At 36.0% G+C, this 422,413-nt stretch overlaps 98 protein-coding genes, 2 long non-coding RNA genes, 3 other non-coding genes and 3 pseudogenes across 133 annotated transcripts; 51 read left to right on the forward strand and 55 right to left on the reverse strand.

Moving 5' to 3' along the window:
• Positions 1-1,225: 1,225 nt before the first annotated feature.
• Positions 1,226-3,988, reverse strand: LOC106416335 (protein LATERAL ROOT PRIMORDIUM 1-like). The gene is made up of 2 exons (XM_048747892.1): positions 2,116-3,988; positions 1,226-1,736 (listed from the first exon to the last, which is right to left on the reverse strand). Exons 1-2 carry the CDS (start codon positions 2,729-2,731, stop codon positions 1,423-1,425), a joined length of 930 nt encoding a protein of 309 aa, XP_048603849.1. The 5' UTR covers positions 2,732-3,988; the 3' UTR covers positions 1,226-1,422.
• Positions 3,989-10,864: 6,876 nt separating this feature from the next.
• On the reverse strand, positions 10,865-12,790 carry LOC106416343. Its single transcript, XM_048747899.1, has one exon. The coding sequence runs from the start codon at positions 11,802-11,804 to the stop codon at positions 11,130-11,132; it is 675 nt and encodes a 224-aa protein (XP_048603856.1). The 5' UTR covers positions 11,805-12,790; the 3' UTR covers positions 10,865-11,129.
• Positions 12,791-13,226: 436 nt separating this feature from the next.
• Positions 13,227-18,179, forward strand: LOC106383848 (PH, RCC1 and FYVE domains-containing protein 1). Its single transcript, XM_013823905.3, has 9 exons — positions 13,227-13,622; positions 13,952-14,038; positions 14,179-14,268; positions 14,394-14,474; positions 14,610-14,804; positions 14,879-16,990; positions 17,145-17,291; positions 17,387-17,718; positions 17,796-18,179. The coding sequence occupies exons 1-9, from the start codon at positions 13,554-13,556 to the stop codon at positions 17,911-17,913; spliced, it is 3,231 nt and encodes a 1,076-aa protein (XP_013679359.2). The 5' UTR covers positions 13,227-13,553; the 3' UTR covers positions 17,914-18,179.
• Positions 18,180-18,342: 163 nt separating this feature from the next.
• Positions 18,343-19,477, reverse strand: LOC106383859 (mitochondrial fission 1 protein B-like). The gene is made up of 5 exons (XM_013823914.3): positions 19,271-19,477; positions 19,022-19,160; positions 18,817-18,938; positions 18,673-18,736; positions 18,343-18,594 (listed from the first exon to the last, which is right to left on the reverse strand). The coding sequence occupies exons 1-5, from the start codon at positions 19,376-19,378 to the stop codon at positions 18,518-18,520; spliced, it is 510 nt and encodes a 169-aa protein (XP_013679368.1). The 5' UTR covers positions 19,379-19,477; the 3' UTR covers positions 18,343-18,517.
• A 650-nt stretch (positions 19,478-20,127) lies between these two features.
• Positions 20,128-27,110, forward strand: LOC106383867 (DDT domain-containing protein PTM). The gene is made up of 9 exons (XM_013823923.3): positions 20,128-21,626; positions 21,700-22,314; positions 22,882-23,935; positions 24,220-24,505; positions 24,617-24,741; positions 25,034-25,497; positions 25,687-25,715; positions 25,840-26,478; positions 26,593-27,110. Exons 1-9 carry the CDS (start codon positions 20,368-20,370, stop codon positions 26,730-26,732), a joined length of 4,611 nt encoding a protein of 1,536 aa, XP_013679377.1. The 5' UTR covers positions 20,128-20,367; the 3' UTR covers positions 26,733-27,110.
• Positions 27,111-28,321: 1,211 nt separating this feature from the next.
• Positions 28,322-32,238, reverse strand: LOC106377810 (wax ester synthase/diacylglycerol acyltransferase 7-like). Its single transcript, XM_048747909.1, has 7 exons — positions 31,018-32,238; positions 29,981-30,559; positions 29,832-29,898; positions 29,381-29,493; positions 29,088-29,297; positions 28,857-28,994; positions 28,322-28,653 (listed from the first exon to the last, which is right to left on the reverse strand). Exons 1-7 carry the CDS (start codon positions 31,372-31,374, stop codon positions 28,498-28,500), a joined length of 1,620 nt encoding a protein of 539 aa, XP_048603866.1. The 5' UTR covers positions 31,375-32,238; the 3' UTR covers positions 28,322-28,497.
• A 1,320-nt stretch (positions 32,239-33,558) lies between these two features.
• LOC106383881 (nuclear transcription factor Y subunit A-1) lies at positions 33,559-35,569 on the reverse strand. Of its 2 annotated transcripts, none has more exons than XM_013823935.3 (6): positions 35,295-35,569; positions 34,959-35,182; positions 34,780-34,871; positions 34,617-34,691; positions 34,378-34,539; positions 33,559-34,282 (listed from the first exon to the last, which is right to left on the reverse strand). In XM_013823935.3, the coding sequence occupies exons 2-6, from the start codon at positions 35,176-35,178 to the stop codon at positions 34,112-34,114; spliced, it is 720 nt and encodes a 239-aa protein (XP_013679389.1). In that variant the 5' UTR covers positions 35,179-35,182; positions 35,295-35,569; the 3' UTR covers positions 33,559-34,111. The 2 variants fall into 2 exon arrangements, with proteins under 2 accessions (XP_013679389.1, XP_013679394.1); XM_013823940.3 differs by having other exon boundaries at positions 34,780-34,868; positions 35,295-35,541.
• Positions 35,570-39,123: 3,554 nt separating this feature from the next.
• Positions 39,124-39,235, reverse strand: LOC125589673 (annotated as a pseudogene).
• A 937-nt stretch (positions 39,236-40,172) lies between these two features.
• LOC106383895 (zinc finger CCCH domain-containing protein 56-like) lies at positions 40,173-43,244 on the forward strand. Its single transcript, XM_013823948.3, has 2 exons — positions 40,173-40,420; positions 40,997-43,244. The coding sequence occupies exon 2, from the start codon at positions 41,016-41,018 to the stop codon at positions 42,894-42,896; it is 1,881 nt and encodes a 626-aa protein (XP_013679402.2). The 5' UTR covers positions 40,173-40,420; positions 40,997-41,015; the 3' UTR covers positions 42,897-43,244.
• Positions 43,245-45,491: 2,247 nt separating this feature from the next.
• Positions 45,492-47,946, reverse strand: LOC111204332 (transcription factor MYB46-like). The gene is made up of 2 exons (XM_022698759.2): positions 47,432-47,946; positions 45,492-46,269 (listed from the first exon to the last, which is right to left on the reverse strand). Exons 1-2 carry the CDS (start codon positions 47,707-47,709, stop codon positions 45,708-45,710), a joined length of 840 nt encoding a protein of 279 aa, XP_022554480.1. The 5' UTR covers positions 47,710-47,946; the 3' UTR covers positions 45,492-45,707.
• A 2,970-nt stretch (positions 47,947-50,916) lies between these two features.
• Positions 50,917-53,445, reverse strand: LOC111204333 (IRK-interacting protein). Its single transcript, XM_022698761.2, has 2 exons — positions 52,868-53,445; positions 50,917-52,298 (listed from the first exon to the last, which is right to left on the reverse strand). Exons 1-2 carry the CDS (start codon positions 53,048-53,050, stop codon positions 51,048-51,050), a joined length of 1,434 nt encoding a protein of 477 aa, XP_022554482.1. The 5' UTR covers positions 53,051-53,445; the 3' UTR covers positions 50,917-51,047.
• A 1,253-nt stretch (positions 53,446-54,698) lies between these two features.
• On the reverse strand, positions 54,699-56,682 carry LOC111204334. Its single transcript, XM_022698763.2, has 6 exons — positions 56,167-56,682; positions 55,848-56,039; positions 55,670-55,774; positions 55,459-55,578; positions 55,292-55,378; positions 54,699-55,230 (listed from the first exon to the last, which is right to left on the reverse strand). Exons 1-6 carry the CDS (start codon positions 56,500-56,502, stop codon positions 54,784-54,786), a joined length of 1,287 nt encoding a protein of 428 aa, XP_022554484.1. The 5' UTR covers positions 56,503-56,682; the 3' UTR covers positions 54,699-54,783.
• Positions 56,683-59,306: 2,624 nt separating this feature from the next.
• On the forward strand, positions 59,307-60,645 carry LOC106383921 (DNA damage-repair/toleration protein DRT100-like). The gene has a single exon (XM_013823973.3). It carries the CDS (start codon positions 59,411-59,413, stop codon positions 60,527-60,529), a length of 1,119 nt encoding a protein of 372 aa, XP_013679427.1. The 5' UTR covers positions 59,307-59,410; the 3' UTR covers positions 60,530-60,645.
• Positions 60,646-64,303: 3,658 nt separating this feature from the next.
• On the forward strand, positions 64,304-68,983 carry LOC106383929. The gene is made up of 11 exons (XM_013823979.3): positions 64,304-65,193; positions 65,539-65,741; positions 65,821-66,018; positions 66,106-66,273; positions 66,364-66,443; positions 66,657-66,732; positions 66,815-67,025; positions 67,113-67,318; positions 67,396-67,501; positions 67,814-67,903; positions 68,057-68,983. The coding sequence occupies exons 1-11, from the start codon at positions 64,683-64,685 to the stop codon at positions 68,797-68,799; spliced, it is 2,592 nt and encodes an 863-aa protein (XP_013679433.1). The 5' UTR covers positions 64,304-64,682; the 3' UTR covers positions 68,800-68,983.
• A 211-nt stretch (positions 68,984-69,194) lies between these two features.
• LOC106416349 (CLAVATA3/ESR (CLE)-related protein 40-like) lies at positions 69,195-70,193 on the reverse strand. Its single transcript, XM_013857211.3, has 3 exons — positions 69,708-70,193; positions 69,571-69,617; positions 69,195-69,432 (listed from the first exon to the last, which is right to left on the reverse strand). The coding sequence occupies exons 1-3, from the start codon at positions 69,808-69,810 to the stop codon at positions 69,328-69,330; spliced, it is 255 nt and encodes an 84-aa protein (XP_013712665.1). The 5' UTR covers positions 69,811-70,193; the 3' UTR covers positions 69,195-69,327.
• A 237-nt stretch (positions 70,194-70,430) lies between these two features.
• On the reverse strand, positions 70,431-80,654 carry LOC106383938 (callose synthase 3). Of its 2 annotated transcripts, none has more exons than XM_048747955.1 (43): positions 80,468-80,654; positions 80,162-80,384; positions 79,977-80,077; positions 79,768-79,892; positions 79,562-79,655; positions 79,342-79,452; positions 79,164-79,280; positions 78,986-79,078; positions 78,832-78,923; positions 78,473-78,599; positions 78,253-78,390; positions 78,102-78,178; positions 77,912-78,005; positions 77,706-77,834; positions 77,507-77,621; positions 77,104-77,438; positions 76,966-77,018; positions 76,836-76,896; positions 76,669-76,750; positions 76,536-76,585; positions 76,361-76,447; positions 76,144-76,284; positions 75,980-76,074; positions 75,825-75,909; positions 75,593-75,753; positions 75,356-75,479; positions 75,158-75,258; positions 74,948-75,080; positions 74,725-74,876; positions 74,446-74,555; positions 74,242-74,364; positions 74,095-74,163; positions 73,827-74,016; positions 73,592-73,742; positions 73,380-73,499; positions 73,166-73,284; positions 72,998-73,081; positions 72,812-72,924; positions 72,476-72,705; positions 71,603-72,400; positions 71,471-71,521; positions 70,913-71,098; positions 70,431-70,817 (listed from the first exon to the last, which is right to left on the reverse strand). In XM_048747955.1, exons 2-43 carry the CDS (start codon positions 80,355-80,357, stop codon positions 70,569-70,571), a joined length of 5,862 nt encoding a protein of 1,953 aa, XP_048603912.1. In that variant the 5' UTR covers positions 80,358-80,384; positions 80,468-80,654; the 3' UTR covers positions 70,431-70,568. The 2 variants fall into 2 exon arrangements, with proteins under 2 accessions (XP_048603912.1, XP_048603916.1); XM_048747959.1 differs by having other exon boundaries at positions 80,489-80,648.
• A 2,810-nt stretch (positions 80,655-83,464) lies between these two features.
• On the forward strand, positions 83,465-89,884 carry LOC106383948 (pre-mRNA-splicing factor ATP-dependent RNA helicase DEAH7). Of its 2 annotated transcripts, XM_013823995.3 has the most exons (17): positions 83,465-83,703; positions 83,815-83,926; positions 84,002-84,214; positions 84,437-84,474; positions 84,595-84,802; positions 84,958-85,125; positions 85,233-85,378; positions 85,603-85,703; positions 85,859-85,967; positions 86,296-86,473; positions 86,580-86,809; positions 86,896-87,072; positions 87,209-87,280; positions 87,369-87,545; positions 87,713-87,774; positions 87,862-88,014; positions 88,099-89,884. In XM_013823995.3, the coding sequence occupies exons 1-17, from the start codon at positions 83,698-83,700 to the stop codon at positions 89,693-89,695; spliced, it is 3,747 nt and encodes a 1,248-aa protein (XP_013679449.2). In that variant the 5' UTR covers positions 83,465-83,697; the 3' UTR covers positions 89,696-89,884. The 2 variants fall into 2 exon arrangements, with proteins under 2 accessions (XP_013679449.2, XP_013679452.2); XM_013823998.3 differs by lacking the exon at positions 83,465-83,703 and having other exon boundaries at positions 83,809-83,926.
• Positions 89,885-90,280: 396 nt separating this feature from the next.
• Positions 90,281-93,300, reverse strand: LOC106383963 (protein EMSY-LIKE 3-like). Of its 6 annotated transcripts, none has more exons than XM_022698778.2 (11): positions 93,024-93,297; positions 92,611-92,675; positions 92,228-92,424; positions 92,047-92,156; positions 91,736-91,970; positions 91,504-91,659; positions 91,324-91,392; positions 90,974-91,210; positions 90,818-90,886; positions 90,619-90,719; positions 90,281-90,520 (listed from the first exon to the last, which is right to left on the reverse strand). In XM_022698778.2, exons 2-10 carry the CDS (start codon positions 92,636-92,638, stop codon positions 90,645-90,647), a joined length of 1,176 nt encoding a protein of 391 aa, XP_022554499.1. In that variant the 5' UTR covers positions 92,639-92,675; positions 93,024-93,297; the 3' UTR covers positions 90,281-90,520; positions 90,619-90,644. The 6 variants fall into 6 exon arrangements, with proteins under 6 accessions (XP_022554499.1, XP_013679460.1, XP_048603934.1 ...); XM_013824006.3 differs by having other exon boundaries at positions 92,611-92,730; positions 93,024-93,296; XM_048747977.1 differs by having other exon boundaries at positions 91,504-91,650; positions 93,024-93,295.
• Positions 93,301-93,870: 570 nt separating this feature from the next.
• On the reverse strand, positions 93,871-95,543 carry LOC106383978 (5-formyltetrahydrofolate cyclo-ligase, mitochondrial-like). Of its 2 annotated transcripts, XM_013824023.3 has the most exons (7): positions 95,249-95,542; positions 95,046-95,180; positions 94,735-94,899; positions 94,551-94,638; positions 94,386-94,456; positions 94,175-94,301; positions 93,871-94,100 (listed from the first exon to the last, which is right to left on the reverse strand). In XM_013824023.3, the coding sequence occupies exons 1-7, from the start codon at positions 95,493-95,495 to the stop codon at positions 94,094-94,096; spliced, it is 840 nt and encodes a 279-aa protein (XP_013679477.1). In that variant the 5' UTR covers positions 95,496-95,542; the 3' UTR covers positions 93,871-94,093. The 2 variants fall into 2 exon arrangements, with proteins under 2 accessions (XP_013679477.1, XP_013679474.1); XM_013824020.3 differs by having other exon boundaries at positions 94,551-94,899; positions 95,249-95,543.
• Positions 95,544-96,808: 1,265 nt separating this feature from the next.
• On the forward strand, positions 96,809-100,850 carry LOC106383991 (ARMADILLO BTB ARABIDOPSIS PROTEIN 1). Its single transcript, XM_013824029.3, has 19 exons — positions 96,809-97,218; positions 97,334-97,497; positions 97,573-97,745; positions 97,815-97,935; positions 98,012-98,086; positions 98,168-98,262; positions 98,377-98,452; positions 98,597-98,704; positions 98,829-98,957; positions 99,048-99,116; positions 99,197-99,256; positions 99,341-99,464; positions 99,561-99,700; positions 99,787-99,850; positions 99,935-100,014; positions 100,094-100,158; positions 100,242-100,359; positions 100,452-100,576; positions 100,664-100,850. Exons 1-19 carry the CDS (start codon positions 96,891-96,893, stop codon positions 100,749-100,751), a joined length of 2,202 nt encoding a protein of 733 aa, XP_013679483.1. The 5' UTR covers positions 96,809-96,890; the 3' UTR covers positions 100,752-100,850.
• Positions 100,851-102,559: 1,709 nt separating this feature from the next.
• Positions 102,560-104,028, forward strand: LOC106384000 (protein slowmo homolog). The gene is made up of 3 exons (XM_013824036.3): positions 102,560-102,724; positions 103,228-103,523; positions 103,660-104,028. Exons 2-3 carry the CDS (start codon positions 103,236-103,238, stop codon positions 103,921-103,923), a joined length of 552 nt encoding a protein of 183 aa, XP_013679490.1. The 5' UTR covers positions 102,560-102,724; positions 103,228-103,235; the 3' UTR covers positions 103,924-104,028.
• A 4,168-nt stretch (positions 104,029-108,196) lies between these two features.
• Positions 108,197-109,718, reverse strand: BNAA02G01430D. The gene is made up of 2 exons (XM_013824039.3): positions 109,407-109,718; positions 108,197-109,062 (listed from the first exon to the last, which is right to left on the reverse strand). The coding sequence occupies exons 1-2, from the start codon at positions 109,594-109,596 to the stop codon at positions 108,440-108,442; spliced, it is 813 nt and encodes a 270-aa protein (XP_013679493.1). The 5' UTR covers positions 109,597-109,718; the 3' UTR covers positions 108,197-108,439.
• A 1,241-nt stretch (positions 109,719-110,959) lies between these two features.
• On the forward strand, positions 110,960-113,769 carry LOC106384015 (serine/threonine-protein kinase PBS1). The gene is made up of 4 exons (XM_013824045.3): positions 110,960-111,328; positions 111,546-111,944; positions 112,658-113,049; positions 113,152-113,769. Exons 1-4 carry the CDS (start codon positions 111,202-111,204, stop codon positions 113,587-113,589), a joined length of 1,356 nt encoding a protein of 451 aa, XP_013679499.1. The 5' UTR covers positions 110,960-111,201; the 3' UTR covers positions 113,590-113,769.
• Positions 113,770-115,025: 1,256 nt separating this feature from the next.
• LOC106384033 (bidirectional sugar transporter SWEET15-like) lies at positions 115,026-117,192 on the reverse strand. Its single transcript, XM_013824058.3, has 6 exons — positions 116,994-117,192; positions 116,464-116,500; positions 116,149-116,359; positions 115,901-116,065; positions 115,675-115,794; positions 115,026-115,582 (listed from the first exon to the last, which is right to left on the reverse strand). Exons 1-6 carry the CDS (start codon positions 117,043-117,045, stop codon positions 115,274-115,276), a joined length of 894 nt encoding a protein of 297 aa, XP_013679512.1. The 5' UTR covers positions 117,046-117,192; the 3' UTR covers positions 115,026-115,273.
• Positions 117,193-130,393: 13,201 nt separating this feature from the next.
• Positions 130,394-131,540, forward strand: LOC106384036 (NAC domain-containing protein 83-like). The gene is made up of 3 exons (XM_048748035.1): positions 130,394-130,745; positions 130,820-131,067; positions 131,157-131,540. Exons 1-3 carry the CDS (start codon positions 130,565-130,567, stop codon positions 131,469-131,471), a joined length of 744 nt encoding a protein of 247 aa, XP_048603992.1. The 5' UTR covers positions 130,394-130,564; the 3' UTR covers positions 131,472-131,540.
• Positions 131,541-140,315: 8,775 nt separating this feature from the next.
• Positions 140,316-141,791, reverse strand: LOC106384042 (GSH-induced LITAF domain protein). Its single transcript, XM_013824067.3, has 3 exons — positions 141,446-141,791; positions 140,689-140,815; positions 140,316-140,590 (listed from the first exon to the last, which is right to left on the reverse strand). Exons 1-3 carry the CDS (start codon positions 141,637-141,639, stop codon positions 140,507-140,509), a joined length of 405 nt encoding a protein of 134 aa, XP_013679521.1. The 5' UTR covers positions 141,640-141,791; the 3' UTR covers positions 140,316-140,506.
• A 216-nt stretch (positions 141,792-142,007) lies between these two features.
• LOC106384051 (GEM-like protein 5) lies at positions 142,008-143,787 on the forward strand. Its single transcript, XM_013824073.3, has 3 exons — positions 142,008-142,565; positions 143,038-143,312; positions 143,391-143,787. Exons 1-3 carry the CDS (start codon positions 142,223-142,225, stop codon positions 143,589-143,591), a joined length of 819 nt encoding a protein of 272 aa, XP_013679527.1. The 5' UTR covers positions 142,008-142,222; the 3' UTR covers positions 143,592-143,787.
• On the reverse strand, positions 142,405-143,205 carry LOC125581893. Its single transcript, XR_007319671.1, has 2 exons — positions 143,000-143,205; positions 142,405-142,625 (listed from the first exon to the last, which is right to left on the reverse strand). It is a non-coding gene; the product is annotated as an uncharacterized LOC125581893 (long non-coding RNA).
• A 2,519-nt stretch (positions 143,788-146,306) lies between the features above and the next one.
• On the forward strand, positions 146,307-148,559 carry LOC106384060 (protein TIFY 9). 4 transcript variants are annotated; one of them, XR_001277023.3, is made up of 5 exons: positions 146,307-146,544; positions 146,629-146,794; positions 146,879-147,093; positions 147,656-147,768; positions 148,213-148,559. XR_001277023.3 is itself a non-coding variant. In XM_013824083.3 (5 exons), the coding sequence occupies exons 1-5, from the start codon at positions 146,433-146,435 to the stop codon at positions 148,250-148,252; spliced, it is 591 nt and encodes a 196-aa protein (XP_013679537.1). In that variant the 5' UTR covers positions 146,307-146,432; the 3' UTR covers positions 148,253-148,559. The 4 variants fall into 4 exon arrangements, 3 of the variants coding, with proteins under 3 accessions (XP_013679537.1, XP_013679542.1, XP_013679549.1); XM_013824083.3 differs by having other exon boundaries at positions 147,656-147,713; XM_013824088.3 differs by having other exon boundaries at positions 146,879-147,038.
• A 1,697-nt stretch (positions 148,560-150,256) lies between these two features.
• Positions 150,257-150,344, reverse strand: LOC125589676. Its single transcript, XR_007325847.1, has one exon. It is a non-coding gene; the product is annotated as a small nucleolar RNA SNORD36 (small nucleolar RNA).
• Positions 150,345-155,065: 4,721 nt separating this feature from the next.
• On the forward strand, positions 155,066-163,042 carry LOC106416350 (dr1-associated corepressor homolog). 3 transcript variants are annotated; one of them, XM_013857213.3, is made up of 4 exons: positions 155,066-156,558; positions 156,729-156,779; positions 156,934-157,006; positions 162,365-163,042. In XM_013857213.3, exons 1-4 carry the CDS (start codon positions 155,726-155,728, stop codon positions 162,548-162,550), a joined length of 1,143 nt encoding a protein of 380 aa, XP_013712667.1. In that variant the 5' UTR covers positions 155,066-155,725; the 3' UTR covers positions 162,551-163,042. The 3 variants fall into 3 exon arrangements, with proteins under 3 accessions (XP_013712667.1, XP_022554533.1, XP_048604016.1); XM_022698812.2 differs by having other exon boundaries at positions 155,069-156,558; positions 162,368-163,042; XM_048748059.1 differs by lacking the exon at positions 162,365-163,042 and adding an exon at positions 159,226-162,355 and having other exon boundaries at positions 155,073-156,558.
• A 1,045-nt stretch (positions 163,043-164,087) lies between these two features.
• On the forward strand, positions 164,088-167,466 carry LOC106384079 (aspartokinase 1, chloroplastic-like). 2 transcript variants are annotated; one of them, XM_048748038.1, is made up of 12 exons: positions 164,088-164,597; positions 164,689-164,771; positions 165,174-165,214; positions 165,341-165,495; positions 165,705-165,854; positions 165,931-166,026; positions 166,117-166,233; positions 166,302-166,421; positions 166,501-166,593; positions 166,683-166,799; positions 166,869-166,985; positions 167,064-167,466. In XM_048748038.1, the coding sequence occupies exons 1-12, from the start codon at positions 164,175-164,177 to the stop codon at positions 167,280-167,282; spliced, it is 1,731 nt and encodes a 576-aa protein (XP_048603995.1). In that variant the 5' UTR covers positions 164,088-164,174; the 3' UTR covers positions 167,283-167,466. The 2 variants fall into 2 exon arrangements, with proteins under 2 accessions (XP_048603995.1, XP_013679557.1); XM_013824103.2 differs by having other exon boundaries at positions 164,091-164,591.
• LOC106384089 (inactive leucine-rich repeat receptor-like protein kinase CORYNE) lies at positions 167,429-169,660 on the reverse strand. The gene is made up of 2 exons (XM_013824111.3): positions 168,383-169,660; positions 167,429-167,818 (listed from the first exon to the last, which is right to left on the reverse strand). The coding sequence occupies exons 1-2, from the start codon at positions 169,255-169,257 to the stop codon at positions 167,509-167,511; spliced, it is 1,185 nt and encodes a 394-aa protein (XP_013679565.1). The 5' UTR covers positions 169,258-169,660; the 3' UTR covers positions 167,429-167,508.
• A 3,958-nt stretch (positions 169,661-173,618) lies between these two features.
• LOC106384098 (4-substituted benzoates-glutamate ligase GH3.12) lies at positions 173,619-176,453 on the forward strand. The gene is made up of 4 exons (XM_013824118.3): positions 173,619-174,378; positions 174,458-174,559; positions 174,856-175,634; positions 175,730-176,453. The coding sequence occupies exons 1-4, from the start codon at positions 174,095-174,097 to the stop codon at positions 176,275-176,277; spliced, it is 1,713 nt and encodes a 570-aa protein (XP_013679572.3). The 5' UTR covers positions 173,619-174,094; the 3' UTR covers positions 176,278-176,453.
• A 215-nt stretch (positions 176,454-176,668) lies between these two features.
• LOC106416351 (ethylene-responsive transcription factor ERF113-like) lies at positions 176,669-179,934 on the forward strand. The gene is made up of 2 exons (XM_013857215.3): positions 176,669-177,923; positions 179,158-179,934. The coding sequence occupies exons 1-2, from the start codon at positions 177,731-177,733 to the stop codon at positions 179,712-179,714; spliced, it is 750 nt and encodes a 249-aa protein (XP_013712669.2). The 5' UTR covers positions 176,669-177,730; the 3' UTR covers positions 179,715-179,934.
• Positions 179,935-184,079: 4,145 nt separating this feature from the next.
• On the forward strand, positions 184,080-187,398 carry LOC106416354 (indole-3-acetic acid-amido synthetase GH3.15). Its single transcript, XM_013857220.3, has 6 exons — positions 184,080-184,205; positions 184,317-184,627; positions 185,109-185,210; positions 185,296-185,436; positions 185,726-186,390; positions 186,606-187,398. Exons 2-6 carry the CDS (start codon positions 184,338-184,340, stop codon positions 187,193-187,195), a joined length of 1,788 nt encoding a protein of 595 aa, XP_013712674.1. The 5' UTR covers positions 184,080-184,205; positions 184,317-184,337; the 3' UTR covers positions 187,196-187,398.
• Positions 187,399-187,725: 327 nt separating this feature from the next.
• Positions 187,726-192,652, forward strand: LOC106384109 (annotated as a pseudogene).
• Positions 192,653-193,190: 538 nt separating this feature from the next.
• On the forward strand, positions 193,191-197,330 carry LOC106384118. Its single transcript, XM_013824135.3, has 4 exons — positions 193,191-194,500; positions 194,872-195,443; positions 195,535-195,754; positions 195,861-197,330. Exons 1-4 carry the CDS (start codon positions 193,304-193,306, stop codon positions 197,214-197,216), a joined length of 3,345 nt encoding a protein of 1,114 aa, XP_013679589.2. The 5' UTR covers positions 193,191-193,303; the 3' UTR covers positions 197,217-197,330.
• On the reverse strand, positions 197,292-199,710 carry LOC106384128 (protein NRT1/ PTR FAMILY 6.1). Its single transcript, XM_048748090.1, has 5 exons — positions 199,356-199,710; positions 199,049-199,266; positions 198,381-198,961; positions 197,963-198,311; positions 197,292-197,895 (listed from the first exon to the last, which is right to left on the reverse strand). Exons 1-5 carry the CDS (start codon positions 199,573-199,575, stop codon positions 197,395-197,397), a joined length of 1,869 nt encoding a protein of 622 aa, XP_048604047.1. The 5' UTR covers positions 199,576-199,710; the 3' UTR covers positions 197,292-197,394.
• A 535-nt stretch (positions 199,711-200,245) lies between these two features.
• On the reverse strand, positions 200,246-202,349 carry LOC106384152 (peptidyl-prolyl cis-trans isomerase FKBP19, chloroplastic). Its single transcript, XM_013824165.3, has 10 exons — positions 202,144-202,349; positions 201,982-202,054; positions 201,767-201,880; positions 201,410-201,495; positions 201,267-201,317; positions 201,072-201,152; positions 200,941-200,985; positions 200,789-200,844; positions 200,544-200,619; positions 200,246-200,457 (listed from the first exon to the last, which is right to left on the reverse strand). The coding sequence occupies exons 1-10, from the start codon at positions 202,213-202,215 to the stop codon at positions 200,362-200,364; spliced, it is 750 nt and encodes a 249-aa protein (XP_013679619.1). The 5' UTR covers positions 202,216-202,349; the 3' UTR covers positions 200,246-200,361.
• Positions 202,350-202,458: 109 nt separating this feature from the next.
• LOC106384143 (transaldolase-like) lies at positions 202,459-204,935 on the reverse strand. The gene is made up of 7 exons (XM_013824156.3): positions 204,650-204,935; positions 204,264-204,435; positions 204,119-204,168; positions 203,733-204,033; positions 203,466-203,654; positions 203,112-203,294; positions 202,459-202,866 (listed from the first exon to the last, which is right to left on the reverse strand). The coding sequence occupies exons 1-7, from the start codon at positions 204,829-204,831 to the stop codon at positions 202,621-202,623; spliced, it is 1,323 nt and encodes a 440-aa protein (XP_013679610.1). The 5' UTR covers positions 204,832-204,935; the 3' UTR covers positions 202,459-202,620.
• A 235-nt stretch (positions 204,936-205,170) lies between these two features.
• On the reverse strand, positions 205,171-207,280 carry LOC106384194 (cytochrome b-c1 complex subunit Rieske-1, mitochondrial). Its single transcript, XM_013824199.3, has 2 exons — positions 206,949-207,280; positions 205,171-206,007 (listed from the first exon to the last, which is right to left on the reverse strand). The coding sequence occupies exons 1-2, from the start codon at positions 207,130-207,132 to the stop codon at positions 205,367-205,369; spliced, it is 825 nt and encodes a 274-aa protein (XP_013679653.1). The 5' UTR covers positions 207,133-207,280; the 3' UTR covers positions 205,171-205,366.
• Positions 207,281-208,039: 759 nt separating this feature from the next.
• Positions 208,040-209,998, reverse strand: LOC106384202 (cytochrome b-c1 complex subunit Rieske-2, mitochondrial-like). Its single transcript, XM_048748110.1, has 2 exons — positions 209,707-209,998; positions 208,040-208,960 (listed from the first exon to the last, which is right to left on the reverse strand). The coding sequence occupies exons 1-2, from the start codon at positions 209,885-209,887 to the stop codon at positions 208,317-208,319; spliced, it is 825 nt and encodes a 274-aa protein (XP_048604067.1). The 5' UTR covers positions 209,888-209,998; the 3' UTR covers positions 208,040-208,316.
• A 97-nt stretch (positions 209,999-210,095) lies between these two features.
• Positions 210,096-211,794, reverse strand: LOC106384217 (ATP synthase subunit O, mitochondrial-like). The gene is made up of 6 exons (XM_013824221.3): positions 211,573-211,794; positions 211,287-211,334; positions 210,843-211,086; positions 210,648-210,760; positions 210,472-210,558; positions 210,096-210,400 (listed from the first exon to the last, which is right to left on the reverse strand). The coding sequence occupies exons 1-6, from the start codon at positions 211,672-211,674 to the stop codon at positions 210,272-210,274; spliced, it is 723 nt and encodes a 240-aa protein (XP_013679675.1). The 5' UTR covers positions 211,675-211,794; the 3' UTR covers positions 210,096-210,271.
• A 1,464-nt stretch (positions 211,795-213,258) lies between these two features.
• Positions 213,259-215,680, forward strand: LOC111198003 (protein IQ-DOMAIN 11-like). 2 transcript variants are annotated; one of them, XM_022698866.2, is made up of 5 exons: positions 213,259-213,852; positions 213,927-214,205; positions 214,323-214,544; positions 214,705-214,854; positions 214,958-215,680. In XM_022698866.2, the coding sequence occupies exons 1-5, from the start codon at positions 213,784-213,786 to the stop codon at positions 215,444-215,446; spliced, it is 1,209 nt and encodes a 402-aa protein (XP_022554587.1). In that variant the 5' UTR covers positions 213,259-213,783; the 3' UTR covers positions 215,447-215,680. The 2 variants fall into 2 exon arrangements, with proteins under 2 accessions (XP_022554587.1, XP_022554590.1); XM_022698869.2 differs by having other exon boundaries at positions 213,275-213,852; positions 214,723-214,854.
• Positions 215,681-215,975: 295 nt separating this feature from the next.
• On the forward strand, positions 215,976-217,306 carry LOC106406497. Its single transcript, XM_013847181.3, has 3 exons — positions 215,976-216,220; positions 216,472-216,738; positions 217,011-217,306. Exons 1-3 carry the CDS (start codon positions 215,991-215,993, stop codon positions 217,096-217,098), a joined length of 585 nt encoding a protein of 194 aa, XP_013702635.1. The 5' UTR covers positions 215,976-215,990; the 3' UTR covers positions 217,099-217,306.
• A 23-nt stretch (positions 217,307-217,329) lies between these two features.
• Positions 217,330-221,814, reverse strand: LOC106384227 (flowering time control protein FY). 2 transcript variants are annotated; one of them, XM_022698876.2, is made up of 17 exons: positions 221,588-221,814; positions 221,339-221,499; positions 221,121-221,225; positions 220,930-221,025; positions 220,741-220,823; positions 220,548-220,619; positions 220,379-220,476; positions 219,994-220,053; positions 219,822-219,882; positions 219,646-219,733; positions 219,483-219,546; positions 219,181-219,259; positions 218,885-218,974; positions 218,717-218,802; positions 218,053-218,489; positions 217,796-217,963; positions 217,330-217,633 (listed from the first exon to the last, which is right to left on the reverse strand). In XM_022698876.2, exons 1-17 carry the CDS (start codon positions 221,724-221,726, stop codon positions 217,580-217,582), a joined length of 1,941 nt encoding a protein of 646 aa, XP_022554597.1. In that variant the 5' UTR covers positions 221,727-221,814; the 3' UTR covers positions 217,330-217,579. The 2 variants fall into 2 exon arrangements, with proteins under 2 accessions (XP_022554597.1, XP_013679681.1); XM_013824227.3 differs by having other exon boundaries at positions 217,330-217,636.
• Positions 221,815-222,026: 212 nt separating this feature from the next.
• Positions 222,027-224,416, forward strand: LOC106384237 (ADP,ATP carrier protein 2, mitochondrial-like). Its single transcript, XM_013824235.3, has 4 exons — positions 222,027-222,254; positions 222,842-223,327; positions 223,404-223,772; positions 223,867-224,416. Exons 2-4 carry the CDS (start codon positions 222,851-222,853, stop codon positions 224,161-224,163), a joined length of 1,143 nt encoding a protein of 380 aa, XP_013679689.1. The 5' UTR covers positions 222,027-222,254; positions 222,842-222,850; the 3' UTR covers positions 224,164-224,416.
• Positions 224,417-224,552: 136 nt separating this feature from the next.
• On the forward strand, positions 224,553-226,837 carry LOC111204370 (hydroxyproline O-arabinosyltransferase 3). The gene is made up of 8 exons (XM_022698891.2): positions 224,553-224,930; positions 224,993-225,060; positions 225,138-225,339; positions 225,408-225,505; positions 225,600-225,669; positions 225,761-225,832; positions 226,014-226,127; positions 226,410-226,837. Exons 1-6 carry the CDS (start codon positions 224,553-224,555, stop codon positions 225,809-225,811), a joined length of 867 nt encoding a protein of 288 aa, XP_022554612.1. The 3' UTR covers positions 225,812-225,832; positions 226,014-226,127; positions 226,410-226,837.
• A 164-nt stretch (positions 226,838-227,001) lies between these two features.
• LOC111204372 (50S ribosomal protein L10, chloroplastic-like) lies at positions 227,002-227,758 on the forward strand. Its single transcript, XM_022698892.2, has one exon. The coding sequence runs from the start codon at positions 227,002-227,004 to the stop codon at positions 227,665-227,667; it is 666 nt and encodes a 221-aa protein (XP_022554613.1). The 3' UTR covers positions 227,668-227,758.
• Positions 227,668-230,490, reverse strand: LOC106384246 (leucine aminopeptidase-like). Its single transcript, XM_013824244.3, has 4 exons — positions 229,411-230,490; positions 228,600-228,833; positions 228,199-228,525; positions 227,668-228,065 (listed from the first exon to the last, which is right to left on the reverse strand). The coding sequence occupies exons 1-4, from the start codon at positions 230,392-230,394 to the stop codon at positions 227,772-227,774; spliced, it is 1,839 nt and encodes a 612-aa protein (XP_013679698.1). The 5' UTR covers positions 230,395-230,490; the 3' UTR covers positions 227,668-227,771.
• Positions 230,491-231,788: 1,298 nt separating this feature from the next.
• LOC106384260 (myosin-11-like) lies at positions 231,789-236,113 on the reverse strand. The gene is made up of 18 exons (XM_048748151.1): positions 235,872-236,113; positions 235,512-235,721; positions 235,210-235,305; positions 234,800-234,852; positions 234,590-234,686; positions 234,440-234,513; positions 234,240-234,351; positions 234,059-234,169; positions 233,828-233,904; positions 233,638-233,704; positions 233,451-233,516; positions 233,261-233,368; positions 233,053-233,183; positions 232,893-232,959; positions 232,745-232,812; positions 232,576-232,669; positions 232,436-232,506; positions 231,789-232,347 (listed from the first exon to the last, which is right to left on the reverse strand). Exons 1-18 carry the CDS (start codon positions 235,989-235,991, stop codon positions 231,975-231,977), a joined length of 1,995 nt encoding a protein of 664 aa, XP_048604108.1. The 5' UTR covers positions 235,992-236,113; the 3' UTR covers positions 231,789-231,974.
• Positions 236,114-237,366: 1,253 nt separating this feature from the next.
• Positions 237,367-240,111, forward strand: LOC111205560 (mRNA-decapping enzyme subunit 2). The gene is made up of 8 exons (XM_048748167.1): positions 237,367-237,664; positions 237,745-237,896; positions 237,974-238,101; positions 238,190-238,285; positions 239,042-239,194; positions 239,290-239,393; positions 239,483-239,550; positions 239,636-240,111. The coding sequence occupies exons 1-8, from the start codon at positions 237,579-237,581 to the stop codon at positions 239,824-239,826; spliced, it is 978 nt and encodes a 325-aa protein (XP_048604124.1). The 5' UTR covers positions 237,367-237,578; the 3' UTR covers positions 239,827-240,111.
• A 547-nt stretch (positions 240,112-240,658) lies between these two features.
• Positions 240,659-245,982, reverse strand: LOC111205557. 6 transcript variants are annotated; one of them, XR_007319717.1, is made up of 7 exons: positions 245,723-245,953; positions 245,401-245,473; positions 243,671-245,306; positions 243,295-243,538; positions 243,065-243,201; positions 241,686-242,984; positions 240,659-241,620 (listed from the first exon to the last, which is right to left on the reverse strand). XR_007319717.1 is itself a non-coding variant. In XM_048748162.1 (6 exons), the coding sequence occupies exons 2-6, from the start codon at positions 245,416-245,418 to the stop codon at positions 241,954-241,956; spliced, it is 3,066 nt and encodes a 1,021-aa protein (XP_048604119.1). In that variant the 5' UTR covers positions 245,419-245,500; positions 245,838-245,982; the 3' UTR covers positions 240,659-241,953. The 6 variants fall into 6 exon arrangements, 4 of the variants coding, with proteins under 4 accessions (XP_048604119.1, XP_048604115.1, XP_048604122.1 ...); XR_007319710.1 differs by having other exon boundaries at positions 240,659-241,012; positions 241,116-242,984; XM_048748162.1 differs by having other exon boundaries at positions 240,659-242,984; positions 245,401-245,500; positions 245,838-245,982.
• Positions 245,983-247,267: 1,285 nt separating this feature from the next.
• On the forward strand, positions 247,268-249,830 carry LOC111205274 (putative BTB/POZ domain-containing protein At5g13600). Its single transcript, XM_048748170.1, has 4 exons — positions 247,268-247,438; positions 247,548-247,617; positions 247,688-248,836; positions 249,112-249,830. Exons 1-4 carry the CDS (start codon positions 247,380-247,382, stop codon positions 249,550-249,552), a joined length of 1,719 nt encoding a protein of 572 aa, XP_048604127.1. The 5' UTR covers positions 247,268-247,379; the 3' UTR covers positions 249,553-249,830.
• Positions 249,831-249,845: 15 nt separating this feature from the next.
• LOC111205307 lies at positions 249,846-252,893 on the reverse strand. The gene is made up of 2 exons (XM_022700944.2): positions 251,977-252,893; positions 249,846-250,253 (listed from the first exon to the last, which is right to left on the reverse strand). The coding sequence occupies exons 1-2, from the start codon at positions 252,624-252,626 to the stop codon at positions 250,016-250,018; spliced, it is 888 nt and encodes a 295-aa protein (XP_022556665.2). The 5' UTR covers positions 252,627-252,893; the 3' UTR covers positions 249,846-250,015.
• LOC125575167 (DEAD-box ATP-dependent RNA helicase 16-like) lies at positions 250,431-251,872 on the forward strand. Of its 2 annotated transcripts, XR_001283132.3 has the most exons (4): positions 250,458-250,912; positions 251,008-251,234; positions 251,333-251,466; positions 251,539-251,851. XR_001283132.3 is itself a non-coding variant. In XM_048748179.1 (3 exons), the coding sequence occupies exons 1-3, from the start codon at positions 250,908-250,910 to the stop codon at positions 251,450-251,452; spliced, it is 237 nt and encodes a 78-aa protein (XP_048604136.1). In that variant the 5' UTR covers positions 250,431-250,907; the 3' UTR covers positions 251,453-251,872. The 2 variants fall into 2 exon arrangements, 1 of the variants encoding a protein (XP_048604136.1); XM_048748179.1 differs by having other exon boundaries at positions 250,431-250,912; positions 251,123-251,234; positions 251,333-251,872.
• Positions 252,894-252,990: 97 nt separating the features above from the next.
• LOC111206086 lies at positions 252,991-257,668 on the forward strand. The gene is made up of 2 exons (XM_048748186.1): positions 252,991-253,306; positions 255,220-257,668. The coding sequence occupies exons 1-2, from the start codon at positions 253,109-253,111 to the stop codon at positions 255,466-255,468; spliced, it is 447 nt and encodes a 148-aa protein (XP_048604143.1). The 5' UTR covers positions 252,991-253,108; the 3' UTR covers positions 255,469-257,668.
• Positions 257,669-258,106: 438 nt separating this feature from the next.
• On the reverse strand, positions 258,107-261,612 carry LOC106406524. Its single transcript, XM_013847212.3, has 2 exons — positions 258,897-261,612; positions 258,107-258,701 (listed from the first exon to the last, which is right to left on the reverse strand). Exons 1-2 carry the CDS (start codon positions 259,544-259,546, stop codon positions 258,503-258,505), a joined length of 849 nt encoding a protein of 282 aa, XP_013702666.3. The 5' UTR covers positions 259,547-261,612; the 3' UTR covers positions 258,107-258,502.
• A 239-nt stretch (positions 261,613-261,851) lies between these two features.
• Positions 261,852-265,945, forward strand: LOC106406534 (phospholipid:diacylglycerol acyltransferase 1). The gene is made up of 6 exons (XM_048748194.1): positions 261,852-262,488; positions 263,109-263,331; positions 263,415-263,698; positions 263,867-264,185; positions 264,257-264,516; positions 265,127-265,945. Exons 1-6 carry the CDS (start codon positions 262,061-262,063, stop codon positions 265,608-265,610), a joined length of 1,998 nt encoding a protein of 665 aa, XP_048604151.1. The 5' UTR covers positions 261,852-262,060; the 3' UTR covers positions 265,611-265,945.
• A 522-nt stretch (positions 265,946-266,467) lies between these two features.
• Positions 266,468-270,055, forward strand: LOC106384326 (putative elongation factor TypA-like SVR3, chloroplastic). Its single transcript, XM_013824309.3, has 12 exons — positions 266,468-266,797; positions 266,963-267,282; positions 267,366-267,542; positions 267,624-267,776; positions 267,984-268,073; positions 268,238-268,372; positions 268,477-268,593; positions 268,723-268,874; positions 268,948-269,127; positions 269,195-269,360; positions 269,436-269,631; positions 269,713-270,055. The coding sequence occupies exons 1-12, from the start codon at positions 266,590-266,592 to the stop codon at positions 269,844-269,846; spliced, it is 2,028 nt and encodes a 675-aa protein (XP_013679763.1). The 5' UTR covers positions 266,468-266,589; the 3' UTR covers positions 269,847-270,055.
• Positions 270,056-270,245: 190 nt separating this feature from the next.
• LOC106406542 lies at positions 270,246-274,644 on the forward strand. Of its 3 annotated transcripts, none has more exons than XM_022698914.2 (6): positions 270,246-270,494; positions 270,816-271,939; positions 272,019-272,087; positions 272,168-272,366; positions 272,479-272,568; positions 274,295-274,644. In XM_022698914.2, the coding sequence occupies exons 1-5, from the start codon at positions 270,488-270,490 to the stop codon at positions 272,547-272,549; spliced, it is 1,470 nt and encodes a 489-aa protein (XP_022554635.1). In that variant the 5' UTR covers positions 270,246-270,487; the 3' UTR covers positions 272,550-272,568; positions 274,295-274,644. The 3 variants fall into 3 exon arrangements, with proteins under 3 accessions (XP_022554635.1, XP_022554637.1, XP_022554633.1); XM_022698916.2 differs by having other exon boundaries at positions 270,254-270,494; positions 270,826-271,939; XM_022698912.2 differs by lacking the exon at positions 270,246-270,494 and having other exon boundaries at positions 270,501-271,939.
• LOC111211844 (WAT1-related protein At5g13670) lies at positions 272,360-274,501 on the reverse strand. Its single transcript, XM_022713148.2, has 7 exons — positions 274,323-274,501; positions 274,174-274,236; positions 273,970-274,086; positions 273,644-273,893; positions 273,351-273,512; positions 273,103-273,251; positions 272,360-273,022 (listed from the first exon to the last, which is right to left on the reverse strand). The coding sequence occupies exons 1-7, from the start codon at positions 274,499-274,501 to the stop codon at positions 272,803-272,805; spliced, it is 1,140 nt and encodes a 379-aa protein (XP_022568869.2). The 3' UTR covers positions 272,360-272,802.
• A 2,346-nt stretch (positions 274,645-276,990) lies between the features above and the next one.
• Positions 276,991-281,802, forward strand: LOC106392088 (alpha-N-acetylglucosaminidase). Its single transcript, XM_013832862.3, has 19 exons — positions 276,991-277,295; positions 277,384-277,457; positions 277,523-277,737; positions 277,827-277,948; positions 278,017-278,102; positions 278,184-278,278; positions 278,370-278,451; positions 278,536-278,642; positions 278,789-278,819; positions 278,995-279,112; positions 279,226-279,276; positions 279,380-279,489; positions 279,565-279,667; positions 279,730-279,828; positions 279,900-280,010; positions 280,091-280,332; positions 280,402-280,639; positions 280,724-280,802; positions 280,895-281,802. The coding sequence occupies exons 1-19, from the start codon at positions 276,996-276,998 to the stop codon at positions 281,131-281,133; spliced, it is 2,502 nt and encodes an 833-aa protein (XP_013688316.1). The 5' UTR covers positions 276,991-276,995; the 3' UTR covers positions 281,134-281,802.
• Positions 281,762-284,730, reverse strand: LOC106371823 (cycloartenol-C-24-methyltransferase). The gene is made up of 14 exons (XM_013811927.3): positions 284,564-284,730; positions 284,384-284,484; positions 283,846-283,912; positions 283,686-283,759; positions 283,479-283,563; positions 283,342-283,397; positions 283,201-283,255; positions 282,972-283,019; positions 282,802-282,885; positions 282,604-282,720; positions 282,429-282,512; positions 282,210-282,335; positions 282,014-282,111; positions 281,762-281,924 (listed from the first exon to the last, which is right to left on the reverse strand). The coding sequence occupies exons 2-14, from the start codon at positions 284,464-284,466 to the stop codon at positions 281,873-281,875; spliced, it is 1,029 nt and encodes a 342-aa protein (XP_013667381.2). The 5' UTR covers positions 284,467-284,484; positions 284,564-284,730; the 3' UTR covers positions 281,762-281,872.
• A 719-nt stretch (positions 284,731-285,449) lies between these two features.
• Positions 285,450-287,044, forward strand: LOC106384375. The gene is made up of 4 exons (XM_013824349.3): positions 285,450-285,950; positions 286,080-286,157; positions 286,246-286,345; positions 286,587-287,044. Exons 1-4 carry the CDS (start codon positions 285,675-285,677, stop codon positions 286,940-286,942), a joined length of 810 nt encoding a protein of 269 aa, XP_013679803.1. The 5' UTR covers positions 285,450-285,674; the 3' UTR covers positions 286,943-287,044.
• LOC106384365 (RNA polymerase sigma factor sigD, chloroplastic) lies at positions 287,018-289,243 on the reverse strand. Its single transcript, XM_013824340.3, has 4 exons — positions 288,728-289,243; positions 288,294-288,647; positions 287,412-287,612; positions 287,018-287,339 (listed from the first exon to the last, which is right to left on the reverse strand). Exons 1-4 carry the CDS (start codon positions 289,109-289,111, stop codon positions 287,052-287,054), a joined length of 1,227 nt encoding a protein of 408 aa, XP_013679794.3. The 5' UTR covers positions 289,112-289,243; the 3' UTR covers positions 287,018-287,051.
• Positions 289,244-291,345: 2,102 nt separating this feature from the next.
• LOC106371827 (protein ZINC INDUCED FACILITATOR 1) lies at positions 291,346-295,193 on the forward strand. Of its 2 annotated transcripts, none has more exons than XM_013811931.3 (18): positions 291,346-291,570; positions 291,676-291,889; positions 292,153-292,193; positions 292,307-292,367; positions 292,463-292,565; positions 292,654-292,756; positions 292,850-292,903; positions 292,980-293,042; positions 293,180-293,229; positions 293,314-293,389; positions 293,482-293,682; positions 293,801-293,888; positions 294,075-294,160; positions 294,271-294,378; positions 294,506-294,550; positions 294,633-294,721; positions 294,806-294,849; positions 294,923-295,193. In XM_013811931.3, the coding sequence occupies exons 2-18, from the start codon at positions 291,742-291,744 to the stop codon at positions 295,012-295,014; spliced, it is 1,452 nt and encodes a 483-aa protein (XP_013667385.3). In that variant the 5' UTR covers positions 291,346-291,570; positions 291,676-291,741; the 3' UTR covers positions 295,015-295,193. The 2 variants fall into 2 exon arrangements, with proteins under 2 accessions (XP_013667385.3, XP_013667384.3); XM_013811930.3 differs by having other exon boundaries at positions 291,355-291,570; positions 291,706-291,889.
• Positions 295,194-295,431: 238 nt separating this feature from the next.
• On the forward strand, positions 295,432-298,891 carry LOC106384390 (annotated as a pseudogene).
• A 398-nt stretch (positions 298,892-299,289) lies between these two features.
• On the forward strand, positions 299,290-302,021 carry LOC106371829 (protein PNS1). The gene is made up of 5 exons (XM_013811932.3): positions 299,290-299,548; positions 299,634-299,969; positions 300,057-300,968; positions 301,361-301,594; positions 301,696-302,021. The coding sequence occupies exons 1-5, from the start codon at positions 299,531-299,533 to the stop codon at positions 301,867-301,869; spliced, it is 1,674 nt and encodes a 557-aa protein (XP_013667386.2). The 5' UTR covers positions 299,290-299,530; the 3' UTR covers positions 301,870-302,021.
• An 868-nt stretch (positions 302,022-302,889) lies between these two features.
• On the forward strand, positions 302,890-304,946 carry LOC106384430 (pentatricopeptide repeat-containing protein At5g13770, chloroplastic). The gene has a single exon (XM_013824393.3). It carries the CDS (start codon positions 303,025-303,027, stop codon positions 304,864-304,866), a length of 1,842 nt encoding a protein of 613 aa, XP_013679847.1. The 5' UTR covers positions 302,890-303,024; the 3' UTR covers positions 304,867-304,946.
• Positions 304,895-306,644, reverse strand: LOC106384439 (N-terminal acetyltransferase A complex catalytic subunit NAA10). Its single transcript, XM_013824402.3, has 2 exons — positions 306,249-306,644; positions 304,895-305,432 (listed from the first exon to the last, which is right to left on the reverse strand). Exons 1-2 carry the CDS (start codon positions 306,546-306,548, stop codon positions 305,148-305,150), a joined length of 585 nt encoding a protein of 194 aa, XP_013679856.1. The 5' UTR covers positions 306,549-306,644; the 3' UTR covers positions 304,895-305,147.
• A 564-nt stretch (positions 306,645-307,208) lies between these two features.
• LOC106371832 (pheophytinase, chloroplastic) lies at positions 307,209-310,168 on the reverse strand. Of its 2 annotated transcripts, none has more exons than XM_013811935.3 (6): positions 309,934-310,168; positions 308,796-309,445; positions 308,173-308,399; positions 307,898-308,089; positions 307,663-307,819; positions 307,209-307,586 (listed from the first exon to the last, which is right to left on the reverse strand). In XM_013811935.3, exons 2-6 carry the CDS (start codon positions 309,429-309,431, stop codon positions 307,332-307,334), a joined length of 1,467 nt encoding a protein of 488 aa, XP_013667389.2. In that variant the 5' UTR covers positions 309,432-309,445; positions 309,934-310,168; the 3' UTR covers positions 307,209-307,331. The 2 variants fall into 2 exon arrangements, with proteins under 2 accessions (XP_013667389.2, XP_048604178.1); XM_048748221.1 differs by lacking the exon at positions 309,934-310,168 and adding an exon at positions 309,633-309,860.
• On the reverse strand, positions 309,492-309,563 carry TRNAD-GUC. The gene has a single exon. It is a non-coding gene; the product is annotated as a tRNA-Asp (tRNA).
• A 6,111-nt stretch (positions 310,169-316,279) lies between the features above and the next one.
• On the forward strand, positions 316,280-319,409 carry LOC106384478 (telomere repeat-binding protein 4-like). Its single transcript, XM_013824441.3, has 9 exons — positions 316,280-316,535; positions 316,896-316,985; positions 317,062-317,623; positions 317,705-317,848; positions 317,923-318,002; positions 318,094-318,323; positions 318,416-318,718; positions 318,789-318,852; positions 318,921-319,409. The coding sequence occupies exons 2-9, from the start codon at positions 316,914-316,916 to the stop codon at positions 319,098-319,100; spliced, it is 1,635 nt and encodes a 544-aa protein (XP_013679895.1). The 5' UTR covers positions 316,280-316,535; positions 316,896-316,913; the 3' UTR covers positions 319,101-319,409.
• A 734-nt stretch (positions 319,410-320,143) lies between these two features.
• BNAA02G01900D lies at positions 320,144-322,056 on the reverse strand. The gene is made up of 2 exons (XM_013847263.3): positions 320,913-322,056; positions 320,144-320,431 (listed from the first exon to the last, which is right to left on the reverse strand). Exons 1-2 carry the CDS (start codon positions 321,183-321,185, stop codon positions 320,315-320,317), a joined length of 390 nt encoding a protein of 129 aa, XP_013702717.1. The 5' UTR covers positions 321,186-322,056; the 3' UTR covers positions 320,144-320,314.
• A 482-nt stretch (positions 322,057-322,538) lies between these two features.
• On the forward strand, positions 322,539-322,610 carry TRNAK-UUU. The gene has a single exon. It is a non-coding gene; the product is annotated as a tRNA-Lys (tRNA).
• A 442-nt stretch (positions 322,611-323,052) lies between these two features.
• LOC106384486 (protein ELC-like) lies at positions 323,053-324,489 on the reverse strand. Its single transcript, XM_013824448.3, has one exon. It carries the CDS (start codon positions 324,398-324,400, stop codon positions 323,204-323,206), a length of 1,197 nt encoding a protein of 398 aa, XP_013679902.2. The 5' UTR covers positions 324,401-324,489; the 3' UTR covers positions 323,053-323,203.
• Positions 324,490-324,749: 260 nt separating this feature from the next.
• LOC106416392 (non-specific lipid transfer protein GPI-anchored 30-like) lies at positions 324,750-325,417 on the reverse strand. Its single transcript, XM_013857268.3, has 2 exons — positions 325,059-325,417; positions 324,750-324,973 (listed from the first exon to the last, which is right to left on the reverse strand). The coding sequence occupies exons 1-2, from the start codon at positions 325,384-325,386 to the stop codon at positions 324,849-324,851; spliced, it is 453 nt and encodes a 150-aa protein (XP_013712722.1). The 5' UTR covers positions 325,387-325,417; the 3' UTR covers positions 324,750-324,848.
• Positions 325,418-325,798: 381 nt separating this feature from the next.
• On the reverse strand, positions 325,799-326,825 carry LOC106416401 (ethylene-responsive transcription factor LEP-like). The gene has a single exon (XM_013857276.3). The coding sequence runs from the start codon at positions 326,565-326,567 to the stop codon at positions 325,929-325,931; it is 639 nt and encodes a 212-aa protein (XP_013712730.1). The 5' UTR covers positions 326,568-326,825; the 3' UTR covers positions 325,799-325,928.
• A 50-nt stretch (positions 326,826-326,875) lies between these two features.
• Positions 326,876-330,080, forward strand: LOC125588999. The gene is made up of 2 exons (XM_048761072.1): positions 326,876-327,272; positions 327,763-330,080. Exon 2 carries the CDS (start codon positions 327,768-327,770, stop codon positions 330,078-330,080), a length of 2,313 nt encoding a protein of 770 aa, XP_048617029.1. The 5' UTR covers positions 326,876-327,272; positions 327,763-327,767.
• A 989-nt stretch (positions 330,081-331,069) lies between these two features.
• On the reverse strand, positions 331,070-335,065 carry LOC106381515 (uncharacterized protein At3g43530-like). The gene is made up of 6 exons (XM_048748240.1): positions 334,208-335,065; positions 334,054-334,134; positions 332,728-333,486; positions 332,493-332,654; positions 331,521-332,400; positions 331,070-331,439 (listed from the first exon to the last, which is right to left on the reverse strand). The coding sequence occupies exons 1-6, from the start codon at positions 334,742-334,744 to the stop codon at positions 331,174-331,176; spliced, it is 2,685 nt and encodes an 894-aa protein (XP_048604197.1). The 5' UTR covers positions 334,745-335,065; the 3' UTR covers positions 331,070-331,173.
• Positions 335,066-340,033: 4,968 nt separating this feature from the next.
• Positions 340,034-341,559, forward strand: LOC106367233 (chalcone synthase 3). Its single transcript, NM_001315548.1, is given in 2 exon segments — positions 340,034-340,296; positions 340,565-341,559. Coding segments are annotated over 2 exon segments (1,185 nt in total). The 5' UTR covers positions 340,034-340,106.
• A 50-nt stretch (positions 341,560-341,609) lies between these two features.
• Positions 341,610-344,559, reverse strand: BNAA02G01930D. 2 transcript variants are annotated; one of them, XM_022698965.2, is made up of 14 exons: positions 344,316-344,559; positions 344,125-344,219; positions 343,933-344,046; positions 343,749-343,853; positions 343,594-343,665; positions 343,384-343,496; positions 343,169-343,291; positions 343,023-343,091; positions 342,847-342,934; positions 342,687-342,758; positions 342,510-342,610; positions 342,304-342,421; positions 342,053-342,226; positions 341,610-341,975 (listed from the first exon to the last, which is right to left on the reverse strand). In XM_022698965.2, exons 1-14 carry the CDS (start codon positions 344,410-344,412, stop codon positions 341,955-341,957), a joined length of 1,362 nt encoding a protein of 453 aa, XP_022554686.1. In that variant the 5' UTR covers positions 344,413-344,559; the 3' UTR covers positions 341,610-341,954. The 2 variants fall into 2 exon arrangements, with proteins under 2 accessions (XP_022554686.1, XP_013658419.1); XM_013802965.3 differs by having other exon boundaries at positions 341,610-341,982.
• Positions 344,560-345,518: 959 nt separating this feature from the next.
• LOC106379682 (exocyst complex component EXO70B1-like) lies at positions 345,519-349,308 on the reverse strand. Its single transcript, XM_013819578.3, has one exon. The coding sequence runs from the start codon at positions 348,451-348,453 to the stop codon at positions 346,360-346,362; it is 2,094 nt and encodes a 697-aa protein (XP_013675032.2). The 5' UTR covers positions 348,454-349,308; the 3' UTR covers positions 345,519-346,359.
• A 50-nt stretch (positions 349,309-349,358) lies between these two features.
• LOC106367232 (zinc finger protein KNUCKLES) lies at positions 349,359-351,334 on the forward strand. The gene has a single exon (XM_048748270.1). The coding sequence runs from the start codon at positions 350,382-350,384 to the stop codon at positions 350,889-350,891; it is 510 nt and encodes a 169-aa protein (XP_048604227.1). The 5' UTR covers positions 349,359-350,381; the 3' UTR covers positions 350,892-351,334.
• A 368-nt stretch (positions 351,335-351,702) lies between these two features.
• On the forward strand, positions 351,703-353,127 carry LOC106381816 (translocon-associated protein subunit beta-like). The gene is made up of 6 exons (XM_013821749.3): positions 351,703-351,969; positions 352,143-352,241; positions 352,316-352,424; positions 352,527-352,598; positions 352,715-352,720; positions 352,804-353,127. The coding sequence occupies exons 1-6, from the start codon at positions 351,788-351,790 to the stop codon at positions 352,924-352,926; spliced, it is 591 nt and encodes a 196-aa protein (XP_013677203.2). The 5' UTR covers positions 351,703-351,787; the 3' UTR covers positions 352,927-353,127.
• Positions 353,128-353,646: 519 nt separating this feature from the next.
• Positions 353,647-355,642, reverse strand: LOC106429960 (mitochondrial phosphate carrier protein 3, mitochondrial). The gene is made up of 6 exons (XM_013870730.3): positions 355,186-355,642; positions 354,645-355,006; positions 354,524-354,567; positions 354,237-354,451; positions 354,007-354,131; positions 353,647-353,925 (listed from the first exon to the last, which is right to left on the reverse strand). The coding sequence occupies exons 1-6, from the start codon at positions 355,510-355,512 to the stop codon at positions 353,880-353,882; spliced, it is 1,119 nt and encodes a 372-aa protein (XP_013726184.2). The 5' UTR covers positions 355,513-355,642; the 3' UTR covers positions 353,647-353,879.
• A 212-nt stretch (positions 355,643-355,854) lies between these two features.
• On the forward strand, positions 355,855-357,757 carry LOC106364633 (U3 small nucleolar RNA-associated protein 18 homolog). Its single transcript, XM_013804169.3, has 2 exons — positions 355,855-355,938; positions 356,027-357,757. The coding sequence occupies exon 2, from the start codon at positions 356,045-356,047 to the stop codon at positions 357,533-357,535; it is 1,491 nt and encodes a 496-aa protein (XP_013659623.1). The 5' UTR covers positions 355,855-355,938; positions 356,027-356,044; the 3' UTR covers positions 357,536-357,757.
• A 3,388-nt stretch (positions 357,758-361,145) lies between these two features.
• Positions 361,146-361,873, forward strand: LOC106364632 (glutaredoxin-C8). The gene has a single exon (XM_013804168.3). It carries the CDS (start codon positions 361,224-361,226, stop codon positions 361,635-361,637), a length of 414 nt encoding a protein of 137 aa, XP_013659622.1. The 5' UTR covers positions 361,146-361,223; the 3' UTR covers positions 361,638-361,873.
• Positions 361,874-362,794: 921 nt separating this feature from the next.
• Positions 362,795-363,662, reverse strand: LOC106364629. The gene is made up of 2 exons (XM_013804164.3): positions 363,364-363,662; positions 362,795-363,051 (listed from the first exon to the last, which is right to left on the reverse strand). The coding sequence occupies exons 1-2, from the start codon at positions 363,513-363,515 to the stop codon at positions 362,976-362,978; spliced, it is 228 nt and encodes a 75-aa protein (XP_013659618.1). The 5' UTR covers positions 363,516-363,662; the 3' UTR covers positions 362,795-362,975.
• A 756-nt stretch (positions 363,663-364,418) lies between these two features.
• LOC106379683 lies at positions 364,419-364,972 on the reverse strand. Its single transcript, XM_013819579.3, has one exon. The coding sequence runs from the start codon at positions 364,780-364,782 to the stop codon at positions 364,570-364,572; it is 213 nt and encodes a 70-aa protein (XP_013675033.1). The 5' UTR covers positions 364,783-364,972; the 3' UTR covers positions 364,419-364,569.
• Positions 364,973-365,307: 335 nt separating this feature from the next.
• LOC106367227 (peroxidase 55-like) lies at positions 365,308-367,090 on the reverse strand. Its single transcript, XM_013806955.3, has 3 exons — positions 366,634-367,090; positions 366,358-366,549; positions 365,308-366,067 (listed from the first exon to the last, which is right to left on the reverse strand). The coding sequence occupies exons 1-3, from the start codon at positions 366,862-366,864 to the stop codon at positions 365,492-365,494; spliced, it is 999 nt and encodes a 332-aa protein (XP_013662409.1). The 5' UTR covers positions 366,865-367,090; the 3' UTR covers positions 365,308-365,491.
• Positions 367,091-370,497: 3,407 nt separating this feature from the next.
• Positions 370,498-372,622, forward strand: LOC106367226 (3-isopropylmalate dehydrogenase 1, chloroplastic). The gene is made up of 9 exons (XM_013806954.2): positions 370,498-370,762; positions 370,836-370,965; positions 371,039-371,150; positions 371,265-371,429; positions 371,511-371,597; positions 371,675-371,791; positions 371,875-371,982; positions 372,070-372,276; positions 372,370-372,622. Exons 1-9 carry the CDS (start codon positions 370,543-370,545, stop codon positions 372,442-372,444), a joined length of 1,221 nt encoding a protein of 406 aa, XP_013662408.1. The 5' UTR covers positions 370,498-370,542; the 3' UTR covers positions 372,445-372,622.
• A 2,460-nt stretch (positions 372,623-375,082) lies between these two features.
• LOC125581981 lies at positions 375,083-376,428 on the reverse strand. The gene is made up of 2 exons (XR_007319808.1): positions 376,194-376,428; positions 375,083-376,122 (listed from the first exon to the last, which is right to left on the reverse strand). It is a non-coding gene; the product is annotated as an uncharacterized LOC125581981 (long non-coding RNA).
• A 193-nt stretch (positions 376,429-376,621) lies between these two features.
• LOC106367225 (COP9 signalosome complex subunit 3) lies at positions 376,622-379,636 on the forward strand. Its single transcript, XM_013806953.3, has 11 exons — positions 376,622-376,944; positions 377,127-377,242; positions 377,584-377,830; positions 377,948-378,005; positions 378,083-378,172; positions 378,356-378,421; positions 378,593-378,682; positions 378,776-378,934; positions 379,027-379,148; positions 379,261-379,333; positions 379,418-379,636. The coding sequence occupies exons 1-11, from the start codon at positions 376,760-376,762 to the stop codon at positions 379,487-379,489; spliced, it is 1,278 nt and encodes a 425-aa protein (XP_013662407.1). The 5' UTR covers positions 376,622-376,759; the 3' UTR covers positions 379,490-379,636.
• A 73-nt stretch (positions 379,637-379,709) lies between these two features.
• LOC106364626 (ribulose-1,5 bisphosphate carboxylase/oxygenase large subunit N-methyltransferase, chloroplastic-like) lies at positions 379,710-382,448 on the forward strand. The gene is made up of 11 exons (XM_048748310.1): positions 379,710-380,265; positions 380,335-380,410; positions 380,484-380,689; positions 380,758-380,844; positions 380,942-381,034; positions 381,120-381,274; positions 381,366-381,450; positions 381,546-381,632; positions 381,719-381,838; positions 381,965-382,066; positions 382,159-382,448. The coding sequence occupies exons 1-9, from the start codon at positions 379,927-379,929 to the stop codon at positions 381,740-381,742; spliced, it is 1,152 nt and encodes a 383-aa protein (XP_048604267.1). The 5' UTR covers positions 379,710-379,926; the 3' UTR covers positions 381,743-381,838; positions 381,965-382,066; positions 382,159-382,448.
• Positions 382,449-384,421: 1,973 nt separating this feature from the next.
• On the reverse strand, positions 384,422-385,095 carry LOC106367222 (30S ribosomal protein S13, chloroplastic-like). Its single transcript, XM_013806952.3, has 2 exons — positions 384,838-385,095; positions 384,422-384,751 (listed from the first exon to the last, which is right to left on the reverse strand). Exons 1-2 carry the CDS (start codon positions 385,066-385,068, stop codon positions 384,584-384,586), a joined length of 399 nt encoding a protein of 132 aa, XP_013662406.1. The 5' UTR covers positions 385,069-385,095; the 3' UTR covers positions 384,422-384,583.
• A 2,869-nt stretch (positions 385,096-387,964) lies between these two features.
• Positions 387,965-389,946, reverse strand: LOC106429948 (early nodulin-like protein 1). Its single transcript, XM_013870719.3, has 2 exons — positions 389,142-389,946; positions 387,965-389,022 (listed from the first exon to the last, which is right to left on the reverse strand). Exons 1-2 carry the CDS (start codon positions 389,290-389,292, stop codon positions 388,736-388,738), a joined length of 438 nt encoding a protein of 145 aa, XP_013726173.2. The 5' UTR covers positions 389,293-389,946; the 3' UTR covers positions 387,965-388,735.
• A 1,524-nt stretch (positions 389,947-391,470) lies between these two features.
• LOC106367221 (BAG family molecular chaperone regulator 2) lies at positions 391,471-392,517 on the forward strand. The gene is made up of 2 exons (XM_013806951.3): positions 391,471-391,822; positions 392,089-392,517. The coding sequence occupies exons 1-2, from the start codon at positions 391,552-391,554 to the stop codon at positions 392,298-392,300; spliced, it is 483 nt and encodes a 160-aa protein (XP_013662405.1). The 5' UTR covers positions 391,471-391,551; the 3' UTR covers positions 392,301-392,517.
• Positions 392,518-392,543: 26 nt separating this feature from the next.
• On the reverse strand, positions 392,544-394,555 carry LOC106367220 (zinc finger protein CONSTANS-LIKE 6). Its single transcript, XM_013806950.3, has 3 exons — positions 393,757-394,555; positions 393,045-393,236; positions 392,544-392,888 (listed from the first exon to the last, which is right to left on the reverse strand). Exons 1-3 carry the CDS (start codon positions 394,489-394,491, stop codon positions 392,859-392,861), a joined length of 957 nt encoding a protein of 318 aa, XP_013662404.1. The 5' UTR covers positions 394,492-394,555; the 3' UTR covers positions 392,544-392,858.
• Positions 394,556-396,145: 1,590 nt separating this feature from the next.
• LOC106363172 lies at positions 396,146-397,879 on the reverse strand. The gene is made up of 3 exons (XM_048748328.1): positions 397,618-397,879; positions 397,496-397,543; positions 396,146-396,710 (listed from the first exon to the last, which is right to left on the reverse strand). The coding sequence occupies exons 1-3, from the start codon at positions 397,657-397,659 to the stop codon at positions 396,240-396,242; spliced, it is 561 nt and encodes a 186-aa protein (XP_048604285.1). The 5' UTR covers positions 397,660-397,879; the 3' UTR covers positions 396,146-396,239.
• A 9,682-nt stretch (positions 397,880-407,561) lies between these two features.
• On the forward strand, positions 407,562-411,048 carry LOC106364625 (cytochrome P450 724B1-like). Of its 2 annotated transcripts, none has more exons than XM_048748343.1 (9): positions 407,562-407,953; positions 408,271-408,595; positions 408,680-408,832; positions 409,251-409,493; positions 409,572-409,658; positions 409,830-409,908; positions 410,002-410,111; positions 410,213-410,334; positions 410,713-411,048. In XM_048748343.1, the coding sequence occupies exons 1-9, from the start codon at positions 407,739-407,741 to the stop codon at positions 410,801-410,803; spliced, it is 1,425 nt and encodes a 474-aa protein (XP_048604300.1). In that variant the 5' UTR covers positions 407,562-407,738; the 3' UTR covers positions 410,804-411,048. The 2 variants fall into 2 exon arrangements, with proteins under 2 accessions (XP_048604300.1, XP_013659616.2); XM_013804162.3 differs by having other exon boundaries at positions 407,566-407,953; positions 410,005-410,111.
• Positions 411,049-411,426: 378 nt separating this feature from the next.
• On the reverse strand, positions 411,427-414,690 carry LOC106367219 (E3 ubiquitin-protein ligase RGLG2). Of its 2 annotated transcripts, none has more exons than XM_013806948.3 (11): positions 414,414-414,690; positions 413,817-414,153; positions 413,652-413,736; positions 413,319-413,573; positions 413,140-413,237; positions 412,571-412,650; positions 412,383-412,488; positions 412,186-412,313; positions 411,931-412,123; positions 411,791-411,847; positions 411,427-411,702 (listed from the first exon to the last, which is right to left on the reverse strand). In XM_013806948.3, the coding sequence occupies exons 2-11, from the start codon at positions 414,087-414,089 to the stop codon at positions 411,622-411,624; spliced, it is 1,356 nt and encodes a 451-aa protein (XP_013662402.1). In that variant the 5' UTR covers positions 414,090-414,153; positions 414,414-414,690; the 3' UTR covers positions 411,427-411,621. The 2 variants fall into 2 exon arrangements, with proteins under 2 accessions (XP_013662402.1, XP_013662403.1); XM_013806949.3 differs by having other exon boundaries at positions 414,244-414,572.
• Positions 414,691-416,453: 1,763 nt separating this feature from the next.
• Positions 416,454-418,161, reverse strand: LOC106367218 (surfeit locus protein 2-like). The gene is made up of 5 exons (XM_013806947.3): positions 417,868-418,161; positions 417,575-417,672; positions 417,171-417,497; positions 416,977-417,073; positions 416,454-416,759 (listed from the first exon to the last, which is right to left on the reverse strand). The coding sequence occupies exons 1-5, from the start codon at positions 418,119-418,121 to the stop codon at positions 416,660-416,662; spliced, it is 876 nt and encodes a 291-aa protein (XP_013662401.2). The 5' UTR covers positions 418,122-418,161; the 3' UTR covers positions 416,454-416,659.
• Positions 418,162-418,315: 154 nt separating this feature from the next.
• LOC106364624 (3-oxoacyl-[acyl-carrier-protein] synthase II, chloroplastic-like) lies at positions 418,316-420,443 on the forward strand. Its single transcript, XM_013804160.3, has 3 exons — positions 418,316-419,874; positions 419,965-420,171; positions 420,245-420,443. The coding sequence occupies exons 1-3, from the start codon at positions 419,761-419,763 to the stop codon at positions 420,398-420,400; spliced, it is 477 nt and encodes a 158-aa protein (XP_013659614.1). The 5' UTR covers positions 418,316-419,760; the 3' UTR covers positions 420,401-420,443.
• The last annotated feature ends 1,970 nt before the right edge of the window (positions 420,444-422,413 follow it).

Genomic DNA, 422,413 nt, shown 5'->3' on the forward strand with positions numbered 1-422,413 from the left:
ATGCCTGGGTGTAAACCACAAGATTTCGAAGTCTCCTGCGTAATAATCTTAAGTCAGCGAGAATAGTATAACACTAAAAAGTGTTCAGGTAGCTCAGTGAGTCAGCTAATACTTTATAGCAAACAGCTTTTAAGCCCTAAAATTTTGGATGGGGATAACTCATGAAGGATGCAGATAAAGGATAATAGCATTTAATTTAGGAATGGAAGAAAAATCCAAATTAAAAGCTATCAATGTACGTACAATAATATGGGCCGACAAGAAATATAATAATATGCCAATAGTTTACTCTAGGCATGGGCATTCGGGGTCCCAATCGGGTTTCGGTTTTATCCATTCGGGTTTCGGTTTTTCGGGTTTATCAAAATCAACCCCATTCGGGTTATATAAAAGTTCGGTTCGGGACCGGTTCGGGTTCTATCGGGTTCGGGTCGGGGTTAGTAAATCTTCAAAGAACCGGTATAACCCATTGTACTTTCGGGTTCGGGTCCCAATCGGTTCTTCGGTTTAAAAATACCTGATTTGTACCTATTTTGTAACTAAAACATAAATAAAATCGGTTCTTCGAATTTAAAATACATGATTTGTACATATTTTAATAGCCAAAACATAAGTAAAATTGATTCAAAAATAAGAAAAAACATCAAACGTGATCATTCAAAATCAAGCGAAAGATAAACATAGTTAGTGATATAAAGAAAACCATATAAATGAAATCATAAAACAAAAAATAAGTTCTCATAAAATGAGAAACATTATTCAATAAAAACAAAACCAAAATCTAAAAACTTCAGGCATCAACCGCCACATTCCACCATCAACCTTCATTTGATGTAACAGATAATTATTTTAGAAATTCAATAATATCTTAAAGTATTTTGGATACATATTAAGAATTAAGATCATATTTGGTAGAAGTTTTTTTGTGATTTTAAATGTTTCGGGTTCTATCGGATATCCATTTAGGTCCGGGTTCGGTTCGGATAATACCCATAATCCAAAATACCAAAAAACAGGATTCATTCGGTATTTATGTCGGGTTCGGATCGGTTCGGATTCATTTTTATCGGATCGGGTTCGGTTCGGATTTTCGGGTTCGATTTATTTGCCTAGCCCTAGTTTACTCTTTTGAAGGAAAAAGAGATAATAGTGCTGAAAAAAAAATTGGTGAATTTCCTTGCAACATTTTTGTATTATGTAATATATTTCGAAGTACGCGAAGAAATGGCATAAAAACATTTGCAGAAACGTGACATAAATAAACACAACATTCCAACACCAATTAAGGTAAAATTTCTGCCGAGAATTTTTTTTCCAGCATTAGAAAGTAGTATCGTCCACATGAACAATTCATACAATAGAGTTAGTGAACTATTCATTTGTATCCAACCCCAGTTGGATTTTTTTTTTAATAGATATGGTTTAACTGTAAAACCCAGCGCCTGCACCACCACCACCACCATAGACATTTGGCGGGTCGAGAATAGGCTGCGAGGCAGACACAACGTTGTGGTTACTGGCTCCCCCACCTAAATGCAAATCCGACATATTAGGAAAACCTTCTTTAGGTTCAAGCCCTTGATCATACAAGAAGCCTTTAAAGATATGTCCACCGATTTTCACCACCGCCTGGTAAGCGTACTCGTCGCCCCCGTCCTCCATTGCCGTCACTTTCACACACTTGAACACCGCTGCGGCCCTAACTTGTCCCGGCCACGCTTCTCTTGACCCTCCGTCTTGCATACATAAAACGTAGATATATATGAATCATTATCACCAAATCAACATAGTTGTGGTCCTTACCTCCTTACCAACAAACAGTCAATTTTCACCACTACAACTGATTTAATCTAACAATATAACAATAAATATAGTTGCAATCAGTTCATTTTTGTAAAACCTAAATCGTAGCCAAATCAAACCAAACTAAAGCAAAACCGATCATAAACTTCAAAAATTCTTAAACCTGATCTAAATTGATATACTATATGTCACGTTTATTTTGATTACCACATTCAGAAACCAAATGTTCTATGCATATATATACAAACATGAATTCATCTTAATTATTATTCAATAAAAGTAGGTATACTAATTAATAAAATGTAATAATACCTTTTTGGCTGGAGCTAGTATCGAAACTTTGAGGAGGCGTGTTAGAAGTTGAAGTATGAGAAGTGGCTTGTTGTTGAGCCCCGGCGATCCTCGGCTTCTTGGTCCCTGAGGAGGTCGACGGAGACGAGCCAGCCGTTGTGGGCATGACCTGCCTCTCTCTCCTACGAGCCGCAGAGACCCACGTGCTCTTCACGTGAGTCGAACAATCAAAGCCACGGCTCTTGCAGCACGTCCTGCACCGCCTCTGCTTACACTCTTTCTTGGCCTGGTTACCACAGTCTTGACACGTGGCGGTTCCCGCTGAGCCCGACCCCGAGTTGTTCGAAGTCGAGGCCACCGTCGTACTCTTGAAGTGAAGATACTCCGTCTGGTTGTTGCTGCTGTCATTGTGCTGCCATCGCCGGCTGTTTCCGAGGAAGTTAATGTCGGTGTCTTCCACGTTTTGATGCTGCTGCTGCGCCGGAGCCGCTGTGAGAAGAGGAATAACTCCGACGCCGAGCGAAGCCGCCGCTGCATTACTATTAATCTGATCGGATCCAGATACAAGTCCAACGTTCTGGTGGTGGTGGTACGCCGGAGCAACAAGGTAGACGTCTCTTAAACCGACCATGCCCATCTCAGTCGCCGCCGCCGACGGGAGGCCGTACCGGACAGAGGATCCAGGAGGCCATGATGGAACGCCGGCGGCGGCGGAAGCTGAGGCTAAACCACCGTGGACAACGGCGGGACCAGCATTGAAACCAAGAGATAGATCCTCGGTGGCGCGGGAAGATGTCGTCGTCGTTGCCGCCGCCGTCCAGTCCGTGAAGGCACCGGAATCCGACGTCGGTAGGTTATGCCTCCTCGTGGTTGCCACAGCTGATATAAATCAAAACCCTAATCCTTAGAGATTATAAATACAAAAAAAAACTAATAGAAATGAATAAAAATTGTTTCTATTCCCTAATAAGTAAACAACACATCACACAACTCCAATGCATACAACCATAAACCTATAAACGATTCCTTCTTTTATGAAAAAAAGAATCTACAAAACAAAATCTCTGATGAGCAAAGAAGAAGAAGAATCTTGCAATCTACTGTAACTTTTGACTTTATTTCTTTCTGCTCACAGGAGGAGAAAAAGAACACTGCAACTCTTTACTTTCTTTTGGTTCCTCTCTCTCTCTGCAAAGTCTAACTTTCTCTCTCTAGAAAACCTGATATTGTGTTGGTCCTAACTGATGTTTCTTGTACTATTGGGGCTTCTTCCGGATCTTCTTACCTCCCTTAAACCATCTCCAATGGTACACAAAAATCTTCTTTATATTTCAATCTTCTTTTGGATTTGTTCAAATAATTCACTCTATAATAAAATTACTTTATAATATAGTGTGTTGTTTTTTCACTCCCAATATAAAATAAAAAAATAATATTATTATATATTTCACTCTATTATAGATTAACTCTATTATAGAATGAACAATTAAATCAAATCAAACTCTATAATAGAATTGATATATTTTAGTATGAAATATAAATGAATTTTTGTGTGCTATTGGAAATGCCCTTAAAAACTATATAATGATGTTATGTTTCCTTCTTCTAGATGGTTTCTTGTTGTTCCTGTCTCTCTCTAATAATAATCATCATGGACATCTGCAGAAAGATAGAGGAAAAATGATTTTTTCTGATTCTTTTTTATTGAACTTTTTATTTATTAATTCTGGTTCTTACTTATTCATGTTTTTAATAATAATAACTCAAAAATGGCACATGATACCTTCTTCTCCTTTGCTTTTGGATTCTAGCTGAAGTTTTGATCTTTTAAATATTTTTTATTAGGGTTTATAGTAATTAAACCCCTCAACTAAAGATGAATAGTAAAAAAAACCCTCAACTAAAAATCCTGTGAAATAAACCCTCAACTTTAGTTCCGTTAACATATGTTACCCTCCGTTTAAAAAACCATGACGGAGGGTAACATTTGTTAACGGTTTATAAGTTGAGGGTTTATAATGTTGAAAACTTAGTTGAGGGTTTTTTTTACGATTCAAAAATAGTTGAGGGGTTTTATCACTAAAAGTCATTAAAAAGTTTTTAAGTTATTTATTATTCATTTATACATTGTTTTAGATTGATTTGTAAGCCTTTAAAACTAATGTATATTATTAATACATTAATCTATTATAAAATTAATTTATACATTTTAAATTAATAATTTTCAACACGATTTACAACTTATTATAACTTCAAAATATTAAATTATTTGATATTTGACAATAGTGATATAAAAAAAAATTGTGTGTTTATATCGTCATTTTCAAATATCAAATAATTGAAAGTTTCTAAGTTATATTAAATCTCAAGTAGTGTTGAGGATAATTCATCCATGAAGTCAATCTTTCTATTTGGAGTATGACGTACTTTTTCTTATTTTCATGATTTTCGTCATCAGACTCATACTTTCCTATTTTCCTATATTGTTCTTGATTTATTGTATTACTTTATGTTTCAAATATATTATTGATCAAGAAAATAAAAATATAATGTAGTTATTCAGAAATCAATGAGAAAAAAAATAATCATACATTATTTTGGAGGGGGGAGAAGTATGAACCGGATGACATAAATCATGAAAAAAAGAAAAAGTGTGTCATACTCTAAATAGAAAGATTGACTTCATGGATGAATTATCTCGACACTACTAAAGACTTAATATAACTTAGAAACTTTCAATTATTTCATATTTGAAAATGACGATATAAACACACAAATTTTTTATATCACTATTTCCAAATATCAAATAATTTAATATTTCAAAGTTATAATAAGTTGTAAGTAGTGTTAAAAATTATTAATTTAAGATGTATAAATTAATATACAAATATATTAATGTATTAAAATTTATAAATTAGTTTTAAAGGCTTATAAATCTTAAAACAATGCATAAATGATAATAAATAATTTAATGACTTTTAGTGATAAAACTCCTCAACTAAAGATGAATCGTGAAAAAAACCCTCAACTAAAAATCCAGTGAAATAAACCCTCAACTTATAAACCGTTAACATATGTCACCCTCCGTCACGGTTTCTTAAACGGAGGGTAACATATGTTAACGGAACTAAAGTTGAGGGTTTATTTCACAGGATTTTTAGTTGAGGGTTTTTTTTACGATTCATCTTTAGTTGAGGGGTTTAATTACTAAAAACCCTTTTTATTATTCTTTACCTGACAAAGTTCACCATCAGCGCTCGTGCGCGTGGCTCCACTTGCCTGTAACCCTTCCCGGTTCTATTTCCCAAAGAAATGGCTGACCGGTTCACTTATTGATTCGGTATACCACAACGTAAGCATACTTAACCTTTTGCTGTATAGCACTAGCTAGGGCTGGCCAAAAACTCCTGGACCAAAATTCCATCTAGTTCACTTCGAGAAAATGCATTTGAAGTTTCCTAACTATCTATATTGACATTATTAGTGTTACTTATCTCTCGGAATGAATTAATATTGCTTATCAGTCGATATATCTTGAAAAACATATAGTTATATATTTTCATCAGAGACATTAATTCAGTTTTAGCAATACTATTCATATCAGGTGTCTTGAAACCTACTATCGTTTGTTAAGTGGTAGTTCGAGTCAGAATGTGGTCTAAACTCGCTTCTACATGAACTCGAGTCATATTTGAAAATGGTCCCGGTCTATTTAGAAAACCTGGTGGACGAGTTGTGTTTAACGGTAGTTTTCACCTCCAGTTAGCAAGAGCAATCAACAGGGATTTCTATACGTGAATTTCTAAAAGTTACATATATGTATATATATATAAATATAAATATTTATATATATATACATATATGTATTTTTTAGAAATTCATGTAGAGAACCCTCATTAGAGGTGCTCTGAAATCTTGGTTCTAATTACCATGGATAACAAAAATAATTAATCTAGTACGCTTACCCTTAACAGAATTCTATTGGGAAAATCACATAAAAAACCTTGAAAGTGTCAGTTACTAGCACTTTAAACCTTGAAGTTTTTTCGTTAGCACTTTTAACCTTCAAAGTGACATTTTTATCATAAAAAACCTCCAATCAAGAAAAATGACTGGTTGAACAGGTTAAAAACAGTTTTTTTTTCAAAAATAATTATTTAATTAATAAAATAAACAAAAAAATTAATAAAAATCGAAAAAATTTAACAAAAAACTCACAAATTAAAAAATGAGAAAAATAAATAAATATTTAAATATTAAATAAAAAATAACAAAAAATTCAAAAAAGAAATAAGATCAAATTAAAATGGAGAAAAATAAAAAAATCATAAATTTTAAAAAAAAGTGAAATTTTTTGAAACTGTTTTTTAAATTTTTATTTTTAATTTTTTAGTATTTATTTTTTATTTTATAAAATTTTAAACCCTAATTCCAAAACCTCACCCCTTAACTCTAAACCCTAAAGTTTGGATTAATTAACCCAAGGGGTATACGTGTATATTTACCTCTTTAATGAAACTTATTTTTGTGACTTTGAGCCTTGAATACTAGTTTGAGAACAAAAACTTGGTTTGGTGTTATCTTAGTCTTTTTTTTTATCAACGCATATTTCCAATGATAATTTCCGACATTATATTTGAAAATGAAAAAAAAAATTCAATTTTCAATTTTTTGAAATTTATTATTATTTTTTCTGTATTTTAATTTGATCTTATTTATTTTTTTAATTTTTAGTTATTTTTTATTTAATTTTCTAAATCTTTATTTATTTTTCTTACTTTTTTTAATTTATGAGTTTTTTGTTAAATTTTTTGATTTTTTTTGTTTATTTATTAATTAAATAATTATTTTTTGAAAAAAAAACTGTTTTTAACCTGTTCAGCAGGTCATTTTTCTTTTTTGGAGGTTTTTTATGATAAAAATGTCACTTTGAAGGTTAAAAGTGTTAGTAAAAAAACTTCAAAGTTTAAAATGCTAATAAGTGACACTTTCAAGGTTTTTTATGCGATTTTCTCTAATTATATTTATGATATTCCAAGAAGGCAAGAAGTAAGAAAAGTAAATAAGAAAAGAAAAAGTACGCTTTGGTTGTCAGTTTTAGGTATGTGGTTCAAATGGCAAACGAAGTTGGGGTACTCTCACTTCTCTACAAACCACCCTTCGATATCAACTTCCTATATTGAAAATATTCGTGTTACTTATCTCTGGCCTTCGTGAATGAACTAAACACAATGCTTTAATTTTGCTTCTCACTATATATCTTGAAAAACATACAATATTTGTATCAAAGACAGTAATTCAGTTTTAGCAATACTATTTAGATCAGATCTCTTGAAACCTATTATTGGTTGTCAAGTGGTACTTCGATCGGAATGTGGTCTAAACTCGCTTCTACATGAACTCGAGTTATATTTGAAACAAAATCTTTGGAGATGGTCCCGATCTACTTTTATAAAAAAACTTGTGGACGAGTTGTTTCAACCGTAGTTTACACACTGGAGTTAGTCAGATCTTGGTTCGAATACATTGGATAACAAAAATATAGTTCTTAATTAGTTATAATATCTGCATATTTATACGTCCGTAACGTTTATTGCGATTAGTAAGAAAGAAGGTCGGTTTTGTGTTTTTCTTATACAAAAGTTTTTTTTTTCTGAACACCTTACAAAAGTTTAAGTGGAGAATAATTGGTTTGAGTAATGCACGTGAAAGAACCCATTCAATAAAATGCTCGTCGGTTCCTCCTCCATGCTTTGCGGCCGTCGAATCATTGCTTTTTCTTTTGATGTTTTTGACCTTTGTGCTAAATTACATAACCCCACTGTTCTTTTTTTTTTCCATCTGAATTTTATTGATGAAGTGAAAACATACAAAATAACGTCCAACAGCCGGCGGAAACGATTAACATCCCCGGAACCATAGCCCATACAAGAGAGACTCAAGCCCAAACAAAAGGCAACACAAAGAGACACTAGACCAATCACTTAGATAGAACTACACTTCTAAATCCAAATCTATAGACAAACCTTAAGAAGGTGAATAGCAGCAAGTCGATCAATCATAGAATTGCCGGCACTCTTGCCAAGAACCAAACAAGCACAAGAGAGAATAAGCGATGTCCCCACGGTTTTTTTTAACAAGGCCATAAACCCATGTTTGTTTTATAAGTATGCTTCTGTGTGAGTGTTTTTTGGGCTGAAAAGTATGCTTGTATGTTCTACCTGATCTATTGACTTTTTGCCTAACTGGAATGATAGAAAATTGTATATATATTGGGTGTTAGATTTCATTGAGTAAAATTGTATTCGTAAGCATATCCCTTGTTAGTGTCACTAGAAAGTATGCTCAATGTATTTAGGTTATCAAACAAAACACACTTGAGAGAATGCAAAAGAAAAAATATTGTATACTCCATAAAAAACTTGGAATTAACTCTTGAATACGTACGAATCTTTGAGGTGATTGTGATAACAAAACCAAAAAAAAAACTAAAAATTTAAAGGATTTTACGGAAGTTAACAAAAAGTAACAATGCTCTCAAAATAATATACCTAGAAAATAAAGCATGTAACAGTAGAGTTATGACAAAGTTAAAGAAAAGGAGCAGAAGGCACGGGGCTCAAGAGATGTAAAAAATGTTTACAATGAACCAAAAGGAAACCAATAATGGAGGGAGTCGAGACAAAGACGAATGCTTCTTTGCCTAATCGGCGCAATGTGGCGTGTTGTCTCACTTCTCTCCGACATGCGTTGGGCTCACGCGCCTAGTTTCCTCTTTGTATACCTCTTTTCTATTTAAGGACCTGTACCCAAACTAGCCGGTTCATGATAAGGATGTCTTGACACGGTTTGGTGTTTGGTTTAGCGTCGAATGCATAAGGAAGGGATCGAGTTTTGAGTTTGGCGCATTGCCCTTAGTTCTATATGCTTCTATTTTATGAAGTCAAGTACTCAATGTAAGATACTTATACTGTTTAATGGTTTTGCTAATAGTAGAAGTTAAGTATATCATGCATCTACTGTTGTGGCTTAATTAGTCATTTATACAGCCAAATATATATATATATATATATATATATATATATATATATATATATATATATATATATATATATATATATATATATTACATAATTTGAAGCCTTTGCGTATGCATCAAGTGTAAACGGTCAAGTGGTTTTAATGCCTTGTAGAAGTTATTGCGCTCTGCACCCTAGCTGGGTTTTGTTGGGAAGGATTAGAAGAAGAGAACCCGATCTCTACATAAAAACTTGTAGTAAAATGATGCTCTTAGCATTAACTTATTACACTTGGAGACTTAAGCACGATTTTTATTATTTTAAAAATTTCTGGATCGTATTCAGACATGTCAATCTAAAATGTACATCGAAAATTCCTTACTACTGCATTTGTATCAGCTAGATTGCTATACTCGGATGCAATGTGTATCTATCACTGCTTCTAATAATTTTGGTTCTAAAACGAAAGACATATATAATCATCTTCTTTGCGTGTTTTAGAAAACACACTACTATAATCTACACTGTACTATATGATCACTCTATATTTGAAGAGAATGTGCTAATGACCAGAGGATTGCGTGCGTTTTAGCGTCTCTAAATAAACATGTGAAAAGCACATGTCTCAAGAATATACAAATCGGGTATTTTACCCAGATGACTTTTTTTTGGTAAAACCGTAAAAGTATTCAGTTGACATTTGAAAGTAGATAAACACTAATAGAAACAAGTGCGAAACCTTCCCTTTACGTATCCTTCCCTCTAATAGAAAGCCACCTGCGTTGACAATAAAATGACATTTTATTAGCAATGGAGAAAATTTAAAGTGGCAATCATTATTCAAAGAATTACGAGATACATGGCCTGCGTTAAGTTAAAACACTAATTCCAGACACCAAGGCTGCAACTTGATTTCCATTTCATGAAATGGAATAATCACTTCTATATAAAATTTTTAACTGCAACTAGATTGTTCTTTTTTGAAAAGAATGATATGGAGTAACTTAGTCCATTTGTTCTATTATTGATCTCACAATTTAAATTGAATATAATATAATACCCCTTCAATCAATTTCACAAACATTCTAAAAAATACAAAGAAAAGCATTCATAAACATTTCCTTATAATTAATTTTGATCTTGAATGAACAGAATAAATATATTCAATTTTTAAACTGATTCCATAAATTTCATTCCATCTACTTTATCCCCTTGATTCTATGAAATTGAATATTCAATTAATTTAAAAAGAACTAAAAAATGCAAATAAAAATATTCCACAACAATTATGATAAAAACAAATGAAGTGAATCTTTTTCATTTTTCTATTACATTCGTTTTTTCTTATTACATTTCTCTTAATTCTATTTAGGTTTACTATTATAGCCCAAATTCTATAGGGCATCGTTACATAAATACAAACTTATAGTGAAGTAATATGTACAACTTTATAACATTGTATGTTAAGGGTTCAAAACCCAGGTTAATATATTTTGTAATTTTATATTCCTTTTTATGGGATAACAATTAATCTTAATTATTCTTTAAAGGCAATCCAATACATAGAACTGGCCTGAGAGAGTGAGAGATAATTAAGTTGTTAGTTGTTTTATTTAATATATCTTCTCATGCTGAACAAAAAATAATAAACCAAATCATCTTCTCATTTCTGAAGACCATCAAACGAAGCCATAAAGTATTCAAAGGTTACAACGAATTGACGTGCGAGCAGAGTTGAATTGTCAAGGATGAACCATCATAATATCATATCACCTTTTTTCATATGTACATGCTGGAGCACCTCGCAAATTAATATGTTACTTTGTGGAAATAATACAAAACATGCAATTGTCAACTTGGACTAACTTGTAACCAACCAAACAATACCAACCACACATTTAACTAACCACACTAATTTTTTTCTTTCTTTCTTATCTTTCAATTTTTGTTTTTTTTGTTTTGTTTTAAAGAACAACTACGAAAGAAGAACTATGAATACTTTTCGTAGCTTAATAGTCATTTCACTTCTTGTTGCCTTCGAATAATCCCCAAGAACCTTAATGGAGAAACCCTAGTCTCATGCTCCGAGATCGTCTGCAACTTGGGTGACCATATGTGTTCTCTCGTTCCCACAAGCTGATCATACTGCTTCTTTAGCTCGGGAGAATTACAAATCTCACTGCTTTCACCACACTCCATTATTACCTCTCCTTTGGTGCGCATGTTTCTGTTTTTACATATAAGACTCATGATAAAAACAGGAGAAACTTTTATCAAAACCTTCCCGTTTACTCCCTTAGAATACTCGAACGGTGGTGGACTCGACGGGGCGGTGAAATTCAACGTTGGTTGATTAGTAGACGGAACTTTTTCATCAAGATTAGAGTTGAAGATGGAGAGACACGAAGTGGTTAAGATTCTATAGGCGAAACGTTCGATCGGTAAGACGAAGTAGGTTTGACCTGGGAGTAGATAGTCGTCCATGGCTAGAGCTGGAACGGGACGGCCGATGAAGAATGAATCTGCATGGCACACGATTTGATCGGAAAACTCGAACATGATCTCTCCGGCGACGTGTTTTTTGGAGTCACATAGGGTTTTGGTTGATCCTTGCTCGAAGAAAACTAGCGTGACTATTGCTTGGCGTCTACGGAGGATAGGGATACAAGAATTGATGAGAGATTTTGCCATTTTTTTTGCAGAGAAATAGAGAGATTTGTATTCAAGCTGGAAAGTTATGACTTGTCGTATTAAGTGTAATGATTTATAGAGAGGTAGGGATTAGTCTTTATGGTCTTTGTGTTTTGTTTGTAGTTAAAAAGGTAACCCACTTGAAGGAGAGTTGACTTTGGAAGTGGTCAAACACTCCAAGATTTGCTTCTACATATGATTTATCATGTCGGTTCTTTGGTCAATCCTCTCGGCTTTGAATATTTGATCCTCCTCCTCTCTCTTTGTTTGAGGCTATATTATAATTCCATAGATGAATCTTTTTTCACATTTTTTTGTTTTAATTGCATTTTATAATGTTTTAATTCGAAATATTACATAAACTCGTGGAAGTGGTTACACAGAAACTAGTATTAAATATTATATTAATTTGTTTGAATATCTTGTACTATCTCATTACAGCACGTTGATCTCGTGTCTTATTTCATGACGACTGTACAGAAGGGAAGAATTATACAATGGTCCAGATACGTAGTCCCTTATTATCTCTGTTATCTATTTCTCTGTTCATATTGTCCATAATCATCAAACATATCCAAATTATGGTTTAGTGTATTTAACCTTTTCGAAATCCCATGCTTCACATGTCGCCTTTGTATCTTCACTTTAAAAGAAAACAACTTGAACGAGCGAGGGTTAACTTATGTTTCATAAGGGTCCTAATTATCGAAACTTTATACATCATTTTATCATATTTTCATATAAAATTTTACCTCCCAAAAATATAGTTTCAAACTAGAGACCCCATATTTGATTAAATGGAGAAAAGGTGAGAGGCTTTATCTCGGTTTTTAAATTTAGTTTATTAATTTTTTAAATTAGTTTAGAATTTCCAAAAAGAAAATTTTAAAATTTATAAGAGAATCAAATAATAATATAATCTGTCATATACACCTAAAAAGTATTAACGTACATATGTGTAAAAATCTATAAACGGGCCAATATAAAAAAAATCATTAAACGGGCCTTCAACCGGAAGGATGATGGTAGGCTAACGTGTCCAAAATAACTATAGTTTAATGACACGGGCCTTATTCAAACGCACGCCTATTTTGTTTCAGCAGAAATACACATAAAACCCCATTAATATAGATACACACACAGGCTGGTGCTGCTTTTCTTTAAACATTTGTTAAAATTCTCTCGTTTATATTAGTAAAAGTCTTCTTATAAAAATAAAATATTTGGGTCATTATCCGAAGACATACAAATTGAACTAAGATGTTGAAATTCAACAACTGACTAACACAAATTCTTACTAATTTTTTTTTCTTTTCAAAATTTATATAATCTATAATGTAAAATTGTAAATAGTATGAGTTAAGTCTTCTTAACACAAGTTAAATGATTGACTTAGACCCTTAAGCAAATTAAAGAAAAAAGGAATCAAAAAAAAAAAAAAAAGAAGAAGAGTGATTTGTTTCTCTCCTTTTGCTTTCTCTCCTTCCCTCTAAAGTGCGTAACAGAAGAAGAAGAAGAAGATCATCGTCTTCTCTAGATTCTACACTTCCTCTCTCGCGTCTTGCAGCACCTACAAGAGCTCCGATTCCTCTTGCTTGGACGGCGTCTACAAAGGTTGCTTGCTTCTCCGTTAATCAGAGGGAAGCAAACGATTTCGGGAGCTGCTTCATCGACGATCATCGAGATGAACCCCGTGAATGTGTAGATTAGTCTTTCGAATTTCAGCAAAGTGGAGATTTCAGCTTGTGTATGTCGAGAAACGGGAGGATGGCGTCGGATCTTAGCAGAGCTGTTCCCGTCGAGAGAGATATCGAGCAGGTTGTTTGTTTTATCGCCTTCTCCCATTTCGATTCTTGCTATGTAGCTCTTAGGTTAGAGACGAGTGTTTGTTGTTGCTGCCTAGGCGAATCTTCGATTGCATATGAAGTGTAGTTTAATCCTCGACTCGTATGCTTGATTCAAGCTATTGGTTCAGTCTACGTGAATTGTTTTTGGTTCTCGTTTGTGGAATCAGCTTGGAGTTTTATTAGATTCATTTATCATATGGAGCTAGAGTTGTTGAATGTCTTTTATATTTATTGTTATTTGCTGAGATTGCAAAAGATTCACTTATTTTGCTTGTGGATTATGCTATTTGACTGACTCAGGCAATCATTGCTCTGAAGAAGGGAGCTTACTTGCTAAAGTATGGAAGAAGAGGGAAGCCTAAGTTCTGCCCTTTTCGCCTTTCTAATGTAAGCTGTTTTTGGTTTTATTTACTTAAATCTATTGCCAGCATTGCTCTACGGTGATATGCTTTTTTTTTTTTCATAACTTAACTTACATGTAGCTCATTGTTTGGTGTTTTAAGAGATAGTTTGCCTGTGAATTTCAGGATGAAACTGTTTTGATATGGTTCTCCGGAAAGGAGGAGAAACGTCTGAAGCTAAGCCATGTTTCTAGGATCATATCTGGACAACGCACTGTAAGCTGAGAGCCGTGTTTCGTTCTTTCCCTCTCTCTTTATGGTCTTTTATGCAACTTTCCATGTGCCTTACTTATCTTACGGTGATATTATTCTGATATCTAGCATTTGTGACTCTCTTGTAGCCTATTTTTCAAAGGTATCCTCGTCCCGAGAAGGAATATCAGTCTTTTTCACTAATATACAGCGAGAGGTCTTTGGATGTGGTGAGATTTTTCTTAAACCATTTAGTCGTTTACTTTTTTTTTTCCGCTTCTGATATAAAACAATCACTCTGTCATCCGAAATGTCACTGTGGTTTTCAAGGTTAATTAATATGGTGGTAGGGTTTTTTTTGGTAGATCTGCAAGGATAAAGATGAGGCTGAGGTGTGGTTTAGTGGTCTTAAAGCCTTGATTTCGCATTTCCGTCAAAGAACTAGGAGGACTGAATCAAGAAGTGATGGGACACCATCTGAAGCTAACAGCCCAATGACATATACCCGGAGAAGCTCTCCTTTGCACTCTCCATTTAGCAGCAATGACAGTTTGCAGAAGGTTGTAGAAATTTTTTTCCGTGTACACACTTTCGTGCATTTCAACACTAAAGACGTCTTCATTTTATCTTTCAGGATGGTTCTGATCACCTTCGCATTCACAGTCCTTTTGAGAGCCCGCCTAAGCTTGACAAGGCATTATCGGACATGGCATTATATGCAGTTCCTCCAAAAAGATTTTATCCCTCAGATTCTGGAACTATTTCAGTTCATTCTGGAGGGTCAGATAGTATGCATGGACATATGAGGGGTACGGGCATGGATGCTTTTAGAGTTAGTATGTCAAGTGCTGTTAGTTCCTCGAGTCACGGCTCTGGTCATGATGAGGGAGATGCGTTAGGAGATGTTTTCATCTGGGGAGAAGGCATAGGAGAAGGTGTTTTGGGTGGTGGAAACCGTAGAGTTGGAAGTTCGTTTGACATAAAAATGGATTCCTTATTGCCAAAAGCTTTAGAATCTACAATAGTACTTGACGTCCAAAATATTGCTTGTGGTGGACAGCATGCTGTCCTTGCGACAAAACAAGGAGAATGTTTTTCTTGGGGAGAGGAGTCTGAAGGCAGGCTTGGCCATGGTGTTGACTCCAATATTCAAAATCCTAAGCTAATCGATGCACTTAACACCACAAATATTGAGCTTGTAGCTTGTGGAGAGTTCCATAGCTGTGCAGTTACTCTTTCCGGGGATTTGTATACCTGGGGAAAAGGAGATTTTGGTGTTCTTGGACATGGAAATGAAGTCAGTCATTGGGTCCCTAAGAGAGTTAACTTTCTGTTGGAAGGGATACATGTATCATCCATCGCTTGTGGACCTTACCACACAGCAGTTGTGACCTCTGCTGGGCAGTTGTTTACTTTCGGTGATGGGACTTTTGGCGTTTTGGGCCACGGAGACAGGAAAAGTGTTTTCACACCTCGGGAGGTTGATTCTTTGAAAGGTCTTCGCACTGTCCGGGCAGCCTGTGGTGTATGGCACACAGCAGCAGTTGTGGAAGTCATGGTTGGGAGCTCGAGCTCGAGTAATTGCTCTTCTGGGAAGCTCTTCACATGGGGTGATGGCGATAAGTGTCGTCTTGGTCATGGCAATAAAGAACCAAAACTTGTGCCTACCTGTGTTGCTGCTCTTGTTGAACCCAATTTTTGTCAAGTGGCATGTGGGCACAGTTTAACGGTTGCACTGACAACATCAGGCGAAGTCTATACTATGGGCAGTCCTGTCTATGGTCAGCTGGGAAACTCACATGCAGATGGAAAAGTTCCAAACCGTGTCGAAGGTAAACTTCACAAGAGTTTTGTCGAAGAGATTGCCTGCGGTGCTTATCATGTTGCAGTCTTAACTGCGAAGACAGAGGTTTACACCTGGGGAAAGGGATCAAATGGTAGACTTGGTCATGGGGATGTAGATGACAGAAACTCGCCTACATTGGTAGAGTCGCTAAAGGATAAACAGGTGAAAAGTATTGCATGTGGAACTAACTTCACAGCAGCTGTCTGCATTCACAGATGGGCATCGGGGATGGACCAGTCCATGTGTTCAGGTTGCCGTCAGCCCTTCAATTTCAAGAGAAAGAGGCACAACTGCTATAACTGCGGACTAGTGTTTTGCCATTCGTGCACTAACAAAAAGTCTCTGAAGGCTTGTATGGCACCGAACCCGAACAAACCATATCGAGTGTGTGACAAGTGCTTTAACAAATTGAAAAAGACCATGGAAACTGATTCATCGTCTCATTCTTCTCTGAGTAGAAGAGGAAGCATTAACCAGGGATCAGATACCATATACAAAGACGACAAGTTGGATTCTAGATCCGATGGACAGTTAGCTAGATTTTCACTGATGGACTCCATGAAACAAGTGGACAATCGACATAAGAAGAACAAGAAATACGAATTCAATAGTAGCCGTGTCTCGCCTATACCAAGTAGAAGCTCTCAACGTGGTGCGCTTAACATAGTCAAGACTTTCAATCCAGTGTTTGGAGCATCAAAGAAGTTCTTCTCAGCTTCTGTTCCTGGTTCTCGAATTGTGTCTCGGGCAACTTCTCCAGTATCAAGACGTCCCAGTCCACCACGTTCAACAACACCAACTCCCACTCTTTCGGGACTTACCACACCGAGAATTGTAGTGGATGATACTAAGAGAACCAGTGATAATCTTAGCCAAGAGGTTGTTAAGCTAAGATCTCAAGTAAGCTTCCTCTCGACCATCTTTTGTTTTTTCTGGATCTTAATATGTTGATGAGATCATGCTATTTGAAGCGTGCTTGGCTGCCACCAATTTTAATTTACTGCCTGAGTTTCTCTTTGTGATTGCTTCTTTGCTAACAAGTAGATGTGATCAGGTTGAAAGTCTTACAAGGAAGGCACAATTCCAAGAAGTTGAGCTGGAAAGAACAGCCAAGCAACTCAAAGAGGCGTTGGCAATCGCTAGCGAAGAAACCACAAGATGCAAGGCAGCAAAAGAAGTGATCAAATCACTTACCGCTCAAGTAAAATTTCAAAGCTCCAAAAAAATAAAGACATAGTTTACGCAATAACTACTGATTTCTTATGACTGATTATAAGCATCAACAAAACTATGCAGCTGAAAGACATGGCTGAGAGGTTACCCGTTGGCTCAGCTCCAGCTCGAGCTATAAAGTCTCCTTCGTCTCTTAATTCATTTGGTTCCAGCCCTGGTCGCATTGACCCTTTTAATATCTTAAACCGACCAAACAGTCAAGAATCCACCGAGCCAAATGGAGTAAATACCCCAATGTTTTCTAATGGGACCATTACACCTGTGTTTGGTAACGGTGAAGCAACGAATGAAGCACAGAACGAGAAGGAATGGGTTGAACAAGACGAGCCTGGTGTCTACATCACTCTAACAGCCTTAGCCGGAGGTGCAAGAGACCTCAAACGCGTCCGTTTCAGGTAACAATTATATCTTATTTACGCCTAAAAAAGAAAGAGTCAGTTATTTTGCTTGACCGTTTTGTTTTGGATAACAGCCGAAAAAAGTTCAGTGAGAAACAAGCGGAACAGTGGTGGGCAGATAACAGAGGAAGAGTTTATGAACAATACAATGTTCGAATCGTTGACAAATCCAACGAGGAAATGCCTCGGTGAAACTCTTTAACCACTTCTCTTATTTTTATCCCACGTCCGAGTCAGGTGAGTGCAGGAATCTCGGGATATAACAACAGGTTTATAACATATAATATAGAGAGAAAATTAGATGTTTTTAAAGTGTTGACGTGCTTCTTACGTTGTAGTTTGGGGGATTTGTGTGGTTTTTGTTGTGAGAAGGTTTGTATATTCTTTGTGAAGAGGAAAGTATTTGTACGACTGATTGAGTATAAGGGATCAACGTAGCAAAGCAGTGACTGGTTCAAGTGTTTGATGCAATCAACACATAAATAATGGTTTCAGATTGAAAAGAGGACATGAAGTTGAGGGTATAGAGCAAAGCAAATGACTGGTTCAAGTGGCTTTTCTTCTAGCCTTGCTACGACATGTAGGAATCTAAAGTTCATTCATACTGAAATTAAAACCTGATAAGAGTAGCATTTCTTCTAATTTCTGCTGAAGTAATAATAAAATTTCTGTATGTATGATCAGTAATGTTGTTTATGTATTCATAGTAAAACTAGAATTACAAGTCATTTGTTTAGACAATTCTTCCAAGAACAGGGAAACATGCGCATATGTACGGGTTCTTTCCTTCTCAGCCTCAGCGTAGCAAGGCTGCGGCAATACCAGCAACAACCCCAACAGCAGTAACAGCAATTCCAACGCCAATAACACCATCTGCTTACATAAAAAAAAAATAGAGATTTAAATGGATTAGAAACGGCACAAGTACCATCTATGTATGTGGTTGTTTACCTTTCACAATGCGGTCCTCTATAGCCGTTTTTAGCGTCTGAGCCTGTCCCCACTGTGGTTCCACCTAAAAAAAAAGCATCCATGAATACATCAACAACAATAAAAACATTCTTGACTATCCATATGGATAAGAGATGATCAAACCTCCAAACAGCGTTCTACACATTCCCGGCTTCTTGAAAAATCGCTGCTTCGATAGTAACCAAGAGCAAGGAGATATAGCTTCTCTCTAAGATTCATTGGACTCGTATCACTAACCACCGAAGCTGCAAAACAAAGCAGAAACACATTCGAAGGCTATAGACATTTCTTAAGAACTTTAATAATTAAAAAAAATAAAGATTTATACCTTCAAGCATTGATATACCACGCTGTATATCCGCATGTATCTTCGAATGAACAAGAGCCCATGATAGACGCATAATGCATTCCTTTTTAAGCCCTTCGTCTTGGCCTTTCTGAGCCTCTGCAAGCTCTTTCTCACATCCCTGAGAATGAACAAACGCCTTATGTTTATCACACACATACAAAAAATCTGTAAAACATGTCGTGATCTAGAGGTTCCTATGCGGTGGATTGTGAATCATAATAAAGTTACCGAGATGATGTCGGTGTCGCACAGGGGGAATTCATCTGTGGAGCCTGAGGCAGCGCCGGAGAAGAAGCCGGAGACGGAATCGAAAACTTTACCTATCGTCGCGTCCATTTCTTGTCGCAGCTGCAAGAGTTTCTCCCGACCAGAAACAAAAGTTATGCCTTAAATTTGAGTTTTTTATTTTAAAAGTTATGCCTTAACACTAATTAAGGATTTTTTTATTCTTTAGCTTTGCCAGCTTGTATCATCAAACTTTGACTTTATTTAAGGTTTAAATTTTTTTTTTATATATTTAAGGTTTAAATCTACTATGACCTTTATTTTCAAACAAAAAATATCTACTATTACCTTTATTTTTTCTTTAACTTTAGTTTATTATATTTTAAATATATAAAAATATTATATAGATAATACTGAAACCAGAAGTTTTTATTTGTACAGTATATAACAATTCAAGTATACCATTTTGAATCAATTCATAAAAATTAAAATTGATTAACTAATCTATTTTTTAAAGCAATAGCATAGTTATTAATACATATTTTTCTATGAGACTAGAAACTCATACATTTTGATGTATAAAATCATTGCTAAATTATTATTTAGCTTTTATAACTGTTTTAACATTCTTTTTATCAGACTATTATAATATATATTTATGTAAAATAATCATCTGCAAGATAAAAAAAATCTAAATAATTTGTTCCTATAAACAATGGCCTAATATTCCGAAAGAAATTATACTCTACTATATCTGTTTTTGTAAAAGGTGTAAAAAAAACATATCCCACTTTGACCAGAAAAAGAGGAAAAAATAATTTAAAAAAGAAAAGGAGTGTGGGAGGTGATAGCTTCCTCTTCCTAACATTGACCAACCTCTCTTTTGTCTCTTCCTTCCTTCACTTGAGAGAATACGTTAAAGCGTTACTCTCTACACAATTCTCTTTCTACCTTTCCTCCTTCCCTCTCTCTCTCTCTCTCCTGCCTGCACGTTGTTAGCGTTTCTAGAAAAAAAAAAGAAAAAAATCTCAGCGCTTATTTTTGACGGCCCAATGAGCTTCCTTCGCTTCGTTTGTTAACAGATTCGAAGCTCACATCAAATGGAGTGGGTGGGGAAAGCCGTTAGGAAGGAGATCGAAGGGGTCGGGCTCTGCTCCGGGACCGTCCGATCTCACGATTCGTCTCGAAATTTCGAGAACGGAGTTACGGAGGTTTCGGAATCGGCTGATCTCGCGATGGGAGAAGGGGGATCTCAAGCGGAGCAGCCTCGAGTTGGTAGGAGGAGGACGAGGACGCGATCTCGAGGGGAGAGGGACGGTGAGATCATCAGCTCTGAGGTAAATGTGATGAGAAACGTTGATTTGAATGATGATGGAGTTGCGGAGGATGATTCTAGGGTTAGTGATGATTGCTTTGGAGGGAATGTTGATTTGAATTGTGGTCCTGTGGAAAAAACCACCCTAGGTTTGGATTTGAATAGGGCGTTTGATTTGAGTACTGGTTTGGATTTGAATTTGAATGAAGGTTTAGGGTTGGTTAATGTGAGCATCGATTACTTGGAGGGTTCTAGTGTCAAGAGGAGAGGATTTATTGACCTGAACATGGATGCGAGCTGTGATTTGAGTCCGCACAAGGAAGTAGGAGGATTTGATTTGAACTTGGAGGTTAACATGATGGATGAACAAGGTATCCAGGATAATCTTGAGGGTGGAGAGTGTAAAGAAGTCCATGTTGCTGAAGTATCCAGCGTTCAGCTTTTTGAGGAGATAGGGAAGCAGGACGTTGTTTCACTTCAGGATCTGAATACTCCTGAGCGGGATCTTGAGCATGAGGCTAAGACTGTTGTTGAGTCTCTCTCTGATAGGGAAGAATATACAAGTGGCAGGAGGAAGAGAAGAAAAGCCTCGGTGAATCCAAAATTCACGAGCCAGCCTCGGTTGAGAAGAAGCGCTCGTAGGCCGTTAGCTCGGTTTTCTAATACAGCTTGCTTAGCTGATGAAGTATCTCCTTCTCCGTCAGTTAGTAGTCTGACAGAGGAGAAAACTTGGGTCGTTGAAGGAAAAGCAGCTGAGGATCTTTCTGTGCCTCCGCCAAAGGCTGAGTTACCTCCATCCTCGCGTGTTTTAAATTTAGATGGTCTTCCCATTCTCAATGTCTTTTCTGTTTATTCTTGCCTGCGGTCCTTCAGTACTTTGCTGTTTTTGAGTCCCTTTGAGCTGGAGGATTTTGTGGAAGCGCTGAGGTGCATGTCTCCTAGTCTGTTATTTGATAGCATCCATGTTTCTGTTTTGCAAATATTGAGAAAACATTTGGAGAACCTCGTTGCTGAAGGTGACTGGGCTGCAATTGCTTGCCTGAGGTATGAATACTTTAGTTTGTTTTCTGTTATATGGACTGGTTCTCATGCTTTGCGGGTCGTGTGTTACATGCAGGAGTCTTGACTGGGATATGCTGGATGTGGTTAATTATCCCCTTTTTGTGGTCGAATACCTACTGTTTTCTGGTTCTAAGGACAATCCTGGAGTGGATCTAACTCGGTTTAACTTTTTCAGAAATGAGTATTTCAGACAGCCAATGAATCTGAAAATTGAGATACTTGCCCGTTTGTGTGATGATATGGCAGATACTGAAGCCGTGAGATCAGAGCTTAATAAAAGATCTGTTGCAGCTGAGTCTGAAATGGAAATTGATAGGAAGAGAAACACAAAAGTGCGACGCAGAAAGCGAGCTATGATGGATCTGGCAGATGATTCTTCTTTGCATGATGAGGCCGTTGATGGCTCGTTTGACCCGAACAGTGACGACTGTTGTTTTTGCAAAATGGATGGGAACTTACTGTGCTGCGATGGTTGTCCAGCTGCCTATCATTCTAAGTGTATCGGTGTTGCCAGTCACCTTTTGCTTGAGGATGACTGGTACTGCCCTGAATGTTCATTTGACCAGCGTGTACCAGGATGGAAGCCTGAAAAGCAAATTCGAGGAGCAGAGTTTCTAGAGATTGATCCCCATGGCCGAAAGTACTACAGCAGTTGTGGCTACTTGTTGGTGTAAGTTTCTTTTTTTGATTCTCTTGTCTAAGAAGGGCTAATGCATGATCTCAGTGGAATCAATTTTGTGAATTCAGTTTTTTTTTCTTAGTAGAGAAATATATATTTTGATGAGTATTAGCAACTTTTGTCGTCTCATCTCTGTGGTACAACTTTTTGATGATTTCTGGTAAGCACTGTTGACACATGTTGATTGTATGCTATAGCTTGTAGGTGAAGGTTTTAGCTTTAAAAAACACTACCCCTGTTTTAGCTAGGCTGGAGGATTAACTTAAACTATGGAGTATTAAATAATATATGCATATAACATAACAAAACTGCAAAACTATGTATCCTTCCTGTAGTTTCCAGTAAGTCTAATTGCACGTTTGGATATGTGAATGGCCTCTTTTGCTTGGTATTTTGATGCAATTGTTAACCCTTAGTCTTAGATTGCATTTTTACGCTCAATGCATGCAGATATATGTTTCTTGTCACCTACTTGTAAGAACTTCTTTCATATATTGATTGTAGGAGCTGCTACATCTCTTGATAAATTTTCTGATGTTGTCCACTATGAATTTGCAGGATAGATACCGACGGCACAGGCTTAGTGAACTACTACCATGTAAATGATGTGATCCATGTATTGGAGCAACTCAAGTCATGCGGTAGTTTCTATAATGGAGTAATAGGTGCAATTAAAAAGCATTGGGATATCCCTGTTGGGCTGAAAAGGACAATCAGCGGTGTGAATTCACAAATATTCGTATGTTTGGATACGCCAGCCAAAGGGATGATTTCTTCTATTGATGGGTTTAAGGCTCCTCTGCCAGCTACAGAAAAACAGCCAACGTCTGGCGTTAAGAAAAAGCTTGAAGAAGGATCCAGTGATGGAGGTTCACGTAATCATTGTCATAGGGCTCGTCGGAAGATATCAGATTCAGCTACTGGACTAGATACTCTTAATATGAGTTCTGAAGGATCTGCTGAAACTATACAAAATGGTTCTGATGTCCAGAGTCTTCATGAGCCAGGACCATCGAGCATTTTGGATGTCACGAAAGAGCCAAATTCGAATATCCACTCGTCTTCCCATTATTTGGATAGAATAAACAAAAGGAAAGGAATTAGACTGCAGAGTGAGTCAGGCTACAGAAACCAGTATATATTTGCTGAGATGACTACAGCAATTTCTAAAGAGATGACACGGAAGTCACCTATCCGTACCATTGATATGAGAACTGATGAAGAGATAGCTTCTACCCAGGTGAAGACTATATTGATGAAAACCACCAAATTTCAGTGGCGAAACATCCAAGGCCTCTACCTTGATGCGTGGAAAGAAAAATGTGGATGGTGTCTTTCTTGCAAATCTGAGGATGCCGGGAGCAAGACAAATTGTTTGTTTAACATGAGTCTAGGGGCTTTACGAGGTCCTTCGGAAAGTGAGATTGCTAACAGTCAATCCATCGATAAGAAAAGCCATCTTATGACTATCATATGCCAGATATTATCCATGGAAAGTCGATTGCAAGGTCTTTTGGTTGGTCCATGGTTGAATCCACAGCATTCCAGGATTTGGCGTGAACACATTCTGAACGCATCAAATATATCAAGCTTGAGACATTTATTTGTTGAAGTAAGTTTTTCTCAAGTTACTTCCTCCTAAAATATTCATGTTACTCTCTGTATCATCGTATTGGCTGCTGCTATGTAGAACTTTAGTTTTGGTTTGCTTTCTCCCTACTTGAAAAGTTTGCAGTAGCAGTTTCTATTCAATTGCTTTAGTTTGGCTAGGGAAGTTGACTGTCTTTAAGTTGATTTCTTGAGCGCTTGATTTTTGTGTAGTGCTTTAGTGATTAATCTTGCTGTGCATCAACTCTTTTTGTTTCCTAATGAAGATTTTGCGAATAACCTTTGCAGTTAGAGGCGAATTTGCATCATCGTGTTCTTTCACTCGAGTGGCTAAACCATGTCGATTCTGCCATAGAAATGGGGTCATCTAGGCATATTCTCACGTCAACACGATCATCGTCAAAGACTGCTATTGGTAAAAGACGGGGGACATTGTTGGAGTCTGGGGTTAACCCAACTGCAAAGAAAAAAGGTGGATTGACCATGTGTTGGTGGAGAGGCGGCCAACTTTCACGGCCATTGTTCAACTGGAAGGTTTTACCTCGCTCATTGGTCTCTAAGGCTGCTAGAAAAGGTTTACATTTTGCTCGTTTGTTCTTGCTTTCGCCTTTGTTCTTTTACTCTCTTTAACTATTCTTTTGTTCCTCGCACTTGTTTCATTCTTCATGCACTCTATATTATGCAGGTGGAAGTGGAAAAATTCAAGGTATACTGTATCCTGAGAATTCAGAGCCTGCTAAGAGAAGCCGACGTGTTGCCTGGGAAGCAGCTGTTGAGTCATCTACGACTTCAGAGCAGCTTGGTTTTCAGGTAATATAAATTTTGGCCTAACTGAATGTTATTCTTGTTTCGTTGGTATTGACAAAAAAAATACAAATGTTGAAGTTACAAAACTATACAAATGTTATTCTGTTTCCATTTGGCGTATGCATGAATGTAGATGGTATGAGATCCTTTTTTCTACTCGAACTGCCAAATTGCAGTGGCATAGGTTTATTTTTTTTTGAGTTTGTCATCCTCATGGTTATTTTATTGACATTTGCTATACATACTGTTCATTTGGCGTTGGAAGATTTTTAGCTAACAATTTAGTGGTTTACAGGTGAGGACATTCCACTCTTACATAAAATGGGATGATATTGAAAACAGCCATCTTCTTCCTGCATCGGACAAAGAATCTAAAAAATCTGCCAGGCTGTTCAAAAAAGTGATTGTCCGTAGGAAGTGCATAGAGGAAGATACTGTGAAATATCTCCTTGACTTTGGTAAAAGGAGAAATGTTCCGGATGTTGTGTTGAAGAATGGTCGCATGATTGAAGAATCCTCGAGTGAAAGAAAAAAGTTCTGGGTGAATGAATCATATGTGCCTTTACATCTTCTGAAAGGATTTGAAGAGAAAAAAGCTGTTCGAAAAACAATGAAGTCAGGAAGCTCTTCAAGACACTCTGAGATAGAAAAAGTACGGAAAAAGTCCTCAGAGAGAAAAGGATTCTCATACCTATTTGAAAGGGCAGAAAGATCGGAGTCTTCTTTGTGTGAACAATGCAAGAAAGATGTGCCTCCGAGGTATGTACTTATCACCACTCCTTATGCCTTCAGAAGTCATCGTCTTCATTAGCATAGCAATCTTGTCACTTGTCTTAATCGCATTATATTTTGACCTACAAACATATCTTTTTAGATATTTTGTTTGTTTGTTGAGTAAAGATCTTTCTCAACTGCCTTCTGATCGTATTTGTTTTTCTTTAATGACAGTGATGCTGCGTGCTGCCACATCTGCAAACGTGAGTCTCTTTTGCTGGTTGTTTCTTTAAAGTGTTTTTCTATTGAAGAAGTTATACTTGTGTAGGTAATCTAATATATCCAGTCAGAGCTTTTTATTGATATTAGCTATGATAAAAATTTCAGGATTATTTCACAAAAAGCATATCAGGAGAGCGGACAAGGAAGGAATGTACATTTGTCTTCCTTGCAGGAGTGAAGTGCAAGCAAAAGGACAACCCAGCGGGCGGAGAAGAGGGCGGCCCCCAGGCAGTTTCCGTAAAAAAGTTCGAGTTCAGAAGAAACAAACGCATAAAAAAGTCATTCCCGTTCGCAAATCAACTCGGCTAAAGAAGACCAAAACGTCCCTGGGAGAGAGAATATCCGTTAGGTTAAAGAATCATAAAAAGGTTGTTGCAAGCAAACCATTGCGACGTTCAGGCAGGAGACCAAAGCATGTTACTCGGCTGCAGGATGAAAGTAAAGTTCCTGGAGGGAGTAAGAAACGGAAACTGGAGACCAAAAGAGGCAGAGGCAGGCCTAAGAAAGTAAAACAGGAGATTTCCATAAGGAAGAAGAGAACAAAAAGAGCCTTAAGCTATTGGTTGAATGGACTCTTCTTATCCAGAAAACCTGGTGATGAACGGGTCGATAAGTTCCGGGAAGAGAGATATTTTAAACCTGTGGAGAACTCGGATCCTGATCATGATCAACCTAAGTGTCGTTTATGCGGCTTGTCTGACTCTGACTCTGGATCAACCTTCATCTCTTGCGAAATGTGTAAAGGTAATCCAAATCATCTTTTGGTTCACCATGATTTAAATTCCAGGACGTGGTTTCCATTTGTTTCTCAGCCCTTATTTCTATATATATATCTCTCTTTTGCTGTAATGTTTGTAGAATGGTACCATGGAGATGCATGCGGGATTAACGAGAAGAATTCAATTATGGTGATTGGGTTCCGGTGTAATCTCTGTAGAGAACAGTTACCTCCCACCTGTCCACATGAGATCTCTACTACATCCGATGTCCCATCCTAAGCTGTGAATTTGTGAATGGCTGATAGAATATTCTTAGGCTAGGGATTAGATGTATCTTGGAGATGTCTATACAATTATGGGAGAAGAGTATTGAGTAGAGAATCAAGGAAATGCAGAGACAGAGGAGGAAACTGTTTGGTGGGTTGTATGAAGTTAGTTTGGCTTGTAACTTGGATGAGTAGGTTCTTAAGTGAAGTGGTTGACTTAGAATTAGAATGAACAAAGAAGGGGATTCTAGAGTTGATTTATTATTACATGATTTTTAATTTACTTTTCAGATTGGAGGGGGAGTCAGTAAACAAAGTTAATGTATTTAAAAGAATATGTTGAATCCATTTTCTATCTAAATCCATCAACAGTGATGTGTTAGCTTCCTAATAGTAATTTTGCACCCTTCTCTTCATCAAAAGGAAGTTACTTCGCTCCCATTAGGTACCAATGATCAGCATGTTGACCAATGTCTCTTTTTTTTTTGTAATGCGCTTGAGATCATTACGTAAATGTGGAAGCTCTCAACTTCTTTGAACCAATGTTCTTAAAACCGGAGAGGTACCCGAACCAGAAAGTTTTTGGATCATAGGTTAATATGGTTTGACCGGATTCAACTTGGTTTGACGTGAGCTGCCTGAGATGCTACTTTGTCAACTCCTTGTACTTTTCTACCACCCCAATTAAGCATACGGTCTGTAAAATTGCAACACGAGAAAATTTAACACCCCAATTAAGCATACGGTCGATAATTATTGGTACTATACCACACGACATCTATAAAGCATTTAAATTAAAATATGCGTAGTAATTAACATTTTAGACAAAAAAACAAATAATCCACACGCCTGCGGGTATATGGATATATACCGATGGCTAACGAGCCTTAGAGTAACCCTCTTTCCGAAAGAGCAGATTTCATCGCTTTGAGTGAATCATCCATATCTTCTGAGGATTGTCTATGATCATAGGATCAACCACTAACGAGATTATCATCCTCCCCGTATAACTTAAGAAATGTATCAATAATGCAACACAAACCTAAATTCTAAATGCATGCTGCTTATCATGATCTTACTAAATGGTGATATGGAGTGTAGTTGCCCAAAAGTCAATACAAAGGTGGCGGTGATGCGTGCACATTTTCAAGATATGCAGTATTATATATTGAATGCATTTAATTGCTAAAAGTACCAGCCATGTTGTTGAACATATGCAGTTAATTCATTTGGGGGACATATCAATAACTGCCTACAATTGGATAGTAATAATTTTGAATCAAATTTGGGGTTCATATATATATACATATATATATATGTGTCACTTTTATGTAGTATTTATACACTTTATTCTTTCAATTAATATAAGCAATTGGCTAAAATGGAATGATCAACTTTTTATCTATAAAATACAGGAATCCGCTTACAATCCATAGAATATGTATAAATAAAATTTATTACAGAATTCATGCATTAAACATAAACTTTATGCCAACAAAATATATGAGAAAATAAGCATGATAAAGCGATTACTTTTTAATTGGTTACTTATAGTTACATGTCACATCCTTGAATTAATAATGCTTTCTAGCTCATATTAAATAGGACTGAATAATGAGATATCTAAAATCTTTGACATTTTGTATGCATTTTTTGTGTTCAACAACTATGACCGGCCAAATTAAAGCCCTCCAAACAAAACATTTTTAGACCAAACAAATATTCATCAACACGTCTACAGGTTTATACAAAACAGATACCAATGGCTCTCACAAGCCTTAGAGTAACCCTCTTTCTGAAAGAGCAGCTTTCATGTCTTTGAGTGACTCTTCCATGTCATCACATATCTTGTGAGGATCCGGTATGACTGTAGGGTCAACAGCCATCGAGATTATCATCTTCCCCGCATAACTCATGTAATGTACCAACAATGCCTATCAAACACAAAAATAACATAAGTGTCGGAAGAAAAAAAAAGTCATAAAATGCGGGTTCACAAGCAAATAAAGATAAAACCGGGTAGGTAACTTTTTCCTATATAAACCAGACTTTTTCGAAAAAAGTTGTTCTTATAATCGTCTTTTTATTTCGATCAAAACTTGATTTAAGAAAATGAGTAATTGACAAAACTACTTACTTGTGATTGTCCATAATTACTTGGAGCGATGTAAGCGATAGGATGGCCACGGAAACTGATTTCCTCCATTGGACCTATGACGTTTGAAACGCATGTAGTTAAATTTACCACCGGTCGGTTAAATATGGCTGCTGCTGCCTAATATAGTGACAAAGATTACGTCAATATTGTTATTGTTATCCTGAAAATTGCAAACAAATCTCTAATCAAGTTCATTGTCACTTTGTTTACCTTAGCTCCAAACACTTTTAAGATAATTTTGATGATAAAATACACTAGTGCAGCGTGATAAGAATGCTTCTTTCGAGCCATCGTGGATTTGGATATCTTTAGATAGACCAAAGGATCGGTTTGTAAACCGATGGAAAAGGGCAAAATAATAAAGCTGAAGTAGTTTCCCCATCTGCATTTTGAGTCCTTGGTCATCATATCTGCCAAAGGCTTAAATATACATATTGCTCGTTAGTGACAACAATAAAAGTTTAAATTTGATGAAGTGTATATATACTAAATATGTCTCTAACCTTGAACCCGATGTCGGACCTCAGATTTACTGTACAACCTGCACGGAAACGTAGTTTACTTGGAAGATGGTTCTGATTCGATGTCAATACTCCTTCCTCCTCATTCTTCTTACCTTGTTTATTTAGAAAGAACATTATTAATTATGATAAGTCAATCGTTAGAAAAAAAATAATACCCTATTTCATAATGTAGTGTGTACCATTTGGTTAAAAACGCAAAGATTAATAATTTTAATTTTCTCTACAAAATATTTTAAATATATAAATTAAAACTAATTTAATCAATCATAAAAGAAACTATAAAATATAACTGGTTAAATATATTCTAATAAAACTAAAGTTAACATAAAATGATGAAATATTTTTCATTTTTAACTAAGAAAAGTCTTCTACAACCCCATTTATTGTCAAGTGGAAGGAATACACCATATGTTTTGAATTTAATGTTTACCATAAAGTCGGTTCAAATAGCGAGAAAGAGCAGCTTGTGTAACTCCGAGTAGAACATCATTGATAGTCTAGCAACAGAAAAAAGAGACAATAAAGATCCACTGAAAAAGATAGAAAAACTTTTAGTTATGAACATAAACCGTAACGTACCATGTTCATAGAGTTCTTTATAAGTTTTATGTCATCCAAAGAGATAGTTCTTCGATAAAATCTCGTTGGATTCCTCCCAACATCTGCGCCACCTTTTAAAGGTGTTTTTGTATCCACCAAAAACAAGATAGTCGCCAAAAGAAGCAACATATCCACAACGGTGTTCCAAATCAGTCTCGTTGTAGAACCAACGGTGAATATAAACCTTAAAAACCAGCTTTGTTTTATAAGTCCGTGCGGCACGGTTTGACGCCGTTTCAAGGAAGGAATAGCAGTATTGTCAGGGTCTGATGTCTTATGGGTACATGCGAGCATGAGAGAAATCAAAGACATACCATCTCCCAATGAATGGTGAGATCTTATTACACCGACTGCTTCAGCATCTGAGGTTTTTACGTTAAGGATGTGCATGTCCCACAAGGGTCTTGATCTATCTAGAGGAATCGTCGTGAGACGTGAGATGTAGTCATCGACGAAGCTTTGTCCATCTTCACCTATCTCTTCTGGGTCTATGTTTGGTACAATTACATGATCTTCTACATTGACTTGAGTCTCTATCCATTTTGCACCATCCTCACTCTATGAAGTTAAGACAAACGGAGATCAAGGTGCGAAGAATTTTATAAAAATATATTCCCCCATGTTTCAGTTAATTTCATGTTTATTTTTTTTTTTTTGCAAAATAAGTAATGTTCTTATTATTCTATAAATATTCAACATCATTTGAGATTTATGACCAATTACATACTGTATTTTTATTGGTTGAATTAGCTTTTTAATGATATTTTTATATAATCAAGATAAATTGTATTAAAATAATATTTTTTAATATGTGTGTATTAACCTTAAACATCAAATAAATAAAATAAAATAAAATAAAATAGATGAGAGTACATGATGTCTTAGTTAAAAAAAGTTGAGAACCAATTATTCTATAATTCTATAGAATAATTCTATAGTATTTGAAATATAATTCTATAACAGTAAACTTTTAGATTTTGGTCATGTTCAAATCCACTAATTGTAATATGTTGTACCAGTTTGGTGGAAAAACGAGGATGCTTGGAGACATTATGCTTCAAGGCATCGAGAAGGACGTCCGGACAGAACTTGGTTTTGAATCCCATGATGGTGACGGCACAGTAGTCTACCTCTGGAGACTGGAACACACGCGCCATCGGGCTGAGCGGCTGCTCCTCCACCTCCTCCTCCTCCTTACTAATTCTAACTTTCATCTTCGATCTATGTTTCTTCTCTCCTCTTCTACAGTTATTTATAAAGTGAATATCTCCTCTTCTACAGTTCTTTATAACGTGAATAGGGGCATATAGTATGAAGACTATTTTGTTTCTAAAAAGAAAAGTATGAAGACTATAGGAACACGCCATCCACATATATCTTTACACTTACGATTTAGTGCATAAAATAGTCAAATATCTTAAGTATAGCTCTGCCCTTTGGTTTTGTTTTATTCTACCAATTATATGCGCCAGTTCTTAAAATAATTTAGATTGTCCCGTGATTATATGTAATTTACAATAGTAACATTGCAATTTTACCTTCAATGTGACTTTGATTGACGATCAGCCAGAACAAAAATGGTGGTGCCATATATGCCTTACTCAAAATTCAAATTCTACCTAAAAAGGTAAGTGGTGCAAGCAAATGTCCATCATGGAGTCAATAAACTTGCCGTGGAGATTGCAAGGAGTGTGTTAACTCGCGACAAAAGGTCGCTTATGGATCATGTTTGGAATCATTTATGTTGGTTGATTAATCCACTTGTTTTGTGTACCAAGTTTAAAATCATTTATGTTGGTTAGACACTTTTAAAAGTCAACAAAAATCATATTATCTTATATCTATATTTTAAGTCTGACTTTGAATTTGATTTTTTCGACTATGTTTTTATTTTCCATGTTTGGTTTGAAAATATATACGGCTTCATTCATTTCTTTTTGTATTCTAGAACATTATTTGTATATTTTGTCAAAAATAGTTCAGAAAAGCTTTTAGTAATAAGCTAATAACAAAGTAATCGTTTATATATAAACTATGTTATTTTAATCAGTTATGCATTTAAAAAAAATAAAAACCTTAGAATTCACAATACTTCATAACAAATATGTCACTTTCAATGTTTTTCATGTGTGCTTTAGTATTAATCTCATATACGGAAACACCATTAAAGATAGATCATGACATCTTGTCTTGGCCTTTTCTACAATCTCTTGTTTGGTAAACTATGCATATCTGCATATATTACCACTGGACCCTTCTCTTATTAATTGGTGATTGCCAAAAAAGTCATGCCAAAAAGGTGCAGGTGCAGGTGCAGCACCATATTCAAATTTATTGAATACATCTAAAAGCTAAACAATAAACATCAAAACAGTTGGAGAAAGTGAGAAAACATTATCCATATATTCTTTGGTGGCCATAACTACACCTATAATTGGCAAGACGTTTTTGTTTGTTGGCCACACAAAATTGGAAAAGAAGTTCCAATAAAATTGGTTGAGGAGACCAACTACTATTGCAAATTCTACAAGTTGTGAACGACACCATGTTTGTCTTTTCGTTTGTTTGACAATTGTTATCTAGAACATAATAGAGTGGGTATTATTTATATATATAATTTAATTCAACACACATAAAAAAAAAAAAATTGCAAAAGACAATTAAAAAAACTTCAACAGACAGTCAAGTATGTCTGAATGCAAAATCAATCCTAGCTTCTTTTTTTTTTGTTCTTTTCAAAAATCAATGAATTGAAAGAATGCACAATCAAAAGGGCTAAACAACAAGAACTGCAGAGAGGCCACACTGTCTTTCTCATGACCCCATGAAACCTTGAACACCACACAAAAAAAGGAAGAAAAAGGAAATTAAAACATGAAACTCTCTGTTATATGCAAGTCTGAGAAGTCCTACCTCACAAACAAAACGATCATACACTACTAGAGAGAACACTCCTCCTTCATTACCTAAGTAAATGGCTTGCACCTCAAGTCTTTCCATGTTTATTGTGTGACGTGTATATATTCTCCACGAATCCGAGAATCTAATAATTTCATCCACGCAGTATCAGCCTGAGTATTTGTTACCTTTGCAGGGTCTGAAAGCACATCATACGCTTCACCGATCATTTTAAACAACTCATCAGCAATCTCCTTCTTTGCATTGAACCCTAACTTCTGTTCCAAGCTAGAAAATGGATTTGGCTTCGAACTAGGGGTCTTGATCTCCATAAAACTGTCGTGATTACTTCGAAAAAAAACAAAACTAGGTAGTATTTTACTTTAGAGGTTGAATCATGAGCATTTCTAGGAATGGCATGTTCACTTGGCTTCTCTCTATCATTACCATGTTCAGTGCATTTCAAAACATGATTATGTCTCTTTGAAGATTCAACACCTGTTCTGCTTTTTTCTCTGCCTTGTGCCCTTTCAGAAAAAATACAAACTTCTTATCATTGCATTTATACTTAGACTGCGAGTCTGTGACAGGTTACATATGGATTCACATTCACATATTGTTACGTGAAACGTAACGATTCTGGTCAAAAGCAAATGATCTCAAGAAAACTAGATAATATTCATAGAATTAAAGAACTGAGTACAAGGTTCAGAGACGTTCATGGCGTCTCTTTTCTCTCTTTAACCACTAAAACCCAGATACCCCTCTTTCCAAAACCCTACAGCTCATATATAGATAAAGCATAAAGTTAAAGTAACTAAACCATGGTTACTCTTTATTAAACTAGAGTTACTTCTTCTTATCCTCTCTTAACCGATGCCCACACGTATCACATATCTTACACATTTTTCTTTCACTTGGTCAAAGTATAAAGGAAAAAACAAACAAACAAGCGAGCGAGCTCAATCTCTGTAGTAACACTTTCTGCTCAAAAAAGCAATTGATTAAACAAACGTATTTTTCCAAATTTCCAAAAGAATAAAAACAAAACCTACTGACTACTATTTCCCCTGTCTCCAAATCTAACACCTAAAAGAACTCGTCTCTCTTTGTACATAGTAACTGTAAAACCACATGATATGGAACTCTGACAAGAACAACTAAGCAACACCTCTCTCTCTTTCTCAGAGCTTTGGCTGACTATGATGCACCTTAAGAATCAACTGGTTGTTCAGAGCCTGATGAGTTGGTTGCTGAACTCCTTTCTCTCCTCGCTGCTGCTGCATCCTCTGCTGCTTCTGCTTCACTTTTCTTTGCAAACCGGCCTCCACTAGCCCTCACCCTTTTCATCGCATGCTTGTGTCTCGACTCATGAAGATAAGGCTAATCACACAAGAGGAAAAACTTATTCAAATGACTATACACCATGCTTAGATTCCCATCCGGTGCTGCCACCTTATCTATTTTATTCCATTTACCTTTCTGTTGATGACTTTCCTCTCTAGCTCAGCCTTGGCACGTGCTTTCCTTCGCCTTAGAATCCCCTCGTACTGTTTTGCATTCACATAAACAGGTTCTTGTGTCGTGTCTAGTGGCAGAGCTGTTCTTTCACGAGCCATTCCAGGATATGGACGAAACCCCTGCTTAAAAACCATATTAGACTTAGATACTCAAAATCTCACTTCCCTCGTATAAAAAATAATAATAAGAGACATACCAATGGTTGATGATGACCATATGCTCCCATCATTCCTCCATAATATGCATCCTGATATGGATTTGGAACACACGCCTGTTAAAAAAAAGAAGTAATCAAGTTAATGGCTAAAGAACTGACACATCATATAATATACTCAAGGGAATAAGAGTAAACCACATACAATGTAGTGTCCAACAAGCTCTGGTGGTTGTACAACTTGCTCATCATCCATAGAAGCCGTTGGATCATTCCCTTCTTCTCCATTGTTATCTACTAATATCGATAAGAGACACTATTACAAAAAATACAAAACCCAACGATACTGCAGAAGAATATGATTATGTTGAGAGTCACAAAAACCTGGAGGAGGAGGAGGAGAAGTAGCAGCTTGTGAATCCTTACAAGGGCCACCGTCTTGAGATGGTGAATGAACATCGTTTGATTCTGAACCAGAAGGTCTCTCTTGAGGAAGGACACCACCAAAGGAGTTGTTTTTCCACCAAGGGTCTGGATACATCATCATGGGTTGCTGCTGGTTCACTTCCTCTTCATTTCCTCTTCCTCCCGATTTGGATTGCATCTCTCTTCCAAAAAATCAACACAAAGGTGAAAACTTTATAACTTCATTCTCAATCAATCATTAAGCAATGCAGAGAGACATGCACAACACTCAAAAGGTGGAAAACTTTAACATACCAGATGATGAAGTGAAAGCTTAGCAATAATCGTTCTTGTGTTAGAAGATTTAAAGCCCTGAGGGTTATGTAATCGATCGCAATTTAGCGGAGCTTCTTAAGGGGAAAGAACAAAAAGAATCAGAATTTAAACAAAAGCCAGAGAAGAATTTGGGGAAGGTGAAGTGATTTGGGAACACCCAACAGCCGGCAGACAGTAACTGAAACTCGTAGAAGACGAATAGGATTGGGTAGAAAGATAACACTGGTTTCTTTTTCTTTTAGGTGGGCATTCGATCCTTATCCAAACTCGAACCGAAAAATCCAAACCTAGTAAAATACCAGAACGGATATTGAATTAATAAAGATTGGATATCCGAATCTGAATGGATATTTGAAGATAACCAAACATATGAATACTTGACTTTATATTTGTAGTTTACTTCTTTATTTTTTTCAAAATATTTATATTGATTATATGCACATGGCTTAAAATCAAATAATATAGATATAATTATGAACAAAATCAATTGTTATTCGCTTAAACTATATATATATAATGCTATTGTTTCTTACATTAACTTGCATCCAAAATTTTATTATAACAACTAAATTATTGTCTTTCTATTTTAAAGTATTATCTTGAAACCTATTAATAGTTTAATTTATTAAAAAAGTTAGAAAATCGGTTAAGTTAAAAATATAAATTTTAAATACACAAAACTTAAACAATAAACAATTTAATTTTTTTTCCTTCAAATTTTAAATATTCAAACCCGATCCGAAATAACCGAATTCGAATTAAAAATATCAGAATCAAATCTGAAATGTAAAAATAACCGAACAAGTATTATATATCTATATTGAAATACTCGAAATACCGAAATAGCTGATCTGAATCCGAACGAGTATTCGACCGTCCCCCTAGTAATTTCTAATTTCGTAAACTTAGGAATGTTATTTTGACACGTGGCGGCCTTTGGAAGAGGCCAGCGCTCGGAGATCTGTGATTTTTCGCCGGGTGATGTCACCATAGGTTCATTTTTTCTCCGGCAAAAGCTCGGAAGTGACACGCAAAGTGATCGGGTGAAACGAGTGACACGTGGAATTTGTGGGGACTATATGGCCCGAACAGTTTCACTTTTTTTTGGAAAATACTGTTCTTTTTGTTTCTTTTTCTTTGGCATTCAGGATGAAGAATTTTATTTTTATTTTTTCAAATGTTGGTTGTTACTGGTGCGGTAAATATTTCATTGAAACACGTGAACAAGGTTTGAGAAGTCTCCTATGGTCATTTAGACTCATTACTCTATCCTGTTCATAGAGCTAGGCAATGGTGTGCTTATTTATGTTCGGTTAATAAGATGGTTGTTGTTGGAATGCTTTGTCGCTCTTGCGTCAAGTGTTTAAATATTGCGACAGTAAATATATGGTATGCATCCTTACAAATTAGCACTTAGCGAGTACACAACATGTTCCATCTTTAGTTTGTTAAATATGTCCTCCTTGAGATTTTGATACAGTTTAACATGCAAGGCACTTGAAGCCTCAGCTAGGTGGTGGGTGGTATTAGAGCATATGATTTACATTTGAATTGCCTCTAATTAGGGATGTCAACAGAAGGCTTGTCCCGCGGGCCTGGCCCGTTTAAACCTGTCGCGGGGCGGGTTTGGGCCTAGGCATTCATGACCCGCAAAAAAGCGGGCCTTACGGGACAGGGCTTGTTCGGTTCCGGGTCCAAAGCGGTACGGCCCTCATTAACCGCGGGACGGCCCATAGAACCGCATCTGGAAGCTTCGTCGATTCCGTTACTTTCTTCACCTGAAAACGAAAAGAAAGAGAGAGTGAAAGGCATTGGAGCTTCGACGACGACCGTGAGAAGAAACGGAGCTCCAACGATGGCCGTTCCTGTTCGATGTCTGACAGGCGACAGTGCTTCCGCCTTCCGGTGACCACATCGTGCTCGAGCTGCATCAGCAAAGCTTCTTTACATGCATTGGTGATGACGAGGTTGATGATGGGAGGAAGAAAGTTACAATCTTTTTCGGTACACAGACGGGAACTGCTGAAGGGTTTGCTAAAGTGAGTTGCTTTGATTCAAAACAGAGCTTTGATTCAAAACAGAGTGAAGATGATGAAAGCTAACTTTTTTTGATAAATTTTTAGGCTTTAGGAGAAGAAGCTAAAGCAAGATACGAGAGATCAGATTCAAAATCGTTGATTTGGTATAATACCCTTTAATAAAGCTTAAACATTTCTTTGTTGTTATTTCGATCTGGTTCTGATTTGTTTTAACAGGACGATTATGATGCTGATGATGATGAGTACGAGGAGAAGTTGAAGAAAGAGGATATGGCTTTCTTCTTCTTAGACAGAGGATAATGGCTCAAGTACTTGAAGTATGGTGTTTTTGGATTAGGAAACAGACAATATGTGTTGCAGGTTGCCAAAGTTGTAGATGACATTCTTGTTGAACAAGGTTTGTTTTATTTCTTTGTTTTGATCATTCGTTTTGATGTGTTTGTATTATTGTTTTCTAACATGATGACTTGGTTTGTTTCAGGTGCACAGCGTCTTGTACAAGTTGGTCTTGGAGATGATGACCAGTGTATTGACTATTCCACATTGGTTGAGACTTCGCTTTTCACGGACAGTAACCAGTCCATTGTTGTTTGATCTTCTCGTTTATTGTTGGTAAGTTGAAGTGTGAACTTTTACTAATTGTCTTAGCGTGATTATTAGGTTGATGCTAAGTTAGACATGCATTTATAATTTCAATAGACAAAATTAACTTCAAGAACTTATATGAAATGTAATGGACTCAAAGAACAATATATATAGTGATTTTGAAGAGTTTGAGGAGTAAATGCTTCATTTTTATTAATTATGTGAGCTTGGTTGTGTAGGGCAGCATCCTGCAGCATCAGGAAGTGTTCTGGAGCGTTAGAAAGTGTTCTGGAGCGGCCTGAAGTGCCAAGCATGATCGGATACACTACATTAACGTATGTCCCGCGGGACAGCCCGCAAAGGAGTGTGCATTTGGCGGTACGGGCTTGGGACGACCTTTTGGAGTCCGCAACCCGCGCGGGCCTGGCCCGCCGTGACCCGCAAAGAGATGAGCCCGCTGCGGTACGGGACGGGATGGGACGGATCAACCCGTTTGACATCTCTACCTCTAATGAGTGATTTAGTCAATTAATTAGCAAAGCATATCTTCTACCCGTGGCGGAGCCAGCTCAACCTTTTACTATGGTCATTTGCGTAATTTTATTATGTTACATGGGTCAGTAGTTTAAATCTTTTATATTTTTCTTTCAGTTTTGTTTCAAAATACAAAGAAAATTTTTCTTTTATTTTAAAATCCATATGAGACATATGATCACCCTCGGCTTAAGCTAGCTCTGCCACTGTCTGCTACATCCGTTACATCACTGAACTATATTGTTGTATTTTAATCCCACTAGAACATGAAGTATCAGATATGTAGGACAATTAATGTCTTCGTCTTTCAAAAGAGAGGTATGTATGTGACTAACAAGATTAAACCATATGTTTTAGCTGCGATTTGGTTTTGATCTAGGCGTAACCTAAACATGAGTAGATAAAATAATATTTCGAGGCATGACAAAAACCCCTCCATCATGCAATTCTGGTACGAGAGAACCAAAACTCAGTCATGATCTCAATCTGTTGTTACATTCGAACAGTACCAACACGTAACTCGTCTAAGACTTTAAAGTTTGTGCTCCATATATATATATATATAACCAAATTCGACTGTTAGCTAAAAGCTCAACCTCAATCCTATGTCTAACATTGTATTATACATAAATATTTTTTTGATAAAAGATTAAAATTTAGACAATTTCTCGATTTGTGCATGTTATTCTTGTGCAGGGGCCATGCTAATTTTCTCTATATCATTCCAATTTTATCAGACGTCCCCGACTCCCCGATAAGAGCCACATTCTAAGATAACCAATCCTCCAATAGATACTGAATAATGAATTGATAGTGGTCACCTTTTATTACTTCAGTAATCACCTACGTACGTAGCATATGCGGTTTATAAGAGATTATTACACGCAAAAAGCCAAAAACACATTCAAATTTTATAACGAAATCACACAAGGCATACATGTATCATATGATTCATATCTATCGAATTAAAGAAAATGCGATCACTCAAATTGTCTACAAATACGCCTAGAAACAAGTAACAAATAAAGCATATTATAACATTAAGTTTTTTACTAGTTGTTTGATTATTTCTAGTAACGGAAATGTTCAGCCAAATTTACTTTGGATTCTTTTCTACTTTCATCAACTTGAGAAAATTAGTTTTTTTTTAGCTTAAAACAAGAAAAATGTGAAAACAGAGGATTTCCTTCTTCATAAAACTGACGAGAAAAGGATTTAAAATCATCTACCATTGTTTTTTCTTCTAAATTTATATATAAACTGACGAGAAAAGAATGTCACTTGATTTTGGTGTGCCTTAGGATACATTAGAACACTTTTAGTGGAAGTTAATAATTCAAGATCCTCACTTCATATTTATAATAATAAAAAAAAAATTTGGGTTAAATTTTCATCATTTACCTAACCAATATTTATCATTGTTTTTCACTTAATACTTTTTTGAGATCCTTGTAATAATGTTGCTCTAATATCTCAATTATAAAATTCACAAAATAGTTAGTATTAAAAAAATATTCTCAATTTAAAATATAAAAAAGGGGGGCCGAAAGACCTGCAGCTTGACCACCGAAAGTCAGCGGAGTCCCCGCTCCTTCACAATCCAACGGCTCTGATTTCAAGAATCAGATTCCTTTTTTTTCTCTACGTGGATTTCAAAACCTGTATTCCAATACGCTTAAATATTCCCCCACGCGCCCGCCACCTCCTACCGCTTTATCCCGTCACATCCGCTTCAAACCTCTTTAACCTCCCCACTCTACCTCTCACCACCTCTCCCGGTCACACCAGTTTAACTCTCTCATCCGTTTTCGATTTTTTTTTCTCTCTCTCTCAGCTGAGGTTGATCGATCTTCTTCCTTCTCCTCGTCCCTTTGGATCTGGGAATGTGGTTCTGTCTTTCGGACATTTAACGTTTAGATTCAGACAGCCTCTGATCTTCCGACAAGGGTAAGTTGGATCAGAACTTTCGTTATTATTTAATTTTAATTTTAATTGAGTATTGGAATATGATGTGTTGTTGTTCGATGTATTCTCGATCTGAAGAGCTTTCAGCTTGAGTTTTAGAGATTTCTATAGTCGTTGACTATTCATTGACTTACTTTTAAGATCTTTTAATTTTTTTTTTTTTTTTTTTTTTTTTTTGCTAAAAAGATCTTTTAATTTTTCTTATATATTAATTTTGATTTTAAGGTAGTTGGTCTTATGAATCATCTGTTCTTAAAAAAGTTGTTCATCTGTTTGGTTGGTAGGAACGTTAATGTTAGATGAGTATGTTCGTCTGAACTGAACTGAATCTGTTGTTTCTTAGTTTTTTTTTTTAAATTTCCTTCTTCTGGGTTTAGCCTTTATAAATTGATTTTATTCAGAAAATTTTCAGACTTTATTAGATCTGATTGTGAAAGATTTAATCTTTGAGTTTTCTTCTAAGTAAATCTTCTGACTTTATTTTTTTTTACTTATCAAATTTGTTTCCTTTATTTCCTCGGTCAATTTATTTATTTATTTGCCAAATTTTTATTGCAGGCATACGTTTATATTAAGCATGTGTGGTCTCTTTAAGAAGCTGGACACAGAGAACAACGCTCTCTCACATTCTTTGTCCAAACCCATGAACGATGCTGCTGAGTGTGAACATTCGTTTTCCGCCTTACTTGAGTTCGCTGCAGACAACGACGTGGATGGCTTTAAGCATCAACTCTCTCTTGTCTCTAGCATCAACCAGGTGTCTCTCTGGTACAGACGCCAGAGGCTTATTAAAAGAATGGTCGTTGAGCAAAGAACTCCCCTGATGGTTGCTTCTCTATACGGAAGCTTAGACGTTGTGAAGCTTATTCTCTCCTTCCCTGAAACTGATCTGAATCTCACTTGCGGTCCGGATAAAAGCACCGCTCTCCACTGCGCCGCCTCTGGCGCTTCTGTGAAGGCCTTGGACGTTGTCAAGCTGCTTTTAAGCGCAGGAGCGGATCCAAACATCACTGATACTCATGGGAACACTCCCGTTGATGTTCTTGTTGCGCCTCGTGGTTTGAGAACGGTCCTTGAGGAGATTTTGAAGAAAGATGAAGATCTGTCGTCTAGCTTGGGGTCGAGTTTCAGGTCTCTCTCGTCGTCGCCTGATAACGGCTCCTCCTCTTTACTCTCTTTGGATTCAGTGTCTTCTCCAACTAAGGCAGAGAAGAAAGAGTACCCGATTGATCCATCTCTGCCAGACATCAAGAGTGGAGTTTACTCCACAGATGAGTTCCGTATGTTCTCGTTCAAGATCCGTCCCTGTTCTCGAGCCTACTCCCACGACTGGACCGAGTGTCCCTTCGCGCATCCGGGGGAGAACGCAAGGAGGAGAGACCCGAGGAAGTCTCACTACACCTGCGTCCCTTGCCCGGATTTCAAGAAGGGCTCATGTAAGCAAGGGGACGCGTGTGAGTACGCTCACGGAGTTTTCGAGTGCTGGCTGCACCCTGCTCAGTACAGGACGCGTCTGTGCAAGGACGGGACGGGTTGTAACCGGAGGGTTTGCTTCTTTGCTCATTTAAAGGAAGAGTTACGTCCTGTGTACGCTTCCACAGGCTCTGGCTTGCCGTCGTCTCCTCGTGGCTCTATGGACATGGCTTCTGTTTTGAACATGTTACCAGGCTCACCTTCTGGTGCAGCTCCGAGCTCTCCTTCAAACGGTGTTTCATCTATGTGTTGGCCTCATCAGAACGTACCTCCGGCGTTGCATCTCCCTGGAAGCAATGTTCAGCTGAGCCGTCTGAGGTCTTCTCTGAACGCGAGAGATATGCTGCAAGAGTTTGAAATGTCGTCCAGTCCACGGTTTATGAATCATTTCTCAGCTGCTGAGGTTTCGTCTTCGTCTCCTCGTTTCTCTGATCAGCTTGCTGTTTCGTCTGTTCTATCACCATCCCACAAATCTGTGCTTCTTAATCAGCTACAGAGGGATAAGCAGCAGAGCATGCTTTCTCCTATTAGGACGAATCTAATGTCTTCTCCAAATAATGTAGAGCAGCGAGCCATGGAGCCTATTTCTCCAATGAACGCTCGGATGAAACAGCAGCAGCAGCTGCATCATTCGCGTAGCCTTAGCTCCCGTGAGTTTGGATCCAATCTGCCACGTGATATGATGATGCAGAGTGATTCTGGCTCCCCGCTGAGTCCATGGTCGAGTTGGGACCAGAACCATAAGGTGGACTGGTCGGTGCAATCAGATGAGTTAGGGCGGTTGAGAAAATCTCATTCTTTGGCTAATAACAAGGAAGCAGATGTGACATGGGTTCAGCAGATGGTAAAAGAGACTGCATCGCCTAGGAACATGAATGGTGCAAGGCCATTGGTTCAAGGTGGTTTGAGTGGGGATCCTCACAGAGACGGTCGTGAGAGTGACATTCTTGATGCGTGGCTCGACCAGCTGCAGCTTGATCGCTAACTCAGTGTGTGAGAGAGAGAGAGAGAGAGAGAGAGTGGTTGATGTTTCTGTGAAGCTGGGACAAAATCCTGGTAAGTGCTTTTTCGATACTAATAACACCAAAAGGCTCAGTTTGATTTTTTCAGACTTCTTTCTGAAATTTCATTAATTTGTTGTAATTTTTACCTCATTAAATTGATTACTATCTCTTCAGTTGTAGCAAAGGGGGAAGTGTTCCTCTTTGTCTATGATTATTTCCTGTATTTTTGTTTCTCAGTTATTTGTAATATCTCATTCATATTTGTCAATGAACAATGTATGAGAAAATAATAACATATTGTTTCAGGTAATAAGATTCATTCATTTCCTTTTGGTTTTGTTCTGTGTTCGTCTGTTGATACTCTTAACAGCTTTTATAGAGTAAAGTCACGATCAAGTAAAGGTGGTGATCTCGCTTAATACAAAATTGATGCAACTTAAAGAGATCTGGTTACACCTCAAAATGCGAGAGAAAAAAAAAAAATCCATAGCTCAAACTCTCTTATAAGTCCTGATATCAATCATTATCAAATCTGATACTCAAAATCCATTCTGAGAGATTATGTACAAGGAAAAGATTGTGAATGTTGATGTGTGGTAGTCCTCAGTTCGCACTACAAGCCAACAAACTTCCACCAGGCTCTATTATAGTGTAGTGTACATATTAACAATTTGACATAAGTCAACACATAGATTTTTAGAAAATTTCAAAAAATAGGACAATACTGTTTTAATGCAAAGTTGCATCATGCACTAACATATGATGATGTTTAAAGAGATTTGGAGCCTTTGGTGTCTCTGTTTTTCAAGAAAATAGTGATTTTATAGTGGTTATTTCATCGATTTAGAGAGTATTATAAAGTTTCACTAAATTAATGGATAAATAAATTATAACGATTTCCATATAATATGAAAAAGAGATTAAAATACATTAATACAAATGTAGAATATGGTTGAAAATTTTAAAACAATACTAAAGATTATAGGCTTCAATATATAAAACATTTACCAAAAACTCAATATTTTCGTAGGGGTGTTAACACATAGATTTTGAGAAAATTTTAAAAAACACGACAATATTGTTTTAATGCATAGTTGCATCATGCACTAACATATGATGATTTTCAAAGAGGTTTGGAGCCTTTTTGTCTCCGTTTTTCAAAAAATAATGATTTTATAGTGGTTATTCCATCAATTTAGGGAGCATTATGAAGTTTTACTAAATTAATGGATATAAAAAAAATTATAATGATTCCCATATACCATGAAAAAGAGCTTAAAATACATTAATACAAATTTAGAATATGGTTAGAAAATTTTAAAACAACACTAAAAATTATAATCTTCAGTATATAAAACATTTACCAAAAATTTTATATTTTCGTAGGGGTTGTTAACATATAGATTTTGAGAAAATTTCAAAAAATATGACAATATTATTTTTATGCATAATTGCATCCTAGGCTAACATATGATGATGTTCAAAGAGGTTTGGAGTCTTTGTTGTCTCTGTTTTCAAGAAAATAGTGATTTTATAGTGGCTATTCCATCGATTTAGAGAGTATTATGAAGTTTTACTAAATTAATTGATAAAAAAAATTATAATGATTCTAATATACCATGAAAAAGAGCTTAAAATACATTTATACAAATTTAGAATGTGGTTAGAAATTTTAAAACAACACTAAAGATTATAGGCTTCAGTATATAAAACATTTACCAAAAACTCAATATTTTCATAGGGGTTATAACACATGGATTTTGAGAAAATTTCAAAAAATACAACAATATTATTTTAATGCATAGTTGCATCCTGCACTAACATATGATGATGTTCAAAGAGTTTTGGAGTCTTTGTTGTCTCCATTTTTCAAGAAAATAGTAATTTTATAGTGGTTATTCCATCGATTTATGGAGTATTATGAAGTTTTACTAAATTAATGGATAAAAAAATTATAATGATTCCAATATACCATGAAAAAGAGCTTAAAATAAATTAATACAAATTTAGAATATAGTTAGAAAATTTTAAAACAACATTAAAAATTATAAGCTTCAATATATAAAACATTTACCCAAAACTTTATATTTTTGTAAGGGTTGTTAACATATAGATTTTGTGAAAATTTCAAAAAATATGACAATATTGTTTTAATGCATAGTTGCATCCTGCACTAACATATGATGATGTTCAAAGAGGTTTGGAGCCTTTGTTGTCTCTACTTTTTAAAAGAATAGTGATTTTATAATGGTTAGTCCACTAATTTAGGGAGTATATAAAGTTTTACTAAATTAATTTATGAAAACAATTGAACGATGCTCATTTACCATGAAAGTTTAGCATACATTAATATAAATGTAGAATGTGGTTAGAAATTTTAAAACAACACTAAAGATTATAAGCTTCGGTATATAAAACATTTACCAAAAACTCAATATTTTCGTAGGGGCTTAACACCAAGCCAAATAAGAATGTTGACTATTGATATCAGGAAGCTAATGTTCCTGTCACATCAGCTCAAGGCTATGGTGACTCCTTGAGGAACCATATTAAAAAGTTCTTGAAATGTTTAAAAATGTTCGTAAATGTATGTGTGTTTATTCATCTTTTATTAAGGGGTATTTTTTTGTTTACATTGACTAATCATTACATATGGCACGTCAAGCCCTAGTATTATTCAAAACAAAACACTCTCTACCTTTTCAGTATCTATCTATGACAATGTATATATCGGTATTTGCGTTTTGTGTGTGTGGCTATGAATCTTAGTATATTCGGCAACAGGAAAAAAATCATATGCTTTGCTTGAAGTTGAAGTAAAACGAAGGCGCCTCAGTGTTCATCAACTGGTCAAGGTCCCAATATTCTTCCATTCTCACACCCTCAGGTACGTTTCCAGCCCCATTAGTGTTCATGTCGTCATCTAAGTGGTTGGTAATATCTGCGTTGTACCAGTCGCCTTCTTCACATTCCAAAGGTGGAAAGTAGAGTTCCCCTTGTACTCCTGTGTTTATTCCGCAGAAACCATCTACATAAGGGGGAAAGTCGTCATTATACGGGTGGCTGATCAGTTGTGGCGCTGGGAATGGATTGTTGTTGGTTGGCATGTTGGTAAAAGAGGGGTTGACGAATCCTTGTTCTTGTAAGGACATGAAGCTTCCTATAATGTCTTTAAACTCCAAAGAAGAGGTGGAATTAGAAGACGAGTCACTTGCTTTGGGTGATGAGGATGAGTTGTTGACGGAGTTGGATGTGTCGGATAATTTCTTTAGCCTTTTCTTTATTGTTGAGTTCCAAAAGTTCTTGATCTCGTTGTCGGTTCGACCAGGCAATCGTGCTGCAATCTGAGACCACCTATTAAATCGATGAATGAGAAGAAAGAGAGTAGACTAATTCAATGAGACGTGGTATGTAATTAAATTTATAAAAGTGCATTGTTTGCATGGGAATTAGAAGCAAAGTACGTGAAAGAAAATTACTGCAACTACTATAAAACAAATACATTTGCGTTCAAATAAATTGTCGTTAAATGATTTCACATAAGTTTCGAAAAAAATATGTAATTTAATTTTATTAAATTAACTAACAAATACTAAAGATAAGTATACAATTAATAGAAAATGTATAATTGTTTTCACGAAGTCATGTCCAACGTGAAGTATAAACTCAAAAAAATGTATGTTTCTGTAGGAAGTGACAGGAAAAAAAATAAAGTGTATAATTAGAAAATAAAAGTTGAAGTAAAACCCTAAAGAAGAAAAGAAAAGGTGATAAAGACACAAAAGTCGGTTTCACGAAAACAAGTTTTTTTTTTGTAAGAGCACTCTCTTAAGTCTTAACACTCACGATTAACGGACTCTGACCACTCACATAAGGACATAATTACACGTGAATGTACTCATTCCTAGTTTGGTTATTGCGTCTACTTTCTAATGCTACTATAATTATAATTGGATCAATTTTCTTCTTAAAAAATCATTCATCTCTTTGAATTTTAACAGTTATCGTCCCAGTGAAAATTCGAACCAAACTCTATTTTCAACATGAAGTTCGATCATATCTTTTTAGGATTTGTATATCATGTATCGTATATAGTCACAATAGAGCATACACACGAACTGTTTATGTTAACTCGCTATAGCCTATATGTATATAGATTAGCTCACATCTTATATGTTTTTTTTTTCTAAAGAACTTAAAAAAAAAACACACACACTGACACACACACACACATTTCTTATATGTTTAACCGGTCGAAAAACACACACACATGCTAGTTGATCTAATTCAACAATTTGATCGTTTTAATTAAGGTGGACTTTTGTTCTTGCTCAGTTGGCTTGGCTTTCTCTATATATGCGTTTTTACAATTTACCCATAAACCAAAAATTACCAAGACAATTTTAAGCAATATTTACCTAAAACATGCTAGTTGGTATAAGAAAATTTATCCATTATAGTTACCTTTTTAATTGATAACATGTAAAACAACCAAAACGATTGCAAAAATATATACCTGTTGCCGAGAATGGAATGAAAACGAATGATGAGTTCCTCTTCCTGAGGAGAGAAAGCGCCACGCTTGAGGTCAGGACGAAGATAGTTGATCCAACGAAGACGGCAGCTTTTGCCACATCGTTGAAGGCCTGCGTTTTTGGCTACATCGCTCCAACATCCTTGCCCATTGGTTATCATATATTGCATCAGCTTTGAGTCTTCCTCTGGAGACCAAAGCCCCTTCTTCATCTTCTTTACTTGATGAGTGACTACATTTGCTACCTCTGGTTTTCTCATCTTTTTTTTTTGTTGAGTTAATTGTTTCTCTTAATCTTTCTCAAGGCTCGATCGATTTGTTGATGTGAACCAGTGAAGTTTGTTTTTATAACAGAGAGAGAGAGAGAAAAGAGAGAAGACTTGATGAAGGGAGAATGATGATGATGAGGAAAGGGATGGTTGTATGGTTTGCTTACAATTCTAGGAAGACAAACCAATTTTTCAATTTTCATCTTCTCCCTTTTTAATATATATATATTCCTTATTTTAAGCATTATTATATATATACTATAATATAATATACGGTATGTTGCATTGTTATAAAACATACAAAAACATATATACATTTCTAGTCGACCAATATTGTTTGTGTGGTGCATAAAATACACCAACAACATGTGTATATAACTAAGTTAACCAAGTGAAGAAACGTTAGTTGGTCGGTCATGACGAAAACGGTTCTGAGAGCGACCCGAAATGCAAACCTCAAAGCCAAAAGGAGAAGTGCTCTTCACTTGTTCAACTTTTTTTCTTTTTGAATATATAAACCATATGCATTTGTTTCTTCATTCACAAGGTATATATTACAGACATGTCTAATTCATTAACCTTAAGTGTGTATATATAATACTATATAACATTAATTTATATATTAATGAACATGTCTATTTTCTATTCAAGGATATCTTCATTTTCAAGGTAAGCAAATGTTGAGTTATTTCATTAATATTTACGTATAATAAGCTGTTTTTCGATTGTATATATAAATAAGTTGACGAGTGTCATAACCCTTTTTGTTTGTTTTATATTAAGCTTAGCAGCCGAGCAAGAAGTTTTGCTTCGGCTTCACACAACCACCTCTCGCGCACCAACACGTACACTTGAAGAAATCAAATTATTGTTATGGAGAAAATATTATACTCCTTTATCCATATATTTTATCTTTTTATTGGAAAGAAACGTGGGTCACGATTTTTAACTTCTCGATTTACACTAAAATCCGAAAATAAACATAACTTTTTATACAATCATAAAAAAATCCACAGATAAAGTACAAAAGAAGTTGGAATATTGAATCTTGAAGATATTGCTAATGGAAAAGGACTAAAGATCTTAGGTTTTTGGGAGAGATAATAGTTTGTGTAAATCTTTCTTATCGACTCCATTTTTGAAGACATTAATCTATAGACTATACATCTAAACATGATAAATTGATGTGTTTTTAGCTAAAAAATGTATGTTCCTTTGTAGTATGGGGAATGTGAGTTTTTGGTGATACAATTAATCCTTAAACAATCATTGTTTTTAATAAAATATTGATTTTTTCTTCGACTCTACATTGAAATTTGGATGACAGAATTACAATGTATATCACAACTTAGAATATAATTTTGTGGTAGAAAAAATTAACAGTATTAGTTATAACTTTGAAAATATAGTTTAGCTATTTAACTACCAAACTTTAAATATATATACCACTCTAAAATCTATTAATTTTATCTCTATGCAGATGTCTGCTAAGACTAACCCTAAACAGAAAGGTCAGTGTATAATTAACTCTAGACACACAACAATAATCGCTTAATATATATATATATATATATATATATATATATATTTATATATATCAATAAAGTAGTGCGAGGTTAATCACTGTACAAAATGTAGTCTCGTGTGTATTACACTCTTTTGAGACTATAACGGAAACCTCAAGTTTATTTATTTGAAACATTAATCATGCATATGTCATTTTCCTCAATGAAGACAAAGTGGTTACTAACTAAGAAAGCAATTATCACCCATGAGAACTGAACCCCAAATAAAAGAAATTAACAAACACTACCATTGAATCAAAGCATTAGCTTAAACTTGAATCTTACTTTACAGGGTGATGTATCTTAATTTATACTTTTATATTTGTATTATATGTTCTTTTAATAAATAACAAAAAAAATTACTATAAAGTATCACTCACTTCAGGACAATCATTTTGGGGACAAAATCTAATTGGTTGATCATTATGCATTTGCATACATACATATAATTTGTGGTGAACTTTTTGTTACACTTGTCGTGATTAGGTTGTCTTTGAAGAAACACATAACATCGGACTTCACTTATCTGCGCCAATTGTAATCTTTAACCTAACCCACCCAGTTCCGTTAGGAACGTTTTTAGCTAATAGCTATAATAGATAGTTCTCAAACTAACCCCTGCCGTCACGTTATAGTCACCTAGAAAAATCAGTGCAACCCAGACGAAACTTTTGGCTGTTAACAGCTAATAACTAATAAGTAACAATTATGAGGCTGTTATTTTTGTTTTATTCGACCTCGTACTGTATTTGCTTTGACTTGACGATGTGTTATATTCTTTTTATACCTTCTAAAATAATTAAAGTAAAATTTGTCTTCTGCATCACCCCATCCGCAGCTTACAGGTAAACCGCTTCGACCACAACGTATACAGACAGTCAACACGATGGGAACAGTCACTGAGTACTAATAATATTACACTGTAATTTTCTTCTTCAAGAAAAAGTACTAAAGCTAATTTGTATATATTAGAGAAAAAGTACTAAAGCTAACTTGTATATATTAGCATTTGGCAAAAAAAAAATTGTATATATTAGGGCACCACTAAGTTTCTTTTTGTTTGTTAGTTAATGTGGCACCACTAAGTTCTTTGTTAATAGGACGCTGCTGCTTTTATGATCAAGTGTCACGTTGCTCAAAGATAACAAATGAAAAAGTGAAAAATAGAAAGATTGAACTCCGATAAAGGCTCACTTAACGAACTCTTTCTAGAAATTTACTTTCAAATCACCTTTTGAACGTAGTATCTTAAACGATAAAGTGGAATCACCATGACATCATATGATTTCTTCAATTTTTCTTTATGAAATGTTTCTTTGTATTTTGAAAGATATAAGAAGGGCAAAAAGTCAGCACTTGAATTAATTAAAAATTAGAAAATTTACTTTTAAATCACCTTTTGGTAAGCAATAGTACTACATTAATTCATAAACATCAAATAGAGCTCCTAACCGTACACTGACAAAGTTATAAATTTGTAAAACAATAGTTAATTCATTAGTTTAAAAATCTATCCCAAAAACAGGAGACAAGTAATGCAATAATAATAATGATCATTATTCATGTCTCATAAGTCACTGCTTAAAAACATAGCATATCAACAGGAGATACTAACCTCTGATAATTTTTAACATAGAAAAAATGTGAAGTTTTATAACCTATGATAATTCTTAACAAACAAATATGTACAAGATACAACTGAAGCCTAAGAAGAAACATAAGAGATAATCAACAAGAGAGTGTGACTCTCTTCTAGCCTTATGACTAGTACCTGCAAATAACCTTACATCTCAACACCCTATCTTGAACATAAAAACCAGGCATCACCATAACCTTAACCCGCACCGGTCTACATGACCCTGTTGATCTCTGTCTGTCCCTATCTCCACCCATATCTTCCATATAACTTGACTCAAACACTCTGTTCTCCTCCACCCTCAAGATCCCTAACGCTGGCTTGAGCGAGAAGGCAAGCAAATGAAGCAGCCAGACACATTTTGCAGCGACAAAAAACGCTTGTAACATCTGTTCAGACCATGGTCTTGTCCATTTCAACGTTGTAATGATCAAATTCATCTTCTCATCGCAGAATCTACTGAACTCTTCGCTGTGGTATTTTGTACCCTTTTCCATTACCTCGTTCCAGCTCAAGTTTCTTAAAGAAGCAAAGGAAGAGAACTTCGCTTTTCGATCTTGTTCTTGATCAAGAAACTTCGGTTTACCGTTCTTTTGGAAGACACAGTTCTCGAAATCTTGGTATATAGATTGGCTCATGATGGCTTCTAAGTGGTACTGAATGATCTTGGAGTGCTTAGAGGTGAATGACAAGTTGTGTGGTTGAAGGAGAGTGTTGATGTTACTAATCAGAGTCGAGTCTTCTTCATCGATCTCTGCGACTAATGATTTCAAGAACTGTTTTATCGATAATCTTGATTCGGATACAATCTGCAAGAACCTTTCAACCATCACATCTTCACTCACTGGTATCTTCTCTCGTGACACTAAAGCTTTCTTTAAACCTTCACAGTAACTTTCCAAGTACTGAAGCTTCTCGTTAAACTCTCTCAACGAAGATTTCATCTCCGAGACTTGTGTCAACGCAGCGTCTCTGCTTCTGTTTGCTTCCATCAGCTCTCTCTTCAACTTCTCAGGAACTTCCTCTGATCTCTCGGTTCTACTAGGGGAGTTAAAGATCGAGTTGCTCTTGTGCTTTCTCTTTAACTTGGGGAACAACCAAGACAACACTCTGCCTCCACTGTTCCTTGGCTGAGAAGTAACAGCAGCTGAATGTGAATCAGTCAAGGGCACAACAAGATTAGAGTTCTTGAAACTCTTGGCGTCGAAACCTCTTTGTTTGTAGTCATTACAAGAAGAGACCGATCTAAAATGCAACGTTTGGGGTCTGAGAGTATGTCTCAAGTCTTGATCTTCACCTCCAACACAAGATTCATCCAAATTCTCAGATGATGTGAGATTCTTGCGATGAAATGCAGGCACAGGCTCATCTCCATAGCTCTGTTTCAAAACCAAGAGGGAATTTTAGCAGTGTAAAGTGGAAAAGACAGTAACTTGTGTCCAAAATTAAGAATAGTGTGTCAGCTAAGGACAAAAACAAAACAATGGTTCTACCAAATTCAGGTCTTTTCTGTTTTGTCTTTATACTTCACAGTGGTTTTAATTATTGAAGTGATTAACCTAATTCTATAATGTATACTATTGTTTTTTTTTGTCTGTGAAAATCATAGATATTGTATGAAGCTTCAAAACGTATAAAGACATGTATAATTACATAAGAAATATCAAAAAAAAAAAAAAACTGAAAGCAATTGTAATTATGGAGCCTAAACCGGATTCAACCAATAAATCTTGTGTTTGATGATTTTTCAAAAAAAAAAAAAAAAAAAAAAAAGTGTTTCAAAAAAAAAGATGATTTTTTTTTTTAAATCTTTAAAATTCCAACAAACTCAAATCCTCATACATAATATCGAAATGAATCAAGTTAGAGATAATAAAAAGAGATGAAAAAACTCAAAAAATAAAGAAAAGAGAAGTTTTTTTTTGTAACTAAGGAAAAGAGAAGTTACAGGAGTGAAAACAGGATAATCATGAGCAGAGAGGTTGTGGAGATGACGAGAAGCTGGAGAAGATGAAGAAGGGATTCTGATAGATGGGCTTAACTTCTGGATAAGTGCCCTCATCTTCACACCGTTTGCTATGACCTCTTCTTTTTCTCTATCCATGTTCATTCTTGTTTCAAAAGAAGCCATGGAAGAAGATGTAAGAAAAGAATGAAAGATGAGACAGAGAGGTTGTGAATGAGATTGTCCAAGAGGAAAGGGTGGTGATGATGAGGATGATGTCTGTGTGAGAAAGAGAGAAAATCCAAAGAATGTTCTGTCTCCCTTCTCTTTAAAAGGACTGATACAAAGAGTGCATGTGCAGAGCAGAGAGACCAATTTTGTTGTGTACGAAAATGCCCCTTATTTTCTTATTTGTTTCTTTTTCAGCTCTTCTGTTTTTGTTTCTTTGGTAAACTTTAATTTTTCTACATGATTGTTGTTTTATCCACTGCCAAAAAAAACAGAATTCCACCATTTTAAGATATTAACAATCATCAAAATCTTTTCAAACTAAAAATGTTTAATTGGTATGAATTACTTGATTTATTTCCATCAAAAAAAACTAGAGAATATCATAACAATTCATATATACTTAAGACTAAGAAAAAGTACTCACAACTAGAAATAAAATATATTTCTTATATATGCATATAAAATATTAGTATCATTAAAATTAGTAAATAAAATTACAAATCTAAACAAAATGCTAAATATTGAAAAAATCAAATATGATTAGATACGTCAAATGATTCACATATAAAGAATCATAGTTTAAAATTAATTTTAGGAAAGTAATTTCATGATAAATGATTATAATATCTTAGAAAATTAAATACTAGTCACTGGAGAATGTATTAAGGACCTCATGCGATGGAACTTCAGTTTATATTGCAGTCAGCACTTTGATAATATAAGTAATGCAATCAAAATTTTCATATGTTTACATGTATTATCTATCACTATCGATCGAGTAGCTAATTGGTTAATAGTAGAGTGTCATAACCTAAGTTCAAATGTGGGAGTGAGCATATGTGAAGTGTGTATGTTGGTGACTAATATTTGTACGTGTCAAATGCGTTTGTTATAATTCCGACAATTTGAAAGATTTGTCGAGGGATCATATGCATTCCACTCGCTAAAATGTTTATTCGGTTGATCCTCGATCTCGGAAGAAAGGATATATACTACAAAACAAATAGGTCATTCTTTAGTTAAAAGCTGACAAAACCATATTTGTTAGTATATGATAGAACTTTCCGTGTGGGACTGATCATTTAATAAGAGTTGTTTTGCAATAATGTTGTAAAGTGGAGTTGTTTACATCAGTGAGGAAAGAAAGTCAAGACATTAGGAGAAAAGTAGTATTAAACTACTAATAATATAATGATGACAAAATCATTGTTAAGTGATTAGTTCAACAACTAACAGAGAACAGTCCAATGAAAATCTAATCTTCCTAAGACATCTACCAATAGAAAAACGTTTCTTGAGTGATAACACTCAGAACTTCAAGCAGTTAATAGATTTTGAGTCATTACTTCATACAATTTTTTTTGTACATATCTGCACAATGTAGTGGTTGATAAGGTGTTTACTTATTTCAGAGTTCTCACTAAAATTCAAATCAACAAAAAGGCACTAACGACTACCATGTAGATAACAGCATGATTTTTCTATAAGTTATTGAGCAGAAACTCTGATGTTTTATATAGCCTATTGAAGAATTCATTTTCAAACTCAAAGAACCCAATTCAAAAGTCAGTTTTGAGAGTTATAGACATGAACTATGAAGTCATCATCCTGAAAATATGTAATTATGGAATATATCATACTTTTAGCTACATATATAACATTTTTTTCTCTCAGAAATGCAAATGATACTAAACCCATCTCTTATGTGAACCAGAGGAAGAAGCTCTTGGGGCAACCTGAACTGGCCTTCTAGGTTTCTTTGTATCACCAGCAGAAGAAGCCCCTCGCATCCTTGAAGAAGAAGAAGAAGCAGCAGCAACAGGCTTCCGAGTAGTAGTCAATGGACTAACTACTGAAGACGGCTTCACAGATTTCACAAGTGAAGCCATGGATTTAGCTGGTGCTGATTTATAAGTTTGTTCCAAAGCTGAGGGTTCCCCCTTGATGGAATCAACTGGAGCAACCTCCAACACAGTTCGCCGAGGTGTGTTTGCAGGAGTATCTGAATCAGATGACGAAGAAGCTGTAGAAACATCCATATCGTAAAGAAGATTGTCCACTCTCATTGGGAATTCAAAGGTATTTGAGGCTGCAGCTGAGTAGGAAGACCTCTGGAGCCTAGTGAGCTGAGTAACCTACACATATGACAATCAATGAACACCTTGAGATGAAGTTTAGTGGTAAAAAGTTTCTCACCTTTTCTTCTAACACCAGTACGTCCCTCTTGAGCTTCTTGATGATTGTTTTCTTCCTGCGAACAATCTCTTCAAGCTCTGTTTCTCTCTGTTAAAGAGAGAATAAGACACATGTTTGTCCAAGTTATAAGAATAAGAATCAAAAACCTAAGGCTTTGTCTTGCTTACTTTCGAACAAGCTTTGTTGGTTAACTGAAGAAACGAAGTCAAGTCCTTTATTGTTGCATCTTTCTCTTGACACTCCTTTCTGAGAGAAAGCATGTCTTGGTCTAGTGAAAGATTATCAAACTGCAATAAACATTTAAAACAAGTGATCTTCATTTGCAACAAAAAAAAAAACAAGATCCAGCACAAAGATTGTTTCAGTATACACACATACATGGAGTTCTGCAGCAGAAGTGACACTAGAACACCAATCTGACAAGTAAGACAAACGCCTCTCTTCTTGCTCAGCTTCAACCACCAGATTCGTTGAAGCTTTATCCTAAGCAACAGAAGCATCAAGAACATAATCTCCATGTAAAAGCAAGAGAGCACAAACAAACACACACACACACCTGTATACCAGATGAGGAGTGATGATGCTGATCACAAAGCAAGCAACCACACTCTACAAACTTAACATTCTCAGATCCAAACTTCTCTTTAAACTTCGATTCCAGATCATCACCATCACCTAAGACCTTGACAAGACTTAGCTGTTGACAGAGATCATCCAGCTTCTGTTGCATCCCTGTCAGAACCTGGTCCTGAAAACAAATCCACACACCACAGATTAAATAAAAAAACATTAAAAGCAAACGTTTTTATAAAAAAAAATCAAAACGTAAAATTAAACCAACTAATTAAACATTTAAAGCCTATAAAGGAACGAACTTTAAGATCAATTGACTTCCGGAGCTGCCGAATCACGCCGTTCTTCTTCGATTCCGCGGCGGCGGCGCCGATAACCGCCACGATCATGACCCTCTGGTGAGGCGTAAATAGCTCCCACGCTAGGGCTTCGTCTCGGCCGATTGATCGCGCCGAGCTGGTGGGATCGTCGAGAAGGCTCTTGAGAGAGGTGTAACGAGATGATTGCAGCGGCTGGGTACGACGACGAGTGAAGTGGAGACGAGCGGAGGGAGGAGGAGCGAGGGAGGAGAAGGGTGAGAGGTGGACTGAAGCGGGCGGGATTGGGTAGGATCCGGGATCCGAACCGGGTTCCTCCATTTGGATCCGAGGAGGAGTGATCGAGGTTTTGCAGAGAGCGTTTCAATTTTTTTTGAGTTTTTTGGATTTTTCTGCGATTTCAAAATTGGGATTTTCCCTCCGATGTGGGGGTTAGGGGGAGACGAAGAGGTTTGAAGGTTAACGTTGGTGTCATGGTCACCACCATCGTCTGGGTTGTACACATGTTTTTGTCTTTTTCTGTTTATGAATATCATTTATGGTGAAAAGACTATCATTAGTACTAATGGATTTAGTTTAATTTAAGTCAATAGTTATATTTTATAAATAAAAATGGTTTAGGTAGTTATAGAATAACCAGTATGGTAAGAATTTTTTACAAACTTATGAAATATTTATAAAATTGTCTTTATGAATTTATGTTTTCGTTTTTGTTAATATTTTAGTGTCTTTTAGAAACTGAATGAGAGATGAAGGTTGGTGATACCCTTAAATTAATTTTCTTGGTAAAAATGTAGCCAACTCATGTTTGACGTTGTTCAAAAGCCAATATGGGTTTCTACTTAATTCGTCTTGAACAAAAAGTCTTGGTAAAATTTTGCTTTAAAAAAAATTATGTAGATGAGACACTAACTACAAGTCTACATCTTTCTCGGCTCTCATATGACCAGGCACAACCTATCTCAGCTTATAAATGATTCATGATTGAATTATGGAGAAATGTATTATCTTATTTCGGTGTTCTCTCTTAATGATGTGCATATGATTCATGGGACTCATTTAATTGAGAACAGTGGCAGTGACAGAGCGAGAACATGATCAAAATTGTTTAATTTTCATTTTATTTTTCTGAACTGATGACTATGTGTCAGAAAGTGGCAATGTGGCAAGGTTTCAAAGGCACAACTTCTAGTTTAATACTACTAGTTATTTGAGTTTTCTAATATACAAGTACATATATGCATGTGAGTTGTCAGCAGCGGCATGTTTGATCTTGATTTGATCTTCTTCTAAAAACGCATCCTAACGTTTAAAGACTAGAATCAGCCAGAGATAAATTTATTTTATAAAAATAATATTTTAAGTTATTCGTTAGCTAAAATTAAAATACATTGGAAAATAAGTAATACTCTTTCAGATTGGTGTTCGCTACTGGACTTCCAGTCCAGTTTACGCCTAATAATAAGCATTTGTTTTTACGTACCCAAATTTTATTTTACGAAATTTAGTTGGCAGAACAAACATTTTTGAAAACATTTTCTGAAGTATATTATTACACGTGACGTCTTAACTCTGAAGTGATACTCTCCTCCAGGCTCCAGTTATTTAGGAACGTGGTATGTCCTAGTCCTTGGGAAACCGAGTACCTTTCCTTTTTAGTTTTCCTCGTTTCTTTCTTCGTTTCCTGAAACCTGAAGTATAGAATATAACTATGAGCTATAGAAGTAAATGGAAATGAAGAAGAAGGTGATGAAGCACATGCGGGCACATGAGTTATGTTTCGAAGTCCGAACAGTCAACAACACCATTAATGTCTCCATTCTGGCATATCTCACTTCCTTCTAAATCTCTAGAAACATTTAATTAACCAACTGCCAAATGGCCCAAATCTCTGTATCACGTTTACTCGAGCTGTCTCCAAACCTTTCATATTTATTAGGGCCGGTAATGAATTTTGAGAAACCTAGCTCAATGGAAAGATAATAACCTATAGAAAAGACAACTTTAAAAAACGTAAATTATTGATGTGAGTCTTATGACAGACTACTATCGTTCGTGGAGGTGTGGCCAACGTGGATGCGATATGCAACGGTGATTTGGCTAGTGTCATAGTGTAGAAACTAGCTAAACGTGAACAAAATTAATTTTCCTTTGTTTTATAATTGTACTATTGACTCAAGTTTGAAAGAAGAGGTCGAATAAATTATTTATACATCATTATATGAGTTTATTATATATGTGCTAATTAAATGTTAACAAGGACAAAGATCACATGCTCATCTGCAACGATAACATCTGACAATATATATTACAAAATAAAAACTAGTAGTAACTAGTTAATATTCCAACCAATTAAGAAGTACTAGTATACAGTAGGTGGACAAAATAAAATAAACTAGGATAATATAAACTGCTGTAGCTTGGCCACTTGAATGTTACCAGTTCTAAATCTTGTCTTCCACTCGCAGAAAATTGTTTTATTTTCATCGGAAACAACCATACAATATTAAATTGAAAGGTTCATCAGTTTGATCCAGTGATCAACTTTGGTTGCTTTCTCTTTCTATCCTTTTTGTCTCAGTTTTTTTCCTCTTTATGGTTCTTAGTGATGGATTTTGATCTGATTGTAATGTACTTAAGCGTATGTATTAGTTGGGTCTGTTTCAGTTCCAGGGGATGTCTATTATTTTTTGGCTCTTGGCTCCAAGAGTTTAGTGTTATCCCCTGTTTTTTTTTGTTCTTATAGTTTTGAAACTCGCTGGCTTATGTAGTTTCTATGTGTATGATAGTGAATGATTAATTGCAATTTCTGAATTTTATTGGTTTATAATTATAGAAAATAGATAACCACAAAAAAAATATTTATAACTAAAATTTAATATGTTTTATTATACGTGTGAAAATTTTAAAATATGTATATTTTGAAACATAGAGAATATTTATTAGTACAACCACTCTGACATAAACAAACAAAACCATGTTATTACTTCAGCAAGGATCCCACTAGTGATCCAAAAAAATAATTAGAAAGGTTGAAAACTGAAGGAGCATGCAAAGGATGCGACGTGGCAGTAAATGAGAAGGTTCAACGAAGCAATGTGATTCAGTTAACGAGTATAAATACAACACCATAGTAGTTAAGTCGTTTCCATGTCAACAAGCCTATGTAAGCTCCTTGGAGATAACAAAACACAACACTCTCTATAGTCAGTCTTGTGATCAAAGCTCAATGGATGCTAAGAAGAAGGCGATAACGGTTGTGTTCTGCAACGCCGTCGTTTTGCTCCTCGCCACCGTCGCCGCCCAAGCTTGTCTCCCCTCCGACAGAGCGGCGCTTCTCGAGTTCCGATCACACCTCAACGAGCCGTACATCGGCGTGTTCAACTCGTGGAAAGGCCAAGACTGCTGCCACGGCTGGTACGGCGTGAGCTGCGACCCCACCAACCGCCGCGTCTCCGCCGTCACCCTCCGCGGAATCTCCGAGGAGCCGATTTTCCAGCGCGCGAAACGGAAAGGCGTCATGACCGGCTCCATCTCCCCGGCGATATGCGAACTAACTCAGCTCTCCGGCGTCACCCTCTCCGACTGGGAAGGAATCTCCGGCGAGATCCCCGCCTGCATCACGAACCTCCCCGCCATGAGACATGTCGATCTCGTCGGAAACAAAATCTCCGGCGTGATTCCGGCGAACATCGGGAACCTCCTGAAGCTGACGGTGCTCAACCTCGCCGATAATCAGATCTCCGGCGCGATTCCGGCGTCGATCGCGAGGCTGACGAGCTTAACGCATCTCGATCTGAGGAACAACGGTTTAACCGGAGTCATACCGGTATACATAGGCCGGTTAAAGATGCTGAGCCGGGTTCTACTAAGCGGTAACAAACTCTCGGGTCAAATACCCGAGTCTCTGACCCGGATCTACCGGTTAGCGGATCTCGAGCTCTCGATGAACCGGATCACGGGCCCGATCCCGCCTTCGTTCGGGAGAATGTCGGTGCTCGCGACGCTTAATCTCGACGGGAACTTGATCTCCGGGGAGATCCCGGGGAGTTTGATGACGTCATCGATCTCGAATTTGAATTTGAGCGGGAACTTTATCAGCGGGAAGATACCGAACGCGTTTGGGCCGAGGTCGTACTTCACGGTGTTGGATCTTTCGAATAACCGTTTGGAGGGAGTGATTCCGGAGAGTATCACTACGGCGTCGTTTATTGGGCATTTGGATGTGAGTCATAACCAGCTGTGTGGGAAGATTCCGGCGGGGTCTCCTTTTGATCATCTTGATGCGACGTCGTTTGGTTATAATAGGTGTCTGTGTGGAACGCCTCTTGGGGACTGTGGGAAATAAAATTTAAGTAATCAGTAAGAGCATCTTAATACAGTTATTTATGAATGTATGAGTGTAACTACTAGCCGTTTGAAAGGGGCAAGGCGATATATATTCCCATTTGGTGTTTTCTTTTAGTCTTATCTGCTTTGATTCTCGAACCCCTCGATGAGAGCAAGAAGATAAACTTAGAAAAAAAATATATATATATATATATATTTACCGGTTGTTTAAATACTTGGACCCGACCATGTTAGTGACATTGGTATATTCACTACCCCTCATCTAATGATTTGGTCTGGCCGTCTGGGTATGCTTTAGAAAGTCAAGTTTGTATGACCATTTTGAACTAGACTTGTGGTTCGTCCTTGACAAAGGAACCGTATTTGTGAGTCCTTCTAATGGGTTTATGGGCTTTTTATCGTGGAAAGTTCTTGCTTACCACGGAAACGCCATTATCAAAGTGGACTAAATAAGGCAAAATTAGTCTGATGGGCTTGCGTCCAGTGTCAGTTGTGCATGGGTCGTTTTCTTGGACGTGATACAAATAAATTCAGTTACTACACGAACAAAAAAAACTGTATTGACACTAGTTGTGGTCAGTCAAATCACAAAACCATGAAACACTTTAACCCTTCAAATTATTAATACTGTATAGTGAAGATATTGTCCGTCAGTTAAAACATATTATCCATCAAGTTAACTTCATGATTACAATATTTAAATTAGAAAATGCTATTCTCATAATCATGAGATTAGAACTTAAAAGAGATTGCAACATTTTCTCACATAAAAATTGAAGATGGCGTTGTGTTTCGTCTCTGAAGGACGAATTTGTAACGAATTTTCTACATGTCTTACTTACAAAAAGTGATCTAATGGTTAGCAATAATTCATCCTTTTGATCCGTCGCCGAACAGGCATTTGATATTTTACGTAAACAATCAAAGTTTCTGATCAAATGAAACACAAAACAAAATCATCATCATACACAATTAGATTACATATATAAGTTTATTCATCAATGGTATAAGTGATGAAATGTGCTTTTCCCGATAAACTTCATCATAAGCTTTGTAGAAAAACAAAAAGATACGATACAAAGAACATATGAATAACGTGCTGGAGAGGATTGCACAACACGTATTTGATGCTTTTAAGTACTTGAGTATATATATACACCGTACATGAGAGAATTACATAACAAGTATGTGATACAAAGTATGCTTTGAAGCATCCTATTAATTAAAGTTTTTATGGTTAGTGCTGATTCTTATAACTAATCGTAAGATTTAACTTAACTGCCATGTTATGTCAACCACCACTAGTTTGTTTTAATTTTCTCAGACAGTATTTTTTTGTTCTTTATCTGCCAAGCAATTATATTTCAAATCCTAAAGCAAAACATTATCCCGTCCGAATTCGTTACTATTTAAATCTTTTGTACGCTAAAGGGAGTAGTTAACAAATGTTGCATATGTACAATGTTGAAGTAAGAGCTTCACTGATATACACTGTCGTACTGACAATGATGAAGAACGTTGCTGAAACTGAAACATAGGAGCCGCGGTATTGGGATTGAAGCCAGAGGTAAATTAAAACATGCGTTATGATAACTAGGACGTTTCTCAGAACTTTTCTAAAAGAAACTTTACTAGTAAATGATTTACAACATATAACTGATTTTCTTTTCAACAACTCGTAATAATATCTTGGGTGATTTTCTTATGCGCGCATCTATAGATATGAAGTGTGTACAAGTGGGAAGAAAAAAGTAACTCGTGTATCCTTTGCACTATACTCGAAAAAGAGACCTTTGGGCTGTTAACATTGACGTGTAGATAATGTTCCTTTCTTGAAGCAACAAACTACTAGACGTCATCGTATTATTCAGAGATTATACCTTAACTTTCAAGAACCATTGGCTTTCCCAACAAAAATAATCTGATCCAATAAGTTGACGGCAGCAGATACCTTAACCCTAGATGAAAATCACTAAACTGATCGGAATGTCCAAAAGATTTTTGTCCACAAAATTGACAAATGACGAATACATCACTCTCCATAACTACACAACAACTCTTTCAGTGTATATCTTTTCATTTATTTTTGATATTTAATATCCTTGTTTAGATCTACATCATACATAACATAATAATTGCATGCCAGTTTACATGGATATCGACAGTTCACGATTATAGTAGCATTTAGACAATCTAACCCAACTCTATATTTTCCTATAGAATAGATAAAATCTATTATAAAGATGAAATTTATTCTAATGTGACTTCATAATAAATTTTCTCTATTTTTTAGAGAATTTTTTTTGAGAAACTTTGTTTTTATCTCTATATTTAGAATAAAAATATTATATTTCTATTTCTTTTAAAATAGAAGAAATCTATTATAAAAACATATATTGGAGTCAATTCATTTTATAATAAAAGTTACTATATTTTAGTAGAAAATATAGATCTGAGTTGAAATGCTCCTAAAATTCCTTTAGTTTTTATCTAATTATTATATGTAAAACTTATCAAACACTCATAATTTTATAGTTGACGTTGCCGATGGAATTTACTCTTTAATTCTTTATGAATTTAATTGGCCAAAGAGAATCTTGAAATAAACCTCAGGAATATTGAATTCAATGAACTATTATTACTACTACCAGTTACAAGTTTATATAATTAGGTTGAAAGAGTCTTCGCTTGTGGAAGAAGAAAAACCCGTAATACATAATTTCTCCATATACTATAAAACAGAGACACTGATACAAGAACACGATTTCAAGCAAAAATAATTACATGCAATTGGCTAGCTAAAGAATCATTTATTGTTTGTGTAGTCTATAGTTGTTATCTAGAGGCATTTATGCGGATGCATATGTAGTTTTTAGTTGTAACTATTGATACTGCTTACTTAAAAAAGTAATGATATAAATTCATATTTCTCTCCAACAACATGCATTAACACAAACCACATGCCTTGTTCTCTTGATATGAATTGCATAGTTTGATATGAGTGATTTTTATGAATATTTATCTCTGTAAGTAATTTTACAAAATGTGCTTTTTAGGTAGATTTGTTCTTATCTTGATTTTGTTCTCTCTATACCTACTATCTCTCTATGCCTTGCTAAAACGTATAAGCAACCTTCACAGACCAGAAGATCTACACAAGAGCCATCGATTGGTAAAATGTAGAGGAATCATTAGTTACTTTCATAAGAAAAAGTCGCACAACAAATAACTTTAGTAAAGTTAAAAAAAAATCTTTAGCAAAAAAAATAACAAATAACTCACATGTCACCCTATTCCAGTTGTATATATCCAGCTGTGCTCCAATCATTCAAGAAAATAATTAGTAAATTAGTTTCTTTTCTTTTGTCAACTGTAAATTAGTTTCATTTTGTCAACCTAGTATATGTTCCTTTTGTCTAAAAACTAGCAGCTAAAATAAGTTCGATTATTCCTAACACTATAATAAAGTTTAAGAATGTAACTTATTTTTTAATCTAAGCCAGTAACACAACATAAGCGTAAATTCTTTTTGCATCAATTTTAACGCCACGTAAGCAAATTAGTTAGAGTATCTTCTATCTATTACTTTTTATTTGTTGACAAAAAAAAAACACTTTTATTTACTTTTTCTCTACACTCCACCACTATCTTCTTCTCTGCAACCAAAACCTCTTCCTCTCTCTCCTTCCCATTTTCCCTAATCAGCGATTTAGGGAAGGAAAAACATAATTAATCACTAAAACTGAGAAAAAACAATAATATTTGTTTAATCGTTATTGGTGTGTGCCTTTTGTTTAGTAGTGCATTCTTCATCTCGAGAAAAAAAACAGAGACATCTTTCATCGAAACAGAGTCCATTACAAAAAAAACAGACAGCGAAAACGACAAAGCATCCGTGACCTCCTCCTTCCTCGATTCTCTTACATCCTTTTGTTTTGTTATTTTTGTGGCAGACATTGCTTAATCTTTCAAAAGTCTTTTACTTTACCACGCTTTATAAATATCCCCATCTCATTACTCTTTCTCTTCCCCAACGATCTCTAACTGTTTAGAATCTTTTCATTCTCTTCTTAGAATCTGAATCTGGGTTTTTCATTTTGATCATTATTAAAAAATCTTTTTTTCTCTAAAACACTTACAGAAAAACAGAGATGAAGTTTGGTCTCATCGTAACGGTTGCGTTACTACTACACATAACCTTTCTCGTCTGTCTAGCGAAAGAGTGTACAAACACTCCTTCTCAGCTCTCATCCCACACTTTCCGCAACGAGCTTCTCCGATCAAACAACGAATCTCTCAAAACAGAGATGTTCTCTCATTACCACCTCACGCCAACCGATGACTCAGCTTGGTCTAGTTTGCTACCGCGCAAGATGCTTAGAGAAGAGGAAGACGAATACAGCTGGACCATCATGTATCGTAAGATCAAGAACTCGGATAACTCATCTGGTAGCTTCTTAAAGGACGTTTCCTTGCACGATGTTAGGCTGGATCCGAGCACTTTCCAGTGGAGGGCTCAGCAGACGAATCTTGAGTATCTGTTGATGCTGGATGTTGATGGTTTGAGTTGGAGTTTCCGTAAAGCTGCTGGTATTGCTGCTTCTGGTGTTCCTTATGGAGGTTGGGAGGGGCCTGATAGTGAACTCCGTGGCCATTTTGTTGGTAATATAAAGCTGATTATTTTCTCCAGTTCAGTTTCAGTTTCTTGATCTGTGTTTTTTATAGTATGGAATAAAAAAATAGGTTTATAGATTTTAATGTTTGGTATTAGCAATGGTCGTTAGGCGCTTTATATGAGATTATTGATTAAAAGATGCCTAGACTGATTTTTTGAGCGTATAGACCAAAAATTGTTCTAGAAAAGTCTTTTTATTTGTCGCAGGTCTAGGTGCGCCTAGACCGATTTTTAGAACATATATATTAGAATGCATAGACCCTATAAAGATTCTCACCTTAAACATTTGCATAGACACTTGAAAGGATCTCTGACTGTTTTTGTTTTTGAAGGTCACTACTTGAGTGCAACAGCTTACATGTGGGCAAGTACTCATAACAACACTCTCAAGGAGAAGATGTCTTCTCTTGTCTCAGCTTTATCTGCTTGCCAGGAGAAGGTTGGCACAGGGTATCTCTCTGCTTTCCCTTCCAGCTTTTTCGACCGGTTCGAAGCTATAAAGCCTGTCTGGGCTCCATACTACACCATTCACAAGGTGAAATACTCATACATCTGAGATGCTTGTGATGTTTTATATAAAAAAGGTTTTTAACTTTATGTCTAAATCTTGACAGATTTTAGCCGGCTTGGTGGATCAGTACAAGTTGGCAGGGAACAGTCAAGCTCTTAAAATGGCGACATGGATGGCTGATTACTTTTATGTCCGTGTTCGCAATGTGATAAAGATGTACAGCGTTGAAAGACACTGGCAGTCACTAAACGAAGAAACTGGTGGCATGAATGATGTTCTGTACCAGATATACAGCATCACTGTGAGTTCAAAAACCTTATCAAACTCCTCCTTAGATACCTACATCTAGCTTTTGTGTCATATCAATAGTTTTATTGGACTCTTGCAGGGAGACTCCAAGTATTTGCTGCTCGCACATCTCTTTGACAAGCCTTGTTTTCTTGGAGTGCTTGCAATCCAGGCTGATGATATAAGTGGATTCCACTCTAACACACATATTCCCATTGTGGTTGGTTCCCAACTCCGGTATGAAATCACTGGTGATCCACTCCATAAGGTACTGAAGCATACATAATCTTGAAAAGTGTGAGATTTTTTTAAAGAAAACATTGATTTTTTTTTTTGATTCTGATGTCTGTATTTCCAGGAAATCTCAATGTTCTTTATGGATATAGTCAATGCTTCCCACAGCTATGCGACCGGAGGAACATCAGTCGGTGAATTCTGGTAATAGTACTAACATGACCTGACGTTAGAGTTATTAGAGACAGTCTCTCACATCGGAAGTTGAAAGGAATTTCAAATAATATATAATATAGACGGGCTGAGATTCCTTCTAACTTTCGATGTGGGAGACTTTCTTTCTAATAAGAGTTTGTTTCATTTTGACACTACCTTAGTTTTAACTCGAAATCATGATCTGGAAATGTTTAACATTAGGCAAGATCCAAAGAGATTGGCGACTACGCTGCAAACTGAAAACGAGGAATCATGTACTACCTATAACATGCTCAAGGTAAGCATTTTAAGTTCTGTTTTTGTTCTCTTTTTTTATTTAGCTCAATGTTACATTATTAACAACTTTATACAATTTTCAGGTGTCTAGGAATCTGTTCAGGTGGACAAAAGAAGTTAGTTATGCAGACTATTACGAGCGTGCTTTGACAAACGGTGTGCTTGGGATTCAAAGGGGAACCGAGCCTGGAAAGATGATCTACATGCTCCCACTGGGTAAAGGTGTTTCTAAGGCCGTGACTTATCACGGTTGGGGAACACCTTATGATGCCTTCTGGTGTTGCTATGGCACTGGTAAATCTTTACTACAACCATCTTGTTTGCTACTTTTTTTTAAAGAAAACAGATAGATTTTGAGGATTCTGTTTTGTTTCTGCACAGGAATTGAATCTTTTTCAAAACTGGGAGATTCTATATATTTTCAAGAAGATGGAGATGGAGAGTCTCCAGCTCTCTATGTCACACAATATATATCAAGCACACTAGATTGGAAGTCTTCTGGTGTTTTGCTATCTCAGACAGTTAAACCGGTTGTGTCATGGGATCCGTACATGCGTGTGACATTCATTTTATCTTCCTCCAAAGGGGTAAAATCTTTTGGCATAAACCAGATGAAACTCTGTTCATGTGAATAGAGAGTCTGATGGATCTGATTTTCTTGCAGGGGATAGGGAAGGAGTCCACTTTGAATCTAAGGATTCCTGTTTGGACAAACTCTGAAACTGCTAAAGTTTCTTTGAATGGACAATCCTTGAAAGTACCAGCTTCAGGTAATTTAACATTCTGTATGTAACCAGTGTTCTAAAAATCTGTCTAGCGGCAAATCAGAATTAAACTAAATGAGTAATTTATAACTAGTTTTTTAAAAAATTGGTCTAGGTGCACAAAAAACGGTCTAGACGCCGGCCTAATCAATAATCTCGTATAAAGTGTCTAACTAGCGCCTAGCAATTTTTTGAACATTGTTATAACATAAAATCGGTTTCTAAATTTAAAGAACAGAACCAGCTCTAGATGTCTATAGTTTCTGCTATAGTCTCTAGTCTGCTATAGTTTCATATTGGAGCTACCTTTTGCTGCAGGTAACTTTCTATCAATCAAACAGAACTGGAAGTCAGGAGATCAAGTAACCATGGAGCTACCATTGAGTATCAGAACTGAAGCTATAAAAGGTATAGCCACTGTTCTTAATCTTCATTACAATGCGTTGAATCAGCTTATACTGTCTACATTTGGTTAAGTCAAACCGGTTAAGCGGATCTTAATCATAGTGTACTCAAATGTTCTGTTCAACTCTGTTCTGACAACATAAACTGATTTATCAGATGATAGACCGGAGTACGCATCTCTTCAGGCCATACTCTATGGCCCTTACTTGTTAGCTGGACTCACAAGCAGGGACTGGAGCATCACAACTCAGGCTAAAGATAACATATGGATAAGATCTATACCCGAAACAGACAACAGTCACCTTGTCACACTCTCGCAACAATCTGGAAACACATCTTACGTCTTGTCAAATAACAACCAAACCATCACCATGGAAGCATCGCCCGCGCCAGGGACGCAAGCCGCTGTTGCAGCAACTTTCAGGCTCGTGACTGCTGATCTTAAACGGATGATATTAGGTCCAGAGGAGCTAATTGGAAGCCAGGTCATGATTGAACCGTTTGATTTCCCTGGGATGCTTGTGACGCAAGCAACTGATAGCTCCCTTGCGGTTCAAGGTTCTTCTCCTAGTGATAAAGAAGCCTCGAGGTTTCGTTTAGTAGCTGGAGTTGATGGGAAGCAGGGGAGTGTTTCTCTAATGCTAGAGAGCAAGAAGGGTTGTTATGTGTACAGTGATCAAACCATGAAGGCTGGAATGAAACTGAGGCTCAAGTGTGATTCTGATGGGAGTGATGAGAAGTTTAAACAGGCAGCAAGCTTTGTGTTAAGGAAAGGGATGAGTCAATACAATCCTATGAGCTTTGTGATGAATGGAGTGCAGAGGAACTTTGTGTTATCTCCATTGTTCAGCTTAAGAGATGAAACATACAATGTGTACTTCAGTTTACAACAAACTTGAAGAAAGATTTACTTAAAAAAAGCTCCTTTAAGTATTTTGGGTGAAAAATAAGAAAAAGTGTTAAGGAAATAGCTATAAGGGTTGTGTTTAGATGTTTAGTTTGATTAGGTGGTTTGTGTTATGTAATTTAATCTACAAATGTATGTTGCAAGTTACTATAAATATATAGACTAAAGTTTTTTTTCACAAATTTGCATGACAATTTATTGAACATCTTTTATTTTATTGGTCATTAATGTAATGATTCTTAAAAAAAAAAAAACAGAACAGACTAGGTTGCAGTCTTCAACCAGTGAAAACTAAAATTGTACTTAATTGTTTTTTATTTTTCACAATATTTTATTAGAAGATGACAAAACTGTTTCATGCGTTTATTCAATTGAGATTGTATACACTAACAAAGCTAATCAATTCAAAAACCCAGAAAATAAAGTAACATTTCGGACAAACAAAACCCAGAACCTGGAAACTGTAAAACGTGTTACAAACTTATAAGTGAACTATGGGAAACAGCAGCAGATGTGTAATCTATGGAGAAGCAAAGGGAACATGGTTATGATGGAGAGGGTCGGATCCAGTGGGAACTCGTCTTTCTTCAACATCATAAGCTGATCCAACATCAATCTCCTTCTCCTGTGTTGTCCAAAATTATATTTAATGATATGTTTTATTCATCAAAAATAGAAATGAAAATACAAACATTATATTATACCCCTACGTTGAATACAAAACGAGTATCAAAAGAACGCTAGAAACAAAACTATGTTTTACCTTTTTCATGGCGTTCATATCTTCCGTTTCTCCAAACCAAAAGAACGCTAGAAACAAAAGAAAACAGACGAGTCATTTCATAGAAACCAAGGGCCTAGAAAAAAGATGGAAAAAGATTCTTAGAGAGTGTGACTTACATTTTGTAGAAGAAGAGTGAGCAAGTGGGCATTGAAGAAGAACGATGGAGACGAAGAAGATGATTGTGATGAGAAGGCTTCCTTTGTATCTCATCGCCGCCATTTTCAAAACAAAATGAAAAAAACCTCCCTTTGTTGAAGAAAGAAGTGACAGAGAGTGAGCGTGTCGAGAGGTGTCGTCTAAATTAATAAAGTGAAAGTTCCGGTTTTGCCCTCGTCATGATGTGGAGCGGATGGGCAAATCCGTCATTTTATTATTTTTAACTTTAAATCCGTCACTTTAACCTGTACGGACGATGATTACCGTTTACAGGCTGGAACGAGTCAGACAAATATTCATTCTCGTACAAATGTCGTGGAGCTGGTTTTTACGCGCCACGTTGCTGCTTAGTTATTTGTTCTTTAGTGGAGCTAGTGGGCTTTCAAGTTGGCCCAATTATGAGCAAAGTCGGGCTTCTTTCCATAATAATAAATAACCAAGAGAGCCCATTTTAGAAGTCCAACGAAAAATCAGATCGTTTTAAAGAGAAGAAAAAAACATATCATCAATATTTCAAATATATTTTTTTTTTTGATAAACATGAATATTTCAATTAAAATCATCTTTGCTGTACTAAAAAACCTCAAAGACATGATTGCAAAAAGCTTTAATATCGTGGATGAAAGTTTAAAATATTTTTGGATGGTTAAAAAGTTGAAACATATTACTACATTGTTTCTACATTGGCAAAAAATAATTAAAATAATTTTAAACTAATATCACATCCATTTGATTCGTGCTACATGTACCAACAGCAACAACAACGGCTAAAGACATTAGACATTACATCCAAGTGAATGAGAAGTGAAGATGATGATGAATCATTCCTTGTTTCGAGAAGAACGATCCTTCCTATGACCTCCAAGGATACGAGAGATCTGAAGACCTCTACTGAAAGCTTGATTGAAAAGCATACGCGTCTGAAACTCCGACACAAACGGAAACCAAGCCAAGAACGCCACCGGCGTGAACAGCAACAGCCCCATTACTATCTCATACCCACGAGCTAGTGTCCTCACTGATCCCCAGAACCCTGCTCTATGCACCACCGGCTTACACGCTTGCGCAATCTGTGCAAACACACAACAACACACCAAAAAACTGCTTCAGTTTCATTCCATAACAGGACTCCAAACAACTAGAATGTTTGTTTTCTTTTACTTACCAAGAGCATACCCCAGCCTGTAGGCATAAATGCAAGGATGCACACTATTATGTCTTGTATGGTCATGTGAGCAAGTGTGATTAATATCACAATGATTGCGATGAATGTCAAGAATATTAGCCCCTTTATCAACCGGAACATCAGCTGGAAACTCGCACTGAACTTCCTCCTTCCGACAGAAACAGTCTGAAAGACAAACAAACAATGAGCAATAAAAATATATTATTTTAGGGAGAATTTCAACTTTATCCTAATTTAACTACCACTTTTCAAATTTACCTTTACAAATAGCCATGTTCATATATACTTTAAATTTTGATTAAAAGATTAAAATAACTCCTAAATAATATATAAATGTTAAATAATATTTTTATAAAACATTTATAGAAGTTTATTAACCCAACCCCACACCTTAAATACTAAACCGTAAATAATAATCACTAAATCTTGAACCCAAATTTTAGAGTATTTTATATTTTCGAGAAGTGGTAGCCAACTTAAGTTATCTATTTTTATTGACAGAGAATGATATATCATTGTATCAAGCAAAAAACACACCTTCATCACAAACAGTATCAAGAAGATAACCAGCCACGATACTCCATAAACCTGAGTCAAGAAACGATCAAATTAGATTAATACCAACACTAAGAGCTTATATAGACTGGAAGTATAGACTAGTCTACATACCAGAAAGTTTTTAGTCTTCTCTGTGATGGTGAGATGATAAACAAGCCCATACTGATAGATAAAGAACCTTAGAGACAACAAGATCTCAACAACAATGCCACGCTTCCCCGAATGTCTGAGATGTTCTTGCTCTTCCTCCCACCAAGACTCCCAACTCTTCTCAGCCGGGACACCAATACCTCCGATGTTGTTTATCCACTTGTTCCAATCAGTCCAGTCATCAACAATCTTCTGCCACTCAAAACCCGAAGGGTTGAAGAGGAAGGGAGCAAATAGCCACGTCCCGACCATAAACCACATAGATATGGTGATCAGAAGATACGCAACCACGCCTCTATAAGCACTTCCGAAGATCTGATACACAACAAGCAGCAGCATCATCTCAAGCCCTTTGACGAAGTGGCTCCGGGAGTAGAGTCTGTAGTTATCAGCGAACTTGGCGTGGAAGACGACGAAGCCTCTCCCTGTGGACCTGTACTTGGCGCCGCCGTGGAGTAAGGTTCTTCCGTAGTAGTGAGTCTTTGTGCCGAGAGAGAATGTGAAGAACACTGGCGCTAACTGAAGCTGCATCAGGACGAACTCACTCAAGGCTGTCCTGAACCCTCTCTCTAATCCGATTTCCATGAGCATTGGTAGAGCCATCAGGAAACCAATCTGAACAAAGGACTGTGAAGCGAGAGCTATTTGCAAAGGTGTGTTGTCTCGGATGCCTTTCTGTGTGCTTAGTCCTTGCTCGAGCCCGCTCAAGACAAGGTAGAGACGTCCGTAGAGGAAGATGTAGACAGTGAGAACCGTAATCTGTCAAAACAGTAGAAAAAAATGAATTAGATCCGAACTATTTGTGTGATTAACCACAACATAAGGAAGCAGTACCAGAGTGCTGAAGTAGAAGCCGACAGTGGTGAAGTAACACGACATCATACGGAAAAAGTCAAAACGGTGTCCAAGCCTGTAAATGTCCCGACTTAATGTCTGCTCTCCGTTGCCGTTAGCAATCTTGGCCTCAAACATAGAGATCTGATTTAGACCAACATCTCTTCCTTTACCTACTTGGATGTACTCATGATGTGTAACGTTTCCTTCACGAAGTGTAGAATTGAATCCTGCTCAACACACAGCCACCAGCAATCAAATCAGCAAAGGACATCACTTAGAAGAATCAATGGGAGAAAAATAAAATAGTCCGAGGCAAGAGTAGAATGAATATACCTGCAAAGATATCTTCACTGAGGTTGATTACTTTGGATGCTTTGCTAACACCACCTCTTGTTAGATGAAACAATCTATCGAAGACATCTGGATGACCATAATGGAAACGGACTCTATATAGGAGTAAAAGAACCAACATTAACAAGGAAACTCATGTCCAATAATCATCTTAGTAAGCACACTTACCTCAAAGGATTTGCCAGTAATCGCTGACCAATGGTAACAAAACTAGTCTCTTGATTTGACATGAACCAAGCAAGGGAAGAAACGCTGCAAAGAGTTAACAACACTTGTTAATCTTGAGCTAAAGAGAAATAACCTCCTAAAATAAATGGAAACGCAAAAAGTACTCACGATCCAGTGAATATATGTTCCCTAAGTCCAAGAATGGATGGATGCCTCACACCATCATGCTTTGTGAGAAACTCTTGAAGCAAGTTCCTCATCTTTAGCGCTTCCTCCATGTAATTATCCTGATTAAAACGACATCAAGGAAAGAAACTTAATATCAACATGAAGCGTCGAGATAACTTTATGTCTAAGCAAAAAAAAAGAACAAATGCCATACCTGATTCATATCAATTGTCTGTAAACCTTCTCCACGAGAGAAAATAATAGCATGGTTTTGGTTTTCTGGCTTTCCCTCTCCAAGAATAGCAGGTCCAGGAAGCTTGATCCTATAGATAACCTACAAGGCAAAGATGTTTGATATAATATACACATCCATGTAAGCATAAAAACAAAACAAGAAGAGATACATGTTGGACTTTTTTGCATTACCTGGTCAAGATTTTGTGCAAGGCTGGAGTGATCAGTTGATTTAGGCACCTTAACCAACACAGAATAATACACTTTCTCGTTTCCTTTCTTCGACTTGTCTTTCACTGGTTCTTCAACCTCATCGATATATGCAACACGGAGCGAAGGGTATCTGCCGAATTGTAAAGAAAGCCATAAGTTTCAAACAAGTTTATAGAAAAAAAAGACAGCAAAAAAAAAGGATTGTTCTGCACACCTTGTCATAAGCCTTAATATATCCTGCGCGCGAGGATCACCGGATCGTTTATGAATACCATACTGTTGACATGATACAACGTATGTAAACTTCATGTCAGCAACAGCTTGGCACTGTGCCCATAGTGATCTTTCCCCTCTTGAATTGTTCTCAGAGTTTAGTTCTACAGCCTTGTAACCTTCCATCAAATCTGAAGAAGCAAATTTCAGAATGAGTCATTAGCATCAATAAGCCATTTGTCGTTTAATATAGATTAACGAAAGAACACCTTCATGCATAGCCATGTCAAGGAATGCCTGAAGCTCCAATGCTTTTCGATAGTACATCATTCCTCTTACTGTTAAAAAAAAATATCAAAAGATTTAACAACAAAAAATCTACTGTATCCATCTAAATTGCCAAAAGGGCATTATACCTGTTCTAGTCAAAGTCTGCCCTCTATATGAAGCCCATAAACGAAGTTCCTCCTCTAATTCAACAGACTCTTTAATTTCTTCTTCATTTGACTTCACCCGCTCAAGGAAATTGTTCCATTCATCTACAGAATAAAAGGTCAGGTCCAAGACGTGGTTCAAGAATTTTAAGGTACAACTTTAAACAGAATGTAAATAAAGTTAACCTGGGAAAATCTTTTGTAGGTAAAAGAGGATTGAGACACCATCTTCATTTGGTGTGTCCAGGTCATGCATAGAAAAGAGGACCTCTTCAGTGTAATATGGAGTCAACACACTACAATAAGAATAACAAGGAGCAAAAAAACTTGGTCAGTTTCATAATGAAAAATGTCCATAAAATAATAATAAACTATTTGGAGGAAACTATCAGCTAGACAGTGTTTAACTGACCAAAATGGTGGATTCAAATATAAAAATGATATGAAATGACCAAAAAGGCTTACGAAAATGATAGCATGTTGCGAACTTTCGGTGCTGCAGGCATGTCCATGAACAATGAATTTGAGAAGAAAGAGATCCGCCTTCTTGCTTCCAAGTTAGAGGGCACATCCATGGCAGACTCTTTAGTAGTCAGCAATAGATACAACCGTTTGATCTGCACATACAAGCATTAAAATTTGAGCACAAGTAATATGAAGACTGCATGAATATGACATATGGCATTACCTTCTCTTTCCAAGCTTCTGTTACTGGTTCAATAGGAAATCTAATGGCACCTGAAGATGCAAACAGCTGATATTGTTGTTCCAGAGGGACCATTCCCCCATGCCAAGTGCCACCATGACTCGAATCCACCAAGCTACAGAGACAAATTGGGTATATAAGAGATGTTGATGTTCATATGACAATGTATTGCACAAGAAAAACTTTGCCAACCTCGATATAGAATCCTCCATCATAATGTCTCTTGTAACAACTTCCAGCATGTCTTGGAAGAGAATTACAACATGATCTCTATCATCAACATTGTTGTCTAGCTGCATGGGATAAAGAAACAAAGATATTGGATCAAGTGTCAAATAAATGAATTAAAAAGACTTTTAAAAAAAGAGAGTACCACAGGAAGAACATTACCAAGTATTTGATCAGCTTGACAAAGTGGTCATAGAGGCTAGGAAGAGAACTCATCTTGTACACTTGAATCAAATCACCTTTGTCTATATGTTCGTCAACCTCGGCGAATATGAACTCTATCACTCTGAAACACAGAGATGTATGTTGGCCATGAGATAGGATATAATGTTGCTATTATCAAAATCAAATGCAGATATGTAAGAGACATTATGGTTCCAATAACTTAACGCAACTTACTCTTTTTCACGGTTTCCCTGAACCAGAAACTTTATGACATTCTTGAATGATGCATAGCACTCACGGACAGCACATTTCATATAAGAGTCACTCTCAATCCTCTTCTTGAGCTCTCTGTCCTTCCCGTTGCTGTCTTTTGCCATATCCAATGCTATTGGAATCTACGGCCAAAAAAAAATAAATCAGAGAATCCTAAAGATTAAATTCCAATGTTGGTTATGTGAAGACAAACCTTGCTAGCCAATAAGAACGGAGGCCACTGTATGAGATCCAAATCACGGTCAGCCCAATATGGAACAAGCAGCAGATCCATCTCCCTGGAAAAGTCCAAAACGTTGAGTTCCACATAGTTCATTTTCAGCTCGGTATGTGGCATACAAAATTTACCTATCACTTATAAGATCTTCCTCTCTGAAACTACTGATGATTGTGTTCCACAACTGTGCAAATCTTGCAGCTTCTTTCTCTTTGTTAACAGGTACCTGAAGTGAACATTCATGCAGTTAGTGAGAAGAAACGTTCATGATCGCAGTTTACTCGGTTCAACTAACCTTATCCTCTGTAAAGTTGTGAGATAAAGTTGCCCTTAATCCCTTCTTCCTCTGCTGGTTCTTTCCATCTGGAATCAAGCGGTCATTAAAAGCTCCAGGCAGTGATTCAAACCGTGATCTAAGCATTCCCAGTGTCCGAATCTGTAACAATTAAAAGAAAGGTAAGGATGAAGGGATCATCAATGACAATAAAAAGGGAAACCTCAAGTTCAAATACCTCTCCAAGGCGTCGGAAGGCACCGTATATACCTCCAAATATTGTGGAGAATATTGCATACCAAATCTGACTATCCATGAAGTACACCTACAGAGGGATGGACACAAAAATCAAAATCAGCAGAAGCACAACGTAGGGGAAGACGAGGAACAATGTTGGACGTGACTATGTTTACCAGAATAATAGGGGCCCAAAGAGCAATAACGACACCAATATTGTTTTTGGCTGCACAAGTAAAATGAAATGTGTGAATACAAGTAATATATTTTACTTCCAGTAGTCATGTAGTGTATGTGACAAGTCGTTACCACGAGGAAAGAACTCATGCCACTGAAAATCTGTCACACGGGCCCTCATGATAGCTTGTGTTGGAGCAACTAAAGGCTTGATCTGTAGCGATACCAATTTTATCAGACTCTTGTGGCAATAAGGAGCAGTTAATGGTTATCACAACTAGAGTAAGAGAAACATGTACCTCAATGTAGTAACTGAACGTCAGCTTTGTTGCAATAAGCAACACCCAGAACATGGTATATCTACCAAAGGAAAATGTAAAAAGAATAAGTAACCAAAAGCCAATGATGTGTTAAAAATATAGTCCTTACTTGAAGAGGGAAAATGCACTCTCATGCATTCCTCTGCCAACATAGAGTCTAGGCTGCAAGGTTAAATAAAAGACGGTTATTTATTGTCACACCAGTTATAATAAAAATTAAAAACTGATGATTGTTTTCTAAGAATACCTGAGACCACCACATCATTAGCATAACAATTCTGTAGTTGGACCTCTCAAGAAACCGGCGTAACATAGGGAAAAGAAAGAACACTCCCGCGAGCATATTAGGCGCCAAGTAGAAGACCACAGCTATTATGAACAATGAAGGTGAGTGCATGGCACTCCCGAACCAACTCTTGATAGTTCTGGCGAATCCTGGAGGGTCTTCCCAGCTGTAAGCGTAAGTAACAGGCAGAATAATAACCCATGCTGCAGCAGATAGCACCTTCAGGATGTATCTTAGTTTAACATGTAGCGACATGCTTCGATGAGCTTTGAAACTAAGGATCACATCAAGAGAAGCTGCACAAGTAGTTTTTTAGTAAATGAGATTTCGTCACTCAAGTAAAAACTTATGAACATTGACCAACCTTGTCCAAGCTTCATTATTGCTGCTGTGATGAATACACTCAGAACTTTCTTGATGACATCAGCTCCAAAGACCGAACTTGGTTGTCCGCCATCCCAAGCCATAATAATCATGGCCTTCCAAATTTTTATCATCAGCGTCACATCTTGTGTGAATAAGCATAAAAAGGGTAATAACAAAATTGGGGAGAGTAATAATACCTGAAGGCACAGAATATAGAAGCTCCACATTCGATCGAAACTTCTAAAGACATGCCAGAAGGAACGAATCTCAACAAAATTAACTTTCCCCACCCATCTATCTCTGGCCACAGCAGGCTTGCTGTTATCCTGTGATAATATGATAATAAACACAAGATGTTAGGCAAGTGTTACAAGAACAGAGAAGATGTGTAGTTATTGTGTACCCCATCTTTTTCTGTATTGGGCTGATCAACATGCGGATAGAAGAAATCAGCATCAGCTCTCATTGGCCAACCTAAACGGAAACAATCAACTGACCTGCAATGTAGAAAACCATATGTAACTTAATCACTAAAGCTACTTATGAAAAGTGTTACAATTGTGTGAAAGCAGCAGATTAGATGGATATATCACCAAAAGTATTCATTCAGATCATCATAGTTCCTCCACTGAGAGTGCTTGGACTTGCCTTTCTTGCTCCTTTGAGACTCCTGTGAATGGTATATTATTATGTAAGTAAAAATATTAACAAGCAAAAGTAAAGAACACAAAATTTAAGCTATACCATGGCAATCACTTCATAGATAGGAGTCACAACTTTCCTCAGGAATGCATCTTCCTCGCCTCCATAAGCTGGCTTCACATTTTCTCCAGTCATGGGACTGACATTCCCAGCCAGCATACCGTAGAGTTCAAATGCCATCTGCAAAACCATGAAATAGAGTAGGAAGAAAGAATTAAAGAATGATAGAATAAAGAAGAAGACTATGCAACGTGAAACATACATGATGATAAATGTAGCAGAGACACTCTGGCATGAATCTCAAGTTCGCTGCTTCACCCCAGATTAGAAGATATAGAGCCATATACAATAGTTTCCGCTGTTGCATTTCCTGTTGTATAGTTGGCAACCTGCAAGCAGATATGACATTTAAACATGTTTCTTCAAAGATTGTCGACACTAGAGTTTGTATAAACATTTAGCCACAAACAAGAAACTTGATTCCCTGCTCATGAAGAATATAAGTCTAACCTTTCCTTAGACCAGTACCATACCATTGCACATTTCTTTAGATTTTCAAACTTGTAGCTACTCTTGAAGGAACTATACAGAATCAACTATAGGTGTATAGGATTCACTTACCAAAGACTACTCTTTCGACCAAGGTATTTGCACCATTTCTTATAGTTCTTGAAGAGCTTCTTCATCACATCCGTCAGTGCTTGATCATCTAACTGTGAGAGGAAATACGTTTGTCATTCTTAGAACTAAACTTTATTGAAATAAAAGTACGAACCTTTGGCTGCTGATCAGGCTTAGGAAACTGTCTGATATGCACATTAGCAAGTAACAAGATCAGGTGCTCCCTTTGATTAGCCACATTGTCTTTCTGCAGAATCATAACATACACATGACAAAACATTCACAGACTTATAGATTACTCTCAACTAAACTTCCCTGACTAATAAATTTACCTGAAAGCCAAACATTTCCTGAAGCCAATCAAGCATGTCTTCATCTTTCTTTTTCTTGTGACCTTCTGGCCATGGAAGACCTCTAGTGTTGCGAAGACCAAGAACAGCAGCTTGGATCTGCACAGTAAGGATCACATTACCCCGCTGATATATAACAGTGCCCAAAGTTAAGACTAACCTCAGGGTATCTCATAATCGCTTGATTTGCACTATCGGGATCCAGAGGTAAGATATTATAGTGGACATACAACTGTGTCTTCTCAGCAACCTTATCTTGAGCTTCCAAGATCTGAAAAAAAACATCAAACTTCATTGTAACGTTGCACAGGAAATTGAAAAAATAATAATAAATGTCTCAATGAGAAAATACTAAACATAGTAAGGACTAACAAAGTTACCTCTCTGTCAACCTCGATAGACTGTGTCAGATTAACAGCCTTCAACACCTCGAACAAGACATTGGCAGTTTGGTACGCTTTTGTCAGCTGAGCCCTGACAATTAACAGCACACAAAGCATCAGTTAATAAATTAGTTGCTCTCGAACAGTGAATTGACATCTTAAGAGTCAAAAACAAAGCCATTTGAAGTAAAAGTTAGACGAACCGGTCAGCCTTATCAGCAGCATTCTGCAAAGCTTGGATGTACTTCTTGTAGTAATGCTGATAAAAGCTTTGCATCTCCCGGGCGTCACTTTTCTTAACCCTCCCCATCAATGTTGGATCATGTTCCTGCAAAAAGACCACATTTGTTAAGTTCTTCCTACAAACATCGATAGCTACACAAAGCATTGCTATTTTAAAGAAAAGGCTCACTCTTTCAAGACGCTGTAGAAGAGCAGTCTTAAACTGACGAACACCTCTACCACTTGAAGTAGGATCCAGCCTGTGAGCTTTCTCGAATGCATAGAACCGACCTAAGTAAAAAAAAAAAACCATATTAACAAACAAAGCAGCAGCAGATACACAAACTAATCACAAGCCAGAGCAAAGTTGCTTACAGAGATAAGCAACTCTAGGGTTGCTAGATTCAACCTCATTAGCAACACGGAGGATAGGGGCAATCTCGACCAGAGAGGAAGGAACAACTTCACTGTCGAATGATTCTCCTAGATTACCAGCTGTCTGAGTCCGTACGATCCGTCGCTGCTGTGGCTGGGACGGTCCTTGGTCAGGACCTCCTCTCGTAGCCGACATTAGTCCTGTCCTAAAACCTCCAGGTTCCTATTTGAGACAGAACAGCTCGTTAGAGACGGACAAGGTTAGATTAATAAAGAGCAGAGATGCGACATTGAAATGGAACATACAGAGAGATCCAGAAACCCTACCAATGGAGGATGAGCAAAGGAAAGCAGCGAAACTTTAAGCCTACTTAGCTGCTAAGTAGTACGCAAAAGTGTGTGTGTGAGAGAGAGAGAGAGAGAGAGAGAAGAGATGTGTCTTATGTGCGTGGCCTGAATGTTTGTTTTTTTTTTTTTTTTTTTTCATTTATCACCGTTTTAATAGAAAAAATTAAATGAATTTTAAAAAGGAAACTTTGGGAGTTCGTGTCGACAAAGAGGCTTTATGTTTGGTTTTAATTACCGTTATACCACAAGTTTGAAGATATGTTGGTGAGGGTAGTTTGGGGATTGTAATGGAGCATATTAAAAAGTAAGGTCCCACCAATCTTTGTCATCGAGACAAAAAAAGGTAAAAGGTTGTGAAAGGAGAGGGTAGTTTTGTAAAGTTCGTCGGAATTTCAAAAAAAGTCGAGATTCCGATTATTATTTAAAAAGAATAAGAAAGAAACCGTTTCCAATGAATGTCTTTCTTTGACCTCGTATGACTCGTCATTTGCTTTTTCAATTTATTTTCACCGTTTTTTTATTTTAAATTACCGTTGGTTTAACAAGACTATAGGATTTGGCGCATTTTGTTAGGCTGTAATTTTGCTAACTAGGCTTTAACCTAAGGTGCAGTTGAACAAAAAAAAAAAAAAAAAAAAAAAAAAAAAAAAAAAGGCTTTAACCTAAGGTGTTTCAAAAAAAAAAAAAAAAAAAAAAGGCTTTAACCTAAGAAAAACATTCTTTAAAATGAGTTTAAAATATGATGACAGGTTTATAAACTCTGATTGTTTTCATATTATTTGATCTCTAATTGTTTTTTCGTCTTTACTACGTCCAGTGTTCAGATTGCTTTAGAGATACCGATTGAAATCCAAGTATGAGCTCATTTAAAACAAATCTATGACATAAAGTTAGATAAAGACAATAGAAACAAGACGTTGGGTCCATCCCTTGCTACCCATAAGAACAAAACTTGGGTTCACCCCCTATGGTGAACTCTCAAATTCACCTCTAGTATTACCACCAATCAAAGTGCCATGTAGGATTAAGAAAAAAAAAATATTAAAACTTAAAAAAAAAAGGAAAATAGCTTTAAAAAAATAAAAGAACCTCGCTAACGGTGTCTGTGTCGATGGCTTTCTTCATCACCACAGAGAAGATGGATCCTGTGTTTGTCAAGTTGAGTCTCCAATTCTATGCTTTCAAATCGAATTCTGATTTCTTCTCCAATCCAAATCAACCCATGTACGTCTGGTTGTACAAACATACCATGACTTACTTCAAATCAAGCCCTGTACGTCCGGATATCGGATTAGTGTCAAAAGGGTTTGTCAAAGAGAGAACTCCAACCACATAAGCTGTCCGCCACACTACTCTGAAGAGGTTTACTGAATATTCAGATGTGATGAACTTGTTGTCAGGCCAGTTTCTACTCCCACAAAGCTTGCTCTTTTCATAGCTTTGTTCTCTGCTCGGCTTGATCTCAATGTGTCCTGCAAAAAGTATCAAATTTTCACCAGTTATTGACAATGACAATCAATTCTCATGTGTTTAACTTAAATCCAACATACGTGTACGTACCAATTGTATCCACCGGCTGAGAAAGGATGTGACTCGTACTTGTCACCGTTGTCTTTGACCAGTTTGGACATAGTGTCAAACGACTCAAACTTCACACAGTACGTAACTGGAGGACGAGTTCTCGTCTCTTCCCTTATTGTTGCCGAGAGCTTCTTGTGATTCCTAGCAGGAACAGAGACAGAGCTCCTAATGTTGCAAGGAAGTATTCCCACGTCCAACAATCCTTCTTCTATTACTGCTTCTGTCTCCATTAGGTTTTGAAAGTTGTAGTAAGGTTTTGCAAATCTTATTACTACCACAATGAAAACAAGACAGAAGAAGCAGTTGACAAATATTGTTTCATAGTTTGTATTTTTTTTCTTTTCTTCGGTAAACTTTTTTTTTTCTTTTTCAAGTGTACTTGTAACGGTTTCTGAGTTGTGTATTTTATGAACAATTCTGTCAAGAGGTTCATATTCAAAGCTAACAAGACACAATAGTAAAACTTGATTGATGATTAACTTGCCTGAATCTCAATGAGAACCGTGGCTATTACCTGAATGACAAGAAACCATTATTCTTTGTTGGAAAGAGACAACCTTGATTTACATAAAAATGACAAACTTGAGGCTACTACTTGAATGCTGACAATATTCTGTGTTGGAAAGAGACAAACCATTATTCTTATGTAAATCAAGTAAATCACCACCTAGAACTAGAATCAAGTATAAATTAATTGATGATTAACTTGCCTGAAACAAGATTGAAACGATCTCAAAACCTAATTTGATGAAACAAAGAAACGTATGTTTCAGTTAACGGCGACGGTTCTTTTATTTTTTTAAAGCTATTTTCCTTTTTTTTTTAAGTTTTAATATTTTTTTTTTCTTAATCCTACATGACACTTTGATTGGTGGTAATACTAGAGGTGAATTTGAGAGTTCACCATAGGGGGTGAACCCAAGTTTTGTTCTACCCATAATTGCTATAAATACATACAAAGATTCCAGCCAAGAAGATCTTTTTTACAAACACATAAACCGCATACTTTGTCACACCTGTTCAGTAATAATAATAACAAAAACATACTAACATCTATCGTGTGCTAAACTCCATATATAGTTAATTTACCGTATTATGCATTTTAATGTCCTTTAAAATAAAAATTTAACAGTTAGATTGGGTTTTGATCCCGTTCTAGTTCGTGCATATACTAAAAAGCTGAAATTGATCTTTTAATCACATGAACAAATACTGGGCCCACATGTAAAAGAACACATAGATCATTTATGGTGAAAGGCCCATAATGGGCCCATATGTAGAAAACACATGTAGTTCGGTTTGCGGTGAAAGGCCCATATGCAAAAAGTCGGTTTCTCATGCGAAACTTATAATTAACCCACGCGTATAATGGACTCGCGTTAGTTTAAAGCTTTTTTTTTAAAAACAATTTGGAAACTCAGAAAAAAAAAAAGAGAGCTTCTGGAATAGCAACCTCACGCGCGCTCAGGGAAGAAGCCCTAACTAACTAATCTCGCCGGAATCGCATCCTCGCCGTGACGTACAGACGACGAAGCTCTGCGTGGTTAGTTTCCGGGACGGAATATAGTTGTTTCCGAGCTGAAATCGAACGATTCATCCACTTAGCAATGGGGGTAAGCTTCGAGAAGTATCTTGATTTTGTTAATTGCGGTTCTAGGGTTTAGGTTGATTTGATTTCGAGGAAGTTGCTGTGTACAAGCGTTGATTGTATTGCTCCGATGCAGGTCGATCCATTCAAAGCTACGGAGACTTCGGAAACCGAGAAGGAAACCGGTGGCGATATTCCGGTGAAGGAGAAACTGACTTTTACAGCTCCGGAGAGGAAGTCCCGTCTAGGTATGAATTAGAGAGATCTGTAGCAATTGTAATCCAATGGATTGGTTTCGAGCTTAATCGTTTTTTTAATCTCAGGTTTAGATGTAAGGGCAATGGAGAAAAGGGAGAGTGCAAAGTCTCAGGGGGAGTTTAAGGTCCCCAGGAAGCCAGCAGTATCTGTTTCAGCGTCTATGGATGAGGATGATAGATCTGGTGTATCGGGAATTGATGATGGAGGAGATAACAGTCGGCCTGACCATTCCAGCAGAAGGTATAGAGATAAATCTTCAAGATCTGAGACTCCACAAGGTATTTTTTTTTATTTCTTTCTGATTTAGTTCGACATATGGCACTCATGCTCTAGATTACGATCGCCTCCTAGTTAATCCTAGTTTTTAAACTGTTATGCCTCCTTTTATGTGAATACAAACGTGAAAAGAAAGAACTCCGGTTACATTTTGTTTTGAACTATAGTTTTACCACCTTCACTAGTTTTATCTTATGCCTTATGATGTTTTTTTTGTATCGCAGAAAGTACTGTGACCACAGAGAAAGCTGCAGCTTCAGATGTAAGTCAATTTATCCAAATAATGAAATTTGATTTCTTTTTGGTCACTCGGCCAATTTTTATTCATACTGGGAACTTTAGTTTTAGTATTCTGATCTTTCTTCCACTTGTTGAAATGTAGACTCCTAGGGCATCTAGATATGAGAGAGATGATAGCAGTAGAAACCGAAACGAATATAGGTATGACAGGAGTGAAACTCCGCGGTCAAGGCAGAGAAGCACATACGATGAGATGGATCGCTACCGAGGGAGGGAGTCCTATCGCGAATCACCCCGAGATTATCACGGAGAAAAGCGCGGAAGATACAGCGTTGATAGGAGAACTCCAGGTATGCTAAAGATTGTAGAAGATTATAGTGATAACAATTTATTTATCTCCTTACAAATGTGGGTGTTTTCAAATCTTTATTTCCCAAAAGCCTGAAAATGTCATCAACACAACTTAGTGGACCTTTTCAATGGATATTAACACAAAATCATGCAGGTAGGTCAGACTGGGATGATGGAAGATGGGAATGGGAAGATAGTCCACGCGGGGATAGAGACTCTACTTACAACAAACGGCATCAGCCTTCTCCATCACCCATGTTAGGTGCAGCTTCACCAGATGCTCGTTTAGCCTCCCCTTGGCTGGATACACCACGCTCAACAAGTATGTTGTGTTTGAAATTTATTATTTATAAGTTGGTTTTATTTTAGTAGCATCCATGGGCCCAGACTAACAATGGGATTTAATTCCATGTCCTTATGCACATGTAGTGGCCTCTGCTTCTCCATGGGATATTGGTGCGCCTTCTCCTGTCCCAATCCGGGCTTCTGGGTCGTCTGTCAGATCCTCAGGCTCAAGGTATGGTGGAAGATCCAATCAACGTGCAGACTCTAGGGAAGGTGATCTGACCAAGGAGGTATGTATTCTTAGTTAGGATTAGGTCATGCCACTTGTTGTCAGATTGATCTGAAAATCTGTTTTGTTCCCGTGTTTTTGATCTGAAAATCTGTTTTGTCCCGTGTTTTAACAAGTTCTTGTCAGGCTTGCTTGAAGAATGTTGATGAGAATTATAGTTCTCTTGCTTTAAATAAATTGTTTGGTTTTAGTAATACTTGTCACATGTTGTCATGTCTTCTAAAGGGGCATCCAGATGAGGATAGATCGGAAGGAGCTGAAGAATTTAACCATGAGATCACAGACACAATGCGTCGGGAAATGGAATATCACTCGGATCTTGCATGGTAAGTATTTAATTTCCTTTAGAGGCAGGAAATTAAGCATTGGAAATTCAATAATGATTTATGAATTAAGAGTATAGTCCCATTCTTCATGTTAATTTTAGACAGTTTCCGGATTATATAAAGCTTGTTTGAACTAAATGATTGTCGTTTCACAGGTATGATACGGACGAAGGGAACTCACTGTTTGATGCTGATAGTGCATCCTTTTTTCTTGGAGATGACGCTTCTGTGCAGAAAAAGGAAGCTGAGCTGGCAAAAAGACTGGTATGTCTCTATACCAACTACACATTCTCCATGATTTTTTTATTTGATGCTGCTTGTATTTCCTATCTGTGTCTAGTCTTTTCCTTTTTGCATAAATTATGTAGTTTAATTCATTCTGACCGTCTCATCTCCCTTCACTTCTCGTGACCGAGTGTGCTCAGCTAAATTTCGCGTAATTATGTTAGTTAAGTTTCTAGGTGTTAATGCGATATGGCATGAAGCTTTTTGTTCAATGCTCCAAATTCTTCTGTATTGATATTCTGATTTTTTCTGCTTAAGAACGCAGTAGACTAAATATATTAAACACTTTATAATAACTATAATGCAGGTTAGAAGGGACGGTAGCAAAATGTCACTCGCTCAGAGTAAAAAATACTCTCAGCTTAACGCTGATAATGCCCAGTGGGAAGACCGTCAGCTTCTCAGATCTGGAGCTGTTAGAGGCACAGAAGTGCAGACCGAGTTTGATAGCGAGGAAGAACGGAAAGCAATTCTTCTTGTGCATGGTATGTAGATTACTATAATAACTCAAATTTCATGATAAAGTGACAAGGCAGATATAGGAGTTCATGTAACATACCAAGTAATACTCTATTTGTTGGGTGATTGCAGATACAAAGCCGCCTTTCCTTGATGGAAGAATCGTTTTCACAAAGCAAGCAGAGCCAGTGATGCCTATAAAGGATCCCACATCAGACATGGCTATAATTTCGCGAAAAGGATCGGGTCTTGTGAGAGAAATTCGGGAGAAACAAAGTATGCATAAATCGCGACAGCGATTTTGGGAGCTTGCAGGTTCTAACCTTGGTAATATCCTTGGTGTTGAAAAAACAGCTGAGCAGGTAATGCATCTCATGGTTTTTGGTTCTTTTCACATCATTACTGATAAGGTTGTTGAACCTAATGTGACACTGTGAACTTCTTGTAGATTGATGCCGATACTGCTGAAGTTGGTGACGAAGGTGAAGTAGACTTTAAGAACGAAGCTAAATTTGCACAGCATATGAAGAAGGGAGAAGCTGTGAGTGAATTCGCCATGTCAAAGACCATGGCACAGCAACGACAGTATCTTCCCATATTTTCTGTTAGAGATGAGTTATTACAGGTTGGTAATCTTTTCTTTAGAGTTCCCTGATACTTGGGTCACAGACTCATAATACGCTTTATTTCCTTAGGGGATTCCTTTTTCTTATTTGTCCAATGAGTAATCGTTAAGCTGTCTGCTTGTTAATGCATTGTAGGTAATAAGAGAAAACCAGGTGATAGTGGTGGTTGGAGAAACTGGTTCCGGAAAGACTACTCAGCTCACACAGGTTGCTCCCTTACTATAGTTTTTCAGGTAATACAGAATTATGAAACAATTAAATCATTGAACTTATAATTTGTTTTTTTTTTTGCTAGTATCTTCACGAGGACGGGTACACTGTAAACGGTATAGTAGGTTGCACCCAACCAAGACGTGTAGCAGCTATGAGTGTTGCAAAGAGAGTTAGTGAAGAGATGGAAACAGAGTTGGGCGATAAAGTGGGGTATGCAATTCGTTTTGAAGATGTAACTGGTCCAAATACTGTTATCAAGGTAAGGTGTTTCCAAGCTATAGACTGCTTTTTGATTATTTGTGATTTTCTGGTTTAATTGGCCTAGTAAAGCTTGGCTTGTCAAATTGTCACGCTTTTAGCATCAGCACTTCGTTATAACACCAGAAAAACTCTTCTGACACTCCATATTTCCTTCTGAAATTACAGTACATGACGGATGGAGTGCTACTGAGAGAGACACTTAAAGATTCCGACCTGGATAAGTATCGGTATGTATGCATCAACCTTTTAATAAATCACGCTTTAAACTGGTTTAAGTAGAATGATGTGCTAATCGTGTTGTGGACTCTGTATAGTGTGGTAGTGATGGATGAAGCGCATGAAAGGTCACTCAACACAGACGTCCTTTTCGGAATACTGAAAAAAGTTGTGGCTCGGCGTCGTGATTTCAAACTGATAGTCACTTCAGCGACCCTTAATGCTCAAAAGTTTTCTGATTTCTTTGGGAGGTAATTACCATCTTTCAGACAAACCCCATTTTGAATCTAATATTGAATTCTTATTTAACAATGTTTTTTGCTTTGGTAATGCAGTGTTCCAATATTCAACATTCCTGGAAGGACTTTCCCTGTCAATATTCTCTACTCTAAAAGTCCATGTGAAGACTATGTTGAAGCTGCTGTTAAACAGGCAATGACGATTCACATTACGAGCCCACCTGGGGACATTCTCATATTTATGACCGGGCAAGATGAGATTGAAGCGGCGTGCTTTTCTCTTAAGGAGAGAATGGAACAGCTGATTGCATCATCCAAGAGAGACGTCACGAACCTACTGATTCTCCCTATATACTCTCAGCTACCTGCTGACTTGCAAGCAAAAATATTCCAGAAACCAGAAGATGGAGCACGTAAATGCATTGTTGCCACCAATATCGCTGAAACATCATTGACAGTCGATGGAATATACTATGTGATTGACACAGGGTATGGAAAGATGAAGGTTTTCAATCCTAGAATGGGTATGGATGCTCTTCAGGTTTTCCCCATTAGTCGTGCTGCCTCTGATCAGCGTGCAGGAAGAGCTGGAAGGACAGGGCCGGGAACATGTTACAGGCTGTATACAGAGAGTGCATATTTAAACGAGATGTTGCCCAGTCCCGTGCCAGAGATTCAGCGAACAAATCTGGGTAACGTTGTGTTGTTGTTGAAGTCACTGAAAATAGACAACTTGCTAGAGTTTGATTTCATGGACCCACCTCCACAAGAGAACATACTGAACTCTATGTACCAGCTTTGGGTCTTGGGCGCTCTCAGCAATGTCGGAGGATTAACTGATCTCGGGTGGAAGATGGTGGAGTTCCCCTTGGATCCACCTCTTGCAAAGATGCTCTTAATGGGTGAACGGCTTGACTGCATAGACGAGGTCTTGACGATCGTCTCAATGCTTTCAGTACCTTCAGTGTTCTTCAGACCGAAAGAGAGAGCAGAAGAGAGCGACGCCGCGAGGGAGAAGTTTTTCGTGCCGGAGTCTGATCACCTGACGCTACTGAACGTGTATAAGCAATGGAAAGAGCATGACTACAGAGGAGACTGGTGCAATGACCATTATCTGCAAGTCAAAGGTCTGAGGAAAGCCAGAGAAGTAAGATCCCAGCTTCTGGATATCCTCAAGCAACTCAAGATACCGCTCAAGTCGTGTGGGCCAGATTGGGATATCGTGAGAAAAGCCATATGCTCAGCGTATTTCCACAACTCGGCTAGATTAAAAGGTGTGGGAGAGTACGTGAACTGTAGAACTGGGATGCCTTGCCATTTGCACCCGAGCAGTGCACTGTATGGTCTAGGATACACGCCTGATTACGTGGTGTATCATGAACTGATCTTAACCACTAAGGAGTACATGCAGTGTGCTACATCTGTGGAGCCGCATTGGCTGGCTGAGTTGGGACCTATGTTTTTCTCGGTCAAGGACTCGGATACATCGATGCTGGAGCATAAAAAGAAGCAGAAGGAAGAGAAAACAGCGATGGAGGAAGAGATGGAGAAGCTGAGAAGAGATCAGGCGGAGGCGGAGGTGAGAAGCAAAGAGAGAGAGAAGAGGAAAAGGGCAAAGCAGCAGCAACAGGTTTCTGGTCCTGGCATGAAGAAAGGCACCACTTACCTCAGGCCTAAGAAGTTTGGTCTCTAAAACATTGTAGTAATCTTATTTGTTCGAATACGTGAAACACCAAAGACCCACCACCTGTTTGGTATTGTAAACTTTTTCTTACAAAACAAAAACAGAAGCAAAAGATCGAGCAAACTGTAATCAACTTGTGTCATACTTGATTTTAATGCGTCTTGTCATTTGATGATATTTATGAGTTTTTCAACTTAATTCCGAATCTTATTGTAATGACATGTGCCACCAAAGACAACATGTTCTGATTTTAATGCGTCTTGTCATTTAATGATATATTGATATTCATGAGTTTTTCAACTTAATTCCGAATGTGATTTTACTGACATGTTCTGTTTTGTAAACGTTTACCAAAAAAAAAAAAAAAAACAGAACCAAAATATATCAAATTTATCATTAGTTGAAATTCATGAGCTTTCCAAGTTATCTCCGAATCTGATTTTAATGACATATTTTGTTGACACTCATGGGTTTTCCAAATTTATTTATTTTTATTATTTATCTATTTAGTTGTACAAGAAAATAATATGTTTACTGAAAAGAGCTGCTTCATCTACATGCTGATCCTATCTACAGTTGCTACATCTCATCCCGTCTCTGAAACATTCTACATTTATATGAAATCTGATGGATTTTACAATGCTTAAGACCCTAATTTCCAAATCCAGCTACTGTAGTTATGTGGTCACACAAAGGTCATTTATAAAATCCTCCCCTAAACAAAATACAGTTTGCTTTATCCATACAAGTTTCCAAATCTCCATCATCCATTCACATTTGCCACCACCATCTACACCTCTTAGCCAGTCCAGTCCAATGCCCTGACTCCATCATCTGCGTTTTTGCCAAAAAAATAAAAAAAATCTCAGCCACATTATTACTTCAATTCAACAGAAAGTATGAATCTAAGAGCAGTAAGAAAGATGTGAAACCTGAGGAGAGTTAGAAGGGGGCCCTATCAAATATTACCGCTTTCCCCATCTGACATTTCTTCAAGCCTTGCAATTGCATCCACAAGAGCTTGCTCATGATCCTACCATTGCCAAATTAAAATATAGTCAGCTTCTCTTTTCATGATACCAAGGAGTAAAAGACAAGTCTCAACACTACATGTATGAATATGGTTCTTACTCTTAGCACTTTCTTTGCCTTCTCTACCTCTGCTGGGTTGGGATTAACGGATCTAAACACTTTTTCTACCTGTGAAAATATTTTATAAAGTATATACTCAGACCGTTAACAACTGAGAACATTCAATCCACAAAATCTAAAACTTGTAAATGGTACCTCTTTTATTAGTGTCTCAGTGTGGAGTATTTCAATATCGCCTAAAGCTTTCTTCCCAACGCCATTCTGTGCCTTGTGCTGCTGTATCTTCATGCTTCCTCTACCTCTACCAATAGCTTGGCCTGCGGGACCACCACGAGCCATGGCCTTTGTACTTCCACGGCCTTGCCCAGGATGTCCTCCTTTACGAGAAACCCCAGCATCCTCACCTTCCCATCTGATATCTCCCGGAGATATCTATGACATATATATATATATAGAAACACCAGTCAGAATCCAAGAACCATCAAGATCATAAACAAACAAATAGAATAAGAAAACATTTCATGGCATCTCCCAATTGTTATTACCTCTTTAAGATTTACCCATTCCCAAGTTTCATTCAGAGTGTTCATGTCATACACTAAAGCATGCCTCCCCTTATCAATATTTAACAAAGGAAAAAAATATATAATATCAGAAAATGGAGGTCTGGCACTAAAATACTAATATATATATATATGTGTGTAAATGTTAGTCAAGTAAGATACCTCAGCGGCTTTGTAGTCAGTTATAACAGCTTCATAGAAGTTGTTGTCCTCAGGCCACTTTGTCCATACCTTCTTCCCAACCAACGGATCTGGTTCATTTGTTACTGTGCCTGGCTGGGGCCTTCCAGCAATGCCTGTAGCTGGGAACTGCATCGACTTTATCACTTAGTCAGTGGAGAATTTAAGAGCAAGAGTCCGATTAGTAAGAGAGTCACGCAGCGTTAGGACTTACTGTCTTTGGCTTCTTGGTCTTTGGACCTGGTGGAGGACCTCCTCTTCTTAGCGCAGCAGATGAAGATGGCTGCATTGATGGGTGCATAGCAGGAGATGGCGCACCCATAGCTAACGAGGCGATTGGTTGTGATGTCTTTTGCTTCTTACGTGATCCTGAAACAGCTGGACTCGGAGCATTATCATGAACCATCTGAGGAGCACCGGACTGAAAGCTGTTCCCCTTTCTCCATTCCCTGACATGGTTTAAGTTAACCTCATTAGCTTAAACGTTGCTTTTGATTAACTGAAGACATATATAGAAAAACAAACCTTATTCGCCTGATCATTTCATCAGCATTAACCCTTGATAACAGCTCTCTGTGTTCCTCATCAGACACCCGAAGTTCTTTTCTGAGTTCAGTGATCAAACTTTCTTTCTCCTGAATATTTTTAGATGGTTAAGTTACATAAGCATGGGGATAGTAATGAAGAAGAGAAGCAAAATAAGTACCCAGGTAATAGCATCAGACTGGGCTTTAAAAGCACGGAGTATTGAGCTGTAGGCTTCTTGCTCAATGAGATGAATTTGAGTTTCCATGTCATTGTGCACCCTTGACAAAGGAGCAGTGTTGAGAACTGAAGGTCTGCCATTACCAGCTGGTCTCCCGCTTCTCTGATATCTACTTGGAGGAAGGTCATCATCCGTACCTGAGTTCCCACAGACAGCAACCAAATATACAAACAAAACATAGTAAATCATTTTGACAAATCCAAATAAAATAAACTAAGAATGAATTATTCTAAAAGCATGGAACACAATTACAACAAAAACATCACATTGTTAACAGCAGAAAGAGAAAGACAAAACAACTTCAAAAGAAGACAAAGACTCACCACTACTATCAGAAGGTCGGTAATCCATTTGGTGTCCTTTCTCCGATGATGCTTCACAGGGGAAGCTAATAAATCATAAAAACGTGGTATGAGTCCTGTCTAGTTACACCAAAGCACGAGCTGCAATAACCAAGAAAAAAAAAAAGCAAAAAACTTTAAACGGAGGATAAGGCCAACACACTCACTCTTCAACAGAGTAAACCAAAGCCTTCACAGTACAAACAAAGACACAGTTCTTAAACTCGAGCTCAATAAACCAAACACACCTAACAAAATCAAGAAAACTTGATACAAGAATTAAACTTTCTCTAAACCCTAATTGGCGATGGAACCAAGAACACAACAACGCTACCTCCTCAGATAAACAAAGCTCGAATTGCCCAGAAAGAATGCAATATCAAAAAAGCAAATACCTTTTTTCGTAACTTTGGATCTACTCTCCGAAAATTCGATCAGCAATGGAGAAAAATTACTCCCGAGAGGTCATAGATTTGAGCTAAGACAAATCAGAAGATCCCGAACAAGGAAGAAACTTTCTCACGCGCAATTCGATTTCAGGGAAACGTTGGATCTTTCGGAAGCTGAAACTACACAATTGCTTGACAAACCGTGAAGGATTTTTCCGAGAAATCTATTGAGTCGCGGACGTGAAACCGACAATATTTTTGCCCTAATTTTTTTCCCCAGTTTGATAGATTTGGTTTGAGTTACACCAAACGCTGTCGTTTCGCTTTTCACTTCGTTATGTCTTTCGGTTCTGTCTTAAATCCGGTTTACTTTGTATTTTTGGTACGCTTTCTTACCATCACAATTAACAGAAAATCCAAACCGGTAAAAGAAAAAAATCATCGTAACTTTTCAAGTAATCCATCTGAAAATATCGTAAAATACGGTTTTATTTACCAACAGGAATCAGTTTTGGTAAGTGAACCGACATTGTGAAGCCGGTCTGAAGCAGACAAACCATGGAAGCCGGTTGGGTCCAAAAATTAAATTCAACAGAACTTGAAACAACGGCAAAGCCCCAACACACCTGAAGATGAGTTATTGAAACCCTTGAAAAAGCTGCGCTCTTGGACACTGGAAACGAAAGAAAACAAACATGGATCAAATGGGTCCAAGGGTATATAATACAGGAGGTATCAAAGTTGCTTACAGTTTCATTGTTTATCTTTCTGGTTGAGAAAAAACGCAAACCACGCTTTATATATGTATGGTTGCAAACTTTTAATGCATTGTAGTGACATGAAAACTTTGGTATTTTCACTAATTTTTTTTTTTTTTTACTTGAATAAAGATTCGTGTACATATAAATATACATTAACAGAGCCCAGACAAAGAGACCCGATCGAAATGACAAAAGGTCTATAGCTTCTCGTTTCTCTTAGTGAGCTGAATTATAGCAAAATAAAAAAAAATGGAGTGTTCAAGCACCAACGAACCAAGTGATCTGAGCTTCATCTCCAAACACAAGCTCCTGAGCTCACATTCTGTGAACAGAGAGGATCACACAACACGGTCAAAGCATAAATCAAAGATCTCAGGAAAAGCTAAAATGTCTAACCTCTCGATAGCACGAGGAGTAATGGGAACAACACCAGAAGGTGTCACAAGGGCATCGATCATAACATCATTCGGCGTTACAGGAATACCTCCATCCTCAAGAATCTGAGGCGAATATGACAATGCAACTGTAATTTGAACAAAAAAAACAATGATTAGCTAATCTTTCTATTGACAACATTCCCTAGTATCAGTTTGATTGTAGCCTATACTCATAAGTGGATTGCTCCAGCCCTTATCCTTTGCACGGTCCTCATATCTCTTCAAGAAAGTGTCGTAGTAGCTTTTCTCCCACATAAACAAGTAGAAAAGGTTAAATGTTACCCTAGTATGAATCTCTATCACTAAGATCAAAAGAAGGTCAAATGCAAACTTACCCACCCCCACGACCTAAACGTCGCCCACATCTGTCAAACGCAAGACCTGGCAAGATGAATAGATCGATTGGTTCATCTGCTTGCAACACTGTCCATAGAAGAAAACACAAAGTGACATCTCTATCCCGTGTGATAATACTTATAATGTGGTGGAAGCATAGGAAAAAAAAAAGAAGGAGGCTACCATCTTCACGCTCATTCCCTAGAGCATCAACGAGAGCTGGTTCCAAAATGTTCATAGAGTTTGCAATGAGGTCATCCATATGAGATATGTGCAGCATACGCATGTTACTCTTCTTATCCTCTACCCATGGGACATATAGCTTTTTCGCTCCCATTGTATTTGAATCTAAATAATAAAATTAGAAGAAAAAATGACATTAAAAGTAGGAAGCTATCTAATTTTTCCTAATAGTAAGGTACATAACATTAAACCAATCACTAATCTTGATTAAGCAATAATGATTAAGTTCTTATCAATATTAGTAGTAGTACCAGGATGTTGGAGAATCTTGGACAGGATTCTTGAAGTGTCGACTTCGTTGAGAGACTTGCAGCTAATGTAAGCACACAGTCTCCGACATGATTTGAACCAAGGAGCTTCGAGAACAGTGTTCTGAATTGCATCATCTACGACCAATCAAGATTTATTAATATTTGTTTCCAAGGAAATGAAATTAAGTTAAAAAGGATTGAACCTTGTTGGGTGCGGAGAGAAGGGTTCATGGCTTTTAATGATTTGCGGACGGTGGAACGCACGACACGTTTCTGCTTGAAAATGGAATCGAGCTCCTCTTGGCTTTTGCTGGTGGTGCTCATGGCGACGGTGGTTGATAATCTGGAAACGGGTCGGGTCGAGATCTTGGGGAAGAAGAAGAAGATTGATGATGATGATGATCTTTCAAGTGTTGCTGTCGGGATACAAAAGACTCGAGCTCCAATCATTTCATTACAAAAGCTTTGTTGGAACCTCCAAAAGCCCACACTCGAAATCTACTGTAATTAACTGAGTAGACAGGGCTGCTGGTTCGGATTATTCGGTTAGTTTGGATCGATAGAAATTTTACAAAAATAAACCGAAAATCGATACCACACTCGAAATCTACTGTACGTAACTAAGTACATAGGACCGCTAGTTCGGGTTATTCAGTTAGTTCGGATCGGTTAGTTTGGATCGGTAGAAATTTTACAAAAATAAACCGAAAGCCGATACCACACTCGAAATATATTGTACGTAACTAAGTACATAGGGCTGCTGGTTCGGGTTATTCAGTTAGTTCGGATCGGTTAGTTTGAATCGATAGAAATTTCACAAAAATAAACCAAAAGCCGATACCACACTCGAAATCTACTGTACGTAACTAAGTACATAGGGCCGTTGGTTCGGGTTATTCAGTTAGTTCGGGTCGGTTAGTTTAGATCGGTAGAAATTTCATAAAAATAAACTGAAAGCTGATACCACACTCGAAATCTATTGTACGTAACTGATTAAGTACATAGGGCTGCTGGTTCGGGTTATTCAGTTAGTTCGGGTCAGTTAGTTTGGATCGTAGAAATTTTACCGAAATAAATCAAAAGCCGATACCACACTCGAAATCTATTGTATGTAACTGACTAAGTACATATGGCTGCTTGTTCCGGTTATTCAGTTAGTTCGGGTCGGTTAGTTTGGATTGGTAGAAATTTCACCGAAATAAACAGAAAATACTCAGTTCAGTTTAGTTTTCGGTTAGTTCAGTTAATTTTGGTTTAAACTTTTGAAAAAATTGATTAGTTTTGATTATTTTGGTAATTTGATTCAAAAATCCAATTAAGATTAGTACTGTTTGAATTTTTTTTTAAAGAAAATCCGATTACCGAACCGAAACAAACCAAACCAAACCGAAAATCAATTTTTTTTAGTTGCCAAACTGAACTAAACTAACTGGACTTCTCGGGTCAGTTCTGTTCGGCAAGTTTAAATCAGGTTTATACCCATATGTAATGTTACTCGTCAAACCAAACTGAACCGGTAACCGAGTTGATTATGAAGAGCTCTCCAAACCAAACGAAAACCGAAAATTCTGGTCCGGTTCAAATTCGCAAAGCTACATTTCATTCTTGTGTTCTAGTGGGCTTTTTACCAACGGCACGGCCCGTATCACCTCCAAACCAGCCCATAATGGCCCATTAAATTATTTTGAAACTCAAAAAAAAAAAAAATCAAATTCGAAAATATACATCTCCCTCCCTCCCGAGGGAAAACATTTTTGGCTCCAAACTCGAAAACATTTTCACAAAAAAAAAAAAAGCGCCTACGAGCTTTTGGTTGTTATAAACAATCTCTTCCCCAACTCCAAAATGAAAATCTCCAAATCGCTCAAACTCCACCGCTCCAATCCACCGTCGAATCTCCTCCTCGTCCGTCGTCCGTCATCGATCTCAAACCTTCCACCTATGGAGAACAATCTTAAGCGCCAGCGAACAACACGCGTCGCCGGAAGAAGCTCCAAGCGCGGCCGGGAGACGTACGCGGTTTCGATAATCACTCAGATCACCGAGATCGAGGAAGAAGAAACAGATCTCGTCGTCGCGATCAGCCGCCACGTGGATGTTCTTAACTCCAGCTTCTCAGATGCGGGAGATGTCAAAGGAGCTGCTGCTGCTCTCTCCTCCCTCGCTAAAACTGGTACCGTAACTGTTTGAATCGATGCAGATCTGTGATTCTACTTAGCGATTGATTTGTTCTAGCTCAGATTAGGCGAGATCTAGATTGTTTTTTGATTCGTAACTGTTTGTATTAGACGAAAACGTGGAGATGATGGTGGAGAACGGAGCGATTCCCGCTTTGGTTAGAAACTTGGAATCGCCATGGTCTTTAGCAATCAGCGGGAACGTTGCCAAGTCTTGTGATCATAAGCTGGAGAAAGATTGTGCTGTTTCACTTGGACTCATTGCTGCTAATCAGGTAACACTTGTGAATATCATTTACTGCTTCTTGCACTGATGTTTTTTACTAACGTTAGCTTTATCTGTTAAATAGCCTGCTTACCAGCAGCTAATTGTAGATGCTGGGGTTATAGCTCCGACTGTGAAGTTGTTGAAGAGAAGAGGGGTTTGTATTGGGTGCATGGAAGCTAATGCTGTTCTTAGGAGAGCAGCTGATATCATCACTAATATTGCTCATGATAATCCAAGGATTAAAACTAATATAAGGTACGGTTTAGTGTTTGATGATCCTTATGCTTTTTTTGGTCTTGGCTATAAGTTGTTTTCACTTGACAGGGTTGAAGGTGGCATTCCACCACTTGTTGAGCTTTTGGATTTTCCGGATGTTAAGGTACAGAGGGCGGCTGCTGGGGCCTTGCGTACAGTTTCTTTTAGAAATGATGAGAACAAGAACCAAGTATGTTTTGCTTTTGATGATGCTTTGTTTGAGCTTATGAGAGGCATGTTTCTTACATAAAAAAACATTTGTGTAGATTGTGGAGTTGAACGCTTTGCCCACGCTTGTATTGATGCTTCAGTCAGAAGATCCTTCTGTGCATGGCGAATCGGTTGGTTCTTTTATCTTGCTTTGGATTTTTGGAATTGGTTTGCTATGTTTAGTTCCTTCTAATATACTATTGAAATATCAGATTGGGGCAATTGGAAATCTTGTCCACTCATCTCCTGACATCAAGAAAGATGTTATCCGCGCTGGTGCCTTGCAACCAGTAATCGGTCTACTTAGGTATGCTTATTTTCTTTATTCTGTTTTTCTACTTCTGCTGAAAATAGATGTTTACTCTTGATGTTGTGAAACATCTTTTGTAACTGTTTCTGCTTGCTATGATATCTGCTACAGCTCACCTTGCTTGGAGACACAGAGAGAAGCAGCATTGTTAATTGGTCAATTTGCTGCGCCTGATTCAGACTGCAAGGTATAAGTTTGTCTCTTTCTTGACATTGTTGTGCTCTAATCTGAATATATGCTCACTCAAACTCTTTTGTTTTGACGATATCAAAAGGATGGATTCAGAGTAAAGAAAACGTACTAAAACATAAATGGCAATATGATTATGCAGGTGCACATTGCCCAGAGAGGTGCCATTACACCATTAATTAAGATGCTTGAGTCATCAGATGAGCAGGTCACGGAAATGGCAGCGTTTGCTCTTGGTCGTTTGGCCCAGGTAGTTATGTTTTTGAATAAGCATGTGAATCTTTTTGACGCTTTGTGTCATAAGAACAATGGTTGTAATTTGTTTGCTTAGAGCATAACTTAATTCGCATATATCAATGCTTTGAATGTCGCAGGACACACACAATCAGGCTGGGATTGGGCAAAGAGGAGGCATTATTTCACTATTAAATCTTCTTGATGTGAAAACTGGATCTGTGCAACACAACGCTGCCTTTGCTTTGTATGGCCTTGCAGATAATGAGGTAAACTAATCTCATAATGAATCGTTTTCAATACATCTACACTTTTTGCTAACTATAAATAACAATGGTTAATTAATTTTTCGTAAACAGGAAAATGTAGCAGATTTCATAAAGACTGGAGGTATTCAAAAGCTTCAAGACGACAACTTCACCGTTCAAGTATGCATTTCGCTGCTTATGTTTGCAAAAACAATATTATAGGCTTTCCAAATTCTAAATTGCAAGTCTTCTCTTTGCAGCCGACTAGGGACTGTGTTGTGAGGACATTGAAGAGGCTAGAGAACAAGATTCATGGACCTGTGAGTACCTATCTGTTAGACCGTCTGGTTCTTATAAGTATGGCCTTGGTTCTAGAGTCCCTTAATGTCATACTCTTCTTTCAGGTACTAAACCAACTATTATATCTAATGAAAACCACTGAGAAGAATATACAAATGCGAATTGCTTTGGCTCTTGCACATCTTTGTGACCCTAAAGATGGAAAATTAATTTTCATCGATAACAGTGGTAATATTCTCATCTCAAAATTCATCAGTTTTTCTTTTCTTGTCGATTTTTTTCTGTTCCTGATCAATCGACTATTATTTATGCTATGTTATACAGGAATGGAGTTTTTGTTGGAGCCTCTATACATCTCAAGCATGAAACAGCAGAAGTATAGCGCAAGAGCTTTATTCGAATTAGCTACAAAAGCTACATCCTTTGCACCAGAGGACTCAGCTCCTTCCTCACCCACACAGCGGGTAAGAAATTTTCATTACTTCTTTCAATTATAAAAATATAATTTCTGATTTGAGGTCTTGACTTGTTATTGGCTGTAATACTGAAGGCGTTTTTGGGTGAGGAATTCGTGAACAACCCTACTTTGTCCGATGTCACATTCCTGATCGATGGTAAAACATTTAATCCCTTCTATGTTTATGTTAAATCTACCTGTGATCACACTTTTTACTGAGTGTTTGCATGGCATATATTAGGTAAACAATTCTTTGCTCACAAGATTTGCTTGGTAGCTTCCTCTGATATATTTCGTGCAATGTTTGATGGCCTTTACAAGGTAACCTTCTTAATAAATTATTGTGCTACCCATTTCATGATACAAAGTATCAATCAACTAACTTGAGAATTGGTTTTAGGAACGCAACGCCCAAAATGTGGAGATCCCAAATATAAGCTGGGAAGTGTTTGAGCTTATGATGAGGTAAAGTTCTATAAAATCAAACATTTTGAATACTTACCATTATAATAAGCTAAGAATCTAAAGCATAAAATGCAATGGTGCAGATTCATATACACAGGAAAAATCAACATCACAAAATACTTGGCTCAAGATCTGCTTGTAGCAGCTGATCAGTATCTTCTCGAAGGTCTCAAGCGGCTTTGTGAGTACACAATCGCGCAGGTAAATACACAAAACCAACTTCTTATTCTTCTCCTTGTCAGAGTGGCTTGTCTATGTGTATAACTAAATGGACTCCTCTAATGTTGGTGCAGGACATCTGTGTGGAAAACATACCGTTCATGTACGACTTAGCAGATACATTCAATGCGTCAGCCTTAAGACGAGCATGCACTCTCTTCGTTCTTGAGCATTACACTAAGCTCAGCTCTGAACTGTGGTATGCAAAAAATCATTACATCATTTATACAATGAAATAACTTTTCTTTTACTTAATCAGGTTTTATGTTCTTATTTTCTTACGCAGGTTTCCCATGTTCATAAAGAAAATAATACCAGAAATCCGGAGCTACATCACTGATATTCTCAGACGGCCAGTCCAAGCTAGCAGCTAGTCCAACCATTGTATAAAAAAGATTCTTTTTTGGTTAGATAACTGGTCTATATTTTGTAACTGCTATATGCTAAATTCAATAATATCAAGAGGCCTCAAAGTCAGTGTTCTTTATTCTTTATAAATAACTTTTGCTGATATCTCAGAAAACAAACAAGACCACCTGAATAGAAAAGGTTGCTTTGTAAATGAATATCTCGTCAATATAGTGGAGAATCAATTGTTTCAACTCTAAGAAGAGGAAAATTTGTAGGCTTATGATTCTCTTAGAACCATGAAGTAGTATTTGTTTTTAGCCTTTGTGCTAATCTTGAGATTCTTAGTGAGTATCTATCTTATTAAAACTCAAGTACAAAATTGGAGTGTTTGGAGACTTGAATATGACTATTAAAAAATTTGGAGTGTTTGGAAACATAGATTGCAGTCTTTAAAAAAAAATATTTTTGTTTGAAAACAAAGATAGTAGTATTAAGAAAAAAAGTAATGGGCTTATGTTTTTAAAAAAAATTGAAAGTTATCTAGACCAATTTTAAAATATACCAAAATGGGTCAATCTAATTGCCTAAATTTTTTTTTCTAAACTAACCATAAAACAAAATTTAAACTTTCTATACATATTTCAAATCAAAATAATAATTCAAAGTTGATTTATATCAAAAATTGATTCACAAATATACATATATTCAAAAATGGATTTTTACTAAACTACTTTTCAATAACCATTATAAAAAATATTGTCAATATATATAAGAAAAATATAATACAAATCCCAATTTGAAATACCAACTCAAATTATAGTTTTTATATTTCATATTAAGTTTTCAAAATAAAATATATGTAATTATTTATATGATGGTATGTATAAAATACTATTAAATAAATGATTACTTATATGATGGTACATATAAAATACGATTAATTATATGATGACAAAATACGATATATAATAATGACTAGGGATGGGCTTTTGGGTATCCATACGGGTTTGGTTCTGATAGGTTTGCATTTCGGGTTTTCGGAGTCAAAGATTTCAGTCTTATTAGAATGTTTCTAAATTTTGGTTTGAGTTCGATTTGGATCTTTGGGGGTTTGGTTCGGGTTTGGATAACTAATTTAAATTATTTCTAAAGTTTTAAATCATTATATATTTTAAATTTCTCAAAATGTATAAATAAAATAATATATTACGTATAAATTTGAATAACATATGTCATAATACTTAAGCTTAACATATCAATTGGCTTGATTTAAAATTTTGGATATGAAATCAATAATTATTTTAAGTATTTTTGGTGATTTGAATATATTTTAACTATTTCAGATATTTACTTTTGACTATCTATATATATTTTCAAGTATTTAAACCAATTTAAAAGTATCATTCTTGATGTTTTATATACGTTAAATCTAAAAATAATTAATATATATAAGTATATAAATCTATTTTTAGATAAATTCGGATACCCAAATACTTCAGTTCAGATCAGATTCGGTTCTCTAAATAACAAAATTTTGAATAATTAGAATATTTAATCAATTTATGTTCGGGTTTGGTACTATATTTTGGATCGGTATCGGTTATCTTCCTCGGATTCATTTTTCCAAATCCTAATAATTACATGAAAAACAAATATCAACATATTTTTTAAAATATACACCCGCGCAGGCGCGCGGGTCAAAGTCTAGTTAGTTCTTATACCACACTCACAAAAATGTTATATTTCATTTTGCTCCACCACAAATTGTGGTGGGCCAGTATTAAAAGTGAAAGCCCAATATTATGCTTTCTCGACAGGGCTTTGTAAAGGCCCAAACTTGTGCTCTCAGACAGAACCATTGTGGTTCGAATAAGACTATTCTAAGCAGCCATTGATTTGCTTCCTCTAATTCCTCTCGTCACGTTCTCCATTTTTGGGGTTGTTTCCTCTACGCTCACCAAGATCTTCAATTGCCTACCTCTTTCTCTCTTTCAAGGTACTTCTTCTCTTCCTCAATTACACAATTATCATGCCAAATCGATTAGCATTCGAGTCAACTGTGTAAGTACGTTTCGTTCTTCATCTGTTTCCTTGAAATGGTTTATCCTACAGTGCCTGAAATTGCCATCATTGTTTCGTTCTTTGATATTTAAATCGAATTTAGAATTAGATTTTCTGTGATTGGATCATTTAATCCAATCACTAGTGGTGTTCATCTTTGTTTGTTGAAAGTTATTTAGCTCAAATCCATCGTTCTTGAACCAAGTTGTTTGTTTTGATCTAGATGCATCCATGTAATCCCTTATCCCACTATAAAAGTTCAATTCTTTAATTAATTAATTAATATTTTGTATTCAGATTCATAATTTTTTTTAATCAGCTAGATTATCTTGTTTTGTATGATGTATACAAAATACTCATGATTTTTTAATTTGATTTTAGTTAATCTTACATTGTTCTGAGTGTTTGTTCTTTAATCTATGTTTTTTTTTTTATAAGATTCTTTAATGGTAAAAGCATATAAACAAGAGCATGTCTACAAGCATCCATGGGAGCGGGTGAGTGCTGCCTCATGGAGGAAGTTCGCTGACCCTGAAAACAAACGCATCCTTTCTCATATCCTCGAAGTCGACACCTTGAACCGCAAACTCGACACTGACACCGGGAAGCTCCACACCACACGTGCCCTCACCATTCACGCTCCCGGTCCATGGTTCCTTCACAGGATCATAGGCCAGGACATTTGTCACTGTGTTGAATCAACGGTTGTCGATGGCAAGTCACGTTCTATGCAGGTTATCTTCCCCTTCTCTATGCTTAGATTAGTGTGTGGATTAGCTTATATTGCACTAGTGTTGGTGAAACATTAGTCTCAAAAGATGCTTAACTATTTTGTTTTCGTTTTTTCTTTTCTTTTTGGTTATGGTTCAGCTTACGACAAAGAATATTACTCTGAAAAAGTTCATTGAAGTGGAGGAGAGGATAAGGTACGATCCTCATCCAGAAAATCCATCGGCCTGGACGGTTTGCAGCCAGGAGACAAGCATTCGGATCAAGCCCTTGTCGGCTCTGGCCTCAATGGCTGAGAAAGTTGAGCAGAAGTGCGCCGAGAAGTTCATGCAAAACAGCGTGAAAGGGCGAGAGGTTATGGAGAGGATTTGTAGGTATATGGAAGCAGAGTCCGCTCCTGTCTAAAAGATCCAAAACTTTTTTAAGATTCCAGTATCTTGGCTTTTGGCTTTTGTAGTAATTCAAGAGGACTATTGGTAGTAATAATATCTATAAGACAGTTATGATCAAGCTGCTGTTTTTTTTTCTTTTATCAGCTACTTCTCTTGTTTGTTTTAGCAACGAATGTTGTTGAGCTCAGGAGCTTTCTATCCAATTTTGATTCTAGTTATCTGAACCAATGCAATCGTTTCGTTACAAGTCCTACCTTCTTATCCATTTACGGCTATGCCACAAAGTGCTGATACTTGACTAAGGAATATAGTATGAGAGTTTTGGTGGTATTATATGCAATTGTCAAAGTATGGGAGGGAGTACAAAGGAGTTCAAACCTGGTTATGTTTAAAGACGAGCGTGCAGAGGTCTTGTGCCCTGGCTTGTGATATATTGGTGTAAGGAAATACCCGGAACTTTCCATTGGCCATAGACGTTAGTGTTAGCTGAGCATCACTCACCATGCATTGCCTTCTAGCTTTATTTTTATGACTATTTATTATAGTTTTGACACATTTTAAAATGTTATTATTCTTATTAAAATGTATACTAAAATTGCATATTTAACCTTTTATGTGTGAAACTAGATTAAGATCCGCGCTTTACGCATGATGAACATTATATATAAATTATTTTTACGTATTATATATTCTTTTACCTATAATAAAATAACAAAAATAAATTAAATAGTTAAAAATTCAGTAACTATTATGTATATAATTAAATTAATGCGAACACATAAATAAATTTTATTAATCCAAACAAACACTTTTTTTTATTTTATATGATATATAATTAAATTTAAATGATATTAAATTTAAATTCGACAAAAAAAGATATCTATTAAATAATATATTCTATTCATATTTTTTTGATTATTTGTATTTTTTTATAACAAATACTTTAAATCACGAATAACAAAATTTTCATTGTGGAATATTTAATAGTTTAATAATTTATAATTTTAATAATTTAGTAATTTATAATTTATAACAAAAAAAAATCAATGCATGAAAAGTTTAAAAATTGAATATTAAGTTGTCATACAAAGCTTTTATCAAAAAATAATTTGTTCAAATCAAAATTTAATTAAAATATTTATGTATGTTTATATGGTACATAATTTAATGTAAACAATGTTAATATATATACATATATATATATTAATCTTAATGTTTATTAAATGATATTTTCTACTAATATGATTTTTAATCATTTGTATCTTGTCATAACAAAAAAAAATTTAAATCATGGATCACAATTTATTTTAATATGTAATTTTTAACAGTTTTAGTAATTTATAGTCATTTTTTAAAATTAAAAATATAAATATGTGGAAATTTTTTAATTTTTATTATATAGCTAATGTGGTTGTTTAAAGTATTTTAATAATTTAAAATTAAAAAAATGATAAAGGGTACAATAAGTTTTATCAAATCTTTATTATTCAAAATCATTAATTATCACATATATATTTTAGCAACATTAGGGAGTTTTGTAATTTTTATTTAAGGTAATAATGAATAACATTAATAATTAATTTATGGTTAGTTTAATAAAAAGTTTATTATATATTTATATGGAATAACCTATTTCTCTAAAGATTCCAAAAATCAATGACCACCTCAAATGCTGTAATGTTTCTCTTTTAATATATGTGAGATATATTCAATTTAAAGAGCGGAGGTAGTACATTAGAACTTACAATTTAATACTTTATAATCGCATATTTTTAACCTTTTATATGCGAAATGTTATATAAATGGTCATAGTCAAACTATTGAAACAAAAGGATGTGGTCAAAGACAATTTACCATAAACTAAAGTCAAAAGTACTTTTTGTTAATAAGGTAAAAGTTTATAATTATATCTCAGTATAACTAGGAATTTTCATGCGCCATGCGCAAGAATAATAAGTCGCAATTCTATCTTACGGTGTTGCTTTGTTTTTGTAACCATGGATTCTTCTTCTCACATCCGTCCTAAGAAACCTCTGCTAGTGATCGGAAGCATGATTAATTCCGGCAGTAGTCACCCTAAACCATCCGGTTACTCCTCTGAACCGAAGAGAGATTCAAGAAACTATGATGACCGTCGTTCTAATAACTTGCCTCTCAAGAAATCGAGGACGATAGTTGACTCTAACAATGGTAACAAAACTGTGGTTGTGGAACCGGATACTCCAAAGCTTTCTAGACAGTATTGGAAAGCAGGAGATGACAATGAAGATGAGCATGTGCCTTATTGTAATATGACACATCTTATATAACTTGAGATCTTGTAACTCGTAATCCTAATTGTATAATTGTTATGTTTCGATAGGTAGGAATGATGCTAAGGTCAAGGTTAATCCACAGTTTCTTCATGCCAACGCCACAAGTCACAAGTGCGCGCTTGGAGCTTTGGTTGAAGTTCTAGACAATTCCCTAGACGAGGTATGTCCTTATGATTTTACTACCATATTATATCAGTCGAAGAACCTATAAATAATCTTCCTTAGTCAATTTGTTAGGGAGCATTAGTCAGAGATGGGTGTTATATAGGGACTTTGAAATTAATGCAAACTCGGATGTGTAGATGCGTTGAATTAAGTTGATAATTCGTCTGCCTTTTGTATAACATAGACTTATATTTCATTCAAAAAACATTTTAAAATAAACATTTTCAAAAAATAAACATTTAAAACATTTTATAAACATTTTATAATCCATCTTATTTCATTCAAAAAAACAAACTTATATTTGATCAGTTTGATACAGGTTTTTTTTAAAGGCTTTCATTCATTTTGATAGGTTGGGCTACTTATCTTTTTTTTTTGGAAAATACTTATCTTTGTACTATCATTTGTTATACTATTTGAGCTTCTAATAAATCTATCTGTGAAACATAGGATGTTACACCATCAAGATATGTTGATAGAATACCTGACATGGGGCTTGAGAACGGGAAACATAGACATGGGATAAGGTTACGTACTCTCCCTCTCTATCATGTTTTTTTTGGGTACAACTATCATGTTTTGTTTAATTCAGATTTATCTTGTGCTTCCAACTTAACTGGTGATAAATGAGCGTAATATTTTTTAATGTGTTTTTTTTCAACTACCTATTTGAGATTTCATTTATTCATTAACATGTTTTCCTTGAATCTAAGATCATAAAAAATGTTGTTAACTGCCAACCGTACCATTTCAATTGACATTGCTTCTTCTAGTTTCAGTGAATCAGTATCAGGTAATGAAGCAGGCGAGTTGCAGAAGGTGAAAGAGGAATCAGCAAAACATGTGGCTAAGTTGCAGAGACAAAAAGGACAGCTTGAGTCGCAAGTAAACCTCTTTCTTCTTATATATTTTTCTTTCTTTATTTTGGCTTATATGTAATAGACTTAATTGTTTAATATGAACCAGCTCAAAGAGTCAAAATGTAAGATTCAAGATTTTGAGAAGAGGCATAAGCTAAAAGACGACTCAGAAAAACTGGTGGCTGTGTTGATTAACCAGCTCAAACAGTCAACAGCTAAGATTAAAGATTTGGAGAAGATGCAGAATGTAAATGATGATGAATCAGCAAAACAAGTGGCTGAGTTGCAGAGACAGAAAGCATTACTTAAGGAGGAATCTAAGAAGGTAAAAGATGAATCAACAAAACAAGTGGCTGAGTTGCAGAGACAGAAAGCATTACTTAAGGAGGAATCTAAGAAGGTAAAAGATGAATCAACAAAACAAGTGGCTGAGTTGCAGAGACAGAAAGAACTTCTTGAGATTGAATCAGATAAGGTAGAATATTTTAGAATATGAATGAGCAATATGTTTTTTGGTATAGTAGATTTCATTTGTTTGATATGAACCAGCTCAAACAGTCTGAAGCTAAGAATCAAGATCTGGAGTACAAGTTAAAGAATGCAGCGGAGGATTTCTTTCAAGAAAGAGCCCACAGAGATAGTACTGAGCATAACTTGAAGAACAAGCTACGGGTTAGTCCTCTGTTAAAAAAGTAAAAAAAAAAAAAAACATCACTACTTTTTTATTAGCTTCATGCACACTCACACATCATTTTGGTAATGCTATAGGAAGCTTTTTCTACCATCCATACGCTAACATCAAAAGTGAATAGGCTGGAATCTGAAAAACGCTAATTATAAGAAGAAGATAACATGCATATACATGCATTGGTGAGGTCAGCTCCTAAAACTCATTTCTAGGGTTTATGTCTTGTGCAACAATTAATAGCATGTACACTCATTTAACTTGAGTGAAAGACTTTATTTTATATTAAAATCTTGATTAAACAAAAGTCCATCAAAACCAAATCTTTATGTTCTGTAATAGAAAAGTAATTTACACAATAATAAGCAAATCAATCACACACAAACATAATCAAACCCCAACCAAAAGAGATCACCAAAAAAACAGAGAGAAGAGTGAAGAAGAAAGCCAAAACAGAGAGAATAAAGAAGAAGAAGAAAGCCAAAGGTGGAAGTAAAGTGATCCCTAAGGTTTGTGATCACCAGGAGGGAAACGTGGGAGATAAGGTATCCAAGTGATGGGATCTTTCCAGTCAAACGCAGGCAATGCTGGATTAGGGTTAGCTAAAGGAAGAAAAGGGAAAGGGAAGGAAGGAAGAGGAGGAAGCGTAGGCAACGGCGGCAGAGTGGAGTACGGCCAAGGGAACCAGTACGGTGGCAGATAAGGCCAGAAGAATTTAGAATCTCTAAACTTCTTATCCACCTTCTCCTCCTCCTCCTTCTCTCGCCCGTGATGTCTCTTTCCTCCGCTGCTGCAAAGTGTGGTGTTTCTATGGGAAGGTTTGTAGCTGAGTGCGCTTAAGCTGTAGATACAGACACGGTCTTGCTTTGACTTTATGGATACTTCGTTGGTTGCTGTCTGAAAAACGGGGACGTTGCAGCCGATGTTGCTGTCGGATGTTTTGATTAGCTTGGCGCTGCATTGAGACGCTATGGCGATTCCGTCCACGCAATCGATACCGTCTACGTGAGGGATCTCGAGCTTGTAGACACCGCTTCTGTTTGTTGTTCTGTTTACTGATATGTTCACTTCCTCTGTTGTCTTTGGTGAGCTTGCTTTGAATCTACAGCTGACATGAACATCCACTCCTAATAGAGAAACAAAGACAAGATCCGGTTTACCGGTTTGAATCAAACCGAAATTGTACCAAGAAAACCAATCCAAAACTGATTAACCAATCCTAAGTTAGAGAAACCGATTAACCAATCCCAATGTTCAAGAAATCGCTAAATCGTGGTTATGCTCCTCATAGAGAATTTTTTTTAGGCGGATATCTAGACCGATTTTTTGAAAGGTTAAATCTTTTTTTTTAATTGTTATAGAAAAATCATTTCGTTTAGACTCAATTTGTAGACAGATTTTAAGAATACCGGTCCAAACCTAAGTTACAAGATAAGTTTATGTAATGTTTATTTAAGTCATGATCTCTTACCTTGTAAGAAGTAGCTTTGTCTTGAGAAAGTGTTGCTCGAACAAGTGTCGCAGTAAACAACTCCGACGACTGTGATGCTAGATGAAGGATACGAGCTTACTTCACGCGGTGGGCGGTTACGACCACGGCCAAAGGCTTGATGTGTCAAGCAAGAAGCTAGAAGGACAAGACAGAGAAGTCGAAGATACATTGTAGCTAATCTCTTTCACTCTCTTTTCTCTCTATTGTGTCTTTTTGATGATAATGTATGCAAGTGTATGTGTGTGTGTGTGTGATTGCAATATGTTCAGTCCGTGATCTAGAATTTTTTGACCCCAACCACTGTTTAACTATAATTCTTTTATTCTATCCACTACCAAACAAAGACATGTGAAGAGCCTTTTTTGGCTTATTGTGCTGTTACAATGTGAAAAACATTCATGGAGAAGAGATTTATTTGGTGTCCTTTGCTTACCCAAAAGAAACTCCCAATGAGTTTGCAATTTATTTTCTTAATGTAGATCTAATCCAACATATTACGAGCCAAAACCACCAATTATTTTGCAATAATAAAGCCTGTTATCTATATCGTTGTCTTGGTTAATAAAAAAAGGGTTAATCGCTTTCTTGTGATCCAAGTCTGCAAATCAAACTAATTGAAGTTCTTAATGTTGGGATAACAATCAGCAATTCAGTGTAAATTTGGGCCCATCTTCATTGAAAACATAGTGCAATTCAGGGCCGGGCTTAAATCTCAGAAAGCCTAAAACTCCAATCTTTTGGGAACATCGGCCAGTAATATTTCTCTCACAAAAGTGGATCGAAATTATTTTGAAGCCCGTGAATTTCATAATTCAGACACGGGCCCAACTTACTGCAATTAACATATACGGTTTAGACAAAGTGGATAGAGTTATTACCGTATATATATCTGCTTTTCCTTTTATAAGTAGTTGCAATGAATTGATTCTTTTATTCTTTTGCCATTTTTAAAGATACTACTTCCTTTTATATAACTAGTAAGTAGCAATGAAATCGATCATTAATCACACATAAAATCTGACGAACAAAAAAAACAAATTAAAAAGTTGTTCTTCTGTCTTTTTATCAATTGGGAATATGCTTAACAAAGAAACAAATCGGGATATCAATCTTTTCATTGACCCAAATATATCACTGTAATAAGAAATACAAATATATAAAGATTATTATTAATATTGAACTAAAGAAAAAAAATTTATTACATGATTATAAAAAAATTAAAATATATTAAATCAACCCGAACAAAAAATAACGGTTTCTATTACAAACCGACTCGGATAAAATTACCTAAGTTAAAAAAATTCTAATTATTTTCGTTCAGCTCATCATCCTCAACGTATTTCAATTTTAGATATCACCTTAGTTTTATTTATTGTTTGAGTATAAAAAAAAAGTAAAGTTGCTTGAATCGAAGATTTTTTTTTTATTGTCATAAATAAAAAGAAGATAATCTCGTCATTACAACATCGTCAACGATAAGGAATTTACTGAGTTTACCACAACGCGTCATTACAGTTAACTTGCAATTGGTAACAGTGTGAACACTCGTGGACGACACAAGCTCCTTCCTCTCTCTCTCTCTCTAAACTCCAACTCGAATCTGAACACAAAGTTAGTTTTTTTCCTTGAAACCCAGATTCTCAATTCCCTCCTTTATTTCCGGACACAGCTAAAGTTTCCACCTTTTGTCGTTTTTCTTCTTCTCCATTGGTCATTGATTTTCTCAAAGCGGTTTCTGCAAGTTTAGATTACTATTCATCAAAGTGGAGAGAGGATGGGTTGCTTCTCGTGCTTCGATTCGAGTGACGACGAGACGCTGAATCCAGCAGCTGAGGAATCATCCAAGACTCAGAAACAATCACAGCCGACAGTTTCTAATAGCTTGTCTGCACTACCTTCAGGTCCTTTTGATTCAAATCACTATTCTTTAATGGTCACACGCTCTCAAGATCTGATCCTTTGCTTCAACTTCACTTTGTTTTGATCTGATTAGGAAGTCACAAGTTTAAAGTTTTAGTCTTGGAGATGAATAAGACCTGAAGAATCATGATCTTAGGATCTTAGATTTGTTTTAACGTTTTGGTAAAACTTGATTGGTCTTTGATGATGATGTTGCAGGTGGGGAGAAGCTTAACTCAAACTCAAAGAGCAATGGAGGCGCCAAAACGGAGCTGCTTCTTCCAAGAGATGGGCTTGGACAAATCGCTGCTCACACATTTACTTTCCGCGAGCTCGCTGCCGCTACTATGAACTTTCATCCGGATACTTTCTTAGGAGAAGGTGGTTTCGGACGTGTCTACAAAGGAAGGCTTGACAGCACTGGTCAGGTTGTTGCTGTTAAACAGTTGGACAGGAACGGTCTACAAGGTAACAGAGAGTTTCTGGTAGAGGTTCTTATGCTCAGCCTTCTTCATCATCCCAACTTAGTCAACCTCATTGGTTACTGCGCTGATGGAGATCAACGCCTCTTGGTCTATGAGTTTATGTCCTTAGGATCATTGGAAGATCACCTCCACGGTAAATCTTATCTTTTACCACTTTTACACAATAGAGAGTCTTTGTGAACTTAGTCAAATATCATCCGAATTTGATCTTGGTCAATGTCAACCCTTGAGTTTAGCAGATTCTTCACTGGATTGTTTGTACATTATCACATATAAATTATACATGTAGACTTAAGTTGAGGAGTAGTAGTTGCTGGTGGTATATACAAAACAAACTTATTACTCCCTCCTTTTCATATTTAATTGTCGTTAGTATAGTAAAAAATTTGTTACAAAATAAGTGTCGTTTTAGGATTTCAATGCACATTTACGTCTTTTGGATGATCGGAAGATGACCTCCATGGTATATTGGTATATCTTATCTTTTACCACTTTTTTTAGGCCACAAGATTCTTTGTGAACTTAGTCATGATCATCCCAAAGATTCCTTCTGATCTTAGTCAAATGTCAACCCTGAAGTTTAGCAGATTTTTTACTGGATTATTAATTTATTATTACATAGTGTCCTTGTAGAATAAAATTTTTGCTACAAAATTAGTGTTGTTTTAGGATTTCGTAATTAATTTATCCTTTTTATCCCTATATAAATTAAGAAAAAATAAAAGTAATAAAATTTTAATAATTAAATAAGAGCAAAATTAACATTTTTCTTAATTGGTTTGAAAAAGCGAAAACAGCGTCTAATTTGAAACGGGAGTATATTTTAACCTTTTATCGGTTTTGTAGATCTTCCACCGGATAAGGAGGCTTTGGACTGGAACATGAGAATGAAGATAGCTGCTGGTGCAGCCAAAGGATTAGAGTTTCTACATGATAAGGCAAACCCTCCTGTTATCTACAGAGATTTCAAGTCTTCAAACATTTTACTAGACGAGGGTTTCCACCCAAAGCTCTCTGACTTTGGACTTGCTAAACTCGGACCAACGGGAGACAAATCTCATGTCTCCACCAGAGTCATGGGCACTTACGGTTACTGTGCTCCCGAGTACGCAATGACCGGACAGTTAACAGTTAAATCAGATGTCTACAGTTTCGGTGTGGTGTTTCTTGAGCTCATTACTGGTCGAAAAGCGATAGATACCGACATGCCTCATGGAGAGCAGAACCTAGTGGCTTGGGTAAAATGAAAATCCACTTTGTTTTTTTTTTTTCTAACATTTAGTTTCTCATATGCGTGTGCAACAAGTTTTGATACTTCTTTTGTTGGGTTTAATCAACAGGCTCGCCCGTTGTTTAATGATAGGAGAAAGTTTATAAAACTGGCGGATCCTAAGTTAAAAGGGAGGTTTCCAACGCGTGCGCTGTACCAAGCATTAGCCGTGGCTTCAATGTGCATCCAAGGGGAGGCGGCTACACGTCCTCTCATAGCAGATGTGGTTACTGCGCTCTCGTATCTTGCGAACCAAGGTTATGATCCAAACAAGAATGAGAGAGGGGCGAGGTTGATAACGAGGAACGATGAAGGTGGTGGCTCGGGGAGTAAGTTTGATTTAGAAGGTTCTGAGAAGGAAGATTCGCCTAGAGAGACGGCTAGGATGTTGAACCGAGATATCAATAGGGAGCGTGCGGTTGCGGAAGCTAAAATGTGGGGAGAGAGTTTGAGGGAGAAACGAAGACAGAGTGAGCAGGGGACTTCAGAGAGTAACAGTACCGGTTAATACCGGTTTGGGTGGGTTTTGAACCCTTTTTTGTTCTTGTATCACAAACTCATTTGTTCTGAAACATAGAGAAAAAAAACACATTAAAGAAAAAAAATCGAAAATAAAAAAATAAACATTGGCAAAAAGAGTTATGTACATAATTAGATTACATATGAATAATATGTACATAACATCTAACTGATATGATGTTGCAATAGGGCAAGAGGTGGGACTTTCTTAATAACAAAATTCTAATTGAAGATCCTGGAGAGTTGAGGATGTTCATGTAAACTTCTTTGGTCTTTTTTTAGTTTGGTGATGTGTCACATGTGGCAATATATCGATGATTGAATAACAAAGATCCAAGAATCAAGGTTAGTGTTTCTAGACTATTTTCTTATGTGTAGTTTTGGACAACGTGGCCGTAACATGCCCAATCTGACAATTATTTTTAAGGATAGCAATAGATATTGTAAGAATATGGTTGGTAAGTTTTTTACTCTCTTAAAATGGGGTTTTTACTCTCTTGGAATGGATTTTTATTTCCAAAAATATTGTTTTTACTATGAATGACTATGATCTCTAAATATTTGTAGGAATTATCATGTACTCGAACATTTTTGTGTTCGTTTTTTTTTTAGCAAAATAAATAAAGAAAAGACAGTCAGCAAAAAAATTGTACAGTATGATTCTTTTGAATTTTATTAAATTATATATATGACTAAATTATTTTGTTTGTTTTTTGCAAAAAAAGTGTATTCATTTATAGATGTGACAAAATATAAATGACTCAATATAATTTAATCATTTATTATTAATTTGATTTCTCGCCACTATTTTTAGTCATCATACACAGACTGATCGTCACTGATTAGTTATTGATGATGTAATTCAGCTTGGCATTGTACAAACGTTCCAGGAATTATACGTTAGCTAGCACAGACAACCTTTACCGAAACATTGCGGTAAGTTTTAACGCCAAAAAAAACATAGGACGTACGTCTGAAATTTATTTGATTTTCCCTATACATAATCCATCATGAGGCTCGCATTTAAATTAAACTTGAATATAATATTAAGATTTAGTTGGATTATATATATACTTGAGGCGGGTAGTATGTTATCTATAGCTTAGCTTTATATACAGCATTGGGTAGCTGTAGCTGATGCACTGGTATAAGCAGCATTAAACTATAGCTCAATAGTATTTTTCTACCGTTTTAATATAAAAACCACGTTTCAGAAAGAATATTATACACAGTGATACTTTTATGCAACTCATTACTTCATTTTATGTTGACCAAAGAAAACTTCGTCGGAGAGTTTGTCACCAATATGGTCTTGTAGAATTCTTTTTCTGATGGCGACGCCAAATGAAAGTAGGTACTCAGAAAGCTTATTAGTAGAAGTAATCAATTTATATTTAATTTTGTAAGAGCGCTATAGATACAATATTACGAAGATAATATATTCACTTTATTTTTTTATTTTTTTGGAACACATTTTCACTTACTTGAAACACAAAACTTTATGCAAGCACATATCAATAACAATAGATAAGATACGAAACAATGGAAACAACAACCGATACAGTTTCATTCTTTAGCCGACCGACGAGCCAAGAGTAAGAAGAGAGAGAGAGAGAAAGAGAGAGTGAGTGAGATAGATATGTGTTTGCTTGGTGAAATATCCTGACGACACTTCAAATTCGAGACGGGGCAGTCTCCACATGGCTTTGTGCGGCTTCAGTTGACGTCTCCTCCTCTTTAGTAATTTTGGATGGATCTTCATGATGAACAGTGTAAGAGAGTGGAATCACCGGTTCCGTCACCGTGACATCAACTGGGTGCATTTCCGACAAACCTAACGGACTCATCACAACAATAGTCTTAAGTTGTTCTGATGAACTGTTATTCTTTTTCCCAATATCTAATTTCTCCCCTGAGTTTCTGTAAACTCCATACAAAACCATTTGTACCAACCCTAGTATGAATCCCACCACGTTTGGAATCTACAAAAATCATTTTCCAAAATCTCAGTAACCTCTTTTTACCTTTGTTTTTTTTTACCAAAAACATGACACTTATGAAAATAAATGCTTACAGCAATGCATATGTCGTGGAGAAATGCGCCATATGCGAACCACATAACAGCGCTTATAGTGAGGAAGAAAGAAAGCGTGAAGGGCATGAACTCCACACTCTTGGTCTTTATCACACGAGCCTTTTGTACAACCAAAAAAACATAAATCAACATTATGTTACCCAAAAGTTCTGATTTGTTTTGAAATAAATTTGTGAATTTAACAAAACACAAAACGCGTAGTTACCACAATCATTAGAGGGGCAGCGAAAACAGAAACAGATATAGCAACGCAAATCCAGCCGATGACAGAGACTTGGAGGCTAGGGCGTTTAACCGCAAAATGTGTAACCATTATAATCAACGAGAAGAAAGCAACATTCATCGTCAAGAACAACTTAATAGCCGCCATCTGCAATGCATAAGAGAATATTTAGATTCATTATTCTTGTAACAAAATCAAAGGAGGACGCTGGGTAGAATTAAGAAACTTACCTTTTTCTCCTTGGTAGCGTAAGTGAAGAACATGGCAATGTAGATAGTCTCCACAACGCAGCCGAAAGAGTTGATGGTAATTAGGAGAAAAGCGTCTTGCTTAGTCAATGCGTAATAGAGCCATAGCATGCAGCTAAATAGTGACACTTGGTACGGTAGAGACTGGAAACTTTCAGTCGATTTGTTCTTGTATATTCTATAAAACGTCGGCCTGCAAAATTTCACAACAAAAATAAGAGAATAGTTTCTTAGCTAATTATTCTCAAATAATTATTTTTATAAATAACTACTCCCTAAGAAATTGCATGTACTTACACGGGAGCCAGGAATACAAGGAAGGATATTGCGTTTCCTGCCATTTCATTAGGAAAAAACAATAAAAGAATGAGTTGATTGTAGAATTAAAAGGCTTCTAGGTTTGTGGAGACATGAATGAAAACAACACAAGTTCTCTAACCAACCTCAACAGGAATTAAATTGCTGCATTAACCGCACTACACGTACCGAGTATATGGACAACAATGCGTGACGATTTCAATTTGTAAAGCTTTACTATTGATCTATTTTCTGGTAGTTTAGGATTTTATTTACAAAATTAGAAGATCATTAATGACTCGTCTATATGTTTCTAAATGAAGAAAATTCTGGAAACGAGTACAAAATATATGTACTTATATTAGTAGGTAGGTCATGCATGATGAACTTCTCGTCTAATTAATGAACCGTACAATTTAAAATTATTGAACTAGAAGACCCATGGGCCATGAGAGATCGAAAAGAGAACAGCTAAGGAACAGACTAGGATTTGGCTTTGTGAGTATATATTAGTATCGTTAAAACATTACCTAAGATGCCGAAGATGATAGCGAGCAAGTGGTGATTGACCATGACGCCCATTTTCTATAAAGATCGAGATGAAGCTTTTCCCGTACGGAGATTTCTAAAGGGTCTCAGTTTTTGAAACCCTAAAGCTCTCGCTCTCCCCCTCTCTCTCTATAAGATGCTTGCTTCTTCTTATTTCATGGTGGAAACTAATGAGTCTCAGGTGGTGTATTTATAGCTCCAAGATAATCATTATTGTCAAATTATTTTGATTTTAATTTTTTAAGTTATTTGAATCGTGTAACGTGTTTAGTAGTATAATAAAACAAAATAAAAAAGAATCGAAAAGGTAAAACGAACTCAGCCTGGTTGCATGACAAGTGGAGAAATTAGTAGGTAGCGTAGCATTTTTTCATTCACTAAACTCTTCTCCTTTTCTTCGACAACTTCATTTTCTTCACGCCATCTTCTTACACTAGCTTTCAAAAATCAATTAAAACCAAGTTTCGAAAAATAATCAATTAAAACGATAGTAAATTTACACTTTATACAAGACTGATGAATTTCATGGTGACCAAAAGTCTACCCAACAATCAACCAACATAGTGGAAATCATCACTAGAATGCGATTAGTATATTTTCTTTTCATCTTTTTAATGTGTTAGTTCACATATGATATGAGTTGGACGATCCAACATATCCCACCTATCTATTTGATGGATACAATAGATATAGATATAGTTTAAAATATAAACATAGAATTTCAGGATTACTCATTGGCTAAATAGTTTCAAATTTGCTAACAACAAATTTGGGACTTTTTTTGTTAATTGGTATATGTAAAGGAGTATAGGTGAAATTAATTAGTAAAGATCTAAAACAGCTAGAAATTTGTAGATGATGATTAGGTTAAACCAATGCAATTTATAGTAAAATGCATCTATACGCAGAAAATGGACGCCGTTTTCTTTAAACTTATGGTATTTTCTATGATTAACCAAAGTCGAAAAAGGGCATTCACATCCCCTGATCAGAGTTCTCTGTATATAGACTCCCACGTTTTTTTGCCTTATTACAAAAGAAGACGATAAACCATGCATGTTTTAGGCAAAACTCCACCCGTCAAAAGGGAGCGTTGCGCGTGAGAATGATTAAGTGATTTAAGGAGGTAATGAAACAACAAATGATGCGTTACGGGAGATGCATAATTATTACTAATAGCCTGAAAAAGGAAAATCTTGTGCAAATCACGTGACCTCTCCAAACGGTATAGCGTTTCTTTTAGAGTTTGTAGAGTTCACACGATAGCTAAATGCCATGTCATCATGATGCTGACCAGGCCCTCTCTGCTTTCGTGTCTTCGGTAATATTTTCTGTTTCTAAACTTCTTCTCTTGTTTTAATCCCCAATTTCAGGACTCCCATCATTTTCTCATATTTAATTTTGTAAGGAAGACAAATTTAACGGTTAAAACATTTGATTTCAGTAACTCCATATTTATATTTTAAATGAGGATGCATGTATAATGTAGTAATATCCACCAGTATTCATAGACTGATTGAATATACGTTTTCTTCTTTTGCTTGTTTCAATATGTGTACGATGAAAGGAATCAGAATATTTTGGAAAAAAGTATGAGAAAATACAAAACAATTCTGCGTTTTTCGAGGGAAAATTAAAACAGATATTTAAAAGTGGGAAGAAATGGACAAAGGAGGAGTGACGTGATAGGCGAATGATAACAATGATCATGTTCATGGGTTTGTTAAATCATTCTTGTTCTTATTCGTTCTTTGTTTGTCTCCCTGGCTATCTCTCTTGGTCCCAAATTTTTCTAAAATATGAGAGGTGCCACTTTTGCGGCTCTCCTCCACCTTAAATAGTCCATCAATAATTATTATTGATACTTTTGGTTTATCTTACATTTTGTTTAAGTGATTGGTGCCTAATATGTTTTGTCACGTACGTTTTCTATAACAAAAGGGCTTTTTCACGTATGCTCCCATGCTGCTCTTGCAAATTGCAATCACATTCCCCTAACTTCTCACTATATTAATAATCCTTTTTTTTTTTGCTAACAAACTATATTAATAATCTTGAACGTTAAAATAGTTTTAAAATTATATATAAAGGACATATATAAGAGATGCATACTTCATTCAATGATATTCTCTCAACCCTAATTATGTTCATCTTTTCCATCATATATACTCCCTCTGTTTTGTTATATATGACGTTTTGAAATTTTTTTTTTGTGTCAAAATATATGACGTTTTCCAAAATCCTATGCATAATATAATGACTTTGGACTTCATTTACCCTTGCATTTAACTAATTAATGATTTACGATCAAAGTAAATTACATATTACAGAAATTAAAGAAGGATATAATAGACATTGGAATAACTTTCTTAATTTGTGTGTAATCATCCAAAACGTCAACTAAAAGAATACGGAGGGAGTATAAGTTTTCTGTAAGTAGTAGACAGCTATAGAAACGAGGTCTGATCGATCATAGATTAACCACATGGCATTAATATGAAAAACACTATTTGCGACAAAATCTCAGTCGATAAATTAGAATTTGCATGTACGTATCAGTGGGTGATATTTCCATATCTGTTTTAAAGCTCCAGTTTTGAAATTTACATTTTGTTGTTAATTTCTAGTTTATATGCACAGGTTTTAAAGGGAGTTTTAAATATGGAAGTACTTGAAAAAACAATACAATTCCATTGGAAAGCAAAAAAACAATACAATTCTTTACACCAAAAAACAATACAATTCTAGGAATGGATATTTGCTCACTTTACAGAATGAATTACCCGCAAAATATTAGAAAGCAAAAAAAAAAAAATCATCAGCTGATCCTCTTTTTTTTTTGATCAACCACATCAGCTGATCCAACCTCAATAATTTAAGCACCTAGGTGACTCACATTGATAAATGTTCGATGTATGCATTTTAATTTGTATATGTTACTACCAGCCAAAGGGAAAATGACAAGCATGTGGGAGAAATTAAACCTACCCTATTTGTTTCGTTTTCTGATTTCCATTGGTTCGTACGAACCAAACTTTACACACACACATTCATATAGCTATGCTATAGAGCTTTCATTTTCCAATGATGGATACCTATCTATGATTAATTTGTTAGCAAATTGATTATATACTTACTTGTCATTATGGATAACAGTTGTTTGTATTAGAATTAATAGTGAACTTCGAGTCAAATATGAAAATGACTACACCGAAACGGAAATAATGACTCAAAAGTTTGAAGGGGTCCATAAACGTTGGGTTCTATATAGAGTTTCATCAGAACTTGATTCATATGTTTCAGACACAAAAGAAATGTGGTCAATTAGTGGACAGAAGATCCCACACGTACCCATATAATTATTGTCTTCTGGATACACCTCTAGAAACATCTCATTCCAAATTTCCAATAACCATCTCATGCTTTTCCTTTGTTGAATACATTTCAAGTTTGTTGTCTATATATAACCATTAGTAATAATATGCCACAATGTTAAGGTATATAACAAATATATCACGTTGATATTAGAGGATTGGTAGATTTAGTTTTGAACGGGTGACTTATGGAATACGTTATGGTATGGTAGAGAAGTGAAAGAAAGCACCCAAACACATACAGTTTGAAGATCGATGCATTGAACGTGTTTACACATACATATTTTCCTTTTCAGGTAAAGGCGAAGTCAGGTTTGTGCTTTTTAAGACTTTTATGTGACGTGGGGATATTTTGATCGTTTTAATTACGTCAACGTGTTTGGTTTCTTCGCTTTGCAACAACTAAATTATTGATGTGTTCAATTCAATTTAGTATCCTAATAAATGAATTGTATCATATCATGTGTATTGTAATCAATCATTAGTTACTAATGCGTATTGATTAGTAGTATATACTCCCTCTGTTTTTAAAAGATGCATATTCTAGACTTTTCACATATATTAAGAAAACTCATTAAATATGCATTGTTTTTTGTGAATAACAATTTTCCACAACTTTAAGCCAGTAGAAATTCAATAAACACCATTAATTTTTTTGAAACTTACAATTTTTCATAAAATCAAACATTGAAAAAGTAAAAAATGTATCTTTTTAAAACAAAACTTTTTTCTAGAAAATACATCTTTTAGGAACGGAGGGAGTATTTACAAAGATACTTGTCAACTTAATATCTCAATTAAGTGCAAAAGCATTCCAAAAACGAAAGAAAAAGATGAACTCTTACTTGCTTAGTTTTTTTTTTTTAAATGATTTGATAGCAAGAATAGTTTTAAATTAACTTCAATATAATACATGTGTAACCGTTCTGACAGCTTCTGTCCATATGCCCTTCTTCCTCGCGCATATTATCAAATCTCATACTTGTATTTATGTCAGACGATCGATTTTATTTTCCTATTTTGAAATGAGCCCAACAAGTCATAATGGGCCTACGTAACTCGACCTAAAGTATTCCTCCAGAGTCCAGACATTAAACCTCAAGCTCTATAACAGTTCTCATTTCTCAGATCTTGAATTATATACTTCGCCGGTATCTCTAAACAGGCCCAAACTAAATAACACTTTACATAATTGTCTTTTTTCTTCCTTTAAAATTTACGCATTTTTAAGGTAATATACTTCAAAATATCATTTAAAACCCAAACCGAGATGAACCAAATCGGAATAAGTTTGATTTTATAGTGAAGCCTGACTCTCAAACCGGAGTAAGCCAATATCCAAACAAAAATTAGATACATCAAATTCAAATAAACCCAAGCTAAAATAAACAATTCAAATGCAAGAATATAAAAATTAGATAAACCGAACGAACTAGTATTGAGTCTTTTTATGTAGATTTCTATAGAACTGAACTAGACCAAACCGGAAAGAAAAAAAAAACATATCAAACTCAGTAATAAACTAAAAGTTAACCTCTAGTGAGAATAAAGAGCATCTCTATTGTGATTCTTTCTTCTTCTTTTTGAGACTGGGAGAAAACAGAAAGTAAAAAGACAGCAAGATGAAAGTCTAACCTTTAATTAATAGGCTGAAACTTGTGTCTCTCAAGTTTGGAATAAGCATCAAAGAAACAACTTCTTTCCCTTCTCAAAAGCACAACTATTTTTCTTTTCACCAAAAAAGAAGAAGAAAAAGTTGGAACATGATTGGTAGCAACACACGTGAGAGAATAAAAAAACATCTTTTGATAAGTCTTTAAATTTGTACAAACTAATTCAAATAAGACTCTGAAATTTAAAATATCTCGGTCGAGAAACTTATGTGCTACATTTAGAGATTATGATATATAATAGTCACACGTTCTGATATTATGATATGATCTTACGCTCACATTTATACTATAATTTTGGTCTACAAAAAAAAATTATTAGGACGCATATAGTAATGGTAATTAAAGAGAGATTTGAAACCACTTAAAGTAATTCTTTTTAATTTTTGGTTAAAAAGCATTTGACAACTTGTCATACATGTATAAAATGCAAAATATTGAATAAAAGTGTCTTTGATAAAGGAGGTATGCAACTTTGAGTTTGACAAAGTGTAGCTTCAACATGAAGAAACTAAGGTCTCATTCCATTGTATATATGAAACATAGAATATATATCAACAACTTATAAATTAATTTATATTAGTTGGTGAAGACTTAATTATGGATGCATTCCAATGGTGAAACATGATGCAATTTCAGCCATTATATAGTTTAAAGAAGTAGATTATTTCTCTCATTTTGGGTCGTTTGTTTGACCAATAACCATTTTAAGATCGTTGGTTTAATGTACGATTTTAATATGATTTAACGTATAATCTATTTTTTTAAGAGACATTTACTTTAGATTTGTTGAACTTATATGTTATAATGGGTATATACACATGCATTTAATAGCTTAAATAAATATAGTGATGATAGCGGATTCATGGTTTCACAAAAGGAAATATTTATATTAATGTAAGAGTGTGTAGTTCAAGGTCAAATTTTATATCGGGCAACTTGAATCATGCAATTAATTATCTTTATATTTTAATTATTTAAGACTTTCAATAAAAGGAATGTACATAGTTATTCTGAAACTTGGTAACCAAGTCTAATATTTTTTCATGCAAGTAAATAAAAAAAATATATGCAATTTTATGAATCCCTATTCTATATTAGTGTCTAACTAAAATTTTATTATATCAGTGTAACTGAAAGTTTCCTATATGTATTGCTCATTATGCAATAATTGGCCGAAATTTACTCCTTAGTATAAAAAGTTATCTCTTATATATTAATAGAAAAACATTAAAAAAATTGTAACGTTAAGTTTGTATTATTTATAAAAAACCTAATTAGGATGTCAATTTGATTTACATAGCATCATAAGAATCAATTGAAAAATTAGTAAGTCCAAAATCCAATTGCTAAAAAAACTTATATTAATCCAAACATAAATGTATATATTATGGTAAACTTAAAACTCGACGATCTCATTAAATTAATACTCGGTGATCTCCCTAAATGAGATTTTCTTTAAATGACACAAGGTTGGTTTATATTGTGATCCAATATAATATTTTTTTTCTATAAGAAAGTGAAGATATACTCTTAGTTCGTTTTATTTAGACAACAATTTAAATCAAAATTTGCTATATATATATATTATGGCTTAAGTATTGCATGCTTTTGCTATAAATCCAAAAGTAATGATTTTTTAAGTGTTAGTTTTTTTATTAATAGCAAAGAGTCAATTTTGATATAAAAAATAGCAAAGAAACGCAGCTATTCAGAATTGTTTTGTTAATAAAAGAAAAAAAAAAGAATATTGTTCGGTTCTCACGCCTTCCTCGCCTACAAAAATTTATATAAAGAGTAATACATAAATTAAGTTGTTTTGTTATTACCAAACAAACTTATATATCAAATATTTTTCCTTGCAACACAATTCTTTAAAACTTAAATTATGAAATTTATATTGAAGATTAAGAAAAAGCTTTGGCACCTAACTTATTTTTTTTGTAGTCTAGGAAAACATTAATAGTAACCTTTCGTAGTAGTTAATGATATATATCACGTTAACCTAACTTTCATCATTTACAAAATATCAGTTGCAAACAAATAATATTATCATCTTTGTACTTGGCCCTTAAATATAATAATAGTCGGGCTGTAAAATCTTTTGTTGTCTTAATGTGGCCCATAACCAAACTATACTTTAAATTATAAGCTTAATCCAATTTGTAATTATCTTTTTAATATTTTAATTTTCCATCTTATGTTGTCAAAAAAAAAATCTGATATTCTGAAAATTAGTGTAACTTCAAAATCGAAAATTTATAAATTTTATTTACTGATAAGTTAGTAAAATAAAATATCCAATTGTATCGGCCCAACGTTAACATATAGATGATTATATCAACAATCAAAAATTATATACATATATAAACAATTCGATCATATATAAATTTTAAATTTGTCAATACAATATGTTTAATTAGACAACAACTACTTCTTTCGAATTATCTATAATTGAGGTCGTTTAAATGTTTTTTTTTTAAATTTCAACTGAGCCCAAGGAGGGTTAATCATAAACTGCCTGTTTAAATAAATAAGAAACGTTTTCACAAAGTTAATTCTTCCACCGAATTTTTAAGCTTGGTACAAAATTTTGAGTAAGTTCTATATGGTAAGTTTAATTTAAGATAACAGTATACTTTGTCAACAAGTATATAATTTTGACCATTGAAAACAACTTGCCAAATATGTTTGTGGTAGTTATTGAAAATTTACATAAATATTGGTTCAATGTATCACACTAAAATATGGTTTTTAAATAATTAATGCTAATTATTTTAACATTCTAAACAATCCGAAAACTTACATATGCGTACTATATATTTACGGTTGAGTTTTCCTTGGAAATATCATCAACTTTTTCACAACTTTTAATTTATGATTATAAGAGTATTAATAATATCACATTTTAATTGTTTGATTTGGGTTTCTATATTTTTCTATGTGTACCAAATATTTATACTTAGTTAATTATTCTATATTGAAAAAAACATAAATACAAATATATTTTGACCAGAAACACATGTATTCAGAAATCATGAGATTTTACAATATGAAAACATAAGTTTTTTTAATAAATATTTCACCCTGCGCAAGGCGCAGGTATTATCCTAGTATTTATTATTTTAGTTGGATCTTTGAACCAAACAGAAAACCTTACAACTGGGCCTGATTTTAAATGGTTACGACCATCATTGCGCGTTTGGAAAGTAATACCAGTACTAGGTTAAAATCTGTATATTGCCCGTGAACATTACGTATACAAATATTTTTTCTCATTTACGTATTATTTATGTATATAACTAATTTAGAGTAAACACATAAATCACAACAATAATTCTTGTTTATTTATAATATTTTCTGCTAAATAAATCAAAAAATCATTTTCTTTATGTTTTTGTAAAAAATTCAATGATATAAACATATATATAGTATATTTTAATATAAATATTTATTATTGAAATTTTGTACTCATATGATTTTATTAATATTTTTATATTTGATGCAACAAAAAAAATTAAACTATTAATCACACAAATTTTTTTTGTCATTCCTTTAGTTTTAAAAAGATTATAGTACGAAAATGTTCTTCATCAAAATTGAAAATGCATAATAGTATTAACATTTTTTTTTCATTTTATTATTTTGTTTTCGTAGCTCTTTTATTTTCATTCTTCTTGTTTTTTTTATAGTCACCAGTTACAGCAGTAGTATTATTCATAAATATAACTATGAAAAATTTATTAGTTCCTTGAAACCTAAAAGAATTTACAACAACTTCTATATATTATAAAATTCACCTGAGAACAATCTTTATAAGATCGAACCTGTGATCAAACCGGAAATCATATAGATTATGGATCGATATCGTCTGATCGGTTTAACATAAAATATCAAATTCACTCTCAAGTACCACCGTAGTAAAAGAGGATATCGAACCCTAAACTATAGAAGATAGTCGAGAACGAAACCACTCGAGTAAACAATGAACCTCAAACTGAAGTAGCTATTATGCAAATTTGGGATTCAAAATTTAGTCAAAGCTGCACGCCCTTTGACGTTTCTCACTTTCTCTTCAACATCCCCACGCAAACTCCGTTGACGCTCTCACACGCATTTTCCATATTACACATTTATAATTATACGGCACGCCACGACGCCAAAACTACAGAGGAAAGTTTTAAATATATTAGTTATAAAGTGCTGGGAATTTTAAACAAAATAGTAAGAAGAAAAAATAGGAGCCGCAAAATTACTTACGAAATCCTAATTTGATATTTCTCAATGTAGACCATTGATAACCAAGTCCCAAGTGGGGTGCGTATGACTCCTTTTTCTTTTTGCTTGTAGGGATCTCTCATTTTTTATTATTATTTTATTAATTTGGAGATATACCGGTTTTATAAAAAAATTTAGATTAATCCCAAAAAAGAGGTGTATTTCGTAGATAGACTTTTTTTGGATATTCAAATAGATTGAAAGCAGAGAGACCTATATACATGTTGTGTCTAAAATAATGTGATTTAGTTTCGCGCAATAGATAGATCAAACCTGAAACGTGTTGGCGTCACAAACCATTCTTATTACTACCCGGCCACAAATTAGTTAATAATAAATTTTCTTAAATTTTTAACTATTATTTTTCTGCAAATAAATAAAAGTAAATTATAAGAAGACAAGCAAATATGTTAACAGAGTCGACTCTAGATGTATTAAAAGTGAAACATTAATTTTGAACCTTTTAAATTTTCAATATTCTATATATATATATATTATTTTGAAAATTTTATATGAACATACACTCTCAAATTGTAAAAATCAAAAGTTTACTAAAATATTTAATAAATTATTTAATTTCTTAAAATTTCAATGATGGACCTGAAGTTGCACATACAAAAAAAAAACACTAGTAATTAGGATCTCATAGAATCAATCGCTTAGAATATTGCGAATAAAATAGGTCGTCGAAAATGTTGGAGGGTGTTTTTGTCAATTTGGAAAGGGACCATTCATTGAATGTGATTAAAAATTCGAGACAAAGAAGATTTGGGAAATCGGGAGAGAGGGAGAAATGAGTAAGTTTGGTCGCATTTCATTTTGTGTCTCCGAGACTTCAATCCGACGTGTGACGCTGTCGTTTTGGAATCACGTAGGACCCTTCGCTCTTTTATTCTCTTCATCCACCTTCGATCACTTTTTACCATTATGCCTCTTCATCATTTACTAGTATAAGCTAACTACAAAACCATGCGTAAACACTCACTAAATTACCACAAGGTCCACAACAAAACCCATGAAAAACTACATAAATGTTTTTCGTATATATCTATAAAGTAAATATCATGGTAATGTTTGGTAATATCGCACGTAACTAATAACAGTTAGTCAATTGTTTTTTTTTCATGTTCTCAACATTAAACACACTTAACAAAAAAAATATTAAACACCAAAAAACTTCGCAAAATTTGTAGTTGACATATTATTGTAGTTTACGTGATAAAATAACCTAAAATGTGATACTAAAAGCACATAACGATATATGCTTCTTTATTGTATAAAGTTATGGACCGAAGTTTGTAATTTTTAGGGTTAGAGATAAAAGCTGAGTGCTAAATTTCTTTTTTGCATTTGCTGAAATTTGAACATGATAATCTACTTTTACGACACAAAACTTTATCAGTAGAGATAACAGCTCCGGGTATATTTATACTTTCTTTTACAATAGCTAACTACTGCTTGTGATACTTTACCCACATTTGATGTTGCTAACTCCATTGAGCCTGTTGTTTTCACCCAGAACAGTCCCCTCTCTGGATGTAGAAATTAAAATGTTATTGTTGTTGTTTTACAATAGCACCTTTCAAAAATGTAAACCATTTTCAAGAATTGATATCTATCGTAATAATAGTGTAATAAATTGCCCCAATATAAATTGTTAACAAAACAGATTAAAATTTAATATTAATTGTTTCAGATTAAGAGATTAGATGTAAAACTATAATATGAGAGCCATTAATCGTAAAAAGAGCCAAGGAAATGTTCCAAAAACAAAATGAATCAAGAATAACATCATACAAAAAACAGATAGAAAATGTTATTATATAATGTATATAAAAGTACCTCATCCTCGTGAATCTTATATATATCACATTAGATCTTCGAAAACGACGGGTAGTGCAAGACTATACTGTATGTTATTCTATTCGAGAAAAACTAAAAGAGAGGAAGCTATCATTTTAACGTATATTACCATTTTTATTATAAAATTATACATTAGAGCAAAACCAACTTTATAATAAAAAAATTTATTTTAAAAAATATAGAAATGTAGATTAAAAATGTTCTAACAGCGACACACACATCTTAACTAATACCATGATATACAATATCTTAAATGTATATATTTTGTTAATCGTTTGTCTGAATATAGAGAGGTAACTTGTAGTGTCAGTAGTGAATATTATTATGCCGACAATAACGTCACGACTTTGTTATTTTAAAGATAGCATATATTTGGACGAAATTGATCATCTATTTTTAATGTTCAAAAAACAAGTTGATCATCTACTTTTATTTAATTATTAGAAAGAAAAAAACTCATCTGATCTATACAAACAGGAAGGTTGACAACGGGATTGGAGGAACTTACAGCACACTGTCAGCTTCACGGACCCCTTGACATTGATTTACTATTATTTATCTATTATTTACATAAAATAGTTTGATTACTAAACTGTATTTTATAAGTTATTTTGTTGCCGGTCCTTGATTTCTATCTCATATCCTATGTACATATATCATACATGGATATTGTTGTCTCACCGATCCGTGTATATGCAGGGCATGGTCCTTACACAACTAATTATCAGGTTGGTGTTCGAATTTATATACATACGTATATACTTGGTTCTTTTACTTTGTAAGAGACCATTGACTTGTCTGGGGTATTTCATATGGTTATCAAATACTAAGAGTTCTACAATTTCTTATTTTCTGGTGGTCTGAGTTGTCAATGTTTAATTAATACGATTGATATGTCTATTATTTAGCCAAGGGGCATATGCTTTGTTTAGTATTCAATTATATATGTAGAACACTAGAACTCCTTTAAGACTTGAAAATATAACTAATGTATTTCAATATACTATAAATAAGCGCACCTACTCCACAAAAATGGAATAACAGAATATAGCAAGTAATTCATAATCATTTGCTGTATTTTGTTTATAAATTAATGATTACAAAAGAACTTGTATTATATTTCGATAGATAGATTATATAACGAAAAGGAGAAATAGTTGCGTTACCACAAACTTTCAATCCCCACAACACGAAGGAAAAACACTCAGGGGGACAATGGACCAAATATATATGATATATTGTGTGCCCATCACATGTTAGATCTCTTCTTAATTGATCGTCTTTACAACATGTACGGTGTCTACAGAATTACACACACGAACACGCCCATTTATTTCATTCACTAAACATACATTTACTTTTTTTTTGAACCACCAAACATACATTTACTAAAGAGTGTTATTAATGGAGATAATTGTAGTTAAATATTTGAACTTGCATGTAACGTGTTGAACATAGTAGAAAACATCATCGGGTAGTTCGAGACGCCTTGTCCAAATTACTTCAAAACCAGAGGCTTACGGATTTTTTGTCCCCCTCTCATAACCACCAGACGAGTCCACATAGTTGCCCACACAAATCTATTCACGTAAATCAACCTAATTAACTATAGGTGGATTTTGTTTTTTGATATTAGAATCTCTAAAAGGGGTTGCATGTATACGAACGTGCAAACGCAGAGGGGTGTCTTAGGCTGTCGTGTCAGCATGACATAAGCTGACCTCATCATCACCGCTTTAGCCGTTCCTTGACTGGCCTGAACGGACCCGCCTACGCAGTTGAAAACTTTCTCGGACTCTCTCAAGCCGAAACCATATAAAATGACAATAGTGCCCTTTAAATATATACACTACAACAAGATGTTTAACCCCAATTACAAGCAAGTTGAGAATGGGTTAATGTTTGTACTTTGTAGTAAAAACAATTAGCACGCCCACGTTATTTCTTTTGAGTGTATGATTACGCTATAATTTCTTAGAACAAATGAAAAAGGAGTTGTTGTTTTTAATAAAGTAGTCCTTTTGCATATACAATTATTTATAGTAAAAAGAAAATAGTTATGTTTGAAGAGTTTACACTTTACAGTTGAAAGATACAAACAAGAGGAGGTAGAAACTGACTAGAAATAATAATAATTGAGAGACAAAAAAATATAGTAAGAACATTAGATAATTGAAAATAACGTCAAAAAGGAGGAAGGAGATTGAGTATGGTTTACGCCAAAAAATTAATAATAAAGAAAAGGAGCTGTTTGTATCGTCTTCTACCTTATAAAAACATACCATTCTTGTTTCCCTCTTCCTACACCGCATTCTCTCTTCTTCCTCGTTCTTGATTTTTTTTTTTTAATCTCCTCTGTTAAGATCCATGGATAATGTTAAGCTCGTGAAGAATGGTGTTATGAGATTACCACCTGGATTCAGGTTTCATCCCACTGATGAGGAGCTTGTGGTTCAGTATCTCAAGAGAAAAGTCCTTTCTTCTCCATTACCAGCTTCCATCATTTCTGACTTTGATGTTTGCAGAGCTGATCCTTGGGACTTACCTGGTTGGTTTTCTCATTGAAAGTTTTCTTTTCTTGGTCTCGAACCAGCGACCTTATCAAACTCTCTTTATGTGCAGGCAGTTTGGAGAAAGAGAGGTACTTCTTTAGCACAAGGGAAGCCAAGTACCCAAATGGGAACCGCTCTAATAGAGCAACCGGTTCCGGTTATTGGAAAGCTACCGGTATTGATAAACGGGTTGTGACCTCTAGAGGAAATCAAATCGTTGGTTTGAAGAAAACACTTGTGTTCTACAAAGGCAAACCACCTCATGGCTCAAGAACCGATTGGATCATGCATGAATATCGTCTCTCTTCTTCTCCTCCGGTACAATTTTCTTCCAATATCCCGGTTTAATATCCGGTTTTCTTCTCCATTTATTTTTCACCTAAATTTATTTTTCATTTTCTCTGCAGAGTTCTATGGGCCCTACTCAGAACTGGGTTCTTTGTCGTATCTTCCTGAAGAAGAGAGCCGGTAACAGCGATGAGGGAGATAACCGGAATCTTGTTTATGATAATGAACATATTGAAATTACTACAACAAACCAAACCGAAGATAAGACCAAACCAATCTTCTTTGATTTCATGAGAAAAGAAAGGACTACGGACTTGAACCTTTTGCCGGGCTCTCCTACTTCCGACCACGCTTCAAGTGGACTCACGACGGAGATTTTCTCTTCTGATGAAGAGACCAGTAGTAGTTGCAATAGTTTCAGAAGAAATCTTTAATTTAATTTCATATGTTTTTGACTATCTTAATAATTTAATATCAATACGACTCTCCTTCCTTTTTTCCCATTTTTTTACTTGAAAACGAATCTTTGTCCTGCTCTTTCGTTAACTAGTTGAGTTTTTGTCTAAATGATTAACCACCCTATTCAAGAAAAATGTATTAAGCTTATTATTCCCTACCAAAACTTCAATTCTCCTCCCAATCGTCCACTTCTTGAAATAATTTTTTTTTTTTTATCAAAGAAATAAATATGTTTATAAGTAAATTTTTTTTGATAAATTGTGAATATCTTTACGAGAGTGAACGTTGAGGTTACAAGATCTTGTTAAAGTCGTTGTACAATTTTAGGTTATACACTTTACTTGGATATACTATCACAAAAGGAAAATGTATTTTTGGAAAAGAAAGGGGAGAAGCAATCGCTTACTACAAGTTGGTTTGTGTTTTTCTCTACATGACTTGACAAGCCCATGCTGAATATTTGAAGTATTCAAAACAAAAATTATAGTAGTCTAGTTCTGATTAGTAAAAAGGTATTTGTATTATTATTATGAAAGTGGAAATTATTGCGGTTGTTATGATTTCCTCTCTGCACGTGACCGTGTAATTGCTAATATGTGTGTGTGTGTATATACCTATTTTGTGTATTTTATTTTATTGTTTGACGGCATTTAGATGTATTTATGTAGTCGGGTGTATATGATTACATTATGCATGGAGGATTACAACTAAATAAGGTAATAATGGCACGGAGAGGCTGTCAAAGAGAGCTTTTTGTGCAGAAAACGTAATAAAACTGTGATGAGTATTTATCTCCTTTATTGTCTAAAAGGTCATAATTATTCGGTGGAAACCACAAATTACAAAATTTACTCTTTTCAAACTGAGATCCAAAGCAAAAATAATAATAAAAATACTATTCGTTGTTTACAATGATGTGATCTGATTTCAAATAAGGTCCCCACCATGAAAATGATTTAGTTTAGGTTGAATCTTTCCAAAACTTGTAAGTGGTAAGTTAGTTTTAATTTGGGGACTCCTTTGTTTTTATAAATGCTACATATTTTACTTTTCTTTTTGTGCACTGCCACCTTTTTACTTCAAATTAATTCTACGATATATTATATATAAGGGCAGTATGGCGATTAACTTAGTGCTATAAGTTAATGGAAGTTTTAACTTATTTTATGAACAAAAGAACAAACAAGCATATAATTATGAGCTTCAAAGAGTCACCATAAGAACCAAATTCCGTGAGGATAACATATTTGAGGAGGATCAAATCTCTCTCTACTTATCGATATATTCCATTCCAATCTTCAAACCTACTCCAGTTGAAAAAAAAACATTCTATGTTAAGTTATACTGAGTTCTATTTCAACATCATATGTTACTGTTGTCTCCATCGAGTTACTATGCCTTACGTAACTGAATTGAAAAGTTAGGTAATGGTCTGATGAGTGTTCGACCTAGTGAGACACAAAACCTACCAAGGAACTAAGGAAGAATTACGCAATTAAATATTTGAATTAATGAAACAATTCCATCGATGTATGTAAGATAGTATATCATTAACTCGTAGTTTCATTTCCCCCATTGACAAATTTTCCACAAAAAAAAAAATGATATTACAAGTTGATATAACTATGTTACATAGAAACGGAAGCGGGTACGTGGAAGCGGAAGCATATGGAAGCGCAGAAGCGAGATTTTTTAAAAAATTAGGAAGCGGATACGTATTGGAAACGTATCCATATATATATATATATATGAATATATATACATATGTAAGATTATTTTTTAAAATCTAAAACTAAAAATTATATGATTTAAATTTAAAATAAAGCATTTATTTTCAAATGACTTCATATTTAAACTGTGAAAATACACATAAATTAAATTAAATAAATAATATTATATTTTTTCAATTCCTTATAATTAATTGACATAATATATTTGAATATATGATCTATCTTTAATAAAAACCTCAATGCATAAAGATAATTTATAGTATTAGTTTTAATATTTGTATATTTCTATTCTCTCTATTCAATACTATTAAAATTTGGATTATATATAAATTAAAAACTATAATTTTATATTTTTATTGATATAAGACATTGTTTTTTTTAAATGGAAGCGTGATTCCAAAATGGAATCGTAAGCTTCCAATGTGTTTTTAAAGAGAATATTTTAGAAGCGTTTTGGAAGCGAGATTCCGTAAGCTTCCACAAGGTTCCGATTCCGATTCCGGTTCCAAAGCGGGAATCGGACGTCCGATGAAGCTTCCGTGCAACATAAGATATACATAACAAAGATTTTGTTTTAGACTTCATACATACGTTTATTGATTTTAAGGGAAAAAACTATATGATAAAACGTCGGTATATGCATTTTAACTTATGTTAAATAACTTAGTCGAAGTATATAACAAGACCATGTGTTTTTTTAATAACAAGACCATGTTACCCGATAGATATCATATCATATATTTGTTATTTTTTTATTAATCCGAACATATTCGATATTAGTGGTGCTTGACATATGGTTGCGATTTCTTGTACTTGCAAGAAATCCGAATCATCTTAGTGATTATCGATTCATGAGTCAAATTAATTAACACCTTTATTTTACATTCTTTTAATAATATTCTACGGATTGTTTCCATGTTCCGTAAGCAACAAGGAAAGGTAAAGAATATATCTCCGGACCCTAAGAGAAAACGTCCGCTTGGATTCGTACGGCATTATTACCAATAGATAGTGGATGGTGGATTTGTTCAATTTTTTTGTTCTGTTTTCCTCACAAGTTACTTCTTTGACTCCCATTATGCGTAGGGATATTATTTAAGATTTGGCCCGCTACATGTGGGCGTATACATACTCAAATGATTTGAAACATATCTATCTAACTTACTCTATACAACATATCTATCTAAAGGGTATTTATTTCCACCCACAAAAAAATAAAGGCTAATAGTTTTTCCATTTTTGGTTATATTGGAATACCATAGAGAACAGAACGCTGTATTAATAAGTTTGTTATGCAAAACATACATAATAAATAGGGCTGTTCAATATGGTAAAACCGAACCGTACCGAACCGAACCGAACCGAAATAGACAATATGGTTTGGTTTTGGTATATACCATATAAACCGAATGGATATAATTTTCTAAAAACCGTAGGATTTGGATATGGTTTGGTATATAACCGATTAAACCGAATAAACCGAACAAAACCGATTAAAAGTAGAAACATGTAAATATGTATCTATTTTATAACAATACATGAAAATCTATCTGTTACATAATTTAAATTTGTGTTAATAATTATTACCATGATTTTATAGTAATAAAAAATCTTAATTTGTAAAACACTTGAACTATAACTAAATAACAATACATCGCAATTCAGACATCTTATTTTCTAAGTCTTTTTTGATCTTTTTGATTTATTTTAGTCTTCACTAAATTAATATGAAGATTATAAATTTGATGGACAATAATTAATGGAAAATTTTCAATTGAAAAAAACATGACTTTAATGAACACTAAATATGGAAGAGTGAAAAAACTTTTCTTTTGTTTCATATTTTTATTTTCAAAATTTCAAGCTTTGATTTTAGTTATAGATTTGATTATTTTATTTGATGGTAGAAGCATTTTTACTTTTTTGTTCATTTATTTGAACATGTAATAGGTTTTTAATAAATGAGTGTGTTGACAATATGACTCTAAAATTCATATAATATGATCTCAAACAAAATAATTATGTTTTTTGGTATAAAACCGAATAAACCGAAAACCAACGGTATATAAACCGAACCGAACCGAAGTAAATATGGATTTAGAATGGTAGTTATATTTTACTAACCGAAATACCGAAAACCGAAAAAAACCGAACCGAAACCGAAATATTGGAAGATATTTGAATTAACTTATCCAAAATAAAAACAAATGCATTATTGTAAAAAGTAAGTAGTTCACAAAAATGTATTGCTAAAATAAAATAAAGAAATCAGTCTTTATTAATTCTAAAAGTAGATGCCACATCGTTGATGCGCTGAAATCTACACTGATCAAATAATGTATTGACAGAAAGCCACTGGCAGTCTGAAATATAAAATATTGAATCTAGTCGTTGAGGAAAAAATAAGTAAATTTTGGTTGGACATTTTGTTCTTTGCTTGTTCTGAATATGTAGAAAGTGAGTGGAAGGATGGTTTATATATATAGGGTCATGCATATCAGTATAGAATAGTATGATTTTGTATTTAATAGTTAGATTTTGTGGAGTCAATCACGGTAAAGATCTATATTGTATATGTAAATTACTTAATATAGATGAGAATATACCCTTTTTATACTTCAAAATCATTTGAATTATTAATAGAATTTATTAGATAACGAAGGTGAAAATATGAGTGAATCCCGTAGAAATTTAATAAATTAATCCCGTAGAAACAGAGTAATGTTATTTTGGTAGAGGTTGAGTGAGAAATCGAAAGAAGGTTGATCAAGCAAGGTGTTTGTTGCTGCATTTTGATGATCAAACTGGATTAATTTTAAATTATGAGGAATTTTTATGGAAAAAACGTGATCAAGCTCTGCCTTTTGTTGTTGCACTTTGATGGTCAAGTAACTTCATTGGATAAAAGTAGAGCGAGAATCGAAAAACATTGTGCAGGAAATACCGTTGAAATTGTTAAGTTTTATAAGATAATAAATGATAATTAATTTTTTTAAATAGTTAATATTAATTTAGTGGCATTCACTTGTAATTATTGAGGAAAACTAAAGGCTAAGTATTATTTGTACTCCTGTTTTAATAGTATAGATACTATTTTGATTTTTTTTTAAATGCTAATTTTGAGATTTGCTCTATGACTATTCACTTAGCACCTATAGTATTAGTTTTGATATTTCAATATATTAAATTGATATATGTAATATGTGATATTTAAGTGGTAAGATGAGACTTGAGAGTGATATAGAAATACAATAGTATTCCGATAATGAGATCTGACTTGCGTCTCTACTTCAGTATTTCCTATAGTTCGCAGTCACAGTGACGATCATGGTAGTGACATGTATAATATATAGACTCATCAAAATATATATAGAATATCTATACGTACGTAGATCCGAATTCCATTTTAAATATTCGTGTCACAAGTTTTCCCGTTTGAAACACAATCCAATTCCGTTCTCTCATCTCTGCTTGCGTCTAGTGACAAGAAGCAAAGTGCAAATCAAAGTTACCTTCCTTTTATGCAGTTTATAATAATTATCATTAAAACTAACAGCCAGTGTATACATAAAAAATATTAAAGAAAAGAGGATAAAATGAAGAAGAGAAGGTGGAAAGAGTCGTATAAGGCTGACTTGTGTTTCGTGAGATTCAACTTTGTATAAAATTCCAAGTGGGCTGCGACTTGCGGAGACGTGGGAGACCCACACACTTTCACCCATTACTCACACGCTTTTTCTTTTACTCATATTGCATTGTTATGTGTCACTTCCACCAACCACATTCATTAATATGTATATATATATATATGTATATTCACCTTAGATTTACTTCTTTTTTTGGATCAGATGTTAAATATTATTACCAAATTTCAAATTTGTGATAGAAATTACAAAAAAAACTGAAAACGGAATGCACAAATCGAAACTGAACAACATCAGTGAAAAACGACATTGCAACAAAGCCATAGCACAGTAACTAGCCTAATAACCAGCTAAGTAGCGAAGCTGGCTGAGACCAAGCGAACCGAAAGGTCAAAGAAGGAGAAGTCGGTTGCCGTGAGCTACCGAGAGATAAGCGCTCTCAAACCTAGCTACGACTCCTACAACTTCCGACAATTCTAGCCTGACACAAACGGAGCCGAAGAATCAAAGCACGGACCTACCGAGAAATCAGACAACCACAACCTTCCAGAGGCGTGCCTACAGTGTATTGAAAAAGGCATTCGCTTTAGGCCCTCGATTAATATGAATTTTTTTAGGGCCCCAAAATTTAAAATAAATTTATAATCTAATGGTTTAGGCTTATTTTTAAAAAACCCTTTCTACATAGTAGACTAATATACATAAACTTATTCTTTTACAGGGTTAGATTTGTGTATTTGGTGAAAACGATATATCATATTACAAAATTGTTTTCATTATAGTTGTAAATAAGTTTATTTTTAAAATTTGCCTTAGGCCCCTGAAACTCTTCGCACGGCACTGCAACCTTCGACGGCAAAAGAATGAACCTCCATGTGACCATGCCGTCGTTCGGAAAGCATGTCTAGAAATTGCGTTTCCAAACCTGACCCTTCGTGACCGTCTACATTCGGTTAATTTGTAAAATGGAAAACTTTTCTACACTCGGAGTTGTAAAACAAATAACAAATATCCATAATAACAAATCAATGCACGCAAACATAAACTACAAAATGCAAACGTAGAAAGTAAAGGGTACGCTAACGCTAATGTTTTCACAAAAAAAAAGTAAAGGATATGCTAATGCAAACATTTTCACAAGAAACACTACGAAGGTGGAGAAAGTGCATCATCATTCATAAAAAAAAGTAATATAATTCTCTTGAATCCAATCATTTCCATTTTTTCTCTCTCAACCACCACACCATAATTAAACTACATAAAACACACGAAGGAACCTAGTTGGGTAAGCAAACTCATATAAACCCAAGAGAATCTCTTATAATTTATTTAATCATTTTTTTCTTTATTTGGGTTTAAGAGCCAGAATCTCTTTATGTCTCTTGCCTGTTCCCATAAGACCTATTAGAAAGCATTTAAAGAATAGAATGAGGTCAGTCCCCAAAGCCATATTGCCTAGATACTAAGCAAAACTAGAGATGTGACTCTCCCCATATTCATTTCTTGATGATAATACAAACCTAACCCTTATAATTAATCACTTAAGGTTTATAACTTCATATCATCATCAACCACATCGTGATGTCTATTTAATCACCCTTCGTATACAATATTCTAAGAAAAAGAATCTCCGAAGTTAATCCAACCGGTTGAAACTATTATGGGAGGTAGAACGGGTCCTGACTTGGAGTAAAGAGTAGGGAACTAAATGATCCGGAAGTTTTCGGCTACATTAAAATATAGGTGAAGTACCCAAAAATTTGTGTTTGATATTTTGTGTCAAGATTGCGTGCGAAGAAGCAAAACCCCTTGTAAGGGAGTGACTTGAGGATCAGCTTCAGCTTTCTGGGACATAATGACAAATAACAAATGGGTTTGAAATAGGAGCAGTTTTACTTACATCACATGTTTAGCTTTCCTCTCGTGGTCCTCTTTTTTCTCCAATCTCTAAGCAAATCCTACACATGTCTTGAAAAACTTGTAAACCATGGACCCCATTAAGGATTCAGTTGTATCTTCCTTAATTGACCCGTTCAGGAGGCATGATTAGACATTTATAGCTAAGAACTAATCCCAAAGGCATTAAAATTCTTGCTATAGATAGACATCTAAATGGTCCCAAAGAACCTAACAAATTAAACCACTTCACACGCTGAAGAGGCAACTCTTACTGGTTCCAGATTCGAACAAAGCAGAAGAGTTACAAAGCTTTGAACATTAAAACCAGTAGACAAGGCATATGCTTGGTGACAACTACAGTTGCACACCTGTACATCACTAAAAATTTATCTGCCTTTTCATCTTTGCACGCAACTCCCTATATATCAGTCTATCAAAACTCCATTACAAAAAGAATGAAAACATATTCAAAGTTGCTAATGATTATTTACATGACGTGATATCGCCCTAATCAAAGAGTCATAAGAGAAGTTTACTACTTTTGTCTAACCTAAACAGAACAAAAGAGCAAATTTATGCCAACAGGGAGAAAAGAAACACAAAGCAGCAATATATTTTGTAACTAATAAGTAATCATGCTTCAATAGTTTGTACTATGCTTCAATTTAAAGATAAATTGCTATTAGCCATGTTCGTTTCTTAACCGCAAGACACAGCGGCAGCGGCCAAAAATTAAACCTGTTATCACGCCATCACACAACACCGATGAAGCACCGGCAACTTGTTATCCAGTCGCAGCGGCAAGTAACTACAGGAAAAAAGGACGCTGAAATTTTTAGCGGCATTGCGTCTAGTTTTTTCTGTCTCTGGAAATCCATTAGCGTCTACTTCAGCTTTAGATTCTATTATTCTGGTCACCGTTGCAGTACTTTTTCTTGCCGCAGCCGCTAGACGCAATGGTTAAGAAACGAACAGGGCTATTATCTACATGACCTCGATTGACAGGGAAGTATACCAAAATACTTACTCTCTAGGGGTTTAAGAAACACAGTCTTCACATATTATCTACATTTCGATTAGTCAAGACTAGGAATCATTTTTGGTCAATTTTTTAGGAAAAAAATATAATACGTTCCATAAATAACTATGTTTTAAAATAAAATAAAAAATGCCCGGAAACATCAGTAAAAACTACAAACATCGAACTGATGAGTCTGATGTTAAGATCTTTGCATATGGATCCCAAGCGATTTATCAAGACGGGTTTTAATGTATTAAATTGACATGAACACGATAATTATATCATTGCTTGAAAGATAAACAACAAATATCATCCAGTTTTCTGATTCACCAAGTTTATATTTGTAATGTTGGGCTCATGTTAAACAAACTCCGGATCCTTACAAACGATTTTGGGCCTTATCCATGAGCAAATTCTATATTTACTTTTTGGTCCAGAGCCATAACAAGCAGCGTTCAAACTATGCAGCTTATAACATGCCAGGCTCAAACGGGTAGTACCATACTTACCTGCGAGTTTTTAAAGAGGATGAAGAATCTCTACGTGGAGAGCCTTGTTTCATAGCCAAGAAGGGGACAAGAGTCAAGACACTAGACGATACAGACAATTGTATACATTCATTTCCTCACACATTCTAGTGGGTTATCCTTTCAATTTCTTTTAGGCACAAGCAACAGATCGACTCGACTTCACATTCAATTTTAATAAGAAAACAATCATGCAGGGAGTGCGAAGCTGGGTTGCTTCCACTGTGGCGGATCCATCACCAGGCATGGATCTGATTTCTCAAAGTCAGCAACCTGTAAACATATCAATCATATGAATAGAACTATCTTTGATACAAATGAAAAAAAAATTGTGGGCAGGCAAGAAGAAGACATATTAAAAAAAAAATCACCTTATTCCCACACTGAGGGCAATGGTGGTACTTATTCCACAGGCAATCCATTGAAGGGCAGAGAAAGCAGAACCCAAGCATAAATGGCATCATGCAAGCAACCACAGCAGCTACACCTGGTTTAGATCTGTTCCCAGATCACAAACAGAGACAAAGGTAAACACGAGAAAACCACAATCTCATGCTCTAAAAACACTTTCTATCTATAGACATCTGAAAAATATAGCCTCTAGACACGAATGCTTAGACTTCATTAACCTTATAAGCTGCTTATAGCGCAAATTCGTAATCCATTCACTTACGGGCCTGAGTTTGTTCATATAGAAAGCGTACATTCATTAAGCAAAACAACTTTATATCATTCAGAAACGCTCTATAGCTAACAAAAGTTCGAGAAGCTCCTACTCAAAACCACTGGCAAGTAACAGAGGCGATGAACATCTCTTCTGTAGATTCATTTTCGCATCAAACAGGGCAGATCCAAATACACGATCAACTAAAACGGATCGTAAGCAATATCTTTTTTTGAATTATACAGAGGTATCATGGCCCTACAGAATTGATCCAGACTAATAATGTGTTGCCTCTAAGCGATGCCGAAATGTTAATTCCTCAGTGACCAGGATTCAAACCCAGGTGTTACCACTAGAGGTAGAAGCTCCGGTTGATCGTAAGCAATATCGAATTGCAGATTCACATAGATAATCAATAATGGAGTTGTAGAGCGATTACAAACAATGAGCTCTGGAGGAGTTACCTGATACTGGTGAGGCCAGTGTTGCCGCAATAGAGGCAATTGAAAGGAGCGGGAGTGTCCCGATAAATCGTTTGCTGGATCGGAGCACCCATCGGATCTCCGTAGATTGCGTTCGGCGGCACGATTCCGGCTTGATACGGGTTGTGTCCCGCGTAATACGGAACTCCGATCACCGTTTCTCCCTCTTTCGACATCCTTATCTGCACGACGTACAGTCAACGATTGAGACGAGGCAAGCTGATTCCAAGAAAATCGAAATTTTCCAGGGAAATTGCGACGAGGAAGATGATCTCGTTTCAAAGCAAAGTCCAAGTTAGTTACGCGTAACAGGCTTAAAATTTTGATTAATGGGCCTTCTTATGATTAATAGGCCTTCTTATTAATAATTTAAAACCCAAATTGGGCCCAAGAGGCCTAATAATTGAACTTTTCTTACATTGCGTGTCCGTACTTGAACAGAATGTCCTTTTAAAAGGCTTTTTCCTATCTACGTAAGACAGTCCTTGTCGCTGACACGTCAACCTTTCTAGTATGTTTCTGTAATCCTTGTTGTTTGATTTGATATTCTTATTGGTTAAGAATACGTCTATCTAGATTCAAGCCTAGAAAGTACGACTCTTCATCCCAAAGGCAACACACCCCAAACCGCGTTTAATATTCGTGTTACCCACTTATATATATATTAATTCTCAAAGTCAAATCGCAAACCACAAAAACACATCTCATCTCAACAACAATCTCGAATCATCCGCCAAAACTACAAGATAATTTTCAGCTATGACAGGATCCCAAGAAGAGACTCACAAGCCTCAGATCGTGGATCAAGAACATCCCAAAACAGTAGAAACAGAGGCCCAGCAGCCTTCTTCGTCGTCTCCGGATAAGAAGAAATGGGGTACTCATGTGATGGGAGCTCCGGCTGAACCGGTGGCTCATCCTGATAACCAGCAGGCAGCGGCTTGGGTCGCTGGTGATAACCGGCAGATGCCGTACCAACCTTACATCGTCTACTCTCCTGTAGAGCATCCTCCGTCTAACAACCCTCTCGAGCCCGTCATCGGAATGTTCCATACTTGGAGCAGGAAGGCTGAAACCGTAGCTCGCAACATCTGGCACAATCGTAAGTCTCCTTCTAGATCATTTTTTGTTTTTGTTCTATTGATTATTGATTGAATTAAATCTATGTGTACAGTAAAAAAATATATTAATTCATTCACATAATCAATATATAAACAGGAGAATTACGAGATTGGTTAAAGCATATTTTCATATATTTATTAGGAAATTTAGCATTTATCTATTAGACCATCTCAAATGTAATTTTGTTTTTCTTTAGTAATTCTATTTTTAAAGTAAAAAGATAACATCTCTATATTCTCCTCTATTATAGTCATAGAATTGGAGCTTGAAGCAAAAGTTAACTTATAATAGAGTTTAATATGTTTTATAGAAAAAAATAGGTTTAAGTTGGAAATGGTCTAAAGAGTTTGATAGAAAGTAATATATTTGTATAAATAAACCTATTGGCTAAGTTAATAATATTATACCACTAACCAATGTTGATGAATTTTTGACGGTTCTTGTTTGTGCAGTGAAGACGGGACCGTCTATGGAGGAAACGGTGTGGGGAAAGGCTAACTTGACGGTGAAAGCGATAACAAAGGGAGGTTTCGAGTCTCTCTTCAGACAGATATTCGGAACGGATCCGAACGAGAAGCTGAAGAAGACTTTCGCATGTTATCTCTCGACTACGACAGGCCCTGTCGCTGGAACTTTGTATCTCTCTAATGTTCGCGTTGCTTTTTGTAGCGACCGTCCTCTCTTCTTCACAGCGCCTTCAGGACAAGAAGCTTGGAGTTACTACAGGGTAAGTTAGTCAAGTCATGTTTTGTAAAAATAAAAACGTTTCTATAAATTTAATTGATGTTTGATGGTTTTTGGGCAGGTGGTGGTACCGTTGGTGAATATTGCGACGGTAAACCCGGTGGTGGTGAAGGAGGATCCACCGGAGAAGTATATCCAGCTGACGACGGTGGATGGACATGACTTCTGGTTCATGGGTTTTGTTAATTACGAGAAGGCTTCTCATCATTTGCTGACTAGTGTCTCGGACTCTCAAACCGCTCGTACCTCTGCGTCTGGTTAGAGAAATATATCACAGTGTTTGTGTCTTTTTATTTGCTCTCTATTGTATGTGTGTGGTTGGTTTCTGCCCCGATGTTTCTATATGTTTATGTAAATTTTGGATCAGAGTTGGACTTTTGTAAGTCTTCAATATATACATGTATGTGTTGATTAGAGTTGCTTTTCACGTGTGTATAAGTATAAATCCTTTTGTGATAGTTTGCATACCCCTTTCCAGTTTTGTTTATGCTATGTGCCTTTACCACGTTCTTCTTGTCTTTTCTTTACTTGTTAAGGCGATTTAGGCTCAACTTCTAACATAGACCATATGTTAAGAGTGATTGATAAGAGCGTGTTCTTTATCTTCTCTCGGGCAGTCCAGTTTCCTTTCACGTCTCCATCCATACTATAGTCTATACAGCAAGAAACAAATTACTCCCCTCCACCCCAAAAGAAGAAGTGTCCCTTTTACTCCTTGTTGGGCATTAGTTTTACGGGAAGCCCAACAATACTTAAATATTTGACCCCAAACTATGAATTTAATTTGCCTAGACAAAACCATTTAGTTCCTATTAGAAACCAAACTCAAAACCATTCAATTCCTTATATGTTGTATGTAAACACACACAAAATTTGTAAACAAAAATAGCAATTTTTTGTGGAAGCCCCCTTAATCCAGTGGTTTGACTAAGGGTTCATTAATGCTTCTACACCAGGAGGTCTGGGGTTCAAACTCCAAAAAAACGTAAATTATGCAGATCATGGAGAAAAAAGGTTACAAGAGGTCTTCAGCATGGTGCAAGGGCGTATCATCGAACATGGATCTCATAGGGCGGCTCGGAGCGATGCAGTCAGACGTGCATTCTCATATGATGGTAGAATTGTCGGCTGTAGAATCGTCTATGTAATATTTCTCATCGTTGTAATAACATAATTAATCAGACGTTAAAAAAAAAAAAATAGCAATTTTTTTTTCATGCTATTTTAAAAATAAAAGGTGCTTGTATAACGCTGGGATATAATTTCGTTTGTCAAAAACGTCTCAGGTTCCAAAATTTGTAAACAAAAATAGCAATTTTTTTTCATGTTATTTTTAGAATAAAAGATGCTTGTACAACGCTGGGATATAATTTCGTTTGTCAAAAACTTCTCAGGTTCCATGAAAAGTGTTTATTATAACATATTAAAATGCCTATATTGATGTTTAGCAGTTGTTTCTTTTTGAAGTTTCAACCTTTGTTTCATGAAATTTTCCTCTGATTGTATCTAGTTATGATTCATTATTAAAAATATTAATATATTTAGCTCTATATTTCACTACAAAGTTAGGTTGAAACACGTTTAGAGATATGAAACTTAACACTAAAACAAAAGGAAACATAATTTGACACCCCTATCAACTTTATTTCAAAATTTAGGAATGGCATGCTTTATTAGTTGAGATAAATGAATAATGTTTTATAATTTGTCTGGATGAGATTAAATACCAAAAGAGGGGCAAGTTGATCTGTGGAAGGTAGATAAGAGTATCGAGTTGGTTAGCTTGACATTATGTATCGACGTCAAAATCACTAGTACAGACAAAACGTGAGATGAATTAAACTAATAATCCAATTCAAGGGAAATAAGAAAAGAATGTGAGGAAATGAGAGAAAACGACGAAAACCCTAAAGATTTATGGAGAAGTGCACCTTGCTAGTGATGTCTTAAATTTAACTCCATCTATCTCAACACGTGAAAGACATGCATCTGACTCTTTCTCTTTCATTTTTCTTATTCATTTCTATTTATCTGAACAAGCAGACCAAACTCCACTGATCACGACTTTTTTGGAGTTGTAAAAGTAAGTTGTAAACCAGTATATTTCTTAACCAGTTAAGACTAAGTTGTAAAAAATCGAATACAGTTATCAAAACAAAGTCAATTTATATTCATACTTTTGCAAATATAGAAGTAATAAAAATGACTGAGTTGTGATGCGTAATAATATAGTGAATGCCAGGTCTTTTCTAGTGAAAATGTATAAATTGAAGTACATGCAAAGACGTTATAATTACGGAGTGTGACTACTTCAAAGGAAATGGTAATTTAGTAATGATTTTGATTAATAAATATAATGCTCATAAGAAGAAGAAATGGTTTTAGAAGATACAATATTACAGTAGAAAACGAACAATGTCTGAGTAATCCAAGGTGAAAATTATAAGGAAATTACACAAAATTTGGATGGTCATTAAAGCTATATTGTTCTATTTTCGTGACAGAAAAAAAAGTTCTATTTGCTATGAAAATTTTAAATTGAAGTACATGCAATACATAATACATTACAAATACGGAATACTGCAAAAAGTAGTAGTGATCATGTTTAACAAATAGGAAATTCATAAGAAAATGAATTCCAAAAGCATGTTTGAAAACGATATAGATCTTAAACTAAAAAAAAGGAAACTTACAATGTCAGAAGAACCCAAGGTGACAATGTTTATTTAACACAAAAAATTCCGGGATCCAATATGATTTGAAGATATTTTAGTAAGATAAAAACGTATGACTGGACCTTGCGTTATTTCCCGGTGAATGTTAAAATATCTTCTTTATGATGCCATTAACATGTGTTTTTATCATTAAATTAGTAGTTAAGTGGAGGTTGGGAGTAACGCAAAAATAAAAAAAAAATAAAGAAAAAAGAAGGCATAAACCTCGTGCGTTATATACTTATATCTGACCGACCGATACACATTATTATTTCTTTCGAAGTTCACATGAAATATCCTTTTATCATTACTTCTTCTCGCGTCTCTTCTCTCTCTCTCGCTCTCTCTATTTCTTGATCTCTCTGCTACATCGAGAAAACAGACAAAACATGTCTAAAGTTACCACAGAGCTCGACTTCTTCGGTCTTGACAAGAATCAGACCAATAACGCTCCAAAGCCCAAGTTCAAGAAAACTCTCGACCGTCGTCGCAGTTTCCGAGGTTTGTTTTACCTTTTTTATCTTTCTCATATTCTTCTCTTGTTTTATCTTGTCCTGAACCGTTTGGTTTTGACTTTCATTACAGAAATGCAAGGTGCGATTTCTAAGATAGATCCGGAGATTATCAAATCACTGTTGGCTTCTGGTGCTAACCGTTCCGAGTCATCCACCAGATCGCTTTCTGTTCCATCTACTCCCAAGGAGGATCATCCTCAAATACCGTCTTCTCCTGTCCACGTGCCTCTTTCCAGGTTTTTATTTTTTTATAAAAATATTTTGTCATTTTAGCGCACCAAAGAATAAAAAATAATAATTTCAACAAAATATTTCCTCAGGCCTAGTATGGAACTTGTCTCTGGAACTGTTCCTATGACCATTTTCTACAATGGAACCGTCTCCGTTTTCCAAGTGTCTCCTAACAAGGCTGAGGATATTTTGAAGGTTGCCATGCAGACAACACCAGAGAAAGACAAATCGGTGGAGAAAGATCTTTCGGTAATCCCTCCGACCACTCTAAGGTCAAAGCTCTTTGGCAAGAATCTAGAAGGAGGTTAGTAATAAATTAATAGTGAGTCACCTAGTGCTTGATTCTTCAAAAATATGCTAGTTATTGCAAGTAATTTAAAAAGGGTTTTTTTTTTTTGACGTCGTTTAAAAAGGGTTTGTTGTTAGCAACATGAACATCTATATAGAAAAATGACCAAAACCATGGACCGGACGAACCAACTAGTTTTTTTTTTTACTCTTTGAACTTTGAGATATCTTTATATACTATTTAAGATATCTTAACTTTGTCTCTAGATGATTTATTTGAATATCAATCTTAGAATACTACTCAAGAAGCTATGGGCAAACTTCAGCTAAATTTTATTATGGATTGGATTAGACTGTGTAGATCGGATTCTTATACTATATTATTTTAGATGAGTTTTTAATATAAAATCAATTAGTAATAATTGAATTTGTCCATCTCTCTTATATATTCAAAATCCTTTCCAACTTATGATTTTGGATTTTGTCTATAACAAAATCTGTTAACTTGTTATGAATTAGGAGTTGAAAGTGTAACCAATTGTTTCTGATCAGGAAGTGTTTTTTGTGTGTGTGTGCAGATCTTCCCATCGCAAGGAGAAAGTCACTACAAAGGTTTCTTGAGAAGCGCAAGGAGAGATAATTGCTCTCTCCTACCTTCCAAGGATTAACCCCAAAACAATTAAACTAAAAGGTTTCTTATTCTTTCTCTGTGTCGACTTTTACCCATTTTTATAAATATTCATTCAAAACCCATGATAAATTATTAGGAGTGGTGCCTCTTTTACTCAATACAACTTTTAGATCTGCATGTGGTTGTTCAGCGAAGCACATGCTTCTACGTAGACATTGTCGAGCTATACGTATATTTTTAAAAGCTTAGGTTATTGTGGAACTTCAAAAACGTGTTGACTTTAGGTCTCTCTTTTTGTTTACTTCCGACAAGTGATATCTTTCAAAATGATTTATATAAATCAATGATGAGAAAATGAGAAGAAACACCGAAAGTAACTTAACATTTGTTTGTATTGTTTGTACCATGCCGCCAAGAAAGATTGACGTGTTCTAAATAAGTTACTGTTGCTATAAAATGCGTTCTCGCATTTTCTTTATCTTTTTTGTTTGCTTGTGTTTGCAGATTAGTATCAACATGTCCTTACTTTCCAACATCAGCCTAAAACGAAACTCTTTATCTTTTTCTTTTTTTGACTGGGACGTGAAACCAAACCAGTTCATCCTGCATTTGGCTTCTCCCCAAATCTTTTGGAATCTCACTACACAGCTTTAGTATATTACGTTTCTTTCTTAAGAATATACAGTTTCTTATATAAGTATGTTGCCATCTTCTTAAATGATTATTATTATCTCTAATGTCAAGACTCAGACACTTTGTGTTATTACATGTTTCCACTATTTCTTGTATTTACACTACTTTTTTGTAATTTTTAGTACTTGGAAAAGAAACGCCTCTTGGCTTCACGTGAAGTTTCCGATTGCGTCTTCAAATAAAATGTGTCTATTATCATGTTTTAACTTTGCGTCTATGATTATATATCTTGTTTGGTCTAGTTTTGTCGTTAGGGAATACGTATTATAATGGAAATTATTTTAGGAAACACGTGAATGTATGTTAGTTAAAATAATACGGTCACGTCTTGCCGACTAATGTGATGTCTTTTATACTCAAAAGTCCTAGACGTGGCACGAGTTTGGTCTTGGTGGAACTGTAAATTGGTATAAACATAAATAGAAGGATAAAGTGAGCGTACTTTGTGTGCCTTCTTTTAAACCAATACCACTTCCATTGAATAGTATCCATCACTAACATTAACAGAGCATGGTTTGTCCGCATTAAAGAAACAATACCAATTCATATACTCCGGACCACCATTTAATGTTGCCTTTTTCAATTGAAACCAAAATACTGTTAATATTGATACCTTTTTTTTTAACACAGTTAATATTGATACCTAATTTCTGCAATTTGAATATTTGAGGGTGAAATCATGATGATTTGCTCTACGAGAGAAGATAGTTAGATATGTTTTCACTTTCGCTATCTACAAAGAATAAAAAAAAAACTTAAATCAAAGTTCACAGTTATTGCAAAAATGTTTTGGAGATAAATAATTTTAACATACTTTCAAAAAAAATCATGATGATAGGTTGTACTTTAGCAATTTAGCATATAGTATATTTTTGAATAGCAATTCGCATGCCACAATGATATAATTTAATGTGTACTGCTGTCTTCGCAATAAAAGTTGAAACCAATATAAGTTTATGTCACTGTTGATCATCTAATGTGTATTGTTCTCTTCACAATGACCTCTGAACCCTCCAATGCAGTCTCAGCCGCCGGACACCATCATCTGCTAGTACTGCTACACCGGCACCTGCTCATGTATGAACCTCTCCATTTTGGGCTTAGTCTAAGCCCACTATCCTAATCTAAGCTTTCGTTGCCCGAAAAAAAATATTTGTTACTGTTGATAGTTAAAAGGGCCATGCTTTGACGATGCGTGTCCATTCAGATACTTGCGCATATTTCAAATATTAGTTTGGACAGAAAACTGAGCACATGATCATTGCGGTTTAGGAATAAATGGAGTTCACATCTTTTCAAGATAAAACTGATTAGTATGTGACCCCAAAAATAAACATGACTTGAAATTAAAACCCATAAATATTACTCGCCGGTTTCTCTGTTTCTGTCAAACTAGCTGGTATTAATATGCAAAAATGCAACTCTCTATTTCTGTTTTAATTTGTTTCCATAAATGTAATAGGTATAGCAAACGAAATGTCTTGTATTAGTTAACTATTTGATCATTACAGTTTCACTAGTTTATAATGAATTCAATCAGTCAAAAGTACACTGATTGAACAATAAAGTTTAATTTGTTTGAAAGCTCACATCTATTCGTTATTACTAAGCAAAACCGGAGATAACTGACTCACAGCTATTTGAGAACAAATACTGGAATCATATATAAACTTTTAAAAAATCTTTACTAAATCGTTTAGTCTTTCTTCTGTAAAAAAATCAGACTTATGTTTGTCAAAATTGTTCATTCCATATTGACAATAACGCTAGAAAACAATTCGATAGATTTCATATAAAATAAACAAAAGCAAGACATAAATGAAGTAAACGTTTCAATTGTTAGATTGAAAGGATCGGAGCATCAGTTTTAAAAAGCTCGATTTATATAATCCGCATGGTTAATAGGAAGCACTGTTGTTGTGCAAAAAAATCATCATCTGCTCCGATTCATTCCGTCGAAATCAAAGTATTAGATTCCTAAGAACAAAATGTAACCAAAAACTTTTGCAATAATCCTAAAGAGAGATAAGAAAATAAAGCACAAACTGAAGATGAAAATCCTAAAGACAGAGAACTGGTAGATTGTGTCTGAATGGTACGGCAGCTAAAAGTTTGCTTTATAGGGCGAAACTCACAGAAGCCCTAGTTGAATTTGAGTTATCGGATTCAGATTACGCGGCCCACATGCACATGGATCAGCCCATATTTCATGGTTAAATGATGAGATCTTCCATTTGACCGGTGATCGGAAAGATTCTTTGATTAGAATGTGTCAAACCAACCCGACCGAATCAAAGAACATTTTTTTGTCTCTTCGTTTAGGGATCCTTAGATTACAGCAAAGTCTGATAAGCTTATTACAGCAATTAACCTGTCGAGGTTAGTGTACTCCGGGAACTTCATGATAGCCAGAACCTCTTCAACGGTTTCGCGAAAATTAAAGACGATAATTTTTGTAGAAACTAATAACGCGCCTCGCACGTGCGAAAAAGAAGATGTGGATATGCTTCGGTCCATGATTAAGACTACGAAGCGTCTGTATTTCTGAGAGCTTAACTGCGTGCCGTTCTTTTTATGTTATTTCATGGGCCGTTTTAAATGGACTCTTTTTGGGCTTATAAATTCAGCCGAAAACCATACCGCCAAGGCTACATATGTAATCAACATTTGTTTTTTCTTTCATAATCGTGTAAAATTATTTATTTTGTACCCGTAAATAAAGAAAATGTAGCACATTTTAAGAATAGGATGGAAGTGGCAGATGATCATGATTGCAATTCAGGAAGGACAGTCTCGGTGATAGGCTCAATGCGAAACAGCAACCGACGAATTATATTTTTTTTAGCTTATGGTCTTCTGTTTTAGTTCGTTTCTTGTCTTTTTATGTCTTCCAAATATTCTCTTCAGCTGTATATAGTACACACGAACTATTCGTATGCAAAAAGCCATAAACACACAAAACCATATCAGTGTATGTGCATAAATTGTTGCAAAAAGCCATAAACTGGAACACATGAAGATACTTGGAATCAAGAGAATTATAGAAAGAGAAGTTGTTGCAGAAATTTGATTTGACCATTGAACGAGCGAGCGAGAGAGAGAGCTGATGATAGTACTATTTTATATATATGCACAAGCATCTGTGTATCTATGTATTAAATTTGTTAAGGAGAATATTCGTTAAGACGTGAAGAGAAAGAGGTGGTTGAAGATAAAGGGGACATGCAATGCAGACAGAGAGAGAAAGTTATGTTTCTTTTTTACATCGGAATGATAACTTCTCCACTTACTTCACTATATGCCTCGGAATTTACTTTGTCCAAGCCTGCCTAAAGGTACCTTTCTTCCAATGTGCATGTCCATGTTTATGCATTAAACTACAAAATATTCGCATGAAAAAATGACCTAGTGACATTGTTCATATATATGGACTACCTCATGCAAAAGGTTTTAACATTTTGTGCTTTTGCCAATACCATCCTCAAGTTTCTACTTTTTCCTTTTCTCATCTAGATCTTGAGTCGATTCTAAGAAACATGTGTAGTGACGAACTTTTACAATTTTTTAAAACGTTATAAACTCCACTCTAATATTTTTAAAAGTCAGTTTTAATATGGCATAGCCACGCAGGGCCAGTCTAACTTTTAGAAAAAACTTATAATGCCTTACTCAAAAATACAAATTTATATCCTCATTCTTCATATAATTTTTTATAATGCCCTATATACAAGTATAGAATCGTCACTATAGTTAACTGGTTAACAAAAACAAATTGAACCAACCATACAAAAGGTAAATCAAAGCAAATAGTTAATGTTTGTGTACTCTTCGAAGCCCAAACAATGTTTACATAGTTCTATTTTTGGTATACCGTTCCTATATAGTAAGAAAAACTTTGATATTACAATTTTGTTTTCAAAGACAAACGGGATACAACTTTTTGTGGTTTGATTCAAAGGCTAAGTCATTTCATGCCCTATGCAATGTCACTAGAGGCCACGCCTCTGCACCTTTTCAGTTCCTCTTTTCCACCAAAATCTGACTATTTCTCTCTGTTCATGTATGTATGCCCTCTTGATGTAGTACCCTTCTTATTGACCATGCACTGATATAATGTTGTAATCTAAGTGATTCTTTGAGCAAAACAAAAATCTTAGTAAGGGTTATGGTTGAGCATAGCATGATGAAATGTATATTTGGCAAGAACGGAAATATTCAAACTTAAATGAGGTGGAAAAGACTTTATGATCCTAATACCTAGACGAATGTAATTTGGGGGCTTTAGTTGTATATTATTGTAATTACATTTGCATGTACGTACTGTATATTTTCTTAAGAAATCCACAGTTTACAGCGTTTTAAACAAATTTTTTTTAACATTGACTCTCTCCCACATCAGGAGAATCATATCGGCAAATCCAAGTCAACGAAACATTTTCGATCTATTTTGTATCCTCTTTCATATCTTGATTCTTGATGATGCTTTCTTTTTCTTGAAAAATATTTGTTGTTTTAACTATGAGTTGAGTTCTGGGCCGGTTCAAAAAATGGTGGGGCCTTGTGCTATTTTTTTTCTTCTAATTTAGTGAATTTGAAGTTGAAAGTTCAATCCATGTAAAAACTAAAAAAATAAAATCTTATTGAGTGAATAAACATTCACTAAAACTGTAATAACAAAAATTTTAGAGCTTTAAAAGGTAAAGAAATTTTGACTACAAATATGGAGCACTGTGCTGTTGCACTCTGTGCACTCCCTTAGAGCCGGTACTCGTTGAGTTAGGAGCCTTGAGTTACCGTATTTATATCGGTAGGGTTGTATTTAATTATTATATATGACATATCATGTTGGTTTTGATGGATTTATAAATCGTAAAAAATACTATAGTTAATGATTGTTTTATTAACAAAGAAAAACACAATGTTGTCGATAATTGTTACTACGACGCTGCAATATCAACAGAATATATTTTTGAGTAGATTGGGATCAACTAAATTTCCTATTCCTATTTATTAGAAAAAAATACTAACATAAAATTGTTGGGGAGCACATGGTTCTTAACAGAATTTCATTTCGATGAGAAACAATATTGTCGTTCAAAGCATCACAAGGTCTGTATTTTTTTCTGTATGATCTGGGGAAGTGAGCTTTTAACGGAAAACATCATCATTTTCGGTGCATGCCGATTTCCCCTCAGCATTTATTTATTTATTTTTAATCACTGACTTAAATATTCGTAGTTTATCGCTTATGAATCATTAACTACTATTCTTGGGATTATTAAAACACTTCATATCTAAATAATTGAAATTTGACAGGTCTAGTGTCATCATGACTCGCACTCCACTCGTCTCGTTTTATGGTTTTACTGAAAATCCCAGCTTTTATCTAAACCCTAGAAGGCCAAAAAAATTAAAAATATACCTTTTCTATTTTATAATGTATGATGTTTTAGGAAGTTTTTAATGTTTAAATATGTAAAATATTTTTATTTTTCTAAGTAATTTTAAGTTTTAAAAAAACTGTATAGGCAATACAATATTTTGTATTATATTTTTTAATTATTGAATAGTTTTTAATTTCTATTTTAATAATATTTTAAAACGAAAAGTATTTTTGTAATAGTTGTGCATAAGTTTAAAACATCATATATCTTTGAACAAATATAGTTATTAAAAGTGCAACTTCTTTATCTATTTAAATTGTAAAGACCACACACATTAGCAAAACAAAACAAAAATTACGTAATAAGTATATAATTTGACTCGGTCTAAGTCGTTATATATTTTTCTAGTTATAATATATGTCCAATATGTCCATGCCACCTTTTATATATTCGTAAGGTACAATAGTGATTGATATTTTTTTAGATATATAAGATGAATTACTTCATAATATTTTGATTGTGAATTTCCAAGCTGTTTCTATAACATGTGGAGTAGTTGTGCCTAAAAAGTAATTGTTTTATCATAGATTTACAAATGTTAAACTTTAAAATACAAATTATTTATTGTCTTGGTAAACATGTAATTTGATATTTTATTTATATTTATCATAATTTTATTTTGCTTAATTTGTGATTTGTTTTATCTGTATAAAAGAAGATAGTGTTGTAAATTAGCATGAGTAGGGATTTTTAAAATCCTGCCATATATGGTTTTCCATCTGCTGAACCATGTACGATGTATAAGACAAACTTTGGGGTAATAATAAATTTTATTTATTTTGAGACAGCTAATAATATTTAAGAAAATTGAAGTTATAAAATGGTGTCGAGCATGTATATGCATGAGTAAACGTATGTAATCTGTTGTATATACGTGATATAAGCTGTATTTTGTGTCTCGCATGATACGTGTTAGATAAAACGATATATATTAGTTGTAATGATAAGATACATTGAAGAATATACCACTATAGTTCTTCTCCTGAAGTATTAATATCTTATGTGCGTTGAATTTAGAATAGAAGACTTTTGTTGGCTTGATGACGCAGGTAATAAGCTGATTTTATTTGATTTAATTATGTTATTGTGGATTGATCCTCCATGGAGCTAGATTGGTTCAATATTACAGCTTTCTATATATGTATTTTGAAAACATATGAATGTAGGCGTACAATGGTTTTTTCGTGGCCTTCCGACAAAAAATGAAACGATAGAAGTAGTGGCTTGTTTAATATATATATAAATTTTTTTTTTTTTACATAAATAGTAACTGATGATTCATCTTGTGAATCGAAGATTGTTCAAATCACTGTATTACAATGTTTATTCATGCTTTGTCCACACTTTATGGTTTTAGATGATAGAAATCTTTTGTGATAAAAAAAAAAGATGATAGAAATCTTTGAATTCTGATAATTATCTTCCATTTTTTTTCTTAAAAGGGTAGTATATGTGGTGAAGAAAAAGAAAAAAGGACAAGAAACTACGTGTGTGTATAATAATAATGACACCAAAATATATGTACTTAGATTGACCGCATAAGAAGCTTTTTCGTATACCTAGTGGCCATTACTATGTGTAATTGCAATATTGATCCCTCGCTCGTTCTCTCTGCGTGCAACAATTTAATTTCCACAAGATATATTCTCTTCCTCCTCAAGTCCTCTCTTATCATTAAGACACATACTCTCTCTCTCTCCCTCTAGCTCCATGTCTTTTACGGTCTCTGACCATTCCTCGAGTTCTCGATCTGTAGTCTCCATCTAGGAACCCTAATTTATTATTCTCTCCTCCGTTTCCCTTCATGTTGAGATCATCAGAAACTCTTTGTCTCACTCCTCTCCTGCTTTCTTTGGCTATTCCGGTCACCGGATTCTGCCATGGTTCCTGATACTAAGTTCTCCTCCTCCACAACAGTTCTTGTTCCATGTGGGTTTTCCAATAGTTTCGCTTTTATGAGGTTATTACAAAAAGCTCATTATTTCTCTGCCGTCTCTGAAGACGACAACAACAACAAAGATTACCAAGTAAAAGATAACCATCACCAGTTTTGTAGGAGAGACTGTAGTTTCATGGCCGATCAAGAAGAGCCTAGGAGTATTACTTCTACGCTAATCTACAAGGACGATGACGACAACAACAACAATAGCAATAACAATTATAATAATGCCAACGATGACGCCGAAAATCATGAGATGAGGCAAGAAGGGTGGCTCCGGTTAAGCATAGGCCACGAGAATGATGTTAAACCGGATATTGACCATCAGCAACAACATCAAACCGATACAGCTGCTAGGAGGGACTCTTTCCTAGAGCTTAACCTTTCCTCTGGGGGTTCAAATAGAGAAGAAGAAGTTGGTCTTCCATTGTCATCTCTCTTTCATCATCAGCATCAACGAGGAGGGATGATGATCAATCAATTGATGTTCCCTACCAGGCCTGATCAGGAGATGATTGGTTCTTGGGCGGCTGCTGCCTTTCGAATGCCACAAAACCTAATGCAACCAACACCATCATCTGCTTCTTTGATAATGCCACTGATAGGACCGTACTTTGGTCGCACCAATTTCCAGCAACAGTTACTAGGGGACAATAATAATAATAATAATTATCAGGATGTGGTGGCTGGTCCAAGCTCGAGTTTTCGAGTCATTGATCCACCTAGACGACCCCATTCCGGTATTTGGTTCCTCCTTCAAGCTTCTCAAAACCAGTAAGTGCTAAATGTTAACTTCTTTAAAACTATGTTATGTAAGGTCCATAATCTCATAATTACAAAAATAAAGTACAGAATCATTAATCAATCGGACTTTCAAGTCTTATTATGGTTTTAATTATTAAGTGTCGCATTTTTTTCAATTTTGTCTTTGGTGAACGTTATAGGACAAGAGAACCATTCTTGCCTCAGATACCCAAGAGCTACTTGAGAATCAAGTAAGTACTCGTCGATGATCAAGATTTTACAGTTCTCATGATTTTCTTCAACCAGCTAGTAATTTATAATACATAATTAAGAATGATAGATAAAACGTTAATCTTAACAAAATTGTTTATGGCTAATTAATTTTGGTGTTATTGGATTGCGTAGGGACGGGAAGATGACTGTTCGACTATTGATGAAATATTTGGTGAATAAGTTGCGATTGGAGCACGAATCCCAGGTACTTTCTACTCAATCTCATCATCTTTTTAATTTCCCTTTCTTTAACTTTATTGTTCTAGATTCCATGTACACATTTGCTTGCCGTAACTACAATCTCTTTAGTTGTTTTCAGAAAGAAAACAAAAAATCTAAAACATTGCATAAATACTATTTTAAGCATAAAAGATTATAAGAATAGTAGTATGGTAAACAGAAACATATTAGTAAAAAAGGGGAGAGAGTACATTCATGGGGGTTGGTGGACTGAGGAACATGACAACAACATCGGAACTAAATTGCCACAAAAGTGTCTCCATGTTAATTAGGTCACAAGTAGATGTCGCTGCTAGGTAGAAGCCGTTTTGTTATTTCTTTGTTTTTATATGCTTATTATCCATTAATTGTCTTTCAACATTTTTCGAGTTTGTCTTATTTGCTCCTTTTTATAGCTTAGGGGTAATTGATTAACGGTCGAGGCGTCTAGCCATTAGTTTGTGCCCTCGTGTGATCAACTTAATTCTCATTAGAGATGAGTGCACCCTTTTAATTTATTTCTTTTTATACGAAATCCACCTACGCAATCCACCTATACCAATCTACTTATATACGAAGATTGAAATTTAGAAACCGATTTCTTTATGAAAATATGTTGTGCTTACATTTAAAATGTTATACAGCATCTTTCCTGTATATGTAAGTTTTTTTTCTAAAAAAGAAAGAAAGTGTATATGTAAGTTACTTCGAGCTAGGGCCAGTTGTGAAAAGCTTGAGAATAATGTTAGGATACTTTCTTTTTTTAATGTTAGGATACTTATGATAAATCACATATAAAAGCTCTTTATTTAAGTCACAAGTTTACTGTTTTCGGATATATCTTAATAATTTTATATTCATTGTCGATATAAAAAATTGAACTTATATATTATCTAGTTTGAGAGACAGTGCCAAAAATCTTACAGCTATTATGAATTATTTGATTATTTTGACTGGTTTGGATATATTCTGATTATGACATCACACCTCAGTTAGAAAACTCAATTCATGGAAACCAACTGTATATTTGCTCCAAAAGTTAGCAAAAAAAAAAAAACTGTATATTTGCAAGTAACATACGTACACGAACACTATATTATATATGTATATACACGTACAGGTACAACTGTCTATATCGATCTATATATCGCACGCTTTTTTCTAGAGATAGTTAATTATCTCAAATGATGAATACAATAAAGTAGCTTCCTATCATATGCATGCTGACTTATTTGAAATCTTACAAGTCGAATTCATGAAACAAAAAGAAATATAATTCAATCCCTAAAGTTACGTAGGATGCTTCTCGTGCAAATTTTAATAATTGATATATATATATGTGCATTAATACGGCCGCTTACACATAACACGCTATTACGTTTATGATTCTTTTAACCAATATAACTTTTATGATTAATTTCTAAATTAATTTTTACAATTTTATTGTCAACGGATAAATATAAATTAAGTTCGAGACTTTTTCCTATGCTAAGTGACCATTCAATATTTCAGTAACAATAGTGTGCATGGAACGCATTGGTGGTGTGCTTGTGATAAATAGCAAACAATGAAATATAATTGTTTTTTTTTTCTTATTTCAAATACGTAGCGTTTTCCTCCCGATCTCTTTTTTTTGTAACTTTTTTTTTCTAATGTTTTCAAACAAAATTGAAAGCCACACACAGATAAATCTTTTGGACGCCGTACGAAATTGCATGCGACTGTTAAATAAACGTAAATAAAATCCAACCTTATAGGTATGTTTTTTTTTTTTGAAGAATGAGCTAGCCTGCATTGATCCATGCATATATACATATTATATATATACCAATGCATAGAAAAATACTTAGAAATGTGGGAATATAGTTTTTTTTTTTTGGGAATATAGTTGATATACTCCTTTACATAAAATGAAAACGAAATCCTTAAAAGGAGAATAATACAAATTTAATGGATATTTTTGAAATAATATCAATAATCGAGATGATGATCTTAGATTATTTGGAATTATAATAAATACATCAGGTTGTTTTTTTTTTTTTTTTTTTTTTTTTTTTTTTTTTTTTTTTAACTGGACATCCTTTCCAAATAAACCCATCAGGGTAAAAGTTTACATCAGATGTAACTCGTACTAGAGAAATCGACAATTACAGAGACAGCATAATAAGGAACTTAATAATATAATGTGAAACTTTTGTGAAGCAGATCTGATGATTCCCTTCTCAAGCTTGGAATCTATCAAACCATATATACAAATATGACTCTTCATATTGTCGCAGAGAAGTTGTACCGATAGTTCTCTCCCTGTCAAGACCAAGAAGCTTTGCCCGAGCCTGGAGTTGAACCTCTTTGACGATCAGAGTAGGTGGCTTATGTAAAGCAGAGTGAAGACGGGAATTCCTTTCCCTCCAAATGAAATAAACAGAAGCTTGGAAAACTAATTTCAAAATAAACAGAAGCTTGGAAAACAAATAAACAGATTCCTTTCCCTACATCAGGTTGTTGCAAGCATGTTTTCCTAAACCATTCTTTAGAAGCTTAGAGGTCTATTAAATTTAATTAACATGGAAGGAAGATAAAGTAAACAATAATTTCTATGTCAACTCAATGTTTAAAATTCACTCAAATCACTAAGTTTATCTGTCTTGTTGCATTAAGCCATGCCATTAAGTATAATATGTCAAATGGAACGAGGCAACGAGTATATAAATGCATATCTTTGTACTCTCATACACATTGAATATGTGACATGTCTGATATATATATATATATTTATCAAATATTTAAGTTTTTATTGCCAAGCAGTTTATTTCTTGTTCATTTCTCCTAAACTACACAATATAAAATAATATAAAAATGTAAGACATCAGAATTTTTTTAAAACATTTTACATTTGGAATACCGAAAGAATATATGTGTAAAAATATATTTTCATATTTATATAGATGATATAATGATGTGAATGTGTGTGTATATATGAGTGTCATGATTAACCAGCCATAATCTGACTTCGTGGAGGCATTGTTCGTCCATTTTGTGTTTTCCCCTTTTTAAGTTTCCTTTGACTTTTTAGACGTAAGAAAACAAAAGCCGTAAAAAGCTCCAAATATTACATAAATTTCAAGTTTCCTTCTGCGCCACATGTTTTTTTTTTGTCAACTCGTTCGTCATTCCATGTCATAAACAAATAAATTCTCAAATGAAAAATGGCAATTACTTATATTTGATTTATCTTGTCGGAATTAATTAATCAAAAGTTATTTCCACCCTTTGTTGGTAAAGACTAGAGAACATAAAACACTTGTTTCTCTCAATTTTTAAAATATTAAGTAAGCATAATAAATATTCCAACACTTGTTATTTTATAAGAATCCTAGACTTAAATCACCATGGATAAACAAGAATAATTTTGTCTTCCAAAATTTATATCGTACATTCGTACTTTACTTCCATGATGAGCCTTGATTAACAATTTTGGATAAAATGCTTGTTACGTTTCATTCTAATATTTCACATCATTATTCTATGTAGACTATATATAGTTCTACTCTATAACTTTTGATATGGAAAAGCGTATAATGGTAATTATTTATTATAAAATATTGTCATAGCATGAGATGAATAGAAATATATGACTTTAAAATTACCTTCACAAATTAATAGTTTTTCGTTCTTTCACGTAAACTTAAGAAGTATAGAAGGAGGCTTATAGCCAAATCGTCATGCTTATGTTAGAAGTGGCTCATCAACACCAACAATAAAATTCGTTTGCCTTGGTTTAGTTGATTATTTGTTACTTGTTAGTGTCTCGTGTAGGACTCTTTCTTCACAAGACCCCTAACGAATTTTGTGCTTCAAAAGCCTTTTACCCATCAACCATAGTCATATCTCTAAGTGCTGCATTTTCTTAAATAGATAACGAAATTGTAAAGCGTATCTTACAAATACAAAACTAATAAAAATCTATTAGTTTGGGGAATATGCTACTTATTATATACTACTAACCAGAGAAAATGGATATACAGCAACCGTACAAATTTACATTTGATATATATTCTAGGTATGTAACTGAACTATCTAACACCATCAACTTCATTATATAGTATATATATTCCCACTAAGTAAAAGCATAAAACTTGTGACTTAAAATGATATATTATGGGATCGCTAATATTGGTCATTAGTCATCGAAACTTAAAACAGAATACGTGCGTGGGATTATGGTGAAGTTTTCATGGGGTACTGTCTCCGTAACTGAATTTCCTACGTCTAGAAAAACTTATATTTCTTTTTGGCTAGGAAAAAACTTATATTTCTCGGCACAATATCCTTGTAAAACATATCATCAATTTATCTACATCTGCTTTTTATTTTTGGAACGTATATATATATATTTTTTTTTTGAAACACGCACGTGTATTTACATATATATATATTTATATATTTGTGAACATTTATATACCAAAATATTATAAGCCATAAATATAAGAGAATGAGGGAAATGATAAATGATAGTAGGAGAATGCGTTAGAGTGGCTTTGGCCATAAAGACTAAATTTGCTTTGTGTACCCTTGATTATTCAATTGAAAACATGGTTCCAGATTTTGACCTAAAATGAACTTCTGAAATATTCCTCAGTCCTCACCATGAGTTGAATACTCAGACATTACGGCATATATAACACTAGTCTATTGGGAAGAGTCACTAGAAAATGCATTGCGGGTAGAAAAAGGGTGGGCCACAAAATGATTAACATTTTGGACGTCGTGGATACCAGTCAAATTAATTAGATATTGAATAAGCATTGCATAGTTTTCTTTAACGTGTTATATAAATATATATGTGAAATAAGTTAGTGGAGTCATTGTTGATGTTGCTCTTCTTTAAAAGCAATTGAAAATCAGGAATCTCTTAGAAGTAAAGAAGATATGACATAGTTACGGCATTGTGTAGCCACCGCGAAACGTGGCTCTCTCCGTCATCCCTACGAATCAATGATCTCATTAAACCCAATTATTCAGTTTTCTTATCACATCATATTGTATAATATACACTCGTTACTAGCACATATATACCTAGAAAATCATATATATTGAGCCTCGCATTCGTTGCATATACTTCACGTAGGCCGTATAGTTATTTAAGATTCGGTCCGAACATGTTATTTATTAAGACATCCGTTCATTCCCGAAACTAATCACACGTTTAGGTGAAAATTAGCTTTGGTCTATGTTTTGTGGGTATTGTTACATTAATCACTTATTAAATTTGATCGTGGTTAGCATAGAAATTACTGATACTATAATTTATGACTAATACTGTTGTTATATAAAATGAAAAAAGCAGGTAGAGATAAGATGCAGAGAGCAGGAACTGGAGCCGGTGTTGACACTACAACACGTGAGAGACGCAATCTGGAGAGGGAGCAGAAACCATTCTCCTATTTCACAGAACTTTACTTTGCTTCCAAATTCATCTACCTCTGATCATCTCATGGTCCTCCATTATGGTAGGAGTACTCTTTCCTAATTACATATATATATTTCTTCTTTATTTTATTTATCTATATAACCCCATATTATCATTCAAAAAAAAATGCCCAACTTACTTCTTAACTCAAAAGTCCATCTTCTTCAGTTGATTTCCCTAATTCTTATTTACTTCTTCAATTTGTGATTTTTTTAAAAATAAAATGTTAAATTTGATTCAAAAGAAAATATAACTTTTTACAGCACTTGCTACTTTGTTTTTACCTTTTCTTTCAAAAGAGATGAGGAAAAGAAATTTGTGATTTTCACTTTCCCTAAAGGCTTTTTAGGTTCAGTTTGTTTAATATCGATCAAGAACAAAAAGAGTATCTAACTCGTTAGCAGTATGCATGCCCCAATTGATGATTTTACTGTTGTATCTTCTGGGGTTGTGAGTGACATTAACGCATGAAAATGTATTTAGTATTTATGTTCATTGTTTTTCATACTATTACTGTTTACGCACTATTGCTAGTGAATTCCTTTTGACATACATGTTGCTGCCCATGTTCTAAAAAATTGACCGTTTGAAAAAGAGAAAATGGGCCTGAATCGGCATATCCCAGTGCCAATTCAATATCAAACTAGCCATTTCTAAACTCCAGGCCTCCTGAGAAAGGTTTGTTAACTCTTAGTATCCACTAACCAAAACTCTAAATAGACTAATATCCATTTTTTTTTCAAGCAGCAAGAATAATAAAAGATCAGGAGAGACCAACCTCACATAGTTTGATGACATCTTACTCAAAAGTCAAAACAAAGAAATGTTCTATAACTATGCCTTGACGCTAGTGTTGTGTATCATCAAGATTACGAACAATCTGCAATACACCAATTAAATCTTCACGCTTTTAGCAACATGTAGTTGTAATTTCATTTTTTTGTCATCAGCTGGATCGATAATGGCTCCGATTGGAATACATGTTAAATTAATTAAAATATTTATATGGTCGCACTTCCTCACATACATTTTATTTGCATATGATGGGGAAAGAGATGTACACGATGATCTTCTTGGTTGATGAAAAAAGAGAAAGCTTTTTAGGACAAGTGTGACTAGAGCTGAAAATTTGAGTCATTATCTGCTGCGGGTTTCGTTCTGTTTGCCTCACTCCAGAGCAAGTCCACTGATTCAAAAAATTCAACATTTGGATGCGGATCAGACGCCAACCCGCAAACTTAAAAAAAAAACAAAAAAATGATAAAGAAAATTAAAATTGTAGAAATATTTTTAAAATAATAAAATTTTAATTATTTTTTGTATAAAAATTTGATATATAATAAGAATAATTACTATCTATAGGTTCCATAGGTTACCCGCAAAAGTAGGACATGTGAGGATATACGATTTTTTCGCGGATTATGCGGATCAAAATTTTAAATTAAAAAAAAAAAGTCGATTTGCCGGTTTGCGGGTCAAGCAGGCCAGTCGACCCGGGAACCCAGCCATACCACCAGTGTAAGAGTGACACACTAATTTATTACAAGCAATAAAAACGTGTCAAATCAAATTGAATTGTTGGTGACAAAACGACAGCGTTTTCAGAACAGACTGTTGAAGAAGAGGGGTTCAACAAAGTTTCCATCTTTGGCGTCTCACTCAACATTCTCCTCCTCCTCCTCCGATGGCGGCTGCTGCTAGGGTTCAGTGTCATAACAATACCTCTCTCACCGGATCACCACTCCCCCGCCGCCGCCGCAACTCGCCGACGCTACACTTTTCTCCAAATCGCGTCAATTTCACACCGCTGAAATGGATCGGAGACGGCTCATCTTCCTGCACAAGGATGGTTTCAGGTCCATCCCTCAAAGGCGGCACCACTACTGTACGAGCTGCGTTGGAAGAGGAGAAGAAGACAGACGCGGTCAGTGAGGTAGTAGAAGAAGAGAAGAGGTTCACGTGCGTGATGAAGTTCGGAGGATCATCGGTGGCGACGGCGGAGAGGATGAGGGAGGTGGCGGATTTGGTTTTGACGTTTCCTGAAGAGAGTCCCGTCATTGTTCTTTCTGCGATGGGGAAGACTACTAACAACCTCTTGCTTGTAAATGCTGTGAAAGACTCTCTCTTTGTGTTCTCTGTTTAGTATTCAAAGTTTTTATTTTTTGAATTTTTGTTTTTGTTTTTGTGTGGTAGTGAAGGCGGGAGAGAAGGCGGTTAGTTGTGGTGTTTCTAATGCTTCTGAGATCGAGGAGTTGAGCGTTATCAAGGAGTTGCATCTCAGGTTTTGGTTTCATTAATTTGCTCCAATGTTCAAGAAATCGCTTGGCTTTTAACTAGGCGCTCTATAGAGGATTAGAGACTAGGAGCATAGGTGTTAACAAATAAATATTGATTTATTTTATAGATATTTTACATTTATATAACACTTTTAAGTTTTTAGGCTTAATTATAAAATTATTTTGATAAATTATCAAAATTAGTTATACAAAACATAAAGAAATTAGACAAGTTTATTGATTTGTACTAACATTATTACTTTATCTAACAGGTTTAAAATGATTTAGAAGGGTTTAAACCGGTTTGAATAATATAATAATAACATTATTACTTTATCTAACAGGTTTAAATCTGTTGGTTTTGATAAAGAATGTGTTTTTTGTTGTTGTTGTTGTTGTTGTTTCAGGACAGTGAAGGAGCTCGAGATCGACCCCTCTGTTGTTTCGTGTAAGAATTGTTTAGTTTGTTTAACTTGTAGAACTTTCCCAACACTTGGAGCTTCCTTCTTGCTATTTTTAGTTAGGCTCATACATTGAATGCTTTCTTTACTTTCTAAAATAAAAAATTGTGCAGCATTTTTGGAAGAACTGGAGCAACTCCTGAAAGGTATAGCCATGATGAAGGAGCTGACACTTCGAACCAGAGACTACTTGGTCTCTTTTGGAGAGTGCTTATCTACAAGGATTTTCGCGGCTTATCTTAACAAAATTGGAGTCAAGGCACGCCAAGTATGTCCATCATCATATTTAAGTAATTTTGTGTTGATATCTTGGTAGATTAGGCTAGAAATGTTCAATCTAGATTATTTCGCTTCAGGTTCAGCTATGGTTTCTTGTTAAGGAGCATAACCTTGTAATCATGAATCTTTGGACTAGTCTAGATGTTCACTTTTGTTCCAGCTCGCAAACAAAGCTAAGTAGATTACTGACTTTCGCAGTATGATGCATTTGAAATTGGTTTCATCACAACGGATGATTTCACTAATGGAGATATCTTGGAAGCTACTTATCCAGCTGTTGCCAAGAGATTATATGATGACTGGATGGATGATCCTGCTGTTCCAGTCGTAACAGGTTTCCTTGGAAAGGTATTGCTAAATAGTTCACAATCTACAGATAACCAAAAATATTTGTGGCTTGCCTAATTGTTTTATTTAATAATAGGGTTGGAAAACTTGTGCGGTTACTACCTTGGGGAGGGGTGGCAGTGATTTGACGGCAACCACAATTGGTAAAGCATTGGGTTTGCAAGAGATTCAGGTTTTTTTCCACTGCCTCAAAGCTCAAATGTGTTTTATTTTCAGAAACGATGTATACATCTCTGTTAAGTTTGGATGCTTCTTTGAGTAGGTGTGGAAAGATGTAGATGGTGTTCTAACATGTGACCCTACTATTTATAAACGAGCTACACCAGTACCTTTTCTGACGTTCGATGAAGCAGCCGAGCTAGCTTATTTTGGTGCACAGGTTGGTCTCTACTTGTATGCAAGCAGTAATGCTCAAATCCAGTTTTGACATATGAAAGTTTGTTGCAGGTGTTGCATCCACAGTCAATGAGACCAGCAAGAGAAGGTGGGATTCCTGTTAGGGTTAAAAATTCTTATAACCCTAAAGCTCCTGGAACTATCATCACCAAAACAAGAGACATGACCAAGGTTTATAGAATCTCCTGATTTGTCTTTACATGCGAGAACTCTCATTAAAAACTAAAAGTTATGCTTCTTGATATGACAGACAGTTTTAACGAGCATTGTTCTGAAACGCAATGTGACCATGCTGGATATAGCAAGCACCCGTATGCTTGGTCAAGTTGGCTTTCTTGCCAAGGTAAGAACATACATTGTGGTCTGCTCCAGTCTATAATCATACTGTTAACAATTAACGTCTGCTTGCGAACTCAACTCATTTTTGGTCAGGTATTTTCGATATTCGAGGATCTTGAAATATCCGTAGATGTTGTTGCCACTAGTGAAGTCAGCATATCTCTGACACTGGACCCGTCAAAGCTTTGGAGCAGGGAACTGATTCAACAGGCAAGTTCATGTTGAATCCTCAAACACTTTGTGCTTTTCAGAGGCCTTATCTTTGTTCCTTGTGAACAGGAGCTTGATCATGTAGTTGAAGAACTTGAGAAAATTGCAGTTGTGAATCTTGCAAAAGGAAGAGCAATCATCTCTCTAATCGGAAATGTTCAACACTCCTCCCTGATTCTAGAGAGGGTTAGATCTCAACCTCCTTGAAGGTTCTCACAGAGTAACAAACATTTCTAAATGTTTTTTTTTTTAAACTTCGGACAGGCGTTTCATGTTCTTTGGACCAAAGGCATCAATGTCCAGATGATATCACAAGGAGCATCCAAGGTTAACATTTCCCTTATAGTAAATGATGCTGAAGCTGAAGGATGCGTGGAGGCTCTTCACAAATCCTTCTTCGAGAGCGGTGACCTCTCAGAGTTACTGATACAACCGAGACTTGGCAACGGGTCACCTGTTAGAGCAATGCAAGTAGAGAACTGACTTGACGAGCTCACTGCTTGATCTTTAGTTTTCATCAAGAACTGCTTGTTGTATTGTTCACGTTTAGGCTAGTGAACCGCTTGCCATCTTTTCATTTGGTGTGAGAACGATCTCTTGGACCATTTTTGATTTAGCGTGATCAAACATTAACCAGTAAGAGAATAAGAAACATATTGAGATGTAACTACAGATGCTTGAATAGGTTTTGGTACAAGAACAGATTAGGCTAAAAGCTGTGGAGTTGTGTAAGCATGTGGACAAGCTCATCACTTGAAGGCCGGTCTGCAGGAAAGTCAGAAAGGCAGACGATGGTGATCCGTAAAGCCATTAACATCTCATCTTCCTCCACTTCCTCCCCAAGTATACTCTCATCTAATGCTTCTCTTGATTCCCCTGATTGCTGCAAATGCTTAAGCCACAGTCCTAAGCTACCTCCGCTTGCACCATTCACACAAAAAGGTTGCGTGGGGTCTTTTCCGGTTAAAAGAACACCCAATATCATCCCAAAGCTAAACACATCACTTTTCTCTGTATATCTGTTCACAAGGAGGTTGCATACCAACGTTAGTTAGTAAAAGGGAAGAAATTGTCAGTTCGGATTCGGATCCGGTTGTCTATGAACTGCTAATACCCACTATTTTTTCGGGTATTTAAAACCAGAAAAATCACAAAGATATCGAAAACCCGAAAAATATGAGAAAACTTAGAAAAAATATCCAAAAATATTCAAATAGCCAAAAATGCATGAAATTTTATCCAAAAATTTATCCAAAAACCCAAAAAATATCCAAAATTTAGGCGATTACCAAATATATGTTTGAAAATCTAAAGTTTTACTCGAAAACCAAAACTATATCCAAAAATCCGAACTCAAAAACTTAAAAAAATATGGATAATACCAAAAATATACCAAAACACCTATATATATGCCTAATATATACTGAAAATTTCAAGTATTTGAGGTATGGCTCAATGAGGTAAATTGGCATTACCCGTAGCCGATCCTAACCGGTTTTCTAGGATAGGTTCGGGTTTTTAGGTCCGGGTAAAATGTACAGAAGAACTAAGGAGTCATGGTGTTTGATATAAGCATCACGCACCTGTTACTTTTAGATGACTCAGGAGCAGAGTAGCAAGACACTACTGCTGTCTGTGAACTAAGCATGATCTTAGCCAAACCGCAATCAGTAAGCCTAGGCTCAAACTCAGAATCCAACACCACATTCGTAGGCTTCAAGTTATAATGAAGAATCTGTTGCTCCTCACAGCCGAAATGAAGATACTGAAGCCCTTTCACAATCCCAACGGCAATCCTCAGCCTAACCTCCCAACCAAGCTCCATCTCATTCCCTCTAACTTTACTCATCACATCCTCAAGGCTACCGTTGGGCAAGTAATCGTAGACAAGAGAGAACTCGTTTGATTCGCGTACATAAGCTCTAAGGCTCATGATGTTCCTGTGCCTTAGACCAGCAAGAAGCTCGAGCTCCTTCTGCAGCCTTCTCTTAACCGACTTGCTAGTTGCTCCTCCTTCTGGTGAGCTGTAGCTTAGCTTCTTCACCGCAACCACTAGACCGTTATCGAGCACCGTTTTGTGGTATTTACCGTTAGGGTCCGAGCCAAGGAGGTGGATGCTGTTGCCAAGAGCTGCGTGGAGAGACTTTGGTGTGATCTTGGGGGAGAACACCACGGGGCCTTTGAGGATTGGTGTTTGTTTCATGTACTTGACGATGCAACGGACCAAGAAGGCTAAGGCTAAGGCCGAGAGCAGCCCTGTTAGAACACCTGAAACGATGCTAAGTACTATAACCTTGGGAGTGATTCTTGATTGGAGTGGCGTAGCTTGAGTTGTGGATAAGTGTTTCACAGCTCTTCGCCGACAGCTTGAGGTTGTGGCTGTTGTTGAAGTGAAGGCTAAGAAGAAGAGTAAGAGGAGAGAGAGAGTGTTGATGTTTCTTCTTCTTCTTTGCTCCATTAAGATTCCACAAACAAATCTGTTGAAAGGTGTTAAAGAGAAGCTGCAGGAGAAAGTTAAAGACTTTTTTTTGAAGCTACAGTGAAGCTCTCTCACTCTTATCCTCTTCTCATAAACCTCATATTCTCGAGAAAACCAATGAGAAACCTCCAAGAAAAAAGAAGAAAATGGAGTTTAACTGGGAAGCTTCATAAAGAAGATGAATGGAATCATTGGCTCATAGATTCTTTTATCTTTAATTCTCTCTATTTTCCTCTAATATTAAAAAAAAAAAAATCTATTTTTTTAGTAAGAAGCTTACATAAACAAAACAAAAGCATAAGACTTTGTTTATGTAAAGAACACAAACACACTCTTACAAGACTCTCTTTCCAAGACACAGTATCTGTGACACTGTGACTCTCTCTCTCTCTCTATATTCTCTCCTCTAAAAAAACATGACCGATTCCGTTACAGACAAAAATGGGTTCCCGCCAACTCATATGTCAGATGGGTCCCAGCGCCACGTATGCGGGAAGAAAGGCAGCTCTCGTTGCTTTCATGAGTGGCCAAAAGCAAGACATCGTGTCCCCGTGAGGAGGAGGAGGGGCTAATGTGGAGAAAAGCAGATCTTTACCGTTGAGTTAGATAAGCCACGTCAGATGTGGACCGTTGGATGGGGAGAGGCTCGGAGATAGTATGTGGACTTTGTGTTAGCGTGTGAGAATATGATTATCATACAATTACAAAAGTGGTTCTCTTTGTGTTGTCTGAGAATAATTTGTTAGGGTTTATAATCAATCAGTGGGATGCAAAATCAAAATACTCAAAATGAGTAGTATAGTATGATGAGAATTGGTAGGACCAACATGTCTTCTTTATGTTTTTTGGCTTATTAGCTAGCTGTCCATCCATAGGAAAAGGATGATAGCATCAGCAAAGATCTCGAGGTCCAGAGTTTGTATGGATTCTTGTAGGGAGAGATTCGAAACCAGAACCAGGCCGCAAATTATATATAGCTAATGAACTGGGCTTATAATGGGCCAAACATAGGAAGTTTGATTATGTCAAGCCCAATTTATAAAATACCCATTTAAAAGCTTATAAAATTATTTATTTCATCTCTTAATCAAAAACGGATCACGCGCAAATCGATTTATGTGTGTTCTTTAGATATCCTCTGACCCTTTGGAAAACTGCATGTGATGAATGAGTTGGAGCTATGTACAAGTTGGTTAAAAATGCTACATGGATATGAAATTTAAGTCCGTGAGATGGAAACACGTAGCATCTTTTAGCAGCTTATGTATGGTAGTATTGATTCCTTTACTTTCTATTTTTAAAAACCCAAATGTAGAAACAACATAGTTAGAAAAAAAAAACTCAAGCAATTTGCCTTTGAGTCTGGTTGGTGGAATATGCTTTGCCTTTGAGACTGGTAGATATGTTGAAGAGCTGTCTTGATAAATAATTAATGATGCTTCTTTAACAAAATTTTGAAAACGTCTTCACTCAAATTTGCTAAGCTACTATGAAAGGGAGACTTATGCTAATATATTCTAACATGTTGGGTGAGAGTGAGACTGCCTGAGAGCAATTTACAAAGAAAGAAAAGATGGTTAAACCAAATGTCTCTTAATATTTTGTCAGGGCAGAATCCTCAAGATTTGAAAGAAAGTAGGTACCCTCCTTTTATTTTCTTTCGATTCATATCAACAAGTGTGCGAATAAACCAAATCAGGTGAACCATTAAATTGCTTCAAACATTTTTTCCTAATTACTCAACCGAAACAAACTCTTGTTAAGCCTTAATTAAAAGGTTTTCACAAATTTTGTCTTTTTGGGTACACATGTAAACACATTTATCAATTTTCTGAAACATGCTTAAAGACCATTTCAGAGAAGACTCTCACAAGTCCAAAACATGTTTAGTTTATGTCTGGTGACTTGGTTCAGGTTGTGCATATTAAACTAATAAATTAGAGACTTATTGTAGAATAAGGAGACGACCTTACCTGACCTGACCCAAGTCACCAGAATAAACTGAAAGTCATTATGTTGATAAGAAGAAAAAAAATAGAAGAGATGACTTTCAACAGCTGAAATTACTTGGAAGTTCATTTTCTTTGCCCAGGGGTGTTTCTGGGAAAATGTCCCTCCAGGTCCCCACTTCACAAAGTCCACTAGTTTTATATGTTAAAATCATTTTGAAGTTTTTGGAAAGTCAAAATCATTTTGACGTTCGGAAAATTTATATGTTATCTGAATCCCATATAGTATTATGGGTAGATGTAAATTGAAAAAGTAACGCTGAAAAAAAAATATCAAATATGAATTTCTCAGATGTTTTGATTAATTTAATCATGAGAAAGTCTAAAAAGAAAATAATGGATATTATTGTTTTATAACAATCCTAGTTTATTCCAATGAAAACAATAAAGAACTAATATATATTGATATCATGATTAGTTTTTATTATTCCCTAATATATTTTCATTGAGAGATGTATTTGTAAAGAAGTATAAATTTAGTTAGTAATTAAATAAAAAAACTGGTAGTGTATATATTAAAAGAGAAATGGAGTAGGGTTGGTGAAATGGAAAAGGAGTTGTTATAAATTCATAATTATGGAAAATAGAGAGAAAAGTGAAGGAAGAAAAACAAGAAAATAGTGTTAATGTGTTTCTCTTTAGCCTAAAAACTCATTTGTATTTGTTTAATATAATTTAACAATATCTGAGTTGCTTAGTTGAAAAAAAAAACATATAGTACCGTTGGTTTAGATAAGACTACGATTGGAGCTATAGCAAGAACCGTATAATGCTTACCATTGTATCGTACTGTACTGTGCTATTTGACTATTATGTTCTTGACATTCATTTTTACTTTTGTTTTGGTTTAATGCATTTACACAAATTCCCCAAAGGAAAGAATCCATTGTAATTGAGTGAATCAAATCTGGAGAAGAGAGTAGAGGTCTGAATCGTCTGATGCAGGTAAGTTTAAAGTCTTGGCGTCTTGCGATCAGTTTCGTTTCGTTTTCTTTTCTTATTATCTTTACTTGTTAAACACCAAGAAAAAACAAAGCTATACTTTATTGAAACTTCGTTAGTAATTTCTAGTTTAATTTGAACTCACTTTCGTGATGAGTGAGAAGAGTCGCAACTAACTAATTCTATATAGTTTGACCAGCCAAAAAGAGAGCGTTATATTGAACTCTCAATGTAGGGTCTTTGTGTATGAATATCAATTTCTTGAACAAGTTTCAACTTAATGTGGAAGAACATCTCGTGCAGAAATTTCATGCTGAATTTCCTTTCCATTTTCCACGTTTTCTTGACTCTATTGGTCCTATTAATTAATACCAACAAAAACCCCTAGGTGCAGAATGTTGACTATTGTATATTTGGTGACATGATAAATGCACTAGTACTTTATTAAAATTAATAAAAATACTTTTGAATTTTTACATGTCGAACAGAACATATATAATAAAAAATATCAATAGTTGTAGAGATTTTATTTTCATTAACTAAAAATATGTGAAACATCTTTGACAAAAAAAAATAAAAAGTGAAAACTGACTCATATCAATATTTTTTTCAGCAAGTCTAGTAGCATTAGAATTCCTCTCACGATCACACAATACCATTCCCATGAATTAGTTAGTTAAATACCGTTTTATATGAAATCTTAGAGCCTAAGACCATCTCCAATGTATTTTGCTATTTTCACCTCTAAAATAGGGGAACTCTATAATAGAGATGAAATATGCTCCAATGTATTCCCCTAAAATAGCAATCTCTAAAATATAGAGTAAAAAATAGAGGAATGCTATTTCTTCCTCTATAAATAGAGGAAAAAATAGAAATCTCTATTATAGAGAAAGAAATAGAAGTGGGTTGGAGCAATTTCACCTCTAAATGTTATTATAGAGATGAAAATAGCAATGGGTTGGAGATACTCTAAGGTCACCCTCTAACCTCGTACGTGAGATGGTATCTCTTTTGACATGTGTTTATTTATAAATAAAATAAGATTTGTAACCCCTTTAACAGTCTAACCTAGTCTATGAGATGGTATCTCATGAATAAAAAAGTAGCAGACAGATTGAAGAATCAGTTTTGATTTATGATCTTTTAAAACTCTACTCGTATTAAATACCCATTTTGACATGTGTTTATATATAAATAAGATAAAATTAATTTTAACATCCATCATTAAAGTTCATACACAAATTACACAATATAATTTAGCTTTAACACCCCCCCCCCCCAATTAGTTATTTATCATGAAACTATAAACTATAATTTATTTTATTTTTGACAAAAAATATTTCTTGTCGAATTACTAATATTTATATATCATTATTGTACGTCCTATATTACACATGTATTAGTCTAGCGTGTAGTTTTAAAATACAAACATGTATTAAAATACTTAACCCTCCAATTAGTTATTTATCATGAAACTATAAACTATAATTTATTTTATTTTTTGACAAAAACTATTTCTTGTCGAATTACTAATATTTATATATCATTATTGTACGTCCTATATTACACATGTATTCGTCTACGTGTAGTTTTGAAATACAAACATGAAGCATCTATGTTTATCAAAAAAAATGGAGCATCTATGGCACCGTTCACACGATAAGGTCTAGGTCGTATATATATTAATTAAAAATAACCACTTGTGTTACTCGCATGAGACTTTTCTACAGCTAAAGATGTCATCTAAACAATGACGGAGACTCCCGTATTACCAAACCGGTCGAGTTATTTAGGTTTTCTCTTGCTATATAAATGACCAAAGTGTTCTCTCTTTTCTTCATATCAATCAGAGAGAACCAAACATGGATCCAAACTCCGACAACAACCAAAGATGGGAGGCGAAGCTGAAGGACTTAACTTCCAACGTCCAGCAGATACAAGACAACTTGTTGGAGGAGATACTCACACCAAACCTGAACACAGAATACCTCCAACGTTTTCACGTCGAGAGGTTTGATAAAGAGCTCTTCAAGAAGAACGTACCGGTCGTGTCCTATGAAGAGATTAAGCCTTATATCGATCGTGTCGTGAACGGAGAGTCATCCGATGTATTATCGGCCCGTCCTATTACTGGTTTCTTGCTAAGGTATATAAGAAGTTCTTTCTCTCTATTGATTAGTTTGTCTTTCTCGTACCAAAACTAAGTTTTTGAAATGTGTTTGTAGTTCTGGAACTTCGGGAGGAGCACAAAAGATGATGCCATGGAACAACAAGTACTTGGACAATTTAACATTTGCATATGATCTTCGTATGCACGTTATAACCAAGTAAGTCCCATAGTTTTTTTTTTTTTAATATCAAAAAGTCATTCTATTATATGAAGTGGTTTAAGAAACCAAACTGAAATAATATAACCAATAAACAATAAATTTCGAATTGAAAACCTAACACTCTTAGCTAACAAATATGCAATTTTGTTATTCGCCCGATATGAACAAATTAATAGGGTAAAAGCATGGAAACATTCTCTATAGTCTTTTTAATATAGTTTTAACCATTATCTATATGAATATTTTGGATCAGACCAATGATGATTAATAAATCTTATATTTGTTTTGTTTAGGCATGTGAAAGGTTTAGAACAAGGAAAAGGGATGATGTTTCTCTTCACTAAACAAGAAGCCATTACTCCTTCGGGCTTACCTGCTCGAGTAGCAACCAGCAGCTATTTCAAGAGCGAATATTTCAAGAACCGGCCATCCAACTGGTACTACTCGTACACGAGCCCTGACGAAGTCATACTATGCTCTAACAACACACAAAGTCTATACTGCCATTTGCTATGTGGCTTGGTCCAAAGAGACGAGGTTGTGAGAATGGGTTCCATCTTCGCTTCAGTCATGGTCCGAGCGATCAAATTTCTTGAAACTTATTGGGAAGAGTTATGTTCAAACATCCGTTCAGGCCATCTCAGCGAGTGGATCACAGACCTCGGTTGTCATAGTTCCGTGTCTTTGGTCCTTGGAGGACCACGTCCTGACTTAGCAGACACGATTGAAACAATATGCAACCAGAGTTCTTGGAAAGGTATAGTCACAAGACTTTGGCCAAACACCAAGTATATTGAGACCGTTGTTACTGGTTCAATGGGACAATACGTTCCCACCATGAACTACTACTGTAACGACTTGCCTCTCGTTTCGACAACGTACGGTTCTTCGGAGACAACGTTCGGGATCAACGTAGATCCTTTGTGCAAACCTGAAGATGTTTCTTATGCGTTCATGCCTAACATGTCTTACTTTGAGTTCATAACAATGGATGGAGACAAGCGTGATGTGGTCGACCTTCAAGATGTGAAGCTTGGGTGCACTTACGAACCCGTGGTCACAAACTTCTCTGGTGAGCTTTAAAACCATCATGACCTTAAGAACATGCAAAAAAAAAAATATTATATGGTTTAATTAATTTTTGTGATTTTTTTTAATTCTTTTCAGGTTTGTATAGAATGAGGGTGGGAGATGTTCTATTGGTGACTGGTTTCTACAACAACGCACCTCAGTTTAAGTTTGTAAGAAGAGAGAACGTTGTCTTGAGCATAGATTCAGACAAAACCAACGAGGAAGATCTCTTTAAAGCTTTGAGTCAAGCCAAGCTTGTTCTTGACTCATCAGATCTCACCCTTGTAGACTTCACCAGCTATGCAGACACCTCAACGTTTCCGGGTCATTACGTGCTTTATGTGGAAGTAAAGGCCAAAGAAGGGAACAGTCATTTGGAGCTCAATGAAGAGGCCTTCTCAAAGTGTTGTTCAGTGATAGAGGATTCACTTGACAATGTTTACAAGAGATGTAGGTTCAAAGATGGATCAGTGGGGCCTTTGGAGATACGAGTGGTTCCTCAAGGGACGTTTGATTCTCTCATGGACTTCTTCATCAAACAAGGTGCTTCCATTGGTCAATACAAGACTCCTAGATGCATTAAATCAGGAAAGGCCTTAGAATTTATGGAGAACTATGTGGTTGCAAGGTTCTTTAGTACTTGAAATTGTTGTTCTTTGAATTGTTGGTCCAAGTGACTCGTGGTGGAGTCTTAGTTGCAATAAATTTACATGTGCCAGTCTATCTTGTGCACTTTCTGAATATTGCTATTTTGTAGTATGTTTTTCACTAGTTTTTCTGAATATTGATATTTTGTAGTATATTTTGAACAAGGCCAACATTGACAACTTCAAAGTCTTTAAAAAAAATAGAGCATCTTATGAAACAGAAATGAAGTTAGAGATAGGCTTATTAAAGGCCCAAGAATGAACCAAATAGCTTTGAATCGAAACCAAGCCCTTCTTTTAATACTTTCCACCTTGCGTCAAGGCTTCCAAAACTGAAGTTGACAATCCGGTTCACTTTTTCGTTTAACTGTCTTGGTCTTGTTTTTTTTTTTTGTCAAAACTGTCTTGGTCTTGTTTATATGGTTATTTTCTTGATGCAAAATCTGTTATATATGATGTTTGCAAGATATGAACTAATTTCATATTTATTATATATAACTTAAAATTTTACACATTATTTAAGTATAACTCTATTGAATACTCTATTTGTTTCATATTAATTATAGTTTTAACTTTTAAATTTTATTTCATTACCGGTATCGTTTTACATTTTCAAAGTAAATATTAAATATTTTTCAAACTTTTGCCCTTACTTTTAATTTATTAATAAATAAAATCAAAGAAACTAATGTATTAAATATGGATAAAACAGAAAATTTAGTTATTATTTTTAATTCATGTGCAAAACCTTAAACGACAATATAAAGAAAGAGGGAATATTTGATAAATCGTTTCATGAATATTTCAGTTAATTATTAAGTGTCATAAATTGTCACTGTTTAATAGTTTTTGAATTTCTTATGATTTGTCCGTAAGATTTTAGGAAAAAAAACAGAAACAAGATAAGTCTTGAGTTCCAAATTTTAAATAACTAACATGTGTCCAACTAGTTCCATATCAAGAATAATCCAAATAAAAAGAGCCTATATTCAACAATCATAATAACAACTAGTTCCGCACTCATTCATAATTTGTGCGTAACACTGTTACCAAAACATGCGACGCTATAAGCTCCAAAAATAAAGATTGCTAAAAAAAGAAAAAGAGATCTATGAATGAACTCAACGAATGGTCCCACCCCGCACCATTCCAAAAATATTTGAGTGTATATATATCTCTTCTTATAGATCATTGTCTTTATAAACCCCTTTTCACATGTTCTTTCCTCATAACATCAATAGCCTAGAGTACAAAACCTATTTTCTCCCAACTTGCAAGCTTCATGCTCTTATCACTCCTTGGATTCCTTGCTCCATCAATTCGTTCAAACTATATTATAGTTCCTTTCAAATTGTCTTGTTCAAATTGTGTTGTACGTATACACACACACGTCTTGTTCTTTGGGGTTTGTGTGTGAGTACATAGTTTATTGCAAAAGTGGATATATAGGATGTATGGAAAGGGACCGGCTCCACCGGAAACGTCGGCGGAGGAGTATCCATCTTGGAATGAGTCTGATGTCACCGCTATGATGTCCTCTTTCAGCAATGTCATCGAGTATCCGGCAGCCGACGGACACAAAATGTCAGACCCGCCGGTCAAACAAGAGCTTGATAAGTCGGATCAACTACAACAAGACCAAGGTAATTATTTTGGCAAAAAAAAGGACCAAGGTAATTAGTTAGTTCCATGCTTTAATACCATAAAGATCTTGTTTGCTTACTAATTTAAATACCATAGATATCTTCACTTATATATTAGACTCATAGTTCCATGCTTTAATATCTGTAATAGACTAATAGTAATAGCTTAATCGTTTAGATAGCTAGCTGGTGTAAGGAACTTGTTACAATACGTTAACGACTAAATACTTACTAATAATAAACATTTCTCACTTAAAAATTAAAATAGGAGAAAGGAATTTGTAAATGCATCTCCCTTTTAATTTACTTTACGTAAAGAACTTTCCTTCTGTCTTTGAATTGAACCACCGATCGATCATGTTACTACGTGTCTATCCTTGTTTTAGTACATCTAGATTTGTTTGTGTTCTTCCTTTGAAACTACAAGCTCTATTATAATATTTTATAAATGCAGGTTTTATTATATATTCGTCAAACATATAGTTTACATGTGGCTTCTGACCTAACTCGATGGGAGTAATTTTGACTTCGCATGTTCCTTTGTTTATTTAAAACTAATTTGTCTTCGGTCGTTTTTTATCAACTTTGAAGTATGTCTCAACTTGTATTATATTAGGTGCGTTAGAAGAAAGACATGTCATAGCTAAAAGTCGTTATCAAAACTCAAAGTCTTAGTTTATACTTTTATTGAGTCATAGACAGATTCGTCACATTTTATTCTTTGAATGATGAGTTAATTACGCTTACATGTTTCATCCTGTATGAACAAAAATACAACCGAATTATTTTTTGCTACGAAAAATAAAGGGACCGAAATTAACCTTACATATAGAAACAAAAACCCATGTAGTATTTGTAAGCAAATTTACTTAATCACAGTTTTTGTGAATAAGTCTTTAGTTGATTACCAATAAGTATGTTGACAAAAAGAAAATAAAATAAAGATTACCAAACAGTCTTAATTTGCTTAATTTTATCAGCTTTTGTGAATTTAATTTTCAGTATGCATGTAAATGTTTAACTCTTTGAATATTTTGTTAAATGATACATCCATCTTATTTATTTTCGTTCCTTTCAAGTGATAAACATGAAACAAGTTCTCTCTTAAATTATGCCCTTGCTAAATAAGTGAAATCACACGTAGTATCTTCTCATGCATGTAGAATTGCACATGCGCTTATTCTTTTCGTTTTGTTACATGCAATAATAACTTTTGTTTAAAATGTTCTTCAAGATCAACCAAGAAAAAAACACTATAGAGGCGTAAGGCAGCGACCATGGGGCAAATGGGCGGCCGAGATCCGTGATCCAAAGAAAGCTGCTCGTGTATGGCTCGGGACTTTTGAGACAGCAGAGGAAGCCGCTTTAGCCTACGACCGAGCCGCCCTCAAATTCAAAGGCACCAAGGCTAAGCTCAACTTCCCTGAACGCGTCCAAGGTCCTTCGACCACAAGCTACGTCGCATCTCAATCCAGCTGTGATCATCCCCCAAGAGGTGGCAATGAATTAATGAACACCGCCCCTCCTCTGCTTGGTCCATCTACTACTCCTACTTCGTGGCCAGCGGATTATAATCAGGACATACTTCAATACGCTCAGTTGCTTACGAGTAACAATGACGTTGATTTATCGTACTACACGTCGAGTCTCTTTAGTAGTCAGCAACAGCCTTTCTCAACGCCTTCATCATCATCTTCTTCCTCGTTAACTTCTCAACAGATGCAACAGCAGCAGCAGCGTGAAGAGGAGAAGAACTATGGTTACAATTATTATTACTACCCAAGAGAATAATCTCATTATTATTGTTGGTCGAATAAGTTTCTTATAAATCTCTATCATAAATTCGTAGAAGCGAGTAAATTGCAACGAAACTTTGGTTGGATGAGAGACGTGTGTAACACTTTGTTTTTTCTTAATTGTTAGTAAAATTTGAAAATACTGATCAGTCATGTCTTATGTGTAAAACAATGTTTAATTATTAATAAAAATCAGTCACTTCGTGTGAACCCTCCTCTGGACTTGCACTCAACCGCTACCTGGATTCTGACCAATCAGTCTCCAAACTCTGCTCAGTCTACTACTGTTCTCAAGATCATCTTCCAAGCTACAATCTATCTCCTATGGAAGGAGAGAAACGCAAGAATCTTCACTGGTGTCTCTACTTCAACGTATTTGTCACAGCATCGACTGCTTAACTCGTGACCGCCTCCTATCCATCCCAAACAACTCGCCCACAGCCTCCTCTCTACTAAGGTTCTATTTTTCTTCTATTAGGCCACCTCGATGGTTTCTCCACTTGTATTGGGTTGTTGTTGTTTCTATTTAAGTTTCTGCTTTTGTGTAATAAGTTGTTTGTAACATTGTAATCTCAAAAGAAAATGGTGTGGATTTTAACATTTTATCCCAAAAAATCATTTTTACATAAAATGTTCAAATTTAAATCATTTTATTTGGTCGCTGCAGACATACTGATCAATTTATCTGTTCTTTAAAAAATCAAATTACTAATCAATAAAAGATGCATTTTTATTTTATTTTATTTGCTAAAATTTGGAAGGATGTATATTTACAAAAGTGGAAAGAAAAAATTTGGGAAAGAATTAGACAGATGTAATAGAAACCAAAGCTTTAGACATAAATGATAAAACAAATTTAATTGAACTGCTTTTAGGATTTCGAAGTATATTCCTCTTTTGTTCGTACAATATCATTGTCACTGAACATAAATGATAAAATAACGGCAATAATCGGAAATTTATTAACTCTTAATATTATATAACTAATGATAATATACTTTTTATTTTATTATTGGTTGATTTGGTTATATATATAAAAAATTAATGATGTTTTTGTTTAAAAAATATAAAAAATTAATGATTTTTTAATCTATGTGCACAATTTTAAAACGACTTATATTATAAAACGGAGGGAGTATTGAATTTTTTTGGTAAAAGGTTGTATTTAGATTTAATGTTACGTATGTACGTAAATATATATTTCGAAAGCTATATAATCATTGAGTAGATATGGCCAAACAAAATTTTCTTTTTGGTTTTAGCTAGTGTGCTCCTCGAACAATCACAGTCTCACTGATGATCACGACGAATATCGTTGTCGCTAATCATTTAAAGAATAGCTGTAAATTTGAGACTTATCTTTCCACATATTAATTCATGTGTCTTCTTCTGTGCATGAATCGTTGGGTTATTCTCTCTGTTTTGTAATAAATATTATTTTAATATTTTTTTGTTATTTAAAAAGTGTTTTTTCAAATCATAATACAAAATTTATTTAAGTTTAGCTGAAAATTAATTGTAAACTACATTAATTTTATAAATAATTTATCACTTTTTTAATTTATATGATAAATTTTAAAGTGATATTTATTTAAAAAAATGGAGGAATAATTATTTGAGGTCTATGTTATTTATTTATTTATTTATGGATACATGTGATAATAGGACAAACAAACCTGGTCTTGAGATTTAGATCGAGCTTTGGCCCACCAAAGATCTCTTATATATTAAAGGAGAAGCATTGTAATAAATGCATTCACACTATAATATATACGTGGCAGCCTCAATGATTTGATAATAAATATGTTAACGCGTTCACACTATATTCATAAATGTGTTCACACTATATACTTTTTTATTTTTTTTTAATATAAAACTTATGTGCATGGTTCAAATAAAACTTTGGATTTTTCGGTTCGAATCAAAACAAATAACGAATCAAAAGCTAAACTATATATATATATATATATATTATTTTTATTGTTTACGGATAAAGTTGGGCAAAATATTTATAAATTTTGATTCAATTCGTTATCCGTTTTGATTTGAACAAAAAAATATGGACATCGTAACTATACGAAGCAAATCAACTACTAAAATACAATTAAAAAAAAAACAAATCACAAATATCAATATTTTTAGAAACGGATATCAAATTTGATCTGTTATATGCATATATATACATATATGTACAGAATTATATATATATATATATATATATATATATATATATGTTATATATATTATAGTTTATATAAGTTTTACAATATTTTTATGGATTAAATTTATTATATTAGGTATTAAAATTTAAAAAGTTAAATAATATTTTATTTTTGTAATAAAATGTTATTATTAAAATTTTCAATTATTTTTTAAATTTTATTTTATTTACGGATCAAATCAGATATTCTTTAAAATTCTAAATCATTTCGGATATCAGAGTCAAAGCCTTTTTAATTTTTAATTAATTTTAATTTTATCTTTCATGTATTATTTAGAACAAAAATGTTATTTAATACTAATTAACAATATATTTATATATTTATCATTTATTTTTATATACTTTTACATACATATACATGTGCACCTTGATGTGAACACTGTATAAGTATTTACCACCAGTGAAGTATCAATTTTTTTTTGGAAGTTGAAACATTTTTTTCTTAATGTTTCTTTCACTACCGACCAAATTATAGTAAAATGATTTGTCTTAATAATTTTTTTTTCTTGAATTATTGTCCATTTACAAACTATGAAACCATTGGTTCAACATGACGATTATCTAAAATTTATAACATGAAAATAAATAAATAATAATAATTTTTGGATTTTACCGAAAAAACTAAAAAACAAACGTTCTAACAGAATAAACCAAAATAAATATTAATTTAAAATAATGGTTATATTTTAGGAGATTAAAAACAAAAAAATAACTTAAAACCGAACCGATATCCAGATTAAATAGATTTATTTTTTTTTTAATTAAAAATAACAAAACTAATAATCACATCCCGCGCAAGGCGCGGGTTATTACCTAGTAGTACTTTAAAGTTTAAACACTACACTTTCATTATCCTACCTCCAGTTTGATTGGCCTTACTCGTGATCGTTGGAGAATATTTCTATATATATTCGAATAACGAATGGCGCAAGCAATGTATAATATTTTATATAAATTAATTATTTATTTTACTTACATTTTTTTTGTTCGGATTGGTCTATTCTAAAAAATATGAGTGGGTATATAATTGAGATATATGAGACTTATGAGATGATGTAGAACGATCACTTTCCCAAAAAAAAATGTAGAAAGATCACACTAAAGCTTCTTGAGAGTTACGCATGCGCAAAATGAAATGGTTCCTTCCCACTTGGTTACGTCAAGTGTGTATGTATCTTTGAGGGCCATCTTCCAGATCCTAGGACCAAGTCTAATCACCTGTCAATCACAATAATAAATCTTGCCAATTATTCTTTTCCCAAAATTTAAGTATCACTACACGACACAAATTTTCAAATAGACATTCTTTGTTTGCTTAACATTATATTTCTTTTTCAAGAATATCTTGACTTGGACGTACGGTATCTATGACAAGATACATTTAGCAGGCTTTCGGCTTCAGAAATTTCAAACTTTGCGGCTGCTTTGCGTTGATTCCTTTGAGAGTGGAAATTTCCCAGATACAATGATGATCGTCGCATGCACATGAAGATTGCTATTTTTCCCCGGAATTTGAAAATTTATTATAATAAATCACATATATGTGAAAGACTTAGATTTGGGTTTTAGTTTACACAGTTTAATCAATTCAGTAATATGCAATTCGGCTACTTCTTCGCATTAGTAGAAAAATATTCCAAACTTTAATGGTAGTTTTCGGAGAAAATTTTACACTATAACACTAACTACATTTTCACTGGAACTGATGAAGGCTCGTCATATCGGTTCAATGAGAGTAGCGTCGGCGGTGTGACAGCGACGTAGATAGTGAGTCGTTTCGAGCCATTACGAACCGGTTCAATGATTTGTGTGCTACTGCTCTTACAACTCTTCGGTTCAATGCTTTTGCTTAGTGGGAAACACGAACCGGTATAGCAAATATAACCGAATTATTTTACCAAAAAAAAAATATAACCGAATTTGTTTGCGGTTCATTTCAAACATTTATCCAAATTAGTTTTCACTCAAAGATTTATTTCTGTTTCTTTTCTTCAGGGAGAGTTTTCAGGACAATGCATTACATGCTTCCAAGAAAATGGCAACATTTTCTATCGGTCGTATCATAAGGTTTATGTTTGTGTGATACATAGATAATGAGAAAAAAAACTGTTAATATCAATCCGAAACTCATCCAGCGGTTACGGGCACACGAACATTTCGCCACACCACACCCTTTGTGTGCTTTATCCAATATCTCCTTAATTTAAAGTCTCCAAGCGTCGAGCAATATGGAGGCCACAACTCATCTACCACACCAGAACAGAGGTCTGCTCTAGAAGCACTTTCTTGAACCGCAAGTAACAAAGACTATGCTGTTTTAACCTATAAACGAGAAAATTTAATTAGTTTTTTTTTTGTTATTGTCGTACGTTGCAGATAATCAAAAATCAGCAAACCATGTTGCCAAGGTTCGATCCCACAAACCCATTAGCTTGCATGTCCGTTCTTGAGGATGTGACCAGTAACGCAAAGCAGATTCAAGATTCCGTGTTGGAAGCAATACTTTCACGTAATGCTCAAACCGAGTACCTTAAAGGTTTCCTCAACGGTCAGCTCGATAAGCAAAGCTTCAAGAAGAACCTACCTCTTGTGACATACGAAGATTATCGCCCTTATATCGACCGTATCGCTGATGGAGAGTCCTCCAATCTCATATGTGATCGACCCATCAGTCTTTTCTTGGCCAGGTATCCTCAAAACAACGCACCTTGGTTTACCCAAAAAATACACCTTGTTTTGATCTGGAAACCTATGGAGACAATGTTTTTCTGCTATGTGATAACTAAAACAATTTGTAAGACATTTAATTAGAGCATCATTATTGGAGGTCTTTCAAGTAGAATTCCACACCATATATATTAATATTATGGTAGTAGAGTTTCTCAAAATACTTAAGAGACTCATGCTATAGTCTTTGGTTTAGGAGATTTTTGCATGAGTCTCTCAAGCTTTTGAGAAACTCTCCCGTAATATATATATAGGGTGAGAAATTGTAGTTGAAAAACTTCGATGAGGATAGCCCTAGAAATCTAGTCTTTAATCCATAACATAAAATGAAATAGCCCACATGCATATTCTTAGTTCCCCTCTTTACAAATACATTTATCTTCAATAATGTGAATTAAATGGAAGATGTAAAGAGTTAAGGAAGTGAATGCTTTTTTGTAGCACGGGTACTTCAGGAGGATATCCAAAGCTAATTCCTTTGACAGCAGAGGACATGGAACAGAGGATACTGTTTGCGTCTCTCTATGCACCTCTAGTCTTCAAGTAAAGAATTCCAACTCTACAATGCTTCTTGCTTTGTTAACAAAGAGTATGTTAAACCCAAACCCTTTATTGTTACTATTTGTAGGCATATAGGAGGGCTAACCGAAGGAAAGTCTCTCATGTTCTATTTCGTGACCCGAGAAAGTGAGACTGCCTCTGGGTTGATCGTCAGGTTTATGTTAACTTGTGTCTTAAAAAGCGTGAATCCATCCAACATATTTCTCTGGTAAATCAACAAAAACTTTTTCCCCACGTTACATTCACTCTTTAGTTAGGGTTTCAGTGAAGCCAGAACCATTCATTGGCATATATACAAGTAAAATTTTGGATTATGACTCCAAAATTTAAGAAATAATTTACAAAAATATAAATTCCTAATTTTTCTTAAAAAAAAAAACTTAAATTTTACTAGTTATTTATAACCCCTAACATTTTAGGATCGCTTTGAAGAGTCCGACCTATCCTCCTAGGTGCTGGTAGTGTTTGTTTAATGTATTTGTTACACGGTTTTACAGGGATCGAGTACAGGTAAGCCCACATGAAATTTCGACTTGTGTAGACACATCACAGGCCATGTACTGCCAATTGCTTTGTGGACTTGTACAACGCGAAAACGTAGCTCGCCTCGGTGCACCCTTTGCTTCATCCTTCCTCAAAGTAATAAACTTCTTGGAAGATCACTGGACTGAGTTATGCTCGAACATAAGGACTGGCCGCGTCAGCGACTGGATCACCGACGCTCAATGTGTTTCAGGGGTCTCTAAGTTCCTCACCGCTCCAAATCCGGACTTAGCGAGCCTGATCGAGAAAGAATGTAGTAAAACATCATGGGAGGGAATAGTGAAGAGACTATGGCCAAAAGCAAAATGCATAGAAGCAGTTGTTACCGGCTCCATGGTACAATACATTCCGTTACTAGAATTCTATGGTGGAGGTCTTCCTTTAATTTCATCTTGGTACGGGGCCTCTGAATGTTTCATTGGCATTAATGTCGATCCTCTGAGCAAGCCTTGTGATGTGTCGTACACCATTGTTCCAAGTATGGCATACTTTGAGTTTTTAGAGGTTGAGAAAGACCATCAAGAAACTGGTCATAATCCCACAAAGAACCCTGTGGTCGTTGATCTTGCCGATGTTAAAATTGGACATGACTATGAACTTATAATCACAACATTTTCTGGTAAGTATCAATATTCAAAATAAGTTTCATTTTAGTTGTTTTACTTTTGAAAAAAAAAGATTTAATCGTTATCTTTGTGAAAGAAAATTAATTAATTACTATAAAGAGAAATTTTGAGTCTTATTTCTGAAGACAATAAAAGATAATATATAAACATTTTAATTGGTTTTTATTATTACGTGTCATACAATCATTACAATGTATGTATGTTACAGGTTTGTATAGGTACCGCATGGGGGATGTTTTACGAGTAACTGGTTTCTACAACAACGCCCCACAATTTTATTTTGTAGGAAGACAAAAAGTTGTTCTAAGCATGGACATTGATAAGACCTACGAAGAAGACTTGCACAAGGCAGTAACAAGCGCAACACATTTACTCGAGCCACATGATCTAATGCTCATCGATTTCACTAGCCGTGTGGATTCCTCCTCGTTTCCAGGACACTACGTGATCTATTGGGAACTCGGTAGAAAACTCAAGGACGCGAAAGTCGAGCCCCACCGCCATGTCTTAGAAGAATGCTGCTTCACCATTGAGAAGTCTCTCAACTCTGTCTACAGAAAGTTACGTAAGAATGATGGTACCGTTGGACCCCTTGAGATTAAGGTTGTTAGGCGTGGCGCTTTCGACGAGCTCATGAATTTGTTTCTTTCTCGAGGCTCTTCTGTGAGTCAGTACAAGACTCCGAGGTCGGTGACGAGTGAAGAAGCTATGAAGATATTGGAAGAGGCGGTTGTTTCCGAGTTTCTTAGCACGAAAACTCCGTCGTGGGAGCCACGTGAGATGCACTCTGGCCGATAAACCGTAGTCACGTAATGTGTGACAGTGTGAGACTTCGCTTATAATTACCTATAAAATAACATCGCTATATATACTTTATATCACGTAAAAGACACAATTACATATAACATAATCGAATATATAATTCTATTACAATCGTCAAGCTTAAGTCATGTTCTATAAGTCTTTCAATTGTATAAAATGGAGACCTGCTCTTATGAAGATGTGTTGAACTAGAGCAGCTTATTCTACACTAGCAGCTAGATATCAACCAAAAATAATGGGTAATGGCTATTGAATGTCATTTGCAAACATCAAAGGTCTAAAGTTATGCTACAAAAGAAAAAAAAATTAAGCATTTCAAACATGTTTTGTATTGCTACATTAGTTTCATAAACAGTTTTGTGACTGACAACGATCTTTCTAGCTAGCAAAAACTCAGACAAAAAGTATATTACCGTTCAAGGCCATATATATCACTAGTGTTGGTCAATCTCTATGTTACAAGGTTGAAGCATTTCAAGGAAAAACTGGTAATTTACAAATCAACAAATTTAGTTAATTAAATAAAATAATGTTAAAATTGTTCTTAACAAATGACAAAATATACTGGAAACGATATATATGGCTTAATCAAAACGTGTACAGGAATCTCTTTAATTAGGTGACGTTACCTAACATCAATTAATATGGAATTCTCTCTCTTCTTCTCATTGCTTCTCCCCTCTTATGCAAATCAAACTCATGAGGTGGACTGGTGGAGCATTGCTGTCCAACCAAATGAACTATATGGATCAGACGTATCCTCCGGACCACATGGTTGGGTGTTATTTCAAAAGACTAGGCAATGCAGTTAGGAATGAGACAAAAAGTTACAGTCCAGGACTGATGTGGTCTGGACGACCAAACCACACATAGTTTTACACTTCTTTGTTTGTGTTATTGAGCGTAGAGAGATAAGAGGCCATATCTCATTGGCTTCGTCAGAACCGAGGTTTTGCTCTTCACTCTTTTGTAAGTAATAGCGTTATCCGCAAGTGATAAGACTTTGCTTTAACATATAATTATATAAGCTAACAATCAGTTACCAAGGTTAAAGTTCAAACAAAAAGAAAATCATGTTACCAAGGTTTGATCCAACAAACCATAAAGCTTGTCTATCTGTGCTTGAGGATACGACCAGTAATGCAAAACAGGTTCAAGACTCCGTGTTGGAAGCAATACTTTCATGTAATGCTCAAACCGAGTACCTTAGAGGTTTCCTCAGCGGTCAACTCGACAAGCAAAGCTTCAAGAAGAACCTACCCATTGTGACCTACGAAGATTGTCGCTCTTATATTGATCGTATTGCTAATGGAGAGTCCTTTAATCTCATCTGTGATCGACCCTTCATTGTTCTCTTGACCAGGTACCCTTTTAAATCTTGAAGTCTCTACAGATCTAGAGCAAATGTATATATGGCTATGTGAATGAATCTGTGATAATTGAAAACAAATTCAAAGCTTTTGGTGTTGTCATGTAAAATGCAAGATTAAGAAGAACTAAGTGCTGACTAGAGTCTTAGAAGAGCCTTGAAATCTAGAGGAAGTTTGGCCACATCCCACATGCAGTTCTTAATTCCTCTTTTTGTTTTTTGCAAAAAATAAAAATAAAAACATTTAGAGGAAGTTTGGCTCAAAACTTGTTGATACATGAGTTTGTTAATATTTAACCATACAAAGTAGATTGAAGTATATATATATTAGATTGAGGTATATAAGATGTAAAGAATAAAAAAATTTGTTATTTTTGCAGCTCAGGTACTTCAGGAGGAGTTCCAAAACTGATACCATTGACAGCAGAGGAAATGGAACAGGGGATATTGTGTGCATCTCTCTTTAATCCTATGCTCTCCAAGTAATGAGTTTCAAACTCCAAGTTGTGTCTTGTTTTGTTATTTCCAAAAACAGTAAGTAACCCAAACTCGTTATTGGTACTATTTGCAGGCAATTCGAAGGGGTAACTGAAGGAAAATCTCTCATGTTTTATTTTGTTACCAGAGAAAGCGAGACACCTTCTGGATTGATGGTCAGGACTATAATAACTTGTATTTTGAAAAGCTTGACCCCAGCCAAAAAATTATACTGGTAAACATTTGCTCCCATATTAGTCTTGAACATGCTCTTTGGTGCTGCTAGTGTTTCTTTATTAATTGTGTGTTGTTATATGATTTACAGGGATAAAGTACAGATAAGCCCGCATGAAATGACGACTTGTGAAGACACTACCCAGCGCATGTTCTGCCAACTGCTTTGTGGGCTTCTACAACGAGAAAATGTATCTCGCCTTGATGCACCATTTGCTTCTTCCTTCCTCAAAGTAATCAAGTTCCTGGAGGATCACTGGAATGAACTCCAACATTAGGACAGGCCGTGTCAGCGACTGGATCACAGACGCTCAGTGTCTTTCAGGGATCTCTAAGTTCCTCACCGGTCCAAATCCAGAACTAGCGGGCCTAATCGAGCAAGAATGTAGTAAAACATCATGGGAGGGAATAGTGAAGAGACTTTGGCCAAAAGCAAAGTGCATAGAAGCAATCATAACTGGCTCCATGGCACAGTATATACCAATGCTGGAATTTTATTGTGGTGGTATTCCTTTAGTTTCATCATTATACGTCAGCTCTGAATGTTCAATAGGTATCAATATAGATCCTCTGAGCAAGCCTTGTGATGTTTCTTACACCATCATCCCAAGTATGGCATACTTTGAGTTCTTGGAGGTCAAGAAAGACCATCAAGAAACTGGTCATGATCTCACAGAGAACCATGTGGTCGTTGATCTTGTTGATGTTAAAATTGGTCATGATTATGAACCTGTGGTAACAACGTTTTCTGGTAAGTCTCTCTCTTTAAAATAAATATTAATTGTATTAAAGTTATCATAGTAAAAAATATTTAGTTTGTAGTGATGTCGCAAATTATTTCTATATTACTACTTTTAGGGTCCGATTGGTAATGGCTGTAGCTTTAAATATTTTGCTGTAGAAAAAAATCTGTAGACTTTTTGCTGTGGCTTTAGATTTTATTGCTGTAGAATTTTATTGAAGCACTAAAAAATTGCTTTGGATATTTGGCTCTGCAGAGCACTTGTACAGCTGTAGGATATTTTAAGAGCTGTGGTTTCAAAAAAAAATTTAAAGCTTGATTGCTCTGAATTTGGTGCTGTGGAAATAAATAAGGCTGTGGACAGCACCTACAGCAACTACCAATCACCCCCTTAACTAAAACTAGATTTCCACCCGCACAACCGTGCGGGTATATATTTTCACATTTATATATGTAGACATTTGTTTTACATAATTACTATATATTTTTAATGTTACTCACATATTTAAATGTTTGTATAATTATGTCAAATATAATAATTTTATAGTTTTCATGCTGTAAATTAAACTCATCACATATATATATATATATATATATATATATATATGTTGCTTATTATATATTTGTCTTATTGAATTTGCGTTTGATTACTAAACTAAAATTTTTAATGCATGAAACAACATATATGAAAACAATTTTGTATTTAATTTATTTATAATCATGATCCGTAATTAAAATTGCTAGATTTTTTTAGTAATTTCTAATGTTTATTAACTTTATATAATAAATTACTGTATATTAAAAAGTTTAAGATAAGTTAAATTTTTATACATGTATTATATAGTTTACTAATATTAACCCGTTCTTCCAACATATTATATTTTTAGCATAAATATTTTATATTTATGAAAATAAAATATGTTAACTTATCAATTTAAAATAATTTTATCATATTTTGTTCAGTATAACATTTTTATTTTAAAATGATAGATATTATTATAAAATTGATAAAATAGGATATAATTTTATTCTTTTAGTAACATTTCATTACTAATTACAAAATTAGTTGAAAATATTTATATTCAATTTATGACAATTAAGATCTTATTATAATCTTTTTCATGAGATTTGTTAGAATTTTAATTTTTTTTTTTTTAAAATAAAAGATATTATGATTAAAGTAGTTAAAAATATTATGTATATTAGCATTAGTGATATACATTTATTATAAAATTTAAATGATGGTCCAAATAAAAATATCACTCATCAAAAAATCATGATTTTTATTTTATTAGAAAACAAATTTGAAAAAATTAAAATAAATATAAATATTTATTTCTAACAAAATCTTTAAAAATTATTAGTAAATGTATTTGTGAAATTAATTAATTTTATTTTATTTAAATTTTCGTTTATAAACCAAAACTATATTCAATTTTAATTTCTAATTATATTTTATGATAATTTAAATTAAAACTAACTAATTTTTGAAAGTAAATTTAAGAAAGATTCTAAGAAGATTTTAAAAAGATTTTGTTAGAACATTTTAAATATATTCATTTGTATTTCAAATAAAAAGATAAATATATTAAAAGATATAATAATGAACTTATGTAAAATATGATATTTTCTAGGAATGGTCTAAACTTAAAAAAATCACACATGAAAAGAATTCATGACTTCTGTTTTAATATATAATATATATTCGATCATTCTATTTACACATGATACAAACGATTTTGCTAGTTTGTTTCTCACAAGCTGTATATATATAACTTACAGGTTTGTATAGGTACCGTGTGGGTGACGTTTTACGAGTGACTGGTTACTACAACAATGCGCCAAAGTTTCGTTTCGTGGGAAGACAAAAAGTTGTTCTAAGCATCGACATGGACAAGACCTACGAAGAAGATCTCCTCAAGGCAGTGGCAAATGCTACGCTCCTGCTTGAGCCACATGAGCTAATGCTCACTGACTTCACTAGCCGTGTGGATTCCTCCTCGTTTCCAGGACACTACGTGCTCTACTGGGAACTCGGGAGCAAAGTCAAGGACGTTAAGGTCGAGCCCGACCCGAAGGTTATGGAGAAATGTTGCTTCACCGTCGAGGAGTCTCTTGACTCGGTCTACAGAAAAGGACGAAGGAATGATAAGAACATTGGACCGCTTGAGCTTAAGGTTGTAAGAAGTGGGGCCTTTGATGAGCTCATGAGTTTCTTCGTGTCTCGAGGCTCTTCTGTGAGTCAGTACAAGACGCCGAGGTCAGTGACGAATGAGGATGCGGTTAAGATATTGGAGGCGGCTGTTGTTTCAAAGTTTGTTAGCCGGAAGATTCCATCGTGGGAGCTGCATGAACTGCATTCTAGCCGATAAAGTCACCGTTACTTCATGCATAGGGCTCTTGATAGAAGAGCAAAATAATAAATAAAGAGAAAATAAATCACCTATTACAAATACTTACTCCGTTTTTTTATATAAGTCGTTTTAAAAAAAAAATTATATTCCAAATTATATAACATTTTCAGTTTTCAATGTAAAATTTATTAACAGGTCATGATAATATACATTATATTTTATTATTGGTTGATTTATAGTTAAGTAAAAATAATTAATGATGTTTTTGTTTAAAAAATATAAAAAATAAATGATTTTTTAATCTATGTGATAATTCTAAAATAACTTATATTAAAAACTGAAGGAGTATGTAATCGAATACAATGACTCCATCATAATCATGGGGTCGTGTTCAATAAATCGTCTCTCTTTTGATGTTGTTGACAGTTGAGACAATTTTCCATAAATAGTTATAAATCATTGGAAATCTTTTACCAATTTTATTTCAATTTTATGTCTATTAGACAATTAATATTTAATTTTAAAATATATTAATATTTATTATTTTCATGTTTCCGAAAAATCAATAAAATTGATTAAAGATAATTAGCGTGAATCTTTCAAAGTTCTAAAATATTCACTGATAAATGTTAATATAAAAAAAAAAACAAGAACGCAACGGCGTCGTTTCGGACTTGTCACACGATGATACGACAGCGTTTCACTTAGCTTGAGCCACTATTCTGTGAACGTGGACTTACGAAAGCTACAGACCGTGTGGACCCAACTTATAAGATCCAACGGCTGCTACTCTCCCCGACACGTCACCATTTCCGCAAAAAAAAGAAAAAAAAAATCAAACTCACAGATCCTTCCCTCATCAGTAAAACTGAGAGATCAATCCCAATTCAAAACAAACTCCGGCGACGATGATGCCACCGGAGCTACAGCCGCGGCTGTTCCGGCCACACATAACTTCTCCCTCCGGCGAACCAACCTCATCTCCCCCCAATTACCCTCCCCACATGACCAGAACCTTCACTCCTCGATCCAACACCCCTCCCCGATTCTCCCCCTCCTCGTTCGCCTACAACGCCCGCATCGCCACCGCCCTCGTCCCCTGCGCCGCCTTCCTCCTCGACCTCGGCGGCGCTCCGGTCCTCGCCACCCTCACGATCGGCCTCCTCATCTCCTACGTCGTCGACTCGCTCAACGTCAAGCTCGGAGCCTTCCTCGGGATATGGATGTCGCTCCTCGCAGCTCAGATCTCCTTCTTCTTCTCCTCCTCCCACCTCTTCTCCTCCTTCAACTCCCTCCCTCTCTCCCTCCTCGCGGCGCTCCTCTGCGCCGAGACCACGTTCTTGATCGGATGCTGGAGCTCGCTTCAGTTCAAGTGGCTCCACCTCGAGAATCCGTCGATCGTAGTGGCTCTCGAGAGGCTTCTCTTCGCGTGCGTCCCCTTCACGGCGTCTTCGCTTTTCTCCTGGGCGGTAATCTCCGCCGTGGGGATGAGCAACTCGTCTTATTATCTAATGGCGTTCTCTTGCGTGTTCTATTGGATCTTCGCGATTCCTAGGGTGTCTTCGTTTAAGACCAAGAACGAGGCTAAGTACCATGGAGGAGAGGCTCCTGATGAGAGCTTCATCCTCGGGCCGTTAGAAAGTTGCTTCCTTTCTTTGAATTTGATGTTCACGCCGGTTCTATTCCACGTGGCGTCGCATTACTCTGTTGTGTTTACCTCAGCTGCTGCGGTTAGCGATCTGCTGCTTTTGTTTTTTGTCCCTTTCTTGTTTCAGTTGTATGCTTCGACGAGAGGTGGTCTTCGGTGGGTTACCAAGGACTCTCATCAGCTGCAGAGTGTTAGGATTGTGAATGGGGCGATTGCGATGGTTGTGATTGTGATTTGTTTGGAGGTTAGAGTTGTGTTTCGGTCTTTTGGGAAGTATATCCAGGTGCCTCCTCCGTTGAATTATCTTCTTGTGACTATGACGTTGCTTGGAGGTGGTGCTGGCGCTGGTGCTTCGGTTCTTGGGATGGTCTCGGGTGGTTTTAGCTCGGTTGTTTTCACAGGTTTGGCTGTGGTTGTGAGTGCTGCGGGAGCTATCGTTGTAGGATTTCCAATTCTGGTAAGTGTTTTGCTACCAACTGAACAGCTTCTGTTGCTTTCGTTATTGATAACTAGTTCCTGTAATCAAATTAGGATTGGAATTAAATAAGTAGGTATCCAGTGGATTTTGTTTTGTAAAGTAATGAGAGAATTGGCATGCATCTGGTAGCTTACATCATCACAGTAGCTTTGTAGAACTTGCTGCAGCCAATTGACATGGTTGCTTTACTGTTTACCGTCTTCCAAGTAAAGCATTTGTTCATATATGAAGTATAGATTCTGAAAGTTAACACCTTGGATTGTATTATTTGCCTCATTTTGTAAAGTTTTGTTTTTGATGTATGAGCATCGCTATAGTAATAATGGAATTTGACTCTGTTTATATTGCAGTTTACTCCGCTTCCTGCAGTAGCTGGGCTTTATTTTGCTCGTTTTTTCACAAAGAAAAGTGTGCCCTCTTACTTTGCATTCGTTGCTCTTGGAAGCTTAATGGTTATATGGTTCGTAATGCATAACTACTGGGATTTAAACATATGGTTAGCCGGCATGTTCCTCAAGTCATTCTGTAAGCTTATAGTGGCTAACATCATCATAGCCATGGTCATCCCTGGTCTTGTTCTTCTCCCATCAAAATTTCACTTCCTGACTGAAGCTGGTATGGTGGCCCACGCGTTATTGCTGTGTTACATTGAGGACCGTTTTTTCAATTACTCAAGCATATACTATTATGGAATGGAAGACGATGTGATGTACCCTAGTTACATGGTTATGTTGACGACGCTTATTGGATTGGCTGTTGTGAGGAGACTACTTGCTGATCGCCGAATTGGATCAAAGGCAGTCTGGATCTTGACGTGTCTGTATTCAGCAAAGTTGGCTATGCTCTTCCTATCATCAAAATCAATTGTATGGGTGTCTGCAGCTCTCTTGCTGGCCGTTTCCCCTCCCTTACTGCTATACAAGTATGTACTAGGCACTATAACTTTCATAAATGTCATCTCATCTTGAACTTTTAACATTGGTTCTATTTGACTGTATTGATGGAATGTGCAGGGAGAAATCGAAATCGGCCTCTAAAATGAAACCATGGCAAGGTTATTCTCATGCCGCAGTGGTTGCTATCTCGGTTTGGTTTTGCCGGGAAACGATATTCGATGCGCTACAGTGGTGGAATGGAAGGCCTCCATCTGATGGCTTGCTTCTTGGTTTCTGCATCGTTTTGATTGGTCTGGCCTGTATACCAATTGTTGCCCTCCACTTTTCACATGTCCTGGTATGTCTGTTATGAGTTTGTCCATTACGCTCAGAGGTTACATCATAGAGTCAAATAAAGCATGAGAAGAAGAATATTTATCAATTTTTTTTTTTTTTTTCTGCAGTCAGCGAAGAGAAGCTTGGTATTGGTAGTGGCAACTGGATGCATGTTTATTCTGATGCAGCCACCGATGCCTATGACGTGGAGTTACCATTCAGAAATGATCAAGGCCGCTCGTGAGTCAGCTGATGACATTTCCATCTACGGATTCATGGCATCCAAACCGACATGGCCGTCTTGGTTGTTAATTGTGTCACTCCTGTTGATTCTTGCTGCTGCCACATCTCTAATCCCAATCAAATACGTGGTAGAATTGAGAGCATTTTACTCCGTCGTCATGGGTTTAGCTCTCGGTGTTTACATATCTGCAGAGTTCTTTCTACAAGCCGCCGTTCTACATGTTCTGATTACTATAACAATGGTGTGTGCCTCAGTTTTTGTCATTTTCACCCATTTTCCATCTGCCTCAAGCACAAAGGTGCTTCCCTGGGTGTTTGCTCTTCTCGTGGCTCTATTTCCAGTGACGTATTTGTTAGAAGGGCAGGTCAGAATCAAAACTCTCAGTGATAATGTTGCGTGGGGTTGGGATGCAGGAGAGGAGGATAAGAAAGTCACAGCAATGTTAGCGATTGAAGGTGCACGAACATCTCTTCTAGGTCTCTACGCAGCGATATTCATGCTCATAGCTCTCTTGATTAAGTTTGAGCTCACTTCGCTTTTGCGTGAGAAAGTCTCTGAGAGCAGTGGTCTGTCAAAAACCCAAGGCGGCGCAAGGGGGATGTTCCCAACACGGATGAGGTTGATGCAGCAACGCCGAGCCACCTCGATCCAAAGCTTTGCAATAGAGAAAATGTCGGAAGAAGGAGCGGCCTGGATGCCAGCGGTTGGTAACGTTGCCACCATCGTGTGCTTTGCCATATGCTTAATTCTCAACATCCACCTCTCAGGCGGCTCAAGCCAAGCGATCTTCTTCCTGGCTCCTATCTTACTTCTCCTGAACCAAGACTCTGATCTCTTATCCGGGTTCGGTGATAAACAGAGATACTTCCCGGTTATACTAGCCATATCAACATACTTGGCTTTATCCTCTCTCTACACTATATGGGAAGAAGTTTGGTTCGGTGGAAACACAGGATGGGGAATAGAAATCGGAGGCCGTGAATGGTTCTTTGCAGTGAAGAACCTGGCTCTCCTAATACTCACAGCGCCAGGTCACATTATATTCAACAGGTACGTGTGGAGTTACACCAGTAAACAGTCAGACGCTTCGCCGATGCTGACCTTGCCACTTAGCTTTGCAGCCGTGGTGATAACGGACGTGTTTCAGGTTCGGCTTCTTGGAGTTTTAGGCATTGTTTACACTGTGGCTCAGTATGTGATATCTAGGCAACAATATATTAAAGGGCTGAGGTATATTTAGACAGCTGTAGAGTCCTTTTTTGTGTAACAATGTTTCATTTTCCCTGTCTTTCTTGACCTTTTGTTTCTCGGTTGATGCATTGAAAATTGCAGAGATACGTTTTACATGACTTAACTCTTATGGTTTTCTTACAAACAAACAAATCTTAGGAACAGAACAGAACACATAGTTGGTGTCTTTATAGATACGTTCTACTCTTATCTTCCTCAGTTTCAACAGCTCTGTACTTGTACCTATGAGCTGACCAAAGGAAAACACAGAAATTCAAAAGGCTCAGAAGCGTGAGGAGCCAGTACAAACAGTCGAATCTCCCTGTGTTTATGTTCTGCGACAGCCACGAGTTTCCATCTGAGTTCCTAGTCGCAGCCTTCACGATGTTGTTCAAGATGGTGGCAGCAAAACACCCTAACCCTCCGGCTAGCGCAGCGTAAGCTGAACCAATACTCTTCATAGCATCAGGTGCTTCCTCGTAGAGAAACTCCAGTAGCCCTACGATGCAGAAAACCTCTGCGATTCCGATGAGACAGTACTGGATTAACAACCAGTATGCTGTTAGATCAGGCATTTGGGTCAAGAAGTTAAACTCGAAACCATGTTGTATCGCGTAATGTCTCCTGTAGTTCTCGAATAGTCCAGCCCAAGCTACTGATATGATTGAAACTGCTAGCCCTATCCCCACCTGTACAAAAACCACAAGTGATGAATGATATGAATACAGATGGAAAGGCTTGAGTACTGAGTAATACCCTTTGAAGCTGGGAAGCACCATGGGGATTGCCAGTGATTCTTCTGGTGATAGGGACGAAGACAGAGTAATAAAGGGAGAGAATGAGGAAAATGCTGAGTCCTGGGAAGACAGGCATGCATGTCACCGGTAGCTTGAGGTGTTGAATGTGTGTGTTGAGTGTATAAGCTTGTTGCACTGAGAGTGTTAGATACTCTGTCAGGACCAGACTGAGCATTACAGTACACGCTGGGATTGGAATCAGTCTTATCAAAATCTTCACTTCCTCCACTTGTGTTACTGTGCATAGCTTCCATGGAGAAGGCTCTAATCCATCTTCTTTCAGCTGAAGCGCCGCCTTGTCTAGCCATCTGCACCACAATCAAACATGTGAGACCAATCGAAGATCATACCAAAGATGTAATTCAAAGAAAACTTACCTGAAATCTTCTGTATGAGGGATTTTACGACTACCATTTATAGCAGACTTCAAGCCTGGAACCTCGTACAGACCGATAAACTCGCTGCTTGTAAAAGCTGCACCTCGTTTGCGAAAAGCAGCAACTAGCACCTGAGCAACCCTTGTCAAGGGACTACCACCAGGCAACCTATGGCGGTAAAGCGGTGTGCCAGCAAAGAACAAAGCATTAGAAATAGCCATAGCTATTGCCAATGTGCCAAAAGCCATACCCCAACCATGTTCCATCTGAACATACACTACCAAAGTGAAGGCAATGATTGCACCTAGAGTGACCGACAAATAGAAGAAGTTGAAGAACCGGTCCAAATGCGTCTTATACTCTTTGCTCTTCTCATCAAACTGGTCTGCACCAAATGAGGAAACACATGGCCTAATACCAGCAGCACCGAATCCGGTTATGTAAAGAACCGTGTAGAGGTAAAGCATCTGCCAAGATTTAGCTGGTTGGCAGTTTCCTAAGAGCAATGATAACTGGTCACAGTTGCTTTGGTCTGGTACAAACATCTTCAAACTTGCCCCCAGTGTTATCCCTATCAACCCCTTCTCACAGACCAAAACAAATAATATATTAGGAACCATCTTTTAGCATTTACATCCAAAGCAGCCAAACATGTCTCTAGTACTTACCAGAAGATACATGGTAGTGAAAATGGCAATGGTCCAGTACCGGCCCAAGTATGCATCAGCCAAGAAGCCTCCAAGAACAGAAGAGGCCTGAGAGATGCCAAGGAAGTTGTTGACTGCGTTTGAAGAACTCTCAAAAGGTCTATGCATCACGTAGAACATAAAGGCCACCATGTTGACTGATAATCCAAAGTACGCCATTCTCTCTGCCATTTCATTTCCTAAGATCGCAACCAAACCAAAACGTAAAGCTTCAAGTAGAAGAACTATATACTGATATTTAAGAAAAAAATGTATACAAAAAAGTTACCAAAAATGAAGAGAGCAGCGATCCAACCACCGGTTTTAGAAAGATTAGCGATGGGTTTGCCATGGATGTTAACAGGAGTGGTGCCACCAGTATAGCCACGGCCAAGAGCAAGACGTCTGTTATCTGATTCCAAGAAGAACACACTCAACTCCTTCCTATGCACTGAAGAGCTTGAACAACCTCCTGGCGTCAACGGGGATTTAATCTCTGATACAACCATGTTGGATGTGCTCTCTCATAAAACCATGGAACTAGGAGTCTCTTGCAGTGAGGAAATAAAAGCAATAATTGATATAACCAAAACACAATCCGTAAGAAGAAAGTGACGTTTGAGGATTGGTTAGAGAAATGTATAAATGCAGTTAGCTTGGAATTGAAAGAAGGGAATTAAATAGACGGAGCTAGCTGGTGAGTGGTGTCAGTAGAGTGGATGCATTAACTGCACGTGGGAGTCCCAAGGACCCCATACTATTGTTGACAGTTTAAAACGTTCAAGAGGGGTATCATGTTTCTTGATATATACATTTACAGAAGTGACATCAAAGCCATTGCTTGGTTTGTAACTTGGAAGACATAAATTTGATTGAAAGGGCTTTTGTACAATGCGTAACTGCATCTTGTTTTGTTTTTGGTTTTTGTTTTCAGTCAACATTAATGGCGACTCTGACACTGAACTGAACAGACATTGGCAGCTATACAATAAAGTCAAACAACAGAAGCTAACACTGGTTTGTGTTCATATTTAATTAGATAGATATTACTGAAACCTATTCATACCAAACCCTGTGCAAGTAGCCAAATAGTAGGACATTAGCTAGACTGGTCTCTTTTGGTATTTTGAATAGGATCACATTTTCTAATTATTATTACAAGTTCTTGAAGCGTATAAATGAGAACTTAACATTATATGATGTATAAACTGAGTTCAGTGTAAACAATTGTGCTGTTGAAGTATACACAAGACAATATATATACGTCAAAGTAGGTGTAGATGGTCCGAGTTATATCAATTTGGTACAATTTTGAGGAGTTCAACATCAAAGAGAAGTGTCTTGTCTATGAGCCCTTGGTTCTTGAGTACAAAATCTAATGCACGTTGTCCCTGCGCCCCAACATGAAATAAAACATTAAGAATGAAGTCTTTCTCATACATACTTACATACATACATAAGCTAATAGAAGACTCACAGAGAAAGTTGTCGGTCTCGGCGCACTCTTGTTGTAGTCATTCTCTGGGTATCCTAGCTCTGGAGGTACAACCAACCTGCAATACCAAGCTAATTGTCACACTATGTACATTCTACCATAATCAATGTGTATGTGAGACTATCTATCTTCTTCTACAATTCATGAAAAGAGAACCAAGATCTAAGGAGGTTAGTTTCTGTTTATAGATTGAGAATTTGAGAGAGATATTAGAAAAGATGTGTAACCTTCTGATACCACCAAGAGCCATCCCAGAAACGGCCTCCTCAAAAGCAGGTATCACCTGGAACACCAAAGCCATGCGAGAAAGAAACTATTCAATACACTCAGCAACAGAGTCCAACTAGCAACTAGAAGAAGATTGATAAATTGCACACACCTCATTAGATCCCAAGGTAAACTTGAAAAATTCCTTCTCATCACCCTACAGACTCACAAAAAGAGCACACATATTAAGAACTGAATCATTGTTTGCTAATGAACCAACATGAAGCAAAAACGTGTTGATACCTCAAAAGAACCCCCTTTGGTTTTATTGCGTGCTTCAAATATGCGGCCATAGTAACCAATTGTGTAACCATCCCAGTCAACCTGACATACACTGACAAGTTATGGTCTTCGACACATTATAAAATGAACTACAAATTCTACATAGCAGACTTGGAGGATATAAACTATAGATATGCGCATAATAAATCTCCTTACCACAACTCTTTCTCCCTTCTTTGGTATAGGCCCAGTTCCTACTCGCAAATCCTGCACTCGTTAAAGAAATGAAGAGATCACCATATAGATCTCTAACCATATAAACTAAAGAAGGTGGCACTAATAAGGAGTTAGTGGATGACCTTGTACTGAAGACCAGAAGGTGTTTCTGTATAATCAGGATACTTCATCTTCGTTTTTCCGTAATCTTTTCCCCTAATCGCTGGCACTGCAACACAGTATCAAAAACAAATTTTGATCATCAATCAGTATGTAGAGAGCCAAAGAAACTGCCAACTACACCAAAGAGAAAGTTCCTTAAGAAAACATCTCTCTCTCTCTCACAACTAAAACTTCTACCGGATTACAAAACTTCAATAACTTATTGCAGGTTGGGGTACACTCCACAAGGTACAGAGGAACTAGTTACTCCCTAAAGTCTTCACATTTTTACTGAAAGATGTAAACTTTTCTGGCCTCAAATGAGAAAAAAATCTTACTGTCAGCGAACTGGGAAGCTTCTGCAATCTCTCCACTGAATGTCAATGCTCCAATCAACAAACCAACCGAAGAAACCAACAATCTTCTTCGATCAAACTCTCCACAACTCCCACCTGAGCATCAAAACAATTACATACCATTCACAATTCACTATCTGACGCTCTCATAAATGTATCCACACAGAGAAAGCAAAATCAAAACTTTAAAAGCTAACCAGAAGAGCGAAGAGGAGACAAGTCATCTGTTGTTCGGTCGGGTAACCGAGCAGACACGGTCGTCCTGCATCTCTGAGAATCAAATTGAGACAACGAGTGGTTTCAGTGAGTGAAAGAGGAGGAAGAAGAAGAAGAGAGAGTGAGATAGTACGGCGTCGTACGTTGGTGGAAGAAGCTCCTGTGGATTGAGTCGGAGACGGAGGGAGGTAACCAAAGGCTGATATCGACGCCATTCCAAAATGATGCTGAAAAGACTCAACTTGTGTAGATACTTCGACGCCTCTTTAAAAAATACAACAAAAAAAGCTAAAGTCTCTAACTGAGACCAAGTGTTTGAACTGTCGATGAAGAGATACCATTCTCTTCTGTATAGTTGTGACCAAACTGTTGTTTTTATTTACTCATTTAAATAGCATAGCTTAAAACAGAATGATGGATAAATCAAAAGATTGTGTTACAAAAAAAAAAAAAAAGGATAAATCACAAGATTTAGTTGAATAAACAGAGACAGCATAGGGTAATTTCTTTTTGGTAAAAACGTAAATTGACACGTAAAAGTTAAAACCCTCCTTTGAAGAACATCATACATGAACCAAAAGCCATTACAACAACAGTGAGGAAAAGCTTTTTATTTTCTTTCAGTGGCTGGCTAGTTTGAGAGTGCTGGCCTTGTCTTGCAGAGTACCAAGCAGACTCTCGAAACTCTTCTTGAACGAATCTACACCTTCTTCTTCCAACTGCTCTCCCACCTTGTTCCACTCTATTCCCAGCTTCTCCAGTGCACTGTATATCCCTTCTGCTTCTGATACATTCTCATCTATTGTCCTCTTCACTGTTCCATGGTCTATGAATGCTTCCAGGGCTTGATCAGGCATGGTTGACACCTAAACCCCAAACAAAACACATAAACACTTGTCTCACAAGATCCAGTGCCAAAAAACCAGTGTTCTAAAAATCGGTCTAGGCTCACCTAGTCAGCAAATCGGGTGTAAACGAAACAATTTTTCCATAACAATTTTTAAAACATCAGTCAAGGTGTTTAACCACTACCTAGCAATTTCTTGAACATTGCAAATAACAGTTCCAATACTAAAGCCTTTTGATTTGGTACAACAAAAAGACGACTCACAGTGTCAGGTCCAATAAGAGGAGCTACATATAGGGTATCTGAGTAAGCTGGGTTCTTGACACTTGTCGACGCCCAGAGAAGCCTCTGCTTCTTGGCACCTTTCTTCACCAAAGCTTCCCATCTCGGACCTGAGAATTTCTTCTGGTAAAGCTTATATGCTAATGCAGCTTGAGCCACAGCTGCCTGCAAAGAGTAACATTATCAAGTCTCATAAGCTAATATCATACACCATTGACAGTGGTGGTGTAAAACCATCTCCAATGGTTCACTCTATTTTTATTAATTTAAAATAGAGTAATTCTATAATAAAGTGGAGTTGAAGATACTCTAAGAATTGTCACCGAGCTTCTTTACCTTGCCACGGAGGTCTAGAGCTTCTGGTGTACCAATTTTCTCAAGCATCTTGTCCATGAGAGTATCCACCCTACTCACAAAAAAGGATGCAACACTGGTAACTCTCGAGAGGTCATCAAGTCCAGACGCCTCAAGCCCATCCAAGTATGCATCTATCACTGCCTCGTATCTTGCTATTGAGAATATAAGCTGAAACATAAATAGAAACCAGATTATTCAACATCCTCTCGAACTAATTTAGTTTCAGATAATGAATGATACACTTACCGTGACATTGACACTTATTCCTGATGCAATGACATCCCTAATAGAAGGCACGCACGGAGCAGTAGCAGGGATCTTGATGTAGACATTACGACGGTTCACAACCTTGTGAAGATACTTAGCTGCTTCAACGGTTCCGTTGGTGTCATCAGCAAGCATAGGTGAGACTTCAACGGACACATAGCCATCCTCAGCTTCTGTCTGGTCATAGATTGGCTCAAAAAGCTTGCAAGCATCCTGAATATCCTTCACCACGAGTTCCCAATACGCGCTTTCAATGTCATTTCCTGATTCCACAAGTGACCTAATAAAAAAAAAAGAAACTGATTCTAATACAGCCAATAAAGCATTACAAAGGTATGCATATCCATGTTATAGTAAAGGAGTACCTGAACTGGTCATTGTAAGCATTTGAAGTGGAAATGGCTTTCTGGAAGATCTGCATTTTACACAGTGAAAGGAGTTGAAGACAAAATGAATAAGCACAGCGTAAAGCAAAGCAAAACACAGAGAGAAGTATGGTTATAAAGTTACCGCAGGGTTGCTGGTTACGCCTCTAACGCCACGGGCAATGAAGGGGAGAAGATCAGTCACTGGACGGCAAAGATTATCATACCAAGGACTCTGACCTTCCTTCTCATATAGATCATGAAGAGTAGTTTTCTTTGTAGTACTTCCATTCTCACCAGAAGCTGAACACCTCACACTGAAAATCAACCAAAGAAACAGGAACATAGAGTTAACTTGTCTTAATCCATTTTATCAAAAAGTTAGTTACTTTCTCACTTTCAGTTAACTTAGTCTACCAAGTTTTAACCTTTATGAGATTCTAGTCTAGGTACGTTGCAAGTTCACAGTGAGGAACAGACTATATAGACACAAAAACACATGCATAAGTTTACATAGATAGATGTACTTACAAGAGGGAAGGTGTTGATGTTTGGTTGTAACGAAGGGAGAGATGAGAAGAAGAGGAAAGCTTCGAGTTCAGAGTGCGAAGAGTGATGAAGGATCTTGGTAAGACGGAGGAGGAAGAAGAAGATCTGGAGCTGCCGGCAGAAGTGGCGGGTGTAAGATTAGCGAGATTGGAAATGGACGCCATTCTTCAGATATGAAAGTGTTCCTCTTCTTGGTTTGGTCGGAGATATAAACAAGAAGAGGGGTTGGTGAGTGATGAGTTAGGTCGGGAACGCAAACAACGAATGTCATATGTAAATAGACATGATGGTGATAGATAGATGCTAACAGTTGACCAGACCACTCCACGTCATATTTATGTCATAATACAAGCCTAAGCGACCTCTCATGTTAATCATAAGAAACACTTTAACTCTTTGGATTATACTGTTGAGTGGGATTAGCGACATGAGCTTACCTAAGAGCTCATAGACTCTGAGATACCAACGGATCACTCTCAGAGAAACGAAAATTAGGCGTGATAAGCAATAAAGACGACTATGAACAGTCTCTTTCATCATTATCGAAAAACAAAGCTCGAGTACACGCTCAATAAATATGGCAAAGGTTTGATTATTCAGCAAAAAAACAAGACAATCTTGCTCTAACATTGCTGGAACATAGAAAAAAAAAGAAGACAAAGATGAAGTTCGCTGACTGTTGTGGTTTTTTTTTATTCATCAACCAATGAGTAACTTGTTCTCTTCCAGGAAGCTGTAGGTTGGTACCTCCAGGTTATACGGTGCAGGACCTTTCCTAATCCTTCCAGAGATATCGTAATGCGATCCGTGACACGGGCAAAACCAACCACCGTAGTCACCAGCATTCGGCAAAGGGATGCACCCCAAGTGAGTGCAGACTCCAACCACCACTAACCATTCCGGATTCTTGACTCTAACCGAGTCCTCTTGCGGGTCCCTCAAAGATCCAAGATCCACGCTGTTAGCCAGCTTGATGTCGTCCTCTGTTCTTCTCCTGATGAACACTGGCTTTCCACGCCACTTCACTGTCACAGTAGTTCCAGGCTCGATGCTACCGAGGTCGACCTCGAGGGATGCAAGTGCAAGGACATCTTTACTCGCGGACATGCTGACAATGAGCTTCAGGACAAGAAGGCGGAGAACAGAGGCGTAAACAAACCTCCCACCAGACAAGACGAAATAGGCGAAGGCACGCTTGCTAGGGTCACCAGGTGGGTAACGCTCATGGTTGTGGTCATCGTACACAATCTTCGAGTTAGGTGTCTTGACAGCCTCAACAGTGGCAGGTTCAGAACCAAAACCAACCTCGTTTCCTTGAGTAAGGACTTGAGAAGAAAAACCTGATAATAGCATGAAAAAACATTAATATGTTCACATCAAAGCAAACTTTTTTTCAATCACCACAATCAATATGTGACCTTTAACGAGTGCATGCCGTATAAGAATAATGCAGGAACATGAGAGACTAATTGAAACACATACTATACAACAACATCAAATTCATTACCCTAATCAACTGAAAATCAAAAATTACAAATTCAATAAGCATATGAAAGAAACGCTTAAAACTCCAAAGCTAAAATCGCAAAAAATAGCTCTTTTGGTGAACAAAAAGTTCCTCAGCATGCCCTATTAAACTGCTATAAAATACCCCAAACCAAGTATGCAGCTAGAACATCCATCTCCGTAATAATGAAGAAAACACAAAGACCAAAACTTTAGAGACCAATAACCAATCACATTATGAATAACCCTCAGCTAAATATTGTAGAAAAGAAGACCTAAAGATCCATCGAAACAAACACTCTACAACAATACCAAATTCAGTGAAAACTAAACTACTCTAGAACATCCATCTCCCTAATAATGAAGAAACAAAAGGATACACAAAGATCAAAACTTTATAGAGTCCAAGAAGCCAATCAGCCTATCGTGAAGCTTCTCTCATCAAAGGAAGGATAATCTCAGAACTAATCAATCAACTCAAAATGTTTATTTCTTGCTGCACGAAAGAAGCAATCATACAAGGCAAAGCTATTCCGGTAAGGAGTAGAATGAAAGGAAATGGTACATCAATCAAGCTCTAGTACACGGTCCTAGATTCATGGAAACCAAACACAACACGTAGATACGATAGTAAGAATCTCAATCATTACGGGACTCAATACAAACAAAACAAACAAAAAAAACGAATTTTTACATCATTCAATCAATCAATCAACACCTGAAATGAAAATTTAAATCAATCCAGATGAAGAGAGAGGCGTGTAGATCTGCAGACCTCTTATGAGATTCCTGTGGTAAGAATCGAAAGGTGAAAGATTGGTAGAGGGGACGGATCTGGGAGGTGAAGAGGAGGAGCCGCCGCCATCGGAGAGGGTATGGTCTCGGGAAAGGGCGAAGGAGGTCGCGGTGGAAGATCTCTGCGAAAGAGAAAAGAGCCTCCTTCCTGCTACTCGCAGCATCTCTGCTCAATGGGGAATCTAGGGTTTCGAGAACAGAGTAGTCCTGAGGTTAGGGACGGCCAATGCAACAGAGCGAAGAGTCTTCCCGTAAAATTAGTCTTCTAGGAAAGAAAAGGTCAAAGCTTTTTAATATTTATTCATCCTGAATAAAATATGTTTTTTCAGTTTGATCTTTGATGAGAGATTTTGTTGTTTTACAAATATAATTGTTGTTTAATTATATTTTCGATACATTTAAAAAAAAAAAATTCTTTAGGATAGTCAATTAGTCATTTTTATGTTTCTGTCACAAATTAAGAAAAAAATGACCAATTTTTTTTTATTAAAAGGTAAAAATATATTTATATCCTAAGACTAATTAATTTAGACTTAAAGTTTAGAACTAAAGGATTGGTTTTGAGCATAGTGTTTTAAATTTTAAAAAGTAAAACAGAAATATTAAAAATTTTAAAATAAAAATGAATTATTTTGGTCATTTTTTTCTTTGAACGTTATTTTTGTGACAAAAACTTTAAATGACTATTTGAGAGAATTGAATTTTTTTAACATTGACTTGTTTTTATTATAAATTATAAAAAAAAATTATTACATTTGCATTTTATAAGAATTTTTATTTACAAAGTACACCATAATAAAAAAAATACCCTAATAAAAATTGATGTCATTTTTTTCATTTAATCTAATTTGACTAAACTTTTTGATGTATAAGTATTAATGAATTATTATTTAACTACTAGATAAATTATGTTTAACCTGACAAAAATATATATATACTGTACACACATATTCATCCATATCAATTTGAGAACAATGGTGTATTTTAAAAATCAAACCCAAACTTTATTAAGAAGAGGATCTTGTCTGCAATGACAATAACTAATGAATAAAATGTATTTGGCTTGCCAAATTAAAAAAAAAAATCCAATTAAGCTATTCAAAATACAAAACTGTTTTCAAACAATAAACACATACATCGTTTCATTCACCAGATGGGACAGATGCTAAGTCATACAATGACAAGTTTGTATTATTCAGTAAAACCAAGCACAATCGTTTACTTGCTGAGAAGACCAAAGTGTGAGGAAAGCGTACTTGCACTTAGCCAGAAAGTATATATAAAAGAAAAACAAAAAAACAAATGAGGATCTTTGAGACACAAACACTGTCTGACGTGCGTTTATTCATCAACCAATGAGTAACTTGTTCTCTTCCAAGAAGCTGTAAGTTGGTACTTCCAAGTTGTAAGGTGCAGGACCTTTCCTGATCCTTCCAGAGATGTCGTAATGCGAACCGTGACACGGGCAAAACCAGCCACCATAGTCACCAGCATTAGGCAAAGGGATGCACCCCAAATGAGTGCAGACCCCAACCACCACCAACCACTCTGGATTCTTCACCCTCACCGAGTCCTCTTGCGGGTCTCTCAGAGATCCAAGATCCACACTGTTAGCCAGCTTGATGTCATCTTCCGTTCTACGTCTAATAAAGACAGGCTTTCCACGCCACTTCACTGTCACAGTTGTTCCCGGTTCGATGCTACCGAGGTCTACCTCGAGGGAAGCAAGGGCAAGGACATCTTTACTCGCGGACATGCTGACAATGAGCTTCAGGACAAGAAGGCGGAGAACAGAGGCGTAGACAAACCTCCCACCGGACAAGACGAAATAGGCGAAGGCACGCTTGCTAGGGTCACCAGGTGGGTAACGCTCATGGTTGTGGTCATCGTACACAATCTTCGAGTTAGGTGTCTTGACAGCCTCAACGGTGGCTGGGACTTCAGAAGCAAAACCTATCTCGTTTCCTTGAGTAATGACTTGAGAAGAGAAACCTGATAATAGCATGAACAACATTAATATATTATTTCACATAAAGGCAAAAACTTTACTTACCGGTCAAGTGTTCTACAACAATAGTATTAAGTAACAAACGGGTCAGCAAATAACACTGAAGAAAGAACTACCGCTACAACATTAATATATATAACCTTCTAAGGAGAAGCACAAGTACATAAACTTTTAAATCATTAAAGTAAAATACATCCCAGCAATTCTACTCTAATAAGCTAATCAACACAAAAATCAAGAAACAAATTCAATGATCAAATGACTGAAATACTCACAAGAAAAGTTCTCAAAGCTAAGACTACAAGCACAGAACAAAGATACTAATTCAAGATTCCTATACTGATATAGTTAACATGATGTGCATAAACCATCATCCATCTCCCAAACAATGAACACACACACAAGTTACAAGTTTTATAAAATTCAAGAAGCCAATGTGAATCTCACTTATGGATATTGGACAACGCACCACAAGGTTATTACAAAACAGGAAAAGCTTTTGTCATCAAACAGAAATGGTCAAATCATATTAATCCGATCAAACAAAAGGAAACAAAACATTTCAAGAAACATGGAAGGTCAAAGCAGATAACTTGAAACTAAATCATCTCCGGGACTCATACAAGCACACAAAGATTTGACTTTTACGATTATTTATTCAAAAACAACACCTGGAAATGAAAATTGAAATCAATCCAGAGAAGAGTAAAGGTTGAAGATTTGAACAAACCTCTCAAAAGACTCCGGTGGTAAGAACTGAAACATGAAAGATCCGCAGAAGGAGCAGCAGATCTGGTGGAGTCCTCGCCGCCTTCTTTGGAGATGGTGTGATCTCTGGAAAGGACGAAGGAGGTCGCGGTGGAAGATCTCTGCTGAAGAGACAAAAGCCTCCTCCCTGCAACTCGCAGCATCTTCTCTGAGTTCTCTCAATGGGTAAGGTGAGGTTAGGACTGGTCTCGATGCCCAAATAAAAAAAAAAGATGACACCTTTATAGAGAAAATGTCAAATCACTTTTGGTTTTGTAGCATCGTGGCACCTTAATGTACTTATGTTTGTTATTATTCCTCGTGACTCATTATGTTACCAAACTAATGTAAACAAAGGACAAAATAATCTGATTGGTTCATAATCTCCAAAGGCTTTATTTTGAAGCAAACAACAATTTGTAAAAATGCAATAACAAACTTCCAAAAGTGTTTTATATGTTTGTTTGTTTGTTTCCCAAGAGGAGGAGGGTGATAATTTATTTGTCAACAGGTTTGCAAAAAAACATGTTTCTTTAGGGGGAAATTTATCAGAGGTTGGTGAAGTCAACAGGTTCACGGAGGAGCCTCTCCATCTGCTGTGCCCTTGTCCTGATAGACATGTCCAGCACCTTTTGTTGAAACTCTACTATTAACCCTCCATAGATACTCGGATCAATCTGCCATAACAAAACAAACATGTATTAGATTCCAGCTTCACAATCACAAGCCAATAATCACCATTACATACCTTTTGTTCCACAGTTACTTTCTTCCCTTCTCCGATTATCTCCTGAAGTGTCTCCTTAAGCTCCTTCTCCTCAGCAGGAGGCAGCGGCTGTTTGTCAACAAAAAAATAAAAAACATTTTGCTGTTTAAATCCTGATGATGGTTACGGTTTCTTTAAGTAGTCAAACTATATCTTACCATGACTGTGGTAACCAAAACCTTGACGTCTCCTCTATGTGCTGTCGTCAGCTGCATGAATTTCTTCACAATCACGTCTAGGTTCTTCAGCTTCCCATTCTCAGCTAACAAAGCTGTTTAACAATAAAAAGTATATCAAAATCACAACAAACATGCTCAGTCAAAATCATAAACAAGCAATCAGTTGTGACATACAGAGGAAGTTCTTGGTGGGTTCTGCAAACTTTGCTTTGTCACAAACATCGACAATAGCAGCGAGTCTTGTCTCTCTAGGAACAGAGGGATCCTTAGTAAACTGCGCAAAAATAGGACTAGTCTTCATAGCCTCAACCAGCTCAGAGAGATCAGTCTCAATCTTCTCCAAGGAGTTCATTTTCACAGCTGCGATGTACAGCCACGAAGCAAAGTTGCCAGATTCACCAACTAATGCCACAGGCACCTGAATAGCAAACATTACACAAAACACAATTGTATTAAAACAACAACAAAGTATAAATCCACCAGATACACTTCCAGTGATATATCAATGCATAATACATTATACATCGATTCATTTCATGCCTATGCAATAATCCAAAGCCATTTGAAGAGACTATCACATGTAAGAAGTACATGGATGCATATAGTAAGTGCGTGTACCTTAACATTGACGGTGTTCTGAGCAGAAGCAGTTGCATAATCTCTCAACTGCGATTAAAAAGTAAAGATTTTTATTAAATTGATTACATCTCTCCGGAAAACCTCAGGACTACCAATTAGGAATCTTCTAAAACATAGAACAATGTAAACTCGTCAACACATTCCATCCTCTCGTGTAATCAGGCCAATCAGATTCTTGTAAAGATTGATGCATTATTACAAGAACAAGAACAACAAAAAGTGGTATTGAGATTCGATTTGTTTTTTTTTTTTTTTAAATGATTACCGAAGGGATAAGCGAGCCTCCACGGGGGTAAGATCTAGCATCAGAGACGGAGATGTTCTTGAAGAAGGAGATTCCGGATCTGATACGACCAGCCAACGCCATTTTTTTTGTTGTTGCAGATTAATCTGATTGGAACCCTAGAGACAATCAATCAGCTGTTCTGTCGGAGAGAGTATAGAGAAGGAGACTGGTCAGCGGAGTGATTTGGGCTTCACTGGGCTTTCCTACGTTTGGTTTTAGTTATTGGACTTTTTCACGTTTATTTTATTGGGCTTACTGCAGCCATAAAAAGATAGAGATATTAATTTGTAGAAAGATGAAATTGGATAGGCTGTAACAGTTGGGATAATTTTGTTTGTTTGCCATCTGAACAAATATGCAGTGCGTTGTCACTGACATTTTTGGTTACCAATTTTACAAATATGAAGTGCATTGTAAATTTTCGCAACGAAGCTCTAACGTTAAAAGTTAACACGGTTAATATCGTTTATATCCTTAATGAATAAATTAGATAAAATAAAAAAACGAATTTAGTGTTTATTTGATTAGATATGTGCTTACAATTAATAAAAATAAAGATTATCCATAATTTAAAAATATATTTAAAATAAAAAAATAATTCTTATATATATTATATTGTTATCTTAAAAAAAACAGAAAATACATAATTAAATATTAAATAAAATTATTGATTCTATATAATTGAAAGAGAATATCAAGTGATCTCTAAGATTTATATATTATTTATTAATAATGAGTATAGTGTACAAACGAATTTTAAAAATTTATAATACATAAGAATTTTCAATGAAAACATAAATAATAATTTAAAACTATTATTTACGAAGTAATTTTTGCAACGAAACTCTCACATTAAAAGTTAACACGGTTAATATCGTTTATACCCTTAATGAATAAATTAAATCAATTAGATAAAATAAAATAAAGAATTTAGTGTTTATTTGATTAGATAAGTGCTTACAACTAATAAAAATAAAAAATTTCCATAATTTAAAAATATATTTAAGAGAAAAGATAATTCCTATATATATTGTGTTGTTATCCTTTTTAAAAAACAGAAAATGCATAATTAAATATTAAGTAAAATTATTAATTCTATATAATTGAAAGAGAATATTAAGTAACCTCTAAGATTTTTATATTATTTATTAATAAAGAATATAATGTACAAATGAATTTTAAAAATTTGTAATACATAAGATTTTCAATGAAAACATAAATAATAATTTAAAATTATAATTCTTTAATTAATAATACATGTATTAATAAGTAGTTATAAAATTTATATGCCCGCATGTGCGGGTGAAACACCTAGTAAGTCTTAGAAGTTGACTTATATGGCAGTGTCTTAAAAACCACACGATTTGTTGTTAAGATAAACATTAGGATGGTCTTGATTTTGATATAACTACGTTAATTTCACATTTTTCTAGCAAAAAGTTAGTTAAATCTGTTAAAGTGGTTAATAAACTGATCTAGTAGCTATTCTTGGATGTTTCATCTTTGACATGTATAAGAAGAGTGACATGTTAAAGACAAATCTATGGCGATGCAGATCTTTTAACACATAGACAAAGATTAGAGGAGAATTTTACCAAAAAAAAAAAAGATTAGAGGAGAAGTGGGAGGGGTAGAACAATAATTTCTCGGGGGTGCAACATGAAGTGTCTCTGGAAGTGTCACGTTAACTTGTCGGCACTGTGGAGAAGACAACAACCTTCTCTTTTGTTTGTTCACATACATCGTTTTATAAACAGTCTTATTCTTCTCTGTTTAACAATATGCCTCCTGTCTTGAATATATGTTTCTCCCTAAATTCAATTTGAGCTAATGCTTTTGAGAAACCTTTGACACCAAGTAAATTTTTTTTTTTCTTTCTTAAACTATTTTGCTTCATATCTTGGAGACAAGACTTCAATCCAGTTTTCTAGGGAGATCTTGATAAGTTTTTAGGAAGGATTTGCGGCTTTTTATTTTTTCCCTAGAATCACACTATTAGTATCTGATATGTAGTATGATTAGTCGAATCTGAAGTTTTCAGGACAATGGTACTGAGAGATTTGCACCTCAATATGTACCCCCTAGTGATTTGATATGCTCATTGTTTGAATAGTTAGTTTATATCTCCATTGAGATTTTGGTTGAGTGAATTTTCAGAGTTGTATATCAGAAGGTGGTGGTTGTGCAACAATGGGAAAGAAGAAGGGATTATTCACTATATTGAAAAGGATTTTTATTTCAGAATCTCATTCAGATAAGGTAAATAAACAAAAAAATAAAAAATCTCATTCTCAATGTTTCTTGTTTCATTATTGGTTATGTATTTTATGCAGAAAGAGAAGAGAAGAAGATGGATATTTTGGAAGGTTAAGGTTAATAAAAGATTACCTTCCATTACAGCACCTCCAGAGAACGGGACAAGACACGAGGAACACAAGGAGGAAAGTGTGGCAGATGTGGATGAAGCCAGTTATGTATCATGTAGTCCACAGTTAGATTCCATAGAAAAGTTAGAAACTGCTGATCTGGTAGCCCAGTATCAAATGTTTCTAAATAAAGAGGAAGAAGTTCTCGCTGCTACTAGGATTCAGACAGCTTTCCGAGGTTATCTTGTAAGATCATGTACCCTTTTATCTCATGTGATTCCTGAAAAGAAAGACTCATTTTCATGAAAGCCTTGTGGTTAGTCTAGTAGAGTGTATTGATAACGTTTCTAAACTTTATTGCAGGCAAGGAAAGCTCTACGTGCGTTGAAAGGAATAGTGAAACTCCAAGCATATATAAGAGGTCGTGCAGTGAGACGCCAAGCAATGACTACACTAAAATGCTTGCAATCTGTTGTCAACATTCAATCACAGGTCTGCGCTAGTAGAACACAACTTCCCAGAGGCTCTCACAGAGATTACGAAGAGAGCAATACATCTCACATGTTCAGCGAGAACACACTCAAGGTACATAATCCGGCATAAATACATTCTGTTAACTCTTTTTTATTTTTTTTAATTACCAGGAGGTTCGGGCCTAAGCCCTCATCCTCCCATGCCCCTGAAACCACATCATGTAATATTGACTCTTTGAGAACGGTTCAGTAGTTTACTAGTATGCAGTAAGAAAACATTATGTTTTCAGGTGGACGCAAATGGTCAGAAGAGATGGGACGATAGTCTTTTAACAAAGGAAGAGGCCAAAGCTGTGGTCATGAGCAAGAGAGAAGCTTCTCTAAGAAGAGAAAGGACCAAAGAATATGCAGTCACCCACCGGGTATTCTATAAACTTCACCACTTTTGAGCAGTACTGCTTTTGAGTGCATTACAAGTTTCATAATGACCTGAAGACTCTTTCATTTGTGCACCAACATTATCAGAAATCTGCGGAGTCATACCAGAAACGGAGTAACACGAAGTGGAAGTACTGGTTAGATGAATGGGTAGACACACAAAGAACTAAGAGCAAGGAGCTAGAAGATCTCGACTTGTCTTTAAAACCAAAACCCAAAGACGAAACAATGAATAAAACTCCAAGGAACTCATCACCAAGAAGATTGGCGAGTTTTAATAATAATCATAGAAGACAAGTTTCGATAAGTGAAGAGGAAGAACAGAACCCTGGTGGTGCGGTCACTGTCGTTACACCAACTTACATGGTTGCAACAGAGTCAGCAAAGGCAAAGTCAAGATCTCTCATGAACTCCCCGAGGATAAGATCGAGAAGTTTTGACACGCAGTTAGAGAGTTACTCGCCGTATAAGAACAAGATGTTCCTGACGAGTTCGGTAATGAGTGAAGCACCAAGACCAAGCAGAGTGAGGGCAAGTGCATACCAGCAACGGTCTCCAGGGCTAAGGGGATTTTAATAAAGACAGGACCTTTGGAATCATGCAATAGTAGTAGCTGAAACAAGCAGAGCAGCTTGAGATGAGTGCGTGGGATTGTGAACAATGTATATACTTACATACGTTTCCAAATGTGACTTGTTGGGAATGTCACACTCACATGTCTATCATCAAACCTTCTATAATTCGTTTTTCTTTTGTTTCACTCAACTTCATTTGTTTAAACTGCACAAAGACAATGTTAGGCATGAAATATTTAATTTGTAGAATTTTTTTTTTTAATTTTTTTTTTTAAATACGATATTAGAGCACTCCTATTAGTAAATTTATGGAGGAGGGGTTCACACAGATTCCAAAAAAAAAAAAAAATATTAAAATAATAAATAGTGATTAATTTGTCTCTTTCCACCTCTTCCTAGTGAACCGGGTTCATCACTGTAGCGCCGTGGCGGTCCGCGATTGGTCAGATTAATTAAATTTTTTTTTTTTTAAAAACAAAAATCAAACAGAAAAAAAATATAATAAAAAAATACTTTGTGAAACTTTTCCGGTTCATTAATGATTAATGGGGGTGTTCTTAGACCTCTTCTTGGTTTTTTGTTCTTATTACATTAAAGGAGTGTTGGAGGCGCAAGCACGACTAAAGCGACACCGTTTCGAGCAAGGCGTGAAGGAAGGTATGTCACTGGTAGACTACGACGATTCTTCATCCGACGACGATGTCTTACCCGCGGCGGTGCACAAGGCAGCTCTGCCACAACCACCGCAACAAAAACCCTCTCCCTCGAAATCACGGTGAGTGAGTTTATTGTTTCCCAAAGCTTGGATTTTTTCGATGATTAATCGGTTGTATAGTATCCGGAATCGTACTTCTTTGTATCATGTATCTCCTTTTGTAAGCAGAGTATGTGTTTCCGCTCGAAAGTGAATTACTTTTGGTTGATTCCGATCTCACTAACACGATCAAGCTCAAAGCTTTGTTCTTTTTATTACAGTCTAAGTTGGTTTAGGTTGTAGTTGACCCTTTGTGTTTTTTTTTTTGTTAGGAGGTCTTTGAATAAGAAGGAAGAAAGTGAGGGACTTCCTCAGCTACCAGATGCGTTGCTTCTTCTGGAGTCACCAACGGTTACTCATGTGAGTGGCGGTGGTGACCATGCTTCCGTTGTTGCAGCTGCTATGCGGAAACGAGACTTAAATGGGAACTCTTCTTCTCTTCCTCGTCGTCCCAAGGTACCAAGAGGAGCTTTGCCTCACTCCAAGAATATTGTAGAAACTTCGGGTAACCTGCTTGTGCCTCCTCAGCTCAAAGGAAGGTTAGTCCATGATATGTGACTTGTTTCATCTTTTATTTTTCATTATCTTTCTCAAAAACCCCATAAAACTAGGGAGAAGGCTATGAGTGTTACGAGCAATCATTCAAAGTTACACAAATGCTCTCTATGAGAGGGGACTTTACGCATGAAATGAGTTTTATAAAGTTTTAAGAATTGTTGACATTGCGGGCATCTTAATGAGAAACTGGTTCTTGAATTATATGCAATGTCTTATTTGAAACACTCTTGATCGCCTAACGTGATGTCTGCAGGAGCAATGTTGCTACAGAAGATATGAGCAGGCTTTTTGTGAAGAAACGGCAAGAGTCCTCCAAGGCAACATCTCCTAATCAGGATTAGTTTTTTTTTTCAATTTTGATTTTTGAATGCTACCTATAGTGTGGTATCCTAGTTGGTGGGAAATAAAAACAGAGCATGGAACTTTACTTTCTTTCGTTTATTTATAACATGACTACTATTGTCTTTCTTATACTTGGTTTGATGACATGTAGTTCTAAAATTTACATTTATCATGGCTTGATATAGGACAATAATTTTTTTTTGTAAACAGTGTGGTTTAGCCTAAAAATGTAAACATCAATCTTTTTTTAGATTAAAAAAACCTCTGAAACATAGTTTTCTTCGAGTTTGTTAAACGAAAACTAAACTGAAATGTGACATTCGAAAGTCACTAAAACTTCACTACAGTAACTTGTTCAGCTAAAAGAACATCAAAACATCAACAGCAAAACCATTCCACAGCGTTGAATAATCTTAAACAGAACTCCTTGTAAGAACTGGCCAAGTCTACAAACAAGATATGTACTGTTACAATGATGGTCTACTGATGTTGCTGATTGGTGTTTGGTGGAGGGCCTGCAGGTAAGGGCGGCGGCTGCTGCACACAGTAAAAAATAAAGAGAATGGATTAGTCAGCGAGTTTCATTCACCTCCAACATCTAATCATACCGTAGAAACTACAAACCAATCTTTACATATAATTATTTAAAACTGTAACGAGTATACTAAATAACAATAGAAGAGTGTGTAGAGAGACCTGTTGAAAAGGGTTGTTGTACCCTTGCATCATCTGTGGACGATTGAAACCACGTCCTTGGGGATACATTGGGGGTCCACCACTGCTTGGTGGTCCTGGAAATGGACCCGAAGGAGCACCCATATAATGGCCTTGCGACATCTGAGTATTCATGCCTCCTTGCATTCCCTGATCCAACAACAAGTGACGATATCAATATCTATTTCAGCAGACTAGTATAATAAACAGATAGTACTCTAGAGATCTGAGATTCACACCATTGGTCCAGGTATCTGATGAGTCATAGGCATTGAGGAAGGTGGCATGTGAGGAGGCATTTGCATAGGCCGGGGATGATGAGGACGCAATGGCATATGAGACGCTGGTGGTCGCTGAAGATGAGGCATGTTGGGCATTGGAGGGATTTGCTGAGGATGATGACCTTGGTGGTGGTGTTGTTGCTGATACCCTTGCTGCTGGCTATTTCCAATAAGCGATGGGTGGGGACCAGGTGGCAGCGGAGGAGCCATACCGCCTGGAAGAGGTTGATTATGTTCCCCTTGTGAGGATGCATCAAATGGCATTGCTATCCCGATTCCAGGGATGGTCCCCTCATTCCGGGTCAGTCCAGGAACAAATGCTCCAGGAGTTGGCGATGCCTCGGATGGTTGGAAACTATCAGGCAGGCGATTGTTAAAACCTTGTTCATTATAGCCTGTTACAAATTAGACACACAGATTACAAGTTAAGCACTTCCATAAACAATGCAAATAAATATAAACACTAGTTTCTGGCTATAATACAACTTGCAAGTACGAGCCCAACGTTAACTATCACAACATCCTTACTATTTATAAGGACGAAGGCATAATATTTATGCACATACACACACTTTCCGTATAGATGCCTACTAAAAACATAAATATTAATACACAAAAAAACCTTGGTTCTGCATAGTAAGGGCATCTCGAGGATTATCTGCAGGCCTGTTTCTGGACCAAAACTTGGTTGTGTGATCATTGCTACCACTGCACATATTAGGGTAAATAAAATTAATAATCTGGTGGATAAAAACTGCTAAGGAACTCTTGAACCAGATTATCGTTCTACCTGCAAAGAAGATATCCAATAGGATGCCATGCAAGATCCCAAACACTGTTATCATGAGCATTTGAGATTTCAATCTGCGGGTTTTCATGCCTGAAATTAAGAAGAGTTTCATAATTAGACAAACACCAAACCACGAAATAAAAGGTTAAGAAAGATCCTACTAGCATGTACATGTGTCATGACTGGATATAAAATGTAGACAAGAAACATGATTTGATATATCCTTATAAATGATCAAAGCAACAGCAGCATGACTGGGTAACTATAATAGCATATAGCGTTACAACAAAACCTACCCGACAATCCAATGACAAATGGATCCGTCAGCGCTCCCACTGACAAAGTATTCTTCATGAATTGGATGCCACGCCAAAGCTTTAAAAGAGTTTGACAACTTTTGATAAGAAATAGTTGTAAATAAAAAATGTCGAAGAAAGCAATTGAGAATCTTTATGTGATATTAACAAAAAATGGGTATAATAATAGTATTTTGAAAACATATGCTTTAGTCCTAGCCAATGTACAGAAACACTGGATCTATACAGGCTCTGCTTCCACATGTATGAAGATATGATCATAACATAATTTAACAGCTTACATGTTACATCTTTCTTGTGCCCACGGAAGGATTCAAGCTCCTTCATAGTCCTTATATCATACAGCTGCAGATTACATCCATAGGTGTCATACAAATGCTTCCACAAAGGCACGGAAAAACTCTTGTTTTCCAAATCCATAAACCCAGAGAGAGTGAGCCTTACCTTAACTATTTGATCTTTCGAGGCTGTTAAAAGCCAATTGCCATTTTGGTTCCACTTCACACTTAGCACCATGTTTTTGTGACCATGACTGCAAAAGTGAGAATAGCCATTAAATTCGTCAAAGCTCAAAACCTGAAAATTTTAATAGGATATAGATTACGTTTTGTATCACTTACAGTGAGCAAAGCTCTCTTGCAGTTCTAGTATCCCATATTTTAACAAGTTGATCTTTTCCACCTGACAACACAAATTGAAACAATTAATAACCTATTGATAAGTCATCGAGAGAAGCTCTGAATTATACAACTATTTTCATATTATTGTATAATTCTAAATCAGAAGATGTACCAGAAACTAGTAGGGATTTTGTGGGGTGCCAGTCGACGCACTTGACATCCCAGCCATGGCCTGCCTGAGTTCAAAATATAAAGAACCCTTTGGTCACTTCAATAATCTTCAGAATTCATACAAAAGAAAACGAAAAAAACAAACATTGAAAGGACGCCTCCATGATTTTTTTTTTGTCTCAAGCACCAATTTGGAGCCTCCACAACCAAGTACGTTTTGCATGGAATGGCACCAAACCGAATCTCAATTACACCAGTTTCTATGTAGACTAAGGGTCAAATTCTAATAAGATACAGCTAAGACACATCTCGACTGGACTCTATAAAAGAAGGGAAATCGATTAAGAAGTTCTCTATCTGCCGCTAATTTGTTCAAATAACATTACCGGTTAATGAAATTTCTTCTTGGCACTTGGCAAAATCCCACACTTTAACAGTTGTATCATCAGAACACGAACAGAACTTCAAATCTGTTTTACAGAAACTGTTTGATACACGATGTTAAAGTTTGAAAGAGATTTATTTCATGCAAACTAACATATCGAGCTTCTTTACCTTATACCACGAACGGATTCCTTGTGAGCAGTTCTATTAGCCTTCACATTGTTCATATTGCTCTGCCAATACCTGATAACAAGAGACAATTGATCCTTATCATCACAGCAATAAACTAAATTCAACTCATAGAATTCTGAGAATCTAATTAAGAATGCACAGAGTAAGGTTGAGAGAGAGAGAGAGAAAATACTTTATTGTGCCTCCATCATCACCAGAAACCATCCAAATGTCATTGTGGCTCCACACCATCGACCTTATAGGTTGATCATGTGCCTGATATAGACAACAGATTTCAACAGTCAATACCATGAACAACAACTATAGAGGATACAAAACAAGAGTCCCCAAAAGATAAACATAAACAATCTGAAAAGTGAACCTGAAGAATCATCTCAAAATTGAAAGACTGCCCATTCCAAAGAGTAAACTCCCCACTTTGGGAGCCAGTGATAAGACGTCTTCCTGAAGGTGTCCACTACATACAAGAAACCCCAATCAGCAATGATCACGAATGTGTTAACAAGTCAAACAGAGTAGAATACAATTCAGGCAGCTGTTACAGGACTATACCACTACACAGTTGATTGAACAACGATTCTTGTTTAGAGACGAGTGAACAAACTTGGCAGCAAAGCTTGTAGAAGGATTATCTGAATAGGCAACTGGAGGAAGCATCTGAAACAATGATAATAACAATAATAAAAAATTCAAAAATACTGAAAACAGTGATCCAAAAGATCAAGAAACTACTGCATAATCAAGAAACCAAATAAAAAAGGGAATCTAACATCAACAGCAGCAGCTGGGGTTGGTTGCAAAGAGGTCATATCCCTTGAGTCTCTCTGCCACGTTCGAGCCTGAATATATCTCACAACGGTGCTCGTGTAATCAACAGCTCTTCTCTGTGTATGCTTTCTCATTCGTTTTCCCCCAAAACCGTCAACATGTGCTGCAACATCGTAGAAGATGCCGTCAGATCTCATCGTCATCGCTAATTGAAAGCAAAATCAAAAAGTCTTTTGGAAAGTAGTGCTTACAGTCGAAGTGATTTGGAGCAGAGGAGTGGTGATAGTCGGGGTTAATGTTGGTGGAAGAGGCGGAGGGCTGACGCATCATCGGCGGGTGATGCATCGGTGGAAGCTGCTGCTGCTGCTGCTGCATCGAATCTCCGTACATCGAAAGGTTAGGGTTCTCTTCTTCACTCGGCGAGTCAAACCCTGAAGAAAGTATCGATTCGGTTCGGTTAGAAATCGGTTTAATCTGGGTTATAGAAACCCGGTATTAACTAAAATTCAAAAACGTTTAAAACGGCACCGTATGGACAGTTGACTAGCGAATCCGGCAAGTGCCAATCACATTCCAGATTCCCGGCGAAAAAGAGCTGGCAAGATCTAGGGTCAATAAAGGAGTCTTATACACTTCCATACACGTATTATTCCCTTTAGTAATCATAATCAACGGTTCACAATCCATCTAACGGACGTGGAATCTCTAAGCGCGCTGGGGAGCGTCACACCAGATCATTCCCATCACTCACTACTCGCGGCCCTATTTTCTGGAGGCAATAAAAGGCCAAGAGAAGAGTCGCCTCATCAGCCACACAACAAAGACATTCCTTCTTCTTTCTTCGCTCAGCTCCCTACAAGAAAGGGCGAAGAATCTCTCCCTCCTCCTTGACCTTCTCTTCTCCATCGATTCCCTTTGGTAAGTTTAGGTTCCTCTCAGATCTATATAGCTCGTCATTTCTCCTCGTTGTTCATCTGATTTTATCGATCTGTTTCACAGTTTTTATCGTATATCAAACAAAGGTGAAATGATTTAGCTTCCAATGTTAAGATCTGATGGTTTCCGATTGATTTGAATCTAGATCCGTCGTTGTGTAGATCTGTATTTCGTTTCCTTCGATATGCTTGTGTAGATCTCGAAATGATTCGTCTCTGTTGCTTATATTCGTATGGATCTGTTGCGCGGACCTCGTAAACGATAATTTTCTGCTTATGGATATGATCTTGATCTTGTTTTTGGATTGATAGGTTGTTAGATCTCAATTAGAGCTCATACGTGAAAGTCTTATATGCATAAACCATTGTTTGTTATATCTGTTGCGCAGACCTCATTAACGAGATTTTTCTGCTTATGGATATGATCTTGATCTTGTTTTTGGATTGATAGGTTGTTAGATCTCATTTAGAACTTATAGGTGAATGACTTATGTGTATAATTATATTTGTAGCTTGCTTACGTTATAATCAATGTCTTATAGCTCACAGAGAGGTTGTTGACTTTTGCAGAGGTCAAAAATGGTTGAACAGACTCAGCAACCGTCGATTTTCCAGAAGGCTGCTTCTGGCCAGCTCATGCGTTCTGGCGTTTCTCAGGACATCCATGGCTACGCATCTGGTTTCCAGAGGCGCGCGACGTACGGAAACTACTCCAACGCTGCGTTTCAGTACCCTCTCGCGGCTACTTCCAGGATTGTGGCGACTACTACTGCTTCTCCTGTGTTCGTGCAAGCTCCAAGTGAGAAAGGATTCTCTAGCTTCGCTATTGATTTCTTGATGGGTGGTGTTTCCGCTGCTGTGTCTAAGACCGCCGCTGCTCCAATTGAGCGTGTGAAGCTTTTGATTCAGAACCAGGATGAGATGCTTAAGGCTGGTAGGTTATCTGAGCCTTACAAGGGTATTGGTGACTGTTTCGGCAGGACTATTAAGGATGAAGGGTTTGGTTCTTTGTGGAGAGGAAACACTGCTAACGTTATCCGTTACTTCCCCACTCAGGTTTGGTTAAATTTCACCTTTTTTTTTAATTACTGGATGATGTTTTGAGTTATTGATGTATTGTTTACTTTTCTAGGCATTGAACTTTGCATTCAAAGATTACTTCAAGAGGCTTTTCAACTTCAAGAAGGACAGGGATGGTTACTGGAAGTGGTTTGCTGGTAACTTGGGATCTGGAGGTGCTGCTGGTGCTTCTTCCCTTCTCTTTGTGTACTCTCTTGACTATGCACGTACCCGTCTCGCCAATGACTCCAAGGCAGCCAAGAAAGGAGGTGAAAGGCAGTTCAATGGTCTTGTTGATGTCTACAAGAAGACTCTCAAGTCTGATGGTATTGCTGGGCTTTACCGTGGATTCAACATCTCCTGTGTTGGTATCATTGTCTACCGTGGTCTCTACTTTGGTCTGTACGACTCTTTGAAGCCTCTCCTCCCTGCTGACCTCCAGGTTTGTTTATATTACAGATTTAGAAATCCGAATCCTGTCTTGCCTTGTTTGTGTCTGATGTTTATATCTGTCTTTCCGTTTTGGGAAATTTCAGGACAGTTTCTTCGCTTCCTTTGCCCTTGGATGGCTCATCACCAACGGTGCTGGTCTTGCATCTTACCCAATCGACACAGTCCGTAGAAGAATGATGATGACCTCCGGTGAAGCCGTGAAGTACAAGAGCTCCATGGATGCATTCCAACAGATCCTGAAGAAGGAAGGACCCAAGTCTCTGTTCAAGGGTGCTGGTGCCAACATCCTTCGTGCTATCGCAGGTGCTGGTGTGCTCTCTGGATACGACAAGCTCCAGTTACTTCTTCTTGGAAAGAAGTACGGATCTGGATCCGGTTAAGCATACTAATCCACCAAACAGTTAAAAAGCTTCGGCTTTATTTTTATTTTTCTCGATTTAATTTGCAGTTTTTTCAGACTTTTTTTAAAAAGGTCAAGATGTTGATGAAATCTTTTGCTATAAAAACTAGAGAGGAGGCAAGGGGAATTTTTCTTATTGAATAAATTTTGTATGGGGATGGAGTTTGACTCTCTCCTTGGAACCAATTTTCGATTGTGACTTTTGTTCTATTAAGTTTAACCGGTTTTTAATATTTTGAGGATATCTTTTAACATTATTATATCAAGTTGAAACATTCGGTTTCATATATTTGAAGGTTCTGTAGTTTACTGAACTAATCACGTCATTAGACATTGCAATCACTAGTCTCTGTCGCTTGGTTCATTACAATGGGAAAAGTATCGACTCTGCTTCTCTTTCTCTTGCCTTTCTGCTTCTTTCTTTTTACGTATAATCTCCTCAACCTTATTATCCACAATAGATCTGGTGTCATTAATTTAGATGCAAGTCCACTTCTAGATCCTCTGCCTCATAGAAAGGCCAAAACCTCTTCACCATTACTATTTCATGTTGCCGTAACAGCTTCAGATTCTCTTTACAATAAGTGGCAGTGTCGTATAATGTATTATTGGTACAAACAGAAGAAAGCTCTTCCCCGTTCAGACATGGGAGGCTTCACTCGCATTTTGCATTCTGGTACAACCGATAACTTGATGGATGAGATACCAACATTTGTCGTTGATCCTCTTTCCCCAGGTCTTGATCAGGTGAGACACTTTCTTTTCATCTCGAGTTTTTGGTGCTAATCTAATAGTTTAAATGTACTTAGGGGTATGTTGTCTTAAATAGACCGTGGGCATTCGTGCAATGGCTTGAAAGAGCTACCATAAAGGAAGAGTTAAGTCCTGTCTCCTTTCCTACAAGACAACCAAAACACTGTTTGCTAAAATCTCCTGCATATGTTGTTGGTGCAGCTATGTCCTTATGGCAGAGCCTGATCATATATTTGTTAACCCTCTTCCCAATTTGGCTGTTGGAGGATCACCAGCAGCTTTTCCGTTTTTCTATATCACACCTCAAAAGTTCAAGAACATAGTTAGAAAGTATTATCCAGTGGAGATGGGACCTGTGACAAATATTGATCCCATTGGCAGTTCTCCTGTTATCATAAGCAAGGTGAGATTTGATTCTCTGTGCTTTATGTATTAAACTTTATGCTGATATGCATTTACTTTCTTATGCAGAAATCACTTGAGAAGATTACTCCTACATGGATGAATATCTCCCTGACAATGAAACATGATCCAGACACTGATAAGGCATTTGGATGGGTTCTAGAAATGTTAGCACTGGAAACAAACATCTGTATTCATATATCTTAGTTCCATGACTTTTCATTGTTTTTGCTGACACAGTCTCTTTTATGTTTTGATAAGGTACGGTTACGCAATTGCATCTGCTCTGCATGGGGTGCGGCACATGCTAAGGAGGGATCTCATGCTTCAGGTAGGAATCAACCATCTGCTGAGTAACGTTAATGATATTCTTTTCAATGTCTTTGTTCTGTGTTACTAAGGGATCTCATCTTATCTTTTAGCCTCCATGGGATTTGTCTACCAAGGCGATGTTTATTATCCACTACACTTAGGCATGCGATTACAACATGAAGGTGATTTTTCCTTCATTTTATTCTTTGCAGATTATACATCTTGGCTATCACTACTTGTGCAATCTTGTGGTCATTCGTTGTTGCTTAGTATGTTTAACTTTTTGTAGTACAAGTTCTTGAAACTACTAAGTTTTGTTTTAAACCTTGTACATGGTCCTTAACGTAGGATTTTTAAATACAGGGTGAGCTGACATATGGCAAAATAGGAGAGTGGCGATTTGATAAGAGATTATATCTGAGAGGTCCCCCTCCGAGGAACATCTCTATGCCGCCTCCCGGTGTTCCAGAGAGTGTGGTATGTTATATACTTACCACTTAATGTAATCCTATTATAAAACAAAAATACTGATCTAAGGTCCATCCATAGCTCATAAGGGAACTTACTCGCATCCTATCCATTGAGACTATATAGACCAATAACAAGTCTGATTGGGTTAGTTTCCAATATCTATAGGAGTTACAGTGTTTCAGGGATGCCACTTGTGGTCAATCATTGGCAAGAAGTGTGTTAGTTAGAAGCCAAACTGTATATAACTTGCCTAAAAACTATTTTGTGTTTGTGGTGGTGGTGATGCAGGTGACTCTTGTGAAGATGTTGAACGAAGCTACATCAAATATCCCTAACTGGGACACTCTCTAACTCACATCCACTAGACACAAACCATAGCAAGGACTACTAATTCATACATCATATTTTGCCAAATGAACAGTTTACTTTCTTTTTTTTTACTTTCAGTTTAACAATGACTATGGTGTGAGATAATGTTCAAGAAGTGGTTAGGTGATAGTAAAATGATATTAGCATAGATGGTGAAGATTACTGATGAGTATTGAGTAACGTGATGAAGCGGCGGTACTATACTCCATAACCGGACCAGATAAAAAATACTCCACAACCAGCCCAGACCAAAAAATTACTTCATAACCAGACCAGACCAAACAAATACTTTATAACCAGAGCAGACCAAAGAAACCAGACGGTGATGGTCCTGTCTAAAAGACAAACGGTTCCAACTAGACGGAGTTAATAGTTCCGTCAACCAAACCTATTTATCCATGAATTAATAAATTAAAATATATTAAAAAAGGAAGACAGAGAGACTGTTTGAAGTGATCTATCTCCTTCCTCAACCTCAGACACAGTTCTCCTCTATCTTCTCAGAGCAAAAATGGAGGTCGCTCTTCTCTCATTCTCCTCTTCCATCTCTCCTCTCTCCCACAACCGAGCCTTAACCCTATCTCCCAAACTCTCCAAACCCTCCAACTACCCTCGCCTCCCAGTCATCAGATCCGCCGTGTCACGCTCCAAGAAGGAAGAAACCGTCGAGACAGTCAAGTCCCATCTCGAGAACTGCCACCTCCTCGCCGCCATCAACTACAAAGGCCTCACCGTCAAGCAGTTCCAAGACCTCCGCAGAACTCTCCCAGAAACAACAAAGCTCGTCGTCGCCAAGAACACACTCGTCTTCAAAGCCATCGAAGGCACCAAATGGGAAGCTCTCAAGCCTTGTATGAAAGGCATGAACGCTTGGCTCTTCGTTCAGACCGATGAGATCCCTTCCGCCATCAAACCGTACCGGAGCTTCCAGAAGGAACGCAAGCTCGAAGACAATGACTTCGCCGGTGCTGTCTTCGAAGGTAAGTTCTACGCTCCAGACAACTTCAAGGCCCTTGAGACGATGCCTACACGAGCTGAGGTTTACGCTAAGATGCTAGGAGCTCTCCAGAGTCCGGCGATTAATCTCGTCTCTACTTTACAAGCACCGGCGATCGAGGTTATCATGGTGCTTAAGGCTTATGTCAAGAAGCTTGAAGATGAGAGTAACAATGCATAATTAGTTAAAAGCAATTCACTTTCTTGTTTATGACTAAAGCAGCAAGCAATTGTTTATTACAGTTTTATTATTGAAATGTTTTTTTTTAAAAGATGGGTCTTTGTTTAGATGTACTTAGAGAGGATAGACTCAACTACTCCCTGAGCTATGGGGTGGTAAGTCTCTCGTGCTTCTGCAAACACCTGTTTCGCCAGCTGCTTCTCTTCTGTTCCACCTGATTGTGCAAGAGCGTTGAAGAGTGGACGCAGGTACTTCATCCTTCCCACGGTTTTTAGAGTTTTCTCCACTTCTCCATGGTACTCTCTGCACTTGGACGAGATTGCAACTTGTAGAAACGACACCTTCACTTCGTAGTCCTTTGATTCTGCTAGTCTGTAGCGCTTGTCCAACGCTATGACCTGATTCACCAATAAGCAAACAAACATTCAATCTCCCAACACCTCCACAAATTGTTTCCCCTCTACTTGTGCACTGATCCAAGACTAACTATTGAGCTAAACAAACAGCTTCCCATTATCTTAGAGTAAGTACCTGAGAAGGTTCACATGATTTAGGAAGATTCTCCAAGTAGAGCTCCCATTCCTGACCCTTCCACTCAGCAACCTCATCCTCACTTGGCATCTTTCCTTGCTTAAACTCTTCTGCCAACGATATGATCTTTGTGTAAATGGTTGAGACTGGTTCATATGCATCTTCCGGTATACCAACGCCTTCAGTCCACAGCTCTAGGTTGATCTCTTTCTCTATCCCAGGGATGTTCGCTTTCAAGAAATCAAGAAACGTATCTGTATCAATCGACTTGAACTTGAACGTAGCAATGTATTTCTTGAGGAACTCGTCGAAAGCAGTCCTCCCAACCTGAAAGTTTCCCCATACATAAAATTACATTAGAAAAGCACTTAAGTGGATCAAGTTAGGGACTCAAAACTAACCTGACGTTCGATTCTCAACACAAACTGGAACCCTTTTTCGTAAGGAACCTGAGAGTAAACATCATCTGGATCAACACCTTGTTGATTATTCTTGAGCTTAGTGCACTCCAAATTGTCTTTAAAACGTTCCATCTCATCTTTTAGACCTCTCCAGCCAATCCCCATGTTCAAAGTAGCTATATCCGCTCCTTGAACAACCTCCACAATCCTCCTCTCTGCGTAAGTTGTAAACCCCTATCGCCATAAACACATGAACAAATAAACTCTTTCCCATCAACAAAGTCATGAACTTTAAGGTAGAGTAGCTTATGCAGTCAATCAAAAACACATAAAGTTAACTTTTTACCCATCAACAAAGCAAACACTAATCATACTCTTAATCCATATCCCCTGAACCAAACTCTTAATCGTTCTTATTCCTGTTTGCAACTAAAAGAAGCAAAAGCAACGAACAGTCCAAAGCTATAAAAACATATATAAAGTTAGCTTCTTTCCCATCAACAAGGCAAACACTAATCATACTCTTAATCCATATCCCCCTGAACCAAACTCTTAATCGTTTGTATCCCTGCTTGTAGCTAAAGGAAGCAAAAACACCAGAACAATCCAACGCTAACTAACTAACACATCTATTCATCTTCAAGAGCTGTGATCATAAACATACCTCTATTGACATAAACATATAAATTTTGCTTCTTTCTCATTAACAAGGCAAACACTAATCATACTCTTAACCCACATCCCCTGAACCATACTCTTAACCGCTAACTAACTAACTAACTAACACATCTACTCATCTTCAATAACACACCTCATTCAACCAGAAATGCTCGTTGTTAACGTTAGTAATCAAGTTCCCAGTCCAGCTATGCGCAAGCTCATGAGCCACAACCTGACCCCCAGAGGCATCCCCTTTAATCACAGTAGGCGTCAAAAACACCATCCTCGGATTCTCCATCCCACCATAAGGAAAACTCGGAGGCAACACAAGCAAATCAAACCTCTCCCAATCATACTCCCCAAAAAGCTTCTCCCCTTGCCTAATCATCTCCTCAGCCCCAGCAAACTCCACCTCAGCCGCATCAAGAACCTCCACGTCAGCAGACTCCGCGTACACCCTCGTCCTGGGCCCCACTTCTCGAAACCCCAACTCCCCAACCGCAAACGCGAACAGATACGGAGGAATCGGCTGCTCCATAACAAACTCTTCCACGACTCTATCCTCCGCGCACCAGCATAAAGAGGAGTCGAGATGGGTTGCTTCCTCGGGGAGAGGGAGCCTCCGACGCACGTGACGAGCAGACATAACGGCGGAGAGAGAGGCGGGAATGTTCATAACGACGTCGTAGCGGATACGACGAGCGGGGGTGTCTTGGCAGGGGAAGATGGATCTGGCGTGGATGGCTTGGCACTGTGTGTAGACGTAAGGGTGGGTTTTGGAGAAGGTCTGAGGCGGGGAGAGCCATTGGAGAGCGGAGGCGGCGGGGGAGGTTGAGTAGATGAGCAAGATTTGGGATTGGCCGGAGAGGACGACGGAGATCTCGGTGCCGCGGATTGGATCGGGGGTTGGGGAGAGGGAGTGAGGGAGAGGGTGGAGGGTTTGGGGGTCGAGGATGGAGGAGAGGGAGAGGGAGCGGGAGTCGAGGGAGAGGGTGCCGGAGAAGGGGGAGGAGAGGGTGAGGAGAGCGGAGGCGTGGATGGTGGAGGTGGGGAAGGAGAGGTAGAGGGAGAGGGACACGTGGGTTGTTAGAGGGTGGGTGGAGTCGGTGAAGGAGTGTGGGTCTATGGGTGCCATTGGAGGAGACGACAAGTTTCGATTTTTTTTTGACGGTGAGGGTTCCGATCAGAGACGGAGTGATGAAGGAGAGAGAGTATAAAGCGGGAGAAAATAGTACTCCCTCCGTTTTTTATTATAAGTCGTTTTAGAGAAACTTTTTTGTTCCAAATTATATGTCGTTTTCAATTTTCTATGTAAAATTTATTAATAATTAATGTTATATGACCAATGGTAATATATCTTATATTTTTTTATTGGTTGAATTGTGGTTAGGTAAATAATTAATGATGTTTTTGTTTAGAAAATATAAGAAATTAATGGTTTTCTTAATCTACGTGTATAGCTATAAAACGACTTATATTAAAAAACGGAGGGAGTATTAAACAAATAATTTAATTAGAGGAATCATTTGTTTGGTAATGGAGAATATCATTTAATTACAATTAGGAATAATATTTTTGCTGACTTTCTGTTCCATGGAAATACAGAAGTGAAGAAGAAGCATTCTCCAAGTTATGGTTGTTGTGAATCAAAACGAGAAGACACTAAAGATTAGTTACAGAGTTGGAGTATATGTTTGATGATCACTGCAGGCAGCAATCAGGAGCACACAACATAAACATAGCCACGCAATAGTTGAAAGACAAAAGAAAGTTGAAAGCATCCTTTGGTGAACACATGTTTATATACCTAGGGCTGGTCGTTTTATCTGTTAAATCTGATTGTCTTGGAAGCAAAGCAAATACAAAAAATTAATATCCGTTAAAAACGAAGTAAATTATAAATACTAAAAAAAAATTCTGTGGAGAAAAGGCAGGCCATGGATTGGTGATCCTGTTGATGTAGTTCTTGATGAACCTTTAGGCTGAATCACCAAGTGTACGATTATGTTTTGAAGATTGATCATTAGCTCTTGTCCCAACACAGGTGATCTATCACTCACTTTGTCATCTCATGATGATTTATGAATACTTTTGCTAGTAAACTATAGAGATGTAGGAGATATTTAGGGTTGTATAATCTGTTATGTTTAGCCACCAATTTCAAGTGACATCTCCTTTTGTTTCTGTCATGATATTTCATTTCCAGGCAGTATTTGCGCACTGGAAAATTGTTGTTTGGGATTTGATCTCAAATGGTTTTGTTGTCGGAACAAAACATATCCAATGACTATAAATATGCTATAACTATAAATTGTTATAAAACATATGTAATGGCTTTATAAATGACTTCATAAATTGTTACAAACAAAAAAATTTCAGTTTTTCAAAATCTTGTGGCAGCTTCAAAAGTGTATGAAAGCTTCCAAAAGGTTTTTAAATTCTTTACTAGTCTTTCCAAAATATGAGAACTTTCAGAAGTTTCCAGCATTTTCAACAATGTTTTCTACTCAGCACTACAAACACATGACGAGCCTAGCAAGTGAGTGCTTTCAGTTTATTCAGAGTAGGCATACAACAAGCAGTTACCATACAGATTAGCAAAGGAGCTTGGGAGTTAACGACCAAAGAAGGTAAAGAGAAAAACATAAAAGTGTATGTGAGCACGCGTGTGATGGTCATATTATTCTGAGTTTCTGGACTATTACTACTACTGTACTATTGAAGTTCTTTCTCAAGTTCATCGAACTCCCATCCATCAACCTCATCTGCAGAGTAATCACGACCCACCTTCCCAAATTCAGATTCTAGCTCGGCTAGTTCAGATTCAGGGTTCAATTCCTGACTGGAACCAGTAGCAGTAGTAGTCGGTGATGCCTCGGTAGGATTTCTCACCTCTGGCTTTTGGGTCAGAGACTTAACTGGAGCATCCATGCTACTACTGCTGGGCATAAGAGATTTGGGTGATGCAGCAGCACTGCTTTTAGGTGATGGAGTTTCTATCTCTAATATTGGCCTTGCAATGGATTCAAACTCCTGCCTCATTTTCTCCATGTCATCAAAGAGCTCTTTCACACGCCGGTCTTCCTTCCTGGTATAATTATACGAGTTCAGAAACTTGGCGATAATAAAATTCTACCGATCAATAAAGAGTCAAGAGAGTAATGTTTACTACTCACTTTTCCAGTTTGCTTTGGAGGACTTGGAAATGCTCTTTCATGTTATCCACAATGCTGAAAGTGGTAATGATCTGATTTTATACAAAACCAGATTAGTCACTAGGAAGAGCAATGAAAAAAATCAATAGTGCAAATCTTACCTTAGTCTCATAGTCTAGATACTCCTGCTCTAGACTCTTCCTTGGGCTTGAAACCTGATTCTCCCCCTCATCTGCATTTGGTGGCATCTCTGACCTGTCACCACCATATGCAAAAACTGTATGTATTAAGCCAGAAACGAAGCAATCTAATTCAACAAGAGGCATTTACCCAGGACCAAGATTCTTCAGGTTTTCCACATAATTCTCTATACGGCTTATCAAAGGTGCCACCTCCTTCTGTTACAATATAAAGTTCTGTGTTAGCTCTGTCATTTACCAACTACTAGTTAAAATTTCCATAAACACAAAGAGCTTACCTTGTACGTAGAGAGTATATTAAAAGCCACATCGGAAAAGTAATCCTCATGCTTCTCCAACTCATCCCTACGACATGCATCCACTATTATTATCCCTTGTGGTTAAGCAGCAGAGAAAAAAATATATAGCGAGAAAGAGCTGAGAGTTTGATAGAAATACAAAGTCTGCTTATCCTTCTTTTCGGTATAAGAGCATTGATGAAGCCATGTATCCTCGAGGAAACTAATCCAGGTCTTGATAACTTCTGACTCTTTCTTACAAGCTACAATTGATTTGGACAGGTCATCCTCCTGCATGCAGAATCAAATTATTTCATGCGGAAATTATTTGACCACGAGAGCTACTCATCTTAGAGGAAAATGCCAACCTTTGTTTTCAGGTGAGCGATTATCTGATCGTTGGCTTCACCAAATTGATCCCTCTCTTCTGTCGCATCACGGAACCGAGCTTGAGCAGCAGCTAATGATATATTGACCTATATGGAAAGAATATTCATTTTCATACCTTCCATACCACAATAAACATATGCTCAAATCAAATAGAAGTGCTTTACATACCCTCTTCAGTTCAGCTTCCAACTCATCTCTTTGTTTCACAAGCTGTGCAATTTCCTCAGCCAATTCCTGTACATAATAAATAATAAGAAAGAATCTCAATACTTACAGCTGATGAACATACAGAAGAATGCTGTTTTATCTTGAATTGAATAACCAAAAGAACAAATAAAAGAGGGGGAGACAGAACCTTTTCCTTTTCACCAGTTTCATTTGCTTTCACCACACGAGCTTTAAGCGCCTCTTCTTTCTGAAGCCTGCGAAGAGACAATTGGTATCTATTAATGGCGTTTTCCTTCAAGGCAAGCTTTGATGAAAATCAAAATTAATTAAACAACAGCAAGTAAGTCTTAACTGCAGATATGAAGATAAGCTTTTACCTGTTCTCTGATATTCGTTTCTCGGCTTTGGTAGTTGAATTTGCTAAAGATTCCAATAACACCTTCAGCTTGTCGACCTTGTTCAAAGACAAATTATTCATTATCTTCCATGCTTATCATTCTCTCTAACATCTAGACTAGAAGTCATGAGTGGGGCAAGATGATAATTAACAATACTAATCAACTTGTATAGAGATAATGATTTGAGGATAATAAAGCCCACAAACTTACTTTCTGAGCATGTATATCTGGTGAATCACCGTTGCTTAGTTGTCTCTTTCTAATTAGAAGCCCTTCTATTCTGGAGCAAAGACGAATCTTTGCAAGCGTTTGTTTAAGAGCCTGCAAAACAAGAAGTCTTATCACATGGAGCTACCTAAACGATCTTAGGGGGAGAAAATTGTACACTCACCTCTATTGTTAAAGGAGCCTCTTTAACTTCCTTGTCTTCACTCTCCTGTGGAGTCTCAAAAACTTTCATCTTTTCGAGTTTTTCTCTAAGATCGGAAGCTTCATCATCAATCCTGAAAAGAAGTATTCAATCAACAGTGATGAACGATGAGTAAGGCTCTAAACGAGAGCAAGAAGAACATTAACATCTTCATTTATCACCTCAGTATTTCAGCACTAATCTTCAACCCAGTGATAGCATTTTGGGCGAACTGAAGCAATTCGTCCTGCTTGACCTGAACATTGAAGAGTAAACAAGTTAGGAGGAGATCCAAACGCATAAATGCTGAATTTTATTGCTCAAGCGCGTACCAAAACTTCATCCTTGTAACTTGAAAAGACTGTAGAAAGATCCTGCATACTGCTGACAATGGCATCATGAACTTCCTTTCCTCCATTTAGACAAATCCTGAGAACAATGTTATGAACGAAGTGTGTCAATTTTCCAAAGAAAAAAAAAAGGAAGTTTAGACTTTCTTTTAAAGCGAAATTTTCGCAAAGCAATTTGGTGGTTCAGCTCACCCAAACATCTCCCGGAGTAGAGAAACTTCTTCATCATGTGGTGGTTCAATAATCTGTAATAGAACAGTCAAACATAGAGTTAACACTCATAGACAGTACCATTTTTTTCACATAGCCCAAAAAATATAGGAACAATACAATATTCAAAAGATTATGAGAAACAAGACAAAATACAAGCTCTCACAACATAATAAGAGTCTACTTAATCTGGTTTGTTCTTTAATTTATTTTAAGCCAAGAAATATATTGTCTTCACTCTTTAACACTAAGAAATCAAATCAACAATAATGCATCTCAAGCCTTTTGGTGGCGTTCCAAACTCTTGGAAACTTTAGAGAATGGGGATCGTTTGTTATCATCACTTATATCAGGTAGCCACCAAAAGTAAGTTTGGGTAGCGAAAGAAATACCATGGACAGGACGATGCCCTCCAGAGCTTGACTTTGCAGGAAAACATCGCGGAAGTTTAGTGGCTCACCTCCTATATCTGGATCGTAATACAAAACCTACACATGGAAAGGGATCTTCTGTTGGAAAAAGAGTCACAAATACAGCATATAAAACTAAAGTCACTTATAATCGAACCCTTTAATGAAATAAATCACCATAAATCACTAAAAATAACAATCATAGTTAGATGATATATGATGACATCTTCGTTTCAAAGTTTGTCTTTTCCACTTAATACCAAAAAGGGGAACAAAAAGAATACCCATTCACGCCTCTTTGCTTCATCAGAATCAAGTCGTTCCTCAGAACTCATATCTTTATCCTTGACAGAGGTTCCACTAGCTCTATCAATCTCCTTAAGGACAGTTAGCCATCTGGTGATCAGCAATGCCCTTTCATGACCTCTGCATGAGACTGCAGCTTCTTCCAGTCTCTGAATCGTCTGATTCACACTCTTATAGGCCCCAACACCCTGCAAATGAAAGATAGAACATTTATAGAGCACAGTGTTCAAATGAGTGCGCACTATCACAGCAAAATCAAAACTTGAATCCAGAAAAGAATAGAACTTTGCAAAGGGAAATGAATTTAAAAGAAAAAAAGGAAAGTGGAGAAATTTTACAATGCGGTCTTGGAACAATTTGGCTCCTTCAGCAACGGCTTGACCAGCCTGCTGGACGACGGAGTCGGCATAGTTCTTGACCTCCACCGCCTTACTCACAGCCGTTCGCAGCCACGACATGTTTCTCGTCTATCTTACTGGTTTACTACGGAAAGCAATCTTCTTCTGGAGGAAGCTCGGACACAGTCAATGTTTTTACTCGGTGGCGATTGCTTGTATTTTGCAAACCCACGACTATAAACTATTCATTCTTTTTCTTAGAGGTGACCATTTCGGTTTAAATCGGTTTAGTTTGTCTAGGTCAATCAAACTTTAATTGATTCTTTGGTTTGGTTTGGTTTGTATCTAATTTAGTTTGGTTTGAATTTCATTTAGTTTGTGTTGGAATCGATTTGATTTGATTTTGTTTGTGTTTGTTCAGTTCTATTAAATTAGTTTTTAAAAATTTATAATTTAGTTATGAAATATAATTTGTAAAACATAAAACAAATTTTATTCGACACTATTTTTTTTTACATTTAAATATAAAGTCAACCATAATGATAAAAGTTTTAAAAATATATCTAATAATCTATACTATTATTTGCGAAGTAAATTTTAGCAACAGAGCTTCCACATTAAAAGTTAGAGTGGTTAATATCGACTATACCCTTAATAAATTAAATATATAAATTAATAAAAAATAAAAACGAATTTGCTTTTTTAATAATATAAGTGATTAAAACTAATAATAATAAGAATTATCTAAAATCTAAAAATATATATTTATTATAAAAAGATAATTCCTATATATATTATAACAAGATAATTCTTATTATATTGTGTTGTTATCTTATATATTGTATTGTTATCTTTAAATAATATTTTTTAACTATAAAAATTGAAATTTAAGATATGAAATTATTTATAATTAAATATTAATCAAAAAACATATGTATAAATAAAAAAATGATCATATATAAATAAGTTGATGTTTGATTTCTATGTTTGATGTTTAATAAAATATAAACTAATAAATGTTCACAAAAGGATAGGTCCGCATGTGCGGGCAAAACACCTAGTTTTATATTATTTTCGAACCTAATAAAAATATCATAAATAGTTTTTAGTTTCTATGATAGTGTATAAAATTCATATATTTTATTTTATTATTAGCTATGTTTCTTCTATTTACTTAATGTATAAAATTATATTTAATTATTTAGATTTCATAATTTTAAATTTTAATATTATTAGTTAGTTGATCTAATGAAATAAACAATTTGATTTTTCGTTCCGGTTTGGTTTCGTTTATAACAAAATCATCTGGATTACTAAAATCTTTAGCCAAATGGATTTAGTTTGGATTCGGCTGGTATGGTTTGGTTTCAGGCCTAACTACTTTTGCTCTGAGACTTGGGTCGGATCTCGGATATCCAAATACTAAACAGAGACTCGGGTCGAATCTCGGATAGTAAATCCACCCTAATCTGCACTTCAGCAGCAGCAGCAACTCCATTGAGCAAGATAAAGGCCAAATCAGATTAAAAGGCCCCACCTTTACACACCCAATCACTCCCCTCAGATTCTCCATAGCGATCAGATTAGATTCAATACAATACGACGGCGAGGGAAAACGAAAAGCTTAATAGAGGCGACAGCTGTATATATATAGAGAGAGATAACACAGCACAGCAGTAATTAGGGTTTTGATTTAGGCGAGAAGCCATGTCAGGTCTCCACAGATCATCAAGCTCATCGAAGAACATCGGAAAGTCCCTCCCTTCCAAGGAGCTTCTCGACGATCTTTGCAGGTATCGAAAAATGTTTCCTTTAGTAGCGAAAGTGAACTCTGATTGGATTTGATTGGACTCTCTCTCTCTCTCTTTTCCAGTCGATTCGTTTTGAACGTTCCTGAAGAAGACCAACAGTCCTTCGAGAGGATTCTCTTTCTGGTGGAGTACGCTTATTGGTACTACGAAGATAACGCTGTGGAGAATGACCCGACGTTAAAGTCTCTGTCTTTGAAGGAGTTTACTTCACTCTGTATCCTTTTCTCTAAGTGTTTGACCTTTAGCATTGTTTTGTGTGGAGATCTGTTTTCCTTGACGTGCTGCCACTAGTGTTCAACAGCTGTGATGTTTTGAGACCTTACGTGTCTAACGTTGATGATATCTTCAAAGACTTTACCTCTTACAAGTGTAGAGTTCCGGTTACTGGAGCTATTATTCTTGATGAAACATATGAACGGGTTAGTTTCTTGTGATGTTTTCTTGTTGGCGTTAAGTTTTACTTGTTTGTTTGTGCTTACGGTTTTTCTCTTTTGTGGGAGTTTTTAGTGTTTGTTGGTGAAGGGGTGGAAAGGGTCTAGCTGGAGCTTTCCCCGTGGGAAGAAGAGTAAGGATGAAGAAGACTATGCGTGTGCTATTCGTGAGGTTTGTGTTGACTATGTTGCTTTCCTGCTGCCTCTTACGTTGTTCATTTGTTTCGTTTCTTTGTAACAAACTTGATAGCTCCAGCACCCACTCGTTTATCATTACTGCATATTGTAAATTAATTCTATGTAATTAGAATTAGATCGTCTGTTGGGTAAGATCGAATTCTGTAGTCATTGTATCTTATGAGTTGGGCTGTATCATACTAACCTCTTGTAGTTGGTGTACTTCATTGGCTGTTGACATTTGCAGATGTGTCAACAGTATGTGCGCATGGTTTTGTACTTTTGTTTAATGTATAGATGATGGAGGTGAAAGAATAGAAGAGAGAATATCTCTCGTATCTTCCGTATTGGTTCAGGATATCTCATTTTCATACTAACATAACCGTTTGATCATGGCAAATGCTGTTTAGAAAGTGATCTTCGTATTTGAGAATATAGTTGAGCAAGGAAATGTTCATCTTAGATCATCATTATTCAGGATCTTTTGCAAATGAGAATAGTTGCTGCTGTCAACGGTCAACTATAGAGGCTATCTAATTCTTTTTACAACTTTTTCGTATAGAAATGGTCAAAGCGCAAAAGGTTTACTTGTAGCTCTCCCTACTGCTATTCTACTTGCTGGAGTTTAGGTGTAATTGTCCTGCTGATTGTTTGTATAAACTTGGATTATGGGTTATTGATGAAAAAGCTTAACGTGTTGTGACATTTGGCTTGGCTATGCTATTTAACTGTTTTTCTGTGCTAAACACAGGTTTTAGAGGAAACTGGATTTGATGTCTCAAAGCTACTCAAGAAAGAAGAATATATTGAGTTTACATTCAGACAGCAAAGAGTGAGACTTTACATTGTTGCTGGGGTGACAGATGATACAGCTTTTGCACCACAAACAAAGAAGGAAATCAGTGTATGTATTTAACAACCAACCTTGTGGGTGTGGTCTTATCTGCGTATCTATGATGGGTGAGTCTCTTACGCGCAGCTGTTATGGAATACTTGTAGGAAATTGCGTGGCATCGGCTCGATCATCTTCAGCCAGCAAGTAATGAGGTGATAACTCATGGAGTTGCTGGTCTCAAGTTGTATATGGTGGCACCTTTTCTTGGGTGAGTAGTGCCTTTTTATTTTGTCCACATAGATTCTTGGGTGATTTCTAGTATTGGTGCGTGGCATTAGAGATTACAAACATATGCAGGTCGTTGAAGTCTTGGATATCGAAGCATCCTGCTCCTGTAAAACGGAGATCTGATAAGCCCCTTAGAGGTTTGACATAGTCCTTTTTGCACCAACCATGCATAAAAGAGAGTTTTTTGTATGGCAGAGATCTGACATCATAGGCTTTGTACAGCACTCAGCGTGTGGAATGCAAGGACTAGTAGTACTGGAGGAAACGGAACAACAACGACGACGACAACGGAAAGCTACAATAAGAAGCAGCCCCAACTAATAGAGCGTCCTAAGGATACAGAACCTGGAAACAGTCTCAGAAGCTTCAAGTTCAACACGTCAGCAATCTTGGAATCAGGATTTTCAGCTTGACTAGTCTCTCGGACATATAAGGGTGGTCGGTATTGGGAGCTATGATGCGGTTGGATATGTTCATATGCTTGTACTTTTTCTTTTTCTTCGGTATCTTCTTTATGCCTGTCGTTTCTTTTGGAAAGAAAGGGTTGTTGTACATGATGATGGTCCGTGGGGGAAGTGGTGAATCCTTTGGATGATGGCTTTAGATGACAATGGTTGCGACCAGCTACAATTAAAGGACTTCTTTATCCAATGTAGAGAATTATTATGATTTAACGCTGATTTATTATGATTTTACAATTATGATATAGGAAATATTACATAGACGATTCGACAACCGACAATACTACCAATAAACCGTTCTCTCCGGGATTTGAAACCTGGATTTCCTGTAATCTGCAATAAATTGCATAGTCTGGAATTTGAACCCCAGACCTGGGTGTAGAAGCTTTTAAAACTTAACTAATAGGCTACGGTGCTTCTACAAATCCAAATAGTTTTAAATCATGTTAATCAGACTTACGTATCCTAATGATATTGTAAAATATATGTTTTTGAAAGTGTTCCATCTTTCCACATTGTAAGTTAAAGATCTTAACTTAAGGTTGTTACAGATCTTAGTAAATGGAATTGCTTGTGGGTCACGGTCGCTTGGGGCTTCTTCTTTAGAATCTTGTTCTACTTTTCTTTGCTTTTTGGGTAGTAAGAACAAAGAGAGGTACAAAAAAACTCAGTTTGATCCCAGGAGAACTGTTTTGAAACTTTGGCTTGCTTTTGTTTGTATCCTGTATTTTTCTTCTAATTCTTTGTTGCATAACTTTAATTATTCTGTCTAAAGTTGTTGAAAAGGAGGTCAACTACTTGGCTATATACATACTTGAATTATATATATCATACACATTCCACAACATTATAACCTGTTGCTTTGAGTAGATCCATTAAGGATCAGATTACATGTACGCTGACAGATATGTTAACCTTGTCAAGATTAAGACGTGGTCTCTCATCACTCTTAATACACCATCCTCTAAAAACTTCAATCTCTTGTCTCAGAAACAAGAAGTAAATACAAACTCAGACACGTTTCCAAATCAGAATGCTGGACTCTCTCCTAGTTCCCAAAACTTTATGCCCTCATTAACAGCATATACAGATTATACCATGCTAAAGTTCCATGGCATGACTCATCCAGATGCCTAGGCTGGAGAAAGCATAAGCGTCAATCAGAAATATTCCTTTCCTTGAGTGAGATTGTACATTCGAAGTTAGAACTCACTTAAATGAGAAAAATGAGGAACCATTACCAAACCAGTAGACCCAAATGGCTGGTACACCTTTAGCAGTTTCCAGTGTGTGTTTTTTTTTTTCATGGCCAGTAAACCCAGTTCTACCAGCATATAATCAGCGGTTGTTTCAACATTTCAAGCAGGCTTGGTTTAGCTTATACTTCAAGTTCCACAAAGATGTGTACTTACTAATCCTCTTGGCTGTCCTACAGCTAAACTGATGAAGTTATCTTTAGAAGAATTCATTATCTGGTCACTGGCAGATGAAAGTGAATGTTTTAAGCCAAAAACAGTCATGGCTCAACCACATCGTGGCGGTTACTTAGAGTTTTGCACTCTGGTGCTTTGGCAAAGAGACTCATTCATCAAAACCTGTTTTTTTCGTCGGTAAAGTTTTGTTGGGCTCAAAGCCTGGCCTGTATTTCGACAAGAGGTAAGCGTCTCACCCTAGTCGTTCCTCGCCTCATATCTATTATATCAGTCACGTTCTACTTCTGCTTAAACCACCTGAGTGCGAGCAAGCCTGAAAAATATCCACATATATTTACACAGCACCATCTTCCTTTACTTGTTTATCCATTCACTTACAGTGCTACGGCCAAATCTGAATCACATCACGAAAGGCGACTAAATCTAGATGACACCGCCAGCGAAGTGCTGTATTTACACAGCCAAGCAATGACCAATTCGCAACTTTAACACAACACAGGACATAGCAGAGTGTCCCTTGAATGCCCACTGTTATCAGCCTCGTCCGTGGCAAAATCACAGAGCTCTCTCGTTTGGTATCTGGTTTCTATCACTCAAATCTCCCTGGTCTCAGAACGTTCACGCAAACTGAATACTAATCCTTCTTCTAAAACCCGTCACCGCCAAGCTCACCCCGTTGCCAAATCTCACTGTACTTTGAAGTTTCCTCCTCTTCCATAATCTTACTTCTTCCAGATGCATTCTCAGTTGATGTCTTATCTTTTCCATCTACCCCTTGTTCTTTAACCATCTCAATACCAGGGTCCTGTCCATACCTCACATCATCAGAACCATCCTCTACATTAGTAGGTCCACAACCATCACTGCTATAGGATTGTCTAAAAGAGCTCATACCATCATGTCTATAACCAAATTGTCTTCTCTCAACATTACCATCACCACCAAATCGCTGAGAATGAATCGGTCCTTCAAAGAAATCATCACTGTAGTCCACCCTCTCTCGAGGATCCACGTTGTTATAGTTTCTATGTACAACACGATCATATGGTTTCCTAAAAAAGGTTCCATCTCTTCCATAACCTCTCCCCCTTGCATACCCTCTCCCTCTGGCAAAACCTCGTCCCCTTCCAGCATTTGATGGTCTATGAGAGTAAGGCGGAGGAGAATCATGCCTTCTGCCAACCATCTCCCTTGGATAACCAGAATGTTCAGGAGAGCTTACCCTCCCCATTCTATAACCTGAGGGTGATCTCCTATGAGAAAACTCTGTATGCCCATTAAAATCTTCCTGTGATCTGTTCCTGAAAGACGAGGACGGTCCAGCTGATCGTTCTCTTGATCTAATTGGAGATCTTGAACGATATCCAGGAAAATCTCGTTTGTGGTTGTTTGAAAAAGTTGTTCTTCCTCTAGCAAAACTATTCCGACCTTGATACGGACGTGGCTGGCTCATAAACATTGGCTCCGTGTCGTTGGACTGTCCTCCTCTAGTAAACTTTTCACAATCTCTAAACCCGTGAAACGCAGATGCATCCTCTTTAAAGCCATGACTTCTTCTCGTGAAGGAGTGGGGGAAAGGAGTGGCTTCATCATTTGCAGACCGTCTGCCTCTATAGGAATTACTCATAAAACCACCACCACCACGACGAGTGTTTCCATAGTCGTTGGACTCAAAATCTGTATCCACGAGATGAGAAAGTTTAGAAACATTGAAGCTTACATTACTAAACAAAAAAGTTTAGAAGATATGAGTTTACTTTTTGTATCCCTGTCCTGCAAATTGCTTTCTGTATTATCAGAAAATCTCCTTCTGTCAGGCATGAAATTTAGCCTTGGGCTTCTCATAGTTTTGCCATGGTACCTCTCACGCGAGAATTTGTAGGAATCATCATCACTAGCCAAAGAAACAATAATGGAAAAATTTCAAGGAAAGCCAAAGAGATCTCAAAAGGGATGATAACAAGGTTCAGAAGAAAAAAAATCACACCTCCCTCTCGAGAGATATTTCCTCTGTTCAAGTGAGAAATCAGACAACCTCTCTCTTTCCATTCGCAATGGCACAAAGCTGTCTGAAGCATCTAGTGTCTTGAACCGACTCTGACTACCTTCACTAGACTCCGCAGGAGGAGGATCATTGTCAATAGTGGACATTTCTGCTTTGTATGAAGCTGGACTGATGTTATCTACTGTTTCAGGGTTATCAACCTTCCCACCTGACAATGTAGACACACCTGATTCATCAAATATTCAACTGTGAGTTTCTGGTTTAAGCCTCTTAATCTGAACTTCAGTGCTTGCCATTTTTGATTTATTTCAAGCATGATTCATCAACAGTATGTATATCTCTTTAATATTATTATTACCTGTATTACTAAGAAGTGCAGCTTGACTCTCTTTTTCATCCCTTTGTTCCGTTTCAGAACCACCACACTCAGCATGTCTATTACCTTCTGCAAACATGGCAGGTGATCTTTGGACCTTCTCGTCGTCATACAAATTTCTTTTCTCCACTTGCTTCTTTAGTACTCTAGTTAGGTCATTACCACACTCTGGTTCAAACTCATAACTGTACAACTTTTCCCTTAGCTCCTTACCGGATAAAATAACCTTTTCTTCACCACTTGTAGAAAGTTCATTAGCTCCAGGAGAGGTTTTGCAATCATCTAGAGTTTTATCTTCAGTCACGGAAACATTCACATCTGATGCATTGAGGTTCTCTTCTCCATGACCAGAACGTGCATTAGCCATGTGAACTACACCGAGATCAGAACTCTGGCCTGGACTTCTTGTCATTCCATTCATGGACATTGGCGCATTGCTGACACCACTGGGATGAGGTATATATGTATCCTTCTGATTTGGCGCAAAACTTGCAAGTATATCAAGGATCTCATTTGATTGCATCATTGGTCTATGGGGAAGATTCAACGTTCCATCTTTCCTATTGAAAACTTTGGACTGAATGAAGTTATTTGGCTCAGCCTTTATTGATCTAGAATCCACTGGATTCAAACTGCCAACGACCTCCTCTTTCATCCTGTTAATTGGAGAAGCTTGAGCACTCTCTTCAACGACTTCTGACTTCACAGTCCTAAGATTTACAGAGTTCACATTATCAGCAGCCATTATTGGTCTAGAAACACTTGTGCAGGCAACTCTTGCCTCCGATGTGGTGGCTGATAGAGAAGGAGACTTCTCAATAGGAGGAAATGACCTGAGGCCTAGACTTAGCGAACATGTGGGAACAACCTGACGATCAAACTGCGTCGAAGTCACTGTAGGAGATTTAAATTCTAAACTTTCCTTCAGTTTTTCAGAAACTGGCTTTGCAATAACAGTCGTATCACCACAACTTGATGTCTCTATGTCAGGGCAACTACTGTCAAAGAAAGAACCAGTTGTCTTAACTCTAGTCTTGCGATCTAGACCATCTTCCCAAGCATCCATGGTAGTATTCAAATCCCAATTTGATCTGTTCACACCACTGAGATTGCCAGAACTAGTACAAGTAGGAATAGAATCTGTGACATGAGGTGCTGAAGGTTTACAACTTAGCAGCCCAGCAGATGCTTCTGTTTGACACTCTCCCTTACTAACAATGTCATGGGTCTTAAGAACAGTTTGTTCTACATTCAACTTAGAACTGAAAGGGACCACAGAGCCTGCCAAGGGACTGGAGTGAATTGGTGGAATATTAGGCTCTTCAGCTTTCACTCTAGTTTGGTCAACAACTAGGCTCCCAATACTCTCCGTTTTATCAGCAACTTTTCCCACAGAAACAGACGGAACCGAAGGGATTATATTTCCAATCAATGTCTGATGTACATGCGCATCAGATGAATTCAAATCCAAAGCACTCCTAGTATCACCACCTTGCTCATTAAGTTGTGTATTTTTTTCCAAAGATGATTCCTCCGGTAACACAAAGTACTTCCTCTTCTTGATTGGTATAGCAGCATTGAAATCTCTGCACCGCCATGTAGGCATGCTGATCTGAGGCTGATGGATACCAACCAGACACACACACAGACAGTAAAAAAGACAGTTTCTAAAAATAGTGAATGCACTAAAACTAAGAGTTTAATTAAAACACCTGTTGGTTTCCAGACATAACTCGAAATAAATATCCTTAACTCCAAGCTTGTACCTTTTTTCAGACAAAACACCTACAGATCAATCTCAGTTAGGTCTGTCTGCAAAAAATAAAAAAAGTCAAAATATATTTTTTCAGATCGAATAAAAACATAAAAACTAACAGAGAATCTAGACACGTCATTAGAACAGAAGAACAACAATCAACTAAACTTGAAGAGAATCAATGATTAATAAAATTACAGAAACAGAATCACAAAGCACTAAACAAGATCGAAGACTCTTTTTTTTTTAATTTTAAGATGAAAGGTACAACCACTGACCAGAGAAGAAGACTAATCAAAGACTTTGAGACTAAGCAAATCCACCGACAAGAAGAGAAGAAAAAAACAAGTAGAATTCTAGATTTAGGGAAGAAAGAGAAGAAGAAGAATCTACCGAAGAAGAAAAGAAGAGTGGTGGAGAGGTCTGAGTAGAGGCAGTTTACAGGAAAGTTTACAGTTATTGGCTAAATGAAAGAGAAAAGATACGAGAGGAGGAGGAGGAGAGATGCCAAACTTTGACAAGGGCCACACAAAGCCTCTCCATCTTTGCCTCTTTATATCATTCATTGTTTGACCGACTCCTATTAAATATTTTCATTCTATAAATATTTCGATATTTCCTTAAAAAAAGATAATTTACCATTTTCGATCAAGTCTATTTAATTGATAAATCGTAACTAAAGAGTGGGCGTTCAGATATCCATCCGGATTTGGATCTATTCGGGTTTCGAGTTTTTTGGATCAAAGACTTTAACTCCATTTGAGTTTTTTAAAATTTCAGTTGAGCTCGATTCAAATCTTTGCAGGTTCGGATAATCTAATTAAATTATTTTAAAATATTTAAAATTCAATATATACTTTAACATTTTCAAAATCTATAAACAAAATAATATATTACATATAAATTTTAATAACTTATGTAAAAGTATCTAAACTTAACATATAAATTGGTTTGGTTTAACTATTTAATATTTTTTCTCATCAGAGAATCAATAGATATTTCAAATATTTTTGGCGTTTTGAGTATATTTTAGATATTTGCTTTTAACTATTTGTGTATATTTTCAAGTATTTTGGATAATTTAAAAGTGTTTTATATATTTTGGATGTTTTTAATATCCGTTAAATCTAAAAATAATTAATATATTTAGGTATATAAATTTATTTCAAATACATTCGAACATCCGGGATACTTCGGATCGAATTTGGTTTTAGTTTTCTAAATATTAAAATTTTGAACTCGTTCGAATATTTAATCAAATCGGTTCAGATTCGACACTACTTTTTGGAGCAGATTCGGGTTTTTTTTTATTCGGATTTTTGTCCAACCCTAATCGTAATCATAATATAGCTCCCTACTCAACTAATGATAAGACTAAAAAATTGTCGGTGACATGTTCTATGCATACTGAATTCAAATATTTTAAAACAGTGATTATACGAACCACCATTAAGCTGCATATTATTCCGGAATTTTAAATTTTAAATGTAGTATTAAAGGGGTTTTGAAAAATTTAAGCACTGTAATCAGCATTAAGGGCCCGGGTAGCCAGAGTAACTAGGGCGGTTTGCACATGCATTTGCTATGTGTTTCTATAATGGGCCTTATCAGTTGGTCTAGTAATGGGCCGTTTTTGACTAATATTTGCTGTTGAAGAGAGCAACTATTAGTTGTTGACCAGTCAAATATCTTCCACATTTATTACTGTGGAAAATTAAAATATTCATGCAAAGATAACAGAGTACAGAAAATAAAGGGAAACTTGTAAAACAGACAATACAAGTGGACAAAAGCTTCGTCTGTGTCCATCTCTCCACAAGACTCGGTCTCATATTTACAATAATCAGAAAGTGTTGATGAATAATCATTTTGCAACTGTTTTGGAGTTGTTGAAGAACCAAAGAGTGAAGTGAAAAAAAAAAAGAGAGATAGAAGATGGCTAGCTTTAAAGTGGGTTCCAAATCTGAAGTCTTTCATCTAAGTGGTCACACGTGGTCAGTCCTCTTCTTCAATGGGGTTTAATCATCAAACATAATTCTTCAGTGGGGTAATCATCAAACATATATAATCTTACATATCTCTTCTTCTTAATCTGTGATTTAGGCTTTGCTCAACTGGTCTTAAACCTGATGTGATGATCCAAGTACAAGACCAAACCTTCCATCTGCATAAGGTATAGTAAACCAAACCTAGTAACATTGACTCACTCATACTATGTCTCATGTGTTTTCTTCATCGCCAAGTTTCCGTTGTTGTCAAGAAGTGGATACCTAGAAACTCTCTTCAGCAAAGCCTCTGAGTCAACTTGTGTTGCCCAGCTTCATGACATTCCCGGTGGACCAGACACGTTCTTGCTCGTGGCCAAGTTCTGTTACGGTGCAAGAATTGAGATCACAACTGAAAACGTTGTGAGTCTCAGATGTGCAGCTGAGTATCTCCAAATGAGTGAAACCTATGGAGATGCTAATCTCATCTCTCTCACCGAGAGTTACCTCAACGATAATGTTTTCACAAACTGGGATGATTCAATCAAAGCCTTGGAGAGTTGTGAACACAAACTAATACCTCTAGCTGAAGAACTTCACATTGTCACTAGGTGCATTGCTTCTTTAGCCAACAAGGCTTCTTATGCAGAGGATACTATTACATCTTGGAACGGTATACAAACTAAGTCCACGAGCAGTAACTGGTGGCTCAGCGATGTGTCTTCATCCCTTGATATCTCAATGTACAAAAGATTCATCAAAACTATTGAATCTAGAGGCGTGAAAGCTGATACATTAGCAGCATCTGTCACGCATTACGCTAAACGTAACCTTCCTTTACTTGGTAGTTCTAGGCACTGTGGTTCTTCATCTTCAGAGGAAGGTACTAATCATGGTAATGATGGAAGTTACTACTCTGATGAAGATCAAAGAAGTCTCCTAGAAGAAATAGTGGAGCTACTACCGAGCCAAAAGTGTGTTACATCGACAAGATTCTTGCTCAGGCTTCTTAGAACATCCATGGTTCTGCATGCAAGTGAGGTCATTCAGGAGAATCTTGAGAGAAAAATTGGTGTGCAGCTAGACGAAGCTGCTCTAGAGGATCTGCTTATACCAAACATGGGAAACTCAGCTGAAACACTCTATGATATTGACTCTGTCCAGAGGATTCTTGATCACTTCATGTTAACATTTAATTCTTCTTCAAGCTGTTACTTAGCAGAGGTAGATTCTCATCCTCTTAGGCCTATCACAAAGGTTGCTAGTCTGATAGATGGTTACTTAGCAGAGGTGGCTTCTGATGAGAACTTGAAACTATCTAAATTTCAAGCACTTGGTGCTTTAGTCCCTGAAGATGTGAGGCCAATGGGTGATGGTATCTATCGTGCAATTGATATATACATCAAGGTATACATGTGTTAATTTGAGTTATTATGAACAAGACCGGTCCTGAAATTTTGAGAGATAAACAATTTAGTAAGGATTTTTATAGATGTTTTTCAATAATTTTGGATGCATTTGTCTATTGAAAATATTTAAAAAAATTTAGGAGTCATAGGCCAATGTTTCATTTGGGTATATACTCATATGACCGCTCCTGATCGATTGTGGGTTGCTTATATTATTATGAAACTAATCTTTTGAATGTCTCTATATGCATGCATATGGTTTTGGAGAAACAGGCTCATCCATGGCTAACCAAGTCAGAGAGAGAGCAACTGTGTCTGCTTATGAACTGCCAGAAACTATCATTGGAGGCATGCACACACGCAGCACAAAACGAGCGTCTACCTTTGCGAGTCATAGTACAAGTCTTGTTCATTGAACAGATGCGGCTTCGGACATCAATAGCAGGATGGTTCTTTGACACGGACAGCAACAATGACGACACAAGCGGCAAGTGTCATACACAAGAGGGAGACAACGGAAATGCAAATATGGTGCTGAATGGGACGATGAAGGAACGTGTTTACGAGCTTGAGAAAGAATGTACGAGCATGAAGCAAGATCTTGACAAGCTTGTCAAGACAAAAGAAGGCCGTAGCTTCTTCTCTAAGTTATTCGGATTGAGGTCTAAAACTAAGACTTCACCAGGAGATGAAGACGGTCTAAGGAAAGAGTAACAACTAGTAACGAGAGTTGCATGGTCACTAGAGACACTTTTGGTTCATTTTGTTCTTGAATTTTATATTGGAAACTCTCTGAAATCATATGATCTTAGATTTAGAATCTCTTATACTTTCTGGAATCATATCATCTAGTTAATTTATGCATCTTTTGAAGTTAGTTATATCAGAGTTGGAAGTCTTTCTTTCTTGTCATAAGGATTGCCGACACAGCCTTTTGGGGCCAAGAGTGTCCATCATGTAAATGTAAAAACTAGCATAGCCATTGGACAGAAGTGAGATTATATATTGGTTAAAGGGGAAAAGTATAGTTTTGAATTTGAGTCCATGCTAAATAGTTTTTGAGATAAATGTCAATCACCAACCAAATAAAAGTCCCCCATCCATAATAAAATAGGTCCCAATTTTTTTGAAGTGGGGTTTAGAACTCCTGAAGATCAAACAAAAAAAACATATGTAACTAGAGAGAGACACCAAAGGAAGGGTGAGGAAGATTATTAACGGATTTGTGAATGGGAATAAATTTCCGAGCCTTAACATGTTTTCCATTAATGGTGAACTTGGTCGGGCACGCCTCATCCTTTACAATCTCTGGAATCTTGGCGGCAGAACGTAACACCATCCTTGCATACAGCGCTTGCAGGTCCTTCCCTCCTACTCCACCCATGTGTATCGCTTCCACAATATCTCCAAATCTCCTACAACACCAAAAATGTATATACTACTGTTTAAAACACACTACCGTGATAATCTTTAAACCACATGCATGCCAGCTAGAACGGTTGAAAATTAATCTATAAGACTATAAGTAATGATTGTGTTACATTGTTAATTAGAAGAATGCATGGTAGATTAGGGCAAGATTATCGGTGTCCTTAGAGGCATATCTTAGCAATTAAACACTCATAATTAAATGAAAAATAGCCAATAAGAATAAGGACGCCTCTTAATTAAGAAGTTTTCTATGTTGTCCTTACGAGCCACCTGTCTCACAGGAGGGAGTTTTACCTTCTTCTCTCCACATCTCTCTCGAGACAGAAATTGATCGATTTTTTTCTTCACCAATTGTAGATCCCTCTGTTTCCCTCGTAGATCTTCTCCTCTCTCTGTTTTCCTCGCTTGAGACCGGTGGTGTTCGATTTGAAGGACTTTGGAGGTGTCGGCAATGGGGTCACGGACTCACGGTTGACACCGAGGCGTTTGAGAGAGCGGTGGTGGAGATTTGCAGCGTAACGCATTGGCTGGCTTGCCTGAGATTCTTGTCACCACACCTGCTTGTATTCCTAAGTGTTTTGCAGATGGGGTTTTAGATCCCGCAGCTATCAGTGAATCGCTTGAGATTTTGGTTCTTGATGAGGTATGATAAATATTCTCCTTTGGATTTTTTTAGGTTCAATGGTTTATAGTGGTGATGAGAAGTAACATTAGCTTTGTGAATTGTGACTTTTCTAGATAATCAAGTAGTATAACTGTCTTGAACGGTGGAAACATGTTTGAAAAATGTTGTCTTGAGAAGTTGTCTTGAGAAGTTGTCTTGAACGGTGGAAACATGTTTGAAAAATGTCAGTTCTGATGTTGAGAAATTGAAGAAATTGATTCTGCACAACCCGGTAGTCTTGACCTTGCAAGAAGGTTCTGACAAGGAAGAGCCCGTCCCAAGTAATGTGCAGCAGTTTTGGGTATGATTCAAACGCTTAGCTTTGCTTAAGTAAATTTCTTGGTTATGTTCACAGTTGTGGTTCTGATTAATGATGACTATTGTGTTATCTTGTTTTAGATTTCTTGCAGTACTCAGGATAAACTACTACACATTCTTGCTCTCCTGAAGCTAGAGGTTGTTCAGAAGAAAGTTCTGATATTCATCAATACTATTGACATGGGTTTCAACGGCCATTGACACCGGTGAAAAGTGTAAGCTACTGTCATTGATTCTCGTTCTTGTGCTTGCTTCTTGTTATTGATTCATGTTGTTGTTTGTTTCAGGATTGGACTCTCTTGCAACACACAGGTATTGAGAGCATCCGTGTCACGTACTCACGGATTTCTTCTTATTTCACCAAACGTTCCATGTTAAGTTCTTTCTTCTTTCTTCTATCTCAAGTTTTTTATCTAAACACAAGATCAAACGATTCAAATTATTTATCTAAACACAAGTTCTAGCTCAAACTCTTTCTTCCATCTCAAGTCTTATAAAACAAGAAAAATCCTACCAATAATCTTTAATTTATGGATTGTCCTTAGCTTTGTCTTTTAATATAAAAGTAATAATAAAATATGTTAAGGACTTAAAAATTGTCCTACCAATAATGTTGCCCTTATAATGGGGTCCTAGACTCCTAGCTAATTAAATAATTGGGAGTATAAGAACTAGGCAAGGCCTTGGCCTTGCATGCATGGCTTATAATTATATGGATTCAGTACCTGGTGAAATATTCATACACTTCTACTTCAGAGATTGGGTATCCTTTAGAGAATGTGAGGAAGACAGTCCTGTCCTCAGCCGTTAGTTGCTGTCCCTCAACGTTGCTTGTTCCTGCTGCATGATTAGTTGTTGCTTGTTGACCACACAAGAAGTGGCTAGAGGTATGCATCTTCTCCTTGTTGTGCATCTCAAAGCGCACGCATATATCCTCAAAAGCTGGGTAGCATATACTCGTTAAATGCTTCTTCATCTCAAGGAGAATGTCTTCGCGCTTTTGGTGGATGCCTTCGAGAGTAAAGTTCTGTCTGGTCATACGCCTGATCCAAGGTATAGATAAGGAGTTGATATTTTTCAAGCTGGCCACGAACGATGGGAAATTTTCGTAGGATAAGCAGCGCAGACACATGACGACTTCGTCAACGACGCTGTTGATGAAAAGGTCCGGGAATGAAACAAGATTAAAGATTAGTTTGCTCATGAAAACACTTTTCTCGAGATAGATGAGAAAGCACATAATCTCAAAAGACAGGCTAATGTCTCGTCTTAGACTTATGACAATACGAGTGAAAAGATCTCTTTCAAACTTGTGGAAAGCGTTGAACTCTTCTCTGGTGATGGATAGTGAGGATGAAAAAGATGAAGAATCCATGAGCCTTTTTTTCACTAAGCAGATATGAAATTTTGATATTTTTGCTTTTGTTTTGAGAGCATGTGAATAGAGGTGGTAAGAGATGAAAATATAGGTAGAGTTTTGAAATGGTGAATATGTTTTTGGTCATATCTCATTTTCTGTATTAAGAGATATACCTTCATGCACCAAATCTATATTAATTTGATTTTCCTATAAATGTCCTCATTTTCTTTATTTTTCAAATAATATCCTATACTCTTAAATAGGTACAACATTTTTTTTATTTTTTTTGGGGGGGGGGGGGGGGGGGGGGGGGGGGGGGGGGGGGGGGGTTAGAGCAACATTATCGGACGGCCCTTGGCCCGTCCCGAACACTATTTGGGCTAAAAAGAAAATCAAAAAGAAAAGATTTTGTTTGGTCCGGGCCTTAATTAAGGTCTTTTTTGACGCGTCCCGTGAGCAACGTGGCAGCACAGGAGAGGGCGATGTAAACGAAGTCGATGAAACCTATTCCGTGTGTTTCTCCTCTTTTGTCGAAACTGAAGCGAAATCGATTCACCGCTGTCGATCTGATTCGCCTCAATCCGCTTCTCCTCGATCCGTTTCTCTTCGCTCTGTTTCCTCTCCGACATCGATTCAGTCCACCTCCGAACAGTTTCCTTTGGACATCGATTCAGAGTCGACCCAAACTTGGGAAGGTATGTGTCTAACCTCCATTGTAATTTTGAGAAACCGAGTAGGGGTGTGTAGATTCAATGGTTGTTTGTTGTTTGGTTGTTTGTTGATTAAATGATTGATTTGATTCGCTCTTCTCGTTCGTTGTTTGATATGCTCCGCTCTTGTGATTGAAGTGGTTGTGAACGGAATAGATATATAAAAATGTATTGATTCGTTGGTTCTTTGATGCTTGCAAAAACTTTAAGATTGAATGGCTGTGAATGAAAACTCGTATAGATTGATCGATAATTCGTATAGCTTCTAAGCTCGGGTCTTCTGTATATATTTGATGTAATGGTTGTTTCATAATTAATATTCGTATAGCTTTATTGAAAATTCGTATAGCTTCTCTACCTTTCAAAATCGGATAGGTTGATAGAATTCTTTGGTCTGTTATCAGTTAAAATTTGAAGTATTTTAAACAACTTAGAATTATGGTTTACATCTCTTCACTCTTTACTCAACTAGAGTGACACCTCCTTAATTTCACTCTTTACTCTAGTAGACTCACACTTCTTTACGTCTTTACTGAACTAGACAAACTAGTTCTACTGTCGTCGTTACTTGAAACCGTAGATAGGTTAGTAATAAGTTCAGATTAGACATATATGGTTTATGGTTAGTCTTTATGTAGAAACTTAATACTCTTCACCAGCTAATATTAAACTCCCATCTCAATCCCCTTAAATATACACACCTGCCTTCTCTCTTCTATCCATCTCCTAATCTACAACTCTCTCTCAAATATTTATCTTGTAAAAGTCGTATGGGTTCAAGAAATTTTCAAAGTCAGTCCTCTAGTTACGTAGGACTGCTTAACAGTCAACAAGGAAGTCGTGTGAATGAAAACTTTCCATATGAAAGTTTTCATTCAACTGTCAACTTTGGAGAATCGGAGATCCCTCCCTTTAGTTCACAACAAGCTGAACAGACGCCAGTAGACACATCAGTGGACCGTAATGCTAGACGCAAATGGGGCCCAGCTGATGACGCGGTTCTAATCTCTGCTTGGCTTAACACTTCGAAGGATGCCGTTGTTGGAAATGAGCAGAAGTTGGGGGCCTTCTGGAAACGGGTTGGAGATTATTATGCTGCAAGTCCTCATGGGCAACAGGAGGGTGAAAAGAGAGGGGATCTTACTTGTAAGAAGAGATGGCACAGAATAAACGATCAAGTTACAAAGTTCTGTGGGGCTTACTCCGCGGCAGAGAGACAAATTGGGAGTGGTGAGAGTGACACTGATGTTCTAAAGAAGGCTCACGACATCTTCTACTCAGATCAGCAAAGCAAGTTTACACTTGAGCATGCTTGGTGCGTGTTGCGCTTTGAACAAAAATGGCTTAGCCTCAACCCTCCTAAAGCCACTCACACTTCGAAGAGGAAGGATGGTGAGACAGATACAAGCGCCGCTGTCCCTGATCACGAAATCCGGCCTGAAGGTTGCAAGGCGGCTAAACAAAAAAGGTCGACTGTTCAAGGCAAGTCTGTTGCTGAGTATACAACCATATGGGAAATGAAGAAAGAGGATTTGGCTACGCAGGAGAGACTGTCCAAGCTAGCTATACTTGACACTCTCCTTGCGAGGAAAGAACCATTAAGTGAGGCGGAGGAGGTTGTGAAGAATAAGTTGCTAGCCAAGTATTTCTGAAAGATTAGGATCTAATCTTATAAGTCTCTGTTTTAAAATCCATGTTTTAGTTCTCTGTTATAATGTAGTTCATGCGGCTCTTATTAATAATAACAATGTCTTTTTTATGTTCTTTCTGGTCTTCTCTTGCGGGTCTTGTTTATATGTCGTCTGCAACCACAAAAATTACTATGTGTATCTAATAATTACTTGCGTGTTTTGCTTATATGTCGTCGAGTATTTAATAATCAATATGTGTTTATGCAGGTAGACATAAACATGGGACTCCACAGCTACAGCCAGCCTTCGCAGTCTGACGATATATTTTGCAACTCAGAGGACGGTAGCTTCAGCGAGATGGAAGATCTCATTCGACGTGACCAAGCTGAGTTAAGCTTACACGCTAGTTCACAGGTTCAGTATCCTCCTCAACCAGAGGTTGAGTTTGGCATCCCACAAACTTGTTACTGCGGTGCTAAGCCTCTCCTTGCAACATCTCGGACTGATCCAGGTTAAGTAAAATCTCGTCTAGTCTTGTAAAGGGTAATCACCTCCTGATATACTGTCTTCTTCATAGTCTTGCGTGTGTGTTCACCACAGGTAGACGAATCTACACATGTGAGAACGTGGACGATGGAGAGTGCCATGTTTGGAAATGGTGGGATGAAGCCATGATGGAAGAGATGCGAGCCCGAGATCGACATGTGATTCAGCTAGAGGAAAAGGTGGACAATCTTTCACTTTGCAGTGACATCGAGACTGACCAGCGACTGGTTAGAGTTGAGAAAATGGTGGGTGATATAGGAAAGGAACAATCCAAGCTTAGGCTGGGATTTGAGTACTTTGTAAGTGCAATGATTGTGGTGACAGTTTTACTTGGAATTGTGCTGATGGTTAAGTAAATGAAGATGGTGATGTATTGAACTTTATGTAATATGATGTATGGACTTCGAACTTTATGTAATATGATGTATTGAACTATATGTATTATGTCTTAATGTATCAGACTTTATAGTGTAAGTGTTTTGTTATGTAGTTTTTTTGCATTTTAACGCATAGATTTGCATGGCCACAGAAACAGGTTGCGTTGATTTCAAATATACAATTATATCAGAACATGTACTTTCCATTGTTTGTTTGTATCACGGGAAAGAAAGCTTTAAGTCACAAGATGAGATGAGAGTCACGAGATGAACTAAAGACCAATTATAAATAAGACACTTCTTCTTTCATAAACACTTGTACTTCTCCTTACATTCATATCTTCTTCTTTCTTTCATAACTTCGTTTTTCATAAACACTTCCACTTCTCCTTGTTTCATTCCTTTAAATTTCTTTTTAAAAATGGCATCTTCTTCCCATTATCATTACCATAGAGGAGGTGATGATAATGCATTTGAAGGCGTATTTGATGATATATTTGAAGATCTCGAAGCTATTCCCGAACCAAAAGAGCGAAAAAAACGTATTTTTATCGAGAGAAATCGGGAAGAAGGCCACAACAACCTTTGGAATGATTATTTTAGCGACACTCCAACATATCCGCACAATTTGTTCCGCCGACGATTTCGAATGAACAAGTCATTGTTCTTATATATTGTGCATCGTCTCTCTACTGAAGTTGAGTATTTTAAACCCAAAGAAGATGCAACCGGACGGTCTGGTTTATCGCCTCTCCAGAAATGTACCGCAGCAATTCGTCAATTGGCGTATGGTGGTGGAGCTGATCCCGTAGACGAATATATACGACTTGCTGAAACAACATCTCGTAAATGTTTGCACGAATTTACCGCCGGAATAATCCACTTGTTTGCCGATGAATACCTCAGACGTCCCACAGTGGAGGATCTTCGGAGACTACTCCATGAGGGTGAAGAACGGGGATTTCCCGGAATGATTGGAAGCATCGACTGTATGCATTGGGAGTGGAAGAATTGCCCCACTGCCTGGAAAGGAATGTATTCACGAGGAACCGGAAAACCAACAATTGTGTTGGAGGCCGTTGCTTCATATGACCTCTGGATATGGCACGCTTTCTTTGGCGCTCCAGGTACTTTGAACGATCTTAATATTCTGGATAGATCACCTGTTTTTGATGAAATTATTAACGGGAAAGCTCCCCAAGTAAACTACTATGTCAACGGAAGGGAATACAATTTGGCGTATTATCTGACGGATGGTATCTATCCAAAATGGGCGACTTTTATTCAGTCTATACGACTGCCACAGGGTGCAAAAAATTCTTTATTTGCTACGCGTCAAGAATCCGTTCGAAAAGATGTCGAGCGGGCCTTTGGGGTCCTCCAAGCTAGGTTCGCCGTTGTTAGAAATCCTTCTAATCTATGGGATAAAAACAAAATATCGAATATTATGCGAGCATGTCTCATACTCCATAATATGATTGTCCAAGATGAACGGAATTCAGATACTCTTGAAGAATTTCAAGATGACGATTTTACTTTTACCGTCAAAAAGGCTAAAAAACCCGGCAATATAATTGCTCGTCGTAAAGAAGTTCGGGATCCACATATCCATCAACAATTAAAAGAAGATTTGATTGAACATATATGGGATAAATTTGGACATCTTCCAAATTACATATAATGTGTTTTTGCTTTCTATGATTTAAATAAAATGTTTCTCTTATTTTATTTATGCATTTTGTAATTTTTTTCCACTCCTTTGTATTTTAATTTTCATGTTCTACGTATTTTAATTTTCAACTTTTCTTTATAATGTCATAAGTTATTCGATAATTTATCTTCAATTAATAAAAAAAAAATTAATTCACTAAGGGACTTTCATAAGTCCCACCAATAATCTAATTTCTAAAGGAAAATCCCTAAATATGACCTTAACTCACAAATAACCTTAAAATATTCTAAGGGCCAAAAAATCAAGACCCACCTATAATGTTGCTCTTATAAAGTTTCATTTATATTATAAGGTCATGGCCATCCAATCCAGTTATTACTTCTTTCATGTCATTTTAATCCAAGTATAAATAGTCAAGTTAGACATGTGTTTTAAAGTCGATACCGAGAATTGTATCTTTAACATAAGGGTGTGCTTTCATGAGCTTGTAAGGTAAGTGAAAAGCACAAATGGCTAAAATGAAAGGTTCTAAGGTTTTGTATTCGATCTTAGGATGTGTGAGGATAGAAAACGTGTAAGGTGAGTGTTTGCTTTTGCTTAGTGTGTTGTTTACAGAGAGATTTGTAAGTTAATTTTATCACAGCTGAAAGTCTTTTCCTTTCATAAGGATTTCCCAAAACATTCATTTGGGTCCAAGAGTGGCCAGCATGCAGATGCAGAGATTAGCATAGCCATTGGGGACAAGGGAGATTATATTGCTTAAAGAGGGAAAAGTATAGAAATTGAAAGATGTAAACAAACAAATTTGAGTCGATGCTAAATAGTTTTGAGATAAATATCAATCACCAACCAAATAAAAGTCCCCCATCCAAAATAAAATAGGTCCCAAGTTTATTTAAGAGGAGGGCACATGCATATGCCCTTGGAACTCCTCAAGATCAAATAAGAAGATTATTTAACGGATTTTGCGATTGGGAATGAATCTTCGAGCCCAGAAATATTTTCCATTAATGGTGAATTTGGTCCTGTCAAGCCCATCGCTTACAATCTCTGGAATCTTGGCGGCAGAACGTAACACCATGCATGCATACATCGCTTGGTCCTTCCTTTTCCCTCCACCCATGTGTATTGCTTCTACAATATCTCCAAATCTCCTACAACACCAAAAAGTTATACTACTGTTTAAAACACACTACCGTGAAAACATCCACATGCATGCATGGCCGTGCCAAACCATAATGTTTTAAAAAACCTATACTATACATAGTGAAAATTCTCAAAATACGAGGTCCTAGTTAGTTAGGAAGGGACTTGGCCTTGCATGCATGGATTATAAATGGATCCAGTACCTGGTGAAGTAATCATGCACTTCTGCTTCAGAGATCGGGTATCCTTTAGAAAATTTGAGGAAGATAGTCCTGTCATCTGCCCTTACGTGCTGACCCTCAACGTTGCTTGTTCCTGCTGCTACACGATTACTTGTTCCTTGTTGACCACACAAGAACTGAATAAACTTCCTCTCCTTGTGCGTCTCAAAGAGAACGCATATATCCTCGAAAGCTGGGTAGCATATAGTGTTTAAAATATCTGTCATCTCAAGGATAATTTCGTTGCGATTCAGGTGGATGACTGCGAGAGTCAACTTCTCTCCGGTCATACGCCTGATCCAAGGTATGGATGCGGCGTTGATGCTCCCCATGCTGGCCAGGAACGTTGGGAAATGTGTGTAGGACAAGCAACGTCGACATATCTGGACCTCGTCAACGACGGTGTTGATGGAATGGTCAGGTAAAGAAACAAGATTGCTGATTAGTTTGCTCCCGCAAACACTTCTATCGAGATAGATTAGAAAGGACATGACCTGAAAAGACTGGGTAATGTCTTCTTTTAGACTTACGACAATACGAGTGAAAAGCGCTCTGTCAAAACTGTGGAAAGCATTGAACTCTTCTCTCGTGATGGGTAGTGATGATGAAGAAGATGAGGAATCCATGAACATTTTTTTCAATAAGCAGAGATGAAATTTTTAAATGTTTATCTTTGCTTTTGAGAGCATGTGGATATATAGGTGGTAAGAGATGAAAATATAGGTGGAGTTTAGAAAAGAAATCCAGTGAAATGGTGAATTTATTTTTTTGTCATGCCTTATTTTCTTTATTAAGAGATATACCTTCATGCACCAAATCTTTTTCATTTGATTTTCCTATGCATGTTCTCATTTGGTTTATTAAGAGACATTTTCATGCACCAAATCTATATTCATTTGATTTTCCTATAAATGCCATCATTTTTTCTTCCCATAAATTTCCTCTACTCTTAAATAGTTACAACATTATTTATAATTTTGGGGGTCATTTATAAAATTTCATTTATATTATAAGATCATGGCCCTCTTAATATTTCCCTCATCTTACTATTCCACTAAAAACTAAACATGGTTTATTTAATTGATATATAGGACTTCACTTAGTGGTGGATCTAGGAAGTAATTTTAGTGGGGGCAAATAAATTAATATATTTAAATTAAATACTATTACAAAAATATTTATATAATTTTTAAAAAGTTTTATTTTAAAAGTTAAACTGATACAGCTAAAATAATTCTTTTGAAAAGAAATATAAGATGAGGTCACTAACAAAATAAAATGAAATAAAATAATAGAATAAGTTGTCAATAATATTGAAAGTTTGAGTGACAAAAGAAATTACTATGCTTTATGTATATAGTTACAATATTATTTATAATTTTGGGGGTCATTTATAAAATTCATTTATATTATAAGATCATCATCATGGCCCTCTTAATATTTTCCTCCTCTTTTTTTTTTTTTTGAATGAATGTAAAATTTATTCAATCAAAACTTCTATTACATCAAGTGCCTCTGTTTTTCAATTTTGCAAATAAACAGATAAAACTATTTTGAGTAAATCTTCACTAACATTTTAAAAACTAAAAAGAGCCTTGCATTCTTGTTCCAAACCAAGTGCTTAGACCCTCTTCAAGATATCTTTGACCCCTCCCCTTAACTGCTAACAACTTCAGTCTTATCAATTTATCCACACATCTGATCAAGACTTTGTCTTCTCGCGGTTGCTCACCATGCCTTCGAGCATTACGTTCTCTCCATATATTATGCACCAAAGCTTGAAACGCATACCGAAGGAGATACATCTCAGTGGCTGTGAAGCTAGGCTTCTGCTGAGAAATATTTTCCTCTTCTTATTCCACTAAAACTGAACATGGTTTATTCAATTGATATATAGAACTTCACTAGAATTGAAGGATTTGTATAACTGATACATTAGTTAGAATTGATGTGTTTGTGGGACAGTAGTGAAAAGAAATTGGATAGAAATTTTTTTTTTTTGGGCAAAAATTAAGGTTTTCAATTTTCAACAATGTGGCGCGTGGGTATTGTAGTTGTCACGTAAATACGTGTTTCCGTTTCAGCCATGTAAAATATACCTTGACATTAGGCCATTTAAGTTCTCTGTTCCAAATACGGACCAGACCGACCGGTTCGGTTCTGCAATCAGCCGATACTCTCAAATGTTCCCCACATATACTCTCTCTTGTCGTCTCTTTTCGTTAAAAGCCCAAAAGGGTAAATATTACATGGATCAAGTCCGACAATTCTGAGTACAGCAGGCCCATTCCCACATATACTTATTAAACCGGTTGGTAATGAGTGACTGGTTATTCAAATCATATATAATTAGTTTTGGTTTAACCATTGTAAATAGAATCCTCTTAATTACATAAAAAGGTTCTAATCAACCAAAATCAAAATGGTATAACCAATCAGAGTGTAAATTTTATGAAATTATTTTTGTTGTAACTTGTGAAAAATCTCAACAAATATCAAAGAAAATTCAAAACTAAGAGCATGTTTATTGCATATCTCTTAGCGTAATATAAGATACGGTTTCTTAGCTTTTAACTAAAAAAACTAAAAGACGTTTCTTATATCTTTTATTTAATTAAAAACTAAGAAACTGTATCTTATATTACACTAAAAAATTTAACTTAATAAACATACAATAAACATGCTCTAATATTTGGTTGTAAACTATAAAATATTATTTAAACAATTATACAGTCGATAATTTTATTTATATAATGATTATGAGGAATATTTCAACCAGTTGATTATGATTGAACTTTTGTAAAACTTAATTAATTTTCTCAATAACTCTTTATTCAGGTCATTAATTATAACATTACAAAACTGATTTGAAGACGGCTGTCGGTCCAACTTGAGAACCGCAATTAGAAGCAAACTGGTCAATGATTTTGCCAACCGGTTCAAAGCTGTATGTCTGAAAAACAGAAAAAGCTGTCAAGAAAAAAACAAACTTAAATTAGTTTTTTAAAAATTCGCAGCAAATCAGCTCCTTGTCTTGACTGATCTAATCCCTAATTCGACAAAGAAAGGGTTTGAGATTGAAGCGTAGACGGACATAACTCTAAGGTCCCGTGACCTTTGTCGTGATTTAACATCACGTGTCCGTCATGCCCCTTTTTCAGCGGAAAAAGCCGCCGCCGCCGGAGAAACCGTCCGAGGACCTCCCGGAGGACGACGACACCCAAAACAAATCGAAAAACCACAAGAAACCGAGCGGAGGGAAGGCGAAGTGGTCGTGCGTGGATTCGTGCTGCTGGTTCATCGGGTGCGTGTGCCTCACGTGGTGGTTCCTCCTCTTCCTCTACAACGCCATGCCCGCGAGCTTTCCTCAGTACGTTACCGAGGCGATCACGGGCCCTTTGCCCGACCCGCCCGGCGTGAAGCTGAAGAAAGAAGGTCTCAAGGCGAAGCATCCCGTTGTGTTCATCCCCGGGATTGTTACCGGTGGACTTGAGCTTTGGGAAGGGAAACAGTGTGCTGATGGTTTGTTTAGGAAGCGCCTTTGGGGTGGAACCTTCGGTGAAGTCTACAAAAGGTCAGCAAAAAGATATCTTCTTTAGATTACTACTACTTCTGTTGTATGTGTGTTTGTGTAAGGGAAGCAATAGCTTTTCAATTAAACACGTTTGATCTAAAAATGCCAGTTTCCGTGGAGTTTTAAGTCAAATGTTAACGCCGAATGTGTTACTGCACATGCCTTTAGATTACGTTCTTAACAAGTTGCTTTCTTTATTGTCATTGGATTTACCTTTGCTTGCACGGAGTTGATACTGAAGTAATTGCTACCTAAAGTTGTGAAAAATGTGTGTTTTAAACTGTGATAGGTTGCTTTATTCTTCAACTATGCACATGTGCAACCAAAAGTTAGTTTCTTTTCTCTTTTGAATCAAAGTGCTTTTCTCAAATGCTTTCTGAGAACTGAAAAAGAGATTTTTAAAAGTTTCCACATTAGTTATGTCTTTAATCTCATCTGTCCTCGTTCTGTTAGCTAGCTATGAACTCCTCTTTTGTATGTTATGATCTGCATCTTTCTTTTTTCGGCTCACTGATCTTCTTTTTTTTGCTCTTTTAGAGATGGGACAGTGTTACCGTTGGAGACTAATAATGTTATTGTTTATAGTATCTTTAGATGATTGATTATTTTCTTTGATTCAGGCCTCTATGTTGGGTGGAACACATGTCACTTGACAACGAAACTGGTTTAGATCCTGCTGGTATTAGGATTAGAGCTGTGTCAGGACTCGTGGCTGCTGATTACTTCGCTCCTGGCTACTTTGTCTGGGCGGTGCTGATTGCTAACCTTGCACATATTGGATACGAGGAGAAGAACATGTACATGGCTGCATATGACTGGAGGCTTTCGTTTCAGAACACAGAGGTTCTTCTCTCATTAAACAAACTCTCTTATTCTTTCTTTTATCTCTTAGGTTCTAACTGTCTTTCATATGTTTGAATCATTAGGTGCGTGACCAGACGCTTAGCCGTATGAAAAGCAATATAGAGTTGATGGTTTCCACCAACGGTGGGAAGAAAGCAGTTATAGTTCCTCATTCCATGGGGGTATTGTATTTCTTACATTTTATGAAATGGGTGGAGGCACCAGCTCCTATGGGCGGCGGTGGTGGGCCTGATTGGTGTGCAAAGCATATCAAAGCGGTGATGAACATTGGTGGACCGTTTCTTGGTGTTCCAAAAGCTGTTGCAGGGCTTTTCTCTGCTGAAGCAAAGGATGTTGCAGTTGCCAGGTATTGAATTAGCCACTAGATATCAGTTTTAATAGTAGTGTTATATTGTCTCTGCTACTATTAGTTTGGTTGGTTAGATTTGCTGCTTTATGAAACTGGAACTCTCTTGAGATTTAAACAATTGATGAATTTGGCATTGTCACTTACGAAACTGGAACTCCCTTGCAGAGCGATTGCACCAGGGTTCTTAGACACTGATATATTCAGACTCCAGACGTTGCAACACGTGATGAGAATGACACGAACATGGGACTCAACGATGTCTATGATACCTAAGGGAGGTGACACGATATGGGGCGGTCTTGATTGGGCGCCGGAGAAAGGGCACACTTGTTCTGGTAAAAAGAAAAGTAGCAACAAGACTCGAGGAGAAGCTGGTGAAAACTCAGTTTCCAAGACAAAGCCTGTTAACTACGGAAGAATCATATCATTTGGGAAAGATGTGGCTGAGGCTGCGCCGTCTGATATTGAAAACATTGATTTTCGAGTAAGGACATATAAACTCTTATACTTTTTCTGTGACTAGGTGATTAATATATAGGTTTTATTTGGTGATAGGGTGCGGTGAAAGGTCAGAGTATCCCAAACAACACATGCCGTGACGTGTGGACAGAGTACCATGATATGGGAATTGGAGGGATCAAAGCTATTGCTGAGTATAAGGTCTACACTGCTGACGCGGTTATAGATTTGTTACATTATGTTGCTCCTAAGATGATGGCGCGTGGCGCCGCCCATTTCTCCTATGGGATTGCTGATGATTTGGATGACCCCAAGTACGAACATCACAGGCACTGGTCCAATCCATTGGAAACAAAGTAAGTGATTTGTTTTGGTACCAACTCTATGCTTTGTCCTCATGCATTCAGTATTAGTCTCTTATTTTCCATCTTGTTGAATATGCTTTATCAATTTAAAGCTAAGAGCATTCCCGATGGTACTCTATTTTTCACTTTAAGATAGAGTCGAGAGTAAAAATGTTCCAATAGTATTCTATTTTTTACTCTATAATAGAGTAAAAAATGAGTTTACTTTGCAAATAGAGTAGCTCATTTATTTTTTGCTGACCACTCTATTTTTCACTATAAAATAGATTATCATCGGAATATAATTCAACTCCAGAGTTATTCTATTTTGAAGGAAAAAATAGAGTGAACCATGGATATGGTCTAACATAGCTGTTTGAGTCTTTTTTTGAAATGACTTGCTTAATTATGTTTAGCTTTTAAAGTTGATACATGTGATGCTTGCTTATAAAACAAGCTCTAGGATGGCTTTGACGTGACAAATAAATCAACTTATTCAAAATCTATTTAGCTGAAAACCCTTAAACCAGCTTCTAGTTTTAGAGTTTATCTATCCCAATAAGGATCATTTTTCCTCTATCTTATCCTTAAAACCCTCGTTTGGTTTGTTCTGTTGTTTCAGGCTACCCAATGCCCCTGAAATGGAGATCTACTCACTGTATGGAGTTGGGATACCAACAGAACGATCATACATCTACAAGCTCAATCAGTCTCCAGACAGCTGCATCCCCTTTCATATTTTCACTTCTGCTCACGAGGAGGACGAAGAAAGCTGTCTGAAAGCAGGAGTTTACAATGTGGACGGAGATGAAACAGTGCCGGTCCTAAGCGCAGGGTTCATGTGTGCTAAAGCCTGGCGCGGTAAGACGAGATTCAACCCTTCCGGAATCAAGACTTACATTAGAGAGTACAACCACTCTCCACCGGCTAACCTTCTAGAAGGGCGGGGGACTCAGAGTGGGGCTCATGTTGACATCATGGGAAACTTTGCGTTGATCGAGGATATCATGAGAGTTGCCACGGGAGGTAACGGGTCCGATCTAGGACATGATCAGGTCCACTCTGGTATATTTGAATGGTCTGAGCGTATTGACTTGAAGCTGTGAATATTTTGATCTCTTTGAGCTGTCAGCTGTTTACTTGCAAGAGAGATCATCATGGTCCTGGTCATGGTCATCATCATGATCACGATGCTCAAGTCACAAAGAAGCCTGAGGTTGATATTTGTGCTGGTCCAATATTCTCACATACCTTTTTTTTATATACTCTTATTGATGTAAATTATACGATCTTGTTTATGTTTTGTCCTTGGAACGATAATGCAAGACTTGCTGCGCCATGTTGTTTGTCTTGTCGGAAACATCACTTTAGGCCTGGGGTTCGGTTTTAGGTTTTGGTTTTTCGGTTATGAAGATATAAAAATTGTTAGGTTATTTATGAATTTTAGTTTGGTTATTTCAGACGGTTATTGATTCGAATGATAATATTAGGAACAGACTAATAACGATATTTTTTTTTAAAATCCAATTTGGTTTTGGTTTTTTTGATAATTATGATAAAATATCAAATAATTTGGATAAAAATTTAAATAACTAGGTTCTTTGAATAATTTTAACTATTTCAGATAAAAATTATTTGGATAATGTTTTCTGGTAGTTCGGTTTATGAGTAGTATTTAAAAATATTTGATAATCTTAACATTAAATACAATTAATATTTTAAATATATAAACTGCATTTTAGATATTTAGAAACTAATTCAATTTTTTTTTCGGCTTTGATTCGATTTCCATTTTAGTAATATAAGAACTGTTCGGACATCTGTGAACATTAGTTTATATTCGGATTCAAATTCGGTTCTGATTCGGTTTCGGTTATCTGTTTATATGACCAAAGCCTACATCAGTTACTGAAAAATACACAAAGATAAGTCGAAGAGTTGTCAGACGTGGCTTAACCTGTTCCATCTACTCCACACGAAATCGTTGTCTTAACGAAAAGCGGCTCCTCCTAAAGGAATAAAAGGAGCAAACAGCTTCTTCTCCCCCGTCCTCCTCTCCAACCAAATAAAATCCATTTCCTCTCAATGGAGCTGAGCTTGAGCACCTCTTCCGCTTCTCCAGCGGTTTTGAGGAGTCAAGCTTCTCCTCTCCTTCACAAGCAACAAGTGCTCGGCTTAACCTTTGCTTCCGCCCTTAAACCAGGAGGAGCTCTCCGGTTTACTCCCCCGCGCCGTCCGCTTCACCGTCCCATCACTTGCTCTGTCTCTCCATCAACCGCTGAACCATCCTCCGGTAGTTTTAGTGTTTTCGCGCTTAAAGTTTGTCACTTTGAATTGAACAAGATAAGATAATGATTGATTGTGAGATTGTTAAACTTAAAGGACAAAGCTTTCTTATGTCTCTAGTATGATCAGTAGAGTTTCAAGCAGTTAAATTCTATCTTTTGATTGGTGATAGAGGTGAAGAAGAAGAAGACGTTGGTGAGGAGGGATGACGTGAGGAACATAGCAATTGTAGCTCATGTTGATCATGGCAAAACTACTTTGGTTGATTCTATGCTTAGGCAAGCTAAGGTATTCAGAGATAACCAAGTGATGCAAGAGAGGATCATGGACTCGAACGACCTCGAGCGTGAAAGAGGAATCACTATCCTTAGCAAAAACACTTCCATCACTTACAAAAACACGAAAGTGAATATCATTGATACTCCTGGCCACTCTGACTTTGGTGGTGAAGTGGAGCGTGTCTTGAACATGGTTGACGGTGTGCTTCTTGTGGTAATTTTTTATGCTTTATCTCAATACTATACAGTTAAATTTCAGCTCTGTGTATCTCATTTTTCTTCTCCTTTGTCTCTTAGGTGGACTCTGTTGAGGGACCAATGCCACAGACAAGGTTTGTTTTGAAGAAGGCTCTTGAGTTTGGACATGCAGTTGTGGTGGTCGTGAACAAGATTGACAGGCCTTCTGCTCGTCCTGAGTTTGTTGTCAATTCCACTTTTGAGCTCTTTATTGAACTCAATGCTACTGATGAACAGGTATTGTTAATTTTGGTCTTGTCTCTTAAATTACATGACACTAACGTTAGTGTTTGTTTGGTGCGTGTGTGTGGTGTGTAGTGTGATTTTCAAGCGATATATGCCAGTGGGATCAAAGGAAAGGCGGGGCTTACTCCGGATGACCTTTCAGAAGACCTGGGACCACTGTTCGAGGCTATCATTAGATGTGTGCCTGGGCCCAATATTGAAAAAGATGGTGCACTTCAGATGCTTGTGAGTTATTGTGACTTTTATGTGTTTGTTTCCAGCAGTGCCAATGCATTTTTACTCTTTCATCTCATTGGCTAAACTGAACACATCAAATACTTGTCTCTTACCAACTAAAATCATTCACTTGCTGTAAACCAAGCTTCAAATCCAAATGGAAAACTAGTTGAGCTGAGTAGATGAATTGTATGAAACTTGTTTTTTTCTTTCCAGGCCACAAATATTGAATATGATGAGCACAAAGGACGTATTGCTATTGGGCGGCTACACGCAGGGGCACTGCGCAAAGGGATCGATGTCAGGGTAACATTTTGATAAATCTTCAGCTTTTTACTTACTTTGTTATCGGATAGCAATGATGTGGGCTTATACGAAGAAATATCACCTGAAGCTAGTCATTTTCTCAAGTCTTTCCACTTTTTAAAGCAGCTGGTTTATTGTAAAACTTATTGTGTATAACTTTACAGGTGTGCACTTCTGAAGATTCCTGTAGATTTGCAAGAGTGAGTGAGCTCTTTGTCTATGAGAAATTCTACAGAGTACCTGCTGATACAGTGGAAGCTGGAGATATTTGCGCTGTCTGTGGCATAGATGACATTCAGGTACACGTATATTCATGGATAATTGCTTGCTGCCACTTGCCATTTTTTTTTCTTTTTGTTGCTAATTGAGTTATAACGTCTTGGTTTCTTTGTAAACCCTGCAGATTGGGGAGACTATTGCTGATAAAGTACATGGGAAGCCTCTACCTACAATCAAAGTAGAAGAGCCAACTGTGAAAATGTCCTTCTCTGTCAACACCTCTCCATTTTCTGGTCGTGAGGTTAGTGTAATCATGGCTAATCTGGCTGTCATAAGTCTTATCTTTCTCACTTTCGATGGCTAACGATATTAAGAGGGAAGTTGTAAGTTGAATTAGTGCAAAGTTTGAATTATATTTTCCTTTTTGTAGGGGAAGTATGTAACGAGCAGGAACTTAAGAGACCGTTTAAACCGTGAACTCGAAAGAAACCTAGCTATGAAAGTGGAAGATGGTGAGACAGCAGACACATTCATTATCAGTGGGCGAGGCACATTACACATTACCATCCTGATAGAAAACATGTAAGTTCACTTCACTAACCATCACTCCTTTCATGTGTTATTGAAAGTAGCTGAACACATAATAATGTTCCAGGAGAAGAGAGGGATATGAATTTATGGTTGGACCACCGAAAGTTATCAACAAAAGGGTCAACGATAAATTGCTGGAGCCGTTTGAGGTGGCAACTGTCGAAGTACCGGAGAATCACATGGGTCCTGTCGTTGAACTTCTTGGGAGAAGGCGTGGACAGATGTTTGATATGCAAGGTGTTGGGTATGTATTGTTGTTTCTCTCCATCCCTTTTATGAGAGAGATGTGTGAATCCTGTGAGACATGACAGGTCGGAAGGAACAGTCTTTCTGCGGTACAAGATCCCAACACGTGGACTACTCGGACTGAGGAATGCAATCTTAACAGCTTCTCGTGGGACAGCCATCCTCAACACCGTGTTTGACAGTTATGGACCTTGGGCTGGAGATATCAGCACCCGTGATCTTGGTTCGCTGGTGAGTTATGGAGTTTGAGATAGTTTTTAGGAATGAGAACTTCTGTGTGACACATGTGGCATTTTGTCTTTTCAGGTTGCGTTTGAAGATGGGACATCAACGTCGTATGCGCTGGCGAGTTCGCAAGAGAGAGGGCAAATGTTTGTAGGTGCAGGTGTGGATGTATACAAAGGTCAGATAGTTGGGATCCATCAGAGACCTGGTGACTTGGGGCTTAACATCTGCAAGAAGAAAGCAGCCACAAACATACGATCCAACAAAGATGTTACAGGTATTGTCATATAACCTTAAAGACTTGTGCAAGTCTCTCTCAAATCTTATCTCCTCTGCTGACTAATCATTTTGATTACAGTGGTGCTTGACACTCCCTTGACTTATAGTCTGGACGACTGCATTGAATACATTGAAGAGGATGAACTGGTGGAAGTGACACCTCTTAGTATTAGGATGTGCAAGAATCCTAAAATGGCAAAGAAAGGCAGGTAGAGAAAGAAAGACCCATTTTTGCAGCTGGGGTTGGAGGAAACTGAATGAAAACTAGTTTCTATTTATAGGCTTGTTTGATTCTTATACATAGTCTTATTCTTATGTCAAAAGGATGAGTGCCATTAAATGTTTTTGGACTACTTCCATCACTGATCATATGTTACTTAAAAGGTGTTATCATAAAGTCCTTCCGACAAGCTTATGGAACACTGTTTCTCTCAAGACAACATTCGATACTGGCCCAGATTGATGATAGTTAACCAACAACGCGTCAGATAGTTTTCACTTACATCATCATCATCATGATGAATCAACTTAAAGTCTTTACATCATCATGTTAAATCTGTAACCAATCAGAGCTAAATGAAGTGAATGGGATCGCAAAATTTGATCTTTATAGACTTTTGAGTGTCTCTTGATGATCCTTCCTTCTTCACTCTTCCTTGAACCTCAACAATCTCACTCCTTTTAACCCAGAATTGAAGTTTCGTCTCTTTTATATCAAAAAGCTTCGATCTTGGGACTCTTCTGTTGGATTCTGGGTTTTGACTTCGCCGGCGATCAATCTCACAAATCGCGTTGGAGCTACTTAAGAGACTATATGAACTCTTAAGAAGAGCTCTGTGATCTAGTTTCCAGTGATGCAAGGTAAAAGCCAGAGGCTTTCATGTTCTTTAGGGCTCTGAGTAAAAAAAAATCATACCTTTTCTGTTCTTTGCATTCTCAAGAACAACTTTTCGATTAGGCTATGCTCAGAGTTTCGATATCTCTATAATATATATGTGTGGGCATCTCAAAGGAGTTTGTTTTTATCATTTATGCCTAACCTGTTCTCATTTGTGTAATGTTCTGTCATTGAGTCTTTATCTCTGTGGCAATATGATTCTGTTCTTTTGTACAATGCAATGTTGTTATTGATATTATTTTTTTTATTCTCTCTCTGGCTGGTGTGACTGAGAATGGAAAAAGATCTTGGCAGACAGGATATTGAGGAGGTTCCATGTTCTGGTTCTTCTAGAATGGAGCTAAAGAGGAGTCATCAGTGGCTGACAGAAGAGTCCGGGTCTGAAGTGTTCAGTAGCAAGAGGCAGGTGGTAGAGATTGATGGTTTCTCAACTCCGCATATGAGTTTATCTGCCTGGGAGAGTTCTCTTGTGCCTAGACAGTTGACTGATTGCTTATTTGATCCTGCTAATGCGCAGCATTCAGCACATCTCCTTGGCAGAAATATTTCTCCGATGGTTCATGGTAGCTCATTTGATCTTGATGCTAGAAGGGTTAGAGTCAATGAAGTGTGTGAACCTGGAAACATACCCGAATCCATGGTTCAGTTTTATGGTGAAGGAACTTCAAGATCATTTGGAATGGGTCCTTCATGTGATAGCACGCTCCCCTATCGCCAAACCTGCAGTAATATTGACAAGAGCTTCATCTTGCCAGGGTCATTGGCGGGTGGAAACTTCAGTTATGGCAAAGGAGATGAAAATGTCTTCTCAACATTTCAACCATTTGAGAAAGGAGTAGAAAACTTCGCATTGATGAGTCAGTCTCTTCAAAAGGCTGATTGTAATCTCTTCTCAATGAGTCCCTCTTATAACAAGGGACAGGAGAACTCCATGCCTCTTCTCCTTTGCGACAAAAACCTTCTCCTGATCCAACCATCCTATCACAAAGATAATGCTAATGTGTTGTCAGGCAGTGAGATGTCATTATTGGTCTCAAGCCAAGGGAGAGCAGACCAAAACAATGATCAAGTTAGTCGCGAGGATAGTATTAGCAAGACCATATCTTTTGGAGATTATCAGAGAGAAACCACATTGGGTTCGCCAGTTCATGTTATTAACAGTTATGAGAACTTCAACCATGCCCCTAAAGATCCGCTTCATATGGAAGCAGAGGAAAACATGTCTTTCGAATTCAGAAGTCCACCCTATGCTTCCCCTGGAGTTGATACCTCGCTCGTGCCCAAAATTAAAGACTCAAAGGCAGCTAAGAAGGGCTCTACAAACACATTTCCTTCAAATGTTAAGTCCTTTCTGTCAACAGGAGTGCTTGATGGGGTTACTGTGAAGTACTACTCGTGGTCACGTGAGGTCAGTATGTTCTTTTACCTTTGCTGAGAAGGAGCCTCTCACCTTTTACTATTCTGTGTGCTGAAACGTTATCTGGCAGAAAAATCTCAAAGGAGTTATAAAGGGGACTGGGTACCTATGTGGTTGTGGCGACTGTAACCTTAATAAAGTAAGCAACGTGATACGAATAGTTTAAGTGATTCACAATTGCGTGTCATCTGTTAATTTTCCAACTGAACTGTGCAACAGGTTCTGAATGCTTATGAGTTCGAGCAGCATGCTAATTGCAAGACAAAGCACCCAAATAACCACATATACTTTGAGAACGGAAAGACCATTTATGGCGTTGTTCAAGAGCTGAAGAACACACCTCAGGAGAAGTTGTTCGATGCTATTCAAAATGTAACAGGATCTGTTATCAACCATAAGAACTTCAACACCTGGAAAGGTAATAAATATTGCATCATAGACATTTTAATTTATTACAAAACAAGATACAAAAAGCCAATCCTTGTAGGTTATCCAGCTGAAATGATGTTTCTACTTTCGTATGTTTTCAGCTTCATATCAAGTTGCCAGCCTTGAGCTTCAGCGGATCTATGGGAAGGATGTTGTCACTTTGGCATCTTGACAAGACGAACTATCAACTGGTAGGCTTTACATTCTTGTTCTCTGTAACTATAGCTTCTAATAATGAATCAGAACCATGAACTGCTATGATACCCTTGTCTGATGAGTCTAGTTCCCTTACTGAAGTATCTAAACTTCTGCTAGCACTCCAAAATTTAAGACGCTTATTCTGACACACCAAACTATTTAAGACTAATCAAAAATCTTCTGCAATAATATAGAGATACTGGAACTAAAATCGGCATCTCAGAGTCTCAGACCGATTCTTGAGACTTAGTTGGTGCCTTTGGGATCATTATCTTGTCGCTTTTGTGTACTACTTGGTTATTATCATGCGTCAGGACCTTCTGTTCTTCAAGTTTTACCACAGTCCCTGCACATCCAGCTTTTGGTAGAAGATTCCCTACCTTCTCCTTGCTTTTACCCCATAGTACCAAATATATTCCAATGACAATGACAACTGATCCAACAACCCTACAAATTCAGGAAGACCCATTTAGTGAAAATTAAATATCTAAATTTAGATCTAGTCTTGAATCAAGGCATTTTATTACCTTCCAATGTACATCTTTTCCAAGAAAATGAAGGAGCTGAGAATAGCAACAATAACCATGCTTAGCGGGTTAAATGCGCTAACAAACACAGGTCCTCTCTCTTTTGATGCCCATCCGGTGATATAGTATGATAACCCTGAGACAAGTCCCTGTGTGATAGTAAACAAAACTTCTCTCAGTAAACACACACACACACACACACAAAGGGTTTTACAAGAAATTTTAGGAACAGATAGCACTTGTAGTACCCCGTATATAGAAGCTAATAGCCTCATGTCCGGGTGGATTTTCCAGGCAGACATGTTGTTCCTTTCCAATATCAATGCCATAACAGTAGCCTCCAGCATCCCCATACAGCACATTAGTGCTGTTAGCGAGAGTTCGGCTTGATATGAATTCAGAATGTTTGCCTGCAAAAAAAAAACAGAAGTTTCTCTGTTACCTTACCTTACTTACCTCTCCATGACTTGACTATTTATTTGAGAATAAGGTCATGTGAATTTGGCTATAGAAAGTTCTGAGAATAGGGAATGGATTCTACCTGTAAAATGATGTAACATGACCAGGTGAAGCAGCTTGCTACAAGCATGATTGATCCTTTTCCTGTATCTTCCTGCTTTGGAGTATTCATAACATGTGACTGCCCATTATAGCTCCTTGACTTGCTTGTCCAAGGCAACTCAATGACATTCCCTTTCACGAACGTCATGAGCATTGCTCCTCCAATAGCCACCATGGTTCCCGCCAGCTTTGCCTGGCTGTGACGCCTTTTGATAATCACTTTCTCCAGCCTTTCAATAGAAACCCAGTAAAAAAAAGGTTCAGTAATACAGTAGTATATGCATTTGCAAAGATAGAGAGAGTTACTTGAAAATGCAGGCCATTATAAATGTTATTGCAGGAAGCGCATTGCACAAAGCTGATGTGAATGTTGCAGTAGTAAGTTTCATCCCTGAGTAGTACAGGTTTTGCTCCACCACAGGCCTGCATATTTTTCATTTAAACATAGTTACACATAGGAGTCGGTGTCTACCATTGTGGTGAAATAGACATGATGTAACAGAGTCTTACTCAAATAAACTCATGATGGATATTTGAAATAAGATTTTGAAAGTTAGCCTTGGTCTTGTGTTTCTGCACAAGACACAAGAGTTTATTTAACTTCATAGTGTATGTTTTTTTTGTTTTACAGACCTTGAACCAGAAGGAGAAGAAAATACCTTTCAAGGATGAGGGCGAAAGGAGTAATGAGAGCAGTAGCAACTGCCATCCGGTAAGCAACCAAGACGTGAGGGCTCATACCTTGGTTCAAAGCTAGTTTCGCTACTATAGACATCAGTGCATACAAAAACTGAATGAAAACAATGGCTATGAATGGCCTTGCTTTCTGAAACTTCATTTTTTTTTTGGTTTGCAGCTTCTCTGCATAAAAACAGCTTTTCTAATGGGTTTAGAAAAGAGCTGTGTGTTTTGGTTTGTTATAAGGACAATATGAAAGTTATATCTATGCGTGTATGTATATATGAATTTTGTTTGAAGCCTCATAACGTCTTCATATGTTTCATTAGTATTTGTTTTTAAGTGCAAGGAATCAACATATCTGCCTAAATAAACAGGAAGGCCAACGAGCACTAAACTCGTGTTTTAAGAGGTAAACATTTCTTAATTGGTTGGGTACTAACTCTCATACATTCACTTTAATTAACTTGGCAGTTTCATATGACCTTAGATTATTATATTTTTGTTGCTACAAAATTTTATTGATCGTCTAAACCGATCTATATAAGGAATGCCACTATATAAGTCTCCTACCACTTTATCAACAGCTTCCGATGGATTTTTATTCGATTATAAAATAACATAACAACCTTGATAAGAAGCAGGGACCTAACGTAGAGCCATGTAAAAGCATCAGCCTAGTAGTACTAATGAGAATCAGATCATTATACGTCACAAAGCTAAAAAGCGAGACCACTTGATAATACGGTATGGGAAAAAAAACCCAATATGTTACGCAAAAGACACCATTATTTACCAGCAAAAGTATGGCGACATTACATGGTTTCTAATCATCATCATCAACTCGACTCATAGATAAAAATGTTATAATTGTAACGGAAACCATTAACCATATTAGCAATACGATGCTTTTAAGAATTTTTGTGAATTTTTAGAGTATTTATTGTAAATATTTGCATGAAAGCTATGGGAAAAAAGAAACAAAAGTAACAATGCAAATAAAATATGATTTTGAACATTATTTATAGTTATTATGGAATACTGGTTATCTGATTCACAAATTTTACTATACAAAGCCTTATAATATATTAATTTTTCATAACTAAATGATATTAGCTTGCAAATAAACTATTTTGAAAATATACTAACCTGAAAAATTTAATAATAATGAAGAATGCAGGTTTGGTATATCTCGAAACTGTAGTGGTCGGGCACCTGCAGCTTATGATCCACAAGGTGTTTGCGTAGGTTGAATATGAGAAGAGAGCTTGACCATTCTGATGAAAATTTGATGTCTGATATTCTGGTCCACCAGTGATGACAACCAAAACAAAACAAAACAAAACGATACATGGCAATTAAAAAGAGGAATTACTTTTTGGGTGGCCACATGAGAGATATATATAGAAGTTAGGTAGGTTTTTAAATATAAGAAAAAAACTTACTTATAGAAAAATACACTGAAATAGAGATGCATCCAAATGAAATGAGGAGAGTCATGTAAGAAAACTAGTGCACCTATGGAAACAAACTTAAATATGTAATGTAATTTAGGAAAATACAAAAATGGCAATAAACCAAAGTGCTTTCCTTTCGCAGTATCATAATAATGATCTATATATTGTTGAAATGAAAAAGAAATTAAGCTTATGGTGGTATGTCCATACATATGGTTCTCTTCTTTTTATAGTCTATAACCATATGAAGCCAAGAACGATTTTTATTTCAACTTCCTTAAGATTCCTAGGGCTGCTAATGTAGTAGCTAGTAAGTTAGCTAGGGAAAGTAGAATCTGTGGGTTAACAATGTTATATTATGAAATATTAGATGGCTGACAAAAAAATGTATGATCTCATAAGCCATCTCCTCACCCGCACTGCACTTTCAAGCCAATATGATTCATTATTACATTTCTGCTCATCAAATGAAACTGATCAATCTTCATAAGAACAGATTTATAGTAACATAAGCACGTAGTAGCTGCATCCTCGAAACGTTTTTCATCAGTGAGATGATCTGCCCAAGCCTCTACAACTACTTGTTTCTTCGTTAAGTTCATGCAGTCAGGAAAGTAGCCATCCCCTGCTGATACAATGTTCTTAAGAGCACTATCAAAACGTTGCAGTTTAATGTCAATGTTGAAATGCATCAGCGGTTCAGGCATTCTTTCCAGCTCCTGAACATAAGGTATAAATTCTTTGGGATCACGGTGGGAATTGAGTGCCATGAGAGCTGCAAGGTTCAGATCATAAAGACCTAAAGCAGCTTCAAAGACTGACTCATAATTTATAAATAAAAAATATCTAAAAAAAACGAATTATCTGAATATTTTTTTTTCAGTTTTCTGAATTTAACTTGGATTTTTGGGTGTTTCCGTTTTTTTCTCTTTAGATTCGAAATAAAATTCAACTATTTCTAATCCGATATCATTTCAGGTTTTATAAAAAAAAATAGAAACCTGACTTGACTCATATTTCCCAAACGGTTTAATCCAAAAAATGTCCGAAAGGATTATAAACACGCTAATTCGAATAATCCGAACTGATCTGAACCGAAAACCCAAAGGTTAGTCCTTTTTTCAGGTTGATTCTACAGTACTAGAAACAGAGCCGGTTTAATGTTCTATAAACCGGTTTAATGTGTTCATTTTTCACATGGTGATCACTTGGCTATGGTATCTGCATATCTACTCTTATCACCGTCACTCCCTCGTTAGTGACGAGCACACCATCAAACTCACCATGCCTCCCATCAAATTCGCTTTATTGGTTCTGTTGATTCTTTCTATCCACTCTCAGTCTCTGTCACTACAACATCCTGCTATCAACCCTCTGCTTCACCGTTTGGACTCCCTGCGACCAACTTCATCAGTACAAGAATCAGCAGCAAAGGGTTTACTCCATAGACTGATTCCAACCCATTCTCACAGCTTTGAGTTCTCAATTATCTCAAAGGTTCTTCCTTTTCTTCTCCTTACACTCTGTTTTCCTCTGTTTTTCTCTGTTTTCTACAGTACTTAATAGTATTTTTTTGTTTCACTAGGATGTTTGTGGTGGTAGCAGCTGCTTTATAATTGAAAACTATGATGGCTCTAGAGAAACAGGGCTTGAGATTGTGTAAGTAACATCTGGTTTAAGTGATCAGATTGAGTTTGTGTGTTTTTAACTTTGTGTGTTTTCAGGATCAAAGGCACAACTGGAGTTGAGATTGCTTCTGGTCTCCATTGGTATTTGAAGTATAAATGTAACGCTCATGTTTCTTGGGACAAGACCGGTGGCATCCAGATTGCTTCTGTTCCACTCCCTGGACATCTACCTCGTTTAGAATATTCTAAACGCATCTTGATTCGTCGTCCTGTCCCTTGGAACTATTACCAAAACGTTGTCACATCTAGCTGTAAGAGATACATTTACACTTACTAGATTCTAAACTCCCCTCATGAGTCAGTGATTTTTATAATGAATTGTTTTTATTTTTTTTTACAGATTCATATGTTTGGTGGGGATGGGAGAGATGGGAGAGAGAGATTGACTGGATGGCATTGCAAGGTGTTAACTTGCCTCTAGCATTCACTGGCCAAGAAGCTATTTGGCTAAAGGTTTTCAAGGTAAAACAATGTTGTTATTCCACTTCTTGTTGTATACACTAACTAAGTTATATATTAATCTTGTTTAGAGGTTTAATATCAGCAAAGAAGATCTAGATGATTACTTTGGTGGACCAGCGTTTCTCGCTTGGGCTCGCATGGGGAATCTTCATGCGTATACAACCTCATCTCTATTATCTTCAGGCTCCTATCGCTGATGTTTTTTCTGAGTTAGATATGTCTAACTACATCACAGGTGGGGTGGTCCATTATCAAAGAACTGGCTAAGTGATCAGTTGATCTTACAGAAGCAGATACTTTCTAGGATGCTGGAGCTTGGCATGACTCCAGGTGCAAAAAACAGTCACTTCTGTTCTCAGATACTCAAAATCTCTCAATAGATTGTTTCTCATGGCATCTTATTGTTTTTCTGCTTTTCTAGTACTTCCATCATTCTCTGGAAATGTTCCATCAGCTTTGAGAAAGATATACCCTGCGGCAAATATAACTCGCCTTGATAACTGGTACGTCACTACACGTAGTGGATACTGTTTATTCTTCACATAAACATATCGTTTTACGGTGTTTGTGTTTCATTTTCTTCTCAGGAACACGGTGGACGGTGATACTCGCTGGTGCTGCACTTACCTTCTGAACCCTTCTGATCCTCTCTTCATTAAAATTGGAGAGGCTTTTATTAAACAGCAAATTGAAGGTACCCTGATGCTACTTCTGTTTCCATAATCTTAGCAATTATTTAGGCACATACTAATCAAAGATCCCACCTGATCACAGTCTTCTTGATATAACTATATGTGCATATATGCCTTCAATAGTATCTTGTTTTTCTTTTTGTCTCAGAATATGGAGAGATTACTAACATTTATAACTGGTAATTTTCTTCAACTTGCACCTGAAATAGGCAAATGATTTCTTGCAACTTTTAATTTTGTTTTTGGAGCCAGGTGAGTATTGGTGATTTAACCACAAATAAACTCTTTTTATATGGAAGGGTGATTATACTAATCTTAAATGGCTTAGATGTTAACCACTTGTGTTTAATGCAGTGATACATTCAATGAGAATACTCCTCCCACAAGTGAACCTGAGTATATATCTTCACTAGGAGCTGCAGTTTACAAAGCTATGTCCAGAGGAAACAAGAATGCTGTATGGTTAATGCAAGTATGACCTCGCTTTTCCATTTTTACCCTCAAGTGGTATATTCTGATACAAGCAGTGGTGTTCATGCCATGATCTTTATAATGCTTCCTTACTTGAGACACACCTTTGTGCAGGGTTGGCTTTTCAGTTCTGACTCAGAGTTCTGGAAGCCACCACAGATGAAAGTAAACTTTTAATGATTAAATGCTGATAGAGTCTGTTGAATTATTTTTAGAAATGACTTTTTATTATTTCAATATCACAGCCTCCCTTGCTTGCTTTCTGCAGGCGCTCTTACATTCTGTTCCCTTTGGGAAAATGATAGTTCTTGATCTATTTGCTGATGTCAAGCCGATATGGAACACGTCCGCACAATTTTATGGAACTCCTTATATCTGGTAGTATATCTTCTCTACCATGCTGGTACTTGTAGAGTCTTATTTGTTTTTAATTGAAAATCGGATGAGTTTCAGGTGCATGCTTCACAACTTTGGTGGCAACATTGAAATGTATGGTACTCTTGACTCAATCTCTTCAGGACCTGTTGATGCTCGTGTCAGCGAAAACTCAACCATGGTATTCTCAAGAGTACATTCACACTTTGGGACTTGCAATGAACTTAACAGTGTTTCTGATAGGTCGGAGTAGGAATGTGCATGGAAGGAATAGAGCACAACCCAGTGGTTTACGAGCTAATGTCTGAAATGGCATTTAGAGATGAGAAAGTTGATGTACAGGTACAAAATACACTCTTGCTACTACACTTGAACGTGTTTGCTCTATTAACTTTTAATATTTGGTTATATAGAAATGGCTGAAGAGCTATGCACGCAGAAGATACATGAAACAAAATGATAAAGTGGATGCCGCTTGGGAGATTCTTTACCACACTGTCTACAACTGCACTGATGGAGTTGCGGTATGGTTTCTTTTATTCACTACTGCTGCATCATCTCTCCTTAATTAGTTATGTACTTTCTTTAAAATTCTCTGTTATAGGATCATAACACAGACTTCATAGTCAAGCTACCTGACTGGGATCCATCTAGTTCTTCTCTCCATGGAACAGATACATACATGATCTCCACAGACACACATGAAACAAAACGAAGGTTCTTGTTTGAAGATAATACATCTGATCTGCCTAAGGCGCATTTATGGTATTCAACAAAGGAGGTGATCAAAGCTCTCAGGCTTTTCCTGGAAGCTGGAGATGATCTGTTTGGGAGCTTAACATATAGGTAGGACTAGGAGGAGTAACTAGAAAATAGAGTATCTGGTTACAGATTCTCATGTGTTTTTGCTAGCAGGTACGACATGGTTGATTTGACGCGTCAAGTTTTATCGAAGCTAGCAAACAAGGTGTACATGGACGCAGTGACTGCTTTTGTAAGGAAAGATATCGAAAGCTTAAGACGATTGAGTGAGAAATTTCTTGAGCTTATTAAGGACATCGACGTGTTGCTAGCTTCGGATGATAACTTCCTTTTGGGTACATGGCTTGAGAGTGCAAAGAAGTTGGCTAGAAACAGTGATGAAAGGAAACAGGTGTAGTGTTAGAGTTTTTTCTTTGGAACATGTAGATAAGAAGAAGTACATTGCTTGCTTATGGCTGAGTTTTTGTGTGTACAGTATGAGTGGAATGCTAGAACGCAAGTGACAATGTGGTATGACTCGAAAGGTGTGAACCAAAGCATGCTTCATGATTATGGTAAGAAAATGGATTTTTTTTAAGTAGATTGAGCTTTTTTTTTCTTTTTTTTTTACAAAATTGTTTATCTAATGTGTTTATCACATCATCAGCAAACAAGTTTTGGAGTGGGTTACTTGAAGACTACTACTTACCAAGAGCGACAATGTATTTCGATGAACTGCTGAAAAGCTTAGAGGATAAGAAGAAACTTGAGATAGAGAAATGGCGAAGAGAATGGATAACAATGTCACATAAATGGCAGCAGAGTTCATCAGAAGTTTATCCGGTTAAGGCAAAAGGGGACGCTTTAGCTATTTCTAGGCATCTGTTACGTAAGTACTTCACATGAGTTGCTAAAAAGTAGATAAAAAAGGAATAAAAGGGGGTTAAGTGTCTAGCTTCTGCCTGTGATTAAATTGACATTAGTGTAGATTTGAGGATTAGTGTTAGAGACTGCTTCATGTCTTCCAATAAAGACTTACTTGTCTCAGTTGAATCTTATTAGGCCTACTCTACATATCCTAAAGCAAAGCCCAACAAAACTATTATGGCCCACTTATTAAATGTTGTTGATCTCAAAATCAAAATTAAGTTGGTGGGAGGAATCCAGCTCATGCATGTTTCAGGTATCAGTTACGTAAATGAATCAATCTTTGAGCAAAATTCAGATTCGTTAAGGAAAAAAAGAAACATTCTTTTTACCACTTGGCTCAGCGAATCTTTTAGAATATCCAATACAAAAGACGATGAATCCAAAGTCCACGTCTGTTCGTGGAAGTGGTCCAAGTGGACCCACTTCTGGATCGGATCATGGCAGAAAGACGACAAAAAGCGAGTACTGAGATCTAAAATTGAAAGACATTGTGTGATTCCAAGATCTTTTGTGCATGTGCATGTGACTCAGTAACAGAGTGCAGCAGCACGTGACACATTAAGAACCATCCAAAACAAGTTTGGTGAAAAGGTTTACTTTTTTAAAGAAAATAAAAGACATGAAAAACACTGCAACAAAAGGACATGAACTAGAACAAACAAACAAAAAGCAAATTGAGAAATTTTGTCAGCTTCACTTAGCATCTCTCATCCGCTCACTCTGGCTTCCGGGCCAAGAAGAAATACATTGGCGTGAAAATCTCCCTCCTGTTAACACACAGAGATTTAGAAGTTGACATTATAGTATATCAAAATTAGTTTGAATATATATATATATAAAGGTGGGATCCTCTCACCTTCCACCGTCGACTAATCCTTCTGCGGCCTTCTCCAGAAAATCTGAAACCCTTTGGCTTCCTTTAGGCGCAAGTCTTATGTACTCAAGGACCTTCACCTATATAAATAACAATCACAAGTTAGGATATATATATGAACAAGGCTTAGTTGATGAAATTTGGCACATGAGTCACATCAAAGTTATTTTGTCGTTACCATGTTTTTGGTTATGAACCGTCCAACAGCTGTTAGGCGGAAGCTACTGAGCGAGAAGTGGTTTTTGTCCAGAGGTAAGTACCATGGGACTGGCGAGTCCTCCGCCAGATCCTTTTCCCATATCACCTTTTATCCAAAAGGTGATGATGATAGTATTTGTTAGATGTTGAGAACGTTTTGCGTTTGGAAATAGAGAGGGATATGTAGTCAGATACTTACTTCAAAACCAGCCTGTTTCAGGGCTTCGAGGCATTTTGAAGTAAGCCTAATGTCAGGGAGACCATCTCCGATCTCTATCTCTGCCTGCACAACAGAGACTTTGTTTGTATTCATGTGGATAATTAAATAGATGCAAATATAATATGGATACATGATGCAAGAGACCACACTAGACCTTTATTTTCTGATGTTGGGCGTTAGCAGGGTCAAATGCATCAGTCATGCACCACTCATAGGCAGCAAAACATTGTCCTGGCTTTAGGACTCTGAAGATCTCTTTGTAACATCCATACTGTCGTTGAAATAAAAATTACGAATATTATAAATGCAGGGAAGAAAACAAAAAATAGATTTGTTTAGAAATTTGACATACTGCATCAGGTGCGTGGCACGTTGCCTCAATAGCATAAACAGCGTCAAAAGTGTTTTCAGGGAATGGCATCTTCATGAAGTCAGCCTGCAAGATTAACAAATGACAATCATGTTTCCCTATCAAAGCAACGATTTACAACGGTAATCACAAGAAGTACGAATTTAACTGACCTTGACAAAGTTACATGTCTTGTCGACACCTGCAAGTCGGTTTAGTTCCTACAAAGAAGATGATTTCCAATATGAATTGTAAGGAAGCCTTTTTACAAAAAAAAAATGAATTGTAAGGATACAGGAAAAAAAAAAGACCAGAAGTCAGATAATGGAATTTATAAATATTAATCCACAATCCTGAATGAACCAAAATCAAATTCATCATTCACAGATATAGATATGTTACCTTGCCTCTGGTGATCTGGTATTCATTATTGTTGAGCCCAGTAACAGATGAATTGCTGCAGCAGAGAAAATACAAACATTAGTCTAATGTACAGGATGTAAAGAATAATGTGTTATTTTGGTATGGTGTAGTCATTTTTACCTGAATCGTGCAATTTCTCTCAGTGGTCCACCAATTCCACACCCCACATCCAGAACCTATTAAGAAATATAAAAGGAAATAAATATCTTTTGACAAAATGGACCACTTTTGGAGCACGCAGCTAAAGTTATCAAAACCTTTTGTCCTGGTTTAACGCCAAGCTGAAGAGCAAGAAAGTGCTCGTGACGTTTGATACTCTCTCTAAGTGATTCTCCCTTCCATCTGTAAACCCAAAAACTCATGCTAATTAAATATAACTAGACACTAGCATCAGTGTCTGTGGCTGCAAGAAAGAAAAAAAAAGATTTATTGTAGAACTTCAAAGAGAGTTGTAGAAGTTAGACCTGTGTGCAAAGTGGAAGGACTCTCCCCAACCATACTCATAAAAGCTAGTAGCAAGGTCATAGTACTTATTAACCTGAAATGTTATTAGAATTTGACTAGTCAGTAACTAAATACTTTTCTCTATCAATAATATGATTCCTCAAAACCCAATGGAATTACCATGTCAGTGTAATTAGCTTTTCGCTCTTCCTCGTCACCTCCATGAAAGACATGATACTGCTCATACCTGAATCACTAACGGTTTAATGATGTGCAGCCAGCAGAAAATAAATGAGAAAAAAAAATCATATTGATGCATGCCTTTCTACATCTTCGAGAGATGAGATATTTTTTTAAAAAAGAAACAATTGTTTTTAAAAGAGTCAGGGGGCCCTCGAGAACGTGACATAGTGAGATACACGTTAAAAGTAAACAAGGGGACCATCGCAATCTACTTTATATGCTGTACTGAAAGCTCAGTTCCAAACTTAGGTGATTGATTGATTATTTCATTTCATAGGATCTGATTTAACAAACATTCAATGTTGTTGACCTTAGTTAATAAACTAGGCCGTAAATAATAGAATAAGATGTTCTTAACAAGAGTGTGTGGATCACAACATGCATGAGAAGAAAACGTTGAATCGGGTAATGAAACAACGAAACGATCGAGTAATAATATCAAACGATGCGTTTGAGAGAGGGAGAGAGAAAATACTTTTCGACGGCTGTGAGAACATCGGACTTATCGATGTTTCCACCAAGGTTGGAGGCGAGATCCAGAGAGCCAGTCTTTGACATTATGCAACGATCTAAGATCTGCAACAGACAGTGTGAATAACGTCGCAAAGCCCCAATGGGATATTAAAAATATGTAACGAGGGAGGAGGAGACTTACAAAGGTTATATGAATCGGAGAGTAGTGGCGAAGAGCACTTGTTAATGAGAGAGACACCTGACTACTTGTACTTGGCTTTCGCTTATAAAAGGATTGAAGTGAGAGAGATCACAAGTCATAACAGCCAGCGTGGCAAAGTGTGTGAAACTACCATCATGTCCTCCTTTTCCAGTGGCAAAGTAATTTACTCTAGTCTATTAATTATTGGGTTCCGTAAAAGCCCACCAACTACTGAGAGTTGCACGGCTTTCAACTTTTTTACAAAGATCCCCCGTTCCGACAATTAATCTCAACTCTAACCCCCAAAGATTCTCCATGTTTGACAATACGTACAATTGTCTTAATTTCAAACTAAACCCCGGAATTACAATTGTTTTATTTTCTTTCAAGTAACTTTTCAGTTTGATATACTTGGCCATCTTGGTTAAGTGATCATCTTTGCAAATTGCAACTACTCCCTCTGAGTATGATTCCAACTTTCAGTTTGATATCCTTGGCCACTATTGGACAAGACCTACTCTGAAATCTTGGAGGTTACAAACGTTTTAATAAAGATTTCAATAATTTACAGAATTTACGGGTTTAATTTTTTTTTAGCAAATTTGAGAACTATACATTTTTAATTTTTTCAAAAAAATTGGGAATCTAAAACGAATGTTTCATCCGGCTTGACCCATGATTGGCCCTGCTATTAGATCATACCTTGTTAACGTAGTAAATGTTATAAAAATTATATAATGTTTCGGCTAATCGAGATTTAGGGGTTAATTGCAGATTGGTAAAGACTTTATAAATTTTTCATTCAAAACAAAAACTGAGTTTAGTATACTAGCATGATATCTTATCACAATTGAAAATAGTAAAACTATGTATTGTAATGTATTTCTTTTTTTTATGAACACAATTGGTAAAATACGAAAAAAAGAGGGCCGTCTTTTAGTCTATAAAGAAAAATCAACTTCCTTCACACACCACATATTATCACTCCCGCCTAATCCTCCGCGTTCCCCTGTCCACGCGCCGATCTTTCCTTCTCCTCCGGCGGTGTGTACTTAGAGAGACCAACACTCAAGAAAACACCAAATTAGTCAGAAGCTCTCACGCCCAACCTATGGCTGCTCTCTACACGTTAGTCTCCTCCACTCGTCTCTATGTGTCCCTGCCAAACCATCGCAACCTACCCACGCGCCGCCGTTTCCATTTTCCGCTAGCAACTCTTGCCTCATCATCCTCTCCGGACTCCTCAGCATCATCTAACTCTACCTCGATCCCCGTTACCAACGGGAACACGTTGTCAAACTCTTATGGAACTCATGATAAGGTTGTGGATGATAACAATAGCCTCTTTGCTCGCTTCTTTCGTTCCACCGAGTCTAACGTTGAGAGGGTAAAAAAACTAAACCAAACTTCTCTCGAAATTTTACTCCGTTTCTTCTTCTCTGTTGAGCTGTGACATGACTCGGGAGATTAGACTAGTGTATGATTAATGTTTGTCTTGATGTCTTTTTTGTAACAGATAATATTTGATTTCCGGTTCCTTGCACTATTGGCAGTAGGAGGCTCGTTGGCTGGTTCGCTGCTCTGCTTCCTTAATGTAACTTTGTGGTTTTAAATCTGAAACGTTTAATTTGACTCGCAAACACCATTCTATATACTACTAATATTAATGACTCACTAAGCAGGGATGTGTCTACATCATCGAGGCATACAAAGTCTATTGGACTAATTGTGTCAAAGGCATCCACACCGGCAAAATGGTTTTACGCCTGGTCGAAGCTATAGGTAAAGTTGCAATATATTAAGACTTATGTAACCAAGGCCGGATTTTGACCAAGTCCAATGAAACATTAGCTTTGGCCCCCTAATTATTTTGATATTTTTTACAGTTGCCTCCAAATTATATTAAAAAAAAAAATTTCAAAGGTTTTTAAGAAATATTTATGTCCCCCAAATTTTCAGATTTTGTAAGCCTGGTTTGTTTTGTTTTAGTACTCATTCTCTGTGATTTTTTTCTGATGTGCAGATGTTTATCTTGCTGGAACGGTTATGTTAATCTTTAGTATGGGTTTGTATGGACTCTTCATCAGCAACTCCCCTCCTGATGTCCCTCCGGAATCTGACCGTGCCCTTAAAGCATCTTCTCTCTTTGGAATGTTTGCCATGAAGGAGAGACCAAAATGGATGAAGATCAGCTCACTAGATGAGCTTAAAACCAAAGTTGGACATGTTATTGTAATGATTCTTCTAGTGAAGATGTTCGAAAGAAGCAAGATGGTTACCATCGCCACAGGACTAGACTTGTTAAGTTATTCCGTTTGTATCTTCTTGTCCTCTGCTTCTCTTTATATCCTCCATAACCTCCACAAAGGAGAGAACTGAGTGACTCAATGTATCTTCTCCATTTGTACATAACCAAATCTATTATATATATTTTTTTTTTTGGAACAACAAATCTATTATATAACTTTTGTTCTTATTTTATATTTTCTCATTCACTAGAGGAATAGTATATTTTCAGATCATTCACGTTATGTACACTTCGTAGCTTTGTTAAGGCAATGCCATTGATTTGTCTCACCCTCTCTCTTGAAAGCTTCAACTTCTTACCTATCTCTTCAAAAGACATAGGAGTTTCTCCGTTGAGTCCAAAGTAGAGTCCCAACACTCTAGATTCTCTAGCGGTAAGAGTTCCCAAAAGCTGCTTAATCTCATACTTCATGTGCTCCTTTCTCACCATCTCCTCTGGTCTTGTTTCGTCTGGTCCACGTACAATCTCCTGAAGATGGTAAACCAGTCCAAAGTTACATCTCTAGTTCGCATTATCATGGAGAAACTGAAGAGCTGTTACCTGCAACGTCATGCGGCCATTATGAGATAAGACTCTATCCAACGAGACAGGGGATCTGCTCCTTTCTACAGCAAGTCTAACCGCTGATACATGGATGTTAAGGTGGTCTGCAATCTCTTCACAGCTCGGTATCCTCCTTAGCTTTCTGCTCAAAACATTACTAGCTTCTGCAACTTTGGCTGTCAACTCCCACATGCTTCCCTACACACAACAAGCTAAAAAAGATGTATTCACTAATTACTTACCACTTCACAGGCAGGACCGGCTCAGTGGGGGGACAAGCGGTGCGACCGCCCCGGGCCCAAGCCCGTGTTCCTCCGTATAATAATAATTAAGGGGTCTAATTTTTTTATAAATCTATATTTTTATATATAAAAAATTATAAATATAATAAATCAAAATAAAAAGGGTCCAGAATTATTTGATATGTATATAATTTTATTTTCATTATAAGTATATACAAAATATTACATATTAAATTTTATATATATTTTAAACATTATATGTATATAAATTTTAGAAGGTAAAATATTTTTTTGCCCTATGACCCCTAAGAATGTTGAGCCGGCCCTGTTCACAGGAACCCATTGTAGTTTTATTGTCCATGTTGTTTAACTTGCAATGCAAGCTGACTTAAACATGGTTGATGCATATAGCTAGAGTCTTAAGATAGCAAATCAACAGTTAGGATCACGCGTTTTATTGAAGAATGCTCTGTCTGCCGATTCAATACAGAAAAAATGAAAATTTTGATTTTTTTATATTTTCGATTTAGTTTTGCCTAAAATTCGACCTCTGATAAAGGACTAAAATATTCCAAAACACTTACTTTGACAAAAAACTCAAAACATAAAATCACCAATATATCATCACATGACTCACCGGCAATTTGACTAGTCTAGACTTGTGAGCTATAGCCCTTAAGATGGCCTGTTTGATCCACCAGTAGACATAAGTTGATAGTTTGTAGCCACGTTCAGGGTCAAACCTCTCAGCGCCTCTAAGGAGACCTATGCTTCCTTCTTGAATCAGGTCTTGCAGATTCAACCCTTTGCCTTGGTAGCCTGTTGCAATAGACACAACTAGTCTCCGGTAACAACGAGTAATCTTTTCTCTAGCTTCTCTTCTTCTGCATAATATTTCATTGGCACTACGCTTCTTCTTGCCTTTCATTAACACTGATAACATCTCATTCTCCTCCACACTTGTTTCTAGATTCTCAAGTATTGCTCCTTCCTGTTTTGTTACACAAACAATGAGATAAGGGACTAACAAGAATATTCGAAATTTTTTCCATAAATGTAGTAAATATATACCTTGAGGTACAAGCAAAGCTGAACCTCTTCTACACGACTCAAGAAACCAGACCGTGAAGCTCCGACATGAACACTAACTGCTTTTGGTTCTGTTTCTACTTCTGGGACAACATTTTCCTCTTCTTCAGGATCCAAACCTGCTCTCCTTCTCCTCCTCTTCTTCCTCCTCTTTTCTAACTGAGATCCCCATTTCACAGGTTTGATCATCACGGAGCTCTCATCCACCGTGGCCTCGCTGGAAAACAGAGTGGTGCCAAGCTTTATGGAAGATGGGAATGGTGAGGAAGGAGATGGTTGACATTGGTGAGTTGTTCTGAGTAAAGGAGAAATTGTTGGGAGAGGAGGAGACGGACACATGGTGGCGGTGGCTGTGGTAGGTACCATGGATGAGCTGCAGAGCTTCCACGCCTTAGATAGTTTTCTTTTTATCTTATTTTTGGTCCAGTGGATGGATGCAGAAGATAATTCGATCTTGGGTTACTTATAGTATAGAGACTCTGTCTCATCTCAGTTATCCTCAATTAAATTTGGAGCACCTTTTTTTTTTCTTACAAAATCAATCAGCTCTAAAATTTGTTGTCTCATCCACTCAACACAAACAAACAAAAAATTCCCAAAATCCAAAATTATTTTAAAACTCAAAACAGAAGCCAAAACTCTGCATAAATATTTATCCATTTTTTACCGATAAAATCACCCCTCTAATCTATTAAATTAGAGTCTTACTTATTTTATATTTTAAAAAGTTTTCATTTAAGTTTGGAGCTATTCACATCTCATTAGAGATATTTATAGCATTCCTTATAATTTGGTTATACAATATCTAAACAATAAATTCAGTAACAAAAAATTAGAAAATATATATTTATAGTTAACAAAAGAACAATTTATTAAAATATTTTCCCTATATATTTAGCAAAAAATCTCCCTAAATATTCTATGAAACTCGATTTCAAATCTGAATATTTTGTTTAGTTAAAATAATGTATTCATTCTCGTTACAAATTTTTTTAGGAATATAATTTATGAAGAATACCAAAGAGCATAGTTAATGAAAAATACCAAAGAACATCGATGAGATAAATGCAAAGCTAGATATGATAGATAGACCTACTACTGTAAGATTCATGGGAGATCTTAAACCATGATGCGACACTATTCAGAGTTGCGTCTATAGGTACATTAGAGATGGTCAAAAAGCCAATTTCCGAAACAAAGGTGAAAACAATCTCTTGTTGTAAAAACTCCATCCTAGCTCTTTAAGCTATTCTTCGGTTCTAAATTACTTTTTTTTTCTATCATGAACTTACCATCTAAGTTTTTAAAAATTATAAAATGATAGTTCAAAAATATTATTAATTTTATTTGAATAATTTTAATCCGTGCTAAGCGCGGATTAAAAATCTAGTTTAAATTAAATTAATATTTTTAAAAAAATATGAACATTGGGTATTTAAATATTTATTATCATTTAGAGGTCGAACTGCAACAAAACAAAAAATATTGTTGAATCGAGAGTTTTCAAAGATATAATTCGAATGGGATCCAAAACTTTGGACTGGGTCTTCTACTCGCGCCCCTAATTTTTAATAGATTTAGGGCCCAATCAAAAAGCCCAATAAATACGTATACAGGCAAATATGTCTACTATATATTTTTGTCTTTACATGTAGACTTGTTGTTGATGGATCATGTCCACGTCAAAATAGATATGGATCGAGTCAAGTGTCACTGTCGTTGACCCCACGTGCTGAAGGGTGGGAGCAACGCGCTCTTGTAAACCTTGCTTGTGTTAAACTGTGTGCGCAACACGCGTATCTCTGTGGCTCCGTTTGTGGGCTCCACAAAGACCGCTGACGTGGAATTGTCCACATACCCATACTCTCGCTTTCGGATACACAAACGTAAACACAACACATGGAAGTCAATTAGGTACGCTGCAATGCATGGAACTGGTAAAAAGCATTGTATTCCCACATATCTCAAAGCACCAAGACCCTCTGGCATTGGACTACATATAATTATATAATCAGTGCTTTTAAAAAGTAGACTCTTGAAGCGGCTTGGCGTTATTACGAAAGCCTTCAATTTTGATTCCAAAGCAGAGGAATCAATCCACGCACGAAGCTACCTATGTACCTTTGTCGATATATAAATTACAAAGTCTATCTAACTTTTGTTACAATGATTCAAAGGTGTTAGGTGTGTAATACTATTGTTTTGCTTTCAACAATAAAGTTTTTTTTCACCAAAGGCTTTTATTCTGAAGTGAAAACGCCTCTTCTTATCACTAACAACTAACAAGACAAACAATAATTATTGTGATAACATTATAACATACCCAAAAAAAACGAAAACATTATAATATACACACGTGAATGAATTTAATTTGCTAAATGAGATAGGCCATTCCAATGTAGATCAGTCGACAAGATTGTTTAGTTTTATATGTGTGTTTAGTTTTATATGTGTATCCACCCAGTTTCACTTGTCTCCTTCCTCCTGTCTTCATTATCCCATGTGACTTCAAAAAAACATTCCTACGGTTACTGTATTCTATACGGATATACTAATAATTGTTTAAATAAACTAATTATATTTTGAAATTTTGAAAATTAAATTTGTGGTTTTCTGTGAGATAGAATTGATTGAGTTCAAGTACAAAACCGGGGGGTGGATGACGTTAAGAGGTCCGTGAACATGTGATGAGATTATTACGATGACACATGTGTGACCACCTTTTTAGCCCATTTGGCTCCATCCACTATATATTTCACATTATTCGCTATGTGACCGACTCTTCATCTGTCTTGCTCCAGCTACGATAGAGATTCATCTGTGTGGTACTCATTTGATTTCTTTCCTTTTGCGATTTTTTAAAATATTCCGTTTCCGTTTTCAATTTGATTATGTAACATTCTTTCCTTTAATGATTCTACGTTTTATAGGTTCGTTTTTTCTTTTTGCTGAATTACAAGGCTGTGTGGTTCATTGTGGTGGAGTTGAATCGAGAAATGGCGGAGGAGTACAAGGAGGCGTTGTTGGAGAAGCACAAGTACCACGAGGGATGTCCTGGATGCAAGGTCGAGCAGATGAAGCAGCTCCGGAAAGGATATCCTTATTTGGAGCTTTCCTTTGTTTGGATCATCGTCCTCTCCACTTGTAAACTCTCTCCTTTGCCCTTCTTTGAATCTTTAAACAGTTTTTCACTCTTATGTGATTTTGGTGTCTAATATTTATGAAAACGGAGGGAGACACTTGACAATTAGACTAGTTTTGTCTTTAAATATGGCCTTGTCGACTACTTGGATGAAGAGATTAGCGTTAATGAGTTTGCTGCTAATGAAAATTGGCTAATTATGAGAAACTTTTTCGTGTGTTGAAAGTAGTTTTTTCTTTTCTTATCTGAATGATTGTGTTTGCAGCTCTGCCGATTTCTTCACTCTATCCCTTCCTCTATTACATGGTGAGTAATTTTTCTTATTACAGAGCTGAAGAGCTAACATATTATGTCTCATTCTTATGATTTTAGGTGTAAATTCAGATATACATATTCATGTTATCTTTTTGTTTTAATAGATTGAGGATTTTGGTGTTGCAAAGACAGAGAAAGATATTGGGTTTTATGCTGGTTTTATAGGTGAGAATACAATTTCCTCAGTCACTTGTAAAATTATGCATTGACTCTCGGCATCTCTGCCGTTTGTGCTAATTGGTCTGTTTTCTATTTCCAAGGATGCTCATTCATGCTTGGCAGAGCACTAACTTCAGTTTTCTGGGGAATAGTAGCTGACCGTTATGGAAGAAAACCCATCATACTCTTGGGAACTATCTCCATGTTAGTATCCTCAAAGACTTGTTTTCATTATTTGTATATCCACTTTTTTGCGTGTTAAATTAACGGTGGTAGGTGGTTGTTATTGCAGTGCAATTTTCAATGCTCTTTTTGGGTTAAGCTTGAACTTCTGGATGGCAATTGGCACAAGGTTTCTTCTAGGGAGTTTCAACTGTTTGCTTGGAACAATGAAGGTGGCTTCTTTGGTTTATGTTTTTTTTTGTCACACCCGGTTGTGTTTTGCCTTTTCTAATAATATTTAACTGTGAATTTAAAACTTTTTTTAGGCATATGCGTCAGAGATATTTCGTGATGAATATCAAGCAACAGCAATGTCAGCTGTAAGCTTTTCAGTCATATATAAATAATTTTTCTTACATGTTTAGACTGTTGGTCTCAGATGCTTACCTATTTCAGGTTAGTACTGCTTGGGGCATTGGTCTGATCATTGGCCCGGCTCTAGGGGGCTTTTTAGCACAGGTAACTTTGATCATATATAAGTTTTATCTTATGTTAAACGTATGCCACTCCATATGATCCAAATGCTTGAAGCCTATCACGGGTCCATCTCCCTATTGATTCATTTTTAATGCCTTTCAATGTTACTCCAAATGCAGCCGGCAGACAAATATCCGAATGTGTTCTCCAAAGATTCCATATTTGGGAGGTGTGTTATTACTCCTCTGTTTAAGAGTTTAGTGGAATGGTTATAATGGAATCTCACGAAATGAATATGTGAATTGCAATGCAGGTTCCGCTATGCGTTGCCTTGCTTTACCATATCAGCTTTCGCATTGGTTGTGACAGTACTGTGCTGTTTCATTCCGGTATTCTATTTTTTCATCCAGCGCCTACTGAGAACATTAGTCTTCATTGTCTAGTCTATTTCTCAAAGAGTCTTATGTTTCTCTTTGAGCAGGAAACACTGCACAACCATAAGCAGGACATCACTTCAGATGATGACTCATACGAAGTACTTGAAGCTGCATCTCGTGAATCTACCGGGAAGACAGGAAAGAATGAAAAGACTTCTCAAGGGTCTTTGTTGAAGAATTGGCCTCTAATGTCATCTATCATTGTCTATTGTGTGTTGTGTCTACATGATACTGCATACTCTGAGGTATTAATGGAACTAACACAAAGACCCCATGCTTTTGGAATTAGATCATTTGCCACTTCATAGTCTTGTGCTCTTGTCTGAACAAAAATCTTCATCACTTGGAATCTACCTATTGCAGATATTTGCTTTATGGGCTAACAGTCCAAGGAAATATGGAGGTTTGAGCTACTCAACCAATGATGTCGGTACAGTCCTTGCAATCTCAGGTATGCTAATCATTTTTTCTCTTCATGTCTCTTGTGTTAAAAATGATTAGAGTCTACTAGGATTTGAATTAGTCAAGAGTTAAAGGAATCATGAATTTAGTAGAATAAAAAAAATGAATTTAGTAGAATTCTTACTAATGAAATTGAGACTGTGTTATTATTTACTCATCAACAATTCTGCTTTAGGTCTCGGCCTATTCTCTTTTCAGGTTTTTGTTTATCCTTTGGCGGAGAGATTGCTAGGACCTGTACTGGTCACCCGTTATGCTGGGGTCAGTTGATATTCTCTTTGATGTGGCATGTGCTTATGTGCAAGTTTACAAGTAATTCACTTGAATGCAAGAAGATAAATATGATCTTCTAACAAGTTCTTATGTTTCAGGCACTGATGATACCAATACAAATGAGTTATCCATTTATAGCTAATTTATCAGGTCTCAGTCTAAGCTTGCTGTTGAACTGCGCATCAATACTCATCAATGTGCTAAGTGTAAGCTAATCCTTTTCTTTTGTTTTCTTTTTTGAAGTTTACATATACAGAAAGTAAAAAGGTCATGTTCATATATTTCTTGGCTGCTTACTATCCTTTTTGACACATTTACTTCTTGTGAATATAGGTCTCGGCCATAACCGGCTTGTTGATCCTGCAAAACAAAGCTGTGGTAAGAAAACACGTTTCTACTGTCTTTTTGTAATACGAGAGCCAATTATTTCTTTTACTAAATCTTTTTGTAATAACAAAAGGATCAAAGTCAAAGAGGGGCAGCTAATGGAATTGCTATGACTGCCATGTCTCTCTTTAAAACTGTTGGACCAGCTGGAGCTGGCATCTTGTAAGTGTCTCTTCCTAATGGACGTCTAAATTAATTTTAAAGCAGCAGTAATGTCTTAAACACACAAACCTCTATTGTTGGCAGATTTTCTTGGAGCGAGAGGCGACTAAACGCCGCATTTCTGCCAGGTATCATCTCATTGCTTCCCTTTGGCATCCTTTATGATGTGATGTTGATAATACTTATGCTTACATTATGTAGGATCACATCTGGTGTTCTTCGTCCTGAATGTGATAGTGGTGGTTGGTGTAGCTCTTACATTCAAGCCATTTCTAACAACTGCCAGAAGGTGAAGTTGATTGGAACTTGTGATAAGGAAATGTATGGACTCGTTGATTCTTTTAGTTTTAGATTTGAAAAAAAAATTTAATAATATGTCACTAACCTTAGGCTTCCAGTTTTTTTCCTTTGTTTTGGTAATGTGTGATTTTCTACCAAAGATTATAGAAATAATACCTCTATATTATCATAAGCGTTGGGGGTGGTTGATCGCTTTGAAGAAATGGATTCCATCCTGAAGTGATATGTTACAACCGGTTCGGTTCTCTCGAACTAATATAGAATTATAGATTATTTCAAAATATCCTTGATTATAGTATATTAGTGAAATTGATAAAATTCTACGTAATGCCTTTAACCACAGAAAAACAAACACATACAATTAACTACGTCCGCTATTTTATTCATACTAATTTTAAGTTTCTCGACAAAATCATAGCTTGCTCTGCAAGCTAGTGCCTATCTTTTTTAGGTAGCATATCTTTACTCATGTTAATAGAGTTGACCAAAACATTCCATCCAATTCTTGTCCTAAAAACATACAGAAAGAGTTATAAACGCGAAAGAGATTAGTAAGGTGACATTACACACTTGACATCTACCTGGCGACTGGCGAAGAGTAGAGAGCAAAACGCATAGCATCTTCTCCTCGTCTTCCCAATTTTTTTCTGGATTCATTATGGCTGACGAGTATACAGACTGTTTGCTGGAGAATAAGTTCCATGAGAATTGCCCTGGCTGCAAGGTTTATCAGATGAAGAGGCTTCGCCGAGGATTCCCTTTCACCGAGCTTTTACCCATTTGGATCATCGTCCTCGGCTCATGTAATTTCTTCTTCGTGTTCTTATTACATTGCATGGAGATTCAAGAAGAATATGTTCCTAATTCTTTGTCTAACAAATTTTTTTTCTTTTGTTTCATCGTTTCAGCTCTGCACATATCCTCTCTTTTTCCATTCCTTTACTTCATGGTGAGTGAGTAAAATACCCACAGAGTAGTAGACTCTTGCGTTTGGTGATTTCTGTCACCCCATATATATATTAGGGTATTAAGAGCATCTCCAACCATAGTCTTAGACTCTTAGGAGGAGTTCTAAACATTAAAAAAAAATTAAGAGAGAAAATGGAGAAAATTCTTATATCAAGATTTTTTAGAATTTCGCTATATTTCCACATAACACTTGTAACCTATACATGGATTTTTATTTTACAATTAACTTTTAATTCTCTAATTATAAATTACTAAAATATTAATATATTTTTTGTTTTAGAAACTTTTTGGATTTCTTATTGTTGGAGGTGCTCTAACGTGCATCTTTAGATTTGGTGATGATTAGCAAAAATTGTAACTCTTAGAATCTGTTGTGGTTTAATTTCTTATTTTGTTGTTGGTAGACTGGTGATTTAAACATAGCCAAGAAGGAAGAGGACATTGGGTTATATGCTGGATTTGTTGGTGAGAGCATTTAATCCTTTTTTTTTTGGTTTTATGTATAATAACCAAGAAGTTCTGGACCACTTTAAGCTATTATTAGTACAAAGAAAGCCTTTTCAAACTCAAATTGTCTATGTTTATGTCTATGTCTACCTTTGAAGGTTGTTCTTTCATGGTCGGAAGAACGCTGACATCTGTCATCTGGGGAATTGTGGCTGATCGTTACGGTAGAAAACCAGTAATACTCATAGGAATTGCTTCGGTGTTAGTAATCTTACATCTATTTTTTTATTCTATATCTCTCACATTTGTTTTGTTTCTTGTCTAAACAATGCTGCTTGTCATCACAGGGTCATTTTCAATACTCTCTTTGGCCTAAGTGTAAATTTCTGGATGGCCATCATCACTAGGTTTTGCCTTGGCAGTTTCAACGGTTTACTTGTTCCTATAAAGGTGTTGTCCTATCCTTCTCCCAACGTGTCACGCATACTTATTCCATTAACTTCTCAACGCTCATTAAACCGAAAAATGTTGATGAGTTCAGGCGTATGCAATGGAAACAATCCGTGACGAATATCATGGTTTAGCACTCAACTGTAAGCACTTGATCCAAAGTTTACATATATACATTTCTAATTGAGTAGAGCCATTTAGATCTACTATCACATCGTGTAGGTTAGTACACTTGTTTAGTAATATCTTGTTTTGCACTTCTGGTGTTCATAATCTCATTGTGCATTCCGGTACGCTCTTTACTTTCTCATGCTCCATTAAAAATCCCTTATTCCATTAATGTGTTTAGCTTAAGCCTAGAAATGGTTGTTTTTTTTTGTTCTCCAGGAAACATTGCACAATCACAAGATTGATGGTGATGTATCACATGATGAGTCTTTTGATGCTCTAAAAGATTTTTCTGAATCTCATAAAGTGACTGAGAGAAATGAAAAAGGCTCTCTCCTGAAGAACTGGCCACTTCGTCTACTGCATCTTTTCACTTCATGATATGGCTTACACAGAGGTGTGTGCTACTCTTCCTCCATAGTCATTTTTGGTTATTTGACCCACAATAATATAATCTTCAGCTTTTCTTTCTCCCATAGATCTTTTCATTGTGGGCTAACAGTCCAAGAAAATATGGAGGTCTGAGCTACTCAACCAATGATGTCGGTACAGTTCTTGCAATCTCAGGTATGTCTATCATCTGCTAGTATTTGAATTAGTCCAGAGTTAAGAAAACATGAATTAGTAGAATTATTACTAATAAGATTATGAGACTGTGTTATTAATTTTACTCATCAACGATTCTGCTTTAGGTCTCGGCCTATTCTTCTTTCAGGTTTTTGTTTATCCTTTGGCCGAGAGATTTCTGGGACCTATGCTAGTCACCCGTTTTGCTGGAGTCAGTTGATATTCTCTTTGAATTGATTTGTGCCTATGTGCAGTTTACAAGTACTGCACTTAAATGCAACAAGATAAAGATTGTTCTCCTGACAATTTCTTTTTGTTTCAGGCACTGATGATAACAATCCAGATGAGTTATCCATTAATAGCTAGTTTATCAGGGCTGAGTCTAAGCTTAATGTTGAACTGTGCGTCAATCTTCATCAATGTGCTAATTGTAAGTCCAAAAGCAAAACCTAATCCTTTTCTTTGTGTAGTTTACATATACGGAAAATAAAAGGTCATGTTCATATATTCCTTGACTGCTTACTTACTATCCTTTTGATACATTTAAGTTTTTTGTGAATATAGGAGTCTGCCTTAACCGGCTTGATGATCCTGCAAAACAAAGCTGTGGTAAGACAAAACATTATATTATCTTTTTGTAAGCCTGTGGACCAATATTCTATTTTTTATATTATGTTTTGTAATAACAAAAGGATCAAAGTCAAAGAGGGGCGGCTAATGGAATTGCTATGACTGCCATGTCTCTCTTTAAGACCGTTGGACCAGCTGGAGCTGGCATCTTGTAAGTGACTCTTCCGAATGAACATGAAATAAGGAGTAATATCTTAAACATAAATCTCTGCTGTTGGCAGATTTTCTTGGAGTAAGAGGCGACTAAACGCAGCATTTCTACCAGGTATCATTGCATAACTTCCCTTTGGGCCATCCTTTATGATGTGATGTTTATAATACTATTGCTTAACACAAATAACTTGAAAACGTATGCAGGATCACACTTGGTGTTCTTCGGACTGAATGTGATAGTGGTGGTCGGTGTAGCTCTCACGTTCAAGCCATTTCTAACAACGGTTAGAAGGTGAACGAAATTGATATTGGTGTGATAGGGAAATGTATGGACTCGTTGATTATCTTAGTTTTAGATTTGAATTTCACCTACAAGGTAACAAGGTTGTGTCTAAGCTCATAAAGATTTTGATTAAACCATAATGTATAAATCTTGTAATGATGCAAGTGGGATCCATATGAATAGTTTATCCGTGATTTGCATTATATTGCTAGATGGCTTACAATCGAATCTTGGCGATAGATTTTGAAAAGTACTTAGATTTAATAGTGCTCACTGCATGTAATGATGTTTTGCGAATCATATCTTCTGACTCATCTGAAAGAAAAAAAAAAAACAATACGGAACTCAATCTCCATGAGACAACAAATCGCAACCGTCCATCTCCGGTCAAACCGCAGGCATGCCGCTTCACTTTGCCTTGCTGTAGCGTACACGTCACCACACAAGATAACGATCTCTTTCTCCACCATGTTCACGTGTGTATTTTTCCGACAACAACATGCACTTGAAAACAAACCAACGCAGACTTATATGGAGAGTGTGCATCACGCGCGGTTATCTGCACATGTCATAACTTTGATGTTTCGTTCGTACCACTGCGGTCATAAACAATACTAATAAACTCTAATAAACGTAACTCACCTGATTAAATTACACAAAAACAAATCGGAAACAATGAAAAAGTTGGTGAAAAGGAGAGTAAAGAAGAAACAGTAACATCTTCTACACCAATCACACAAATAACGTATTCAATAGAAGAAAAACTTTTGCAAAACATTCTCTTTACGAAGAGAGAGACGACCACCGTCGCCGGGAAGTGACGTCACTAAAAAAAGTTATCAATGGGTGCCACAGAGCCTGTGAGAGATTTCTCATTTCCTACAATTTTCTCTGTTTTTTTTTGTTTCACTGAATGTTAACGAACAGTTTTTTTTTGTATTAAAGGCGGTTGAAGAGAGAGAAGAAACAGAAAAGAAGCAGAGAGGAGTAAAGGCTGTGGAGGAGGAGGAAGGAGAAGGAGAATCAAAGGATAAAGAACATCACAGATTCTTGGCGAGTTTAAACAGATTAAACCCAACAAACCCTCTTAGGATCATCGTTAACAATGGCGGTGGCACTAGATTCACTACGCCGCCTTCCTCAAGAGCTCCTCCGCCGACGCAGACGCCTCCACCGCCGGAAGAGCCGCCTCAGCCACCGCCGTCTCCTTCTCCATCAACACCACCTCAGCCGCAGCCGCTTCAACAACAATCTCGTTCCATCTTCACACCAACCCCTCAAGTAACAACACCCTTTCTTTATTTGTAACTAGTTAGGGCTTCCAAAATTAGTAAGTTAAAACTTTCCTAATTTATTTACTTGCGGCAGACTTTAGCATCACTGAACTCAACGAAGTACACAAACAAGTTCTTCCTCCTCCTCTTCATCCTCCACAAGGTCGTGGCCATTGCCTTTGTCTGCTTCCTCGTCTTCAGAGGCATCCAAGGTCTAATAGGCTCCAACGGTAACAACGTCAAAAGGAAAGAGCAAAGGATCCTCAAGTTCCTTCTTCCGCAAGTCGAAGCTGCGTCGTTGCTTAGCATCATACTCGCGTTCTCATGGCAAATGGCGTTTCGTCTATGGCCTGAGTTTATGATCCACTTCATACTCTGGAGTACCTTCTTGATGTCTTTATCCTCAGGGATACTCTTGTTGTGCTTCCAGATACCCGCAACAGACGCTGTTGGGGTTTGTCTTATTGCGTTCTCCATCGGTAATGGTTTGTATGCGTGTTGGATCACTCGGAGGATCAAGTTCTGTTCCAAGATACTGGTCAAGTCGTTAGAGCCTGTTTCTAAATTCTCTGATCTTAACTTACCGACTTACTACATGCTAGCAGCTGGTTTTGTCTGGATGTCGCTTTGGATCTTTGGTGTCATTGGTGCATTGAACTTCTATTTTCCACCGTTGGTGATTATTGGTTTGGTGTTGAGTTTGGCTTGGACGACGGAAGTGATGAGGAACGTTGTGAACTTAACTGTGAGTAGGGTCGTCGCTTTGTTCTATCTTAGGGGGATGCAGTCGAGTACTCGGTTTAGTTTCCAAAGGGCTTTGTCTCGTAACCTAGGGAGTGCTTGTTTGGGATCTTTGTTTGTTCCAACGATTGAAGCCTTGAGGATAGTGGCAAGAGGGTTGAATTTACTTAAGGGTGAAGATGAGTTCATGTTTTGTTGTGCTAATTGTTGTCTTAATCTCATGACCTTCATATTTGAGCATGGCAATGGTTGGGCCTTTGTGCAGGTATTCACTAATCTAAACCCTTTAAACCATGTCATTCTCATTTTCTTGTTATGGAATCATTTTAGTGGAGCAGGTTACACAAGTGATTTGTCATGATCTCTTGTTATAAAAATAGATTATATTTGCTGCATTTATTTATATAAAAGTATCTTCTTACATAGTATAGTATTAAAAACCAACTTGGTATAGTGGTGGGTCTTGTTTTATGATGTGAGAATCTTGCATTATCTTGACAAGTCGAGGCACAACCACATGCTTTTCTGCAATTTTTAGTAATTTTTTTGAATCACCAAAAAGGTTCTTTAGTATTATAAGAAAAGAAGTTTAGTAAAGTTTATGGTTATTAAATAATTTGAACTTTAAATTAGTATGGTATGTATTGTTTGTTATAGATAGCAGCGTATGGGAAAGGATTTGTGAGGGCGTCACAAGACACATGGAAACTGTTTGAGGATGCAGATATGGTTGAGATAGTAGATGCAGACATAACAAGCTCCATCTGCTTCCTTACAGGCATTTGTAGTGGCTGTGTCTGTGTTATTATGGCGGCTGCTTGGACATACACGGTTTACAAACCTTTTACAGCTACCATCTCCTTGCTTGCCTTCTTCATTGGATACCTCATGGTAATTACATTTATTTTATTCTTTAAACTCTCTAAAATGTATTATTCAGTAATAGTCTAATCATCATCATCTTTTTTTTTTATTTGGATGTGTTGAAGCAGACGAGAATCTCAATGGCATTGCCTCACGCCTGCGTAAGTTGCTACTATGCATGCTACGCTGAGAATTCAGAAAGTAGATTCTTCGACAAAACTATAAGAGATAGACAAGCTTTGATCAAGAATGGCCGTGTCGTTGTCCCTACTACCCCTAGAGTCCGCCGCGCTGTAGCCTAACCCAGCCATGGCTCTGCTTAGTCTCTTTGTTTTCCTTCCATGCCTGATTGAAAAGGCTAGGTGTTAATTTTTTCGGAAATCAAATAAATAGTTTTTAAATATAAAAATTGTATTTAAAACTTGAAAATTAATTTAAGAACAGTAAGAGTGAAGTGTCAGTGACTCACTATTAGTAGATAGATAGACAAGAAGAGCTCAATGACATGGACACAATCCAACTAATGTGCCAAAATGTTTTTCTACTTTTTTGATTGTTGTTGGGACCCCTCAATTACTTTATGTACATATTTATTTCTTCATTATTTATTGGTTCCTTACTGTAAAAGGGTATATTCCTTTCTCGATTTTGTAAAGTAGTTGATTTTCTTTATTTGCTTGGTTGGTAGGTAGATCGGTAGATGTAAACATTTGATGAATTATTATTTCAATAATATTTTGCCAGCGAAGTAGCAAGTTTTCAGCCTCAAGGTCTCAATGGAACGACCGATGTACATAGCTACACACACTCGGTAATGAATTTACATCAAATACTAAGCATAGCAAAACTTTATTTTAACTCGAGCATAAGGATCATTTGTCATATGGAAAAATTACAACTAACACGTTGTCCGGATTTGTAATGATATTTTGTATTTTTCACTTATATTTAACCACAAACAATTAAAAAAACTTTGGAATTTATCAAAAGTTCCCATCTATTTACAGTAAGCCCAGCCAAACTCATCAGTTCAACGTGTCGAGGAACAGCTGTGGTCTCTTGCTATTTATAGACTTATAATGGGCCTCTTATGGGCTTTTACTAGTTTACTAAATTGTTGTAATGTAGATGCCCATTAAAGCCCAGCCATGTGAATCCTAAACCCTCTGACAACCACCAGTCTCACCACAGAGAAAGTCTCATCTTATCATAACATGAAATCTAAAACCAGCCACGTGATTCGTCCATTTACCTGAACTCCCGAAACGACAATGCAACGTCATACGATACACACACGAACACGAATACAAAAAAAATAAATTAAAATTAAAAACGTGTGGTCGATTTTTTTTCATGACGTTGAACTAAAAAAAATTAAATCCACAAGTGAAAGCAAAAAAGACAAGGGAGAGAGGTCTCTCCCCCTCTCCGTCTCCTTCCCACACACACACAAACAGATGGTCATCTTGAGCAGGTCGTGGGTAGCCACCGTGAACCACCACCACCATGCAAACCCCCACAGCTTCACCACCTCTCCGACCAAACCTGTTTTCTTCCTTACCCAAAAGCCTCACGTCTGCTCGTCTCGATGCTCTCTAGTTCTCGAGGAAGATGAAAAGAAGTCACCCGGTCGGAAACAAGACAACAAGTGGCCATTTTTCGAACCTGCCCCGGACGTCCTTAACCGGGTCTTATCCAAGTACCTCCAAGACCCGAAAACCCACAAAGTTTCTTCAGAGTTCTACGAGAAAGCTAAAGAGAACTCAGAGCTGAGGACCACCAAGCATCTCATCAACCACTTGGTGAGTTCCAAGAACTGGGACTTGCTCGTCTCTCTTTGTGAGGATCTCAGGGAACACAAAGCCTTGCCTGATCTTCATACCTCTTCCCAGCTTATCAGAAGCTGCATCAGACAAGGGAAATTCAGGATTACGCATTACTTGCTTAACGTGTTTAGAACAGACAAAACACTGGCGGTTTCTTCATCTGATGCAGCGATGAAAGGGTTTAACAAGTTACAGATGTATAGCAGCACGATCCAAGTGTTTGATAGGATGAAACAGCAAGAGGTTGAGCCGAGCCCTGGCTGTTACTGCAGGATCATGGAGGCTCATGAGAGGATTGGTGATAGTCAAAAGGTTGTTGAGTTGTTTCAAGAGTTTAAGAGTAAGAGGTTGAGCTTCTTGGCTAAAGAATCAGGCTCTATCTACACGGTCTTGTGCTCGTCCCTTGCGAAATCAGGACGAGCACTCGAAGCTCTGGAGTTCTTGGAGGAGATGAAAGATAAAGGCATTCCTCAGAGTAGTGCATTGTACTCTACTTTAATCCGCGCCTTAGCAGAAGCACGCGAGGTTATGGTGGTGGAGAAGCTGTTCAAAGAGGCAGGTGAGAAGAAGATGTTGAAGGATCCGGAGATGTGTCTGAAGGTTGTGTTGATGTACGTCAGAGAAGGGAACATGGAGAGGACTCTAGAGGTCGTGGCCGCGATGAGGAAGGGAGAGTTAAAGGTAACCGACTGCATTCTCTGCGCGATTGTGAATGGATTCTGCAAGCAGAGAGGCTTCGCGGAAGCGGTCAAGGCTTACGAGTGGCTTACAAAGCAAGAATGCGAGGCGGGGCAAGTGACTTACGCGATAACAATCAATGCATACTGCCGGCTAGAGGAGCACGACAAGGCCGAGAAGCTGTTCGAAGAGATGGTTAACAAGGGATTCGACAAATGTGTTGTCGCGTACTCGAACATAATCGATATGTACGGGAAGACTAGGAGGCTAAGCGACGCGGTGAAGCTCATGGCTAAGATGAAACAAAGAGGATGCAGACCCAACATTTGGATTTACAACTCATTGATCGATATGCACGGGAGAGCTATGGACTTGAGGCGGGTGGAGAAGATATGGAAAGAGATGAAGAGGATGAAGGTGTTGCCGGACAAGGTGAGCTACACGAGCATGATCAGCGCTTACAACAGAGCGAAAGAGTTCGAGGCGTGTGTGGAGCTTTACCATGAGTTTAGGATGAACAGAGGAAAGATCGATAGGGCCATGGCGGGGATCATGGTTGGCGTGTTCTCAAAAACCAGCAGGATCGATGAGCTGATGAGGCTGCTGCAGGACATGAGAGTCGAAAGAACGAGGCTCGACACCAGGCTGTATTCCTCGGCTTTGAATGCTCTCCGCGATGCTGGTCTTAACTCACAGATCAGATGGTTGCAGGAAAGCTTTGACATAGCACAAACTAGTGCTTCAAGTTCAAGATATTCGAATGTAAAGAACAAAAGAACTTTGCAGGGTTCTTGAGTTGAAAAGGAAACTGTACAAGTCAAGATTCTTTTGTAAACTAAATGTATTATCTTGCAAATAGAAGATTTCAATCTAAAGTTGTAAAGCCTCAAGGAAAACAAAGTTGGTACTTCTGAAACATTGATACATAGAAAAGATTGAGAAGAGAATAGAAAAACAACACAAGAGTGGTTACCAAAATGTATTTTAGACACTCAACAAAATCATATGAATGGAGTACACTGAGCAGTATTAGAGCTAGTCCAATATACTCACAGATTCACCTGCTTTTGAGTTTCTCACTTGGAACTTGTTGCTTTAGCATCTTCAGCTTGAGTTGTTTCAACAACTTTAGCATCGCCTGAACAGCACCCACCTCCATGGTGATGATGATGGCCGTGGCTGGCGTGGTGATGAATCTGCTTACCCTTGAGATTCTTTCGCATGTCGTATGCATCCTCTCCATCAGCGTAATACTTAGCTTCAACATCGTTAATCTGGTAGCCTAATGTCTCAGTGTAGAGATTGAACGCTGCTCGGTTACTTCTCCTCACATGCAATGAAACATACTCTGCCCCATAAACCTACCAACAAAACCCTCACAACGATTCAAAAACAGTTCAATAACTCAATCGAAGAACCCTAAACATAGTCTACATAGCTCAAACCCGAATCAAGATTCACGAACAAGAAAAGGTAAAGACTTTGAGCAACAATGGCAGTTAAGATTGATTTAAACAGTTCCATAACTCAATCGAAGAACGCTAAACATAGTCTACGTAGCTCAAACCCGAATCAAGATTCAAGAACAAGAAAAGGTAAAAACTTTGAGCAGCAATGGCAGCTAAGATTGATTTAAACAGTTCCATAACTCAATCGAAGAAGCCTAAACATAGTCTACATAGCTCAAACACAAATCAAGATTCAAGAACAAGAAAGGTAAAGACTTTGAGCAGCCATGGCAGGAAAGATTGATTTAAACAGTTCCATAACTCAATCAAAGAACCCTATACATAGTCTACATAGCTCAAACTCGAATCAAGAACAAGAAAGGTAAAGACTTTGAACAACCATGGCAGCTAAGATTGATATAAACAGTTCAATGTAGAAACAGAACAACTATTAGAGTTTAATTGTCTCCATCAATCCAAAGCATAACACAATCAGAGAACTACAGAGCTCAAAACTCACAATCAAGATTCAAGAAAGGTGAAGACTTTGAGCAACCATGGCAGCTAAGATTGATTTAAACAGTTCAATGTAGAAACAGAACAACCACCAGAGTTTAATTGTCTCCGTTAATTCAAAGCATAACACAATCAAAGAACCCTAATTACAATCTGCAGAGCTCAAGTTCCAATCAAGATTCAAGAAAAGGTGAAGACTTTGAGCTAACCAACCTGTTCCATGGCGGCTTGAGCGGCGGTCATGAGCTTAGTAGCGAGACCGAGCTTGCGATGGGTGCGGAGAACGGCGAGGGAAGTGATGTGGCCGTGGCACTCGTTGCTCTCCTCTTCCATCTTGGCGAGGACGTAGCCGACGATGCGGCCGTTGTAGTCCTCGGCGACGTAGAGAAGCTGAGGCCAAGAGAGGATGTGGTAGAGGTAGTACTTCATCTGGTAGTTCTCGGGAAGGCACATGAGGTTGCAGGCTTGCATCGCGAGCAGATCGTCCACCGTCGCTCGCCTGATGCACACCATGGCTGCTGCTGCGGACTCGATTCGATTCACTAAGGGGGCTTAGGGTTTTGGTCTAGTGGTATCGAGAGGATTTAATCTGGTGACGAGTTGTAATAATATATAAATATAGGGTCCTTATTGAAACTTAGCTGATACTTTCGGGGGTATATTAACAATTAAGTAAACATTATTTAACTACTTGTTTTAGGACATACTCCAGTTGGGCCTTGATGTCATGCAATGAAGTAGCGGAAGATTCATTACCGTTAGGCTTGGGTTCGGTTCCGGCAGGATTTTTTCGATTTTCGTTTTTTAAGTTTTAGATTTAGAATAACCGTTCTGTTATTTCAATTTTTAGTTGCGTTCGGATAACAATGTTAGAAACTGGCTTATTTTGAATAAAATTTCAATCTAATTTGATTCCAGTTTTCTGGTTAATTTTAGATAATTTAGATTAAAAAACTGAGTTTTTTGTTGATTTAGGATAATTCCGATAATTCAGATAAATTTAAATCTTTTCTATATAAATATTCTGATATTTCAATTTTTCAGGTATTATGGTTTATAAATAGTATTTCAAAAATATTTGGTAATTTCAAAAATAAGTATAACTAATTTTTTTTTCTATAAACTGTATTTAGATATTTTCGAATATGACATAGTAGTATGATGATCATCTAATACACATATATACGACGTTTTCTATTTAAACATTTAGAAACTTTTGATTCTATCAGACAACATTAAGCATCATAGATTACAACTATCTAACATTAGACAACGACTACGGTTGCTTACTACTTTCTATGCAGACTTCCCTCGAAAGGCCCTTACTAAACTGGCTCTAAAAGCTTCTCCAACTCCACGCCAGAACGTATACTTTGAACCGTACAACCACAGTTTCACTGACTTCTTCCAACCATCTCCTCTCGGAAACTCTATTTCCCGACCAATGCTGGACTTCTCCCAAGCTTCTTCACCATCTTCCATAAGCGGGAGCGCTTCAAAACCACCAGACTCAAGGTGCTTGATCCACCCGCGCATCAGATAGTTCACCACCTACTCGTTTCCATATGCCAAAAGGGTCCACAATTTAGATCCAAACCTTTCTTTTTAAGGAAAGTTTTTTGTATACCTCAGGGACTTCATCGTGTGGACAGTGACCCGCTGGGCTGATCTCGTAGTAAGGAGCGTTGGGGATCTCCTTCTTTATCTTCTTTCCCCATATAGGTCCCACCCATGGATCTTCTTTTCCATACATGAGACATATAGGAACACTGTTTTTCTTACACCTAACAAAGACCATGACATAAGCATCCCTCTATTAGACCAATCACAGGGAAAAAAAAATATTCCACACTGTCTTATACCTAGATAACGCCTCGGAGAAAGATAGCAGTCCACCAGGAGCAAACATGATTGAAGCAAACGACGCAGCAGCAGCAGGATGCTGCGTGATCTCCACTATACGTGAGAATACTTTATCCACATCAGTAGAATGGTCTTTGTAGACCTGTTTGAGTATCTCCGCTATGCTTTCAGGATCACTTATCTTTTGCCACCTGGCGATATTCCACCAACAAAGAAGATATTATTAGTCTGACTGAGCTTGATGAGAAGATGTGTTAATACAATGGTTACTTACACTAATTCAGTGAGCTTTTTCACTCTTGGCGGTAGAGGGAATGTTCCGGACCATGGAAAGAGACGTGCTAGCTTTGGGGATTTTACTGGATTAGGGAAGAAACCCCAGAAAGGTGTTGCGTTAAGTAATGTAACACCTTTGACGAGATGAGGATGGGTTGCTGCAAAGTAGAGAGCTACGTACCCTCCAAGTGAGTTCCCTGCAATGTACACTGGCTCACCAATAACCTGCACAACAAATACCATATACTCTTACCAACTCAGTCACTTAGTGATGCAGCTTAGAATTAATATATTTAATATTTATTTGTATTTTTTTATTTTGGCAGTTTTCCTATTTTAATCAGGATTAAAGTTTTATAGCTTATACATTTTCATATAAATAGTCTTTGCAACTTATGGTTTTATTTAATTTATGATTTGATTAACAAAATTGAGAAGTCTTCTCTTGTTTCCGTAGAACTATATAAATCTTAACGAGTTTAAGAAGACTTTGTTTATTCGAAGATTCTTATACTAAACGAATATCTTTGTGTTATCGTATCTTCCGTTGTATAAAGATCTTAGAGAAAAACAAAACAAGTGAACAGTAAAATCAAATTTTGACAGATGTATATGGTTTACCTCTTGTACAATATACTGAACTTGATCCCTCCAGAGATCCAACGAGTAAACAAGTTGATCAGCCCATGGTTCAGCTTCATCACCAAAACCCCAAAATGGCTCACTGTTTTGCAAGCCACTTGTTTCTTTAGATATGGTAGTATTGGTGGTAGTAGGATCTTGAGTGGGAAGAGATAAACCCTGACCAACAAAATCAACCGCCCATACTCGATAATCCCTTCCCAAATCAGTAAGCTGCTTCTCGTAGTGAAACGAACCAACACCAAAGCCAGGAAGAAACAACACCGCAGGAGCTTCAACATTCCCACAGCCGGATTTCTCATAATGTACCGTGAGATTAGGCTTCCACTCGCATTGAGAAGGAGTGATTTGAGCAGCAGCTTCCTCAGGCAAACCAGGAATCAAAACCTTCGACTTTGAGTCTCCTCTTCTAGTGGATATACTACCCAAGTCATCATTCTCACCAACCACATAACCATCTGAAGTTCCATTTCGAACCACAAGTCTGGACTTTCTGAGACCACAACTAGATACTAAGATGTTTGATCGGTTTGGGACCAATCTGTTCTTGTCTGGTTTACTACCCCAAGTGACCACAGAGCAGTGAGGCAGGAAGTTCTGTGAGATTATCTCCATTACACAAATCAATCCTGTAAGGAACACTTAATTTAAATTTACTAGCAAAACAAAAAAGATCGCCGTTGCCGGGGATCGAACCCGGGTCACCCGCGTGACAGGCGGGAATACTTACCACTATACTACAACGACATTGTTGTTAAGTTTGACGCACAAATATAAATATACTAAGCCAGATGTAATAGATAATTGTAGTCTTGCGAGTTAATGAGGCTAATTGTATTTATCTTCACAACAAAGTTGAGAATCACAAGGAAGAATCACAGACAGTAAGAGCCAAGTTTCTGTTTAGATTTTCAGACATAAAATAGCTGAAACCCCCACATGCAAAGAATTGTTGTAATCTTGTATGAATCATCATCTTATCAAATTTAAATAAGAGTATAGCAAACAAGGGTTACAAGCAATCTTCATACTGAAATCAAGGAACAGTAGACAACATCCCGATTCATCATCTAACTAAATCAAGAATAAAGAGCAAGAGAGTTGTAGCTTTGTGTACCTTTTGAGTTCGGTTCATCTAATGGGGAAGTTTTTGGAGAGATTAAACCGTGTCTCTGTGGTAGATGTGTATGAGAAGAAGGTAGAGAGTTTGGTTGCTTTTGCTTGCTGGCTTGGCTAACTTCTCGACAACAACGTGTCTTTGTTTTGAGGTTTATTTATTTTTCAAAGGATTCCAAAATTACGAGTGTGAACTCTCTCTCAAAGAAGAAGAAAGAAGGTAGAAAGACAACACAAAACCATATCATAGGGCCCAATTTGAAAGACCCGTTGCTAAATCCACTTAGCTCCTTAAAACATAGTTACTAGTTACTACTAAGCCCAACTCTAAGACCAGTCTAATCAGGCTTTTAATGAAGATTTTTAGTAATCCAACCGCGTTTTATCAAATAACCTGATTTTCCCTCGCAAATTCTTCCACATTTTTCGTGGCTGCTCAGCCTCAGTATGCTCTAAAGTTGCATATCATTTTTATTCAGAAAATTTAATATATGAATCCGTAATCATCAGATTCTTTGCTTATTTTTTTCCTTTTAGCACGAGGAAATTCTTTTTATGAAACGTAAGTATCATCTTTTCTTCTTTCTTTACAATTTTATATTTTAGTCACAGTTGACGGTTAGAGATTGTTTTTCACGCAACGCTTCCACTTTATTCAAAAGGTTACTTGAACAGGTGAACTACTCACTACTGGTATCTCCCTCGCTCACGCATCCTCCTCCTCCTTCCATTTAATGAACACCTTATTTATTATTACTAGACCATACTAGCTGATAAAATGAATGAAGTTGTTAACAACATATATAAAATATTAATGTAATCAACATGTTAACGTGCACTAAATGAATAATTTTATTGTTGTAGTATCTTACAATCTTAGAAGTAACTCTAGGTTTCATCTTCGACGGGAAAAAAACTTTTAAATTCAAAATGAGTACCAAACCTGGTCATTTATCCATAATCATTAGTTAATTAATATTTGCCCCCCGTGACTTAACCTTTCATATCTGGAGTCTTTTTTTTTCGAAACACATATGGAGTCGATATGTATGAGATCAAACACATCTGTAAATCTGTTTTCCAATTCCATATCACACAAGATAAACATTCAAAGATAAAAATACTTGTTATTCTTGAAAAAATATTGGAACGTATCAGCTATCTTTTTAATATAGTTTTAACTTAGTTAATATTCATGAGTATACATTTACGGCCTTAAAGCATATGAAACTATGTCAAAGGGTTTTGTGAAGTAGAACAATTATATATATGATAGATATAGAAGTTAGGGAAAGACATAAGATATTGAGTTCTTTGGGCTAAAGGATTATTATATCAATTTCGAAATGTTGCCAGAATATGAGAAGTTGGGAAACCATGTGATGATCCGTGATTGCTTTACATCAACTTGGTGACAGAGAGAAATAAAAGAACCAAAGCTGTTCATCCAGACAAACTCGCCAAAGGGAAAAGATCTACTCCTCTTCGACTCCTTTTTCTTTTCATATTGTTTCCATAAGTGAGTGATAAAAGAACTATGTCACTAAAAATGATTACACCATATTTTAAGCATGGTTCAACTGCACTAACCACACTACAACTAACATCTAGTGACAGATTATTTGCTAATTTATAAACTGACTAGTATTTTCTCCCGTGCTATGCACGGGCATTTATTTTTATAACTCTAATACATTTTTTTTGTAATTTACAATGGAATTTTTTTGTAGGGTTATGAAATTTACAGTGGAAATAAATATTATTTATAGAGTTATATTTATTGGTGAGCTTAAAAACAAAATTATTTTTTAAATATTAAAACAGTCCAATATGGACACAAGATGAACATTATACAATAGTTGCCAAAAAAAGATGAAAATTATATATTAATTTACTTATAAAAAAAATTTACATATGAAATATCAAATCGAGAAAAATCATATATTTTTTAAATAATTAATTAACATATTTATATTTTTTTTCTTTTATATTTATTTTTGTTTTGTAGTACTGTTTTCCTAGTATTTTATTAGGTTTTCTTTTCTTAAATTATACTTGCATTAAGAACATGGAATCTTAGTTTCTAACAGAAATTGCAAATGAAAAGTGTATCAACAAACTTCTATGAGACTATAAACAGATAAAGAAAGTATAAAAAAACCAACCTGATCAGGTGAGATCTTGATCTAGAGAGTAGGCATATTTTGTCCTCGTTTTCTCTACCAGCCGAGTTTCTTAGGTCCATTTGTTGTCTTTTAATCATCTCCACATTTTACATTTTTGTAATTCTCTTTTTCTGAACTATCGCTATGAAAATAGTTTAAAAAAAACTATAGCTACGACAACAGTTCAGTAAATCAGAAATTGATTTTCCATTTAGAAATGATATTTACATATCTTGTTTATCTTTACCTTTTTCACCATGGAATATGTACGTAGCTTTTTCCTTTTTCCAGTATCTGAAAAGAGAAAACTTATAAATCGATCAAAAGAGTACAAAAATTCATGAAAAAAATTATTTGAGAATGAAGAGTTTGTGTGTGTTTTTTAGTTTCACAAACCTGAACTTTATTCTTCATCCTCCAATTTTGCAGTAGAATCCACCTATCAATCTATAGCATATACTGTTTTTATTTTGCTCATTTAGTTGAAAAGGTATATTTTGAAGACTGTTGTTGTGCTACTATTTGGTGAGAAACTATTTTGATCTGCATCTAAAATTGTAGTACGATCATTAGAAGCTTTAGATTTACAGGTTAGAAGTTGAAAATTCAGGGAGAATCAACGAAGTTGTTGCAAAAATAAAAGCTTACAATTTCTAAATGAGGAAGAGTTGAATTTAAAAATATGCCAACGTGAGTGGGTTTCAGAGGGAGATAGTGGGTGTAGTGTGAGAATTATTAGGAATTTTATTTTGTAAAGAAAAGAAATTAATAGAAGCAGTTGATAAAGGATATATTATTTGCTTTAAATTTTAATCTCAATTTTATTTTTTCTTGCATTTTTTTAATTTAAAATAATTTCCACATGGCAATCTCTGATTCGCCAGGCGACTTGTGCTTTAGTATATATATATATATATATATATATATATATATATATATATATATATATATATACGGTATTCATATACATAAGGAGTTAGCATATATAACTGACAATTGGTATGCATAATTTGATTTTATTTTGACATAAGATATGACAACAATAATGTTAACAATATACAACAAAATGACAAATAACAGTACCGTGTATTAATAAAACTCGAAATTGGAAGATAAACTAGATAGTAGTATGATATATGGCCGGTGGAAGCCGATCGAAATGTTATGTTGGCTATATGTATAAGTGTGCATATAATATATAATTCAATGTACAAGAAACACAAACACATGGATTTCATTCATATACAACGATGTAAATCCAACACTATCGCGGCGTATTAAGAAAATGCGTGAGGGGTCTGATTCAGTGCGACGATCAACCATGTGAAATTTTGTTTAACCCTACATATAATGATCTCATATATAATTGTTTTCCTTGTTTTATTATATAGAGTATTTGTTATTTAACTATATCTCGGGATAAGCTTGTGCCAACTGACTTTCAAATTAAATGGAAATATCCTCGATTTGTTAGGTAGTTGGATCTAGTGAACATTATAATAAAACAATGCGCAACAAAAGAATATTTTAGTTATATATCCAGTGATTTAGCAGTTTATACAACTACGAATATGCTTTCTTTTGCCCATTATGAATTTGCTTAAAAGAAAACATTAAAATTTTTATAAAAATAAAATAAAATGGATAATTATCATAAATGTACAAGGAATTTATTATAGAAATCAATTTAAGTGCTTTAAAATATATTAATGGGAAAGAAATCAAAATGTTTCAAAAATATCTAATGAACTTAATTAATGAATACTTCAAATCAAAGCATAAAAGATTCGATTTAAAATTAAAGAACCCCACTCACTCGGGACAATTAATTTGTGAAGGAAAAAGAAATTAGATGTGTATTTCCACGTCAGCAAATGAAACACGTGGACCAATAATAGTTAAACGTGCAAGGAACAGTAAAAGTGGAGATCCACGAGTCAATCACATCCTCATAATAATATTCCCTCAAATGGAATAAAAATATTTGATTCCAATCCCAAAAATTATTATTAACAAGATATGAGCCCGTTGCGTTGCAACGAACTTTGTTTGATGTTTTAATTTAATAAAAATCATAAAATATTAAATCATTTTATTATAGTTTTATGATTGTTTTTACATATGTTGTTTGAGATTTATTTCATAATAAAAACCGTTTTCACACATAAGTTCAAGTTAATATTTGTATTTTATAATCATTTTGGGTAGATTAATTGTTGTAAACTTTGTATTTAGGATTAGAGAAAATACTATATCTAAACGTTTAAACTGAACACAACCCGAAATAAGAAATTGAATGAAAAATAAAAAAAATATATGAAAGTCAAATACACCAATCGAGTAAATGAAAACATTATACATGTTCTTATGTACTAAAATTTAATATTTTATTAAATAAGTCTTTAAAATTTTATTTTGTTAGGATTTTTTTTTTAAAAAGGAAAACATTATATCTTATAAATCTCCTTTTTATTTACAATTAAAAAATAAAAAAAATATTAAATACTCTTTTACAATTTTGTTTAAGATTTTGGAAAAGAAAAATTACTGTCATATAACATATTACAATTATCTTCTCTTTATAACTTTAGAAAAAAAATAAATTGCTATGAAATAGTTATTTTACTTATTGATAATAATATTAAAATTTATTATTCGTATCAATACTAATTTTACACTTCTTTTGTATAATTACTAATTTTTTAGTATCATGTTCATCACCAAATATTCTCTTAAAAATATTATCAAATAAATGTTTACAATTCTCTTTTGGTTAAGACTTAAAAATATGATACAAATTTCTTTTGTTTAAGATTGTTTTTATAAAAAAGGAAAACAACTATCAAAAATTATTTTCCAGTTTTTAAGGATTTTAAAAAAGGAAGTTATATTACATAATCTTTTACAATTATATTTTGTCTAGGATTTAGAAAAATAAAATTTCTATCAAATAATTATTTCCAGTTAATATTAACTATTTTTAAAAGTTGCATTTTCAAAATTCATTGTTTTCAATATCATTAATATTTTTACAATTTTTCTTGTTAATTAAATAATTGTTACTATCATGTTTATCATTAATGTTTTAAATTAAAAATACTATAAATAAAAATTTACATTCTCTCTCGTCAGGATTTTTTTAAAGGAAAAAAAATCTTAATTGGTTAAGATTAGAACAGAAATTTGTTTTTAAAAATCTCTTTTTTGTAGAATTTTAGGAAAAGACGAAGTTTTTTATACACATTCACAATCTAATTTTTTAATTGACACATGTCACAATTATATCAGGTGAAATATTTGAAGTTAATTTTGGTTTTTATTTTTTTAACACAAAATTATTGAAAGTAAAATTATTTTTCTATTTTTATTTTATTAATACTTTTAAAAAGAAATTAATTATTTTCTAATTAGTTTTTTCTTTTAGATTTTTATAAAACTATTTTAATTTTAATATAAAAAATATGTGTAATTATTTATTTATTTTGTCTTATACATACAAACACATATCCATCATATTCACACATAATCATGTACGACAACAACATCAAAATTAAAAAATTATGTTGCATCCAGAAATTAAAAGAAAATCTCAAGTAATATTTTTCATGTAAATACTATTGTGTCTTGTAGAAATTATATGTGGAAGCTTAAACCTAAATATATATATGTGAAATATAAATGTAGTTTTTTCAAAATTCGTTTTTATTATCTTATTATGTATATTTTTAATTATTATATATTTAAATATATATCACAATATTAGAAAGAAAATTGTTATCAAATAATATTTTGCAATTATCTTTTGATTAGGATTTAAAAAAGGAAAATTACTATTAAATAATATTTATAATTACTTTTTAATAGAATTTGTTTTTGTTAATATCTTATTATACATATTTTTAATTATGAGGTAAATTAACACATGTCACAATCCTAAATATATAATTGACATGTGTCGCGATCATGTTAATTAGCAACTTTGAAAAACCAAGCTTTATATAATAAGACTCTTTTTATTTATTTTTGTAAAACGAAAATAGGAATCGTGGATTGAGAGGATGCTCCACGTGTCGTTAGTGGAAAACAAAGCCACCGGCTAGAGCCAGTAAAATCAATATCCACAGAACCGGCATATCCGGTTGTGTGGTCAATATATTATTGTATTTTTGTGGAAAAAAGAATAAACTGAGGGGGTTTAAGCCTTTGGTTCTGGTGTGGTTTTCTTTTCAAAGGGTTTTATGTCTTCTTCTTCTTCCTTATTTCTTTTCTAGAACACAGAGAGAGAGAGAACAAATCCTAAAATCTTCAAATTCTTTCTATATTTCATTTTAATTTTCTTTCCCATTGTATAACAATTGTTCTGAAACCAGATTTTTACTGGGCGATTTAGAGATTTTAGCAGACTGCGTGATCTATAATTAACTGGCTCGAGGATTAGGTGAGTTTTCATCACGATATTCATGATCTCGATCTGCTTCACATTTTTTTTGGTGAATTGTGATGGTAATTTATTTGAATTTTCGAAATAATAAGAAACTTTGCATTTTGCAGCAAGATCTGATCAGGAAGATCATGTTTATTGTTTGTTTAAACGACGTCGTATCTGTAGACTATTAGTTTAAAATTAATCACTCCTTGATCTTGGTGGAGATGATCATGAGACGACGTCGTATCTGTAAACTATTAGTCTAAAATTAATTACTTCTTCATCTTGGTGGAGATGATCATGAGACGACGTCGTATCATGTTTATTGTTTGTTTAAACGACGTCGTATCTAATCTTTCTTTTTTTTTGCAGGTTGCTTTCTTACGTATAATGGTGATCAAGAGGAGGTTCAGTCATGTCTTTGATTTCTCCAGTATTCCCAAGGCTCCTCGTTCCACCAGGGTAACTAAAGATCCATGTGCTTCGTCTGTTATTCGTTTTTAACTTCACAATCTCAATGACTTGCTGTTTTTTCTAGAGGAAGGTATTATCAAGCAAGAACGATGGTGTTGTTGATGATATTCGGACCACTGCAATCGATCTGCTCGCTTCTCTAGCTGGGAAGCTGCTAGAAGAGAGCGAAAGCTCCTCAACTTCTTCCACCAATGCCTTTGTAGAGGGAAAGGGAAACATCATCAAGCAAGAAGACGTTGAAGATGATGATGTCAAGCCTTGTGAATCCGAGCTTGCGTCAAAGTCCCCTCCTAGTGATATTACCAGTGAGACTCCTTTGGAGCAGACACGTGTTTCTGATTGTGAGAGAGGTCTTGGCTTGAAGCCGTGTTACAAGAAAGAGGATTGTGATGACATCACTGAGGAGACAGGTGTTGACATTGAAAAAAGAGAAGTAAAAACGCCACCTGGCACGGATGGTGTCCTCAACCAGTCTAAGTTAGTTTGCAGAGATGATGATGAAAACTATTGTAAGTACAATAGATTTAGTGACAGATGTAGGAGGTTTAATAGGCCTTTGACACGTGTTGGACATCGGAGGATGATGACAAAGTACGGGAGAGCAGTCCCTAGAGACACTAGAACAGGTTACTATCATGTCCTCTTTGATGCATCTTTTGTAGCTTCTGCTCTGTTTCTTAACTCCACTTGTGGATATATGTGTCTAGATGGCTGTTTACTGTACCGCAAGAGAAAGTTGTGTAATGGTTATAACCCATGGAAGCATGAGACGGTTCAGAGGAAGAGAAGATTGTCTGATGGAGGACTCAGTAGTGAAAGTGTTACCAATTCGCCTCAGAAGGGAGAATCAGGTACCTATCAGTCTCTATCCACATGGTTCATTCGCTGGCTGGAGTGGTGCTCATGTTATTTTCATTGTTTGCAGTAAAGTTGAGCATCAAGTCCTTTAGGATTCCGGAGCTCTTTATTGAAGTTCCGGATACAGCAACAGTAGGCTCACTGAAGGTATGTGCTTAAATGTCTCTATGTCGTTCTCTTTAGATGCTTTGGCTCTGCAGTGTACATGAACATAACATTAGTACACTTTTGGTTACAGAGGACGGTGATGGAGGCTGTAGCTGCTTTACTCGGTGATGGAATACGTATAGGGGTGTTAGTCCAAGGGAAGAAGATTAGAGATGACAGTAACACTCTATCTCAGACTGGTCTTTCATGTAGAGAGAATCTAAGCAACCTTGGCTTCACCTTGGAGCCTGGTCATGTACCTCTTTGCTCTGAAAGCCATGTCATCTCTACCCCAACTGATTCTACAAATTTATCTGAAAGGTAGTAACCAATCTGCTCATATATCTTTTTTTGTTTGTAGTGTGAAGTTCTAGAAAGTGTATTCATAAGGAAAACCATTTGATCTTTGCCAGGTCCTTAGATTCTAGAATCCCTTTCCATCTCCAAGATGCAGATCACGTGATTAGTTCGGAAAATTGTGTGGAGAATAACCAGGAGTTAGTTCCATATCAGAGTGACATATCAGCTGATGAACCTTCTTCAGATTCAAGAGCGCTGGTTCTAGTTTCAGCCTTGGAACCGGAGGCTCTTGCAATTGTCCCACTTAACGAGAAATCTAAACGTACAGAGCTTTCACAGCGCAGAACCAGGAGACCTTTCTCTGTTACAGAGGTGGAAGCTCTAGTAGCAGCAGTAGAGGAGCTTGGTACTGGAAGGTAAGCAGACTGGTTCAGTTGATTAACTTTGTTGTGGGTCAACTAATGATCGATACACTTTATCTCACAGATGGCGTGATGTGAAATTACGTTCTTTTGATGATGCGAGTCATCGAACCTACGTGGACTTGAAGGTAGTAACTAGTCAAATACACTTTGAATCTTTAGCTTAATGGTTCTACTAACTTTGTGATTGTTGCAGGACAAATGGAAAACCTTGGTTCACACGGCAAGTATATCACCACAGCAACGAAGAGGAGAGCCAGTGCCTCAAGAACTGCTAGATAGAGTCTTGGCAGCACATAGGTGTTGGTCACAGCACCAGCTGAAACAGAACGGGAAACTTCAAGCGGCTGCAACAATGGTGGGTTCGTCCATGTAAAGATGGAGAAAGGGAATGACAGTAACTTTCACTTGAAGACTGAGGAAGCAATGTGGGGCAAACTGTACAAAGGCTAAACAACAACAGAAGCATACTTTTATTTTTCATTTTCTTTCCAACTTTGAGATTTTTTAAATCATAGCTGGCAGAACACAAAGATGTACTTTGGTTACTTTTATGTTACATCCGTTCATTTCAGTTTCTAATTGATTTGAATTTGTAAATGGTATTGGTGATAGAATGTCCATGAAGACATTCTTTTATTTTAATTTTTGTAAATTGACATGTAATTTTAGACAAATTCTTTTATTTGGGTTTTCATCATTCAATCTATGGCAAAGTAGTTGATGGATAGCTTAGCTTTCAAACTTTTATTTTGGTAGAAATTTTACCATTTAAACAAAAAAAAAACGAACGAGATTTGCCACTCAAAAGTATCATTGTGCTTAGCGTTCCAAATAATCAGCCAACTTATCAAATATTGAGGTCATCATCTTCATTTGCATTTTTCTCGACTCTAACAAACAAGTCCGTCTCACACTTTAAGTTGCAAAGAGAAATATCATCAGTTATATGTATCATAAATTACATATATTGATATATAGATATATATATATATATGTTATACTTATTACATATATATTCAAATAAGATTATCTAAATACTCTTTTATGCTAATCTTAATTTGGAACTCTAAATCATTTGTCAACTTGATCATTAATTTTAAAATAACTAGAATGAAATTTATGGTGTAAAATATATTGCATGGAATCATAAGTTAGTATGTGGAAACAAGCAAAATTAAGAAATAACTTGTTTTATACAAAATTTAGGAAATATGTAATGTACGTGTATCTTTACAAATTGGTTTACGCTTCAACAAGAATAATTGAGAAACATATTTTTACAAATTGGATTAGAACTATTTATGCATGTACACCGATCAAAACTCTATATATATGGAACTGATATAATAGTGTTCTTGAATAAGATGTTTAAGGCATTCTGACATAAAATTAAGTTTTGCAAACAACGAAACAACAAAGAAAGATACTCGATTGTTCCATAGATTAAACAACAACAGAAAAGGCTTACATAGTCCTTATATTAAAAACACAGGTTATTTCCTTTTTGTCCAGGGTACTTCGGAAATGAACCTTTTTATTTTATTTATAATAGCTTAAATGATAAAGATATCAATACATAGCAGAATTTTAGTCGATGATGATGATCTCGCGCTTCTTTCTGTTCTTATTCCTGTCAATGTATGCGCACATCTGCTCCACTTCGTACCTTGTACCGTATACTTGTCCCAGTGGATCGTAATAGTACTACACAAAATCACATGAAAATTAGGACGCGTTTTAAATAGACATGAAAAAACTTTAGATATCGAGTAAACCATGTGAGAAGCATTATAAAGAGCGTGATGAATCTGATTTAAGGAGGAAATTGTATGCACACATGCATCTATGAAGTTTGGTAGTAACAAAAACATAATAACACGACTCGTTCATATTTAAATCTAATGTTCTCTCCACCTATGTCATATATATGTTTGGTAGTAACAAAAACTATATGCACGCATGTATCTTTGCTTGTTTTAGGGCACCCAAATGCTAGAAGTTTTCCATCAAAAAAACACAGTATTAATTTTTAGAGCTTAAAATCTACTATGTAGATTTCAAAGTGACAATAAGAAAAAATTGTTATACTAGAAATCAATCCAAATCTTTGATCCACTTTAAAATAACAAATAAACCACTATCACTATCATCCCATAAGATATAGATCAAAAGAAAAGAGATTTACCCGGTAAAGTCGGCCGGTCAGCACTATGCGACGCTCCTCAACGAGCCAGCCATCACGAAGCCAGTTGTACTGAGGAGAGGTATTATCAAAGACAGTAGAGTAAGATCTAGAATTTGTGTTCAATGGCGTTTTACGGGCTCGGTCCACAACCAAATGCGTCTGTCTCCCTTCTCTTGACAGTTGCGTGATGCTTTTCTCGTAACTGATGACTTCAGTTTTTCTGATCTGCCCCCTCTTTGGCTGGCCTCTAGAGCTTCCTTCACCCTCCGCCATTGATTCTTCCTTGTTTTTTGTTATCTAGTAACCTTTTGTGCTCGATGCTTAATTTACATCTTCTTAATCTTAACTACATATAAAAAGAAGATTTATCACGTCCACTTTGTGTTATCTTGTTCGACATGTGTACCTCCGTCATTGGATTATACAAGGTATTGTATCCACGACAAGTGAGATTCAGTGTACAAATGTACTTAAAAGATTTCTTTCCCAAAATAAATTCTACCTTTCCCTTTAAAAACAAAATAATTAATATCCATTAAGGAAAACAGCTTTTAATTGTCACGTATATCGTTTTATTTAAAATAAAATATTTAAATTAAAAGAAAAAAATCTAGTATTCTTATTTTAGAAGGTAATACTAACAGGTATTATTAACAATGTATTTCTTTCGTACTTAAAGGTAATATTAACATGTTTGTTTCATGTGTGTTCAAAGGTTATAATATTAAGAATGACAGGAAGTCCAAGTTTTCTTTTTTTTCTGTATTCACGTAAATATAGTGTTATATCACGTTGAAATACTACACATTTTATTTTTGAGCTGAAGAAATCATTTTCTATGCAAAAATATATAACTAATCAAGAAATTTCTCTTTAGACCGCCAGTAGTTCTGTTGCAAAACTCATCGACAAGAATGTAATTCGGAACATATTGTTTCTCTTGGTTTTAGATTTTGCTCGGATTTGCAGGCACATCTTTAACAAGGGGTCTTGGTTGATGAGGCCAAGATCTATATACAAGATCATCATCTCGAACAATTTATTTGATTTGTGAGGGCTTTCGTTGATAAAATGCCTTTAATGTACAATGAAAATCCAAGTTGGTAACTCTTTTTATAAATATATATGAGATAATGTAGTTTACAAAGGATCCGAATAAAATAAAATAACCAGGTGCAGATTACTTCACTGCATGTCTCTTTTGTGCACTACATGTATCTCTCCCATACACAGTATAAAACAATTTAAAGGTGATATGGCTGTTATCTGAGTCCTCCCTAATGACCAAAGGCCTGTGTCCTTCACTGGTGTCTGCAAACAAAAAGACTGTTTTTCTATCTGATTCTGGTCTAAAGGATTCTCAAAACTCGGAGAAAGAATACAACCTCCATTTTCACACCAATAACTGTTTCAAGAAAGAGTTCTTATCACATTAATCGCTAGTCACTCGTGAAATTTTTTAGAGCAGTGGACAGGTTAGGTTGAAGATGACCTATCCCATAGACAATTATGAATTAACAAAGTGGGCAAACATCAAATAAAACCGAGGTGGGTGCAATGCAAATATAATTGTAACACACTTAAGTTGATAACGATAAATAAATAACAACGTAACTTTTGAACGTAGCCGTCTTAGCTCAGTGGTAGAGCGCGTGACTTTTAATCCCGTGGCCGTGGGTTCGATGCCCACAGACGGCGAAGAAAGAGCCATTTATTTGTGTCTTCAATTTTTTCTTTGGCCACTTAAATTTTTCAGAGGTATCTGTTTGATTAAATTTTGCAAAACCTTACTGCCATCAGCCTATCAGTCTCTTTTCTTCTTAATTTCTTATCAACCTGGAGCTGTATGAATCAAGAACCCGAGACCTGTGTTAAAATAGATGCTGCTGATTGGTGAAATGTTGATACTTGTTTTGCTGATATAGAATAAGGAACTCGGTATCATTTCTTATAAGCTGATCCATTATGGCTCTACGTTTTGTTAACTCGGACATGATGATGGATATAGCAATTCAGACTTTGAGTGGATCATGGTAATGACTAATGCGTCTGTTTTCATCATATTAAGTGCTTTTGTGGCATTAGACAGATATTAATCTTGTTTCTCAACACAACTCCAAACATTTTCTCAAGAAACATATACTTCCCAAACCAATTAATTCATTATTTCAAAACCAATGACACATAGAGATTGGTAAGTGGTAAGTAACCCAAAAAGTATGATCAAATCAACTATGTAGTGGTATACATCCCTATAGACAGTAATCAAATATCATAATCAGCAAAAGTTTTCACAACTGCAACCTAGCTGCAATAGAAGCAACCTGAGCTTCCATCTGCATCCCCTTAACCTTCTCCGCCGTGGCTCGGTGGAAAAACTGATCCCTCGACAACAACCTCACACTCCTCAAATACTGATCAAACGGTAACAACCCATCTCTAAACGACTTATCCATCGAGTAAACAACATCCTCAATAGCTAAATCCGACGCAGTGCACTCCAGCATCTGTTTAGACATTGTTTCCTTGCAAACAAACGCACTGTCCACATCCAAATCCGCAAGCAGACTATTCGATTTGCCTTGGTTATCTCTAACCCAGGAATCAAGAACGTCGGTGTTCATGGAGATGACTTGCAACTCCTGCTCCAACGTCTCTTTCTCCCTCGCCATCTCTTGTAAGCCGTTGTTGAGATCTTCCTCTCTCCTCTTGAGGTTAGCTTGTAAGCTCAATAGCCCTTCCGCTTCAGCTTCTCTCGCGCTCCTCATCACGACGAGATCCACGTGGACCATCTCCACTAGCTTGTTGATCGCGTTTCTCTTGTAAACCTCCGCCGCATCATCCGTCCGCTGCTGATGCTGGTAAGACGGAGGAGGAGGCCTCGCGTATCCAGATCCGATCGGAGGAGACGGCGAAGGTCGTGAGTATCCAGATCCGATCGAGGGAGACGGCGAAGGCCTGGCGTATCCAGATCCGGAGGATTGAGGGCGGCGCTGAGAGTACAACGGCGGATCTGTGGAGAAGGCGGCGCTGAGCTGAGAGGCGAGATCGAGGAGGTTGGAGCTAGGGTAAACCCAGGCGTGGAGATAAGGGAGCGAGACGAGTCCACTCGGGGAGACGTTGGAGTGAGGGCGCTTGATGATCATGTCGCGCGTGGGGTTCACGTAGACGCGAGGGGGATCGCGAGGGTACGATTCGAGGAGCCAGATGACGACGGGGATGTTGTAGCTGACTCCCTGGAAAGGCATCGGGATGGTCCCGTCCGCTTGGAGGAGGATCGCGGAGCGTCCGTCGTTGTGAGTGAACGTCGCCGTTTTGGGCTCGAGGGAGGAGTGGGAGGAGATTAGGGTGAGGAGGTGTTGGCGGATTAGCCATTTGGTGGTTTCGGCGTAGGGGAGAGCGGAGGGGCCGCGCTGGGAGAGTACGGAGGTGAGGAATTGCTGGATTTGTTGGATCTTCGCCGGATCTGAAGGCGGAGGAGGAGCCATCAATGCGGAGGAGGACGTGACTTGCACGAAGGCGCAACTAATCTTTAAAGCTTTTTACGATTTAGTCAAAGTTTGAAATAAGAATAATCGAAATAAATTCAAAAGTAATTTAAATAGTCTTTGTGGTCCATTCCTTAACTAGAAAGCCCAATGGGTAAGTAACACAATAGTCTAAATCTGATTTAGATATTAACCCGATTGAGAAACTGACTAATTGGTAAGATGAAACGGCGTCGTTTGGCAGTGAACTAGTTAATGGGCTATATCGGTGAATGGGCCTTGATTGCTTTAATGACATAAGCACGGTATTAGTCTATTAGAAACGGAATTATACTGTTTATGTGGAATAAATCATCAAACGGTACATTAATAAACGACCAATAATCATAGCTCATAAGCATTTGTTCAAACGGATACAAAAATGAACAGGGTGATGGACACTGATACTTCAGTTTATTTGAAGAATAAATGACAAAAGAGTCACTGCAAAAGCTAATGTTGTCATCCAGTAGGACTGAGAAGAGGAGTTGCCAGTGGAGGAACTTCGGTCTGAGTTTGTAGATCCTCGAGATCCTGCACAAGATTCAGACAAAACCATTTTTTAGACTGTAAAAAGAAAAAGAAGAAGAGTTTTTATAAGTATGAAAAGATTGCGTACGAGTCAAGCAGGCAATGGGATTGACGTGTTCTCCACATCGAGCAGGCAACATTTGAGCATCATTGACATTGATGCCAGCTTGTTCAGCCTTTGAACTCCCACGGTTACTTATCATACGACACAAGCACTCTGGATTGTTCCTAATCACAGATTTTAGAGGGTTACAGCAAACTTCTGGCACATCCTTGGTTCCATTGAGGTAGTTGAGGCATGGTGCAAGCTGGTTCAAGCACGAAACGCTCTGTCCACTTGTGTGTATAATCCCAAAGTTGGCTACAACTAGAAGTGCAGCTACAATGGCATAAAAAGAGAAAAACTTCATCTCCATTGTCACCACTTTAATTTCCTCTTATGGGAACCACGCATATGTATTTTTTTTTAATTATGTTTGGTAACCAGCTTTTTGAGATAGGTAGACATGGTTCACTATTCAAACCTACTACCAGACCGACAAAAGGTAAGTTACCAGAACCCATAAAATATGAAACATTCCAGATTACATGACCAATATTATACACCAAAAATCACAAATGTAGTAGTTGTATGTCAACCTATAATCTACTATACCATAAGAAAATGAACATGACTAGTAACTTATGTGAAGCCATAGCCCATCAGGCATCTTAGTGAATAGTCTTTTGAGTTCTAAGGCCCATATCTAATTATTTATGTGAGTTTGTGAAGAACAGAAAATACATAACAATATATTTTTCTCATTTGTTAAGATATAAATGGAGACAAACTTATTATTGAAAAACTAGATAATACAAACAGTCACTTTGATCTTAGACAAAGATCAAGGACGGAGAAACATAATGAAATATAAAAAAGGTACAAATGAGAAAAGAATAGAATATATATGAGAAGAGGTTAATTATAGGAGCCGAAATGGTTGAAGCCTTGAGGCAAAGAGTCAGAAACAGATGGCATTGTGCTGAACATTGGGCTGTGAACGTACTCACCCTCGAAATAGGTAGCTGATGAGTAGTCTTCCACGCTCCACGGTTGTTGGCTGTAACAAGAATTTGATAGGTCGCTCGGCAGAGGAGGCAGCTCGCTGCTGCTATTAGAATAACAAGAAGGAGAGCCACCAAACATGTAACTACTCTCCACTTGAGCTGGCTGCAGCATTGGCGAGTCTGTGGATGAATATTGGTTAAACATCATCAGGTAATCAACAGGATCGTCAGAGCAAGGAGTAGCAGCAGGAGGAGGCGGAGGAGGAGTTGGAGTTGGATCGTCAGGAGAAATGATGGAAGTGACGGAAGAGGAAGGAGGCATGTCTGAGTAGACAAAGTTGGTTCGGGCGCGAGTGCCACGCATGGACCGAGCTGCTCTATCGTAGGCCAAGGCAGCTTCCTCGGCGGTATCAAAAGTGCCAAGCCAGTGACGCTCCTTGGTTGTTGGGTCTCTAATCTCAGCTGCGTATCTTCCCCAAGGCCTCCTCCTCACCCCAAGAAACTTTGTACCAGCCTCTTCTTGCTTCTTCTTGCTCTTTGATGTGTTCATCTTTCCTATGTTTCTCTATAGTACCTTATGTATACACAAATTAATCAGTGTTAGGTTTATATTATTTTCTCTAGTTGAAGGAAGAAGAGAAAAGAGAGAAGGAATGTGTGTTGGTCTTGAAAAGGAACCCTTCCACAACCCTTTTATATAAGAGCTGTACCTTCCTTTTCACTTTCTGTAACTTTTTGTTTTGTTTTGTTTAATCTTTATTCCAATATGAACATCATTTTTTTAAAAAATGGCACTGCATTGAGTTAATTCTCCCCCATGATATATCAATTATCAGTGAATCAAAATATATAGGACAATGATCTATAACAGACCAAAAAGACAAAAAGAAGTCTACATAGACCAATTGTGATCTATCATGGACCAAGGGCTGGTAAATTACCAATTTGCCATTAATGAAAGTGGCATGTGAACCATTGGATCAAATAATGGAAACTCTAATCTCGGTCGTCCAATTTTCTTCTTCCTTTCTCTTTCTCTCGCCTGGGTCCCACCCAAAATCCATATTAACTCCCTCACATCTTCATCTTCTTCATTACTCAACCACCCACGAAAATTCATTTCAATCACCAACCAAAGTTCTCTTCTTCAAGTTTTTATCCACAAACCTTTAATTCTGTTTCTTAGGGTTCTTCTACAGCTTTTCTCGTCCTTGAAACAGCAAATGTGCCTCGTCCTTGGTCTTGAAATCGCTTGGTAAGTGTATACTCTCTCCCTCTCCTTCTCTCTCACTCTTCTCTTCTTTTTTATTTGTTTTCTGTTTAGTTTTAGTCCCATAATATGTATGTTACCATTATGAGTCAGGTTCCATGGTTTAAGATAACGTTCTTATAGTATGAATCATGATATTGTAGATTAAATCATTTTTTACATTGGTTACACTGGTACAACAGACGTTGAGTACACCTGGTAAACCTGGTAAAACTCGTTAAGAATAACACTAGTACAACTAGTAAACCTGGTACAACTCTAAGTAACACTGAATAAGACTATGGGTAAAACTTGTATAACTCTTAGTAGTCCTTTGACAAGTCAAATACTAGTATAACTAGTATAACTTATAAACGACTGTTACATGTAAACCAGTATAACTGGTAATACTAGTATAACCCGTATTTTAGCGACTTTAGAACTCGTATAACTGATATAACTTGTAAGCTGTAATGTTGGTTTTAACTCTTTTCAGGAACTATGGATGGTACTGGAGCTGTGGTGATACATTTTGATCATGGTGGAGACAAAAATATTTATACATTAGTAATGAGAGGAAAATATGAGGAGATAACCTATTCTCGCTTGGTTGATAGAATAGGCAAGAAAATGAATATCGATGTAGCTGCGACGAAGCTTCAACTGAGCTACTATCCCCTGGTCGTGGATAATAAGAGGCCTTGTTATATTTTGGATGATGAAGATGTTTTAGGATATTTAATGGAGGTGGATAGGAAAAACCGGCGTAGTGTTTTGCATGTGGAGTTTTCCGAAAATATCTCAGAAAATCAGAGTAACGAGCAGTTTTCTATGAACGAGGAAATTCAGATTGATGCCAGAGCTAATGATGGTATGGCTGGAGTTGAGGAGTTGGCAATTGTTCCTCAAAACCAATCAGATGGGTATAATCATGAGGAGTTAGCAATTGTTCCTCCAAGACAATCAGATAGGTATGAGCATGAGGATTGCAATGAAGAGGGTGATGAAATGAATGATAGGGAGGAGTTGCCGGCTGTTACACCATCTGTAGACACAATTGTCAATGCTGAGTGGGATGATGGTATTGATATGAGTTTGTATCAAGAATTTGCGACTAAGGAAGAGCTGAGGAATTTAGTGGACGCAGGAGTGCATTCGAATTGTTTTGAGGTTGATATAATCAAGACGAATCGTACTGTTTATGTATTGAAATGTCGTGGGGTTGGATGCAGATGGTATTTACGAGCTGCAAGGCTGAAAAACTCAGCCTTTTTCAGTGTCAGAACGTATAGAAAGATGCATACGTGTACTCGGGGAGAGGGAAGTGTAACCAAGAGGGGGAAAAGAGGAACACCAAGCTTGGTCGCAGGAGTGGTGCATGAAGATTATCCAGGCCAATACAAGACTCCAGATCCAAAGTCTCTCATAAAGTTGGTGAAGAACAAACTAGGTGTCACGGTTTCATATTCTACAGCTTTGAGAGGGAAACACAAAGCTGTCAGTGATTTGCGTGGTAACCCTCAGGAGAGTTTTGCTAGACTTCCATCTTACTTGTACATGTTAGAAAGAATGAATCCTGGTACCATCACAAGATTAGTAGTGGATGAGAAGAAGCAGTTTAAGTATATGTTCTTTGCGCTTAAAGCTTGCATCGAAGGGTTTCAAGCAATGAGGAAAGTGATAATAATGGATGGAACTCACCTGAAGGGTGTGTATGGAGGAGTGCTTCTCATTGCCACTGCTCAGGATCCAGATCATCATCATTATCCCCTCGCTTTTGCGGTAGTAGATGGTGAGAAAAATGCGAGCTGGGAGTGGTTTTTGACTATACTGAAAACTTTGATACCAGATGATCCTCAGCTTGTTTTTTGTACTGATAGAAACCAATGCATCATCAAGAAGGTGCACGAGGTGTACCCAATGGCGATCCATGGATATTGCATTTTTCACTTGTCTAATAATGTTGCCGGAGCATGCAGCAAAGTTAACAAGAAAGGGGTTGCCAGAAAGTTTAGAAAAATTGCTGGTATGTACACAGAGGTCGAGTTCAGAAAAAGCTACAATGATTTCAGGAGAACGTTGCCTCAAGCCGCTGAGTATCTAGATGAGAGTGTTCATGAGACCAAATGGGCAAGATGTCAATTTCCGGGAGAAAGGTACAACATAGATACAACCAACACTGTTGAATCAATCAATGGTGTTTTAAAGGAACCAAGGAAATATGCATTGTTGCCAATGCTTGATGTGAACAAATATCGTGATTTATCTTTACGCGTTCCAGAGAGACAGATACTAATTCCCTACGTGCATGGGATATTGCATCACAGTTATCCGAAGGCAAAAAAGCTCACGGTGATGGAGCTAAACAGATTTGAACGTCAGTACACTGTGATTGGCAAAGATGGTCAAGGTTATTATGTTGATTTAGGCAACGGAACATGCCAGTGCAAGTGTTTTGATATTGATCGGTATCCTTGTGTGCATGCACAGGCTGCGATCATCGCGCGTGGAGAAATGTCTGAAGACTATTGTTCTAAGTATTATTATATGGAGCAGTGGACTTTGGCATATTACAAGACAATATATCCAGTGCCTCATCATTCATTATGGGAAAGTTATGAAATTCCAGATGAAATCCTATCTCAGGTTGTCTACCCTCCGCATGTGGAAAGAAAGAAAGGAAGACTACAAGAAACTAGATTTCCATCAGCTGGGGAATATCGGAGGAAGAAAAAGAAGAAGTATCCACCATTGGTGTGTGAGAATGATGGAATTGACAGCGATGAAAGTGGAAGCGATGGAATTGATGAATGAGTCTTACTTATGTGTTATGGAACTTGCTTATGTCTTGTGAGTCTTACTTATGTGTTATGGAACTTGCTTAGTCTTGTGAGTCTTACTTATGTGTTATGAAACTTATTTATGTGTTGTAGAACTTATTTATGTAATGTGTTGTTTCTGTCAGGTACAACAGGTACAATTGGTAAAACTTCATTAAACCTAACATTCATGTTTTTGTGTTGTTATACTGGTACAACTAGTAAAACTAAAAATAAGTTATACTGGAATAACTAGTTCAACTATGTCTAGTTTACTAAAATAGGTTCTACTGGAATAACTAGTACAACTATGGAGGATCTGAAATTTAAATATTATTTTAGGTTTTTTCATATTAATAAAACATTCAAATGGTCTAATTTTAAGTGTTTGGATAGGTTTCTTTGTGTTTTGTATTGTTTTTTTTTTTTTTCTGGATTTCTACCTCCATCACAAAAGTTTGCTTGATCTACCTTATACTTTTAAGGTTTGTTAACATATTTGTCCACATATTTTTTGAAAAACATACATGACAAGTATTTTCACAATAGTGATGATTTCATTGTATCCGGGCAAACACATGTTAACATAAATGAGTGGTACAACTTAGATAATGGTATTTCTCTTTGGTACAACTAATATATTCAGGTTTCACTGCCAAAGTACAACTCTGTACAAACTAGTATAACTAATAAACTAGTACAACTTTGTGCAAGCCAGTATAACTAATAAATTAGTACAACTTTGTAGAAACCAGTACAACTAAAAAACTAAAACAACTTTGTGTGCATAATGAGTTTCAAATAAGTGGATTCCCAGATAAGTCCTACACTTTTTAATTTAACACTAGGTGTACTAGTTTTTCTAGTTATACTACTTTCATATTTTTTGGCATAGTTGATGCTGTAATGTTGTTTTACTTCCCACCTGTAATTGCAACCTGTTCAACCACCAAGTTTGGATTTAGGTTTTAAAACACACACACATACAAGTTTTAGGTTTTAAAACACACACACATACAAGTTCATCCGTTTTAGGTTTTAAAACAAACACATACAAGTTCCAAAAACAACAACATAGTTCAGCCAAATCAGTTTGGCGTAAAAGGAGACCTCAACAAATGAGAACGCTTGGGCACCCTCTTTGGCATCTCAGCAGGATCCTGTGAATCTCCAACCGAAGCTGTGTTCTCTAAAGCGTCATCAACTCTAACCTCACCTTCCTTCTCCAAAGCATCATCATCTACAACCTCATCTGTCTTGTCCACAACAGCTTTTTCCGCAGCAGCCTTCTCAAATCTCTCTGCAGTGTCTGCCATAATTTGAAGTGTAGATTGCTCATCTCCATCTTCAGTATCTACATTGAACAAAAATACATCCTGACTTAGATCATCATCATTAAAAATAAAATTTGAAGTTATATGTTATCATGACTTACCTTGCATCAACTTCTCAGCCTCTACCTCGATATGTTTCTCACCATCCTTCTCAGCCTCTGCCTCAATCTGTTTCTCACTATCCTTCTCAGCCTCATCACCCTTGTCAGCCTCTGCCTCAATCTGCTTCTCACCATCCTTCTCAGCCTCATCACCCTTGTCAGCCTCATCACCATCCTCGCCCTCCTTATCAGGCTCATCATCACCATCCTTATCAGCCTTATCACCATCCTCACCCTCCTTATCAGGCTCATCATCACCATCCTTATCAGCCTTATCACCATCCTTGTTAGTCTCATCACCATCCTTATCACCATGTATCTCACCCTCCTTATCACCATGCATCTCGCCCTCCTTATCACCAAGTATCTCAGCCTCCTTATCACCATACATCTCGCCCTCCTGGAACGACCAACTTTCTCTCTGGATTTTTTCTTCTTCCAACTCCTTTACTCTTGCTTCCAGAAGACGAATTGTTTCGTCTCTCAATGCAAATCCATCATCCATTCTTTTGTTCAACTTCAACTCTAATTCTCTTAAACTCTCACGACCTGCTTCGCCCCCTGTTTGAACTCCTGCCTCACCCCCTGCCTCGCCTCCTGCCTCGCCTCCTGCCTCTCCTCCTGCCTCGCCTCCTGCCTCGCCCCCTGCCTCGCCTCCTGCCTCCTCTTGTTGCTCTCGGGTTCTCACATCCATCTCATATAGATCCGGCCAGAAGATTTTTTTCCCTGGTTCCATTAGGATCTTGTTCCAACTGTCAACAGCTATGTCTAGCGTATCCGAATCATCTATCAGCTCCAAGTCTTCAAAAGTCCCTTCATCCATTATTTCATACAAAAGGTCTACTTCATTTCCTTTTGGTTCCAAAACACTGATAATCTCCTGAAATGACCAACAACAAATTACACATTTAATTAACTATGAACTTGAAGAAAATGACATAAACAACACTTAAAAAAATTATAAGCTTTTACCTTTGTGTTTCCTAGCGTCCGATAAATCATGTCAAGTGGAAATCCTGTTGTTCCGGTCCTCTTGAACTTCCATTTGCACATTCTTGGACAACCATCAAAACAGTTTGGAACAGGCTCTCTGAATCTTTCCCTAAGGACAGGGATACATTCAAATGCTAATATCTGCACATCATTTCACACAATCACTTTAGTTATATTATAACAAATATGCTTATGAAAAATGTTATTCATATACCTCCAAAGGGTTGATAAACCCAGGAAATACCCACTGTGCATGCTCTGGGATCCCATCACGAAAATGATCCCTTACATGAAAAATCTCCTTCATGCAATCATCAAAGGTGTAACGGCCCCATGGAAATTCGGTGCAAAACTCCAAATCTTCTACTGCTTGGAGAAGGAAATACTCAATGAAGTATCCTGCTTTGGACCTTCCTCTTAAAACTGTAGCCAGAAAGTAAAGAACCGCCATCCTCAGACGATCGCCACTACCATCAAATTTCATCTTCTGAAGTTTCTCCTTAACATCCGCTTCTGTCACTTGCAGACCCTTTTCCTTCCCATCCTTTGTCTTCTTCACTTTAAAATACTTTCTCGCAAACTTCAGTCTCCCTATGCTCTGATAGTTTTCTGGATATGAGTGGCAGTATAAACCAGAGAGGAGGCTATGTTCCCTGATAGAGTATCTAATTGGAACACCGTTTACCCCAAACCAAGCTTGTCGACCCTTCTCTGTATGCATAGTACGAAGTAGCAACATCCACAATCCCATCACTTTTCTTGTTGAGGTACAATCCATGTGGAATATATGCTTGAACTGAGGATGTTCCTGAAACCAACTCTTCTCTGAGGCATCCAACTTACCAATCGTCTTGTTCAGAAAATCGTGTTGATGGCACCTTGAGGAGAGCTTGCAACCCTTTCCATAGTTGCTCGGATTGAAGAAAAAACCAGCAGGTCTGTCAGCTTCTACGGTCATATCATCACTCTCAACCTGAAAAATACAAACAAAATACAAAGAATAAATAACTGAGTTATACAACACATAAACACTTAGTTGTACCAGTTACACTAATTAAATTAAAAATAATATTACTAGTTCTACCAGCAAGCCTAGTTATACAACAACAACACCATCTCATTAAACAGTTATACAAAATACTTCTCTAGTTATACTAGTCAGACTACGTATAAGAAGCGTAGTTGTACCAGTTATATTACTTATAAAAAAAAATTTACTAGTTATCCTGAATTTGTTTACAACATATTATTACCAGTTGCACCATTTTCACTCTTTTAGTTGTACTAGTAATTTAATACTCGGTTGTATTAGTTAGACTAATTATACTTTTCATAGTTATACCAGTTATATTAGTTATAAGAAGTGTGGTTGTACTAGTTATACTAGTTCCATTGATTCTGTTTTACAACATTTTATTACCAGTTGAACTAGTTTCATTCTTTTAGTTGTACTAGTTACACTTCTTATATAATCACTACTTATTTTTTTTTTCGACCCTATGATAAATATTTCTAGAACCATTTAAGTTGACTTGTTTACCGTTCTTGGAGCGTCGTTGTCAATGGCAGCAGATCCAATAGCAGCCTCATGTGAATTTGAATCTATGTTGTTAGATCCAATCTGCTCACGGTTCCTATTTGTTAGTCCAATTTTATCATAAAAATTCCAAAACCATTTTAATTGATTTGTTTACCGTTTGCCCGTCATTGTTAATGGCAGCCTCGGGTGAGCCTGATTCTCTGTTGGTAGAAGTTATTGGAGCTTGCAGTGGATTCTCCGCCTCATTGGGTGTTTGAGTAGGTGATTTTTGTGGCTCAATCGGAACTGATGGGCTTGGCGTACCCTCTCTATCATCCTGCGAAGGTAACTCCGTTGATAGTGGCGGATAATGATCAGGATCGGCTTGATGTTCTGGTGAAGATGCGGTCTGAGGCCGCTTGGTTGGATTGGACGAGGACTCATCGTCTACACCACTGTCTCGCTTCCTCTTCTTCTCTGCGGTTTCAATCTTCTTTTTCTCTGCATCTCTTTTTTTTTTAACGGCTTCTCTCCTCCTTTTCACCGCTGCTTGTTTTTTCTTTATCACAGAGTCTTTCTTCTTCTTTTCCGCCTCAGCTTTCTTCTTCTCCACCGCAGCTTTCTTCTTCTCCACCACTGACTCATTCTTCTTCTTCTTCTCCGGCGCACCTTCTTTGTTCGTTTGTTCGGTGAAACGAGTCTTTGGAGCCATAGTGTTTCAAAGAGTAACACGAAATAGAGAAACAAATGAGATAGAGGGAGATCGTGATGATTGTGGTAGAGTTTGATTAGTGAGATGAGATAGAGGGAAGGGGGAGAGATCGTGAATTTTTTTCTGTTGGTTATGTCGGGGAAGAGGAATTAGGGATTTAGTTTGATTTAGGGGGAAGGATCCGGGAAGGGCACGCGGGTCGGGTTAGTGGGTGGGGTAGGTTGGTTGGATATGTAAATAAGTTAAAGTTTTAGGTTTTATAGTATTTTCAGCTTAATTTCGATTTATTATTAATTCATTAAAAAAATAAAAACAGAAGTGTCCTTTTCCAGATTTTTGTGTGCCCATTTGGTCGATCTCAGCATTTGATTCAAATATATAATTATCAAATAATTTGCCCCTTGGTTGCATGTTTCATGCATTTTCAAAGGTTCTACACGTGTGTTTTCATAAATTTTTCTGCTCAAATCTAATCCTTAGATCAGATTGACTTTGATCATATATATAGCTGCTAGCTACTATATTAACTCGTACTTAAAATACAAATGAGTTTTATTTTGTTACAAATGAGAGATAAAAACAATAATCGGCTAGCAGTATATAATTATATATAAATAGAGATTTCGATACACGTATACGTACTCATCAATCATCAATAATAATAAGCTGAAAATAAATGATGAGGAATGATAACAGAACCATGATTAGCATGTTACCTTAGATAACAATGTCCCGTGTCCAATGTATGATCTTGCAAATAACGTAGTAGATAAACTATTAAATTCGAAGAATAACTTTTGTAGAACGAGTCCAAATACTATTGCATGTGATGGTCCAACTTAAATGGTGATGGAATATGCATGAACTGCAATTTTAATCATACATCTCCAGAGAAAAGAGAAGCAAACCCTGATTGTTTCATATATGAAACGTAAAAAAAGAATTGGAACAATTTTTCTTTTTTTTTGGAACAGTGTGAAACATAAAGTATTTATCTCTTATCAATCATACAATAATACAAACAATGAGTTTGTTTTTTTCTTATGATTAATAATTTGGAAAGAAGGGTGCAATGATGTCCGCATAATGGAAGATAGTCGACTTAATTATTGGGATCATGAAGTCATTACTTAAGCATATATCTATCATATTGTAAAACTAATCACAGTCTGTGATTGACTGTTGACGAACACAAATTATAAAAGATTAGAAGTCTTACAGAGAGATATGATATTTGATAAGAGTATGTAAGGAAGGAAGCAAGTGGTAGCCTTTATAAGACGATCTTGTTTTGTGTCAGAGGAAGACCAAAGACCATATTAATGTTTGGCTACCCGACCAATGTTAGGGACGGTGATGGTGGATCGTATAATTCGTATTCTTAATCGTTTTTAGTATACGCCCCCCCCCCCCCCCCCCCCCCCCCCCCTCCTCCCATTTGTCCACATGTGCAATAATCACAATTGTAATGGCATGTGCTCCCAATTTTATAGGCTACAACTTCAATGAATAGTGCCACATTCTTTAAAATCTTCCATTTTATAGTCCCAAGGCATCTATCTATTTCCTTGTCATCTACTAGTTGGTTTTATTTTAAATCATTCATGTTTGTCCGCTTGGCTATTACTGTATATAGTCTCTTCCCAAATTCGATTTCTTAATATATATTCTGACCAAAATACTCCATTCAAATTCTTTTGGTATAAACTAAAAATAGTTTATCTAGTTTATAAACATGCATTATTGAGAACAAAGGAATTTGGGTTGCATGTGAGCAATATTTTTATGCTTTTGAATTTCATTTTTAATCTTAATTTCATTGGAGAAAACAAGTCCTATAATTTTATGTTCCCTCCCTTTTGACCAACTCTCATTTTTATTGTTTAGTTCTATATATTATAGTTCAAAGCTTTTGTTCTTAGCAAAAGAAAAAATAATTAAAAGCTTTTGATACATTGAATCTTGTTTAGTTCTTCTTCCATTTTGTATCGCCTTTTGATTTTATTCTCCGATTCTGTTCTAGGTTCTTTACAAAAAAAACTGATACTGCGTACTCATGGTTTACTGTGGACTATTAGCACATGTAGAAAAAACACTAGAACATAGGTAATAGACAATATGTTTATACAAATACTAATTAATCAGGGTTTAGGTCAAGAACCCTTATTAATCCATTTTTTCGCACTCATCACTGCCGCAACAAAGTGAGCTCAGCATTTATTAAACAATTCTCAACCGTTTTATGTAATTTTGTCGAGCAAATATATATATACGTACGAACACATCGCATATTTCAATTCTTGAATGTTATATCAGTTCTATGGAAATGGTCCTTTACTCAGTCGATGGTTCTTTATTTCTCTTATTGTCGAACTACTTCATGCTGTAACTAATTTGATGAACAATTATCTGTGTAGAAAATAAAGAAAGAAGACAAGAGAATGCATGTGCGCCCAACGTGGAAAGGCATTCTCTTGGACGCTTAACATAATTAACCACTTTTCTAATTATCACCTACACAATTATCTTTTGTCTTATTCAAATCTAACTACTTTTTTAATCAAGCGAGCATGTGATGAGCGCACTAAGTAGATTCTTAATTCTCAACCACGTCAAAAAGGTCAAAGAAGAAACAAAAGAAGTCTGCCTTTGGCTCATCTAATGTAATATGGGACAAGTTTAGGGCCACCGATCAATTATCTATTATCCTAACTACTCTATATAAGCCCAATGATTTACTTGTTAATTCTAGTGTGGGCCACATGTTTGAGCGGGCTCGTGAATTTTAAATAGGAGTGGGAGTACGTCCAAAATACGCGACTCAGGTTTTTTGTTTAGCAACCCATGCGGATTATTACGTAGAAGGTATATTTTGATGGGCTATGGTCGGCTCCTCCAAAGGGTTGGTTTAAGTACAACACTGGAATTAGCTTGGGTGGTGAGAGATGATGGGGGTAAGGTTCTCATGCACAGTAGTAAAGTTTTATCCAATATTGGAAGTTTAGAAGATGCGAAGTTCCAAGGGTTGATATGGTCAGTTGAAAGTTTAAGCTACCATCATCTTAGGCGAATCATTGTCGCCATTGATGATGCTACGTTACCAAAAGTGATCTTAAGACCAAATGCGTAGCCCAACTTTCGGAGTTAGTATGCGCAAATCATGAATAGGCTCGTCAATCTATAGAGAGACTTTTTTCATTGTTCAAAGTGTAACTAGAGATGGATTTAATGAGTCTTGTGCACAGGACCCCCCATTTTGGCTGAAGGAATTTTTTGAGAACGAGGAGGTTTCACCCTCTGTCTAGTTGAATGGCTGCTTTTAGTTGAGGTATATGAATCATTTTTGGATCAAATATAGGAAGCGGACTATTTTTGGATTTGTCCTGTCTTTTCATGTTGTATTTACTTCCTGTGCCTACTTTGGCCTTTAATTTGTTGTAGGGGTTTTGTGTTGGGTTGGTGACGTACTTGTAACCTAACCATTGCTGGACTCTTTAGCTATTGCAAAATTAATCCATCAGATGATAAAAAGGTATATTTTGATCCTAACCATTGCTGGACTCTTTAGCTATTGCAAAATTAATCCATCAGATGATAAAAAGGTATATTTTGATGGGCAATCTCCAAAATATAATACAACTGGAAAGGTTAACAAAACAAGATCAGAGTAAACCCAAGATGTAAAACTATATTAGATCACTATTAGTAAGAAAAATTTAGAGAGTTTCTCGTTGATAAATAAATAACAAGAGATGAGATGCTCATTTCTAACTATGAGAGACTCAAGTACCGTTTACCCTCTTTTGACTGATGTACCAAATTAAAAACATAATCAAACAACTAAAATAATATTTTTGTAAGAGATTGCATGAATTTCTAGCTGTTATTAATAGTGCTCCACATCAATATGTATTTCTTTGAGCTTTTGATTAACAAAAAAAAAATTAAAATTTTTAAAATGTATGAAAAAGGAGAAAAAAAAGATTAGAAATGTCTCATAGACCACTTAGCAGGTGACATGATTTTTTGGTTTGCATTTTTTATTAATATAATATATCTACGAAATTCATGTGAAATAATGTCACGAACAAACGCGAATCAATTGAAAGAAAGCAAAGAAATATTAAAGCAGAAAAACAAAGTGAGGTAAATAATCATTTTGAATTTAAATATTGATTGTATGAAGATAATTAAATTTATAATTCTTTAGACATGTATTTAATTATAGCAATCTAAAAGACGGTTTTCCCATTTAGGAAAATATATTTATTGTAGAAAAAGTAATTAACTTTTCTAATTGACATATATTTATTGACATTTTTACTGGTACATTATTTACTAGTACATAGAAATTTAAGACAATTTCAAAATTAACGCTTCAGAAATATTTAATAAAATAAAAAAAGACCACTAAAATCTTAAAGACTAATTAGTAAAAAGATAAAGATACAAACGTGTGAAGCAAAACCCAAGCCGACACGTTCAATTCCATCGTTTTGATCCGGTTCCGGCAGGCACGAGCTTTAAAACACGCGCTTTGGACCATTTAGGAAACACAGTCAGGTTCTCGTGATTTCTTGCTTATAATGGGCCCCTCCCACCCATAATGGTCAGCTAAACGAGTGAAATTCTAGGGCACACCTTTGATTATTTTTTTTAAATAATCAAAAAATTATTATTAGAAACCGAAAATTATTATTTATTCCAAAGACATGAATTCCTACAAGTCCACAACTGTTGTTTATGGTCGAATCATAAAGCAAAACTAATGTTTTCCAAATAGTTAATGGAAAAAAGAAAAACAAAAGCAAATGCATCTTGCGTTGTTGGAATGCAAAAAGAGAGAAAACGATACGTACCTAATGTTAATTCTAATTAGTTAGTTATAGAATGAGGAGGTACATTAAAAAGGAAAATTAGTATTAGTACTCAGTTAAGTATGCACGTGTGTGGGAAGTATGGTGGCGAAACTATACAACCAACCCCTAGTAGATGGCTAGTTGTACATGTCTCGTGATGTATACATCAAATATATAATAAATACGAACATAGAAATTAATAGGACTTAGTTGTTGCGAATATACGTAAAATCAAATAAAACCAACCATTCAATGTTCTTGGTAAGTAACGAAATAAAAGGGAAGCAAGAAGGAGAACCACATAAAAGGGAGCTAACTCCTGTACACGTTGTGCTTCATCTGCCCGTCCGTCAAACCTACCACACTCCCTTCTCCTTTTCCCCTTTGTCATCTTGTTATATAATATCTCACTCTCCCATGCTTTCTAAACATACATACATAACTTGCTTATTACGCAAAGTAACACATCGATCAAACTTTAGTTAAAACCTAGTTGGTTTAATATGGTGATGGGGCCTTCTTCGTTGGATGAGATCAGAAAGGCACAGAGAGCAGACGGTCCTGCAGGCATCTTAGCGATAGGTACGGCCAACCCTGCGAACCATGTGCTCCAAGCTGAGTATCCAGACTACTACTTCCGCATCACCAACAGTGAACACATGACCGACCTTAAGGAGAAGTTCAAGCGCATGTGTATGTCTTAACAAACCCTACTTTGTATATATTTCTCCATTTAGAATTTTGGCATATAATTCATCAGTTTATCATTTTTAGTTTTTAAAATTTGTTGTACATTTTCAAAATACATTTAAATAATTCACCAGTTCTATCCGTATTTTTAGTTCATTAACTAACAAAAAAAAATGTATTAAATAGATAAAACCGAAAATTTAATAGTCTTCTACCTTAAACTATACTTATTAGTATGTTCACATAGTTAACTTGATTATGACTCTAATAGGCGATAAGTCGACCATAAGAAAACGCCACATGCACTTGACCGAGGAGTTCTTGAAAGAGAACCCTAACATGTGCGCCTACATGGCTCCTTCTCTCGACGCTAGACAAGACCTCGTGGTGGTTGAAGTCCCTAAGCTAGGCAAAGATGCAGCAGTGAAGGCCATCAAGGAGTGGGGTCAGCCTAAGTCAAAGATCACACACGTTGTCTTCTGCACCACCTCTGGAGTTGACATGCCTGGTGCTGACTACCAGCTCACCAAGCTCCTTGGCCTTCGCCCTTCCGTGAAGCGTCTCATGATGTACCAGCAAGGTTGCTTCGCCGGCGGCACTGTCCTCCGTCTCGCCAAGGACCTCGCTGAGAACAACCGTGGCGCACGTGTCCTCGTGGTCTGCTCTGAGATCACAGCCGTCACCTTCCGTGGCCCTTCTGACACCCACCTTGACTCACTCGTGGGACAAGCTCTCTTCAGCGACGGTGCAGCCGCGCTCATTGTCGGCTCGGACCCTGATGTCTCTGCTGGAGAGAAGCCCATCTTCGAGATGGTGTCTGCTGCTCAGACCATCCTCCCAGACTCGGACGGTGCCATAGATGGACACTTAAGGGAAGTGGGACTCACCTTCCATCTCCTCAAGGACGTCCCCGGACTCATCTCCAAGAACATTGAGAAGAGTCTAGACGAAGCGTTTAAACCCTTAGGGATAAGTGACTGGAACTCCCTCTTCTGGATAGCTCACCCTGGTGGTCCAGCGATCCTTGACGACGTTGAGAAGAAGCTAGGACTCAAGGCAGAGAAGATGAGAGCCACGCGTCACGTGTTGAGCGAGTATGGAAACATGTCTAGCGCCTGTGTCCTCTTTATATTGGATGAGATGAGGAGGAAGTCTAAGGAAGATGGTGTGGCCACGACAGGTGAAGGGTTAGAATGGGGTGTCTTGTTTGGGTTCGGACCAGGTCTCACCGTGGAGACAGTTGTCCTACACAGCGTTCCTGTCTAAACAGAAAGCTCTCTTCCTATAAATGCCTACCTACCTTTCACATACTTACCATCATATCATGTCTTTATGTTTTTTTTTTTCAATTTAAGATAATATTTGTAATGCAATAATTAAAAAAAAAAAATTCATTAGTGTGACATCATGTGAAATATGTGGACTCGCTGTTTAATTATCTGTCTTTTAGTACAACATCTAATCTTGTTTTTACATCCACAAGGTCTCAAACTCACCTAACTTAGATTGGTAACGTTGTTCCTTTGCATTGAGTTCATCTTCAGGATTCATTTGATTCTCATTATCTACTACCTCTTCATCTTCATAGTCACCACCACTTCTTGCCTTAAGCACCATCTCTTCAGTAGTTGTTCCCATTATATCATTTGCTTCCTTAATACTCACGCATCTATACTTATCTTCTGAATCCTGACCAACCTCAATATTAGTTTTACTTACTGAACATACATATATGGAGACAAGATCATCATCAGCTTACACGAGAGACAAGTCCAAGCTTCTCTAGCTTCTTGACAGCATCATCTACATCAAAGTTGCAACTTTCGTTGAACTCTTCTTTGATGAATGCTTCACATTGCATGTCAAGTTCATCCTTGCTCGTGGGAATGTCCTGCTTTATCAGCATAAAGAATGAAATGATAACCTCTTTAACCTGCATTTTTATCAGTTTTGTTAGAAAAACACAAGAATATACCATAAAAAGGTAAGAAATGGATTAGTAATTAGCACCTCTTGTTGGATGACTTCATCACACAAGTGAAGCAGAGTGCCTCTTCCACTATCTAGCTGCTTATCATATACAGATCTTGTGATAAGGCTTTGATAATCTACCAAGTTTCTCTGAAATCTACATTAACTCAGGGAAAATAAAGATCTAATCAAGGATTAGTTTAACAAAAGTGAGGGTTGTTGTCTGATTAATGAGTGTAGATTACGTGAAATATGTTTTAATGCAGTATGCCACAACCGTGCTAAGTATAGCAGCAATGACTCTGATGTCAGTTTTCTTCAGGCTCACTGAACTTACCACTGTGACCTGTACAAGCAGAGTTTAGTAAATCATATTGTTTTTTTGTCTAATTAAGTCTTTAGAATAATGTAGCAGAACTGACTAGTCCAATGGCAGCAGAGACAAGAAACTTGACCCAGTCCAAAGGTGTAAGACCTGGATTTTTCTTCTCTGGCTGTATCATTATGAGCAATGAGTTAATTTATAATCAGTAAAATACATTTGACATTTGAGCACAAAAGTCTTGGTTAATAGATGCTCACAAGTACTATTTCCATATCAGCCATTGGGATGCTTTTGAAGTGTTTCACATATATGTTCCTTTCTGATTCTTTCTTCCCTGAAACTCTCCTGTTTGTATGTATGTGAATCCAAAACCAAGATGAGAATTAAACACACATCCCTACAAGTACCCCCACTACTACTCTACTTCTGTTACCTGTATACTACAATGATTCTCTCAAAGGTAGGCTCTTGGATGGTTATCTTCTTCATCAAGTTTGAGAGACTGAATCAGTCAGACAAGTTAATGATCTAGTTTTAACAATAAGCCTTTAAGAAATGGAAAAGAAGTGGTCTAGAAACCTGAGATTTAGCTTCTCTATGCGGATTCTTTCAATGTATAAACTATCTTTCTCTGTTTCAATGCTAATATCAATTTGTTCTGACAACCCTTCTTCCTTCTTCCCATATACTAATCCTTTTAAACTGAAACATGGCATATCTGAGTATAAGTTTTGTAGTTTGTTAGCATGTCTCAGTTATATTACAGAGAAACAACAGAGTTAAGTAGCTCTCACCATGTGATGGTGAGTAGAAACATCCAAATACGGACAAGGATGGTATCCACTTTGGCTAGGAAGAAGTAAGCTTTCATATGATCTATCCCAAACCCACGTCTGAATATTATATACTTCAAGGGACACATACATGTATCAGATCTTTTTTTTTCTATATTTTGTTATGGAAAAGCAATGTGTTGAATTCATGATACTGAGTGATTAGTTTACCTTATCAGCGAAATGAGGAAGATCATGGCGGGGAAACTTGGAGAAGAATCTTGTCAACAACTTTGTATCAAGCTACAGATATATAGCTACTACCATTAAAGATGTCCATTTCCAAATATTTTTTGTAGATTGTCATAATAGTATTGGTACGTTACCTTAGCTTCATTAACTACAATAGGAAGATTGAGACGATACTGAGCAGAGAGAGCTACTTGTATCTCTTCATTGGTTATCACTTTGAAGTTGCTCTTCTCCATGACCTTGGTTGGAGTTTTTTTTATACGTTAAATTTGTAGTTAGAGGGAGAAAAAATGGAATTGAAACAAAGATTAAAAAAACCTCAAATAAGTGTTGAAGAAATTGGTGTTCAAGAACATCAATCTCATGAGGAGATAGATTCTGTTGTTGAAGCCTAAGGGCGCCACGGACAGGCTCAAAGAGTGAATATAGTTGCTACAACAAACACAATAACATTTTACTTAAAACATGATTTAAAAGAAAGACAAGAAGATGATGGATTGGTGATTATACCATAAGATCTTCAAAGTGAAGGTGGTACCAAGCTCTAATGGTGCATTCCACTCTCTGGCAGAATCTCAGGAACTCCTCTCTCTCACCATTTTCAGCTGGAGAATGATTATATATAAAAAATGTATAGTTTTATAAAGAGGAGAAATAGATAATTGTAGAAGAAATGAAATGGTAAGAAAAAAAGGAGAGACCAAAGTGAAGGGACAAGGCAGTGGTGAGCTTGTGTTTTAGAATTGGGATCACAGCTTCTCTCTCCAATCTGATTACATCTTTTTTCTTCTCCTTCATCTTAAATTCTTAATCTTGTGTTTCTTTCTGATTAACAAAACTTGTAGATGCCTCTGCGTTTCTAGGAATCAGATAAAAACAAGAAGCTTCATAGTTTTTTTTTTCTGTGAAAAAGTTAGTTGTTCATTTGTGGCTTAACCATTCTTTTCGGAGGTGAAGTACTTTTGTTCTTTCTCCTCCTCACATCTCTACATATATTCCTCTCCATTTCCTCGTTGGTCAGTTGAAATTTTATGACTATAAATATTATAAACATTTATTTTAAATTAATTATAACTTATAACATACTCTCTTTGTTTCAAAAACAAACATATTTTAAAATTCTCATTCATATTAATAAAACATATTAAATATTGGTTATATATGTATTACTTTTTATTATTAACTATTTCCCAAAACTTTTAATCAAGCAGGTTAGTAGGCTGAGCCAAAATGCTGCCTACTCCTCCCATCACCATTTCATAGTTACCTGATGCAACCACTTGATCACTCGAACTTTCTGACTCAATAGCAGATCTCGAGCTGCACTGAGAGAAGACAGAGAACAAGCTTTGATCTGAGCTGCCTCCCCTGTGAATGATCTGTTCTGCGTTATGAGCAACTCTGAGAAGGTTTGGATCTCTCTCAACACCGTTTGCGTTTGCCCACATGCTCTTAGATTGCCAGTTCTGATTTAACAAAGGCTGTATGGTGACTCCAATCTGAGTAACGCTGGTGTTCCAGTTCGGCCGCTGCATCATGAGTCCACGTCCATCGTTGTAAATGTTGTCTGACATGCTTCCTTGGCCATAGATGTCAACCTGTCTTTCCTGGCCAATCAGGTGCTAAATCACCACGCTGGTTTGGATTCAAACTCTCTTGATCGTTCTTCCTCAAGTCTAACTCAACATCATGCTTCTGCAGAGAGTTTTCTGCATTGAGTTTGTCCTTCAGTTCTCTTTCCAGAGAGTTGATAACATCTTTGTTTCTGTGACTGTATCTTTTTCCATATTTAGCACCATCACTTTGCTGAACGCTAAGCTTCGGTAGCTTGTCCCTTTTTCTAGCTTTCACGCCCACGTTTACAGCATTCTCTTGAGGAAGCAAGGGACGTTGAGATTTTTCTTTCTCTACTGCACAGCTCTTAGGCCTAAAATGGACTAGAAACTTTAGCAGTTTGAAATAAGGAAAGAATATTAACAGGTAATTTGCATATACATGTGAAAAAGTATGCTCAGCACCTTCTCTGAGTCCTATCACTATTGCATACTGTCACTAACCAATCAAGAAAAGGACTTCCGAAATGAAAATTCTCTCCACCAAGCAACTGTTGTACAACTAGCTCCACATCAACTCCCTGAGGGAGGAACTGCTGCAGATAACTTCTTTCGCCAACGGATAGGCAATCCCGCCAAACCTGGTGAGAGAAAAACTTAAACATCTCAAAAGGTGTAAAGCTAGAAGCTATACTGTGTTACTACTACCTCACTAGAAAGCACCTCAGACAGATTCTCAAGCTGGAAAGTTTCATGAGGGACGGTGAGTACTTGTGCCAAGAGACTCCGTTTAGGAGGAGGAACAGAATCACATTAGCACTGCTTATCCGCTTTCTCCTCTGATCAGCACAGCCATTCTGAGAAGTCCATAGAGAAAAACCATGTGTGACTTTTAAGTGTAAACAAAGTATTGAAATTTACAGCAATGAATTAAGAACATCTGATTGAGGAATTAACACAAAAGTCCTGACTTAATAAAAGGTGAATTAAGTACTAGCAATGAGTTCACATAACTTTACCATTATGCTATCAACAAATATAAAAATGTCTTTTTATTCAAAAATGATGGAACTGATTAATAACTACATTTACACATCCAAGTTGTGGCATTCAGACAAAAACACAGTAGCAGAAGACATAAAGGTTTGAGAAAACTAAGAACAAAAAGTGTTGCTGCAACAGGAAAAAGAATCTATGTTCTTCTCTTGGCCGTGGCGGTTGAAGAGGAGGAAGTGTTTCCTTCAAAAAGCTCATCAATGAGATCCTCAATGTCCTCAGGCTGGTACTTAACATACTTCTCCGTCTGCCGACCAGGATCCAAGTACTGTCCAAACCTAGCCATGAAAGCCCTGTAGGCAGGTATCATAACCGCAGTTATAGAAACCCTCAGCTCACTCTGAAGCTGCTCGTCATTAACCACCCACGTGGTCTGCGTCTTGTGTATCTCATCAAACGTCGCATTAAAGCTCTTAAACCTCTCCTTAAGATTAGGCTTAACTATCTTCCCGTTATGCATTAGCCCCTCATGCCCTAAGAACCCAAGCAGCTTCCCCCACGTCTCTCTCTGGTAGTTTTTGTGATAGTTTCTCAGCTCAGACGACCTCCTCCTGCACCATGTGTCACCCATCACCTCGTGTATCTCTGCCGATCCTTTGATCTTTTGCACTATGTATCTCCCGTTGTTCATCATGAAGATGCAGCTTAGTGGTATGTCTTTGTAGAGCTTCGACTTCGCCTCCATGTTTCCATCGAGAAAGTCCATTATCCTCATCAGCTGGCTGGCGAAGGGAGAGTTCTCCTCTTTCTTCTTCTCCTCCTCCTCATCCTCTCGCTCCATCGTTGAATGAGACTTGAACACTTGCTCCAACGTGTCTTTATACTCGCACGAGTACTTAAGGTAGTTCATAGTGTACCTCGTTAAGGGATGCACCGCGCCTCCCGGCACAGGGGTCTTGCTAGAATCCGATTTAATAGAGTTCTCAAGATCCAAGAATATGTTAATAGCTGTCTCTCCTAGCTGGGAACGAGCACTGTTCACCTCGTTCCTCAGCTCGCTGCATAGCTCCTCTGGGAACAGCTTCTCCATCGCTGGGAAGCTGTCCCGGAGCGTCTCATAGATATCGAGGACCTTGAAGAGCTTTTCGGTGGAGCGCTTGGTCATTGCCACAGCCTCGTAAAATCCCAAGAACTGGATTGCGAGGCTGTGGGTGACAATGCAGAACAAGCTCCCTTCATCCCCCGGGAAGATCTTCTCGGTGAGTTTGAACTCCCCGGGGAAGAAGAGGGAAGAGCAGTTCTTGAAAGTCTTGTTCCATATAGGGATCTCTCTCTCGAGCGCGTCCCAGCTCATTTTCAGCACCTCGTCGATGCTTACTTTCTCGAACTCGCAGTCTTGTTTCAACGTACTCATCAAGATATTCCTTCTTGATACTAAATAAACCTCTCTGCACTCGCACGCGTACCCTCCTGCTTTCATCTTCTCTGCTATGTTCTTAAGTAACATAACCATCTCCTCTGAGTAACCGGGGTATTCTATCTCCTGATCACCGTGCTCCGGAACAACCATCTGGTCTTGATCTTGTGAGACCACCGCGTCGTTGTGGTGGTCTTGTTGATCTGCTGAACTCTTCCTTTGGCTGCTGTTGTCGTCAGTGACAACAGCAGCCTCTTTGATCACGGATTCTTCTAGAAGGATACGAAACTCGTCTTCCAAGAAGGCCATTGCACGCTGCTGGATCGATCCAGCGTGGTTGATCAAGGGCTCGTGATGGTCAAGACAAGATTTGGTGTTGTGTAATAGCCTCATAAGGTTTGAGACGCGATCCACTGCGTCAAGAAGTGAAGATACTTCCTCTGGATCTTGGTACCATGTTGTTTTAGGCTCGCCAGAGTCGTGTTTGGAGAGTTTGTCTTCAAAGAGATCCAAGAACTTGCCAACGAACTGCGGGATCTGAAAGTAATCATCATCATCTTCTTCTTTCTCCTTGGCGCTGTCTTTGTGTTGCTCTTGATGAAGGGAGAGAGTTGAGAGAAGCTGGTCGAGTTCTTCTGACAAGGACTCGAGGGTTTGAGTAATCTCTGGTACTTCTTGTACTAATGGTGAGTCAACCTTGTCTCCTTGGTCATGATCTGTCTCATCGACATTGTCTTTATTGATACCATCCTCATGATGGGCATCATCTGGTGGCTGAGCATCTGAAACGACGTCGCATTTCTCTTCTCCACTGGATTTGTCTTTAAGATCATGATCATGATGATCATCAGGCTCCTTGTCGTTCTTCTCCATCGATTAGTATTAATATTTACGTAAAGCTTAAAAATGTTATGGTGAGAACAGAGAGATTCATGTGTTTGTGTGTTTTCGTTTAGACTTTAGGATTTGTGTGGTAATGGAGATGGTCGCAAAACACAATGGCTGAATCGAAGAAGTAGGGGAGCCTTGTTTTTAGGTGGTTGACCGTTGACTTGTATTCTATTTTTAACTCAGTGAAAGATGTAATGTAAATGTATATGTGCATTGATGAACAATGATTTGATGAAAAAGCGGGTAACGTGGGGTGTATGGTGCGCACGCATATTCCTCACACAATTATATATACGTGCATGCATAAAGAATCTTGCATTTCTTGATGCTTTATTATTATTATAAAAAAAAGCTTTTCTGGCTTTCAAATAATTGTGTGTTGTACCTGTTTTTTTATGAAATTTTCATTTGTAAGAAGAGAATCATCTTTTTTTTCCGTTAACAAGAAGAGAATCATCTAAAATATTAATATAGTAAACTGGAACAGAGAATGTCAATTTTAAAAGAAATATATAAGAGTATGTCCAATGGAGGATTTTTTTCGTTGGAGTTCTGAAAAGCCTAGATATTTTGGTTTGGATTTCCTGTAAAATTTAGAAACTAACTCCCCATTGGCCATGCTCTAAAGTAGCTACTATTGCTCAAATAAGAGGATGGCTTTGATGGAGGAGAAAGAAAACTTGTGTGTATTCCTTGTATATGGGCCCTAAACGAGATTATACACTGTTATAATGCTGGGCTTAGAGTATACAGAGACAAAAATATCTTTTTTTTTTGAGACAAATATATCTTGTAGAAGTATAAATCCGTTTTATGAGTAGAAGAAGAAAAGGAAAATGCATTTGACCAAAAAAAAAAAAAAAAAAAAAAAGGAAAATGCAATGATGAGGAAGTGGATGGAGAGAGTATGTGATAGGGTAAGTAGTGAGAGAATGGAAAGAATAAAGATGGTTAGAGAAACATAGAAACCTTCCTTGTTTGGCAATCTATCTTGGAACTTGGTCTCCTTTCTTTCCTTATTGTCTTCTTTGGGCGTCACAACAACAAGGTACTATCGTATCATATCAATCAAACACTTTCACTAATAAAGAGTATTGTTAAGGATTTCAAACTTTTAATTGAGTTCAATCAAGTGTGATGATGTACTCACTCGTGTTGTAACATACAACTTGTATGTGTACTGCACAGTGCACACAACTGTCTAGTCAGAACGTGTCGTTACCAGATTATCTCTCGTTGCTGGATGTAACAGTCCAAACACAAAAAGCAACCAATCTCTCTTTTTCTTCTATATAACTTTTATTCTAAAAGCAAATAGAAAAGAGAAGTCTTGATCACATCAAACAACTTCTACTTTTTATATTAACGAAGCAGATTTCAGTTAAGAACTTCTAATCTTTTAAATTACTATACGTTCATTAATTTTTCACAAGACAATTAAACGGTTTTAAAGATAAAAACAGACTAACACGCAGTTAACTATTTATGTACTCTTTTGAGGTGTCTTCCTACCATTCAACGAAGCTACAATTTATTTTCTGTACTTTTGCGTTACAATCAGAAGATTAATTTAATTCATTTGCTCATGATGTAAATTGGAGAGGAAGTACAGTGCATGTTTAATTTTTCGCTCGAGATATATATTATCTTATATTGAAATTAAGGAAAGGAGTGTGTGTATATATGCATCCCATGCATATATGGATGGAGCAAAAGGATTAATTGGGATCTGTGAAATTAGTTACACAGAGAGAGAGGAAGCCGAGGGCAAAAGGGTCATTTGGAAAGCAGATATTCTCTGCAACAAGCTACGCAAACAAACAAAGAAGAGACAGCTTAAACCCTTTCATAAAACCTCTCCCAACCTCTCTCTCTCTCTCTCTCTCTCTCTGTAACTAATAACTTCGAAAATGGCAGAGCCACCACCGTCGGCTTTCCACCAGTACGTAAGTCCTCCACCAAAACACCGATCATCATCATCATCGAGCAGAAAACACTCCTTCCCCGGAACTCATCAACACCCCAACATCCACCGCCTCTTCCCGTGCCAGTACTGTCCACGCAAGTTCTTCACCTCCCAAGCTCTCGGCGGTCACCAGAACGCCCACAAACGTGAACGCGCCGCTGCTCGCCGCAACCTCGGCGTTGTCGCTCATGCTCCATCCGTCATCGATGACCACGACGACGCCACTTTCTTCCGTTCCTCCTACCCGTGTAACTACTACTACCCTAACCCACCTCAAGGATCCACTTCGGTTACCGGATCGGCATGGAACGTACCGGATCAACAAACGATGATGGTGATGGGTGGGTACGTCGACCCGTATCCGTATCCGTTTGCGTACCCATTCGGATTTGCCGGCGATATTGGTGGCGTGGAGGAAGAGGAGCCAGAGCTGGATCTCTCTCTCCGTCTATGAAGTTAGTTGTTACTTTTTTTCTGTTTTGTCTTGTTCAGGTGACTCTTTTAAGTACAACTTTGGAGCTACGTAGCCGTTTCTATCTTTCTCTTTTTGTGTTCATCTCCTACTTTTAATATAAACTACCTTTTTGATAATGATCGTTACTATTTAGTTTATAATCGAGCATGGATCAGTCTATATTTACATGTTCAACTAAATACTTCAAAGCGTTGATGGATAATGCATTTGAAAACAAACATGAACTTGATTTGTTTCCGAAATATAAAACATCAAGTTGAAGATGGACAAACACATCACTAATGATTCGCTTGTTTTACGACCTTGATTCGGAGACGACGACAGATTCCGATTATGTCTCTATCGGAAGTTCTACCACCGTCTTCCGATCTGCTCTCTGCCCGTCTCCATAAAGTTGGTACGTGTGCGGAATCCAACATCTCATCATCACCCACGTGACTGACTCACGTGACGCTCATCTCATCCAAATCTATTTTTTCCCCAAATGAAACAAGTAAACTGCTTGCCGTTTATAAGCGCCTCACACGACAACCACTTTTACCTCACCACAGCTACAAGGTTTTATCTATGTTAAATAAAAATGTATAATTCCAACGGCAATGTGGTGGTGTTAGAGATGAAACATGGCAAATTTGTTACATACCATTGGTACTGTAAAAATGCAATTTATTGACCAAAATAATGCAATTTATTAACTTGAACGGGCCTTCTTTAATTGGGCCCATTATCAGGCGAAAAACATTGAGCCCATCATTGACTTTTTCCCTTCCGAGTGGTGGTAATAACATCGTCGTCCTCGTCGGAGGTTTCACGAGCTGAGGAAAAATCAATCGCAGATCTGTTTCACCATCTGCATTTCCAAATTCCAAACAACTATGGCGATCCCCTCAGCTAACCTTCTGATCTCCGCCCTGACGATCTTCATCCTCGTCTCCGCTTCCTTCGCGACCTCGGAAACGCCGTTCCTGGTGGTCCACAAGAAAGCGACTCTCAACAGGCTCAAATCCGGCGCCGAGCGAGTCCTCGTCTCCTTCGACATCTACAACCAAGGATCTGCGTAACCTCCTCTTCCCTCTCCTCTAGTTTCGCTTCGCAATCCATCTGATTCACACGATTTCGTTTCCGATCCAATCTAGTATCTGATCGTCTATTTGCATGAAGAGATTAGCTAATTTATTAGACTCGTTAGATCTATAGATATGGATCAGTGATTTGGTGTTTTGATCACAGGACGGCGTATGATGTGACTCTGACTGATAAAACGTGGATTAAGAAAACTTTTGAACTTGTTAACGGAAACAAGTCAAGAACATGGGAGAGACTTGATGCGTGAGTTTCTCACTCTTATGGTAGCTAGCTCCTAGCTGCTTCCTTTTTTTCACTGATGTGATCTTTGTATGTAGAGGAGGTATCGTGTCTCATTCTTTCGAACTTGAGGCAAAGGTTAAAGGACCTTTCTATGGTGCTCCTGCTCTTGTTACTTTCCGCGTCCCCACAAAGGCGGTTCTACAGGTTTTGCCATTTATTTATAAGCTCTCTCTTTGTGCTTCTTTTTAGATGGAGAGATTGATTATTACAGTAACCCATTTTATAAATTTGTTTGTTTGTTTGTAGCAAGCTTACTCAACTCCAATACTACCTCTAAACATCCTCGCAGACATACCTCCAATGGACCCGTTGGCCCTGGTAAATTTTGATTTCTTAAAGTATTGTTCTTTCAGTCATATCTTCTTCCTTTTCGTTATTGACTTTTATTGTTGTCTTGTGTTGTGCATTGGATGATGCTGTAATAATAATCTCAGGCCAAGGTAACTCGATGTGCAATGCAATTCTCCCCTTCCTATCATCGAAGATAACAAGTTCTTAACTTATTGTGTTTTAATTGTTGCAGAGGGTGCTGGCGAAATATGGATCGCTTGTTTCAGTGATCTCCATGGTGGTTTTGTTCGTGTACTTGATAGCAACACCTTCAAAGCCCAATGCAGCAAAAGCTGGCAGCAAGAAGAAACGCTAAGTTCGTGTAATGAAGTTCGGAGAGGTTGTTACTTTTGTTTTGTTGTGTCTAGCAGTTTAAAACGAATTTTCAAAACATGTAAGAATCTTAGAACACACTTTAATTTTCGTGTTGCAGAGTACTTTTCTTATTAAGTTATTTTGTTTTGCGTAAAAAGACTTCTCTTTGAGAGTATAGTCATGAAGGCCTCCTTTACTTTGATTCTGCCTTCTTCTTTCGATTGTCATGTTTGTTGTTTACTTTAATTGCCTTTTTGCTATGTGTCCTGTTTAATACCATAGCCGTTTTGTAGTGTCTAATCTGGTTATTGGTTTGATGAGTTTGCCTATGAGTTTATTTGTTATGGGTTCTTAACTGATGTTTGGAAAAGTAATAGGTCCTATGTGTAAAATATAAAGACCGAGCCTACAAGCTCCATCTTGTCAATGATGATACATAATTAGTAACTAGTATTTACTAATCACTCAAGTACATTGATTTGGTCAACCTAATAGTTTTCCAAATTAATCTCACTATATAAGTGTAGACCCATAAAACCGTTTTAAACGTTTTCACTGTTTGTCACCTTATCTAACATAACTCATCATGGTTACCAAAAACATTCAATTATGGTAATATTCAGAATCGGTAGACAGTTTGATGCTTAAGTATATGAAGCAAAGCAAAATAGTAACTCTTGCTGTAATAGTAAAGTCGTAATTTGGGGGATCCAACCAAAAATAGCAACAAAAGGAGATTTTCAAATTAAACAGAGCAAAAGTAGTAAAAATGGATGTTCCCACTATCTCTATCTTTGAGTCTGGGAACAATCCTGAATTAAGCAACACAAATTTCAAAAAAAATAATAATATATTGAATCCGGAGGATGAGCTCACTCTTCCTCATCATACGTTTTTTTTTATTTGTTTCTTTCCAAACAAAAATCCTAACCATTTTCATCATCATTTAAGTCTTTAGGCTTTGACGGCAGGGGCTGGAGTAACACCACCGGTGGTTGGCCTGAATAAAATTAAAATAATATTAGAGTTTGCAGTTTTGGAAGTGGTATTGAAAGAAAGAAAATCAGAAAGAGGATCTTACAGGCCAACAAAGACTTTGAAGGCATCGTACAAACCCCACTGAGCTCCGGTCAATGTCCCTATCATCACAATTCTCAAAGGAAGCCCTCTGGTGAATAGTCCCACCATTCCAATCTTCTTCACCGCCTGCATCAACATTTCATTTCATCAAAAAAAAGTCATTACTTATCCAACATCAACACAAATTTCAATAATTTATAGCTTTCTTGTATTACAGACACAGTAACTCACATCTCCAACGGTTGCTCCCTTAGCGTTGTTGAGGAACGACACGAGATTGTCAGCAGGGTGGGACACAATAGCACAAAAAACTCCAGCAACATACCCTCCAGCAAAACTAACCCCGAGCTGCAGACCTTTGCTGCACTCGTGCTTCGGGTTGGGGATAGCATACTTGTAAATCATCTCCACAATGGTCTCAAACGAAGCAAACTTCATCATAGTGTCTGTCACATTTCCATATATCATCAGCACAACGTATTACGCCTCAAAGAAAATATATATAGGCCAAAACTTACAAGGAATCTGACGACCCCAGAGAGGAGCAAGACCCTTATACAACCTGCATAAACAAATAAATATAAGTATCAGTACCAGACACTAAGCTGCAACAAGAGAGAGAACGAAAACGTAACTCACCCTCCGTATCCTTCAGACTTGACAAACTTGGGAAACCCATCAGACATCCCCCTAGCGAACCCAGGCTGCGTCTGAACCCTAACCTTAACAGCTTCAAACGGACAAAGCGCCACATCGGCAATCACCTCAGCGGAAGCAGAACCAGCAAGGTAGATAAGCGTCTTGTACTTGGCAGCAAACTCAGGTCCAGCGAGATCAGAGTAGTACTTCTTGAAAAACTCGTAGAACCCAAACTTGCAAGCGCCCTGAGCACTGTAACCCAACAGAGTAGGCACCCATCCACGGAAAAAGCCTCTCACTCCTTGCTCCTTCAACAGAATCCCAAAGCCAGACGAGATGCTCTTGTACTTGGCCGGATCAATCTATAATAGAGGTTGAAGAACACCGAAGAGAAATGTAAAGAATGATACTAAACCGGACTAAACCAAGCTTAAATTATATGTGCAGTATAACCAATTTAAACCGGCTAATAATCTTAGATCACGGATCTAAAACCAACAACCTAGATCTAAACACGTGGACGCGGATCTATGAAACGTACCTGCATATTGCACTTGACGAGATCGAGAGGTGTGACGGCCATGTGAGTGAGACCGCAGCTGAGAATCCCACCGACGGTGCACGCGGCGTAGAAGTCGCGAGAGTACATCTCGATACCTTTCCCCGGCTCGGTGGGGGAGGCGATGAGGAAGTTCTTGCGAGACGCCATCGTCTTCGGAGATGGAGAAGGAGAGTTCTTCTCGAGGTTGGGGGATTGAAACGCGGCGTTTGAGTTGGAGTTAATGACCTGGTCGAGGAGTACGGATCTAGGAGATGAGGAAGAGGAGTAGAGGAAGCTTGGGATCAAAGAGTTCTTCGACGATTCCATCGCGGCGGAGGAGGGAGGAGAGAACGGAGATAAGATTCGCGGCTTGTGAAATGAGTGTGGGTGCGGCGATGGTCTGTATCTCACGTTCACTTAGGGTTATTACCACCAACTCTCAGTCTCTGTTCTTTATTGGACATCTAGAATCCGTTGGAACAAGGCGTATACTCTGCGATAATTACGAAACTGCCATTCTAATTGTTTAATTTTATTTATTGGCCCATGGGCTTTTCACGATCCATCAAAAGGCTACGTTGTAATAATTTTAAACTCTTTTATTGTTCTGGCCCATGGGCTTTTTAGATGTGACCCATCAAATCAAAAACTATATATAACACGAAAACTCCAAAACCTTAAATCTCTTACCGAACATAATCTCTCGCCGCCGATTGTCACCGTCGTGAGAGTTCCGATCGTTAGCGCAACCTTGTAAGTTGTTTCATACATGAAAAGTAATACCTTTTATAGTAATTCTTACTGAGATTAGCCTTAATTGAATCTCTGTTTCCCCCGATAGATAAAAACAAACGAAGCGATGAGCATGTTGTTATCTCAGAACTTTCCGACAACTAAGCTTAGAAGAGAAGAGTCCGAAGATGAGGCCAAGGGAAAGAGAAGAAAGATGGAGGAAGATCAGGTCGAAATGAAAAAGCTTGAGACTTTATTATTCGGGTCTCTCTATAACCCCGCCACGTTCGATGACGGTTCCGCTTTGTTTCATGTAAACCGTTCTGCTGTGACGCTGACGCACACACCAGATTACGATGAAGATGATGATGATACCAATCAATCTGAGGGAGTTAGAAAGGGAGAAGCTGCGTGGGAGGACGAAGAAGAGAAAGAGATAAACGTCAACATAGCTACTGTCAACCGTCTGAGGAAGCTAAAGAGAGAGGAGAAGGAGAGTTCGATCTCCGGTTCTGAGTATATTGCGAGGCTGAGAGCTCATCACGCTAAGCTTAACCCAGGAACAGATTGGGCTCGGCTTGATTCTTTAAATGATGGTGATGATGATATCCTTCGAACTAATGAAGATCTTGTGGTGGAGTCTGGTGGTAACAAGCTGTGTTCTGGTCTTCTCGAGTACACACAACTCGATAATGCTAACGTAAACGATCCTTCAACCACTCCGATAAACTCTGTCCACTTCCACCAAAACGCTCAGCTTCTTCTCACCGCCTCGGACAAAAGATTAAAGTTTTTCCACATCGATGGGAAGAGAAACGCCAAGATACAAAGCATCGTTCTTGAAGACTATCCCATTCACAAAGCCTCCTTCTTGCCAAACGGCTCTCAGGTGATTGTCTCTGGGAGGAGAAACTACTTTCAGTGCTTTGATTTAGAGAAGGCGAACTTCGATAGAATCGGTCCTTTGGTCGGTAGAGAGGAGAAGAGCTTGGAGAGTTTCGAAGTCTCGCAAGACTCTAACACCATAGCCTTCGTTGGAAACGGAGGCTACATCTTACTCGTGTCAAGTAAAACTAAAGAGCTCACAGGAACGTTAAAGATGAACGGTTCGGTGAGGTCTTTAGCGTTTAGCGAAGATGGGAAGAAGCTGCTGAGCTCAGGAGGAGACGGGGAAGTGTATGTATGGGATCTGAGGACGATGAAGTGTTTATACAAAGGTGTTGATGAAGGCAGCACGTGCGGGACATCGCTTTGCATGAAAGGAGAGTTGTTTGCCTCTGGGACGGAGAGAGGGATTGTTAACGTTTACAAGACGTCTGAGTTCGTGGGAGGGAAGAGGAAGCCGGTGAAGACGGTGGAGAATCTAACTTCTCAGATAGGTTTCATGAAGTTTAACCATGACGCTCAGATTCTTGCTATAGGGTCGGCGATGAAGGAAAACAGTGTTAGGCTGGTTCATGTTCCGTCGCTAACGGTCTTTTCGAACTGGCCGCCGATGGGGAGGAGCGTGCGTAGTCCTCGCTGCTTGGACTTTAGCCCCGGAGGTGGCTTCATGGCTATGGGAAACTCTGTGGGAGAAGTTTTGCTGTACCAACTGAAACATTACAAGAATGCTTGAAGTGGTTTCTAGCTTAGGGCAGTTTGTTTTATTTTATTTTTTTCTGATTTTTTTGGGATTGAGTGGGACTCACGCTATGTCAACAACAACACTATTTAACATCCCATGAAATAAAAAAAACGTGATTTTTTTTTGTATTAATTCCAATTACTTTGATAGTTGCAGTTTCCTATTTCAAACGTGATCTATGGTAGATATTTTTGTTTTGTGAAGGTATCTTATATGTAATATCGGTGTGAAACAAGAGCTTGATCATGTGTTAGATGAGCTAGAGAAGATTGCAGTTGTGAAACTGTTTCAGGGAATGTTCAGACATAATCACTCATATTAGACTAGAGAAGGTGAATGAGAGTTAGATTCAGTCTTACTTAGTGTATCTATTTTGTTTTTGAAGTTAATGGAATGAACGAACAAAACAGGCTTTCAAAGTGTTTTTGTGATTTTATAAATGAAAGGAAATGTATTTTATCAGGTAAACATTTCATTGATAGTGAATGATGAAGAGGCAGAGGAATGTGTGAGGGGCTCTTCACTCGCCTTCTTTGAAACCTCCTTAATGCAATACAGAGACTAGAATGTGTCTTCTAAGACTTGGAACTACTTCACATTTTTCTTGTTATAGAGTTACACATTTTGTGGCAAATACTATAGTCAATACATGTTTTTCAACAAACTGTCACGGTTTTGAATGAAAAGAAAAAAATGTGTGTGGTTCCAAAAATATCCTTCCTCAAAAGCCTAAGAACCTTTACTTTTTCAGGGTTATAACCGTCTAAACCGACCAACCAGCTGGTCAACAGAAGTTCTACATCTGATGACATGTGTTACGTAAGGCCTCTGTAACGACCTTCGATTTAAAGTTGGTCCGACAAACGTAATCCCCTCAAGATTTCTTTTTGTTTTTAAATAAAAAATTATTTAATTACTACCTTAAGCCAAATATTTAGTCCAATATAATCAGCTTTAGTTTATTCACCAAATCTTAAACCAATGAAGGGACATATAACTCTTCGGACTCACTTAAACTAATATCCATGTCCTAACAAGCCTCCGTTCTTTAATAAAAAATCAGAATATGATCAGATATTATAATTATGAAAAACTTTATGAATTTTATTCATATAGAATGGACGAGAGGTGGTGACTATGGTACCTACATATTTCGTAACAAGTTGTTTGTGCTGACAACGATTTTATTTGGGGAGGGGTTGGTCAAACATGAGAATCAAGAAGGCGAATTCGCAGATAAGAAAAGGCAACGCATGCATGATGGAAGCCAAAGTAGCATGTGACCAACTTTGTCAAATTCAAGCTTTTTCAGGCTTTTAGTGAGCTTATCTACAATTACAATCTAAGTTATTATGAATTATCACCTAACAGAAGTTGCTGCTTTAAATTCATATATGTAAATATGAATATGCTAGCAAGAACACATGCCAACTTGTAGATTTCATACATCAAGAACACTGGCATTCTGATCTTAGCAAGTAAAATGATGGTTTTGCAACTATATCAACAGTGTCTTCATTTTTTTAAAAAAAAAGCTCATTCCAAGCATATTGATGAGTCCTTTATTCCCTTTTTATAAACATTTCTCAGTTTTATATATCCACCATTGGGCCTTGGTTAAATGATTATACGCGATGCGATCCTGATTACATTTTTAAACTCATATATAATATATATGCCTAGCTATGTATGTGTAGGATCGATGCTCTAGGTGGATTACATTCCAAAGAAAATATTCCACCTCCTTTTCTGATCATATTGGTAATGATATTAATGTGTAGCTTGTTTATAGAGACTGATTAGAGGAATTTGAGCATAAAGTGAACAAAGGAATATAACGGAAACCCACCGGCCATATACATTCGACCTCATCTCAATGTTACGACTTGCTCACATAATGTTGGCACTTGGCAGCATCAATGTTTTTATTCGACGCGTCTCTATAATTTATACATATTATTGGACCAATTTGGCAGACAGAGCTAGTAACTGTAACTGTATTATACAGTAATAACCGACAAGAATGATATATATCTATTGCCAATAATTCCCTAGTTCTATTAACCTATTTAACTGCAAATATCATACATATTATACTTCTAAAATTGTTTAAAAAAAAATACTGGAAAACATATATAAACTTAATGAAATTATCCCTTATATATTAAAGGAGAAGCATTGTAATAAATGCATTCACACTATAATATACACGTGGCAACCTCACAATGATTTGATAATAAATATGTTAACGCGTTCACACTATATTCATAAATGTGTTCACACTATATACTTTTTTATTTTTTTTAATATAAAACTTATGTGCATGGTTCAAATAAAACTTTGGATTTTTCGGTTCGAATCAAAACAAATAACGAATCAAAAGCTAAACTATATATATATATATATATATATTATTTTTATTGTTTACGGATAAAGTTGGGCAAAATATTTATAAGTTTTGATTCAATTCGTTATCCGTTTTGATTTGAACCAAAAAATATGGACATCGTAACTCTACGAAGCAAATCAACTACTAAAATACAATTAAAAAAAACAAATCACAAATACCAATATTTTTAGAAACGGATATCAAATTTGATCTGTTATATGCATATATATACATATATGTACAGAATTATATATATATATATATATATATATATATATATATATGTTATATATATTATAGTTTATATAAGTTTTACAATATTTTTATGGATTAAATTTATTATATTAGGTATTAAAATTTAAAAAGTTAAATAATATTTTATTTTTGTAATAAAATGTTATTATTAAAATTTTCAATTATTTTTTAAATTTTATTTTATTTACGGATCAAATCAGATATTCTTTAAAATTCTAAATCATTTCGGATATCAGAGTCAAAGCCTTTTTAATTTTTAATTAATTTTAATTTTATCTTTCATGTATTATTTAGAACAAAAATGTTATTTAATACTAATTAACAATATATTTATATATTTATCATTTATTTTTATATACTTTTACATACATATGCATGTGCACCTTATGTGAACACTGTGTAAGTATTTACCACCAGTGAAGTATCAATTTTTTTTTGGAAGTTGAAACATTTTTTTTCTTAATGTTTCTTTCACTACCGACCAAATTATAGTAAAATGATTTGTCTTAATAAATTTTTTTTCTTGAACTATTATCCATTTACAAACTATGAAACTATTGGTTCAATATGACGATTATCTAAAATTTATAACATGAAAATAAATAAATAATAATAATTTTTGGATTTTACCAAAAAAACTAAAAAACAAACGTTCTAACAGAATAAACCAAAATAAATATTAATTTAAAATAATGGTTATATTTTAGGAGATTAAAAACAAAAAAATAACTTAAAACCGAACCGATATCCAGATTAAATAGATTTGTTTTTTTTTTATTAAAAATAACAAAACTAATAATCACATCCCGCGCAAGGCGCGGGTTATTACCTAGTATCATGTTATTATGAAAGATAACAACCATGACTATCACATCAATTACTTTGTTATCATTTCGAATATAGAATAAATAATATCTACCAATTAAACGTAGAAGTTCACCTTCTATAAATAGTCTGCATGTCTCTTATTCTTTCCTCATCCCAACCAACTCACAAACATACACACTATCTATCTCTCTAAGTGACAAAGCAAAAATGCAATACAAGACCGAAACTCGGAGCTCCTTGTCCTACAATAAGATGAACAACATGAATGTGTTCCCGTCAGAGACTTTGGCTAGAATAGAATCGATGGCGGCAGAAAACGCGGTGGTCATATTCAGCTTGAGCACTTGCTGCATGTGCCACGCCGTCAAGCGTCTCTTCCGCGGACTGGGAGTCAGCCCCGCCGTCCACGAGCTCGACCTCCACCCTCATGGAGTTGATATCCACCGAGCTCTCATTCGTCTCCTCGGCTGTTCCAGCGGCGGCGCTTCAACTTCTCCGGGGGCACTTCCGGTGGTATTCATCGGTGGGAAGATGGTGGGAGCAATGGAGAGAGTGATGGCTTCTCATATCAACGGCTCACTCGTCCCTCTTCTCAAAGATGCTGGTGCTCTCTGGCTCTGACCCAACCAAAGTCCACCTTCTTCTGCGTTTATTTTTCCTTTTTTTTTTTGTTTCTTCACTTCTTTTTTTTTGTTTAAAGAACAAAAAAATGGTTAGGTTAATCATAATGTTGAATTAGAGAGACAGAGTGAAGGGAAAAGAGTGGTGCGTTTGTTTTAAGCTTATAGCTAAAAACACTCTTTGTTTATCTTAACTACACTAATATATATAGGAGTATTTAGTAATCTCCGTCTCTAGATTAACTTTCTTATTTCTACATTTACAACTTTGACTTGCAAAAATTAATGGTCAAATTAAGACAATAGTAAGGTTGTTTTCATGACATAAAATCTTAACCGTTATAACCGTTAACGGTGGGGAAAATAAATGACGGTCCCCCCACATCAGATTACGTGGACAACCACAAGCTTATAATCTGTGACTTTGACCCGACCGCTGTGTCAGAGATGAGCTCTATAGCAGTAAGTACATGCTGATCTAATAGCTCCACAGCTTTTCTTCTTCTTCTTCTTTGACAATAATGAATACAACAGAACACATTTTCTCAGTTAAAAAGGCTTATTTAAACCTTTAACTTCAGTAACACGTTAAAGGGCTGCTCACCACTGAAAAAGAAAATAAATCGTATATAACGTACGAAAAATATAATATTCATTAGAATAAGTCTTACGTAGACAACAATTAACGAGTTGTCACTTGTAACGTATGCATTCACCCAGAGAACTAGGTTATAGCCTAGAGGAGGTATAGGATATCTACACAGAATAAAGCGAAGAAACAAGTTGGGGAATCTAAGTTGCCTATTGGTGCTTCTCATCAAGTGCCCGAATAAATGGAAGAATGGAATCAGGATCAGATGATGAACAGAAAGACGCAGACAGGTCAGAAGATAACTGTGAACGAGAGATGGCAATGCCTTTGATCCATTTCATATGTCTGATTCCAGTCTCAACTTCTTTGGCATCAGACATACTAGAAGAGTAGATGAGTTCATTCAGTTCGTAGTCATTTAGTAAATATATCAAAGTACTATAAAGAAATATGTATTAAGGAGAAAAAAACAATTACTGCTGCAAAATGAGTAGGTGGTCCATCAAACTTGAGATACATATAAAAAGAACAATCCCTTGGGAAATTGATGTCATTGTAAAACAAGATTGAAAAAAACATGACTATATTATTGTGTTTCATTTCCAAGAGTGATCAAACGTTTAAGAGGTGAGATTGAGACAGAAAACTAAAATCCACAGACTAAAATTAGTTTAAGAAGACAATGGTGTTGATACCATAGTCATAAATCAAATTGTAACCAAAAAAAAAAAGAACATCGTGGACAAACTAATTCTTCTCTTTGGGAATGTCCTTCCCCGGAACCTTGGTTTCAATTTCCTTTGGTTTTATCGACTGTGCTGCCCTGAAAAAAAAAAAACACATCAAACTCATCAGTAACACAACACATAGAACTTTGGTCTGTGTTGATACAGAACTATCACTATCAGCAGTGACCAATCATTACTCTTATGCAAATCTAAAGTTACCAAATCTCAAAAGATAATTTCCATAATACAAACTGATGATCACAAAAAAACCACAATTTCGTTGGAATTATCTTTAGAACTCAAATTATCTTTGGTCGGAAACGGTCAAGGGAACGGACACAACATTATATTCTATTTTTATATATCATAAAAATTGCAATAACCAAAGGGAAAGGAAAGGAACTAACTTGGAGGCGGCGGAGGTTTCTTCTTCGAGCCAGTGGCGGATGTGTTTGACGTTGCGCCTCAAGACGGTGACAGATTGCTTGACGTCGCTCTTCAATAGCATCACCACGGCGCCTACTCCGGCCACCGTCAGTATGAAATTCGTTAAACCCATTCTTTCGATTTAAGGATTCGATTGGAAGATTGCTCTGTTTCTGCTTCTGGGTTGGGACGCTAGGGATTTAAAGAGGGTTTTATGTTTTGTTTTTTTTGTTTTTGCTTGGAGAAGCAGCCAAGGCAGTTGATTCGTTCGTTCGTCGTGATTCGCTCACCATTCAGTACTATCCCCTTTTCTATGGGCCGTTATTTTGCAATTATATGGGCTTTTAAGATTATTAAAGCCCAAATATTGGATCAAGTTTTTAGATAAAACCAATTATTTACCAACTAATGCAAAGTTAGTCAAATTGGTTTTTAAATGTTATGGTGATTGAGTTTAGATAGGAAATTTGAATTATAATCAAATTAAATACGTTTTTGTGTCTTGTTCTAATGAATACGATCAAAATTGTTAGGATGGTCAGGTCATCTTTTCTGGCTCTCAATAATTCATGGTTCTATATATGTATTCATACTTTTGGATTATAATGTAGGAAAAGAAATGAGAGGTCAATGACTAGAGATGGGAGTCAACTAAACCAATACAAATATTTCAAAAAAAAAAAATAGACAATAGCTAAGGATGGAGGAAAACATATGATCTTGAGAGGTTGAGATAATATAAACTCTTAGAACTTGTTCTCATAGTTTCAATCTCTAGCTTAAGTGTTACTACTAAGCTTTCTTTAGACTGTAACATGTTGTAATTTCTTTGGTCTCCATCAAACTTATCGCAAACTATATGTATGGCTTAAAAACATATACCGGTTACATTTATTTTAATGTATCAAACTAGTTCAAAAAATAAAAGAGGAAAACTCATGCGATGATGGCCCAAGAAATTATATGATACTTGACATTTTACCAAAAAGAAAAAGAAAAGATATGATATAATTATGGAGGATACTAGCAGGAAAAATAACGGAAAGGGATTCAATAATGTAATTCCAGTACAAGTACTTAACTGAGAATCAGAAATCAAAGATGACCAAAAACAATAACAAAAAGACAGGACATATAATTAAGGATGCAGCTACAAATGATGGCCAAAAGTTGCAATGTCAAATTAACTAGGCAGCGTAGATGTGGATATGAAGAGCGATAAGGGAGACTGTGATGCATGCAAAGAAGATGAGTGTGTGAATCACAATGGCTGCACCGCTTGTCTGAAACCCGCCAAACTCAACCACCTTGGTCTTCCCCGGAACCTGAAACAATACTCCGGGAGTCAATACAATGAAAAAAATCACCGACATTAACACGGGTCCCCAATTCAAAGCCATCTCAAGATCTAGTTAGATAGAAAGCGTTTGTTAAATTTAGGAGTTAATTGTAGGAGATATAGCTAGTGTATGTATGTTTTAATACAACGATGCATGTAAATTTATAGAACGCTTCAATCAAGATTGAGATCTTAATGAAACAGTGGCTTGAACCGGACGAAATTAGAAGTTTGCATCGTGAAGAAAAGAACGATTCTCTGCAGCTACTGGATCGTATCAAAACTATATATTATAATATTATTGTCACACTCTTAAAAAAAAAACTATGTATTGATTGTTGTGTATGCTAAGAATCTGATTCGAAAAAAAAAAAAAAAAGAATCTGATTCGATCTCGTGGGTCTGTAGTATCTCTTGTTTTTTTCTTTCTTTTCTGTTATGTTAGAAATAGACATTTGGCCTTTGAGACTTGAGACTTGAGACTTCTATCGTTTATCAATGAATTCATAGTAAGTGAATTTCTATAAATACCTAGAAGGTTAATTTGCATGTATACCCCTGACTTATTTGAATACAAAGTACAAACTCAAATGAATTCCACTGTACTTGTATTTCAAATTTTCAAATAATGTTTCTTTCAATCCCGAGAAATAGCTTTTACAACTCCAATATAACAAGTTCCATTGTGGATTATGACATTTTAATATAACAAACATTAATAAAAAAAAAACAGGAGAATTCGTATGTTTTTAAAATATTTGTGACATAAATTAGTTAAAAGCAGAGCAATCCCTACGGATCTCTCCTTGGCTCCCAACCTTAACACCAACGCGGCCGAGTTTCCTCATAGCTGACGTAAAAGCCCTATTGAACTCTTCAGCACTGTTTGCAAACCTGATCACCGTTGCCTGAGACCTGAAATCGTTAAACAGAATTTGATCGGACGTGAAAAGTCCTTTCCGAGCAACTAGGTTCTGGAAGTAGACATTGTCAAAGACATTTGGGGTGTTTAGGTCCAGGTTTACGGCGACGCTGGGGTCCGCACCAACACGAGGGCAGGACTGCATCAGCTGCTGTGCGTAGGCCGGGTCAAGCGTGGGGTCTACGGGCATGAACGCTGAGAAGTTGTAGAGACGGTTAGCGAAACGGTCGCAGTGAGAGAATCCTATAGTGTGTGCGCCTGAGAGAGCAATCATGTCGGTCATTGTAAGCCCGTTACTAGCGAATAGATTGACCAGACCATTTACGTCTAGCTCTGGTCCTGGTAACTTCCTGTCAACTCTAGACGCGTTTGACACGAGCCCGTCTCGTCTCCCTAGCTCCACCTTAAACCCTGGCCCTCCAGCCTGTCAATATCTCATAATTAATTATTCTCTCGATTTTATTTTCAATTTTTTTTAATACATTGCATAAAGATATTTTCTTGAGTGTTTTTAATGAAAAACTTTATCTAAATTATTTGATTTTAAATTTTTTGAAGACATAAATAATAACTTATCGTACTGGTTTGATTTAAACTAATAAATATTCGTAAGAAGGTTATGCGGACAACACACCAAGTTAGTTTAGTATGAAACATGAATTTTTTATTTATTTTGCTAATCAAATGAGTACTCAATAAGGAGCGTTGACTTACGAGGACGACAACGTCTCTGGCGGCGAGAGCCATAATATCGGCACATGACACACGGCCAGGACATTGAGCTTCCACAGCTAGTTTAGCTTTATTCACAGTGTCGAAACCGTCTCCTGCGAGAGATATATTGTCCTGCGCGTCCTTCTCCGCGTCTCCATTATCAGACGTTACTAACACAGAAGCATCACATCCCTATACAGCCACCAAACACACATGAATAATAATACCAAAAAATAAACATAAGAAGAGTTTCAAGATCACGACAAGGCTACATACACCGACGAAGCAGTCGTGAAAGAACATTCGTAATGTTGCCGGAGCCGTGATGGTGGTTTGTTGGTATTTCGTTGCAACCGCCTGACGAACGATAAGCTCCACGTTAGGACATGTCGAGGCGTAGAAATTTTCTGATAATTCAGCATCCGACTCGACCACCATGCAAAAGAACAGCATCCCTAGGAAAAAACACGTCTGCATGTGTCTTTTTGAATCGCTACTAGTATCCATCTCGATATTCTCCTTTAAGTTCTTGTTTCTAGCTATAAGGTCCCCTCTTGGATATAATGGATGACAGCACTCTGTTTCTTGGACTCTCCGATATGCCACCGGATATATCTGTAGCTGCTGAGTCTCTTTTATAGAATATAAATGTTTGTTTTTTTGTCTTGATGAAAAAGTGATAGAAATAGAGTATGTTTATTATGAATGATTAGAATATAGTCACATTAACAGATGAATGACAGAATTTTACAACTGGGATTTTCTGGAGTTTTACATAAGCGAGGACATTTCTTGAGTTAGGGGGTTTCATTGAGAGTGACATTTTAACTAATATATTTGGTTAAATAATATTTTCTTGAGTAAATGGAAATTATCGCTAACTAATATATTGTCGTTAATCACAAAAGGATAAACTAAATTCAAAAGATGAGTTTGAAAGTATTCTTGGTCTAATCCTTGAATTCAGCGAATGTACCTGTTCTAATGTAGTTCATCAACTTTAGCTCAACGGTTTATATTGATGCCGATATTTTGAAATAAACAATTAATGTAACCAGTTTTGATTATTTTCAACACAGTTTTCTTTTGGTATGATAATTTAACTTTCTAGAATCAGAGCTGACAGCACTAGTTCTCTCTCTTTGATGAAACTAGAGACTCCTAAACAAATAGATATTCAAATTGCTGATGGTTAAAATGTTATTTTCCGCAAAGAAAAAAAAAACATATAACGTTAGCGTGCTGTAAGTGAAACATTTCAATGTTTGATCAATTCGATTTTCAACCGCAAATAAGAAAACTATTTATAAGCTCATTGTAGGTAAACGATATGCACATGTGTACTAACTACAAACACATAAGAGCTTAACTGTAATTTAAATTTATAGAAAGGTTTAAATATTAGTGATTGGAACTAAATTTTATCAACGATTTCTAGTTCAAAACTTGAATTATGACTTGTTGTTCCAATGTCTACATCGTATTAGTGGTGGTCGTGGTTTCGCCTCTTCCACTCTCTCTCGGTTTCTCAATTCTTCTTCAAAAATTGCTCTCCCGTTTTAGCTTGGTTCTTGGTTATTTAATTATAAGTCTGTTATTTGATTAAATAACTTTGTAGCGGTAAAATAAAATTAAAAATTGGGAAAAATAAAAATGAAAAGCTATTTAATCACTATACGTATAAGTAACCACTAATCAAACCAATTTACAAAAATCAACCAAAAAGTGGTGGCATCTTATTTCAGCGTCGTTCTCTTACTTTTGTTGTGCCACTCTCAGGCTAATAGCAGGCGACAGTCCTGATATGTCATCACATACCATCACCAAGTGGACATGTTCCACAACGTCAGCAGTTTTGGTAACCTCATTCACACCACTTTTTTCCTCAACTTCCTTTTCTTATTCAACTATGAGTTTTTGTGTAAAGAAAAAGACTATAACCATTATCAACACTCCAAATTCCCTCAATCTTTGTCACAACTCCTAGAGGAGTCATCTTTGGTATCAACCATCTCATAATGTAGCTTTCGTAGAGACCGACCTAGGACAGAAAAAAATCTTCCACAAGCCTGAAGAGCTCTCAAAATTACTCGGAAAGGAAAGAAATCATCATTTCCATCAAACTTGATTTATTTCTTCAATGTTTAAATTGCATCTAAGAGTTTCTCTAGCGTAACCGAGTCATCTAAGAAAGCTTTCTTCAACTGAATGGTTTGATATTCTATTGATCGAATCTTGAAGCAACAGAGCATGGTTTTATTATGAAAGCTAGTATCTATGTATAAGAATTTTTTTTATTTTATACAAAGTGCATCATTTGTACCTTAATAGCATAATAGTTTCTCTTAGTTTTATTATTTAGTCGATAAACTTATTTATACAAACTGTATGACTTATCTACCAAATTCTTTACATATACATATTCATTATACATACATATATATTAAATTTCTTAATAACTACAAAATATATAGTTTATGCAATCTTGTAATCTCTAAAATCTTATAACATATGGTAATGATTAATAATGAGTTAGGCTGTGCTTACGGTTTAGAAAAATGTGATCAAGTCTAAGCATGATGTTGTACATGCCTCACGGAAACTAGCTATACAAAAAAATTCACTCTAATAGTTCAGCTATTTGCTTTGATATTTTTTTTGTCTATTTAACATGGAAACACAATTAAAACATTATGTCGGATCCACAAGTCAGGAGACGGAAATGCGATCCTTGTTAGAAGAGTGTGTGCAGTCGTCTTCCAACGGAGAGGTACCAGATTCTCCACCGACAACTTTGCACTATTGGCATCAAACATAAACAGGGCTGCAGAGTTTCTTGTATCTTCTTTTCTTTCTCTTTTGCCTCCCATGTCAGACGACTATGTTCATAAGGACATCATCACATGCGAATATTTTGAAGCTTGTGATTGCAGACATCATAGTACGCAATACTGCTCTTAACAGGAGTGTTGTGGCACACTACAAGAAAATTTAGTATTAATAGCATCGGGAAAATGCTATTGAACAATACAATAACAGTATTAGGTCACATGTATCATCGGCCACGATAATAGATCTGTCATTTAAGATAGCTTTTTTTTTGTTATGCTATTGTATTGTGATATATTATAGCGTTTATTGTATACAATTAAATATTTTTTAATAGCATGCATGTAATTTTCGTTATTATTTACGAGTCACTTAATACTGTCTGCGGCACTATATTTTGCTTCTTGCGCACACCAATTCTTGATGACGGTTCTATCACCACGTTAATGGCAAGAAACACCGGGACGAGTTCAACATTCCTAGACGCATAGCCCGCAAGTTACGGCTAATCTATGGTTTGTGCAATCAGTCAAGTTTGATATCCCTCTCTTACATTCCAAGACCGCTTCTGTTTCTTTTGCGTTACAACTCTGAGCAAGACTTGGAATACAGGGTACAGTTTCTGAGAGACCTAATGCTTTCACCATCAGTGTTCGTTCTACGTGTTTTGGAATGGTTAATATATTATTGGGTGGAAGATATAGGGTTTAACTGTGCATTCACTCATGGTTTAGAAAAATTAGCATCAACCCTAGGCATGTTATGAATGATGTTGTACATGGTTCACTAAACAATTGAAACCAGCTATATAAAGTTTTACCCAGTTCAATATTTGCTTTAGATTTTTGTATATTCATTATGGGAAACATTGAATTGACAACATATGTATATTAGTTAAGCATAATTTGGTTAGCAAACGTGTTGAACACGTAAATCCTGAGCGTCTTCTGTATGCAAGGAGGGCCTCCTGGATGTCAACTTTCTTTCTACTCAACACAGCGTCAACACGAGACTCAAACTCAAGAGAAAGTTCGAAACTACATAACTGGGCTTTATAAAAGCCCAATAGTGATAGTTGTGTCATGTGTGTTTCTTCTAAAACACGTAATGGCATGTAATGTTAATAACCATAAAGAGAAAGGGCCTTTCTATAACACTTACTAGAAGGCTGATGGTGAGCCACTGAGCCGGTAAAAAGGATTATTATTTAGTTTCAGACATTTGAATAAGAAAAAAACTAAAAACGTGCATACCTATCTAAGTGACAAAACCAACATGTGTCTTTAAGTACCGTGTCTGTGTCACTCTTCACTCTTCACAATTTCAAACACTCTTTTGTCTCCTGACAAAAAAAAAATGGCGGCAGCTTTACAAACGAACACACGGTTGAATCCGATCAATGTCGTCCCAGGCAGATCTCTCACCAATCCCTCTCGCGCGCCGTGTAGAGTAAGGTGCGCCGCCGCTTCACCGGGGAAAAAACGGTTTAACATCGCTCTACTTCCCGGCGACGGGATCGGTCCGGAAGTCATCTCCGTCGCCAAGAACGTGCTTCAACAAGCTGGATCTCTCGAAGGTGTAGTTATGAGCGTACGTGTTGTTGCTTAGACAGTAGCTAACTGAGTCTTTTTTGATGTATTGGATTACAGGACTGGAGTTTAATTTCCAGGAGATGCCTGTCGGTGGAGCAGCTTTGGATTTGGTCGGAGTGCCCTTGCCGGAGGAATCCTTTGCAGCTGCTAAACAATCTGATGCCATACTTCTTGGAGCTATCGGAGGGTGTGTGTGTCTTCTACTGAACTCTTGATTCAGAGATTTTATTCTCAGCTTTGAGTTATTTGGATGTATTCAGGTACAAATGGGACAATAATGAGAAACATCTGAGACCAGAGATGGCTCTGTTTTACCTTAGAAGAGATCTCAAAGTCTTTGCAAACCTCAGACCTGCTACTGTTTTGCCACAGGTATATATAATAAGCCTATCTTCGATTTGGTCAGCTTATATCACCTGGGACTATTTTGCTTGAATTATTTGTACTTTTTACTTATAAAAAATCAAAATTTGTACTTTTTACCAGCTAGTTGATGCTTCCACCTTGAAGAGAGAAGTGGCAGAAGGTGTTGATATGATGATTGTAAGGGAGCTTACTGGAGGTATCTACTTTGGAGAGCCAAGGGGCATTAAAACCGATGAAAATGGCGAAGAAGTCGGCTTTAATACAGAGTTCTACGCTGCTCATGAGGTGCTTACTAATACGACTACTCTTCACAATGTTCTCTCCATGACATTGGTTGTATAGTAATGTGTTTCTCATGTTTTTCAGATCGATAGAATTGCTCGTGTTGCATTCGAGACTGCTAGGAAACGGCGTGGCAAGCTGTGTTCTGTCGACAAAGCCAATGTGTTGGATGTACGTTTGATACTTGTGTTTGAATCTGTTGTGTGTGGGCATTTCTAGTGATGCTAATTTATTTTTTGGTCATATAGGCATCAATATTGTGGAGGAGAAGAGTAACAGCGTTAGCCTCTGAGTATCCAGACGTTGAACTAACACATATGTATGTCGACAATGCTGCAATGCAGCTTATTCGTGACCCCAAACAGGTGATCTTCTCGTCCATTGGTTAAAGTGGTAACTTAGTAGTAACTCAATGTGTTTTTTAATATTTTTTAAAAAACATTTGCAGTTTGACACAATAGTCACCAATAACATTTTTGGTGATATATTGTCTGATGAGGCTTCAATGATCACTGGAAGCATTGGGATGCTTCCATCTGCTAGTCTCGGTGTATCGGTAAAATAAAATTAAAATCTGAAAATCTTCCAAAGGTTCCTACGTACAACAATATCTTGATTGTTAATTAACTTGTGTTGGAATCAGGGACCTGGACTGTTTGAGCCTATACATGGTTCAGCACCAGATATAGCTGGCCAGGACAAGGCAAACCCATTGGCCACCATTCTCAGCGCTGCAATGCTTCTGAAATATGGACTTGGAGAAGAAAAGGCTGCAAAGAGGATCGAAGACGCGGTGTTGGATACTTTGAACAAAGGGTTTAGAACCGGTGACATCTACTCCCCTGGAAATGTATGTATGCTGATTTTCATTTTTTTATAAGTTAGTAAGCACAGTTATTAATATTTACTTAAAAGATCTTGTGTTTTTGATAATATGAAACAGAAACTGGTGGGATGCAAGGAGATGGGTGAGGAAGTGCTAAAATCAGTGGACTCCAAAGTTACAGCTACTGTTTAAGTTTTAATGATGATTGAAAGCAGATGAAAAAGTGGTAACCCTTTGGTTTCACGGTTACTTATATGCTAATCCATGTATTAGAAACGTAATATGCAAGCTTCTTGATAATAAATTTGGGATCAATTCTGTATTCTAAAGAACAGATTCTTCTCCAAAATGAATGTTTTTCTTTTTAATATATTTTGGCACATTAGTCATGCTAATGTATATATAGCATTTCAAATTTCAAATGCATATTTGGCGGCAGAGATAATAGGACTACACATTGATCTGTTTTAAAAAAAAACTACACATTGATCTGGTCTGATGTTTACTAATCAATTGACTTTATTATGCTTATACAAACAATTGACGACATGTTTTGTAAACAGAAGAAGCTCGACATTTCTTTCAATACTAAAAGGGTTTTGAGTCGAACCTCAGAATCTTTGTAAACCTGAAACCACAAAATATAATATTAGTTTTGTCTTGATAGTTATTCGAACCAAAGACTTCTAATAAAATAGTCATGATCGTTTTCGGTTGACCTAACGAACTCTCATCAAGAATTAAAAGACCAAGATTCGGAGGTAAAAAGCTCGACGTTTTACAACTATATCATTTCACACCCTTTTTTTTTTGTAGAAGAGTATCATACTTGTTGAGTGGAATCAAACATGTAATATTCATGTTGCAATCTGGATCACGAGATAATTGCGAGACCTAGATGTCTAAAATAGTTGTCGACAAAAAAAAAAAAAAAATGTCTAAAATAGAATCCGATGAATCACTTTCTTCTGGTCAACTCATTTTCATTTAAGGGTCCTTCATTAAAACCATGTTCTAAAATAATGAATTATTTGGTTGAGCTCATACGATCATATGATTCGTGACGTTAGAAATAAATAGAACAAAGTGCAAAACATTACACTATAATTGTTTCTTGGCTATTTTTCTTAATAAATGAGTTATTTTCCTTACAAAATCGATTACGTCAATTCAGATACAACTAGATGGGTGCTGCATTGAGTTAACCAGAATAGTCATATCTACATAGACGTATTCCATGAGGGAGTTGTATAATGTATTGATGGTTGATGAGGAGTCAACCTCATGACAAGTCTCGTCTTTGCCGCACATACGATTATGAAGGTATGGTTAATATCTCCACCGGCTTCTCTAAACCTCTCTATACCACACTTTGATATTCCTTGTATCACCCAAAGATCTAACTTACATCACCTCTCTCCCTCCCTCCTTCCATGCATTTAGTTTAGTCCCCCGACCAATGGCGGACCAACGTTAACATAAGAAGATGGGATGTCACAGACACTCCTTGAATCTGGATTAATACGTATTTGTATGGATAAACATTAAAATTTCACTAGTTCTGTTGGTAAAGTCCCCTTAGTGACATTCCTCAACCCAGCTTTGATTCCCACTATTGACACCTTTAGAAGTTTTTTCCTTTTACATTGATAGCTTCCTGGGTCTGCCACTGCGGCCAACTATGATATGTATTCTCCTCGCTTCACATTATACACAACAAAAGAGAGAGAATAAAAGGTATACATTAAACTAGGAATCTAACCCAAAAAGATATATGAAATTTGTACCGGAACTGAACCCGACATGAACCAAAATATTTCGGATATTCAAAATATCCGAATCATAATTATGTATTTAAACATAATAATTAATTTTAGATCTAATAGCCAAAAGATATTTTAAATACTTGAAATTGTCAAAAATATCTGAAATAACCAAAAATAACCAAAAGTAAATATTTAAGAATAGTAAAAAAAATACTTAAAACACTGAAATAGATAATAGTTCTCCACTTAAATATTCAACCGAACTAATTTCATATTAATTTTAGATATTTAGTCATACATTACTAAAATTATATGTATTAATTTTAGTTTTGAAATTTTGAAGATCTTAAAATACGGTTTGATTTTCAAACAAATTTTACATAATTTAAAAAGATAGCTAACTCCAAAAATGTTTGAACAAATCCGAACCAAAACTAATAGATATACAAATAAAATTAAAAATTTTAAACCTAAAAAGTCGAACTCTTAATAGAGTTTGATTGGATATCCAAATGTCCACCCCCACATTATACTTAAAAATATTAGCACAATAATTCACATTGTTTAACTACTCTTAGAATTATTAATCAACAACATCACATTCTCTTAGCTGGTCACGGCCATGAAGTTTATCTAACAACAATATAATCCTAAAATAACTAAGAACCTAATTATAAAAATATGGAAACAGTTATTTACAATAAAAATATATAAAAGAACAGTTAATAAAATAACTGTAAGCGATATAAAATAATTCTAAAACAACAATATACTTTATAAAAAAATATCTGGCGCAGAGCGCGGACAAACCATTAATTTTAAAATAGCATCCAACTAATCTATACTAAAAACATCCGTTTACTAAAAACTATGTGGTTACTCATTATTCATCATCTAAACATAATTTTCAAAGCATCCAAAAATAACTAACTGAAATGTATCTTTTTCTCTGCTATATAAGTACCAATAACCTCTTATTCATAATCACACAGAGAAAATTCCAAATACAAATAAATAAATAAATAGAAAATAATTGAGCTCCTAGTTGGAGTTTCTTTTATAAACTATTTATTTATTTAATTTATTTGGAACATAAAAATAACAAATTATTAATAATATGGGGATGTCCAAAAGTATCAAAGTTATCGTCTCTCTGGCTTTTGTGGTGTTCTTGGCTTTTGCAGCAACCAAGATAGAGGCTGCAAGAACCATAGACTATGCTGTCATTATTAAAGATCACGCTTTAGCTTGTGATAAACTAAACCCTAAGACCTGCAAGAAACAGGAAATGAGTCATTACCGCAAAGGATGCGAGCAGAGCGAACATTGCCGTACCTAGACCCAAAAAGTGAATCAACCAAGTAGAGCACCACTCTTGGTTAATTTTTAAAAATGACATCCCCATATTAATATCAGATGATTAATTTCATCCCGTTGTTATTTATTTTATATTCTCTGTGTCGGTATTATAATTGATTGTTGACCTATTATTTATGATCATATAAAAATAATATATGTTCTATTGTTCACTGTTAACAATTGTTTGAGCTAATTCCGTATTCTCGTCATGGAAGTGATTTTTTTTTACTATTGATTGCATTAAATTATTTATTGTCTTTATATTTTTGCAAAACCACCCTAACTAAAAATCACTTTTAATTATCAGCAGCCTATGTGTTCAAAAAGAAAAAAGAAAATTGTCACCATTCTATTTGCTAAAGATAATCTAGAAGTCATTCTCTACATCTTTTGTAGATGGGTTCTTTGGTAGCCCTTAACATATTACAAAACTGTTTCACATCTATGCTAGGTTTTTTCCCTACCACTTTCAGAAAAGAAGAAGATATTTTTTGATGAAAGCATTACAAGACAAAATGAAGTCAGCAGTTTTGTTTATGAGTCTTACCAAAAAAAGAAGCTTTGAGAGTGTTCTAATCGCTATTGTAATCATCATCATCCGTATCTTTATCTTCATAGTCTTTCACCACTCGTTCTATGAACTGTCTTCGAACTCCAGCCATCACAGCTTCCCTTGAGGAGTCATCGTCTCCGCTTTTACCATCGTTAAGAACTGGCTCTGACTGACACAAAACTAACGCTACACCTGTAAAAAAAAGCAAACATGTTCAGACACCATTCTCCTCAAACAAAAGGCAAAGAAGGTTTCAAAATTACTCTCTGGGGTGCACCTACGACCAACGCTCTTCAACCCCACATGTGTTCCTTTCACAGCCCCGTGACGGTACACCAGCAACGTAGGAAGATTACAAATTTACAATCAGGGTAGTTAGGAATACAATCAGTAGATATAATCTTAACAAACTTCGTAGCCAATTCGTCTAGACAACCCAACATCAAGCCACACTCCGCGAAACTATAAGATTCAAACAAACAAAAAATGAACAAAAGGTCAGTGTTACCAACCATGTAATAAGGACTATTTCAAAAACCATACCCATCTTTGTAGAGACGCACAACACTATTTGATTCATACCGATCCGAATAGTATCTGATTTTACAAGACGGTTAGAATCCGGTTTAGGCGCTTGGACTTACGAGCCGTCTAATATCAAGAGCCTCTAGTTGAATCAGAGTATCCCCACTTTGCTTTTTTCCTTGAGAGCATATATTAATGGAGAAGATCCAGAGATAATTAATCAAACAGTTTGAGTAATTTATATTGAGAGGGAGAATCTGATTAGGGTTTGTGCTCATCGGAAATTTCTAAAACGATCGGAGGCATGAGCTCGACGGAGAATCTGATAACCTCAATCCAGGGCTTATCCGCGAGCTCCGGTGACTTATCCGCACTCCACCGTATTCTCAAAGGAGCTGAGGAGACGCTCCGAGCCGATTCGGATCTTGAACTCTCTACTCTCGAAGAGCTCGACGCTTCCAAGCATTCTCTCGGCTACCTTTATCTCCTGTGAGTTTCACTCTACTCTGATTTGTTTGGGTACTATTAGAGATGAGAATGTAGTCATTTGATTTTGGTTTAGCGATAACCGGTTTGTACCGGATAGATGATAATCGTATATAATCACTTGTACTAAAATGCTACTCTTAGAGTTGATTTTGTAAACTCGTTGTATTGTTTGATTGTTCCAGCGATGTTCTCACGTGTGGTCCAATGTCGAATGAGAAAGCTTTAGATGTGGTTCTGTTGATTTCTCGGTTCATTTCTTCTTGCGATGCTGAGCAGATTCGTATAGCCAGCGACAAATGTAATCACTTGCACCTCTCTGTGTTATTAGGGCTGTTCGTTTGGTTGCCGCAGGTACCGGCGGCAGCGGCAGCGTCAACATTCTGCGTCGATTCTTGTTCATTTCGTTGACGCAGGAACCGGCGGCAGCGGCAGCGTCCGAACGCTGCGTCCTGCGGCTGACGCCGATAAAACCTGCGGTCGCGATATGATATGCGGCAGCGACAGCGTCTGCGAAACGAACAACAACTGTCCTCATTGACGCTGCCGCCGCCGCTGACGCCGAAACCTGCGGCAACCAAACGAACAGGACTATAATCTCTTGGGGAGATGATGATGAGTGTTATTGTTTTGGCCTTGTAGTTGTGTCTCTTTGTAAGAGATTCAAAGACAGAGTCTTGGAGCTCGAGGATCCCTTACGAGGAGTGGCGCCACTGTTGTCAGCTGTTCGTAAGGTTCAGGTTTCAAGCAAACGTTTGACTGCGTTGCATCCGGATTGTCTTCAGCTGTGTTTGCTGGCTAAGTGCTATAAAGCTGGGTTTTCGATTCTTAGTGATGATATCTTGGAGGTTGACCAGCCTAGGGATTTTTATCTCTATTGCTATTATGGGTATGCCAGTTTTCCCTCATTGCATTAGTCTATCCGTTAGATTAGATTCTCGTCCTTGATCCATATGTTAATATACAGAAGTAATTTTTCTTATGATATGTTGTTCACTAATGACAGGGGAATGATATGCATTGGACAGAAGAAATTCCAGAAAGCATTGGAGCTTCTTTACAATGTAAGGCATTCTATTTACCTCTTTCACATGTTTTTTTGCCATCATGGACTTAACTCGATCGAACTACTCCTTTTCAGGTTGTCACTGCTCCAATGCATAGTGTCAACGCCATAGCTCTTGAGGCGTACAAAAAGTACATTTTGGTCACTCTCATTCACTCTGGACAGGTAAGGCTGTGTTTATAGTTCTGTTTCTGTCGTGGGGGTGATCATGCATGAGTTTGATCCATTGGATGTTTTGAATAAATGTTGGTTTCACTAGGTGTATTCTATGTCGATTTTCTCTTCAAGCATTGGTTTATCTTTTGATGTTATTATTTGTAAAATATTGTATTATTTTTACTTGTGCAGTTTAGTGTCAGTCTCCCAAAGTGCGCTTCTACAGCAGCTCAGAGGCACCTCAAGACCTGGTCTTTAGTAAGTTTGAACCGTATATGTATCATTTGTCTATGCTATGATGACTTGTTTTCCCGTTTAATGATGGCTAGTCTCATTTTCAGTTCAATCCAATACTCTCAGCTGCTTTGTACCCTATACTAGCTAGATCTCTATATAGCTTATAATTTTAATCGTTCACCCTTTTGTCAGCCTTACACTGAAGTAGGCAATTGCTACAACGAAGGGAAGATCAGTGAGCTACAGGCAGTGGTTGTGGCCCACAGCTCAGATTTTGAAAAGGTAAATCTACCCTACACACTCACTTCTCTAATGATATTAATCGTCCTAGTTTCTGTACTGATATTAATAGTCTTCATTCAACCTATTTTTCAGGACAATAACCTTGGATTAGTTAAGCAAGCTGTGTCATCCCTTTACAAGCGGAACATTCTGAGATTGACTCAGAAGTACTTGACCTTGTCGCTTCAAGATATAGCCAACATGGTCCAACTTGCTAATGCTAAGGAGGCTGAAATGCATGTGCTTCAGATGGTACTGTATTCTCTGTGTCCCACACTTGATTTTTTGAAGCTTGTTATACAACTATCTGTGACATTTATCATGTTTTCTTACCAAACATGCAGATCCAGGATGGTCAGATACATGCTCTTATCAATCAGAAAGATGGAATGGTCAGATTTTTGGAGGACCCTGAGCAGTACAAAACCAGTGAGATGATAGAGGTCATGGACTCTGTCATCCAAAGGTATGTCTATGAACCAAATACTTTGCTGTCACGAAACCAAATTGATAGATAATTGAATTATTTAGTCGGAGTATTAGAATCGAAACAAGCTCTGTGTTTATATGATTTTCAGGACTATTGGGCTGTCGAAGAATCTCATAGCCATGGATGAGAGCTTGTCATGTGATCCTTTATACTTGGGAAAGGTACCTTAATCCCATGTTTCATAGACTGCTCTGTCCTAGAACCTGAGTTTCCTCAGACTAATCCGTAGACAAACTTTTTATCAGGTCGGAAGGGAAAGGCAAAGGTATGACTTTGGAGAGGATTTTGATACTGTCCCTCAAAAGTTCTCCATGTAAACAGCAAAAGACCTCAAGCAACAAAACTCGGCTCAAAACTCTTTTTTTTTTTGTTGGGTATGAAGTTTCATATTTTTCTCACAAAAATCGTTTTGGACCCGAAGATCAACGAACGTAATGAGCAATCCTTATTTATTTATTAAGCTATAAACTGCGTGCCATTTATTATGTTTCTAATCGAATGTCTCCCCGTTGTGTATCGATTGGGCTAATTTGAGGCCCATAGCCCAAAAGTTAAAAGGCCTTCCCGTCTCATCAAGCGCCACATAGATATTTATTTTCTTAAAATCAGTTTTCGTACGACTCGTCTTCTCCATTTCGTTTTCACCCTTTCCCTCTCTTATCCTCGATAATAATTTAAAAAAAACATCTGAGAATCGCCGCCGGAGAATTCTTCCGCCTGAAAACAATCGGAATCTCCAGAATCTCTAATTCCGATGGAAGGCGTCACCACATGTTTCCACACCAAATGCGTCTCTCTTCCAGCTCGTCCCATCCCACTTTCTCGGTGGAGGAACCGTAATCTAGTCTCTTCAATCCCACGGAGGTCTTTGTGCGTTTCAGCTTCGAGCTCGGATACTTTACTCGCCGCCCGCTCTCCAAAGGAAGAAGATACGCACAGCAAAGTGTCAAGCAAAGGAGATGACTCAGAGGATTTGAAGCTTTGGATGGATAAGAAAGGTTTGCCACCGTGCAAGGTTTTGCTCAAGGAGAGACCCGCTCATGATCAGAACCATAAACCTATACATTACGTTGCTGCTAGTGAAGATCTTCAGGTGTTTTGACTTTTATCTAGTCCTTATCGTCGTTTTATACACTTCTGATTGTCGTTTTGTGATTTACAGAAGGGTGACGTGGCGTTTTCAGTTCCAAACTCTTTAGTGGTCACACTCGAAAGAGTCTTGGGAAACGAGACTATTGGTAATGAGCCTTTATCTGATTTTTGAAGCTTATTTGTAACCTTTTAAACTCTGTTTTTTTTTTAATCGTACAGCTGAACTGTTGACGACGAACAAGTTGTCTGAACTGGCGTGCCTAGCTTTATATTTGATGTATGAGAAGAAACAAGGGAAGAAGTCAGTTTGGTATCCTTATATAAGAGAGCTTGATCGTCAAAGAGGACGAGGTCAACTAGATGTGGAGTCTCCGTTGCTGTGGTCAGAGGCTGAGTTGGAATACTTAACTGGTAGCCCGACGAAGGTATTGCACTTAGTATGAACTAGTCTGGTGGGTTTCTCAGTGTTGATCTTCTTTAACATGTGGTCCAGGCAGAAGTTCTTGAGAGGGCTGAGGGGATTAAAAGAGAATACTCGGAGCTTGACACTGTCTGGTTCATGGCTGGATCTTTGTTTCAGGTGTTTTGGCTACTACCTAAACTTCAGCTTTCTTGTTTTTTCTAATGGAATGTTAAGAACGGTGTACTTACATCAAGTGATTTGTGTTGTTTTGCAGCAATACCCTTTTGACATACCAACCGAAGCTTTTTCATTTGAGATTTTCAAACAGGCGTTTGTTGCCATTCAGTCCTGTGTGGTGCATTTACAAGTAATATTTATTTCTACTTGTATTTTCCCTTCACAATGCTAATAATATGGTCTTGCTTCTATAGCTGACTTATTCCTGAACTCAGAATGTTAGTTTGGCTCGTCGGTTTGCTTTGGTTCCACTTGGCCCTCCCTTGTTGGCCTACTGTTCCAACTGCAAGGCAATGCTTACCGCTGTTGACGGTGCTGTTGAACTCGTGGTAGATAGGGCATATAAGGCTGGGGATCCTATAGTTGCCTGGTGCGTCTATGACCCATATTGCTTTCGGCTGCTAGCTTTCGCTTTCTGATTTGATCTTTTTTACTTTTGTGTCTCGTCCTTTATTTCAAAGGTGTGGGCCGCAACCCAATGCGAAGTTGCTTCTGAACTATGGATTCGTTGATGAAGATAACCCTTACGATAGAATAATCGTTGAGGTAATTATGAAACTTTGGTGCCTTTACTGCCTTACTGATCTGTGTAGTTTTTCATTTGATTTTCTAAGTGCTTACACATCTTATGTGATTTTCAGGCAGCGCTGAGCACTGATGATCCTCAATACCAGGACAAGAGATTGGTTGCTCAAAGGAATGGAAAATTATCCCAACAAGTTTTTCAGGTGTGAACATGTGACTCTCCCGTTTTAAAAAGGCTACTTTGTGATGTCTTTACCTGATTTTTTTTTTGGTTCCGCATCCGCCTCAGGTTCGTGTGGAAAAAGAAAGATAAGCTGTTCAAGACATGCTTCCCTACCTGCGATTGGGTTACATGTCTGATCCTGCGGAAATGCAATCAGTTATTTCGTCTCAAGGTCCAGTTTGTTCAGTAAGTACAGGATGAGTAACCCGGCAAGACCGTTTTGTTTTAAGTAGTGTTTTGATATTTTCTTGTGAGGTCTCTGATGTCATTTCATGTACTTGTAAATGTTTAACTCTCAAGTCTGTTTTGTAGATGAGCCCTTGCATGGAAAGAGCAGTACTAGATCAGCTTGCTGATTACTTCATGACACGCTTGTCTGGCTACCCTACTACCCTGAAAGAAGATGATGCATTGGTATATCTTCAGACTTTGCAATTGCAACATATTAAACTACTTTTCTTTTTGGGGTTACCTGCATGATATTAAATAGAATTTGTGCTCAATAGTTGGCAGATCCTAGTTTGAATCCTAGGAAGCGTGTTGCCACACGGCTTGTCCGATTGGAGAAGAAAATGCTAGCTGCATGCCTTGTGGCAACAGTTGATTTTTTAAATGAGTTGCCAGATACAACCATCTCTCCATGTCCAGCACTCTACGCTCCCTCCTTGAAATAAGAAGACACTTGTCTGTTTTTATCTTTCTCAGATAGAGTTTGACCAAGTACTTTTTTCATTTTTGTAATTGATACATTGGTTTATATGACAAAATGATTAGAAATATTTTACAATTTGGTGTATATATAAGAGCATGTGCATCAGTGAACCCCATGAAAGGGGTTCACAAAGTATTTTTTTATTATTCTTTTTTATTGTTTGATCTTTGTTTTTTTTTTTTTTTAAATTAATTAATCGGACCAATTGCGGACCGCCACGTGTCGTGGGGTCCGCGCTACAGTGATGAACCAGGTTCATTGGGAAGAGCTTGGGAGAGACAGGTTCATTACTATTCATTATTATAATATTTTTTTTTTTTTGGAATCTGTGTGAACCCCCCCATAAGTTCACTGATGGGGGTGTTCTAATGGTTTATGCGTCTATATATGCAATTTACCGTTCCAATGATCCCTTCTCTCTTGGTACCAAATAGAAATAAGGTTATTTTGGGTTGCTTAGACCATCTCCATCGGAGTGTCTTAAAGGGGGGTTCCAAAGAAAAGGAAAACAAAAATAAATGAAAAAATATGAAAATCCCCAGAACCGGTACTTATTTTGGGAGTTTTAGAATCGTTAAGGACCCTTACGTGTCAAGTTGTTATTCCACCTCTTTTTTGTGTCTCTCTCTCCTCTCCTTCTTCGGTGAAATCAAGCGTCCATCTTCTCCATGATTCTGATGTGGTGAGGATCCGGAGCAAGCTCCGAGCGGTCTCGACGAAGCACAAGACTAAGCCCAAAGACGGAGATGGTGGTGAGGATCCGCAGCAATCGAAGCTCCGAGCTGGGTTGGACTCTGCGATTGTGAGGGAGAAGCCAAACATTAAGTGGACTGATGTCGCCGCAGTTCTTCACCGGTGAGTAGTGAGTGTTGTGGATATGAAAAGAGATCTTCTTTTATGTCTTTCACTGGTTTGGTTGATGAATCTATATGGGCTTTGTTTGTTTGGTAGGAAAGAGACGGCCTTGGCGAGCTTTCTTGGCTAAGGCTGTTGCTACTGAAGCTGACTCTACGTTTTTTCAGGTAACTACGACGATAAAACTACTTAAGATGACTGACTTGGGGGTGTTTTGAGATTGGTTTGCTGCAATGGTTTCATGTTTAGCTTTACTCTTGTATTTTGCTATCTCCATGTGTAGATTAGCGTCGACGCCTAAGACGTTACGATGAACTATAGAATCTGATCTGATCGAGTTAGCTGTTGTGTGTAGAAGGTACTGGCTAATGTATAGTGTATGTTTCTGTGTGTTGGAACAGGGAAAGTGATTCTAGAGTCAGCGATCTTGACAACGGTTGTGGTCCTTTCCCTCACCGTGTACACCTTTTGGCTGCTAAGAGAGGATATGACTTCAACTGCCTCGGACACAGGTTCTGCCTCATTTGTTTTTTCTTTTAAATAAAAGGGCGGGGGATTACGGGTGGGAAATTGGTGATTGACATAAACACCATCTTAGTCTTATGGCAATGTCAGAAATTGGTGATTTGTGTTTGTATATTATATGAGTTCTGTAACTCGTGATAGGTTAACGGTACAGCGGAGAGGCCAAGGATGTGCGTGTTTCGCTCGAACAAGCATCTTTATGTGCAAGTGATCGATGACACCAAGATGCACACTTTAGCTTCTGCTTCCACCAAGAAGAAACCTATCTCTGAGGAGTTTGAATACACTTCTGGACCTACCATTGTAAGTTCTTCTTCATATGAATCAATTTGATAGAGAGATGAATCTTAATGTTGAGTTTTTATGACACAGATGTATGTATCCGAACCTTAATCAATTTAAAAAAAAAAAATTAAGAACCTCAATGAGGTTCTCCCATTGGAGGATGAAAAATTAAATTAGACTAACAAAGGTTCTAAACCTTTCAAATCACTAAATTAATTACTAAATTATTGATTAGAACCCATTATGGGTTCTTACCAATGGACTTGCTCTTAGTTTGACATAAAGATCTTGGAGTTCATCATCTTTGACATTAGAAAACACTAGAATCCAGCGAGACTATTCTTCAATGTTGGAATCTTATCTTCCACTTTGTTTGGACTTAAGATGATGGATGATGAAAGATATGAACAATAGTAATAACAAAGATATAATCTGGAAAAGGCTCAATTCAAACCAAGTCCCAGAGAGATTACAAAACCACATTTTAAAAACAGAGAAACTAGACAAACTATAAAAAGAGTAGTACAGAACAAGAAGACGGGTTGGTTGGTTGGTTACTTGGAAACCTTCTTCTTGCCAGCAATTGCAATCTTCTTACCTTTAAGAGTCCTGCAGTTGTTCTTAGTTCTCTGTCCCCTACATGGCAACCCTTGGATGTGCCTTACTCCACGGTAACACTGAATCTCCTTCAACCTCTTGATAGCAAGCGCATTAAATCTCCTCTACACAAAACACAAAATATCACAAATGAATTTCTCAATGGCCTAATGAACATTTGCTACGTGCTGGAAAAAAAAAACAAATATACCAGATCACCCTCGATCATGTACTTGGAGACTTCATCACGAAGAACGATGAGCTCTTCCTCCGCCATGTCTTTGGTGATCTTGTTCTCCATCTGAAGATCAACGAGGATCTGTCGAGCTCTAGTTCTGCCAATCCCATGAATGTACTGAAGAGAGTATTCGATCCTCTTGTTGCTCGGAATCTCCACGCCTCCGACACGTGCGCATCTGATGCTTAGACTCTGCTTCTGCATCTCAACACAAAACTTACCTGAGTAGAAAGCCCAATAAGTATTTACAGCTCGTTTTTCATTCAGTTTTCTATTGTATTTAACCTGCGTAGAAGCTTGGAAGACCTAAAAGAAATACGTACAAATGGGCGAAAAGAGTTGGGAATAGAGATAGAGAGAGAGACTGAATGAAAATGGTAAATGAATAGATGCAAAGTCAAGGGAGGACAACACGCATGAATTGCACCCTTGAGTCATGCCCATTGTTATAGTTTAAGGCATGCATTACATCATTTTGTTTAGGCAAAAAATCCATTCCGTAATATATTTTATAAATATGTGAATTTTATTAAATAATGTTCAAAAAATACAAGAGAGATTTGGATTTTGACTGATAGACAACAATTATATACCCAAGAATCCCAAAAGAAAATTGAAAATACTCTTTAGCATAGATATTTTCATTAAGCATGGTCCTATTCGGATATTACAAAAATCAGGTCGAGTTTGAGTCTGGTTTTCCTGAATTCAGGCAGGTTTTAACCGAAGTAACCAATATTAATTCAACTCGGATATTTTATATTTAAACTACTCAAATTTATCTACAAAATAATAAAACCAAAAATACTTAATATGCATGGTTCAAATTGGTTATTTTTGTCCGAAAATAACCATGAATATAATTATTGTTTGGATATTTTGTATCAAAAATATTTTTTATCTATAAATACCCAAAATAACTAATATATTTGATATATAATTTTTATTTTAGATATTAATATTAGTATAAAAATAATTATAAATAATATTTTATATATATTTATATGTTCGGATACTCATTCGGTTCTCGGTGTGGGTCGGATTCTGTTTTTTGGGGTTTATAAAATGACCCTTTTAGATATTTGTGATTCAGTACTTTGATTTTTGGGTCAGTTTTTAGGACTAGGTATATTATACACAGCCCTAATATTCATATTAGATCTACAAATGTTCTTATTTTACGTGTGATTAATTCTTTTATATACTAAATTATTTTTGTGATGTCAAGCGTCAGCTTAATTCATCACTACAAAATAAAACAGAATCACATGTATACTACAATCTGGGATGCATTAATCTATTCCAATTAAACTTGAACTGAGAGTCATTTTTTTGTATGAACTCAGAGAGTCATTTGTCATGAATCAGAGTAGGAAAATATGATAAAAACGTACAGCAAAAAATATATATATGATAAAAAAACATAGAGATACATATATTTATCGATAGGAATTATTATGATAGAAACAGAACATCACAATCTTTCAAGAAACAAGGAAAACATGGAACAAAAAAAACACTCAAGAGAGAAAACAGTTGGAAGAATGCAACACACATCTCAGAATACGAAAGACAAAGCACCGACCAACGCGGTAGCGATGAGCTGAGGATATGCGGAGAAAGTGGCACCACTTGGAGCCGGAGCCGGAGTATGATGATGTGGCATCGGAGCCATACCAGGGGCCATAGCCGGACCATGGTGGTGCCCGGCGTGTGACTCGGCAGTCATGACCAACACGGCCAAGACAATGCAGACGAAGGCAAAGCGGACCAAAGAACTTCTTGCTGCCATTTTAGTTCTTCGTGTCCTTCGTCTTCTTATTTGCTTCTTTCTCTGTGGAATATATCATCAGATGAACTTGATGAATTTATAGAGCTGGAGAGAGGGGTTGCATAAACAATGGTTAGTGGATATAAATGTCAACGCATAAGAATGAATCTTGCTGTTGAGACGATCATTACGTCGTTATCATTACATGTTGTTTCTCAGACATTTATAAAAAATTGTAAAGACAGAGACGCGAACATGGTGATGTGAATGAATTTGTTAGTGGACACCCATTTATATTTTCGTTTATGTTCTGGAACAGGTATTACTTATTCGTCACAACGATGGACGTGTCTTGACCAAACCAAATTGCTCCGGTTTGATTAGGCGTCCATTTAGATTTAGCTCATCCCGGTTCTGTTAGACTTCGACCAAATATAAATTAATTATTGTATGTACAAACTAGTCAATAGTCATAATAACAGAACTTCAAATACAATTTGAAAAAAATCAAATTTGGACTACAAATTAACCGGTTAATGACCGGTTGATATGGGGAAGGGAAAAGCTCTTGCATGGTAAGTCAGAAACCTACGTTTGACGTACCGCGTGATCCATTTTCGCTGTTCGATCTTTAGGCCCATCGTAGTTAATGAAGAGAAGATCCAGGATAAAGTTAGACCTTATGGGCTAAAACGTAAGACTATATTCTAGTGGGCCTATAATTGATATTGCATTTGATTTTGATTCTATTTAATCTAAATTTATGTTCAGTTCAGTGACTAAAACAAAATCGAATATTTGGTTAGCTGCAATTTTATTTTCATTGGGATTATGATACATCACGAAAAATATAAATAATTAAAATATATTATTTTGTTGACTAAGGTCGTATCGGATCACATAATACATAGAGTAATGTAAGATATGAAAGAGAAACATTTTCCTTGTATACAATATAACCTCTTTGAATTAATACTCTATAAATTAATATACACTAAAAATCTATATAAACTAATATAATTTATAGTTTCAAATTGAATTTTTGGTTCAATTAGTATATCGATAAATTTTATATCTCTATAAATTGATAAAAAAATTATAGTTTTGGTGTAGTCCCAACATTATTAATTTATAGAGGTTTCAATGTATATAATATCAGAAAATTTTATTACTTCAAAAAGAATGTCAAAATATTTAAGGATGTGTCTTATCATTCTAAAAATTGCATAGTTTTTTCAAAAAATACTTTTTCATTTACTTTATATATATTTATCTACATTTTAAATAATCTTTTAAATTATATAAAAATAATCTGGTATTATATTTGCTGAGTAATTTAATTCATTTGATAATATTACATATTTAAAATAATATAATTAATACTTGTATCTTCTGAATTTCACACTATCTTTTTTTGGTCGGTTAGCCCCAAATTTTTAGTTAAGCACAAAATTACTAATGCAAAATAAATATATTATCAACAGAGAAGTATAACTGCATGCAATATATTTATGTAATACACGTATTTCTTCGAAATCAGTTGTAACAACTTTTTCTAAAAAGTTTTTTTTAATGGAAAATATAATTTATTTATTTTTATAAAATTGGTTTCGTGCGATATCGCACGGGTTCTTTACCTAGTTCTTATAATTATACTACTGACAAAAAATTTAGAGCAATTAAATTTAACTAAAGTCTGACTGTAAGCGGATAATTTTTTTTAATAATAAGAATACCAAACTTGTAAATTCCAGGAAGCTATTGTATATTTCGAATAAATTTAGAAAGGTACGATCGTACGAGTACGACAACATAAAGCGGGCGAAATAAGCCCATCGAATTAGGACTGGGTCGCAAAGCTTAACATTGGTGTATGGTCTGGATTAGTGGACTTGACATTTGTATGTGCAAAATATATAGTACTAATTGATTAGTGTTACTCAACTTGGTGTGTTAGTCTGTTAGAAAACGGAGCGCTAACCACAAAATGAGAAAAGAAAAAACAAAAAAGCAAGCAACTAGCAATATAAAACAACAAGAATACGAAATTTTCATAGAAGCAGCAAAATATATACGTTTTAGTTAAATCTAACATTGGCACTAAGCTACAAGATATAACGTGATGCTGAAGAAACAGAACCAAACAACCATTGTAGCCGGAGGAGCAGAAGATGTTGTGGTCCGGTCGTTAGATATGACCTCAACGATCATTTTCTGACCTTTCTCGCAGTGACCCGACGTTCCACTTATGAAATAGTAAGGAACTGAGTGATCAAACATGAATCGGGTCTTGCCCGTGTTCGAGTAGAACCTCGGGTGCGACGAATTGCATTGCTTGTAACCCTCCTTCGTTACTTGCATCACCGAATCTTTCTTGTACTTAAATCCTTTTAACCACGTAGAACCAAACAAGAAACAAATAAAAAATGAAAAATAAAAAATAAAAAAGAAATAAAAGTTTGATGTGAATAAGATGGAAACTTTTTGAGGGTTTAGGTATACTTACGAATGATGTCTCCAACTTGAAACCGTTTACTGGAAGCCCAATCATTGAAACTTGTAGAAGCATTTGCAGGAGGAACTTCCCAATGGAGTTTGTATTCAAGGGAAGAGACAGAATCTGAAATCATTAAGAAAGTAACCAGCCAAAAAAACATGTTTCTAGAATGAGTAAACGATGATGGATCAACTGGTTTTGGAGTTTAGTAAGTTAAGGGTTTTATAAATAACTGAGTCGAGTTGGTTACAAGAAGAGAGGGAGATAGTGGAGTTAAGTGTTAGTGGTTGGTTATGTTATGCCAATGCAACAAGCGGGAACAGAGGAGGATCATACACTCTGAATCAGTTAGAGTATTTGTCCTGTCCGGTTAAAGCCCGGTTCAACTTTGGTTTATGGCTAACAAAATCAGATACTCGCACAAATGCAAGTGCTCTTGCTATTGCACAAATGTCGACATCCAATACAAAATCAGTTTTACATGGAAGTAACTTTGCAAGTTTTTTATTTTATATTAAAAAATTTGCTACCAAAACAAATGCATTGCTTTCCAAAATTTTAAATTTGATAACTAGAATGATATTTTGAATTGCTTCCCTATCATTCAGCGGAAACATAATTAGAAGTTTCCACATGTACAGAAATGCATAATGCATTGAAGACCATGCTTAGGTTGGGTACAAAGGATATATGTTCCTTAGTAAAATTCCAATAAATATGTCTGACCCATGAACATAGACATATAAATAATACATCCAGAAAATGTTCCACAAACACATTATTGTGTGCATAAGATAAATGTTGCATATACTCTATAATTTTATGTGATAATTATGATGGGCAACCATGTTGGTGGATCAATTTTGTTAGAGGAGAAATACAAATGTGGATTCACCATATCTCAAATACCGTCTTCTAGCTACTACACCATGTTGCTATGTCATATCACCTTGTCCATTGATAATCAGACACTTAATCATGATCACATACATACATGTGTATGTAAGGTTTGGTTTTTATATTGAAAATCTACAATATAATAACGTAACGTACGAAGAGGCGGTGATCTGGTAGTTAACGTAAATTCTAGTTAAGATTTTGATTCTACTTTCATGCAACACAAGAAACTGGATGCAACCCGGTTTTGAATTTCGGTTCATGATTCATAAGATTCCGCGACCTCATGCATCAGTGGCTCACGTATGACGTATGAGTAAAGTATCTCGTGGAAATGGAAATTAATGGACTAGACCTAACCTTGTTTTTATTCTTTTCTGCCAAGGTTAATTCTAGATAGCTTTAACTTATTGTAATCACTTACAATCCTGTATCATTTTATATGAAATTCACAATTTGGCACACAGAACTTTAACGTTGCAAAATGATTTAAAATTTGGCTTGCGGACTGCAGTATGTAATGATTGATGATATTCCCACTAATAACTGTTACCAATTACATAATCAGATTTGGGAAATCTTTTGTAGTTATAAGCTGAGTTGTTTGATCTCTTATAAGAAATATCTTGTTGAAGATTTTATTTTAGATTCATCATATTTATATACAAACTCACACAATGATATTTTCTTATAATTAACCTTGAACTCATCAGTAAGCTATTGTTTATAATTTGGTAATTTGTCGTTATTTCAAAAGGCTTTCTTTCTTGCATTATTAATTTTCCTAAATACCCTACCACATGGCGATCGTTACACCAAAATTCAAGTTCACCCAAGAAACGTAATCATTTTGATTGCGATTAAAGAACAAATTATACTACTGTTCGTTCTACTTGATTAGGTATATGATTAATCTTTGTATGCTTTTTCTAAACTCAATATACAATAGTATATCCATGACAATAAATTAATGCAAAAATATGTTTAAAAAGTATTGCAAATAATTTGTCAAACTGAGATAAACTTTAATACAACAAGGTCGGCACGCCGAAATTCCTAGATAAAACAAAGCCTACCCATACTAGCTTTTAATTAATTAACAATACTATAGTTTCGATTGTTTGTTGTTTACATTTTTGTGCTTGGCCCTTCAATCAAGGAAACATTGTTTATTATCAGTCGAACCATCAGCCATGTGCTGAAACTCTCCTCTTAACAGTCCCAATCAATCCTATAGAAATCTGATTTATCCATTGTCGGCACACTTTCATGGCTTTTATTATTGTATATTAATCGGCTCTACATTATTAAGTTACAAACATTAAACAAAATATATTTAAAAGAGGAAGACTTGTAATTGTAAAAGCAACTGCACATGCAAGTATGTATGTGGTTTTGTCCTTTTCTTGACCTCTTGTCTCTTATATAAACCACTTAAATGTTTCCATGTCTATGTATCCCAAAGCTCGAGAGAAAACATAAGTGAGAAAAAAAACTCCACAGAAATCAAATCAGAAAAGGGATGATGAAGTTCAAATCCAAGAGATTTGGCATTAGATTTGGTTTTGGTAAAAGAACCAACAACAAAGGCACACAACAAGATCAACAACAAAAAGGATTTGGTAATAACAACAATAGTAGCAGCAGCAATTATGAGATCAAATGGGAACTCAGGCCAGGAGGTATGCTTGTTCAAAAGAGACAAGAGAGCATTGGTGAAGACTTGATCTCCATAAGAGTCTCTACTTTTGCTCATTTTCATGATCTCTCCATTGAAGCCACCTCCACCTTTGGTAAGTTTCTCATCTCTCAACTTTTCTGAATCTTTATGGTACATCTGGTAGACTTATATAACAATAAAAGATTTAATAGACTATATGCGGGTTTACAATAGATATAGTTTATTAGAATTACAAAAAGTTTTGAAACTATATTATAATTTTTCTTATTTAAAAAACTAGAAAGTCATTCTAAAGTATGAAATATAAATTAATGAAAAAAGTCCAAATCATACAAAAAATTGTGACATTGCAACTGATTTATACTTGTGGATTTACAGGAGAACTTAAGATGGTACTAGCATTGCTTACTGGTCTCGAGCCAAAACAACAACGGCTATTATTTAAAGGAAAAGAAAGAGAGGATGATGAATATCTACACATGGTTGGTGTCGGAGAAAAAGACAAAGTCTTGTTGTTAGAAGATCCTGCCTTCAAAGAGAAAAAGCTTCTTAACAACATTTCCACTTCTTGCCCTACTATAATCGTATAAACACCTAAACAAGTTTGTCAAATTAATTGTTTGTTAACTTCTTGGCGAAACATAAAACCAGCCAAGAATAATAACTAGATAGAATTTTCATGCACAATGCACTATTGATTATACAAATTTTCCATGTAGTCGTTCCATTTCGAAGTTGTAAAACTAATATGTTTACATGTTGTAATATATTTGTCAGAGTGTTACGTACTTTGATCATTTTCTTTTACTTCTAATTAGTTACATGCTGAAGAGTGAAAACAACAAATATGAAGTACTCAATTGAGGATATCCACTACCATTATTGTTATTCGTATGTGTTGCGAATTGGTTGATTTTCTACTAATTGAACTTAAACGGGCAAACAAACCGAAACTTCCGCATAACCGAGCTGGTCAAGACCCTATACAAACCAACACCTTTCATTTCTCGGTATACTCCGGTTATGGCCTTAACTTCTCAAAAAGTTACAAAATAACATTATTGTACCAAATATCCGCCACAATTGGTTATTTTATAAGACTAGTATGTCCACAAACCACAAGTCTAAACCATCTGTTTATTAGTGGTTTACAAATCGTCTCTCTTCACAAACCGGCCCTGAAAAATGATGAACCAAAACCAATACCTAATTAGAACCAGCAGTTTCACGCACCAACCCAATCTAGTTCTCGATCTTTACATATATTACTATAGCCATCATGTTTATACAAGGTGTGTAAAATGTTGAAATGAAAAGAAGGGAAGCTTACTTACTTTAACACGAGGACGTTTCTCAGCGTTGAGTTTACGAACTTGGTATCGAATCCGCTTAGAGAAAAGGCGACTTTGTCGTTTCTCTTTATACCGTAGCAAGCTCGCTTCTCTATGCCCTCTCCATAAACTCTCCGTCGTCTCCATCTCCGGCACAGTCCATAAACTCCCTGCCTCTCCGCCGCCGGTAACCACCTAAACAACCATCAAACACACACTTGCCTAGTATCAAATCTTTCTTATCCAGCTTAGATTAATTTTGACGATAACAACGATCACCAAAATATACAATATTTTACAATTGGGTACATTTGTCATGTATATACCATATGATTTGATGAAGCTCGATCGGTTTCATGATTTGACAAATGTTTTTATCAATCTAACAGTTATGTAGAAAATCAACATGTACAAGTATTATCATTTACTAGGGTTACAGAATTAAAAAAAAAAAATCATTATGCAGTTACATTTTCAGTTTATAGTCAAAGCTTTAATTATTATGGTAAAACTTTCAACGTAATAAATTTAATTAGGCTATCATCATTACAGTTTCAAGAAAAAACTCGTGACCACATCAAAAAATTTCACCGCTTTTAATATGTTAGTCACATTAAGCATTAACTACGATTTAATTTATATCAACTTAATTAGTAATCTATTATAAGCATTAATTAACGATATATAAACATGATACAAAGAGATGTTTACTTACATACGTAGACGCATGCAAGTCCGGCACCGTCTGCGGCGGTTCTCCGTCGACATAAAGAGTACCTTTATCCGGCCAAGCCTCCATGATCTCCTCATAATCAAGCTTCAGAGCCAGCGAAGTCCTTCCGTCCTTTCCATCACCGCCGCAACACCGCGGAGTTCCGCTCCGACTCATCACCTCGTCCACAACCTCCGAATAACTCACCCACCGCTCCGCCGTGGTCTCCTCCTTGCTCGCTCCTTTCCTCATCGCCGTCCGTAGAAGCGAAGAAGCAGACGTTGATCCATGCTCTTTAATGTCGTACGGCGACATGTCCCTTCCTTCGCCGCCGCAATCTACATCGGCGGTGGAGGAAGGGAGCAGATCGTGGATGGAAGAGATTGTGCTGTTGTCGGTGGTGGAGTTGAAGAGGTAAGCCGCCACGGTGTCGTATTGATCTTCTTCTTTCTCTCCTCCTCCCACAGTCTCCACTCTCTTCTTCTCAGCACCTCCTCTCGTCTTGCTCTGCTTCTTCTTGTTCGTCGTGGTTTCGGGACTCTCGTCGATCTCGTGAGACGTGTTGAGTTCGAGCTTGAGACTGAGGAACTTGGGTTTCTTTGTTTTTGTTCTGATCTGCTTACGAGACGTTTCAAGATTCGAAGGAGAGCTATCATCCATGGCTATGTGTTTCCTCTTCTTGATCCTCTTCGATGTTCTCGTTTCTTCTCCGACCACAGGACTAGGTTCACTACACATCTTTGATCCCTCTTACACTGTATAAGTGTGTGTTTCTCTCACTCTTAATTAACTTGTTCTCTGTTTTGTAATAGAAAGTATGTAGGTGGAGGGAAAAGGAAAGATGATTGTGATGGTACTTGGACACGTGTCCATCGTTAATTGGATTAAACTATTGTAATCTTGGATTCTGTTTGGATGTGCAGGGAGGAAACAAGTTTGGATAGATTACATTTATGCATTAATTACGTAGTAAACTCCATTTTTGTTTATTTTCAACATTTCAGATACGGCAACATCTATAGAGTTCACGGATCTTAATTCAAAAAGGTTTGGGATATTATTATGTTTAGAGGCACCAACATAAAAAATATATATATGACTTAGACTTAGGCCATCTCCAACAAGACACCAAAACACCAAATTTAATGTAATTTCATTTTCAACAAGAAATCAAATTTGACACCATTTCACCAAATTTAGTGTAATGTGAATAGTATTACACTAAATTTGGCATAACACTATTTATCACACCAAATATTTAAAATGTATATCTATTATATTTCATGTAATAATATAGTTCAATTACTATCCAATTTGTAATTAAATATTAATATATTGAATTATTTGTATTTTAAAAATTTATTTTTGCATAATTAAAATACTAAATTTTTATTTTTATTTTCAAAATAAATCACTAAATGACTATTATCATTCATCATTTACAAGTAAAAAAATATAAATAATAATATAAATGTGATAAATAATTATCTATCAATTACAAATAATATAAAATATAAAAAAATAAACAGAAAACATCAAATAATATATCATATTATATTTGGTGTAAAATTTGGTGTTATTTTAGAGATGACAAAAAATTTATAATACAAAAACACTAAATTTGGTGTCATTGTTGGAGATGCTCCTAATCTAAGAGCACTTCCATTACTGAACTTATGGTGGGGGCGGGGTTCACACAGATTCCAAAAAAAAAAAATATATTAAAATAATGAATAGTGATGAACTTGTTTTTCTCCACCTCTTTCCAGTGAACCTGGTTCATCACTGTAACGCGGGTTCCACGGCACATGGCGGCCCGCGATTGGTCCGAAAAAATAATTTTTTTTTTAAACAAAAATCAAACCAAAAAAAAATAATAATAAAAAAATACTTTGTGAACTTTTCATGGGATTCACTAATGGGGTGCTCTAAAAGACAAACGTGGTTAACATGAGATTTTTCGAGCCACTGTAGCTGAAAATATATGAGGTGATATAATATCTTTGGACTTTTCTTCCGTGAGAGGATTGCATCTGCATTATTATTATTCCACGCTGTTATCGAACGCAAGTAAACTGTGGAATTGATATTTTAAATAAATTTCAAAAAATGCGAATCCAATTCATCATAGATTGACAAGAGGGATGTATCATTTGAACTGTGGGTTTTATCGTAAATGTTGCTACCACCGACAGCAATGACTTGTGAAGTGATTTATAGTACAGAATCATCTTGAACATTTTACTGACATTATTTGATGACACCTTCCGTATCGTATATATAATAGATTTTCATTCTATGATTTAACATTCACGTGATATAAAAACAAATTCTAAACATTATTTTGGGCTTTTGATCTTAAAGAGCTTATGGTGTTTGAAGGAAGCCCAAATTAAAAACCCAATATTTTGGCTAATTTAACTCAGCTGTTTGCTTAAGAGTCAAGGCAGATGCTCACACCCATCTGTAACAATTATCTGTACGTTTTATTCAGACCGTACTCTATCCAACCTATCAACACTCTTCCTCCCTCTCTCAATCTGATGATGCTGGTCAACGCTCTTCCTTGCCTTGTCGTGGAGGTCAACGCTCCTCCTCGACCGATCTAAATGCTGCTCGAAAGTGATTCTAAGCTTACTCTTCTTCGAAGGACCCTTTGGCGGTTTCTCTTTCTCCCTTCTATCAACGCTTTCCCTTGGTGGCTTCTCTATTCTATCTACGCTCTGCCTCGGCATTTCCACCTCGCTGCCCTGGTTCTCTGATAGGCACGCGCTCGCCCTCGAGGAGAGACGTCTCTCTACGGTTGTGATGAATTTCTTAAGGTGTTTGATGTATTCAGGGTAGTGTTCTAGATCACAGTGGCTACCACCTTCGAGCCAAAGCGGTTCATACTTCTCTTTAGAGAGTTCCCATAACTGTTTTCCATGGGAACAGTCAACAACTTCATCTGAAGTTCCCTGCAACCAGATGAATAATCCACCAGAGAGAGTTAAAGACACCTACAAAAGAAACAAGAACAGAGAGAGATAGGGCTGGGATTTTGAACTGAACCCAGTGCTGTGCGAAGAGTTTTAGGGGCCTAAGGCAAGTTTTAAAAATAAATTTATTTACAATCGTAATAAAAATAATTTTTTAATATGATATATTATTTTCACCAAATACACAAGTCTAATACTGTAAAAGAATAAGTTTATAACATAAATATGTTATATTATGTCATATAGAAAAAAATACATGAATTCAAAAAATAAATTAATTAATTTTCGTAGAAATGTTTTTTTTTTAAATAAGTCTAAACCACTATACTAGAAATTATTTTAAATTTTGGGGCCCTAAAAAGAGTCATATTAATCGGGGGCCTGAGGCCAATGCCTTTTTCAATACACTGTAGGCACGCCTCTGACTGAACCAAATCTTTTTGTTAGTTTGGTTCGAGTCAGTAGTTTTTTTAAAAGAGTTTGGTTTTCAGTTCGGCTATCAGTTGCTTTGGAATTCTTTAAAATAAATTATAACGAAACCATACCACACTGAACTAACCAAATTAACCGAAATTAACCAAACTTATGAGAAATTTTAACAAAATTAAACCAAAATCTAATTTTCGAAAACCAAACTAACCGAATACCAAAATGAACTTTAATTCAGTAAGATTTATGTTGAACCGAACTAATGGAACTACCCAAACCGAATAACCTGAACTACCCAAACCCGCAGGCATAGAGAGAGTTAATATGTAACTCACGTGAATGACAAGAACCGGGCAATTCACAAGTGTGATCTTGTCGATATTCTGCACATTAAAGAAAACATAAAAATGCAACTGTAACTGTGTATGATCCATGAAAGAATGATGTATTTTATTACCTTGTAGATGTCGAACCAGTAAGTCTTCTTCACTGGATACATTACTCTAAGACCTGAAAGAATCGGGCTATGGAGAACAACAGCTCTCAACTGAGGCAACCGAGCAGCGAGATCTAGTGTAGGTCCACTTCCTACTGACTGGCCATAAAGGATTACATCTTCCTGTTTTGTTCCGTATGTCTCTTCAAGACATTTATAAGCAGCTTTGATATCAGCATAGGTATGGCTCTCACTCGGCTAAAGTCACACACACACACAAAAAAAAAGATTATTATAATTAGTTATATAGCTATTACCAATACTCTCATATGTTTGTTAAGGACAAAACAAACCTTTCCAGTTACTGTCCATACCCTGAGTAATCATACCTGCAAGAAGAATACAGAAAAGCAAAACATTTTATGAAGCTGAATCAAAGCTAAGGAAGTATTTCTTGTTATCCTAATTTCTAAATCAAAACCCAAATCAACAGTATTTCTCAAAAAATTGGAAACTTTCCAAAAATAGCAGTTTTTAAGAAAATTATTTAAAAATACTATATACTGATGAAAAATTCTGAAAGAATACTCATCTATTCTAAAATAATCTTGTTATCCTAATTTCTAAATCTCAAACCCAAATCTACAGTATTTCTCAAAAAATTGGAAACTTTCCAAAAATAGCAGTTTTTAAGAAAATTATTTAAAAATACTATATACTCATGAAAAATTCTGAAACAATACTCATCTATCTTAAAATATTTTTGTTATCCTAATTTGTAAATCAAAAACCCAAATCTACAGTATTTCTTGGAAAATTGAAGACTTTCCAAAAATAGCAGTTTTTAAGAAAATTATTTACAAATACTATATACTGATGAAAAACTCTGAAAGAATACTCATCTATCCTAAAATATTCTTGTTATACTAATTTCTAAATCACAAACCCAAATGTACATTATTTCTCAAAAAATTGGAAACTTTCCAAAAATAGCAGTTTTTAAGAAAATTATTTTAAAATACTATATACTGATGAAAAATTCTGAAAGAATACTCATCTATCCTAAAATATTCTTGTTATCCTAATTTCTATATCACAAACCCAAATGTACAGCATTTCTCAAAAAATTGAAAACTTTCCAAAAATAGCAGTTTTTAAGAAAATTATTTAAAAATACTATATATTGATGAAAAATTCTGAAAGAATACTCATTTATCCACAAATAATTTTCTTATCATAATTTCTAAATCACAAACTCAAATCTAGAATATTACTCAAAAAATAAAAACTTTCCGAAAATAGCAGCATTTAAGAAAATTATTAAAAATACAATATACTGATGAAAAACTCTGAAAGAATACTCATCTATTCTAAAATATTCTTGTTATCCTAATTTCTAAATCACAAACCCAAATGTACAGCATTTCTCAAAAAAATTGGAAACTTTCCAAAATCAGCAGTTTTTAAGAAAATTATTTAAAAATACTATATACTGATGAAAAATTCTGAAACAATACTCATCTATCCTAAAATATTCTTGTTATTCTAATTTCTAAATCACAAACCCAAATCTACAGTATTTTTTGGAAAATTGAAAACTTTCCAAAAATAGCAGTTTTTAAGAAAATTATTTACAAATACTATATACTGATGAAAAATTCTGAAAGAATTCTCATCTATCCTAAAATATTATTGTTATCCTAATTTTAAATCACAAACCCAAATGTACAGTATTTTGTCAAAAAATTGGAAACTTTCCAAAAATAGAAGTTTTTAATAAAATTATTTAAAAATACTATATACTGATGAAAAATTCAGAAACAATACTCATCTATCCTAAAATATTCTTGTTATCCTAATTTGTAAATCACAAACCCAAATCTACAGTATTTCTCAAAAAATTGAAAACTTTAAAAAAATAGCAGTTTTTAAAAAAATTATTCTAAAATACAATGTATCGATGAAAAATTCTGAAACAGTACTCATCTAACCTAAAATAATCTTGTTATCCTAATTTCTAAATCACAAACCCAAATTTACAGTATTTTTCAAAAAATTGAAAACTTTCCAAAAATAACAGTTTTTAAGAAGATTATTTAAAAATACTATATACTGATGAAAAATTCTGAAAGAATACTCATCTATCCTAAAATATTCTTGTTATCCTAATTTGTAAATCACAAACCCAAATCTACAGTATTTCTTGGAAAATTGAAAACTTTACAAAAATAACAGTTTTTAAGAAAATTATTTAAAAATACTATATACTGGTGAAAAATTCTGAAAGAATACTCATCTATCCACAAATATTCTTGTTATCCTAATTTCTAAATCACAAACCCAAATGTACAGTATTTCTCAAAATATTGGAAACTTTCCAAAAATAGCAGTTTTTAAGAAAATTATTTAAAAATACTATATACTGATAAAAAATTCTGAAACAATACTCATCTATCCTAAAATATTCTTGTTATCCTAATTTGTAAATCACAAACCCAAATCTACAGTATTTCTCAAAAAATTGAAAACTTTCCAAAAATAGCAGTTTTTATGAAAATTATTTAAAAATACTATATTGATGAAAATTTCTGAAAGAAAAATTCTAAAAGAAAACTCTATAATCCTAAAATATTCTTGTTATCCTAATTTCTAAATCACAAACTCAAATGTACATTATTTCTCAAAAAATTGGAAACTTTCCAAAAATAGCAGTTTTTAAGAAAATTATTTAAAAATACTATATACTGATGAAAAATTCTGAAAGAATACTCATCTATTCTAATATAATCTTGTTATCCTAATTTCTAAATCTCAAACCCAAATCAACAGTATTTCTAAAAAAATTGGAAACTTTCCAAAAATAGCAGTTTTTAAGAAAATTATTTACAAATACTATATACTGATAAAAAATTCCGAAAGAAAATTCTTCTATCCTAAAATATTCTTGTTATCCTAATTTCTAAATCACAAACCCAAATCAATAGTATTTTTTTGGAAAATTGAAAACTTTCCAAAAATAGTAGTTTTTAAGAAAATTATTTACAAATACTATATACTGATGAAAAACTCTGAAAGAATACTCATCTATCCTAAAATATTCTTGTTATACTAATTTCTAAATCACAAACCCAAATGTACATTATTTCTCAAAAAATTGGAAACTTTCCAAAAATAGCAGTTTTTAAGAAAATTATTTACAAATACTATATACTGATGAAAAATTCTGAAAGAATACTCATCTATCCTAAAATATTATTGTTATCCTAATTTTAAATCACAAACCCAAATGTACAGTATTTTGTCAAAAAATTGGAAACTTTCCAAAAATAGCAGTTTTTAAGAAAATTATTTAAAAAAACTATATACTTATGAAAAATTCTGAAACAATACTCATATATCCTAAAATATTCTTGTTATCCTAATTTGTAAATCACAAACCCAAATCTACAGTATTTCTCAAAAAATTGAAAACTTTTAAAAAATAACAGTTTTTAAGAAAATTATTTTAAAATACAATATATTGATGAAAAATTCTGAAACAATACTCATCTAACCTAAAATAATCTTTTTATCCTAATTTCTAAATCACAAACACAAATTTACAGTATTTTCAAAAAATTGAAAATTTTCCAAAAATAACAGCTTTTAAGAAAATTATTAAAAATACAATATATTGATAAAAAAATTATGAAAGAATACTCATCTATCCACAAATATTTTTGTTATCATAATTTGTAAATCACAAACCCAAATCTATAATATTTCTCAAAAAAATGAAAACTTTCTAAAATAGCAGCTTTTAAGAAAATTATTTAAAAATACAATATATTGATAAAAAATTCTGAAAGAATATTCATCTATCCACAAATATTCTTGTTGTCCTAAATTTTAAATCACAAACCCAAATTTACAGTATTTTATCAAAAAATTGAAATCTTTCCAAAAATAGCAGTTTTTAAGAAAATTATTTTAAAATACAATCTTTTGATGAAAAATTTTGAAACAATACTCATCTAATCTAAAATAATCTTGTTATCCTAATTTCTAAATCACAAACTCAAATTTACAGTATTTCTCAAAAAATTGAAAACTTTTCAAAAATAGCAGTTTTTATGAAAATTATTTAAAAATACTATATTGATGAAAATTTCTGAAAGAAAAATTCTAATAGAAAACTCTATAATCCTAAAATATTCTTGTTATTCTAATTTCTAAATCACAAACCCAAATCTACAGTATTTTTTGGAAAATTGAAAACTTTCCAAAAATAGCAGTTTTTAAGAAAATTATTTACAAATACTATATACTGATGAAAAATTCTGAAAGAATACTCATCTATCCTAAAATATTATTGTTATCCTAATTTTAAATCACAAACCCAAATGTACAGTATTTTGTCAAAAAATTGGAAACTTTCCAAAAATAGCAGTTTTTAAGAAAATTATTGAAAAAATACTATATACTGATGAAAAATTCAGAAACAATACTCATCTATCCTAAAATATTCTTGTTATCCTAATTTGTAAATCACAAACCCAAATCTACAGAATTTCTCAAAAAATTGAAAACTTTAAAAAAATAGCAGTTTTTAAGAAAATTATTTTAAAATACAATGTATTGATGAAAAATTCTGAAACAATACTCATCTAACCTAAAATAATCTTGTTATCCTAATTTCTAAATCACAAACCCAAATTTACAGTGTTTTTCAAAAAATTGAAAACTTTCCAAAAATAACAGTTTTTAAGAAGATTATTTAAAAATACTATATACTGATGAAAAATTCTGAAAGAATACTCATTTATCCTAAAATATTCTTGTTATCCTAATTTGTAAATCACAAACCCAAATCTACAGTATTTCTTGGAAAATTGAAAACTTTACAAAAATAACAGTTTTTAAGAAAATTATTTAAAAATACTATATATACTGGTGAAAAATTCTGAAAGAATACTCATCTATCCACAAATATTCTTGTTATCCTAATTTCTAAATCACAAACCCAAATGTACAGCATTTCTCAAAATATTGGAAATTTTCCAAAAATAGCAGTTTTTAAGAAAATTATTTAAAAATACTATATACTGATAAAAAATTCTGAAACAATACTCATCTATCCTAAAATATTCTTGTTATCCTAATTTGTAAATCATAAACCCAAATCTACAGTATTTCTCAAAAAATTGAAAACTTTCCAAAAATAGCAGTTTTTATGAAAATTATTTAAAAATACTATATTGATGAAAATTTCTGAAAGAAAAATTCTAAAAGAAAACTCTATAATCCTAAAATATTCTTGTTATTCTAATTTCTAAATTACAAACCCAAATCTACAGTATTTCTTGGAAAATTGAAAACTTTCCAAAAATAGCAGTTTTTAAGAAAATTATTTAAAAATACTATATACAGATGAAAAATTCTGAAAGAATACTCATCTATCCACAAATATTTTTGTTATCATAATTAGTAAATCACAAACCCAAATCTACAATATTTCTCAAAAAAATAAAAACTTTCTAAAAATAGCAGCTTTTAAGAATTTTTTTTAAAAATACAATATATTGATGAAAATTTTTGAAAGAATATTAATCTATCCACAAATATTCTTGCTGTCCTAATTTCTAAATCACAAACCAAAATTTACAGTATTTCTCAAAAAATTGAAAACTTTTCAAAAATAGCAGTTTTTAAGAAAATTATTTAAAAATACTATATTTTGATGAAAAATTCTGAAAGAATACTCTTCTATCCTAAAATATTATTATTATCCTAATTTCTAAATCACAAACCCAAATCTACAGTATTTCTTGGAAAATTGAAAACTTTCCAAAAATAGCAGTTTTTAAGAAAATTATTTAAAAATACTATATACTGAAGAAAAATTCTAAAAGAATAATCATCTATCCACAAATATTCTTGTTATCATAATTTCTAAATCACAAACCCAAATTTACAGTATTTCTCAAAAAATTGAAAACCTTCCAAAAATAGTAGTTTTTAAGAAAATTATTTAGAAATAATATATTGATGAAAAATTCTGAAAGAATACTCATCTATCCACAAATATTTTTGTTATCGTAATTTGTAAATCACAAACCCAAATCTACAATATTTCTCAAAAAAATGAAAACTTTCTAAAAATAGCAGCTTTTAAGAAAATTATTTAAAAATACAATATATTGATGAAAAATTCTTAAAGAATATTCATCTATCCACAAATATTCTTGTTGTCCTAATTTCTAAATCACAAACCAAAATCTACAGTATTTCTCAAAAAATTGAAAACTTTCCAAAAATAGCAGTTTTAAAGAAAATTATTTAAAAATACTATATACTGATGAAAAATTCTGAAAGAAAACTCTTCTATCCTAAAATATTCTTGTTATCATAATTTCTAAATTACAAACCCAAATCTACAGTATTTCTTGGAAAATTGAAAATTTTCCAAAAATTGCAGTTTTTAAGAAAATTATTTAAAAATAATATATACTGAAGAAAAATTCTAAAAGAGAAATCATCTATCCACAAATATTCTTATTATCTTAAATTCTAAATCACAAACCCAAATATACAATATTTCTCAAAAAATTGAAAACTTTCCAAAAATAGGAAATTTTAAGAAAATTATTTAGAAATACTATATATTGATGAAAAATTCTGAAAGAATACTCATTTTTCCACAAAAAATTTTGTTATCATAATTTCTAAATCACAAACTCAAATCTAGAATATTACTCAAAAAAATGAAAACTTTCCAAAAATAGCAGCTTTTAAGAAAATTATTAAAAATACAATATATTGATAAAAAAATTCTGAAAGAATACTCATATATCCACAAATATTTTTGTTATCATAATTTGTAAATCACAAACTCAAATCTACAATATTTCTCAAAATAATGAAAACTTTCTAAAAATTGCAGTTTTTAAGAAAATTATTTAAAATACAATATATTGATGGAAAATTCTGAAAGAATATTCATCTATCCACAAATATTCTTGTTGTCCTAATTTCTAAATCACAAACCCAAATCTACAGTATTTCTAAAAAAATTGAAAACTTTCCAAAAATAATAGTTTTTAAGAAAATTATTTTAAAATACAATACATCGATGAAAAATTCTGAAACAATACTCATCTAATCTAAAATAATCTTGTTATCCTAATTTCTAAATCACAAACCCAAATTTACAGTATTTCTCAAAAAATTGAAAACTTTCCAAAAATAGCAGTTTTTAAGAAGATTATTTAAAAATACTATATACTGATGAAAAATTCTGAAAGAATACTCTTCTATCCTAAAATGTTCTTGTTATCCTAATTTCTAAATCACAAACCTAAATCTACAGTATTTCTCAAAAAATTGGAAACTTTCCAAAAATAGCAGTTTTTAAGAAAATTATTTAAAAATACTATATACTTAAGAAAAATTCTAAAAGAATAATCATCTATCCAAAAATATTTTTGTTATCCTAATTTCTAAATGACAAACCCAAATGTACAGTATTTCTCAAAAAATTTAAAACTTTCCAAAAATAGCAGTTTTTAAGAAAATTATTTAAAAATACTATATATTGATGAAAAAATCTTGAAAAATACTCATTTATCCACAAATAATTTTTTTATCATAATTTCTCAATTAGAAACTCAAATCTAGAATATTACTCAAGAAATGAAAACTTTCCAAAAATAGCAGCCTTTAAGAAAATTATTAAAAATACAATATATTGATAAATAAATTCTGAAAGAATACTCATCTATCCACAAATATTTTTGTTATCATAATTTGTAAATCACAAACCCAAATCTTTAATAATTCTCAAAAAATTAAAAACTTTCCAAAAATAGCATTTTTTAAGAAAATTATTTAAAAATACTATATATTGATGAAAAATTCTGAAAGAATACTCATTTATCCACAAATAATTTTGTTATCTTAAATTCTAAATCACAAACTCAAATCTAGAATATTACTGAAAAAAAAATAAAAACTTTCCAAAAATAGTAGCTTTTAAGAATATTATTAAAATACAATATAATGATAAAAAAATTCTGAAAGAATACTCATCTATCCACAAATATTTTTGTTATCATAATTTGTAAATCACAAACCCAAATCTACAATATTACTCAAAAAAATGAAAACTTTCCAAAAATAGCAGCTTTTAAGAAAATTATTTAAAAATACAATATATTGATGAAAAATTCTGAAAGAATATTCATCTATCCATAAATATTCTTGTTGTTCTAATTTCTAAATCACAAACCCAAATCAACAATATTTCTCAAAAAAATTGAAAACTTTCTAAAAATAGTAGTTTTTAAGAAAATTATTTTAAAATACAATATATTGATGAAAATTCTGAACAATACTCATCTAACCTAAAATAATCTTGTTATCCTAATTTCTAAATCACAAACCCAAATTTAGAGTATTTCTCAAAAAATTGAAAACTTTCCAAAATAGCAGTTTTTAAGAAGATTATTTAAAAATACTATATACTGATGAAAAATTCTGAAAGAATAGTCTTCTATCGTAAAATATTATTGTTATCCTAATTTCTAAATCAAAAACCAAAATCTACAGTATTTCTTGGAAAATTGAAAACTTTCCAAAAATAGCAGTTTTTAAGAAAATTATTTTAAAATACTATATACTGATGAAAAATTCTGAAACAATACTCATCTATACTAAAATATTCTTGCTATCCTAATTTCTAAATCACAAACCCAAATCATTTATAAACAATACTCATCTATCCTAAAGTTTTCAATTTCTAAATCACAAACCCAAATAATCTGTATATAGTATTTTTAAATAATTTTCTTATAAATTATTTGTAAATATTCTTGTTATCCTAATTTATAAATTATAAACTCAAATATACAGTATTTCTCTAATATGTGAAATTTTTTCAAAAATAATAGTTTTTATGAAAATTATTTTAAAATACAACATGTTCATGAAAAACTCTGAAAGATTAATCAAATATCCATAAAATTATCCCACTCATTTTTTATGTTTTTAAGCCATTTGAACGTTTTTGAATATGCAGGTTTTTCAGATCTGGATTTAATATGCAGGTTTTTCAGATCTGGAAAACTTTTGGGACGACTTACTTGTTTGTAATGGTTCGCTGTAACGAAGACCATTTTTTCCCTCTTCCTACGCCACCTCCTCTCAATTAGAACTCGGTATATTAAAATTGACCATATCCATATAATGGATCAAGATGTCATCGGTAAAAACATATATATTCATATGTTTTCTTATATTGAAATTTGACCATAGGAAATTGTTTTAATTGTATGACACCAAATTTATTTCTGGTTTACAGCTTTAATAAACCGGATCTATTACATTATTACCCGTAAAAATGGATCAAATTATTATTTTAGTTAGTTTTCTATATTTCCATATCTTTAAAGATGAGAATTATTAATTCAAAATACATGTAGTTATATTTTTTTTCCTTTTTCATTAGATAAATTATTTGAACAAGATTATACTAACAAATTATAAAAATATGTAATCAAAAAACATACTTAAATACATAACAAATACATAAAAATATATATACAAATTATAAAAATACATAACAAATATATAAAATATGTTAGATTATTTTATATAAAAATACATAATATTATAATCAAAATCTAGTACATATTTTTAAAAGTCAATACTATTTGGTAATGACACATAAATATTTAACAACAACAGACATTGTCTTTATTCATTGATTTGATTCCAAATGTGTAGTGTGGAAAATCTGAAAGTTATACAGTAATGACACATGTCAAATTTTAACAACCCTTACAAGAATAAGCATCGTTTCCTTTGGATACAATGTACTTCTTTTTTTTTGGTAAAAAAAAAACAAAATATCACCCTACTGACACATGTCAAAATTCTTTCTAACATATGTTACATACCAGTAATCATTGTTTCATTGAATACAATGCTTTTTTTTGACAAATATCAATAAAATTGATTATGTTGTCTAAAGAATAGGGAAATTTACACTATGGATTCTTTCTAGTATTTGCTTGTGTATGTGTATATATAGAGGTATATAGACCAAGATATAGAATTATAAGAGACACACTCATTAAAATAGGATCAGTCTAATAAGAAAGACAATGTTGTTCTTATCGATCATTTTATCGTTAGGATTTGTCTTCCTCTCTATAATTTTGATTCATTATGTTTCAGTATCTAAGCAAAATGAAACAAAAGATAATAACTCATCGCTAAGTGGTAGCATGGGATGGCCGTTTATTGGAGAAACCATTTCTTTCTTCAAACCTCATAGATCAGACTCCATTGGCACATTCTTGCAACAACGTGTTTCACGGTAACAATGACTTATTTTCTTTAACTGATCATCTTGTTTATATAAATTGCCCCGAAAAATATCACAGAAAACTAGAAGCAATTTCATTTTGATTGGAGAATAATCTCCATAGTAATACAAACGAAACTCTATGTGCAAGAGAAATCTCTCTGAATTTATGCATATATGACATTCTTGTTTTCTGACCAAATTTTGGTTATTGTTGATAAAAAGAAATCCAATAGAAAAAAGTTGGATATTGTAAATCTGTAATTGTAATAATACAAGATAATACCTTATCTAAATTGGAGATCATTAAAAATTGTTTTTTTTTTCAGGTATGGAAAAGTTTTCATGTCAAATCTATGCGGTGGAAAAGCAATAGTGTCATGTGACCAAGAACTCAACATGTTCATACTTCAAAACGAAGGGAAGTTATTTACATCGGATTATCCAAAAGCGATGCATGACATTCTCGGCGAATATTCCCTCTTACTAGCTACCGGAGAAATTCACAGGAAACTAAAAAATGTTATCATTAGCTTCATCAATCTCACAAAGTCGAAACCCGAGTTTCTTCTCTGCGCAGAGAACCTCTCTATATCGATGCTAGAGTCATGGAAAAATTGCCGAGAAATCGAATTCCATAAAGAAGTTAAAATGGTAATCAATTATTATAGAGTCATTAACCTTCATTTAGTATATCTTTTTTGATTCTGGTATCTTTCTTGTGGTTGAATTATTCAGTTTACTATGAGTGTTATGGTAAACCAACTATTGAGCATCAAACCAGAAGATCCAGCAAGACGTTATGTATTACAAGATTTTTTAACTTATATGAAAGGGTTTGTATCGTTACCAGTACCGCTTCCAGGAACGGCCTATACAAACGCAATTAAGGTTAGATCCAATCCTATTACATTAAATCCTCCAAGATAACAAAAAAGTTAACCTCCTCATTGAAATTTTAATTTCACGGATTAAGGTTTTGATTTTTTTTTTGTTCAAACTGTCGTACGTTTTCCTTTTGCGTTTAAAATATAAAATCTGAGCTATTTTGTAAGAATTAAAATATGTAAATCCACTTTTTAGGGTTTTACACTTCAGCTATGTCCATTTTGTGGGGGTTAAAAGCTATATATGCGTCAGGCATTTTCGTACGTTTTACTTATAGACACATTTATATTGGTGTCACAAAAAAAAGACACATTATATATGCAGTTGCATAGCATATATAATTTAATATAATATAATATATAGTTATCAATTTTTTTTTGGAACAAATATATAGTTATCAATTATTTTCAATGTTTGGTAGGCTAGGAAGAGATTGTCCACGAGGGTTATGGACATGATAAAACAAAGAGAACAAGAGATGAAAAAAGGATTAAGAGAAGAAGATTTTCTAGATGTGATCATGTCAAATGAGGATCTAAATTATGAAGAGAAAGTTAGTATTGTATTGGACATTTTGCTTGGAGGCTTTGAAACGAGTGCCACTCTTCTTTCCTTGGTTGTCTATTTTCTCGCAAAATCACCAAATGATCTTCAAAAACTCAAGGTTTAGTTCTTATATCTTTTCTCCTTATCTATAGATATTTGCAATGCTTAGCTTATCCATGCATGTGAATATATGCAGGAAGAACATGAATCAATTAGAGCCAAGAAAGGAGATGAAGAACTCTTGAACTGGGAAGATTATCAGAAGATGGAATTCACCCAACGTGTACCGATCCCATAATTCATTTTCGTTTTTTTTTCTTTTATCAAAAATGTTTTGGTAAACAAGTTAAAATATTTATATACTAATTTAAAATCATAGGATATATATTGATCTTTAGTTTTTAAATGTGTTCTTTTTACAAGTACTTTTTATATAATTCGATCGAATTTACAGGTGATGTCTGAAGCACTGCGATGTGGAAATATCGTCAAGACGGTACATCGAAAAACTACCCATGATATTAAATTCAAAGGTTAATTAACTTTAATCATCTTATTTTTTTTAAAAAATTACTAGTTAATTAAAAGCAAATATTAAATTAAATTTGCAATATGCTTTTGATTAGCAGAATATGTGATTCCAAAGGGATGGAAGGTGTTTCCTATTTTCACAGCAGTACATCTTGATCCATCTCTCCATGAAAATCCTTATGAATTTAATCCCATGAGATGGACTGTAAGTACAATATTTATAACAGATGCATTCAAATGGTAAGCAGAAATAAAAGTAAACTGAAAGAAGAAATTAATGTTGTTTCTTGAAAACTATATAAATAGGACAAGGGGAAGATGAATAAGAAAACGACGGCGTTTGGAGGAGGAGTACGGGTATGTCCTGGTGGTGAACTTGGAAAACTCCAGATAGCTTTCTTCCTTCATCATCTTGTCCTCTCTTATAGGTTTGTCTCCCTCTAATCACTCTCTCTCTCTAGTTAACTAAGAGTATGATTAATAGATGATTCTAAAGATGAGGTTCTTAGCGGAATATAAGAAATGTCTCTTAACTTTTAACTAAAAAAATCTAAGAACCGGCTCTTAACTAAAAAACTTAAGAGTCGGTTCTTAATTGTTTTATTTAAATTTAAGAGACGGTTTCTTATATTCCATTAAGAACTTCACTCTAAGAACCCCCTTTAATCATGCTCTAATGATTTAGACTCTTTATCCGACATAATCATCTATCATAGTATGTTTAATTCATAGTTAGATTTGTTTTATACCATTCAAGTTTCCAAAATTACCATTAGCTCATGTCGAAACTTTTTGTACATTGGTAGGTGGAAAATCAAGTCAGATGAAATGCCAATAGCGCATCCTTACGTAGAGTTCAAGAGAGGCATGCTTTTGGAGATCGACCCAACAACTTAAATCCATGAAGATTAGCTGCGTTAAAAATGAATCCATCTGATATTGAAATTTAAATTAACCTTCAGAAACTAAAAATCTAGCGTTTTAATTATGTCGTATTTTAAGTTGCTTCCGTAGCAAAATCGTGTATGATATTGATATATTAGTTAGCTGTTCTTTTCAATCTTGCTCTTTCTCTCATGTATATTGTTTGAATAATGTTGGAGCTGACTCTATTTTTATGTTGGTAATGTCGGTTTGAACAATTTTTAAAATTAATGGTAATGCTCCACTAGATTAAGTTAGTGAGTGAAGTTCTCAACTCCTTGTTTGTCGTTTACTATCCATTGATGAATGATTGAATTACTTACGTTACGTATCTCTATTTTACATTTTTGCTGAAAAAGTTACAAATCAAACACATAACCAGATGTAGTTAGAAAGATAAGAGGATCCCAAGTCTACAATATTGTCTCCTAACACTGAACCGATTTATATTTGATGTGTTTTCTTTTAAAGGTCGTTACATGATAACTCTAGGAAGAGATAATGTAGAGGGTAAGTTACCATTATGAACTTGAAAAGATTTGTCGAAAACACACTTATTGTTAAGAGAAGAAGGATTAACTTGCATGGACTTAGGATCACACACTGATAACAGCATTTTTTTACTCAAAGCAGAGTGAATAAACGAATACAGTTAACACATATATTCTTTTTACATGAAAGATCCGATCATTCTCGGAGAAACCTCAGTAAGTTATATCAAACTAAATTCCCAAAATATATTGTAAGAAGATGAACAAGTAGAGAAGGGTTGTCGATCTGATCTCTACTCGTTAGTAGAGTTTAATCCTTGTCTGGATCGGTGCACGGCAAATTGGACACACTTGAAGATCAGGTCCACACTCGCAACAAGTCTTGTATCAAAACATTAAAACGAAGTTACTTTAATGTTTCAATCGATTTAGTAAAGAAGAAGATTAACATTATATTTGTAGGATTTACCTGATGTCCACAACCAAATGCCATGTCTTTAGGATTGCTCAAACAAATCGGACATATCTGTTACATAGAACCAATAACATGAACTTTCGAACCTTAGTTATAATATAATTTTAATAAATAGAATTTTTTTTTTAAAGTACCTGGTTATCAGAAGCTGAGGTTGTAGCGGGTGGCGCAGGACTAGACCTTACAGTATAGCTTTCACTTGGATAAGAAGGTACACTCGGTTTGAAACTTGGAACACGATTAGCATTTGGCTTGTTGTAGGACGATGCTCCACCTTGCATTGGAGGTGGAAGTGGGAACCGTTCCGCGATCTTCCCATTTCTTCTCCTGCAAGAAAGAAAAGTTAACAAAGAAGAGAAAGTTGACAACTATTATGTTTAGGGATTTACCCTAAAAGGCTAAGCTCTAAGGTGGCCTTGTACTGTTGAGGAATCTCCATGAGAGCAGACAGAGCGAACTCTGTTTCCTTTAATGACTGAGCTTTCTTCTTTGCCATGATCTCTGTGAAGTTGACGAACTAGAAACAGAACATCACATAAAATGACATCCATCTTTGACGTCTTTTAGCTTTTAAAGATAAACTTACTTGGAAGTTATCAAAAGCTCTGGCGGGAATATTATCATCAAACTCCCTCATCATGTCCCATGGTCCATCCCCTACGCCGACCAAGACAATTGATAGAGGAAGCTTACTGCCTTATACAACAAAAATCAAATCAGATACAAAGAGAGATAACTTCAAACAAAGTGGAAAGATTCAGACAATATTACAACCTTGCTTGCACGATAGCATCAACAGTCTTCAGTTCTTGCGGACTTAACTGTCCATTTTCAGTGTCAACGCTTCTTGTAACCTGAAGTAACCAGTCAATAAATAAAGGCTTCTTGTCATTGACACAAAAAAAAACAATGTTCAAAAAATAGCTAGACACTAGTTAGGCATTTTACATGAGATTATTGATTAGGTGGGTGCCTAAATCGATTTTTTAATCAGTCGTTCTGAAAATTATTTCGTTTAGATTCGATTTGCTTTGCTGAATAGACCTAAGCCTCGTCTAGACCGATTTTTAATGTTCAAAAAACAGCTAGACACAAATTTGTCTAATTTTTTTTTGTATATCTAATTCTGATAACTTATCACAATCATTTTATTATTAAACTCAAAAACTAAAATATCTTAAAATAAATTTAAAATATATATATAATAAATCAATAATTTGTTTACACCTAGACTCTATAATCAGCCTAGCATAGTTACTAAAATCCTCTATAAAGCGCCTAGTTATAGGCTAGCGATTTCTTAAACATCAAGAAACAGAGGATCATAACAGTAGTGTTCATACCTGCCCATCTGCTATAATCACTAGGACATGATACTGGCCACCACTCTGCTCAACAATAGTCATGGCCATATCAATGATCGGAGCAAACGAGGTGGGACCTGTAACATGTTCCAACATTTTTCAAATTAACATCTTTGTTAACATTTGAAATCCCCAAAGAAAGAAAAAAGAAACAAAACCTGCAAGCTTAAGCTGAGGCACAATCTCTTTATACCGACCAAGCACTTCCTCAAACCCATTACAGAACCTTTCCTCTGGATTGAAACTAAACACGTCTTGATCATGCGTTGAAGCATCTCCAAATCCATAGCACGGAATCAAGTTGTCCTCGTCGAAGGCTGCTAAGGTTCTTCCTATGATAGCAATGGCTTGCTCATAAGGGTTGGGAGTGTTGCCTATGAAGTGTAGGCTTTTCCTATTGAAGGACCTGGCTCCTGTTATCAACAATAAAGTGTTAAAATCATTTTATACATTACAACTAAAAGACAGAATGTTGTTGCAATCTCACCGACCTGTCCACTCGTTGCTCTTAGTGAAATCAATACCGACAATGAGGTTTGAAGATTCTAGACCCGCATGAGCAAGAGCCTTCGTCACCTAAAGGAAATAGAACAATAATGTGAGGCTTTTTTTTCTTTGTAATCATCAAGAAGCAAACTAGAGATTAAAATTGTCACCTGGTCCAAAGAGGAGTAATCATCAGAGATTTTGGAGTACTTGCGCTCCAACCTCTTCTTATCATTGCCATAACTTTGAGAAGGCGGCGGCTGAGAGTAAGGCTGAGTAGTATACGAAGGTGAAGGAGGTTGTGCAAACTCAGGAGGTGGAGCATAAGAAGGTGGAGGAGGATACTGAGGATAGGATTGATGAGAAGCCCATGGTGATGAAGATGACCTACACGATGATGAAGACCGCTGTCTCCATTTCTCCTTAGAGTTCCCTGTCCCCATCAAACTCGAAAAAGGTAAAACCTTTTGGATTCAGTTCAAACCTTCTCAAGGTCAATTTAGTAACCTACAAAAGAAAAAGATAAAAGATTTGGCATTTAGAGTATATTGATGAATCCCAGAAAAAAAAGTCAGAAACTTTGTGGAATACTATAACCTGAGGATTAGTGAAAGAGTAGTTTTTTTCAGACAAAGCTACGAACTTTACAATTAGTTTCACTGTCCGAATTGAACCAAGACTGAATCTGCCGACACTTGGCGGAAAAAGCATAACACCAGTGACCCGTTTTTGTATCGAGAAGTGTGATAGAGACGAAAAAGAGTCACCTTGGGACTTGACGAAGAGATGAATCAGAGTGAAGGAGCTGCCTTCGATCCAAATCCAGCAGAGTTTCCCATTTTTTGATCGAAAGCAGTTTCACTTTCTGCTCTCTCTATCTCTCTATCTCTGTTGTTTTGTTTCTTCTATCAAATCATTACGACAATGATAAATCACTTTTCTTTTAAATAAATTGCGAAGCACGCTTATGGCGGATATTTTCTATGATTCACTTTACTAAAATTATTATTCACTCTTCCAAAAACAATTGGCCCTAATATTTTATTGTGGATTTGCAAAGTCCAAAGAGTCTGACTATATCAATTCTTTAGTTTATAAATTAAGCAATACTTAAACATAAGTAAAAACTAGATTTTCACCCGCACAACCGTGCGGGTATATATTTTCACATTTATATATATATATATATATATATATATTTATTTATTTATTTTACATAATTATTATATATTTTTAATGTTACTCACATATTTAAATATTTGTATAATTATGCCAAATATAATAATTTTATAGTTTGCATGCTGTAAATTAAAATCATCACATATATATGTTGCTTATTATATATTTGTCCTATTGAATTTGCGTTTGATTACTAAACTAAATTTTTTAATGCATGAAACAACATATATGAAAACAATTTTGTATTTAATTTATTATAATCATGATCCGTAATTCAAATCGCTAGATTTTTTTAGTAATTTTTAATGTTTATTAATTTTATATAATAAATTACTGTATATTAAAAAGTTTAATATAAGTTAAATTTTTATACATGTATTATATAGTTTACTAATATTAACCCGTTCTACCAACATATTATATTTTTAGCATAAATATTTTATATTTATGAAAATAAAATATGTTAACTTATCTATTTAAAATAATTTTATCATATTTTGTTCAATATAACGTTTTTATTTTAAAATGATAGATATTATTATAAAATTGATAAAATAGGATAGAATTTTGTTCTTTTAGTAACATTTCATTACTAATTACAAAATTAGTTGAAAATATTTATATTCAATTTATGACAATTAAGATCTTATTATAATCTTTTTCAAGAGATTTGTTAGAATTTTATTTTATTTTTTTTAAAATTAAAAGATATAAAAGATATTATGATTAAAGTAGTTAAAAATATTATATATATTAGCATTAGTGATATACATTTAATAGAAAATTTAAATGATGGTCCAAATAAAAATATCACTCATCAAAATCATGATTTTTATTTTATTAGAAAACAAATTTGAAAAAATTAAAATAAAAATAAATATTTATTTCTAACAAAATCTTTAAAAATTATTAGTAAATGTATTTTTGAAATTAATTAATTTCATTTTATTTAAATTTTCGTTTATAAGCCAAAACTATATTCATTTTTAATTTCTAATTATATTTTATGATAATTTATATTAAAACTAACTAATTTTCGAAAGTAAATTTAAAAAGATTCTAAGAAGATTTTAAAAAGATTTTGTTAGAACATTTTAAATATATTCATTTGTATTTCAAATAAAAAGATAAAGATATTAAAATTTATAATAATGAACTTATGTAAAGTATGATATTTTTTAGGAATTGTCCAAACTAAAAAATCACACATAAAAGAAGTCATGACTTCTGTTTTAATATATTAGATGATGTTTTTAGAGCGAGAGAATAATTATTCTCCTTTCCTTTTCCTTTTTTTTAATTTAGTCTTCAGATTATGAAATGTTTAGATTTTTTTTTTTTTTTTTTTAAATGTTTAGAATTATCATTGAGGTTGTCTTAATCTCGGTATAACATCCTTTTGGTTTTCTTTAGAGATCAGACACCACACGTGAAAGTTCAGTGGACTTAACTTCTATTTGTGTAACTAAATGTACCCGTGACCGTTCTTTTCCAGGAGCAGACAAGATAATACGTGGACTGCACTATGGATCCAAATAACTAGAGTATAAAATTAATTACTTAAACCTAACCAAAACCATAAGTTATACTGGCTGAACCTATGTAAATTATGATTCAACAACCATCTCTAAATTTAATGTTTTTGACAGTTTTATTAAATATGTAAATGTTATATGATTCGGATCATCGACTCAAAAGAACCATTAACCCGTTTTCTATCACCAGTAAATAATATCAAAACTGATCCCATAAATTGAAAAAAACAGAGTACAAAGTGCCAATGCACACAAACGAGGGAAGAACAAAAGAGAGAAAGAGAGAGATCGGATATAACTTATGACGCTGTTGTTTTGACCTTCTTGTTCTTCTTATTCTTCTTCTTCTTCGAGGAAGGAAGGCTACTGGAACTGAGCTCTTCAGGTTTCCTCTTTTTACTGTTAAAGAACACAAATGTTGTCACTAAACTCCTCAAATCACTGAATTAACTCTGCCTACACCGACTTTATTTCAACACAGCTCATCTGTTATCTATCAGTATATATCAAATCTAAACTAAAAGGTAAATTACTTTCCGAGTCAAACAAAACTTAGATACTCCCACGGTCATCAGTTAGCAAAAAAATTATAAAAGGGGTGAAAAATTCATGGTACCTTTCAGGAGTCTCATCCAAACTATTTTTGCCATCTTCATCAACTTCACCTATTATGCAGTCATCCAAACTAGCCTCGCCATCTTCATCAATTTCACCTATTTCGCATTTTAATAAAAACAATTGAGACTTAAACATGAATCCATAATACCAAAAGCAGAAGTAATGGGATACAATACACACAAGTAAACAAACCTATTGGTTCCTCTTCTTCCTCTTCAGAATCTGATCCCCACCGGTCACCTCCATCATCAAAGTCCCACCTCTCTCCATCCGGTGGCATCCAAAAGTCAAGCTCTTTCTCCTCACCTTCTTCACCATTTTCATTCTCAACTCCATCAGTAACATCCTCTCCACTCCTCTCCTCCTTTTCATCTAACTCCTTCTTTTTCTTCTTCTTCTTATCCTTCTTCTTCTTCTTTTTATTCTTCTTCTTTCCTTCCTTTACACCATCCTCTTTCGCCACAGCTTCACCACCTTCCTCAGGAACAGATCCACACTCTTTCTCTCGTTCCTTCTCCTCTATCACACAAACAACAAAAACACAAACGTTAACAACATGACTACCTTGCTCATCATCAAGCTTCAAAATCACAAACCTAGTTTGTTGAGGAAGCGCCGTCCATTGAGATGCTTCCAAATATGCTCCTCCGTCTTATTCACCGTATCACCCGTCAGCTTACACAGCAGCTTTGAACTACAAAACAAAACAGGCCAACAACTCAAAATCTTGTAATAATAATCTCTCTTGTGCATTACATTCGCATAAAAACAAGACCGTTACTTGAGTAAGAGCACAGTTCCCAAATCTAAACCCTAAACCCTAAACCCTAATTCAATCAGAATTGAAAAATATCTAACTGTTGTTATGAGTAAAGCAAATAGAGATTACCGAGAGGTGGGGTCTTGCTCGAACAGGTTAAGAGGAGGCTTGCTGTGGGATAAGGCGTGGTCGATAAGCCCTAAACGGCACCGTTTGCTCTCTGAATAGACCTTCTTGTCTTTCTCGAGAAGCTCGTGGCCCGTTTGCACGCACCTGAATCTCCCGTTCTCCAGCTTCTTGTACTTTGGCTTCCCCAATAGGTTAGCGCCTTCCTTCGTCGCCGTCGCCGTCGTCGGCGTCATGTCTTCCTCTGTAGCCGCCATTGATGTGTCGCGATTTGTGTTCCACTGCGAAGTAGTTTGAATGAGACAAACGACTTGCCGTTTTACTGTTTCTAAGAACAGCTGCGTGTCGTTTTGTTTATATGGGCCTATAGGTATATATATATGGGCCTTATTACATATCATTTACAAGTTTTTATGATTCAAAACATGTTCGGAACCAAAAAAATATATTTACAGTTTAGTTTGGGATGATTTCTCAACCGATTGGCTTTAACTCGATAGGAGTAAGTAATAATAACAAGTACGAAGGACGAAAGATTTGAGAAAAAAAAAACTAGAGGACAAAACATGTTACTACAAAACTGGTGGGTGTGATCGAGTGAAAAAAGGTGATGGACCAGGTTCTACTCTACGTGAACGCGTGTTTTGTAAACTGTGGTCGGCAGGTATGAAAATGTAGATACGTATGATTATTGATTAACTATGATGATGATGGTTGGATATCTAATCTATAACTTGTGGGTCAACTAACATTCTATTCGAGTCTAGGTCCAGAGTTGTTGGATCCACGGTTTTTTATATAATATTTTCAGCCCTAACTATGTTTTGGATAATTCCATAATCACGGCATATATTTTTTGTATTTGTTGAAACGTTTCCTGTTATATATTAATTATTAGAGCATGAATATCGGTGTCCCTGGACCGATATCTTAGCCTTTTTGGGATTTAAATTAAATGAAAAAGGCCTAATAATGCTTGGGACGAAAGATGAAAGTCCCCGGTTAAGAACTTTTTTGGTCGTGTCCTTAGGAACACGTGGCATCAAACATTCACGTTTCTTTCTCTCTCTCGACGGATCAACTTTTCTCCTTCTCTCGCGAAAGGTCGATGACTCCGGCTCTCTCTGTTGTTTGTGGTGAGAAGAAAGAAGAACCTGACACCAAGGCTGTTGGATCGTCGGCGGCAGGGGATGATGTATCTTCTCCGGTGGATGATGTTCAGAAGAAGATTCGACATGCTGAGAGGTTTGGAGTTTCGGTGAAGCTAACCGAAGAGGAGAAGCACAATTCTCGTGCTGAGATGTTAGATTAGGGTTACGAAAGGCGGTGGTGGCGCAGTCGTACGCAAGGATCTTAAGGGAAGGGGAGAATGTTTTGATTAATCATATGACGGGGAAGGAGTATAGGCTTAAGGCGATTGGTGATGTCGGGCCTGTGGTTGATGCTGGTGGTATCATTGCGTATGCGAGGAAAGCTGGGATGATTCCTTCCGCAGCTGCTTGATTGATTTCTCTGTGTCAGGTATGAGAGATGAAGATTGCTAATTTTTGGAATGTGATTGATTTCTTATTGTCTACGGAGATCTTCTTCATCTCCAGATCTCGAATCGGTTTGTATATCTCTTCCCATGTTTTGCTCTGTTTTGAGCTTTCTTCAGATTCAATCATATATATAGTTTAGTATTCAAATTTTTCGTGTTAGATGGATGGACTTAGATTGGTTAAACTCGTATCATTACATCATCTTTATATCTCCCTTACATAGTGGCTTCAATGAAAATGATTTTTATTTTTTTTTGAGATTTGGCAATGGTAGAGAGCTGTGTTAATGTTTTATGAACTTAAAGTTTCACACTTTTAATTTGAATTCAAACTTGTATTTCAGGTTGGTGAAGCAATGGTTCTTGATGGGATTGTATCATCACCAGTACGAAGGCCACACGCGCTAAAGAAGCAGTGGGAGGACTTGGGTAGCCAGATTGAGAATTTTGATTGTTCCGAGTTCCCTACGGTAATAAGCAAATATTATTATATCAGGCTTTCTTGGAAGCTTTGGGTGTCTCCATGTACTTAAATATCTTTCCTTTTTACCTTTGATAAGAGAATTGCTGGAGAGATCAAATCATTCTCAACTGAAGGATGGGTTGCTCCAAAGCTTTCCAAACGGATGGACAAGTTCATGCTCTATCTTCTCACTGCTGGTAAGAAAGCTTTGGCTGATGGTGGTGTAACTTCTGATGAAGTAATGGCTGAGTTTAACAAAGCCAAATGTGGAGTTTTGATTGGCTCTGCAATGGGTGGCATGAAGGTACACTCTGAAGCCAAAGATTGGGGAATTATTTGCTAATCGTTGCATCTCTAACAATCTGGTAGTGATACAGGTCTTCAATGATGCTATTGTAAGCGCTGAAGATCTCTTACAAGAAGATGAATCCTTTCTGTGTACCTTTCGCCACAACAAACATGGGTTCTGCTATGCTTTCTATAAATTTGTCTTAGGATCTTTTTATTACTTGTCATACAAGTTTGTGTCATGAACTCAACAATTAATTTACTAAGAGACAACTAAAAGTCCCACCAGTAATCACCATTTTTACAAAAAGTCCTTAACAATGTCCTAATCTAAAAATAACAATAAAAAACTCTAAGGACTTAAAACTAAGGACAATGGATAATCATGCTCTTACTTCTCTTGCTTGTTCCTCGACATTTATATCACGCTCTTCATTTATTTGGGTTGACACGTTTTGGGATTGAAAGTTGAAACAAATAGAAAAAAATAATGACACGTAGAATTAATAGTCAAATTTCGAAAAGATACCATCAAAACCTAATGCATATATTATATAGTCATATAATTTCCAATGTAGAGATTTCCAAATAGTTGAACTTATGTAGATTCGAGTTTAAATCCTCTTCCAACGGAAGTTGAATATAGAGAGTAGAGAGTACAATTCAAAACTCTTATGAAATCACTAGGCCAACCCCGCACTGGTGATTCAAGTTATTTGAAATTTTAAACAATCATATAATGTCTGAAAGAAAAAAAACAATTGAATTAGTAGGTTATTGCATTGTATAGTACGCGGTAACATATTAGTCGTATTGTATGGTGGACAAGAACATATATCATTTCGTGATACTCACGAAGCCAATTCTAGAGCTTTGGGTTACCGTATGACCCGTTCCAAGTGTTTCAACTTGAGCTTATGTACTGATTAAATAATTGGTAGCCACACGCTTGGTAAATTTTTGAATCAACGAAACATATCGAGGGTAGTAGTTATAAGAAAATTGGTTGAATACACATGTTAGAATACTGAAAGATAACGGGAAATAGGTATAGTAAGCCGATATAGTTAGAAAACAATTATTCATTTTTGTCAAGTTTAGTTTACCTGTTTATTTAAACTTGCAATAAATTAATAATTTGATAATTTTAATCATTTGGTAAAAGATTTTTTTTAAATTAATTTGAGTTTGAAAAAAGGAAAAGAACTAGGGTCATCCGTCTTCGTAGATGGATCAAGATACTACTACTTGGTCACCTAGCACATGTCATATTGACTAGCTAGAATTGAGGAGACGAAGACTCAGTAGTATTTATTTTGTTTGACATTGCAAGTAATCATATAAATAAAAGTATACTCCTAACATAATTAGAAATCAAATTGCTATTCATCCAATATTATATACAAAATAGGCTTTATTTTATTTATAATGTATATTTAAAAAAAGATTCTACATTACCAGCCGGGAACATGTAAGTAATATTGACTTGCTATAGGATAGGAAGACGAAGATCAAATTCTAACAATTATATATATATACCAAGTAGTATATGATACTAAGTAATTATCATCAGATAATTACTTATTCCTAAATATCATCAGAAACATGTATTTTCAGTCATAATATACATGTAGGCTTCGACTGGTGACATGTAGTATTAGAGTTGAGTTACAATAAAATGTACTATTTGATGTAGTTTGCAGTAAAAACTATATGGTATAAACTGTAGATTTATGTAGTGAGTTCGCAGTAAAAATATGAGTTACTATTTTATCAATATTATTGATTGGTAACATTTTTGATGTATAAGTTGCAGTATATATTATTTTTTAAAATATAAATAATATTTTAATAATAATAGTGAAAAAATAAAATTCATAAATCAAAATTAACTAAGGATGTCAAAAATTTATGTACATAAATTTTTAATTACCAAACAATATTAAAAAAAATAAAATTAATTGAACATTTTAATTGACTATTTAAGTGGAACTTATACAAATATTTTATTTACATAAATTTATAATCACCTGAAAATTAACAACTAAAATTATAGATTTTTTTAACTAATTAAAATGAAAATATGATTTTAGAAAAGCTTTTTTGTATAATTTAGAGAAAAACTTTGGCTAACAAGTATATAATCATATTAAAATTTTAAATATATTATATTAAATAATATAACTAAACGTAGGGCTAAGTGCTTATATGTATTGTAAATTGTTAATATTGTTAATATTCAAAAGGTAGTGGGTAGT

The sequence above is a fragment of the Brassica napus genome, chromosome A2, assembly GCF_020379485.1.
Source record: "Brassica napus cultivar Da-Ae chromosome A2, Da-Ae, whole genome shotgun sequence".
Lineage (NCBI taxonomy): Eukaryota > Viridiplantae > Streptophyta > Magnoliopsida > Brassicales > Brassicaceae > Brassica > Brassica napus.

Bases quoted from the DNA above. Each gene is read 5' to 3' on its own strand.
- LOC111204332 (XM_022698759.2), bottom strand. From the start codon at position 47,709: ATGAGAAAACCAGAGGTAGCAAATGTAGTCACTCATCAAGTAAAGAAG. The intron at 46,270-47,431 runs GTATATATTTTT...TCGATTTAATAG, and splicing joins CATTCCATTCTCGGCAACAG to GTGGTCTCAGATTGCAGCAC.
- LOC106416335 (XM_048747892.1), bottom strand. From the start codon at position 2,731: ATGGGCATGGTCGGTTTAAGAGACGTCTACCTTGTTGCTCCGGCGTAC. The intron at 1,737-2,115 runs GTATTATTACAT...TATGTATGCAAG, and splicing joins TACTAGCTCCAGCCAAAAAG to ACGGAGGGTCAAGAGAAGCG.
- LOC111206086 (XM_048748186.1), top strand. From the start codon at position 253,109: ATGAAACCTATTCCGTGTGTTTCTCCTCTTTTGTCGAAACTGAAGCGA. The intron at 253,307-255,219 runs GTATGTGTCTAA...GTGTTTATGCAG, and splicing joins GTCGACCCAAACTTGGGAAG to GTAGACATAAACATGGGACT.
- LOC111204333 (XM_022698761.2), bottom strand. From the start codon at position 53,050: ATGGCTTCTTTTGAAACAAGAATGAACATGGATAGAGAAAAAGAAGAG. The intron at 52,299-52,867 runs GTAACTTCTCTT...GTTTTGAAACAG, and splicing joins ATTATCCTGTTTTCACTCCT to AGCTATGGAGATGAGCCTGT.
- LOC106384217 (XM_013824221.3), bottom strand. From the start codon at position 211,674: ATGGCGTTGGCTGGTCGTATCAGATCCGGAATCTCCTTCTTCAAGAAC. The intron at 210,761-210,842 runs GTATGTCACAAC...ATTGTTAAACAG, and splicing joins ACCCACCAAGAACTTCCTCT to CTTTGTTAGCTGAGAATGGG. The intron at 210,401-210,471 runs GTATGTAATGGT...TTGTTATGGCAG, and splicing joins AAGTAACTGTGGAACAAAAG to ATTGATCCGAGTATCTATGG.
- LOC106384042 (XM_013824067.3), bottom strand. From the start codon at position 141,639: ATGTCGAAAGAGGGAGAAACGGTGATCGGAGTTCCGTATTACGCGGGA. The intron at 140,816-141,445 runs GTAACTCCTCCA...ATCTGGGAACAG, and splicing joins ACTGGCCTCACCAGTATCAG to ATCTAAACCAGGTGTAGCTG. The intron at 140,591-140,688 runs GTGATTTTTTTT...ATATGTTTACAG, and splicing joins GCCCTCAGTGTGGGAATAAG to GTTGCTGACTTTGAGAAATC.
- LOC106384246 (XM_013824244.3), bottom strand. From the start codon at position 230,394: ATGGCACCCATAGACCCACACTCCTTCACCGACTCCACCCACCCTCTA. The intron at 228,526-228,599 runs GTTAGTTTTGAG...GGAAACTTTCAG, and splicing joins TGTTGAGAATCGAACGTCAG to GTTGGGAGGACTGCTTTCGA. The intron at 228,066-228,198 runs GTACTTACTCTA...TTGGTGAATCAG, and splicing joins AATCATGTGAACCTTCTCAG to GTCATAGCGTTGGACAAGCG.
- LOC106383978 (XM_013824020.3), bottom strand. From the start codon at position 95,495: ATGATTGGAGCTCGAGTCTTTTGTATCCCGACAGCAACACTTGAAAGA. The intron at 95,181-95,248 runs GTTCAATCCTTT...GATTGGTCGTAG, and splicing joins TTCTCTCCGCACCCAACAAG to ATGATGCAATTCAGAACACT. The intron at 94,302-94,385 runs GTATAGGCTACA...TTCAAATTACAG, and splicing joins CTGGAGCAATCCACTTATGA to TTGCATTGTCATATTCGCCT.
- LOC106383848 (XM_013823905.3), top strand. From the start codon at position 13,554: ATGTCGAGAAACGGGAGGATGGCGTCGGATCTTAGCAGAGCTGTTCCC. The intron at 13,623-13,951 runs GTTGTTTGTTTT...TGACTGACTCAG, and splicing joins TCGAGAGAGATATCGAGCAG to GCAATCATTGCTCTGAAGAA. The intron at 17,719-17,795 runs GTAACAATTATA...TTTGGATAACAG, and splicing joins CTCAAACGCGTCCGTTTCAG to CCGAAAAAAGTTCAGTGAGA.
- LOC106384143 (XM_013824156.3), bottom strand. From the start codon at position 204,831: ATGGCGTCCATTTCCAATCTCGCTAATCTTACACCCGCCACTTCTGCC. The intron at 204,169-204,263 runs GTAACTTTATAA...TGTAAAATGCAG, and splicing joins GCGTAACCAGCAACCCTGCG to ATCTTCCAGAAAGCCATTTC. The intron at 202,867-203,111 runs GTGAGTCGTCTT...TTTGGGGTTTAG, and splicing joins CTCTTATTGGACCTGACACT to GTGTCAACCATGCCTGATCA.
- LOC106384375 (XM_013824349.3), top strand. From the start codon at position 285,675: ATGGCTGCTCTCTACACGTTAGTCTCCTCCACTCGTCTCTATGTGTCC. The intron at 285,951-286,079 runs GTAAAAAAACTA...TTTTTGTAACAG, and splicing joins CCGAGTCTAACGTTGAGAGG to ATAATATTTGATTTCCGGTT. The intron at 286,158-286,245 runs GTAACTTTGTGG...CTCACTAAGCAG, and splicing joins CGCTGCTCTGCTTCCTTAAT to GGATGTGTCTACATCATCGA.
- LOC125575167 (XM_048748179.1), top strand. The intron at 251,235-251,332 runs GTATGATTCAAA...ATCTTGTTTTAG, and splicing joins GTAATGTGCAGCAGTTTTGG to ATTTCTTGCAGTACTCAGGA.
- LOC106364632 (XM_013804168.3), top strand. From the start codon at position 361,224: ATGCAATACAAGACCGAAACTCGGAGCTCCTTGTCCTACAATAAGATG.
- LOC106383991 (XM_013824029.3), top strand. From the start codon at position 96,891: ATGAAAATCTCCAAATCGCTCAAACTCCACCGCTCCAATCCACCGTCG. The intron at 99,701-99,786 runs GTAAGAAATTTT...GTAATACTGAAG, and splicing joins CTTCCTCACCCACACAGCGG to GCGTTTTTGGGTGAGGAATT. The intron at 100,360-100,451 runs GTAAATACACAA...ATGTTGGTGCAG, and splicing joins GTGAGTACACAATCGCGCAG to GACATCTGTGTGGAAAACAT.
- LOC106416343 (XM_048747899.1), bottom strand. From the start codon at position 11,804: ATGGCAAAATCTCTCATCAATTCTTGTATCCCTATCCTCCGTAGACGC.
- LOC106379682 (XM_013819578.3), bottom strand. From the start codon at position 348,453: ATGGAGAAGAACGACAAGGAGCCTGATGATCATCATGATCATGATCTT.
- LOC106383938 (XM_048747955.1), bottom strand. From the start codon at position 80,357: ATGTCGGCTACGAGAGGAGGTCCTGACCAAGGACCGTCCCAGCCACAG. The intron at 79,656-79,767 runs GTTCGTCTAACT...GTTAATTGTCAG, and splicing joins GCTGCTGATAAGGCTGACCG to GGCTCAGCTGACAAAAGCGT. The intron at 74,164-74,241 runs GTATAATGCCCT...TTTTTTTAACAG, and splicing joins GCAGACTTTGACTAGAACAG to TAAGAGGAATGATGTACTAT.
- LOC106364626 (XM_048748310.1), top strand. From the start codon at position 379,927: ATGGAAGGCGTCACCACATGTTTCCACACCAAATGCGTCTCTCTTCCA. The intron at 380,411-380,483 runs GTAATGAGCCTT...TTAATCGTACAG, and splicing joins CTTGGGAAACGAGACTATTG to CTGAACTGTTGACGACGAAC. The intron at 381,451-381,545 runs GTAATTATGAAA...TGTGATTTTCAG, and splicing joins ACGATAGAATAATCGTTGAG to GCAGCGCTGAGCACTGATGA.
- LOC106367222 (XM_013806952.3), bottom strand. From the start codon at position 385,068: ATGCAGAAGCAGAGTCTAAGCATCAGATGCGCACGTGTCGGAGGCGTG. The intron at 384,752-384,837 runs GTATATTTGTTT...TGTTTTGTGTAG, and splicing joins ACATGATCGAGGGTGATCTG to AGGAGATTTAATGCGCTTGC.
- LOC106367226 (XM_013806954.2), top strand. From the start codon at position 370,543: ATGGCGGCAGCTTTACAAACGAACACACGGTTGAATCCGATCAATGTC. The intron at 371,430-371,510 runs GTGCTTACTAAT...CATGTTTTTCAG, and splicing joins AGTTCTACGCTGCTCATGAG to ATCGATAGAATTGCTCGTGT. The intron at 371,598-371,674 runs GTACGTTTGATA...TTGGTCATATAG, and splicing joins ACAAAGCCAATGTGTTGGAT to GCATCAATATTGTGGAGGAG.
- LOC106383948 (XM_013823995.3), top strand. The intron at 84,803-84,957 runs GTATGCTAAAGA...AAAATCATGCAG, and splicing joins CGTTGATAGGAGAACTCCAG to GTAGGTCAGACTGGGATGAT. The intron at 85,126-85,232 runs GTATGTTGTGTT...ATGCACATGTAG, and splicing joins GGATACACCACGCTCAACAA to TGGCCTCTGCTTCTCCATGG.
- LOC125588999 (XM_048761072.1), top strand. From the start codon at position 327,768: ATGGATGGTACTGGAGCTGTGGTGATACATTTTGATCATGGTGGAGAC.
- LOC106384118 (XM_013824135.3), top strand. From the start codon at position 193,304: ATGATGCCACCGGAGCTACAGCCGCGGCTGTTCCGGCCACACATAACT. The intron at 194,501-194,871 runs GTAAGTGTTTTG...TTTATATTGCAG, and splicing joins TTGTAGGATTTCCAATTCTG to TTTACTCCGCTTCCTGCAGT. The intron at 195,444-195,534 runs GTATGTACTAGG...TGGAATGTGCAG, and splicing joins CCTCCCTTACTGCTATACAA to GGAGAAATCGAAATCGGCCT.
- LOC106383881 (XM_013823935.3), bottom strand. From the start codon at position 35,178: ATGCAATCCAAATCGGGAGGAAGAGGAAATGAAGAGGAAGTGAACCAG. The intron at 34,872-34,958 runs GTTTTTGTGACT...TATCGATATTAG, and splicing joins TTCTCCTCCTCCTCCTCCAG to TAGATAACAATGGAGAAGAA. The intron at 34,692-34,779 runs GTATGTGGTTTA...TTTTTTTAACAG, and splicing joins AGCTTGTTGGACACTACATT to GCGTGTGTTCCAAATCCATA.
- LOC111204372 (XM_022698892.2), top strand. From the start codon at position 227,002: ATGGAGGTCGCTCTTCTCTCATTCTCCTCTTCCATCTCTCCTCTCTCC.
- LOC106371832 (XM_013811935.3), bottom strand. From the start codon at position 309,431: ATGGAGATAATCTCACAGAACTTCCTGCCTCACTGCTCTGTGGTCACT. The intron at 308,090-308,172 runs GTAAGTAACCAT...GAATATCGCCAG, and splicing joins AAAAAGCTCACTGAATTAGT to GTGGCAAAAGATAAGTGATC. The intron at 307,820-307,897 runs GTATAAGACAGT...GGTCTTTGTTAG, and splicing joins TTCTCCGAGGCGTTATCTAG to GTGTAAGAAAAACAGTGTTC.
- LOC111205557 (XM_048748162.1), bottom strand. The intron at 243,202-243,294 runs GTGTGATTTTTT...TTCTTTGGCTAG, and splicing joins AAATATCTCTCGAGAGGGAG to TGATGATGATTCCTACAAAT. The intron at 242,985-243,064 runs GTAAACTCATAT...TCGTGGATACAG, and splicing joins GCAGGACAGGGATACAAAAA to ATTTTGAGTCCAACGACTAT.
- LOC106416401 (XM_013857276.3), bottom strand. From the start codon at position 326,567: ATGAACACATCAAAGAGCAAGAAGAAGCAAGAAGAGGCTGGTACAAAG.
- LOC106384000 (XM_013824036.3), top strand. From the start codon at position 103,236: ATGGTAAAAGCATATAAACAAGAGCATGTCTACAAGCATCCATGGGAG. The intron at 103,524-103,659 runs GTTATCTTCCCC...GTTATGGTTCAG, and splicing joins GCAAGTCACGTTCTATGCAG to CTTACGACAAAGAATATTAC.
- LOC111204334 (XM_022698763.2), bottom strand. From the start codon at position 56,502: ATGGAGGAACCCGGTTCGGATCCCGGATCCTACCCAATCCCGCCCGCT. The intron at 56,040-56,166 runs GTTCGTTCCTTT...ATTTGTTTTCAG, and splicing joins GGAAGTCAATTGATCTTAAA to GACCAGGTTCTGACAGGGAT. The intron at 55,231-55,291 runs GTGAGAAACTTT...TCATATGTGTAG, and splicing joins TACTGGTGTTAGAAGAAAAG to GTTACTCAGCTCACTAGGCT.
- LOC106384237 (XM_013824235.3), top strand. From the start codon at position 222,851: ATGGTTGAACAGACTCAGCAACCGTCGATTTTCCAGAAGGCTGCTTCT. The intron at 223,328-223,403 runs GTTTGGTTAAAT...TTACTTTTCTAG, and splicing joins TCCGTTACTTCCCCACTCAG to GCATTGAACTTTGCATTCAA. The intron at 223,773-223,866 runs GTTTGTTTATAT...GGGAAATTTCAG, and splicing joins TCCTCCCTGCTGACCTCCAG to GACAGTTTCTTCGCTTCCTT.
- LOC106384036 (XM_048748035.1), top strand. From the start codon at position 130,565: ATGGATAATGTTAAGCTCGTGAAGAATGGTGTTATGAGATTACCACCT. The intron at 130,746-130,819 runs GTTGGTTTTCTC...CTTTATGTGCAG, and splicing joins TGATCCTTGGGACTTACCTG to GCAGTTTGGAGAAAGAGAGG. The intron at 131,068-131,156 runs GTACAATTTTCT...TTTTCTCTGCAG, and splicing joins GTCTCTCTTCTTCTCCTCCG to AGTTCTATGGGCCCTACTCA.
- LOC106384128 (XM_048748090.1), bottom strand. From the start codon at position 199,575: ATGGTTGTATCAGAGATTAAATCCCCGTTGACGCCAGGAGGTTGTTCA. The intron at 198,962-199,048 runs GTAAGTACTAGA...GTCTGTGAGAAG, and splicing joins TCACTACCATGTATCTTCTG to GGGTTGATAGGGATAACACT. The intron at 197,896-197,962 runs GTATTACTCAGT...GTTTTTGTACAG, and splicing joins GTGCTTCCCAGCTTCAAAGG to GTGGGGATAGGGCTAGCAGT.
- LOC106384486 (XM_013824448.3), bottom strand. From the start codon at position 324,400: ATGGCTCCTCCTCCGCCTTCAGATCCGGCGAAGATCCAACAAATCCAG.
- LOC106383895 (XM_013823948.3), top strand. From the start codon at position 41,016: ATGTGTGGTCTCTTTAAGAAGCTGGACACAGAGAACAACGCTCTCTCA.
- BNAA02G01930D (XM_013802965.3), bottom strand. From the start codon at position 344,412: ATGAAGGAGAAGAAAAAAGATGTAATCAGATTGGAGAGAGAAGCTGTG. The intron at 343,092-343,168 runs GTTTCTAGACCA...TGACTGATTCAG, and splicing joins ATAGAGAAGCTAAATCTCAG to TCTCTCAAACTTGATGAAGA. The intron at 342,935-343,022 runs GTAACAGAAGTA...ACATACAAACAG, and splicing joins AGAATCATTGTAGTATACAG to GAGAGTTTCAGGGAAGAAAG.
- LOC106416351 (XM_013857215.3), top strand. From the start codon at position 177,731: ATGTATGGAAAGGGACCGGCTCCACCGGAAACGTCGGCGGAGGAGTAT. The intron at 177,924-179,157 runs GTAATTATTTTG...ATGTTCTTCAAG, and splicing joins TCAACTACAACAAGACCAAG to ATCAACCAAGAAAAAAACAC.
- LOC106384051 (XM_013824073.3), top strand. From the start codon at position 142,223: ATGACAGGATCCCAAGAAGAGACTCACAAGCCTCAGATCGTGGATCAA. The intron at 142,566-143,037 runs GTAAGTCTCCTT...TTGTTTGTGCAG, and splicing joins TCGCAACATCTGGCACAATC to TGAAGACGGGACCGTCTATG. The intron at 143,313-143,390 runs GTAAGTTAGTCA...GTTTTTGGGCAG, and splicing joins AAGCTTGGAGTTACTACAGG to GTGGTGGTACCGTTGGTGAA.
- LOC106363172 (XM_048748328.1), bottom strand. From the start codon at position 397,659: ATGTATCCAGTGAAGAAGACTTACTGGTTCGACATCTACAAG. The intron at 397,544-397,617 runs GTAATAAAATAC...TTTAATGTGCAG, and splicing joins ACTGGTTCGACATCTACAAG to AATATCGACAAGATCACACT. The intron at 396,711-397,495 runs GTGAGTTACATA...ATCTGGTTGCAG, and splicing joins GCCCGGTTCTTGTCATTCAC to GGAACTTCAGATGAAGTTGT.
- LOC106384365 (XM_013824340.3), bottom strand. From the start codon at position 289,111: ATGGTACCTACCACAGCCACCGCCACCATGTGTCCGTCTCCTCCTCTC. The intron at 287,613-288,293 runs GTGAGTCATGTG...TGTTGTGTGTAG, and splicing joins CTAGACTAGTCAAATTGCCG to GGAAGCATGTGGGAGTTGAC. The intron at 287,340-287,411 runs GTAACAGCTCTT...TACCATCTTCAG, and splicing joins ATGGCCGCATGACGTTGCAG to GAGATTGTACGTGGACCAGA.
- LOC106364629 (XM_013804164.3), bottom strand. From the start codon at position 363,515: ATGGGTTTAACGAATTTCATACTGACGGTGGCCGGAGTAGGCGCCGTG. The intron at 363,052-363,363 runs GTTAGTTCCTTT...TTTTTTTTTCAG, and splicing joins GAAACCTCCGCCGCCTCCAA to GGCAGCACAGTCGATAAAAC.
- LOC106367232 (XM_048748270.1), top strand. From the start codon at position 350,382: ATGGCAGAGCCACCACCGTCGGCTTTCCACCAGTACGTAAGTCCTCCA.
- LOC106406542 (XM_022698912.2), top strand. From the start codon at position 270,806: ATGGAAAAAGATCTTGGCAGACAGGATATTGAGGAGGTTCCATGTTCT. The intron at 271,940-272,018 runs GTCAGTATGTTC...GTTATCTGGCAG, and splicing joins ACTACTCGTGGTCACGTGAG to AAAAATCTCAAAGGAGTTAT. The intron at 272,367-272,478 runs GTAATAAATATT...GTATGTTTTCAG, and splicing joins GAACTTCAACACCTGGAAAG to CTTCATATCAAGTTGCCAGC.
- LOC106406534 (XM_048748194.1), top strand. From the start codon at position 262,061: ATGCCCCTTTTTCAGCGGAAAAAGCCGCCGCCGCCGGAGAAACCGTCC. The intron at 263,699-263,866 runs GTATTGAATTAG...ACTCCCTTGCAG, and splicing joins AAGGATGTTGCAGTTGCCAG to AGCGATTGCACCAGGGTTCT. The intron at 264,186-264,256 runs GTAAGGACATAT...ATTTGGTGATAG, and splicing joins TTGAAAACATTGATTTTCGA to GGTGCGGTGAAAGGTCAGAG.
- LOC106384089 (XM_013824111.3), bottom strand. From the start codon at position 169,257: ATGGAGCAAAGAAGAAGAAGAAACATCAACACTCTCTCTCTCCTCTTA. The intron at 167,819-168,382 runs GTGCGTGATGCT...CCTTGTGAACAG, and splicing joins GAGTCATCTAAAAGTAACAG to ATATACAGAGAAAAGTGATG.
- LOC106384015 (XM_013824045.3), top strand. From the start codon at position 111,202: ATGGGTTGCTTCTCGTGCTTCGATTCGAGTGACGACGAGACGCTGAAT. The intron at 111,329-111,545 runs GTCCTTTTGATT...ATGATGTTGCAG, and splicing joins CTTGTCTGCACTACCTTCAG to GTGGGGAGAAGCTTAACTCA. The intron at 113,050-113,151 runs GTAAAATGAAAA...TTTAATCAACAG, and splicing joins AGCAGAACCTAGTGGCTTGG to GCTCGCCCGTTGTTTAATGA.
- LOC106406497 (XM_013847181.3), top strand. From the start codon at position 215,991: ATGGGGGTGTTCTTAGACCTCTTCTTGGTTTTTTGTTCTTATTACATT. The intron at 216,221-216,471 runs GTGAGTGAGTTT...TTTTTTTGTTAG, and splicing joins CCCTCTCCCTCGAAATCACG to GAGGTCTTTGAATAAGAAGG. The intron at 216,739-217,010 runs GTTAGTCCATGA...TGATGTCTGCAG, and splicing joins CCTCCTCAGCTCAAAGGAAG to GAGCAATGTTGCTACAGAAG.
- LOC106406524 (XM_013847212.3), bottom strand. From the start codon at position 259,546: ATGTTCATGGATTCCTCATCTTCTTCATCATCACTACCCATCACGAGA. The intron at 258,702-258,896 runs GTACTGGATCCA...TTGGTGTTGTAG, and splicing joins GTGCATGATTACTTCACCAG to GAGATTTGGAGATATTGTAG.
- LOC106364624 (XM_013804160.3), top strand. From the start codon at position 419,761: ATGGTTCTTGATGGGATTGTATCATCACCAGTACGAAGGCCACACGCG. The intron at 419,875-419,964 runs GTAATAAGCAAA...ACCTTTGATAAG, and splicing joins ATTGTTCCGAGTTCCCTACG to AGAATTGCTGGAGAGATCAA. The intron at 420,172-420,244 runs GTACACTCTGAA...GTAGTGATACAG, and splicing joins CTGCAATGGGTGGCATGAAG to GTCTTCAATGATGCTATTGT.
- LOC106384152 (XM_013824165.3), bottom strand. From the start codon at position 202,215: ATGGCGTCGATATCAGCCTTTGGTTACCTCCCTCCGTCTCCGACTCAA. The intron at 201,881-201,981 runs GTTAGCTTTTAA...TTTGATGCTCAG, and splicing joins GTCTCCTCTTCGCTCTTCTG to GTGGGAGTTGTGGAGAGTTT. The intron at 200,620-200,788 runs GTTACACATCTT...TTGGTATTGCAG, and splicing joins GCTCTTGGTGGTATCAGAAG to GTTGGTTGTACCTCCAGAGC.
- LOC106383963 (XM_022698778.2), bottom strand. From the start codon at position 92,638: ATGGATTACCGACCTTCTGATAGTAGTG. The intron at 91,211-91,323 runs GTAATAACAATT...TATATGTCATAG, and splicing joins AATGGGTAAATCTTAAAGAG to ATATCTCCGGGAGATATCAG. The intron at 90,887-90,973 runs GTACCATTTACA...ATATTTTCACAG, and splicing joins CTGAGACACTAATAAAAGAG to GTAGAAAAAGTGTTTAGATC.
- LOC106429960 (XM_013870730.3), bottom strand. From the start codon at position 355,512: ATGGAATCGTCGAAGAACTCTTTGATCCCAAGCTTCCTCTACTCCTCT. The intron at 354,568-354,644 runs GTGAGTTACGTT...TTGTTTATGCAG, and splicing joins AAGTCTGAAGGATACGGAGG to GTTGTATAAGGGTCTTGCTC. The intron at 354,132-354,236 runs GTGAGTTACTGT...ATGTTGATGCAG, and splicing joins AGGGAGCAACCGTTGGAGAT to GCGGTGAAGAAGATTGGAAT.
- LOC111211844 (XM_022713148.2), bottom strand. From the start codon at position 274,501: ATGAAGTTTCAGAAAGCAAGGCCATTCATAGCCATTGTTTTCATTCAG. The intron at 274,087-274,173 runs GTAAGACTCTGT...AAAAATATGCAG, and splicing joins TCCATCATGAGTTTATTTGA to GCCTGTGGTGGAGCAAAACC. The intron at 273,023-273,102 runs GTAATAAAATGC...CTGAATTTGTAG, and splicing joins GAAAAGATGTACATTGGAAG to GGTTGTTGGATCAGTTGTCA.
- LOC106367218 (XM_013806947.3), bottom strand. From the start codon at position 418,121: ATGGCGGCTACAGAGGAAGACATGACGCCGACGACGGCGACGGCGACG. The intron at 417,498-417,574 runs GTTTGTGATTTT...TTTGTGTGATAG, and splicing joins GCGCTTCCTCAACAAACTAG to AGGAGAAGGAACGAGAGAAA. The intron at 417,074-417,170 runs GTTTGTTTACTT...AATGCGAAATAG, and splicing joins GGAAGAAGAGGAACCAATAG to GTGAAATTGATGAAGATGGC.
- LOC106384194 (XM_013824199.3), bottom strand. From the start codon at position 207,132: ATGCTGCGAGTAGCAGGAAGGAGGCTCTTTTCTCTTTCGCAGAGATCT. The intron at 206,008-206,948 runs GTCTGCAGATCT...TGCTATTATCAG, and splicing joins CCACAGGAATCTCATAAGAG to GTTTTTCTTCTCAAGTCCTT.
- LOC106367227 (XM_013806955.3), bottom strand. From the start codon at position 366,864: ATGGATACTAGTAGCGATTCAAAAAGACACATGCAGACGTGTTTTTTC. The intron at 366,550-366,633 runs GTATGTAGCCTT...GTGGCTGTATAG, and splicing joins TTCACGACTGCTTCGTCGGT to GGATGTGATGCTTCTGTGTT. The intron at 366,068-366,357 runs GTAAGTCAACGC...AGATATTGACAG, and splicing joins CCAGAGACGTTGTCGTCCTC to GCTGGAGGGCCAGGGTTTAA.
- LOC106381816 (XM_013821749.3), top strand. From the start codon at position 351,788: ATGGCGATCCCCTCAGCTAACCTTCTGATCTCCGCCCTGACGATCTTC. The intron at 351,970-352,142 runs GTAACCTCCTCT...TTTTGATCACAG, and splicing joins ATCTACAACCAAGGATCTGC to GACGGCGTATGATGTGACTC. The intron at 352,242-352,315 runs GTGAGTTTCTCA...CTTTGTATGTAG, and splicing joins ACATGGGAGAGACTTGATGC to AGGAGGTATCGTGTCTCATT.
- LOC106384060 (XM_013824083.3), top strand. From the start codon at position 146,433: ATGTCTAAAGTTACCACAGAGCTCGACTTCTTCGGTCTTGACAAGAAT. The intron at 146,795-146,878 runs GTTTTTATTTTT...ATATTTCCTCAG, and splicing joins GTCCACGTGCCTCTTTCCAG to GCCTAGTATGGAACTTGTCT. The intron at 147,094-147,655 runs GTTAGTAATAAA...GTGTGTGTGCAG, and splicing joins TGGCAAGAATCTAGAAGGAG to ATCTTCCCATCGCAAGGAGA.
- LOC106364633 (XM_013804169.3), top strand. From the start codon at position 356,045: ATGAGCATGTTGTTATCTCAGAACTTTCCGACAACTAAGCTTAGAAGA.
- LOC106384439 (XM_013824402.3), bottom strand. From the start codon at position 306,548: ATGGTGTGCATCAGGCGAGCGACGGTGGACGATCTGCTCGCGATGCAA. The intron at 305,433-306,248 runs GTTGGTTAGCTC...TTTTGTTGGTAG, and splicing joins CTCAAGCCGCCATGGAACAG to GTTTATGGGGCAGAGTATGT.
- LOC106383859 (XM_013823914.3), bottom strand. From the start codon at position 19,378: ATGGACGCGACGATAGGTAAAGTTTTCGATTCCGTCTCCGGCTTCTTC. The intron at 19,161-19,270 runs GTAACTTTATTA...GTTCATTCTCAG, and splicing joins GCGACACCGACATCATCTCG to GGATGTGAGAAAGAGCTTGC. The intron at 18,595-18,672 runs GTAAACAACCAC...TTATGTAAGCAG, and splicing joins AGAGGACCGCATTGTGAAAG to ATGGTGTTATTGGCGTTGGA.
- LOC106384260 (XM_048748151.1), bottom strand. From the start codon at position 235,991: ATGTCGTGGCTGCGAACGGCTGTGAGTAAGGCGGTGGAGGTCAAGAAC. The intron at 234,352-234,439 runs GTGATAAATGAA...ACTTCTTTTCAG, and splicing joins ATTAGTGCTGAAATACTGAG to GATTGATGATGAAGCTTCCG. The intron at 232,813-232,892 runs GTAAGCTCTTTG...ATATTGTAACAG, and splicing joins ATATACTCTCTACGTACAAG to AAGGAGGTGGCACCTTTGAT.
- LOC106371829 (XM_013811932.3), top strand. The intron at 299,970-300,056 runs GTAACAACACCC...TACTTGCGGCAG, and splicing joins TCTTCACACCAACCCCTCAA to ACTTTAGCATCACTGAACTC. The intron at 300,969-301,360 runs GTATTCACTAAT...TGTTTGTTATAG, and splicing joins ATGGTTGGGCCTTTGTGCAG to ATAGCAGCGTATGGGAAAGG.
- LOC106392088 (XM_013832862.3), top strand. From the start codon at position 276,996: ATGGTGATCACTTGGCTATGGTATCTGCATATCTACTCTTATCACCGT. The intron at 280,011-280,090 runs GTATGGTTTCTT...TCTCTGTTATAG, and splicing joins ACTGCACTGATGGAGTTGCG to GATCATAACACAGACTTCAT. The intron at 280,333-280,401 runs GTAGGACTAGGA...TTTTGCTAGCAG, and splicing joins TTTGGGAGCTTAACATATAG to GTACGACATGGTTGATTTGA.
- LOC111205274 (XM_048748170.1), top strand. From the start codon at position 247,380: ATGGCTAGCTTTAAAGTGGGTTCCAAATCTGAAGTCTTTCATCTAAGT. The intron at 247,618-247,687 runs GTATAGTAAACC...TTCATCGCCAAG, and splicing joins AAACCTTCCATCTGCATAAG to TTTCCGTTGTTGTCAAGAAG. The intron at 248,837-249,111 runs GTATACATGTGT...TTGGAGAAACAG, and splicing joins CAATTGATATATACATCAAG to GCTCATCCATGGCTAACCAA.
- LOC106367220 (XM_013806950.3), bottom strand. From the start codon at position 394,491: ATGTGTAGTGAACCTAGTCCTGTGGTCGGAGAAGAAACGAGAACATCG. The intron at 393,237-393,756 runs GTAAGTAAACAT...ATGGTTGTTTAG, and splicing joins ACTTGCATGCGTCTACGTAT to GTGGTTACCGGCGGCGGAGA. The intron at 392,889-393,044 runs GTAAGTAAGCTT...ATCATTTTTCAG, and splicing joins AGAAACGTCCTCGTGTTAAA to GGCCGGTTTGTGAAGAGAGA.
- LOC111198003 (XM_022698866.2), top strand. From the start codon at position 213,784: ATGGGAAAGAAGAAGGGATTATTCACTATATTGAAAAGGATTTTTATT. The intron at 214,545-214,704 runs GTACATAATCCG...GTATGCAGTAAG, and splicing joins TCAGCGAGAACACACTCAAG to AAAACATTATGTTTTCAGGT. The intron at 214,855-214,957 runs GTATTCTATAAA...CAACATTATCAG, and splicing joins AATATGCAGTCACCCACCGG to AAATCTGCGGAGTCATACCA.
- LOC106384478 (XM_013824441.3), top strand. From the start codon at position 316,914: ATGGTGATCAAGAGGAGGTTCAGTCATGTCTTTGATTTCTCCAGTATT. The intron at 316,986-317,061 runs GTAACTAAAGAT...TGTTTTTTCTAG, and splicing joins AGGCTCCTCGTTCCACCAGG to AGGAAGGTATTATCAAGCAA. The intron at 317,849-317,922 runs GTACCTATCAGT...CATTGTTTGCAG, and splicing joins GCCTCAGAAGGGAGAATCAG to TAAAGTTGAGCATCAAGTCC.
- BNAA02G01900D (XM_013847263.3), bottom strand. From the start codon at position 321,185: ATGGCGGAGGGTGAAGGAAGCTCTAGAGGCCAGCCAAAGAGGGGGCAG. The intron at 320,432-320,912 runs GTAAATCTCTTT...GATTTTGTGTAG, and splicing joins TGACCGGCCGACTTTACCGG to TACTATTACGATCCACTGGG.
- LOC106383867 (XM_013823923.3), top strand. From the start codon at position 20,368: ATGGAGTGGGTGGGGAAAGCCGTTAGGAAGGAGATCGAAGGGGTCGGG. The intron at 24,506-24,616 runs GTTTACATTTTG...TATATTATGCAG, and splicing joins CTCTAAGGCTGCTAGAAAAG to GTGGAAGTGGAAAAATTCAA. The intron at 24,742-25,033 runs GTAATATAAATT...AGTGGTTTACAG, and splicing joins CAGAGCAGCTTGGTTTTCAG to GTGAGGACATTCCACTCTTA.
- LOC106429948 (XM_013870719.3), bottom strand. From the start codon at position 389,292: ATGTTTTTTTGGCTGGTTACTTTCTTAATGATTTCAGATTCTGTCTCT. The intron at 389,023-389,141 runs GTAAGTATACCT...CGTGGTTAAAAG, and splicing joins TCAAGTTGGAGACATCATTC to GATTTAAGTACAAGAAAGAT.
- LOC106367219 (XM_013806948.3), bottom strand. From the start codon at position 414,089: ATGGGGACAGGGAACTCTAAGGAGAAATGGAGACAGCGGTCTTCATCA. The intron at 413,574-413,651 runs GTCGGTGAGATT...TGTTGATAACAG, and splicing joins TAAGAGCAACGAGTGGACAG to GAGCCAGGTCCTTCAATAGG. The intron at 411,848-411,930 runs GTACTTTAAAAA...TCTATGTAACAG, and splicing joins CCTCAGCTTCTGATAACCAG to ATATGTCCGATTTGTTTGAG.
- LOC106367221 (XM_013806951.3), top strand. From the start codon at position 391,552: ATGATGAAGTTCAAATCCAAGAGATTTGGCATTAGATTTGGTTTTGGT. The intron at 391,823-392,088 runs GTAAGTTTCTCA...GTGGATTTACAG, and splicing joins TGAAGCCACCTCCACCTTTG to GAGAACTTAAGATGGTACTA.
- LOC111205560 (XM_048748167.1), top strand. From the start codon at position 237,579: ATGTCAGGTCTCCACAGATCATCAAGCTCATCGAAGAACATCGGAAAG. The intron at 237,665-237,744 runs GTATCGAAAAAT...TCTCTTTTCCAG, and splicing joins CTTCTCGACGATCTTTGCAG to TCGATTCGTTTTGAACGTTC. The intron at 239,394-239,482 runs GTGAGTAGTGCC...AAACATATGCAG, and splicing joins ATGGTGGCACCTTTTCTTGG to GTCGTTGAAGTCTTGGATAT.
- LOC106416349 (XM_013857211.3), bottom strand. From the start codon at position 69,810: ATGGCGGCGATGAGATACAAAGGAAGCCTTCTCATCACAATCATCTTC. The intron at 69,618-69,707 runs GTAAGTCACACT...TTTTGTTTCTAG, and splicing joins TCACTCTTCTTCTACAAAAT to CGTTCTTTTGGTTTGGAGAA. The intron at 69,433-69,570 runs GTAAAACATAGT...TGGACAACACAG, and splicing joins ATATGAACGCCATGAAAAAG to GAGAAGGAGATTGATGTTGG.
- LOC106383921 (XM_013823973.3), top strand. From the start codon at position 59,411: ATGGATGCTAAGAAGAAGGCGATAACGGTTGTGTTCTGCAACGCCGTC.
- LOC111204370 (XM_022698891.2), top strand. From the start codon at position 224,553: ATGGGAAAAGTATCGACTCTGCTTCTCTTTCTCTTGCCTTTCTGCTTC. The intron at 225,061-225,137 runs GTTAAGTCCTGT...TTGTTGGTGCAG, and splicing joins AGAGCTACCATAAAGGAAGA to CTATGTCCTTATGGCAGAGC. The intron at 225,670-225,760 runs GTAGGAATCAAC...CTTATCTTTTAG, and splicing joins GGAGGGATCTCATGCTTCAG to CCTCCATGGGATTTGTCTAC.
- LOC106384033 (XM_013824058.3), bottom strand. From the start codon at position 117,045: ATGGGCGTCATGGTCAATCACCACTTGCTCGCTATCATCTTCGGCATC. The intron at 116,360-116,463 runs GTAAGTACATGC...GAAATTTTGCAG, and splicing joins CTTGTATTCCTGGCTCCCGT to GCCGACGTTTTATAGAATAT. The intron at 116,066-116,148 runs GTAAGTTTCTTA...TATGCATTGCAG, and splicing joins ACGCTACCAAGGAGAAAAAG to ATGGCGGCTATTAAGTTGTT.
- LOC106371827 (XM_013811931.3), top strand. From the start codon at position 291,742: ATGGCGGAGGAGTACAAGGAGGCGTTGTTGGAGAAGCACAAGTACCAC. The intron at 293,889-294,074 runs GTATGCTAATCA...ATTCTGCTTTAG, and splicing joins TACAGTCCTTGCAATCTCAG to GTCTCGGCCTATTCTCTTTT. The intron at 294,161-294,270 runs GTCAGTTGATAT...CTTATGTTTCAG, and splicing joins TGGTCACCCGTTATGCTGGG to GCACTGATGATACCAATACA.
- LOC106416354 (XM_013857220.3), top strand. From the start codon at position 184,338: ATGTTGCCAAGGTTCGATCCCACAAACCCATTAGCTTGCATGTCCGTT. The intron at 184,628-185,108 runs GTATCCTCAAAA...GCTTTTTTGTAG, and splicing joins ATCAGTCTTTTCTTGGCCAG to CACGGGTACTTCAGGAGGAT. The intron at 185,437-185,725 runs GTAAATCAACAA...ACGGTTTTACAG, and splicing joins CCATCCAACATATTTCTCTG to GGATCGAGTACAGGTAAGCC.
- LOC106384430 (XM_013824393.3), top strand. From the start codon at position 303,025: ATGGTCATCTTGAGCAGGTCGTGGGTAGCCACCGTGAACCACCACCAC.
- LOC106384202 (XM_048748110.1), bottom strand. From the start codon at position 209,887: ATGCTGCGAGTTGCAGGGAGGAGGCTTTTGTCTCTTCAGCAGAGATCT. The intron at 208,961-209,706 runs GTTTGTTCAAAT...TGCTATTATCAG, and splicing joins CCACCGGAGTCTTTTGAGAG to GTTTCTCTTCTCAAGTCATT.
- LOC106383929 (XM_013823979.3), top strand. From the start codon at position 64,683: ATGAAGTTTGGTCTCATCGTAACGGTTGCGTTACTACTACACATAACC. The intron at 65,742-65,820 runs GTGAAATACTCA...AAATCTTGACAG, and splicing joins CATACTACACCATTCACAAG to ATTTTAGCCGGCTTGGTGGA. The intron at 66,733-66,814 runs GTAAGCATTTTA...TACAATTTTCAG, and splicing joins CTACCTATAACATGCTCAAG to GTGTCTAGGAATCTGTTCAG.
- LOC106384227 (XM_013824227.3), bottom strand. From the start codon at position 221,726: ATGTACGGAGATTCGATGCAGCAGCAGCAGCAGCAGCTTCCACCGATG. The intron at 219,883-219,993 runs GTACATCTTCTG...TTGTGTTGTCAG, and splicing joins AAAATCCCTACTAGTTTCTG to GTGGAAAAGATCAACTTGTT. The intron at 219,547-219,645 runs GTAAGGCTCACT...TGTAATCTGCAG, and splicing joins CGAAAGATCAAATAGTTAAG to CTGTATGATATAAGGACTAT.
- LOC106384098 (XM_013824118.3), top strand. From the start codon at position 174,095: ATGGATCCAAACTCCGACAACAACCAAAGATGGGAGGCGAAGCTGAAG. The intron at 174,379-174,457 runs GTATATAAGAAG...ATGTGTTTGTAG, and splicing joins ATTACTGGTTTCTTGCTAAG to TTCTGGAACTTCGGGAGGAG. The intron at 174,560-174,855 runs GTAAGTCCCATA...TGTTTTGTTTAG, and splicing joins CGTATGCACGTTATAACCAA to GCATGTGAAAGGTTTAGAAC.
- LOC106371823 (XM_013811927.3), bottom strand. From the start codon at position 284,466: ATGTCAAAGACTGGCTCTCTGGATCTCGCCTCCAACCTTGGTGGAAAC. The intron at 283,398-283,478 runs GTTTTGATAACT...ATTTCTTAATAG, and splicing joins GCGTTAAACCAGGACAAAAG to GTTCTGGATGTGGGGTGTGG. The intron at 282,886-282,971 runs GTCAGTTAAATT...TTAATCTTGCAG, and splicing joins AGACATGTAACTTTGTCAAG to GCTGACTTCATGAAGATGCC.
- LOC111205307 (XM_022700944.2), bottom strand. From the start codon at position 252,626: ATGGATTCTTCATCTTTTTCATCCTCACTATCCATCACCAGAGAAGAG. The intron at 250,254-251,976 runs GTACTGAATCCA...TTGGTGTTGTAG, and splicing joins GTGTATGAATATTTCACCAG to GAGATTTGGAGATATTGTGG.
- LOC106381515 (XM_048748240.1), bottom strand. From the start codon at position 334,744: ATGGCTCCAAAGACTCGTTTCACCGAACAAACGAACAAAGAAGGTGCG. The intron at 334,135-334,207 runs GTAAACAAATCA...AACCGTGAGCAG, and splicing joins TTAACAATGACGGGCAAACG to ATTGGATCTAACAACATAGA. The intron at 332,655-332,727 runs GTATATGAATAA...AATGATGTGCAG, and splicing joins GGTTTATCAACCCTTTGGAG to ATATTAGCATTTGAATGTAT.
- LOC106367225 (XM_013806953.3), top strand. From the start codon at position 376,760: ATGAGCTCGACGGAGAATCTGATAACCTCAATCCAGGGCTTATCCGCG. The intron at 378,683-378,775 runs GTAAATCTACCC...CCTATTTTTCAG, and splicing joins ACAGCTCAGATTTTGAAAAG to GACAATAACCTTGGATTAGT. The intron at 378,935-379,026 runs GTACTGTATTCT...CCAAACATGCAG, and splicing joins AAATGCATGTGCTTCAGATG to ATCCAGGATGGTCAGATACA.
- LOC106416350 (XM_013857213.3), top strand. From the start codon at position 155,726: ATGGTTCCTGATACTAAGTTCTCCTCCTCCACAACAGTTCTTGTTCCA. The intron at 156,559-156,728 runs GTAAGTGCTAAA...TGAACGTTATAG, and splicing joins CTTCAAGCTTCTCAAAACCA to GACAAGAGAACCATTCTTGC. The intron at 156,780-156,933 runs GTAAGTACTCGT...TGGATTGCGTAG, and splicing joins AAGAGCTACTTGAGAATCAA to GGACGGGAAGATGACTGTTC.
- LOC106377810 (XM_048747909.1), bottom strand. From the start codon at position 31,374: ATGTGGATGGCGTGTTCCTATAGTCTTCATACTTTTCTTTTTAGAAAC. The intron at 28,995-29,087 runs GTAAACAAAGTG...TCACTATATTAG, and splicing joins TAAAAGTGTTTGGAGCTAAG to GCAGCAGCAGCCATATTTAA. The intron at 28,654-28,856 runs GTAAGTAGTTTT...TGTGTTTGATAG, and splicing joins GTAATTATGGACAATCACAA to GCATTGTTGGTACATTACAT.
- LOC106364625 (XM_048748343.1), top strand. From the start codon at position 407,739: ATGTTGTTCTTATCGATCATTTTATCGTTAGGATTTGTCTTCCTCTCT. The intron at 408,596-408,679 runs GTAATCAATTAT...TGAATTATTCAG, and splicing joins TCCATAAAGAAGTTAAAATG to TTTACTATGAGTGTTATGGT. The intron at 409,659-409,829 runs GTACCGATCCCA...TCGAATTTACAG, and splicing joins AGATGGAATTCACCCAACGT to GTGATGTCTGAAGCACTGCG.
- LOC106379683 (XM_013819579.3), bottom strand. From the start codon at position 364,782: ATGGCTTTGAATTGGGGACCCGTGTTAATGTCGGTGATTTTTTTCATT.
- BNAA02G01430D (XM_013824039.3), bottom strand. From the start codon at position 109,596: ATGTATCTTCGACTTCTCTGTCTTGTCCTTCTAGCTTCTTGCTTGACA. The intron at 109,063-109,406 runs GTAAGAGATCAT...TTTCTCTATTAG, and splicing joins ACAAAGCTACTTCTTACAAG to GAGTGGATGTTCATGTCAGC.
- LOC106384079 (XM_048748038.1), top strand. From the start codon at position 164,175: ATGGCGGCTGCTGCTAGGGTTCAGTGTCATAACAATACCTCTCTCACC. The intron at 166,027-166,116 runs GTTTTTTTCCAC...TTCTTTGAGTAG, and splicing joins TGGGTTTGCAAGAGATTCAG to GTGTGGAAAGATGTAGATGG. The intron at 166,986-167,063 runs GTTAGATCTCAA...AACTTCGGACAG, and splicing joins CCTCCCTGATTCTAGAGAGG to GCGTTTCATGTTCTTTGGAC.
- LOC106416392 (XM_013857268.3), bottom strand. From the start codon at position 325,386: ATGGAGATGAAGTTTTTCTCTTTTTATGCCATTGTAGCTGCACTTCTA. The intron at 324,974-325,058 runs GTACGCAATCTT...AATCTTGTGCAG, and splicing joins TCCCATTGCCTGCTTGACTC to GATCTCGAGGATCTACAAAC.
- LOC106384326 (XM_013824309.3), top strand. From the start codon at position 266,590: ATGGAGCTGAGCTTGAGCACCTCTTCCGCTTCTCCAGCGGTTTTGAGG. The intron at 268,074-268,237 runs GTAACATTTTGA...ATAACTTTACAG, and splicing joins GCAAAGGGATCGATGTCAGG to GTGTGCACTTCTGAAGATTC. The intron at 268,875-268,947 runs GTAAGTTCACTT...ATAATGTTCCAG, and splicing joins ACCATCCTGATAGAAAACAT to GAGAAGAGAGGGATATGAAT.